At 39.5% G+C, this 541,476-nt stretch overlaps 6 protein-coding genes across 20 annotated transcripts; 3 read left to right on the top strand and 3 right to left on the bottom strand.

The window, feature by feature from the left end:
* Positions 1 to 22,362: 22,362 nt before the first annotated feature.
* Positions 22,363 to 42,284, top strand: kpna7 (karyopherin alpha 7 (importin alpha 8)). Of its 2 annotated transcripts, XM_012970176.3 has the most exons (11): positions 22,363 to 22,433; positions 23,363 to 23,469; positions 28,829 to 28,969; positions 30,987 to 31,072; positions 32,475 to 32,743; positions 33,308 to 33,390; positions 33,783 to 34,046; positions 35,568 to 35,801; positions 37,469 to 37,651; positions 40,931 to 41,080; positions 42,121 to 42,284. In XM_012970176.3, the coding sequence occupies exons 2-11, from the start codon at positions 23,404 to 23,406 to the stop codon at positions 42,214 to 42,216; spliced, it is 1,572 nt and encodes a 523-aa protein (XP_012825630.1). In that variant the 5' UTR covers positions 22,363 to 22,433; positions 23,363 to 23,403; the 3' UTR covers positions 42,217 to 42,284. The 2 variants fall into 2 exon arrangements, with proteins under 2 accessions (XP_012825630.1, NP_001135557.1); NM_001142085.1 differs by lacking the exon at positions 22,363 to 22,433 and having other exon boundaries at positions 23,393 to 23,469; positions 42,121 to 42,280.
* A 14,957-nt stretch (positions 42,285 to 57,241) lies between these two features.
* On the top strand, positions 57,242 to 102,531 carry smurf1 (SMAD specific E3 ubiquitin protein ligase 1). 3 transcript variants are annotated; one of them, XM_004917842.4, is made up of 18 exons: positions 57,242 to 57,445; positions 65,310 to 65,348; positions 69,261 to 69,369; positions 70,405 to 70,538; positions 75,118 to 75,183; positions 75,268 to 75,343; positions 80,342 to 80,580; positions 81,057 to 81,141; positions 87,941 to 88,087; positions 89,050 to 89,251; positions 89,919 to 90,022; positions 92,172 to 92,286; positions 93,155 to 93,333; positions 96,172 to 96,309; positions 96,629 to 96,749; positions 97,587 to 97,788; positions 98,425 to 98,500; positions 100,688 to 102,531. In XM_004917842.4, exons 1-18 carry the CDS (start codon positions 57,391 to 57,393, stop codon positions 100,785 to 100,787), a joined length of 2,187 nt encoding a protein of 728 aa, XP_004917899.1. In that variant the 5' UTR covers positions 57,242 to 57,390; the 3' UTR covers positions 100,788 to 102,531. The 3 variants fall into 3 exon arrangements, with proteins under 3 accessions (XP_004917899.1, XP_002931540.1, XP_031748818.1); XM_002931494.5 differs by having other exon boundaries at positions 57,243 to 57,445; positions 98,416 to 98,500; XM_031892958.1 differs by lacking the exon at positions 57,242 to 57,445 and adding an exon at positions 57,528 to 57,549 and having other exon boundaries at positions 98,416 to 98,500.
* A 19,856-nt stretch (positions 102,532 to 122,387) lies between these two features.
* Positions 122,388 to 250,820, top strand: rnf216 (ring finger protein 216). Of its 4 annotated transcripts, none has more exons than XM_018097114.2 (19): positions 122,388 to 122,543; positions 130,537 to 130,643; positions 145,554 to 145,696; positions 154,793 to 154,919; positions 155,262 to 155,482; positions 181,778 to 181,854; positions 184,147 to 184,249; positions 191,354 to 191,518; positions 194,298 to 194,412; positions 196,177 to 196,227; positions 196,969 to 197,108; positions 198,254 to 198,304; positions 219,337 to 219,474; positions 225,222 to 225,370; positions 229,305 to 229,383; positions 233,637 to 233,734; positions 243,229 to 243,451; positions 247,758 to 247,827; positions 250,300 to 250,820. In XM_018097114.2, the coding sequence occupies exons 2-19, from the start codon at positions 130,589 to 130,591 to the stop codon at positions 250,611 to 250,613; spliced, it is 2,319 nt and encodes a 772-aa protein (XP_017952603.1). In that variant the 5' UTR covers positions 122,388 to 122,543; positions 130,537 to 130,588; the 3' UTR covers positions 250,614 to 250,820.
* Positions 250,821 to 270,776: 19,956 nt separating this feature from the next.
* fscn1 (fascin actin-bundling protein 1) lies at positions 270,777 to 297,030 on the bottom strand. Its single transcript, NM_203797.1, is given in 5 exon segments — positions 270,777 to 272,030; positions 272,764 to 272,931; positions 273,848 to 273,969; positions 283,160 to 283,316; positions 296,185 to 297,030. Coding segments are annotated over 5 exon segments (1,455 nt in total). The 5' UTR covers positions 296,990 to 297,030; the 3' UTR covers positions 270,777 to 271,827.
* A 12,623-nt stretch (positions 297,031 to 309,653) lies between these two features.
* Positions 309,654 to 339,607, bottom strand: fbxl18 (F-box and leucine-rich repeat protein 18). Of its 3 annotated transcripts, XM_031893151.1 has the most exons (6): positions 339,497 to 339,607; positions 321,073 to 321,263; positions 319,230 to 320,770; positions 312,823 to 313,041; positions 312,052 to 312,113; positions 310,189 to 310,570 (listed from the first exon to the last, which is right to left on the bottom strand). In XM_031893151.1, exons 2-5 carry the CDS (start codon positions 321,232 to 321,234, stop codon positions 312,077 to 312,079), a joined length of 1,959 nt encoding a protein of 652 aa, XP_031749011.1. In that variant the 5' UTR covers positions 321,235 to 321,263; positions 339,497 to 339,607; the 3' UTR covers positions 310,189 to 310,570; positions 312,052 to 312,076. The 3 variants fall into 3 exon arrangements, with proteins under 3 accessions (XP_002931545.1, XP_004917896.1, XP_031749011.1); XM_002931499.5 differs by lacking the exon at positions 312,052 to 312,113 and having other exon boundaries at positions 309,654 to 310,570; positions 339,497 to 339,605; XM_004917839.4 differs by lacking the exon at positions 312,052 to 312,113 and having other exon boundaries at positions 309,654 to 310,570; positions 321,073 to 321,245; positions 339,497 to 339,603.
* Positions 339,608 to 360,307: 20,700 nt separating this feature from the next.
* Positions 360,308 to 534,980, bottom strand: tnrc18 (zinc finger protein 469). 7 transcript variants are annotated; one of them, XM_031892864.1, is made up of 31 exons: positions 534,591 to 534,921; positions 533,873 to 533,922; positions 532,707 to 532,935; positions 512,959 to 513,084; positions 506,773 to 508,398; positions 488,825 to 488,924; positions 487,989 to 488,194; positions 487,623 to 487,769; positions 485,488 to 485,801; positions 471,254 to 471,650; positions 468,444 to 469,310; positions 461,468 to 461,646; positions 460,238 to 460,371; positions 458,458 to 458,586; positions 450,223 to 450,391; positions 440,769 to 441,105; positions 439,838 to 440,107; positions 432,136 to 432,339; positions 420,802 to 421,214; positions 414,053 to 414,253; positions 406,293 to 406,442; positions 402,797 to 402,938; positions 399,018 to 399,135; positions 398,636 to 398,711; positions 393,156 to 393,264; positions 390,479 to 390,595; positions 387,491 to 387,655; positions 383,648 to 384,864; positions 374,742 to 374,978; positions 371,480 to 371,554; positions 360,308 to 364,968 (listed from the first exon to the last, which is right to left on the bottom strand). In XM_031892864.1, the coding sequence occupies exons 2-31, from the start codon at positions 533,879 to 533,881 to the stop codon at positions 364,762 to 364,764; spliced, it is 8,670 nt and encodes a 2,889-aa protein (XP_031748724.1). In that variant the 5' UTR covers positions 533,882 to 533,922; positions 534,591 to 534,921; the 3' UTR covers positions 360,308 to 364,761. The 7 variants fall into 7 exon arrangements, with proteins under 7 accessions (XP_031748724.1, XP_017952854.1, XP_031748725.1 ...); XM_018097365.2 differs by having other exon boundaries at positions 440,880 to 441,105; positions 534,591 to 534,920; XM_031892865.1 differs by lacking the exon at positions 534,591 to 534,921 and adding an exon at positions 534,281 to 534,447.
* Between the last annotated feature and the right edge of the window lie 6,496 nt (positions 534,981 to 541,476).

Below are 541,476 nucleotides of genomic sequence, written 5' to 3'. Positions count from 1 at the left end.
ACTCTATTTTGGACCTGGTAATATCTAATAATAATTAACTCATCTCTAACATTTGTGTGGGTGAGCATTTGGGGAACAGTGATCACAACATGGTCCTTTATAAGGGAGTAACTAAAACGCTCAATTTTAGACGTGCAGACTTTGCCAGTATAAGGGCATCTCTGCAAAGTGTCAACTGGGAAAGGCTTTTCATAGGGTTAGACACAGGAGGAAAATGGAACATCTTTAAAACATTGCTTTGCAAGTATACAGATCAGTATATTTCCCTTGTAAGCAAGGAGAGGCAGAGAAAAACAAAACTTTATGGCTGAATAAAAGTGTTAGTGTCGAAGTTGGTAATAAAAAACGTGCTTTTAAAGCATTTAAAGGAGAAGGAAAGGCTAGTAAAGAGTTAATCTCAAAATGCAGGCATAACTTCAGTTGTCTCAATAGTGCCCTTAAGTCTCCCCATATTTCTCCCAGATCTGAAGCCAAACAGGAAGAAAAAACGCTGAGCTGTGTAGAGAAGATTCCCATAATGCCTCACTTCTGCACAGACCATGCGACCAGGACTGTTGCTGGCAGCACATGCGCACCTCCCCTAGCATCCGGTTGCCATGGCGACCGCTGCCCTTATAAGTAGTGTATGCAGCGGCAGCTTGGCACAGAAGAAGAAGACACAGCCGGCAAACAGGTGCTGGTGGGGGGAGAGGCAAGGTGGGGAGAGGCAGGGGGGGAGAGGCAAGCAGGGAACATATCGGAGTGAGTGAGCGGGGGGGGCACTGACAAAAGGAAGCGAGCGGGTGGTGTGTGCCAAGAGGGGGGCGGTGGGGGTGGGTTGTGCAGACAAGAGGTGTATGTTATGGATACACATACGTGAAGAGACAGCCGGCAAGCAGGTGGCAAGGGAGAGGCAAGGGGGGAGCGGACCGGAGAGAGCGAGCGAGCGGAGGGGGGGGTGCTGACAAAAGGAAGCGAGCGGACCGGAGCAGGTGGTGTGTGACAAGAGGGGGGCGGCGGGGGTTTTTTCCAGACGAGGACGCGAGCGTGTATGTTATGGATACACATACCTGGATACACATAAGGACGCAGCTGCTAGGGGGGAGACACAGAAGGACACAGGGGGGGGCACAGGGAGGATGTTGGGGGCGCATGCAAAGTAGAGACAGTGAGGGAAAGGAAGTGGGCATGCCTTATTAAAGATGGCGGCGCCATTCACTGAGACAAGTATGTAGAATGTAGCAGGTGTATCTCTGTAAATCTTTTATTAGGCAAGCTAGAAATAGGGATATACTGCAGCTAGGAGTAAAAAGCATCCAAAATTATTTCATTAATTATGTGAATAGTAAAAAAATGAAGCAAGAAGGGGTGGGAACCTTATTATCACGGGGGGGTCAGTTGGTTGATGAGAACGGGGAAAAAGCAGAAATTTTGAACTCTTATTTTTCATCTGTCTATACATCTGAGGAGCCAGCTAATGAAGGCTTCCCTTTCAATATGCCCAGTTCTAGTAATTTAGCTACTGACGCATGGGTCACTCGGGAGGAAATTCAAAAGAGACTTAAACATGTAAAGGTAAACAAAGGTTCAGGACCGGATGGGATTCATCCCAGGGTATTAAATGAGCTTAGCTCTGTGATTGCCAAACCTCTTCACTTAATTTTCATTGAGGTCTGGCATGGTGCAGAGAGACTGGCGAATTGCTAATGTGGTGCCGTTATTTAAAAAGGGATCCCATTCTCAGCCTGAAAACTATAGCCCTGTTAGTCTGACATCAGTAGTAGGAAAGCTTTTGGAAGGGGTAATAAGGGATTGGGTACTTGAATACATTGTAGTTCAAAATACTTTAAGTTTGTGACAGCATGGTTTTATGCGTAACAGATCTTGCCAGACTAATTTAGTCACCTTTTATGAGGAGGTGAGCAGGAATCACACCAAAATGTTCACAGTTAGAGCAAATTGTAGTAGAAATCTTACCCTTAGTTCAGGTGGGTCTGGGTGCTCATGCCCCAGACCTTCAGCTTAGGGAGCCAGTGGGAAGTACACATTTAAGAAAAATGCTGCCAGGCACATCCGGACTATTCACAAAAATAGACAAAAATGAGCGTGGTTAAGATAAGAACATAGTGAGTTTATTTATCCATACATAAAGAGCCAAAAAACAGCCTTACACGTTTCGTACCTAGAGAGTACTTAATCAGAGGTTCATAGGTGAGCAGGAACCTTGATGCTGGAATGGCAGTAGATGTCATCTACTTGGACTTTGCTAAAGCGTTTGATACAGTACCGCACAGAAGGTTAATGATCACATTGAGGAATATTGGCCTAGAGCATAATATTTGTAATTGGATAGAGAACTGGCTGAAGGATAGATTACAAAGAGTGGTGGTAAATGGAACATTTTCTAATTGGACCAGTGTTGTTAGTGGAGTACCGCAGGGGTCAGTCCTTGGTCCTTTGCTTTTTAACTTGTTTATTAATGACCTGGAGGTGGGCATAGAGAGTACTGTTTCTATTTTTGCTGACGACACTAAATTGTGCAAAACTATAAGTTCCATGCAGGATGCTGCCGCTTTGCAGAGTGATTTGACAAAATTGGAAAACTGAGCAGCAAACTGGAAAATGAGGTTCAATGTGGACAAGTGCAAAGTTATGCACTTTGGTAGAAATAATATAAAAGCAAGCTATCTACTAAATTGTAGTTTGTTGGGGTATCCTTAATGGAAAGGGGTCTAGGGGTTTTTGTAGATAACAAGTTGTCTAATTCCTGGTAATGTCATTCTGTGGCTACTAAAGCAAATAAAGTGCTGTCTTGTATAAAAAGGGCATTGACTCATTTTGCCTCTTTATAGGTCTCTGGTAAGGCCTCACCTTGAGTATGGAGTGCAATTTTGGGCTCCAGTCCTTAAGAAGGATATTAATGAGCTGGAAAGAGTGCAGAGATGTGCAACTAAACTGGTAAAGTGGATGGAAGATTAAAGCTATAAGGTTAGACTGTTGAGGTTGGGGTTGTTTTCTCTGGAAAAGAGGCACTTGAGAGGGGACATGATTACTCTGTACAAGTACATTAGAGGGGATTATAGGCAGATGGGGGTGTTCTTTTTTCCCATAAAAACGATCAACGCACCAGAGGCGTTGGAACCAGAACAATCCTAAATGGAACCAGAACAATCATACAGATGTCTCTCCTTTATCATGCTAAAAAACTTTATCATAACTAAAAAAGACCATGATATTTTACCACGACACCAGTATTTTATTATACTGACAAAAGTTATAAGGGCTGTTCTTTTTTGTTAGTATACAGGTTGCTACGGCGGTCATCTACATAAAATAGCAAAAAGCCAAACTTCCTGTGTTAAAAAGGGAAGTTTAAATTGTGGGCAGCTATTTTCCTACCCCCAGTAAGATGCCAACTTAGGCAAGGATCTCACCCCCCCAATTGCCCCTGCTTGTGGTTTTTAAAGAAAACTCCTTTTTTAGAATGTGAATTTACAGAGATTAAATTACTTACAAAACATAAGGCCAGAACATTTGTGTGTGTTTCCATCAGTTTTTGACCAGATTAGTTCCATTCCTACTATACTTTACTTACTATTGGTGTGCTTACTCAGTCCATTGTTTTTCTTTTCACATTCTTGAAATCTTACATTAAGTGATTTTTGAATGTCTGGGTGATCCACAGCCTAGCCCAAGAACTGATTCTTCTCTGAATACCTTACTTGAAATGACAGTCAACTGAAATGTACACTCTGTTCCCTTATTCTGTCCAGTCTATTAACTCACTCATAAATAATTTGTAACCTCTTGTAGAGTCATTAAATTTTCAGCAAGTGACATTTCTAAATCTGTATATCCCAAATGGGATGTGATTCTATTAACGTCTTTAATTGCAGGATATGAAATGTATCCATAAAACGGAAACATGTATCCTCCAAGAAACAGCTGAAAATGATGGCATCTGTCATTCAAATTGTAATCTTGTGATCTCTAAAAAATATTTGGATATCCTGTTATTACATGATAGAGTTTCCACCTATTGCTCAGATGTGGGTTCACTTAGATATCCCAGGATATGTAGTGGGTAATGCAGTGCAACTACATTTTTCTACTGTAAAACCTAACTCTTTTACTAAGGCTGTAATAGGGGAATAAATTATATAAAGTTGACTACTTATCTAGTAACTCATAGCAACCAATCATAGTAACATAGTAACATAGTAACATAGTAAGTTGGGTTGAAAAAAGACATACGTCCATCAAGTTCAACCATAATGCCTATACCTAACCTGCCTAACTACAAGTTGATCCAGAGGAAGGCAAAAAACCCCATCTGAAGCCTCTCTAAATGGAATTTTATTGGTTAGGTGCTAGGGTTCCCACACTTTGCACAGTCAGTCACTGGGTGACTTCATACTCAAGGTTAGAAAAGTGGGTGGGGCCGCCAAAAGTCAATCACATATCTTTCATTGTTTTCAGTGGGGAAATTTTAACTGCTGCCATTCTCACATGTTTAATGTCAGGGTCCCCAAACTTTGCACATTTTGTAACTGGGTGAATATGTTCCAAGTTTAGAAAAGTGGGCGGGGACAGCAACAGCCAATCAGATTTCACCTATAGACTTCATATGTTTAAATTTAAACTGCTGCCATTCTTTAAATATTAATACTAAGGTCCCCAAACTTTGCAGAGCTAGTCGCCAGATAACTGTGGTTCAGAGTTGGAAAAAGTGGGTGGAGCCACCAGCAGCCAATTAGATTTTAACTGTTGGTTTTTCAATGGGGAAATTCAGCCTGCTGCCATTCTCACAGTATTAACACCAGGGTCACTAGGGGACTACATTTTTAGGTCTTAAAAAGTGGGTGGAGCCACCAACAGCCAATCAGACTTCACCTATTGAATTATTTCTTGTTTAAATTTAAAATGCTGCCTTTCTCACACTATTTATTTTAGGGTTCCCAAACTTTGCACAGTCAGTCACTGGCTGACTACATATTCAGGCCACGAACAGCCAATCCATATCCACCCATTAAATTTCATTGATTTATATTTAATTGATGCCATTATTTAAGTATTAACTCCAGAGTTGTTAAACTTTCCAGAGTTACTCACTGGGTATTTGCTGTTTAAAATTAGAAAAAAGTGGGCGGAGCCACCAACAGCCAATCACACCTATTTACTTTCAATGGTGAAGTGTAAAATGCTGTCAGTCTCACAATTTTTATGTCTAAGTCCCCAAACTTTGCACAGTTGCACAAAATAGAAAAAAAAGTGGGTTGGGCCACTAACAGCCAATCAGATTCCATCCATTGAATTTTATTGATTTGAATTTAAAATGCTGTCATTCTCACGCTATTTATGCCAGGGTGCCCACTTTTTGTCACTGGGTGACTTCAAGGTTAGAAAAAGTGGGCACACCCACCAACCACCAATCAAAATTTACCTATTTACTTTTATTGGTTTAAATTTAAAATGCTGCCGTTCAGTAACTATTAATCCTAGGGTCCCTAAACTTTGCAGAGTTAGTCACTGGGTAACTGCAGTTCCAGGTTAGAAAAAGTGGGCGGAGCAACCAACCGCCAATCAGATGTCACTCGTTGACTTTCAGTGGGGAAATTTAAATTGTTGTCATTCAGACACTATTAAAACCAGGGTTCCCAAACTTTGCACAGTGGTTTTTACTATATAACTGTGGTCCAAAGTTAGAAAAAGTGGGTGGAGCCAACAACAGATCAGATTTCATTCAGTGACTTCACGTTTTTCAACCCAACATGAAGTTTGTTCTCAAACTTCCCTTTCTAGTTGTAGAATTAGTATCACAATAGCATTGGATATTATGCTGTTAAAAACCTGTTTGGCTGGCTGGCTTGGCTACATCTGTAATCTAGTTAATAGGGGTCATTTATGACCACATGACATGGTAAATGCCATTTAATTATAAGAGGTTTTTTTGGATAATGATGTAAGAAAAAAAAAAATATATATATAGTACACAGGGAGGAGCACACCCTATACAAGTCCAAATGCCCTTGGTGCAGGTCAAAAACAAAAATATAGAAAGAGTGTCGCACACACAGGGACTTGATACAAAAGAAAAAGTGTTTTTATTGAAAAAATTCCAACGTTTCGAGCACAACCAGTGGTTTGTCCCTGAGGAAGAGCACTGGTTGTGCTCGAAACGTCCGTCTGTGTGCGTCACTCTTTCTATTATATATAAATATATACCTATAAACAGGACCAGCACACCATTTCACAGCAAATCTTCTATTTATTCATTCACCGTGAATGAATAAATAGAAGAATTGCTGTGAAATGGTATGTTGTATTCTGTTTATAGGTATTTACATATTTTGACTTCAGCACCCATCTGTTAAACTGGTTTAGAGTGCGAACACACAGCTTGACTATATATATATATATATATATACAGTCACATATAGGCGGTATTCACATTAAGGTCCATTTATCTGGGACACACATATATTTCAATTGTATACATTATTGACATTTTTTACCAGTGCATACCTTTTTCTAACCCAGAGCAGATTTAGCAAAATTTTAATTTGTGTAGTTTTTGTGGATTTTTCTACCACAAAAAAAAACTTAAACTGAAGAAGATCAAATGTTGACTTTTTTATTAAAAAAATCTGTATGCAGAAAGTATGAACAAAAACACAGATAAAAATGCAGAATGAATACGAATAAGAATATGAAAATCTCAAAATACTAATGCATGAAATACAAGGTCCCAGTCTCCATTTAGGTAGAAATCTAAAAACAAAAAAAGATTTTGAGTAAAAAAAAATTGAATTGGGCACTGGCATAAGCAGAGGAAACGCGTATTAAAATTTGGTCAGGCTTAAACACCCTACTCTCGAGGCTCCCCACCAGTTCGGAGGTTTTCCTTACTCTATTTTTACAACCCTGGAAATCAACCCAAGTGAATTCATCCTATAGCCTATTTAAACCTATATTGCAAAATATAAGGAAGGTTTAATGCTTGCTTAATGAAGCTAAAGCAACGAGTTCCAGATTTAAGTTAAAAATACAACACTCTCTATTCCAGATACCAGATAATAAATCATATATACCTAGGGAACATTTTCCATGTCTGCACACATCAGAAATAAAGACTTCCTATCCCCTGGCTCCCGTGTCCTTATTTAGAAAGTGTGGATTTATATTTTGTATGTTTAAATTCCAGATGAAATCAGATGATGCATTTTAGTTATATAGTCTACATAATGAAATTGCAGCACTTTTAATTAAAACACATTTAATTAAAAATGAATAACATAACATATAACATTAATGTTAATAAACACTATTAAATTACCCAATATTACATGTTTTTAGCCTTCCTCCTACCTATGAACTGACTGTAATACATTTGCTGAATAATATGCCACTATTTCTACTTGTGTAAAAAGATAAAAAAAATAGGTTAATCATTTTATGATGCCATCCCTCTTAATACATAATGAAGCCAGCAACTGCAAAAATATATTAGGGGACATTACAATTGCACTTGTGCAAATAATAAATAAAAAAATAAACTACATACTGTATATACCATAGGGTTAACAGCCCCTTTGGCTTTAATCCCTATACTTCCTGGTTCTTCCTGTTACCAGAAACATATTTTGCTATTTCACTATTAGCATATTTGTGTATTATTGACCCTAGGCTTTATGACCACTTTCTGCACACTGTACTATAGTGTTTAACAGGGGATGGATCATTTTATTGGCCTTCATCAGTTGCTCTGGGTCGATGTGTTCCAGGAAGCCTGGGATCAACAAGGAAGTGTTCAGACCTACAAGATGCCATAACCTCTAGTGAAGTCAGGCAGCAGGGACCCTGTGAACAGGGAGAGATCTAGGGGCACATTCATTAAAGTCCGAATGAGTACGAATGGAAAAAAAATCATATTTTTTTATTAGAACTGTGCGTATTTTGTGTGTTTATGTGATTTTTTTGTTAATTTCCAATTTGCAAAAATTTGTTCGACAAAATCGTATTTGTTGCAACGAGTACGAAAGTTTTGTTATTCAATCAAGCTTTGGTATCATGACTTTCCTTTGGCCAGGTTGGAGCTGCGGAGTGCCAGTGAGTCCTATGGGAGGCTTCCAAAAAACATGCATTGAAGGTTCAAGGTCAGAAAGTTTTTTGTGCCGTTTACAATCGCTCGGATAAGAAAATTTTGGAACTTTGGGATCATACCACAATATTTTCGTACGTCCATGATGCGAATTTCTGCGCAATTAACACACATCAGAAATTTTCGTATTTTTATACAAATTTTTGCCAATCGTAGTCGTACTATTAAAAGTCCGGAATACGGACTTTGATAAATCAGCCACCTACTGTACAGGAGAGATCTTTTGAAAGTATATTCTAGGAATCTGAGACAGTTTAGCATTAGCTAGTAAGAGCAGCTCTTGTGTTCCAACCAGAAGAGATAGCAGGGAGTAGTTCTCCTAAAAGACTCCCGAAAGCTTGTCTGAATCTGTTTCCCTGTGTTTATTTCCATTAAGCATATTGTAAGTATAGCTTCTCTGTGGACTTTTTGTCTTGGAAACATTAATCAGTTCTGTTTGAGTTGTTTGCAAAAGAACTCCTGGATTCCTAATTGTAACCTTAAATTGTAAGCTCCAATGGGGCAGGGATTAAAATTTATATAATCTCAGTAAAGTGCTGCAGAAAGGAAATAAATAAACCTGATTTTGCAGCGCATGAGCACAATTGCACTAATTTTAACACATTGGTCACATTTGTGTCAGCCACATCTCCCCCTGGTGACTGCAATAATGCTGGAATCATGGGGAAAATGTTGCATTGTGGGTAAAAAAAAACATGGCAATTGCACTTGAAATTGCACTTTGCCGTCATAAATATGTTGAGAAAAACAGCAGTTTTATACAGTGGGAAATTTTAGAAACTCCAAAGTAGCCAATAGAGTAAGTGTTTTTTAGGAAAGGGGCTTTGATAGTAACAGTTCCTAGTTTACAGCTTTGAAACATATACAGGTATTGGACCCCTTATCCAGAAACCCATTATCCAGAAAGTTCCGAATTACGGAAAGGCCATCTACCACAGACTCCATTTTAATCAAATAATTCACATTTTTAAAAATGATTTCCTTTTTCTCTGTAATAATAAAACTTTGTACTTGATCCCAGCTAAGATATAATTAATCCTTATTGGTAGTTAAACAATCCTATTGGGTTTATTTAATGTTTAAATTATTTTTTTAGTAGACTTAAGGCAGGAGATCCAAATTACGGAAAGATCCCTTATCCGGAAAACCCCAGGTCCCAAGCATTCTGGATAATGGGTCCCATACCTGTACTGCCAAGTGGCCTTTAGTTAGAACTTTTGGCTTTTGCATACAGCCATAGGTTTTTAGGGTGTTGTAGTTCAATAACTTGAGAGCTACAATAAGGATTATAAAAAATAAGAATTCAATAGAGTAATATACCCTGTATTTTTCACCACAGCTGTAAACTAAAACTGTTTCATACTTGATTGATAGACTAAATAAAAACACTATCATAAGATACTCTGTTTTTACTTTTCTGTGTATTCTTGGAGCGGTGGATCTGATTTTCCATTGTCCTAGATTTAGAGTTATATTCACTGTTAGTAATAAATCTCTGCCCTGATGCTTTTATTGGGCTATGAACAAGCAGCATGTTCTTGAACACACATTAGTTTTCCTGACCTTTTGATGTTGGCTTTTGATGTAACTGGTTCACATGGTTATCTAATAATCAGCTTCTAACTAATCCTTAGTTCCCTTTGCCAGATGGAAGTCTTTTTAATGCAGGATTCCTCTGGTTAAGCCATTACAAATAAAACAAAGAACAAAATTACATATTAAAATGTACTTTTAATTTTGAAAGTTGTACGTTGATGTAAAGTGACCTTCTCACAACACTTTAACAATATGTCAAACTATAGAACTGACGAGGAAATACAAGCAGACAAAGATTCTACTTTACTTAGGGAATTATTTTATGTTTTCAACAATGTAAACACATTTAGGAAGCTGGCAATTGATTTGAATTTCAAAGATGTATTAACAGAGGGGTTGATACATTCTGTTTTCTACCAAAGGGATGTTACCAAAATGGTGAAGTATAGAAAGGAAAAAATTCTCTCTTTTTTCTTCCCTGTAAATTCATGTTGTCTGTCAATTGACGCTTTTCAAGAATTGGTGGAGGTAGTTTACTAAGGTTAGCAAAGGAAACACAGTCCCAGATTTAAGGGGAAACAATTTGCTATCCTTTTTGACTCAAAGGTACTCTGTCTGTAAAATGTAAGTTTCATCTGAATGAAATGAAAAACTTTCTAAATATAATCAATTAAAAATGATGTAATGATATAATGAAGAAACTCTTCACTATCCCCCCCCCCCCCCACACTTGTTTCAGCATATGTTGCTATTTTTTCATTATTTATGCAAGTCAGATTCTGATTAACAGTTAGGTCTAATACATCTTTGGGGGTGGGGGGTTGCACCATTGCCTGGAAGTTGTGTTAGAGCTCACTCTTTCAAAATAACAGGCTTTGGCAGAAACCCAGTCTCTCTACATTTTCTCTGCAGCGGTCACAACATTATACAGGATTATCCTGTGACCTCAATTTTCCACCACCTGCTGAAGATCTATTATATCTCCTGAATGACACCCAATAGTGACCAGCACAGGGTCCCTCAATGAGAGTTTATCTGATTGGGTCAATGAGGGTTTACCTGACTGGGTCAGCTCCTGCTAGAAGCCCTTTAGTTATCCAATTAAGCTCATACATCAAGGACACAGTAGACAGTATAATGTCAGGTACATAGGGGTACATATGTGATGATGGATATCAAGTCCTTGTACTCTGCCACACAGTATAGGGGTATATTTATCATGCTGTATAAAAAGTGAAGTAAAACCAGTGATGTTGCTCATAGCAGCCAATCCGATGCTTTGGTTTTCTAACTGTTGAAATCTAATTGCTGATTGGTTGCCCTGGGCAACATCACCGGTAATGTTTCACTCCACTTTGTACACAGCATGATAGATATACCCTTAAATGTATTGGGGCAGTTATGGAATTTGTGACAGTTTTTTTTAAAAAAATTGTGTTTCTTTTATGATCTTAGCCTGGGAATATCTACTGAACCATAATTACTTTTATTTTTGGGAGGTTTTCCTCTTAAAACATGGACTGCCATTGAGACATGCTTTGCCCCCTGATACGCCAACTTCTACATGGATTGGTGGAACTGTCCTGTGTTTTTGGACATAATAACCCCTACCATAACCACATTATATGGTATGGGCATTACATTGCTGATTTTATGTATATTTGGAAAGGTTCAGTAGATATTCTACACAACTTTGTAGAAGTTTAGAATAATAATTACTTAAATCTGAAATTTACTATTATATATCACATCCAAACCTAGTGCAGGAAATGCAGGAGTTGTCATAAAAGACATGCTATTAATGACTTTCCCTTTAGACAACAACATGTATCATATAAGAAGAAATCTCCTCAAAATCACCAACTTTAGAAATGCTTTGTGGCTCGTTACTTTGGAGTAGAAAGACGCGGGTACCTATTTTAGATTCAGAGGAATGTGAACTTATTTTTTTGTGGATTTACACCCCCCCCCATAAAATGCAGTAAATGTGTTGATTTTGCAGTAACTCAAATGACAGAAATGATACACCATATGAGGGTTGTAAACTCCCCCCCTAAATACCGGGTTATTGACTATAACTTGTCAGGCTTTCCTTGACTCTGAACAACTATATATATATATATATAAAATACTGCAGAAGGAGCCAGCACTCACAGGACTTTAGATCAATCATAAGAAAATAAATAAAGCTTTCAAACCAAGTGATGAAGCATGGTTTTTTATTCGTCCGACGTTTCAGTTCCAAACTGGAACTTTCATCAGGGAGAACAGCACTGTGCATGTACAAACAGTTTTAAAGGTACAAGATGGCGCCAAAACTCCGTTGCTAGGCAACCACCGAGTTGTGTGGAATCTCCAAAAAACATAAAAAAACATAAACACACCACCAGGGAAGAAAAGAAAACAAGGGGGAGATGAGGTAAACACATAAGACAAAAGACAAATAGAGGGAAAGTATTGCACAGCTTCCTGGCTAGAGACTGCTACATGGCATAAACGTATCGAGTCCCTCCAGATACTGTTTAAATAATCCTCTGTGCCACAAGTGAACCCCGCACGCACGGAAATAGTAAGGTTTGCAGGCGCGCCGAGTCAGACGCGTTGCCTAGCAACCGAGGCAACGCGTCTGACTCGGCGCGCCTGCAAACCTTACTATTTCCGTGCGTGCGGGGTTCACTTGTGGCACAGAGGATTATTGGTGATGGGGGAACCGGGAGCTGTCCACCGTCTGCCTTTATCTCTCTTCCCCTGCTTATTCTGGTGGTAAGTTCAATTAAGTTAAACAGTATCTGGAGGGACTCGATACGTTTATGCCATGTAGCAGTCTCTAGCCAGGAAGCTGTGCAATACTTTCCCTCTATTTGTCTTTTGTCTTATGTGTTTACCTCATCTCCCCCTTGTTTTCTTTTCTTCCCTGGTGGTGTGTTTATGTTTTTTTATGTTTTTTGGAGATTCCACACAACTCGGTGGTTGCCTAGCAACGGAGTTTTGGCGCCATCTTGTACCTTTAAAACTGTTTGTACATGCACAGTGCTGTTCTCCCTGATGAAAGTTCCAGTTTGGAACTGAAACGTCGGACGAATAAAAAACCATGCTTCATCACTTGGTTTGAAAGCTTTATTTATTTTCTTATGATTGATCTAAAGTCCTGTGAGTGCTGGCTCCTTCTGCAGTATTTTGTATTCTTTTGTTTGCATTAGCACCCGGGCATTCGACTCGTTGTAAGTGGAGTGCTACCTTTTGTTGGATTATATATATATATATGTGTGTGTATATAAGCCTCCCTAAGTACTGTGTTAGCAACTTTAACGAGTCAGGCTTTGTTTAATAACACTTATATTCTATCAACCTGTGAGAACATATCAATGACTCTGATATCTTATGAACATAGAAGTTTAATGACTACAGTCAGTTAGTACAATCAAACAATATTATCACTGTTACTTTGAATCCTATAGTAAGATAAACATCCAGCATACAAGGCTTCTAATAAATATACTCTAACTATAATATCCTACTGTCTTTGCGTGCATGTATAAAGTGTGATGTCTGGGCAGCTATTCTTAAAGGTGTTTCTTTCAGACACATCACCTGTTCCTTGTTCCTTTCTTTCTTCTTCTGCTGCTACACCAATATTTATCATGCTGTGTAAAAAGTGGAATGAAGCATTACCGGTGATGTTGCCCAGGGCAACCAATCAGCAATTAGATTTCAACAGTTAGAAAACCAAAGCAAAGCATCGGATTGGCTGCTATGAGCAACATCACCGGTGATGTTTTACTTCACTTTTTACACAGCATGATAAATATACCCCCAAGTGACTCTCTTGGAAGGTGATTCTCTTCTTTGTTTAGTGACACCAACTGTCTTCCCAAACCTTTCTTTGTTTATTGTTTGTGACAGTTACAGTTGGAAGCTGATTTTCCAAAGATTGCTTGGATGAATACCCATTAATGTCTTTTTGACCAATACTATTCAATGAACATTGTCCAATATAACAGGGGTATTTTAATTTTGGGGGCCCTACATGCCCCATTCTTAGGAAAAACTATGCAAATTGGGTATCAAACTTTTTAGTGGACCACTGACATTAATATTTAGGGTGTTTTATGTTGTTACCTAATGATATGTGGGAGATATGAAGCTGTAGATTAGAAGCTTCGAAACGACTTTTCAAACATTTCACTAATTTTTATAAAAACTGGTACATTTAGGAAAGCATTGCAACTTGGTAATTTGGAGTAGAAAGGTAGTTGTGCCTATTCTGGATTCATCAGAATGTGTTCTTTCCAAAAATGAATAGTTTTCTAGGGTAAACCTACTCTAAGTGGAATCACAGTAAAAACCCAAATGGTTGGTGCTCACTGTAGGGATATCACCCTTCATTCACATGTGAAATTATTATATTATGTAATATTTAGAATTAAATCAATATGCATCCTCCTCCCCTATGGAGAGTACTGCAACCCCCAGCACACACCTTAGGGACCATAATGACTATTTCCAAATGCTAACAAACTTCCAGAATAAACCCCTGCCTGGTTCACCTCCCATAGGCAGTATAGGGCAGGCACACACAGGAAGCATACCAATGACAAAATGCTGGTACTGCTCCTACAGTCTGTCTGACTGTAGCTGAGGGGGGCACAGGCTGAGCCTGAGGTGTGAACAATGCACCTTGTGCCTACCAACATCATGCAGAAAACCCTGCCATGAGGATGGTGCAATATATCAGAAGAGATTAAGTCTGTTTTAACATTTCAACATCACCCCTTAGACCAGGGGTGGGCAAACTACGGCCCGCGGGCCACATCCGGCCCATCTGTCTCCGGCCCCCTTAAAAGAATGACGGGCCCTGATTGGTTGCGCCCCGTGCGTGCGCACAGCGTCAGCATGCACGGGGCGCAACCATATAAAAGAATGCACTTGGGAGCCGGGGAACAGAAGGACGGGACGGAGGAAGCAGCGGGTCGCTGGGGTGGAGCTGAGAGGCCCCATAATTTTTGATGGCAGCCCCGGGCGTAACGCTGTCCCGGCCCGGTCCGGCCCGTCTGTTAGTTAATGTGGCCCCTGAGCCAAAAAGTTTGCCCACCCCTGCCTTAGACAATAAACACAGAGTGCCTTCATAGGGCAGGAAACCTTCAAGTTGGGGGAGAATGGTCCGCTGGTGTGGTATTAGTACCCCCAGGTCAGGTCGGGACTATGGTCAACACTGCATTCCAATAGCATCTCCCTCTGAAGAGAATTATATAGATAGTAGACAATCTTTACTATATTATACACTATATATGGGACACTATTCTTTGTATACAGTATATAACTTTGAGAAAGGCTGGTGCTACAGCCGAAATGTCAGTTTCTTTGGTTCAATAAATTATTTCTATATGCTCATAAGTCCTGTGCGATCAGTTCATAGATAAAAGACTCTTGTCTGCAGAGATCATTTCAGACTCATTTCAGAGTCTATTGATAGTTACATAGTTACATAGCGTTGAAAAAAGACCAGAGTCCATCAAGTTCAACCCTTATAAGTAAACCCAGCACACACAACCTATACTTACCAATCTATACACTCACATACATAAACTATATATACAACCACTAATACTAACTGTAGATATTAGTATCACAATAGCCTTGGATACTATGCTTGTTCAAGAACTCATCCAGGCCCCCCTTAAAGGCATTAACAGAATCTGCCATTACCACATCACTAGAAAGGGCATTCCACAACCTTACTGCCCTCACCGTGAAAAACCACCTATGCTGCTTCAAATGGAAGCTCCGTTCCTCTAATCTAGAGGGGTGGCCTCTGGTGTGTTGATCGCTTTTATAGTAAAACACAACACCCCCTATCTGCCTATAATCCCCTCTAATGTACTTGTACAGAGTAATCATGTCCCCTCGCAAGCGCCTCTTTTCCAGAGAAAACAACCCCAACCTCGATAGTCTAACCTCATAGCTTAAATCTCTGCACTCTCTCCAGCTCAATAATATCCTTCATAGAGACTGGAGCCCAAATCTGCACCGCATAAGGTGAGGCCTTACCAGGGACATATAAAAAGGCAAAATTATGTTTTCATCCCTTGAGTCAATGCCCTTTTTTTACAAGTCAGCACTTTATTTGCTTTAATAGCCACAGAATGACACTGCCTGGAATTAGACAACTTGTTATCTACAAATACCCCTAGATCCTTCTCCATTAAGGATGCCCCCAACAAACTACCATTCAGTAGATAGTTCGCATTTATATTATTTCTACCAAAGTGCATAACTTTGCACTTGTCCACGTTGAACCTCATTTTCCAGTTTGCTGCCCAGTTTTCCAATTTTGTCAAATTGCTCTGCAAAGCGGCTGCATCCTGCATGGAACTTATAGTTTTGCACAATTTTGTGTCGTCAGCAAAATAGAAACAATACTCTCTATGCCCACCTCCAGGTCATTAATAAACAAGTTAAAAAGCAAAGAACCAAAGACTGACTCCTGCTGTACTCCACTAACAACACTGGTCCAATTAGAAAATGTTCCATTTGTTGTATTACCTTCCCTGCTAGTGGGGGCCTCAGACAGGGAAATATTCTGTTTCTTGTGTATTTGCAGCCCTTCAGCACCAATAATACAAGGACTGCATTAGCTGCACTTCCACAATTCCACCATAGAGGGGTCTCATGATCAAGTTTATTCCTGGGGTTTATATTATCTTCTGCATTTCTATATCTTGCTGTCTGCCTGCCCTACAGTGGCCATTTACCTGTTACCAGTTCTGCCCCCCCCAATATGCTTCTGCGCCAGCTTTCCTTCAGTTAACTCTTAGGGGTCTATTCATTAAAGTACGAGTTCGAATCCCAAAATGGGAAAAATTCGGATTAAATACAATAATTTCTGATGATCACAAATATCACGAAAATGCATACCAAAAAAAATCGTATCAGTCACGATAATGTCATATTGGCAATCCAAAAGTCACAAAATTTTTGTATACGAGAGATCGTAAACAGCGGGAAAACCTTTCTGACTTTGAACCTTCTGTGCATGATTTTGGAAGCCTCCCATAGGACTCAATGGCACTCTGCAGCTCCAACATGGCCCAAGGAAAGTCACGATACCGAAGCTTGAATGAATCCGAAACTTTCGTACTCAACGCAACAATACAATTTTGTCGCACAAATTTTGTCGCAAAGTACGAAAAAGTCACGCAACTATACTAAAATATTGCAGAAAATACGCACAGTACAGTATTTTTAGTATTTCGTACCTGTCGTACTTTAATAAATAGGCCCCTTAATGTGTTGACTTTTCTCCAGCTGCACCTTTTTGTCATAGCTTCCCTGCAGCTGCCTGTTGCTGGTTTTTCTTGCTACCTGTTGTGCCGGCCCTACAGCTCAAAGATATTGGTCTTAAAATGCGGAACAACATTAAAACTTTAAATGTAAAGGTCATTCATAGTTTCTGTGACCTGTGATCTATATTATTTACCTGATACACCAGCTATTCTGAAGAGATGTTACTAAATGTTTTATGCAGTTTCTAAACTGCAAACCAAATCTCATGACAGATTCCTGTTTTCAGTAAAGTCTGTTAACTGTGGCCCACTGAAACATCTGTCTGTGCCAGTCACAACAGGGATTTTTTCCATTTGGCTTCATTAACATTTGTAATTAATGAGAGCATAATAATGTGTGACACAAAATCTCTTGAGATGTAAACATCCTATTATGTGATTATTCTGGAAATATTTAAGCATAATATCTCACTGTATGATTTTTCTGCATAGTTGTAGAATAATTTATTTGTCCCTAGTGGAGAACAAAAGAAAAATATAAACACGTCTCCCCATCCACACCAAGAATGCACCCTGATCGCCTGTACATGCACTGACTATGCAGCAAGGCTGGTGACCCCAATATCTGGCACTTTATTTCCTGTGCTCTGCTCTATGATTGCATTTGCCAAACATGATTCTGCACACTTTAAGCAAGGCACAAAACTGACTTCAAGAGCACGTGCTTCTGGTTGACAATCTCTAACACTCTAAGGGCTTGTGCTGACGAGCATTGAGTGTGACGACATCAGCGATGCATGGCACTGATGTCATAATGCACGCCCCTTTGTCCGGATTTAAGACTCGGCAAAGGTGGCAACCGTAAGGGGCCACGGGTCTCAAACTTCCTAGACATATCCAGATGCCCATAACAGGTGCTACAGGCCTTAGGCCTGATAGTCACATGTCAGCGCACAGGGCAAGGGCACTCTACAATGACCCGCTAGTTATATCCAAATGCACATACAAGGGGCCACAGGGGTAACTTTTCTGGATTTATAGCTTTTCCCTAACTGGTGACATGAAGCTAAACTGGGCTTGTAACGCTCGAGACAAGTGTTGTAATATGTTTGTTTGCACCAGTTTTGTAATAACGGCACACAATACAAAATACAGAGAACACAACCTACAATCTATTTCCGGTAGTACACAATACTCAGTTTGTGAGTACAGACAGAAGTCAGCAAATTCAAAATTCATATGATGACCCACATCCAGTTGCCAAAGCTTACTAAAGAATGGTCTCTTTTATTAATTTAATTCATTTTATATTTCATTCATTTTAATGTACTTCTAGTAGAACTAGGTAGTTAGTTTTCTGCCAAGACTGCAAATGTAGTGAGAAAAGTGCAATTCTGTGTGCAATTTACTGTTTGTTTTGCAGAATTGCAGCATTGTTGGCGTCACCAGGGGAAATGCAGGAAATGCAATCACGGTTGATGAGTTAAAATAAGTGCAATTGCAGCAGCACTGCCATTTTCTTTATGTGCAACTGTGCTGCACGATTGATACAGGCCACTTTGTGAACCTTGAATCTCCCACTTGCTTTGAAAGTAGTGGTTGCTCTAGAGCAGTGCTGTCCAACTGGCGGCCCGCGGGCCACCTGTCTGGCTGCTTTGATGGCTTACTCTTGTGTAAGCTTTAAATGGTATCAGTACTGAGATTAACTGCCCCCCCCCCTGCATGGTTCTCACCTCAGATTCAGGCTGTAATCAGGCTGTATTGTTCAAATATGTAATCCTTTGTGTTGTTCACACTTTTTAATCTCTGCATTGTTCACCCCCTGCAGTGTTCACACCTCAGGCTCAGGCTGTAATCACCCCCATTGTTCCCCTGTTCACACCTCAGGAGCAGTAGAAACCCACAAATAATCCCTGCACACTACAAAAAGAACATATACTGAGGTGGTACTTCAATTAAAAAGTTTTTTAATATATAGTTTTTTAATATACAGTGCAGACTGTAGGAGCAGTGCCAGCATTGTGTCACTGTAGGCTGCCTGTGTGTGCCATACACACAGGCATCATAGGGCAAGCAGAGTATGGCACACACAGGCAGGGTAGGGAAGGCAGAGTATGGCACACACAGGCAGGGTAGGGCAGGCAGAGTATGGCACACACAGGCAGGGTAGGGCAGGCAGAGTATGTCACACACAGGCAGGGTAGGGAAGGCAGAGTATTGCACACACAGGTAGGGTAGGGAAGGCAGAGTATGGCAGGTTTTTGCTGTACTACAACCATTAATATGGCTATGGTCATGTGATAACATGGGTGTGGTTTCAAGTAGGTGCGGTTTCAAAAGGGGGAGTGGTCAAAACTGGCTTCCATTATCGGCCCTCCACCACGTAGGTCGGAAAAATTCCGGCCCTCGGTACAACAGAAGTTGGACAGCACTGCTCTAGAGTACCCCTGTGTCAGGAGGTGAAACTTTGCTTGATTTGGAACAAGAGGCAGAAAGGACTGTGCAGCTCTGAGCACAATTATTTGGAAAAGGCCACCTGCACGAACTACCTTTCCAATGTTAAAGCTCCCAAAAGGTTGCATGTTTATTGGCCAACTGGGAATGATGGAGCTACAAAATGTAACTGGCCACTGCTTCTTTGTAAACTATAGTAAAAAGGAGAATTGGTGCTCACGACTTTTAGTTGCAGTAAAACTTTGTTACTGTAAAAAAGTATAATGAAGTAGTAGAACTCCTAATGAATCAGAGGAAATTGAGTGTAGGACTGACCAGACTGGGGATGACTTTGACCACTGCATTAAACTTTAACTGCCGCAGTGCTGGTGGATTATGGCTGTGGCCTGTGACGTCACTGTGCATATGCGCAATGGGTGGTGATGTCACTGAAAGCTTACTGCACATGAGGGGGGTTGCAATGCATGGACAAGCAATCCCACTTTTGTTTAAAGGGGAGCTCATTTTTTTACTACTTTATGCATAAATATCTTGCTGTCCTTAATATATAGATAATGGGTGGGTACGAAGGATTTTTTTTGTCTATGTGTGATGTTGTAGTCATATTCTCATTGCATCCCCACCTAATGGTTTTAAATTGTGTGAGTGGCCAACTCTATGTTGTAACTCCTCTCATCCCCAGTCAAGTGATCCCAGTGATGGCCAATAAAAAGGGAAACCATTGGGGAGTTGGAAATCAAGTTTTAGGTAATTTAATTGTAGAATTCTTAATAAATCAGAAAAAAATGAGTGTAGGAATGGCCAGGGATGATGTTGACATACTGGGCCACCTTGAATGGGTTGCAATGGGGAAGGGCAATCTTGTAGTTCTATACACAAATGGAGAAATGTAATAAACGTTGTTAACAGAGAAAATTTTATACAATATGCAATTGTATGAATTTTAAAGGGGTTGTTCACCTTTGAGTTAACTTTTAGTATGATGTAGAGAGTGATATTCTAAGACAATTTGCAATTGGTCTTCAAACCCTGGAATTAATACTTAAATAATGGCATCAGTTTAAATATAAACCAATGAAATTTAATGGGTGGAAATGGATTGGCTGTTGGTGGCTTCTCCCACTTTTTCTAACCCCAAATATGTAGTCAGTGAGTGACTGACTGTGCAAAGTTTGGGAACCCTGACATAAATAGTGGGAGAAAGGCAGCATTTTAAATTTAAAACAAAAAAAAATTCAATAGGTGAAGTCTGATTGGCTGTTGGTGGCTCCACCCACTTTTCAAAACTAAAACTGCAGTCCCCTAGTGACCAACTGAGAAACGTTTGCAGGTTGAATTTTCGCCAAGTCAATAGGTAAAATCTGATTGGCTGTTCACAGCCAATGTTGCTGTTTCATTCAGGGTGACCCCATTGATTATGGTATTCAAGTTTGGGGGGTATAGCTTCAAAGCTGTAAGAGTGGCAGCAGTTCGAAAATCTTCCCTGTCAAAGTCAATGGGAAAATTGGGGTGCCCGGAGCGGCGCCACAAAAAGATAGGGGGCAGGATCACTTAGAAAAGCACAAGCAACCTGCTCCGATATAGGGGAAGAAGTGTGGGGAGTTTGGGTGTTGTACCCCTAAAACTGTAAGAGGGGTATTGTTTAGAAAATGGGGGGCACTAAGAATAAGAAGAAAAAGTCGAAGAACAGTATATTGGGTTTTTCAACCCAATATAATAAAACTGTAGCCTCACAGAGCAATAGTTTTTGGCTGCCGGGGTCAGTGACCCCAAATTAAAAACTGCAAAGCGTTGGAAAAGGCAAGTAATTCAAAACCTATAACAAATAAATAATGAAGACCAATTGAAAAGTTGCTTAGAATTGGCCATTCTATAACATACTAAAAGTTAACTTATAGGTGAACCGCCCCTTTAAAGGAGAAGGAAAGGCCAAAATGTTAAGCACCCTCAAGTGACTTAGATCGCTTACCTTGTACCCTGGGTTGTTGCCCCTGTTAGGAGAAAAAAGCACCAGCCCAGGGTACCTGTAGGAAGCGCTTCCTCTCTCTTCTCCCGGCGAAATCCGTCGGCCGGCGCATACGTAGTAGAGTAAAAAGACGACTTTGTTTTTTAAGTTCGGCTTTTCACTCTACTGCGCATGCGCGCGCGGCGCTACAGGAAGGAGGAAGCGCTCGCTGCTTGAGGTGAGGTAAGCGATCTAAGGGGGGTGCCTAACATTTTGGCACCCCCAAGTGACTTAGCCTTTCCTTCTCCTTTAAGGTCACATCCTCATTGCACACCTAATAGTTAAAGGGGCTGATTTACTAACCCACGAATCCGAACTGGAAAAATTCCGATTGGAAAACGAACATTTTGCGACTTTTTCGTATTTTTTGCGATTTTTTTCGTCGCCGTTACGACTTTTCGTAAATTGTCTCAATTTTTTCGTAACCATTACGACTTGCGCGAATTGTGGCGACTTTTTCGTAGCCATTACGATTTGCTCGTATCTTGTCGCGACTTTTTCGTATTGAGCGCTCGTAAACTGCGGGCAAAACTTTCAGACTTTGCATGATTTTGGAAGCCTCCCATAGGACTCAATGGCACTCTGCAGCTCCAACCTGGCCCAAGAAAAGTCACGATACTGAAGCTTGAATGAATCCGAAACTTTCGTACTCGGCGCAAAGGCTACGAAAAAGTCGCGACAATTCACGCAAGTCGTAGCGCTACGAAAAAGTCGCGACATTTTGCGAAATAGTCGTAATGGCTACGAAAAAGTCGCGTCAATTTACGAAAAAATCGCAAAATACCGATCATTACGAAAAAAACGCATTCGGACGCCTTCGGACCGTTCGTGGATTAGCAAATCAGCCCCAAAATGTTATTGTTCAGCACAACTTCCCCTTTTGCTAGTTTATACAGAAGCAGTGGCCAGCTCCGTGTTTTAGCTTATCATCCCCAACTACAGTCAGGTGATCCCTGTAGTAGCCAATAAAAAGGGTAGCCATTTGGTAGTTTTAACCTTGGAAAGCAAGTTGCAGGTAAAATTTAGTCCCTGTGAAAAGTGTATAATGAAGCATTAGAGTGCTTAATGGATCAGCTAACAGTTTATGTAGAACTGACCAGAGATGACTTTGACGTGGACAGCTTGTGTTGCTAAGTGTGGGCAAACAATCTTTATCTTGTTTAAAGGGGAGGGCTTTATGCACAAAATGGCTTTGTGTCCTTAATATGTTGATAATTGGTAGGTACAAAGGATCTGTCTGTTGCACCCCTGCCCAGTTTAAAATTGGTTAGTGGTGAGCACAACTCCCTTTTTGCTATAGTTTATACATGAGCTGTGACCAACTCCAGGTTGTAGCTTTCACCATTTGAGAGCTTAATCTTGGAAAGCAAGTTGCAGGTAAAATGTACTCTCTGTAAAAAAAGGTGTAATGATATAGAAGATTTCTTTAATAAATTAAATAAAGGTGAATTTTGGGAATGGCCAGACCAGATATTACTTTGACAGTCCTCCAGTGTAAATGTGCTGCAATGTATGGACAGACAATCCTGGTTTTGCATAAAGGGGAGGGCATTCTTTAGTAGTTTTATGCACAAAGTATCTTGTGGTCAATTTAACTGTAGTGCTTGTATTTCACCCCCACCTAATGGTTTAAAATTGTGTAGTGGTGCATACAACACTTGCTATAGTTTGCATTTTATAACACCTTAAGTAACCTGTGTTCTGTCAGCACATGTGGGGTGTATGGCTGCTACTGTTTGCATTGGGGTGTTGTAAATTGCTGGGCCTGCATGCTTCTCCGTTGTTTGCTTGATTTAGTGGTTTGTAAATACATAGCTGTTTAAATATTGGTTCTTTAATCCTTTCAATCTCACACTTGCTAAAAAAAAAAAGGCTACACTTGCCATTACTTCCCACTAAAAGAATTGGTAGGCTAAACGAACCCTCCTTTTGATTCCATTCAAGCAGTACGTCGCAAATCTGAATTTGTAATACTATCAATCAAAATGCCGACCACAAATGAAGCAGATGAGAGGATGAGAAAGTTTAAGAACAAAGGCAAAGACACAGCGGTAAGAATCCAATGTCCCTGCATACTATTACTTTTATAGTGTGTAAGTGTTTGAGTGACAGTTTGGTTCCATGGCAAACTTTTGTTCAGTCAAGGCTTGTAATGACTATCAAAGTATCTTTATCTTATCTTTATCTTGTGTTAATTACTTAATTCAATCAACTTTGGTTGATTCACTAAATTGAAATGCTCATGCACAGTACCACATGGGGTAAAACATAGTTCACTGATCCCTATGGCTATTTACACATGGGGAGAGAGGACAATGCTGAAAAAATTGGAATATCTCTAAAATATGCTGCTTTTTCTGTGTCCCCAATATATAGAAAATCTACTAACCTTAAAGATGTTATTCACCTTTGAGTTAACTTTTAGTATGATATGGGGGGGGGGGGCATGGGGTCTGCTTTCTCTAGTTGTAAAGTCTTCCTGCCCCACCAGCAAGCAGCAGAACGGATAGGGAGGGAATATGCAGGCAGAAGATGCCAGTGGGGGGTGGGGAACAGGTATCTCTGTGCAGCAGGCCCCTCTGTTTTTGTTTTTTTTTTGGGGGGGGTAGTGCACATTAGTTACGCCACTCTCTCCACCTGCTTACAATTGCAGGCAGAGAAAAGGTGGACCGTACGACTTGGGTGCCCCTGGTTCTTCCTGGAAGTTCCTGGCTCCTACACTACTCTATATAGGCCCCCTACCTAGGACTTCCCCAGTGTAGAATCTCCTTTAACCTAATTCCCTAAAAGCAAACATTACAGCACTCTGTATTCTATGTACATATGTACTATGTACTCGGTACATTTTCCAAATGTAACAGCTGGCCACTACATGGCCAATGTTCTCTTCCATTGGTTGGGTGAGAACAAGTGTTTGGTTGTACCCCTTTTCTAAAGTTGTGGAAGTGGAATTTGGAGTGAAACTGCTTGCGTGTGCCTGCACCTGGGCTGATGCAATGGCTCTGGGTGCAGGTACAACAATCGGCTTTTTGAAGTGGGGCAGATTCTTGGCCTATGTTTATCCACAAGCTGGAAATTGTCCTGTGTAGCAGATGCCTCAAGGTGACCATACACCTCTGCGATGTCGCCAAGCAAGCGGATCTTCTCCCGATATCCCCCACCTACGGGTGGGCCATATCGGGAGAATCCAGGCTAAAATTATAATGACTGACCTAGGCAAAGTCTGTCCGGGGACCGCATCAATGAGCCGATGCGCTCCCTGATCTGACTAGATTTTCTAACCTGCCTCATCGAGATCTGCTCGATTTCAGGCCAGATATCGGTCGGGCAGGCCTGTCGGTAATCCCCATACATGGGCCGATTAGCTGCCGAATCAGTCTAAGGGACAGATATCGGCAGCTAGAATCGGCCCGTGTATGGAGACCTTTACACTGAATTGTTTAAGCACCTTTTCTACAGTGTAAACAATCCCTGTTTGGTCAACCTTTCTACATATCTGCAATCTTTTATACCCTACGCTAGAAGCAATGTATATTATATTTTGGGCTCCTATACCACCAGCCCAAGGCAACCACAGCCCCTTAGCAGGGAAGCTCTATGCCCCCAGAGATGCCCCCAGTAGCTCCCCATCTGCTTTTCTGCTGATTGACAGCAGCACAGAGCATGTGAAGCGTTACCTGAGCTTAGATAGAATATTACTGTCACAATATAAGGCTGATTAGTAATAAAGATAATTACTACATGGCAGCTCTGAAACCAGTGCAGTTAGCATTAGGATGTAATGATCAGCATCACCCTATGACAGGACAATCTAATTTGCCACAACCCCTATGCTCAGCTTCTCAACAGCTGTCCTCCGCACACTGAGCATGCAGACACTTTTCAAGATGGTGACCCCCTGTGCCAAATTTGATGTCCTGTTATGCAAGGCTACTCTGAGACACCATGCTACCAATTATCTTGTACTCATTCCACTTGCATGTCTGAGCCACAGTGGGTATGCTGAGGTAGTTAATACAGGGCTGCATTAACTTGCATGAAAGATTTTTTTGTTTTTTTGCAGGAGAATGCAGAATCAAATTCTGGTGTGTAAGAGCACTAAAGGACTCTTGTAGTTAGCAAAATTCCAGCGACCTTGCATCCTTCAGTAAGGTGCATTCTGTGTCATGTTTTTACTTGCTGGTGTCCTGAAAAGCACTCAGGAAGATACTTAAAACAGTTTCCTGGTTTGTTTTGTGATTGTGGCATTCTAAGGCAGCCTAATTGCACAAAGTAAGCATGCATTTGCAACAAGAAATCCAAGCAAGGTTGAAAAACTACATGGTTATGTTGCTTTGTTGCCAGCATCAATAAAAAGTAGTAGAAAACTCTGCAGAAGGTGACTGCTACAGATGCAGAGAGGTTACCAGTTGAGCAGTAGCAAGAGGTGGTTGACACCATATTTGTTGTCAAGATCTTTGAAAAGATCTATAAGTTCAGTGTACAGGATGCCAAGGATATATTAAACGGAAAACAGATAGATGGGAGTTAATATGGCTGCAAGGGCACATCATGTGCATAAATGGTCTTTTCTACTGACCTACCCGAAGATAACAGATGTATGGTCTTAGTCATCTGGTACAGAATTTTGAGGAATCTATGCCTGCTCAAATCATGGAGCGCATTGGACAAAACACAAGCTCTTTCTGGAAAGACCCAGTGCGAATTAAAGAGACTCAAATGATGTAGAACAGTTGGTAAGCTTGGTTGTCGCTTAAGGTTTTTCATCGACCCTTTGCTTTAATGATTGTACTGACCTCTCAAAGGTCTCCTCTCTAGAGACAATACGCCTTTTTTTGAAAACATTGCCTTTAGTGTAGCTTTTAGAATCTTAGGGTGATGAAAACTGTTTGTTACAAACTTATATAGGAAACCTATGGATGGGAACAATCCTATAGCATACAGTTTTATTCTCTTCTATTCTCACATTCACATACAGAACCAGATTCTGAATATTGCATAGTAAACTTAACTGTGGGGTGTGTTAGCAGCCGTGCAAAAGTTCTTGGGGGCCTTGCTACAGTATGAATATATCATCCACAAATCTACAGTACACATTGAGAAAGGCTTGTATTACAAGAACCGTTTTTCTTAAACTTATGTATTCATATACTGATGATGGTGGAGTGACAGCTGCACTCATTGATATGCTCATTAAAATTTCTCCATAAACCAAAAGTAGTTCCTTCATAAGGGAAAAGTAGTGTTTTTTGCTAGACTGCCTTAAAGTATAAAAAGAACATCAACTGGGTAAATGAATGTCCAGTGATGCCTCTTTCATATATCTTGAATAGCCTCAAATTTATTTGTTTGGCTCAACAGTTACATAACAAGGCAGGTGCATTGTGATGGGAGACATACACATACTACTCCCCACACCACTCTACATACAGTAGAATAGATGTTACATTAGCAGACCCCCCAAACAACTGCAGTTTCAAGAGCTTCAAGGCATAGATATAGACATAACATGCAAGAAAAACAACCTATGCCCTTGGACATTAAATGATGCCTTATTAACACACGTATGAACCCAAACAAAGTTAAAATCTTATTGCAGGACTATTTTTGTAATAATTCAAATGTAAATTATGACCCCCAAACTGTCTGCTTAGCGCATAAACCTACAACGCACAGCCAGCTTATCTCACTAGTGATAGCCCTTCATAACAAAAAAACACTACAGAGATCTGCAGCAGAAAATAAAGGAAATGAAATTATCCTATTACAAATAACCCACTACCACATTATACAAAGATGTACAAAAGCACAAATTGATCTAAAACTCCTTACCAAAACTGACTACCATCTAAAAATACTACAGTAAGTAATTGTTGAGAGAGGAAAAACAAGCTCAAAGCAGAATACCATATCTGAAAAATCACAACGATAAAATCATGGACCCGCTACAAATTGCTAATCATTTTGCTAAGTACTACACCTCCCTTTACAACTTTGCTAACGAGCAACAAGAATCTTTAACCTAAACAAGAACAACATATCCAACAATACTTGACAAAAAATACCACCCCCACAACACACTTCCCCCAAACTGAACAGTTGAATGCCCCTATATCAGCAAAGGAAATCAAGCAAGCAAACTTTTAAAACCAGCTAAATCTCCCAGTCTCACTAACATGTACTACAAACTTTTTCAAGATACACTTATACCTTACCTTCTAAAACTATTTAAAAATATCATGGACACAGGCAATATCAACCTTGATTTTTTATTAACATCTATTTCCACAACTATATTCCAAAATTTTAGCCCTTAGAATAAACAAGGTCCTCCCCTTGCTTATACATTATAACCAAGTTGGATTGTGCCATGTATACAGGCCCCAGGTAATACCAGGAGATTCTATAGTCTGTTACATCATATAAAACTCAAACAAATTCAAGCTCTTCTCTCCTTAGATGTGAAGGTGTTTGACAGTATCCACTGGGGGCATATAGAGCAAACACTACACAAATACAGCTCAAGTGGTGGCCTTGGGGATCCTGTCTGACGCCTTTCAAATCACAAATGCCACTAGGCAAGGCTTCCCACCATCTCCTTATATTTGCATTAATGGTGGAACAACTGGCAGTGAGATTGAGGGGGGGGGGGGGAATGCAGATTTCTGACATTACAAACAAATCAGGCCAGCACACTATAGGACTGTTTGCAGACGATACAATATTGTCGTTAACTAACCCACATATTACCCTACCAAATGTAATGCAAGAACTTGACACCTTTTCCTGGTACAAATAAAACACAAGCTCTCCCTATTATCACAACCAGAAACAACACCTTAAAAGTAACTACACCTTTGAATGGAAAAATATCCTGATGTTCTCTAAAAGGACAACAATGCACCATTACAGAAAGCTTTACAAGCGAATTATTCTAGATGGAAATCACACTATATATCTTGGTAGGATGGTCTGTAACAGTGGCTTAGGCCAACCAAATCTTCTATATTACTATAAAGCCTTGCTATTAGATACCGCAATTAAAATAGTCTATACCACCTCAGACAATGGCTAGAGCTAGAGATTGGAGAATTACAATACTTTACTATATCACTGCTTTGAGATCTATAAGGATGAGTATGAAATTTTGACAGGAGAGGTTTTTTTTTTAGGGATTGCAATTTTAGCATTCCAATTAAAGAGGCTCTTAACAAATAGATCTTTTAGGTGTATTGTTTTGGTAGACTCTTGTTACCATTACATTGTGCATTTTGAGTGACCTTTAAACATCTACCTGCCCAGTTTCTAATGAAAGCAAGCTTACTGTATGGATTCCAGTGTGCATCCTCTATAATCATGTCCTCCATAACAACATATTAATTTAATTCAATAGAAAGTAATTTCTTACAGGAGCTGCGGCGCAGAAGAGTAGAAGTCAATGTGGAGCTAAGAAAGGCAAAGAAAGATGAACAGATATTGAAGAGGAGGAATGTGTGCTTCCCAGAAGAGCTAGTTCTCTCTCCAGAAAAGAATGTTATGCAGAGTATGCAGGTGAGTCCTATAATGAAGTTTAGTCTCAATGTGCAATTTGCTGTATAACAAATATAAATTAATATTTGACCTTCAAATGTAACTGATCACTGCTGATGCGGTGATCTCAATTAATACACAAAATCACAGGTTGTCTTGAGAATTTTATATATATATATATATATATATATATATATATATATATATATATATATATATATATATATATATATATATATATATATATATATATATATTTATAATAATTTGTGGTAATCCCCTTTAGCAGTAAACATTTGGGAAGTTTCCCTTGAGTCAGATCTTGTTTGAGTTAATGGGAAATGCAGTAGTCCCAACCTACTTTTGAGAATCATTAATATTTAAGGGCAAATTAGTATGGTAGCTGTTAACACCATTCTCTTGTGGCTCAATTTCATTGATGTGGTGGAAGGAGAGAAATATATGAATGGTGGGCAAGTGGAATGATCCTTGCCCCAAAGGCCAGTATGATGTGGGTGCTAAATCTTGGTTAATGATAAAAAATCCAGATGGGATTAAGAGTATTTGATAAATTTCCCACAAAATGGACAGTTGGTGATTGTATAAATTAAAACTGCTTGAAGTTTTATTGCAGAGGTTTTATTTAGACATATGGTTGAACACGATGGATGTTACTGTCTAATTGTTGTTTTTGTGAGCCTTGTGGATCTTTATAAATAGCACCAAAAAGAATAACAAAGGGTAGTGTTGCAGCACTACTAAAAAGCTTTGGCAAAATCAAAGTAGATTGCAACTTAAAATGTAAGTAATTTGACCTATCCATGCTGATTACTAATAAGCTTCTGTGCTTACTAGCATAGAATCTGGGTTAGTGCATTTGTTGGTAAAATAGATTGCCCAGGCTCTAATGTTAATGACTATAATTACTTTGCCTAACAAAATGCTGTTCCTAATTTAGCCTTTCCTTTGCTTTGGCTATGGTCACATGTAGCTGTTCTTTGGATTGCACATTGTTGATTCCAAGATGAAGTCAAATTTGCTAAATCAGAAGAACGCTTGTTGATTTGATGCATCGAGCACAGATTACATCCGCATTCTGTCTACTAGAACATTTGTCTTTCAAAACCCCTGAATGAAGTCTATAAAACACTGAATCAACATATTATCTTTTTTGATTCTGTGACATTGTATGCAATTTTTTTTGACTGGTCATTTTTTAGACAGCTGATCACTTGTTACCAAGTCAATACACCTTAGAACCCATTTGCTTTATAATTTTTTTCCTCGTATTTCCCTTTTTCCTACAGCTGTGTTCAATTAATATTTAATATGTCTTATACTTTAAAGGAGACCTATTGAATAAATGGAAAAACCCCAAATTTTGTAGGCAATTATGAATAATATATTGTGCCAGTTTTACTTTGGGCTAAACATTAATCCTACCTGTAAAAATAACTTCTTTATTGGATCTCCCTATAGATCTGCTGGTGTTGCAAATGACGGGTGGGCGAGTCCTAATGGTCCCTGCCCGAAACACAGTAGGAGAGGGATAGCCAATCAGACTTGCACTCACACAAGCAAAGATAGGGAACTGAAGCCTATCAGGTCAGCCTAGCTGCTGATTGGTTCCTATCCTACAGTGCAGTGTATTGAGTGCCGCCGGCTCCCCTGCACATCCAGAAAATTCAGCTAGCAGGAAGTGGAACAGATGGGGTTTTGGTGGAGTTTCTCAATAAATCAGTCTGAAACACAACTTTTTTAAGTACAATCCTGTGTTTAGAGGAGTTTAATTTACTGGTACATTCTTAATTTTTATGATGTCTCCTTTAAGGGGCCTATTTAAAATGGTGAATTTAACTGTTTTATTTTACACCAGCCAATAGCTACTTGAGAAAATAGCCTAAAAAATACAGAAATAAACTAGTCAATGGGGGAACATTTTATGACACCCTAAGCTTCTTGGTTTGAACATTCCAAAAGATACATCTGTGGCTTACATTTTAATGTTGGTACTTCACTGCATATTGAACCCCTACAGGTTCCTTCACTTTCTCTAGAAGAAATTGTGCAAGGAATGAATTCTGGCGATACCGAAAATGAACTCAGGAGTACACAAGCTGCAAGGTAATTGTTGTCAGAATGTTTAACTTTCTGTCACGTGACAGTGTGCAAGGTTCTACCACTTGACTTCTAACAAATGACCTTCTTCCAGTACTTCAATACAATGGTATTTTGCACTCCTAATTTAATGGAATATGACTAGTTTTTCTCACCACTGCAGACACACACATTAGGTGTTGCTTAAGGGGGATATGCATTCAGCTTAATCTCACTTGAGCTGTGCGACTTAACCCTTATGTGGCCTTGAACATCATAATCATTAAAGCCTTGATAGCCACTTGCCACTATCCCAACCACTTAGATAGGATGACCAGATTTGTCTAGTGTGGCATCTGTCTAAATATACCTTTAAAACTGCATTGCTCCACAGTACCTCTTTATTAGGCAGTAGTTAAACATTATAGTATCACTGCTGCTCCCATACAGTGCTTCACAGGGTGAAGCACTGTTAAAACACAAACACTTACTAAAATAACATTTTTAAGATTTTATGCACCGGCCTTGTGGGTTCACTAGAGGCTGTTGTGGATGGTCAGTCTTTGCAGCAGGCAGTGCATTGGCAGGAGCTGGGGGGGGCTGGAAAGAAGTTCTAACAGCTGATCATGTCTGCTGTTAGAAGTTGGGTCCTTGCGCCAACTTGGCAGTGCCCTTGGCGGGTTGCTGGGGACAAAAGCCACCAGTACAGTGAGCCTTTACTGCAAAGCACATGCTTGGCAGGTAAAGCCTTTTCCCACAAGAACATACACTGTAGTATCTATGTGCTTGGCATGTAAAGGATTAAAGGATTTGGCTGTCTGGCCCTGGAAACAATAGTATTCTGGAAGAAGCAGGCACGCCAAACAATCTATTCTATTAGTCACATACTGGAGCTCTACAGGACGGCTATCATGTGGAAAGCTATTAAGTTGTAGTGAGAAAGTTAAAAGGTCTCTCTGAGCAGGGCACAGCCAGGAAGGCTATCTGCCTGTGTAAGGAACTCCCAGAGGGGGTGGGGTGCTGCCTGCCACTGCAAGGAGCAGAGGGAGTCTTTAGTCAAGGGACTGACAGTCTGAGCAACTGAAAAAAGCCAGGTGAATACACTATCACCCCACCCCCCAAAAGGAGTATCATTTGAACAGAGGAAACCCCCCAAAATTTGTTTTACTGGTAATTCACAAGAGGCCTAGTTTAGTGAGGGACCCATGAAATATGCAAAGATAGCACCCAGTGGGCAAGTTATTGACTATTTCAGATTTTCATGCTAAAATGGTCATCCTGTGTTAAACTGCCTTAGTTTGAAGAAAGTGTCTGTAGATTCCATACAGTAAGTAAGAAAAACTAGAAATAGTCATAAAGAGAGCATTAGCCACTGACAATTTGAAACAACTGCTGGACAGCAATAACACTTACCTAATTTTCCCTGCAGAAAAATGCTATCCCGAGAGAGGAATCCTCCATTAAATGATATAATAGAGGCAGGATTGATTCCAAAGCTGGTAGATTTTCTGAGCCGTCATGACAACAGCACCCTGCAGTTTGAAGCTGCCTGGGCACTGACAAACATTGCTTCTGGGACCTCAGACCAAACAAAGTCTGTTGTGGATGGAGGCGCCATTCCTGCTTTTATATCGCTTATTTCTTCACCACACCTTCACATCAGTGAACAGGCAGTATGGGCACTGGGAAATATTGCTGGTAAGGTTTGAACTAATGGTAAATGCTAGCCTAAAACCATGTATAAAGCTGGTTAATACTACTGTCCAAATACAATCAAGGTACAGAGAAAATATGTTAAAGGGGAGCAATGAAAAACTGGATTATAAAGGATTGCTGATAGGTTTTTGGTGTGGTGGATTCGTTTCACTTTGAAAAATGCTAATTAGAGCTTGGCTCACTAATGTGTATGTGTATTTCTTTAGAGAGTATATCTATTTTGTCACTGTCTATTACGCTTTATAGCAGAAGACATTTTTGCAATCAGGTATGTCCCACCAAGCTTTCTTCACCTGCTATGTTTTGAGTAGTCTTTGGAATTTAGCCACAATTTATATCTGCTTTCCCAATGGCAAAGTGAATCGATGTGGGGAAAGAACATGTGGTACTTCATTTTCTGAAGTTGCTTTAAGTTTCTTGTGTGGCATTACCTTAACTGTGTTCCATAGATCATATTGAAATTTGAGTGCAGACTAGAATTTTTTGTTCTCCTTCCTGTATTGCCTGATTCTAGAATTCACACATTTTAAATGTTTTTTGCTGCAGGTGATGGTCCAATGTACAGAGACTCTCTAATCAACTGCAATGTGATCCCACCACTGCTGGCTCTGGTTAACCCTCAGACTCCGGTATTTAAATCTTTCCTTACAAAGCTCAATTCACACTTTTAGGACCCTTCCCTTCTCTAACACCAGTGAATTTTATAAAGTGTATGCTAAAATCTGCTGCTAATCTGGGGTTAATTGCCTAAATAAAAGCTAACCTGTACATTCCTATACCCATTAGAAGGTTCCATTTTTTTATATATTATACCTACTGGCCTAAGCCTTGTCACCTTGACTAAACAGGCCATAGAAATATAAGATGCCTGACCAGGCTATTTAAATATTGGTTAGAAGGTCGGCCCAGGTAGCAGGGATTAAAAGTAATAAGCTCTGTTTATGGTTTTATGCTTTTGGCATTGGCGTTTAACACCAATTTCACTTCCTAGCTAGACTAAACTAATATTTTCATTTTTAAGATTGGTTATTTGAGGAATATTACATGGACTCTATCAAACCTTTGTCGGAACAAGAATCCATACCCTCCCATGTCAGCTGTTCTCCAAATTTTACCAGTATTGACACAACTATTACATCATGAAGACAAGGACATTCTGTCTGATACTTGCTGGGCAATGTCTTATCTTACTGATGGCTCAAATGATAGGATTGATGTTGTGGTAAAAACTGGGATTGTGGAACGTCTAATACAGTTGATGTACAGCCCGGAACTAAGTATACTGGTGAGTACACTAAAATGATATCCCCCTTTAATTTTGTGATTACTACAGTAAAATTGTACTGTAAAGTAATGTGCATTATTTTTGGGGCATGGGTATGGATTTTAAATGCCACTCTGCCAGAATGCATGGCCTAACTGTTCTGCAGTCTAGCGAAAGCAATGAGGCTTTTGCACCTGGAGTACGAAACTAGTAGATTTACTAATTATAAATTTTTGGAGACCGATATAGTTTACCTCAGGATATACAAAAGCTCTCTAGTTTGGAATTTAAGCAGCTATCTGTTTTCCATTTACCTTGGCAACAAGGCAGTGTTTTCAATGGGTTGCCACCTTTCCCCCTGCCGAAATATGGGCAGGAGGGTGTGTGGTGATGTCATGGGGCAGAACAGTGAATTCTCAGGCGAGGGCCTGGCCTCCTTGACAGGAGAGGGCCCCTCTCCTTTGAAATTCTACATGAACTAACTTCACAGTATCTGATTCAATAAAACCGCATAGGCAGTTCTCTTTATGTTGAGTGACACCGGCTGCTGTCTGGAAAACCATATAACAAATCTGTCATAGCAATAAAAGAAGGAAAAGTACTTTCCCAATGTAGCATTACATTCAATAGTCAATAGTTTTGGCACTGGATTGGCGAATTCTTAATTAGTGCATTTTGAATGCTTTTTTAATTTCTTAACTTAATGACTTTAATGTCTGCTCTTCATCAGTGGTGTTGTAGTAAGATGAACTAAAAATCATATTTATAGTGCTTATACTGGCTGGGTAACTGTATTACACTTATAGTAATAAAGTGTAATTTGTACCTGCAACTGATTTAGAGCCAGGCTTAAGTACTTTGACTAGATTGTTACCCTAGGCAAATGTGCCAGTTTAACTGGACATGCGTGGTTTTCAAATGAAGGGGAATTCACTGGGAGCAGGTGCACCACAGATGCAAAATCCATTCATTCAGTTTTCCCACTTGCTGTTACCTAATGCATCTGCCTGTACCCAGTTTCCCAGATCTCTGCTTAAAACATTTTTGAGATGCTGCCAATACAAAAGCAACCACAGTAATAAATGGTTGTTACAATTGTTTAATGGCTAAATGTATTGATCAGGGTTAAGATCTCTGTCAAAGTGCCTGCCTCGTACATGCACCTAGTCAGCCTCTTGTTTGACCTGTCTCCATAGTGGGCCCTAAACACTAGGCTCGCTAAACAAAGTTGTCAGACTTGTGTGGAGAGCTTTCCACCATTTTTTTTTTTTTAAATTTGCGGTTACTCGGGTTTTGGGTATTTTTAGGAGAAATGGGTGTAAAATGTACTGAAAAGTTAGCATAACCCATGATACAATAAGATGAATTTATATAATGAAAATGTTACCAATATATAAAAAGGATTGGTTAGTATCAGCTTAATTTTGTGAATTTAGGTTTTAGGTGGTAATTCAGTTATTCAACAAGTGTGAGCGCTTTTCATCTTTGCATCATTTTGAATGCTTTACTTAACATGCCTTATTGTGTTTCTTTTTTTCTCAGACACCATCACTGCGTACTGTTGGAAATATTGTCACTGGTACAGACAAACAGACCCAGGCAGCCATAGATGTTGGTGTCCTCTCCATTCTGCCACAGCTTTTACGACACCAAAAGCCAAGTATTCAGAAGGAAGCAGCATGGGCTTTAAGTAACATTGCTGCAGGGCCAGCTCCCCAAATACAGCAAATGATCACTTGTGGATTGCTCTCTCCTTTAGTGGATCTTCTCAAAAAGGTAAACTGGTTTTAATTTCAGTCCACTTGAGATCCTACTTTAGGTCTTAGTTTTCTTAATTAACATGTTTCTTATAGACATAAACCTTTTTGCTGCAGCTGTGTAGCAGGGCATTGGGTAGCAAATAAACCCAGCAATGCACATAGCCAAATAAGCATTAAGGATGTACAGTAACTTGCACATGTGGAGACTTGGCTAGATAAACTTCAGTTGAATAGGTTTTAAAACTGATGAAGCAGTTTGGTTATTAAAGAAACTTTTTAACCCTTCCTCACTGCATTAGAACATTTATGTGAGGCAGGTGGTAAATTACTGTTCTGTCTAATGTGCAAAACACATTCAAAGGTCTTCCCAAATGATCAACACATGGCCTGTAGTTTGCATTTCATCCATTCCATGTGCATATATCACCTTTTAAAGGAGACGTATAGTGAGAGAACACCCCCAATCTTGTAGGCAGTAATGAAAGTGTCCGCTTTCCCTCTTGGCTAAAATGAGCATTAATGATGATGACATTTAAAAATGGTTCCTATTGGAGCTCTGGTCCCTGTCTGTTTCAAATGACTTGCATCACAGGAAATGGCATTGGGTAGGCCATAAATGGTAGGTATGTCACAAAGTAATGTGGTGAACCAAGGCACATGTTGTAGTCTTGCATGGCAAAACAATCGGTTAAACAAAATTAATGTACACCTTTCCAGATAATCCTCTCAATCCTCACACAGCATTCTCTATTCATAAGCCCCCAGCGCCCCTGTTATTTGGAAATGCACAAGAAGCGTGTTAACCATTAAATGCTCTCCTCTCCTAGTAAAACTATCCCCCTCTTCGGTTGTTGTCTTATGGCTGTCTCACTACAGCCTGTAGATTCCCCACTAACCTACTCCTAAACATTCCAATCCTTAACTGGTGCACATCACCCAGGGTCTACCCAAAATTAGTAAGGCTGCCCTTACTAACTAGCACAGTGTCTGCAATGTCTTGCCTTTTGAAGTTACCTAAGTTAAGTGGAAGTCTCTAACTCGTGCACTTCCTGAAGGGATCCCCTACAAGTCAACCTTGGTGCCTGGTACCTGCTGGCTGAACTGCATATTGCCTAGCTATTTACATATCAAATAAAATATATATTTTATCTTCTACAAGTGGTGGCTATGTTTTAACATTCCCTGCTTAGAAGCGGGATGGGCAATAGAAGCCCTGTAGTCACACAAGCAAAGAAAGGTTTCAGTTTCCTGTAAGGTCCATCTAGCTGCTGATTGGCTCCTATCCAACAGTGCACTGTGCCGAGTGCCACAGGCTCCCCTGCACAGCCTGGGAAAGGAGGCAAGAGTGGGTACAGCAATACACAAATGGGGGTAATATACACATGTCCCCTTTTACAGTGGTTTTATATTTAGTGGGGAATAAGGTTTTTTTTGTTTTCTGTGGATGGAGCTTTACTTTTATAGGTAATTTGCGGTTTTCATAGTTTCCCTATAGATTGGTTTAAATACTGCTTTTCCACAAGGGTATACCTCAAGATAGGTATACCTCAAGATAGGTATACCATTGATGTAGTGGGGAATCTCTCTTGCTCTATAAGGTATATGTGCATTTTAGCTTTTTATATTACTATTTGAGACCCAGCTTTATAAATGATATTCTGAATTAACACCTAAAATTCATAGGGAGACTTTAAGGCTCAGAAAGAAGCAGTTTGGGCTGTAACAAACTACACCAGTGGAGGAACTGTGGAGCAAGTGGTTCAGCTGGTACAGTGTGGAGTGTTGGAGCCCCTTTTAAATCTACTAACTATTAAAGACAGCAAAACTATTCTTGTAATTCTGGATGCCATCTCCAACATTTTTCTGGTGAGTATTTTCTGGGTTATTTTTACTGTAATGGTTATATGGTTAATACCTTGGAGTTGGAAATGCAGACTTGACGCTTGCTATTCCAGCTAATTTCAGCTTTTGTTTAAGACTTATTACTAAAACTGAGGTTGTAAACTGTAAATGTCCAGGCTGTAATTGTGGTATTTCTAATTTTGCTTATGTCCCTTATGGTTTTTGGGTGTGCATTGTGTAGGTCTGCAAAGTCACTCCCACCATGATGGAAATTTAAAATTGATATTTAATGGACAAAAGTGGCTAAAATATGGTATTTACATTCCCAAAAGCCTGCAGTTCATAAATCAAAACTTTATACAATGGTTATTTGGGTTGATGATTAAAGACTTTAAAGTCTTAAAAACAATATTGTTTGCATAGTTTCCACTGGCCACTTACACCAATGCCCTAGGTAATTAAACATTTGAAACGGTTTGTAAATATTGCAGCATAAAACTGCACACATTATGCCTAACATAATAATAATCTCTGCATGGATGTTCCAGTCTCCCCATAGTGGCCTACTTTATTTTTACCACCTTTTTTTCCAATCATTTTATGTGTCTTGTATGTGTCCCACTGGTATACAATGAGCTATTTAGTAAAAGTAAAGATTAAAGAGTGACTGAAGTTTATCAGAGCACAGGTCACATGGCTGAGGGCCCCTGGGAAACATGTCTAGCCTGATGTCAAATTTCAAAATCTAAAAAAAGTTTGCTCTTTTAAAAAATATATTCGTGCAGAGCTCTGCTGGAACTGATGCATTTAAAGAAAATGTTCCCACGTGATAGAATCCCGTTTAATTAAAAATATAAAAATATGGCGCTAGCAACTAGGTGGTACAAGGAATTCCCCCCCCTCACCCCCCCCCCCCCCCCCCCCCACCCCAGGGGGCAGGTTTTCACACATAGGTTTAACTTAATGGCTGTCTACTATATTACTATGATATCTGTTACTTTGATATAAAAGTCTATGTTGCTATATCCACTTTAATTCCATGTACTGATAGTAAAACATGACAACTTCCAAGGGGTGAATACTTTTACAGGCACAGTAATAGCTGAGATACAGAAGTTGCACCTCAGTTTCCTACTGGTGACTGACTACATGGCCAAGGAATTCAAGTCTAGAAACAACCCTTCAGATCATTCTGCTGCCAGATGGGCAGGATGAAGCCTGTTTTTGGTCTGTGAAACCATTAAGAAACTTAGGCCTATTTCTTCAGAAGTAAGTTTGGTATTTACTTTGAGATCGTTTAGTCTAATTTTGCAACTGAATGAATCCCAAGGAGATGTCACAAACAAACTGTTTGCTTTCGGAGTAATATTTAGTATGTGATTTTTATAGTGCTTTTATTTGCATCTCAATGTAAATGTAGAACTCACTAGGAGGTATAGGTGGCCCTGGTGCTTTGGCCCTGGCCCCTTAGCAAGGGGAGAAATTCAAGATCAAGTAGAAGTTTTACTGCAGAAAAAAGGAAATCATTTTAATCAAATAGACCTCAATTTTTAAAAAATTATAACTATGGGAGACCTTCCTGTAATTTGGAGCTTTCTGGATAACAGGCTTCCAGAAAAGGGATCTCAAACATGTAACTACTTGTAACATATCAAAATATAACTGCCATCAATGCAATATTATAAAAATTTTAAGTATGAACGAATAAACGCAAGGCTAATGCTGAATATGTTTAGTACAGTGTAATTTAGGGTTTAGACCTTCCTGTTGCATTTCAAAATTATTTCATTAGAGGTATAAAATGTCTATTTCTATTTGCAGAGTATATTTGGTTAGACCATCCTGTTTAGATACAGGAGAGGATTCATATCTATCTTTAGAGTCCTTATTAGGGTTTTCCTGTTTTTGTTTGGCAAATACATTACTTAACTCGGGGTCATGCCCTGATTACTTTGGTTTTGGCACCACCTTGTGGTCATATGGGATTGTGTGATATATGTGCTGAGAACCATTTGACCCATTTTCAGCAATTAACAGAAAATTCTAAATAGTGTATATGCTGTGCGCACTAGGCCTGCACTCTAGGCTGCTTCTAATTATGTAGGTAATTATGAATAATATATGGTGCTGGTTTCACTTTCTGCTAGAAATGTATCTATTCTGTAAAAATGGCCCCTTTTTATTGGAGCTCCCTATAGATCCTGTTCTCAGATCAGTTCTCTGTCTGTGTTTGAAATAAAGGGTGGGCATGTCATGCCCTGCACTCACAGGCAAAGACAGGCTTCAGTTCCCTATCGGGTCAGCCTAGCTGCTGATTGGTTCCTATCCTACAGTGCCTGTATGGAGAGCCACCAGCTCCCCTGCACATCAAGAGAATTCAACCAGCAAGAAGTGGTAGAGATGGGCGGGACCAGTGGGGTTATGGTGGAATTTTTCAATAAATCAGTCTGAAACGCAACATTTTTGAGCACAATCCTTCTATATCTAGAAGAGTATAATTCACTGGTACATTCATAATTTTTATAGGATATGTCTCTTTTAAAGTTTGAACACCTTTCTGGGGGTTTCGGGGTCTTGTTTTTATTACACATAAAAGCTGAAATTGCCCTTTAAGCTGCAAGTCTCCAGAACAATAGTGGAAATATGTCACAAACTGCTTCAGATGAGACACTCAAGTCTTTTATAGAGGATAATAAGGCATACCTTATTTAAAAAGTAAATGACCACTTTCTGTGTATTCTGTGGTTACAGCTGTGCAAGCAGCAAAGTGCATATGTGGGGGCTTAACTAGTCAGCAGGCAGTATCGTGTCAGGTCCTTGTGATTTTGTAGGATGGTATATTGAACTTAGTGTGTGTGTGTGTGTGTGTGTGTACATATATATCCTGAGTCCATCTGCCTTAGGTTGTCTTGATAGGAAACACTGGGGGATTTAATGATTTTAATGATAAATGTCCATTATACAGAACTACCCCTCATAAGGGAGTGTTATAAAGACATCTGAGTATGTGACCAAAATGTTGATTATGCACAAATAAACCGTGCAACACAAAAAATCTATCACACAGCACCCAGGCACAGGACTTTTACCGTGTGTGCCCTCACTCAACTATAGTGTGCAGCAGGACTGTCCAGACCTTTTGGAGCGGCAATCGGCAGGCATACCCCATAAAAGCACCCCACTTCCACATTTGCAGGCTTAGACGCAGTCCACCTCTGGTGTACAGTATATTAAAATGTGTGTAATATATAAATTTATATTAAAATATATATATTTATATTAAAATATATTTTTTTTTTTAAGGCTGCAGAGAAACTTGGTGAGCAGGAGAAACTTTGCTTACTTGTGGAAGAACTAGGAGGGCTAGAAAAAATTGAAGCTCTACAAACTCATGACAATCACATGGTTTATCATGCAGCTTTGGCTCTAATAGAAAAATACTTCTCAGGAGAGGTAAGATCTCAAGTAATCTTTCGGTTATGTGTAAAAGCATGGACCCAAAATTAAAATTAAAATATATTAATTGAAGCTTTGGAATAAAGAAATAAAAACAAATATATAATAAAAAAAAAGTGGCTGGCCACCCCACTATATACATTTTATATCCTTAACCACCTTGATTTATACTAAAAAGGTATATATAAAATCACAAGCAACAGTGCCAATATAATCTTTTGAAGCACCAACAATTTTCCTCAGGAAAATATAGAAAGTACAGGATATCGAGTCCCACTGAATAGGAGTCACTTTATACTTTAATGTATCAAAGGAAGAAATTTGCAGGGAGTTAAATCTTGTATGCTATAAAACACAATAGCCCTAGGGCTTAACAATATGTGTGAATGGGAGTGTGCACTGTCGGACTAGGATACCCTGGGCCCACCAGGTACTCGACTCAAGGGCCCACCACCCAGCCATTACATACATTTTTCTTAATATATATTATGACTGTCCATCCAAGTCCTATATTTTCTGGAGGATCCATTTTTGTTGGAGTTGCAAGCAATAAAATATATATTTATATTGGCACACATGATATATACTTTTCAAGGTGATGCTGGTCAGCAACTTTTAAGTTTATTAAATGTTTGTTATATTCCTGAAATCCAATCTTGTATTTTTTTTTTTTTTTGGGGGGGGTGGAATTTTTTTTTTTTTATATTTTTAAGTATTTCCAATCTTGTATTTTTATATTAAATATTTTGGTTCCAGACCTAGTCAATTCAATTATGTTTGTGGTATTCTAGTGATCTACAACATCTTGGTTGAATTGCAGTTTGATACCCTTACTGAAAATAGACCCTGTGAATTTCATACTGGGGTGATATGGTCTTGAAATACTTTTAGTAGTTATAATTGCCTTTAAAAAAAACTGCTTGGTTTTGATCGGCTTTGTATCCTAAAAATTAGCAAGCAGAGTTTGCAGTAATTATGGTTAGTGGATGTAACAAATTTGCACAAGTGTGAATGACACTTTTATTTTAATTCTTTAGGAGGCGGATGAAATGATTGCTCTAGAGCCAGAAGTGGGAAAGGACACCTACACCTTTCAGGTCCCAAATATGCAAAAAGAGTCTTTCAAATTCTGAATTTCTAAGCCCTACTCTCATATACAGTTGTTCAATTAAAAAATAAAGCAAGTACTTTTGGAAATTTGGATTCTGTTAATGCCTTTTTTTTTTTTTTTTGTAAAATTACAAAAGGAAAAGCAAATCTTAAATCAACCAAAGAACAGTCCAACATTTTCTGGGTCACAAAAGCAACTGTTACATTGTCGTATGTCCCTCATAGACAAACTGGGTGTGTACCCCCTTCTGCCCCAGGTAGGGGGATATACAATAGGTTATTTTTATTATGAAGATCAGTGATCTGTACTGGGATAGTGCAGATGTGTTAAGGAGATTACTCTGGTTAGTCAGACCCTCCAGATCACACCAGGCACCACAAACTTGTTGAATTAAGTTTTTTTTTTTTTTATTGTGGGAGGTGTTGTGGCCATCCAGGGCATCACTATAGTTTCATTAGCATAGAGTAGTAATATGAACCATAATATAGTGTTTTAAGGTCCTCAAACTCCCCCAGAAGGCATCTTGCTGGTACAATCACTTTGGGGGGTCTGTTTATTTGCCAGAAACTCTATTACTTACAGACAATATCTACAGAGACTGGGGACAATCATGTAAGTAAGCAGAGGCCATTCCACATCTAGGGCAGGAGTTGGTAGGTACTCGTGCCACCTGGTAAAGCTTCATCGGTGTAAAGTTTCATACAGGTGATGAGAAATGTTGGACAAGCCTGTCTCTTTGAAATAAGGATACTATAACCCCCCCCCCCCCGATCCTTCTCATTAAGGATACCCCCAACACACTACCATTTTTATTATTATTATTATTATTATTATTAAAATTGAACCTCATTTTCCATTTTGCAGCCCAGTTTTTTAATTTAATCAAATCGCTCTGCAAAGTTTTGCACAATTGCGTATCATCGGAAAAAATGAACAGTACTTTCTATGCCCACCTCCCAGGTCATTAATAAACAAGTTAAAAGTTAAAGGACCATGGACTGACCCCTGTGGTACTCCAATAACACTGGCCCAATTAGAAAATGTTCCATTCACCACCACTCTTTGTAATCTATCCTTCAGCCAGTTTTCTATCCAAGTACAAATATTATGTTCTAGGCCAACATGCCTCAATTTGATCATTAACTTTTCTGTGAGGTACTGTATCAAACGCTTTAGCAAGTCTAAGTAGATGACATACACTGCCATTCCAGCATCGAGCTTCCTGCTCACCTCCTCTTAACCTTTTTAGTGCCATAGGACGTAGATTCTACGTCCTAGGCACTAAAGGACCAAAGTGCCATAGAACGTAGAATCTACGTCCTATGGCACTTTCGGGTTTACAAGCGCTGCGCTCGCTTTTAAAGCAGCGCAGCGCTTGTAAAGCCTGCACAACCCCCTAGGCAACGAGCAAGTAAGGTCATACTCACCGATCCGGTCGCCCAGCCGCACCGATCCGGTCCCTTAGCCAATGACAGCAGTGGACACGCATTGATGACGTGTCCACTGCTGTCCCTTTAAATGTCGCCGCCCCCGCGTCGCCTCTTCACTCCTGCTGTGCACGTGTGACTGCTGGAGCCCCCCTGCTGCCTTCCTGCTGCCTTCCTGCTGGATTGGTCGCCCTGATTGCCTGCCTGCATTGTGTGAGCTGAACTACAACTCTCTAACCACTGTTTATTTTGCTTATTTTATCTCAACTGTCTAAAAATTTTTTTTTTTTTTTTTTTCCATTTCTTCTTCTATCTTTGTCATTATTACACTTTTACACACATACACACTTATTTACAACTTTCCAAAGCACACACAGACACTTACACACACACTTACACTTAGAAAAAAAAAAAAAAAAACTTTCTTTCTTTTCTTTTCTTTCTTTCTTTGCTTTCTTTGGCAGTCTTTTTTTTTACTAAAACTTTATTTCTGATCTTGCTCTATAATTATCTGATTTATTTGGTTGCATTTTAGTGTTTTTTTTGGCATTTTCATAATTGATTTCTGTTTTTATTGCACTGTAACTTTTGTATTGCTATTGGGTGCTGAATTTGCAGTGACGTTGGTGGATCCAGGGCTCTGGCCACCGATTTCATTGCAATTATTGTTCTTCTGTTGGTTTAGGTGGTTTTATTCGGTTTTACTGATTTTATGGTGTTTTATCCTTGCATTGTTCTTTATTGTGTGTTTAGTGCCCCAAAAAAGGTTGCTTTTGCAGTGACATTGGTGGATCCAGGGCTCTGACCACCGATTTCATTGCAATTATTGTTCTTCTGTTGGTTTAGGTGGTTTTATTCGGTTTTACTGATTTTATGGTGTTTTATCTTTGCATTGTTCTTTATTGTGTGTTTAGTGCCCCAAAAAAGGTTGCTTTTGCAGTGACATAGGTGGATCCAGGGCTCTGACCACCAATTTCATTGCAATTATTGTTCTTCTGTTGGTTTAGGTGGTTTTATTGGGTTTTACTGATTTTATGGTGTTTTATCTTTGCATTGTTCTTTATTGTGTGTTTAGTGCCCCAAAAAAGGTTGCTTTTGCAGTGACATTAGTGGATCCAGGGCTCTGACCACTGATTTCATTGCAATTATTGTTCTTTGATTGCTTTTAGTGGTTTTATTCCATTTGATTTCAGTTGTTCTAGAAAGGTCCAGAGGTGCTAAGTTCAGATTGTTCTGGTAGTTTCTATTGCCAAAGGTTAACTCCTGGTCATCTCTTGCTGGCTTGAGTTTATCAAAAGGTTACAGTGAGTTTTTTTTTTCTAGCTTCTCCTATTACAAGTGTTCTCCTATTACATTATTACATCATTACAAGTGTTGTCTTGCTTTTTTTTTTTTTTTTTTTTGCTTGCTTGTTTTGACTTTGCCTGCTGATTGCTAGATTTGTAGTTGTCTGTATATTTCTGGCACAATGGCCAAACGGTTTTACAGCACAGAGGAAGCTGCTAGGTATTGCATGGACTCCAGCTCAGAAGAATTTAGCGATTCTGGGTCTGAGTATGTTCCATCTGCCCACTCTACTGAGGAATCAGAGATAGAGGATAGTGACACGGTTAGCGCAGAGTTTAGTAGTGGTGGCACGCTTACTGCTGAAGAGGCAGAGGCTAGTGGTAGTGCCCAAGATGTACCCATGGATGTAGAAGAGGGTGAGGGTAGCACTGATGCAGCAGTTGGAGAGCCTGCGTGGGGGCCTCCCTGTAATTATGTCCCTGAAATTCCCCCTTTCACTGCAGTCCCTGGCCTCAGTGTGGACACCACTAATTTTGAAATTATAGATTTTTTTAATCTCTATATTACAGAGGCCATCCTACAGGACATGGTCCGTTACACAAATTTGTATGCTGAGCAGTATCTTGCCAGCAACCCTTTACCGGGTTTTTCAAGAGCCCAGGCATGGTATCCCACAAATATAAACGAAATAAAAAGATTCCTGGCTCTTACATTGGCAATGGGACTCGTAGAACGTAATTCTTTAGCTTCCTACTGGGATACCAATACAGTCCTTTCCATCCCTCTTTTTTCAGCCGTTATGGCAAGAAACCGTTATCAAATTTTATTGCGGTTTCTTCACTTTAACGACAACACAACGGCTGTTGCCCCTAATGAGCCCGGTTATGACAGGCTTTATAAATTGAGGCCCCTTAAAGATAGCCTGTCTCAGCGCTTCGCAGAGGTTTACACCCCCTCCCAAAATGTCTGTGTAGATGAGTCCCTTTTGCTCTTCAAAGGGCGCCTAAAATTTCGCCAATATATCCCTAGTAAGCGTTCTCGCTATGGGATTAAATTTTACAAACTCTGTGAAAGCAGCACGGGCTACACTAGTTATTTCATGCTGTATGAGGGAAAGGACACTAATTTGGACCCCCCCGGTTGTCCCACTGACTTGACTACCAGTGGTAAAATTGTTTGGGAGCTCATAACTCCACTGCTGGGCCGAGGTTACCACTTATACGTGGATAACTTTTACACAGGCATCCCTTTATTTAGAGCCCTAAATTCTTTGGACACCCCAGCCTGCGGCACAGTCCACCGTAACCGCAAAGGACTGCCCAGGGAATTGCTGGATAAGAAACTGAAGCGTGGAGAAGTACATGCTCTAAGAAGCAATGAGCTCTTGGCCATAAAATATTCAGACACCAAAGTTGTTCTTATGCTTACTACTATCCACGATGAGACCATGATTGTCCAACACAGAAGTGGCGGTAGGCCCTCAAAAACAAAGCCCCTGTGTAGTAAAGAATATAGTAAGCATATGGGTGGTGTTGATAAATCCGACCAAATACAACATTATTATAATGCCACCCGAAAAACCAGGGCCTGGTACAAAAAAGCAGCAATTTATATGATCCAAATGGCCCTTTATAATTCTTATGTCGTTTACAAGGCGGCAGTACCAGGCCCCAGATTGTCTTATTATAATTATTTGCTGCAGTTGCTCCCTGCCTTGTTGTTTGGTGATGTAGAGGAGGTTCCTGACATGCCAGGTAATGACAATGTTGCCCGAATGGTGGGTAAGCATTTTATAGCACAAATTCCACCAACACCTAATAAAAGATATGCCCAGAGAAAATGTAAGGTTTGCCGTTCCAAGGGTGTTAGGCGAGATGTCCGGTATTATTGTCCCAAGTGTCCTAGCAAGCCTGCTTTGTGTTTCCACCCATGTTTTGAAGTGTACCATACTGTGGTACACTATGAGAGGACTTGAATTTTGTGTTTTTATAGGTAGGTTATGGTTCTCTGGGTTTGTTGGTGGAATAAGGATTTAGCATATCAGAATAGTGGACTTGGCATGTTCTAGGTTTTTATGCACAAGGTTGCAGGCCTCCAAACTTAGCTGTGCTGGCAAAGTGACGCTGTTTTTTATTTATTGAGTTTATCTATTCTGGCAGGTCCGTACTTTACTTATAACTAGGTTATAGATATATGTGATGAAAAGTTTGGTAAGGTGTGTCATATTATTGGCAAAAGTTTTTTTTTTTTTAGTAAAGTAGGGTTTTATGGTATGTGATTTTGTTTTTTGCACAGGTTGTCAGAAAAACAGTGTGTGCTTGTAGCTTGTGGTTGTTTAGACTTGTTCTTGGGCATTCAGATTTTTGTGTTTGAGCTATGGTTATTCAGGCTAGTTGCAGTGTTTCTTTGGTTATGGGGTAGGACTTGTATTGTGCTGTTGGTATAGCGAACTGAGGTGCTGGGTGACTGACAGGGCGCATGATAAAACTTGTGGTGTGTGATGAATCAATGAGATGTTTTTATCTCTAAAGCTGATGCCACAAGTCCTTTTACTGGCACCTCAAAAGCATGCCTGTCAGCGCAGTTATCTGTGCATAGTTTTGTATTATATACTTTGTATTTCTGGGCAGCATTTAACTACTGTAAGTGTAGGCCTTAAGTTTTTTGCAAAGGTTCTTGAGCACAGGATGACAGATACATTACGGTTTTTTGTGCTTGTAGTACAAATTGAATATCTACTGTATGTTCTGGTTAGGTTACACAAGTTGCAGTGGCTCTCTAAATATAAAAACTTTGCGTAATACTGGTGTGCCACTGGTGACTGCTGCACGGCACGTAATGGTGCACATAATTTTATCTCTGATGCTAATGCCCCAAGCTTTATTGTTGGCACCTTTAGTGCAACTTCTAAGGACACTTGCATCATTTATGGGCCAAATTACTATGGATTTTTTTGGCAAATATCCTTCTAAATGTGGTGCAGATTTTGTCATTTCTAAAGTAGTGTAGGAAGAAGCAAAAAACTGGTATCATAACACCACAGGAAAGATGGAACTCAAATCAAAGATGCTCCGCTAAACTGAAATAGGTGAGTAAAGTACAATTTAGGGGTTTATTTGGGGGGGGGGGGGGGGTTAAAGTTAAAAAACTGCAAGGGGTGCATAGAGTGCAGCCCCAATATTATGCATTTTCAGGTTTGGCGGCCATGTACTTATGTGCAACCAGACATATGGGGTGTAATTTTATTCAGGGTAACTTGCTAATTGATACTGAGCAAGTTTTTTGATAGTTGCCATTGAGATTTTGGGGAGAAATCTAACTTTATATTTTTTTTCAGACTAAAGTCCAGCTTGTATAGGGAACTGCATCCACAATTTTGCCTGTAGAAAACCAAGAATGGTGTTTCTAAATAGCTGAAGTTGTCTATTTCAATGTATAGTTTATATGGGTTTTTTCACAGGTAAGGGGCAATTTTGTCTGAAAAACTTTGAGATGTGCACATAAATTGCAGCCCCATTATTATGCATTGCCCCTGTTTTGGGGCATTTGGTGGCTGCATCTTTATGTGCACCCATACATATGGCATATCGTTTTATTCAGGGGAACTTGCAGATTGATGTTTAGTAAGTTTTTGGTAGTTGCCATGGAGATTTTGGGGAGAAATCTAGGTTTGTATCTGGTTTTTCCTTGATTTCTGACCAAAGCGCTGACTTCTGCAAGGGACCACGGCCACAATTTTCCATGTAGAAAGAGGAGAGTGGTGTCTCTGAATAGCTGAAGTTGTCTATTTTTAATCAATGTATAGTTTATATGGGTTTTTTCACAGGTAAGGGGCAATTTTGTCTGAAAAACTTTGAGATGTGCACATAAATTGCAGCCCCATTGTAATGCATTGCCCCTGTTTTGGGGCATTTGGTGGCCACGTCTTTATGTGCACCCATACATATGGGGTATCGTTTTATTCAGGGGAACTTGCAGATTGATGTTTAGTAAGTTTTTGGTAGTTGCCATGGAGATTTTGGGGAGAAATCTAGGTTTGTATCTGTTTTTTTCTTGATTTCTGACCAAAGTGCTGACTTCTGCAAGGGACTGCGGCCACAATTTTCCATGTAGAAAGAGGAGAGTGGTGTCTCTGAATAGCTGAAGGTGTGCACTTTTCAGAAATATATAGTTTGTGGGGGTTATTTTACAGGTAGGGGGGGTTAACACTGAAAAACTGCAGGAAGTGCACATAGAGCGCAGCCCCCAAAATTTCAACTGAAATTGCCCTTATGCATTGCCCCTGTTTTGGGGCATTTGGTGGCCACGTCTTTATGTGCACCCATACATATGGGGTATCGTTTTATTCAGGGGAACTTGCAGATTGATGTTTAGTAAGTTTTTAGTAGTTGCCATGGAGATTTTGGGGAGAAATCTAGGTTTGTATCTGTTTTTTTCTTGATTTCTGACCAAAGCGCTGACTTCTGCAAGGGACTGCGGCCACAATTTTCCATGTAGAAAGAGGAGAGTGGCGTCTCTGAATAGCTGAAGGTGTGCACTTTTCAGACATATATAGTTTGTGGGGGTTATTTCACAAGTAGGGGGGGTTAACACTGAAAAACTGCAGGTAGTGCACATGGAGCACAGCACCCACATTTTTAGCTGTAATTGCCCTTGTGCATTGCCCCTGCTTTGGAGTGTTTGATGCCCATGTCTTTATGTGCACCCATACATATGGGGCATCATTTTATTCAGGAGAAGTTTGTCTTTCAAATTTGCCTTTGTTAGAAAATTTTTATGAGATTTTTTTTTGTCAAATCCACATTTGATCATGCGTCCAAGTTTACGTTTTAGAAAAAAAAAAAAAATGTCAAAAAAAGTTCCAAATTTCACAATGCACTGACAAAAGGTATTTGGCTTTTGAGTGAAAACTACATTGCACCTGGAAACCTGAAGGTCTGTAGTTTCTAAAGATACCAAACATGAGGGGATATTCTAGATTTACATATAAGTTATGCTGCATCAACTGTTACAAGCGCTTTTCCGCTTTGTTCTGGTGTGATATTGTACTAAGTATTGCTTTAGTTTGGGGGTTACTTCTGGACAGGAACTGTGGGGTACCACCACATATTTGGTATCGTTGGACTTGGGAGTATCAGGGCTTTTACAAACAACAAAAAAAAGTGTGTAAAATTAACTTTTCTATGGAAAAAAAACTCAAAATATACAGAAATTTTTCATAATTTTATTTTTTTTTTTACATATTTCACCCAAAATACACATCATATCTCCAGAAAAATTATAAAATTTGGTATGTATGTCGAAGCCCAATTAGTGACGAAAAAAACAATATATAATTTCCCTAGTTTCATGGAGGTTTTCCTACCAAAAAACATTTTTAAAGTGAATGAGTACAAAATGCTTAAAAAACGTCTGGCACTGGGGGGAACTGAAATGACGAATTCGGCTGGCACTTAAAGGGTTAAAAGGCAATTAATCTGGCAACTGCTATGCATAAAAACATGCTGGCACAAACTTATAGTATTGTGATTTGCAGTGTATTCAAGTACCCTATCCCTTATTACCCCTTCCAAAAGCTTTCCTACTACTGATGTCTGACTAACAGGCCTATAGTTTTCAGGCTGAGGATAACTGCACCACATTAGCAATTCACAAGTTTTTCAGCGCAATGCCAGACCTCAATGAATCCTGAAAAATTAAGTAGAGCAAATTTGGCAATCACAGAGCTAAGCTTGTTTAATACTCTGGAATGAATACCATCCAGTCCTGGACCTTTTTGTTTACCTTTACATGTTCAAGTCTCTCTTGAATTTCCTCCTGAGTGACCCATGCATCAGTAGTAATATTAACAGAACTGGGTCTATTAAAAGGGATGCCTTCATTAGCTGGCTCCTCTGTTGTATAGACAGATGAAAAATAAGAGTTTAAAATGTCTGCTTTTTCCCTGTTCTCATCAACCATCTGGCCCCTCCTTTAATAAAAAGGCCCCCACCCCTTCTTGCTTTATTTGTTTTACTGTTTATATATTTAAAAAATAATTTTGGATTTATTTTACTCCTTGCTGCAATACCCCTTTCCATCTCTATTTTAGCTTGCCTGATAGCTTTGCATGCTTTATTTGCTTCCTTGTACCTGATGACAATTTTTGATGTCCCAGCTAACTTAAATGCTTTAAAGCCCTTTTTCTTACGAACCTTGACATAAACGCTTTAATGCCCCGTGCAGTTGGGACCTCTCAGCTTAGAAGAGCTTTAGATTTAAGGGACAATCTATTGGCTGACTTGGGGGCCCTCTACTTGTAATGTCTACCAGGGCTGAATGCAGGGTAATGGGATTTATTTTGTGGATGGAAATGCCACCCACTCTATCTGAATTTGACTTCATTCTGGGAGTTGTAGCTTAGCAAAAGGTAGAGATATATAATATAATATATATATTTATAATTAGTGGAAGTAACACAGGAACAAAATGGAACTGCACTCACAAGTCTTGTCACTAAAGTGATATACAATACATGTAGAAATGATAAGACGACAGTGAACATAACAACTAAAGTAAAAAAGTACAGGTATTGGACCCCTTATCCAGAAACCCATTATCCAGAAAGCTCCAAATTACGGAAAGCCTGTCTCCCATAGACTCCATTTTAATCAAGTAATTCAGATTTTTAAAATTGATTTCCTTTTTCTCTGTAAAAATAGAACTGTACCTTGTATTTGATCCCAACTAAGATATAATCCTTATTGGATGCAAAACAATCCTATTGGATTTAATTAATGTTTTATTGGTTTTTCAGTAGACTTAAGGTATGAAGATCCAAATTACGGAAAGACCCCTTATCCGGAATACCCTTGGTATCAATTAAAATACTTAATTGAAAAGATAGCCAGACCCTGGCCAAGCTGGCCGGGCACCCTAGACAACCTGGCCAGAGTTTGCACAAATGCAAGAGAAGTAAGAGACAGGTGGCCGGCAGGGGACAAGGGCACAGACTAGGCGTAGGTGAAAGAGGTTTGTGCCTAGCACTCCCCCAACCATTGCGCCCTAGGTATGTGCCTTGGGGCCCTGGGGCCAAACGATCGGAATACACTTGCGGCCAAAGGGCAGTCGGTTCGGGGACCGCATCAACAAGCCGATGCGGTCCCCAATCGGACTGGATTTTCTAACATGGCAGATCGATATCTGGCCAATTTCAGGCCAGATATCGGTCGGCCAGGCCCCTCGTTTCTGCCCCTACACGGGCCGATAAGCTGCCGAGTTGGTCCAAGGGACCGATATCGCCAGCTTCTATCGGCCTGTGTATGGGGGCCTTTAGGGGACAAACCATCTTATACTGCAAACGTTACTCAAAGTCCTAGTCCTATTAACTTAAAGGAATGATTTATACATAGTTATCATGTCACCTCTTAAGCGCCTCTTCTCCAGTGTAAACAGACCCACCTTCACCAGTCTTTCTTCATACAATGCTGGATACTGGGATGGGTCAACTACGTGTTAGGCCTTTATGATATTTCTGGCTTACATAACAGGGGTTAGCAAGGTATATATAGACCAATAACAAAAAAGAAGAGGAAAGGATAGAGAAGAGGCTGGAGATATATACACAAAATCTTGGCAAAAACACTATAAAGTATTCTGTAATGTAGAACATCAATTATACATAAAAGTTCAATCAAGAATGATCACAAATGTCTCATGATTAGTAGAAAGGAGCATATTAAATAAGTTCATTAAATCCCAGACAGTGGATCCAATTAAGTTTGATTTGCAATAGAAGTTTCTCATGGTCTTCCCCTCCCCCAGGGTGGTATTGGGACAAAGTCAATAATAATACTTTTCAGACTAGCTAAAGAATGTTTCAATTCAAGGAAATGTTTAGCTACTGATATATCAGTCTAGATGGCCTAGCAGAGATTTGCATTCTGTCTCTAAAATTGGTAAGTGTTTTTCCCACATAAACCAGACCACAAGGGCACTTAATAATGTAAATAATGAATTTAGTGGTGCAGGTAACCCTGTTTTTAATAAAGATGGCTTTACCAGAATGTGGGTGGTTAAAGAAAGGGCCTGTAAGCATTTGTCTGCAAGTGGTGCAATTCACACAACAAAAGCAACCAAGCCTAGTACTTGGCAGCAAGATGGTAGAGATGTTGTTTTGGTTTAACAAGAACCAATGAGCATTTATTCAATATCTGACACTATTTTTGGCAAAAATCAATGTTGTTGCGCCCAGTAGTTGGTATGTTCCTTACCCTGAAGCCATGAGGAATATGCTGTCTCTTGTAGAAATCTAATAAGTAGATACCATGTAGTTTCAAATCTCTCCCATTTGCTTTAGGGCTCTGGCACACGGGGGAGATTAGTCGCCCGCGACAAAACTCCCTGTTCGCGGGCGACTAATCTCCCCGAGTTGCCATGACCCGCCATCCCACCGGCGAACATGTAAGTCGCCGGCGGGTTGGCACACGCGGTGGGGCGATTTGCGCGAAATCGCGCCGCCGCGTCTGCCATCCTGCCGGCGACTTACATGTTCGCCGGTGGGATGGCAGGGGTCATGGCAACTCGGGGAGATTAGTCGCCCGCGAACAGGGAGTTTTGTCGCGGGCGACTAATCTCCCCCGTGTGCCAGAGCCCTTAGTCTCAGCAGATTGTGGTACATGTAAATATTGGTAGATGAGAAATATTCTCTGCAGTTTCAGCGAATAGAATATTCGCTGCTTCAGCGTCTGAGAATTGTAAACCCGAGAAAGGAATATCAATAACTTCAGTCCCATCAAATACTTGAGTGCTAATGGAAGGACATCAATACAAAACAGGAGGGATTGTTGGTACTCACATTTAAGAATACATTTGTGCCTTGGTGCAGTATTGTGGAAGTAACACAGGAACAAAGTGAAACCGCACTCACAGGTCTTCTAAGAATAAAATGGTTCTGGTACTTTTTTCTTTAGTTCCTATGTGTTGTGATTATTATTTATGTAGGGACCCATAGGGTTAAGCTCCCTATGGCTTTATCCCCTACCTCTTCACACCTCTATTGTTATTGGGTAAGAGCCCCAGAGCTACTTGAGTTACAGTTCTAACACTATTCCTTATAGGTTTAGTCAGGTTGACCACTCCCCTTGCAGACTGATATAGTGTCTGGCAGGAGGGTGTGGCTTCCTCTTTTGGCTGCATGCTGTGTCCCAAGCAGAGCTCCATCTGAGCCTGGGAGCAGATTTGTAGGCCCCAGAAGCAATTGTGCCCTAGAGGACATTTTATCTCTAGTGAAAGTCGGGGACAGGGCCCCGTGAACGAGGATAAGTAAGCACAGCAGATTATTTAATAGCACACTCTAGGTGAAGTGAGCATAGTCAGCTTTAGCTAGAAAGGGCAGCCATTAGCCCCATCCAAGGAGTAATTAGATCCAGAAGTAGTCTCCTACCCGGCAATGTTGCCTCAGTGCAGGGCCACGGAGTAGAGATAGTGACAGGCAGAATAACCCCTGATCCTACTCACCCGGAGGACTCATCCACTAGAGGCTCTCAACCTGAAGAAGTCCCTACTACTTGGACTACCTCCCAAGGGGTATTGGTTGAAAGGTGTGTATCCCGGCCCAGACTCTACCAAGAGGTTGGATAAAAAGGTGCATACCCTCTCTTCTGCATCAGAGTATATTTCAATTGTACCATCTTACTGCATGTGAGTATATGATTTCCCTGATTCACCACTGCTTGTCTTGGACAATAAATCTGTATCATAGTTTCACCATAAGAACACCTCTGGCGTCCATTTATACCATCCGCACCACACAACCTCAGCAAGTTGCAGTTCAACTATATCCTCAGCTCCATAGTACTTCTCCCACTTAGCGGAGGCCCATGCCTAAGAATTAAGGGTCGCATGTAACACATGCTCTACAATACACTACTAGCCTGGGTTTGCCTAATCTAAGTCAAAATAGTGTTACATTTATATACTGTGTTGGGATGTGTCCCACTGTAGTGACATTTGTTGATGTCACTTACCTTACCTTCCTGCCACTTTGGTAATTGCTGTGTTAAGTGCAGGTCTGGTACTAGGGGAAGGCAGAAGAAGCACGTACCTAAGGAGCAACACCATCACGCTTCGCTACTCCTGCACTCCATCGGATGTCTATGCACTTCTTAGGAACCAAGCCCATGACCTGCGTGTCACTTCGCTCCGGGGGTTTGATTGGGGTCAGGGTGCGTGCCTTCGGTCCAGAATTTGGACAGCCCTGCTATAGAAGCATCACACTGCCCCCAGCTCTACATGATGGAAGGAAACAGCCCAACACAGATTTTTCAACTTTTTACCCTTGAGAAAGAGCAGTTATCACTATGCTGGGGGCGGCAGAATTATGGAAATGCCTCAGCTCTTTAGAAAATACCCACATTTTTTGTATGAGCTCAAGCAAAAAGCAAACTATCATGGTTTTGCTCTAAGAAACTATATATATGTCCGTGTAAGCGTGTGTGTGTCATACATGATACATAAGTATAACTTAATGTAATTGAAAAAATGGGTGCTATTTTTAATCTTCAACCCCATAAATCCATGTATTTTTATGTAAGTACCAGTTCTGCCAAATTTGTAATGTGTCTTTCAATTTAGCAGGTTTTATGAAATGTCTGAAAATCACCTCAGAGCTTGTACTTGACAGCACCTTTTTTTCCCACTGATCTTTGTGTTCTTATTTGTTTTTTTAGTAATATTACAGCATTCTGCTTTGCTGTTTGTTAGTTCAGGTATACTTGCTTGTGTCATATCTTTATTACATGTAATATTTGTATCATTATATAATTATAATGTACATGTATATGTAAAACTAGTTAGTGAGTAATGCAAATGCCAATCAGATAGCTGCTAAATCCCCTCCCCGTTAACAAAAGTTAGTTGTAAATGTTTACCTCTCATTAGCTTCCTTAAAGGAACAGTAATGCCAAAAAATAAAAGTGTATCAAAGTAATTATAATATAATGTACTGTTTTCCTGCACTGTTGCAACTGGTGTGTTTGCTTCAGAAAGACTACTATAGTTTATATAAACAAAGCTGCTATAGCCATGGGGGTAGCCATTCAAAGGAGAAAATGCACAGGTTACTTAGCAGATAATAGATAAAGCCCAATTATATTCTACAGAGCTTATCTGACTCTGCTATGTAACCTTGAATGGCTGCCCCCATGGCTACATAGCAGCTTATTTAAACAAACTATAGTAGTTTTTCAGTTGCGCACACACACACTAGTTGTACCAGTGCAGTGCATCATTACATTACATTTTAATTACTTTTATTTTTTGGTGTTACTGTTCCTTTAAGGTGGCCACACATAGGCCGAGTTGGCTGCGTATCTATTGCCCTCTGGCCAAAAATTGGCAAGATGTTGTTAGGGCTATGATTGCATTGGCTTGTTGACACAGTCCTTGACCATTTGGCATATTGAGGAAAGATCCACTTGTTACGATTCCTTCTAAAGATAAACTGAAAACAGTAATGATTGTTAATTTCCGTGAAGTACTGATCTAAAGGTGATAAAATTTTGCTTTCCTGAATTTTTGTTGACCCAGTGTGTTTCCTTTTTGCTACAAACATTAAAGAAGAAAGAAAGGTAAAAACTAAGTAAGCTTTACTCAGATGTTCATCTGGAATGCTTGGGATCTGGAGTTTTCCAGCTAAGGGATTCTAGAAATGTTGTAAAAAACCCAAACCTTTGCCATATGTTTGAGGTTTCGCAGTTTGGAGTAGAAAGACATATTCAGCCATTGAGAAATGGTCAGAAAGTGTACTTGTCAGCAAATATAAAGTCTTCTGGGCTCTATGTACTGTTAGGGGATATTACACATAACACACATACAGCGTAATGCAATAAAATTGTACCCGATCTATTAACCGTTATTAATGAATAAAATGTTCTGTTTTGCCCAGTAAGTACCATGTGTTCATTAGCAAGAGTTTCACTCCACCTGGTGAAAACTTAACAATTACTGTTTTATAACATTATTTCCTATACGTGTTTGACCTATGCAAGTTACTTTGTGCTGCCCGATCACGCTTGTTTAATGTATCCCTTCGGTAAGCGTGTAATAACACCGTAATAATGCTATGCAGTTAGACTTGAATCAGGACATAAATCAAAGGCAGGTACAATACCTGGAGACTAGACCCAACCAACGATTTAATACAGCATTTTAATTGAACCATATTCTAAAAAAAAAACCTTTAAAGACAGCCTACAAACTTCATAAAGGCTAGGAATGAAATACCATGAAACAACCAACGCATCCCCTCCATTAACCTGTAGCAAATTAGCTTTCCAGTCCTGTACTTCACTCAGTCGCTCTCTATGACGTCAATATAGTGCGCGGCATAGAAGCTCGCTCTCGCGGTGTTTATATATGGACACCCGGTAGGATACACCCGACGTAACGGGATTGGCTTTTTTCCCCAATAACTTGTATGCAGGCTCCCGGCGTTTGGCGGGATGTCGAACGCTGTGACTCGGAGAGGTGGATCGAGTATCAGAGTTCGTCTGACAGGTAAAGACGAGTCGTACTCAAGGGTAGTACGGAATTACTGTATTGAAGCTCTGGAACGGTAAAGGATACATAGTATACTTAAATACGGGAGCACATCATGACAGGTGTGTTCTAAGACGTATGCACTGTGAATACAGCACAGTAGTGTGCTTTACAAACTCTCCTTTGCATGTAGTATACAGACATGCATATATATTGTGAGTGTTCTCCATGTAAATACCAGCTCTATCAGGTGCCTAATACATTCATTTAATACTTTTGCAGTTGTAGTTACAAGTGGTAATTTTAAGTTATCCTGACCTACTCAACAAGTCCAGTGACTTAACACTACTAGATATTTATTTTATTTATCATGGCTTGAATGAAAATCTTCCTTAACATAATGAAGGGAAAGGAAAACCATACACAACACTCCCCACATTCTTGTAGGCTATATCTGGTTATTCAGTTATCTGCCATATGTACTTTTTTGGGAGATTTATGTCTTAAAAAACTGCTCGTAATAAGTGGTTAAAATATAAGTGTTTTCTTATGTCACTGTCTTAGGGTGACTGTAGCATGTGTAGTAGGCCCCAACTTTACAGTGTACGTTCTATGTTAGGGTTAGTTTGGATGATGTGCTTGTCAGAGAAGTTCAGTCAATGGTGGGCAACATGGTGACCTTGAAGACAAAATTATAGTGGTTCAAGGAATACTGTCATGATTTCTATTGTATACATTTTATTTCTAAATTACACTGTTTACATAGCAAATAATTCATTCTATCATTTAAATTCTTTCTCTTGAATCAACAAATGTGTTTTTTAGTTGCAATATTGGTGTGTAGGCAGTCATCTCAGTGCATTGTACCTGAGTCTGAGCTTTCAGAAGGAGCCAGTGCTACACATTAGAACTGCTTTCAGGTAACCCCTTGTTTCTTCTTCTCCCATGTAACTGGAGGAGTCCAAAGCCGGACTTGGTTTTTTTACTATTCTGATATCTACTGGGGGCTGCTACGTTCCCATTGTTCTGCTGATCGCCTGCTGGGAGGTGGGTTTATCAGAACATAGGTCACATGGCTGTGGTACCCTGGGAAATGAAGAATATGTGAAATTTCATAATTAAATATAAAAAAAATCTGTGTTTTTGAAAAAGGAATTTCAATGCAGGATTCTGCTGGAGAAGCTCTGTTAACAGGTGTGTTTTGATAAAAACATGTTTTCCCATGACAGTATTCTTTAAGGCAGTGATCCCCAACCAGTGGCTCAGGGGAAACATGTTGCTCACCAACCCTTTGGATGTTGCTCTCAGTGCCCCCAAACCAACAAGATTTACTACCAAATAAAGCCTCTTGTAAGGGTATAGTGTGCATAGAGGCTACCTAATAGCCAATCTTAGCCCTTATTTGGCACCTCCATGAACTTTTATGATGCTTGTGTTGCTCTCCAAGTCTTTTTACATTTGACTGTGACACTCAAGTAAGAAGGGTTAGGGATCCCTACCTTAAGGTATAATATAAAGTGTAAGCATGGGGCACTTGGGAATGTTTCCCCTTTCAATTACTGTATATACTCGAGTATAAGCCGAGTTTTTCAGCACCCAAAATGTGCTGAAAAATTAACCCTCGGCTTATACTCGAGTCCCTCCAACTAACACCCTCTGCTACCTGATTCCCTGTGTGCTCTTTTGTGCTCCGCTGCTTCCTGGTTCCTTGCCCCACCCCCAGGAGTGACATCACACGCTCCCTGCTCTCAGCTCGGTGTCTGAGGGGGAGGGAGAGCCTTTACAAGCAGGCAGGAATGGAACTGTTTGAAGCAGGCAGGCAACGGAACATCAAGCCTGCATACTATTGAGGTGAGGAGGGAGGGAGCTCCTTGAAGTGAACCTCAAGCTGAATCCTCTCAGTTTATGATGTGCTCCTTTTGACAGGTTGAGGAGCAAGGCATTAATGAGTTATTACTTCTCCAGGTGACCCTGCTAGAGGAGGCAGTAGGGGGGAGCCTGGCATCTAGCAAACTCATTCCCTGCACGTATTTGTTCAGTAATAATGATAAATCCTAATTTTATTGGAATTTATTTTGATTATTGAAACTTAGAAGCTGTTGCGTTTCCCATCCTAGGCTTATACTCTAGTCAATAGGTTTTTCCAGTTTTCTTAATTAGGTACCTCGGCTTATATTCGGATCCGCTTATACTCAAGTATATACAGTAATCCTGATGATACTGGTTTAAAGAGTTTCACTGAACCCACATTTACCTTCTGGATTTTGCCAAATCCCAGAACGTTTTTTTAAAATCCTCTTCTTTTTTTTTTTTTTTTTTTCTTTTATTATGAAAATTTGCCTCCTACTAGTACTGTTTGATGGCAAAGGAAGCTTATAGCTAGCTAGTCTGAGAAATATTGAAGATATGGAAAAGTGAGAAACACATAGACTTTCTCAGGTAGTAGTTTATACTGGCTGCATGTGTATACACCCCGTTTGATGCTCTCTGAAGAAAAATTTTACCCATCGGTGGAATGAAATATTAACTGGTTGGGAAATAATATTGTGCCTTATAGCGCTGCCCAAATCTCTCTCTGCTGTAATGGAACAGCAGAGGTGCACATTCCTACTATGTGGTAAGCTTGGGGCAGTATTTAGGCTGATGGGCCACAGAGCAAGTTAGTCGCCCTTATCAAATCTCAGCTTTCCAAAGACACACAAAGTTTTCTCCTGCAGGCAACTTCACGTGACTTCGGAAAGCAATATGTTGGCCTTTCCACCAGTGACTCCTATTGTTGCAGATGAAAAGACATTTTGGAGTGGTCAGTTGCCAGTAATAGCAGAGATCTAACTCGATTAAATTGCTCTGTGGGCCATCAGCCTTAAGGGTCGAGCAGAGCTAGGTGGCTTGCCAAAAAACACTGAGTAGAACACTACCTTTCAAGTAAGCGTTTAGTAGATGCCTGTGGCAGCAATTGCAGCCTTTACGCATCTGGATATGGAATTTTTTTCCCTTTCCTTTTTGCAAAACATCTCAAGTTTTCTCAGGTTTCATGGGGATCGGATGGGATCTGAGTTCTGACATTCCAGGATGTTACCTTTGTTGTTCTTAGGACATTCTTGTTTAGGTTTGGCTCAGGTTTTCCTTTAGGATTTCACTGTATTTTGCTAAATCCATTCTACCTTCACATGCCTTCCAGGGCCTGCTGCAGAAAAGCATTTATATCAGCATCATAATGCTGCCAACACATTGCTTTACAGTAGAAATAGTGTTTACAATGGTGTGCAGTGTTTGATTTATGCCAGATGTGGCATTTAGTTTCATGTCCAAAAACATGTCCAGTTTTGTGCTCATAAGACCATGAACATTGTTGCTCTTTTTGTGGCCTTACTTACTTCTCTCCTACTGGTATGGCCATTCAGCTGGATGATGTTGTTTGAAGTGTTCTTTTGACTTGATACTGACACAGCACGCCAAAGCTGGATCTTCCAAATACATGTGACTTTGGAAAAGAATTTACTGCACCAGAATAATTTTGGTCCAACACCCTTATGACTGTGCTTATGCAGTCAGTTATTTTGTGTTTTTTTCATTGTACTTTATTTACAAAATCTTAATCTGCGGAAAGCTGGGATTATCTTCTTTGCATTTTTCAAACTCATCTGACGTTTGTCTGGCAAGGAACTAATAATAGACTCAATAATTTGTCCGTTAAACCATAATAACAATTTTGATTATCCGTTACCTGTGTAATATCAGATGATAATTTCTGGACCTAGAATTATCCCATGATTGTGTGATGACCTCACTCTTACTTAATCCACTTAAGGTGTTTGTGTTGACAAGCAACAGGTAGGTCTAGCTATGACACTTTATTTTTCTGGCAAAGAAAGGCTCTGTGAATGCATTGCTTTCACTTACCTGAAGCCAACCATAACTAACGTTATTTATACTTTCATAAAAAGGAAAAAAAATATACCCAAAAGTTCAATGATGTAAATGTTGAATGTAACTGTAGTAAATACCACTTATAAAACCTAATGCAAAATCATAGTAACATGGGTTAATGAAAGCTAAACCTCAATGTCTAGCTGCTAGTTAATTCAGAGGAAGGTAAAAAAAACTAATTTGTAGCCTTTTTAATATGCCTGGGAGGGTGGTGTTATTCCTTCCTGACTCCAAAATGGTAATTGGAGGATGTCTACTGTATCTCCTACAACTGATAAAATTAAAAAATTCCACAACTTCACTGCTCTTACTACAAAAAAAAAACCCTTTACAAATATTAAGATAAAAACTTTTCTTTTCCTTTGTGTCAGTTGAAAGCACCCACTGCTAAATAAAGGACCTGGCATTGCTTTTGTAAATATTGTATTTATTTATGCATAGTACTCATGGCTCTCCTCCTCCCCCCCCCCCCGCAACATAAACAACCCCAACTTGGGTTTGTCATAACTGAGCCTTTCCAGACCCTTTACCAGCTAATTTGCCATTGGAATTCTCTTTAATTCAGTAATATCCCATTGAGCACAGGTGACCAAAACTGTACAGCATATTTGGGCCCTTACCAATGTTTTTAAAGGGTAACTACCCTTATCTACAAGGATTCGGAGGTCCTCTGTCTCCATTATGGAATTGCCTAACTTAGTCCTATTAAGGGTATGCTTGCATATTTTTACATTCCAGGTGCATAACTTTATATTTATTTCTGTTGATTCTCATCGTCCACTTAGATGCCCTGCTGTAAGGATGCCAAATCCTGAATGGAGTTTATTGGTCTGCATAGTTTGGTATGATCTGCAAATACTGATATATTGCTTAGAGTGCCCCTCCCTAAGTCATTTGTGAACAAGTTAAACAAAAGTGGACCTAATACAGATATTGTACATGTGGAATAGACCGTACCAGTGTGTTATCCTATTGGTAAAAACCCATTAAACTACTGTGTAATGAGAGTGCACATGTAGGGGCTGATTCATCAAAGTACGAGTTAGAATCCCAAAATGGGTAAAATTCGGATTAGATACGATAATTTCTGATGATCACAAATGTGACGAAAAAATTGTATTATTCATGATAATATCGTATTGGTTATCCGAAAGTCACGAAATTTTCATATCCGAATGATCGTAAACAGCAGGAAAACCTTTCTGACTTTGATTCTTCTGTGCATGTTTTTGGAAGCCTCCCATATAGGACTCAATGGCACTCTGCAGCTCCAACCTGGCCCAAGGAAAGTCACGATACCGAAGCTTGAATAAATCCAAAACTTTCGTACTCTGCGCGACAAATACGACTGTTTTTGTCGCGAAGTGCAAATTAGTGGAAAAAGTCGCAAAAAATACGCACAGTACGAAAACTTACGATATCTTTTGTATTCAGAAGCAATCGTACTTTCATAAATGAGCGCCTTAGCCTATGATTTTGTTAGTATAGCACGATACGTAAGGGTACTTATGTTTTTGTACTTTATTAAATTTCTACTTTTATATGTCTGCTTTGAGAAATATAGAGCCCTGCTGGACCCCACTAAGAACCTACTCCCAAGTAGAGAATGTACCACTGACAACAACCCTCTGTACCCTTGGCAGAAGTTTCTTCTCAAGGCGACTGCAGGACATCAGTGGGATGGCATTGTGGGGAGATTAGTTGCCTGCGACAACGAAGATTTGTCTCTGGCCGACTAATCTCCTCGTGTACCCCTGCCCTTAAAGAAAAGTGGGTTTTTTTTAGCTGCCAAATTCGTATTAAAAAATGCAAACACTTTTAAACAACATTGAACAGTTCAACAACATTTAACCGCTTTCAGCACCAATCTAATGGAAGAAAAACACAGTAGGTTTACAAACCATTTGTCTCTGTGTACAGCCCCAGACACTCCAGTGTGTTTAGTTCACACACTTTGATTTTGGTCTTTCTTAGTAAAACTGACCAGCTAGGGTTTTAAAACCGTGTCTTTAGCTTTTAATTCTGCTACATCCCCAAAATAGATTTTAAGATGGTGAACAATACAAATACAGAAACCATAAACAAATATTAAAGGAGAAGGAAAGGCTAAGTCACTTGGGGGTGCCAAAATGTTAGGCACCCCCAAGTGACTTAAATCGCTTACCTTGTACCCCGGGCTGGTGCCACTGTTAGGAGAAAACAGCACCAGCCCGGGGTACCTGTAGCGAGCGCTTCCTCTTTCTTCTGCCGGTGAAATCCCTGGGCCGGCACATGTGCAGTAGAGTGAAAAGCCGACTTTCTTGTTAAAGTTCAGCTTTTCGCTCTACTGCGCATGCGCAAGCGCAGGAAGGAGGGAGCACTCGCAGCTACCCTGGGCTGGTGCGGGTCTCTCCTAACAGGGGCACCAGCCCGGGGTAAAAGGTAAGCGATTTAAGTCACTTGGGGGTGCCTAGCATTTTGGCACCCCAAGTGACTTTTAGCGTTTCCTTCTCCTTTCAAGGACATGTCAACCCCAAAAATAATTTTTTGCTTAATAAAAGAAAACTTAAATCTAAGAAACTTTGCAATATACATTCATTACATATTTGTAATGGTTTTTGAATTATTTTTATATATAATTGCTATAATCTGTGTCTGCTTGTCTGTTCTATTCTCTGCCCTGGTGGGTTGAAACAATGTAACACAAGGCAGCAGATTTTACAGACCTGACTTGCTGGATGAGCCTGGCATTTGCAACATTGTTTAAAAAGTAACAACCAGCAAATAATGCTTTCTATGGCAATTACATTTACAAATAACTTTTAAAGCTCTAATAATTTTTTAATAAATTGATATTGGAAAGTTGCTTAGAATTATGTTTTCTTTTATTAGGCAAAACTTATTTCTGGGGGTTGACATTTCCTTTAAAATACGGAAGCTATTTGCCTAGCACTAAATCCTGCCTTCAGGTCCACTGCATCCCTAGGTACCAAACCTCTGATTGACCTCCTCTTCTTGCCAATCAATATCCTCTTAGCTCTGCCAAGGCTTTAGCCACAAGTGACAGTTGGCAGACAAGTTTACTATGATGGCTATGGCACACAGCTCAGATTTAAGAATGTTGCTTCCCATGTGATTTCCAGCATGGTGAGCTAATTTGCCTTGTGATAGACATTCATGATAATTGCTCTGACCTTGCCGGTACACATGTGAATCTAGAGATTACCACTAGAGAAACACTCACTGACAAATTTCTGATTAATAATCTCCTAACCCGTGGATGCATTGGTAGAGCCAGAGCAATTACAGGAACTTTTGTCATGCAACATAGTAAGTCGGGTCAGATAATGTTGGATTGTGTATTTTGTTCCTTTGTCTATCTGAAAGTTAATGTATTTCAGTGAGAAAATAATCTTTCAGACACCACCAGCACTTATCTTGCCGGGTGCAGACGCAGCATTTAACGTTCCTATCCAACAGATGTGTCTTGCCGGATGGTAGCACTTTCATATTTCCACCCCAGATTTTTCAGTCCCATTATTTTCTAACCCATGCAACTATATTTGACTTTTAGGATGTGTTCTGTTGATCCAACACCATCCTACAAAATATCTTGTGTTGTTTAGCTCTACCATTCTACCCTGTAAGTCTTAGACAAAGCAGATTCTAGCATTTTGCTGCCTGCAAAGGATGAAGTCGCTGGAGCAGTTAAATGCTCACATTCGCTGTGTTGTGCAATTGCTTTAAAGCCTTGTATCAAAGTATTACAGGGTATAAAGGAAATTATAAATAAAGAGATTCCTATATTTCTTGCTGTGTTGTTACACCATTAGCACTTATTCAGTTAAATGTATATTACACTTACATTTTGTATCTGAGAAAGAGAAATTACAACTTTTTTTTTACTTTCTCAGCATATTTTTGTATTAATCTTCTTTGTCCTAAACTTCCCATGTGTTCTCTTTTCTTGCAGTTTTATGTGCGAAGAACCTAGCAAAGAGGGATTTTTTCAGTAAGTATACAAACTGTTGCTGAATATTTTAGATTTTTGTTTAAATTCAGAGATGCATACTTTGGTTTTGTTTCAGAAGCATGTTGGTCTAAAAAGGACCAGTTACCCTGTATTGTGTCCTTACAAGAGCTCAAGACATTGGCCACTTGCATTTGCAGTATAGGCTGTAATGACCAGCTAATGAGCATATCTGGGCATTAAAGGAGAAGTAAAGGTTCAATCATTTGGGGCTGCCAAATGTTAGGCACCCCTCAGTGATTATTACTTACCTGATACCCCAGGCCTGTGCTCCTGATGTCCCGGGCCAGTGCTCACAAGTATCCCGGGCCAGAGGCTGGGAGTGATTGATCCTATTCTTCCCACAATTACTGGGGGGGATGCATAACATTTGGCATCTCCCAGTGATTGAACCTTTCCTTCTCCTTTGAAGCCTGTATTGGACATGACCGACGGTTTGGGGGTCTCTTATGCTTCTGAAAAACTAGTGACTAGGGTGAAGGGAGGGTGGTTTAACTGTAAAATTGTGTGTTTTTCAGGAGAAGGAAATGTGAAATCACTTGATAACCTGGGATGTGCTCCTTTTAGCAGAAAACTGCTCTGGCTCAGGGTATTTCTAAGCAAGCACCATATTACAATTTGTTTGTCTTCTTGGTGGGTGTGCATACACAAGCCAGCCTCTTCACTCTACTGCATAGGCGCTGGCCCTGGGCTATTGAAAAATAAAGAAACTGAAGATGACGGTTGCTCCATGGTGCTTACTCAGAAGTACCCCAGAACAGTGCCATTTTCACCTTTCCTTCTCCTTTAACTCTTTCACTGCCAGCCAAACTACCAAGTTGCAATGCTATTTTTAAGTTATTGGTTTTTATAAAAATTTGTGAAATCTCTGAAAAATTACTGCTTCTACTTTCCAGCACCTTATCTCCCACATACCATTAGGTACCAAGATCAAACATGCCAGGGATCCACAGTTTGATGCCCAATGTTCATAGGTTTACCTGTGTATGTGGCCCCAAGATAAATATACCCTCATGAGCTATCATTTCTGTAATTTCATCTTTAGTGTGCATAAAGACCACTTACCATGTTTGAAGGAGGAGGGAATATCTTGCAGCTGGAGGAGTCCTGGAGGCCCATTTCTGCAAAATGCTATGTAGCAGGAAGTGAGGGAGAAGAAGGCAGGGAAAGCAACAGACACACAATTTGATCATGTGTGCTGCTTGAAGGTTGGCCCTGCAACGATCATGTTGCAAGTCTGTCACGATAGCCCCTACCTCGTTGCTTAGGGAATTGTAATTGCTCCTGACTATCTGCAGAGGCAGCAGAAGCCACCAATTTACAGAGAAATCTGTTATCTTTGCACTAACTGAACACTTTCTAAATAGGAAAGTGTAATGTGAACTAGGGTCTTTCCTTAAGCCAATTGCAGTGCAGCTTAAGGTGGCCGTACTCTGAAGGATTTAAGATGCCGATTAAGGTAATTTAAACCAGTTTGGCAGCTTATCTGCCATAGTACGAAGACCCACTGATGAGCCTATCCAACCAATATTTGGCCTAAAATTGGTCAGATATTGATCAGGCTGGTTTGATTTTCCAGTCAGATTGGGGACCATATCTAATAATTGATGTGGTCCTTGCTCTGATAGGTCTGATTCCCATCATTTCAATTTGATTGTTTGGCCCGAGGGCCAGATTACTTTGGTATAGCCCACCTTAGGCGGGCATATCTGTGGAAAGATCTGCTCATTTGGTGACCTTGCCAAACTAGCAGGTCTTATGTTGCGGATTGAGCACCAGCTCCACAGGTGTAACACACCCCAGAAAAAAACTGCAGGGGACAATGCTACAGATTTTTTTTTTTTTTTTAAAGTGGTTCCTGTGCATTACTTAAAAACGTAAATATTTGCTCTCTTGTTTCCTATATGCAAAAAAGCGGAAGAATTAAATAATAGAGCCTGACTGAGGCAAGACAATCCAACCCACTGACATTTAAATATAGGTCTCTAGGTCTTTATGTAAAATCAGAACCTTTGTTGTAACATAAAGTGGCACAACACTATTTAAGCTTTTATAAAAAATAACATGGCATTATAAATATGTGATAATCCACATCTGTTTACAAGAAAACTATACCCCCCAAACAGTTTAGGTCTCTGTAAAAATATATTGCATAAAACCGCTCATATGTAAAACCCTGCTTTATATAATTAACCATTTTCAGAAAAACTTTTTTAGTAGTATGTGCTATTGGGTTGTAATAATTAGAAAATTGCCGTTTTAAGTACTAAGGACCGCCCCCTGCGATCATAAGATCAAGGTCGCACACACACATTAGGTCACATGAGCCAATTAATGAGCAAAGTTCTGTCTTTTACTGCCACACTGTTACAGTTAGAGCTGTATTATTTCTGTTCAGGTGATCTCTGAGGGAGCACACAGCCCATTACAATATGGTGACTCAAGGTAAAAGATGTAAAGGGGCAATATTTATTGAGATTCGCAAACAGATTTTTTTATATTTAATTTTGAAATTTCACTTGGGGCTAGCCATAGTCTTCATTTCCCAGGGTGCCACAGTCATGTGACTTGCGCTCTGGTAAACTTCAGTTATAGTTTACGGCTGAGCTGCAAGTTGGAGTGATTTCACCCCCCTCCCTTTCCCCCCCAGCAGCCAAACAGCAAAACAACGCGTAGGTAGCAAGATAGCAGCTCCCAGTAAATATCAGAATAACACTCAGTAATAAGAAAGCTAAGTCCGGCTTGGGACTTCTGTTAAATCAAAGTAGGAGAAACAATAGGTTCTTTGTAAGGGCTCTGGCACACGGGGAGATTAGTCGCCCGCGGCAAAACTCCCTGTTCGCAGGCGACTAATCTCCCCGAGTTGCCTTCCCCTGCCATCCCATCGGCGACAATGTAAGTCGCTGGTGGGATGGCAGACGCAGCGGGGCGATTTCGGGAAATCGCCGAAAAAGACTCACGAGTCTTTGTCACCGATTTGCGCGAAATCGCGCCGCCGCATCTGCCATCCCGCCGGCGACTTACATGTTCGCCGGTGGGATGGCAGGGGAAGGCAACTCGGGGAGATTAGTCGCCCGCGAACAGGGAGTTTTGCCGCGGGGCGACTAATCTCCCCGTGTGCCAGAGCCCTAAAAATTCTGACTCAGGCGCAATGCACTGGGATGATTGCCTACATACCAATATTACAACAAAAAAAAAAATACATTTGTTGGTTCAAGAATAAAATTTGAAATGGGAGAGTGAATTCTTTGCTATGTAAACAGTGTAATTTAAAAATAAAAAGTACACCATAAAAATCATGTCAGTATACCTTTTAAAGGAGAAGGAATGTCATTTTGGCATTTTAGTGCCTGTAGATTCGCCACATTAGTGCCACCTAGAACTTTTTATTAAGCAGGAAGCTTTACTATACCTAAGTAAAGAGCCCTAGAAGCTCCCTCTGATAACAGCTGCCATTTTAGCTTGGTCTTGGTAGCTTCCTGCTGCAGTTATAGCCGTTGGAAGCTCGGATCACACATTCCTAAGGGTGGGGGAAGTGAGTTCTTATGCATTCTTATGGGAGGGGGGAGCAGGAGAAGGGAGGAGCAGAGGGAGAGAGGAGAGAACTGAGCAGACTCAAGCCCCAAACCTGAAGTTGCCCTAAAAGAGAGGAAGTCTGATAACGAAGAACATGTTCCCAGAAAAGGAGACAAGAAATCCTGTGTGACTCAGTGCAGCGTTTCTGTGAGTGCTTAAGGCTGTATTTACATAGACCTTTCTGAGAAAGCTTGCTTAGTTTTTACCTTTCCTTCTCCTTTAAGTATTTATTCTTGGACTATAGTTTTACTTTAAGAATGTTATTGGTTTGTAGATTTGTCTGCATAGTCTGCTATTTACTTGTTACATGTTTTATAGGATTACCTGACCCATTTGCTAAAATAGTTGTGGATGGATCTGGTCAGTGCCACTCAACTGACACTGTAAAGAACACATTAGACCCAAAGTGGAATCAGCATTATGACCTGTAAGTAACACAGTAGTCAGTAGTCGAGAAGCCTTGGTTTTTGTTTTTATATTTTGTTCTCTATTGCTCCTGTAGAAGTATTTAAAAGTATGCATCACAATTCTTCTTTGATATACAGCATGCTTGGACCATTACAAAAAGCTAGATATAAAGGGGAAATATAACTGAAGGGTGTCATTGAATAGATATTTGTTTAAGAAAATGCCCTGTTTCAAAAAGGAGTGCAGACCTCTTTAAAAAAAAAAAAAAAAAAAAGTAAACTGTTAATTTTAAAATCCCTAAAAGGACTCTAATTAGCCCCCCAGATTACATACCTCTCCCCCATTGTACCTCATATCTTTTCTACCACGAAAGCTAAAACTGATCTGAGCTGCAGTTAACTTTCCTTATCTAGTGCGAAATTCTGTCCCCTTAAGTATAATGAGCTTTTCTTCTCAACTGAATAGAAAGCCAGTCAAAGAGCTGTTTACTGCACATGCCTGAGTGATTTACATTGGAGAAGCAGGCAGCAAACATTAGTGCATACATAATTGCACTGTTAGGATTAAAATACAAGTTGTAATATAAAATTTGTTGCCACATAGGACTGATTCTTGGCCTGCCTTTATCTGTATGGGCCAAGCATGAGCCCTTACACTTGCATCAGTCTTCTGTGTCTGACCTGGGTGCAGACACACGCTGCAAAAGCGCTGTGGCTCCGAGTGCATGCTTAGAAGAAGGCTTATGATGGTGTAGGGGCTGTTTCTCTGTCTTAGCATTTATCCGTAGGCCGATAATCAGCCCCATGTGGAAGTAGCCTGATGCCTATGTCCTATGTTACAAGTTGTTAGCAGCCACTTGGTCACACCTCCTGTGCCTAGGATTCAAATGATTACAAAAATTAGGTAATAGTGAAGTTTTGAGTAAGCTTTTCTTTTTTAATAATAATATGCATGCCAATTTTATGTATTGCTTTTTTTTCAAATTTTTGCAACAAAAAAAGATTTGGTATGTTTTTCAAAGTAACTTACTTTTCTCTTTTTCCCTAAAATGCAGATATGTTGGTAAAATGGATTCAATTACAATCAGTATCTGGAATCATAAGAAAATTCACAAGAAACAGGGAGCTGGCTTCCTGGGGTGTGTGAGATTATTATCCAATGCCATTAGCAGATTGAAAGACACAGGCTGTAAGTCAAGCATCCATTTGTCTTCACATTTACGCAATAAAATGTATGAGGCTTATGGTACACAGGTGTTTTGACCACTGTTATTTTTGGGGAGATCCATGCATTACTAGAACTAGGGGTAGGCAGAAGAAGAAGTTACCTAAGGTGCAATGGGAGGGTGGTGCTTGATATGTCCCTCCTCTGTCTGCCAACCCTTATGCTCTTCTGTAACTCCAAACAGAAAGGTGATTGACAGAAGGGTTCTGCCTTGGGCACCCTTGATGCTTTGTCTGTCCTTGCATCTGTGAATTTTGAAGTGTTAGCTGCTTCAGTGGGAACTTGTGATGTTAATAGAAGCTTGCCAATGCACACTTATCATTTTGGAATGTTGCATTCAGCATTCTTTGATATATCCACCAGCGGATGAATTTGGGAAGTGGTTGTCTGTAAGACTAGCATATTTATTGCCATAGTTCTCACTAAGATAGATTAACATGTGTAGCCTGAAGATGCCAACAAATATAGTAGTGTATAAGTATGTGGGTTTTATCCCTTCAATCCTGTATTTAACAATATAAGTTTTATTTCATTGCTATAAGATTTGTCCTTTATTGAGCATAACCTAATATATAAAAGAACCTCTGTACTATTAGAACATTTTTTGGGGGTGTTTAATTATTCATTCTTCTACCCAAGACTCCCCTAAAGCAGGCAGTACAAAAGAAGATTTGCTCAGTTGCCACTTATGTGTTGGGCCAAATGGACTGATCCAATCGTTTGTCTCCTGGCAACTGGTTGGATCATAACGGAGGCTAATCCTAGTCCAACAGGATTTTTTTTAAATTTTTTTTGTATCTTATGGTTTTTATTAGAATTTTGTCAAATTTATGTAATTTAAGAGTAGAGAAAAAAGGAAGGAGAACAGGAAAAAAGTAGTACAGATCACATTCACCGCAGCATTTTGATTTGATTAAAGGAACAGTAACACCAAAAAATGAAAGTGTATAAAAGTAACTAAAATATAATGTGCTGCTGCCCTGCACTGGTAAAAGTTGTGTGTTTACTTCAGAAAGTCTCCTATAATTTATATAAATAAGCTGCTATGTAGCCATGGAGGCAGCCATTCAAAGGAGAAAAGGCACAGGCACATAGCAGATAACAGATAAAACACTATTGTATTCTACAGAACTTATCTGTTATCTGCTATGTAACCTGTGCCTTTTCTCCTTTTTTCCAGCTTGAATGGCTGCCCCCGTGGCTACACAGCAGCTTATTATATAAATTATAGTAGTGTTACTGTAGCAAACACACCAGTTTTACCAGTACAGGGCAACAGTGCATTATATTTTTATTACTTGAAAGCTCTTTCATATATCTGCCACTCGGATCAAATCATAGCAAAAAAAAAAGCTGGAAGGGAATATGTTTGAATACCAGAGTGGCAACACCTGAGTGCTAACTGTAGGTAGCAATGACAACACCAGCCCACCCAAAGTTCTTTGAGAGCTAATATTTTACTGCCCACCAGGTGGGTTTCGTGGAATAGTGCTATGTCTGCTCCTTTCTGTTTTAAGTAATCAAATACCAGTCTATGATTAATGAGGTTATAATGGTCAACTTAATAGTTTAACCCTTTCACTGCCAACCAGTCAACGCAGAACTTGTATTGCCAGAACGTTTTGCACTGTTTCACTTTAAGAGCCTTTCTTTGGGGGGACTTTTAGTTTACCCAGGAAAACAATATATTGTTTTTTTCAGGACAACCTAAGCTTTCAAAATATGGTAGAATGTTGGTGTAATTCCAATTCTGTAACAAGATATAGGCTTCAAAATGTCTATAAATGGAAAAAAAAAAATTCCATAATATAAACACACATACTAGAAACAAAAATTATTTTTGCACGAATATACAACTGATTTGGAACGTGCCAATACCAAATATATATGGTTTTATGGAGATTTCTCACTTGTATAGGTCAAAAACTCCCAGCAGTACACTACTAAATTTCCAAAGCACTGCTTCAGAAAGCTGCATACTTTAGATTTCAAGGCCATTTCTGTTATTTCAGCTCCAGCAAAATCAACACATTTACATCATTATATGTAGGATAAAGCTAGTAAAAAGTATATTCACACCAAAAAGGCATATATTTTTGGAAAGTATACATTCCCCTGAATCTAAAATGGGTACCCATGTCTTTCTACTCCAAAGTACCAAGCCGCACAGCTTTTTTTAAATTTGGCAGTTTTAATGACATTTCCAAAAATCCCCTTAAAGCTTCCACTTTGTAGCATCTTATCTCTCTTATTTCTTTTTGCTCCAAAGTACCAAGCCATAAAGATTTCCTAAGTTTGCAGATTTGTATGACATTTCAGAAAATCGCATAAAAATGTTGCAATTTGCCGCATTTATCTCTCACAATTTCTTAATAAAGATCAGATAATGGCAAATCACCCCAAATAGGAACACCTATGGTCTACTGAACAGTTTGATGCCAAATATGCATAGATATACCAAAGTCTGTGTTATGTACTGACCCCAAAATGAAATAGCGCATATGGATTTCTCGCCTGCCAACTCAGCTTTTGCATACAGAGCACCCTGTCAGCGTATTATGTGCCGTAACACCCCCTAACTATACAGAGACCCCCAGAAAACCATATAGTTTTGGAAAGTACACATTCTGACATCCAACATGGGTAAAGAGTCCTTTCTACACCAAAGTAGCAAAGCAAAGTCTGCAAAGCCTTCCTAAAGTTATTGGTTTTTATGTTGCACTTTGCCGCATTTATCTTACACAATTTCTTGCATACAAAGGCACGTCACCCCTAATAGGAACACCTAAGGCAGGGGGCTCATACTCAATTTACCTGGGGGCCGCAGGAGGCAAAGTCAGGATGAGGCTGGGCCGCATAAGGGATTTCACAAAAAATTGGCTTTCAAGGGATAATGCAAGGCACGGCGGGCGGGAGCTGCTGATTGCGGAAATGACGTTATGCCATCATAACAGTTATTATGGGAAGACGTTCTGTGTGCACAATTAGCTCCTTAGCAGCTAATTGTGCACACAGAACGTCTTCCCATAATAACTGTTATGATGGCATAACGTCATTTCCGCAATCAGCAGCTCCCAGCAGCGTTGGTGCGGGCCACAAAATACTGTACCGAGGGCCGCAAATGGCCCGCGGGCCGCGAGTTTGAGACCCCTGACCTAAGGTCTACTTAACAGTTTGATGCCCAATATGCATAGATATACGAAAAACTGTGCGATTGCATCTGCTGCTTCTGGGATGGTCCTGCGACGATCGCGTCGCAGGGCCGACATGACCGCCCACCTGGCTCGTTGCCCAGGGGGCTGTCATCACTAGAAACTCTCTGCAGCCTTTATCTGCCAACGACGTATGAGACACGTCATTGGCAGTTAAAGCCTTTTTCTGCCACAACGTATCTCATACGTCGTTGGCAGAAAAAAGGTTAAGAGCCAGGGAGACATCTACACTCATAGTAGGCACACACAAGCATTCACATTCCCAGCAGTAATGTCAGTTGTCATATACCTAAGCAGAATATATAAAACATGTGAAACACTGAATAATGTAACCTTCCCCCTCCCTTTCCCTTCTACCTCAACTCCTCAGTTCTGTCTTTATTTGTTGTGTGTTATGAATGGCCCTCTCTGTCATCACCTCGCTGCACTCTCTGGTCTCCCAGATCTTCTGGTGAGGCGAAGAAGTGAGTAGTTCCATCCAATATCAAATAAACTTCTCAATCCATAAACGTGACAAAAATGTAGTACCTATTATGGCTATTATGTTAAACATCTACTTATTCCAGCCTTTACAGATTACATTTTTTGCCTAACTAACCATATTAGAAATATATACAGGTATGGGATCCCTTATCCGGAAACCCGTTACCCAGAAAGTTTTGAATTACGAAAAGGCCATCTCCCACACACTACATTATAGGCAAATAATTTTAATTTTATAAAATGATTTCCTTTCTCTGTAATAATAAAATAGAACCTTGTACTTAATCCTAACTAAGATATAATGAATCCTTATTGGAGCCAAAACAATCCAATTGGGCTTATTCTATATTTAAGTGATTTTTAGCAGACTTAAGTTATGGAGATTAAAATTACGGAAAGATCCCTTATCCGGAAAACCCCAAGTCCTGAGCATATGGTCCCATACCTGTATATATTTTTTTTGCGCAGTTTATCTATTTTACCCAGTTCCTACTTTTTTTTTTCTCAAAGGGTGAAGACACACTGGGCTACTAGTAGCAGCTACTTTTTCAGGCTACTAAGCTCCAGAAAACACCCTGCCATAGACAATATTGAGAATTGCCTCCGCTAAAACGCATGTAGAAACAATTATCAGTAAATGATCATCATTGTCTTTTTTTAGTAGCCACAACAAGTAGCTACTACTAGTAGCTCCATGTGGCTTCACCCTTTGAGAAAAAAAAGTAGGAACTGGGTATAGTATAGGATAGTAAAGATCAGCATTTGGGGACACTTCTCTGAAAAAATTAAATTGACATTGAGGACTACCTAAACCTACATTTAATTTACATTTTCACTCTTTCTTACAGACCAGCGCTTGGATCTATGCAAATTAAATCCCGCAGATAGTGATGCTGTACGGGGCCAAATTGTAGGTATGTCTTTTGGCTGTTCTATTAGGCCCCACCCCCCCATGGGATTTCTATATTTTTTACCTGTTTCTATTTTTTTTTTTTTAGTCAGTTTGCAGACACGAGACAGGATCGGTACAGTTGGCTCTGTTGTTGATTGCAGAGGACTGCTAGACAATGATGGGTAAGTAAAATTATTTGGAACCTACTATATATGCACCTATAAAAAAGGGTTTACACCTGTCCCCTTACATCACTCACAATTGACTATGCTTTTAATTCAGAAGTCCCCTGTATCTGAGAACATTTTTCTTGCTCATATATGATATGTGCTTTTGTGGGAACAGACCAAAGTGGCTATTTTTGCACTCTTTGTGAAAGTGTACCCTAGGTAGGGTTGGTATAACTAAAGAAATCACATAAATGTAAATAGTGTAGATATGACCAAAAGTAAACTCTCAAATTTAAAGGAACCGTAACACTGAGAAAATAGGAGTACCCCAAGCAATTAAAAATTTAATGTACTTTTGCCCTTGATTTAAAATGTTAAAAGATATAGATATTTGCTCCATATTTAGCTAATGTGAGGACCTTAAGGCATATGTGTCAAACTGGCGGCCCGCGGGCCACATCCGGCCCGGCATGTAATTATATCCGGCCCGCTGTGACACATGGGCAGTAGGGGTTGTCACACGCATTCAAACGGACAGAGAGAGCTGGCGGGAGAAACCGGCACGGCGCGGAGTTCTGGCGCTTGCTTGATTTTTTGGCTGACACAGGTACACTGGGCAATATGGCTGCTGGCACAGGTACACGGGGCAATATGGCTGCTGGCACAGGTACACGGGGCAATATGGCTGCTGGCACAGGTACACGGGGCAATATGGCTGCTGGCACAGGTACACGGGGCAATATGGCTGCTGGCACAGGTACACGGAGCAATATGGCTGCTGGCACAGGTACAAGGGGCAATAATATGGCTGCTGGCACAGGTACACGGGGCAATAATATGGCTGCTGGCAAAGGTACACGGGGCAATATTATGGCTGCTGGCACAGGTACACGGGGCAATATTATGGCTGCTGGCACAGGTACACGGGGCAATATTATGGCTGCTGGCACAGGTACACGGGGCAATATTATGGCTGCTGGCACAGGTACACGGGGCAATATTATGGCTGCTGGCACAGGTACACGGGGCAATATTATGGCTGCTGGCACAGGTACACGGGGCAATAATATGGCTGCTGGCACAGGTACATGGGGCAATAATATGGCTGCTGGCACAGGTACATGGGGCAATAATATAGCTGCTGGCACAGGTACATGGGCAATAATATGGCTGCTGGCAAAGGTACATGGGGCAATAATATAGCTGCTTGCACAGGTACATGTTCGGCCCGCGACCTAAAGTGTGTTTTGAATTTTGGCCCCCTGTGCAATTGAGTTTGACACCCCTGCCTTAAGGTTTTTGGTACTGGCCTGATGTTTTTGAGGGCCCCTGTTTGTAAGATGGGTTTATGGCTAAATAATAAACCCTGGAATATGTATGGGAGTCAGTTGTTATAAAATGTGCTAAATGTTATATGAGTATGTAAACAATGATGTGGGTAGAAAAAGAATGTGACCTAGTGTAGCGACACCTCTGTTGAAACGCCCAATGGCACGAAACGTGTCTGCAGGAAGTGGTTAGCATGAGGTTTGCTGACATGGGGATGACACTGCCTTGTGGTATGGTAAATCTTTTGATTCAGTTTGTTTTTATATGATTATAAACACTAATAAACCCTTTAAGTGAGCTACTTTGCCATTTATTTGATCAGTTGCTACTATATACTGTTGCCCTGCAAGGGAAATGACACATGCTTTTCGCCCATAATAAATCTTGGCTGCTAAGCTACTTTGCAATTTATTTGATATATTGCTATTTGCTGCAGCACTCAGTGTGGGTAACTCACTGGTAGACATATTTAACCCAAACAAAACTTTATATCAATAGCACATAATATTTTAAAGGAAAGCTATACCCCCAAACAATGTAGGTCTCTATAAAATATATTACATAAACAAGCTCATATGCAAAACCCTGCTTCATCTAAATAAACCATTTTTTAGTAGTATGTGCCATTAGGTACCCCAAAACAGAAAATTGCCATTTTAAGAATTAAAGTGATATTGATACTAAAGAAACAACTTCTCAAAATACGAATCTACATAAAAAAAATTACCTATAGGCCATGTTGATCATTTTTTTTTCTGTGTGACAAAAAACAACCACCATCTGTAATGTCCTATATTTTACTTGTAAAGAGTAGCAATGTCCTTCAGCTGATTTGTGTCCTTCTTAAAGGACACCTATTGAGGCCAAATTGTTTAATTTACCAGAGGCACAAGAACACATTCTGTTTGAGGGAAACCATACTTTTTTTTTTTTTTTAATGCTCCCCACTAGCAATGTTCTGCTTGCATTGGCGGGGAAGCTCCTGATGTGGGCGGCCATGTTTCCTCACGCACATACCATTAATGACAGACCCTGCAAACTGCCTGAAACTGCTTGCAAGTTACATATGTTTAAATTCAGTTCACACAGGTTCCTAACAGCATATACACAACACCTAAATTATAAATATATCTCTGCCCCCTAGGTGCTACCTGCGCACTTGCTGAGTTACCTCTATACAATGGGTCCTATGTGGATTAAAAGCAAAACAAGTCACCCCTGACTTACTCAGACTGACAGTTCTTCAGTGAATTGCTTAATATCCTGGTTTAATCACACTTTCCTTCACCATTAGCCACACTGGTTGTTTTTTCCACAAACAGGCAGCCTTCCTGCTCTTTGACTTGCTCATTACAATTAAATACCTTTTCAGAGGACAATCTTCTAATTATATGAGCTGGGTAGGTGGAATGGAGTGTGTTTTTGTTTTTACCATACCTTCCAAACACTTCAGCATCCAAAACCCAACAGCAAGATTCTCCAAACAAAGAAAATATATTTTCTTTTAAACAACAACTCTATACAGTATACAAAGCGTATATCTCCTTTTGGGGAGAAATTAAAGGCAAACCATGTCTTTTATCTTATTCCTGATAAGGAAAAAAGTTTTTACCTACTAAGATTTATCTATTTAAATTTTAAGAACCAGATGACCTTGTGAGGTTGTTTTTGACCTATAACAAGTTAGGGCTCTGGCACATGGGGTGATTAGTTTCCTCTCAAGGCAACTTCCGCAATTTCACTGAAATTGCGCTCCGTATGCCATCCCACCGGCGATTTACATTTTGCTGGTGGGATTTCGGGGAGATTAGTCGCCCACGAACAGGGAGATTTGTTGCGGGCAACTAATCTCCCTGTGTGCCAGAGCCCTTAAGAGGAAAGAGAAGACAACCCTTCCAAGGTCTATCCAATTTACTTTTCTTAAAGGAAAAAAGTACCTCTCCTGATCACTTAAGGTTACTTTTCCAAACAAAATGCTAGTGCTTTTTGTTATACTAATGCAATAGTATCCATTAATGCCGCCCCCCAATTTTATTAAAGTGACAAGTGCTGTAAATAAAGTTGTCTTTATATCAATAGTATAGAGGAAGAAAACTTAAATTATTCAGATTTCAGAATACCTAACAGGGATGCACTTGAACTACAACAAGAACAAACACCCTATAAAAGTCTATTCGACTATTAACTTCTCTAAATAAAATGTACGTGAGCAAATTTCACCAAATTCTACTAATTGCATGTTCCCAATATAATTAAAGTGACACGTGGTAAAGGTAGCTATAAAATCACTAGTGGTATTGTAACCAACTCAATTGACAACTAGGTCACTTGTGCTGAGATTAATCACACCCCCCCATTAAAAAAAAACCAAAAAAAAAAACCCCTTAAAATTCAATTAGAAAACTAATAAGCACTTGGAAAAGGTAATGAATGGAAGGGTGGAGATATCCCAGAGAAAACGCTCAATTTTTGCTAACTAATCCGTAGGGATACCACAAAGCTGGAGAAGTCAGGCACCCAGGGCTGTGGTCTCAAATGTACCTTTCCTATATCTCAATTGGAGAGGCTAAGTTAGGGCTCTGGTACACGGGGAGATTAGTCGCCCGCGGCAAAACTCCCTGCTTGCGGGTGACTAATCTCCCCGAGTTGCCTTCCCTCTGCCATCCCACCGGCGAACATGTAAGTCGCCGGCGGGATGGCAGACGCGGCGGCGCGATTTCGGGAAATCGCCGAAAAAGACTCGCGAGTCTTTTTCGGCGATTTGCGCGAAATCGCGCCGCCGCGTCTGCCATCCCGCCGGCGACTTACATGTTCGCCGGTGGGATGGCAGAGGGAAGGCAACTCGGGGAGATTAGTCGCCCGCGAGCAGGGAGTTTTGCCGTGGGCGACTAATCTCCCCGTGTACCAGAGCCCTTAACCTATAAAACACACAAACCCTGGGTACCTTAGAGATAAAGATTAGATAAGATTCTTGGAATGAAACAAAAAAAAAAAAGGCAAATTAGCCAGTTAAAAGGCCATAGCACACTCAGACTCCTACTGTTACCCTAAATTGCTACCTCAGCGTCTAGTTTAAGAGATTAAAAGGTTTTTGAAAAATGCCTGACGCATGTTTTGCCAGAGCTTTATCAAAGCAAATTTTTTTTGCCTTTGATAAAGTTCTGGTGAAACGTACATTAGGCATTTTTCTAAAACCTTTTAATGTTTTTTAATATTTGAGTTTTAACCAGATGTTGGTGTTAGCTAGCGATGAGGACATTTTTTGCACACGTCAAAAAAAATTGCTCACATAGTAGAATTCTTTGCTGTTTCACTAATTTTTCAGCAGCTTTGCAAACTTTTTGCAAACCAAACTGGACAGATTCACACATTACTAATGTTGGCATTTTAATATTTCTAATTTAGAGTCTGTCAGTAAAAAATATTAGAGATTAAAGCATAAAGCACTCAAGCAAATACAAAAAAGTAATAGAAAATAATGACTATTAAATGTGACAGATATAAACCATTATTTAAGATATGGTAATATTTCCATAGTTTGCCTTAAATGGATACTCCCCCTTCCCCCAGTTTCTGCTTTTGACTTGGAATGTTTTGACTGTGCCTCAGTCTAAACCATCCAATCTGCAGCATGTTTCCTTGCCTATATCCTGTAATGTATTGTATTTCATATATATTCAGAGCACTTTATGAAGATGCTGGGCCTGGCAGGCCCCTTAGTTGTTTCATGGATGAGCCAGCCCCTTATACTGATGGACCAGGTGCAGCTGGAGGAGGGCCCTGTAGGCTAGTAGAATCGCCAGGTCAAGAACAGAGACTCCAAGCACAGAGACTTCGTGGACCAGAAGTTAGAGAGCATGTCCAGACACCTTTAAATCGATCCCATGGGTACCAGTCACAGGACTTGCCTGAAGGTTATGGTAAGGAATTGTTTCCTTATTTAGTAAGGTAGATCTTTTCAGTATTTAAAAAGCACCTTATGTGCGTGGACATTTTCAAGATGGGGTTCCTTGTTTAGTTATACTGTGTTCAAAGCATCTTGTAAACTGACCATTAGCTACTCTCCAATATTGTGACTGCAGTCTACTTCTAAAACCACTTTTAAACCTAGAGGTAAATGTGTTTTTGGTCAGATGAAAACAGGTAACAATTTTTGCTGTATGGCAAGTATTTATAAAGGTATATAAAATATTTTACACCAAAAAGCAGTAGAAAATAGTTTCTAGTAAGATGCCCAAAAGTGAAGAGAGAACCTTCTGCTGTAACCAATACATGTGGTAAGGAACTATTTTAAATGTTTGACTCAATAATTTCATGTGTTCATTAAACATAAACACTTAACATAAAATTCTTAATATATTTAACAATATTTTGATGTATTTGCTTCTTTTTGTAGAACAAAGAACTACGGTTCAAGGGCAGGTGTATTTCTTGCACACACAAACTGGTGTCAGCACATGGCATGATCCCCGAATACCAAGGCAAGATACATTTATTTTTCTTCTTCTGCTGTTTATTATGGAATTGTAACTGTATTCTAGAAGACAATGGAAGAGTCAAGCTGATTCTGTGTGATATATTGAGAATAAACAGCTGTGATTAGGGAAATATTGTATTTATTGTTTTTGCATGAGCCAATGCAAACATTTGGATGGTTTTCAAGAATTTGCTAGTATTTGAAAGTATTTTCCAGGAACCCATTTCTGAAAAGAAGGCTAGATGGCCATCTAAAATACATCAAGGTCATGTAGAAGTCACTGGGAGCTTGATATTTTTTGGTTTGTTACCGCACAACAGTTCTTATGAATTCTTGTAAAAATGCAGAAAGAATCCAAATAAGAATATTTGAAATCCACCTCTTCATTTTTTTGTGCTTTTCATATTTGAGTCTTTTAATAAACAAGTCAACATTCATTCTTTTTTTTTTTTTTTTTTTTTTTTTTTAATTTGCAAGGTTTTTTTGTGGTAGAAAAAGCCAAGACATTTTACAAAAATGTCAATTTTGATAAATGGGCCTCTTAATGTTGTTCCTGCCAGCTTTGCTTACTTGCATGCAAATGTGTACTTTTTACAAGTGAATAACCTTATTCCCCTGTTTTTGTTTGTGTAGGTGCATTTAATTTTTATAGTTTTAAAGGTTTTTAAAACCACATATAAACGCATTCCAACAAAAACACGAATGTCTCGTAATTTATTAAAAGATCTGAATTGAAAAATGCGCAAAAGATGCAGAAAAAAGACTTTTTTGCAAATGTCAAACCCCTCCCTTAAACCTCAGGGGGGAAAAAAAAAACTGCCATTGACTTCTACATGATCTCAACAGCTTTTGGATGGTGTATATTTGCTTTGAATTTGTTGCAGTTTTGTCACATATTTGCAAGTATTACAAGTATTTTTTTTTTTTTTTTTTTTTTGCAACAAAATGCTATTTTGGTGAAATTATTGAACCTTAGTAAATGCATCCTTAGTGTTGCTGCTTCAACCCTTTTGCTGGCCCTTTACTTACTTCAGTCAAAGAGGCAAGCCAGTGGTTGACACATGATATGGTACATAAAGGTCAACTAATGTGAACTAGTTCATCGTGTATGGTACCTATGGATTGGAGTGATGCTGATGTAATTATAATGGTACATGGGTGAGGCATACTGAACCTAGTTTATTTCAATGACTATTATTAAAGTAGAAGAAAAGGTAAAAACTTAGCTTTATCGGAAAAGTCTATGCAAATACAGCCATAAGCAGCGCTTACAAAAGAAACACAGAATTTTTTTGTAAACATGATGTTCCAGTGTCTGACTTCCTCTCTCAGAAATATCCTAAATTTCTGTGGCTGTGGAGTCTGCGCAGGCCTCCCCTCTCTTGCTCCTACCAGAATGTTAAGAATTCCCTCCCCCCACCCCCTTTAGGAATGCAGGCAGGAAGCTACTTAAAATGGCAGCTGCTATATTAAGCAAAGGGAGAATGCTTCTAAAGCTGTTTACTCATGGTAATGGTTTCTGCAGAATAAATGTATTGTTCTAGGTTGCACTAATGTGGCAAATCTATAGGCAGTAAAATGCCAAAATGACTTTCCTTCTCCTTTAAAACAACACATTCCAACTTCAAATAAGAAAAGCTTCACTGACTTTAATAGCTCAGTTCCTGGTGAGAATGCTTGTTAAAGAATTCAACAACTTTCCAACCCAGATAATTTTTAAATAGTTAATATTAATTTTTTATTTCATTTTCCAGCACACCTCCAATAATTTCAGGTGGCTGCTCCTTTCAAATCCCAGAAACATGCAAAGAAGTTAACTATGCCCTTTCTGTAATGGCCCAGAGTTTCAAACTTTACCCTCCCCCTACAGGCAAATCCACTTGTTTAAACAACAATTTAAACTACAGCGTAACTTTGTATATATCGGACCCTGCCCTGGGCAACAGACCACAGGGTCTGCTGTACCATAGTCCCCCCATAGGGCTGGGAGGGGGCCAGAAAAAGAGGGACTGGTTGCGCTGGCCCCCCTCAAAGTTATGCTGCTGGCTTCTGACTGCAATTTGGGTGTTGTGGACTCCTTTATACCATATAGCCCCGCACCATAGACCTGTCAGTTCTGCATCCATTTGGATGCTTCTCTGTTTGTTTCCATGTGGTCATGCTCTCTGCCTAACAACAACTTTGTTTACATGCCGTGTGGTTCTCCACTGGCTGGAAATCTGGATGACTCCATTGCGGATAGATCTATGGTTATGCACCTTGGATGCAAAAATAAACAGTCCACTTATACCTTTTAATGGTCCTACGTTCTGCAAATCCATTATGTAGAAGACCCTTTTAAATAATAAACTTGACTGTAGGAGAGTTTCAGTTATGAAGAAAGACTGGCCAAGAGGGGGTTTACCCTGCAGATGAGGAGAGATATGATAACTATGTATAAATATATAAAGGAATCATATAAAGATCTCTCTAATGCTTTATTTACAGTAGGTCCTTCCAGTAGGCATAAGGGCATCCAATCCAGTTAGAAGAAAGCAGGTTCCATCTTAATATTTGAAAAGGGTTTTTTTATTATTCTCTCCCTAAATCAGTAGAAGAAGAGGAGATTGCATGGCCTTTTAGCATGTGAGAAAATGCAGAATAGCTCTTAGTACAAATTTGTTCCAGGGACTGGTCCAGTTGTCATCTTGAAACAAATTGGAGAGAATTGTTTTGCCTTCCTCTGGATAAACTAGTAGCTCTTAACAACTTTTCAGTTGGTCTTTGTGTTTTATTTTACAGTTTTTTTTTTTGAAGAATTTGCATGCACCCTCTGCCTATTTGTAGCATTCAATGGGGGATGGCCAAAAAACTATTTCTTAGTGAGGCTACAGTTTTTTTTCTTGTCATTTTTTTTTTTTATTGCTTATCTTTCTATTCAGGCACTTTTTTGTTTATATTCCAGTCTCTCAAAATGTTGATTCGGCCCCTACCACCCAATGTGCATTGACAGGTTGGATCAGCCTGTCAAGGCAGTGTTCAACCAGAAAACACTTAGGTGTCCATCGATGTGCTTTTTAACAGGTGGGTGTAATTCCTGTCCTGACACACAGTGGTACGGGGCTGAATTGGCATATTTTAATTAATCCTTTGTGGAGAAAACATCATGTGTTATATTAGCCTGATGTACAAATAGCAGCTGCTAAAATTCATGTACGCCATTAGTAGCCTAAAACGACCCATGGCTGGTGTTGATTGTAAGTATAGTTTTAGAGAGTTACGGTTTAGGTGGTACCTCCAGTATTTTCATTGTTATTTTGAATCCATTAAGTCTTGTACAAATTCATGTACTGTGTAGATGGAAGTCTGATTGCATGCAGGCATGGACACTGTAGCACATGGATTTTGCACTGCTTGAGTTGATGCTACACTTAAGGGGATTCGGTCGTGATTTTTATGGTACACTACTTACTTCCAAATTACACTATTTACATTGCAAATTCTCTATCATTTTAAAATTGTATTCTTAAACCAACAAATATATTTTTTAGCTGTAATTTTGGTGTGTAGGCAGCCACCTGAGTGCATTGTGCCTAATCTGAAGCTTTCGGAAAGAGCCAAGCCAACCTTTCCATTGTTCTGCTGGTGGGGTGATATCACTTCAACTGCACCGCAGCAGTAAAGAGCGACTGAAGTTTATCAGAGCACAGGTCACATGGCTGAGGTCCCCTCAGCCATGTGCCCCTGGGAAACTAAGATGCCTAGCCCTGATGATATTTCAGAATGCATTTTGGAAAAAAAAAGATATGTTGGTTCAGGTATCATCGGCATAAAAACCAAATATGTTGGTCTTGACAGACCCTTGAAAAACTCTAACAGAGAGAGGTATAAAGTGGGTGGTAGAGCTAGATAAAGCAACTTTTTGTTCTCAGCTGGCATTAATGACACAGATCTTTAATAGGTCAAATCTTATTTTTCTGATTGCTCCATTAGAGTACAAAATGTCTTTGAGGAATAAAGTTCTTTAGTTAATTATGGTGCTTTGGAGTCAATATAGAGCCTGAGGGAACCATTTATTATGCTGCGTTAAAGATAAAGAATAGCAACCAAAGAGCATCTGGTTATTAAGAATAGCTGTGTTTAAAAAAAAAAAAATGCTTAATTATAAAGTTGTGTATTCATTTTTGATGTAAAAGTTTTCTGTATAGAAACCAGAGGCTGCTTGAAAATGCTAAACATAAAAAGTGTGTGTGTGTTTTTTTTTTTATTCATTGCCACTTCTCTTCTACCTGTTTTTAAAACTTCTGCCAGAAATTGCTGCATAGACATTTTCCCATTAACTTAAGCCAGTTGTATAGGTTGTATCAAAGCTTTGCCCAAACAGTTAACTGTTGCAAAAATGCCAGTGGTATGCTGCAAGACATTACCAAGAATCGTGTGCTCTGATCATTCCTACTTTAGTTCAGAATTGCCCTGCCCTCTTGACGTGTTATTTGAGCTTGCATAGCACTCCACAACAAATTCTTACACGTGAGCCAATTAGAATGACTTTTCCACTTAGCAATAATATCCCAGACACATCAGAAATCACAGGGGGTAATTTCTCAACACTGGGCAATTTTGCCCATGGGCAGTAACCTATGGCAACCAATCAAATTGTTGAATTCATTGTTCTACCTGCAGCTGGCTCAAAAAAGCCAATCACTGATTGGTTGCTATGGGTTACTGACCATTGGCATATTTGCACATTGTTGATAAATGAGCCCTACTGTGTCATCACTGATAAAAGAAACATGCCTTGTTCTACATTTTGAATCATTAAGCATTGGTGGACACTGTTCAGGTGCCGGCTGTACACTGCCATCTTACATCAATTTCTAAATGTGCTTTAGATTTACTGTGCTGTACATTTACAGCTGACTCCTGTGTACTTCAGAGAGGTTATTTTGTAAAATGTACCATTATATAGCAAAGTATTCCTCTGTATTCTAAAGCGCTTTGAAATATAATATGAATGAACATAAAAGAACAGTAACTGAGTCATAGCGATCGTCTGTAGAGGGTTGTCTGTTCTAGAAGATTTCCATTTACTTAATCATCTGTGCTGCTATGCCAGGTCTGCCATTTTGGATTTGTGTACAGGGATTATATGAAACCAAGTAGCCCCTATTGTAAAATATAAAGGCTATTAGAAGTCACTGAAGAGTTTATAAAGCCACAAGGCTGAAGGCCTTTTTTCCCCAAAGTAGCTTGTGGTGGCTTTAGAGGTATGTTTAGGGTTGCTGTCCTTTTGTAAGAGCCATCCCTTTTTCGTCTTCAGTTTCTTGACTGTTTCACATTGGCTTCCATAATGTGCTTTTACAAGTACATTATTTCTTGTGCCGCTTGTTGCCACACAATCCCAGCGCATAATGGATCCACCTTCATGTTTAACAGTTGGCAACATACTTTTTTTTATCGAATTATTTTTTTTTCCTAAACAAACCTTTGTCGTGAAATTCTTACTTCATTAGTTCACAGCACTTGTTTCCAAAAGGCCTCTTGCTTGTCTAGACAATATTTTGCATAAATCAGACTTTGATGTTTATGACAAGGTTGCTGGTAAGGCTTACAGATGATTCTTCAATGCCGGTCATACTTGTGCAAGCAACAATGCTTCATGGAATGGTTCAACACCACTCTGTTTCAGCCAAACCTACTTAAAAACCTGTTATCCCAAAAGTTCAGAATTATAGAAAGGCCATAGTCTCCATTATAAGCAAATAATTTTTAAATCATGATTTGCCTTTTTCCTTTGTAATAATAAAGCAGAAGTTTGTACTTGATCCAAACTAAGATCTAATTATTATTTTTATTGGAGGCAACTACCACCACCCCCCCCCCCCCCCGTGCCAGACATTTTGTAAACATTCTGTGCTCTCTCATTTTGGGGGCATTTACTAGAGGGGGTTTAGTTTATGTAGGAAAATTATATATCGTTTTTTTCAGGAGAACCTGAGAAAAGAAAAAAAAGAAAATCGCCTTAAAGCTTCCACTTTCAAGAATCCTATCTCCCACATAACATTATGTATCAAGAAAAAACATCCTAAATATGAAAGCCAGGGGTCCACAGAACAGATTGGTGCCATTGTGCATAAGGTTACCAAACTATCTTGAATTTAGACCCCAAAAAGGAAGTTAGAACAAAGGAATTGCCCCAGAGATCTTTTTAGCTACTGAAAATTAAACACATTACAACTGATACAACTGATAAGTAACATCAATTAATTCACTAACTTGTGCAACTATATTGGCCACTAAAGACTGTGCAGCACGGATACTTATAAGAGACATTGGTCTATATATAAATCTTGCTTGAATATATAAAGGGAATTAACTCTGCAATTAAGAACTTTTTCCTCTCACCAACCCCCACCAGATTAATTGAAGTGGAACCTGCATAGAGAACACAATACATCTCTCTTTAAGAGGAATATTCAATTTTTTCTTGCTATTTAAGGTTTTTTGAAATAGGGGTTTTTTTTTGTGTTTTTAAACAATCTAATACAGTGCATTTATGATCTTAAATGGATGTAACTATATGTGGTTGTGAATAAGGTAGGCTGGCCAGCCAAGTTTTTAATTTGATTTTAATGTGATGATATATCAATACTAAATAAATTCTAAAATTTCCACACTGAGTGGAATCTTTAGCAAGAGGTACTCAAATGTTAGCATCCTACTGTATGTGTGTATTACTAGTTCTTTTAGCTGTACTATCTCTACAAACAGAATATTTGATATTCAGGTAGAACTTTAATTTGTTTTTACTTTACATGTTTTAGAGACCTTAACAGTGTGAATTGTGATGACCTTGGCCCTTTGCCCACTGGATGGGAAGTCAGAACCACTGTGTCTGGAAGAATATACTTTGTAGACCACAATAATCGAACAACGCAGTTCACAGACCCAAGACTACATCACATCATAAAGTAAGAATGAGATAAAGATTTGGGATAAAGCACTAATCTAAAAAAAAAAAATTAAAAAGAATTTAGTTATAAATGCTATTTTTATTACATTGTACCAGCCCAGCTGTTCAGCAATCCTGTATTAATAATCATGCATATGCAGTAGTGCCAGTTTTCTGATTCTGTTCTTGTTTTGAGTGCCAGCCTGCATTGGGCTTCTGTAAGGAGTTAGAGATACTGACACGTTCCACGTGTCAGTATTTGTTAGCACTGCACTGTTGATTTAGTAAAATAACGCTCCTAAGCTGCCCGCAGCCCATTTGCACTTACTTTTGTACTTCAGCCTGTAGAACAATAATGCCACGTACAGCCCAGCATGTCTGCAAGAAGCTCCTTTTTCGCCAAATGGCTGGTGCACTTCCACATGTACTAAATGCGGCTGGCCTAGGGGAAACCTAAGGTGCTGCATTAGGAGTAATAATGACATATTGTTTACTATTACAGGAATGTGTCAATATCTCTTCACTCAATGAAATCTTCAGCACATTAGCGGAAAGTATGACATTTGTCATAGAAGCTGTTGCTACAGGACTGATTAATTCTGCGGCAGTATTTACTAGCTTCTGTGCTGCCATGTAATAGTAGTAAATCTGAGTTTATTACTTTTCACCCTTGTGTGGTGACCTGCACAGTAGAGTTTAATAGGCTATATAAATAAAGACAACTTGTACCTGGGTGCAGTCTGATTGAAGTAGGTACACACATAATGAAAAACAATGGTACACACTCTCAGGGCTTACAGTGAAAATAAGATGATTCTTTGTTGCTCTTTGTTGCCAAGAGTTGAATTTTGTGTCCCTCCAATTGCCAGGGTATACTAGGAAGTAGTAAGCTGAATTTGAATAGCATTGTACTGTATTTTTCATTGCTTATAATGTAACTATTAAGATTTTATCATATTAAAACTTTTGTATCTCTTGCAGTCATCAGTCCCAGCTAAAAGAGCCAAATAATGCTATACCAGTGCAGAGTGATGGATCTTTAGAAGAGGGGGATGAATTTCCTACTCAAAGATATGAGAGAGACTTGGTACAGAAACTTAAAGTCCTGAGACATGAGTTATCATTGCTGCAGCCTCAGGCAGGGCACTGCCGTGTTGAAGTGTCAAGGGAAGAAATTTTTGAGGTAAGGTAGCCATGCAAAGCTAAAATAGAGAGGATTCAAAAGATATATATATCAGTTTGGTTACAGATTTGTAGCAGATTTTTAAAAGGGTAGCTCAAATTAAAATGTAATTTTAGAATGTATTATGTATTGTAAAACCGTTTATCATATCTTTATAAATGTTTCAGAACTCATCCCCCCAAAGAAAGCTTTCATCACAATAAAAAGTTGGGGGTTTTATAGTTATTTTGTTAAACTGGATAGAATTAAACAGCAATGTGGAAAGAGCCTTGACATGCTAGCAAGAAAAAAAAACAGATATTAACTTGCAGTAATGTAGCTGATTTTCTATGTTTTAAGCAATGAAATATTTTATCATAGAAAATGTAGTGACCTTATGATTAGAACATCAACGATTGATTTATTTTTTATTGAACGCCCCTAAAAACCTTCAAGGTTTGACAATTTTTTCAAGAACAAAATATTATTTCAACAAAATATTTTAACAGGTTATTTGTATTTATCTTTCTATTCCTTCTTACTTTTAGTTTAGATTTTTTTTACTTACTGGTGTTTAAAACTGGCATCATTTTTTTGTGACAGAGCCAAAATGTGTTATGAAACTTTTTGTCTGCATAGTTTCTATCAAGGCTGTAGTTTTATAATCCGATAATCTGCCCATATGCAGGAGTCCTATAGGCAGATAATGAAGATGAGACCGAAAGACCTTAAGAAAAGATTGATGGTGAAATTTCGTGGGGAAGAAGGACTTGACTATGGTGGAGTGGCCAGGTATTGTCCTACTTATCATGTACTGATGGTGGGCCTAAAATATTTACTGTGTATGACTTATACAGTGATGTTTATTATACACTATCCCAAATTATGGGCTGCATTTTTACTTTGTGCTATGTTAGACAAGAAATACCTCTTAATACCTTTTACCCTTTTGTAAATATCACAACCAAACATTCCCCCCCATCTGGACAGTTGTCTCATATTCTTAGTATTTTAATGCTGGTCTTTACATAGTAATATAGTAAGTTAGGTTGAAAAAAGACGTACGTCCATCACGTTCAACCATAATGCCTATATATAACCTGCCTAACTGCTAGTTGACCCAGAGGAAGGCAAAAAACCCCATCTGATGCCTCTCTAGCAACAAATATGTAACAATACAAATATAACAAAATATACAAATATATAATTTTTTTTTTTTTTTTTTAACGCATCAGTTAATAGAGCTTCTCCAGCTGAATCCTGCATTGAAATCCATTTTTCAAAAACGCAAACAGATTTTTTTTTTTTTGTATTTAATATTGTAACACTGGCTCCTTCTGAAAGTTCAGACTCAGGTACAATGCACTGAGATGGCGGCCTACACACCAGTTTTACAAATGTAAGAAATACTTTTAAATATATTTTTTAGATAACTCTTGTGGAAAAGTGCACTGGGTTCCACAGTCTTGGTTTCATCTGTACTTTTTAATTACTTGCCCCCATGTAATTAATAAAAGGCACACATTTGCCGAGTTGCAGTAAACCATAGAAACCAATAAAATATTTTAATTTAAACATGTACTCAGGAAATAGTACCTGTCCTTTGGTAGCTAAGGGCATTGGCACATGGGGAGATTTGCGGGCTAAGTTAAACCCCCCACATAAAGATGTAATCAGTGAACAGCCTCTTTGTAATTTTTAAATACCTACCACTCTGGTTGTTGAAAGCTTAATAGTAAGGCTGAAGCATCCACTTATATGTGCTCCTGTAATAGCATCAAACTTTAAAAAAACAAAAAGAAGGAAACCTGAAAGCAGAACTTGGCTGCAATTAAAGGAACAGTAACACATAAATATTTAAATACCGTATAAGTCACAAAACAGCTCTAATATTAGGTCTAGCCTTTCCCCCCTTGCCTTTTTTAAATGCTTCGTGTAGAATTTTAGTGACGAACTGCTCCATAGCAGCACGGCGAAAAGGCGACGGGTGCTTGAATTCCTGTGTACACTGACCCGAAAGTTGTCTTCGTGTCGGAGGACCTTCGGCACTTAAGCTCTTTATCAGCTTATGTATGATTGGATGATTTAGCAATATTGTTGTACATTAACAACTTAAAATGACTGCAAGAAAGATTGTTATACCACTTCACTAACTATGGAATTAAAGTCTAAATTGAATTGAATTCCTTTAGAAAATTTGTTGTTTTTTAGATTATTATAGCAGAAGTGGGGAACATAAAAGGCAAAAGCTGTGCAAGGTACTAGTGGCAAAGAGATCCCTTGTCTTTCACAGTTTAGGGTGAGATCTGTTTGAAAAGAGGACTTAATCCTAAATATATCCTCTCTACATTTTGAATGTTATATTTTTTTAAATACTAATCTTGTAGTATTTATTTACAGGCCATGATCCACCATAGGAAACTGTCCCTATTAATTTCTTGCCTGTATCTGTCATATTCAGTGATGTTTTGCTGACATTAAGGGTCAGCAGACAAGGAGATTAAAATGGTTATGATAAAATGCTGTTATGTGCAAGGGAGTATATTATATGCTCTTGCATAGCAGTTTAGAAGAGCCCTGTAATACTATATCCTTCACTTACCTTATTATATATCCATTAGTTATAAATAGAAAAAAAAATAGCTACTGGCTTCATATGTATCATGAAGTTAACATTCAGGACCAACCTTATTAGAATTAAGTCGATTATCATTATGTAAAGTTATGTTTTATAATTCACAAAACCAGTTAAAAAAAAATTTCAGAACATTTGGCTTTTTGGTGTTTGGCATTTGGTGTTTGTATGCTTTAGTAAAAAGTTTAAATTTCATAAAGTTCATAAAGTTTCATAAAAAAAAGAAAAAGCTATTGCTATGTATTTTGTGTTTTCAGAGAACAGCTCAGATTGTCTGTTCATTCTTGATGTGATTCTTTTAAACAGGGAGTGGCTGTATTTACTATGCCATGAAATGCTGAATCCATATTATGGACTTTTCCAATATTCTACAGACAATATTTATACTCTGCAAATTAATCCTGATTCATCTATTAATCCAGTAAGTGTTAAACCTGACATTGTGGTCAGCTGACAGGTAGTGGCAAATTGGGACACTTTGCTGCGGTGAGCTACAAACAAATTAACTTAGAAATTTACTTTTTTTTTGTGGGAAACTAGCCATAATTGACTTGTTTTTCAAAAACAACAAAATCTTTTATGCAGAAGATGCTGCTACTAATTATTAATGTATAGTATGATGCTCATTGGATCTTTTAGTGGCCACAGCAAAATGGCTGAAAAAAATTATAAGCAGTTTGACAGTAAAAATTTTAACATATTAATTCTATCTGGCGAGTACTAAAGCATTGATGCAATAAAGAAGCTGTGCAAACTACCATATTTTTTTAAGAATAGCTGCAGTTGAATATCTGGTTGAAAATTGGTCAGGTGTCAATTTGACAAGTTTGATTTTTTTTTTTTTTTTTTTTTTTAAATTGGATAAGGGACTGCATCGGCAACTAGGAAATTAGTACTTGCCATCCATAGGTTAACCTACACAATATTAAAATAACTGCAGATCATAATTTTGCAGAACAACATAAGTGTTCAGTTGAGCAGCTAACATCATGGGCCATTTGTATGGACACCTGACAATTGGAGGTGCTCGCTAAAATGTTACGCTTCAAATCTCCGAAGCTCACAAAATGCTTTAGTTGGCAAGCTTTGTTCTTTTGGACAGCAGGGCTCAAGGTAATGGACACAATGTGTGTTTAAGGTAGATTCTTCCCATTTTCTTACCTGCCTTTACCTAGTATTAATTGCCAGAGAGGACTGAGATACATCTAATAATTCTGCTGATTTAGTTTAATCTAAAATCAAAACTCAGATACAAAGTCAATTTACTCTGTTTCCACTCTGCTCTACAGGATCATTTATCTTATTTCCATTTTGTTGGTCGAATCATGGGATTGGCTGTGTTTCATGGACACTACATTAATGGGGGGTTTACAGTTCCTTTCTACAAACAACTTTTGGGAAAGCCCATTCAGCTGTCTGACTTGGAATCTGTGGATCCAGAGCTGCATAAAAGCTTGGTTTGGATTTTGTAAGTATTTTTGTTAAGATATTTTGGTCTCTAAGGATCTTATGTTCCCTTTAAGCCAGAGCTCCCCCAACCTATTTTAGTTGCATTGTAAGCCACATTCAAGTTTAAAAAGTGTTTGAGAGCTACTTAGTCATAAAAAAAATATTGTGCAGGCTGCAAAATAAAGACTGGGTTGGCTTTTTCATAGAACTATATAGACTACCTGCCTGTAGCAGCCCATGTTTACCAGAACATTTTTTTGGCTTCCAAGACTTGGCCAGCATTTGTTAAATGAGCACCTTTGAAGTTACTGCATGCAGCATTTAAAGGGGTGTCAAGAAATGTGGTTTACAGGCCAGTAGCTAGGTATCACTGCTCTAACCTGTGTGCTTATATACAAACACAACAAGTTATGATACTTGCACATACAGAGCTTAGTAGAGGAACAACAGACAACTCTATATGCAGTAATATTCTGGCAGATATCCTACGGCCAATAGTACATTACATGATTTTGGGAGTTTTATCCGGGTGCTCTTACAGTAGGTAAAGTTAGACCTTTTCTAAAGTTACACATTGGCAGTAAAATTGGTAAATTTAAATAACATTTTTTTTTTTTTATTATTTTGGCAGTGATTTTGCTGTTTAGGGTCAAAGGACATGTACGTGTTGTCACTTATGTGAAATTTCCTCTCCTGCTGGCCAACAAAAAATCCAAAATTTACCTTTTCATTCAGAGGTTTATTCCCCCCATGTAAAACACTTTACATGCAGTGATCCGGCCTTATTGTGGGAAAATCCATATTTTGACCTTTAACGTAGAACAGTTGCACTCGCTAAACAAGCATAATGATCTTCCCTACCCTGCTCTGTGTGTGAGATAGGTAAGTGAGGTGGGAGGAGGCAGCATCAGCCTTGGTAGCAGAACACTAGAAAGCACTATACTTTGTGCAAAATCCCACCAACACTGGTGTCTTTCCTGTATGTGTCCCAGTGTGACATTACTTAGCAATTTATTTAGTAGATCAGGGTTTTGTTTTTTTTTGCATAGTAGGGGCAACTGACTGGTTTGAAATTCTGCAGATGGATGCCAGGTTCTTACAGAGACTTCAGATTGCCTAAACACACTGCGTAAGCTTAAATGTGATTTGTGTAATTGGTCTGCATCTCAGTTGTTGTTGTTGTAAAATGTCAATATATACACGGTAACACCATAACTTTTTTTTGAATTTTATAGCTGTAGTGGAAGGTATGCTATGTGCGATGTAAATATAATCGTGCCCTGTGGTACCGAGGGCCAGAATTTCTCTGGCAAACATGGTGGAGGGCCAAAAACGGAAGTCAGTTTTAGCCACTGCCCTTTTTATACTACATCCATATTAACACAAACATTTTGAAGACAAATGGTTGGTGTTTACTGCAGGGATATCGCCTAACACTCATATGTGAAAAAAAGTTAATTAAGTCATATTAAGACATACCCTTAAATTCATATGCTGCCTCCTCCCCTGTGGACAGCACAGCAACCCCAGCACCTAATTAAACACCTTAGGGACCCCTAACCACTATTTCCAAAAGCTAATAAACTCCTTAAACAAACCCCTGCCAGGTTCACCTCCCACAGGTGGCATAGGGTAGGCGCAGTATGGCACACAGGCAGCATAGGGCAGGCAGAGTATGGCACACACAGGCAGCATAACTGTATATCTGAGGTGGGAACAATCAATGCCCCATTGATTGTTCCCACCTTAGATATACAGTTATGCTGCCTGTGTGTGCCATACTCTGCCTGCCCTATGCTGCCTGTGTGTGCCATACTCTGCCTGACCTATGCTGCCTTGTGGGGCTTGTGATTGTAAATAATGGATGAGGCTTACAGGTGTGGACAATGCAATGGCTTACAGGTGTGAACATTACAGGGGCTTACAGCCTGAATCTGAGGTGTGAACAATGTAGAGGGGGGGTAGATAATCTCAGTACTGATGCAATTTACAGTCACAGCTGCCAGACAAATGGGGGGGCCACAAAAAGGGGGTCCGCCAGTTTTACAGCATTTCTCTATAGTATAGAAATCCCCCCCTCCTCGGCCACTCTCCTGCCTGAGAGCAGGTGATGCGATTTACCTGCATTAAAGAATAAATAAACATTAAAAAAAAAAAAAAGAATCTCTAAAAATAACCCCCAGAATTTCATACCTTCCCTCTCTGTTTTGGACTTGAAGAATCCAGCACAAAAGCACAAATCTGCAGAAAGGATAATCTGCCTCCTATTTATAGTGATGAGCGAATCTGTCCCATTTTGCTTCCCCCAAAAATTTGCGAAATATTTGCAAAATGGCGCAAAATTTATGGAATGCAATAAATGATGCACACATCAAAAAATTATTGCAAATCTATGCCTGGCGAAAAATGTCACTCATCACTACCTATTTCAGCATGAAGCTTCAACCCCTATAGTCTACTTCGCTCTGCTTTTATTTCTGCCTGGTTTAATTGGTCAGGGATGTTTTTACATAAGCACAAATCTGCAGCAATAATAATCCACTTTCTGTTCAGCATGAAGCCCAGTGGCCCCATATCCATATTGATGTCCCCTTAGATAAGGGGATCTGAGAAGTATCATTGCATAGATTTACAATGTGTGTAAAGCACAAAGAATATCCAGTCAAACCAGGTGACATCTAAATTATTTTTAGCAATAGCACCATTAATCTTCTAAACCTTTGTTATACAACCTTGTTTTATCATTGTTACTGTTATGAAGAACACACATTTGGGGAAACAGCGTATGCCTTAATTAAGCTAAAAAAAATGTAATGTACAATTACTGTTTCGATTTCCTTCTATATTACTGCTTTAGAGAGAATGACATTACTTCAGTATTAGACCACACGTTCTGTGTTGAGCACAATGCATTTGGCCGACTCCTCCAGCATGAATTGAAACCAAATGGCAAGAACTTACAAGTAACAGAAGAAAATAAGAAAGAGTATGTGAGGTATGTTACTAACATTATAAAATATATCATATGTATGTTTTGTGCATATTTATTGTACCAATGTCGATTGGGTGGACAACATATCTGGCAAACCCAGGTATGGCCAACTAGCATTAGTTTATTGCCTAGGGTGTATACATGTACTTTATGTCTGTTGTGTTCGTCCACATCAGCAGGTTTTTTTAAAATCTTGCATCTATGAGTCATGTAGTGTAAGCTGCAGTCCTAAAAGCTCTATTAATTACTAAAAAGGGAAGAAAATCTTGAAAACAAGTCAAATTTATATGTATTTATTTGTGTTAATTTCATTTTCTTACAGGTTGTATGTTAATTGGAGGTTCATGAGAGGGATAGAGGCTCAGTTCTTGGCTCTGCAGAAAGGTTTTAATGAGCTAATACCACAACATTTGTTGAAGCCATTTGAGCAAAAAGAACTAGAGGTAATATAAAGTCTGCTTATTTATGGTCTTATTTATGGCGCTGCCTTTTGATTGAGTTTTTATTCCAATATTGTTGTGGTATGTACACAGTCCTACCTTCAGACATTTGTCACATTAGGTGCATTTTGGAGAATAAGTGCTGGAATTCACAATGGTTGAGGCATTGACACAATGATTGAGGCATTGACCCATAACTTCCATGACTGAATAAAAAACTGTGTTCCACAGCACAGGTGGTTGAATTTGAGTTTACTTTCAAAGAGGTTTTGAGTTTTTCATGGAAGTATTTGGAATTGGGATATGGAATTCTAGAAGTAATGAGCAGCAAGAGAGAGGTGCCTGTGAATGTGGGTGGTGTAAAAATAATGTAGCTTTGAGCGGGAAGAGAGAAGACCAGGAACATATGGAGAAATGCCGATTGGCAATTTGGTGTGGTTAAGTGCTTTGAAAGTTATAAAAGGGATCTCGCAAGTTATGCTTGCATTCTGACAGATCCATATTATAGATTTAAACAAAGGCAGAGAAGATTTTCTATCAGTGAAAGTTGGGAGGATTCAAACAATACAGTTTTAAGAATGGGAGTAGAGGTGGGGGTCTGGGAGGCCAGACAGTAGTAGGTGCAGTAGTGTATAATGGGGTATTGCCAGCATTAGGAAATATTTGGCAGTGGTGTTTATTACTTTACAGGAAGAAAGTGAAGAGTTGAAAGTTATACCCAGACATGATGAATTAACAGCGTTTATGAGCATGTCATCATTAGTAATCATAAACGTTAGTAGGTTCAGGTGTGGTAGTTATCTGCTGAAATAAGCTTGTCTAATGTATTTTTTTTCACAGCTTATTATTGGAGGCTTGGATAAAATTGACATCAGTGACTGGAAGGCAAACACTAGACTAAAACACTGCTTAGCTAATAGCAATATTGTTCAGTGGTTCTGGCAAGCAGTGGAGTCGTTTGATGAGGAAAGAAGGGCCAGACTTCTGCAGTTTGTCACGGGCTCTACGCGTGTTCCACTTCAGGGCTTTAAAGCTCTTCAAGGTGACTGATAACCATAGTTGAAATTATCCATTGCCATATTTTAGTTAAAAATTCTGTCCTTATATTAAAGCAGAAAATTAAAAATCTCAATTCAAATATGTAGTTCCTCAAATTTAAAGGTAAAGTTGAATTACATTATAGCTGTAACCTCCTGTAGATTTTAAAATGCATACTAAGTCCACTAATTACTTTACCGGAGTCATAGCTTCTTCTAATAATGTTGTATCTTTTGCATAAAGATCATAAATAGCATTAGAGATGTTGTGTACTGAATTCACTGTACCAGGCCAATGTTACAATAAGCCTTTGAAATAACCATCCACAGCATAAAACCCTAAAACACATTTGTTTGTCACCTTGATTAATCTTTCTATGAATGGAGGAAAGGCCTGCATCTTCTTAATATGCTAAAATATGCATATTTATATACTCCTGGCTATTCCTGTGTACTCCTGTGCTGGTAAACAATCTGTATAACCATGTTATGTACTGTACATGTTACTTACTGTTGATGTTTTACAAAAGCATTGTATTGCACATACAGCAAGTTGTTACTTTGAGCAAAGTCTGGTTAAGTTTGTGTGTATTTACAATTTTTTGTGCATTCACTATAACATTTTCTGTAAGGTTCTACAGGTGCTGCTGGACCCAGACTTTTTACTATTCATCTGATTGATGCCAACACAGATAACCTTCCAAAGGCTCACACGTGGTAAGGTTTTTGGGTTTTACTGTATACCACTACGTAGAGTTAAATCCTAGATAAAATTACTATTAAGCAGAATCTACAAATGCCTGCTTGGATAAAAGTAAGTTCCTTACTGAAATATTGGCCTAATTTAATTTTAATGCTCCGTTTACTTTTTTGAAGCCCTCTAAGGGTAAAGACACAGGGAGCTACTAGTAGCAGCTACTTGTTGCTTCATTTGCTGATAATTGTCTCTACATGTGTTTTAGCAGAAGAAATTCTCAGTATTGTCGGTATTTTATGGCATTTACCACAACAAGTAGCTGCTACTAAGTAGCTCTGTGTGTCTTCACCCTAAATGTGTGTATATATAATACACACATTACCTCATGTGCCCAGGGTTGCCTAGGAAATTTTGATGGCAGATTAACGTTAAAAACCCTTAGGAACATGTTTTGTCCTTTGCCACAATGCCATGCTGAGTAGTGATCACAAGTATGTGATTTGGATGTTATTGGTTCTAAATACAAAAGCCAAATGGAGAACACTTACTGGTTAGTTTAACCGCTAAGGGGGAGAACCAGTACTGACTACGTAATGCATAACTGTTTTATTAGATTTATTTTTAGGGCTTTTGCATATTAGCTGAACTCTGTTTGCAGAGTTGTAGTTTTCCTTTGCTGGCAACTCTTTGACAGCTGAGACTTGATAATTAACTGATTGAGTGCTTGTTTGCTTCTTTTCTGTCAAACGGCACTAATCAAGTTGGTTACCCAGCCAATGGTCAGTATACACCCCTATATGGAGTTGTTTTGAGAGCTTATTTACGTGTACCTGGGCTGTAACCCATGGTAACCAATTACAGTTTTGTTGTCATTATTTTTCCTGAAGCTGACTGAACAAAGCTAATTACAGATTAGTTGCTTTGGTTTACTGCCCAGGTGTAAATGTGCCCACTGTTTGTAAATAATCCCACTTTTACAAAAACTAATTCTGTTGCTTTATCTGTCTCTGCAAACTTTGTTACTGGCAACTTTTAAGTTGGCCATACATGTGCAGGTTAAGGGCTCTGGCACACGGGGGAGATTAGTCGCCCGCGACAAAACTCCCTGTTCGCGGGCGACTAATCTCCCCGAGTTGCCATGACCCGCCATCCCGCCGGCGACCAAAATGTTAGGCACCCCCAAGTGACTTTAATCGCTTACCTTCTACCCCGGGCTGGTGCCCCTGTACAGAGAGAACAGCACCAGCCCGAATAAGCAAACTTGCAGTGGAGGGGTTACGAACTTTTTTAGTTTCTTGGGTCACAGACTCTACAGTGCTCATTTAGAAAGGCCCCAGTGCCAGCTCTGTAAAATAAATTTGTGGTTGGCGTTTTGATTAAAACTCTTTTGATGTTTATGTGGAAATTCAGCATAGATCAGCTGTCAGTAGCAAGTACTTAAGCCTTTTCTTACATAATCTGACTTATATTAAACTGTCCAAAATGTGAGTTTAGAGCTTAATACATGAAAACTCATGTTAACTTTCACCCACTGATAAATACACTTCTAAAAATCCCATATGACCATGGGAATGAGTTTTCATGTATTAAGCTCTTAGGCTAATGCCACATGTAGTGTATGGCACATATTTCCGTCAAGCTGAAAAATGCTTGCTGAGAATACACTTAAAGATCCCCCTACCTGTGCATGCACCCGAATGAATTGAATGCACTTGAGTACAGGGACATGTAGCCGATATCTGCCTAAAAAAACGCAAGACTGCGTTTTCTCGCATTTTTGTGCGGATATCTGCTACATGTGCCTGGACCCAAGCGTATTCAATTCATTCAGGTGTAGGCACAGGTACGAGGATCTTTAAGTTTATGGAGTGTATTCTCAGCAAGCGTTTTTCGGCTTGCCAAAAATATGCGCCATACTCTACATGTGGCTTTAGCCTAAACTCATATTTTTATAAATCTGCCCTTAATTGTGTGGTCAATTAGTGTAATTTAGCACTTATACCTGCAAATGTGTGTCAAAGCTTGCAACACTTTTCTTACTTTTCCCGTGCCCTAATTTAAAGGGTAAAAAAAAGGGAAGTTAGCATGCACATGATTATATACTGTCATACATAAAGCAGGAAATGTTTATTCATTTAGTCTGGGCCTTAAAAGCACCAAAAGACAAAGCAAATTGTAAGCCTTATTCTTTTTTTTTTTTTTTTCAGCTTTAACCGAATTGACATTCCTCCTTATGAATCCTATGAAAAGCTCTATGAGAAATTATTAACAGCTGTAGAAGAGACTAGTGGTTTTGCTGTGGAATAAATTTTAAACCAAAGGCGACAACCAGCCCAAGAAATCAAACCCACAGACACAAGACTCCTAACCTCTTGTAGATGTCTTTCTGTTTTCTCCCACTTAGTCTGGGATGTCATTGTTTTTTCTATTTTTTTTTTTTTATCCCATTGTTTGTTTGGATCCTACAAGTTGGCTCCTTATATTTCACAAGAAGATCTCCTCATCGATGGCTTGTGGAAATGAGGGCTATTTGGTGACAGGCATGTGAAAACTGTATTGATCGATTCTCAAGATGTGTGCTTATGAAGGACATAAAAATGGAAGCAACACATTGTGGGAAATTATCTGCCATGGCTGAGTGATGAAGGGATATTAGAATGAAGCATAAAGAGGAACAGATTTCAGCTCAGTTTTGAAGTTAACTGAAGAAAATGTTGCACAGACACATTTCTAAGAAAAAACGAGTAAGAGTTTTGACCTAGGTACTATTTTTGAAAACCCCATTGTTAATTAGGACCCTAAACATTGGGCCCTAAGGGCCAGGGCACACATTGCGTATATTCACTATAAAGAAGCAGATATATGCACCGTGCGCCCTCACCCTAACAGTGCTCCTTGTTGGTGCTTTTCCAAGCTGTGGGCTTGTGAAGAAAATAAAAATGAAAGCCACATATTCTATATTGGAAATTTCAGCCTGGGCTGAGTGATGAAGAGAAACTGTGATGAGAAATACATATAGTAATTTGATTCTAAAAATGACTTGGCAAGCAGTTGCACAGACACATATTTCTAAGAAATACAGGGGCTTATATATCAACGCTGATCATATATGTGCTTGAGCAGTAACCTATGACAGCCAGTCCAAGTTTTACTGTTATTGTCTAGTTGGAGCTGGATGAAAAAGCTAATCACTGGTAGGTTATTGCCCATGTGCAAGTGGTATTGATAAATGAGCCCTACTGAGTGATGACATAGCAGATGTATAATATATATATTTTTTTTTAATTTAAGATGGGCTAGCAGGTACTAATGTTTAACTGTTAGCCTCCCTTCAGAAGGCCCCGCCCACCCCACAGTCGAAAAGTCACATGATTCCTTGCTGCCTAAATGCAGAGCAGCACAGCAGGGTTGGCACCATCAGTTTTAGAGTTTTTACAGTTTTAATCTGGGCTTTTGGAGGTAAAGAATCTTAACCACTGCTGTCTATATTTGTTGCAAGATAAATGTCACAAATGTTTTAAATTTCAAATTCCTTAAATCCATTTGTTTTCTCACTATAAAACTAAAAACATTTGTAATTTATCATGCAACAAATATAGACAGCAGTGGTTAAGTTAAGATTCCTTTAACTCCCAGAGCCCAAAGCCATGATTCTTGGACTTGGCTTTGTTGGAAGATCATGTTCCCCCTGCTCCACAACTATTAAAATCCTTTTTAACAAATAAGAGAGATGTATGACATCTGTTCTATTATATCTTTGCTCTAGCTAGGGATTTAAATCTGTTTTTTGCTCATTTTCAGGGGTGCTTCTGTCATGAGACTTTCCCAGGGGCATCAAAAAGGACATCATTCCTTTATTTGTTTATTTTTAATGTTGCTCTTTAACTGTAGTGTAAAATTTTCTCTGTACTAGCGATGCCAGCCCTTTTTGGCCTTCTCCAAGCACAGGAAAATAAGTCAGTAGTGGCAAAATGCTTTTTAACCACTGTCTAAGCATGGGTAGGGAAATTTGGTCCCAGTGCATTTAAATTAAAGGAGAATTAAAGCTTAACAAAGAAATAAGCTAGAAATGCTGCACATTATGTTTTGGGCTTTAGTATCATCCCTAGACAACCACAGGCCATTAGCAGTAAAGATCTGTGCCTCCAAGAGATGCCTTAAATCCTTATGTTCTCTTCTTCTGACTCTCAGCACATGCTCTATGTGACTACCAGTTGTCTGAGCTTAGAGACTGACTCACAATATACTGTTTATATAGAATATATCAGTCACAATAGAAGGCTAATTAGTAATTAATTCATATTCAAATTACAATTATGGGACCCATTATCCAAAATGCTTGGGACAAGGGGTTTTCCAGATAAGGGATCTTTCCATAATTTGGAACTCCATACCTTAAGTCTACTAATAGATTATTTTAACATTAAACAAACTCAGTAGGATTGTTTTGCTTCCAATAAGGATTAATTGTATATTTTACAACTGAGAAAAAGGAATCATATTTAAAAATTATAATTATTTCCTTATAATGGAGTCTTTTGGAGATGGCCTTCCCGTGATTCAGAACTTTCTGGATAATGGATCCTATACCTGTGTATGGCAGCTCAGAAACCAGTGTACTCTGCATCATAATTTAGGATATTCTGAAGCTGAAAAACGCATGCTGAGAATACGCTCCTACACTTGAAAATTCTCTTACCTAAAGGTATCAAATACACTTGGGTGCAGGCACATGTAGCCGATATCCGCCAAACAAACATAAGACTGCATTGTCGGCAGATATCGGCTACATGTACCTGCGCTCGAGTTATTTTAATGCTATATAGGGTGCAGGCACAGGTAGGACGGTTTTTAAGTGAACGTAAGAGGTTTTTGGCTTGCCGAGAATAGGCTACCTATGCTACATGTGGCATTAGTAATCAACCTTGACAGGTAACCCTCATTCTCTGCTTGATGATTTGCAACTACCCTTAAGTTCATCATTTTAACAAGCAGCCCTGAGCAGCTGTTGTGTCACTGGCACTCACAAAATGGCCTAACAAAATTCAAGATTGCAAGCTCCTGTGAACAACTTGCTTGATTATTGCTACAGTAAGTTCATTGTATAAAAACAGCATTTTTAGCCATTTTGTTTTTAGGTTTAATTTTCCTTTATGGGCTGTTTTCAAAACGTGGACCCCTAGCAGAATTTAATCTGTCATTGTTGCCCTTTAGTTTTTTTTTTTTTTTTTAATTTCCTCACCCAAAGCAATACTGTTCTAATAGCGATCGGAATAAATATATAGGTGCCTTGCTATAACAGCTGTAAAGATCTGGTTGCTATTTTGAAACAGGTATTCCATGTAAATCTGTCCCCCAAATAATTTGGTTGTTGCATGAGACTGAGACGTGTCTTCAAAATGAAAGGATTTGGTTAAGAAGAATTCGTCAGACTGGCGCTTTGACCACCACTGCCATTCAGGAGAGAATAGCAGCACATAAAATGCTATATCTAGCTATTTTACTACCATGTGTTAGGCAAACAGAATGGTGACAGTTAAACTTCTAGCAAACAATTATTGACCCAGCAGACTGCCTGTCAACCCTAGGCACTTCACATATGACGCTTCTCATTCAGCAGCTAATATATACAATAAATCATACACCTAATACCCTTTGCAGAAAATATGTGAGCACTGGTAGTCTGTAGTCTATTGAATATGCAGTGAAGAATCACATTTTGCCTTGTTTAATGGAAAACTAAGCTACTACTTGGTGCAATTTACTTGTTTTACAGTTCATTGAATGTAAAATTAACATGATGTTATTAGTCTGCCAATTGTTTATCAGCAATAATAGTCTATTGGGGATCTTAATATACACTGGGCAGATTTGCTCATGGGCAGTAACCCATGGCAACCAATCAGATTGTCACCTGCATTGTTCAACCTGCAGCTGGCTGAAAAAGGCAATCACTGATTTGTGAAAGGCAAATTCACCCCACTGTTTCTTAAATAGATAATCTGTAAGTCTTACCTCATAGTTATCAATCTCTAAACATAAGCTTATACGTAGGGGAATACTTATCAAAACGTGAGTTTATAGCTTAATACATAAAAACTATTCTATTCTATTAATTCCTGTGGGGTTTTTAGAAGAGTTTTTATCAAATGGTGAATTTGATTGCCATTGATAAATTTGCTTCTAAAAATCCCATAGGAATTAAAGGGCAAGGAAAGGCAAAATCACTTGGAGGTGCCAAAATGTTAGGCACCCCCAAGTGACTTTAATTGCTTACCTTGTACCCCGGGCTGGTTGCCCCTGTTAGGAGAAAACAGCACCAGCCGGGGTACCTGGAGCGCAGCACTTCCTGCTTCATTTTTGGAACGACTAAGGACAGGCAAATGCGTAGTAGAGTGAAAAGCCGACTTCTCTGTTAAAGTTTGGCCTCTCACTCTACTGCGCGCGCGAGCGAACCCGGAAGTAGGAAGCGCTGCAGCTACCCCGGGCTGGTGCTGTTCTCTCTGTACAGGGGCACCAGCCCAGGGTAAAAGGTAGGCGATTAAAGTCACTTGGGGGTGCCTAACATTTTGGCACTTGTGACTTTGCCTTTCCTTCTCCTTTAATAAAACGTGGGTGAGATTTTATGTATTAAGATTTTTATTTTTGCTAATTCTGCCCCTTATTATCATTTTAAATTGGAGCCGCTGAGCCTCACTGCCCAATCCCCCCCCCACCCGATGTCCTCCCCTGAACGCGTCAGGGGAGGGACAGACGATAAGGGGAGTGCCGGCAAGGGTCGGATCTTGGCCGCTAGGGCCCACCAGATTTTTTCCCGGTGTCCCAGCGACCCAGTCCAACCCTGGCTGTAGTACAATCCAAGTGGCTCGCTCAGTAATAATAGCAGAAATGCCTGGGTGCCCAAAAGAATGCAGATGAAATTTGACACAACACAGGACTTTTAGTTAGAATAAAGAAGTATTTGATAGACTTTTAATGCATTAACTACAACTATTAAACGTTTCAGCCCCGCACAGGACCCTTCATCAGGCTTTAACATTGGTTACATTTTTTAACTAATACATACTTTTTGTATTTATCCGAAAGTTATTTGGCAGCACCATGCATTTGCCTCTCACTTCTTTTCACCAGAAATGTCAACTTCATACACACAGTAAAGCTTGCAAGTACAAATGAAGATAGTTAACCAGTGTGGATTTTTTTCTACCAAACTCAACTTGTGTGGGTCTAAGTTTCCCACCACATGCGCTGTGCTGCCCATGCAACTCATATGTGACTTGTAACACTTGCTAAGCTTCAGATGCAGTAGGACGATATTTATGTTTCCCATGCAATAACTGCACTTCAAGTATGATTAGTCCTAAGTTCTACAAAGTTACCTATTCTTCTGATGCTATTAGCACCTCAACCTTTCCTTGTTTCCCAATCAATAAGTCTCACAACTTTTCCATGCCTCCCATACTTATCAAACCCAAACCAAATTTTCCAATGCAAACTTAAAGCTGGCCATTCATGGACTGATAAAACCTGCTGACTTGGTTTCTTTAGACTAAGTTGGCAGCTTATTGGCCCTTGTATGGGCCCCTTGATATGTCTGTCTGTTTTCTAGCTGAAAATCATCCATAAATCTACTGGATATGTTTTAAAATTACTTTAGGTGAAAAACAACAGTGATACAGTTCCCTCCCAATGGATCTGCATAAGCTCTCATTAGGACCTGATTAATGACTAACAGCTGTATCAGCCCCATTTGGACCTGCAAAAGGGGGTCATATCAAGATCCTTTTGTTTGGCGACCCTGCCAAATGAATGGATATATTTGTGTATGGCCATCTTTTCATGCTATCAAGCCCAAATCTTTTCTGTGCTTCCGGTGCTATCAGTTGTACAACCTTTTCAACATTCTCCATGTCATCAGTCCTGTTAAAGGGGAAAATGCCACCTTTTAATTATAAGATCTTTTATTTGGGCTTATGCAAAAAAAAAAAAAAAAACTACTTTCATAAACATTATCTGAAGTGCCAAAAATACATTTTATTACAGACATACATTTGATGAATACTGGGATTTGAAGTGCCTCTGCTTTCAATGGAAAGCAGTTCACAGATTCTTTGAAAGGTCCAACCTTTGATCAGGGCCTTAACTTATTCATTGATTACAGATAGAGGAAAATATTGGTATCAGTTATAGTTTCAATATCTAGGACAGCAAATACATATTCACACTAAATCTTCCCCTAACTGAGCTTTAAGCTAGGCTTTTAGTTGTATTGAATAAGCAATTCTCCTTCATTCTCACTCTAACTGGCCTTCAGGCCCCCCTGCCACTGCTCCAAACCCAGAGGGGCAATCCAACAGTTTGGAAACCACTGCTTTAAACCCTCCGTGTGTGGGGCAAGATTGCTAACGATATGCCTGGGATAATATAAAACTTTGATTTTGCAAGTATTAGCCAGTGTCTCCCAATGAAAGATGTATACTGAGCATGTCCATATGTGTAAAACCTAGGAGAAATATCTGACATTTTTGTGCCCTTAACCACTTCATAACCATTATTTATTTTTTGTACAGTCTATAAATATTGCTGCTATTTTTATTATGCCATCCCATTTATTTTTTATTACTAAAATGTGTATTAATGTGTGAATTATATACAATTATAGGTGTGTTTGTGTGTGTGTGTGTATGTATGTGTGTGTATATATATATATATATAATATGATATATTTCCAGCTACAGTCAGGTGATCCCAGCGGTGAGCAAAGTAAAAAGAGAAAGCAAGTTGTAAAATGTATAATGAAGCAGTAGAATTCTTGATGAATCAGATGAAAGTGAGTGCGGGACTGGCCAGACTGGGGATGATTCAAAGGAAAGGGCATTTCCTAGTAGCTTAATGCACAGAATATTATATATATATATATGTATATGTATATATATTATATATGTGTGTGTATATATATATGTATATGTATATATATTATATATGTGTGTGTATATATATATATATATATATATGTATATATATATATATATAATATATATATATATATATATATATATATAACACACACACACACACACACACACACACACACACACACACACACACACACAAAGGCATATATATAGAGAGAGAGAGAAGGGGGGAGTGTGTGAAAATTCCTTTTTTTATGTCCAAATCAAATTATTTAAGGAATGTGAATATTAAATATGCCCTTGGAACCAACTGAGGCAATGGTTTAAGAAGGTTGCAGTTTTTGTTGGCCATGTTGATTTTGTTATGTATGATATATATATATATATATATATATATATATATATATATATATATATATATATATATATATATATATATATATATATATATATATATATATATATATATGCAATAAACTCTAAACCCTTTAAATACCAAATTATCTTTTAAATGTGTTTTTTTATTTTGTTATTCGAAAGGAGGGATGGGTGGACAGGCTTTAGTTTTGCATTTTTTTTTCATTAAATATTTTGTGGTTTTGTATTACAGTGCCCCAAATTCTGATGATAGATTGGAGAATATTTAGCATTTGTTATTTTTCTGTGTGAAAATTATTTTCAACCACTTTTTATCTTGTGCACGCCATACTCTGTTTGTTTATTAGACCTGCAGAAAAATTGTTGCACCTTACTCCTACTAATATTTATATCTGTATATGCACTTAATGTTTTTAATGCTACTTTGTATCAAAGATGATATTTAGATCAAATATAGTATGACTTTGAACAAGCATACCTGTATATAGGAAATTCATTATTAAAAAAAATTGGAATTATTTGATTAAAATGGAGTCTATGGGAGATGGCCTGAATAACGGGTTTCTGGATAATGGATCCTACAGCTGTTTTTCTGAAGTTGACATCCAAGTGAATGCTTTGGTGTGTATACTGAGAGCATCTGGCTTTTGTTGTGCTGCCAATAAGGAAGCATGTAATGACGCCATCAGTATGGTGGACTCCGCTAAAATATTCTGTACATGATAGTTATGTTTGTGTGCCCCTCTAATCACAGTGGCCATTATACACATCAGTGGACATTGTACATGTTTACAGTTTTGTTTGAAACGAGAAAGATGCTTAAAACAGCTGCATTTTTTGGCTAGAGCAGATTTTGCATATAGCAGGACAAAACCAACTCTTTCTCTATTGTCCTGTAAAAAAAAAATGATTTGGGCATGATTCATAATTAGAACTGTAATATGTTAGTGTTTTTATCCTTAATTTCATCCATACAATACCAAGTACATCATTTTCTATTACTTCCAAGAAAATGATTTGTGAGATATTAGCACCCCAATATTATCACCTAAATCATAAATGTAAAGTAGAAATATAATGCAGATAATCACCATTATCAAATCTTTTCACTTTATACATATAATGCACCTCTTCTACTACAAAATGTATGAATACATTGTGTCAGTTAAAAAAATGACACGCGCGCCAAAACTATTTTTTTATGTGTGCGCCAAATTTTTGCATCTGTTTCTCAAAAAAATCCGTCAATGGCAAAACTCAGAATTTCGCCACGAATCCATGCCTGCCAAAAAATTTCACTCATTACTACAGGTATGGGATTCATTATCTGCAAGCCTGTTATCCAGAAAGCTGCAAATTACAGAAAGGCCTTTCATAGTCTGTTATTAGCAAATAATTCAAATTTTTAAAAATTATTTCCTTTTTCTTTGTAATAATAAAACTGTACCATGTACTTGATCCTAACGAAGATATAATTAATCCTTATTGGAGGCAAAACAACATTTAATTAATATTAGTAGACTTAGGGGCACATTTACTAACCCACGAACGGGCCGAATGCGTCCGATTGCGTTTTTTTCGTAATGATCGGTATTTTACCAATACGATTTGCGCGAAAAAACGCGAGTTTTTCGTAGCCATTTCGAAAGTTGGGCAAAATCTGGCGCCTTTTTCGTAGTGTTAAAACTTGCGCGAAAAGTCGCACCTTTTTTCGCGATTTTGCGCAACTTTCGAAATGGCTACGAAAAACTCGCGTTTTTTCGCGCAAATCGTATTGGTAACGAAAAAGTCGCGATAATTTCCGAAAAGTCGCCGAAAAAATCGCGAAAAAGCCGCAAAATGTTCGTTTTCCAATCGGAATTTTTCCAATTCCTATTCGAATTCGTGTCTTAGTAAATCAGCCCCTTAGGGTATGGTGACCCAATTACTGAAAAATCCCTTATCTGGAAAACCCCAGGTCCCAAACATTCTGAATAATAGATACCGTACCTGTATGTTAGTGTAAATAGTACATAAGCACTTAGTACATTAAGCACCACCCAAGGGATAACCAAATTCATTAATTAAGGTTGTACATAGAGAATCCATAGGTGTCAAAATGGGTGAACTACATATTCAACATAACTCAACTGAAAATTTTAACATGATTTGTGCAGTTAAGTGCTGGGTGTAGGGAGTGTGCTGGGGGTCATACCTTTATATTATATCTGATTATATAGGTAAGGTTTTTGGCACATTTAACACAAGAAGTACGCTACACAACTGTGCAAATAAGTTATGTCATTGTATGGTAAATAGCTTACAACTTACATTGCCAGGGGGTTGCAAGCTATTTGTTTATGTGGGTCTGTAAAACATCAAAGCCACTTTTTGTAGAGGTGTGATTTTCCCAGGAAAAAGGTGGATAAAACAGCCTAGATGTCTGGACTTAGCAGACAGTCAGGGTTGTTTATAAAGGTAATAAATGAGGTTTAAATGTATTATATATTTCCTGTTTTTAAAAGTATAAAGTATTTTTAAAAACAGGAAAATAAAGGTCACTGTATTATAAGCCAAGGGTCTTCTGACCATCACAAAAAGGTTTAAAGGAGAAGCAAAGCTACTTGAGGCAGTTTAATGCCAGTTGATAAGCAACAATAGTGCAAGCTAGAATATTAGATTTGTTCTGTAGAATGCTTTACCAAACCTGAGTACAGTCCTAGATGCTCTCTTTTTCTTTAGAATAGCAGCTTTTAGCTTGGTCTGATGTCACGTCCCTGCCTACATCTCTCCTACTGCCTGTATCTCTGCTGCTGAGGGGAAGGAGGAGAAAGCTGCACAGACTGAGGCCATGCCCTTAAAGGTTTAAGCTGAGAGTAGAAAATCCGATACCATAACCCATGTGTACAGAATAGCAGCAACAGTGTTTCTTTTCACTGAGGACAGTAGCAGTACTGTAAGTGTTTATGGATGTATTTACATATTGGCATACACCCTATGGTTTTAACCTTTCCTTCTCCTTTAACATTAAGATATAGAGTAAAGATGTTGTTCATGTCTACAGCACTGATTACGCACTTAAGTTTTGGAAGCATGTGATGTCACAATTTGTTTAAAGGAGAAGTAAAGGTTAAAACCATAGGGTGTGTGGCAATATGTTAGGCACCCCCAGTGAGACATATTGCTAACTGGGCTGGAGTGCAATCTTCCATAAAAGATACTGCCATATGTGCAGGTGTATGTGCAGTATAATGAACCTGCCAAAAGTCCTGTATAGCACATTTGTGCCTGCCTAGATGGGTGCAGTGAGATACTAAGGAATTGCGTCAAATGTAGTGTGGTGCTCTAAAAGAAAGTACTTGCAGCCAGTGAAATATTTATGGAACATGGGGCCCCAGCCCTGGTCATAAGGTTTACCTCGCATAGAGGTTCTTAACATATTGACATTTCCTAAAGGTGGCCATACACGTTCAGAACTTAGCCTTCTTCTGAGGAAAGTTGGAATATCGATTGCTCATTTAAAGCAATGATTTAAAACTAACATTCAGACTGAAATTGTAGGATTAAACTCTTAAAAATAAGAAATCTGAGGATGTTTTGACCATAATAATTTCCAAACAATAATTGTGCAAAAGTGATGTCCTTGAAATACACTTACGTGACCCAAGAATATTGTCAGAAACACAATATGTGCGCATATATTATCATTACCTGACCAAAATGTTTTAACCTGTCCAATCGATTAGACAAGGATCGCTATGGTACGAAAATTGTTCGGTAATTTGGAGCACACACACATTATAAAGAAAAAAAAAATTACATAGAAAAATTATATTGACGCGTGTATGGCCAGCTAAGATGAGGAATTGTAAACATATTCTATTATAACCCCCATATTCCCTGAATGCACCAATATCTAATATGTATAGTTTCAGTTGTGTTATAATAATAGCATAATTGAGTAATATTATTCTGCTTGATAATTTTTGACAACCCCTAAGCTTAGCCTTTCAACAGCTGCCCAGAGCACACTAAGATGTGCAGTGTCACCAACAGTTCCAAAGTGCTTACCTCTGTCATGGATGTGAGCGAATTGCCACTTTAGAGGTTCGTGTTAAAGCCCTAGAGGAACAAGTTGCAACACTGCACTCGATTAACAATTTTGAGAGGAGTCTAGTGGGGTCAGATAGGCGTGGGGAAAAGGAAAAGTGGGCTGCTCCGGGATTTGTGCATCCCAACAGATTTGCCAGATTGTGTGAAGATAGGAGCTAGAGTTTAATGGGAAAGCTAGTGTAGACAGGGCATTGGGATTAGCAAGGGGTCATGGGGGAGGAGTGAGGGTGGCATACAGTTCACCAGCTAAGGAGCTTCCACTGAAAAACAGCTTAATATTAACCTTCGATCTAACTCTCCATAACCTAAGGTAAATATCAGGGAGAAGCAGTAATCTCTGCTGCATGCTGGCTAATGCGCAAACCTTGTCAGGTAAATTAGGGGAGCTGAAGTCTATTGCATGCAGGAGGGACAGAGGGCTTAAAAACGGTGGAGGGGTTTGTCTTTATGTTAAGTCAGATTTAAAGCCATGTGGTAAAGAAATAACCAGGGACAGTGTGGAATCCCTTTGGGTAGAGATTTCAGTAGGGCTAAAAGTTACAAAGAAAATTATCATTTGTGTATGGTATAAACCACCCTGTATAAGTGAGGAGTATGAGCCCCAGCCACTATTGCAAATGGAAAAGGCTTCACAGCTAGGTCAAGTTGTTATTATGGGGGACTATATCTGGACATTGACTGAACTAATGGGGTGGCAGACAAAAGCTAGTAGGTTTGTAAATATGCTAAATTACTTTTTATTTAAGGCAGTGCAAGAGCCTACTAGAAATGATTCTGTTTTGGACCTGGTAATATCTAATAATACTGAACTCATCTCTAACAATTGTGTGTCATGAAAATGACCTAACAACCGTATGCTCAAACACTGAAGAGAAACCGTGTAGCATTCCAGCACTTTATTTTTGTAAAGTCCAATGACATCACACAGCGACAAATCGTAAAATAGCAAAGAGGCAGTTCCAAAGTCCCACAGAAGTATATCCACAGTCTGAAGAAAATAATGGCCGAAGAATCACTGAAGCGGTTGATCCGAAGTGCAGGAATCCTTCTCTGTGTCTCTCTCTTTGTGTCTCTGTCTCTCTGTGGGGAGACATATAGGTGCCAGGGTAACTGGATTATTTGCCTATTGTTTCCAATCAGGCTGGGGCAGACTTGTTGGAGCCTTTGGGCATCAGTCCCTAATCTCATCAGAGAGAAATTAAATCAATTCCGCCATTGTTTAAGATAAACCCGTCGCATGGCTCCCCCCCAGTGGATGTGCGTTGATGGGGCTTCCCTCAGTAGGGAGAGACCCAGATGCACTAGGAATCAAAGTCGCTTGGGAAGAATGTACAAATCTGCCGGGTTTCAGGTTGAATCCGTAGTTCTGTGATGCAGGGGCCAATTCATGCATATTTATATGTTTCCTGCGCCTCTGCCTAATGGAGAATTCAAATCTGATTTGCCTTCCACACAAAGTCTTTCCATTGAGCCCTTGGACTGCAGCAGCTGCATCATGGGGTTTCTCAAACTCTACAAATGCAAAGCCTGGGGGCTTTTGAGCGACCCAAACCCGACACAAAGGCCCATAAATACCAAATGCCTGCTCTAATACAGCTCTGTTGACATGCTGACCAAGATTTCCAAAAAAACATTGCAGTTCTGTAAATTTGACTCCCATGTTTGACTGCGATGAGGACGCTGTATTTGGTCAGCCGGTTGCACACCCTTGACAATATATTCCCCAATGGGTTCAGTAGGTAACACATCATTAGGGGTACAGACATGGCTGTGGTTTTGCAGAGTTTGTCTAGGCTGACTTGGTGCTTCCACAATTTCAGGATGAACAAATGCCACAGCCTGGGGTTGTTGTGATACTGGTACCCTAGGTGGTTGTGGGCATTTGGCCTGTAAATGAGAGCCAGAGCCACAACTGAAACACCTCTTAGCTCTGTCTTGCAGCTCTTGGGCTGGCATCCCTGTAGCTGATTGGATAATAAAGGCCATTTGTCTGTGACCAGTAGGTATCTTTGGTGTGTAGGCTGAGGTACAAGAGCCTGGCAAAACTGGTCGTCCTTGAAGTAACTGTATACGGCTTTCAAGAAACTTATCTGCCAGTCTAGCGGCTTCATCTAGGGTGAGTGGTGCTCGATCCCAAACCCACACTCGCACTTCAGGGGCACATTGTTCAAGAAACTGCTCCATTAAGCAAAGTTGGCGAAGTCCCTCAAGTGTTTTCACCCCAAAAGTTTCCAGGTAGGAATCAATGCCCTCCTGTCTGTCATCAAATGTGGGAAAGGTAGCATGTGTTACTCACTACCGGTTTGTAGAGCACAGACCTTTGGACAGATCCTGCAAAATCCAATGCAGGCGATTGGGAATTCTGCCTTGTACCCAGAATCTCCTGAGAAGCCAGGGGCCAGGCCCCAAAACTGTGATCCACCGATTATATTGATCCATCACAGGATCTGTAACCCTGACCCACTCATCCCCTGCTTGGGAAACAGAACCCAATGGAGAAGCTGCTGTTTCCCCACTCATTAGATACCAAGTGATCTTCCATAATAATAGGGCAGGTCCGTTGTAGTCCAACTCTCTGGGCATTACATGCAGCATTACCATCTTCATTCTGCCGCTCTGAATGTAACTCCTGGTAGTAGCATGATCTCTGCAGGGTAGGTAACTCCAGGTTATGTATCTGTTCCTCCATTTGTTGTCACAAAAAGTCCAAATTGCTCTGGGTCCTCTGGATGTATGTCCAGAACAATCCCACCGCTGCCACCAAATGTCATGAAAATGACCTAACAAGCATATGCTCAAACACTGGGGAGAAACCGTGTAGCATTGCCAGTATAAGGCCATCTCTGCAATGTATCAACTGGGAAAGGATTTCATTTTCACATGGTGAAATGGAATATCTTTGAAACATTGCTTGGCAAGTATACAGATCAGTATATTCCCCTTGTACAATTTTTCAATGGGTACGCACTCCAGACACGGGTGAAGGAGGTTAAGAAATAGCTTTATTCACAATAATCCTAAAAAGGAGAAATTGTGCTTGTGACTGCTGGGTCTCCCTTTGCTACGGGTCTGGGGTTCTGCATGCTGATCACCAGATCAGTGGGGTGAGTGGGGTAAGCCAATGCAAATTGAGACTGTTTCAAATTTTAAATTAGGCTTGATGTGCTGGGTGGTTTAGAGCAAGTTTTGGTATTATTATATTCCCCTTGTAAACAAGGAACGGCGTCCCAAAGCTAAACCTTTATGGCTGAGTGTTAGTGTTGAGGTTAGTAAGAAAAAAAAGTGCTTTTAAAGCATTCAAGTTAGCTGAAAAACTTTCATCAGGTACAAGGAAGCAAATAAAGCTGGCAAAAAAGTTACCAGGCAAGCTAAAATAGAGATGGAAATGGGTATTGCAGCTAGGAGTAAAAAGAATCCCAAATTATTTTTTAAATATGTAAACAGTACAAAAAATGAAGGAGTGGCACCCTTATAGTCACGGGGGGGGGGGGGGCTGTTGGAGCATTAGAACAGGGAGAAAGCAGAAATGTTGAACTCTTATCTTTCATCAGTCTATACAACTGAGGAGGCTTCCCTTTTAACAGAACTAATTCTAGTAATATAGCTACTGACGCATGGGTCACTCAGGAGGAAATTCAAAAGAGACTTGAACATGTAAAGGTAAACAAAGTCCAGGACCAGATGGGATTCATCCCAGGGTATTAAATGAGCTTAGCCAAACCTCTTCACCTGTCACCCTAAGAAATCATTTCAAATTGTTTTCTATTTGTGTTTTTTAAGCAAAATAAACTTCACCTACACTGTAGTAATTATTTTAATCCTATTTTCTTCAGCCTTGGAATTCACGCAGCAAGCAGGCAGGCAGGCACCGTTTTGTGGACACTGTTATTAAGGCAAGCTTTGAATCCTGACAAAAGCCATCTATATATATATATATATATATATATATATATATATATATATAATAAGCCATCTAGTAAGTTTGGAGTTGAAAGTGAAAGTAACTGTCTGCCCCACCTCTATGCATAAGGCATAGAGGTGAGGTAATCAACATATGATTGACAGCTGGGATTTTTAAATGCTTTTATAATGGGCATGGATGTTTTAATTAAAAAAAATGGCTTTTGGTTTAATATTTAATTTGAAAAGGGCTTTTATTATACAGCTTTTTATGTCTGGGTGACAGGTCCATTTTAATTTTTCAGGATTCATTGAGGTTTGACATGGTGCAGAGAGAATGGTATATTGCTAATGTGGTGCCGTTAAAAAAGGGGTCCCTTTTTAGCCTGAAAAGTATAGGCCTGTTAGTCTGACATCAGTAGTATAAAAGCTTTTGGAAGGGGTAATAAGGGATAGGATACTTGAATACATTGCAAATCACAATACTATATGTTTGTGCCAGCATGGTTTTATGCATAACAGATCTGTGTTGCCAGACTAATTTAGTCGCCTTTTATGAGGAGGTGAGCAGAAACCTCGTTGCTGGAATAGCAGTGGATGTCATCTACTTGATACAGAAGGTTAATGATAAAATTGAGGAGTATTAGCCTAGAACATAATATTTGTAATTGGATAGAGAACTGGCTGAAGAATAGATTACAAAGAGTGGTGGTAAATGGAACATTTTTTTTAATTGGGCCAGTGTGGTTAGTGGAGTACCGCAGGGGTCAGTCCTTGATCCTTTGCTTTTTAACTTGTTTATTAATGACCTGGAGGTGGGCATAGAGAGTACTGTTTCTATTTTTGCTGATGATGCTAAATTGTGCAAAACTATAACTTCATGCAGGATGCTGCCCAATTTGACAAAATTGGAAAACTGGGCAGCAAAATGGAAAATAAGGGTCAATGTTGACCAGTGCAAAGTTATGCACTTTGGTAGAAATAATAATGCATGTTATACACTAAATGGTAGTTTGTTGGGGGTATCCTCAATTGAGAAGGATCTGGGGACTTTTGTGGATAAGTTGTCTAATTCCAGGCAGTGTCATTTAGTGGCTACTAAAGCAAATAAAGTGCTGTCTTGTATAAAAAAGGGCATTGATTCAAGGGATGAAAACATTTTGCCTCTTTATAGGTCTCTGGTAAGGCCTCACCTTGAGTATGCAGTGTAAACACTCCATTTTGTTTAAAGGGAAGTGCGTTTCCTAGTAACTTAATGTCCTATATATATTGATAATGGGTAAGTGCAGAGGACCTATTATTCCTGTCTATATAAATTTTGTCACAGCCTCATTGCATCCTAGATCAAATTGGTGGACGCCCAATTTACATTGCACTAACTTTTCACCCATGCCCTCTTTTCTAAAATTTGCAGATGTACACACACAAACCTAATGATAAAAGAAAAAAAATATGAAAACCAAAAATATTCTAATCAATAATAAAACTTGAATATAGTGCCACAACATGCAAATACAAAGAAATGGAAACAAGTGCAGAAAGCAACCAAATGGTTGCTGTTAAAATTGGTGGTGGGTGGTGGCAATGTAGGTCTAGTTAGCTATAGCAAATAACACGCAGATAGCTTTTATACTTGTTCAGTGTTAGGGCACATGAAACTCAACATAAAAATCACATGGTTTTCAGACTTTTCAGCTCTAACATCAACTTCATGGCAACACATTCTGTCAAGGTTACCTTTTCAAAAAATAGATAGCACATAATGAAAACCTTGTTGCCGACTTAGGAGGTTGGGGGAGCTTGGTTGGATTGAGGGTTTAATTGGGTAGGCAAAGGCTGGAATAAGTGGGCAGATCAAGGATGTAAAGCAACAGAATTGTCAATTGCCTATAAATAGCTAGCAATCCCATTGTGCCAGAGGCAGATGCCTGTGTTGCCTAAACCTAGATCCAGGTCTGTGATGGCCTTCCTATAATTTGTTGCTTTCTTCTTATCAGGCTCCCGAGTTTTCTGGATGATGGGTTTTTTATACTGGTATAGCAACATTTACATCACTGCTCTAAGTCCAAGGTAGTAAAAATATCCGGTAAAACAGGTGGTGTCTTGACATGCATTTTAGCATGTGACATATTTTTAGATGTTCTTGAACACATTGTCACATAGGTGAAGGACAGTGAAAATGTCTGCCCCTCACATAAAAGCATGCTAACAAAACTGCTTACTATGCAGCAGTGGTGTTCTTTTTTTTCTCCTATATTTTAAAAACATACAGGATGGTTAATTGTGTGCATGAATTTGACAGGGATTATAAATTGTAAGCTTTAGTGTGGCAGGGAATGATGTGTATGCTCTGTACAACACTTCAGCATATGTTAGCAGTGGTCATAGTGGCAAAGTGCAGACAGTTTTCATTTGAGGTATATGACATATATATATAACAAAACTAACGAACTAAAACTACACACACATAAAAGTTTGAACTCAATGGACCATACGTTACTATGTTACACTTATTCCGAAACTGCACACCTGCTACAGCAACACAGGTCTAGTGTTCTTGAGGATTTGCAATATCCCCTTTAAAGGAACAGTAACACCAAAAAATGAAAGTGTATAAAAGTAATACCAATATAATGTACTGTTGCCATGCATTGCTACAACTGGTGTGTTTGCCTCAGAAAGACTACTATAGTTTATATAAGTAAGCTGCTGTGTAGCCATGGGGGCAGCCATTCAAAGGAGAAAAGGCACAGGTTACTTAGCAGATAACAGATAAACCCCCATTATATGGGGCTTATCTACTAGTTATCTGTTATGTAACCTGTGCCTTTTCTCCTTTTTTCCAGCTTGAATGGCTGCCCCCATGGCTACACAGCAGCTTATTTATATAGTAGCTTTTCTGTAGCAAAAACACCATTTTTTTGCAGAGCAACAGCACATTATATTTTAATTACTTTAAAAAACTTTAATTTTTTTATGTTACTGTTCCTTTAATGTTACATGATTTTTCATTTGTCCAAATGAGTTCCACACAGTTGCAGAATCAATACTATGGGTCTTTGGGTAACTTGTTATCCACTGTTTCATTTTAATGCCACCATGAAAAAAGAGCCTAAAAACTAGATTACTTTTGGTCAGTTTCATCCATTGTCTTCTCTTAAATTAGCCATTTTTGTCTGTAAATTGTGAAAAATCTTTTTTTCTTAAATTGGGAGATATGGCCGTAGTCTTAACATAAATCATTAAACGTAGTTACTTTGGGTAACCCTGGGTGGCAGCTGGTGTGGTCTAATCCCTCAGTCAAACAGGACCAGGATTTGTAAGCACCAATGGCCTTTTGCAGCCTTAACTTTCTGCTGCAGAACTAAAAGGAATCCTGCACACTTCATTGTTAGGCTAAGGGGCAGATTCATCAAAGTATGAGTTTGAATCCCGAAATGGGTAAAATTCGGATTAGATACGATAATTTCTGATTTTGGAAATGTCACGAAAATGCTTACAAAAAAATCGTAATAGTAATGATAATATCGTATTGGCAATTCAAAAGTCACTAAATTTTCGTATCCGAACGATCGTAAACGGCGGGAAAACCTTTCTGACTTTGATCCTTCTTGTTATTTGAAGCCTCCTATAGGAATCAATGGCACTCTGCAGCTCCATCCTGGCCAAAGGAAAGTCACGATAACAAAGCTTTAATGAATCCGAAACTTTCATACTCGTTGCAACAAAAACGATTTTGTTGCGTAAAATTTGTCACAAAGTGCAAAAAAGTCACGCAAATCAACGAAAAAAAAACACAGAAAATATGCATAGTACGAAAACTTCGAAAAAATGTATTCGGAAACAATCGTACTTTAATGAATGTGCCCCAGAGGGTAAGATTACTTTTGGTCAATTTTACCCACTCTTCTGAATTGGGAATTTTTCAGTCCATGAATTATGAAAAATGTAACCTGTTTGTATAAACAACACTGTCAACTGACCTTTGGTCAATATCAACCACTATCTGCTCTGAAATTAGATATTATTTTGTCACTAAATTGTGGAAAATCTGGCCCATGTTTGCACAAAATACTTTGGGACCCTTATAGTAAAAAAAAATAAAGATGTATGTATTATTATTATTAACATTTGTTTATAAAGCGCCAACATATTCCGCAGCGCTATAGAATAATTGTGTTTCATACTTTGGACATACAGAGTAACATATAAAGCAGTCAATAACCGATACAAGAGGTGAAGTGAGCCCTGCCCAAAAGAGCTTACACTCTACAAGGAGAAAGGGTTGAGACACAAGGTGTGGGAATGGGCAAGACCAGAGTTGTGAGAGGTGTGGCACAGAGTATTGCTAAACTAGATTAGGGTAAGCTTCTCTAAATAAATGTGTTTTTAGAGACCTCTTGAAGCAGAGAGATTGGGAGAAAGTCTGAGTTTGTGGGAGTGAATTCCAGAGAAGGGGGGCAGCCCTTGCAAAGTCTTGAATGCGAGCGTGTGAGGAAGGAATGAGAGAGGAGTTGAGGAGCAGGTCAGTAGAGGAGCGTAACAAGCGGGTTGCATGGTACCTAGAGATAAGTTCAGAGATGTAGAGTGGGGCAGAGTTATGAACTGCTTTGAATGTGAGAGTCATTAGTTAGAATTTTATCCTGGATGGTAGGGGAAGCCAGTGCAGGGATTGGCAGAGTGGGATGGCAGAGGAGGAGCGGTTGGAGAGGTGTATGAGCCTGGCAGCAGTATTCATTATGGACTGGAGAGGGGACAGTCTTTGGAGGGGAAGGCCAATTAATAGGGAGTTACAGTAGTCCTGGCGAGATATTATAAGAGAGTGAATAAGAATTTTGGCAGCATCTTGGGTAATAAGTGAAGGCACCGGACCTGGGAAGATGGGGTGATGGTAGAATTGTTAACCGTTATAGATACCTCGGGAACAATGTGGGCGTTGGATGGGGGAAAGAGAACCAATTCAGTCTTAGAGAGGTTTAATTTAAGGTAACGTTGGGACATCCAAGTGGAGATAGCGGACAGGCAGGAAGAGACACGAGTTAGAAGCTCTGGGTTGAGATCAGGAGAGGAAAGATAGATCTGAGTATCGCCAGCATAGAGGTGGTACTGAAAGCCGAAAGAATTGATTAATTTGCCAAGTGAGGAGGTATAGAGAGAAAATAGTAAGGGGCCCAGGACAGAGCCTTGAGGAATCCCAACAGAAAGAGACAAGGGAGAAGACGATGCTCCATTGTAAGAGACACTGAAGGATCGATCTGAGAGATAAGATGAAAACCAGGATAAGGCAGTGTCACGAAGGCCAAGAGAGCAGAGAGACTGTAGAAGAGGGTGATCCACGGTGTCAAAAGCAGCAGAGATATCAAGAATTATTAGTAGAGAGTAATGTTTTTTGGCTTTAGCCTATAGGAGGTCATTTGTTAGCCGGGTTAGAGCAGTTTCTGTGGAGTGTTGTTGTCTAAAATCAGATTGTAGGGGATCCAGGAGGTTATTGTCAGAGAGGAATAGCGTCAGTCAGTTGTAAACTAGGTGCTCAAATAGTTTGTATGTACAGTACATCTTTACTTATAAAGCGCTGCTTATGTACGCAGCATAAGCTCCCATAGAGCTTACAATCTATATGGGAGGGTAACTTACAGACACAAATAGGCAAATATAAGTGCTGTAGGTCACAGTGGGTGACCCTGCAATATAAGTGCTAGTTCCCAAATCAGGTGCTGTGCGAGTGCTCTAAAAGGTAGTCTTTAAGTTTAGTTCTAAAGGGACTGAGGGAGGATTCTTTCCAGAGGAAATCAGGGAGGGCATTCCAAATGTAAGGGGCAGCAAGGCAGAAAGGTGGGAAACAGCAGTAGTAGTGGGGGGCGCAATCAAGTGGTTGCTCTGTGAGGAATGAAGAGTCGGAGTCAGCCAGGAACGTACGGAGACACAAGGGAAGAGACGTAGTGAGGAACAGAGGAATGGAGGGCTTTGAAGCTTAAGAGAAGGAGTGTGTAAGATATTCTTTAATAGGAAGTCACGATAAGGACTTTAGCAGGGGAAGGGCCTGAACTCTCCTGGATGAGAGGAGGAGAATTCTGGCAGCAGTATTTAATATAGACTGTAGGGGGGAAAGATGGGAGTTAGGGAGGCCGGTTAGCAGCAGGTTACAGTAGTAAAGTCGGGATAGGATGAGAGCATGCATGAGCAGCCTAGCTGTTGCATTAGAAAGAAAGGGACGGATTTTGGCAATATTGCGTAAGAAAAAGTGACAGGTTTTGACAGTGGTGTCAAATATCACCCCTAAACAACATGATTTATCAAAAAACGCTCCTGCATTTGGTCAGATTGGGAAAAGAGACTGATAGCAGCACGTACTGTTGACAAAGAGAAAACAATTCAAGTGATTCACAAAAAGAAAGTTTTGCATTGATAAAACTGGGAAAAGAGAGTGACAGCAGCAAGCATTGTTGGCAACCCGAACACAAATTACTTTTTTTTTTTTTTTTTTTTTAAATGCATGAAAGTAGAAGCAAGAACCCGACGCCTTCCGTGCGACCAGCTGTTTATATGACACAGGCGCATCCCACGCTCCTCAGTGATTTGTCCGAAGGCGGCTACGTGCCGCGTCACTGCGCTTATAGGCGAATGGTAGTGACGTCACGGTCTCGCGAGATTAGACTTGTGACGTTCGGATGAGCAGGCCGGCAGGAGCCGAGGAGCTGGACATTTAAATGGCGTTGCGGGACATTTAAACCGCGATCTCGGACTGCGGGTTGTGTTAAGAACAGCGGGACTGTTCGGGGTATGTCTTAGATGTCTATGGCACACAGGACAATTTTTAGGCATTTTGCCAGCTGTGTTTGATTGCCACTTACAACTGCGATGGCAGATTCTTGAAATTGCCCTCTGCTGCCTCACTTTGATTTAAGGTGTTTAACGTGAAACACATGAAGGCACTCGCAAGTAAATATAACTTGCTGCCCACTCTCTTTCAAAGAAAATAATTCAAATATTCTTGAAAATCACCAGTCCTGTACTCACAGGTGCATTGTTGAGGGAGTTATTTTTTTTAAAAAAAAATTTGCATTAATCGTTAGAGAAAGAGTTACCAAAAAACTAAGACTAAGTAGGCTCTAAGTAGGCTAATCCATGCAGGGCGAAAGTTAGTTGGTATATATAAGATCACCTCAAGTCTTCAATTGAAGTGTTAGACTTATAATAAATATATTTTTGTCCCACTCAAGGCCTTTTCTTGTATTGGTTGTTGATTGCTGTTTGTATGTAATGTGTATGCTCAGTGCATACACCCATTTATTGTACAGTGCTGCAGAATATGTTGGCGTGCTAATTATAATACCTCACTGGGTAGTGAGGGGGGTTAGTTCCCTTTAAATTCATTCTTAGTATGGTGTGTTTGAGACAGTTTAATATTAGTATTATTGGTGTATCTTTGACAGGTTAAAATTGGTATAGGATCCGTTATCCAGAAAGCTTCAAATTACATGTCATCTCCCATACAGTCCATTTTAATCAATTCACATTTTTAAAAATGATTTTCATTTACTCTGTAATAAAATATTACAGTGTACTTTAATGGCAATTGCCAACGCTGCATTAATCCATAATCATCCTATTGGGTTTATTTCATTTTTAAATGATTTTTTATCATACATAAGGTATACTGGGACAAATTCCAGAAAGACCCTTTATCAGAAAACCCAGGTCCTGAGCATTCTGGACAACAGGTTCCATACCTGTTATCAGTTTCTGAAAGTTTGGGTTCCTTTCCTTAGCTTACGTTAAAGAATTGTAGTAGACTGTGGGTCCTAATGATGTCGTGCAGCACCTTGCAGCAGTCGTTTGTAAAGTATATTAAGGATCCACTCTGCACAATCAGCAGGGTTTTAACTGCAGTTAATTCAAGCAGTGGTGTAAACACTACTTGTTTCGAGCCTAACCCTGTATTCATTTTTTGTAACTATTTACCTCCTTTTTGTTCGATATGGGACTAGCCCACCAGGCTACCAAGAAAAAACCCAGTTGGACCCTGCCACATGTCCGCACCCTGCTCTGCTGCTTACTTGCTGTGGCAAAATAAAGCTGGCCATGAATTCCAAAATGGAACCATTTTTATTTTTTCACAGCAGGTAGCTAGCTCTGGAACGGCAGTGGCGCAGAGCGGGTAGCAGTCTGAATCTGGTTCAGTAACTCTCCAGTAGTTTGAATGATTGAGCTGGGGAGAGGCTCTGAATAGAAAAGTTAGTAATAAAGCGTAATGATAAAATAGTAGTCTCACAGAGAAACATTTGGCTGAGTGGCCCAATTTGAAAGCCAGAAAGAGGAAGAAAAGGAAATAATTCAAAATCTATTACAAATGGAGAATTATTTAAAATGTACTAAGAGTAGGACTTTACTGAAAGGTAAACTAACCCTTTCATACCAAAAATGTGCCCCTGAGCATCCTTCTATTGAGTATTGGTCAAAATATAACATATTTAGTTGATATCTGATGGCCTAAGTTTAGTTTGTTCACAATCCAAGTTAGAGGGGTTTATTAGGTGAATCATTAAGAAAGCCGCCATACAACATCTACATGACATTTGAAAAATAACACTCCAAGGCTAAGTAAAATGTAATACAACTGACCTGGCCATATTATCTTAAAATATACACAATAAAAACGACTTAATCAATGCACATTCCTTGGCCCTATGTTTTATTGGTAATTTATTCTGTGCAAATACATACATTTTACAAAACAGGTACTTGCAATTTATGGTCACCTCGCCATTCCAAATTAAAACCCATTTAGCGTTGTAACATGTAATATTTTTCTTAGGCTGACTTTGCTGGCATTTTTTTTTTCTAAAAACTTCTAAAATAAGGGTAATGTCCCATGGGGAGATTAGTCGCCCATAATAAATCTCTGCTACCGCGGACTGCTAATCTCCCTGAAAAGCCTTTCCACCGGCAATAAAGGGAATAGCTTTGGTTTTCTTCCTAGAGGCAACTTTTCGTGACTTTGGAACTCTAAAATGATGCATAGGCTTTTCCACCTTTATTGCCATTGGAAAGGCTTTTCTGGGATATTAGTCACAGTTTCTCCTTACCTTATACCATGTTTGCAGCTCAGACTGCTTAGAACAGTGCTGTCCAACTTCTGTGATACTGAGAGCCGGAATTTTTCTGGCCTACCTGGTAGAGAGCCAATAATGGAAGCCACTTCAAACCACACCTGTGTTATCACAAGAGCTTTTAAGACCATACCCACATTAATAGTGGTAGCGCAGTGTAGTGGTGCTCACTGTAGGGTTATCAACCTTCATTCATACAGCAACCCCCGCACATAATTAAACACCTTTTGGGACATATAATGGCTATCCAACTGCTAACAAACTCCCAGAACAAACCCGTGACAGGTTCACCTCCCACAGGTAGCATAGGGCAGGCAGACTATGGCACACCCAGGTAGCATAGGGCAGGCAGAGTATAGCACACACAGGCACAATAGGGCAGGCAGAGTATGGCACATACATACATACATACATACAGACAGACAGGGAAGGGCAGGCAGAGTATGGAACACACAGGCATAGGGCAGGCAGAACACTACCTATGTGTGTCATACTGTGGCTGCCCTATCTTGGCTGTTTGTGCCATACACACAGGCAGCATAGGGCAGGCAGTACACAATGTGGCACAATGTTGGCACTGCTCCTACAGTCTGAGATGTGAACAATGGAGGGTTTACAGTCTGAGCCTGGGGGGTGAACAATGCAGGGACTAAAAGGTGTGAACAGTACAGGGGATTACATGTAGAAACAACACAGCCTGAATCTGGGGAGTGAACAATGTAGGGGACCAGTTAATCTCAGGCCTGATTTACATCATACACAAAGGTAAGCAGCCACAGCAACAAGACAGGTGGGGAGCTACACAGAGGGGAACCACAAGACACCAATTGGTCAGCACTGGCTTAGAAAATTGAAAAGAAACTATACCCATAAAACAGCTGTCGCATGTAATTAAAACCTTTTTATGATACTTGTCTGATACTTTAGTATTTTTCTAATAGTATTTTCTGTATTGAATTTTTCTATATTCTCCTGATCCCCAGCAGCATTCTCACGATTTTTCTGAAGTCTTGCGGAGAATTTTGGCCACGGTGAATTTTTCATGGGATTATTTGATGCATTTCTGCATGCGTGGGGAGAATTTTTTGCCACTTTTGGGTATTTGGGAAAAAAGTTGCCAGGATGTGTGCCGCATCCCCCGAGTACGAGTGCTGTCAGGTTGACAGCTCGGTAATTGGCTTTATATTGTGACATTTATATTCAATGTATACTGTATATTTTGAGTCTGTCCCTAAGCTTAGGTTACAGACACGGGCACAAAACGTGTAGTGAATCAGCAGAAAAGAAAATGGGGAGCTACTGGGGGCATCTTTAGAGGCACAGATCTTTATTGTTAAAGGACTGTGGTTGCCTTGGGCTGGTACAGAAGCCGAAAACATATTGTAAAATTTCTAGCCTACTTGAAATGAATACTATCATGTGAAAAAAAAATCTTTTTTTTTTTTTAAAAACACATCAGTTAATAGAGCTTCTCTAGAAAATTCCTGCATTGCAATCTGTTTTACAAAAACAGATTTTTTTATATCTAATTTTGAAATTTCACATGGGGCTAGCCATATTCTTCATTTGCCCAGTGTGTTGTATTTATGCAGATTTTTGAGTTTTAAAAGTGCTTACCTCTGGTGGATGTAAGTGAAATGCTCAAGTTAGAGATCTAAAAGAGCAAGCACTGCTGAGGTCAAATGGCTAGGTCAGATATTATTGTGGGAGGAGAACATCAGTGGGATGGAAGGTAGGAGGGTTACAATAAGAAAACCTAGTGTGGGGAAAAGAAAAAGAAAGGTTAATCTGGGCTTTGTACCTCCCAACTGATAGAAGAGGGTGCTAGGGAAAGAATGGCTGGAGGAATTTTTAAACTAGGCAATGGGGGTTAAAGTATTATGAATAAGCTAGTGTAGATAGGGCTGGTGGATTAGAAGGGGTCATGGGGAGTGGTGTGGGGTGCTCATAGCTGATAATGGAGATCTCACAGTTACAAAGAGATCTTTCTGATGGTAACTATAGATTTAATTCTACAGTGAATACTGTAAATATCAAATCAAAATGTAACCTCTGTCTGCTTGCAAATGCATTTAACATGTCAGAGCTGGAGTTGATTGGAATTAAAGAAAGTTAGTAATACTAATTATATTATAAGACCTGGTGTAATGAAACATGATTAGGCTGTGAATTTGGATGGTTACACCATTTTTAAGCAGAGGGATTAAAAAGGTATGTCTGTCTGACTTTTTTTTTTTTTTTTTTATACAAAATACATCCGTTAAAAGCGCTACTCCACCAGAATCATGCATTGAAATCTGTTCTTAAAAGACCACCGTTTTTTTTTTTATATTTAATTTTGAAATTTGTTATGTTCTTAGTTTCCACTAAGGTGCCCACAGCCATGGGACTTGTGCTCTGATAAACTAAAGTCACTCATTGCTGCACTGCAAATTGGCATGATGTATCCTCCCTGCCTTTTCCCTCCCCATCAGCCAATCAGCATAAGAAGCATAAGTGGTAGTAATTAGACTAGCACTAAATAGTAAAAATCCAAAGTCTGCCCAGCCAAATCATGACTCCTCAAAGTACATTAAGTAGGAGAAACAATAGCTTATGTAAAAGCAATTCCATTGAATTGCTAGCTCCTTCTGAAAGCTCAGGATCAGGCACAATGACCTGAGATAGCTGCCTACACACCAATATAACAACTAAAAAAAAAATTGATTGGTTCAAGTATAACATTTTTAATGGTAGAAATAATTATTTGCAATTTACACAATGTAATTTAGTAACAGAAACGACACCATAAGGGCGACTTTATAAAAAGTCACAGCGACTAATCAGTGCAGCGAAAACCCACAAGTGATTAGTTGCACCAACTGACACAGTTCTCTATGGCGGGAAAGTCGCTGCGATTAGTCGCTGTGACCGACTTTATTAAAAGTCACAGTGACTAATCACCCCATGTACCCTAAAAATCATGACAGAATCCCTTTAAAGGACATGTAAAGCCTACATGTTGGGCATGTCACCCCCACCAAAATGGCATCATTTGTACTGCATATATACCCTCCGCTTGCCAGCACCATCACATTTTCCTAAAGCAAACAGCAGCTTTCACCCAGGGGTCATAATCAGATACATTTAAATCTGCAAACAGCATACACACACACACAGACCCTTATTCAGTATACATTTCATCAAGAATGCAGCCTGGCACGGGCAGAACTGTCTTTGATAAGTTCTGCTTTGTTTGAGCTGAGCTCAGGAGAGGAGGTTAGGAGAAATAAATTGAAGCAGACTCAGTATTCATACAGTATACACACACACAGACCTTTATTCAGCATACATTTCATCAAGAATACAGGCTCACACAGGCAGAACTGTCTTTGATAAAAGTTCTGCTTTGTTTGAGCACTGTAATGGTAAAGCTGAGCTCAGGAGAAAAAAATTGAAGCAGACAGAGCTGAGTTTCTATGGGAACCAGCAATGTCATCTCTTTACTGGCTGCTAGACTAGGGAGGCATGTTTAGTAATCTGAGCTTAGAACAACTGAACATGCCCACAAGCCAGAAATCAAAGCAAATTCCTGAGGGAGGGGGCCGAGTGGGTTACAGGAGGAGAAAGAAATCTAAGTGATTAAGGCATACATGTCAAACACAAGGCCCGCGGGCCAAATCCGGCCCGCCAGGCCTTGCAATGTGGCCCGCACCGCACTGTCATCACTGCACGCACTCTGCGCAAAAACATACCAACATACTTCGTCAGCGCCAGTGGCTCCTTCTCTCTTATGCCGCGGCAACAGGCCCTTTTATAAGGTTGCACCCGTGCGTATGACGTCACACGTCAGCGACGAGGTGCAACCTTATAGTAGTGCCTGTTGCCGCGGCATAAGAGAGAAGGAGCCACCGACATCACTGGTCTGTTGGGGGTACTTTCTGTGGGGGCTCTGTGTGTGCGGGCTGGCTACTGTCTATGGGGGGTACTGTGTATGATGAGGCAATTGGGGGTACTTATTTATGGGGGCACTGTGTGTGGGGGCTACTGTCTATGGTGGGTACTGTGTATGAGGCAATTGGGGGCGCTGTGTGTGGGGGCTACTGTCTATGGGGGGTACTGTGTATGAGGCAATTGGGGGCACTTTGTGTGGGGGCTACTGTCTATGGAGGGTACTGCTTATGGGGCCAATTGGGGGTACTTTCTATGGGGGCAATTGGGGGCACTGTGTGTGGGGGCTACTGTCTATGGAGGGGTACTGTGTATGAGGCAATTGGGGGCACTGTGTGTGGGGGCTACTGTCTATGGGGGGGTACTGTGTATGATGAGGCAATTGGGGGTACTTATTTTTGGGGGCAATTGGGGGTACTTTGTATGGGGGTTAAGTAAACCATTCAGCCCGCGATTTAGGCTGGATTTTAGCCCCTTCTCTGATTGAGTTCGACACCCCTGGATTAAGGGGATGCTGCAGCCTTACTATTAACCTCTGGACAACCAGTGTGGCAGGTATTGAAAGATTTCACAGAGGCTGGTCACTGATTAAATGGTTGTGTGTGGGGTTTACATGTCCTTTAAGTTGAGCCCATGGCCCACCCACTCAAGCCCCTGATCCACCCAATCCAGGGCCGCCCCCTCTGATGCGATATACCCCTTTTATATCACGCCCTGTTCCCTTTAATCTCTTTCCACCTCAGCTGGCCAGTTTGATGAACTGGTGAAAATTTAAAACGGACTAGAACAGGCCAAAGGTCCAGGACCAATTGGTATTCATCCCAGAGTGCTAAAAGTACTTAGCTCTGTGAATGCCAATTTTTTTTCTCAATTTACCAAGATTCTTTGTCTGGCATGGTGCTGAGTGATTGGCGAATTGCTAATGTGTTGCCATTATAAAAATAAAAAAAAGGGGGGGGACCCCATTCTAAAGGTGGCCATATAGTCAAAAATCCCCTTGTTTGGCGACCTTGCCTAACAAGCAGGTCTTTCCCCTATACACCCCAATATTGTGCTGTTGTGATCATTTGACCCAAGGGCCAAACCACAGGACTATAATTGTTGCTCTCCAGGCCATCAGATCAAGGACCATATCAACACACAGATCCAGACTTTGATCTGACAGGAAAATCAAACTCGCCCAATCGTCAGCCCCATACATGTGCCGATAAGCTGCCGAATTTGTCTGTCGGTAGCTATTATCTGCCTGTTGTATGGCATAAGCCTGAATGCAGGAACATGTAACAAGATTGAAAATTAGTTGTTATTGTTACTTTTTATTACATATCTTTCTATGAAGGCTCTCTCCTTTTTATATTTTCATCTCTCATTCTAACCACTGCCTGGTTCCTAGTAAATATGACCCCAGCAACCATATTGCTGCTGAAATGCCAGACTGGATAGCTGTTAAACAAAAAGCTAAATAACTGAAAAACAATACAACATAAGAAAAATTGAATATTGTTTTAGAATTGCAATGTCTACAACTCTACATCATACTAAAAGTTAATTTAAGGGTGAACTACCCATTTCATAGGGTTTACTCCTTGATTGCTACTGATTTTTAGATTATTTATTTGCAAACAATGTCCTATTAAACTAGAAAATATGACATCCCTACTTATAATCACAAAATATGGTTTATGATCTTGTTAAACACAGGCAATCTCTTTTTTTCTTGTCTTGTTTCAGGTCTCACTGACTGAAGCTGTCAGTTGTGCACTGATTGTGCCTTCATCAAAAGATGGAGTCACAGGATGAGATGGCTGGAATAAATCCTTTATGTCATAGAGGAAAAGGTATTTCATCTTCAGGTGGTATTGCAGAAAACTGTATGCTTTTATGTCTATAATTGGTCCCTCAGTAAGTAAACTTGGAAAACTTAGAGTATCAACTTGGAGTATAAACTTAGAGAGTATATACCAATATGCTTACAGTGGTCATACATTGGCTAAGCCTCCACAGTAATTTCCAATTGTTCTGTAGGCCGAATGCACGATCAAATAAATGGGTGACATGTGAATGGACACATTCTATAAATCAATTCCTTTTGTTCAAGCCAACAGTTAATGTAAAGACTAAATAATCACTGTATAATGATCTGCTCCTTATCTGAAAACCTTGTAGGCTATAGGGAAGAGAGGCAATTGTTTATACAGAGTTTCTCATCATATGGTGATTTGTTTTTTTCAAGCAGGAAATAGTGAATTTACTTTCAGTTTTAAAATGTTCTTTGTTTAGTGCTAGACAAGAAAAAAAACTAGAAAGGGAAGTTTGAAAACAAACTTCATGTTGGTTTGAAAAACGTGAAGTCACTGAATGAAATCTGATCTGTTGTTGGCTTTGCCTACTTTTTGTGAGGCGCTCTGCCGGACCGGCGCGTTCTCCTACCTTAGGTCGCGCCGGCCGGCAGACGCTCTCTAGTAGGGCCCCGCACTTCCGGGTTCGGCAGGGACGGCGCGGCGTTACTGCGCATGCGCGATGACGCGCGGACATGCGCAGTCGCGCGCCTTGAAGCATTAGGCGCCATCTTTGTGCAGGTTTTCCAGGTTTCCGGTTCCTTTGGTTTTGGCGCCAAATTCGGCTATTTAAACCCCTTCCTTCAGTGTTTTCATTGCCCAAGCTGGCTTCTGTTATCTTCAGTACCTGCTCTTGCATTTTGTTTGTTATTTCCGGATTTGACCTTTGCCTGCACCCTGACCACGATACTTGCTACCTGCCTCGACCTTTTGCCTGTACCCCGATTACGAATATTGCTGCCAGCCCCGACTTGTGCCTGTACCCCGACTACGTTCTGCCTTTGCCTTGCCTGTACCTCGTATCTCGTCTGAACTCCGAAAGTTTGCAGGACCCCAGCTTGGACCGCAGCAGAAAGTCCGGGGCCCCAAAAGGGCGTCGGTGAAGACCGGAAAGAGCTGGGAGTTCCTGTTATACTGTAGGAGTCAGATTTTGCATACAGCGGTCGCACACTGGTTCCCTTCTAACTTGAACGTTACAGTTAGCTTGGGCCAGACATGGAGCCATCTCAGGCCGCTGCGTCTGCTTCCTCTCTGGAATCCATTTTGGAGGCCTTTATGAAACGTCTGGAGCAGCAGGAGACTCAGCAGGTACACCTCGCACAGACTTTACAGCACATAACCACCCGCCTAGATGCATTACAGGTACCACAACAACTGCCTCAAGTGTTTCCTGATTTGCCGCCCTCTCCACCTCCGGCCCCTTCGTCATCTGTTCTTCTCTCCGAACCCAAGATTCCTTCTCCCTTGCGCTATGGAGGTGATCCTGAGACCTGTCGGGGATTTCTGAACCAATGTAAGATTCATTTTGAACTGTTTCCTCATCGTTACCCAAAAGAAAAATCCAAGGTTGCCTTTATTATTGCTCTACTTTTTGGTAAGGCCCTTGCTTGGGCTTCTCCTCTTTGGGAACGGGATGACCCTCTCGTCAACAATGCTGCTACTTTCCTTTCCACTTTTCAACAAATTTTTGATGCCCCTGGTCGAAAGGTAAATGCCTCAGCTCGCCTTATGAGAATCACCCAAGGTTCTCGTGCTGCCTCTGACTATGCCATAGACTTCCGTACGCTAGCCGCTGAAACTTCCTGGAATAATGAGGCTTTGATAGCAGCTTTTTGGCACGGTCTCAATGATTCTCTTAAAGACGAACTAGCTGCTCGTGACTTACCATCCCTCTTCGAAGACTTGGTGTCTCTCGTCATCAATATTGATACCCGCTTGAGGGAAAGACAGCTTCAAAGGAACCGCCCGCAGAGATTTACTCCAGAATTCTCCGCTTCAGCGCCCTCTACAGCCTCAGTACCAGCTTCTGTACCAGCCTCCGTGGACGAACCAATGCAACTTGGAGCTACCAGGCTTTCCGTTGAGGAACGTAGTCGTAGAAGGTCTGCTGGTCTTTGTATGTATTGTGGGAGCACCGGTCATTTTGTCAAGATGTGTCCCAACAAGCCTAAGCAACTTCCTCAACAGGAAAACTCCAGCGCCTAGGTCTGTTGGGGAAAACTTCCCTAGGCGAAGCTAATTTTTCCCCCCATGATTTTCGCACCCGAGTGTTGGTTCCTGTCTCTGTTTCATCCAATTCCAAGTATTTTTCCTGCCAGGCCTTCCTCGACTCAGGAGCTGCCGGAAACTTTATTGACCTGTCTTTTGTCAAGTCCTTTCGAATTCCTTTGATGCCTCTCAAGGTTCCGCTGTCTGCTCAGGCTGTCGATGGTAGACCTATAACTCCTGGCCTCGTGACCTGTTCCACTCCTCCTCTCCGCTTAAGAGTGGGATCACTACACTCTGAGGTAATCACCTTTTTGGCCATTCAGTGTCCCGCCACACCTATTATCCTAGGTCTCCCGTGGTTACAGAAACACAATCCCATCATTGACTGGTCTAGGGGAGATATCACGGTTTGGAGTTCATTTTGTCGTACAAATTGCCTCGATAACTTTGCTGTGTCCCTCTCTACTGTCTCTGTTTCTGTAAAACCTCTACCCTCATGTTATTCAGACTTTGCCGATGTTTTTGAGAAGAAAAATGCAGAGACCCTTCCCCCCCACCGTCCTTATGATTGCCCTGTGGACCTGATCCCTGGTTCTGTTCCCCCCAGAGGAAGGACCTACCCTCTCTCGATCCCTGAGACTCAAGCAATGAAAGACTATATTCAAGAGAATTTGTCTAAGGGGTTCATTAGAAAATCCAATTCACCCGCTGGGGCTGGATTTTTTTTTGTCCAGAAGAAGGATGGAGGGTTAAGACCATGCATTGATTACTGGGGTCTGAATAAGATTACCATTAAAAACCGATATCCCCTTCCTTTGATACCTGAGCTTTTTGATCGCCTCAACGGGGCTAAGATTTTCACTAAATTAGACCTGCGGGGGGCCTACAACCTTATCCGTATTCGTCACGGAGACGAGTGGAAGATGGCTTTCAACACTCGTGACGGTCATTATGAATATCTAGTTATGCCTTTTGGCTTATGCAATGCACCTGCTGTCTTTCAAGACTTTATTAATGACATTTTTCGAGATATTCTTTTTTCCTATGTGGTGGTATATCTAGACGACATACTGGTTTTTTCCTCATCTTTACCTGAACACATTGATCATGTCAAACAAGTACTGCATCGCTTGAGAGTAAACCACCTTTTTGCTAAGATTGAAAAATGTGACTTTCACAAGTCTGAAGTTTCCTTCCTTGGTTATGTCATTTCCTCCTCAGGCTTTAGGATGGATCCTGTCAAAGTTTCTGCTGTCCTTGAGTGGCCTCCTCCTGCTGGCTTAAAAGCCATCCAACGATTTTTTGGTTTTGCAAATTTTTATAGAAGATTCATCAAAGGTTTTTCTCAAATTGTCGCACCCATTACTGCTCTCACCAAAAAGGGGGTCAAAGATGTCTGGTCTTCTGAAGCCCAAGCTGCCTTTGAAAAACTTAAAGCCGCGTTTTGTTCTGCTCCAGTCCTCATTCACCCGGTTCCTACTCGTCCTTTCATTCTAGAAGTAGATGCTTCTGATGTCGGTGTTGGAGCAATTTTATCCCAGCGGCCTTCTTTCCAAGATTCCTTGCATCCCTGTGCCTATTTCTCCCGTAAGTTCTCCGCTGCTGAAAGAAATTATGATGTTGGCAACCGAGAATTATTGGCGATCAAACTCGCTCTTGAGGAATGGAGACATCTTCTGGAGGGATCTTCCGAGCCTGTTACAATTTTGACTGATCACAAGAATCTAGAGTACATTTCTGATGCAAAGAGACTCAATCCTCGTCAGGCACAATGGTCTCTTTTTTTTTTCAAGGTTTAATTTTTTAATTTCTTTTCGTCCAGGGTCTAAAAACATTAAGGCTGATGCATTGTCTCGGTCATTTCTAGTAACTGAAAGCCCTGATAATCCTCCTACCCCCATAATCGCTCCAGAACGTATTATTGCTCCTGTGATGCTTTCTGATGACTCTGCCTGCCCTTTGGATAAGAACTTTGTCTCTCTGTCCATGGTTCCCCAAGTACTGCAGTGGGCCCATTCTTCTTTGTTGGCTGGACACCCTGGTACTAAGAAGACTCTGGATCTTGTCCGCAGATATCTTTGGTGGCCTTCATTAGTGCATGATGTCTCGCAGTTTGTGTCTTCTTGTACAGTTTGCGCACAGCAGAAGACTCCTCGTTCATTACCTTGTGGCTTACTGACACCTTTACCTGTGCCTAATCAACCCTGGACTGATATTGCAATGGACTTTATTGTTGAGTTACCCAAGTCATCCGAAATGTCTACTATTCTGGTGGTGGTAGACCGTTTTTCTAAAATGGCTCATTTTATCCCTTTAAAGAAGTTGCCATCTGCCTCTGCTCTAGCCAAGATTTATGTCAAAGAAATTTTTTCGTCTCCATGGTTTTCCGTCCAGTATTGTCTCTGATCGTGGGGTACAATTTGTTTCCAGATTTTGGCGAGCCTTTTGTAAGTTGTTAAAGGTCAAATTAAATTTCTCCTCAGCTTACCATCTGCAAAGTAACGGACAGACTGAACGGACTAATCAATCCCTTGAACAATTTCTTCGTTGTTTTATTTCATCTAACCAGGATAATTGGTCTGAATTACTCCCATGGGCTGAATTTGCTCACAATAACCTCATGAGTTACATGAGTCCTTAGGATTCTCTCCTTTTTTCTGTGTTTATGGTTTCCAACCGAGGGCCCTTCCATCTGAGCTAATTAAATCCGATGTTCCTGCTGCGGAGGTAATGGTCCGGGACTTGAACAATGTATGGCTACTTGCCCATCAAGCGCTGCAAAAGTCTTCCTCCCTTCAGAAGACCGCTGCCGATAAGCGACGCCGTCCTGGTCCTTCCTTCCATGTTGGGGATTCCGTCTGGCTCTCTACAAGAAATATCAAACTGCATCAACCTTCTCACAAGTTGGGCCCACGTTTTATTGGCCCCTTCACTATCAAGGACATTATCAATCCAGTTTCTGTCAGATTAGATCTTCCCCCCAGTATGACTATTTCGGATTCTTTTCATGTCTCCCTACTCAAGCCTGTGGTTTACAATGAATTTTGTGCTGCTCATTCTCCTCCTGCACCAGTGCTTCTAGATGATCAACAGGAATTTGAGGTACAAGAGATTATTGATTCACGAAAATCTAGAGGTAAGGTTCAATATCTTTTACATTGGAAGGGTTTTGGTCCTGAAGAAAGGTCTTGGGTCAATGCTAAGGATGTTCATGCTCCCCGATTGATTACATCTTTTCATAGAAAATTTCCTGAGAAATCTTGGGAGCCCCCGGTGGGTGCTCCTGAAAGGGGGGGTACTGTGAGGCGCTCTGCCGGACCGGTGCGTTCTCCTACCTTAGGTTGCGCCGGCCGGCAGACGCGCTCTAGTAGGGCCCCGCACTTCCGGGTTCGGCAGGGACGGCGCGGCGTTACTGCGCATGTGCGATGACGCGCGGACATGCGCAGTCACGCGCCTTGAAGCATTAGGCGCCATCTTTGTGCAGGTTTTCCAGGTTTCCGGTTCCTTTGGTTTTGGCGCCAAATTCGGCTATTTAAACCCCTTCCTTCAGTGTTTTCATTGCCCAAGCTGGCTTCTGTTATCTTCAGTACCTGCTCTTGCATTTTGTTTGTTATTTCCGGATTTGACCTTTGCCTGCACCCTGACCACGATACTTGCTACCTGCCTCGACCATTTGCCTGTACCCCGATTACGAATATTGCTGCCAGCCCCGACTTGTGCCTGTACCCCGACTACGTTCTGCCTTTGCCTTGCCTGTACCTCGTATCTCGTCTGAACTCCGAAAGTTTGCAGGACCCTAGCTTGGACCGCAGCAGAAAGTCCGGGGCCCCAAAAGGGCGTCGGTGAAGACCGGAAAGAGCTGGGAGTTCCTGTTATACTGTAGGAGTCAGATTTTGCATACAGCGGTCGCACACTGGTTCCCTTCTAACTTGAACGTTACAGTTAGCTTGGGCCAGACATGGAGCCATCTCAGGCTGCTGCGTCTGCTTCCTCTCTGGAATCCATTTTGGAGGCCTTTATGAAACGTCTGGAGCAGCAGGAGACTCAGCAGGTACACCTCGCGCAGACTTTACAGCACATAACCACCCGCCTAGATGCATTACAGGTATCGCACACTGGTTCCCTTCTAACTTGAACGTTACACTTTTATTAACTTTGAGCCACAGTTATATAGTAAAAACCAATGTGCAAAGTTTCTGGACCCTGGTCTTACTAGTGTTTGAATGGCAGCAATTTAAATTTCCCCACTGAAAGTCAACAAGTTACATCTGATTGGCGGTTGGTGGCTCCGTCCACTTTTTCTAACCTGAAACTGCAGTTACCCAGTGACTAACTACAATGTTTGGGGACCCGGCATCAGTTTAAATTTAAACCAATAAAAGTCATCGGGTAAATAGTGGTTGGTGGGTGTTCCCACTTTTTCTAACCTTCACTCCAAGTCACCCAGTGACAAACATTGGGCACCCTGGCATAAATAGTGTGAGAATGACAGCATTTTAAATTTAGGCCTATTGAATTTAATGGATGAAATCTGATTGGCTGTTAGTGGCCCAACCCACTTATTCTATTTTTGAACTGCAGTGTCCAACTGCAAAAAATGTGGGACTAACAGCATTTTACATTTCACCATTGAAAGTCAATAGGTGAAATGTGATTGGCTGTTGGTGACTTCACCCACCTTTTTTAACTTTGAACCGCAAATACCCAGTGACTAACTTTGCAAAGTTTAACAACCCTGGAATTAATACTTAAATAATGGAATCAGTTTAAATATAAACCAATTAAATTTAAAGGGTGGAAATGGATTGGCTGTTTGTGGCTCCACCCCTTTTTTTTGTAACCAATATTTTATTGAGAGAAAACAGAATTTGGGGGTACAGAAAGGAAGAATGGAAAAGGGGGTTAACAATTTAGGCTACCCTCTAATGGAGTGCCCTTTGAAACATTGATATAGACATGGTAAACAGCAGGGCTGTGGAGTCGGTAGATAAATTCTCCGACTCCTCAGTTTCTGATACTTCCGACTCATACAGTCAATGAAAAGCATGCTTCATGGTCACTCAACGTGTTCGTTTATGCACTGCCTGCATTGGGCTTTATTCTTATAGCAGAGAAGTAATTAATTATAACTGTTTGTGAACTGGGACATTTAAACTTGCTTTATTTATTTATATTTATTCCCATTTAAATTTAGTTGGAGTCGGTTCATTTTTTGCCGACTCCGACTCCAGGTACCCAAAATTGCCTCCGACTCCTCGACTCCGACTCCACAGCCCTGGTAAACAGGGTATACATTCTATGATTGGGTACATTATACAAATTTTGAAGGAAAGTGTAGTTTCAGTAGGAGGGGTGTAAAGAAGGGAAAGGGGAGAGAAGGGAGGGAGGGGGTGGGGATTGGTTGAGAGAGGTATGGAAACCGAAGGGGCTTAGTAAGGGAAGAGGGGAGGAAGTGAAACAGTAACTGTCAGCCTTGATAATTGTTAAGGTATATGCTGATCGATAGAGCAGAGTTTATGGCTAGGACATATCGGCATCAGAGCGGTAATTCTACACGTTACTTAGCATCTAGTTGGCGAGGCCCCTGAACACCCAAATAGACCAGATCTTTTGGAAGTTAGCAGATTTGTTTTGTAGGAATGCTATTTTGTCCTCAAAACGTCTGTTGCTATTTAATCTGGCTATAACTTCGGATATAGTGGGAGGGTCTATAGATTTCCATTTGGCCGCTATAGCTATACGGGTGGCTGTTAGGATGTGATTAGCTAAGATCTGGGAATATTTAGAGAGCTCAGGAAAAGGCCTCCCCAACAGATAAGTGAGTGGGTCTTTCGGCAAGACCTGGGTGGTTAAGTTGGTTAGTGAGTCCGCTACATTGTCCCCGAGAGTCTGTATCTTGATGCAGGTCCAGAAAATGTGGTAAAGAGTACCCTCGTCTTCACAGAGTCTGTAGTTTCTGTTTCTGTAATTTCTGTAGTTGTGGTACTCCCAGACCTCCATATCTGGTGGAAGTTGTCAAAGTCATCTTGCTTACTCTGTGCCGTTTATTTCCCCATATAAACTTGTAAAACATGGTTTGCATCTCTTTGAGTGTTTTGGAGGAGATAGGAATGGGCAGTGTCACAAATAAATATAAAAAATTGTGGAGAAACTTCATTTTGAGTGCTGCTATCTTTCCAAACCACGAGAGCATGTTCTTCGACCAGCGTTGTAAGGCTGTTTTGGTCTGGTTAAGTAGTGGTATGAAGTTGTGGTCATATAACTTGTTATACTCTGAAGAGATTTTTGTTCCCAGGTAAGTGATGAAATTTGACTTCCGGTTGTATTTAAATTTAGCTTGTAGAGTGTCTAAGATGGTAGAAGGTAAATTGCCTGAGAGAGCCTCCGTTTTGTTGAGGTTGATCTTGTATCCCGAAAGGGTGCTATATTCATTTTTTATGTAAATTGGGTAAATATGTCAGCGGATTAGTTATTGTTAGTAACACATCAGCGAACAATGAGACCTTATACTGATTATCATAGACCTTGACCCCTGTAATGTCTTGATTGTTTCTAATTGCCGCTGTCAGCGGCTCAATACTAAATGCATACAGTAAGGGGGAGAGGGGGCACCCCTGCCTGGTATCATTTGAGATTGGAATGGGTTTGTGAGTTTGACCTGGAAGTTTTAGATATGTACTTGGGGTGCTATATAAGCTGTTCAATGCCTGCAAATAGGGACCAGATAGGTTCAGGTGTTGTAGTAGAGCAAACAATAAAGGCCAGCTTAATCGGTCAAACACTTTTTCAGCCTCTAGTCCTAGGAGGAGCATTGACAGTTTTGATTTTTTTAGCTATTTCTAGGAGGTTGATAACCCTCCTGGTATTATCTCCAGCTTGGCGGCCCAGGATAAAACCTACCTGGTCTCTATGGATCAGGTGGGGGAGAATAGGCGCTAAACGGTTTGCTAAGATTTTGGAAAAAAGTTTCACGTCAGTGTTTAATAAGGCTATTGGCCTGTAGTTTGTGCATAGTGTTGTGTCTTAACCCTCTTTATGGAGTAAGGACAAATAGGAGGTAAGGGTGGTGTCTGGGATGGGTGTCCCCTATAGGTAGCCATTGAATAGTTCCGTGAGGAATGGTGAAAGAATGGGCAGGTAGATCTTATAATATTTATATGGGAGTCCATCAGGGCCTGGGGTTTTGGCACTAGGCATTGATTTAAGTGTGGCTGCTATCTCTTTAGAGGTAATCGGGCTGTTGAGGGCCTGAAGATCTGAATCTGAAAGCTTGGGGAGGTTGGCTTCAATATGAAATTTAGTTAGTGGGTCCGACCCTGGGTCCTCATGTGATGGTAGGCTTAAGTTGAGATTGTAAAGTTTTTAGTAATAGTCATGAAATATTTGTCCGATTTGATTGGGGTTGTATATTGGTTGGCCTGTGGGGGATTGAATGGATGTTATTCTACTGGCTGCAGTCTGCTCCCTTAGTTTCCTTGCTAACAATGTATGTTGCTTATCTCCTTTTTCATAGTATAATTGTTTTGTCCAGATTATAGATTTTTCAGCTTCTTAGTGTTTTAGTGCTTTCAATTTCCGCCGTAGCTGTATGATTTTAAGTAACACTGATTCAGATTGGTTAGTGGTGTAGATTTGTTCTAGGGTCCGGAGCTGAGTGTATTTGTCTTTGTAGGATGCAAGATATTGGGTCTTATTATGAGTTGTTAATGCTATAAAGTGTCCTCTTATGGTAGCTTTGTGTGCTTCCCAAAGAGTAGGTAGGGCTTGTACAGAGCCTGCATTTAATTGGAAGTAGTCTTTCAAAGCCTGTTCTATTTGTTTAACTGAGTCTGGCTTGTGGAGAACCGTTTCATTAAGGCGCCAGTGTGGTTCTCTGAGAGGAGGCGTGGAAAGCTGTAGTTGTAAAGTTATGGGTGCGTGGTCTGACCATGTAATTGGATGAATATCAGTAGAGAAATCTAGGCTTAAGCATGGTTGTGAGATCAAAAAGTAGTCTATACGTGTGTGAAGTTTATGAGGATTGGAGTAGAACGTGTACTGTTTCTCACAGGGGTGGTTGATGCGCCATGAGTCAAATAATACATTTTGCCTCATGAGTTGTCTGAAACCTGTGGAGGTGGTATGTCAGGGGCGATCTGAGGTTTGATATCAGCGGTCCATTGTTTGTGAGTATACCATATTGAAGTCACCTCCCATAATCAAATAAGGGTGGAAATGGATTGATAGTTTATTCAAGATTTTATGTAGGAATGTGTTTTGGCGCTTATTAGGAGAGTAAACGTTAAGTAAACTTACTGGTGTCCCTAAAAAGGTTGCTGATAGTAATAAGTAGTGACCTTCTGGGTCTGAAATAACTTGAGTAACCATAAGGGGGCAGTCTTTATGGATTAGTATCGCAACCCCAGCCTTTTTGTGGGCATTGGATGCAAAGTAGCTTGTGGGGAAGTATCTGGAGCTTAATTTATGAGGTCTATGTACATCAAAGTGAGTTTGCTGGATAAAAGCAACATCTGCTTTCAGAGTTTTTAATTCTTTTAGAGTCAGGTACCTTTTGGTGATACTGTTTAGCCCCTTAACATTTAGTGATATTAACTTAATCATAATGTGGGCCAAAACATTTTAGAGCTAGTTTGAAAGAGGAGTATGAGTCCTCTAGCTGATTGGGGCTCTATAGCGTAGTTATGAAGCACACATGATTGTTTGGCGTATGGAATAGTTGTGGTGTCCGGGGTCTCCCAGGAACCATCATATGTGTAAAGCATATACAGTGAGCATATAAATAACATATATATCAAGGCTGAAATGGGGAAAACCAAAAACATACATAACTGGAAAAACATTCTAGTCAGATAAAGTGCAAAAGAATTACCCTTAAGGCAGTGCAACAGTCTGGAAAATTGTAACATCGGCTCAGATCAGCTAGTAATTTATGAGCCTGGAAGAGCCTTTAGCTCTATAAGTTGGTTGGTGAGGGACTGGTGGGGACATCACATACCGTTCGAAAGTCCTCTGGCAGGTTGCTCGAACAGCCAGCAAGTGAGAGATTAGTAATAGTGTTGGAGTAACACAAGTTATACAAATTGTAGGATCCATGTTAGCCTATTATGGGAGGAGAAGGGCTTAGTGCAAGTCGTGTTTCTCGTGGTGTGGTCGGGATTCTGGTCCATTGGGGGGCTGGGGCCGGTTTCGTGTTGGCGGTGACCGGCTTCCCAGTTGAAGACCAAGTGCTGTCAGTAGTTTGCCCCCTTCGGCTGGGTTGAGTAAAGTGTGAGTGGTGCCCCGGTAGTTAACAATTAGCTTGAAGGGGAACCCCCAGCAGTAAGGGATTTTGCATTCTCTCAGTTTTTCAGTTACTTGTTTGAGTTCCCTTTGTTTAGCTAAGGTGACAGGTGAAAGATCCGCAAATATTTGTATTTTATGGTTGTGAAAGTCTATGGCCGGTGAGGACCGTGTCACAGAAAGTAGCTTCTCTTTTCCTTCATAGTAGTGGAAGCGTACAATGATATCCCTTGGTGGTTTGTTGTCTGGAGGTTTTGATGCCAGGGATCTGTGTGCTCTGTCTAGGCGCCATAGTTCTTTGGGCGCATTTGGGCATATATGGGTGAATAGATCTAGGAGGTATTTTGGAATGTCCAAGTTCCCTATAGCTTCAGGTATACCTCTGAGTCTTAAATTTTGACGTCTAGACCTGTTTTCCAAGTCTTCGCATGTATCTCTAAGGTGCGCCATTTCTTCCCTTAGGGTATAATTTTCATCTTCTAGCAGTGGAAGTCTTTGGGCAATATCGTCAGTAAAAGTCTCAAGTATATCTGTGCGTTCCCCTAGGTCATTTATGTCTCTTTGTATGTCTTTGATGGCGGTTGTTACCGCTAGTGAGACTGTCTGCGTGATAGTGGCCTGTAATGAGTCTTGCAGTTGTGTAAGCTGCTGGGCCAAAATATGGGCCATGACTGGCTGTGCAAAGTCTGGATCAGTGTCCAGGGGTTCAGACTGACCTGTGCCGATGTGTGGTAGACTGTCCGGGTCCAGCGGCAGAGAGGATGGGGAGGCACTAGGCGATTCAGCCCTTTGGAGCGCTGCGTGTCTTATGGCGCCATCTTGGGATGCGGCCTGTTGTCCCTGCGTTTACGAGTGTTGCAGGTATGGAGACATCATAGGGATTTGTTCCCTGAGTTTTTTCTTGCCCATCGTTTGCAGCAGATTGGTCTCTCTGGTATATCAACCCGATCTAGTGAAAAAGAGAAGCTTTTAGCTTATGTTCGGGTGGGTTTAGTCCTCTATAGTGGGGAGCTCTTATTCAGTACCAGTGACTAACTTTGGGGACCCTGGCGTAAACAGTATGGCAGCATTTTAAATTTCAACCAAAAAAATGTAGTAGATGAAATCTGAATGGCTGTTGATAGCGCCACCAATTTTTCAAACCTGAAAAGCAGTCCCCTGTGAAGAGTTTGGGAACCCTGGTATTAATATTGTGAGAATGGCAGCAGGCTGGATTTCCCCACTGAGAGGCAACAGGTAAAATCCGATTGGCTGTTGGTGGTACCGCCCACTTTTTCTAACCTTGAACTGCAGTTACCTGGTGACTAACTCTGCAAAGTTTGGGAACCTTAGTATTAATATTTAAAGAATAGCAGCAATTTAAATTTAAACTAATGAAAGTTTATAGGGGAAATCTGACTGGCCGTTGGCTCAGGCCACTTTTCTAAATTTGGGACATAGTCACCCAGTGACAAACTGTGCAAAGTTTGGGGACCTTGGCTTTAAACCAGTAAAATTCAATAGGTGAAATCTGATTGGCTGTTAGTTGCTCTGCCCACTTTTTGAAACCTAAAACTGCAGCTCCCAGTGACCAACTGTGAAAAATTTGGAGATCCTGGTGTTAATACTGTGAGAATGGCAGCAGGTTGAATTTCCCCATTGAAAGTCAATAGGTAAAATCTGATGGGGAGTGTAGCCTCAAAGCTGTAAGTGTGGCAGCAGTTTAAATTTCCCCATTAAAGGAGAAAGAACGGTAAACACTAAGTAAGCTTTATCAAAAAGGTCTATGTAAATACAGCCTTAAGCACTCACAGAAATGCTGCACTGACTTCTCTGTCAAAAGATTAGTTGTCTGTTTTCCTCTGCCAGAGACATGCAGATCTCTCCTCTCTCCCCCCTCCCTCAAGAATGCTAAGACCTCACTCCCCCCCCTTGGGAATGTGAATCTGAGCCAATCAGCAGGAAGCTGACTCATAGTCTAACTAACTGAGCATGTACACCGGTCTTGCTTTTGGTGCCAAGTGAGGCATTATGGGAACTTTCTTTACACTGCTCAGCATTTTTTCTTCCTGTTTGGCTTCTGATCATCTGAACGGGAGAAATATGGGTGGAGGGTTTGGGTGTTGTTCCCTTAAAACTGTAGGAAAAAGTAGGGTTTACATGTCCTTTAAATACAGTAATCTATCAATGTAACCAAACACTTTTTTGCTTTGTTTAATAGAGATCTCCAGTGTCTTTAGGGTATCTGATATCTATATCGTAGATATATATATTATATTATAGTGTCACCCACTGTGACCTACAGCACTTATATTTGCCTATTTGTGTCTGTTAGTTACCCTCCCATATAGATTGTAAGCTCTACGGGGCAGGGACCTCCTTCCTCTTGTGTCCTCGACTCTTAACTTATTGCAGCTGTATTTATCTGTATTTATTGTTATACTTTGTATTTATCTATTATTATCTTAACACCCTGTTTGTATTAATGTACTCTACTGTACAGCACTGCGTACATAAGTAGCGCTTTATAAATAAAGATATACATACATATAGAAAGGATACAAACTGGACTAAGGTATGTGTTTTGCCTCCATTTGCAAAGATAAGCATATTGGATTTTTTTTATAGTTACAAACTAGAATTCCCCCCAGAATGTGTTTACATTTTAATGTAGCCTGTTTTTATTAATTTAACTGGTATTAACTTGTAGTTGTTGTTAAAGTTTTTTTTTTCTCCTTTTTCCTCATTGGTTAATGTGTTGTGCTTGTACCTTTCAAGTGGACCAGTCACCCATACATAAAAAGCTGTATAATAAAATCCCTTTTCATATTAAACATGAAACCCAAAATATGCCTTAGGCATAGAGGTGGGGCAGACAGTTGCTTTCACTTTCAATTCAGAACTTCTTAGATGTTGCTGCACTCTGCACATTCCCCCTCTCTCCTCACCATGTTATTCATTGCTGCGTTGGAATTATTTCTTAAGTTGACAGAATACATTAAATTATTTAAAGGGGACCTAAGTGCTAGGTGGGTATAAAACACAGAAGATTGTCTTTCGTACATGCTGTTTAAATAAAGACTTTTGTACTCTATATACTTTTGGCCTGTACGTTTTTACTGAACGGTTCTACACTGCTTGAAAACTTTCCTTCAATTTTCAACATATATAATCATATTAGGCTATGTGAAAAATCAAGGTATAGGCCCCCCTTAGTACTTTAATTTTCTTTATTAAGGGATTAAATTAAACACAGTAATGATTGACAAACAGTGACAGCTATTTCTGATTTTTTTTTTTTCATTTAAGCAAGCATAATCATTGAGGTGCCAACTTGTTAGACACCCCTCCAGTGATAATTAGGCTAAATATATAAGTAACCTACAAAGATTACCCATTTTTGTATCTTAGGGTGTCTGTTTATATTGTCTTTTATTCTTGCAGACTGGGACACACACAGGAATGATGCACCAGTCACTATATCTGATGACTCTGATGAAGATCTATCTTTTGTCCTTTGCAAGCCAGCACAGGACTATGAGGAAGATGAAGATGATGATGATGATGATGATGTTGTCATTTTAGAGGTAGGCATACAATGTAGGTATTTTTAATTAGCATTTTATATGATCAAATATAAAAGAACAGCTTCTTATAAGAGCATTCCTAATGTGTGGGTGCATATAAAGCTGTAGCTTTCAGACAGGGGGGCACTGCACAAGGGCAATTCAGTTAAAGATTTTGGAACTGCACCTTTACCTGAGCATCACAGCTTGCAGAATTGCCAAATGCCAGTCAAAAAAAATCATTGACGTAAAATATATAGTATAATAAACTAATCCTATAATAAAAATGTTGTGCCCCATGAACAAAACCTTTGAGTGGTCTAATTACAAACAATTACATTTTCTACACACAAAGCCTTTAATATGTGAAGCCACCAAAAAATCAAAATGCCTGCATTAACCATAAATCTAGACACTTACCATAGCATCAAAAATATAAACAAGAGTTGGCCAGAAATAAAGAACTGCACAAAAAGTTGAATGTTGAAGAGTTGTCTAAAAATCATAGCATAGCAAAATCATAGCATAATGTAGCACGCGTCATAGGTTTGATAACAGTGTGCCCCAAACTCGGCTGGAGTGAGGTGAGCCAGACTGCATCGTTATGCCAAAGGTTCAGTGGCCATTTTGCATTTCCCACAGAAGCTAAGTTATCAGTGAAGTGGTAGCCACCCTGGGACTCCCAGCCCCAACATCATTGCATGGATATCTGGTGCTTAAAAGACATGTAAAGCCTACATTTGCTTACAATATACATTAGTTGGGCACCTCTCCCCCACCCAAATGACATCATTTGTACAGCATATATACCAGCACCATCACATTTTCCTAAAGCAAATAGCAGCTTTCACCCGGTGGCCATTTTTCTTCTGATTCATAATCAGATACACTTAAATCTGCAAACAGCATACACACACAGACCCTTATTCAGCATACATTTCATCAAGAACACAGCCTGACACAGCCAGAACTGTCTTTGATAAGTTCTGCTTTGTTTGAGCTGAGCTCGGGAGAGGAGGTTAGGAGAAATAAATTGAAGCAGACGTTTGGAGCTGAGTTTCTATGGGAACAAGCAATGCCATCTCTTCACTGGCTGCTGGACTGGAGGGTATGTTTAGTAGCTTAGAGCAGCTGAGCATGCCCACAAGCCAGAAATCAAAGCAAATACCTGAGGGAGGGGGCTGAGTGGGTTTCAGGAGGAGAAGGAACTCTAAGTGATTAAGATGATGCTGCAGCCTTACCGTTAACCTCTGGAAACCAGTGTGGCAGGTATTGAAAGATTTCAAAGAGGCTGTTCACTGATTAAATTTTTGTGTGCAATATAGAGCGAACAGCTTGCCAAGTTTCCCAGGTGATCCTTTCCAGACAATTGGTACCTGAGAATTCTTACCTGTAATAAGCTCCCTGTATGCCATTAAGCGCTTATAAGACACATAGCAAATACAACATGTTTCTGCTTGTACAAAGCTAACAATGCCAGATTAATTAAAGAAAAGTAGCAAAACACAAAGCAATTGTATAGGAAAGGAAAGTGCTATTCTGTGGTTTGTGAGAATCTATGGGGTTTAAATGAAAAGTCCCATGTCTCCTGAACGTGCCAATACCAAATATATATAGTTTTATGAAGATTTCTCACTTGTATAGGTCAAAAACTCCCAGCAGTACACTACCAAATTTGCAAAGCATTGCTTCAGAAAGCTGCATACTTTAGATTTCAAGGCCAAAAATTCCACTAACAGAAGGTTTATCTCAGAAAATGACACATTTCTGGAAAGAACAGATTCTGGGGAATCCAGAATAGGCACAACTGTCTGTCTACTCCAAACTATGAAGTCTCAATGCTTTCCTAAAATTATTGGTTATCATCGAAATTTGTGAATTTTTTTAAAAAATCACTTCAAAGCTTCCAGTCTATAGTATCTGATCTCCTGTAGGTCATAAAGTAACCAGATAAAACACCCTAAATTTGAACACCAGGAGTCCAACAGTTTGATACCCAATATGTATAGGTTTACCCAAATATTTGGTATGTAGGGTCCCCAATGGGAACATACCCCCATATGATCTGTCATTTCAGCTCCTGCAAAATCAACACATTTACATCCTTTATGTGGGATAATGGTACAAAAAAAGTACACTCACCCCAGAAAGCCATATATTTTTGGAAAGTACACATTCCCCTGAATCTATAATGGGTACACATTTCTTTTTACTCCAAAGTACCTAGCCGTAAAGCTTTCCTGTTTGCCGAATTTTATGACATTTCAGAAAATCGCCTAAAAATTTGCCGCATTTATCTCACAGAATTTCTTGCATACAGAGGCAAAACACCTAAGGTCTACTGAACAGTTTGATGCCCAATATGCATAGATATACCAAAGTCTGTGGTATGTACTGACCCCCAAAATGATAATAGCGCATAAGGATTTCTTGCCTGCCAATGCAGCTTTTGCACACAGAGCCCCCTGACAGCGTATTAAAGGACAATGAAAGGTTAATATAAATTAAAAGTAAGTCTAAAGGCATTCTGTTTAAGTACTTATTGCATATCTAAATTCCCAGATCCCTGCTTGCTTCTCTGAGATATGGTGCTGGCAGCCTACAGCAGTGACATCACTGAAATCTCTCTGTCCTTCCTGTAGGCTGCCAGCGGCAGCCTTCCTATTCTCTGAGCATGTGTGTAACTTGATCCTGTCTCCTGTTCTGAGCTACACATGCCCACCAGCCAATCAGAAGCGGATCTGGCAGAGGGGAGGGGGGGGAGGGAATGAAACACATGTGCAGTATGAAGCAAGGAGGGAAAGAAAGGGAGAATACCTTTTTAGAGATGGCTGCCTGTTCTAGAAAATGTGAAGTAAGTGTGACTGAGTAAATATTTGATTAGGTGAGCCAAAAGTGTGGCGTTTTTACTAAACAATAGGAGGACTATTGGGCAGTATGCTTTTTAAATTTTGACTTGCATTCTCCTGTAAGTGCCGTAACACCCCCTAACTATACAGAAAAACCCAGAAAACCATATAGTTTTGAAAAGTACACATTCTGACAAATCCAGCATCGGTAAAGAATCCTTTCTACACCAAAGTACCAATCTGCAAAGCTTTCCTAAAGTTAGTGGTTTTTATGACATTTCAGAAAATCGCCTAAAAATTTCGCAATTTGCCGCATTTATCTCTCACGATTTCTTGCATACAAAGGCAAATCACCCCAAATAGGAACACCTAAGGTCTCCTGAACAGTTTGATGCCCAATATGCATAGATATACCAAAGTCTGCGGTAAGTTCTGAACCCAAAATGAAAATAGCGCATATGGATTTGTCTCCTGCCAACTCAGCTTTTGCACACAGAGCCCCCTGACAGCGTATTATGTGCCGTAATCCCCCCTAACTATACAGAGACCCAAAATAGGTAAAGTTATTTTTCTACAGCAAAGTTACACCTGGCAAAGCTATGCTAAAAACAGATCAGGAATACTAATACAGGGATAAAAATGCAATAAAACCACAAAAATTGTGCAAATTAGTGATACGACAAAATAAGTCACACGGCAGTGTAATTAGTGGTCAGAATATCTGATACAATAGTCACGCTGTCAAAATATACAGTTTTTAGGGAAAAGAAACTAAAAACAAAGTGGTTAAAAAATTTTTTTTTAAAAACAAGTGTGTATACATGTGTAAAAGTTGTGTGACAGTGTGTAAGTGTGTATATTAGTGTATGCTAAATTATGTGCTGTAAGTGTGTGTAAATGTATGTAAGTGTGTCTGAGAGAGTGTGTGTAAGTGCAAAAAGAACCCACCTTACCTGTCCTGAAGCAGGGATCGCAGTCCTGGTCCTCCTGCTGCAGTCCTCATCCATGGGCCTGCACTTAGGGGGCAAACAGGAAGGAGGAAGTGAAGATCAAGCAGCAGAAGCAATGCAATCGTCGGCCCTGCGATGATTGGGTTTTAGCGATGACAGCCCCCTGGGCAACGAGCCAGGGGGCTGTCATCGCTAAAGACTCGGCGCACGATGTTGGCAGATAAAGCCTTTTACTGCAACAACGTACGCCGTTGGCAGTAAAAGGGTTAAGAGGGGCTTGGATGAGTTCTTGAACAAGCATAGTATCCAAGGCTATTGTGATACTAAACTTTATCTAGTAGAATTAAGTCTAAAACAACTGGACTTTTCTGAGTTTTTCTTGAAAACGTTTCACCACTCATCCGAGTGGCTTCTTCAGTTCAAATGACTGGTAGGGAATTCCCCGGTATTTAAACTCTTGATGGTAGTAGAGTCACAATGGTTCCATTGAACTTGTTCAGTTAGGTGTTAGCTGAAACTGATAGGTGTAAGAAGGTATGATCCAATCACAATGGTACCAAGATTCTCATTGATGAAGGTGTTAATCCTTCAAAGTACATGACTGGAAGTGTGAACTGTTGTGAAACTGCCGGGGTAAGGATGTCAACGCGCCATTGTATGTTGGTGACAAGCGGTGTCTCAGGCCCCCTCCTCTGTTCAGGGATGGTTTTTCCAGGTTGGCATAAATGGCCTCTTTCACACCTCTTTCAAACCATCTGTCCTCTCGGTCCAAAATATGCACGTTACTGTCCTCAAAAGAGTGACCTTTTTCTTTGAGGTGTAGATAGACCGCTGAGTCTTGTCCTGAGGAGTTTGCCCGCCTATGTTGGGCCATTCTCTTACAGAGAGGTTGTTTTGTCTCCCCAATGTATAAGTCTGAGCACTCTTCACTACACTGGACAGCATAGACCACATTACTTTTCATGTGCTTGGGTGTTGGGTCTTTCGGGTGCACCAGCTTCTGTCTCAGGGTGTTGCTGGGTTTGAAAAACACAGGAATGCGATGTTTGTTGAAAATTCTCCTAAGTTTTTCTGATGTTCCAGCAACATATGGAATGACTATGTTGTTTCGCCTGCTGTGTTCCTCCCTTCTGTTTGTAGGTCTGGTCTTTCTGTTGGTCTTTGATTTGGTTTTGATGAAGGCCCAGTCTGGGTACCCACAAGTTTTCAGAGCTCCTTTTAGATGTTTATATTCTTTCTCCTTGGCCTCTGCATTGGATGCCACAGTTTCAGCCCGATGATGTAGAGTCCTAATTACACCCAGTTTATGTTCCAAAGGGTGGTGGGAATCAAACAGCAAGTACTGGTCTGTGTGGGTGGGTTTCCTGTATACTTCAATATCCAGGTCCCTCCCCTCTTTGATAACTATAGCACAGTCCAAAAAAGCCAGTTTGCTGTCTTTCACATCTTCCCTTGTGAACGTGATGTTTTTGTCCACCGAGTTTATGTGTTTGGTGAAGGCTGGAACCTCGCGTTCTTTAATTTTGACCCAGGTGTCATCCACATATCTGAACCAATGACTTGGTGTTGTTCCCTTGAAGGTGTCCAGGGCTTTCTTTTCCACTTCTTCCATGTAAAGGTTCGCTACAATTGGAGACACAGGCGAACCCATGGCACAGCCATGTTTTTGTCTATAGAAAACGTCCTTGTGCTTGAAGTAAGTGGTATTGAGACATAGGTCCAGTAAGGAACAAACTTGTTCTGGGGTCAGCTTTGTTCTGCTGCTGAGGGTGGTGTCTTGTTTCAGCCGTTTCCTCACTGTATCAATTGCCTCGGCAGTGGGTATGCATGTGAACAGAGATGTTACGTCATAGGACACCATTGTATCATCGATCTCCAGCTTTAACTCCTTCACTTTTTTGACAAAGTCCATGGAGTTCTGAATGTGGTGTACTGTGTTTCCAACTAAGGGGGCTAAGATGTTGGCCACGTATTTAGCAATGTTATAAGTCACACAGTTAATGCTGCTGACAATTGGCCTCAAAGGGGCTCCTTCTTTGTGTATTTTTGGGAGTCCATATAGGCATGGAGTGGCTTCGCCTGGGTAAAGGCGACGATACAAAGCTGGACTGATGACCTTTTCCTTCTCAAGGTGCTGCAAGCAGTCTATAACCTTCTTCTTGTAGTTGCTTGTTGGATCTCTCTTGAGTTGCTCATATGTGTCTGAATCGTTGAGCAGTGTGGACACTTTGGCATGGTAGTCTGATGTATTCAGTACCACTGTACACCTTCCTTTATCTGCTGGCAGGATGGTGACACTTGAGTCCTTGGCAAGTGATGTCAGAGCCCTCCTCTCTTGCAGACTTAGATTGGAAGGGGGAGCTTTAGCATTAGCTAGGGCTGCTGATACTTTTAACCGGATGTTTTCAGCCTCATCCACTGGTATCTTATTGTTGTGGATGGATGATTCTGTGGCTGTGATGAAGTCTACCACTGGTACATACCGTGGGGCCACTGCAAAGTTCAGTCCCTTGGCTAAGACATCCTTCTCTGGTTCTGTGAGTTCCCTGTCTGATAAATTCTTTACCCACAGATCCTTGATGTTCTGGCATGTCTTGTTTTCATCTTCCTTCCTCCCTGTTGATTTGTCTGTTCGCTGGGTGTTGTTGGTACGTGATAATAAACTGGTGAATTTGTTTATTTGCCTCTCCTTGCCCTTGGCATGTTGTGCAAGTTGCGCCCGCTCTGTGAATTCAACCACTCTTTGCAACGTCAGCACCGGTAGTTTTGCTGTCAGTCTCTGTTTTGCATTATCAAATTTATGAACCAGGACCTCAATTGAGAAGTTAGTCTGCCTCACCCGTTCATTTAACAGTTGTTTCTGGGCTTTCTGAAGGATCACCTTGGCCCTGTGACCTTTAACCGAAGAACCCAGACGTAGGCTGCATGGTGTGATTCCCTGATATCGGCATCGTAGGTTAAAACGAAGATGGTTTCTGTAATCCGCAAGTTTTCTGGCCGTCCTCTCATATTCCCGTACCAATTTTAGGGTATTCTCCCCAAATTGAGTAGCAATATGTCTATGAAGATTCTCATTCATCCAGGTCATGATATACAGTATCTAGTAGAATTAAGTCTAAAACAACTGGACTTTTCTGAGTTTTTCTTGAAAACGTTTCACCACTCATCCGAGTGGCTTCTTCAGTTCAAATGACTGGTAGGGAATTCCCCGGTATTTAAACTCTTGATGGTAGTAGAGTCACAGACATCCAATCACAATGGTTCCATTGAACTTGTTCAGTTAGGTGTTAGCTGAAACTGACAGGTGTAAGAAGGTATGATCCAATCACAATGGTACCAAGATTCTCATTGATGAAGGTGTTAATCCTTCAAAGTACATGACTGGAAGTGTGAACTGTTGTTCAACATAAGGAATGATTTCATACAGATTTATACACAGCAGATTTAAAGTGATACTGACATATTTCAGTATTCCATAGGTACATGTCAGTATTAGTTGTAATGAAGCACAGCCATCTTGCCTATTACAAATACAGCTTTTGCATGTTTGTCACACAAAATGTTTCTGATCATCAAACACATTTAACTATTAGTCAAAGATAACACAAGTAAACACAAAATGCAGCTTTTAAATGAGGGTTTTTATTATTTAGGGAGAAAAAAAATCCAAACCTACATGGCCCTGTGTGAAAAAGTAATTGCCCCCTGAACCTAATAACTGGTTGGGCCACCCTTAGCAGCAATAACTGCAATCAAGCGTTTGCGATAACTTGCAACGAGTCTTTTACAGCGCTCTGGAGGAATTTTGGCCCACTCATCTTTGCAGAATTGTTGTAATTCAGCTTTATTTGAGGGTTTTCTAGCATGAACCACCTTTTTAAGGTCATGCCACAACATCTCAATAGGATTCAGGTCAGGACTTTGACTAGGCCACTCCAAAGTCTTCATTTTGTTTTTCTTCAGCCATTAAGAGGTGGATTTGCTGGTGTGTTTTGGGTCATTGTCCTGCTGCAGCACCGCTTCAGCTTGAGTTGACGAACACATGGCTGGACATTCTCCTTCAGGATTTTTTGGTAGACAGTAGAATTCATGGTTACATCTATCACAGCAAGCCTTCCAGGTCCTGAAACAACCCCAGACCATCACACTACCACCACCACCATATTTTACTGTTGGTATGATGTTCTTTTTCTGAAATGCTGTGTTACTTTTACGCCAGATGTAACGGGACACGCACCTTCCAAAAAAGTTCAACTTTTGTCTCGTCGGTCCGCAAGGTATTTTCTCAAAAGTCTTGGCAATCATTGAGATGTTTTTTAGCAAAATTGAGACGAGCCATAATGTTCTTTTTGCTTAAAAGTGGTTTGCGCCTTGGAAATCTGCCATGCAGGCCGTTTTTGCCCAGTCTCTTTCTTATGGTGGAGTCGTGAACACTGACCTTAATTGAGGCAAGTGAGGCCTGCAGTTCTAGATGTTGTCCTGGGGTCTTTTGTGGCCTCTCGGATGAGTTGTCTCTGCGCTCTTGGGGTAATTTTGGTCGGCCGGCCACTCCTGGGAAGGTTCACCACTGTTCCATGTTTTTGCCATTTGTGGATAATGGCTCTCACTGTGGTTCGCTGGAGTCCCAAAGCTTTAGAAATTGCTTTATAACCTTTACCAGACTAATAGATCTCAATTACTTTTGTTCTCATTTGTTCCTGAATTTCTTTGGATCTTGGCATGATGTCTAGCTTTTGAGGTGCTTTTGGTCTACGTCTCTGTGTCAGGTAGCTCCTATTTAAGTGATTTCTTGATTGAAACAGGTGTGGCAGTAATCAGGCCTGGGGGTGACTACAGAAATTGAACTCAGGTGTGATGAACCACAGTTAAGTTATTTTTTTTAACAAGGGGGGGGCAATCACTTTTTCACACAGGGCCATGTAGATTTGGAGTTTTTTTTCTCCCTTAATAACGTAAACCTTAATTTAAAAACTGCATTTTGTGTTCAATTATGTTATCTTTGACTAATAGTTAACGGTTTTAGATGAGCAGAAACATTTAAGTGTGACAAACATGCAAAAGAATAAGAAATCAGGAAGCAAATAGTTTTTCACACCACTGTATATCCCTAAATTGTGCCTACCCTGCCAGTGTTTTCTTCTCAAGAGTCTGAAGAAGCAAAGTGTAGGAAGAGCACCTCTGGGCTATCCCACTGGACTGGGCCAGAGCAATCATTCCAAAAGCTGGAGAACAAATGTAAAGTCAGTTTCACTTAAATTTGCTGTAATGTAAAAATACACAAATAATGGATGCCTAATAAATAATATATTTTGCTTTAGGAAAGACAACTAAACCACCGTCCTGACCTCATTCGACCAGCGGCTGCGTGGCACAGTGGGAACCCATCAGTTAGTGGAAGTCGTCGGCCTTTGTGCAGGAAAAGTCTACATGAACAGCATTCTAGAAGTAATGGGAAGGCTGAATTTAAAGAAGAGATAGATAGAGATATTGTGGATGGAACCCTTTTGAGCAACAGAGTTCTAGACAGCGAAGAAGATCTCTATATAACTCCCACAAAATCTGTTTGCGATTCTTCGGGTCCTTCTATAAATAAAGAGACTATTTGTCACAAATCTGTTGGTAAACATGTTGAACCAGTACCAGGTATTGTGTTGCCATCTGTACTTAAGAACTCTCTTTCCGAACACCCATTTCATCAGTCTAGTCTCCAGAAAGGATTTACTATAAATTGCCATGCACCAGTGCAAAAATTAGTAATGAACAACGATGTTCAAGATGACTTCCTAGGACCAGCTTTTCCCAGGACCCATCTAGTGGAGGATGAAATTCCAGGACCCTTATCCCCTCCGATGGCCCATCCTTCAGATGCACCAGAAAAAGAAAATCATACAGCAAGTGACCTGCCAAAAAGAGCAACAGGACCAACTGAGTTAAACCCTGGTAATCTGCCTGATCAGGGAGCTGCAGGACTTGACTATGAGCTGATATCTGACCTCATTAAGGAAACTGTGAGTACTATTTGGAACTGATGTTTGAGTTGGAATATAGTGGGATATAGATGTCTTTTGTTATTAAAATGATAGAGATGCATATAAGATGTATGTATAGATTTGCCTGTCACACTCTGCAAAATTTCTCCAAGCTTTAAAGGACAAGGAAAGGTTAATATAAATTAAAAGTAAGTCTAAAGGCATTCTTTTTAAGTACTTACTGCATATTTTGATGAAATACCTGAAAATCTCATCAAACCTTCCAATTTCAAGCACCTTATCTCCCACATAACATTAGATACCAAGAAAAATCATCCTATATATGAAAACCAAGGGTCCACTGAACAGTTTGATGCTCATTGTGCATAGGATCACCAAATTATCTGACATTTAGAGACCCCAAAAGGAAGTTAGTGCATACATATTTCATGGCATAGTAGAAATATGTGGTGAAAGTGGGAAATAAGTAAGTTGACACCAGAAAACCAGAAAACAACAGCAAAACTAAGCTAAATGTAGCAATTTTTATGTAATTTCTAAAAATTTTCTCAAAGCTTTCATTTTACCCTATTTTATATCCTACATTTCGTAACATACCAACATAAAACATTCTAAATATGAACACCACAGGTCTACTGAACAGTTTGATGCCCAATATGCATAGATTTACCAAATTATATATAGAGGCCCCCAAATGGAAATAGTGCATATGAATTTTGAGATTTGACACTCTGGCCACTGCGGTATAAGCTCCTGGTGTGTATATTATGTGCCATAAGACTCCTAAAAGTACGGAAACACTAGAAAACTATATATTTTCCGAAAGCACACATTCTGACAAAAATTGGTAAATACATATTTCTACAGGTTAGACTTTCAAGGTTGTGGTTGTTTTCTCTTGAAAATCGAGCTTGCAGGGGACATGATTACTCTGTACAAGTAGTAGAGGGCATTATAGGCAGATTGGGGGTGTTCTTTTTTTTTTTTTTTCCCATAAAAAATGACCAGCGTTCCAGAGGGCCCCCCCTTTAGATTAGAGGAACGGAACTTTCATTTGAAGCAGCCTAGGAGTTTTTCACAGTGAGATTGTTGAATGCCCTTCCTAGTAGGGATGCACCGAACCCACTTTTTTTGGGTTCTGCCGAACCCACCCTGATGGATTCTGCCGAATCCTGAACCAAATCCGAATCCTAATTAGCATATGCTAATTAGGATCGTGAAGGGTTGAAAATCTACAGTTAGTATTGATGTTGGTATATATAGTTTATGTATGTAAGTGTATAAGATAGGTCAATATAGGTTTGTGTGTGCTGGGTTTACTTGGAAGGGTTGAACTTTGATGGACTTGATGGGCTTTTTTCAACCCTATGTAACTATGTACTGCAAACTACAAACCTATGCTTAATGGGCCGGTTTTTGTTAAATTTCTGAAAATCGTCACAAAGCTTGCATTTTACCCTATTATGTACCCTATATTTTGTACCGTATCAAAAAAAAAACCATTATAACTATGAACGATAGGGGTCTACTAAAAAGTTTGATGCCCAATATGCAAATTATGTGGTGTACAGGGGCACCGAAATCGTTAAAGCAGACAAAATTTCCATGGGCAAAGACCGGTAACACAGAACAAAGCGAAATGCAATAAAATCGTGGAATTAAAAAAAAAAAAAAACACTTGAATCAGTTTTTTTTCACCTAGTGAAATCTGCAGTCAAAATTACAGTTTGAGTATTTTGGCTTGGGCAAATTAGTTTTACGGACAAAATCAAGCGAATAACACCTATGCAAAACTGAAAATGCAATAAAATGGCTAAAAATGCACCAAATCTTAGAAAATGTAATAAAAGCACCAAAATAACATAGAAAAGATATTGCGCAGTGCGATTAGCGAATACACTATCTGCAATGACAATAAAACATTTTTTTGAGGCAAAAAAAAAATGCATGTAAAAAAAAAAAAATTCCACACAAGTTTGTGTATGTATAGCATGTTATTAATTTAATGTCTCCTTCAAATTTTTTTTTTTTATGTTCCACCAAGAAAAAAAATAAACGTTTTCAATTAATTGTGTTATAAATTCAAAAGTGCCGTAGTATTTCAGATTATGCATACATCCTTATATTGTTTGCAATGATGCGTGACATCCACATCTATTAAAGGGTGTGTTAATACAATAGATCAATATAAGAGAAAAAGAGAAGGAGAAGGTAAGAAGCTCCACACACAGATACCCAGAGCCCGGACCCGACTACAGACGGAAGGGGACAGCAGTGAGTGTGGAGACGGGGGTCTAGGGGGTGGTCGCATTGTGAATCTGGCCCTGTTAGGCAGAGAAGGAGGGAAGCAGGACTGGTATTCTTATGGCTCATCCACTGTAGGCTGTTCAGTTCTCCTAGGAGAGAGGCTTCCACCCACCATTTGGTATTTCTAAAAACGCATAGTAGTTTGCAATGTATCGAAGTACATGTTCAAAATGTTATAGAAGAGTGAGCCTCTAGACTTTTTATGTTGAAGTCCCAAGACCCATTAGAGTTGCATAGTTCCCGAGGTTCCCATGGCAACCCGCTCTGAGCATACTGAGAATGGGCTTGGTATGCTGAAGGTGGGTGTCAGCATCTCCTTGACAACCTGCTACATAATTTAACACGGATTCTGGGAGACAGCCGACATCACCGTTGCCCTGACAACCCGGAGTCTCACTGGTAGGGAGCAGAGTTGATACTGTACCTTACTCAGGTACACCATTGTTATATAATTACTATGGCGGCAGTTCCCTTAAAGGTGAAGACACACTGAGCTGTTAGTAGTAGCTACTTTTTCACAGCTACTAAACTCCAGAAAGAAACACTGAGAATTGCCTCTGCTAAAACACACATAAGAGACAATTATCAGTAAATGATCAGCATTGTCTATTTTAGTATCCACAACAAGTAGCTGCTACTAGAAGCTCTTTGTGTCTTTACCCTAAGGGCTCTGGCACACGGGGAGATTAGTCGCCCGCGACAAATCTCCTGTGTCTCGGGCGACTAATCTCCCCGAAATGCCATCCCACCGGCGATTTACATTTTCGCCGGTGGGATGGCAATCCGTGGAGATTAGTCACCCGCGAACAGGGAGTTTAGTCGCGGGCGACTAATCTCCCCGTGTGCCAGAGCCCTAAGGGATCACTGACAAAGCTTAAAGGATGATATTCCTGGTACATCTGCTGAGGCATCCCAGCAGAATCAGTTATCAGACCTTTTAAATTGGTTCAAAACAACTATACAGCAATCCTTAGTGCATCAAACTTAGGGTGACGACACACGGAGCTACTAGTAGCAGCTACTTTTTCACGGCTACTAAACTCCAGAAAATACCCTGCCATAGACAATACTGAAAATTGCCTCTCCTAAAACACACATAGAGACAATTATCAGTAAATGATCAGCATTGTCTATTTTAGTAGCAACAAGTACTACTAGTAGCTCAGTGTGTCTTCACCCTTAGTCAAGAAGGAGACAAAGTTCTCCCTCCTCTTCCTCTGATTAAAAATATTTTTCTGATGAGTTCTCAAAACGAACTCCAATTATTTCAGATACAGAATCAGACACATCCTTATCAGACAGTGACAACCCATCACTTGTCACATCTGAACAAGTGTGTAGGCTATTGCGTGATATTCTCCAAACGTTGGACATTAAAGACACTTCTACTCCAACTTCCAAAGCAGATAAGTTCCTTGGGTTACAAACCAAAAAAATTCATATGCTTCACTGTATTTAAATCTATTACTACAACCATTGACATGGATTGGTGTGCCTACAAAAGGTTCTGTAGTCTTAGAATGATCTTCAACTCAAAAGATCAGACAATTTCACTTCCAAAAGGTAAAGTGGTCAATCTCCTGATTTCCACTCAGAGATTTCTGGCTCAGTCAAGATCTACAGCAGCAGACTGCCTAATACTGTTGGGGCTTCACCTTGGGAGCTCAACTTGGTGCTTCAGACCCTAAAACGTGAACCTTTTGAACCAACGTATTTGTGTGATATAAGATACCTCATGTGGAAAGTGGCCTTCCTGTGTGCTGACTGTTCAGCACACAGAGTGTCAGATCTTCAGGCCTTGTCTGCCAAAGAACAGTGGCTGGTGTTGCATAAGTACAAAGTGGTTCTGAGAACTACTCTTAAAGGAGAAGGAAAGTCATTTTGCCATTTTACTGTCAATAGATTTGCCACATTAGTGCGACCTAGAACAACATATTTATTCTGCAGAAACCATTATCATACCGGAGTAAACAGCTTTAGAGGCTTTCTCCGTTTGCTGAAGATAGCAGCTGCCATTTTAAGTAGCTTCCTGCCAGCAGTCTCTAGCCGTTATAGCTCAGATCAAACTTTCCTAAGGGAGAGGGGAGGGAGTTCTTAGCATTCTTATTGGGGAGCAGGAGAGAGGAGATAACTGCGTAGACTCAAGAGGTCCTCCTTTCAGCGGACAGATTACCTACGGACCCTTTGAAATAATCTCATTTGCATGCAAGCAATAAAAATGTCCCCTTTACAGCTATGGGCCCACACGACTAGAGCGGTTAGCACTTTGTGGGCCCTCAGAAACATGGCTTCCCCAGAACAAATTTGCGAGGCGGCATTCTTTTGCCAAATTTTACCTTGGGAGGAAGGTGCTTCAAGCAGCGATTACAGCACAGCCTTAATTGCCCTCCCAGTTTTGGTACCTAACTGCTTTTGAATATCCCCAGACGTCAGCACTGACAAGGTGGGCCACCTCAGGAAATGAGGTTTCACCACTTGGTACGTGTTTGTTATATAGTTAAGACTATTCTACTATTGCATTGATTGTTTATGCTTCACTGTCACCCTAGTCCTATCTTTGTCACGAGAAGCTGCCGGTGGGAGGAGGAAACCCTGTGGATACTAGGAAGGTGGAGCTACAGTTAATTTCTATTGTCCTGCCTCCAGAGGTGACCAGGTTAAACCTGTGGCTTAGGATATATTTTGAGGTGAGGGACCTATATCTGTTCCAAGTGGTACATGGGGGGACTAGGATTTTAATCCTATCCAGGCATTTGTTACCAATGTTGTTGTTTGGGGGGTCTGCTAATATTAGGTCAGTTCTGGGGTACATGGGTAAATGAAAGGTGTAGTCTCTCTCTCTGGGGTGTTTGGCTCTCCAAACATCAATTAAAGCAAATTGGTGTAGGAGCTCCCTCAGTTTTTTGGCTTCTATTATTTGATGATGTTAGTAGGTATTATAATTAACCTTTGTATAAGTAGAATTAGATCCATTAGGCTTGTGTCACACTTGGAAGATTAGTCATGATTTTTAAAGAGGGTTTTTTTTTGTGAGTCATTTGTTTTGTCACTCCAGAGAGAACACTGTGAATTACAATCAGCTTCCCACAGGAAGGGAAGTCACTGCGATTGTCCTTGCCAATTTTTTATGTACATCTGTATGTCATTTCCAGGGAAGTCTTGTTAGTGCAACTCAGCTTGTAGTTATCATTCGCATCGCAAACACTCTATGAAAAGCACACCTGGGAAAACATCCTATGGAAACAACTAGAAGATGCAAATAATCAAGAATAATTTTGGTACTGAAAAGTTAATCAATCTTGTGGAGAAGTGCCCAGGACTGTATCTCATAGATTTGCCCTTATACCACAATAAGTATAACAGAAAACTTTTGTGGGATGAAGTGGCAGAAAACCTCATTAAAGGATGGGGAAATCTTTCAGAGGAGGAAAAGAATTGTAAAGGTAACGGCTTTCAAAAGCTATTTTTTTCTATTGATACTGTGTGGTAGATTGTCAAAATAGGCCCTGGCATTTCCATTTCACGGAGACCCAAATAGCACCCCCACCAGCCCAATAAATAGTGACTGTCTATGGCAGTGATCCCCAACCAGTGGCTCGGGGGCAACATGTTGCTCACCAACACCTTGGATGTTGCTCTCAGTGCCCCCGAACCAGGTAGTTTTTTTTGAATTCCTGACTTGGTGGCAAGTTTTTTTGAATTCCTGACTTTAGTTGAATAAAAACAAGATTTACTACCGAATAAAGACTCCTGTAAGCTGATAGTGTGCATAGAGGCTACCTAATATCCAATCTTAGCCCTTTTTTGGCACCTCCATGAACTTTTATGATGCTTGTGTTGCTCTCTTTTTTACATTTGACTGTAGCTCACGAGTAAGGAAGGTTGGGGACCCTTGGCCTATGACATCTTACAGCACCCCTCTGGCATTTGCCAGAATTCATAGATTGACAATCTGGGCCTGGTTACTATAATGCAAAATTATGTTGCCTTTGACCCTGGAATTTGCATTTCACGGAGGCCTAAATAGCACCCCCACCAGCCAAATAAATAGTGACTGTCTGTGGCATCTTACAACAGCATGAGGCGTTGTAAGAAAAGAAAAATACATCCACGCAGATAGGCTTGCTTTTCTTAGTCCAGCTTTATTAAACAGACCGTAAGTGTTAAACAAATTTTATATGCTAAATCTTGTTACAATATGCTATACTATTGTCTTCCAACGTAAAAAATTGCTATATCTCCATGCCATGACTGTAACTGTCAAAAAAAAAGCCTCCATTTCCACTTTTTGGTATGATTTTTGGATACAGGCTAACATACTGTAGATGTCTGTTGTTTATACAATGGGGGAATTGCGTGTTAATAATCCTTTTTGATTAAAAATCCATTGGGATGTGCTGAATCTTTTTACCTGCTGCAGAGACTGGCCCACACTGTTCACACTACTGGCGACGACTTGAGAGGGGGTATAAATATATAAACTTGTTTAACATATTTATAAAAATATATATCTTCACTTGTTAATAGTTACTTTATAAGAGTGCAATTATCCTTGTTTTAAACAATTACATTTGTTTTACTTTTAATAGGACATCAGCTGGAGGGGGGCTTGCAAGACTTAGCAGGAGACAACATGCTGGGTGAAACAACAGCAGGTGATAGTTCCCCATCATCTGCTGAAACTACCACTCCAATTCCCCCTAAAACTTCTCAGCTTGTTGGCACCCATGCTGAAAAAAAAAGAAAACATTCAGGCATTACATCATGTGATGTTCATGATGTATATATGTCTGGCATGGAGGTGCCGAAAAAGACTTAAGATTATGAAGACGCACCTGAATTCACTTTTATCACTGTCTTACTGCAGTCTATAATGATGGTGCCTCAGGCACAGAGACATGCACTTCAAGTTAAGGTTAGGAAACGTATTAACAGATATGTGTCATACTTTGGGTAAATCGCAAACACCACACAAACATGCCCACACCATCACAAAAATAGGAACATTCCCAAACCCTATCTTTTACAGATCTTACCATTTATTAATAGTTTGGATACCATGTTTTGGAATGTTTTTGCACATGTATCATAAATGTTCATGTATTTATTTCACTCATGTTTATGTTGCTTTTCCTATGTACCTTTCTTTCCAGGATCTTTTGATCTTGTAGTTCTCTGCACACAAACTGTTGTGCAACTTCCTAAGTAAAAATCTTTGGCTAATTTAGTAATACTGCCTATGTTCATTTGCTATATGGTATCAATATCTACTGTACCACTATGACAAGGATTATTTTTGCCAAAGATTTTATAATGTGTAGTAGATCAACTGTAAAACAGCAACAAAACTAAATTAACCTTTTTAGTGCCATAGGACGTAGATTCTACGTCCTAGGCACTAAAGGACCAAAGTGCCATAGAACGTAGAATCTACGTCCTATGGCACTTTCGGGTTTACAAGCGCTGCGCTCGCTTTTAAAGCAGCGCAGCGCTTGTAAAGCCTGCACAACCCCCTAGGCAACGAGCAAGTAAGGTCATACTCACGGATCCGGTCGCCCAGCCGCACCGATCCGGTCCCTTAGCCAATGACAGCAGTGGACACGCATTGATGACGTGTCCACTGCTGTCCCTTTAAATGTCGCCGCCCCCGCGTCGCCTCTTCACTCCTGCTGTGCACGTGTGACTGCTGGAGCCCCCCTGCTGCCTTCCTGCTGCCTTCCTGCTGGATTGGTCGCCCTGATTGCCTGCCTGCATTGTGTGAGCTGAACTACAACTCTCTAACCACTGTTTATTTTGCTTATTTTATCTCAACTGTCTAAAAATTTTTTTTTTTTTTTTTTTTCCATTTCTTCTTCTATCTTTGTCATTATTACACTTTTACACACATACACACTTATTTACAACTTTCCAAAGCACACACAGACACTTACACACACACTTACACTTAGAAAAAAAAAAAAAAAAAAAAAAAAAAAACTTTCTTTCTTTTCTTTTCTTTCTTTCTTTGCTTCCTTTGGCAGTCTTTTTTTTTACTAAAACTTTATTTCTGATCTTGCTCTATAATTATCTGATTTATTTGGTTGCATTTTAGTGTTTTTTTTGGCATTTTCATAATTGATTTCTGTTTTTATTGCACTGTAACTTTTGTATTGCTATTGGGTGCTGAATTTGCAGTGACGTTGGTGGATCCAGGGCTCTGGCCACCGATTTCATTGCAATTATTGTTCTTCTGTTGGTTTAGGTGGTTTTATTCGGTTTTACTGATTTTATGGTGTTTTATCCTTGCATTGTTCTTTATTGTGTGTTTAGTGCCCCAAAAAAGGTTGCTTTTGCAGTGACATTGGTGGATCCAGGGCTCTGACCACCGATTTCATTGCAATTATTGTTCTTCTGTTGGTTTAGGTGGTTTTATTCGGTTTTACTGATTTTATGGTGTTTTATCTTTGCATTGTTCTTTATTGTGTGTTTAGTGCCCCAAAAAAGGTTGCTTTTGCAGTGACATTGGTGGATCCAGGGCTCTGACCACCGATTTCATTGCAATTATTGTTCTTCTGTTGGTTTAGGTGGTTTTATTCGGTTTTACTGATTTTATGGTGTTTTATCTTTGCATTGTTCTTTATTGTGTGTTTAGTGCCCCAAAAAAGGTTGCTTTTGCAGTGACATTGGTGGATCCAGGGCTCTGACCACCGATTTCATTGCAATTATTGTTCTTCTGTTGGTTTAGGTGGTTTTATTCGGTTTTACTGATTTTATGGTGTTTTATCTTTGCATTGTTCTTTATTGTGTGTTTAGTGCCCCAAAAAAGGTTGCTTTTGCAGTGACATAGGTGGATCCAGGGCTCTGACCACCAATTTCATTGCAATTATTGTTCTTCTGTTGGTTTAGGTGGTTTTATTGGGTTTTACTGATTTTATGGTGTTTTATCTTTGCATTGTTCTTTATTGTGTGTTTAGTGCCCCAAAAAAGGTTGCTTTTGCAGTGACATTAGTGGATCCAGGGCTCTGACCACTGATTTCATTGCAATTATTGTTCTTTGATTGCTTTTAGTGGTTTTATTCCATTTGATTTCAGTTGTTCTAGAAAGGTCCAGAGGTGCTAAGTTCAGATTGTTCTGGTAGTTTCTATTGCCAAAGGTTAACTCCTGGTCATCTCTTGCTGGCTTGAGTTTATCAAAAGGTTACAGTGAGTTTTTTTTTTCTAGCTTCTCCTATTACAAGTGTTCTCCTATTACATTATTACATCATTACAAGTGTTGTCTTGCTTTTTTTTTTTTTTTTTTTTGCTTGCTTGTTTTGACTTTGCCTGCTGATTGCTAGATTTGTAGTTGTCTGTATATTTCTGGCACAATGGCCAAACGGTTTTACAGCACAGAGGAAGCTGCTAGGTATTGCATGGACTCCAGCTCAGAAGAATTTAGCGATTCTGGGTCTGAGTATGTTCCATCTGACCACTCTACTGAGGAATCAGAGATAGACGATAGTGACACGGTTAGCGCAGAGTTTAGTAGTGGTGGCACGCTTACTGCTGAAGAGGCAGAGGCTAGTGGTAGTGCCCAAGATGTACCCATGGATGTAGAAGAGGGTGAGGGTAGCACTGATGCAGCAGTTGGAGAGCCTGCGTGGGGGCCTCCCTGTAATTATGTCCCTGAAATTCCCCCTTTCACTGCAGTCCCTGGCCTCAGTGTGGACACCACTAATTTTGAAATTATAGATTTTTTTAATCTCTATATTACAGAGGCCATCCTACAGGACATGGTCCGTTACACAAATTTGTATGCTGAGCAGTATCTTGCCAGCAACCCTTTACCGGGTTTTTCAAGAGCCCAGGCATGGTATCCCACAAATATAAACGAAATAAAAAGATTCCTGGCTCTTACATTGGCAATGGGACTCGTAGAACGTAATTCTTTAGCTTCCTACTGGGATACCAATACAGTCCTTTCCATCCCTCTTTTTTCAGCCGTTATGGCAAGAAACCGTTATCAAATTTTATTGCGGTTTCTTCACTTTAACGACAACACAACGGCTGTTGCCCCTAATGAGCCCGGTTATGACAGGCTTTATAAATTGAGGCCCCTTATAGATAGCCTGTCTCAGCGCTTCGCAGAGGTTTACACCCCCTCCCAAAATGTCTGTGTAGATGAGTCCCTTTTGCTCTTCAAAGGGCGCCTAAAATTTCGCCAATATATCCCTAGTAAGCGTTCTCGCTATGGGATTAAATTTTACAAACTCTGTGAAAGCAGCACGGGCTACACTAGTTATTTCATGCTGTATGAGGGAAAGGACACTAATTTGGACCCCCCCGGTTGTCCCACTGACTTGACTACCAGTGGTAAAATTGTTTGGGAGCTCATAACTCCACTGCTGGGCCGAGGTTACCACTTATACGTGGATAACTTTTACACAGGCATCCCTTTATTTAGAGCCCTAAATTCTTTGGACACCCCAGCCTGCGGCACAGTCCACCGTAACCGCAAAGGACTGCCCAGGGAATTGCTGGATAAGAAACTGAAGCGTGGAGAAGTACATGCTCTAAGAAGCAATGAGCTCTTGGCCATAAAATATTCAGACACCAAAGTTGTTCTTATGCTTACTACTATCCACGATGAGACCATGATTGTCCAACACAGAAGTGGCGGTAGGCCCTCAAAAACAAAGCCCCTGTGTAGTAAAGAATATAGTAAGCATATGGGTGGTGTTGATAAATCCGACCAAATACAACATTATTATAATGCCACCCGAAAAACCAGGGCCTGGTACAAAAAAGCAGCAATTTATATGATCCAAATGGCCCTTTATAATTCTTATGTCGTTTACAAGGCGGCAGTACCAGGCCCCAGATTGTCTTATTATAATTATTTGCTGCAGTTGCTCCCTGCCTTGTTGTTTGGTGATGTAGAGGAGGTTCCTGACATGCCAGGTAATGACAATGTTGCCCGAATGGTGGGTAAGCATTTTATAGCACAAATTCCACCAACACCTAATAAAAGATATGCCCAGAGAAAATGTAAGGTTTGCCGTTCCAAGGGTGTTAGGCGAGATGTCCGGTATTATTGTCCCAAGTGTCCTAGCAAGCCTGCTTTGTGTTTCCACCCATGTTTTGAAGTGTACCATACTGTGGTACACTATGAGAGGACTTGAATTTTGTGTTTTTATAGGTAGGTTATGGTTCTCTGGGTTTGTTGGTGGAATAAGGATTTAGCATATCAGAATAGTGGACTTGGCATGTTCTAGGTTTTTATGCACAAGGTTGCAGGCCTCCAAACTTAGCTGTGCTGGCAAAGTGACGCTGTTTTTTATTTATTGAGTTTATCTATTCTGGCAGGTCCGTACTTTACTTATAACTAGGTTATAGATATATGTGATGAAAAGTTTGGTAAGGTGTGTCATATTATTGGCAAAAGTTTTTTTTTTTTTAGTAAAGTAGGGTTTTATGGTATGTGATTTTGTTTTTTGCACAGGTTGTCAGAAAAACAGTGTGTGCTTGTAGCTTGTGGTTGTTTAGACTTGTTCTTGGGCATTCAGATTTTTGTGTTTGAGCTATGGTTATTCAGGCTAGTTGCAGTGTTTCTTTGGTTATGGGGTAGGACTTGTATTGTGCTGTTGGTATAGCGAACTGAGGTGCTGGGTGACTGACAGGGCGCATGATAAAACTTGTGGTGTGTGATGAATCAATGAGATGTTTTTATCTCTAAAGCTGATGCCACAAGTCCTTTTACTGGCACCTCAAAAGCATGCCTGTCAGCGCAGTTATCTGTGCATAGTTTTGTATTATATACTTTGTATTTCTGGGCAGCATTTAACTACTGTAAGTGTAGGCCTTAAGTTTTTGCAAAGGTTCTTGAGCACAGGATGACAGATACATTACGGTTTTTTGTGCTTGTAGTACAAATTGAATATCTACTGTATGTTCTGGTTAGGTTACACAAGTTGCAGTGGCTCTCTAAATATAAAAACTTTGCGTAATACTGGTGTGCCACTGGTGACTGCTGCACGGCACGTAATGGTGCACATAATTTTATCTCTGATGCTAATGCCCCAAGCTTTATTGTTGGCACCTTTAGTGCAACTTCTAAGGACACTTGCATCATTTATGGGCCAAATTACTATTGATTTTTTTGGCAAATATCCTTCTAAATGTGGTGCAGATTTTGTCATTTCTAAAGTAGTGTAGGAAGAAGCAAAAAACTGGTATCATAACACCACAGGAAAGATGGAACTCAAATCAAAGATGCTCCGCTAAACTGAAATAGGTGAGTAAAGTACAATTTAGGGGTTTATTTGGGGGGGGGGGTTAAAGTTAAAAAACTGCAAGGGGTGCATAGAGTGCAGCCCCAATATTATGCATTTTCAGGTTTGGCGGCCATGTACTTATGTGCAACCAGACATATGGGGTGTAATTTTATTCAGGGTAACTTGCTAATTGATACTGAGCAAGTTTTTTGATAGTTGCCATTGAGATTTTGGGGAGAAATCTAACTTTATATTTTTTTTCAGACTAAAGTCCAGCTTGTATAGGGAACTGCATCCACAATTTTGCCTGTAGAAAACCAAGAATGGTGTTTCTAAATAGCTGAAGTTGTCTATTTCAATGTATAGTTTATATGGGTTTTTTCACAGGTAAGGGGCAATTTTGTCTGAAAAACTTTGAGATGTGCACATAAATTGCAGCCCCATTATTATGCATTGCCCCTGTTTTGGGGCATTTGGTGGCTGCATCTTTATGTGCACCCATACATATGGCATATCGTTTTATTCAGGGGAACTTGCAGATTGATGTTTAGTAAGTTTTTGGTAGTTGCCATGGAGATTTTGGGGAGAAATCTAGGTTTGTATCTGGTTTTTCCTTGATTTCTGACCAAAGCGCTGACTTCTGCAAGGGACCACGGCCACAATTTTCCATGTAGAAAGAGGAGAGTGGTGTCTCTGAATAGCTGAAGTTGTCTATTTTTAATCAATGTATAGTTTATATGGGTTTTTTCACAGGTAAGGGGCAATTTTGTCTGAAAAACTTTGAGATGTGCACATAAATTGCAGCCCCATTGTAATGCATTGCCCCTGTTTTGGGGCATTTGGTGGCCACGTCTTTATGTGCACCCATACATATGGGGTATCGTTTTATTCAGGGGAACTTGCAGATTGATGTTTAGTAAGTTTTTGGTAGTTGCCATGGAGATTTTGGGGAGAAATCTAGGTTTGTATCTGTTTTTTTCTTGATTTCTGACCAAAGCGCTGACTTCTGCAAGGGACTGCGGCCACAATTTTCCATGTAGAAAGAGGAGAGTGGTGTTTCTGAATAGCTGAAGGTGTGCACTTTTCAGAAATATATAGTTTGTGGGGGTTATTTTACAGGTAGGGGGGGTTAACACTGAAAAACTGCAGGAAGTGCACATAGAGTGCAGCCCCCAAAATTTCAACTGAAATTGCCCTTATGCATTGCCCCTGTTTTGGGGCATTTGGTGGCCACGTCTTTATGTGCACCCATACATATGGGGTATCGTTTTATTCAGGGGAACTTGCAGATTGATGTTTAGTAAGTTTTTGGTAGTTGCCATGGAGATTTTGGGGAGAAATCTAGGTTTGTATCTGTTTTTTTCTTGATTTCTGACCAAAGCGCTGACTTCTGCAAGGGACTGTGGCCACAATTTTCCATGTAGAAAGAGGAGAGTGGTGTTTCTGAATAGCTGAAGGTGTGCACTTTTCAGAAATATATAGTTTGTGGGGGTTATTTTACAGGTAGGGGGGGTTAACACTGAAAAACTGCAGGAAGTGCACATAGAGCGCAGCCCCCAAAATTTCAACTGAAATTGCCCTTATGCATTGCCCCTGTTTTGGGGCATTTGGTGGCCACGTCTTTATGTGCACCCATACATATGGGGTATCGTTTTATTCAGGGGAACTTGCAGATTGATGTTTAGTAAGTTTTTAGTAGTTGCCATGGAGATTTTGGGGAGAAATCTAGGTTTGTATCTGTTTTTTTCTTGATTTCTGACCAAAGTGCTGACTTCTGCAAGGGACTGCGGCCACAATTTTCCATGTAGAAAGAGGAGAGTGGCGTCTCTGAATAGCTGAAGGTGTGCACTTTTCAGAAATATATAGTTTGTGGGGGTTATTTTACAGGTAGGGGGGGTTAACACTGAAAAACTGCAGGAAGTGCACATAGAGCGCAGCCCCCAAAATTTCAACTGAAATTGCCCTTATGCATTGCCCCTGTTTTGGGGCATTTGGTGGCCACGTCTTTATGTGCACCCATACATATGGGGTATCGTTTTATTCAGGGGAACTTGCAGATTGATGTTTAGTAAGTTTTTAGTAGTTGCCATGGAGATTTTGGGGAGAAATCTAGGTTTGTATCTGTTTTTTTCTTGATTTCTGACCAAAGTGCTGACTTCTGCAAGGGACTGCGGCCACAATTTTCCATGTAGAAAGAGGAGAGTGGTGTCTCTGAATAGCTGAAGGTGTGCACTTTTCAGAAATATATAGTTTGTGGGGGTTATTTTACAGGTAGGGGGGTTAACACTGAAAAACTGCAGGAAGTGCACATAGAGCGCAGCCCCCAAAATTTCAACTGAAATTGCCCTTATGCATTGCCCCTGTTTTGGGGCATTTGGTGGCCACGTCTTTATGTGCACCCATACATATGGGGTATCGTTTTATTCAGGGGAACTTGCAGATTGATGTTTAGTAAGTTTTTAGTAGTTGCCATGGAGATTTTGGGGAGAAATCTAGGTTTGTATCTGTTTTTTTCTTGATTTCTGACCAAAGCGCTGACTTCTGCAAGGGACTGCGGCCACAATTTTCCATGTAGAAAGAGGAGAGTGGTGTTTCTGAATAGCTGAAGGTGTGCACTTTTCAGAAATATATAGTTTGTGGGGGTTATTTTACAGGTAGGGGGGGTTAACACTGAAAAACTGCAGGAAGTGCACATAGAGTGCAGCCCCCAAAATTTCAACTGAAATTGCCCTTATGCATTGCCCCTGTTTTGGGGCATTTGGTGGCCACGTCTTTATGTGCACCCATACATATGGGGTATCGTTTTATTCAGGGGAACTTGCAGATTGATGTTTAGTAAGTTTTTAGTAGTTGCCATGGAGATTTTGGGGAGAAATCTAGGTTTGTATCTGTTTTTTTCTTGATTTCTGACCAAAGCGCTGACTTCTGCAAGGGACTGCGGCCACAATTTTCCATGTAGAAAGAGGAGAGTGGTGTTTCTGAATAGCTGAAGGTGTGCACTTTTCAGAAATATATAGTTTGTGGGGGTTATTTTACAGGTAGGGGGGGTTAACACTGAAAAACTGCAGGAAGTGCACATAGAGTGCAGCCCCCAAAATTTCAACTGAAATTGCCCTTATGCATTGCCCCTGTTTTGGGGCATTTGGTGGCCACGTCTTTATGTGCTCCCATACATATGGGGTATCGTTTTATTCAGGGGAACTTGCAGATTGATGTTTAGTAAGTTTTTAGTAGTTGCCATGGAGATTTTGGGGAGAAATCTAGGTTTGTATCTGTTTTTTTCTTGATTTCTGACCAAAGCGCTGACTTCTGCAAGGGACTGCGGCCACAATTTTCCATGTAGAAAGAGGAGAGTGGCGTCTGTGAATAGCTGAAGGTGTGCACTTTTCAGACATATATAGTTTGTGGGGGTTATTTCACAAGTAGGGGGGGTTAACACTGAAAAACTGCAGGTAGTGCACATGGAGCACAGCACCCACATTTTTAGCTGTAATTGCCCTTGTGCATTGCCCCTGCTTTGGAGTGTTTGATGCCCATGTCTTTATGTGCACCCATACATATGGGGCATCATTTTATTCAGGAGAAGTTTGTCTTTCAAATTTGCCTTTGTTAGAAAATTTTTATGACATTTTTTTTGTCAAATCCACATTTGATCATGCGTCCAAGTTTACGTTTTAGAAAAAAAAAAAAAATGTCAAAAAAAGTTCCAAATTTCACAATGCACTGACAAAAGGTATTTGGCTTTTGAGTGAAAACTACATTGCACCTGGAAACCTGAAGGTCTGTAGTTTCTAAAGATACCAAACATGAGGGGATATTCTAGATTTACATATAAGTTATGCTGCATCAACTGTTACAAGCGCTTTTCCGCTTTGTTCTGGTGTGATATTGTACTAAGTATTGCTTTAGTTTGGGGGTTACTTCTGGACAGGAACTGTGGGGTACCACCACATATTTGGTATCGTTGGACTTGGGAGTATCAGGGCTTTTACAAACAACAAAAAAAAGTGTGTAAAATTAACTTTTCTATGGAAAAAAAACTCAAAATATACAGAAATTTTTCATAATTTTATTTTTTTTTTACATATTTCACCCAAAATACACATCATATCTCCAGAAAAATTATAAAATTTGGTATGTATGTCGAAGCCCAATTAGTGACGAAAAAAACAATATATAATTTCCCTAGTTTCATGGAGGTTTTCCTACCAAAAAACATTTTTAAAGTGAATGAGTACAAAATGCTTAAAAAACGTCTGGCACTGGGGGGAACTGAAATGACGAATTCGGCTGGCACTTAAAGGGTTAAACCACACTGTGGCTTTCCAGGGCTCTTCAGCCTCTTCTTCCTCATCCTCCTGAGGCTTTGTGGGCACTTCTGCCTCTTCAAGGTAGTCTTGCTGCATAATTGATATCATTTGAGCCCTTTGTGCTGTCACTTTTAATCCTCATAGCTATGAAGGGATCCACACTCACAGGATTTATGAAGAATACACGGTGTTAATTACAAGACGACTAATGTTTCAGCTATCACATTAGCCTTTTTCAAAGTGATTAACATATATGTTTCAATATGACAACATACTTTGTTTCAATATGAATACCTAATCTGTACACAGATTCTTTTTATTGAATTGCTAGAATTACTATGTCTTTGTATGTGGTTTTACTTTTTTGTGTATATTTGTTTTTTTATCTGTTCACTATTGTTTTGTGTGATTGTCATTGATTTATGTCCCTATCTGGTGATGCATTATACTAATCCTCCTAGATCTATCGGCTGCGTTTGATACGGTTGACCACTCCCTCCTAATGCAAATTCTGCATTCGATTGGTCTCCGTAGTCAGGCTGCATCCTGGATCTCTTCCTACCTCTCTAACCGGTCATTCACTGTCTCCTACGCTAACAAAATCTCATCTCCAGTTCCTCTTAATGTGGGGGTACCCCAAGGCTCTGTACTTGGGCCGTTGTTGTTCTCCCTTTACACGCTGTCTTTGGGAGATCTTATCCGTTCATTTGGCTTCAAATACCATCTATATGCTGATGATACCCAAATTTACTTTTCGACCCCTTCATTAACAGTTGAAACTGAGACTCAAATCTCTAACTGCCTCCTGGCTATCTCCAATTGGATGAACCAACGCCACCTCAAACTCAACCTAACAAAAACTGAACTAATGATCTTTCCGCCTAAACCTGGTCCTACTCCCCCCTTTCTATCTCTATTGAAGGCACCCTCATCAACCCTGTCAATTCCATGCGTTGTTTGGGGGTGATCTTTGACTCCAGTCTCTCCTTCTCTGACCATACTAACACCACTGTCAAAACCTGCCACTTTTTCTTACGCAATATTGCCAAAATCCGGCCCTTTCTTTCTACTGTACCTCATCCTATCCCAACTTGACTACTGTAACCTGCTGCTAACCGGCCTCCCTAAGTCCCATCTTTCCCCCCTACAGTCTATATTAAACACCGCTGCCAGAATTCTCCTCCTCTCATCCAGGAGAGTTCAGGCCCTTCCCCTGCTAAAGGCCTTATCATGGCTTCCTGTTAAACAAAGAATAGTTTACAAACTCCTTCTCTTAACCTTCAAAGCCCTCCATTCCTCTGCTCCTCACTACATCTCTTCCCTGGTGTCTCCGTACGTTCCTGGCCGACTCCTTCGTTCCTCGCAGAGCAACCGTTTGGTTGCGCCCCCCACTACTACTGCTGCTTCCCGCCTTAAATCCTTCTGCCTGGCTGCCCCTTACATTTGGAATTCCCTCCCTGATGTCCTCCGGAGAGAATCCTCCCTCAGTCTTTTTAAAACTAAACTTAAAGACTACCTTATGGAGCACTCGCCCAGCACCTGATCTGGAAACTGGCACTTATACTGTAATGTCACCCACTGTGACCTATAGCACTTATATTTGCCTATTTGTGTCTGTTACCCCTCCCATATAGATTGTTAGCTCTACGGGGCAGGGACCTCCTTCATCTTGTGTTTCTGACTCTTATTGCAACTGTACCTTGTATTTATTTGTATTTATTGTTGTACTTTGTATTTATCCATTATCTTTAACCCCCGTCTGTATTAATGAATTCTACTGTACAGCGCTGCGTACATAAGTAGCGCTTTATAAATAAAGATATACATACATACATACATACATTATGATGTCATCTTCACTCCTTTCCTGCCATAGAATGCTTTTTAGACACTGTTGTTGCTATAGAGAAAAATGTTGAATTATAATCTGCAGACATTGCATCTAGGGTGGCTCAATAAAGGATATGATTTGTATGCCTTTATTTAGTTTTCTGTCTTTTAAAAGGGGTGGTTCTGGTGACAGATTATATATATATATATATATGAGCAGTGGCCAGCTCCATGTTGTAGCTCCCACCCTTCCCAGCTGCAGTCAGGTGATCCCAGTGGAGCCAATAAAAGGGCAACCATATGGGGGTTTTAACCTTGAAAGCAAGAAAGTTGCAGGTAAAACTTAGTCCCTTGGCTAAATGTATATTGAAGCAGTAGAATTCTTAATGAATCGCATAAGTCAGTGTAGGAACTGGTCAGAAGGGATGACTTTGACGCAGTTGGCCAGCTTGAAGTATATTGCAATATATGGACAAACAATCCCTGTTTTGCTTAAAGGGAAGGGCATTTCTTAGTAGCTTAATGCACCGAATGTCTTAATGTCCTATATATATTGATAATGGGTGAGTGCAGAGGATCTCTTGTTGTTGTTTCTATATATATATATATATATATATATATATATATATAATTATAAAAATTTGGGGGTGTAGTTAACAAGTTTACCCCTATTTATACTTTGTGTGTTTTATGCTCATTGTCTTGTTACTTGATATAGAGCCTCAAAACATTGTAACTAGCCTGCAGGGTGAAGTAATAAAAATTGTGTTTTATTTTCGTTTTTTCTATATGTCCGTGATTTTCAGACTAGTCCACTAGTGCCCCACTTCAGATTGTACAGTTATAAACATACACACACGACGGCTCTAGCTTGTAGTCGAAACTTGAAATAAACACCACTTATTTCATACAAGTCCTGAGAGTGTTTTTTTGTTTGTTTTTTTTTGTGCCTCATTATGTTGTGATAATAATCCTGCACCCAGGCAACTTTTTTTGTTTCTCTGTGTGCACTATACTTGGACATATATATATATATATATATATATATGTCCAATATTGTGAAGAATGCAAGGATGACACAGTGGTTTCTTTCCTTGCAGAACTTCAACTGAACACTGAGCAGGCCGGCTGCAAGGTAATGCAGATGCATTATCAAGGTCCTACTGTATGGTGGTAATCAATGTCCGAACCCACGGGCTCGAACAGAGGGGGGGAGGTATGTGACAAAAAGGCTTGTCTCGGTGAGACTTGGCTGTTGGATGGCAGATATATAACACCCAGGCTGAGGTACTGGCTCCTGTAAATCTCCAGGGCAGCAGAGGCTACGACCCTGAAGTATGGCTAGAGAATGCTGGAGCCAATTAGGGAATGCTGGAGCCAGTTAGGGAATGCTGGAGCCAATTAGGCAACACCTGAATCATTTAAGGTGAGCCTGGGTGTGCAGCAAGGAGTTTAGTTTCTGAGAGAGACTGAGAGGGGCAGGCTGGACTGATGACAAGCTCCCCTGATTCTGGGACTCCAGAAAAGGACTGCCGGGCGTTGGCAGTGTGTTACTCCATTTGTAGAAACTACAGTCTGGTGAGGCTTTGTTTTCTTGAACTGTTTACTTGCAAACACCAAGTTGTGATATATACTGTTTTGCTGTGGAAAATAAAGCACAGGCAGGAGCCTGATCATTTTGGTTGCAAACCAGAGTTGCCTGTCTCATCTGTGAAGCCCAGATTTCCATCCGCTACCGGCTGCTACCAGCTAAACCCCCACAATAAATATATATATACATACATACATACATACATACATACATACATACATACATACAGTGGTGTGAAAAACTATTTGCCCCCTTCCTGATTTCTTATTCTTTTGCATGTTTGTCACACTTAAATGTTTCTGCTCATCAAAAACCGTTAACTATTAGTCAAAGATAACATAATTGAACACAAAATGCAGTTTTTAAATTAAGGTTTACGTTATTAAGGGAGAAAAAAAACTCCAAATCTACATGGCCCTGTGTGAAAAAGTGATTGCCCCCCTTGTTAAAAAATAACTTAACTGTGGTTTATCAATTTCAATTTTCAATTTCAATATCAATTTCTGTAGTCACCCCCAGGCCTGATTACTGCCACACCTGTTTCAATCAAGAAATCACTTAAATAGGAGCTACCTGACACAGAGAAGTAGACCAAAAGCACCTCAAAAGCTAGACATCATGCCAAGATCCAAAGAAATTCAGGAACAAATGAGATCAAAAGTAATTGAGATCTATCAGTCTGGTAAAGGTTATAAAGCCATTTCTAAAGCTTTGGGACTCCAGCGAACCACAGTGAGAGCCATTATCCACAAATGGCAAAAACATGGAACAGTGGTGAACCTTCCCAGGAGTGGCCGGCCGACCAAAATTACCCCAAGAGCGCAGAGACAACTCATCCGAGAGGCCACAAAAGACCCCAGGACAACATCTAAAGAACTGCAGGCCTCACTTGACTCAATTAAGGTCAGTGTTCACGACTCCACCATAAGAAAGAGACTGGGCAAAAACGGCCTGCATGGCAGATTTCCAAGGCGCAAACCACTTTTAAGCAAAAAGAACATTATGGCTCGTCTCAATTTTTCTAAAAAACATCTCAATGATTGCCAAGACTTTTGAGAAAATACCTTGTGGACCGACGAGACAAAAGTTGAACTTTTTTGGAAGGTGCGTGTCCCGTTACATCTGGCGTAAAAGTAACACAGCATTTCAGAAAAAGAACATCATATCAACAGTAAAATATGGTGGCGGTAGTGTGATGGTCTGGGGTTGTTTTGCTGCTTCAGGACCTGGAAGGCTTGCTGTGATAGATGGAACCATGAATTCTACTGTCTACCAAAAAATCCTGAAGGAGAATGTCCGGCCATCTGTTTGTCAACTCAAGCTGAAGCGATCTTGGGTGCTGCAGCAGGACAATGACCCAAAACACACCAGCAAATCCACCTCTGAATGGCTGAAGAAAAACAAAATGAAGACTTTGGAGTGGCCTAGTCAAAGTCCTGACCTGAATCCTATTGAGATGTTGTGGCATGACCTTAAAAAGGCGGTTCATGCTAGAAAACCCTCAAATAAAGCTGAATTACAACAATTCTGCAAAGATGAGTGGGCCAAAATTCCTCCAGAGCGCTGTAAAAGACTCGTTGCAAGTTATCGCAAACGCTTGATTGCAGTTATTGCTGCTAAGGGTGGCCCAACCAGTTATTAGGTTCAGGGGGCAATCACTTTTTCACACAGGGCCATGTAGGTTTGGATTTTTTTTCTCCCTAAATAATAAAAACCCTCATTTAAAAACTGCATTTTGTGTTTACTTGTGTTATCTTTGACTAATAGTTAAATGTGTTTGATGATCAGAAACATTTTGTGAGACAAACATGCAAAAGAATAAGAAATCAGGAAGGGGGCAAATAGTTTTTCACACCACTGTGTATATATATACATATATACATATATACATACACACACATACATACATACATACACGTTTGTGTTTACACTTAAAAAACTTCCTACTGCCTGGGTGCCGGGTGAAAGAAAGGGTAAAGTAAAAGTAGGTATACTCAGGCCTTTCTCAAGATGCCTCCTACTGAACAAAACCCCCCTTAAATAATACCAAACCAAGTCTGGAGCCAAAAGGCAGAAATATGACATCATAACCCTGAGCAGAAATAGCCGAGGAGTTCCCATAAAGAAAAAAAAACAAAATAAATTGAATCAAAACCAAAAGAAAGCAGTCAAATAATGTAGAAGCTAAAATAATGCAGAAACAATCTAGAAACCACCTATTAAAGGAGAAAAAGTCATTTTGGCATTTTACTGCCAATAGATTTGCCACATTAGTGCCACCTAGAACAATATATTTATTCTGCATAAACCATTACCATACCTGAGTAAACAGCTTTAGAAGCTTTCGCCGTTTGCTTAAGATAGCAGCTGCCATTTTAGGTAGCTTCCTTCCTGCACTCTCCTGCGCAGACTCTGGCCCTGGCAATTAAGGCCGTTTCTGAGAGAGAAAGTCGGACACTGGAACATCATGTGTACAAAAAGAGACAAGAAATCCTGTGTTTTTTGATAGAGGACTCTGTGCAGCATTGCTGTAAGTGCTTATGGCTGTATTTACATAGACCATTCTGATAAAGCTTACTTAGTTTTTACCTTTCCTTCTCCTTTGAGTAACACTTTTGTATCAACCGTTGGTGATATAGTGTATAGTGCCAAGTAATCAAAGCTGTTAAAACAATGTCTGTAGCAAAGGCACACAGTTGAGCAGGACTAAAATAACCGATTACTAACCAGGATCCCGTAAGAGGGTGCACAGCAAGAGATTCCCGGGACTGTTCAGACCCCAGACCGAGACCAAATAGCAGCCGAGAACATCTGTCCCTGCATAGTAACAGCTTTGGTATGGCAACACATCAAAAAACGATTTTACAAACCTGCCGGCTCTCACAGTATTGTGGTCAAGAAACTGGCTACTCCGGGACCTTCATTTGAAACCAAAGGAAGGGACGCTTATGACCATAAGTGGGGCAATCGGGGTCGATGTTAGGCAGCTAAGGAGCTTTTTAAAGGCAACTCAAGCCCTGAATAGAGCCATAAAATGACTGCATTTGGGGCTTATCACACCTTAATCAATTGCCATGAAGAGAAGGTAAAGGATGAGCCATTGTTACCAAGTGCCTAGCCACCGGTTGCTCTGGAGCTTGTCTGTTCATCAACTTTTTAGAAAGAGACTTTTTTTTTAAGTTTTAAAATTAAAAAGGAAAGGGAAGAGGAGAAGAAAAGGAGATAGATTGCCAGTGGAACCTGTTAGCTATAACAGTGTCCTTTTACATGTCAGAATCAGCGGGGATATCTGGCAATGCAAGCCATGAGCTCCAGACCATCTCAAATTTTGTTGGGTAGCCTTGGGCCAAATATGCCAACTTTTGTCTTGGAAGGGTGCAATTCACTAGTGATCAGCTGAAGGCAATGGTTAGGGATGTGGTGGCTTTCCATTGAAGTAAAATAGCTTTTTTTTTTTAGCGTAATACAATAATTGGAGGTAACAGAGCTTAGTAAAGCTCCCAGATCCTCTACTGCACCCAAAAGGAATACAATTGGGGATTTGATACATGAAATATTTAAAGCATTTGAGGCATGTGTGAGGCAGTATTTCTCCCCAAAACCGTTGAATAAATGCATACATGAATACATGCATGTAACAACCTACCTCCTGTTGACATTTTATACACTGATTAGAAGTAGAAGGGTACAATTTTGACAGTCTGTAATGGGTTAAAGTATATCCTGTTGAGAAACTTTGTTTGGCTGTACCTATCTCGCATTGACATTGAAATGGTAGGGACCTGCTTTTACACATCATCCCAAATTCATTTGTCATCAAGACTTGGTATATCCCTAATCCATTTGTCTCGTACTTTAGTTAAGGTTAGTTAGTTTAGTTAAGGTTTGAGTAGACTTGCCATGAGATCGTATAGAGCCAGGTTACTGATTTACTGAGGTCCCTTCTTCTGAGATATACCTCTAGGGGGAAATCTGCCATTTCCAGTGGCCTTTTGGGAAATTGAGATCTGAAAGCATGCATGAGCTGCAAATACCTATAGAACATAGTCTGTGGAAGATGGTGACTAGCTCTTTGGGGTTGGAACTGTTTTATTTCTCCATTTTCCACTATGTCTTGAAGGGTTTTTATTCCGTTGGTAGCCCAACAGTTAACATTAGGTAATCCTTTAAAATGAGGACGTTACTCATTTCCCCAGATTGGCGTCCAAGGGGACCATACTGGTCGTGCCCGGTGGACGTGTTTAAGGGCTTTTTGGAAGATTTGCACTACTGTTATCATTGGAGTTGTGGCCATATAAAAAGGAGAAGAACCCCTGTAAAGTAATTTAGCTAGGGCTTCCAAGGATCCAAATGCTGTTGCTTGTAGGATTGTATAGGGATTATCTGATTTTGGGAAAAAACACCTATGTGCATAGGTTAGTTGACTGGCCCAAAATTAAACCTTAAGGTTGAGAAGTGCGAAAGCCCAGCCTGTGTTTGGAGCCTGTCGGGTTTTGAATCCAATGCATGGGTGGTCTCCAGCCCAAATAAATATCCGGATTATGGAATCTACATGGGTAAACCACTGGATTTGGGGTGCTAGGGTTGAGTTATGAAAGATGTACAAAAGCATGGGGAGGAACACCATTTTAAATAAATTGATTTGGCCCGGTAAGGAAAGTGGTAAATGTTGCCAAATTTCAGTTTTAAAAGTGAGGGTATGGACTATGGGGTTTAGGTTGTTTTCTTCAAACTTTTTACAGTCAGATTGAATAGTAATTCCCAATAATTTAAAGTTCTGTACTACCTTTAGTTGACCAATCAAGGGGGGTGTTCCTAGGGGCAGGGGTTCCAGGGGGTAGATTATTGATTTTGATTGGTTAATTCGTAGTCCTGAGAAATTACCAGATTCCTGAATCAAATCTAAAGCTGCACTAAGGGCAGTATTGGGGTCAGCTAGATACCGAAGCATGTCATCTGTGTACAGAGACAGCTTCTCGACTATTCTACATATCGTCAATCCCTCTACTTCCCTGGAGTCTCTGATTCATATGGCCAAGGGTTCAATTGACAGGGTAAAGTAATGGAGACAGAGGGCACCCCTGTCTTATTCCTCATCCAAGCTGTATAGCATCAGAGAGTAGGTCATTAACTAGTACCTAAGCCTTAAGGTCTTTGTATAACGATTGTGTCCAGCCCAAAAAGCAAGACTCAAAACCAAAGTGTTTCAGTACCTCCCATAAGTAATCCCAGGACACTGTATCAAAAGCAGGAAAACTGCTTAAAGGTAGGATTTTCCCACCTCCAAACATCAGTGAGGTTGGGGGCATCTAGCCAGTGAGCAAACTCTAAATTATCCCTCATTATAGGGCAGAACCTGTCCATTTCAGGGTGGGACACCATATTGAAGGCACCTGCCAAAATTGTGGGGAAGTTGCCCAATGTGGCAACCTTTTGTAGAATTTTGTCGAGGACTTGTTGGGTCTGCAGGGGGAAGAAAGTAGACATTAACAAATATACAGTCATGTGAAGAAATTAGGACACCCCATTAAATATTCAGTTCTTCATTAAGAAATGTTCACATCGATGTCTAATCTTGTTTTTATTCGTGTCTGGATTTAATTGCAGGTCCGCAACAAACATTAACCATGATTTACTCAAAAGATCTTTTGATTAAACAAAAGATATTAACAAAAATGTGTATTCTGAGGGAAAAGTTATGACACCCTACCCCCTAATAGCTTTCTTTGGCTGAAATATCTGCATTGAGACACTTCTTGTAGCCATCTACCAGTCTCTGACATCGGTCTGAGAAAAGTTTGTCCCACTCCTCAATGCAGAAATCTTTCAACTGTGAGATAACTGTTTTGTTTATATGAAGTATAGTAATGTTTCTGAAGCACAGACACAATTTTTACCAGTACATTTAACATTTTTTTTTTTTGCCATTACTATTCCTTTAAGGGCTCACTTGGTATTATTGTGTGGGATTTAAAGAACAAAAATAAAACATTTAAATGATTGCAAATACAGTATTTTAATGCTAAGTCTGTCTTCTATACAGGAAGCAAGATTTCCAGATGTTAAACAAGAGTATGTGAAAGAACTGATTCTCTCCAAACAATGCTACGATTTAAATGTGTAAGTAGGGGGCACAGTTCTTATATTTACACTATGTTCATGTGTATATGAAAAATTAGAATGTAGGCTTGTCTACTGGTACAGTTATAATAATGTACTGTTATGTATATACGAACATATACTGTTCTGTCCTCACTACGTTTTGGAATACTATAGCTGTTAACAGCATAAAAATGGCAGGCTATACTGGTCATTTCCTTGGTTAAACATGGTCACATGGTAAGCAAAAACAAATTCTCAAAACAAGCACAATATATTATTAATTAAACCAGAAGGAGGTGCAACAAAACAATAAGACAGTGAAGATGAAGTATCAAAGCTGTTCTCCTCCTCCCCAGCCTCTGGCCTTCGCCTGCTCTTTTGATCCCATTAGATAACACATCCTAAAAGATCTGTCCTCTACTGTTTTTCCTGCACTAACACACAGCTCCTCCCTTTGCTGCTTTATCATGCTTGGCAACCTATCTCTCCAAGCGCACCTTCAGTGTAACAGTTTGTGACAATACTTCTCCACCTGATCTTTCTGTTGCTGTGCCCAAAGCGTCTTAGGGCCTCTTTTCTCTTTACATCACATCTTGCATCACATGATCTCCTATCTCCTTTATACAAATGACACAGGTTTGCCTCTGCTGCCCTGAGCTCAACACTGCTATTGAGGCAAAACAATCACACAATGAGCTTAATGTGTCCAAGGCTGAGCTGCTTATATTCCCACCAAAACCTGCCCCCTCCACGTGTTTAACATTACAGTTGAAAATGTCACCACGCATCAAAGGGCTAGAGAACAGTACTTGACAATCAAACAAACACAGTGGAAGTTCCCTATAGAACATGTGATGTTTCTTTGTCAAATGAAAATAATAATTTGGTCAAAATTGACTCCTTTTGCAGGCTTCTTAGTGTTGACCATTCTTGTTTACTGAGATTGATTAACCAGTTTCAGTCTTGCTTGCATCATGGGTAATTAATTGGGTGAAGGAAGAGTATCAGTATGTTTAAAAGTACATTTTGGTTTAAAAAAACAGGGTCAGATTTTTGATTCTTTCATTTTAAATTCAGTACAAATCTGTGAAATATTTTGAAATGTTGAAAACCTTATTGACTAGGGGCATATTGCCATGGGTTAGTGTATATTTAGATAATGTAACCATTATATTTTCCTTTTCCGCCAATCATAGTGGTTCCTCTGGATCCTTCTGTGCAATGGTCGAATTGCCTAAAAGCTTGTTAGTTTGGTTTTTTTGCTAAAGCTTTATGTGAATCAGAAGATGCGCCTGAACTGTTATATCTCTATCATTACTGTTTTTTGTTATGCTCAATAACAAGCTAAAAGCACATTTATTCTTAGTCAGTGGTTACAACTGATTTTTTAATTCTTCTTTGTATTTATTAATACTGTCCTCCTAGTTTTGTAATCCACTCAATAGATGCTTATTATAATCTTTTTTTTGAGGTGATGTAAAACAGCTTGGAATGTTTTACCAAAACATTGGCTTCTGCGCCATGGTGGGACAGACTTGTAGGGCAATACAAGTACATTTAAATAAACTTAAAAGTAACATAGAAAATTATGTACCTAGAATGGAAGAAAAAATTATTTGCAGTGAGCATGCCCAGTAGGTATCTCTTTGAGGTCTTCATAAGTCAGAGAGAGAAAGGAAAAAGGGGCAGAGCTTCATACTAGAAAAGAAAGTAAAAGAACTGCTGTTCAATGGATTTTAATAGAGAAACAACATAAATCTGCATGCAGGGAAGACGGCATGTTATTCTGGGGGCTGTACAGAGTTAAAACCCAACATAATGTTTTTCGACGTCCGCTTATTCTTCTGCTTTTTCTTATTATTATTCTTAGCGCCCCCCATTTTCTAAACGCTACTCCTCTTATAGTTTTAGGGGTACAACACCCAAACTCCCCACACTTCTTCTCCCTATAACGGAGCAGGTTGCTTGTGCTTTTCTAAGCCATTGCGCCCCCCCTTGTTTTGTGGCGCCGCTTCGAACACCCCAATTTTCCCTTAGACTTTGACAGGGAAGATTTTCTGTCAAACTGCTGCCAATCATGGGGTCACCCTGAATGAAACAGCGACATTTGTTGGATGACCCAAAGTGGGAGGGGCCAACAACAGTCAATCATATATCACCCATTGACTTTAAAGTGCTTAACACATATATATATATATATATATATATATATATATATATAGCAGCCAGTGGTAAAATAAAGATTTCCTAAAGTATACATTACATATACAATTTAATAATTTAATATACATTGTTACGTATTTTTTCCAGCATATGTAACACCCTTCTGGAAGATCCTGACTACCCAAAGAGAGATGGTTTGGCTGTTCTAAATAAGAGTAGCCGTTTACTTACCAGTCATGCGGATCCCAAGGTACTTACATTTATTTCAAGTTTTTAAGGGTTGACACTTATACCTGCTTATACCTCCGAATTTTGTTGTATGTCGTACTAAAAATGGTGAAAGTTACACCTTGATCATAAAAATCATCATCTTTTTACATTTTATTCTTGGAAGTTTTAGAGAACTAAATCGTGACAAAATGCTAAATTAAAGGAGACATATCCTATAAAAATTATGAATGTACCAGTGAATTATACTCCTCTAGATATAGAAGGATTGTGCTTAAAAATGTTGTATTTCAGACTGATTTATTGAGAAATTCCACAAAAACCCCACTAGTCCCGCCCATCTGTTCCACTTCCTGCTGGCTGAATTCTCTGGATGTGCAGGGGAGCCGGCGGCCCTCCGTACACTGCACTGTAGGATAGGAACCAATCAGCAGCTAGGCTGACCTTATAGGGAACTGAAGCCTGTCTTTGCTTGTGTGAGTGCAGGGCTGTGATTGGCTCTCCCACTCCTACTGTGCTTCTGGCAGGGACCGTTAGGACACGCCCACTCTTCATTTCAAACTCGGACAGAGAAGTGATACGATCTATAGGGAGCTCCAATAAAGGGGCCATTGTTACAGAGAGGATTAATTTTTAGCCCAAAGGGAAACCATCACCGGATATTATTCATAATTGTCTACAAAATTAGGGTTTTCCCATTTATCCTATATGTCTCCTTTAATAAAGCTAAATAAATTTAGCTTACATAAATAGTCTCGATGTACAGCAGCTCTAAGTCTGATGAACGGGACAACCCCTAAAACATCTTTTCTGCAATAAACATGCAAGGGTGGAAGCCCTACTTAAAATGGCCACATTGTACTGGTATTTTCTTCTTTTTGCTCATAGTGTTGGTGAGGGTGCCATCGCTGCAAATACTGAGCAAAAGTGCAATTAAGAATTGAGGTCTGGGTTGCACGGAAGAAACTTTCCATGGCAGCCCTAAGGTCAGCAATAAACCATGTCTCCAGAATTTGCCCTGGAGTTCCTTGTATCTCCTTTCTAGGTCAGCTGACTTCTTGGGGACTTAAAGGGGTGTCATAATCAGTTTCATTAGGGGTGTCATAATCCGTATCACAAAGTGAGGTATCATCTGTCAAAAACATACAAGACATTAAGAATGGATGATTAGGGTATGGATAAGCAAATCAACATTGAACCATGTCTGAGTGTGCTTGCTTTACAGTTGCGGTCCAAAATTCTACCTCAACCAAGGACTATATTTTTCATCAGCCTAATAGTTTTTGATATTAAAAAGAATTGGACAAAACCGTAGCACTTATAATAAGTATTAAGAAGCTGCAATTTGGTTTTTGCACATTTCGGCAAAGACGTCAGATTGTAAAGTGAGCGCTTGTCGAACAATGTGAATGGCCTTTTAACAAAAGTTAGTGAAAATATCCTAAATAAATAAGGTCTTCTAAGCTTTATTATTGCTACTGGTATAAAAACATTAAACATAATAAAACACATTAAGTAATTTGAGGCACTAATGCTAAAAGTTTATCCTATTGCCAAACTGAATTTTAACTGTACATGTTTAAAGAATAAATTAACTTTTTTTAAAAAAAAAAAAATCCAAAAGTACTCTGTACAGCCTACAGAATAACATACGTTTCTCTCTGCATTCAGATTTATTTTGTTTTGGTTAGTTCAACTACAGCTTTTACTGATTTTCTTGTCCAGTGTTAAGCTCTTTCCCTTTTGCTTTCTGAGCACTCCTTCTCTCTCTCCTAAGATGACCTGAAAGAGGTGCCTATTGCGTACCATAATGCTCGCCCTCTACAGTCATCTGAAGTGTGATGCAAGCAGACCAGTGGCGTTAGGCAGCTAATGCCATTCTGAAGCGGCCTATGGGATGCACCTTTAGTGCGGAGATCCCAATATTGCACTCTGCACTAGATGAGGTGATATTTCGATTTAGAAATTGAAAAGGAACGGCTTTTTGCCGCCCCTGGTAACTTCAGGGCACTTCTGCCTGAGGCAAGTTTCTCAGCTCGCCTTATTGCACAGCCCCCCTGAGACAGACTACATTCATTATTTGCACAGCCTTTGTGTTCTGTTGAGACGGTTTTTGAGACTGAAATACTCTGTATGAAATAAAAATATTCAGTATTCATTAAATCGCTGCATAAGCTTAAATGTGTATACATGGGAAATATTGCACTGCTTATGGTTACAACTGAAACCCCCTGTGGTACTGATATGTGAGTTAAATATCTGTGATTTATAAATGCAGACTGCCAGTTGACTAGTCTGTTCTGGTTTCAGAGAAATGAACTTTGGATTGTTTGTTGCAGGTTTTGTGAAGTTGGCACTTGTTTTATGAAACATGCTTTGACTAAAAGACCCTCTGTGTTGCTGTCTTTTACTTTACATAGTGTTTAGTAGGGATGCACCAAACCCACTTTTTTGGTTCGGCCAAACCCACCCTGATGGATTCTGCCGAATCCCGAACCGAATCCGAATCCTTATTAACATATCCTAATTAACATATGCTAATTAAGATTGGAAGGGGTTTTTTTTTTTAACCCTTTCTGAATGCTAATTAGTACATGCTAATTTATGCTAATTACGATTCCGTTTGGCCGAAACAGAATCCTTCAAAAAAAAAAAAAAAAAAAAAGCCTGAATCCCGAACCAAATCCAGGATTGGGTGCATCCTTAGTATTTAGGCTGAAAAATGACACCTCTATAGAGTTCAACCTTTTACTCTAGACAGGGGCGCTGCTACCAGGCGCAAGCACCCCCAAGGTTACGAGATGCGGCAAAAAGCCGCTCCTGGTAACTTCAGCTCTCTACAATAGCCATGTGGGGGGCATAAGAGGAGCCTGTCCCTCATTGCCTCTGCACTAAATAGCCTGCTGGTTTTATCTGACCGGGCATTTGGTGACTGCACATCTTCCCCTGGAATCTGCACCACCACTGCCCCACATCCCCCCTCTATTCCTCCGCTATATGTATCTCCCCAGTACTTGCACAAGCCTGTCCATCACAGCAAAGGGAAGAAAACAGCATCTACCAGGAAGTGCACACCCAGTAGACCCACCCCCAGCAACTTGTCTGTGCTGAAAAGTAAAGGCTATGTGGGAGGCAGCCTGCAAAGAAAAAAAGATAAGGGAGAAAGTAGAAGTGAAACCTGGAGATGGGTTTGGCAGGCAAGGGAAACTGCAAATTGGGGGAAGTAGTGCAAAGGGGAATGTTTGAGAGCTGGCAGAGGGTCACGGGCTGGATTAAAGGAGCATAGCTGTAACAAACAAGCACAAAGAAAACAGAGGGGTAAGGCAGTCACATACCTCCCTACTGTCCCAATTTTCACAGGACAGTCCCGATTTTGACAGCTCAGCCTGCAGCTGAGCCCCTCATTTCCCTTTCATTTCCTGAACTGAAAAGATACAATGTTTCTCAATCTTAATTTAATAAGTAGCTTTTGGCAGAGAGCCCAGAAAAGTTAACAAGCTACACCTGCACTTAGATACAGTTGTAACTATTACGTTAACAGTTCTCTTGGGGTAACTGAAACTTGCAGCCTAAAGAATAAGTAAACCTGTTTTTTTTTTTTATCAGTAAAATTACTCTAAACAGCCTCCAGAATTACCTACCTTTGTCCCAGGATTCTCTCTGACCTGGTTCCTCAGTTAGAAGGTAATTGTTTTTCTTTACTTCCTTGTGCAGAGTGAAGCCCCACCCCCACTTCCTGTTCAGGCCTCTCCTCAAAAAAAACCCTGCTAATGCACAGGTTGGCTCCTGCTTCCTCCAGGCATGCCCAGAAGGCTCTCCAGGTCGACTACAGGTAGTCGAGTTGAAGAGAGAACTGAACAAGAAGTGGGGGCGGGGCTTCACTCTGCACCAGGAAGCTAAGAAGAACGATCACCTTCTGACTGAGGAACCAGGTCCGAGAGAATGCTGGGACAAAGGTAGATAATTCTGGAGTGAGAAAAAAACAGGGTTTTTGAAGTAGCTCTTAGTATGAGTTGATCCAGGGACTGCTCTGACTGCCATTGCAGAGTCAGGAAGGACATTTTTTCCCCTTTGAGGTACGTTAGAAAGGCTTCAGAAGGGTTTTTTTTTTTCACCTTTCTCTGATGAATGGATGTTTCTTTTCAACCTAACGTACTATGTCACTATGTATGTATGATTGCATTGACCACTGTTCTGTTGGTTTGCAAAAAAACAAATACTGTTCTTCGATTTCAGCTTATTCTTCCGCTTGTTTTTCTTATTCTTGGTGCTCCTCATTTCTAAAGGCTACTCCTCCTACAGTTTTATGGGTACAACACCCAGACTCTCCACATTTCTTCATCCTATAGTGGAGCAGGTTGCTTGTTGCCCCCATCTTTTTTTGGCACGCTCCGAACACGCCAATTTTTCTATTGACTTTGACAGGAAAGATTTTTAAACTGCCACAATTACAGCTTTGAGGCTACACTCCCCAACCTTGAATAACATAATCATGGAGCCACCCTGAATGAAACAGCCAACAACAGCCAATCAAATTTCACCCATTGACTTTAATGGGTTAATTGAAATTGTTGCCACTCATACAGCTTTGAGGCTACACTCACCAAACTTGAATCGCATAGTCATGGGGTCAACCAGAATGAATATATGATATTGGTTTAGTGGGCAGGGCTATGAACAGCCAACCAGATTTTACCTTTTGACTTTCAGTGGAGGATATTGAACCTGCTGCCATTCTCAAAGTAATAACTCCAAGGTCCTCAAACTTTGCAGAGTTAGGCACCAGGTAACTGCAGTTCAAGGTTAGAAAAAGTTGGCGGAGCCACCAACAGGCAATCAGATTTTACCTATTGACTTTTACTGGGGAAATTCAGCCTGCTGCCATTCTCACAGTATTAACATCAGTATCCCCAAACTCTTCACAGTTAGTCACTAGAGGACTGCATTTTTAGGTTAGAAAAAGTGGGTGGAGCCACCAACAGCCAATCAGATTTCAACTAATTTTTTTGGTTTAAATTTAAAATACTACCATTCATATACTATTTATGCCAGGGCCCCAAACATTTCAGAGTTGGTCACTAAGTGACAATAATTCAAGGTTTGAAAAAAGTGGGTGGAGCCACAGACAGCCACTCAGATTAAACACCAGTGTCCCCAAACGTTTCATAGCGGGCCACTTGGGGACTAAGGTTAAAGTTTAGGAAAAGTGGGTGGAGCCACCAACAGCCAACAGATTTCACCAATTGAATTTCATTAGTTTATATTTAAACTGCTGCCTTTTTCATGCTATTTATGTCAGGGTGCCCAAATTTTGCAGTCAGTCACTGGGTTACAACGTATTCAAGGTTAAAAGAAGTGGGAAGAGCCACCAACAGCCAATCACATTTTTTAAATTGATTTCAGTAGGGAATTTTAGCTGCTGCCATTCTCACATGTTTAACACCAGTGTCCACAAACTTTTCACAGTTGGTCACAGTGGGACTAAGGTTAAAAAAGTGGGTGGAGCCACCAACAGCCAACATGTTTCTACCCATTAAATTTAATTGGTTTATATTTAAACTGATGCCATTATTTAAGTATTAATTCCAGGGTTGTTAAACTTTGCAGAGTTAGTCACTGGGTACTTGCTGTTCAAAGTTAGAAACGGCCAATCACATTTCACCTATTGACTTGGTGAAATGTAAAATGCTGTTAGTTCCACAATTTTTATGCCGTAGTCACTGGGGGACCACAGTTCAAAAATAGGAAAAGTGTGTTGGGCCACTAACAGCCAATCAGATTTCATCCATTGAATTTCATTGGTTTAAATTTAAAATGCTGTCATTCTCACATTATTTTTGCCAGGGTGCCCAAACTTTGCACAGTTTGTTACTGGGTGACTTTGACTCAAGGTGAGAAAAAGTGGGCACACCAACCACCAATCACAATTCACCTATTGACTTTAATTGGTTTAAATGTAAACTGCTGCCGTTCTTTAACTATTAATCGTAGGGCCCCTAAACTTTGCAGTTAGTCACTGGGTCACCAACCGCCAATCAGATGTCACTTTGACTTTCAGCTGGAAAATTTAAATTGCTGCCATTCAGACACTATTAAAACCAGGGTCCCCAAACTTTGCACAATGGATTTTACTTTATAACTGTGGTTCAAAGTTAGAAAAACTGTGTGGAGCCAACAACAGCCAATCAGATTTCATTCAGTGACTTTAAGCTTTTCAAACCAACATGTTTGTTCTCACACTTCCCTTTCTAGTTCTGTTCTGCTGTACGTTGCTGTTTACAACAGCATATAAATACATTTATTAATAGAAGTATACACACACATGTATAAAAATATATATCTGTAGGTTTATTGGTTGGATATTTTACTGTTCAGAAGGTGGATGTCCACATTTAGGGTAATTGCACATGATTGGGTAATGTTAATCGACGAGGTCCTATTATTCTAAATTGGAAAATCTGGACTTTTCAGGCTATATCATGATCATTACCAAATGTATATATTTATTTTGGTCCAAACCTATTTCTTGTAAGGAAGCATGCATATGTGGCCTGTGAGTAGAGAATAGGAGGTGTGAAAGATCTATAATTCTCCCTTGCTTGGGCTAAACTAACTTGCAATTTATTGTTCTTACCTGAATACTTAACCAACAAATAATTTATATAATAAGTTACCTATTAAGAAGAATCTTACCATATTGGAATATATATATATATATATATATATATATATATATATATATTTGTAAATATTGGTATTTTGCCTATTATATCTTTTACCTTAAACTACCACAGTATGTCATTTACTGATCACCTGACTGGTTCATGTAAGTTTGCATGGAGTGTGAGCACAGTGAATCATACAAGTCAGGGGTTGGCCATTAGTACTTTAGAAGTAGAAAAGTATATTTTTTATTTAGATGAAGCAAGGTTTTACATATGGGCTGTTCATTATTATATATTTTTATAGAGACCTACAACATACATAGGTGAAATTTCCCTTTGATATTTGACATAACATCAAGTTTCAACATCTCATTAGTACATTATGTGCTAAAGATTATTACAGTTCTTTTTCACAAGGAAATGTGTATCCTATTATATTTTCTTTGTTTTTTGTCTTTTAGGTGACCATGGTGGACTATTTTAATTTTTCACAACTCGCTCCCCTAGATCAACGGTGCCTAATTCAAGCATCAGACCTCCTAATGGCTGATTTTAAAATGCTCAGCAGTCAAGATATTAAGTGGGCTTTGCATGAACTTAAAGGACACTATGCCATAACCAGAAAGGTATATCACTTGTTTATTGACTCATAGCAAAACATGTCAGGCTTAATGGACATGTTAAATCTATTTCACTGGGAGATGCCAAAAGTTTTTTTTACTCAGGTCGGTGCTACTGTATCAGTGCTGCGCTGGCATTTTGCTTACCTTTCAACCAGCGTCCCTTGCAACGGTCCCTGTTCAGGCACGCACAGTAAACCCATCTGATCTACTCTACTGCACATGCGAATAACGCCAAGCACCAAAGGAATCTAATCTAACATCTAAGGGAAGGAGATGCCAGTGCAGCACTTTGGTATGATCTTAACCTGGCAAATACAGACCTGTGAGACTGACCTGTGAGACTGACCTGTAAGACTAACCTGATCTGTTGTGGGCAAGCTATTTGAAGGGTTATTAAGGGATCATATTCAAAATTATGTACTGGAGAAAAATATAAGTGGCAATCAGCATACCTTTATAAAGGATAGATCATGTCAAATTTAATAGAATCATGAGATAATTAGGAACTTTGTTATAGTGGGGTTGAAGTAGATATGGTCTACTTCGATTTTGCGAAAGTTTTTAATACAGTGCCACATGGACATTTGCTATTTAAACTAAAGACTGTTGGTATTAGCAATGCTGTTTGCACATAGATAGATAACTGGCTTAAGGATTGTGTACAGAGAGTGGCTGTGAATAAAGCATTCTCTACCTGAAAAAGGGTTCTTAGTAGGGTGCCCCAGGGATACATATTGGATGCCATTTTTATTTAATTTGTTTTTTTTCAATGACTTGATGAAGGGAAGTAATGTAACAAGCGAGACAAAACTATGAGGCCCAATTAATTCCGTCTCGGATGATGCATCCCAGCAAGGAGAGATCTGGGTAGTCTGGATGGCTAGGTAGCAGATGAGATTCATTATTTATAAATGTAAGGTTATGCATTTTGGATGTAAAGATATGCAAGCCATTTATACTCTAAATAGGATAAAGTTAGACACATAGGACCTGGGGTATATATAGATTGTATGCATTGCTGTAGCAAGCAATTCCAATCAGCAGCAGAAAGGGCAATCAATGTTTTGTCCTGTATTACAAAGGGGTATAGAATCACGGGAAGAGGGGGTTATAATCTCTCTTTACAAAGCACTGGTAAGGCCCTTAAAGCAGGTGCTTATTTTTGAATTTCTGTTAAGGTGGCAAGTTTTAGTTGCATAAAGCCCAGTGTAATTGCCAAGCAGAGCTTTCTGTAGGCTTCCAGTCAACATAGGGGCTATGAAATAGCCAATTATAGCTCTCATCGGCACCTCCAGGAACTTTTTTCATGCTTGTGTTGCTCCTCAACACTTTTTCTATTTGAATGTGGCTCATGGGTATAAAAGGTTGGGGATCCCTAGGCTAAGTTGAGGTTGTTTATCCTGGAAAAGAGGTGCTTGGGGGTGGGGGTGATATCATTACCATATAGCAAACAAGGGGCCATTCATTCAGATTAGAAGAAAGAAGGTTCCATCTGTTGTGTTGGCACTAGATTGTTTCAAGTAAATCCAATCAAATACATCGTATACCCTGTGACTTTTTTAACCTTATTAGGGATCCAGTCTTAACCAGCAATAATATCACAAATGGGAGTAATAAGTTGCGTTTTAAACTACACATCGCAGTGTTGTGCTTTCACCATATATTGGATAGGAGGACAAATATTTCGATCACTTTTTAAAGTGGGCTTGTCACCCAGACATTATTCAAATTAAACATTAAACCCAAATTCCTTTTTTTATTTTTACATCCCTACCCATTATAAAGCCATTTAAAAATCCCAGCTGTCAATCATCTATTGCCTTAGGCATAGAGGCAATTACTTTCACTTTCCCCCCTCCCTCCTCACCATCTAATTGTGTAGCCAATGCCTACGCATGTACCTTTAAGTCCCCCATTCTGGCACATAAACAAGATTTTGGGGTGAGACAAAGCTTGCTTTGCCCACAAAATGGCCCCTGCCTGCTTTTGCTGGGATTTGTGTAATTCTAAGACTGAAGGAAACAAGATTTATATTGTTTATATAGTGTAAACACAATAGAAAAGAATTTGGAATTATTTTTTTAATTTTTTTTTTATATGTTATATATTGATGGTGTATATGTGTAATGTATTGAGGACACATCTGAAAACTTAAGCCAGTGTGCTTCACAGCTGGAGAACAAGATGAGGGAGGCTGTAAAAACATAAACACAAGACTGAAAGCCTCTGCAAAAAACTGTTCTTATTTGGAGAATGTTTGGATAAAAAATTTGCAGTTGAAGGGATTTAAAAAACATAAATATTGTGGTAAAACACTACCAAGTGAAAAATATTGCTCATCCCTAAATGTGTGATGCCATACTTCTTCCTTTGTGCAAATGTTCCCTTTTTGCTTAATTTTAAACACAAATGTTCCCATTTATCTACAAACATTTCTGCTCACAGCTTAGATGTATTTTCTCCTTACCTTTCCTAGTGAAAATCGGTCTGTGACTGTTCAGCTAAAACTATAGCCAGCAGCCTGTCATTATGGTTTATGCTTGTGAATAAATTCTATTCTGTTGTGAAATCGTAAGGTAAAATCAGTACTCTGATAAGTGAAAAATAACTGCAAGAAGAAAATTTTGCTGAATAAAGATAATAATTTGCTTAAAATGCAATAGAAAATGGTATCTTACTAACACCATAAGCTATTAGTTAGTTATTTTATTATTGTTAGTTATTATTGTTTTTTTGTGATTGTATACGAATTATATAACTAAGTAGATTTATTTGGTATTAGGCTTTTTCTGATGCTATCAAACAGTGGCGGGAGTTGTCTCCAGACCCAGGTGGGAAGCGCAAAAAAAGAAAAGAGATGAACCAGTTTTCCTATATTGATTTCATATTTGAGCAAGGTATGAGAAATCGTATAAAGCAAGAAGTCACAAATTAAAAGTTTTCTTGTATGGATATTTAATGTATTATTTACTTGAAGGCTTTTTACTCATGTCTGTTTGTTGGAACACTGCTTTATAGGCATGATTACTGTAGTAATATATATATCCCAGCACTGTATATATTGTAAATTTTCAGACTTTACGATGCTGGCAATATTTCACATTATTTAGAATGATTATGAAGACCCAACCTAGACAGGATAGGTGCTGATTTTTGTGTCATGACTCGTGTAATTAATAATCCCCATCTTATATGTTCTGTTGCCTGCTTCCATTACTACTCTCAACACCAGATATCAATGTTGCATACTCTACTTTATGTAGCTTTGCTAAATCCTGAACCAAATCCTTGATTCAGTGCATTTCTTTATATATAGTACCTGTATGAGAGGTATATGCCGAGTCCTACAGTTTTGGATTCGAATGCTGAATACAGTGGAATAGGCAGATTTTCAGTAAGGCTTGGGGAGGCTAAGCTGTGTGCCTGGGATGTCAGTACCTACTGCCTTTCTTGCTATAAAACTAAAAACATTCTATAAACTTTTATAAGGAGCCAATTAAGCCACCTGTATGTTTTTTTAACTGTAGGAGAAAACCAGGGTTGACACCTTCAGAGTGTAGAAAACCTGGACTGGAGGTGGGGCAGTGACATCATTGGGGGGGGGTAGGGAGCGTGGTTGATTACTCCAGGGGCGGGGTTATTTAAGAGTCCTGCTTGGTTTCCCTAATTACAAAAATTGGGCAGCCCTCCCCAAAACCAGGCTGTCCGGGTCAGGCAGGTGGCAACCACAGAGTTACATTTCTGTTGAAAGTTTGGGGACACTTTTAGAAAATGCAACTAAATGGACTGAACTGATTGCAATTAAATGTAACTGCAATCATTGTAGCCCTGCAACATGCATTTGTTAGATGTGTGCATGTTAATTTTCAGTGATCTGGTAACCTTAGATGTGAACCCCGGCATTTAAATTTGCTTTATTACACAGTGTGTAGACTTGAGAAAGGGCTGGTGCCTGAAACATTGCCTGGTTTGTTGGCACAATAAACTCTTTTTACACAGAAAAAAAGTGCAGTGTGTTCATCAGTGCATTCTAAGGACACTAAGTACCTTTCTATAAAAAAAATTTACTTTTAAAGGCATAATGATCTAATCAGAGCTCTTCAACTTTGTATGGTTGACTGATTTCCACTAATATGCCTGCTTTTATTTTTTTACAACAGTACTGTATAAAATGTACTGTACTCCAGCTGCAAATAATAATGTGTAACTGCAGTTTTATGTGGATTAGCATAGAAATGGGAGGGAGGCCTACTCAGACCAGGAAACATCAGTATTATCCCCAGTATAAGGTCAGTCTAGTGCTCCAGGTAAGTACTATGTTTTCAAGTTCTTTCTGGAAGAAGGAACTCAAATCAGAAAACTTTTAGGTAATGGGGAAAAAAGGGACCAGAAGTTGGGTGGCTAGACAAAGATTATTATAAAACAGGGTAAGGCACTTCATTACTGATGCTGATGTGGCTGATAGAAGGCTCTGACTGACTGGCCACCTAGAATCTAGGGCCCACTCTTGCATCCTCCCTCTGCCGCTCACCGTTGCATCCTCTCTCGTCCAGCTCCCTCTGCTCCGTCCGTCCTCCCTCTCCCCCCTCCCGCTCCCTCATGAGTCCTCTCTCTTCCAGCTCTCCCCTCCCGCTCCCTGCTGAGTCCTCTCTCTCTTCCAGCTCCACCGCTCCGTCCGTCGTCCCTCTCCCGCTCCCTGCATCGGGGGCCAGGTAAATTACCCCGGGGGCCCGCAGACCGTAGTTTGAGGATCCCTGGCCTAGTGTTAACAGTGGTCCCACATCACAATATATTCGACAAAGGTTGTTGTTTTAATTTTTTCTGCGTGGTTGTGTTTGGGCATTAGTGACGGACGTTATAATTGCCCTAAAGAAGAAACCACATTCCTAGACCCACAACTGTGTTACAATGTTTAAATTAACAATTGCATGGAATTTGTTCCAATCTAATTTACTGGCAATGTTAGTGTATTAAGTACAGTGAGAAGAGGCACACCTTGCCAATTTTCCTTTACAGGTATGGGGCCTGTTATCTGGAAACTCATTATCTAGAAAGTTCTGAATTATGGGAAGGCCATCTCCCATAGACTTCATGATAAGAAAATAATTCAAATTTTTTTAAAATTGATTTCCTTTTTCTCTGTAATAAAATAGTACTTTGTACTTGATCCCAACTAAGATATACAAAACAATCCTATTTGGTTTAATTAATGTTTAAATGATTTTTCAGTAGTTAAGGTATGGAGATACAAATTACGAAAGACTCCTTATCCAGAAAACCCCATATCCCAAGCATTCTGGATAACCGGTCACAAATACAAAGTAGTAGTTGGCTGCAATTCCTTAGCTTTTTTCTCTTCTATTTTGCCACAATTAACTTGAGGCTGGATATTGCTCTGCAGTTATCTGGTATGTCATTGCACTAACAGTAGTTTGTCTTTCTGCACTATGCAGGAAATGTAACTATTGAGAAGCGAATGTACTTTTTGGAAAACAAGAGACGGCATTACAAAACATATGACAAAAATTCACTACTCCCTGCTGTGCGAGAGGAACTAGAATTCTTTGAACGAAAGATGAAGGAGATGGCAGAGGTCAGCTGATTTAAACTGGCTTGGTTACATTAATCTCATAAATCAGTATTGCTTTATAAAATTGTTTTAATGCCTGTTTCAAATTTTGGAGCACATTTATCAAAGCGTGAAATCAAAGTTTACCACATTTCTCCAGAGGCCATTTTGACTACTCTCTGTGCGCTTGTAGAGGATTTTTAGCAACATACTAATCTGATGTGAAAACAGAGCAAGCTCCTTCATAAAGCCACTCAGCATCATTAAATGCCTCTACTCCTTTGGAAGCATCATTAAATGCCTCTACTTATTTGAAAGCATCATGTAATTCACATCACAAGTCATCCCTTGTGACACAGAATGAATGCTGAATGCATTGGAGGTTGTCTTTTTTTTTTTTAATTTGAAAATGTATTGATTTTCTTAAACAACATAGAAAAAAGAGTAGTCAATAGAAAGTACATTGGAGTAATAACAGCTTTGGCAAATGGTTGTCTGAGTTATGCTCAGTTATGCTCATAGTAAACCTAGGTACCATTTGGCTTTTCGTATAGCTGCTTTATGGTTTTGCGTCAATAACAAATGTTAAGTTAAAAAGTAGTAAGGAATGGGGGGAGGTTCTTTTTAAAAGAAAACTTACACCCCCAAACAATGTAGGTCTCTATAAAAATATATTGCATAAACAAGCTCATATGTAAAACCCTGCTTCATCTAAATAAACAATTTTACTAAAAATATACTTTTTAAGTAGTATGTGCTATTGGGGAATCCTAAATAGAAAATTGCCATTTTAAGAATTAAGGGCCGTCTCCTGACATCATAGGATTCATGGTGCACACAAACAAGCCAAGGCACACATACATGCTAGGTCACATCAGCCAATTACTGTGTTCTGCTTTTTGTTTCCACACCCTTCTGTTTGAGCCAGAATGGCCCACTGGGATACCTAGAAAGTGCACTTACGTGTTTGGTGGAATTCTTTAGTAGGCCCAAGGTACCCCACTCTGGCACTGTTTGACAAAAGGCTGCTGTCTTCTCCATATACTGAGGCCATAATTAGTCTGCTTTTATTTTAAATCTACTTTAGGAACAATTTACATTATGTATTGCATAATTTATTTATTTATAATGCAAATTTATGAGTGCAATGCACATTTTTCTTTTGGCAGCATGAAGATTTCCTTCTTGCTTTACAAGTGAATGAGGAACAATATGAGCAGGTGAGAAATTACTAATTTCTAAGTATTGTAGCTTTTTGTACTTATGGGAAAACCTACTGACGGCTTTATAAATCAAATACAGAGACAGTTGCACACAAATAACTAACTAAATATACACTGACTTTAATTATTTAAATATTTTATTGCTGAGTTTTACACTTAATTTGCATTTAGTGTCCCTAAAGTGCTCTTTCATTTTAGGGGCATTTCTTAGGGGGAACATTTAGTTTACCTAGGAAAACTCAGTATGTTTTCATTACAACGTAAGCTTTCTAAATCTGCCTTCATTTTTGTGAAAATTGCACTTCTGTAGCTAATGGCTTTTCTGATAATCAACTTAAAAACTGTATTGCACAGCATCTTATGCCCCATGTGTCCTAAAAGGGTAGTTTACCAATTTGATCAACATTTGTTCAATAGGGCTTCCTAACACTTCTCACACTTTTTGCCTATTGTTTTAATTACTAAATATATTTTTTTAGTTTCTTATATCAGGCTTAAACTGAGCAAACAGAGAAACTAAAATTACTCCATGTTTGGTTCTTGCAAGATAGATAATTCAATTACATGTGCACAGATAATACTCCTTCTTAGCTAAAAAGCCAAAACATGCATGATAAAGGCTTGGATAGAGGAAAAAGTATGAGAGCAAAATAATGTTATGTTACTGCTGTCAGATCTGGCAACAGGTAAGTAACTGGCAGGTAGGAAGTGCTGTATAACCCAATAACTGCATAATTGGCTTGATGAAAAACCGAAGTCATGCTATTACGAAGAAGGAAGATTGTGTGCAAGTCCATTAAATAGGCCAGGCAGAAGTGTTTGATAGGCAGGCCAAGGTCAGGGCACACTGAATACAGAGGAAAAGACCAGTCAACATAAGGTTACCAGATCACTTGAAAATTCAGGGAAAATAAGGCTCATGCCACACATAGCGTATGACATAATTTTCAGCAAGCGGAGAAACGCTTTCCAAAAATATCGCCATATGCTCCTACCTGTTCCTGCACCTGAATGAATGAAATACGCTTGGGTGCAGCCACATGTAGGCAATATTCACCGAAGATACGAAGTCTCGTGTTTTTTGGCGGATATCGGTTACATGTGCCTGTACCCGAGTGTAATTCATTTGGGTGCAGGCACAAGGTAGGGGAAGTGAACAGTAGCGGAGCGTATTCTCGGCAAGCTTGCCGAGAATACGCTCGCGTGGCATGCGCCTAATATAGGCATGTTGCAGGCAGTCACTGATTGCATTTAAATCCTATTGCAATCATTTAAGCCCCCCAGCTGCATATGCTAGACATGGCTCTGAATATTGAACCAATCTGGTAACATTAGATACCAGAAGATTATACAAGAATCGGTCAAGGAACAGGGATGAGGGCACAGGAACAAGAAATAGACACAGGAGCTCAGGAACAAGGCAGGAAGAAAACAAGGAACCAGGCAGGGATTACGCAGGAGTTTAAAGGAATAGCAGGCTGGATCAGGCTACAGAGCTTCAATGATCAAGCAACAGCATTTGCATGAAGCAGGTTTATAAAGCCTGTAAATTGTAGACTGCTTACACATGGTTAATGCACAAGGGAAAATATTTAAAACACATCTCTGAATATCCTTAGGAAAATATTTTTGATAATCCTACTTAATGTGAGATAAGAAAAGGTTACATATTAGACTTTCAAACATTGACATATATAATTTAATATTCAGTATTGTACATGTGACACAGTCAAAGCTCTCTTGAATACTTGTACTAAAACAGGCCTTTTATAACCCCTTACAATTATTTACCTGTTCCTCAATTTACAAAACTCTAAAACAAAACGATTTATATTGTAACAAATGTGTCTCAAGAGTAAAAATGGACCTTATTGTGATATTGTTTTCCAGATGTTTAGGGTGAGAGGAGGATGTGATCTATAAAATAGTGTTAGCAGCATAATATTTTCTCAATAACATAGTAGTCACATTATCACCCTTAACAGTCATATTCAAAAAAAACTCATCTGTATGCTATTAAACTCATTGAAATAGGTGAACTGTAGATCCAAATATTTTACAATGTCATCAAAAGATTTCAAATCAACATTAAGTTTTCTGTATATCATCCAGAATAGTGTATGAAATATTTAAATGGATTATCACCATTATAATAAATGTACATATGTTCCTACCACCTCATATAGAAAATTGCATATAAAGGGGCCTTAACTGTTCCTCTTTTGAAAAGATTTTCCTTGAATGGGACAAAAAATATGTCTGAGTGAAAACTTGCATGGCTTGCATTATGAAATCTTTCAAGGATTGATCATAGGTACTGTATTGTTTTTAATGAAAAGCAACCACCTCTTCCAAGGTAATGCAGTATACAAGAATAAAGGGCTTCCAAATCAACTGTGAATTACATAGAATGCATAAGGTTCACTAACAGGCTGGTGACTGGGTAAAGCAACTTTATTAAATCAACAAAAAAGGATAAGTATCTTTTATTAACTGTTATTTTTAGCAAGAGATGTTTATTTAACTGGTGTGGTTAATGTTTTCAAGTTTTTTGCTGTCTTACGTGCTAAAGATTAGTGGACTACAGCAAGTTTGCTAGCATTACTGCATTATTTTGCAGTTAGATTTCCTTCAGTTTGAGGTGGATGGGGTTTGATTAGTTACCTACTTGGTTAAGTAGGTAAGTAGAGTTAAAAACACAGCAGTTAGTGGGGTCTCTGTAAGTGGAGCTGAAAACACAGGAGTTAGTGGGGTCACTGTAAGTTGGGTATTAAGTGGAGGATATTAAACAAGGTAAAACATTTGTTATAACTTATTCTAATTGTTTTTTGCCCCTGTTTACTTATAACTGGTTTCTGTAACTGGGTGAATGAGAGGCAGCAAGATTAAAGGTCTGACTCCGTGCACAGTCTGCCATATGTATGCAAGGAACAAGAGTTCCAAAGTGCTGACAAGAATCAATAAAGGAGATATTTATGTGTGAGTTCCCCTTAACATAAGAAGTCAGAATAAATAAGAATAAAGTTAAAAACTCATTTATTAGGACAAGGCTTAAAGTAACACTAAATTTTTTGAAGTAAAAAAAAAAAAAGCTCCAATAATTGCTCTATCCTGCACACAGTTTATTATTTTCAGTGCTTTAATAAAAAATACCTAGCAATATGGAGATATTCCCTCTGCACAATCCACCATGCGACGCTCCACATCTCCTCCTAGCCTGACTCCAAATCTGGAAGTCAATTGTTCCCCTGTACAGAAGATTTGTTAGCCTGCCTTTTAAAGAAGAAGGAAAGGCTAATAAAGAGTTAATCTCAAGCTACAGGCATACCTTCAGTTGTCTCAATAGTGCCCTTTAGTCTCCCCATATTTCTCCCGTTCAGATGTTCAGAAGCCTCATAGGAAAAAAAAACGCTGAGCTGTGTAAAGAAAGTTCCCATAATGCCACGCTCCTGCACCAAGACCCCTGTGAGTGCTTATGGCTGTATTTACATAGACCTTTCTGATAAAGCTTACTTAGTTTTTAACTTTCCTTTTCCTTTAACAGTTCTCAGTCTTTGCCTAAATTCCTAAGCTTAGGTTGCAAGAGAGGGGTGTGTGGGGCAGTGTTAGTTCTTCTGTGTGATTTATAATATGATTTATAATAACTTCACTGCTTGCAGCTATTAGCGAAATTAATAACACTGAAGAACTAGCACTAAAGTAACGCTGTCCACACGGCCCCATCTCTAAAGAATTTAGACAAAGATGGAGAACATTAAAAGGCAGGCTAAAACATCTTCATATAGCAGCAACAATTGACTTCCAGTTTTTGGCAGTAAGCAGAAGGCCAGGAGGAGATGTGGAGCGTTTGTATGGTGGATTGTGCAAAGGGAATATCCCGTATTTGAAAAGACCAGAAGCACAGTTTTAGAAGGTATTTTTTAATAAAGCATTGAAAATAATAAACTGTGTGCAGGATAGGGGAATTATTGGAGCAGGGTAGAAAAGACTTTTTACTTAAAAAAAAATTAGTGTTACTTTTCCTTTAAGCCTAACACATTTGTGCCTGTTGGGGCACTTATTCCTAGCCTTTGTCTTCCTGGTGCCAGGGTTTGGGATGTGGTTGATTGGGTAGACAAATTATTGGGTGGGGCTGGACATGACCCAGCTGTCTTAGTACATATTGGTACTAATGCCAGAATTAATTGTAGATGGAGGACGTTAAAGAGTGACTTAAAGGAGAAGGAAAGGCAGAGTCACTTGGGGGTGCCAAAATGTGCCCCTGCTTGGAGAGAACAGCACCAGCCCGGGGTACCTGTAGCACTTCCTGCTTCCGTGCATGCGCAGTAGAGTGAAAAGCTGAACTTTAACAGAGAAGTCGGCTTTTCACTCTACTGCGCATGCGCCTGTCGTTTAGTCGTTGTAAAACGAAGGCGGAAGGAGGAAGCACTCGCTACAGGTACCCCGGGCTGGTGCTGTTCCCTCCTAACAGGGGCACCAGCCCAGGGTAAAAGGTAAGCAATTAAAGTCACTTGGGGGGGCCTAACATTTTGGCACCCCCAAGTGACTTTGCTTTTCCTTGTCCTTTAAAGGGAAACAAAAGGCAAAATCACTTGGGGGTGCCAAAAAGTTAGGCACCCCCAAGTGACTTTAATTGCTTACCTCGTACCCTGGGCTGGTGCCCCTGTTAGGAGAAAACAGCACCAGCCCGGGGCACCTGGAGCGGATGGCTTCCGGCTTCCGTTGCTGGAATGCCAGCGGTGGGCGCATGCGCAGTAGAGTGAAAAGCCGACTTTAATGTTTAAGTTCGGCTTTTCTCTCTACTGCGCATGCGCGCGCAGCGAATCAGGAAGAAGCAATCGCCGGCAGCTACCCCGGGCTGGTGCTGTTCCCTCCTCACAGGGGCACCAGCCCGGGGTAAAAGGTAGGTGGTCAAAGTCACTTGGGGGTGCCTAACATTTTGGCACCCCCAAGTGACTTTGACTTTCTTTTTCCTTTAAGGGAACTAGGCTCTAAGAATAAGGAAGGGTCTTTCTGTCATGGTTTTTACAGGTTTTGCCCATGCCACATGCAAGTTTAGGAAGACAGCGGTTGCTTAAAGGAGAAGGAAAGGCAAAATCACTTGGGGTGCCAAAATGTTGACTTGAATCGCATACCTTGCTTTGCGAGCACATACGCAGTAGAGTGAATAGTGGCACTTTAACAGAGAAGTCGGCTTTTCACTCTACTGCGCATGCACCTATTGTGTTAGTCTTAGCGAAACAAAGGCGGAAGAAGGAAGCGCTCGCTCCAGGTACCCCGGGCTGGTGCTGTTTTCTCCTAACAGGGGCACCAGCCCGGGGCATGAGGTAAGCGATTAAAGTCACTTTGGGGGTGCTTAACATTTTAGCACCCCCAAGTGACTTAGCCTTTCCTTCTCTTTTAAGGGAGCTAAATGTATAGCTAAAGTCTTTGGCACAGTCTATATAGCTGTGATGTGTACCTCAATGGAAGGTGGCCTGCTGTGCTAGTGAAAAGAATGGCTGAGGCTGTGGGGAGTGTTTAAACTAGGCAAGAGAGGGGATGAGAGAGAAATATGGGGAAGCTAGTGTAGCCGGGCATTGGGATTAGTAAGGGGTCATGGAGGCGGATTTTGCACTAACTCTTCATTAGGTAATATAAATGTCATAGGGAAAGCTAGTAGCCTCTGCTTTATGCTGGCAAATGCACGGAGCTTGCCAGCGAAATTAGGAGAGCTGGAGTTTATTGCATGTGCTGAAAATTGTGATATAATTGGTATCACTGAGACCTTGGGGGATGAAATGTGACTGGGCTGTGAATTTAAATTTACACCCTTTTTAGAAGGGACAGAGGATTTAAAGGGTGGAGGAGTTTGTCTTTATGTAAAGCCAGAATTAACCATGCACTAAAGAAATTACCAGGGGTAGCACTGGGGAGGTTGTATAATCCCTTTGTGTAGTAAAACCTTTATGGTTTGATAAGTGTTTGGTCCATGTTACTAAGAAAAAATATGCTTTTGAGGCATTCACGTTAGCTGGGACAGCTTAAGCTGTTATCAGGTACAAACAAAAATAAAGATGCAGAAGGATATTGCAGATAATATTAAAATAAATCCAATGTTATTTTTTAAATATGTAAATAGTAAAAAATGATGATATAAATTATACAAAACTATTAAGTTCCATGCGGAATGTATTTTGACTAAACTGGAAATCTTGGCACCAAAGTGGAAAATGAGGTTCAATAAAGATAACTGCAAAGTTATACACTAAATGGTAGTAGTTTGGGGTTATCCTTAATAAAGAAGGATCTGGGGATTTATGTAAATAACAAGTTGTTTTATTCTGGATTGTCATTCGGTGGCTAATTAAGCAAATAAAGTACTATCTTGCATAAAACAAGGGCATTAGCTCAAGGGATGAACATATAATTTTGCCTCTGTAAAGGTCTCTAGTAAGGTCTTGCTGTGAGTTTGCAGTGCAGTTTGGGGCTCCAGTCCTTAAGAAGGATATTAATGAGCCAGAGTGCAGAGACGTGCAACTAAACTGGTAAAAGGGATGGAGGATTTAAACTATGAGTTTAGACTGTCACCGTTGGTTGTTGTTTTCTCTAGAGAAAAGACATTTGCGAGGCAACATGATTACCCTTTACAAATGCATTAGAGGGCATAGACCGGTAGTGGGGGATCTTTTTCCCCATAAAAACAATCAATGCACAATAGAGCCATCCCTTTCGTTTAGAGGAACACAACTTTCATTTGACGCAGTTTAGGTGGTTCTGCACAGTGAGGGGCAGTGAGGTTGGGGAATCCGGGGTGATGGCAGATTCTATTAATGCCTTTAAGAGTGGCTTGGATGATTTTTTAAACAAGTATAATATCAAAGGTTATTATGATGCTATAATCTACACCTAGGGGCCCATTTATAAATGTACGATTGGTTATGAATAGAAAAAAAATCATATTTTTTCTAACTTTTAGAACTGTGCATATTTGCTGCGACTTTTGTTACTTTCCGCGACTTTTTTAGTACTAGAAAAGTTTCGAAATTCATTCAAGCTTCGGTATCATGACTTTCCTTGGGCCAGGTTGGAGCTGCAGAGTGCCATTGAGCCCTATGGGAGACTTTCCTTGGGCCAGGTTGGAGCTGCAGAGTGCCATTGAGTCCTATGGGAGGCTTCCAAAATCATGCACTTAAGGTTCAAAGTCAGAAAGGTTTTCGCGCCGTTAGCAATCATTTGGATACAAAAATTTAATAACTTTTGCATCGTACCACAATATTTTCGTACAAGCACAACGCGACTTTTCGGAAAATTAACGCACATCAGAAATTTCTAATTTAATGCAAATTTTTGCAAATTGTACTCGTAATTCAGACTTTAATGAATCGGCCCCCTAGTGTAGATATTGGTATCTATAGATATATAAGTATATATTGTTGTGTGTATAATGGGGTTTGTTTGGAGGGGTTAAACTTGATGGACTTTTTTCATCCCAACTTAACTATGTAATTAACTACTTGGCCATTATCCCTAATAAAGCTTGTAACATCAACATCAAATGTTGAAGATAATAGTCAATCAGTTTTGAAAAAGTTTCATCCAAGGCAAGGTTTCCCAACCTTTTCTACCCTTGGGCCACATTTAAATGTAAAAAAGCTGGAGCACAAAAAAAGCATTCAAAAAGAACCTAGTGTGCCAAATATGGGCTGTGATTGGTTATCCATAGCTCCTATGTGGACTGGTAGCCTACAGGAGGCTCTGTTTGGCAGTACTCTTGGTTTTTCTGCAACTAAAGCTTGCCTACAAATGAGGAATTTTAAAATAAGCACCTGCTTTGAGGCCATCCAAGCAACATCCAACAGGTTGGTGAGCAATATGTTGGGGATCACTGGTATAAGGGATGCCTGCAATTTGTGACTATGCAGAGTTCTAGGTGATAGACAGTAGCTTCTGAGAGGTTTGCTACCTTCAGGAATTCACCCACTTTGCTAGAAAATGACACTCAAATTGATGCTTTCAAATTCAAAAGGTTATTTCTAAAAAGTTTTTACTGGTTTATTGGTAGGGTTTTTGTCAACATCTATTAGCTGTCATTCTGATTTATTCAACACTTTAGTAGTCTACCCTTATCTCATCCGATGACAATAGTCATCAGACTTAAAGGAACAGTAATACCACAAAAGGTGTTAAAAATGTCTTCTGTACACTTTTAATAAACAGTCCATCCTGCATCAACATGATTTGCAATATTTTATTAGTATTTACCATGATAGTGCTATTTTCTGCCTTTATACTGCATGCTAAAATAGAACTTTTTGGCACCTTTCCGTTTCTTCTACTAAGTCTACTTCTGTTCAGCCCTAGTCTGAAATGCTGCCAGCCAGGAAAGTTTCCAGTGTCTGCAGTGTAGGTTATTATAGACAATTGATAAGTGACATTGTCTCTGCTCCTGTGTTGTTTGACAGGAAGTGTAGTCATTTAAATATGGTGGAGATACCATATTAAAAACAAAGTAGCGATAGACTCACCCACCCTCCTATTAATGATATACATCATCCAGCACCTTATATTGAATGTTGTGGGGTTCATTAACCAGGGGCATATTTATATATAGGCACCGGAGGGCCTGTGCCTAGGGTGGCAGCTTTATTTAAAATACATAAATAAAAAGACACCTCCTGAGCTGTCTCCAGATCAAACCTATTGAAATCCAGCAACTGAGCTAGGATGGTGAGGGTATCCTTGGCGAGCATCAACAGGAAGTGGTCACTTCCGCAGTGGGGAGAGGGGTTATAAAAGGTTTTTCTGAGCCTTTAAGCTTATTCAAAGCTTACACTTCAAGTGGAAAAAAGAGGTTTTATGATAAAAAAAAAAAAAAGGCTAAAAAGAGAAGATATTAGGTTCGACATGCTTTTTATGTAAACTGATGATAGAATACCAGACATCTGTCAGATAAAAAATTTGATTTAGCACAAAACCTTCTAACCTTCTCTATTTTTGTAGAGTTTTGAGAAGTACCGTATATACTCGAGTATAAGCCAATCCGAATATAAGCCGAGGTACCTAATTTTACCTAAGAAAACTTGAAAAACTTATTGACTCGAGTATAAGCCTAGGGTGGGAAATGCAGCAGCTACTGCTAAGTTTCAATAGTCAAAATAAATACCAATAAAATTACATTAAATGAGGCATCAGTGGGGTATATGTTTTTAAATATTTAAAAGAAATACAGTAAACTAGCTCAATCAGCAACCAAGCTAAAACACAAAGATTTAAAATCCTTCAAAACTATGTATAGTTTATATAGAATATAAAGTACAATGTCTAGTGTAGAATGGGACAGGTGAGGATGGTAGATGAAGATGAATTTGGGAGCAGGCCAGGGTACTGCAGGGTCTGGTTGTGGGTGGCCTAATTTGCACACAAAGGACAGAGGGTGCTAGTCTGGAGGGGAACCATGACACCCGACTCGAGTATAAGCCGAGGGTGACTTTTTCAGCACATATTGGGTGCTGAAAAACTAGGCTTATACTCGAGTATATACAGTAGCTTAAAAATGAAGCTTACAAATATCAGGTGACTATATCAGACGTTACACATTTCTTTGTCTAATCCTAGAGTTGGCATCACAAAGAAAAGGTTTTTAATTAAGACGTTCCTGAAATTGTTTCAAACAAATTACATTTCTTAGATGAGCAGAAAGATAAACTCTATCCTAAAATTCTCAGTTTCACATCCATCAAAGTCTTCTCATGCCCCTTCACCCTAATTTTTTGTATAAAGTCCAATGCTTTTTTTAATTGGATTCTTGACTTTATTTTGTTGTGAGATGTAAAGTATTCTGAATTTTCACACATAATTCTAGACTACACATTGATGATGTACCATACTACAGTTCTCTTTTTTTCCAAAACTTCTTGTTTACTGTAAGGATTCTGCTTTTCCTATCTAAGGATCTGGGGCCTGCGCACCTTGTCCATATTTTTCCATTCTTAATCATTAATTTAACTGCACTTCAAGGGAAATTCAGAATTTTGGAATATTCTTGTATCCATCCCCTCAATCAGTATTCACTAACTTCATATTCAGTGACTTGCTTGGAGTTTTCTTTTGTCTCATCAGGAGTTGGACTTTACAGATACACATGCATTTATGCTGCAATCACATAAAACTCCTTGACCATACATGGGCGATCTCGATTTAACGAATTATCAATCTCAGCAAAACAACCCCATTTCCAAAAAAAAGAATGGGACACTGTAAATAAAAAGAAAATGAAATGATTTGCAAATCATTTAAACCACATATTCAATTGTAAATAGTTCCTAGACAATTTATCACAGATTAAAACTAAGAAATATTATTGTTTTCTGAAATATATATATATACTTGTTTTGCATTTGATGCTAGCAACACATTTCAAAAAGGTTTGGAAAGAGGCAAAAATACTGGAAAAGTTGTGCTGAGAAAAGCATCCCAAAAAGGTGTGGTCTTGTGGGGGTCTTTAGGGGTTTTGTCATCTACACTGCATAATATTATTAAAAAGAACCTCTGAACGCAAAGGACAAAGCCAAAAGTCAATACTGGATGGATGTGAACGTTAGGCCTTCAAACTGTACTGCATTAAAAATAGACACAATACTGTAGTGGAAATCACTGTATGGGTTCAATAATGCTTCTGAAAACCATTATCTGTGGTAGCACAGTTTGTTGCTGCATCCACAAATGCAAGTTATAACTCTACCTTGTAAAGAAAAAAACATATATAAACATGATCCAGAAATACAGTTCCCTTCTCTGGGCCCATTCAAGATTAACTGAGGCGAGTGGATTATTGTCCTGTGGTTTGACGGGTCAAAATTTGAATTTCTTTTTTGGAATAATTGATGCTGCATCCTCTGGGCTAAAAAGGAGAACCACAATTCAGGTTGTGGATTTTGAAACATGTTGCTGGCATCAAATTTATAATATGCATATATTTTCTAGAAAACCGTAACATTCCTTAGTTTCAACACTATGTACATTCTACTATTTTCAGTTATAGGGGACTTGTCACCCTAAGAAATAATTCCAAATTCATTTTAATTGAGAAAAATAAACTTTACTTACACTATATAAATTATTTAATTTTTTTCCCTTCAGTCTTGGAATTTACAGTCACAGCAAGCAGGCACCATTTTGTCAACACTGTTATTAATGCAAGCTTTGCATCACCGCAAAATTTTATGCATCTGCCATTTGCGTGATGTCTAGGAAGTGCTGAATGGAAAGTTAAAGTAATTGTACTTAAAAATCTGAGCTGTCGATCATATGCTGCCTGCCCCACCTCTATGCCTTTGGGTTTTATGCTTATTTTTATGTCTTTGACATAAGACAGAAGGCCTTTCAAAAAGGGACATAACATTTTGTACACATATTGGCTTATGCTCTCAATCTGACCATTTATTCCTGATACAATGAGACGCCTTTGGAACAGAGAACAAGCTCTTTTGGACCTTTATCATTTCAAAAGAAAATAAAATCTAGTTCCAATATTACAATAAGCCTCTCTTAATTGGCTTGTATTCAAGGGCTTGCTGTTATTTCTTTGTAGAATTCCCTGTTTGAAATAATTGATTTCTATCACATTGAAATCTTAATAACCTACTTTCCCTTAAAGGACTATATTCCCACCCTTGTCAGTAAATTTCAGTACCACCTTTGGGCTATTTTCAAATCGCATAATGCCTGCCTGTCTGTCCTCTTTCATCATATTAGAGGACACCACCTTATTCAATTTAATTTTGCATAAATCTTTCTCCACCAAACTGACAAAAGTAGGTGGGACTGAGGTTGTGGAGGAAATCCACCCTTATTTCTTAACCCTGATGTACCTACCCAAAAAGGCGCACAAGGCCTTGCTTTCCTCTTGTTCCAATCCCAAAGGGCTGTTTAGTGCTGCATCAGACATGACATATCGCACATCGCTTACTGAATTAAATTGAATTGAAGATCTCAAGTTGAATTTTTTTGAATTTCCTAGCAAATAAATACAAAAACATTATATATATATATATATATATATATATATATATATATATATATATATATATATATATATATATTGCAAAAATAACCCTTTAACATAAAACATGTAACCTCCAGTGAAAAATCGTTGAATAAATCCCAATTTAGTGACATTCATCGCTTACAGTAGATCAACTCTTTTCGGTCCATTATTTTTTTCTCTTCCATTTCTTTTGTAAATTGTCTTTTACATTTCCTAGTAAAATTTGTAGTTGTCCTCATCTTCCTCTTGAATCTTGTGTCTCTGTGTTATTTTCCTTCTTGTTCAGAATCCTTCCTGATTTGAAGCTCATGGAGTCCAGAGGACAACAAAGCTCTACCAAGCAACCTTTACAATATCAGTAGCCCTCAGCATGGTGAGCTAAACAGCAATATTATTTTTGATCAAAATATGTTTTGTGACTGCTGTGCCTCTGCGTTGAAGTTTGGAGATTTTGAAACTCAAGGATGCAATTTTGGGTTATGTTCCTCAGTACTTCCTAATCCCCACTGAAGCTACAAGTGGGGAGGGGGTTACAAACTATTGCAAATGCTCCTCACCCAGGGCTGGTAGGAGGGCGGAATCGGTGGAAGTTTGCTTGTGGCAAGCTTATGCGGGTGCAGTAAGTGGAAAGAGAGTTTATGCAGGTGCAGTAAGTTGAGCGTTTTTAACCTGACTGGTTGTTGTATTTGAACTTTTTTTGTCCTTTAAACGGTTTTGTGTTCATGTCTGCTTTTTGAATATGTTCTTTTTTTTATGTGGTTGTTAAATCTATAAAACCTCACCTATTAAATATCAGTTTACATTTTTTAGCAATCAAATCAAGGACTTGAAAGCTTTGCTTAAAGGAGGAGGAAAAGCTAAGTCACTTGGGGGTGCCAAAATGTTAGGCACCCCCAAGTGACTTGAATCGCTTACCTTCTACCCCGGGCTGGTGCCCCTGTATGGAGAGAACAGCACCAGCCCAGGGTAGCAGCGATCGCTTCCTCCTTCGCTGCGTGAGCATGCGCAGTAGAGTGAAAAGCTGAACTTTAACAGAGAAGTCGGCTTTTTCATTCTACTGCACATCTGCCGGACTCGGAGTCGCAGCGAGACGAAGGCGGAAGGAGGAAGCGCATCGCCCCAGGTGCCCCAGGCTGGTGCGGTTTTCTCTTAACAGGGGCACCAGCCCGGGGTGCGAGGTAAGCGATTCAAGTCACTTGGGAATGCTTAACATTTTAGCACCCCCAAGTGACTTAGCCTTTCCTTCCCCTTTAAATTGCCCTCCTGTTCCTGTATAAAAGTATCTACACATTTATCATTTAAATTGAGGCCTGTGGGCATTTGTTTTTTCTTATTAGCCTTTGAGTCATGGTAGCTTTTGGATGGTTTTCCAAACTCTATATATCCCATTTATTTTCGTTTATATAGTATTTGAATATATTCCATAAATGACTTCCATGTGTCTCTTTCACTGAAGAGAGGATTTAGAGATGACATCTAAAACACTGGATTCCAAATCTGAGTTTTTAACTTTACCAGTGGCATAATGTACCTTTTCGGGGCTCCACTGTAAAAATATTTTTTTGTCATTCCACTGCTGAAATGCTCTCCTACACCATCCTCACACATCCTTCTGTTGTGCAGCCATACACTGATGGAGATTTCGAATGCGGCAGGTAGGATGATGGTTGCATGTACATACAGGAGTGGGGGACAGATGACAGGTCTTCATAGGGCCCCTCTCTCCTTCATGCTTCCCCCCAAATTTTGGGGTCATCTATGATTCTTCTTTCTGCAGCCTTGGATTGGATTTTAAAACTGCTTCTTTCTTTCCTGCCCCTAAGCAATGTGCATTGGTGGGGACAGGTTACCTCAGGGGTTGTACAATTAAAGCTCACAACAAATTGATCAAATGCATACTACTCAATTTTTTTACTAGGTTTTTGGTGAATTTTTTGCCTAAAATATGTTCTGTTGCCTTTGTAACTATTGTGAAAACTAAAATTGTTGCATATAATTTTTAAAAAATGTACTTCTGTGAAATTTATGCATTTTAAGTGATCTTATTGCATTTCCAGCCACTTTGTTTCAGGTTTATATTGTTGTTTGTTTCTTATTTGTGCCTTTGATTTTTTGATTTGCACATTGAGATTATGCAAAGTTTGGTTTTGACCACCAATATCGCTATGCAAAAATATTTGTTGCTTTTATTGTATTCAAGGGATCACTTTTGCATTCTGCATTGTTTTTGATGTGCAATATTTGTATTTTGGGGTATGTGCATGCCAAAACGTTGTATAAGGTTATGTATACTGGACTTCAAAATGTTCAAAAGACATTTGGCATTTATATTTTGGGGTGATTATTTTTTTGTCATGTAAATTGCAAGTTTTAGGGTAGTTTTTAAGAAATGTCATCAAAAAAAGCTAAATTTGGGGTGTTGTCAGATGTCAGGTGTGGACTTCCTGCTGAGCTCCTGCTCCAGAGTACGATATTAGCCCTCCCACAGAGTGCGGATATGGCTAAACTGCTGGCAGACATTGAGTCATCGACAACAGGAGACTCGGGGACTCAAATGTTACTTCATAACTTAGCAGAGCAGCAGTTTGATGTCACTAAGGCTGTAGCAGCTAACTCTCTACCACAGCATATCTTTAATTTATGCTGCTTACTTGAAGATGTGGACAGCAGTAATCGCTGCTGTAATCCCCACATCCACATGGTGCCTGGAGATGTAGCTAACATTGAGCTGAGACTATTCCTGACTGATTTATTTAACCAACTTTTGGATCAAGATAAAGTCACTGTCATCCAGATAGATAGACATTTGTTTGTGTATTTCATAACTTTGCCACAAAAGAAAAGGTACTTGGCAAAGGCAGATATAACAAAGCAGTTCAACTAGAATGGGATATAATTGAAATATATCAAACTTGGCCCACTCAACAGTACTACAGCACTGCCTTCTACGCAATGTTGTGTTGCTTCTTTAAGTAACATATTTCCCCTACAAATGGGTTTTTCAGTTTGCACTGCTATTTTACAATGAAAAAGCCCTCTCTAAGTACAAAGACTGAGCTCTCTCCAGTCACGCTTAACTAAGACAAACAGTGATTAGCTGCCTTGCATATGGTGGTTATCTCACAGGTATACCCCCTCTAGGTAAATACCCTTGGCCATCCATATTACACTATAACAGTGCTGTCTAACTGGCGGCCCGCGGGCCGCATCCCCCTCTGTGTGGCCCCCCACCTGTCTGGCTGCTTTGATAGTTTACTCTTGTGTAAGCTTTAAATGGTATCAGTACTGTGATTAACTGGCCCCCCTGCATGGTTCTCACCTCAGATTCAGGCTGTAATCAGGCTGTATTGTTTAAACATGTAATCCCCTGTGTTGTTCACACCTTTTAATCTCTGCATTGTTCACCCCCTGCAGTGTTCACACCTCAGGCTCAGGCTGTAATCACCCATATTGTTCCCCTGTTCACACCTCAGGAGCAGTAGAAACCCACAGATAATCCCTGCACACTACAAAAAGAACATATACTGACATAGACATACTGAGGTGGTACTTCAATTAAAATTTTTTTTAATATATAGTTATTGTGCAGACTGTAGGAGCCGTGCCAGCATTGTGTCACTGTAGGCTGCCTGTGTGCTATACACACAGGCATCATAGGGCAAGCAGAGTATGGCACACACAGGCAGGGTAGGGAAGGCAGAGTATGGTACACACAGGCAGAGTATGGTACACACAGGCAGAGTATGGCACACACAGGCAGAGTATGGCACACACAGGCCAAGTATGGCACAAACCAGCCAAGAATGGCAAACACAGTGAAAGTATGGCACACGCAGGCAGGGTAGGGAAGGCAGAGTATGGCACACACAGGCCAAGTATGGCACAAACCAGCCAAGAATGGCAAACATAGGGAAAGTATGGCACACAGGCAGGGTAGGGAAGGCAGAGTATGGCACACACAGGCAGGGCAGGGAAGGCAGAGTATGGCACACACAGGCAGTGTAGGGAAGGCAGAGTATGGCACACAGGCAGGGTAGGGCAGGCAGAGTATGGCAGGTTTTTGCTGTACTACAACCATTAATATGGGTATGGTCATGTGATAACATGGGTGTGGTTTCGAGTGGGTGTGGTTTCAAAAATGGGAGTGGTCAAAACTGGCTTCCATTATCGGCCCTCCACCACGTTGGTCGGAAAAATTGCGGCCCTCGGTACAACAGAAGTTGGACAGCACTGCACTATAACATTGGCTCAGGTAGACATTTAAGTTACTGTTCTATTTTATATGCTATTGAGGGGGGCTGGATGTATTGCTACCATCATGATCGGTATTGATATAAATCTACATGGCATGGTTAATCCAACCCTTACTACCAATTTTATACAAAGAATGATCCCTAATCAGTTACCTTACGCGTTATACTGATTACTTGTTACTTTATTCCTACCAGTACTCTACAGTTATGTCAGAGCTTTAGCCCTGGTGTATAGGCTTATTAACACTGTCCAGGACCTGCAGGAGCTTTTTCTTCATGTCTACATGAATTTCACCTCCTAGATTTTTTTGATGTTTTTTTTATGTACTATACTATATGCTTCTGTTGGACTATAATATAGTCCTCCCCCCCCCCTCTCTTTTCATGATGCTAAAGCAGGGATCCTCAAACTACGGCCCGCATGCAGGATTCGCCCCCCCAGGGTAATTTACCCGGCCCCCACTGAGTCCTCACCCCTGGCAGCGTTGAGCTTGGAGAGGGAGTACGGATGGAGCGGAGGGAGCTGCAAGAGAGAGGACTCAGTGGTGAATGGGAGGGGGAGCTGAGAGGGGGAGGATGGACAGAGCAGTTGATGCTGGAGGGGGTAGCCTGGAGAGGGAGGATGGACGATGTGGGGGGAGCTGGAAGAGGAAGGACTCAGGCTGTTATTCGGTCCCTTGGGCTCAGGACCGAGAGCCTCTCCTTCAGTTATGTTGGGAACCCTCAACTAGTCCCCCCTTACTTCCTACGCCACATTAGTATCTACGGGTGCAGTAGTGGTGTTTTCTTTTTCTTCCCTCATGTTAAACACACACTAATTTTTTTCCTGCTACCCTTTCCCCCCTTTTTTCTGTTTTTTATTTATTAATTGATGTTTTTGTTTCTGAAACGTTCCCTCTTGGGAAGTACTTACACCTTTGCCAGTCTGTATCTTCCCAACACTAAACAATCTCGGGAGCTCTTGTAGACTCATTGCGCTTGTTTAGAAATTGCACTTTAGTTGTAGGAGATTTTCAAATGCTATTTGATCCATGCTTGGACTGCTCTGCTGGGAAGCTGCTGATATCTGCCGATCGGGCCAGTTAAAAGATTTTGATCGGGCGCCTGACCAAAATCTGCCTTCAGTGCTGAATCGGCAGAAGGAGGTAGAAATGCTATTGTTTCTACCTCCTTATCTGCCTGTTTCAGCCCTGAAGGTTAGTGGTGGACCTGACGATCTTTCTTGCGACCGATGGTCGCACAAAAGATCGCAGATCGCCACGTGTGTGGCCACCTTAAGTCTTCCCATATTTCACCTGTTCAGAAGATCAGAAGCCAAACAGGAAAAAAAAACGCTGAGCTGTGTAGAGAAGATTCCCATAATGCAACGCTCCTGAACTGACAATTTGAACAGATCCATAGCGTGCACATGCGCACACAGCAGGAGCGTCTGGTTGCCTTGGCGACCCAGAAGACACAGCCGGCAGGAGGAGAAGCAAGGCGGCAGGTTCGGGGAGCGTTGAGGGCGGATGGTTGTGGCAGGAGAGGGAGGCACAGGCAGGCAAAAATATGAAGGCAGATAAGGGTGCAATGCAAAAGTCCATTTGTGAGCTGGCAGGCAGGTGCGATTGGAGCGGGGGGGGGTTGTGGCATTTGTGGTTGTGAGCTGGGGCAGGTGCGATCGGAGGGGTCCATGGCGACGCAGAAGACACAGCCGGCAGGAGGAGAAGCGAGGCGGCAGGTGCGATCGGGGGGCGGTGGTGTTGATTGTGAGCCGGGGCAGGTGAGATCGTAGGGGGGGGGGGTTGTGGCATTTGTGGTTGTGAGCCGGGGCAGGTGCGATCGGAGGGGTGGTTTCCATGGAACGCATGTGCGATCGGAGGGGGGGTGGTGTTTATGGTGAGCCAGGGCAGGTGCGATCGGAGGGGGGGGTTGTGGCATTTGTGGTTGTGAGCCGGGGCAGGTGCGATCGGAGGGAGACTGTATATCCCATAGAGACATGCTGGACAAGATGGTGGCGCCGTTCACTGAAACAAGTATGTAGTTTCTAGTATGTGTATCTCTGTAAATCTTTCATTAGGCAAGCCAGAAATATAGCGTTTTTACACAGCAATAGTAGTACTATTTAATAGTGTGCTTAATAGATTTTGACTTTCCTTGTCCTTTCAATCAGATAGCCATAATTTCTATTACAGGATAGATTCTCTTTATTTCCCACAACTCCTTACAAAAAGTCTTAAACAGTCAAATTGCCACCAAAACATGGTTGGACCTGTTCAGTGGTGCCTCATTGAAGCTCCTCTTAAGTAGAACCGTAAAAGACTGGACTAGATCCACACAGATAACTAATAATTTTTCAGAAAATGCCACGCCTGGCATCTCTCCACAAATGCATTCTCAGAGGTCACTTCATTCAACATGGAGCTAAATGCAAAAAGGATTAGGAAAATAACAGATTAGAACTAATTGCAAGTGTTAGAAGACATCCACAAGACCACCCATTTTAATACAAAACTCTCAGAAGCACAGAAAGCAGTATCCACTCGCATCAATTTTTTACAGGGGTCTTGGTCTTAGTGCAGGAGCGTGGCATTATGGGAATTTTGTTTACAGAGCTCAGCGGTAGCTTGAGATTAACACTTTATTAGCCTTTGCTTCTTCTTTAAGATAATAGTCCTGGATCAGGTCAGCTTTATCCCAGAGAGAGAAGGGTGGGACAAAACCAAAAAACTGGCAAATATATTACATTGTGGAAACACATTTCAAAACTCATTATCCACTTTTATTGTAATTATCCACTGATGCAGAGAAGGCCTTTGACCGAGTGAACTTGTGTTATATGTTTGAGTGCTTAAAATATGTTAGCCTTGGTCCGAAGGTGTTACTGTAGATACAGGCCATATACAGCAGTCCCTACTCATGTTTGTGCTAATTATTTGCTCTCCAACTGCATACCTATCCAAAATGGCACACATCAAGTCTGTCCTCTGTCCCCATACTTTGTAATAGCCCTGGAACTACTTCTCTAGCACGTTAGAATGGATCCTGGTATCCAAGGTACAACTGTAGCTGGCCACCATAATAAAATTTTGACCTATGCAGAGGATCTGCTCTTTATATCACTCGCCCTATTATATCCATTCCATTACTTAATCCAACATTGCATCAAATTGTGTAATTTGAGTAATTTTAAAATCAAATGTTCCAAGTTGACAGGCCTTAACGTCTTGTTGTCCCCCCCGAAACAATCCAAGTTTTGTCCCAAAATGTTCTTTATAAATGATCCCCATAAGATAACATAGTTCAAAGTAAAGATGTCAAAAGATTATAAAACTATAAACTGTAAATGGAGACCTTATCACTTTAATAACTGGTTAAACATATGTCATTGGCTATTATATATATTTTTTTTACAGACCTGTTATTTGCATTGTAACCTTGTAAACCCAATAAAACCTTTATTACAAAAAAACTTAATTTGAAAATGTTAAAATGTATGTTTAATTACAAAAAAATGCAGTAAGTGAGTTGATTTTGTAGTTGTCGAAATTACAATGACTGTTTGCTCTATTTTGTGTATATGACGTAGGATGTGATGCACACCAATATTTGTTGGTTTTGGCTTTGCTCACAATATATTTTGAAGCTCATCCCTTCTCCCTTTTTTTCCTGGAGCAATTAAATCCCGCACCATCCTTTTTGGCTGTGTATGGCCCTTGAAACTTAGAAATAATTGCCTCTAATAAACCACAATCACTCAAAATGAACAAAATTCATCAGATAATTTATTTAGGGAGGCCCATTGGCATTATATGTAAACCCTAATGGTGTTTATGTGGGGAAGATGGGCTTGCCTAAATATGAAACCTGTTATCTAGAATGCTTGGGACCAGGGTTTTTCCGAATTAGGGGCCTCTCGATAATTTGAATCAGTGTAGGCTCTGTGCAGGAAACATGTGTGTGGGCTCTGTGCAGGAAAAAGGAGTGCCACATATGCCTTTCCACAGGTGATTTACTTTATTGATGATGGGAAGGCATTTTGGGGACATTAGTTGCCCGCGGTAGCCAAGATTTAACGGCTGGTGTCTAATCTCCCGTGTGCCATTGCCCTACTAAAACAAATTACACCCATTACATTAAATAAACCCAGTAGTAGTTTTGCCTTCTATATGGATTAATTATATCTTTGTTGGTATCAAGTACTATGTACTGTTTTATTTTTACAGAGAAAAAAAATCATATTTAAAAATCTTTATTATATGCTGAAAATGTTCTCTATGGGATATGGCTTTCACATAATTTGGAGTTTTTAGGATAACAGGTTTCTGTATAATGTATCCCATATCTGTATATCAGTATTTTGTTCTGTATGTGATCAATTATATGATTAATTTTATCGTTTGACATTAGCCTTTCTTTTGTACCTAATGTGAACTAAGATTGAGTTAAACCTGTATTATCTTTTTACCTATACACATATAAGAATTTAATTCAATTAAATGTTTTTCAAATGCCTGATAGCACCATGTTGATGATTATTAACAGGCAAAGCCACAAATTGAAAATCGTTGGCGTAGACAAGTTATGGAGGGAGAGAATTAGGCTAGCCATATAGAAGTCATTTTTGATGATACCTCTCAGTTAAGCAGGCAGATTTAAACTCTTTGTCTGATGCCAGCAAGTATCAAATGTCAGTTGTCTTCATATATTCTGTATTTCATAATAATAATTATAATTTAAACACATTAAGTGTTAATTGGTCCCCACAGGATGGCCAGATGATCGAGTGTCGCTGTTGCTACGGTTCATTTGCCTTTGAAGAGTTGACTCAATGTGCAGATGGGCATTTGTTCTGCAAGGAGTGCCTCATAAAATATGCACAGGAGGCTGCCTTTGGCTCTGGGCAGGTGAGAAACTTATCAATAATAATTCAGTTTAGATTATTTAACTGATCCTTTAAAGCAAAACTTTGTAGTTTTCAGCATCAAGACATATTTACCCATTCTGAGTTTTAAAGATTTAGATGAAGTAGTTTGCGCTGTGAAGAGGCACCCAGTGAGTTTTCTAGATACTGTAAAACAGAAAATCAGTGCGTAGGGTGCATTTTATCAATTCTAGTATGTAATTGAACATTTAAAATGAAGGGAAAGATGACAAAAAAAATCCACCTCATATTTGTTCATATCCTTTTTAAAAACTAGATCTGCCATTAACAGGAAGAAATAGGGTGAAGGGATTTAAAGAATAAAACAAAAGAGGCGCGTTAGGGCAAGTTAAGTATCACATAAATGTATTAAGTAATAAAATGCACAGGGCAGCCATGAGTATTTCTGCAGTCACCTGGTTTGTCACTATAATCTTTTAAAGGAGAAGGAAAGGCTAATAAAGAGTAAATCTCAAGCTGCAGGCATACTTTCAGTTGTCTCAATAGTGCCCTTAAGTCTCCCCATATTTCTCCTGTTCAGAAGATCAGAAGCCAAACTGGAAGAAAAAACGCTGAGTTCTGTAAAGAAAGTTCCCATAATGCCTCACTCCTGCGCAGGCACCAGGACCAAGTGAGCATGCTCAGTTAGTTAGACTATGAGTCAGCTTCCTGCTGATTGGCTCAGATCCACATTCCTAAGGGGGGGTGAGCTCTTAGCATTCTTGAGGGAGGGGGGAGCAGGAGAGAGCAGGAAGCTGAAAGCTGCGTGTCTCTAGCAGAGGAAAACAGACAACTAATCTTTTCACAGAGAAGTCAGTGCAGCGTTTCTGTGAGTGCTTAAGGCTGTATTTACATAGACCATTCTGATAAAGCTTACTTAGTGTTTACCTTTCCTTCTCCTTTAAGTGTATTTTGTTAAGTTTATGTGAATGCACTATACCAGGGAGCACACCCTTCTTTTCATTTAACTTCAAGTAATTTAAAGGCACCATCTGAAACTTGAATCTATTGAAACTATAATACATTTCTTTGTTTTATTTACCATAGGTCCTTACAGTAAATATGAGTGCACCCAATGAGATTAGAGGAGGCTCTGTTTAAACAGGTTTTTTTCAATATTAAGAACAGTGAATTTGTGGAATTCTTTCCCTTAGGCTAATGTCAGACGAGGCGTTTTTACGCTGCGTATTTTCTAATTCTCTCAGCGGCTGAATAATGCACGATATCATCTTCCATAGAAATAACTTGAAAGTCTAGATGGATGACACACCATGCTAAAAAAACGTTAGAAAACACGTAACTCTGGACTTTTCCTGTGTTTGCAGAAATACGCTGTCATTTCCAAAGTGTCCTATCCCTATGTATACGCAAAGGCACCTGCCAGACCTTGCCGAAATAAGCGTTGTTTTTACTATTTTGTGACTAAGTCTTGCGAGTCTCACATGAGTCACCACTTCAAGAGTAGCTAAACCGCCTGGCCGAAAAACTCCATAGTCAGGGGCCATGTGGGTTATGCAGCATTCATAGGCAGAGAAAATATACAACGTAAAAACGCCACTTCTGGCATTAGCCTAAAGTGGTTCTAGCAGATACATTAGATCAGTGCTGTCCAACTGGCGGCCCACGGGCCGTGACCCCCCTCTGTGTGGCCCCCCACCTGTCTGGCTGCTTTGATGGCTTTCTCTTGTGTAAGCTTTAAATGGTATCAGTACTGTGATTAACTGCCCCCCTGCAATGTTCTCACCTCAGATTACATTTAAAAATGTAATCCCCTGTGTTGTTCACACCTTTTAACCTCTGCATTGTTCACCCCCTGCAGTGTTCACACCTCAGGCTCTAATCACCCGCATTGCTCCCCTGTTCACACCTCAGACAGACTGTAGGAGCACTAGAAACCCACAAATAATCACTGCACACTACAAAAAGAACATATACTGAGGTGGTACTGCAATTAAAACGTTTTTAATATATAGTTATTGTGCAGACTGTAGGAGCAGTGCCAGCATTGTGTCACTGTATGCTGCCTGTGTGTGCCATACACACAGGCAGCATAGGGCAAGCAGAGTATGGCACATACAGGCAGGGTAGGGCAGGCAGAGTATGGCACCCACAGGCCAAGTATGGCACAAACCAGCCAAGAATGGCACACACAGTCAAAGTATGGCACACACAGGCATGGTAGGGAAGGCAGAGTATGGCACACACAGGCAGGGTAGGGAAGGCAGAGTATGGCACACACAGGCAGGGTAGGGAAGGCAGAGTGTGGCACACACAGGTAGGGTAGGAAAGGCAGAGCAGGGCCGGAACTAGGGGTAGGCAGAAGAGGCAGCTGCCTAGGGCACAACGAATGGGGGGCGCCAGGCAGGAGCACCGCCCCCCCTGCACCTCCTCCTGTGCTTTGGCGCGCATGCGCCGTTTGCGGGGTGGGGAGGTAGGCGGAGTTGGCCGACCGGGTTGCCTAGGGCGCCCGGTCGGCTTGGCCCGCCCCTGAGGCAGAGTATGGCGCACACAGGGTAGGGAAGGCAGAGTATGGCAGGTTTTTGCTGTACTACAACCATTAATATGGGTACACACAGGCAGAGTAGGGCAGGCAGAGTATGGCACACACAGGCAGGGTAGGGCAGGCAGAGTATGGCGCACACAGGCAGCATAGAGCAGGCAGAGTATGGCACACTCAGGCAGTATTCTACCTGACCTACCCTGCATGTGTGTGCCATACTCTGCCCGCCATATGCTGCCTATGTGTGCCATGCTCTGTCCGCCTTACCTTGCCTCTGTGTGTTTTACTCTGCCTGACCTATGTTGCCTGTGTGTGCCAAGCTCTGCCTGCCCTATGCTGTTTGTGTGTTCCATGCTCTGCCTGTACACATTACTAGCAGCCCCATTGGGCAAACGTGTGCACACAGGCATTTGTTTATATATATAATTAAAACAAGCAAAATCCATGATTGCCTATATTATATATATATATATATATATATATATATATATCGGTGAAGAAGAGGCCGCTCTCACAGGAGTTATGAATAGCAAAAAAGTATTTAGCATGTGTAGTACCCGAAATTTGGGGCGAATTGACCGCTTTCTGGTGAAATAAGAGAGGCTACCTGGCTAATAACTGGCTGGTATATACTGAAAAGAGAGTAGGTTACTTACTCTGTCGCTATGTCTTCATAGGCAACTGATCACGGCAGGACTGTTTGTGACAGCTGTCATAAAAACTTGCAACAAAAGTATCAAAGGCTATCCTAATGAAATGGGTGAGAGGCTCCATATACAGCACGCTTCCTTTTATTGATTTACTCTACTCACAAATATTTCTTCCTCTTCATATATTACTGGGCATATGGGAGAGATGTAATAGGGATGCCCTGTTGGTATATGTCCTCCTCTAGGGGGTACGAACACCACGTGGGCTGACCAGTCTCTACCCTTCACCACTTAACTACAACGTTCCCTGCGAGAGGGATATACCGAGTGGTGTAAGACCCTGTATTTTCTAGCGGATCAAATAACAAACTCTGTGCATGGGTACTGGTCTAATGGATCTTTCGGCGCCAGGCATATATTGTCTGACAACGTAGATCCTCCAGGCCAGTACGGGCAGAACTACAACTCCCGTGAGTACATCTTCATGTGAGATGATAGACACTACACATAGGGGGTGCTCCCCCATGCTGACCGCTAGACTGCGTGCCCTCACAACCCGCTGGACTGAGCTTTGGATTGGTCGCTACTGCTATCCTTATCTAGACTAACAGTGCCTACCCGTCCGAGTTTTTATGACAGCTGTCACAAACAGTCCTGCCGTGATCAGTTGCCTATGAAGACATAGCGACAGAGTAAGTAACCTACTCTCTTTTCAGTATATACCAGCCAGTTATTAGCCGGGTAGCCTCTCTTATTTCACCAGAAAGCGGTCAATTCGCCCCAAATTTCGGGTACTACACATGGCTTCCTCGGAGCAGCCGAAACTGCTTGTGATCGCGTTACTGTAACTATGTTACCCTTCCTAATACACTTCCTTATAGTGTGGGCTCTACTTATACATATAGTCTATATATTGTAACCAACAGACTGTATTTTCAGTAACTCCCGGTGTCTGCTTTTACCGGTGTACTCTTTTCTTCCGTTTCTTTTCTCTCTTTGCTTTCTATTGTTTTACTTCTACTACATTCCCTAGTATTAGTTCTTTATTAATTGTGGTGCTTTTTATCTATTTATTTTTGCTATTCATTGTATTAGATTGCCTTTTAGTTTGATATACGGGTTCGTGTGACGTCACTCTTACATGTTTTGTTCGTGTATTTTCCCACCACTGGGGGTATTTATGGTTTGTAATCACTTTGTTTGGCAACTTTGAGAAAGGCTGAGGTTCAGCCGAAACGTCAGTTCACCAGTTGAAAAAATAAAATACTTTTTTGCTATTTATAAGTCCTGTGAGAGCGGCCTCTTCTTCACCGATGTCTGTTCCCGCTTTCAAGGCTGCACCCAGGCAATCTATATACTGTATACGTGAGTGCCAGTGAACTTGCATTTCGTTATATATATATATATATATAATATATATATAATTTCTGATGTGCACCCAGCTTCTGCGTATGGTGAGTGCCGATAAACCGGACTATAAACTGGATATATATATAAAATGGTCTTCTAGAAGCTGCCACTCACGTTTAAAAAGTCACTGTACGCCCGGGTGCAGTATTGAGATTTCAGGAAACATGTCACGAGAAGGATACCGCACTCACAGGACTTAATATAAAGAAAAGATGATTTATTGTTCACAGCATAAAACTGACGTTTCGGCTGTCACCACAGCCTTTTTCAAATTGAGCAAACAGTACAAACCACCCTACATTTAAACCCACTCTGGCGCCAAACTCAGCTGATGACGTCATACATTCCATGATTGATACTTTTCTTTATATTAAGTCCTGTGAGTACGGTATCCTTCTCGTGACATATATATATTCATATATATTTACGTAAGGCATATCGTTTGCACATCCTTCCTGTCATTTCGTGTTTAACACAGCTTTTATGTCTCTCTTTTTTACATGTGGTTTTCTGGATGCTATATGTTTTATGTTCCAGGTTGGACATCTCTGGTCCCTGTTACTATGGAAATAACTACCTAGCAACACCGATATGATCGGTTACATCATACGGTGCTAAGATCTTCCTATAGTAGTTTTCACATTAGTTTTCACACCTGATATCTGGATATAGATACCTCATCAAAGGATACCTTGATATATGTCCGATATGAGACTCAAGATTGTCCTTAAGTTGATTAGCCTTACGATATTTGTGAAGTTTTATAGATACACTGAACAATGAATTTCGCTAAATAACCTACGGGCTTCGTGTGATATGCGCTAGTCTATACATACCAATATTCATTTTGTGTATTAGTTTGGGTTCTAATGTTTTTTACACTTTTGTCCGTCTGATTACACGTCACTATCACGTCACTGCCTTGTTTCCCGCCACTGACTGTATTTAGGTGTGCTGTATACACTTATTGTCACTTTGAGAAAGGCTGGAAAGTCCGGCCGAAACGTCAGTCTCCGTTTTGATTCGTGAATAAACGACTTTTCTTCATAAGTCCTGTGTGAAGCGGTTCCTTTGATCAAATATATATATATATATATATATATATATATATATATATATATATTTATTTAACCTGTTGCTAAAGTAATTTATATTCCCCTTTTTCCAAAGCCCAAACTGATCTGCATGGAAGGCACTTGCCCCTGTGAGTTTCCAACAAGTGAAGTAGAAAAAGTTCTTCCAGAGAATATTCTTCAAAAATATTATGAAAGGAAAGCTGAAGAAGACATCTCTGCAGCATGTGCAGATCAGCTGGTTCGGTAAGAATTTCACCTCTGCAGTCCCCGATTTGTTTTTTTTGCTGTTTGTAATTTATCAATTAATTACAGAGAAATTATGGTCAAAGTATGTGTGATCATCATGGGACACATGACCTTTGTCAAGGAGATGGATCATAACCCTTTGGGTGGTTGATCATTCTATAAATGTATATTTTTTCTAAACTAGTTTTTTGGTATGAGTCCTAAACAGCAACATTCACGCCAAGATGTGCAAATTTGTGTGTTTTTACTATAACTGTAGATTTACATATATGTGCATACTTTACTTTAGGGATACAGGGCTGCCGTCAGAAACTTTGGGGCCCCACATTGTTATTGATACAGGGCCCCCATGAGCACAAATGCGCAGTACCACAATGTTGGCCTCATCCCTTGTGTGTGTGCAATATGAACGGCTAATGATATAATAAGCAGTTCTGTTGTTTAATGTGCTACTAAGTCATTCAGTTTATAGGGGGTCAGTGGAGTTTGCCTTAAGTTTAACCCCCTACCTACCTACCTGCCACATCTTTGCGCTGTCATTTCTTTATAAGAAAGTTACATAAGTTTTCGAATAGGTTACATAAACTGCATAGGTTTAGGGGCTCCTTAATATTGCTGTGGGGCCCAGTGTTACAAAGTTCACGTAGAAAAGTAAATAGATCCCAGATCCAGCTAATGTTACTCTATAGTAAGCAGTAAATAATTAATGTGCTAATATATCAGTTATTTGGGGGCGGCGTCATTTACCTTCTGTTTTTTTAATTAATTCATTGGGGGTCAGTGGAGTTTGTCCCTGCAAAGCTTCTCTGCATTGTCTTTTGCTTTATACGGAAGTTACGTAGTTTCTAGGCAAGTTTTCCAAGTAGTTTTTGTGGAAGTTATGTAAATGGCTTAACTTTATTGGTAACTTACATAGTTTGCGTAACTTTTCCAACGCGAAAGAAGATTTGTATTGTGTATTAAAAGGCATTAAGTTTGCACAGGATCTGTAACCCACAGAACCCTTCAGCATGTATATTTATTGGTCACCTGTTTGAAAGGAAACCGTTTATTGGTTGCTATGGGTTACAGCTCCTGTGAAAACTTAGAGCTTTTTATTACATATGGGGGGGAAGTCACTAGCAGGTATATTTATCATGCTGTGTAAAAAGTGAAGTAAAACATTACTGCTGATGTTGCTCATAGCAGCCAATCAGATGCTTTGCTTTAGTTTTCTAACTGTTGAGATCTAATTGCTGATTGGTTGCCCTGGGCAACACCACCGGTAATGCTTCACTCCACTTTTCACACAGCATGATAAATATACCCCTAAATGTGGGGGGAATTTGGGCCACCATCACTATCCTGCCTGCTGATAAAGCACAGTTGTACTTAATACATCAGACTACCGTGCAAAGGTGACCGCATTTCTAATTGACAACAATACGTATGAAGTGATCCAAACAACAGTAACAAGCAAAAGGTCATATACCTCTTAGAATAGCTGCAGGATCATAAAGTTGGATGGTGAAACCCCTCCTTTTATATATGGACATCCTAAGATACACAAGGAAGGGGCCCTTCTCAGACCAATTGTCATCAGCATTAACTCTGTAACCTACAACGTGGCAAAATACAGCCAATCAGATTTCACCTATAGACTTAATACATTTAAATTTAAACTGCTGTCATTCTTTAAATATTAATACTAAGGTCCCCAAACTTTGCAGAGCTTGTCACCAGGTAAGTGCGGTTCAGGGTTAGAAAAAGTAGGTGGAGCCTCCAACAGCCAATCAGATTTTAACTATTAATTTTCAGTGGGGAAATTCAACCTGCTGCCATTCTCACAGTATTAACACCAGGGTCAATAGGGGACTGCATTTTTAGTTTTTAAAAAAAAAGTGGGTGGGGCCACCAACTGCCAATCAGACTTCACCTATTGAATTTTTTTGGTTTAAATGTAAAATGCTGCCTTTGTCACACTGTTTATGTCAGGGTTCCCAAACTTTGCACAGTCAGTCACTGGCTGGCTACATATTCAGAGTTAGAACAAGTGGGCAGAGCCACCAACAGCCAATCCATTTCCACCCATTAAATTTCATTGGTTTATATTTAAACTAATGCCATTATTTAAAGGAGAAAGAAAGGTAAAAACTAAGTAAGCTTTATCAGAAAGGTCTATGTAAATACAGCCATAAGCACTCACAGAAACGCTGCACTGACTTCTCTGTGAAAAGATTTCTTGTGTCTGTAATTCAGGTGCCAGAGACACACAGCTCTCTGCTGTCTCCTCTCTCCTGCTCCCCCCTCCCTCAAGAATGCTAAGAACTCACTCTCCCCCCCTTAGGAATGTGGATCTGAGCCAATCAGCAGGAAGCTGACTCATAGTCTAACTAACTGAGCATGTTCACTTGGTCTGGGTGTCTGTGCAGGAGTGAGGCATTATGGGAACTTTCTTTACATGGCTCAGCATTATTTCTTCCTGTTTGGTTTCTGATCATCTGAACGGGAGAAATATTGGGAGACTTAATTTAAGGGCACTATTGAGACAACTGAAGGTATGCCTGCAGCTTGAGATTAACTCTTTATAAGCCTTTCCTTCTCCTTTAAGTAATAATTCCAGGGTTGTTAAACTTTCCAAAGTTAATCACTGGGTATTTGCCGTTCAAAGTTAGAAAAAAGTGGGCAGAGCCACCAACAGCCAATCACATTTACTCAAGTGTAAAATGCTGTCAGTCCCAGAATTTTTACGCCTGAGGCCCCAAACTTAGCAAAGTTGGTCACTGGGGGACTGCAGTTCAAAAATGGGAAAAGTGGGTTGAGCCACTAACAGCCAATCAGATTTCATCCATTGAATTTTATTGGTTTAAGTTTAAATTGTTGTCATTCTCACCCTATTTATGCCAGGGTGCCCACTGTTTGTCACTGGGTGACTTCGACTTCGACAATTTATCTATTTACTTTTACTGGTTAAAATTTAAACTGCTGCTGTTCTTTAACTATTAATCCTAGGGTCCCTAAACTTTGCAGAGTTAGTCACTGGGTAACTGCAGTTACAGGTTAAAAAAGTGGGCAGAGCCACCAACTGCCAGAAGTCACTTGTTGACTTTCAGTGGGGAAATTTAAATTGCTGCCATTCAGACACTATTAAAACCAGGGTCCCCAATATTTGCAAAGTGGTTTTTACTATATAACTGTGGTCCAAGGTTATAAAAAGTGGGCAGAGCCAACAACAGATCATTTAATGACTTCACGTTTTTCAACCCAACATGAAGTTTGTTCTCAAACTTCCCTTTCTAGTTTTATGTTATTACAGTTTTGCTAAAAAGGTGAAATTGCCATTTAAGCTGCAAGTCTCAGTTCCCCAAGAGACCTGTTTAGCTTATTAGTTACAGTTGTAACTAATTGTAAAGGTGTAGCTTGTTAAGATTTCTGGGCTCTGTGCCAAAAGCTACTTTTAAATTAAGTTGGAGAAACATTGCGTCTTTTTTAGCGTTCAGTGTGGGAGATCAAAGAGAATTTAGGGACTTTTCAGTAAGAATCCAGGACTGCGGGCTGAGCTGTTAAGAGGGACTGTCCCGCGAAAATCAGGACAGTTGGGAGGTTTGCTCTAATAGAGACAAAAACACACACAAAACACTGCTTAGTGGGTACCAGACTGAAGGCTGCTTATGGTGTGATTTTGGATGGAAAATGCTTCTTCTTGCCCTGTATGATCCTATAGAAGCATACCTGCCATTTCACATTCCTGACTGAAAAACAGGGCAGTTTAAACCTAGCCCCTAATTAGAGATACATTTGAGGCATAATGCATTGTGCCTTTGTTACAGGACCCTCCTAATGCCTTGGGTATTGCAGCATATTGACCCTTTTTGTATCATTTTCTTTGTGATGTAATAGCCAAGCAGCAATGGTGGATATAAATTTCAAATGAATGTATTTTGTCTTGTAGGTGTCCATCTTGCAGTTTCCCTGCACTTCTTGATAAAGATGTGGATAGATTTAGCTGCCCAAACCCTCATTGTCGAAAAGTAAGTACTTAATTAATACTATACTTTAATACTTAAAGTATTAAATATACTTTACCCAATTCAAAGCTTTCTACTTTTTTGTGTAATGTGGTTAAGAGGTATAATGTTCTCAGTAAGAAAGATGTTGCAAAATTTGGAAAATGTTTCTATTGCAAACAAAGTCTAATGGAGATCATTTTCAGCTTACTGTTAAAGTACCGATAGAATACAACCTGGATAATCTCATGCCTGCATTAGTAAATGTTATTCTATTAATATGTAAACCAAGCTACAGTACTCTTTGCCTGCATTGTTAGCTTTCTTCATTTGAACCTTGGTTGTAATACTTTTTTTTACTTGGTAAATGGTATGGACCCTAAATAGATCATACAAAAAGTAAAATAACACCTATGTCACTTTAAATGTTAAAACGTTTTTTTTTCAACATGATTTAACTGCCAAACCTTAATCAATATTAAAGGAGACATTTTATATAAAATTAATATTTGGTTATAATTTTCATCCTCCCGCAAAATTATGTGTAAGTTATGATATTGTACAGTTTTAGATTCCATAATAGAAAGATTTATTTGCTGATGCTGTTCAACAGGTTTTGAATCTCATGCAATGAGATTTGTAGATTTTGTTTTATTTTTCTAGCTCCTTGATCTAGTGACCATGAAATCATCCCTATGTTAAATTTTTCTACTTTAGCAATAGCTGTTTATATACTAAAAAGTTATGGGAAAAAGGTCTAGCTATGTTCCCCATATGTTGCTCTTCTAGACATCATAGATCTGTCTGTCACAGCACCATAGCAAATTATTTAGGGCTGATTTATAACTATATATTTATAAGTAACATAGTAATTTAGGTTGAAAAAAGACACATTTATCAAGTTCAACTTTTTTTGACTAAATGATTACCGCTTAACTGCTTTCTGACTCAAAGATGGAAGTCAGACCAGTCCCTGGTTCATCTTTGTGCTAGAAGCAAATTTTAGTAACTCTGTATTTTCTCACTTGCTAAAACCCATCCAACATCATATCGAAGCTATCTAATGTATCTGCCAGTGCAAACATTTCAGAGAGAGAATGCTAAAATGTCACAGCTCTCACTTTATAAAACCTTTTTTGAATATTATGATGGAGCTTCCTTTCTTCGAATCTAAGTGAATGCTAAGACCTACTCTGTGGTGTAATTACAACACAGCAGACCCTGTGGCCATGGGGAGGGGGGGGGGGCTGATGAATAAGGAACCTCGCCTGTGAGGTCTGCTGTTGTTTTCCTTACCAGAACAGTGCACTAAAGTTTTCCACCAACCACAAGTATCAAACTGGGGCAGACAACCATAGCTGGGGGGAAAGGAATCCTGATTTTTTTTTTTCTAGAGAGTTTAATATATGATTCTCTTATCCTCTCCTTTTCAACTCCAGTGTAAATATTGCCATTGTGGTATGTCTTTCTTCACAACTGAGGCATTCAATATCCTTATGGCCATCTCACCAGGCCTTTTCTTCACCAGGGCAGATATCATTCTACACTGACAGACATGACATTTTAGTTTCAGCACAGAACTGAGAAAGTATGCATTTTTATGCTGAAATCTGTCTTGTGAACTAACATGCCATGCCTTTCGGTGCACTCTGATGTTGGGACAGAAAGAAGCAGATCATATGTTTACCATCATCATACCTCCCAACTGTCCCGATTTTCGCAGGACAAGTCCCTCTTTTGACAGCTCAACGCAGTCCTGGATTCATACTGAAAAGTCCCTCATTTCCCTTTGATCTCCTGCACAGAAGCTAAAAAACATACAAATTTAATTAAACGTAGCTTTTGGCTGAAAGCCCAGAAATCTTAACGAGTGTCACCTGCACTTAGAACTTCCTGCACTTTCTTGCTTTTAATTAAATAAGTGGGCTTTTGGCAGAGAGCCCAGAATGGTAAAAAGCCCCCTCTACACTGACATACAATTGTAACTAATAAGCTAAACCGGTCTCTTGTAGAGCTGGGCGGTATGACCAAAAATTTATATCACGGTATTTTCAAAATTATATCGGTATCACGGTATTTGACGGTATATAAATAAAAAAATAAATAATAAATATTGGTGGCCCCCCCCCAACACCAACCCCAACCCCAGCCCCCCCCAACCCCAACCCCCCCCAACCCCAGCCCCCCCCAACCACAACCCCCCCCGCCCCCCCAACCACAACCCCCCCCGCCCCCCCAACCACAACCCCCCCCGCCCCCCCAACCGCAACCCCCCCCAACCGCAGCCACAACCCCCCCAACCACAACCCCCCCAGCCCCCCCCAACCACAACCCCCCCAGCCCCCCCCAACCACAACCCCCCCAGCCCCCCCAACCACAACCCCCCCAGCCCCCCCCAACCACAACCCCCCCAGCCCCCCCAACCACAACCCCCCCAGCCGCCACAACCCCCCAGCAGAACTTACCCAACTTGTAGTTCCTCCAGCTCCAGCGATGCGTCCTAGCGTGCGCGCTGACGTCACATGCGCGCCGACGTCACGTACGCACGGGCGCAACCCGGAAGTAACAGGAGAAAAAAAGCAGGAGGCGCGCATACCGGTATAGCGGTATGTTTAAAACTTATACCGTTTTTTTTTTTAAAACCGGTATACCGGTTAAACCGGTATACCGCCCAGCACTAGTCTCTTGGGGAAAATGAGACTCCCAGCCTAAAGGGCAATGCCACCTTTTTCAGCAAAACTGTAATAATACATAAAACAGGACCCCAAATCCCCAGAAATGTGTTCAAACTTTAAATAACCTGCAACGCGCAGCATCTGCTTTTGTCCCTGTTTCCGTTTTCAAAATGTTGGGAGGTATGCATTAGAAATACACCGACAGAGAAAAGGCCAGATGGGACATAGCTTAACCAGCTTATTTGTGTCCCTTCATTGGACTCTGATTCAGTAATATCCAGTTAAAGTACTGGGAATCAAAACTGCACTGCATATTCTAGATATGGGGCCTTGCCAGTGCTTTGTAAAGAAAAAAAACTACACTCTCCTCCAGCAAAACTCAAAACCTTGTTTGCCCTTGCAGTTGGTGACTGGCATTGCCACAGCCAAGTTTATTACCAAGTACATAAAAAATGCTTCATTTAGCAAAACTTAGCAGTTTGGAGTAGAAAGGGTAGAATGTGTATGCTTTAAAAAGTATGATTTCTCTAGTTTGCTTACTCTTTTGCCACACATAAAAAAATACCAAACAGGGAATAACCCCCCTCTGCACTGTATCAGGCCAGCAGAGCCCTCTGCAGATTACAGTGCCAGAGGCATTCTATTAAGGTCTCTGGACCTTTTCTATTTTAGTTCATCGGGCAGTTTTCTGCTCTTCTTTGTTTTCTTTATGTTCAATATGGACAGCACAGGGGTAGGATTAATACTACCCCTGTGCTGTCTGTGTCATCCATGACTGGATCATTCATGACATCATTAGTGAGGACCTCCCAGAGTAGTGTAGTATAATAAAAAACATGATCTATAAGCCTTCTATGCACTGCACAAAGTAGACGGTAGTGTTCCACACTCCGGTGTGTGAACAGAAAACATCCTGGAGTACAAGGCAGAATGCTGAAGTATTAATATAGTGTAGACATGCATAGTGTACCGTTGTCTCAAATCAAGTGTATCCAAAATATTGCAACTAACAAGTTAATGGGAAAGCAAGAAAAGGGAACATGGTTGTCAAATAGGCACCCACCTTTCACTGCAGCCTATAGTAAGAAAAGTGTACCCAGGTGTATATATTCACACAACGCATCCTCAGCTTTGGTTTAGATAGTTTCACAAACCCCCACAGTTTATTGGACAGCCTTCTTACAACATAGTCAAGTGCTCTTAAGCTGGCCATACAAGGTTCAGAGTAATGGTCCACCATTAATGGCTATATATTTATGTCTCGTATTTATGGAATACTAAACATTTTTAAGATCTTTCTGTTTCTCAGATATTTTTTTAGCTATTTAATAGCGGTTTGGATAATAATATAATGTTAAGTGTTAAAGTTCTGTTACTGTACATACATTTAAAATTAGGGGTCATACACTTCTCACAAGGGTATGACCTATTGATTTTTAGTAAAATAAAATCTATACTTTTGGTAGTCCCTTCTGAGATTTGTTTACCTCCTTGACAAATACAACTTTAATATTAGATTAGATTACTAGATTAGAAAAACACAAGCATATTGCACATCAAAGGAAAGCTAAATCTATAATGTCTGACTGTTCTGCCCCCTAGGAAACATGTAAGAAATGTCAGAAGTTGTGGAAGGAACATGTAAACCTGACCTGTGAAGAACTGGCAGAAAGTGATGATGTTAACTACAGAACCTTCATGTGAGTGATCTTGTAACCCAATTCAGTTCCTGGCATAAAGGAGGCCATACATAGCATTATAAAAGCTGCTGACACGGCCCAGACAAAGTTGGCAGCTTATTGGCTCATGAATGGGCAAATTCCATCTGGAGTGGACCACATTGGCACGGGCACGCTGATGCAGTCCTCGTCCAAAAGGCCTCCATAGGTCTGTGTTTGATTTGATGGTTGGCCCCTGTGTGAAGGTGGCGAAAGGTTAACTGCAGTGTAAAGGAATACTGTCATTGCCTGTTTTTGTTCAAAATGCATCAGTTAATAGAGCTTCTCCAGCGAAACTACACATTGAAATCCATTTTTTTTATATTTTCACGTGGGGGTAGCCATATTCTTAATTTCCCAGGGTGCTACAGCCATGTGATTTGTACTTTGATAATCTTTAGTTACACTTTACTGCTTAGATTCAGGCACAATGCACTAAGATGGCTGCCTACACACCAATATTACAGCTAAAAAAAGAATACATTTGTTGGTTCAAGAATAAAATTTTAAATGGTAGAGTGAATTATTTGCTATGTAAACAGTGTAATTTAAAAATAAAAAGTGCACCATAAAAATAATGATATAATCCCTTTAACTTGTAGGTATACACATCCTTACATATATATTCATTAATATTGAGCACAAGAGCCTTAGGAAGTTATGCCTTCCTAAAAATAAAGTTAGGATGATAGCACACAAAGATTTGTCAGACATAGTTAAATGAGAAGGAAAGCTACTGACACTGTTTACTCCCAATAGATTAGCTATAACACAGTGCAAGCTAGAATGCTATATTTATGCTGTAGAAAGCTTCACCATACCTGAGTGAACAGCCCTAGAAGCTCTCTGTTAGATATCAACCACTTCCCTGCCTGCATCTCTCCTGTTACCTTGTCTTTCACTGCTCACTCAAAACCCCTTGCTCAGATTATACCAGGGAGAAGGGAGAATGGAGGGGGGAGAGAGGCTGGAATTTTAGCCGAGAGAGGAAATATATGTGAACAACATAAATTGTGTGATCAACAGAAGCAAAGGAATGCTGTGTTTCTTTTCACAGAGGACTCAGAGCCGCATTACTATAAGTGTTACTGGGGTTGTTTACATAGACCTTTTTGATAAAGCTGACTGTTTTTCTACAATATAGCTGGATCACCGCGAGTGCTAAGTTACATAGGTTTGAAAAAAGACCATAGTCCATCAAGTTCAACCCTTCCAAGTAAACCCAGCACACACAACCTATACTTACGAATCTATACACTCACATACATAAACTATATATACAACCACTAATACTAACTAGATATTAGTATCACAATAGCCTTGGATATTCTGCTTGTTCAGAAACTCATCCAGGCCCCTCTTAAAGGCATTAACAGAATCTGCCATTACCACATCTCTAGGAAGGGCATTCCCCAGCATTCTACGTGTGCATTCCACAGCATTCTACTTGTGGCATTTTCAGAAGATTTGTTGGCCGTGGTTAGCTCCTATTTTGCCCTGTGCAATGAAGCATCAAGCTTTCCCCTAGTGACTACCTTATTTCCAGAGCAGCACAGTGAGTTTGGTGGCACTGTGTTTGTCTACATCACATTTGATGTTCGGGCTTCCCAATGTTGATATGCAATGAAAATAATTTGCACTGTAAGCCAAGCTCTTTGGTATTCAAAACCTCTTTTTGAAATACAGTGGTGGTGGGGGGGTTCTTTTCCTTTAGTAGTTAATTTTAAAAACTAAGCAATTTTGTAATATGTGTTTGTTAGCTTTTAAGAAATATTTAACTCAAAACCAGTCCTGATTTTGAATACAAACATATATATATATATATATATATATATATATATATATATATATATATATATATATATATATATATATATATATATATATATATACAGCGCCGGATTTCTAAATGACGCGCCCCGAGGCCGCCCCCATTCGGCGCCCCCTACCGCCCCCACCCGCAGTACGAGCGCGCATGCGCAAACCACCTCCTCCTCCCCTGCCGCCGCGCTGACGCGCATGCGCATGCGCCAAAGTTAAAACTCCCATACGGAGCAGTGGGGAGAGGTCCCCATTGCTCCGTATGGGAGCAAAATTTTAAAAATTTGCGTGCGGCGGGGCGGCATGCCGCCCCTATGTTTATGCCGCCCTAGGCCCGGGCCTTTGTGGCCTCGCCACAAATCCGGGCCTGTATATATATGCCTGTGGATGATGCCAGGGTGGGGCACTGCTACTTCTGGTCATGGGAACATGGGGTGCAGATGTGATGGTTTACAGCTGGGCAGTCTCTGTGATCTTCCTTGTGTAAAAAAGACGAACCAATTGGAATTCTTGGCAGCCACCTCTGTAAGACTGGAAGAAAGAACCCCTCTCGTAAATACAGAACGTGGTTTGATTCTTTCTGCCAACCGCAAAGGCAGCTTCCAGATGGGGCCAACCCCATTAAATTCTGGGTGGCATTATAGGGACCAATCCCTGTAATTGCTTTATAGTCTCCCTACATAATTTTTCTGCAGCTTTCACACAGTCCAGAAAAAGGGTAACTCACTCGGAGTATTCCAGCTACACTTTTGTGCATATAATATGGGTTATAGCTCAGGAACATAACAACACTGCAGCTTTTCCCACTCTGTTGTGAGTCACCCAGTGCCTTCACTGCAGCAAGTCATTTCATTAGCATATTCCCCAGCAGTCCTCCTTCCTTCTCACTTTTCTAAATAAACTGCTTCCTGGCACTATAATATATTCAATTAATATATTAAAGTGAAGGTTCTTTATATATTTATTTTTAGGTTATGGATGCATATATATGGATGCAGCAGTAAGGAGGTCTGGCTGCAGATAAGTGGACTTTTATCTTACAAGTTAGTTGTAATTATAATTGTACAAGTTAGTTGTAATTATAATTGTAACTTAAAAAATGACCACAAGGTGGTGGCATGTAACAGACTATAGTAAGAAGGGAAGCACATGAGGTTAGCCTGAGAAAGGGTCAAGGTAAATCTGAAAAGTTGCGGTCTTGGTCTGTGCCAATAATTACAAATAAAGGCATTTTAATTATACAAAGAAATTGCTTTGGAGAGCTGTCTGCATTCTTGATATTAAAGATTTCAAGATTTTTATGTTGTATTTTTTATTTTTAAATTACATTGTTTACATAACAAATAATTCACTCTACCATTTAAAATATTATTCTTGAACCAACAAATGTATTTTTTTTAATTTTTTAATATTGGTGTGTAGGCAGCCATCTCAGTGCATTTGTGCCTGTTTCTGAGTTTTCAGAAGGAGCCAGTGCTACACAGCTACATTAGGTAGCTGCTATCTTGTTATCTTCCCATCATTCTGTTGATTGGCTGCTGGGGTGGAAGGGGGATGATATCACTCTATCTTTCAGTGCGGCAGTAAAATGTGACTAAATCAGATCACAAATCACATGGCACCCTGGGCAATTAAGAATATGGCTAACCTTTAAAGAGGCAGCTAGATAAAATTGATTTACAAATGGTTAGAATGCTAAGACACTTATTACATGCCCAGGTAATTCTAATTTTAATTTTTAATTACCGTATACACTTGTGTATAAGCCGATCCGAATATAAGCCAAGGTACCTAATTTTACCTAAGAAAACTGGAAAAACCTATTGACTCGAGTATAAGCCTAGTGTGGGAAATGCAGCAGCTACTGCTAAGTTTCAATAATCAAAATAAATACCAATAAAATTACATTAAATGAGGCATCAGTGGGGTATATGTTTTTAAGAAAAACGGTAAACTAGCTCTGTGAGTGGAGAAGAGGGTCAACAAGAACAATATGATTACTACCCCATACTCATTGCGCATTAGCAAACAGGCAGCAGACCCGGTCCCGGAGGACACGTAAGGGGAAATAAGTATTGCTAGTTGGAGTGGGCCAGGGCACTTGAGGGTCTGGTTGCGGGTGGCCTAATTTGCACACAAAGGACAGAAGGTGCTAGTCTGGAGGGACCCATGGCACCCGATTCGAGTATAAGCCGAGGGTGACTTTTTCAGCACATTTTGGGTGCTGAAAAACTAGGCTTCTACTCGAGTATATACAGTATGTTTCAGCCAGTGGTTCCCTGCCAATCTGCTACCCAGTTCTTCAGTTTACTCAGATCTCTCTGCAAAATGTATTTACAAAGCCCACCTCAGGGTCATTAACAAATTAAAAAGCAGAGGATCCAAGACAGACCCCTGCAGTACTTCACTAACAACACTGGTCCAATTAGAAAATGTTCCATTTACCACCATTTTTTGTAATCAATCATTCAGCCAGTTCTCTATCAAAGTACAAATATTATATTCCAAGCCAATTTTCCTAACCTTAGTAGATCACTTCCACTGCTACCCCCAAATCCAGGTTTCTTTTTATCTCCTTATAGAAAACAATTTGATTATTATGGTAGGATCTGTTACACATCAAACCATTCTGGTACAAACTGATAGTAGTTGTCATTATGTAAATTTGAAAAACCCAACATACTTTTCAGCTTATTCTTCCACTTTTTAATCCTCTTCTTCTACTTTTTCCTATTCTTAGTGCCATCATTTTTTAAATGCTTCTCCTCCTACAGTTTTAGGGGTACAACACCCAAACTCCCCACACTTCTTCACCCTATAGCGGAGCAGGTTGCTTGTGTTTTTCTTAGTGATCTCACCCTCCATCTTTTTCTGGCGCAGCCCTGAACACCCCAATTTTTCCATTGATAGGGAAGATTTTTAAACTGCTACCACTCTTACAGCTTTGAAGGTACACTCCCCAAACTTGAAAAATAGAATCATGGGGTCACCACATACGTATTCAACGTTAGAAAAAGTAGGTGGAGCCACCAACAGCTAATCACATTTCTTTCATTGATTTCAGTGGGGAAATTTTTACTGCTGCCATTCTCACATGTTTAACGCCAGGGTCCAAAAAGTTTGCGCAGTTTGTCACTGGGTGACTGTTTCAAGTTTAGAAAAGTGGGTGGGGCCAACAACAGGCAATCAGATTTAACCTATAGACTTTCATTGGTTTATATTTAAACTGCTGCCATTCTTTAAATATTAATAAATTTGTTTCCCAAACTTTGCACAATTAATCAGCGGGTAACTGCAGTTCAAGGTTTATGCCAGGGACCCTAAACTCTGCAGAAATAGCCACTGGGTGTAATTGGAGAAAAGGTTAGAAAATGAAAATTAGGAGCAACCAACCGCAAATCAGATGTCACTCATTGACTTTTGGTCCAAGGTTAGAAAAACTGGGTGGAGTCAACAACAGTCAATCAGATTTCATTCAGTGACTTCACATGTTTTTCAAACCAACATGAAGTTTGTTCTCAAATTTCCCCTTTTTTTGTGATATATTCAACTATCTTATGCCTTATGACTAGGAATGCACTGAATCCACTTTTTTGGATTTGGCAGAACCCTTTGTAAAGGATTAGGCTGAATTCCTGAACCGAATCCTAATTAGCATATGCTAGTTAGGTTTTGGAAGGGTTAAATCTGGGGAAAATGGGAAAAAAATTCAACTTCCGTGTTTACGTGACTTGTTTACGTGCCAAAAAGTCACGCCGTTTTTAGGATTTGGATTCTGTTCAACCAAACGCATGGATTCGTCCAAATCCGAATCCAGCCAAAAAAGACCGAATCCTGGATTTGGTGCATCCCTACTTATGACCCCTTTTTGAAACACAAACAAGTAAAATGCATTGATACAGCTTTCAAGTAAGTAACACATACAGGAAAATAACAGCAATACATGTAAGTCGCTGCTTACAAAGAAGCATGAAGAAATGAAAAAAACATATACAATAACAACCTCCACTGGGTTAACAAACCAATGAGAGAAATGGAAAACAAAGTTGAAAAATAGAATTGAGATTGCTTCCTGGACTTACCAAAAATTTGAATTCAAAGATGTTTAAAATGTAATCCTAATTTAACACATAGCTTCTTCTTTGAGGGATCAAAAACATTATAAAATTTGGCCCATGAGGAATATAAATCAACAGCAGATTTCTTATTATTAAAATCACGACAAAGGGCTTCTTGTAGAATCATTTGACTAAAAGAAGATAAAATTGCTTTATTAGAGGGAAACTTACTTTCAGTCCAATTAAGGGAAATGAGTTTTCTCATTGAGCTCAGAAACAGATGTAATAAATGTAGCATTTCTTTATTAAGGTTCAGAATAATTTAATATATTTTGTACAATACAGCAAAAATAGGATTGATCTTAATTCTTGTTTGTAGCTTATGAGAAAATCTAGTATACTCCATTGTTGTGAGATAATTGTCTTAACTCAGAGACCAGTCACATGTTTTTCCCCACCACATCTCAGTATTACCCATTATACCTGACAAGCAGAGAACTGAGTTTATTCTTACAGTCTGATATTCATTGTTTAGTGGAAAGTTTGTGCTATAGTTACTGTTAAACACATTTATGTATGTGTTAGTAATAGATTGGTAAGTATAGGTTGTGGGTGCTGGGTTTACTTGGAAGGGTTGAACTTGATGGACTCTGGTCTTTTTTCAACCCTATGTAACTAACTACTATGTAACATTTATTTTTAATAGTGGCATCTCCTTAAATGGTATTACAGATATGGGACCCTTTATCCTGAATGCTCGGGACCTGGGGTTTTCCGGATAAGGGGTCTTTCCGTAATTTGGATCTCCTACCTTAAGTCTACTAAAAAAAATATTTAAACAGTATTTACACCTAATAGGATTGTTCTGCCCCCAATAAGGATTAATTATATCTTAGTTGGGATCAATGTAGCAAAAGACCAAATACTTTGGCAAATTTCTCTTCCTAGCAGCAATGATTGTTTTTTGGTCCTGAACAGTATGACATGGTTTTTGTCTAGTTTTCTTTTAAAGTGATACTGATGCCTGAAATAAAACTTTCTTTTAAATATATCATAACATTATCTTTGAATGATCTTTATAATTTTTATAGTTTTGCCATTAAACTACTTCCTGGTGCTTTTATATTATCTATCTGATCCCCATACTCCTCTGTGAGGGGGCTGCCATATTTGTGCAGCAATAATCCATTCGCATTAGAAGCTGTAAATGGCAGACTGAAAAAGGACAGTCAGGTTGGCAAAACAGTCAGGTTTGGGAACTTCAAGCAACAATTACCTACAAAAACCGACCTATCAGCGAAAATGACCAACTTGACCTATAGGTAAATGTTTATGAACATTAATATTTTAAATAGTTCAGTTTAAGTCAATAATTCATCACATTATTGTCTTGTTTCAAGGCAAGGCATAGTAAAAGAGCATAGCTCCCAACTGTTCCGAGTTTCGCGGGACAGTCCTTCTTTTGACAGCTCAACCCGCAGTCCCGGATTCTTATTGAAAAGTCCATCATTTCCCTTTGTTCTCCTGCACTGAATGCTAAAAAAAGATAAAAATTTAATCAAAAAGTAGCTTTTGTCAGAGAGTCTGGAAACAAGCTTCACCTGCACTTAGAAACATTGGGGTTGATTCACTAAAGGGCATTTATTGCATGCATTAAAAATTTTATTGCTTATTTTTTGCGACTTAACGCACGATTCACTAAAAGGACAGGCGTCATAATTAAGACGCAATGTTCTTTGCGTTATTTAACTCGCGATGAGCATTTTTCTTGTGTTATATAATTTGCCACTTGCTATATTAGTGCACGATTTTACGCACGTAACCATTACTTTCGGAAAACTACTTTTCTGAAAATGACCATTTCCCTGAAGACTGGAGGATACATCACTCTAGGGCCAACACATACTTGAAAAAATCCCACTGCAAAGTCCATGTTGTGTTGCCAAAAGCTCATGAATCAGAATTCTCTTTAAGTACCGCCTGCCCCAAGTAAGTTTTAATATTCCCACAGACTAATGCGTTTAACGCCTCATATGTGTTTGTGAATCATGCATTAGTATTATTTCTATGCGAGAATTAATGCAATGGGAGGTAAATAACGCATTGCGCATGTGATATGCGTCTTAACGCATGCAAAATGACTTTGATGAATCGGGAATTAATTATCGCATGCTTTTTAACGCAAAAAAGCATGCGATAAGCATTATCGCACTTTAATGAATCAGACCCATTTTTTCCTTCATTTAATTAAATAAGTGGCCGTGAAGCCCTTGGTGTAGGCAGTATGTGTGGGGTGATTTAACCAGCCAGTGTGTCCCTGCTCTGCTGCAATATTACTCTTGTATCTTGTGATTGTCTATTATGACTTACTGATATTTGTTTTTATGCTTTGGACTGATCTATTTCTAAAGGGGACTGTGCCTGTGCTTTATTTAGTACCAAACAAAGATTGTTATAGTAGAGTTCCCTGACAAAAAATCCTATTTAGGTGTTATACATCTCCTGCAGTCTTTAAATATTGGACTGGCTCAGAGCAGGGATGGTTGGGGGCACATTTAAGATCTAACTGTAGGTTTTTTACTCTTTATATATGGTTGCATTTGTGCATTTTGGCAGTTATATTTAATTTAAAAAAATCTAGGGACCTATTTATTATGCTGTGTAAAATGAAATTTGCCAGAAAGAGGTGTAAAATCAATGGAGAAGTTCACCGTCTGAACTCCAGAATTTAAGCTGTTATTTTAGTTCTGGCGGAAGAGAAAACGCAAAGCCTTCAATGTGTGGTGAATTTTGTCACTGTTTTTTACACAGCTTAATAAATCTGGCCCATACAGAATTTTTTTAAAACAGTATTGTTATTACCTGAATTAAGACTTTTTTATGCTTATCGCCATTAGTAAATAAGACACATTATTATTTGCAGTAACATGTTATGTATTTGAACTGTGCATGTTACCAGGATATTTACAAAGTGCATAGTAAGTTTAAAACTCCAACACTGAAAGACACTTCATTGTTAACATAGAGCAGTGGGAATGATAGAAGAAAGAAGATAGAAGTAAGCACAAAGGCGCAGCTTGAAAAAGATGCTCGAGGAAGTAATAGTAGAACTTAGGTATTATATGGGTATTTTGGATATAGGGAAAGCAAAACACCCTGAGATACATAAAGAGGAGATGGTACAGAATACTTGAAAGAAACTGTTTTGCCATCCCCTGTCCCACCTGGAAGCAGGGAATACATTCTTGACACAACTTAGGGAAGGAAAATGCTAGTTTCCTGCTTGGGACAGAGAATTGCTATAAATTCACAAGCCCATCCTTCATTAAAATATAAATAATGCTGCACAGCTGAAATCTGTGGTGATTCTCCTAGTAGTTCCCCATCTTGTTTTCTGATGATTCACAACAGATAGTCTAGCTTGCTGTTATTTATCATTGAACTTAGGGACCAAACAAACAGAATTCACTTTACAAGACTGAATATTTATGATTCCCATGGCATCATGGTGGGGGGCATGGGTCCCATCTATAGATCCCTGGTAATAATGCCGACGCTCATGGGCCTATAGATATAAATTAATTTTTTATCTTGTAGTGAAGAAAAAATGACTGCAGCCTGTGTTCGGAAATGCCATATATGTGCTACAGAACTCATCAAAGCAGAAGGGTGCAACAGATTATCATGCCGCTGTGGGGCACAAATATGCTACTTGTGTCGAGCTCCTATCAATGGCTATGACCACTTCTGTCAGCATCCACATTCTCCTGGTGCACCATGCCGGGAGTGTACCCGTTGCTCTTTGTGGACTGATCCATCGGTAAGTTTTTTTTATATCTAGTTTGTAACAAATTTAGTTAATGTCCATGTTACCTGTGTGCCTTATGAGTTAAACTTTTCACAGATTGTAAGATGCCAGGCAAATTAATTGTAGGTGTAAGATTCAGACCCCCTCATGTAAGTGAAGGGGAGGAGACTGTGAGAATTGTGCCAATGAATTCTACTCATCTAAATATAGAAGGAATGTGCATAAAAGTAATATTTCTGGCTGATTTATTGAAAAAATTTCCAAAAACCGCACTAGTCCCACTCATCTGTGCCATTTCCTGCTGTCTCCTCTCTCAGGCTGTGCAGGTGGGCTGGCGGCACTCAGCACTGTAGGATAGGAACCAATCAGCAGCTAGACTGACCTGATAGGAAACTGAAGCCTTTATTTGCTTGTGTGATTGCAGGGCTGTGATTGGCTATCCCCCTCCTACTGTGCCTCTGGCAGGGACTGTTAGGACACATCCACTTCTTTAAAACACGGACCGGGACCTGAGAGAATCTATAGGGAGCTCTAATAAAGGGGCCATTTTTACAGATAGTATTAATTTTTAGCCCAAAGTGAAACCAGTAGGGTTGCACCGAATCCACTTTTTTGGATTCGGCTGAACCCCCGAAACCTTCGTAAAGGATTTGACCGAATGCAGAATCCGAATTAGCATATGCTAATTAAGTTTTGGAAGGGTTAAATGTCAAAAAAATTTAAAAATGTTCAACCTCCGTGTTTACATGACAAAAAGTCACATGATTTTTAGGATTTGTTTCGGCAAGGAGCATGGATTCGGCTAAATCCAAATTGTGCCGAAAAAGGCCGAATCTTGCCGAACCCCAAACCAAATCCTGGATTCGGTGCATCCCTAGAAACCAGCACCATACAGTATATTATTCATAATTGCCTTTAAGATAAGAGTTTTTTTTATTTATACTGTTGCTGATGCTGTTATTAATGGGACATTTTAATTACCCAGACAGTAACTGGAGAAATACTACTACCAGGACAGTTAATGGAAACAAGTTTGTAAATTGTTTAAAGATTGTTGAGGATCAAACCAGAAGGGGAGCTATATTGGATCTGGTTATCCAACCCAGAATGTATTGAAAATTTACAAATACTAGAGCATCTGGGTAATAGTGACTATATTATTATTTAATTTAATGTTTGATGCAAAAAGCAAATATACATTGGGTCAACAAAAACTCTAATAATTTCAGGAAAGCAGATTTTGGCACCCTAAAAGCATAACTTTATTGGGTGCACTGGGACAGGAGAGTTTTCACTAAAAAACCACAAAACAGAAATGGTTGTCATTTAAAACTATATTAAATAATTGCTGTTGTCAATGCATTCCCTTAAAGGGTTAATGTTTAGTATGTTATAGAATGGCCAGTTATTAGCACATTTTCAATAGGTCTTCATTTTTTAATCATTTACTCTTCTCTTACAACACTTTCCATCTTTCAAAAGAGGGTCACTGACCCCAGCAGCCAATGAACTATTGCTCTTTGAGGCTACAATATAATTGTTATTGTTACTTTTTATTATTTATCTTTCTATTGAAACCCACTCATATTCATATTCCAATTTCTCATTGTAGCCAAAGCCTGGTATTAGGGTAATTTGGACACTAGCTACCATATTACTGCTTGACTTCCAAACTGGAGAGTTGCTGAATATAAAGCAAAATAATTTAGAACCCACAAATAATAATAAAAAAAAAAGGACCAATTACAGATTGTTGCAGAATAGCACTCTTTACAACACACCACAAGTTAATTTAAAGATGTACAACCCCTTTAAGAAAGAAATGTCAATTTCAGATGTAAAGCAGTTATTAGGAAGGAAGATGAAACTAATCAGAAATACAAGGGGGGTCAGATACTCCTTTTAGAAAACTACAACAAGTGACGTAAAGCCACGATCAGAAAGGCAAAATTAGAAAATAAGGAATTTATTGCAGCCCAAGCAAAGACTAATCCCAAAACATGTTTTAAGTATATCAGTGCTTAAAAGATAAGGGTTTATAGAGTTTAGAAGTTTAAAATGAAGATATTTTGGTTACAAGGGACTGTAAAAAATTTGCAAATGATGTTTGCAAAATAACTACATGGCAGCTCAGAAACCAGTGCAATTAGCATCAGCTTATATGGCAGACAAACCTCATTTTCTGCTTCTTAATTTGCCATGACCACTAAGCTCAGGTTCTCAACAGCTGCTCAACACACTGAGCATGTGAATGTTGCAGACACTTTCCAAGATGGGAAGCTCCTGTGACAAGTTTAAAGTCCTGGATCATTGCTGCTATTGAGATGTTGAAACGTTAGACTGGTGCAGTAAGTACAGTATACAAAATGTGACATTTTTATCCATATTAATTTTTAGGGTTTGGTTTTCCTTTAAATTCGTTATAAAGTGCAAGTGTTAAAATGATTAGGTCAGATACTAAAAATTATTGGGCTTCTAAATTCATAATGTGAAAGAAAGTGCTAACTTCATTTAGTGCGTGCACTTGCATAACTAATTGCATAAATTAGATTGGTGAATAGAAAAATGGATAAATTAGTGGAGATATCCCCAAAAAGTATTGCAATCTCAAACCCTGTGGATAGCGCTTGGAGAAGCAGTAAACCTACAGCAGTAGTCTCGATTCTTACCTTTGCTATCAATCAGGAGGAGAACTGACTAGCTTTAGAAATCTAGAAAGCTTAGGTACTGTGGAAATGTAGAAGAGAAGTAGTGACAAACAGTAGTTTCAGAAGCAATTAAAATAAAGAGCGGGTGCTTACAATACATCATAAGAATATTTTCCCTTGTCCCAATATTGTCTTAAGAAAGGAGAAGCACGTTTGTTAAAAAGCTTTTATCAATATGCAATTAATTAGTTTAGTGAAGCAATCAATTCCCAGGCCTCCCCTTGAGTGCTGAAACATAATTCCAGTCAAACTGCCTCTAGACTGAAAGGATACACTGATTATTATGAACCAAGACTTTTTCAGTGAAATAAAAGCCAAACATAACAGCACCTGAACACCTCTTTATCAAACTTTATAAAAGGACAGAACTTTATAACAGGAAAGAAACTGGATCACTAAAATGATCCAGTTTTAATTACCCAAGCAATACTACCATAATACTAAGTTGTTTGTATAGTATCATTTACAAAGTATTTAAGCTCAGACCAATTTACTGAACTCATGTTGAACTAGGGACTCAAAAAACCATATACCATTGTAACATAGTAAAGTAGGTTTAAAAAAGACACATCAAGTTCAACCTTTTAGGTATATACAAAACTGCTAGCTGATCTAGAGAAAGGCAAAAAAAAATCCTCTTCTGAATCCTCTTGCCCCAGAGGGGGAAAGAATCCTTCCTAACTCAAAGAAAGTAATCAGACCTGTCCCTAGATCACTTTGTACTAAAATGTATATTTGAAAATGCTGTATTTCCTCACTTGCTTTTAAATCTATGTGACTCTTTTTAACTATAATTATATTAAAGAGATACTGGCACCAGAAATTAAACCTTTTTTTATATGTATCATAACTTTTTTTTTGCATGATATATATATTTTTGCCATAAAAGTATTTGCCTAATGCGTTTACATTACCTATCTGATTCTCCATGTTCCTCTACAAGGGGGCTGCCATATTTGTAGAGCAGGAGTCTGTTAGCATTAGAAGCTGTAACTGTCAGGTTGAAAAGGGACAGTTTTACCAAAACAGTCAGTTTTAGGAACTTCAAGTGACAATTACTTTCAAAAGCAGATGTTATCAGCGAAAAAATGATCAGCATGACCTATAGGTAACTATTTATGTACATTAATATTTTAAAGGGCAGTTTTTAGTGCCAGTATCACTTTAACATAAGTTACAATTTTTATTTGCCCTAAGCTATTCTTGAATAGTTGGGATGGTGCAGTTTGCTTTTTGCACACTTTCAATTGATTTAATGCACAGTGCCTTAGCTGGCATCTAGTTAGTTGTGTGGGTGGATGTTGCTGAATTCTTGTTAATTTATTTAAGGCTGAAACCATACTTTTTAAAACACTATACTTCAAGAGCAATACAAGCAGACCTGACAAAATTTCTTCTTAACCAAAATTGTATATTGTTTAATCAATAAGTACCGATTATTCAACAAATATACCTATGCTTTTTAGTTAGAAAGAATAGTCAGTGGGGAAAACTCTTGTCCAGCATGGCCTGTGCAATATACATGTATCTTATCTGTTATGCTTGTTTCAAATTTTATTGCACAGTAACCATACTGAAATATTTCATATTAATTCTCCTCCTGCCATCAGCAAGATGATGAGAGATTAATCCTGGAGATCCAAAGAGATGCAGAGAATGAACAAAGGAGCCGAAAAGGCGGTAAGTGGCTCCATCCTCAGTACTTGGTATCTATAACTTCAAATAAATAAAGACACTAACAAGTATTTCAGTTAAATATTTTCCATCAAGGAAAGTAACATTGCCATTTTGTAGCGTCTGTGAGCTGTAGATTGTGAACTGTGTCATCCACCTATTGTTATTCTGTAACCCTTCTACAACCCTTATTAAAATTATTGTAAAACCCAGGTGTATTATAGACAAATAAGGAATCACACAGTCCAGTTAGGCAGACAAAAATTTGGCAAGCTGTGTGCACTGGCTGAACAGGCAAAATGGTTTATTAGAAATCAGCTTAATTGGTAAGGTCATGTACCAAATCAATTTGAAACTAAGGCACATTCATGAAAACGCGAGTTTGAATCCCGAATGGAACAAATTTGGATTGGATACGAAAATTTCTGAAGATGGCAAATATCACGAAAATGCTTATGAGAACATCGTATTAGTCACGATAATATCGTGTCGGCGATCCGAAAGTCACAAAATTTTTGTACCGAACGTTTGTAAACAGCGGGAAAACCTTTCCGATTTTTTCGCGCAAGCATACGAAAAAGTCGCACAAGACACGTAAAATTCGGCAAAAATACACTCAGAGAGTTCGAATCTTAATAAATCTGCCCCTAAATGTGCTTACAGCACAGCCCCTGGAGTCTTCACTGCATAAATGTATATGCATTTTCAACACCACTTAATCCACTACAATCGGAAGAGTCAAATATGCATCCCAAATGCAGTTATAGTCTTATTCACTATACATAACAAAGCTTTTGGTCTGTCAAATAGCACTTTCACTTTTTCTATCTACATATCTGTTTATTAACCCTTTTGGTGCCAACAGAATTTTGGATTTCATTTGCAGTCAGTCCCAAAAAAATCTTAAAAATCAACTCAAAACTTTCACTTTTCATCCCATTTCATCCCACATATCATTAGGTACCAAAAAAAAACCCAGCCTAAATATGAATGCCAGGGGTCTACCAAACAGGTTGATGCCCATTGTGCATAGGATCATCAAAGTATCTGGCACATAGAGATCCCAAAATGTATGTTGTGCATACATATTTCATGGCATATAATTTAAAAAAAAATACTGCCTGATATATGAGTGGTAAAAGTGGCAAATAAGTAAGTTGACTTTTTGGAAAGTACACATTCTGTTGAATCCAAAATGGGCAACTTTGTTTTTCTACTGCAAACTGCAAAGCTATGCTAAACATAAGTTTTTATAAGATCTCTGAAAATCTTTTCAAAGCTTACATATTACCCTTATTATATGCCCCACGTTTCATAATGTACCAGCATAAATCATCCTAAATATGAATCTGAGGGGACTACTGAACAGTTTGCCCAATATGTATAGATTTACCAAAGCATGTAATGTACAAAGACCCCAAATGAAAATATAGCACATAAAATTTTTATGGGGCGAAAACAGGTAAATAAGTGTAAGTGTGCTTATGTGGTTGTATGTATTTGTATATATATGTATGTAAGTGTAATAGTGTAATGTGATATGCAAACACCCTTCCTGGGATGCAGGAACCAGGGGCAGCCCTGAATTTGTACACTCCAGTTAGAGAGTTGATGCTAGGGAGCAGGAAATGCAGGCAGCAGCAGACATGTAGTTTCCATGTGTCTGTTGTTGCCTTGGGGCCCCTGGGTGACTGTGCCCGCTCTGCTCATTGCCTAGGGGCTGGGGAATCGACCAGTGGCTTTAAAAGTGGAGCACTGGTCCCTGTCCAGAAGTGCTTCAGAACATATAATTTATGATGTGCGGTCCTTTTATCCACAGAACATAGATATTATGTTCCATGACACTTAAAGGGTTTAAGCTAATGCAAGATAATTAATTTTCCTATTTATTTATGATTTATTATTGACATGTGATTTGAGTTTTTGTGTTACTAGCAATGCCATTTCCTTTGATATTAGCCCAAAAGGTGGCCATACATGCACCGATATTATTGTACAAAAAGAAGTCGGTGTGTGTATGGTGGGTGACAAGGCAACCAATATCTGTAAAAGCCTTGGATATCTGCCATCTCGTCGAATGGGCAGGATTGAAAATTTTGATCGGGCACCTTTGAAGGTGCCAGGACATTGTAATTGTTAATGCTGAATCGTTACCTGCATATCTGACAATTCCCCTGACGATTAGTCCACTTTAACAATGTTGGTATCCTTCGTCCACTTTACCAACCAATGGCCACATTAAGGTTATGTGTTTTAGACATTAATTTTTCCCTTCAATGCGAAATTATAATTTTGAGCAACAAAAAATTAAAACTAAATGTTTACAGTAATAGGCAGGAGGTTTATTTATTATTACTGATGTGTATTAGTTAACAACCACATTTATGAAGAATTTTAAGAAGACTTAATTAACTGTGCATGAAGATTTTTGCCTTTTAACATCTTCAAGTAACATGTCCCTTCTTTATTCCTCAATAGAGAAAGCTGTCAAAAGAATAGGACCTCCTATTCAGAAGAACCCTTCCAAGTCTTCAAGGATAGAGACAGTGCCAAGAGAACGACCCTTAAATCAGCCGCTGATACCTCAGTTTCCCTTAATGCACCCAGCTTTTCCTCTTCCCCCTGTCCAGCCAATGTATAATAACTTCCAATTGAATTTAGGAGCCCAACATGCCCCATATGTGCCTCCACTAGCCAACATTCGGTTGAACTATAATGTTCACCCAATTGACATGGATTTAGAGCCGCACTTGCCTATGCATTTTGGACCACAGCCTCGGCGTGAGTTGTGACAAAGCAAAGGAGCAAATTCATAAGAAGAATGTCTTCCTAATAGGATCTTAATATAGCACTTGGTACTCAAAGTCTTGAAACAGTTGAAGTATTGGATGATGTATTGGTTCTACTTGTGATGGTCTGTCAGAGCCTGATAGGAATGTAAACAGGATTTCAAAATCAAAGTTCTTAATAAAACACCCAAAGTCTTGAGTTTTTATTATTGATTTTCGCCAAAGATGTCTTCTGGTACTGTGGCCAAATTAAGCTTTGACTAGTCTGTCCATAGCGCATTGATCCAGAACTTTGCCTAGGTGTACATGGACAAACTTTAGTTTTGCCCTGATGTTTTTTCTGTGCAGGAAAGGTTTCCTCCTGGCACACCTCCCATGTAGGCCTTGATTTGTGCAGTCTCTTTCTAATGGTAGACTCATTCACTTCTTTGGGTTGGACTGGTCTTGGCAGGTTGGCAGTTATATACAATCTTCTTGACTCGTAGATGAATTTCTGGACAGTGGAATGATTGATGTCCAGTTTTTAAATCCCAAACAAGACTCGTAAGCATGTATAACCTTCTTTTCACAGGTCTCTTTCAATCTAGGCATGATGATATCACACTTCATCAACAAAGAGCTAATCTAAATATCTGAGCTTTCTAACAATGTTCTAATCCTGATTCCAAGTTTAGAGTAGTGATAAATATAGGGGTGTGCTTTTTTCATTATTAAAATTTGCTTTTATGGTTAATTTAAATTACACAATGGACAACAAAATTTAAATGTTGCATGATTTTTGTAATTTAATGAAGATCAAATTGACGTGGTATGTACTTGTTTTTTTTTACATATTTTAGAACAGGGGGTACATTATTTGTTATAATACACAAGTTTCAGTAAATCATGTGGCACAGATGATATCACTAAGCACCATTTATAACAGGTGATATTGCAAAGCACCATTTGATCAGTTGATAACGTACCCCCTATTGTAAAATATAAGAATATATCAAGATTCAGTTTCATGATCATATGTAGAACAAAGTCAGAGTGCTTTTATACAGGTCACGGAACTATGAGGTAACTTCTAATATGCATATATTTTAAATTTATTATAATGTGCAAGTTCAGTGTGTTATGTAGTAGTACATCCCTAAGCACTGGGACTTTTTAAAGGGAACAAAAATATTTATTTGCCAGTCAATGTTTCGGTTTTGCCAAGAGAACCTTTCTCAAGTATGTTCATGCTCTCAAAGCAACAAAAGGAAGACCAACCAACTTCATATTAATACCTTAGGTTTTGAATTGAGATATTGGGAAGGCAGGTGTCTGGATAATTTTGGCCATAAATTGTATATTGGTCTATTGATTCCATTACTTGTTTCTTACACTGGCATGTTTAGCCGGCAACATAATATGAAATAGCACAGTGATATGTGCAATAATGCTCAAGGTGCCTTAAAATATGTACTGGGGATATATTCTGTAAAGCTTGGGATCTGGGTTTTTCCATAGTTTGTACTACAACAGCTTAAGTAAAATAGTCATTTAGATTTAAAAAGAAGTGTCCACAACCATATCACAGAGTTTATTGTATGGCCCCTAATAAATGCATGCGTATTTATCATATCTCTCCCTAAGATCCTCTTCTCCAGTGTAAACCTTACCAATTTGTCCGGCCTTTTTTCATAACTGAGAATTTTCATTCTTCTTACCAGCTTAGTTACTTTTATTGGATTTTCTGTGTTTCAATATTATGTCGATGTTATGATCAAAACTAGAGATCAAAATGGCACTTCATATTCAATATTCATATCCTCTCCTTTCTGGAATCTATACACATATTAATACAGCTTAAAATCTTGCAGGCCCTTGTTGATTGGCATTGGTTGCAAAATCTATGTTTATTACCCACAAGTACCCTTAAGGTCCTTCCCCATTAAGGATTTGCTTTAGTCCCTTTAAAAATATAACTGGTTCGCCCATTTAGTAAACCTTTTTTGAATACTGGGATCAGCTTTCCAATCCATTTGTTACTATACCAGATAAAAGAGAGTCTGAAAAAAATAAAACGTGAAACCTGGCTAAAACTGAACTAAGCTTCCAGCCACTTATTCACCCAGATTGCCAGTTTTCAAGACCTTTCTGCAAGTGTACCACATGGTCTTTATAGTTATCTGTCATTAGCAAACATAGATATATTGCTTACAGTGCCCACTCCAATTCCAACAGTACCAATACTGTTTCCACTATTTGAAAGTAGTTGTTATTGCCAAAATTTTGATAAAGTGCAGCATTATCAAAGTATATTGCATCTTCTGCAGTCCCACTGTAAGTGTTTCTAATTGCTATATCATAAAAAGTTATTAAATTTGTCACCCCCTGTCCTTTGTAAAGCAATGTAGATTGCCTATAATGCCAGTCTTTAGAAATGTGTGTGTGTGCCTATAATTGCCAGACTGAGATCATGATCTCTTTTAAAATATCAGCTTTTCTTCAATCCATAGCAGAGTTGGACTGGCCCAACAGGATACCAAGGAAACTCCCGGTGGAGCCAGGTGTCAGTGGGCCCTGCTGCTCCTGATAATTTGGCCTGCTTCATGATCATTTCCTATTTTTGAATGGGAACAAAGAGGAGAAATAGATGGAAGAATAGATGCTGGCATGTAAATAAGAGAGACTAGGAAAATAAAGAGGTTGGGTAAGAAAAGGAGGAAAAATAGTTTAGAGAGTGGTCCTATGGTCCAAGGTTTTCTGGTGGGTCCCAGATGAACGCTGATCCATGAGGTACTATACCAGATGCAAGCAAGTCTGACAATATCAGAAAAAGCCTAACTAAAGTTGTTCTAAGCTTTCTAAGTACTCACTGGTGTATTTTGTCAGGCCTCAGGGCCTTGTTTACATTAATTTTGTCTAAACATTTAAGTACCATATCCTGTGTCAACTACTGTGTTGATTTAGCCGAGTAATTTGCTCCATCAATAAATAGGTCCAGCATCTCTGACTCATGTAATGTATACATTGGAGAAAAAACTGACTAAGCCAATTTGCTTTTTCAGAGTGCCTTATAAGATTTTTTTATGTAGCCACACTGTCAACTTGTATTTTTTATTTATTGATAAACATTTTTGTGAAGCAATCAGATTCCTTGTTTTCTATTTTTTGTCTTCAGTATGGCTGCTTTACAATACTTCATTTGTATTTTGTAGAAGTTTCCATGTAGCCAGTTTATAAAGTTATCATTGACCCATCAGTACGGTTGCTCCAGAAAGTATTTGGGTATTTAAGGGCTGTGAAAGCCTGGAAGATTAGTCCGCCGTGCAACAAATCTCCCTTGTCACGGGCAACTAATCTCCCCAAAATGCCATCCCACCAGCTAGAATGTATATCGCCGGTGGGATGGCATACGCGGTGCGCTGCTTTGCCGAAGTTGCATTGAGAGGAAATTTCGACGCCGCACATGCCATCCCACTGGTGATTTACATTCTAGCCGGTGGGATGGCATTTCGGGGAGATAAGTCACCGCTTGTCAGAGCCCTAAAATTCCCATTATTAAGACTTGCACCACACTAGCAAACTTTTCTGTTTACAACTGGAACCTAGCCTGTTCCTTTTTGCTAACATGAGGGCACTGACTCCAGAACTGTCAAATAAGGAGTCACTGTACCTACCATCCCCCTGCGAGTGCTTGAACTCGCACATGAGTATAGCTTGCAGACATCGTGCAGAGGGGGCAATGCAAGAAATCAGTGGTGGGGGTAAGAGACTAGGGGTTGGCAACAGAGGTACCTGCCTAGCTCCCCTTCACTGTTGTGCCCTAGGCAGGTGCCTCTTTTGTCTACCCATAGTTCCGGCCCTGCTGTAGGCAGTACATATGGCACATTTGAGCACCAAATATAAGCTTGATACTACCAAGATATGTATGTATGTATGTATGTACGTACGTATGTATGTATGTATATCTTTATAAAACGCCACAACGGTAGGCAGCACTGTACAATCTTACAGAATTACACACAGGGAGGAATAGTGTTAGAATAAATAAATATATATAAATGCACAGGGAATAAGTGCCATGTCGTATGAGACACAGTAGGAAGGAGGTGCCTGCTCCGCAGAGCTTACAATCGAAGTACTAATACTATTTTTACAAACTACTGTATGCTTCATGAGCTCTATGCTTAAAGGACAAGGAAAGGCTGTTTTTACAAAGTTGTTTATTTAATTTGTCTCATTCCCCTCTCCTAGATCACTAACTTTTTTTTTTATCAAAAATCTACCCTAAAGAGAATAATCAATCGTTTAATGTAATAGTTGCTTTAGGAGATTGTATCCGCCATTTTGTTTGTAATCACGTTGCCCTGCGCGTCCTTGTCATTCTTTTACGGATGTGCAAATTTTCAGTTGTGTGGGGATGGGAGCGCGCTCACAAGGAGGACAGTATGCACATGCACCTTATCAAAAAACTATCCATTGCGCATGTCTCTCAGTGTTGGTCTTGAGAGCCGCACAATGGATTATGGGTAGCGCTATTCCCCTTCTTGTAGTGTTTGGCAAATCAACAGAGCAGAATCTTTTAAACTGGGGCACTGGCAGGCTGCAATGAAGTAAGGCTTTCCCTGGACTTGCTATCTTATTTACACTTTCCTTGTCCTTTAATGAATGCTTTCGCTACCGCACTGCACTAGGTAAGGACACTGCCAGGTTCAGCTGTTCCACTGACAGGGAACAAACCTTCATTGCTTCAATGATGTGACCAAGACACTTCTGAGCTACCACCTCCTCATAAAAGTTGTGTAGTTTAATCTGTTTTGGGCACAGGTACACCCAAGTTTCCCGCTTACCCATACAGTTAGAGAGAGGGTAGGGAAAGCCCAAGGCTGCTGGCATCTCATCCCTTTGGCTGTCTAACATGCCAGCACTAGAACATAGTCAAACAGAGTATAAAAACTATTAGGAGACCTAACTGGGATCAGGGATATTTCAGCACTTCCAAGGAAGGACCAAATCGCTAGTGCAGAGAGTGCAAGCTGATAAGGTAGGCTAACTGTTGGCATATTTAATCCATATGCAATCACAATAATTCTTCACGCACTTGGAAGAAAGTTACTAACCTGGAATATGTTGCCATTATGGCTAGTTTCTATCATGACTTTTTGTGTCACCTCCTCCACCACACAAATGGAACAGTTCCTTAAACATGCATTTTCCTAAGCCAACACAAAAGGAAGCTACCTTCCTTGATAAAGCAGTAACACAACGAGTAATAAGAAGCCATAGCTGTGTTAACCACTGGAAACGCAGTCTGGAACTGAGGTTTTTTGGCCTTCAGATCTTTTCATCTAATAGGTACTGTGATGAAATGGCATCTTGGCTTCTCCTCTGTCCTCCCATCTCTGGAGAGTTGGTCGCAGTTTGCAAATTATAGAGTATCCATAGTGGGTTCTTGTCCTGGAGATGTGTTATGATCAGTAAACCATGTGCCCCTGTTTTGCAGCTGAAATGGTATGCAGAAATACTATTGGTTGCATTTTGTACAGAGGTTGCTATCTCCAGTGTACAACAGTACTGGAGCAAAAAAGCTTATTTTTTTCTGGACAAGGAGGGTGCTGGAAGTGTAAAACCTTTCATTAGCAGGTGTGGCTTAGACATTTTAATTTAGGAAGCATGAATTGCTTGTGTGCTGTATTGACTTGGCGTCTCCTGCTCTCTTTGATATGCTGCCTTCTGTGTAAGTTACCATTGCCTGGGATGGTGCTGTTTTAGCTGGGGCTTTCCTTTGCTTCCTTAATTGATCTCATTAAAGGATATGTAAACCCTACATTTTACTGCCATGCATATAAGTTGGGCACATCTCCCTCACCCAAACCACATAATTTATACTGCATATATGCCCTCCATTTGGCAGCGCCATCACATTTTCCTAAAACAAATAGTTTTCACACACCAGCAATTTTCCTTTGCATCAACACATCAACAGTGACAAATCAGCAAACTGGATATGTGCACAAAGACCCTTATTTAGTTTAAATTTCATAAAGAATTTAGGTTTACACAGGCAAGTCCTGCTTGGATTCAGCACTTTAATGGTTTAGCTGAACTCAGGAGAGGAGGTTAGGTGAAAAAATGGGAGCAGACAGCTAGAGCATAATTTCTATGGAAACCAGCAGTGCCATCCCTTCATCGGCTGTAGGGCATGTTTGGTAATCTGTGTTGAGAAGAGGTATTCTCTGAGTTGGCTCCTCAGAATAAGCACAGCAAGCTTTATCCCCTAAAGCTAGAAGACTTTAAAGATATCTATACTGTTCCATCTGTTGAATCTCCATTTATTTATTAAGTTAAAAATACCTTGCTTCCCACTGAGGATTTAGCCACTGTAACGGGAAACCATGGACAGAGAAATTGATTCAAATTTGAAAAGAGTCTTCGTCTTTGCAGGGGGGCAGTTAAAGGGGCTATAGCTGGTATTTTTGTCACTAAAACCAAAGAGATTGGACTTGAAAATTTCAAGATGGTCAGGATAAAGCTTACATCCTGTAGGAATTCATCGAAGTCAAGATTGGAACTTCCTTTCCCTCAATGCCTCTACTGATACCACCCTCCTAAACGGGCTTTGTGGCAGAGATCCTGGGAAGAGGATGCTACCTCAACTTAGCTTTAAACTCCTTGTCTTTTCAAGATCAAGTGCTGGAAATTACTTGAAGTACTGATTTCTAAGGCCTATGGGGAAAAGAGTCAATTCTTGCTGCAAAGAAAGTGTAAGCAGGCAAAGAGAGTTTTATGTAACAAGCTTTCTTCTAAATCCAGGACAAGCTCCAGTTCAGAACCTAGAGCTTTTACAAATAGGAAGGAGCCTGTCAGATCAGACACCTGGTCTAGAGGTCAGCCTAGTTCCTTTTGTCAGTTCAGTACAAAGTCCTCAACTTCCTTTCTTCCTGCAAATCCTGAGGCGTCCCCAGGGTCCAGAAGTAGAAGAGAGAATACATAATTTTCTGGTTATCTAAGAAGAATGCACAGAGGATCAGTGGGTTCTGGATATAATAAGAAAAGGATACAGGTTGAAGTTTTGCCTCACTCTAGATTTCTCATATCTAGAGCAGGCCCCTACAAGGAACAGATAGTGTCCCTAAAGGTTGTTATTACAGTTCCTGTTCAGGAATACAGAAGGGGCGTGTATTACCATGTTTTTCTGGTTTGCAAGCCATCAGGAGCATGGCAGCTAATTCTAAATCTAAGACAAGTGATCAGTTTCTGTGTGCCAGAATGGAATCCTTGGATTCAGTAAGAGCAGAAATCTGTCTGAGGGACTGGATGTGTGCCTTAGACATTCAGGACCAACACTTCCAGTTGGCCTGTCTTCCCTTTGCGCTGTCTATGGATTCGAGGGTCTTTTCCAAGGTCCAAGTGACCATAGATACTTCTCTGAGGTGGCAAGGCATAAGATTGTCTCACTACCTTTATCTTATTTTTCTGCCATTATCAGGAAGCTTTCCTATCATTCACAGAAATAAGGTGGCGGAGGTGCTGCCAAATCGTGACTGGTATCTGAATTTAAAAAAAAAAAAAAAAGCCAGGTGGATCACAGGTGGATCAAGCTCAGGAGACAGCAGAATTTTCTTAAATTAATGTGTCTGATTTGTTTGTCTCCAGCTGTTCCAGCAAATATATTGACTGGCCTCATCTATTCGCCTAGTGACTTGAGCACGCTGACATGTGGATTCTTTAGCTTCTTATTCAGACAGAAGGAATTGTCAGTCCTTCCATGCAAGTTCAGGTCAGTCAAACTCTCAAAGAGGCCTTACTATGGCGGCTCCAGCTGAATCAATTATCTGTAGGGGTTCCTCTTTTTCCAGAAGAATGTAACCCTGACAACCAATGTCGCCAGTTTTAAAGGGTAGAGTATCCTGGAAACAGACTTTTTTGTATGACACCAATGTTATATTGGTCACCAAACAAGCAGATCTCTTTTCCGATATGCTTACCTAAGGTGGGCAATATCGGGCTAATCGAACTGTTTGACCCTAGAGACAAACGATTGGATTACAACTACAGTTATGCAAGCTGTCGGTGTAAGGACTGTGTGAACGAGCCAATGCAATCCTCAATCCAATGGCAAAATCAAACCTGCCTGATTGGCAACTGGCAGAATTTCATCCAGATATCCAGATATAGAGTGTGCCCATCAGAGGTCCCCATACAGATAAGCTGTTGAATTGGTCTAAAGGGCCAGTTAAAATCTGCCTGTTTATGATCACCTTAAAACAGAAATTAGTTATTAGAGCTTCTTCAGCAGAATTATGCACAACACCAGATTTCTAATCATGGTGCAAAGGATCTTGTGCATGCGCATCCATTTATCGCACATATGGAGCACTGGGGACAGAACATGCTGAATTTTTCTGCACATCCTATCCCAGTGCTCTGTATGTGAGCAAATTTCAGGTGCGGCTGGATGGCATGCTACCCCTAAATTTTGCCGTCCTAGGCCCTGACCTTTGTTTTTTTAACTTTTATATTTCACATGGGGATAGCCATGTTCTTTTCCCAGGGTGCCACAGCCATGTGACTTGTGCTCTGTTAAATTTCAGTCACTGCTGAGCTGCAAGTTGGAGTGATACCACTTCCATCCCTTTCTCCCCAGCAGCCGACCAGCAGAACAATGGGAAGATAACAAGAAAGCAGCCACCTGACACCTCTATTGCTAAAAGTGGTTGATACCAGAATAGCACTGAATAGCAAGAAATCCAAGTCTGGCTCATGACTCCTCCAGTTACATGGGAGTAGGAGAAACAATAACTTATCTGAAACAAGCTCTAGTGTAACATAGTAACATAGTAAGTTGGGTTGAAAAAAGACATACGTCCATCAAGTTCAACCATAATGCCTATATATAACCTGCCTAACTTCTAATTGATCCAGAGGAAGGCAAAAACCCCATCTGAAGCCTCTCTAATTTGCCGCAGAGGGGAAAAAAATTCCTTCCTGACTCCAAGATGGCAATTGGACCAGTCCCTGGATCAACTTGTACTATGAGCTATCTCCCATAACCCTGTATTCCCTCACTTGCTAAGAATCCATCCAGCCCCTTCTTAAAGTTATATAATGTATCAGCCAGCACGACTGATTCGGGGAGGGAATTCCACAACTTCACAGCTCTCACAGTAAAAAAATCCTTTCCGAATATTTAAATGGAACCTCCCTTCTTCTAAACGGAGTGGGTGCCCTCATGTCCGTTGGAAGGACCTACTGGTAAATAAAGCATTAGAGAGGTTATTATATGATCCCCTTATATATTTATACATAGTTATCATGTCACCTCTTAAGCACCTCTTCTCCAGTGTAAACAGACCCAACTTGGCCAGTCTTTCTTTATAACTGAGACTTTCCATACCCTTTACCAACTTAGTTGCCCTTCTCTAGACCCTCTCTAACTCAATAATGTCCTGTTTGAGCACTGGAGACCAGAACTGAACAGCATATTCTAGATGGGGCCTTACCAGCGCTCTGTAAAGGGGAAGAATAACCCCCTCCTCCCGTGAATCTATACCCCTTTTAATACAGCTCAAACCTTGTTTGCCCTTGCAGCTGCTGCCTGGCATTGCTTGCTACAGCCAAGTTTATTTATCTACAAGGACTCCAAGGTCCTTCTCCATTATGGATTTGCCTAGTGCAGTCCCATTAAGGGTATAAGTGGCTTGCATATTTTTACATCCCAGGTGCATGACCTTACATTTATCCACATTAAATCTCATCTGCCACTTAGCCGCCCAGATTGCCAGTTGGTCAAGATCCTGCTGCAAGGATGCCACATCCTGGATAGAATTGACTGGTCTGCAGAGTTTTGTGTCATCTGCAAACACTGATACATTACTCATAATACCCTCCCCTAAGTCATTTATGAACAAGTTAAACAAAAGTGGACCCAGTACAGAACCCTGAGGGACCCCACTGAGAACCTTATTCCAAGTAGAGAATGTACCATTAACAACCACCCAATAGACCTTAGACCTTTAGAAAGCAGTCGTTTGTGGGGAACAGTATCAAATGCTTTGGCATTTAGTGTAGTACTAACTCCTTCTGAAAGCTCAGAATCAGGCACAATCCAACAAGATGGCTGCCTACACACCAATATTACAACTAAAATTGTATTCTTGTACCAACAAATGTATTTTTTTTAATTAGTAAAGTTTTCTGCTAAGTAAACAGTGTCAATTAGAAATAAAAGGTACACCATAAAAATCATGACAGAATCCTTTTAAAATATACACATAACCCTCTTTTTACTTGGCCCTCTGAAACAAGCATATTTACTGTAATTACTGATACTAATTGGTGACTTTCTAAAGTATAATTTTGTGCATTAAGGCTCCGTAATTCCCTAATTAATGTTTAAGCAAATGTAGGCAGTGATGTTCTCAATGTAAAAATGTTTTATTTCTAGAAATAAAATTGGCAAAGCAAAAGAAAACAAACCAAAAATGGAGGATATAAAAGATAGAGTCTAGTTTTGGTTCATATATGTATCAGGAAAATACAACCTATTATTCTACAGACACAGTACAATGCAGGCGAAGTGCAGACTTACTTTACCGCTTTAAAGGAGAAGGAAAGGTAAAAACCTAATCAGAAAGGTCTATGTAAATACAGCCATAAGCGCTAACAGAAAAACTGCACTGAGTTTTCTATCAAAAGAAACACAGGATTTCATGTCTCCTTTTTTGTAAACATGTTTTCCAGTATCTGACTTCTTCTCTCAGAAAAAGCTTTCATTCCTGGGGCCTGAGTCTGTGCAGCTCTGCAGCAGGAAGCTACAGAGACCAAGCTAAAATGGCAGCTGCTATCTTAAACAAAGAGAGGGAGCTTCTAGGGCTCTTTACTCAGGTATGGTAAAGATTTCTGCAGAATAAATATAGTGTTCTAGGTGGCACTAATGTGGCTAATCTATTGGCAGTAAAATGCTAAAATGACTTCTCCTTTAATGGACCATGACTCAAGCACCAAAACTATCCTGGTTCCTTTTTGCTGCCCAATAGCTTGCCTTCCCCAAGCCCCCTAAATTAATGCCCAGTTTTTTTTGTCCAGAATGCTCAAGTTCTTCTTTGGATACAAAACCCTTTTAACTGTTCAGGGTGTTTTACTACATACATTATTTTTCCCGACATTTCCCAATTGGTATATATATATAATGGTAAATCTGTTACGGATTATCGCTGGACCAGCCACCCTGTCCTTCCCTCACCCTTTAACTGTGGCAACTGAGTAGCTTATCCTCCCTCAAGTATGCAGTCTCTCACAATGATGCCAGTCAATACTGCCACCTTAGATTTTGCAATGTAAAAAAACATTTCACCACTCATCTGAGCAGCTTTTAGTTTAACTGAGCGGTAGTTAAAACCCTTATACCTTTAAGTGCTATGACACATGGAGATCCTTGTATTGGCTACAAAACACCAGAAAATACCCTGCCATAGATAATACTGAGAATCGTCTTTACTGAAACACACGTAGAGACAATTATCAGTATTGTCTATTTTGTAGCCACGACAAATAGCTCTGGGTGTCAATGCCTTAAATGCACATTGCTTTGGTTTTCCGAAGTCGCGCAAAGTTGCCTGCAGAAGGAAATTTCATGAAACTTCGGAAAATACTACCTGCGGATTGGTTGCTATGGGTTACTGCTCCTGGGCAAACTTATTGCCTTTTATTACATAACCACCATAATGTCTTATTTCTTTTAAATGCTGGTCAATTTTGTAGTATCCATCCCTGCCTTAATCATACTTTTATGTTTCAAAAAACAATCTTTTACCTTCTGTATACTTTTTCCAATGTAATATAGGCCACAGGGGCCTAGTAATATAACTACTGATGCATGGGTCACTCAGGAGGAAATTTAAAAGACACTTGAGGTAAACAAAGTTCCAGGACCGGATGGGATTCATCCCAGGGTATTAAAGGAGAATGCAAGTCAAAATTTAAAAAGCATACAGCCCAATAGTCCTCCTATTGTTTAGTAAAAAACGCCACACTTTTGGCTCACCTAATCAAATATTTACTCAGTCACACTTACTTCACATTTTCTAGAACAGGCAGCCATCTCTAAAAAGGTATTCTCCCTTCCTTTCCCTCCTTGCTTCATACTGCACAGCCTATAGGAAGGGGAGAGAGATTTCAGTGATGTCACTGTAGTCTTCACACTGCTGTAGGCTGCCAGCACCATATCTCAGAGAAGCAAGCAGGGATCTGGGAATTTAGATATGCAGTAAGTACTTAAAGAATGCCTTTAGAGTTGTTTTTAATTTATATTAACCTTTCCTTGTCCTTTAAACGAGCTTAGCACTGTGATTGCCAAACTTCTTCACTTAATTTGTCAGGATTTATTGAGGTCTGGCATGGTGCCGAAGGACTGGCGAATTGCTAATGTGGTTCTGTTATCCAAAAAGGGATCCTGTTCTCAGCTTGATAACTATAGATTTGTTAGTCTGACATCGGTGATTACTGTCAAGGTTTGGGTTGTTTTCTCTGGAAAAGAGGCGCTTGCGAGGGAACATGATTACTCTGATTATAGGCAGTTGGGGGATGTTCTTTTTTTCCATAAAAACAATAAACGCACCAGAGGTCACCCCTTTAGATTAGCAAAACGGAGCTTCCATTTGAAGCAGCGTAGGTGGTTTTTCACGGTGAGGGCAGTGAGGTTGGGGAATGCCCTTTCTAGTGATGTTGTAATGGCAGATTCTGTTAATGCCTTTAAAGGAACAGTAACACCAAAAAATGAAAGTGTTTTAAAGTAATTAAAATATAATGTACAGTTGCCCTGCGCTGGTAAAACTGGTAAGTTTGCAACAGAAACGCTACTATAGTTTATATAAATGAGCTGCTATGTCAACACGGGGGCAGCCATTGAAGCTGGAAAAAAGGAGAAAAGGCACAGGCACATAGCAGATAACAGATAAGCTTTGTAGAATATAATGGGGTTTTATCTGTTATCTGCTAAGTGCCTGTGCCTTTTCTCCTGTAAATGGCTGCCCCCGTGGCTACACAGCAGCTTTATTATATAAACTATAGTAGTCTTTCTAAGGAAAACACACCAGTTGTACCAGTACAGGGCAGCATTACATTATATAGTAATTACTTTTATACACTTTCATTTTTTGGTGTTACTGTCCCTTTAAGAGGGGCCTGGGTGCGTTCTTGAACAATCAGAATATCCAAGGCTATTGGGATACTAAAATCTACTATTAGTATTGATATTGGTATATATAGTTTATGTATGTGAGTGTATAGATAAGTCAGTATAGGTTTGTGTGTGTGCTGGGTTCACTTGGAAGGGATGAACTTGATTTCAACCCAACTTAACTATGCAACTATGAAAATATTCTCAAAGAAGATGGGTGTAGAAAGGAACTCCCTTCCTGTATACTGTTGCACACACTGCAATTAAAGCAGCCTGGTTTAGGTTTACTTAAAAAAGTATTCCCTTTATAATGTCCGCTGTACCAGACAATTCCTGAGGTAAATACCACTTTTATAAGCAAACTTAGGGGCTACCCTACAGTAAGCACCCAGAATGGTATCATCCTGTAGGAAGTGCCAATGTTTCTGAATGGCATGCTTAATGCACCTACTAGCTATGGTAAATTTAGTTACAAAGACAGCCCTTGTACCCATATCTAATTTTGGATTAGTATCAGTACATGCTCTCACCTTTTGCTTAGCTTCCTCAACCAGCATTTTATCATAGTCTCAACCCATAAATCAGTGACCCATCTCTTGCAATGCTTTTTCAAGATCCTCTTTTAGAGCTAATCCTCTGTACCCTAAGTAATTAAGACAGGTAGAGTAACGTATTGCAATCCCTATGCAAAATTGCAAATCTTAAATATCATGGTCATCAGTTTACCATTGCTGTTCTGTACTAGTACATCCAAGAATAATATCTTTGTGGTGCTTCAGTGTAGGATACAACAGATGGTGCTGTTCCTTCTACCTAAATAATCAACAAGTTTGCAAAGAGCTTCCTTGTCTTGTCCAGATAAGAAACAGGCGTGACAGTTAGGGGCACATTTACTAATCCACGAACGCTCCGAAGGCGTCCAAATGCGTTTTTTTCGAAATGATCGGTAATTTTGCGACTTTTTCGTATTTTCCCCAACTTTTCGTCACCTTACCGAAATTTTCGGATTGAACGAAAGAATGTTCGTTGCACAACGAACGTTCTTTCGTGCGCAAGTGCACTGATCGAGCCCATGCAGACAAGCACTGAAGGATCAAAGTCAGAAAGGTTTTCCCGGCGTTTGCAATCGTTCAATATGAAAAATTTGCGACAAAAAGTCGTGACAGCTACGGAAAAGTTCAGAAGTTCAGAAAAGACAGAAATTTTCATTTTCAATACGAATTTTTGACGTTCGGGATTCGGATTCGTGGATTAGTAAATGTGCCTCTTAGTGTATAGTAAAAGATTATTTGACACGCAGGTTGCTATGACAACAGAACATGCCTCTGCCTGCACTAAATGGCACATGTGATAGCATCAGGAAGAATGCACTGAGACTAAATGGGGGGTAGACATTGTTCAGATTTGGCACACTGGGAAAGAACAAAGAAGAGTGTATCAAAATTTGTTACTATATGTGTTTAGATTGCTTGCAACTTTTTCCACGTCCCCGATGAAGACCCTGCTTATGGGGTCAAACTGCATTGGGTATATTTTTTGTGTGGCAATAATAAATCTTGAATTATTTTTCATGGTGTGCCCTGTATTTTGACATTTTGCATTACTTTGGAGGCCTCCAGGTAGTTCCCTACATTGAGCACCCGCCATCATTTTATCTAATATTAGTGTGCCATCCTAATACCCATGCTACTTGAACTTGGCACCACTGTTCTGCTGGTTTGGAAGACTCTTGAAGTTAATAGTTTACGTGTGGTAGTAAGCTGGGTTCCAGCTTTGCAAGTGCTGTAGTTGGCTTTAGTTGCACCACGACAAATCTTAGTTGCCGACAGTGACTAATCTCCCCGCAATGCTATCACAACAGCAAGACTGTAAATCGCCAGTGGGATGGCGTACGCGTTGCTACGATTTCCTGAAGAAACTTTTGGCGACTTCAGGAAATCGTGTATGCCATCCCACCAGCAATTTACATTCTTGCTAGTGGGATGGCACTGCAGGGAGATTAGTCACCCAGAGCAACAAAGATTTGTTGCGGGGCAATCTTCCTGTCTGTCACTGCTCTTAAGAAAGAAATAGAATATAGTATCACAGAGCAAAAACATTCTAATGATATGCCATATCTGGTAGATTGAATTTATGGTCAGTTGCTTACCATGCTCTGGGGCATTCTTGTGCCTATGCCTTATAAAGCATTTTGTGTCTCTCATTTTCAGGAGTTACAGTGGTGTGAAAAACTATTTGCCCCCTTCCTGATTTCTTATTCTTTTGCATGTTTGTCACACTTAAATGTTTCTGCTCATCAAAAACCGTTAACTATTAGTCAAAGATAACATAATTGAACACAAAATGCAGTTTTTAAATGAAGGTTTACGTTATTAAGGGAGAAAAAAAACTCCAAATCTACATGGCCCTGTGTGAAAAAGTGATTGCCCCCCTTGTTAAAAAATAACTTAACTGTGGTTTATCACACCTGAGTTCAATTTCTGTAGTCACCCCCAGGCCACCTCAAAAGCTAGACATCATGCCAAGATCCAAAGAAATTCAGGAACAAATGAGAACAAAAGTAATTGAGATCTATCAGTCTGGTAAAGGTTATAAAGCCATTTCTAAAGCTTTGGGACTCCAGCGAACCACAGTGAGAGCCATTATCCACAAATGGCAAAAACATGGAACAGTGGTGAACCTTCCCAGGAGTGGCCGGCCGACCAAAATTACCCCAAGAGGGCAGAGACAACTCATCCGAGAGGCCACAAAAGACCCCAGGACAACATCTAAAGAACTGCAGGCCTCACTTGCCTCAATTAAGGTCAGTGTTCACGACTCCACCATAAGAAAGAGACTGGGCAAAAATGGCCTGCATGGCAGATTTCCAAGGCGCAAACCACTTTTAAGCAAAAAGAACATTATGGCTCGTCTCAATTTTGCTAAAAAACATCAATGATTGGCAAGACTTTTGGGAAAATACCTTGTGGACCGACGAGACAAAAGTTGAACTTTTTGGAAGGTGCGTGTCCCGTTACATCTGGCGTAAAAGTAACACAGCATTTCAGAAAAAGAACATCATACCAACAGTAAAATATGGTGGTGGTAGTGTGATGGTCTGGGGTTGTTTTGCTGCTTCAGGACCTGGAAGGCTTGCTGTGATAGATGGAACCATGAATTCTACTGTCTACCAAAAAATCCTGAAGGAGAATGTCCGGCCATCTGTTTGTCAACTCAAGCTGAAGCGATCTTGGGTGCTGCAGCAGGACAATGACCCAAAACACACCAGCAAATCCACCTCTGAATGGCTGAAGAAAAACAAAATGAAGACTTTGGAGTGGCCTAGTCAAAGTCCTGACCTGAATCCTATTGAGATGTTGTGGCATGACCTTAAAAAGGCGGTTCATGCTAGAAAACCCTCAAATAAAGCTGAATTACAACAATTCTGCAAAGATGAGTGGGCCAAAATTCCTCCAGAGCGCTGTAAAAGACTCGTTGCAAGTTATCGCAAACGCTTGATTGCAGTTATTGCTGCTAAGGGTGGCCCAACCAGTTATTAGGTTCAGGGGGCAATTACTTTTTCACACAGGGCCATGTAGGTTTGGATTTTTTTTCTCCCTAAATAATAAAAACCCTCATTTAAAAACTGCATTTTGTGTTTACTTGTGTTATCTTTGACTAATAGTTAAATGTGTTTGATGATCAGAAACATTTTGTGCATTTTGTGAAACATGCAAAAGAATAAGAAATCAGGAAGGGGGCAAATAGTTTTTCACACCACTGTATATGTTATATCAGCTTTCCTGTTTCACTGTTATGTTGGCCTGGTTGTTTGGCCTTTTAGCATCTGTTGGTTTTATTTCTTTACTACCCGTTATTGCTTTGGAGCATGGCTCGGTAGATCCTATCTATACGGACATGGAAGGGATGCATAAGAAAATGAGAATTTCACTTATATTCTTCTATCTGTGAATTTAATTTCTTTTTTAGTCCCAACATGTCAGTAGAGGGTTACGCATCCCAATTTTTTGGTTCCTGTTCTACTTCCTTGTCTGGGAGATGCAATACTGCCCATCTGCACGTACATGTCCGGACTAGAAGAAATAGAATTTACGATAAGGCGGCAAGTGAAATTCTTATTTATTTATTTAGATTGTGTTGCCATAGTACACTACCATTCACGGTCTTTTAAAATGAGAGTGCATTTCTGGTGTCAAATGTGACATCTAACATGGTTACATAAATCTGGATGTAGGAAGCATTGTTGGAGATGATGTGCATCAAAGTGCAGAGGATGCTAAACAGCATTAAGCATTAGAATCTTTGGCATAAGCATTTTCTTTAAAGAGGAAAACCTTATTCAACAGGATAATTCTGAGAACTCAATATTTTTTTCCAGGTTTTAAAACCAGCCAGGTTAAAGCAATACTATCATGGGAAAACATGTTTTTTTTCCCCTCAAAGTGCATCAGTTAATAGAGCTTCCCCAGCAGAATCCTACATTGAAATCAGTTTTCCAAAAACACACTTTTTTTTAATATTTAATTTTGAAATTTCTCATGGGGCCATATTCTTCATTTCCCAGGGTGCCACAGCCATGTGCTCAGATAAACTTTAACTTGCAGCTCAGCAGTAAAGCATGACTGGAGTGATATAACCATCCTCCCGAGCAGCAGAACAATGGGAAGTCAGTAAGATAGAAGCTCCCAGTAGATACCAGAATAGCACTCAATAGTGAGAATCCCAAGTTCCAAGCCAGACTTGAATTTAACTCATGTTACATGGGAGTAGGGAAACAATAGGTTACCTGAAAGCAGTTCCTGAAAGCTTAGACTCAGGTACAATGCACAGAGATGGCTGCCTACACACCAATATTACAACTAAATAGAATACATTTGTTGGTTCAAGAATACAATTTTAAATGGTAGAGTGAATTATTTACTATGTAAACCGTGTAATTTAGAAATAAAAGGTACACCATAAAAATCATGACAATCCTAAAATTGCTCAGTTACTTTATAGCATTACACTGTTCAACTTGGTTACTCTACTGCACTGCAATGTTATTTTGTAAAGTTTAGTTACTAGTAAGTAAAGTACAGAGTAAGAGTTTAACATTACAGTGATAAAGTTACTGTGTATTGTTAATTTGTAACTTTGCACAGTAATCTAGTAACTTTACAGACTAATGTTACTCTGGTGTTATTCTGTTATGGCTATTACTCTGCAGCTTTACTGCACTATTGCAGAGTTACTCTGGAATGTTGCTAGGTTATTCTGTGATGTCACTCAGTTACTATATGAAGTTACTCTGCAGCGTTACTCTCTCTGCGCCGTTGCATGGCTACTTTGTAACACTGCTCATTTCCTCAGCAATGTTACTCTGTTCCTCTGTAAAGCGGTTTGGTTATGGTTACTCTGCAATGTAATTTGGTTACTCAAGTTATTCAGTTGCTCCATCACTTTGTAGTGTTACTATCAGGGTTGGCTGCAGCAGTGATAAGAGTTACCTGAAAAACTTACCTGAAAGCCTCTTTATAGACCTTGGCCCTCTGTACTTATTGCATGGGCAAACAGGTTTTGTCGTGTAGGATGTGGGTGTTGCAGAGAACAAGGTTAAGGTTGTTCCTGAAATCCAATTAATGTTGTTGAAAATTGGCCTGTCTGAATGAGTGACTTAAATCTTTCGGTAGGTGCTGCCTTTGTTTTGAATCTTATAGCTGAAGACAGCAGCTGGATACAGAGCTCGGTCAAAAACTAACCCCTGGTGCTTTGAAACTCTAATTTACGAGTATGACCTGACTAGCCTTTCTGACTCTGCTTCTGTCTAACCCTCCTGTGCTGTGCTTCCCTTCTAGTGTATGATCTGTCCTGCACAACTATGCTCCTGCTGTTATCTCCAGCGGTTGTCATCATGCTGCCTTCTCCCAGCACCTGGAGTATGGCAAGTAGCTCCTGCCCAATATGTAGCAACCCCTCCTCTGCCCCTGCCTTTCCTGCCTTGCATGAAACTACTGATCCTCCTCTTTTCCTGTCCCTAAAGTCTGTAAATGGCCATCTCCCTGGGAATAAGTGAGGCTTAACTAAGTACTATTTGAGAACTCCAGGACAAGTGAGGGGGGGGGGTCTCTCTATTAACCACTTTGTTATATACATACTCTACCTCAGGGGTCCTATAATCACAGGGGTACATCACCCCAACAGTTTACACTGTAATGCTATTGTACTGTAATGTTGCAAACTGCGATGTTGCAACGTTATGCTGGTTAACTGCAGAGTAACTTATGTTACTCTGTTAGACTAATGTAACAAAGTAATATTACAGAGTAACTCTGTAATGCTACACTGTTTCTCAGTTACTCAGTACTCTTACCATATAATGATACTGTTACGCTAATGTTACGCAACAGTATTCCAGAGTAACATAATACCATTACTGAGTAATTAAGCACCATTACAAATAATCAAGTAACATTAAAGAGTGAGTAACAGTGCAAAGTAACATTACACGCTAATGTTACTGGTACTGTTAGTGTCACTAAAAGTTCCACCTCAAGTAACATTTACAAATTTAATTATAGATCAAGACAAAGAAATGTGCAGGGGGTTTGGAAAATTGAGGTCCAGGCATTGACAGCTGTAGCTAAAGGACCTGCTGCATGACAAGGTGTTATAAACCTTTAAGGCGCAGTTACGTGAAGCAAAAAAAAACAGAATTGTCAGCAGCATAACCCTTATTCAGTGGAACGTCAGGTGCTAAAACCACATCAGAATATTTTGTCCACATTGATACATCCATAAATGTTACAATTTTTGCCACTAGCCAATTTTCTACACCTTTTCATTCATCTCAAGCACAAAGGGCATTTGTTTGTTTCTTTAACATACATTGTGTTCATCCTTATTTATTCAGAAATGAGTAGTACACAAGAAATATAATTAAGCTCAGAGCCCTGTCAATAAGTAAACAAATGATAATTGCACCTTGAGGTTTTGAACTTGAGGGAAAATGCACACACCAGTACAGTACATTTACTGGGACAAAATGTATTTATTTCTCTACACTGCGATGTTCTGAAAATGGCACTTAAGACATTATAATCAGCATGTGGCAGCTTTACAGATCAATTCACAGGAGTGCGAAACCACCGAGCCTTTAGTCACATCTGCTCACTGAACTGGTGTTCAGATCAGTGGTACAGCAGACAGATTAAATAGCCCAGATTAATATACAAACAATACCACGTATTCAATCTTTGATATCAACTGTTGGTGATACATTTTATGACATTTGAGTTATTTTAAAATTTAGAGCATTGTCATTTAGCACCACAAAGTATATTAAATTCACTGCCGAAATAATATGTCAAACATTGAGATGAGGCTTATCAGTAAACATAAAAGTAAATAAAAGATATTTAATACTGTTTATTACTATTAATATTCTACCTTTCCAATTACATAAACCTTTCTACAGGGAGGAATATGGCCCTATGAAATACTAGGCATAAATTGTTAAATGTGCAAGTTTCGCATTATTTTAAAAAAGCAAACATTTTTTCAAAATAGCTAGCACTTGGCAAATTATGACCACTGCCACTTAAAGGGCCTCCTAAGACATGACATTTTCTTTTCTCCTCATCAAGACTGTTAAAGACTAATATAGTTCTTAAAGCTAGCAAGGGGGTCAATCCCAGGAATCCTACCAGAGTTAAAAATACCTTGTTAAGAAGCAGTTCTGTTAATGGATGTAAACAAATATTAAAATATGACATGGGTCAAATTATCCACATCTGCATTTCTTTAAGGATCCATTTTAAAAACTTACTATAGAACAGTAGAGGGTACTAAGATTGTGGCAATAAACAACGCCCTGCACCAAAGAAGTGCTATAGGTGTATATTATAGGCACCTATAGAAGGCTATAGGTGTATATTTGGTCAAAAACTGCAGATACTGACTAAAATAAAGAAAGAACTGTTACTCCAAGCAAGACAAGATTTGTATTATATTGCCCTGTTAAGAGCAAACAGGCACAAGGGACACATTTGACACGGCTAATGATTTAGCCCCAGATTATGCTTAGTATTCCCAGAGTGTGGAAGAGTCGATGGTCTCCGCATTTGCTTTCAGAACACCAGCATGGTCACCTTTGAGATAAAGGCCATTGACTTTGATTGCCACTTTGTTGTAGTCACAGAATTCGAAGTAGAAATCCACCCGAGTGGGACTACTGCTGGTAACAGACATATCACTTCCCACAGTCCAGTATTTCCCAGTGGAATCTATAAAAAAAAAAAAAAAAGTGATGCAATATTTGATGTTTCCATTTTGTAAGTTGACTGATTTGCAGTTTGGTTGCCTTTTGCCCAGTTTGAGAAAATACTTTATACATTACATTGCATTACGTAAAAGGTATTCCCCTACTGTCTAATATATCTGCCTGTACTATTGCTTTAGGAAAAGAACCTTTTCCACAGTTCTCTGCTCAATTTATACATGGTACATCTCCCATTAAGCACCTCTGCTCCAATGTAATCAATCCCAACTTGGCTAGGCTTTCCTCAAAGCCTTCTATACCCTTTATTTGATTAGTTGCTCTTCTGACTTTCTTTTTCATCAGTGAATATTCTAGATGTTGTAGAAGTTAAGGAACTAACCTCTCTTCCCATAAATCAAACATCTTTTACAATACCTTGCATTTGGCTGTAAGAGGGAATACCAGTCAGCAATGTTATTACCCAACAGGTTCACAATAAGAATCTACCTTATTTCCATAAAGGGTATAGAACAGACTTGTTTATTTGTACATCCCAAATACATAACCATACATTTAACTTTGAAACCTATCTGCTACTTAGACACTGTACTTAGGTCCTTAGTTACTGCAGTGTCTATTTTACAAGTGTGCGAGATTTTATGTTGCAGAAATCAGCAAAGACATTCTCTGCTGCACACGTGTTTACCCATGTTGACTATAATTTTAGTCTTGTTGCAACCAGCACTGCCGGTTCTTACCTTTGAGGCTGTAAGCACCATCATTGAATTCCAGTTCAAATACATCATAAATGGAGCGATTGGAATCAAGGGTTCCAGTCATTTTACGGCAGCCAATGAAACCATGCTCACCCCTCAGAACGATCAGTGGACGGTTAATAAGCTTCATTAAAAACAGCTCCGTCTCTGCTGTAAAGAAAATAAGGATTTTCAAAACAATTTTTTTTCCCCCCAAAATGCATCCGAAAAGCAAGCATGAATCAGAACACCGCCACTAAATATACATTTAAGAATGTGACTGGACAATTTTACCTTTGTTGCCTGACCATGTATGCATACCCACTGCTCTGCAATGAAGTCTATTCACATAGAAGATGATCTGGTTTGTATATGCATGCACCAATGGGAAGTATCAGTGGACAAGGGACGTGAAAAAACAGCACAGATTTTCTCAGTTAGCCATTAAACACCCCCCCCCCCATACTATAATATATAGCCCACTGTTTAAGAACCTTGACCGCTGGCCTCATGCATGGCACCCCTTCAGTTTCTTTTTCATCAACGGATTTCCTTCTATTTTTGTGCAGTAATTTAGAAATCAATGGTCGTATATACACACATTGAACGAACTAGCATAAAGCAGCATATAATGCATGTTTTAATAGTGACACCTCATCACCCCTCTACACGTTTGTCTTAAAAGGGCAAATATTAGTTCAACAGGTCTTGTGAAAAACATTCTGTGTATGTCTATTCAGAAATACTTTTGCTATTTCTTGCACTAAAAAGCCCTCTGTACAAACAAATCCCTTCCAGGAGATGCTCATTATACAGAGGGCATCTAAGTGGACTGGCTTTTTATTCTATGCAGCTCATACAAACCAGAAAGTTCAGGGTTTGTTTGTTTTTTAAGAAGGAATAGGAAAAAAGAGAAAGGAAGAAAGACAGCAAAAAAGCAAAAGCAAGAAACTCAAAAATTAGTTAAAAAAGTACTGTACATAATTTTTGCTTAATATTGAAGAGGTGGTGAAGAATCCACCCTCTTTTTAGTAGCCTTTGAATAATTTTTCTAATTATAACATTGCCCAAATGTAATCTGTCCTACCTGGTGTATCTATAGAAGCTGACAGTTGGCCATTCTTCTTTGCTGTGACAAATTTTCCATTGACTCCCTTAAGGGTGATTCTACGGTCGCACCAGTCAATATCAAAATAACAGCTGTTATTCCTGCAAGAAAATAAAAAGAAAAATGGGACTGTGGAAGATAATTTAAAGTGGGTGGAGGAAAAAGCAAACATTAGATAAAGGCAGCCCAAGGCCATTTTCATTATTTTTGGTGTACTATTTAAAGACAATAAGGTTTGTGAAGGTTAATAAAATAAATGCAACCTTTCTTGCTTCTTGCATCATTCCACAGCCTGATGAATCTAAATTAGCAAAGCAGTAAAAATTACTGTAGTTTAGTGCTGCAAATGTAAAACCTAGAGACAAGTACAAAAAGAAACGTGCAATCAATTCCAATGCAACTGTGGGGGACAAAAACACTAAAACCAGCAAATATTCCAAGAATAACCATTACAGGGTCACTGATCTCTGTATCATTCCTGATCATGCAATGTACCTGGGTACACATATTGGTACTATATGCAGTATATCAGAGCTTAGATGCCTTCCAAATATTGGAGTAGTTAGTGTATAGATATTCTATATTACACCACATATCTGCTCAAACTTACCCCAATCAAACCACAGTAACTTCATAATGCAGATTAAAACATTCAAAACTCCATTATACCCCCACTTTGCAAAGGGGAGAGTGCACATGTAGATTCAATATGTATTTATAGGCCTGAATGGAAACCTAAATATGTCAGCAAATCATCACCAGTCCAGTAGCAGGCACTACCTAGAAGCGGCAAAATAGAGAAATGTATTCTTACCGTAATTTCTATTTCCAAGTCACTCTTCATGGCAGCATTCACCAACATTGGGTAATCCCCGCCCTCTTGAGGTCACTGGACAGGAAAGAGTTAATCACAGTATAAAGCATCCCCCCTCCCATAGCCACTCGTCTTAGTAACCAAGCAACTGAAGGGAGGGAAGTTGGTGAATGCTGCCATGAAGAGTGACTTGGAAATAGAAATTACGGTAAGAATAAATTTCTCTATTTCCCAAGCCATGGCAGCACTTCACCAACATTGGGAATTCCCCAAGCTAAGAAAGAAGGGAGGGACAATCAGAGGCTGCTTAATAATTTTATTCCAGGACATTAATGAATGACTGCCTGGAGAATTTTTCTCCCAAATCTCGCCTCTTGGGACTGCAACACATCCAGCTTGTAGTGCCGGACAAAAGTAGTCGCAGAAGACCATCTTGCTGCTTTGCAGATTGCCTCTGGCGAAGCCTTGGCTGCTGCCGCCCAGGATGTAGCCATTGCTCTGGTAGAATGTGCCTTAAGATCCTTTGGGACCTCTCTGCCAGCCAACTGATATGCCAACACGATACAGGATACAATCCACCGGCTGACCGTTACCTTGGATGGGGCCAAACCTTTTCTTGGACCCCTTGGAATCACAAACAACTTGCTTGTTTTCCGCCACGAACTTGTCCGTTCTAAGTAAGACAATATTGCCCGAACTAAGTCTAAAGTATGCCAAAGTCTCTCTTGTTCGGACTTGGGATTTGAACAAAATGAAGGGAGCACCACTTCCAGCTCAGCATGAAACTGGGACACCACCTTTGGCAGAAATCCGAAAACTGGTCTCATGACCACTTTGTCTTCAAATATCACAGTATGGGGTTCTTCAGCTGAAAGAGAGCATAACTCCCCAACAGACGTTATGGCAACCAATAACAACACTTTCAAGGTTGCATTCCAATCTGAGACCTTTTCCAATGGTTCAAATGGAGTCGACATTAAAGTCTTTAGGACTAATGGCAAATCCCAGGGAGGAACTCTGGGTTTAAAATATGGACAGATTCTTTTTAAGGCATTGAAAAATCTCTTAACTTGAGGGTCTTCCGACCAGGCCTTCTCTGTCAATGCTGACAAGGCTGACACCTGTGCTATTGCTGAAGCCTTTCTTGTATCCAGAGAATAAGAACTTCACCACCAAGCCCAACTTTTCTCCAAATAACATCTCACCTTCGAAAGCTAATTGGCAAAGATTAGATTTGGAGGATGAGTCGGCCATCCAGGGCTTCAACCACAACGCTCGCCTTGAGGCTACTGAAAGGGCCATGGATCTTGCCGACAGCTAGACTAAATCCAATGAGGCATCAGCAATAAACTCCGTTGCCAATTTCATCTCAGTGAGCATCTCTTTCAAATTAGATCTCTTTACATTAGAGGTAATTGCGGTTTCCAGATTATCCAGCCAGACATTCATGGACCTGGAAGTTGAAGTTAAGGCCACTGCCGGTCTGCAGGCTGCCCCTGCCGCCCCAAATGATTTTTTAAGATTAAACTCCAAACGTTTCTCCATCGGATCTTTAAATGCAGCCGCATCATCCACAGGAAGGGTAGTATTTTTTGCAAGACGAACCACCGCAGCATCCACTTTAGGAGGGCTATCCCACACTTTGGAGAATGCCTCCTCTACTGGATATCTTTTTTGCAAATTTTCCTTAAACTCCTAACAAACGGCTCCTTCACTTCTCCCGGCGCGTTCCAAGGGTGCGGACCACACAGGCGCACCCGACCCACACTGCAGAACTACGCAGAACAACATGCTGTTGCTACGTCTGCTGCACCTTCAGGGACAAAAACTCCCCTACTAAGTTTCAAACGCCGCTCCCTACAATAGGTAAGCAGCGTGTACCAGTGACCTGGACAGGAAAAAAAGACGAGTGGCTATGGGAGGGGGGATGCTTTATACTGTGATTAACTCTTTCCTGTCCAGTCACCTCAAGAGGGCGGGGATTACCCAATGTTGGTGAAGTGCTGCCATGGTGGCTTGGGAAAATGAAGACTATGATACCCCAAAAATGGTCATGCCAGTCATGAACTACAGACACACACACACACTACAGTACAAGCTTAAAGGGATAGTAGACACCCTTGTTCAAAATGAGTTCAATGAGTAGGACTTGCTGAACAAAGATTTGTGATTTAATCATAACTTTTTTATTCCTTGAGCTAAAATGAAACTAAAGCTCCTTCATGTTTGGTCTTCTGTTGTAGTGCACTCCTCATTTTAGACCTTTGTTTTAGTGTTTATATTCATTAAATGCAGCTTCTGTTCCCTCTGACTACATAGGGTGGTTCTTAAAGAACTATTAAATGACATTTTACTAGTTACTCTCCAATTTTACTAGTTAAAACCTTGCATTTGTGAACACACATTTAATACTGGTACCAGCATGAGAATTTTGCATATCCAACTTGTGCTTCCTTTCTATTACTATCAGTTCCTTCAGCCAAGCCTCCTCCCCCATTTTCCCTAACTATGGCCACTACCTCATCGGAAGGTGGCCATACACGTTAAGATCCGCTCACTTGGCGAGGTCGCCAAGCGAGCGGATCTTCTCCCAATATCCCCACCTACGGGTGGACGATATTGGGCAAATGTAGGCTAATGCGATCGTTTGGCCCTGTGGCCAAACAATTGAATTATAATGATGGCAATGGGGCAGTCGGTTCGGGGACTGCATCAACGAGCTGATGCGGTCCCTGATCAGACTAAATCTTTTAACCTGCCCAATCGATATATGCCCAATTTCAGGGCAGATATTGGTCGGGCATGACCCTCGTTGCTGCGCCTACACAGGCTGATAAGCTGCCAAATCGGGACCAATATCGGCAGCTACAATCGGCCCGTGTATGGCCACCTTAACCTATCTTCCACAGAATTACTTGCTGCACCCTCCCATGTCTAGTTGCATATTTCCCATCAATATAAAATGAGATCCATTATCAGCTTTATTGAATGGTAAATATGCTGGCTTTATGAAACTTTAACACTTAGTGATTTTCCTGGCAGCAAAACAAATGATCACTAAGGCATGAAAATCAAAATCAATTACCTTTACAGCTTTTAGGCAATAGACTGACAAATCTGGCAGCCATGGCTTCTCTTCTCCCCATAGAACTTTCCACTCAAAAGTATGCTTGAGCAGAGTACACTAAAATACCCTCAATATTTAAAAGGATTGTTGCAGTCATTAAAAGTTTCTTTTTTCAAATGTAAGTTGATTGTTATAATGATGTGTTGTTTGTCATAACCATGGATTAATCTCATTGTAAATTATGTTTGGGCTACTATTGCTGCTATCCTGAAGTAGCCATCTTCTACATAGTAACATAGTAAGTTGGGTTGAAAAAAAGACGGACATCCATCACGTTCAACCATAATGCCTATATATAACCTGCCTAACTTCTAGTTGATCCAGAGGAAGGCAAAAAACCCCATCTGAAGCCTCTGTAATTTGCCACAGAGGGGAAAAAAATTCCTTCCCGACTCCTTGATGGCTATCGGACCAGCCCCTGGATCAACGTGTATTAAAGCGGACCTGTCACCCTAAGAAATAAGTCCAAATTATTTTCTATATTGTTAGTTGAGCAAAATAAACTTTACTTACGCTATATAAATAATATAAATCTTGTTTCCTTTCGTCTTGGAATTACTCAATCAAAGCAAGCAGGCAGGCACCATTTTGTGGACACTGTTATTAAGGCAAGCTTTGTATCATGCCAAAATCTTGTTTATGTGCCAGAATAGGGGACCAGATGCCCATGCCCATGCACTGGCTACACAGTTAGATAAGGAGGAGGGAGGGGAGAAGTGAGATGTGCAGTGACATCTAGGAAGTGCTGAATGGAAAGCTAAAGTTATTGTCTGCCCCGCCTCTATGCCTAAGGCATAGAGGCGTGGCAAGCAATATATGATTGACAGCTGGGATTTTTAAATGCCTTTATAATGGGTTTGGATGTGTTAATATAAAAATGAATTTGGGTTTCATGTTTAATTTGAACAGGACTTTTATTATACAGATTTTCATGTCTGGGTGACAGGTCCACTTTAAGAGCTATCTCCCATAACTCTGTATTCCCTCACTTGCTAAGAATCCAGCCAACCAATGGATGCATAGCCATATCTGGGTTGTACCAAATAACTGCAGAATATACAGAGCGACTGTTCTTTTTTGTATCGACTTCCTTGGGTGGCTGATCAAAATGTCTATCAGTTACCCCTATCAGTGCAGTGGATCGTACATGTACTTGCGTCAATTTAACAGTATATGGCTGGGACAGTAATTTTACAGACACTATTAATCATGATTCTAACCTGAGCAGCTCTCAGCTAGCTCTCTGTGCAGAGATGCCATGGAGCAATAAAAAAAAAAAAACATCTTAAGCTGTCTCTTATTACCATATTATAGGGACAGGTTATCTGCCACAGCATTTGATGTGTTACACTGCCTGCCTTCTATACAGTGCCTGATAACACTCCCTCTAATTGCTTAACAGCTCCAAGTTCATGGATGAGCTCTGCACTACCACTTAATATATATATTAGCTGTGTGATAGCTTCTAGCTCATCACTTACACAGGGCTCTTCATTCAGAGCAAAACAGCTCTTCTGAGGACACATCCTGTGAGTATTGCTGTTAGGGTGCCCTTCGGCAAGCAAAGCTCTGGATCCATGGCAGACCTGCTAGGAGGACCTCCAATCTTGTTCCCCCAATATGGTGCAGTCAAGTTTTATTTGGGCTTTCTGCAAATAACCGTTAATCAACACTGATAACATGGTGCATAAAACTCAAGTTGTAGTATGTTGACCGTCACCTTCCTAATATTGTTACAATGAAGATACTTATGTACCTTTATAGATCACTTTGATCTAAGTTGTACTCCTTCACAAAGTTACTGTGTGTGCGCATAATAAATTATGCAATAAAATATATATATATATATATATATATATTTTTTTTTTTTTTTTTTTTTTTTTTTTTACACAATGGCTTTTTGGCACCATTTCACAGAGTTTTGGTATTTAAGTGTTACAGCTCTCTATTACTTCCATATCTTAACACTGGAATCGATTCTATCACTGCATATCGCAACTGAGAGACATTATGTCCTGCCTGCTTATAGTGATGTGCAAAAGGCGATATCAATACTTTCTGAATACATTACTGACTGTAAAACAATGCTGGGAGATCCCCAATAGGCTATATTGTGTTTCCAACATATTTTAATCCACAATGACAAATGTAGTAGACTGCATAATTAGTAAAATGAGTGACAATTATTTGATATATTTTGCCCAACTGTGGATGGCTAAATGCAGAGCCTTTTAGAATGATACCACATTGCGCACATCCTAGGCATGGATAAATTTCCTTCTTTACGGGTGCCAGCAGGGTCCGTGTTTCCCTATGGGCTGCATAATTGTGTCTCATCTGCAAACACTAAAACATTACTTACTCCCAAAATCATTAACAAGTTCGATAAAAGTGGACCCGATACAGAACCCCACTAAGAACTACAGAACTACCCTACTCAGAGAACAGAATGAATTCCTATTGACAACCACCCACTCTAAACAACCTTGTAGCCAGTTTATATCCATGTACAAACATTACAAACAGACCTTAGTTTAGAAAGCAGTCATTTGTGGGGCAGTGTATCAAATGCTTTGGAAATTTCCCAACACAGTAGAACCCATGATTTTACGTTTTTCCAGAATTAATGCCTTTTTCCGTGATCCCATATAGGCAAGCTGCTTTTTTCATTCCTGTATTTTCAATTATCCCAGAATATGCCATTATGACTGACATGACCTATCCTACATAAAGCCATGTTGATAACCGTTCATGCCATTCTCTATAAAAATTGTGAATGTGAAACCTGCCAACCACAGAATAAACTGACATAATTGCTAGGCTCAGATCGTAATTTTAAGTAGTGGAATTATACCAGCTGTCCTCCAATCTATTACCTATTACCTAATGGACTGGAAGAAAGCTGGTATAATTCCAATACCAGATAAAAACAAGTCTGAGAAAATTTGAAACAGAGGCCTGTCTTAAATCAAACTAAGCGCTCTCATTACCCAAGATTGCATCTGCCCCCGTTGCCTTGTTCACATTCATTTTGATTTCAAAGTAAAACCTTATGTACCAAGCATTCCCCTCAGGCAAAACACCCGGCCCAGACGGGATACCCGTATAATGGTATAAGTAGTATGTCGACTTCCTATCCCCTAAACTGGTAGAGTTATTTAATGGTAATAAACAACCTAATATTTTGCCGGACTCCTGCTACGATGCCTATGTCACCCACATCTTAAACCGGATAAGCCGCCTGATCGATGAGTCATACCGACCTATATCCCTATTAAACTCTGATATCAAGATATTTGCCAAAATATTAGCTAATAGACTTAAACTAGTTATAACAGAGCTGATCCACCCAAATCAGACAGGCTTTATGCCCTCCAAAGCCACAGATATTAATATAAAGCGCTTATTCACTAATATAATTTCGCATGAGAACCCTGGGAATAGAATTGTGGTGGCATTGGACACAGCCAAAGCCTTTGACACTGCCCAGTGGCATTACCTTTGGGAAGTACTGACCTGATATCACTTTGGTCCTAGATACAGAAACTGGGTTCAGTTGCTGTATGCCCGCCCACGAGCCAAGATTCTAGTCAACGGCAGGCTCACAGAGGCCATATCTCTGGAGAGAGGCACTCGCCAGGGGTGTCCTCTCTCCCCAATGTTGTTCGCCCTGGCCATTGAACCTCTGGTGGTACGTATAAGGACACATGAGGCAATTGAGGGTTTACGCATAGGAAACAAAAAAATATCACTATGCAGATGACATGTTGTTATATTTGGGAAACTCACATCAAGCTCTGATGAACCTCCTGGCAGTGGTTTCTGAATTTGGTTGGTATTCTGGGCTTAGAATCAACCACTCTAAGTCGATTATATTTCCTATAGACCCCCTACCCCCAGGTACCCCGGACCACATATCACAACTTCAAGTTGTGTCCTCATTCAAATACCTTGGTATTACTGTACATAAGGACCTAAATAAGTATGAACAGTGTGATATCCCCGCACTTGACGACGAGATGTGGTCGGATGCCCTTAAACAAGTGACGGAAACATCAATCTGTGTGAGGGACAGGTATATTCAGATAAAAAATTTTAAATAGAGCATACCTAACCCCCCACCGTCTGGCCAAAATCTTTGAAAATGTGTCCGACCAATGTCCCAAATGCAGAAGCGATGTAGGTACTCTGTTTCATGTTTTCTGGTCCTACCCAGTGATACAGAGATTCTAGGGTGAAATTCTGCAGTTCCTCAATGAGAAGCTTGCCTTCCAAACATACGCTATCCGGAAATTTGTCTCCTGGGTCTAACCGGTGACCTGCAACTCTGCTCCTACTCTAGACTGTGCTATCTGCAGCTGCTTTACTATGCTAAAAAAATCCTTCCTAATGCATTGGAAGTCCTTAGATCCTCCGCCTTTTCAATTTTGGCGAAAATTGGTTGATGATTCCCTTCCCAGCCAGAAACTGACTTATCTAGCAAGGGGATGCCCGGATAAATTTAACGCCATATGGGGCACGTGGCTAAACCTATAAAGTTAGTGATTATGGACAAATTTTAATTCTGTATAACCAGAACTGCTACCTTAGCCTCCCCCCCCTTCCTTTCTTTCTTTCTCCTCTCTTTTCCTCTTTAGTATGTTTTCTATTGTTTAACTGTTTGTAATATAAAACATGCAAAATAAAATCTTTTAAAAAAAACAAAAAAAAAAAAAAAAAAACACCTTATGTACCATATCCTGTATATAATCACTGACCAGATTAAGCTGAGCCACCTGCGCCCCTTATCAGGTGGAAACTGACCCCTCAACTGTATACAGAAAAGAATGGATCAAATTTTTGTGATCAATAAATCGTTTGTATGCGACACCACTAATCTGTCTGATCCAGTCCCATATGCTGGCTTATTCATGGAAAAAAGCAAATCAGTAAAAAATGAAGAATTGTTTGTTAAGAATAACACTGTGGAAAACTCAACAGCATTTCAGAGCTTTCTGAACAATGGGTCTTTAGATAATGGATCTACTACATGTATTGAAAAGGGATTCAAATCAATACAATAAAATGCAAAAAGCCTACCAGCAAAGTGGTTAGCATGCATTAAGTGGCTGAATCTGAAGCAGTAATACAGGCACTGAAACCTCAGGAAGTGCAGTGTCAGTGATAACCACACATTTGTAACTTACTGGTGACTTGTTCTTGTGCTTGCCTGGGCAGCCGGAATTGAGCCCCATATGCAGCTATATATGAGCCCCATATGCAGCTTCTAAGATGTAGTTAAAAAAAAAAAATGAAAAGTCACATTTCATAAAAGGTCCATAGCGGATCTAAATTGTTTTAAAATACTCACAGTGTAGAAGCAGATGCCTGAATCCCTCCATTGTTGGAAAGGGTCCAGTACTTTCCAGTGTGAGTCCGGAAAGCACACATCTTTGTCTCTTTGTTGATTTCCAGTTGAAATGTTTCCTGGTCACTCTCCTCATCCTGATTTGCTGAAAGATCAATACCTAAAATTAAGCAGACAATGGTCATTAAATAAAGAAGATAATAAAACATTTCCTATCTGCCATATTTCTGCATTCTGATAGTAGATACTCAAGGCTAAGTAAAACATTATGCAAGTCCCTAAATATAAGCTAAACTCATATTTTAACTATGGATAGTATTATACTAAACTTTTCTGTAAAACTGGAAGTTTGATATACAGCAGTACAGTTGAGAAAGCATATGGCTGTTGTATCCAACCCTAATAAACAAACTCTGCAGTTTCTTTCATAAAATATGAAAGAATGTTCTTCCTTGCCTAACTCCATTACAACATATCCTTTAGTAATTAAGGCAGCAACACAGATTTGGTTTGTGACATACTGTATCAGTTAGGTGACAGATGGGGTGGTGGGTCCTTCAGGCTAGGATCAGTATCCAACTGGAGTCAAATAGAGGACCTAAGTGATGTGCCTGATGTTTCCCTGTTAATTACAGCACTCCCAGGTCTCCACTCACTGCTGAGCATCTGGGAGCTTCCTGCTGACTCCAAGCAGCTTTCTTGAAATCTCATCTGAGACCTGGTAGTGTTTTTTTAAATGTACACACTTTATTTATATATATACTTGATTTGACATTTTATTCAACTTTTAGGCTACGAACAGTGCAAGTATTTTTTATTTCAACTAGAAATCCAAATCACAAGAAAAACCACTGCTAATTGCTCAGTGTTGCAATCTGTTTTTGCCTTTAAATCTTTTAAACTGAGTTAGTGCAAAATGTTAGAAATTCATCTGGCAGTAAACTGGTTAATTACTGTTTCATAAAAAATAGTAGAATTGCTTTTTTGTTGTTGCTAATTGCTTGTGTCTTATGCTCCCAAGGCCTTTGCTTTTTATTGCTTGCATCTTGTGCACCTGAGGTCCCTGTAGTGCAGCTTGCATGTTGCGTGCCTAAGGCCCCTGCAGTATTTTAAAGTGAAAGTATTAGTTTGTATGCTTACTGTTCAGATATTTTACTTTTACAGTAAGAGTCAGCCTTACAATATAAGGCTAATGGCACATGGGAGAATCCCCAGCCTTAATACAGGGAAAAACCATTCAAATTTTTTTATCATCCTTTGTTCTGTTTATTGAAATACATGCACACAGGACACATACATATTAACAGACATTTCACTTTGAAAACATAATGGCTGAAATACAATAATTACAATTGGTTAAATATGTCATTAAAATACAGATAGCTCAAAACAATGATCACTACTGGGAATCATTTTACATCATTATCCCCTCTGAGGACAGATCGGAATATACTACTGTTAAACAGCTGCGCTTCAACAAAACAGTCAGCAAAGTTCCACACTGCAAATATGAATTGTAAGACCTATGGTAGATTTATTTTCGCATGCCACTGTAGTGGTGAAAATGTCAAGGTGAACAAAGCACTTAATGTCATACATATCTGGAAATGTGCAAGTCCCACTGCATTATTTTTCCTATATGTATTTGCTAAAGTGGACCTGTCACCCAGACATAAAAAGCTGTATAATAAAAAAGTCATTTTCAAATGAAACAAACCAAAATTCATTTTTATATTAACACATCCAAACCCATTATAAAGGCATTTAAAAATCCCAGCTGTCAATCATATATTGCCTGCCCCGCCTCTATGCCTTAGGCATAGAGGTGGGGCAGACAAGTACTTTAACTTTCAATGCAGCTCTCACTTTCCCCCTCCCTCCTAACCATCTAATTGTGTAACCAGTGCATGGGCCAGGACATCTGGTCCCCCATTCTGGCACATACACAAGATTTTGGGGTGATACAAAGCATGCCTTAATAACAGTGCCCACAAAATGGCACCTGCCTATTTGATGTGGTTGTGTAATTCCAGGACTGAAGGAAACAAGATTTAGATTACTTAAGTGAAGTTTATTTTGCTTAAACACAATAGAAAATAATTTTGAATTATTTCTTAGGGTGACAGGTCCCCTTTAAGCATATCCCAGGGGGAAATTCTACACAGCTCTGTTCTTTGCATAAAGGACAACCACAAACCCAACTAAGAATGCTCCCACACAACAAGCAAACCCCTCTACTCTCTAGCTGCAGGCACTGTAAATGGCACACTACTTAAATATGCACTAGTTATTTATTGCCTAGCAATGGCACATGTTCTCTTTCATAAACATTGGTAAGGCCCTAATATGCCATGCACTTTTGGTTTTCAATGCTCAAATAGGAAATTATTAAATTAGAAAGAGTCCCAAGAAGGGAAACTATGAAAGCTGAAGTCTATTGCATACATTGATCCCTGTGGGATGAAACATGCAACTGGGCTGTGAATTTAAATGTTTACACTCTTTTTAGGAGGGACAGAGGAATTAAAAATTGTGGAGGGGTTTTTGTCTTTATGTGAAGCTAGATTTACGCCATGTGCTAAAGAAATGACTGGGGACAGTGTGGAATCCCTTTGGGTAGAGACTTCAGCAGGGCTAAAGGCTACACAGAAAATTATCATTGGTGTATGCTATAAACCACCCTGTATAAGTGGAGGAGGATGAGGCCCAGCTACTATTGCAAATTGAGGAGTCTTCACAACTAGGTTATTAGTTATTATGGGGGACTAATTATCCAGACATTGACTGGAGTAATGGGGCGGCTAAGCCAGAGAAAGCTAGCAGATATATGCTAAATGACAACTTTTTAAAAAGTGTTAATGTCAAGGGGAGAAAGAAAAAAAATGTTCAAATTAGCTGGGACAGCAGAAACTTCCATCAGGTACAAGGAAGCAAATAAAGCAGGCAAAAAAATCAGGCAAGCTAAAATAGAGATGGCAAGGGGTACTGCAGCAAGCAGTATGTAAAGAGTAAAAAAAAAATGGGTGGGACCCTTATGATCACAGGGGGGTCAGTTGGTTGAACAGGGAAAAAGCAGAAATTTTGAACTCTTATTTTTTATCAGTCTATACATCTGAGGAGCCAGCTAATGAAGGCTTCCCTTTTAATATGCCCAGTTCTAGTAATTTAGCTACTGACACATGGGTCACTCAGGAGGAAATTCAAAAGAGACTTGAGCATGTAAAAGTAAACAACTATTTAAAAAAAAAATTAAAAAAAAAGATTTTTTTCTCTACAACAAAACAGTACCTTGTACTTCATCCTACCTAAAGATATAATTAATCCGTATTGGAGGCAAAACAATCGTATTGAGTCTATTTAAATTTTAAATGTTTTTTTAAGTTGACAAAGTATGGAGAGCCGAATTAAAGAAAGATCCCTAATGTGGAAAACCCCAGGTCTAGAGCATTCTGTACTGGCAGATAGATAGCATTAAGAACAGAACTTGATGGCTTTTTAAGCAGGTGAGAAAATACCTTTTTAAAAATAGTTCTTAGCATAAAGTTTATCCAGGCCAATTGGAGAGACTTCAGGTGGCTTAACATAGATTAACTAGGAGTTAGGTAGGTTTTATTTAGAGATGGACGTGTATTTCTTCAAACTATATAAAGTTTGTATTGGGGTGTTTCGTGTTTGCCCATTGCCCACACCCACTACTAACATGGAAATACAATTAGCTTGTATCGTTGTTACACATTATAAAACTTTTCACAGGTCTGGTGAGAGCCAAAATTGGGCCTTTGTATACTTAAAATGGTAGAGCCTAACATCAACCCTTCCTCCCACCCCACCAGTCCACTAAAAAGTGACTCTCTGGCATTTTACAGCAGCTCCCTGGGGCATTTGCCAGGACCCACGGATTGCAAGTCTGGGCCCGGCTGGCAAGTGATACAGCAAGAGCCCTGTATTACCTGTACATACGTCTCTTCCTCCCCCACCTAGATCACTTTTTGATTAAAACATTTGCCTTATCTGTGGACTTTTCTTTTCCAAAGTTTTTTTTTTTTTTTGGCTATGAAAGGTCAAAAGAAAAAAAAATTTGGTAAAATCTTTGTGCTGTGCTAGGAATTGTATAACATTAATACCATTGCATCAGGACATATAAAAATAAATACAGGTATGGGGCTTATTAAATACAGTAAAGTAAATACAGGTATATGGCTTATTATCCAGAACGCTCAGGATCTGGGGTTTCTGTAACTGGGATCACCACTGTCTACTTTACAAGTAGTTGAACATTAACCCTTTATCCACAGAACATATGTTCTACAATCTGTGGCACTTAATGTTGCACAGAATGTAGATTCTACGATCTGCAGAACTCAGCTGAGGAGCAGTTTTTTTTAAAGCCACTCCTTTGCTCCAGTGTCATTCCCCAGCCAACGAGCAGAGGTGCAGATTGAGTGGCCCCATTTGGGGGCCCTCTGCACGTCACATGGTTTGGTAAACCTATGAATATTGAGCAACAAATTTTTCAGTGGACATTGGCATTCATATTTAGCATGCTTTATGCTAGTATGTTATGAAATGTGGGCATACAATGGGGTAATGAGGCAATTTTCATAAATTTTTATAAAACTGCTACATTTAGCATAGCTTTGCAGTTCAGCAGTTTGCAGTAGAAAGACGTATATACCTGTTTTAGAATTTGTCTGAATGTGCACTTTCTGAAAATGTATGGTTTTCTAGGGTCTTCATATGGTTAGGTGGTCTTAAGGCACATAATATACTGGAGCAGCCAGAGTCAGTTGTAAACGTTCATATGTATATTTTCATTTGGCTCCCTCTGTGCACCAAATACTAAAAAAATTTGTAAATCTATGCATATTGGGCTGTTCAAGCTGTTTATATGCCCTGCAATGCAGGACATATAATAGTGCAATATGCAAACAATTTTCAGAAAATTTCATAAAAACCATTGTTTGCAGTTTGGTAGTTTGCAGTGAAAATAAATACTCTCATTTTGGATTCAGCAGAATATGTTCTTTCTGAAAATCTGAGGTTTTCTTGGGACATCTTACCAATTTGCAGGGTCACACTGCAATAAACCCGGTGGGCCCCTGCGGACCAAATGCGATGCCTGTTGCTGATCCCCCAGTCGCAAGTGTCCTCCCCGGATGCGTTTCACTTATGTGCACTCAGGGGATGATGTCGGGAGGGGGCCTCTGTGGGGGGGTTAGGGGGGCACGTCAGGGAACGGAGCGTGGCGGGGCACCTTGGGGGGGGGGGGGGGGGGGGGGGGGGGGGAAGAGAGGCCCCTGGGGTGGTAGCCCCGGTGGGCCCTGCACCTGCCAGTTTGACCCTGCCTATTTGGGTACTTACCAAACCTCAATCAGACTTTTTTTTAGGCAGTAGAAATATCTCATAAAATGTGTGCACCAAGTAAATTTTGTGGTTTCTATGTGCCAGAACCTTGGTAATCCTATGCAGAAAGCACATCAAATGGTTTGGTGGACCCCTGGCATTTATATTTATGGTGTTTTTTTCTAGGTAGTTAATGATATGTGGGAGATAAGATGTTGAAAATAGCCTTTAAGCTTTCACTTTGCAAGTATTTTATCAAAGGAATAACTTCAGGAAAGCTTTGCAACTCAGTAGAGAGTCACTGTTACCCATTTTGAATTCACCCTAGAGTGTATAAATGTATGGTTTGTGGCTTTACCCCACATAAAATGCAAGACATTTGTTGACCCCCCTGGCATTAATATTTAGGGTTTATTTTCTTGGTACCACATTATATGTGGGAGATATAATGATGGGAAATGAAAGCTTTCAGGACATTTTTCAGAATTTTCCTCATTGTTATAGAAAGTTTACAGAAGTTTAGAAAAGCTTTGATGTTAATTAGGAGTAGAGAGAGTTTCACCATCTGGGGCAGAATGTGTACTTTTCAGATATATGCAGTTTCCTGGGGTAAACCGAATGTTCCAGGATTTTTTGCCTTTGGAATCTTAAACTATGCCATTTTCTACTTTAGTGCTTTGAAAATTTGGTATAGAGGTCATAAATCACTGGTTTACAAATGTTCCAGAGACATGACGCATTTTGGAGCATAGAATAAAATATTTTACTAGTATAAATCCTTATCATTAAAAATAGCTTTTTTTTTGCACAAATTAAAACCAGGCAGTGATTTAACCGACAGCCTGGAATATGAAACTGCAAAGGAATAGAAAGATACTAGTTTTTTTGTCTGTCTGGGTCATTGACTCCTATCTGAAAGGTAGATGAAAAGGCAAGTAATGAAACTATGAAAAATAAAGATCAATTGCAAAGTTGCTATAAATAGGATGTTCTTTAAGATACCAAATTTAAAGGGTGAACCCCCCTTTAAAGAAAAGGTGTTGACCAACTTTTGCAAATTCTCACCAGATTGGTGAAAAAAAAAAAGAAGCACTTTTATCAATACAGTAATCACTTGAAGAGGGGTTCAGCAACCCGCTCCACCTCCTTAAACATGCAGAGATCAGCAGCGCATTCATAGACTGGTGTAGTCAGCTTGAAGTTAAGCTCAGTCTCAGTTTAGCGCTGAGATACATAGAACTCAGACAGGGATAAGCAAACACAAAAACTTTAAAGAAAAAAAAAAAACCACCTTAATACCGACAGACGTAAATTGTTAAACATTTCCTTTGCCTTGCATGAAGGTCAGTAGGAAATAGTAACTCAAAATAAAATCCTGTCTAACATCAAACAGGACACAGAGTCTCTCATATATTAAAGAATTCTTCCGTTGCTAAGCAGGATGTGGACAGCTGCACAAACTTTATGATGCAAAGTAGCAAGATCACTATTCAATGATTAAGCAAATAGTTTTCCACTACAGCTACTCCGGCATTCTCAGGCATATAATTAAAAATATAAGAAAACTAGTTGGGTAGTACAGGCATAGGACCGGTTATACAGAATACTCAGGACCGAGTTTTCCGGATAAGGGGTCATTCCGTAACTTGGATATCCATACCTTAAATCTATTAAAAAAAATTAATCCTATTGGATTTAATCATATATTAGTTAGAATCACCTACAAGGTCATGTTAACTATTACAGCTAAAGACTTAAGAATTATTTAATTAAAGTGGAGTCTATAAGAGATGGCCTTCTGCAATTCAGACATTCTGGATAAGAGGGTTTCAGATAACAAATCCCATATCTGTAATATTATACTTTAGTGCAGATGTTTTAAATGGCTCTTTAACAACCTTGTTTATCTTTAAGATCAGTAATGTCCCTGTGGACAACCTAACATCCAGAATGCCTGTGACCTGGGGTTTTGCAGATTAAGGAATATTTGCATCACCGTACCTTATGTCTGCTAAAAAAAATCATTTAACATTAAATAAACCCAATAGGATTGTTTTGCCATTTGTGCAGCTTTGTTCTTATCAAGTGCAAGGTATGGTTTTATTATTAAACAATATAAAGTATATACACTAGCCTGTCTCAGCTCACCGCACAGTATCTTGTTGGAGAGAGCCTGCACGTTCCACGATGTTCCTTATAACCAGAAATTAACCCTTTTTGTAAAAAAAAAAAAAAAGTAATTTGCCCAATGTTTGTACATTACCTATCTGACCACCCAGGTTTCTGTTTGAGGGGACTGCCATATTTGTGCAGCAATAGTCCATTCACATTAGACGCTATACCTGACAGACTGAGAAGGGACAGTCAGGTTGGCAAAGCAGTCAGGTTTAGGAACTTCAAACAACAGTTAAGGTTCCCATACACGGGCCAATTCTAGCTGCAGATATTGGTTCCTTAGATTGATTCGACAGCTAATCGGCCTGTGTATGGGCACTACCGACGGACCTGCCCGACTGATATCTGGCCTGGAATTGGCCAGATCTCGTTCGGGAAGGTTAAAAAAAATCTAGTCGGATCGGGGACCGCATCGGCTCGTTGATGCGGTACCCAGACAGACTTAGCCTATACCTGTTGTTATAATTCGATCATTTGGCCCCAGGGCCAAACAATGTAATTAGCCTGGATTCTCCCGATATCGCCCACCCGTAGGTGGGGGATATCGGGAGAAGATCCGCTCACTTGGCAACATCACCAAGCAAGCGGATCTGAAGGTGTATGGGCACATTTACTTACAAAAGCAGCCCTATCAGCAAAAACCATCAGTGTGAGCTATAGGTAACTTTTAATGTATATTCATATTTTGAAGAATAGTTTTTTGGCATCAGTATAACTTTAAGCTTTGATACTGCACTATGAAAAGTAACAACAAACAGTTAGTAAACCGCAAAATAGTTCAATAAAAATCTGATCTTTATAAGCTGCACATAGATATAAAGTTCAGCTACCTTTTTTTATATTTTGAGAAACCCAACTTGTTTACAGAGGGAAAGAAAGGAAACTAGGTCAGGGAAAAAAAATCTTTTAATTTGGATTCATAAATGCAAGAAAATTTGAAAAATATGTTTCAGTGAAAAAAAAAATAGGCAGAACACATCTTCAACAAATTAGTGTCACAGGACCTGACTTCTAACAGCAGACACGATCACACATGCACCTCAAGTGTACACACTGCATACACAAACACACATACACTTGTTGTGGCAGGTGAGAAAATTCATATACGTTATTTCATTTGTGGCCCATACATATCATACTTTGGTATATCTATGCATATTGTTCAGCAGACAATATAGGGTGATTTGCCTTTGTATGTAAAAAATTGTGCAAAATACATGTGGCATATTGCAACATTTTTAGGTGGTTTTCAGAAACCGCTAAGGAAAGCTTTGCTATTTGGCAGTTGTGTAAAAAAAAAAAAAAGTCTACCTATTTTGAATTCATCAGAATGTGTATGTTCTAAAAATATATGGCTTTCTGGGGGTCTCGGTACAGTCAGGGTGTCTTGAGACAATATGCGGTCATGGGGCTCTGTTTGCAAATGCCTAGTTGGCAGGCGAAAAAATTTAGATGCGTCGTTTCATTTGGGGTCCATAAATACCACAGACTTTGTTATATCTATCCATGTTGGGCATCAAACTATTCATTAGGCCTCTGGCATTCATATTTCGGGTGACATGCCTTTGTATGTAAGAAATTATACAAGATAAATTGAGGCAAATTCCAATACATATCTAAAACACATGGGCCAACAACACGGGCGACAACTTAATTCACTGAGAAGAAAACGCCACATACATGACCCTTTAGAAAGAATTATCACAGGCCTACACAATACTAAATACACAACATGAAAGAATCCTTAGAGAGATACAGGGAAATAAAAAACCTTACAGTCTTTAGTTTAGAAAGGAGTAAAGCAGCACTGTATCAAACACTCTGGCAATATAAAAAAACATCACATCCACTGCAACCCCAATGTCCAACATCATATTCATTTTAATATAAAAGCAACTGAATGTGTATGACACTACATGTCCTTCATAAACCATGCTGATTATTACTCGTCATTATGAAGAGCATACTCTTGAATGTAATTCTTTCAACTGTCAAATAACTTGCTCATCACAGATGTCAAATTTATTGGAGTATAACGGTCAGGCTAAAATAGTAATCCCTTAAAGGAGACATATCCTATAAAAATTAAGAATGTACCAGTGAATTATACTCCTCTAGATATAGAAGGATTGTGCTTAAAAAAGTTGTGTTTCAGACTGATTTATTGAGAAATTCCCCCAAAACCCCACTAGTCCCGCCCATCTGTTCCACTTCCTGCTGGCTGAATTCTCTGGATGAGCTGGGGAGCCGGCGGCCCTCAGTATAGTGCACTGTAGGAGAGGAACCAATCAGCAGCTAGGCTGACCCGATAGGGAACTGATGCCTGTTTGTGCTTCTGTGATTGCAGGGCTGTGATTGGCTCTCCCCCTCCTACTGTGCTTCTGGCAGGGACCGTTAGGACACGCCTACTCTTCATTTCAAACATGGTCAGAGAAGAGGGGATCTATAGGGAACTCCAACAAAAGGGGCCATTTTTACAGATAGGATTAATGTTTAGCCCAAAGGGAAACCAGCACCGTATATTATTCATAATTGCCTAAAATATTAGGGTTTTTCCCATTTATCCAATATGTCTCCTTTAAATTTGGGGCTAACATCAGATTTTCTCCAGTCCGTAGGTACCACACCAGATGCAAGTTTAAAAATCAGAAAAAGAAGCTTGGCTAAAACTGAGCTAAGCTTTCTAAGAGCTTGATGGTAAATTTCCTCAGGCTGTGGTGGCTTCTTTACATTAAAGACATTTAAATACCATATCCTGTGTCAGCAACTACTTGATTGAGCGGAGCCATCTGTGCCCCAACATAGTGGGTCTTCAAACTCTGACCTCTCTATTGTCCATACTGAAAAGAATACCACTTTTAGATTTCCTTCTTGGATAATAAAATGAGAACAGCAATGAATTAAAACATTCCATCTATACAATGAATTACTGATCTTACGAACAGCTGAACCATCATGACTGAGGTAAAGCCCACCACTGCCAGAGTCTGTAGCTGATGAAAAATTTAGCACAGTTCCCAAATACCACACCAATCCCTCGGTCATGCATTAATCTGTCCTGAAATTGCCATATATGCCATATTGCCATATCTTCCAAAAATTTTCACTTGAAATGGTAAGACTTTAGCAGTGAACTAGGCGTGGACCACCAACTCAGCCCTTCCATGCCCTTTAATCTGTAACAAACCTGTCCCCCTCATTTACCTCAATTGCCATGTCCTCACCCACCACTTTACTAGCCCCTGTAAGTGGTCACCTATTCTTCCCCCAGTTTGCAGTCCTCTCAATATTGCAAGCTGTCCTCTTAGATTCTACAAGGCAGATACTGTTAAGAAAACCCACACTCTCTCAAAACTCTCACAAGTGAATTCTCCATGGAACCGCTGCTCCAAGATTGCATACATACAGCAAGATTGAAACAGTTACATGCAACAACAAACTCAATTAAACTCAGTGGCACACACAGGCAGCATAGGGCAGGCAGAGTATGGTACACACAGGCAGCATAGGGCAGACAGTGCATGGCACATAAGCAGCATAGGGCAGACAGTGCATGGCACACAGGCAACACAGGGCAGACAGAGCATTGCACACACAGGCAGATAATGGCACACACACAGGCAAAGTAGGGCAGGCAGAGTATGGCACATACACAGGCAGCATAATGCTGTATGTGCCATACTCTACCTGCCCTATGCGGCCTGTGGGAGGTAAACCTGACAGCAGTTTGTTCTGGGAGTTTGTTAGCATTTGGAAATAATGATTATATGGTCCCTAAGGTGTGTAATTATATTCTGGGGATTGCTGTGCTATTCACAGTGGAGGCATATGGATTTAAGGGTGTGTCTTAATATTAGAGATGCACCACTAATCCACTTTCGGATTGGGCCAAGCCCCCGAATCCTTTGTAAAGGATTTGGCAGAATACGGAATCAGGTTTCTAATTAGCATGTGCCAATTAGGTTTTGGATGGGTTAAATGTCGCCGCATATGCAGTGCACGCCAAAAAAATTTCAACTTCCATGTTTAAGTGACAAAAAGTCACATGATTTTTAGGATTCGGATTCAGCCAGGAGCGTGGATTTGGCTGAATCTGAATCCTGCCAAAAAAAGGCCAAATCCCGAACCAAAAAACTCTGTGTATCCCTTACTTAATATGACATAATATAATTCTTTCACATATGAATAAAGAATGATATCCCTACAGCGAGCCCCAACCATTTAGGTTTTTACTGCGCTACCACATTAGTGTGGGCATGGTCTTAAAAGCTCTTGTGTTGGCGTCTGCATTTGTATAGAAATAAATTGGTAAAAAGTTAAAACTGTGAAACTATTGCATTTATATAAACGAACACAGCTGGATTGTATTGTCAGTTTATTAATTCTTAAAGCTGCCAGTATAATGCAAAAACATTACTATAAACAAGCACATTGGTAAATGCTCTAGGCTTAGGCCTACACCGAACAAATGTTAAGATTTCAAATGTTTGTCCAAACGTTCTGAAAACTAGTCCCACCTACTAACATATTTGAATGCGCCTTCTGATGGCAACAGCACTGCATCAGAGTTGTTTAGGGGGGCCCTTCACCCAAAATATTTATTCTTGCTAAAGAAAACGTAACCACAAATATTTATTTAAGTTATTTGTAAGTGTAGTTGCTATTGACAGCAGAATCAGATTGTTTCCATTTTCTACAGCCCCGGCTTTTGAATCCTGAAACAATGTTGCAAGCCTGCTAATAAAAGCAGACAATACCTAAAAGAAACACGACTGTTAAAAGTCAGCTCTAGAGTAAAGAAGCCATGAATACTGCTTTCAACTGAAATTACATTTTGTAAATATTACTATAAGTATTAAGAAAATCTGTAAAGTTGCTTCGAATTAGGTTTGGTAGAGGAACCATTTAAACGAGTAAACAGTTTTGGGTTACTACTACTCCCCTGGTACACCCAAGCTTAAAGAACACCAATAAGCCAGTAAAGCAATATAAAAAATGTATATTATATCGTTCAGGACAACAGTCTGAAGGCGATCAGTTTCTGTTCCTAGGCAGAATGAATAGCGGTTTACCGCAAAATTCAAGGGATTGAGAGGAGGAGGCGAAAAGAAAGAAGGGGTGGGTGGGGAGGTCTGCAGAAGATTGGGGGAGAGGAATCTGCAGTCGCACTATTGTGCCTGCATGCTTTGTCTAGACCTTCCCAATCCTAGGACATGCGTTTCCGTTATAAGACATTCTTTCCTTACGTTTTTATTTGCAATGTGGCCTACAGCATACACTTACATACAGCATAAAATAGAGAAGCAATGATTGGAAGAACACAAATGTACAATCTCGGGGGCATCACATGCATACTGCTAATGGGGAACAATGCGCAGGCCGAGCTTAAAGGTTCTAGCTTTAGATTTGGGAACAGAAATCTTTGTGCCAATACGAGTGTTGGGGTGAAGCTTGGGCACTACAATTGCCTTATGTACAGTTACATACATACATTGGCGCAATGGGCTTACCCTGCCTTGTAGACACGTTCCTCCCGTTCCCCGCAGTAAGAACCACTTGCGGGCAGCTTCTTTCCAGGACAAACAGCTCGTCTCTCCCGGCCTTGCTGTTCTTGCCTGCCTTCATGGTTCCACTTGGGCCGGAAGAGGTCAAGTAACGACCATCATTGGCTCTAAATGCCACTTTCCCAGATGAAATGTCCAGCGTATAACCGGTGTCCGGACCGGGCCCGTCTCTAAGGCTGCCATCGGAGGCCAACAGGCGATGATCAGGGGTTTGTATGCTATAGCGATTGTCCTGGAAAATGAGAGTAATGAGCGAGTCTACACCCCAAGGCACGTCCCGTTCCACGGATAACTCGTCGCCATTGGCACTCAGGCGGGCATATCGTTTGCGGGTCACGCTATATAGTGTGAACTGTGGGTGCATGGCCAAGTGAACTCCCCACTTCTCGGCAGGGGAAACCGAAGGAGAGAAACAACTAATTCGATCCTCTGAACCTCCGAAGTACCGGCCGTACGCCTCGGACTGCAGCGCCCAACGCCCGTCCCCCTGCGCACTGACCAGGAACCGGCACTCGGGTCCAGCAGTCTCACTCTCCCCCGACACTTTGCCATCTTTGTCTGCAGAAAGGAACCGGCCTAGGTGGCTCCGAAGTAAAACGGCACTAGTATCTTCACCCGCTGGCTCCAGGCTCCACACTTGCTTTTTCTTTAAACTGCTTGCCGAAGCATTGATCTTGAATCCAAAAGCCTCGGCAGTGAGGTATTTGTTGTTGCAGTTAACGAGCCCGAGTTGAAGGGGTCCAGAAGTCATGTTGCCAGTAAGATGCTCAAGCCCGTTCCGCTAGCCCAAAGTCTCTCTTCAGCAGCTTCGCAGCTGCTCGCTTGTATATTTAAAGGTTCGGTGACGTCACCGGGAGGGGAGTTAACCATTGGTTGGGTGGTCAGTAAATGGGTAAAGGACCACGAAGGAAATGAGGCGATAGGGAGGGGAGATGAGCAGAGGCAAATCCGGCCTCTGTTTGAGAAATCTCCAAATTAGTGAAATGGATCTAAAGCAGCAATCACTGCTACATGTATATTTCATTAATATTGCATAGCACTCGTTCGTTGGGTGTGGCGTGTGCAGGATGCAATACTGAGGTCAATTGCAATTGTTACATATGAAAAACATAATGGTTAATTACAAGCGACATTGCTAATATTGTGTAAGTTGTTTGTTTCCAAACCACTATTCTGCTCTAGTAGACCGATTAAATGAATAGAGCTTGTGAAGAACATGCTTATTGCTAGGGATGCACCCAGTACAGGGTTCGGTTAGGGATTCTGGCAAGATTCTGCCTTTTTTTGGCAGGATTTCAGATTAGGCTAAATTCTAAAACCTCATGACTTTTTGTCATAAACATGGAAGTTGAAACATTTAACCCTTCCGTAACCTAATTAGCATGTTCTAATTACGATTCAGTTCAGTATTCGGGCAAATCTTTAAAGGAGAAGGAAAAGCTAAGTCACTTGGGGGTGCCAAAATGTTAGGCACCCCCAAGTGACTTGAATCGCCTACCTTTTACCCAGGGCTGGTGCCCCTGTATGGAGAGAACAGCACCAGCCCAGGGTAGCTGCCAGCGCTTCCTCCGCCGCACGCGCATGCGCAGTAGAATGAAAAGCCGAACTTTAACAGAGAAGTCAGCTTTTTCACTCTACTGCGCATGCCCCGGACTCGGAGTCGCAGTGAAACGAAGGCAGAAGCGCATCGATGTTTTCTCCTAACAGGGGCACCAGCCCAGGGTACGAGGTAAGCGATTCAAGTCACTTGGGGGTGCCTAACATTTTAGCACCCCCAAGTGACTTAGCCTTTCCTTCCCCTTTAAGGAAGGATTCAGGGATCAGCCAAATCCGAAAAAAGTTGATTCAGTGCATCCCTACTTGATGCTTATTGTTTTATTTACAAATATGCTACTTGTTTTCTTCCTTTTTATGGGTAGACCGTGAATCTGACACTACTTCATGTTTCATTATTTTAGGGCAGTGGCACACAGGGAGAAAGCTGCCCGCAGTTAAATCTCATTTACTTTAGGTGACTTCACAAAACGAAGCAATGCATATGCCATCCCACTGTTAATTCACCTTTTTGCTGGTGGGAAGGTATTTCAGGGAGCCGAGATGTAACTGCAAGCAACTAATCTCCCTGTGTACCACTGCCTTTAGGCGATAATCACCGATGCACAGAAAACCAGTCTGTGCTCTGGTAATTATATTATCTACTTCACAAGGACCAAACGTGGAGAAACTTAGAATTCCATGTTTACCTGAAAAGATAAAATTATTTTTTGCATAATGAATAAAAATGTATTTCTAAGTAAACTTACCAGTATAAGTATTATTTGTTAATCCCTTTCTCTTCTCTGGGTCTTAAGGTGGCCATAAATGGGCAGATTTGAGCTGCAGATTTGGGTCCTTTAGAACGACCTGACAGCTTTTCTGCCCGTGTATGGGCACTCTGATGAGCCTACCTGATATCTGGCCTAAAATTTGCCATATTTTGATTGGGCCAGTTTGATTGTCCCATTGGATGGGGGACCAAATTGGATCATTGATGCAGTCCTTCATCCAATGGTGCCTATGAGCCAAATTATTGAATTAGCCCGATATCTCCCACCAATATTTCCTTATGTATGATAATATCGGTGCATGTATGGCCGGCTTCAATCAATGTAACAGAAGTCAGGCATCTTCAATATTTTGAAATCATTTTTTATCAGCTATCGTGCAGTATTATTACAGGAATCAGGAGGCCAGGAGTGCAGATTATGTAAACTGCCAGACAAATACTACTTTCAGTAACAATTACATTTACAAATAGCTTCAAAAGCATAGAATAGAAAAAAAAATAATATTCTGCAATGAATGCAGAATAATGATAATTAATGCCTCTGATACAGATAAGTGCAGCCCTATTAGTTATACAGTGATTTAGGTTTATTGTTTATCCTGGGGATAGACACATATTTGCAGTCACCCAAAAACAAGTCAAAGTTCACTCACTTGGCAAAAGCTGGCCCATATCCAGTTTTAAGTTTTATTAACAACCAGCCATATTTTTATATATACAATTGTGTTTTTTTTTATCTTAATATTATAAAACTTTTCAAATTTTTACCTATATTTGGAGTTTTTTTTTCATTTAAGCACTCAGATGGTACTTTAAATTGTTTGGATTATTAACACGCCGATGACTATTCTCAATCTTATTCATGTAACATTGGATTACGTAGTATTATATGGTTCATTAAAGTGGGATACAAAGCACCCAGATAGTATTTGGTTGGCTTTATTTTTAGTTGTGCCTGTGTTTGTAAACTAGTATTAAATATGTAAACTATAGATGTTACTTTTGGTTACACAGAAACATAGTTACATAGTTTATTAGGCAATTCCATTTCAAGTCCACCAGAAATAATGTCGAAAATCACAGACGTGTTTTTAAGAAATTGGCAACATGGGAGCATTTTTTTTTTACAATTGAAAAAGCAGTTATAGCATAGTGGATAGGAGGTCCTCTAACAGTGTAGGGCATGTGTGTAGTATAATAAGAGCAAAAAAATATATGTATTTTCCCTTTCCCATTAACTCCAATGCAATATGGTGAATTTTGACCCTGGTTTGTTAATTTTCACACAAGGTGAAAGGCAGCAGATTGGTTCTGTTGCACATTACAGTCGACAAGAGTTAAAAATAAGAGAAAATAATTTATTGGTAGCCCTAAAGCAGAAAAATGGCTCTGCAAAAAACCCCATAGACTATATTGTAGTTTGCAACAAAAACAGTGGGCGCATAAAAAAAATAGTGCAACAAAAAAATCTGCGCAAGAAAAAAAATGTGAGAAAAAAGTCACGAAAAAATGCCCATCACCTTCTGATAGGCATGTATATTGTGGTTTAAGTGTGGTTAGGCTATTATGTATTTTCCAGACATCACAAAGGAGAAATGGACATATTCCTCTGGACTTGGATTAAGTTTTGACATTTAATTTGGACATTGGTGAATGCATATGTGTTATCTGATAGTGTTTGAAATTCTAGTACTAAAAGGAGGAGGCTTAGGGGTATTTAAGCTTAAAGGAGAAGGAAAGGCAAGTAAAGAGTTAATCTCAAGCTGCAGGCATAGCTTAATTTGTCTCAATAGTGCCCTTAAGTCTCCCCATATTTCACCTGTTCAGATGATCAGAAGCCAAACAGGAAGAAAAAACGCTGAGCTGTGTAAAGAAAGTTCCCATAATGCCTCACTCTTGGACAAAACCCAGACCAAGTGAACATGCTCAGTTTGTAAGACTATGGGGCTGATTTACTAATCCACAAATCCGAATCCCGAATGAGAAAAAATCGGATTGGAAACGAACATTTTGTGGCTTTTTTTGTATTTTTTGTAATTTTTTCGTCGCCGTCACGACTTGCTCGTAAATTGTTGCGACTTTTTCGTAGCCATTACGACTTGCTCGTAAATTGTCGCGACTTTTTCGTAGCCATTACGACTTGCTCGTAAATTTGCTTGACTTTTTCGTATTGAGCACTCGTAAACAGCGGGCAAACCTTTGCGACTTTGCATGATTTTGGAAGCCTCCCATAGGACTCAATGGCACTCTGCAGCTCCAACCTGGCCCAAGGAAAGTCACGATACTGAAGCTTGAATGAATCCGAAACTTTCATACTCGGCGCGACGGCTACGAAAAAGTCGCAACAATTTACGAGCAAGACGTAATGGCTACGAAAAAATCGCGACAATTTACAAGCAAGTCATAATGGCTACGAAAAAGTCGCGACAATTTACGAGTAAGTCGTAATGGCTATGAAAAAGTTTCGACAATTTACGAAAAAATCGCAAAATACCGATCATTATGAAAAAAACGCATTCGGATGCTTTTCGGACGTTCGTGTATTAGTGAATGTGCCCCTATGAGTCAGCTTCCTGCTCATTGGCTCAGATCCACATTCCTAAGGGGGGGGGGGGGGTGAGTTCTTAGCATTGAGGGAGGTGGGAGCAGGAGAGAGCAGAAAGTTGCGTGTCTGTGGTACAGGAATTACAGACACAAGAAATCTTTTTTCAGAGAAGTCAGTGCAGCGTTTCTGTAAGTGCTTATGGCTGTATTTACATAGACCTTTCTGATAAAGCTTACTTAGTTTTTACCTTTCTTTCTCCTTTAAAGGAAACATTTATATAAATTTCATATTCATCCTCCCTCAAAATGTGAAATGATGAAGATGTGTCTGCAGGTTTTGTCAGCAGTATTTCATCTTTTTTGGATTGATAGGGAGTGCAAGATAAACTGTAACTAATGGTCAGGTTAAAGGACATGTAAACCCCACACACAAAAATGTAATCAGTGAACAGCCTCTTTGAAATCTTTCAATACCTGCCACACTGGTTGTCCAGAGGTTTAGGGCTCTGGCATACGGGGAGATTAGTCGCCCGCGACAAATCTCCCTGTTCGCGGGCAACTAATCTCCCCGAGTTGCCATCAGTTGCCATCCAATGTAAGTCGGCGGTGGGATGGCACACACAGCGGCACAATTTTGGCAAATCGCCAAAAATGCCTCACAAGGCAACTTCGGCGATTTGCCGAAATCGCCTGCGTAGCGTGTGCCATCCCACTGGCGACTTACATTGTTGCCGGTGGGATGGCAATTTGGGGAGATTAGTCGCCTGCGAACAGGGAGATTTGTCGCGGGCGACTAATCTCCCCGTGTGCCAGAGCCCTTATAGTAAGGCTGCAGCATCTCCTTAATTTCTTAGATTTGTTTCTGCTCCTGTAACCCACTCGGCCCCCTCCCTCAGGAATTTGCTTTGGCTATTGGCTTATGGGCATGCTCAGTTGTTCTAAGCTCAGATTACTTAACACGCCCCCAGTCTAGCAGCCAGTGAAGAGATGGCACTGCTGGTTCCCATAGAAACTCAGCTCTAGCTGTCTGCTTCAATTGAAGCATTGAACCCTGGCCTATTTATTTTAAATTTTTGTGCCAGGTGTGATGTCACGCAGAAGCATGTGTGATGTTGCGGCCATGGAAGCCACCATCTTGGACCCAAAGCAAAGCATTCCTAACAAGAGCATTTGTGGCAGTCCTGTAGTCTCTCTTAGTATTCAAACATAATATAGGGGTACTTTATGAGCAAACGCATACATGCAAGTGCTCCAATATGGACGCAACAGAGAACAATGTTAAAGCAATTTATTAGTGTCCAAATAGGTCCAAAGTGCATTTATCCAGAGTTATGAGCAAGTGCACCTACTGATGCTGGGAAACCCTGGACTGCTGCCAATTTTGCCCTGGCAGTAGCTCCAATGTTGTGCCAAGAGGCAAATCAGTGATTTGGATGCAAATGCCATTTCAAATTCATACTTCGGAACTGACATTTACTGAGAATGCTATATTCAACTTGAACCTGGTTTGTGTGCGCTTGGTCACAGTGATAATGGAACTGCAGAACAAAAACACTGCATTATTGTTAAAAAAAACATGGCAAACTTGCACTTGTAAATTACAATTTATGTTGCGTTTTCGACTACTTATAATAAAGCCTAATACAGTTTATGCCACTGCACAAAATGTTTGCATTCATGGTATTTACTTAAAAAAATAATAGGAAAGTTTATTTACAAAATGTTTTGGTATCCTACAGAGACCATGTAAGTAACAAGTACAACCAGATCCAGTTCAGTATCCCTCTAAAAAAAGTTTTATTGGTTGCCTAGTAACATACCAACAGAAGAGTACAATTAAATAGTTAACATCTTGTAAGCAAAAAGAGTGAAATGAAAACATATAACTGATGTCATATGTTAGAATCAAGCTCTTGGTATATGTATCGCTAATAGGGTCTACCATATATCAACTTATGTTAGTGGCCGCTGTACATAAATGTAGGCATTAACCTATTTTCTAGGCTGCTATCTACACAAAATGATGGACCGGTATTTAAGCTACCCATCATCTCAGGACTTTCCAATTAGGCAAACTCCCTGGGATTCCTTCTCTTCCTCTAGTCCACTCAACCCCTCCCTTAGGAATAGACTGACTCTTGGCTTTGAGCATGCTCAGTTCTTCTCGACTCAGGTTGTCAACACACCCTCCAGTCCAGCAGCCAATGAAGTGATTACACTGCTGGTTCCCATAGAAACTCTGCTCTAGCTGTGCACTCTGCTGGAGAAAAATATTTTTTTTCTAAAATTCTCTCCTTACCTCAGCTTAACCATAACAGTGCTCAATCCAAGCAGGACTTGTTATCAAAGTTCTGCCATTTTAAGCCTGCATCCTTGATTACATTAACTTTACAGCACACGTGCTGTTTGCAGATATAAATGTCACTGAAGGTGTGCAAGAAGGGAAAATGGCTGCCTGATAAAAGCTGCTATTACCCTTATACCCTTAGCTGGTTCCCATATCATCTTATATCAATGGCACGAAGATTACCTTTTGCTATGAAGGCAATAGTGACTTGGACTTTCTTTTCTTCCATGAGACACATAAGCTTGAGACACCTGTGAAACTGATTTTTGACACTACTATTGGCTTTCCTGACCTACAGATTTTCAAGGTACATAAACCTACTGATCTGAAAAAAAATGTTCATGTACCATCCCAGCTCAACTCATCAACAGTTATTTAGTTATCACACAGCATAAATGAGATGCGGCCTTTGAAATATTTTTGCAGATGTGGGATAAAACTAGAACCTACACCTTGAAATGAGAATGCTTGCTAGGGCCTAAAACTAAATGGGACTTGTAGCAATTCTGTACACTTTTTACAAATTCCTATAGAGCAGCATATATATATATAAAAAGTGGCCAGTTGTAAACATTAATGAGTCACTGTCTCTTTATCAGGCCCATGACTTATGTTTGGTTATAGGCAAAATAAGAACCTTAAAAATCTGTTGGTAAAGACTGAATTTTCAGACAAAATTGAGAAATGTGGTTTTATCACAACTGATGTTGGGTTGCTACATATGTTTAGACTACTTTTCACATCCCCTCAAAGGATTTTACACATACTATTATGAACTTTTTTATTTGTAATTTATATTTTATCATACCCATGAGGACATTATTATGTGGGAACTATACTATGTACTATAATGTTCAAAGTTCATTAATAGAGATGGAAACAATAAGGAGTGATGGTAATGTAAGAACATGATATTATTTGGTATAAAAATATATTAGGAGACTGTGGTCATGTGAAATGGTTGGGTGATGTATATGTTTATATTAGTAATGTTATCACCTGTAAATAACTGAACACAGTCAAGCTAGCAAGGGGTGTCCACTTTTGTCACAATACAGCCTAATATCCCCAACCTTTAGTAGTCACTACAACTGCTTATAGGGATAAAACATATTTATTGGTTGTAATGGCTTACTTTACCTGGGCAAGCATTGTGCCTTTTATATTATTAAGGGACACAATGGTATAAGAAAATGAATTATATTTTTAAAAACAATGTACCAGTATGAATACATGTTGAATAAAAATATAAAAAATGAACAGGATATCTGGATTGTGGACATGTAGGTGATACAGGAAGCAGCATTTTGTGAAAACAGGATACACACTATGAGCTTCTCCTGAAAATACAATTAGTCTTCCTAAATAGATCTCATTGTTGGAACTGATGTAAGACTTTTCAAGCAAGACACATGTTTACCAAATAAGGCCATAATTGTATTGGATTGTTTTTAACAATTTACAGTGGAGTTTTACACCATATTATCCTCTTGCTCCCATGTAATTATTGCTTCAGACTCAAAAAGAAAAGAAAAATATTTTTTAAATTATTAAACGGTGCCCCCACAATCAGAACAACATATATTGTGACATAAACTGGGACAAGTCTGACCAGGCTGTAGTTTCCACTCTTGTTAACATGAGTGTTAATTTAATTGAATGCAATCTAGCAGGGAGTGCAGCTTAAAAAAAGATCACAGCCTTGTAATAGCAACTTTATATATACACAAACTACTACACCATAGCTATACTATACCATCTCGGCACTCGCAGCACTTTAAAAAAAAAAAAAAAAAAACTGAAGGGGAAGCTTATTTTGACAGTACCTCACAGGGTTCAGTTTCTAGAAAAGTGCAATTAGACCAAGTGCAGCAAACCATAAATGTATGTGTATATGCTATATACCCCCTGTGAACTCCTCTTCAGTTTCATTTCAAAAACAAAATTGAAATGAAAACAAGGTGAAACATTGTATAAAGATAAAAGGTTGCACTGACAAATCATTGGTATAGATGCACCCTATCGCACTGCTATCCACAGCAACATCATCCAGAAATGGCCTGCCACCAGACACTAGGGGACTAAAATTTGTTTTTTTCTGGCCTTGAAAGTCATATACACTCGACATGGTATCAATTTGAATTAATTAAACCCAATCATTGTTGTATGTATAAAATGTCACAATAATGCTTGAATCGTTGTATGAAAAGTTTGAGTTTACTTTAGAAAATCCCAAGTTTTTTGAGCTGAAAGCATTAAAACTCAAAATTTTGTCACATAGATGCAGAGAGTTCACAGGTACCATCTTCTGCCTGTGTGTGTTTACTTTATTCATTCCAGTTACATGTAGCCTGCAGGAGCATGCACAGTTCAGGCTGCTCCTAGACCTAGCTTCAACTGCGCATGCTACAAGCAGGCTTTATGTCAGCTAACCCCAAGAAGATGATCCGACCTTGTAGAAGACAGCACCTGTAAACTATCTACGTGACAGATTTACAACCAGGAACATGTTTCAAAGGAATAAACGTGTGGAGAGGTAGCAGGGGGGCTTTAGACAGGGGTTTAGTTTTCCTTGAAGGACCACCCTTAGGTTAGGTTAAAAGTAGGGAAACTAATAAGAAGCAATCAGCATTGCTTTATGAAGAACATTGCTTTATGTCAAACAGATTTAATTGTTTTTTATCATGAAGTAAGTAGGAACTTGGATGGTGATCCCCACCATCCAAGTTCCTATTTACTTCATAATAAGTAGATGTGATCTTTTTTAATTTTTTAAAAGCTTTTGAGACAATACCGCATAAACAACTGCTTTCTGAAATGGGGGTCTGTTGTACATTGTTTGTACACAGATAGGAAACAAGCAAATCATGTAAAGTAGTGGTACTTTCTTTTTTTGAGTAGGGTTTGTAGTGCAGTACTGCTGGGTTTTGTATTATGTTAAATTTTTTAATTTGTTTATTAAGGACTTGGAGGTAGGCATAGTAAGTAATGTACTGGTGTTTGCAAATGACACAAAACTATGCAGGCATATTAATTCTATCAATGATGTGGCAGTCTTGCAACAGGATCTGGACAAAGTGGCACTCTGAGTGGCAGATTAGATTCAAAGTTAATAAATATAAGGTTATACTCCTGGCATTTAAAAATAAGCAAGTCACTTGTGCTCTTATTGGAAATACATTATGTAATTTCTCGATGTGGTAGGACCTAGAGGTACTTGTAGATAATAAATGTGGCTGTAGCAGTCAATGCAAGTCCACTGATGTTCAGGCACATTGTGTCCATGCTTCCTTACATAGTTTGCTGTATATTAATCTACTGTAAATCAACTATCATTATATTGGTATGGAATAATAGTGTTCTTTAACACTTGCTGCACTGCATGTACCACATAAAGCACCTTGGGGAACAGAACAATACTACCTCTTTATCTAATGGTATAAATTCTATATCATCCCAGCCCTCAGCTCCTAGATGGGTAGCCATATTTACAGCTGAAGCGGTAAAAAATTTTAGCGATTATAGGCAGTTTTATACTGCTAGGCAGGCTTCAGCTCAATAGCTTTCTTTGAAGGCCAAAAGTGTAATTTGCTCTAACTGTTTATGCATTTTCTATGCACTTTCTGGATTCCATGAACCCTAAACATGACTATTTTTGTTTAGCCAGTAGCTTGGCATTAGCCATCTAACCTGCAAATATCTCAAAAACCATTAAATTACATGTAACATAATAATCAGCATTAGAGATGTTTCTACCAAATATATTTTGATAACGGACAAGATTATGCATATATTTTTGCTTTTTTTTCAGTAATTTTCCTTTTTGCTCTATTTCCATCTCCATTCACTGATTTAAGGTTTTACAAGAGTCATAACCACAAAGGTTGCGCAGGTTTGATTCTCCTGTCGGATCGGAGACTGCATCGGCTCATTGATGTGTCCCATGCTCCGATGGCTTCCTATACCCATTATTGTAATTTGATCATTTGGCCCTAGGATCAAATAATTGAATTAGCCTGATATTGCTCACCTTGGGTGGGCGCAGTGGAACAAAGATCCACTAAAGTGACAACCTTGCCAATTAAGTGGAGCTAAAAATGTATGGCCACCTTTAGTGTGAAATCAAATTATATAATCCAAAGGGATAAAAAGAAAGACACAACAAAATTGCACCTACCCATCCAGTTATACATGTGCAACAAACTATATAAAATTAGATCACGTTAGTTGAAACTTAACTCTGGGGCATATACTGAATACAAAAGTCTACACACCCCCTGCAAAATGTTAGGTTTTTGTTTAATAAAAAAAAGAAACTGAATAAAAATCCTGCCAGAACTTACTCTACGTTTACTGCAAAATTGCCATCTATACAAATAAGTTTAAAACAAATCAGAACCATTTTAGTGAAAGAAAAAAAAGCAAAAATCATACAAAAACCTGGTTGCATTACTGTGCACACCCTTTAATAATCAAGGATGTGGCTTCATTCAGAGTCAACCAATCACATTCAGTCTCATCTCAAATAGTAGTTAATATATACCTGACATCAGGTGCTCTGATTGAGCTCAGATAAAGTTTGGCTGTTCCTGTAGGATGATTCCTTTTGGACTCATACTCCAAAAGCCATGGTCCACAAAGAACTTGAAACATGAAAACATGAAAGAGATCTCATTATTGAAAGGTATCAGTCAGGACAGTCAGGCCTAGACTGCAATCTGTGGAGTCTGGCAAATGCCAGAGGGGCTGCTGTAAGATGCCATAGACCATCATTGTTAAGTGGGCCGGTGGGTGGCTGTTTGGTCCTCTGCAGGGCCACCATGAGGGGGAGAAGGGGTAAAATTGTGTCGGGCCCTGTGAAATCTTCTTCCATAAGGGGGCCCAGTTGCGTTGCAAAAGTTACACAAAATTTCATATGTATGCCAAAAATGCAATATACATAACTTCTGCAAAAACTGCTTAGAAACGACAACTTGCCTAAGTAGCTTGTGTATCAAGCAAAAGACAATGCAGAGAAGCTTTGCAGGGACAAACTCCACTGACCACCAATGAATTAAAAACTTAAGATAAATTCCATTGTCCCAATGAACTGACTAACTTATTAGCACATTCATTATTCATCTTAACTATTTATATTAACGGCTTATTATAGATTAACATCAGCTGCTTATATTGGGATCTGTTTACTGAATTATATCATTGTCATCTACATGAATTTTGCAGCAGGCAAAAAAAAAAAGGTTATTGGGCCCCTACACTTACGCAATTTATGTAACTTATGAAAAACCTTATGCTACTTTCAAAGAAACTTGTATGTATGAACTCCACTGACCCCCCAATTCTGACTTATTAGCACATTATTATTTTTACTATTTTTATGAACTACTACAGACTAGTTACTGGGCCACACAGTCCAAATGAAAATAATGAAAAGGCATCAGCTAAAAAAATGTAACTTTGTAGATAAGAATTCTGACAGTATGCACAGAATATATTGGAAGGTGCAAGTATGCAAAACTCTGACAAATATTATGTTACAGTTAATGAAGATGAAGTTTATGTATGACTAAAATTGTGCTGATGCATTTCTTTCATCTATAGGATGCTTTATTAGCCATGATGTGGGGCATGCCCATTTCCATTGAATGCGCAGAAACCAGTTCTAATGCACAAAATCTGTAGCTAATTGGCAGGCAGGGTATACACAACCCCTTTAACAAGTTATATTTACCTCAGGCAGCTCAGTTCCTTACTGGTGGGAGGTTTATTTTTTCACTGTTAGTGATCTTTTTTTATAAGATGCAATGTCAGTTACATGTATTATGTAGTTACAGTAATATTCTGTTCACCATGTTACACATAAGTTCTGCATTTTCCACACACTCACTGGATGTACAATGCATCTTAGCATAGAATGCACCTTAAACAGAAGCTCAAATGCCTATGGGGAGATAGAAGTTGTCTTCATTTCAGAAAGGTTTTGTTACCCCTAATCTATTACTAGCAAGTAGTATTCCATGCCTAAATTTACTGCTAAAAATGTTTAAGGCTTGGTTAATTTAACAAAATAACCATGTTATTGTTTCAGGTTTTTTGTAGGCTGTTAAAAGGTGCATTTCGTACCAAAAAAGATGAAAAACCTGTTCATATTTTAATATTTCCCAATATTAATATTTCATAATATAAGAGAGGCTAATATTCTAAATGGTCCATAGTTTATTTGTATAATTGTCTCACAGTAAGGATAGAATAGTACTAGCGTGTTTGCCTATTATGCTTATTGCCTCACAAAACTGAAAAGTGTTTAGAGATGCTCCAAATCCATAATTTTTGGTGTGGAGCAAAATACCAAAGCAAAACAAAATTCAAATATCATGCCCTAAATGTCCAGAGTTCTGCTAGGACACTCCTGAAAAGCAGAACTGAAATGAGTAGGACTTCTCAATAGTAGAGCTGAGGCCTGGGTTAAATGATGGCGGCTTGTACGGGGGAGTATATATATATATATATATAAAAGCTGTGTATACCTTTATTAGCAAACTGAAATATATACAATATAGGAAATGTTGCTTTTAAATATTTCTGAAAACTTGCTGTATATGGATGTGGGCAGGATAAAATAAAGTCTTAGCCTAAATGTCTAGATTTCAAATTGGAACATATATAATCTAAATCTGAGTATAGTTTTCAAAATGGCATATCTGTGAGAAAATATAAGACCATAAATTATAAGTGCCATGACAATACATTTAAATTTGATTTGACCATATTGGAATTAAAAAGAAAAAAAAATACTGCACAGAGCAGTAATAAATATTCAATTCTGTCTTAAATACAACATAATTATGGATCAGTCAGGAATACTTATGTAGAAAAATGTATAAATATCTTTTCTTGCTGTGTAGCTTTTTGTGCAGCAGGATCATTCAATTCTGATCCAAAATGTCAGACACCATAGTCAGCACCACAATCGTGAAGGTTCCTCTGCAACTCTGCTTTTGAATAGGGTGATTTCATCCAAATGCATCAAGGGTACATCTCTAATCACATCTGCTAAGCTTTCATGTAACAGGGGAAATATTAGAGCATTCAGTGCTGGTCGCTCAGGTTGGAAACTAGGGGAGAACAAAAAGAAAAAAAAGTGAGTAATGCAAAGCATATTAAAACTATAGGAAACATTTTTTTTTTTTAAATGTATTTTTGATTTACAAAATAAAGGAATAGGTTCTATTATCTAGAACAGTGCTGTCCAACTTCTACAGTGCCGAGGGCCGGAATTTCTCTAGCATACATGGTGGAGGGCCGCTAATGGAAGCCAGTTTTGACCACTCCCCTTTTTGAAACCACACCCACTTCAAACCACACCTATTTTATCACAATGGTGGTAGCACAGCAAAATCCCAAATGCTTGGTCCTTACTGTGGGGATATCAACCTTCATTCATATGTGAAAGAATTATGTCATATTAAGATATACCCTTAAAATCCATATGCCTCCTCCTTCCCTGTGGATAGCAGAGCAACCCCCAGTACATAATTACACACCTTAGGGACCATTTAATGGCTATTTCCAACTGCTAACAAACTCCCACAACAAACCCCTGCCAGGTTCACCTCCCACAAGCAGCATAGGGCAAGCAGAGTATGGCACACACAGGCAGCACTCTGCCTGTCCTATGCTGTCTGTGTGTGCCATACTCTGCCTGTCCTACCCTGCCTGTGTGTGCCATACTCTGCCTTCCCTATGCTGCATCTGTGTGCCATACTCTGCCTGCCCTACCCTGCCTGTGTGTGCCATACTCTGCCTGCCCTACCCTTCCTGTGTGTGCCATACCCTCCCTGACCTATGCTACCTGTGTGTGCCATACTCTACCTGCCCTATGCTGGCTGTATGTGCCATACTCTGCCTACAGTACCTATGTCTGAGGTGTGAAGAAGTGAACAATGGGAGTGATTACAGTCTGAGCCTGAGGTGTGAACACTGCAGGGGTTGAACAATGCAGGTATTAAAAGGTGTGAAAAACACAGGGGATTACATTTTTAAACAGAGGGTTTACTGCCTGAATCTGAGGTGAGAACCATGCAAGGGGCCAGTTAATCTCAGTACTGATACCATTTAATGCTTACTCAAAGGTAAGCCATCAAAGCAGCCAGACAGGTGGGGGGCCACACAGAGGGGGGTCGCGGGCCGCCAATTGGACAGCACTGATCTAGAATACTCAGGACTTGGGGATTTCAAATAAGAGATCTTTCTGTAACACCATACTTTTAAGTGTACTAAAAAAATTATTTAAACATTAAATAAACCCAATAGTGTTAATTATATTTTAGTTGGGATCAACCCTTTGGTGGCTTATTTGCATATGCAAATAAGGATTTGGTTCGGTATTCGGACAAATCTTTCATGAAGGATTCGGGGTTCAGCTGAATCCCAAAAAACTGGATTCGGTGCATCCCTAATTACAAGGTCCTTTTTTATTATGACAAATAAGTAGGAAATCATTTTTAAAAACTTTGATTATTTTCTTAAAATGGACTCTAAGGGAAATAATTCTGAGCTTTCTGGATTATGCGTTTCCATATAGGGGATTCCATACCTGTACATTGTTTCACACATTGTTCTCAAGAAGGTTTTCTTAGATTTCCTTTATAGCAAAGGCTACAGTTAGATAATATTGTGAGTTAGAAAAGTATGCAAAGAAAACATATTAATCCAAATGTCCAAAAAGGGATTTCAAACCCTTTCTTAAATACTGTTGTCTTGTAAATGTCATTCCACATTACGTTGCTTCCAACTAGATCCTTTAAAGGATAAGTAAGTTTGAAATCCCATAAAATTAATCTTAACAGCTCCCAGAATGCCATACCTTTCTCCCTGCATGCAGATTTATTTTGTTTTGCTATAACAATCAGCTGAACTGTATCTCTTTTACTGACTTCCTTGCCTAGTATAAAGTTCCGTCCTTCCTGAGCCCTCCTTCCCTCTCCAGCTATGAAGAGTGAGTGGGCATGCTCACTGCCTCCGCTCCAATTAATATCAATCAAGCATGTGCTGTAGGCACCTCTTTACGGTCATCACAGTTAGAATGGGAACTTTGCACTTTTCAACATTGAACCTCATTTTCCTGCTCAGTTTTTCAATTTTGTCAAATTACTCTGCAAAGTGGCAGCATCCTGCGTCAATCTTATAGTTTGCATTATTTAGTACTAGGCAAAAGTTATTAAAAAAAGTTAGGCTTTTTGCTGCTCCTGGTAACTTGCAGGGCACTGCCGCCTGAGGCGAGTATCTCAAATTGCCTCATGGAAGCAGCGCCCTTGACTGCAGGTAAAAAGTTTACAATTAACTCTACAAAAGATAGCATGCTTACCTTTGTTTAATGCACTGCTGAAGATTCCTGCATGATTTCAGAGTTTCTCCTGTAAACATGTGGCATACAACAAGACTAGGACAAGAACTGATAAAGGAGATCACTGCATCAGGCTGGAACTTTCCATTGTGAGATACAATGCACAAGCGCTGTAGAGATGAACAGTGACTAAGGGCCTGAAAGAATTGACCGTTTGCAGAAAAATATGGTTGCTCCAATCTAACACAGAAATAAAAAACAAAAATTACAGACTCAGACTTTCAGACTCAAATACATGCATCAAATATTTAAGCATTCTACTAAAGGGGTAAAACATTCATAAAAATGTTTTTTTTCTAACTATTTTGTTTGCCCTAAATAGTGAGAAGCCTATCCTTCCCTAAGTCCCTAAAACTTATACTGAACCAGTTTAGTAAAAACTAAACACACATTTGCACGCAATGTTTAGATCACAAGCAATACTCAATTTACAGCTATCACACAACTAACAGAAAACAAAAAAGGAGTTTACAAACTCACAAACATGTATTATGTTATTGAATGGCCAATTCTAAAAAAAAAAACTTTTCAGTTGGTCTTCATTTTTTATAATTTCTGAATTATTTGCCCTCTTTATCTTAGTCTTTCCAACTTTCAAATGGGGTCACTGACCCCATCAACAGAAAAATATTGCTCTGTGAGGTTACAATTTTATTGTTATTGTAATCTGGATCAACTAGAAGTTAGGCAGGTTATATATAGGCATTATGGTTGAATGTGATGGATGGATGGATGTCTTTTTTCAACCTAACTTACTATGTTACTATGTATTGTTACTTTTTATTACTTATGTTTCTATTTAGATCCTCTTCTATTCACCACTCCCTGGTTGCTAAAGTAATTTGAACCCTAGCAACCAGATAAGTGAATTAATTGAAAAAACACAAATAAAGAATGAAGAGTAACTGGAAATTGTATTAGAATACTACTCTCTACATCAGTAATCCCCAAACAGTGGCTCGCAAGCAACATATTGCTCACCAACCCCTTCATGTTGCTCCCATGGCCTCAAAGCAGGTGCTATTTTTCAATTCCTGGCTTAAAGGCATGTTTTGGTTGCATTAAATCCAGAAGTACTGCCAAACATGTAGGCTGCCAGTCCAGATAGGGGCTACCAAAAAGCCAATAATAGCCCTTATTTGGGAACGCCAGGATTGTGGCTCACAAGTAAAAAAAAAAAGGTTGGGGACCTTTGCTCTACATTATACCAAAAGTTAACTCAATGGGTAAACAACCCATTTAAAGTGCAGCTTATCCAAAGTCTGAGTATCCCGCCCAATAAGTTAATGTGGATAGCGATTTAATTATTACAGTACAGTAAAGACCGATAAGAAGATGAAAAGATCTGAAAAACCACAGGCATATTTTAAGGAAGATGCCTGAAGTGAAGGTATTGGTAATATCCAGAAATACCCAGTAAGTTATCTACACAATTTGCAGGAAAAGCTAGCTGTCAGTTCTTTAAAGATACTAAAGCATTACTTGGTTTGGAGAGGCAAAGGACATTTTTTGATGATGAAATTACATAGCTTGTAGGGAAACAGGAGATAAACAGAATAAGCTGGTTTAAGCACCCACAACCAAGTCACAAGTCAACAATGATCTAGTGGTTCTAAATGGGTTGTATACAAATAAATTAACTTACAAAAGGTGTCTTTTTATTATTTTAACTTTTAAACATAACATACAAAAGTGTGGCAGACCAATTTGTACATTATTATTGTAAGGCAGGGGCAACATTTTAACTATAACATAGACAATGATATTCTGAGACAACATGCAATTAGTTTTTTTTACACACATTTAGCTATATACTGTATATATATACTTTAGTTAAACGTTACAGTGATAATGGTCCTCCTATTAGCACGTTTAGTAAAGTTCATTTTATCCTGCATGCTTTTAGTTGACGGACCATTTGTCATCTCTGCACTTCTCTGGTCTAATCATATATGGTCCTTTACTATCCTTATTGGCACATTTAGTCAGAGGCACTGATATTTCTATTGCCTGCTAAAAACTTACTGCTGAAAAAAGATTTTAGCAATTATTATTTCATAGAGAAATACATTTTTGTGGTATTCATGCGAATATCCACTGTATTCTTTTCTGTCAAACAAAAGCAGCTTTGTATTGCTTTATGGAAGCGATTCTAAATATACACTACACACACTGGCTCAAAAGACAAAGGATCAATAACCCTTTCTCTGAATAACACATTACTCATTACTATACTGTTCCTTGTAATGCATGTGGAATCAGCAGATAAAGTAAGTGTGACATGAGCTTTAAAACGAGAAGACTTTCACTCAGCTGAAATGCACTCAAAAACAAAGCAAGTAAAAAAAAAAACTTCTGAAAACCATGTGTGAAAATTAGATGGCTTTTTCCCACACAATTTTTATATTTTCAGTTGAAATTAGCTACGTGGAATAATTCAAATTTGTCACCAACTCACAGCATGATTGTGTAGTCAGAAAAAAATTGGGTTAATAATTGTTAAATATATAAAATAAAAAAAATATGAACTTGTTTGTGAAACACTTAAAACATTTATTAATGGATTAGTTAGTGGATTTCTAGAAAAGCAGAAATTCCCCTTTATTTTATATACTTTTGCCCAATTATAGTAACATAGGTTGGAAAAATGCAATTTTCATTTCAATCATGTGTCAGTGTGGAGTTTGGTGAACGCTGCACCTGAGACCAGAACAAGAGTGAGGAGTCTGCAATTAGTGGGCGAGCAAACTGTTCTCTTCCTTTTCTCAAACATGTGCTTTGTAAGCATAGAGTGAATTCATTGAACATTTCTGGTGAGTGGTGTAAGAGCTGTGGGATTTTTTTGAATGCGGTGCAGTTACAATATATGCTACACAGGCAGCATAGGGCAGGCAGAGTTTGGCACACACAGGCAGCATAGGGCAGGCAGAGTATGGCACGCACAGGCAGCATAGGGCAGGTAGAGTATGGCACGCACAGGCAGCATAGGGCAGGCAGATTATGGCACACACAGGCAGCATAGGGCAGGCAGAGTATGGCACACACAGGCAGCATAGGGCAGGCAGAGTATGGCACACACAGGCAGCATAGAGCAGGCAGAGTATGGCACAAACAGGCAGCATAGAACTCTAAGCTTTTGCCTATAAAAAACTGTCCACCTTCAAAGCTCAAGTATAATAAAAATTAGAAAAAAAAAATGAAGCAAGAAGGGGTAGGATGCTTATTGTCATGGGGGGGGGGGGGTCACTGTTGATAAGAACAGGAAAAAGCAGAAATTCTTAATTCTTATTGGTCAATGGTCTACACAACTAAGGAGCCAGATAAAGCTTCCCTTTTAAAAGACCCAATTTTATAACTACTGATGCACGGGTCACTCAGGAGGAAATTCAAGAGATTAGAACATGTAAAAGTAAACAAAGGTCCAGGATCGGATGGTATTCATCCCAGGGTATTAATGAAGCTTATCTCTGTGACTTTCAAACCTCTTCACTTTTTTTCAGGATTCGTTGAGGTCTGGCATGGTGCCAAGATACTGGCGAATTGGAATTGTGGTTCAAAAAGGGAACCAGTTCTCAGCCTGAAATCTATAGGCCTGTTAGTCTGACATCAGTAATAGGAACACTTTTGAAAGGGGTAACAAAGGATAGGATACTTGAATCTAGCCAGACTAATTTAATTGCCTTTTATGAAGAGGTATCCAAGCATTCAACCTTGATGCTGGAATGGCAGTGGATGTCATTTACTTGGACTTTGCTAAAGCATTTCATACAGTACTGCACAAAAGGTTAATGACAACATTGAGGAATATTGGCCTGAAACAAAATATTTGTACTTAGAGAACTGGTGGAAGGATAGCTAAAGAGTGGTGGTAAATGTAATATTTTCTAATTGGACCAGTGTTGTTAGTGGAGTACCACAGGGGTCTGTCCTTGGCCCCTTTGCTTTTTAACTTGTTTATTAATGAAAAAATGCAAAGTATTTTTGTAGAAAAAGTTGTCTAATCCCAGGCAGTGTCATTCGGTGGCTACTAAAGCAAATAAAGTTCTGTCTAGCATAAAAAAGGGCATTGACTCAAGGGATGAAAACATAATTCTGCCCCTTTATAGGTCCCTGGTAAGGCCTCACCTTGAGTATGCAGTGCAGTTTTGGGCTCCGGTCCTTAAGAAGGATATTAATGAGCTGCAGAGACATGCAACTATGGAAATTTTAAAATATGAGGTTAGACTGTCAAGGTCGGGGTTGTTTTCTCTGGAAAAAAGGTGCTTGCGAGGGAACATGATTACTCTGTACAAATACATTAGAGGGCATTAAAGACAGATAGGGGATGTTCTTTTTTTCCATAAAAACAATCAGCACACCAGAGGTCACCCCTTTATATTAGAGGAACAGGACTTTCATTTAAGGCAGCGTAGGTGTTTTTGAAAAACATGTTGTGATGGCAGATTCTGTTAATGCCTTTAAAAGGGGCTGGGATGGTTTCTTGAACATGCATAATACCCAAGGCGATTTTGATACTAAAATCTACAGTTAGTATTGAAGTTGGTATAATTGGTATTAGGTATGTGAGTGTATAAATAGGTCAGTATAGGTAAACTATGTAAGTAATAAAGCCTTTTTATATAATATATATATATATATATATATATATATATATATATATATGTTATAAATACTGAATAAAATTTAAGAAACCTTAAAAGTGAAATATCTAGTATAAATAAATCTAAAGCAACTGGACTTGTTTGGTAATCATTGAAGACGTTTCACTACTCATCCGAGCAGCTTCTTTAGTTCAACTACTTCCAGTTGAACTGAAGAAGCTGCTCGGATGAGTAGTGAAACGTCTTCAATGATTACCAAACAAGTCCAGTTGCTTTAGATTTATTTATACTAGATATACCATGACCTGGATGAATGAAAATCTTCATAGACTTAAAAGTGAAAATATTTCTTTAAAAGGGGACCTGTAGCCCAAGTATAAAAAGCTGTGGTAAAAAAAAAGCTATTTCCAAATTTTTTAAATCATCCATACCTGTTATAAACTTATTTATAAATTTGAGCTGTTAATCTATTGCCTGCCCTAGATGTTACTGCAATCCTCACATTCCCTCTTCCCTCCTCATAGTATATAATTGTGCATGGGCATAATGTTCTATAGTATATGCAAGATTTTGAGGCGAGACAAAACTTGCCTTAGTAACAGTGTCCAAAATGATGCCTGTCTGCTTGCTCTAATGCACTCCAAAACTAAGAAAACAACATTTAAATAACATATACTATATACCGTATATACTCGAGTATAAGCCGAGTTTTCCAGCACTCAAAATGTGATCCGTGTGACGTGCAGCGGTGCGGGTGGGACTGATGGGACCGATTGCATAGGTGGAGATTTCAATGCTGCTTGCTTCCTTTGCGTTTTTTGCCATGCCTACACTCCTGTCTGTATGTAAAAGATTAAATGCACTGTGTATCTGATCACCAGTATTGTAGTAGTCTCCTAAAATCCTTCTAATGTCTTTTTAGATGCTCTTAGGTTTTTCCGCAGCCTTTTTAAAGCACATTTTAGCATTTTTTTTCTTAATGGGTGCTTGAAGCTTGCTGGATAATGTGTTTCTGCATAAGGAATTCCATACCTATACTAGAGTCCTGGCGGCGATACATGTGACGTGCGGTGGTGCGGGGTGGGGGGGAGTGCGACATGCACGTGTACCTGCCTGGTACATGGTATGATCATTTTTATTTAACAAAATTAAAAACTAGGATTGTTATACTGTGGGCTATACTGTGGGCTATACTGTGGGCTATAGCGGGTGCCTGTGCCTGTGTGCAGTTGTGTGTGTGTGGTGCTGGGTGCCTGTGTGTAGTTGTGCGTGTGTGTGTGTGCAAAAATGTAGCAATTAAATTGAGATATTAACCTGTACAACCTTGCATGTGGTTATCTTATGTTGGATGTGCCTCATTTTCCAGCCCATACCTTGTGTTTATTAATATGGTAGTCATGAAAGCACTTGTGAGTGAGTGTCCTTTTATTCAATAATTTGATTATTGAAACTTAGCAGTAGCGCCTGCATTTCCCACCCTAGGCTTATACTCGAGTCAATAAGTTTTTCCAGTTTTCTTAGGTAAAATTAGGTACCTCGGCTTATATTCGGATCGGCTTATACTCGAGTATATATAGTAGTATAAGTTTATTTTGGATAAAATATGATTGGAAATTATTTCTTAGGGAGACAGGTCCCCTTTTAAAAACACAAACCAGGAGTTGTCAAAGTATTATTTTACCAGACAGGACAAATTAAATGATACAGGATATCAAGAGGGTTAGAGATAATACTACCTTTATACTGAGCTGAATCTTTGACTCTCACCTCAGGTCTTTCAGATGTCTGCAGTGGTTTAGCATTTCACACAGTGATGCAATATATAAAACCATGCCTTTCTTTCCGAGATTTGCCAGTGTAAGGCTACGAAGCTGTTGACACTTCATACCAATGCTGACTAGAGCTGAACCTGTGTGTATTCCAGGCAACTGTGCTAATGTAAGATTTTGAAGAAACTCGAGTTGACTTATATTGGCAATCTGTGCATCACCAACACTATGCGAGAGTGCACATGGAGGGTATGCATTGCGTATTGCCGGGTCATTCCTTGGCATTGCAGAGTAGAAATTAGAACCAATTAACTCCAAATTTACAATAAAAGGGTTTTCCTTTAGAAGTTTCCAAAATGAGCTGTTTTGGTCAGGCAGGGTCATGGAATTAGTCTGCACACCAATACGGACTTTTTTACCAAAACCAAGGGTTGCAGTTCTGGGAGTTGATTGTCCTGGGCATTGTATGAGTGACTTGTCGGTGGTATTTGAGGTATTCACTATGGCACACACTGGGAGAGATAAAGACCGCAAGTGTTTCAGCTGAGCAAGAATGTCACAAAGATGTCTAGTAGCACTCTCTGAGCTGTGATGGTGAGCATAGGACAAGTTTAAGTGTGCAAGATTGGGGCAGGCAGTGACAAGGGTTTCCAGAATGTTGCAATCTATATCTTCCACTGTTTTCCTAAAAGGCAAATCGGAGTTCAAACTGAAGGGACAACCTCTTAAATTTAGACTAACTAGACTTCTACAGTCCATGTGTCCATTTATAACCCACTGGGTGAGCTGTCCTCCGGAAATCATACTGCGACTAAAGCTGAGGTAAAATGGGGAACTAAACTTCAAGTTCTGAAGCAAAGATGATCCACTTAGCCAAGATTTGGGCAGCTGGAAGGCCTCCAACGATACATTTTTTGCCATAGAGTCCAGAAGGTTTTTGCTGGCACTGCTTTCAGCTAGGCTACCTGGAACGGAGATGAGAAAGGCCCTGAGGTTCTCTGGAGTTCGATCTGTAAGAACAGTAAGGTACAGTCTTACCACCTCTTCGTTGATATAGCCAGGAGCCAGGCGGGCATAAAAGAGTCGCAGATTTTGATAGTGAGGGATTTTGCTTTCTCCTACCATTAACTGCCCAGACATTACAGTCCCCTCACGTGTTCTATCTAACACTTCAAAGTAGAGCAACAGTTTTTCAAGATTAATGCAGCATGGAACTACTCCATAAGATGGAGCAAACAGTGTTTGTTTTAACTCCCGTACATGCCTTAGGGTGGCTTTGCACTCTGTAGTCAGCTGACCAGAGTCAAAGCCTGCACCAATATCAATAGAAAGAGAACACAGTTGGTGAAGGTCTGTCAGCAGCTTGGAAAGACGCAAGGAAGTTAAAGGGCAGCCAGAGAGGTCTAAGCGCACCAATCTTTTGCACTGTGCTATCAGGTCCACAGTGGAAGAGGACAGCCAGTAGCATCCACTCATATCCAGCTCACGAATCTCCTTCCCAGCTTCTCGGAGCAACTGCTTTACTTGATTGTCACTGGCCTGCAAATAGAACTATGGTCCTTAGTTTACACATGTCAACACACTAACTGCCCACCAAGCCCCACGAGAATGAAAAAGAGAATTAGACTCTCTAGGTCATGTAAACCCAAATAAATAAACAAAAGTATAACAGAAAACACTGATACAAACAAAACAGCTAATCCAAACTATAAAAAAAATTATATAGTTTTGACTATATAAAAACAGTGGATACTAGACATATTATTAGACAGGAGAGTAAAGTTCTGAGGCCTCAGTTAGTATTGTTATTTCAGATACAGTCACAGTTTGCATGTACACACCTGGTATTCTTTGTGCAAGATAACCTTTTGGATGAGGCTCTTGTCAAGGCACAGGCCTGCCAATTTATGGCAAGTTCTTTTAACATTAAGGATAAGGTCTGTGCTTGGGACATAGCTTAATATATGCAGCAAGATTTCATCAGATAACTCAATGGGGTTCATATTGTAGAGACCTGGAGTGTCATTCCAAACTGAAAAAAAAAAAAAGAAAAATGTCATTCTCAGCCCTGCTCAAACATTAACAACACAGAAAATATTAAAAATGATATCAAGCTTCCAAAAATCTTTAGAATACAGATGTTTACAAGTTAATTATAAGCTACACATTAGGGCTCATGTACGTCTGCATGGGCAGGGAACAACCTTCTCTCTTCCCCATAGTTAAATGCACGCAAAACCACTTTCATTTAAAGGAGAAGAAAACGTTAAAACTAAGTAAGCTTGCTCCTTTTTCCGTCACCCCTTCTCCAAACTCCCCCTCCCCTCCCCGCTGTAATCTGAACCCAGAGCTACCAGCAGGAAAAGGAAGTTACCTCACACCAAGCTAATATGGCAGCTACTACCTTAAACAGAGAGCTTCTGGGGCTTTTTACTCAGGTACAGTAAAGCATTTTACAGAGTAAATAGCTATTGCTCTTTGCACTTCCATATGGTCCCTGGAGTTACCAACACTTCCTGACCAGGTGGTAGCAATAAGACTTAGTGCCCTGCTTCAATAAGCGCAGGACACTTGTGCCAAAAGAAAAGGGTACAAATGTCACTTGCACGCTGACACTAGGCAGACTTAGAAGTTAGCAGGGCCCTACCCCTCGGAGTGGTCGCAATGATTAACCCATCAATTACTTGGGACCCTGTATGAAGGGCCCTCCCAACAAGACAGAAGCGCAGTTGAGTGGACCACAACTGCAACCTTGTACCCAGTGGACCGACGCCAGAACAACACAGCCACTGGTGGATCTAGTGGCAAAGAGACACAGACAATGACTGTGGAACAACTGGAAGAAACCCAGGTAAGCAGCATACCAACCTGCTTCACTGCAGCAGAGACAAGTGGGATCATCACCCTTCTAAGACAGGTTCTGCTGTGGACCTCATGGTCCTGTCAAACATGCCCTTAGCAATTACAATACAAGGAAACTTCTTTGGGCACCAACGGTTATTGCATAGTTGAGACAAACAAACAATTTGGCACTACAACACATGCACCCTTCTAACTACCCACTTGCATTGCTACTGCCCCATACTATACCCTCAACACCACTCCATTCTAATACTAAAGTAGGCTATACTATTGATAACTATGTGCCAACTAATCCTGCAATAGAAACTCACACTCTAAACTACTCAGACTACCTGCTGAAGGACAACCACTTGTGGTAGGCATTTTAGTCTAGAATGTACTAGACTACTTGGCACAGAAGTGTAGTTAAATCTTAGGGTAGAATTGACTGATTTGTTGTAGCTACACTACATTGAAAGATTTATCTCAAACTATGGGGAAGGCATGCAAACAAACAGCCCGGGTTGACCTGATTATTTGCACATGTTGCACCAAAGGTATCCTGATCAAATTGGTAGAGACTTGAGTTCCACCAGGCTGCACTGTTAACACCATTGTAGCCCTCGCCATATATTGGGTACTTTGCCCTAGGACACAGGGCCAAGGTAACATTAATTATAACTGTTAACCCTGGTAATTCTTACACATGTACGTGCCTCTGCTAGGAGCCCACTATTTGGCAGATCAGAGTGACTGACCACCAAAACAAGCTACAATGCCTAGCTTCTAAGTGAACTAGCAGACATCTATAAAAAAAAAAAAAGATCCTAGACCCACCCCTCCTATCACAACAGACCATGCTTAACACCCTACAACTATCAAAAATTTGATAGTCTTCATCAAATCAAGTACAATGCAGGCAAACAGCCATTGCTGTGGTGAACAGAGAATTAGAAAAAATGAAGATCAAGTTATCCATGTACAAAACCAGGTTAGTGTACAAACACAACTCACACATGAGCTGCAGGCACAGGTAGATGATCTGGAAAATAGAAGTAGGAGGAACAACCTTCAATTCATAGGTATCCCTGAAATAATTAAAGGGGTGGTTCACTTTTAAGTTAACTTTTAACATGTTATAGAATGTCCTATTCCTAGCAATGTTGCAATTGGTCTTCATTATTTTTTACGGGTTTCAAAAGGGGGGTCGCGGCCTCCGGTAGCTAAAAAACGATTGCTTTGTGAGCTTACAAAAGTTAAAGGTGCCTGGATCTATCAATGCATATGGGCAGACTACACAAAAGCAAAGAGGAGTAGCTATTATTTTTAATGAATAAGTACATTTTTTTTTTAAATCTCTCTGTACAGCCACCAGAATATCATGCCTTTCCCCCTGCATACAGATTTATTTTGTTTCTCTATTACAGCTCAGGTAAAGCTCTTCTACTGACTTGTCTAGTGTGAATCCCTCCCTTTTGCTTTCTGAGCTCTCCCTCTCTCTGTCATGATGACCTGAATCAGGGGCCTACTGTGCATGCCTAATTGATTTTGATTAGAGCAGAGGCAGAGAACATGCCAGTAAGCACCCCTTTAGGGTCTTCATAGTGCAATTTTAGAGGATTTTAAAATAAAAGGCCTACTTATCCTTTAGCAAATTATTATCATACTAGATCTTCTATATACAGAAAGATCCTGAAGGCAGATATTTAGGGGCAGATTTACAAAAGTGTAAGATCAGAGCTCAATGGAGAAAAACTTGCCCACTTTCTATTCATTCCTATAGGATTTTTAGAAGTGTATTCATCAATGGATGAAAGTTGCAACTCTAGGATTTTTATAAGCGTTTTTATCAAACAGTGATCTGTAACTTTCACTATTATTAACTACATACATTGAATTTTTACATCCAACAACCAAATCAGAAACCAAATACAAAGAAACACAAGAAGATTTTAAAATTTTAAACACTATGTAGCCCGAAATAGATTGTGAGAGAAATACATTTTTTCAATGGGCCAACAAGTAGGTAGATTCTTCTAGCTAAACCAAGAGGATTGTAAAACATATTTATGCAGATACCAGCCCAAACACCCATCTGAGAACCACAGAGCTTTCATAAACTAATATACTAAGACCCCCACCATTTCCACAGGTGCCACCACTATTTTTAACAATGCTAGACTCCCAAAACGGACTATAGATCACATAGATGTTAAATGCGAGCTCATCTCCACAGGAGGTAGGCGATGTAATTAAAAACCTTACCCAGGGCCTGATGGGTTCAGAAAATAGTATTTCAAAATCCTAAATCTCCAAAACTAAGAAATTCCCCCTCACCTCAAATGACACATTCACTATTTTCCACCAAAAACCAATTAAAAACCCCAAATACTTTACCTCTTACCATGATCTCCCTTCTGAACTGAGACTTTAAAATACTTGCTAAGATTATGTATGGCTAATTGCCTAAAAAAAGTATTCTACCAGACTTACTCACTGAACATCAACTAGGGTTTGTACACTGAATACACTATAGTTACATAGGGTTGAAAAAAGACCAGAGTCCATCAAGTTCAACCCTTTCAAGTAAACCCAGCACACACAACCTATACTTACCAATCTATACACTTAAACACATAAACTATATATACAACCACTAATACTAACTGTAGATATTAGTATCACAATAGCCTTGGATATTCTGCTTGTTCAAGAACTCATCCAGGCCCCTCTTAAAGGCATTAACAGAATCTGCCATTACTACATCACTAGAAAGGGCATTCTGCAACCTCACTGCTCCGTTCCTCTAATCTAAAGGGGTGGCCTCTGGTGCGTTGATCATTTTTTGGGAAAAAAAGAACACCCCCTATATGTCTATAATCCCCTCTAATGTAATTGCACAGAGTAATCATGTCCCCTCTTAGCGCCTCTTTTCCAGAGAAAACAACCCCCACCTCGACAGTCTAACCTCATAGTTTAAACCTTCCATCCCTATTACCAGTTTAGTTGCATGTCTCTGCACTCTCTCCAGCTCATTAATATCCTTCTTAAGGACTGGAGCCCAAAACTGCACTGCAAACTCAAGGTAAGGCCTTACCAGGGACCTATAAAGAGGCAAAATTATGTTCTCTTACATCCCCTGCGGCAGCAACAATGAGATATTTTGATCCCGACATGGATCATTCATGGACATTCATGTACATGGATCAAAGACTTTATTAAATCCACTATGCAAGAGATGTTGTCTCTATCACAGAACAGCTTGGTTAGTGCAGCGGATGCATCTAGAACGCCTACTGAAACAGTTTCAGTTTCACCGGTGCTGTCAGAGGACAGTTCATTTTCTGAGGAGGAAGAAACTTTAGCCTTATTTTCACCTGATAACACTGCTAAGCTTGAAAGGCAGTTTACATGTACTATGGATGCTTTAGAAGGTGCTGATCCTCAAACATCTGCTCAATCCGCTAAAAGATCTAAGGCTTTTCCCATTCACCCTATCATGGAAGACCTCATGGAGAAGGAGTGGAAGGATCCTGAGAAGGCTCCTACGATAACAAAAAGGCACAAGTTGTGGTTTCCAGTTAAAGAAGATAACTCTCTAACATGGGAGTCACCACCTAAGGTTGATATAGCCATTTCTAGGCTCTCTAAAAAGACACTAATTCCTGTGGAAGATGGTTCTAGCTTGAAGGATCCTATGGTCCGCAAAGTGGAATGCATCCTTAGACGATCTTATGCTACGGCGGTGGCATCATGTAAGTCAGTTCTTGCAGCCTCTGGGGTTGCTCGCTCTGCTAGATTCTGGCTTAAGCAATTGGGGGAAGATATAATCAACAGAGTTTCCAGAGAGGATTTGTCCGATTAGCTAGGTAAAATCAATATGGCGCAAGACTGATGCTTCTCTTGAGGGAATCAAGCTTTCGGCTAAGGCTATGGCTTTATCCATGGCTGCTAGAAGAGCTGTATGGTTGAGAACCTGGTCAGCTGATGTGGCTTCACAAAATAGTCTTTGTACTATGGCGTTTGAACCTGGTCATTTATTCGGCTCAGAACTGAATAAACTACTTGAATCTCTGTCAGGCGCCAAGAACAAACGTTTGCCTCAAGACAATGTAAAGAAAAGTAGGAATTCTTTCTTTAGAGCCAGAAGATCTCCTAGATGGGAGTCACCTTCAAGAAGGGAAAAAAGAAAGTTAGATAAGGACTCCTTTCGCCCCTTTAAAAGAGGCTTTACCTTCAACAAGGGAGGTGATAAATCCTCCTCCCAGAAAAAGAAGTCGCCCTTCTGACGCCAGAAGTTATCTTCCTGTGGGAGGAAGACTTCATTTTTTTCTGCCAGAGTGGGAAGCAGCCATAGTTACATAGGGTTGAAAAAAGACCAGTGTCCATCAAGTTCAACCCATCCAAGTAAACCCAGCACCCACAACCCACACACTCGCATACATAAACTATAAATACAACCACTAGTACTAACTGTAGATATTAGTATCACAATAGCCTTGGATATTCTGATTGATCAAGAACTCATCCAGGCCCCTCTTAAAGGCATTAACAGAATCTGCCATTACCACATCACTAGGAAGGGCATTCCACAACCTCACTGCCCTCACCGTGAAAAACCACCTACGCTGCTTCAAATGGAAGTTCCGTTCCTCTAATCTAAAGGGGTGACCTCTGGTGCGTTGATTGTTTTTATGGGAAAAAAGTACATCCCCCAACTGCCTATAATCCCCTTGAGTCAATGCCCTTTTTTATACAAGACAGCACTTTATTTGCTTTAGTAGCCACAGAATGACACTGCCTGGAATTAGACAACTTGTTATCAACAAAAACCCCTAGATCCTTCTCCATTAAGGATACCCCCAACACACTACCATTCAGTAGATAGTTAGCGTTTATATTATTTCTACCAAAGTGCATAACTTTGCACTTATCAACATTGAACCTCATTTTCCAGTTTGCTGCCCAGTTATCTAATTTTGTCAAATCGCTCTGCAAAGCGGCAGCATCCTGCATGGAACTTATAGTTTTGCACAATTTTGTGTCATCAGCAAAAATAGAAACAGTACTGTCTATGCCCACCTCCAGGTCATTAATAAACAAGTTAAAAAGCAAAGGACTAAGGACTGACCCCTGCGGTACTCCACTAACCACACTGGCCCAATTAGAAAATGTTCCATTTACCACCACTCTTTGTACTCTATAATTCAGCCAGTTCTCTATCCAATTACAAATATTATGTTCTAGGCCAATATTCCTCAATTTGATCATTAACCTTCTGTGAGGTACTGTATCAAACGCTTTAGCTTTAGTAGATGACATCTACTGCCATTCCAGCATCAAGGTTCCTGCTCACCTCCTCATAAAAGGCGACTAAATTAGTCTGGCAAGATCTGTTACGCATAAAACCATGCTGGCACAATCTAATAGTATTGTGAACTGCAATGTATTCAAGTACCCTTATTACCCCTTCCAAAAGTTTTCCTACTACTGATGTCAGACTAACAGGCCTATAGTTTTCAGGCTGAGAACGGGATCCCTTTTTAAATAACGGCACCACATTAGCAATCCGCCAGTCTCTCGGCACCATGCCAGACCTCAACGAATCCTGAAGAATTAAGTGAAGAGGTTTGGCAATCACAGCGCTCAGCTCATTTAATACCCTGGGATGAATCCCATCCGGCCCTGGACCTAACAGACAGCTGGGTGCTCCAGCTTATAAGAGATGGATATTGAATAGAGTTTCATCGGATTCCACCTCAAAAGTTTGTACTCACCCCTGTGGCTCAGTCCACAAAACAAATGGCTCTAGAAGAGGCTATCGAGGGATTAATTTGTTCCAGAGTTCTCGAACCAGTTCCTCCTTCAGAGGTTTATCAAGGCACTTATTCAAAGGTTTTTTTAGTACCCAAACCAAACGGTTCCTTCAGGACCATAACAGACTTGCGGTTTGTCAACCAGTTTATTCGGAAAAAGACCTTTCGTATGGAGACCATCAGATCGGTCATGAACTTAGTAGATCGGGGAGACTAAATGGTTTCTTTGGATCTCAGAGATGCCTACTTGTATGTGCCCATATTTCAGCCCCACAGGAAATCTCTGCGAATAGCTGTGGTAATCAGAAGCTGTCTTCTCCACTTACAGTTCAGAGTCCTACCCTTTGGGATAACGACAGTTGCACAAGTCTTTACCAAGCTAGTAGCCTCTATAGTAGCGATCTTGAGGAGAGAGGGGATAACTGTAGTCCCTTACCTCAATGATTGGTTAATTTCAGCAGTGTCATCCACACTTCTAAAGAAACATTTAACTTAGACTTACTCCAGCATCTAGGATGGATTATAAACTGGGAGAAGTCGACCCTGGTTCCATCAAGAACTATCCAGTTTCTACGGTTTGTCATCAACTCTGCAGAGATGAAGGTCTACATACCGGACGTCAGATTGACCAGGTTGATAAATTTGGTTCGGGATATGATAGAACATCCACTATCATCTCTACGAGAAGCGATGAGGGTCTTGGGTCTGATGACTTCAGCCATAGATGCTGTGCCTTGGGCGAAGTTTCACATGCGACCCTTGCAGACAGAAGTCTTGATGAGATGGGATCAGCGACTTTCCTCTCTAGAGAACAAGATTTTTCTCAGCAGGGAGACAAGAATCCATCTAGATTGGTGACTTCAGAGGAACAATGTTGCAAGAGGTTCAACGTTTCAACAAACACAATGGACTGTTCTTACCACGGATGCCTCTCAGACAGGTTGGGGGGTGCATTTGAACAAGATGACAGCCCAGGGGCTTTGGAATCCCATGGAGAGCTCGATGTCTTCGAACTTCAGGGAGCTGAGAGCAGTTTTCATGGCTATTCAAGCCTTTCAATACCACCTAAAGGGTACTCATCTAAAGGTTGTCCGACAACTCCACAACTGTGGCATACATAAACAGGGAGGTACCAGAGCACCCATCCTGAGTCAAGAGGTCTCCAGGATTCTATCATGGGCCGAAAACAATGTGATTAAGTTGAGGGCAGTGCATATAAGAGGAGAAGACAATAGGCTGGCAGATTGTCTGTGCAGAAGACTGATGGTTCCAGGGGAATGGTCTCTGGGCCCCAGGATATTCCAGAAGCTCACAGATCTGTGGGGGACTCCGGTAATAGATCTCATGGCAACCAGGGAGAATCGCAAAGAACAGGTATTTTGCTCCCTCAACAGGTGGGATCGTCCAGATTATTTGGATGCCATGTCCTTCAGGTGGAAGTTTCCCCTGGTATACATATTTCTACCAATACTGATGATTCCCGAAGTAATCCAGAAGATTAGAATGGAACAGGTACATGCCATTCTAATAGCTCCCTTCTGGCCCAAAAGACGTTGGTTTGCACTTCTGATGAGGATGTCCAGGAGGAGGTTCTGGATCCTTCCTCAATTTCCTGCATTGTTGACTCAGGGACATCTGTGTTGCCAGAATCTAGCAAGACTTCAGCTGACAGCTTGGAGACTGATAGGTCCATTTTAACAGATCAAGGTTTGTCTCCTGAAGTTGTTGAGATCCTCATTCACTCCAGAAAGCAGTCCACCAATAGAGCCTACGCTAGAGTTTGGAAGGTTTTCAGGAACTGGTGTTACAGTCGTCAAATTGTCCATAGACAACCACCTATTAAGTCGATACTGAAATTCATACAGGAAGGCTTCTCTAAAGGGCTGGCTGTTAACACCATCAAAGTCCAGATTTCTGCAATCTCTGCCTTTTTGGATAAACCCTTATCTTCGTTACCTCTAGTCAAAAGGTTTTTGAAGGCCATATCCAAGCTCCGTCCAAAAGTTCTATGCCCTTGTCCTATGTGGGATCTTCCATTAGTCTTAAATAAGCTATGTGAATCTCCTTTTGAACCTCTCCAGGATTGTTCCTTGAAATATCTTTCCTTTAAGGCTCTGTTCTTAGTAGCTATTACATCGGCCAAACGTATTGGAGAACTCCAAGCCTTGTCATCCAGGGAACCATATATTTCCTTTCTACCTGATCGAGTAGTATTGAAAACTCTTCCCAGTTTCAGACCGAAGGTTGCAACGTCTGCTAACATTAATCAAGAGATTGTGCTTCCTTATGTCAATCAGGAGTCTCAAGCTCAAGATAATCAACTCCTTTTGCTGGATGTTGGTAGCATTCTAAAGTTTTACCTTGAACAGCATTTAGAAAAGATAAGAATTTGTTCAGACCTTCTATTGCTAAGTGGATAAAGGAAACTATACAGATGGCTTATATCAAGGATAATCTTGTACCACCATTTAAGATAAGAGTTCACTCTACAAGAAGAATTTCAACCTCCTGGGCAGAGAAGGCAGGAGTTTCTATAGATAGTATTTGCCGTGCAGCCACCTGAAGTAGTCCAAACACCTTTGTGCAGCACTACAGAGTGGACATCCTAGCCTCCCAGGAAGCTTCCTATGGCAGTAGCATAATCCAGAGGGCGGTGTAACCTTAGACCCACCCTAATTACTCGCTATCACTCATGGTTGCTGCCGCAGGGGACGTAAGGGAATGAGTAAATTTGTACTCACCGTAATTTACATTTCCCTTAGTCCCCTCAGCAGCAAGAATTAGACCCTCCCATTAAAAATGTTTTGAAGCATGATATTGTGTTACTTGTTATTACACTAAATGGGGCTTAAATGTAACTCCTACTTATAGGTGCGGTTTTTGCTGTATTTTTTTAACTCTTTATTCTCTTGTCCTACCTGTCAGTTTGCTGCCCAGTTTTCCAATTTTGTCAAATCGCTTTGCAAATTGGCAGCATCCTGCATGGAACTTATAGTTTTGCACAATTTAGTGTCGTCAGCAATAAAATAAAAACAGCACTCTCTATGCCCACCTCCAGGTCATTAATAAACAAGTTAAAAAGCAAAGGACCAAGGACTGACCCCTGCGGTACTCCACTAACAACACTGGTCCAATTAGAAAATGTTCAATTTACCACCACTCTATCCTTCAGCCAGTTCTCTATCCAATTACAAATATTATGTTCTAGGCCAATATTCCTCAATTTGATCATTAACCTTCTGTGAGGTACTGTATCAAACTCCTTAGCAAAGTCCAAGTAGATGACATCAACTGCCATTCCAGCATCGAGGTTCCTGCTCACCTCCTCATAAAAGTGTGGCAAGATCCGTTACGCATAAAACCATGCTGGCACAAACTTATAGTATTGTGAACTGCAATGTATTCAAGTACCCTATCCCTTATTAACCCTTCCAAAAGCTTTCCTATTACTGATGTCAGACTAACAGGCCTAGTGTTTTCAGGCTGAGAATGGGATCCCTTTTTAAATAACGGCACCACATTAGCAATTCGCCAGTCTCTTGGCACCACGCCAGACCTCAACGAATCCTGAAAAATTAAGTGAAGAGATTTGGCAATCACAGCGCTCAGCTCATTTAATACCCTGGGATGAATCCCATCCGGTCCTGGACCTTTGTTTACCTTTACATGTTCAAGTCTCTTTTGAATTGCCTCCCGAGTGACCCATGCGTCAGCAGCTAAATTACTAGAACTGGGCATATTAAAAGGGAAGCCTTCATTAGCTGGCTCCTCAGATGTATAGACAGATGAAAAATAAAGAGTTAAAAATTTCTGCTTTTTCACTGTTCTCATCAACCAACTGACCCCTCTGTGATAATAAGGTTCCCATCCCTTCTTGCTTCAGTTTTTTAATATTCACATAATTAAAAAATAATTTTGGATTCTTTTTACTCCTAGCTGCAATATCCCTTTCCATCTCTATTCTAGCTTGCCTGATAGTATTTTTGCATGCTTTATTTGCTTCCTCGTACCTGATGAAAGTTTCCACTGTCCCGGCTAACTTGAATGCTTTAAAAGCATGTTTTTTCTTATCAAACTCGACACTAACACTTTTATTCAGCCATAAAGGTTTTGCTTTGCGATGCTTCTCCTTGCTTACAAGGGGAATATACTGTTGTGTATACCCGAAAAGCAATGTTTTAAAGATGTTCCATTTTCCTTCTGTGTCAAACCCTGTGAAAAGCCTTTCCCAGTTGACACATTGCAGAGATGCCCTTATACTGGCAAAGTCTGCACGTCTAAAATTGAGCATTTTAGTTACTCCCTTATAGAGCTGTCTCTGCAGCATTATCTTAAAGGAGACCATGTTGTGATCACTGTTCCCCCAAATGCTCACCCACACAAATGTTAGAGATGAGTTCAGTATTATTAGATATTACCAGATCCAAAATAGAATCATTCCTAGTAGGTTCTTGAACCGCCTGAAATAAAAAGTTGTCATTTAGCATATTTACAAACCTACTAGCTTTTTCTGACTTAGCCACCCCATTACTCCAGTCAATGTCTGGATAATTTAAGTTCCCCATAATAACAGTTGTGAAGCCTCCTCCATTTGCAACAGTAGCTGGGTCTCATCCCCCTCATCTCTACAGGGTGGTTTATAGCATACACCATTGATCATTTTCTTTGTAACCTTCAGCCCTACTGAATTTTCCACCCTTATCTGATAAACTATATGCCCCCCTCACTCCTCCCCCACAACCCTTTGCTAATCCCACTGCCCCATCTACACTAGCTTTCCCATAAAATGCTAGCTCACCCACCCCCTGCCCTTGTCTAGTTTAAACACTCCTCCAGCCTCTTAACCATTCTCTCCTCTAGCACAGTGGACCCCCTTCCACTGAGGTGCAATCCGTCATGGCTGTATAGATTGTACCCTAAAGAAAAGTCAGCCCAATGCTCTAGGAACCCAAACCCTACACCAAGACTTTAGCCATGCATTTATCTCCCTAAGCTCCCGCTGTCTCTCTAAACTTGCACGTGGCACCGGCAAAATTTCCGAAAAAATTACATTGAAGGACCTTTCCTTAATCTTAGAGCCTAGATCCCTGAACTCACTCTTTAAGGTCCTCCACCTACTGTTCATTTTGTCAACCCAATCAACCACATGTCAAACCCTGGCACCAGGAAAACAGCAAACTGTTCGGATGAAGCGGTCCGCTCGATAGATTACCCTGTCCACTTTCCTAATGATCAAATCCCCTATAACCACCATCTGTTTAGGCCTAGTTCTGCTCTCCTCCCCACCACTACTAGAGAAACTGGCCTCCCGGCTGTTAGAGAGATCAGCCTCGTCTAGAACCACCAGTCCAGAGTTCACACTCCCATCTTCTTCACACCATCTGGCAAATCTGTTGTACACTATATTATAGGCATCTGGGCTGCTATAACACATTTTTGAGTTTGGATGCCAAGAAAGCATTTGACAAGGGCCTCTGGTCACACCTAACCAACATATTGGAGTATAAGGAGTCAAATCACATATTTTCAAACTACATCGAGGCAATTTACTAGGGATGCACGAAACCCACTTTTTTTTAGGGTTCAGCTGAACCCCCCCGACAGATTCTGATGAATCCTGAACCGAATCCCAATTAGAATATGCTTACTGGCATATGCTAATTAGGACAGAGAAGGGTTAAAAAATACATGTGCCGAAAAATTTCCCCCCCCCTACCATTTAACCCTTTCCGAGTGCTAATTAGCATATGCTAATTAGGATTTGGTTCGGGCAAATCCATCAAAAAAAGGATGGATTCGACCCAAATCCCGAATTCGGTGCATCCCTACAATTTACACCAATCCTCAAACCATTTTAATTGTTAACAATAATAGCCTTGCCAAGCCTCTTACCTTTTTGGGAGATGGAAAGTGGGAGGTCTCTCAGCTATTAAATACACGGTGAATAAACATTCAAATAGACCTTTGACCTTCCAACCGCAACCTTTGACCTTCCAAACCAAACCAAATTTCTGTTTGCCGGAGATGCCATGGCATCTATTTTGGTCTTTACAATTTCTCAGAAAATGCAAGCTCCATTCCCTTGGATCGATGACTCCCTGGAAGGTGGACTGCTGCTAGACCTTCCAACCACTTTTCTGTCCACTGAGTGGCCTGCTGTATTATTTTCATTAAAAAAAAAAAAAGATTTTCCAATTGGATCCCCCAAACTAGGGATGCACCAAATCCAGGATTTGGTTAGGGTTTCAGCCTTTTTCAGCAGGATTTGGACTTGGACAAATTCATGTGCCTAGCTGAATTCAAAATCCTTAAAATCATGCAACTTTTTGTCACATAAACAGAAGCTGAAGTTGTGTGGTTCTCTTTAACCCTTCCATGGACTTTTTTGCATATGCAAATTAGTATTCGGGTTCAGTACTGTATTTGGCCGAATCTTTCACAAAGGATTCGGGGTCCATCTAAAAGCCAAAATAATAGATTTGGTGCATCCCTACTCCACACCCACACTTGACGCGTCGATTGTTCTCTACTCTAGGTCTTCTAAAGGCCATTCCTTGTGAGGGATCCCAAGTGAGGTTGCCTCAAGCTTTTAAGGAGGTAAAACTGCAAATGCCATCTTGCCCATTGATTGGGTCATTCAAGCAGCTTTATTTCCTTTCTCAGAAACCAAATGAGAGTTTCCTGTGTGTTTGGGATTGTCTTGCCGAAATGCCCACCGTTTAAATGAACGTCAACATGTTTTTTCATCAGCAGTGGAGTCTTGCTCAGTGAGCGTGCACAGAGGCCATGTTGGTTGAGTGCATTACCTATTGTTTTCTTTGAAACAACTGTATCTGCTAATTCAATTGAAGCTCTCTGCAAGTGATCTTTGGCTCTTGGACAACTCTTCTGATTATTTTTTTGACTTTTCTGTCAGAAATCTTGCAAGGAGCACCTGGTCGTGGCCTGTTTAGGGTAAAATGATGTTCTTTCCACTTTTGGATTATGGCCCCAACGGTGCTCACTGGAACATGCAGAAGCATAGAAATACACCTGTAACCAATGCTATCAGTATGTTTTGCAACAATAAGGCTGCAAATGTCTTGAGAGAGTTCTCTGCTTTTACCCATCATGAGATGCTTCTTGTGTGGTAATGAGAAACCTTTTTATAGGCCATCAATTAGGACTGAACCAGTTTATATTAATTTGCACTGATAAGGGGCCGGATTGCTTTCTAAATACCTGTACCGACAGATTTCAGCAGATTTCTTGGCTTTCCATGCCTTTTTTGCACGTCCTTTTCTTTATGTGTTCAATACTTACGCCCTGTGCCATTCCACTTACACATATCTAAATTTGAAGACTTAGGATTTGTTTTGATTTCTTTGTATGTGTGGATTACATCTGGTGTAAGTTTCATGTCAATAGCATCATAAGAAATATATTTAGTGAGAAAAATGTTAATGTGTTCAATACTTATTTTCCATGTTGTCTATGGGAGACAGGCTTTCCGTAATTCGGAGCTTTCTGGATAACGGGTTTCCGGATAAGGGATCCCATACCTGTACTATCACTTCAGGTTGAGTTCCACAACATCACAATTCTCACTCTAAAAAACCCTTTCTGAATTTTAATTTGGAACCTCCAACCATATAATCGGAATGGATACCCTCCTACTAGTAAACAAAGCGTTAGAGATATTATTATATGTCCCCTTAAGTGCCTCTTCTCCAGCGTAAACAACCCCAACTTGACCAGTCTTTCTTTATAATTGATTCCATACCCTTTACCAACTTAGCTGCCGTTTTTTGGACCCTCTCAAATTCAATAACATTTTGTTGCACTGAAGACCAAAATTGTGCTGCTTATTCTTGATGGGGCCTAACCAGTACTTTGTAAAGGGCAAGAATGACCATTTATTTTCGCAAATCTAGGTTAATTTTAATATAGACCAAAACCTTGTTTGCCCTTGCAGCTGCTGCCTGGCATTGCTTATATTGCAGGGACTCCAAGGACCTTCTCTGTAATGAATTTACTTAACAAAATCCTATTAGGGGAATAAGTGGCTTTATATTACTTAAAATACCCTCCCCTAAATTATTAATGAACAAATTAAATAAAAATGGACTCAATAAAGAACCCTACCCCAAGCACAGAATGAACCACTGAAAAGGACTTTCTGTATATGATCCAGTTTCCAGACCAACAGACCTTAGTTTAGAAACAAGTGATTAATGCATACTATATCAAATGCTTTGGCAAAAATCTAAATAGATTACATCTACTTTAAACGCACTGTCCATATAAGAATAGGAATGTGTTACCAAAAAACCTGACTTCTGGAATGACTTGGGTAGGGTGTACAATGCATGCAACAGAAAATTTGTATAGGCAATGACTACATCTAGAGCTGGGCGGTATGACCAAAAATTTATATCACAGTATTTTTCAAAATTATATTGGTGTCACAGTATTTGACGGTATTTTTTTTTTCCATGCATGATTAGGTGTTAACCCCATTTCCTAATAAATTAGAGAATTACTGCAGTATTGAAAATCAGAGTCAGGCAAGCGAAGGATCAGCAACAGAAAGTCGTAAGGTAAATCAGGCAGGCTTAGTTTCCCAGGCAAGGCCGCAGACAACGGTATGTCGCCCAGCCCTAACTACATCAGTAGTACTACACAACTTACTAGATAATTTGTACATGCACCGTTATACTTTAGTACAATAATGTTAATTCCTTATCCTTAAATGGACAATTTGCTATGCAGGGGGTGGCTAAAAATCACTGTAGGGCATGCACACTGGGTGTACTCATACAATGTTCCACTTTCTTAAAAAAAATACTGTTATCATTAGGTTTGTTCAATAAAAATTGAATTATACTCTTAATAGTTGATAACATGAGCATTATGCTGACTGTTATTTACATCAATTATTTTGATAAATGAGATAAATATAATTTGCATAATAATTTGGAACAGGGTGTATGTATTCAACAGTGTCAACTACAATAAAATTGTAAACAAAAAAGAAAAAAACAAACGTTTTTTCAAAGTTACTCAGTGCTTCCTGGTGGTTGAATGTGCAAGAGTCATCTTCACAGGGCTGTGGAGTCGGTAGATAAATTCTCCGACTCCGACTCCTCAGTTTCTGATACTTCCGACTCCGACTCCACGACTCCGACTCCTCTGTTTTTAATATGCTAATGTATTTTATACATTCATACAGTCAATGAAAAGCATGCTTCATGGTCACTCAACGTGTTCGTTTATGCACTGCGTGCATTGGGCTTTATTCTTATAGCAGAGAAGTAATTAATTATGATTGTTTGTGAATTGGGACATTTAAACTTGCTTTATTTTTTTTTTATTCCCATTTAAATTTAGTAGGAGTCGGAGTCGGTTCATTTTTTGCCGACTCCAGGTACCCAAAATTGCCTCCGACTCCGACTCCTCGACTCCACAGCCCTGCATCTTCAATGCTGTGTAGATAAACAGTGATCTGCTGCTCCCTCTTAGAACAAGCCCCCCTTAGGATGGGCCTCAAAAACGTGCACAATGGTAATCGTGGAAACGCATGTAAAATAATATAAAACGCAATCTAGTGAAATACGTTAAGATACCAACAGCACCAAAAGTGAAAAGTGACAAAATGTTTTGTCGTATATCAGTGCACACACAATCTGTCAATTAAAATGCTCACCAGATGCATGTAGGATAAAGCCCATAGAAACCCAGATCAAATATTGATTGCAGTCATTGGCCGATTTTCAATGGGTTAAATAGAAGAGAAGAGAACATAGATAGTGTAATTCAGTTTATTAAGACAAAAACCCTGCACAGTGCAGGCTACTCACACTGTTCAGGAGTAATGGAGGCAGTAACAAAAGCTCAACGCCTTTTGCGTGCTACATGGCACGCCTCCTCAGGAGCAAGTAACACAATGCAGGACCCACAGGCTATATATAGGCACCTAAATCAAAATTATAATCACCAACCCGGAAGTAATTGGAGAAACACAGTGCATGTGAACGAATAGGTGTAACAACATCCTCCCTCATCAGAGCGAATCAGGGAGTGACATGTGCAAGGATGTGTCATCATAAGGCGTGCCAATAGAGACACAGGATGGGGCGTGACAAATGTGCACTGTGGATGTGTCATCAAGGGGCTCGCCCAAAGAGAGGCGGGATGGAAACCTAGTGGGTGGGAAGTGTAAAGTGGGAGTGCACACCTGATGGAAAAGAACAGAGATTATGGCATCGAAAATGGGTGTGCCTGCATGTGGGTAGGAGGACAGATAACGTTACGGCAGGGGGTCACCTGGTAGCAAGCTCTAGAAATGCGCATCAATGCTTCTGACAATAAATCACAGGTATTCTTCACATGTTTGCTTCCATAAATGAGCCAATTTTAACTCTAATAACAAAGCACGCTCTACTGTCCACTTGATATAAAATATTGTAGGGACCCATAGGGTTAATATGCCCCTATGGCTTTAAACCCTAGAACTTCCTTAGTTTATGCTGTTACTGGGCAAAGACCCATGTATCAGTTTATCCTTTGCCTTATTGGTTATTTGGGACCACATCTCTTGCACGCTCATATAGTGTTTAGCTGGAGGGTGTGTCTTCCTCTTTGGCTGCCTCTGCGTCTCATCTGAAGGTCCACTGAGCCTGGGATCAACAGCCCCAGTAAAGCCATACTTTACTCTAGAGTCAATACCTACTCTAGTGTCTTAGTTACTCTTGTTGAGCACTTTCTAGGAAAGTGAGATAGAAAGGGAAGGAAGCAAGAGCAGTTTCGGCTCCAACAAGAAAAGTGGCTGGAAGTACCCTTCCATACAGGCACTGTTGCCTCAGCATAGGGCTGCAGTTAAGACATAGCAGACAGGCAGTACCTAAACCTTGATCCACAGTTGACTGCAGGACTCTTAAAGCTAGAGGTATTCAACCTGAGGACTGAGGTATCTATCCTGACTGCTTCCAAAGGGGTGCCAATCTGACCAGGGGGCATTTACCATGCCCAGCGATAAACCAGTGTGCATCCTCTCTTTGCTGTCCTCAAAGTACTACTATCTTATAACATCTGTATGTGAGTATATTGCAATAACCCTGCACATTGATTGTCAGAACAATACACAAGTTCTATTGTTTAACTGCAAGAACTTTTCTGGTGTCCATCTTTGCTAACCTGCACTGCACACAGTTACAGTGAGTTGTAGTTGCACTAAACCCTAACACCACTGGTCACTTCCATTAAGCGAAGGCCCATCCTGAAGGACAGAGTCACATGTACCCCATGCTCTAAACCTATACTAGCTATGGTTTGGCATATTAATATCATAGCAAAAAGCAGTTAGCAACTTATATCAAGGCCAGAGTGCTGCTCTGCCATGTCTTTGTGGCTAGAGAACAGGATAGTAATACTACGCTCTACTGTCTGTTCAAGCAACAAGACAATCAATCAAGGCAAGACCGACAACGCCGTGAAGTGAACCGGCATACACAAGTCAAATACACAGAATTTTGTGGCCCGATATCAGTACAAAAAAAGCCAAATAAAATGACACTTTAGAACCAAGTGGCCCATCTGCAGCTTAGCGCCCCCAAATGACTTTACATACCCTACACTGTCCCGCTGTCCAGGATAGCTGTTTAAATGCCAAGCTCCTCGGCACCTTCCGGGCTCATCCAGCAAATCTCCTCTCGCGATACTGTGACGTGACACTACATGTATATAAGCGCAGCGACGCGGCGCACAGCTGCCAGTGTGGGGAGAGCTGCCGCTGTGCTCTGTCTACTTTAGCGCAAAAAAAGAGATTCACTCCATTTAATGAACCGAAAGGTCCCCTAGTTAGTTTTGTCTCTGTTGGGGGACGAAACAGACAAAAGTGGTGGTTGCCTGCCGGATCCACTCCCAATATTTGACTGTATTATTAACTGTATTATCATTCTCCTCTGAAGAATACAATGACCTCCGCTGATTTCTATGCGCCCAACATTTTATTGTATAAGTGTTTTTTGAAGTCATAGCTACTGGTTGTCTGCAAAATCACTTTATTACTGTGTTTTGTTGATGGTTCCCAGCCAGGAATAGCCGCTCTGGACGATTTTCTCCTAATATTGCATAAGAAGTAGAATTCATTGTTTGAATGACAATTAAAAACAATTTCCTTGTTGCCAGTGGTTCCTATTGCTGTAAGAGTCTCTTTTCCCATATCACCCCAAAAAGGAAAGTGTTTGTAGAAACTAGGGCCAGGTAAAATATAGAAGACATAGGATAAAGGAAAAAAACTCAAAATTGTAGGCAATTATATATGGTGCTGGGTTTCACTGTGGTCTAAAAATTAATACAGTCTGTAAAAATGGCCCATTTATTGGAACTTCCTATAGATCCCTTCAGGTCCCTGTCTGTGTTTCAAATGAGGGTTTTGTCAATGGTCCCTGCCAGAAGCACAGTGGAAGTGAGATAGCCAATCACAGCCCTGCAGTCACACAAGTAAAACAGATTTTGGTTCCCTATCAGGTCAGTCTAGCTGCTGGGCAAGTAGTCAGCGGGAAGTGGAACAGACAGGTGGGTGGAGTATTATTAAATGAATCAGCCCATAACACTGCTTTTTAAAGCACATTCCTTCTATTTTTAGATGAGTACAATTCATTGGCACAATGTTGTTTTTCACACAATATGTCCCCTTTAAGTTAACTTTATGTCTGTACTTTGAGTCTCACAGTGTTTTTGTGCAAACAAGGTCCAGCTTTTTTGTGATTTAGGGTAAAATTGACCAAAAGTTATAGTTTACTCTTATTTAAGATGGCCATATAAGGGCAGATTTAAACTGCCGATTTGAGTTTTTAAAGGAGAAGGAAAGGCTAATAAAGAGTTAATCTCAAGTTGCAGGCATACCTTCAGTTGTCTCAATAGTGCCCTTAAGTCTCCCCATATTTCTCCCGTTCAGATGATCAGAAGTCAAACAGGAAGAAAAAACGCTGAGCTGTGTAAAGAAAGTTCCCATAATGCCTCGCTCCTGCACAGACACCGGGACCAAGTGAACATGCTCAGTTAGTAAGACTATGAGTCAGCTTCCTGCTGATTGGCTCAGATCCACATTCCTAAGGGGGGGGAGTGAGTTCTTAGCATTCTTGAGGGAGGGGGGAGCAGGAGAGGAGAAAACTGAAAGCTGAGTGTCTCTGGCACATGAATTACAGAGAACTCAGTGCAGCGTTTCTGTGAGTGCTTATGGTTGTATTTACATAGACCTTTCTGATAAAGCTTTCTTAGTTTTTACCTTTCCTTCTCCTTTAAAGGAGAAGGAAAGGATAAGTCACTGGGGTGGGGGTGCCAAAATGTTAGGCACCCCCAAGTGACTTTAATCGCTTACCTTTTACCCCGGGCTGGTGCCCCTGTTAGGAGAGAACAGCACTAGCCCGGGGTACCTGTAGCGAGTGCTTCCTCCTTCCTGTTTCGCTTACGCGCGCATGCGCAGTAGAGTGAAAAGCCGAACGCTCGAGCATTTGTGCCTTTGTATATGTGCCCCTAAATGTGTGTTGTGCGGATCCTTAATTGAAAAGGATCTGGGGGTTTTTGTTGATAACAAATTGTCTAATTCCAGGCAATGTCAATTAAGGCTACTAAAGCAAATAAAGTGCTGTCTTGTCTAAAAAAGGGGCATTGACTCAAGGGATGAGAACACCATTTGGTAAAGGGGATGGAAGATTTAAACTATGAGGTTAGACTGTCGAGGTTGGGGTTGTTTTCTCTGGAAAAGAGGCGCTTGCGAGGGGACATGATTACTCTGTACAAGTACATTAGAGGGGATTATAGGCAGATAGGGGATGTTCTTTTTTCCCATATATATGAACAGCGCACCAGAGGCCACCCCTTAAGATTACATCCCAGTCTTGCACCTGGGATGTAAAAATATGCCAACAGTTTTAACCCTGAATGGTATTGCATTAGGCAAATCCATAATAAAGAAGGACCTTGGAGACCATGTAGACAATAAACTTGGCTGTAGCAAGCAATGCCAGGCAGCAGCTGCAAGAGCAAACAAGGTTTTGAGCTGTATTAAAAGGGGCGTGGATTTGGGGGAGATGAGGGTCATTCTGCCACTTTACAGAATGCTGTATCTACAATACACCATGCAGTTTTGGTTTGTGGTACTCAAACAAGATATAACACTAACGAGTATCCAAAGAAGGGCAACTAAGCTAGTAAAGGGAATGGAAAGTCTTAGTTATAAGAGAAAGACTGGGAAGGGGGTTGTTACCCTGTAGAAGAGGTACTTAAAATAACTATGTATAAATATATTAGCAGATCACATAATAAACTCTGGTTTATGGTTTAATTTCCAGTAGGTCCTTCCGGCAGACACAAGGGCACCCACTATGATTAGTAGAAAGGAAAATCCATTGTAATATTTGGAAAGGGTTTATTTACAGCGAGAGCTGTGAAGTTGTGGAATTCTTTACCTGAACTAGTCATACTGGCAGATATATTAGATTGCTCCAAGAAAGGGTTGGATGGCTTTTTAGCAAGTAAGAAAATCTAGAATTATTGAAAATAGCTTGTAGTACAAGTTTATCTGGTGCAATTGCCATCTTGATGTCAGGAAGGAATTATTTATCCCTCTCAGGTGAATTCTTGAGCCTTCAGGTTTCCTTTGCCTTCCTCTGGATCAACTAGCTGTTAACAAGATTTTGTAGACATCAAAGTTTGAACTTAGTGAACGTGTTATGTTTTTTTTTCAACTTAATGATCTGAGCTGGACACAGATGACAGTTCTTTCAGTAACAACATCAGCAAGATCTGCACACACAATTTAGGAAAACCCCAGTTCTGGTACCGAATGATCTGAGCTGAACACAGATGACAGTTCTTTTCATTTTCCCACTATGTGTGCAGAGTACTAAAGGGACCAAAAATTAGATTATAGCTTTAGCTTTATTGGTGAACACATGGTTACAGCAACAGCAGAGCTCTCGACTGCAGGGAATGTCAGGTGACTGGGTATGAGAAGGCTTGAAGGGTGCCACACCACACACACAGGTAGCAATGTGAAGCAACATTCAAAGAAACTTTACTTAGCCTGGAGTGTTATACCCTCAGATGGGAGGGGGGATTATGTTCCCAGAGCTCTAACCATCTGCACATTCCTGGCCTGGAAAGCAAGGATGAGCTATCCTCCTACTATTCTTAACCTTGAGATAACTGTGGAATACATAATATTGAAGTTATGTTCATAAAGAACAAGCTACAGTCTGTTAAGAGTTCATATAGCCTGATTTGCATTGGTAGGTTAACCCCTTCATGGGTTAAAACTGGTGTTATATAACTACACATCTATTCTAGAATTCTCACAAGTCTAATTTACATTTAACATTTTGTTCGGTTCACTGCATTCCAACCTTTTGTAAATCAAGCTTATGGCTAATGTAAAAGTTAATCAACTGTATGATAAAGCAAACATCATACATTATGACACTGGGAGATGCTTGTACACAGCAAAAATGTATAATATCATGTTAAGCACCACTAAACCCACTGTTGAAGGAAAACTGGACCTCCAAAATGAATACTTAACCAACAAATAGTTTATATTATGTTAAGAATCTTTAAAAATTGAAATCTAAGTAAATATTGCCCTTTTGCATCCTTTCTCTTGAGTCACCATTTTGTAATGGTCTGTGTGCTCCCCCAGAAATCATGTGACCAGAAAGAATGCAGCTCTAACTGTAACAGGAAGAAGTGTGGAAGCAAAAGACAGTGTCCAAGTTCTGTCTATTAACTCTTTTACGGCCAACGACGTATGGCATACGTTGTGGCAGTAAAAGGGCTTAAATGCCAACGACGTGTCCCATACGTCGTTGGCATTTAAGCGCTGCTCTCTGCAGCTGCGGCATGTGCCGCTGCTGCAGAGAACTTCTAACAATGACAGCCCCCCTGGGCAATGTGCCAGGGGGGCTGTCATGAGGGTCCTGCGATCGATCGGGTCGCAGGACCCTCCAGGAAGCAGCAGTTGCGATCACATCGCATCTGCTGCTTCCTACTTCCTACTTCCCCCCCAGCGCCGGCCCACTGAAGAGGAGGCGATCGGGTCTTCAGGACAGGTAAGGACTTAATTTTTTTTTTTGCATTTACACACTTACACACACACTTAAATACATTTATACACACTTACATACATTTACACACACTTACAGCACACATTTTAGCTTTTTTTTTTTTCATTTTTCACACTTTTATACACTTATTTACACTTACACACTATAACACAACTTTTACACATGTACACACATGTATACACAAACACTTTGGTTTTTTTTGTTTTTGGTTTTTTTTCATTTTACCACTTTGTTTTTAGTTTCTTTTACCTAAAAACTGTTTATTTTGACAGCGTGACTATTGGATCAGATATTCTGACCACTAATTACACTGTCATGTGACTTATTTTGTTGTTTCACTGATTTGCACAATTTTTGTGGTTTTATCGCATTTTATCCCTGTATAAGTGTTCCTAATCTGTTTTTAGCGTAGCTTTGCCAGGTGTAACTTTGGTGTACAAAAATAACTTTGCCTATTTTGAATTCATCAGAATGTGTACTTTCCAAAAATATATGGTTTTGTGGGGGTCTCTGTATAGTTAGGGGGGGGGTTTACTGCACATAATACACTGACAGGGGTCTCTGTGTGCAGGCGAGAAATCCTTATGCACTATTTTCATTTTGGGTTCAGTACATACCGCAGACTTTGGTATATCTATGCATATTGGGCATCAAACTGTTCAGTAGGCCTCTGGTGTTCCTATTTGGGGTGACTTGCCTTTGTACGCAAGAAATTGTGTGAGATAAATGCGGCAAATTGCAACATTTTTAGGCGATTTTCTGAAATGTCATAAAAACCAATAACTTTAGGAAAGCTTTGCAGATTGGTACTTTGGTGTAGAAAGGACTCTTTACCCTTGTTGGATTTGTCAGAATGTGTACTTTCCAAAAATATATGGTTTTGTGGGGGCTCTGTGTGCAGACGGGGCTCTGTGTGCAAAAGCTGAGCTGGCAGGCGAGAAATCCATATGCGCTATTTTCATTTTGGGTTCAGTACATACCGCAGACTTTGGTATATCTATGCATATTGGGCATCAAACTGTTCAGTAGACCATAGGTGTTCCTATTTGGGGTGATTTGTCTTTATCTGATCTTTATCAAGAAATTGTGAGAGATAAATGTGGCAAATTGCAACATTTTTATGCGATTTTCGAAATGTCATATAAATCTGCAAACTTAGGAAAGCTTTACAGCTTGGTACTTTGAAGCAAGAAGAAATGTTTACCCATTATAGATTCGGGGGGATGTGTACTTTGCAAAAATATATGGCTTTCTGGGGTGAGCGTACTTTTTTTGTAGAATTATCCCACATAAAGGATGTAAATGTGTTGATTTTGCAGGAGCTGAAATGATAGATCATATGGGGGTATGTTCCCATTGGGGCCCCTACATGCCACATACTTAGGTAAACCTATACATATTGGGCATCAAACTGTTCAGTGGACCCCTGGCGTTCATATTTAGGGTGTTTTATCTTGGTACCTAATGCTCTGTGGGACATAAGATGCTGCAAAGTGGAAGCTTTGAGGGGATTTTTGGAAATGTCATCAAAATTGCTAACTTTAGAAAAGCTGTGCCGCTTGGTACTTTGGAGTAGAAAGACATGGGTACCCATTTTAGATTCGGGGGAATGTGTACTTTCCAAAAATATATGACTTTCTGGGGTGAGCATACTTTTTACTAGCTTTATCCCACATATAATGATGTAAATGTGTTGATTTTGCAGGAGCTGAAATGACAGAAATGACAGTACATATGGGGTATGTTCACATTGGGGCCCCTACATGCCACATACTTAGGTAAACCTATACATATTGGGCATCAAACTGTTCAGTGGACCCCTGGCATTCATATTTAGGGTGTTTTATTTGGTTACTTTATGACCTGTAGGAGGTAAGATACTATAGACTGGAAGCTTTGAAGCGATTTTTTTAAAAAATCAAAAATTTTGATAAAAACCAATAACTTTAGGAAAGCATTGCGACTTGATAGTTTGGAGTAGGCAGTGAGTTGTGTATTCCCCAGAATCTGTTCTTTCCAAAAATGTACAATTTTCTGGGATAAACCTTCTGTTAGTGGAATTTTTGGCCTTGAAATCTAAAGTATGCAGCTTTCTGGAGCAGTGCTTTGGAAATTTGGTAGTGTACTGCTGGGAGTTTTTGGCCTATACAAGTGACAAATCTCCATAAAACTATATATATTTGGTATTGGTGCGTTCACCAATAGGATAGTATAGGATTAACTTCCACTTGAAAATGTGTGAAATAAAAAACAATAGACTGTCAGTCTAAAACAATTAAGGATTTTCTGAGAGAGGAAGTCAGACACCCAAACAACATGTTTACAATAAAAGAGACAAGAAATCCTGTGTTTCTTTTGATAGAGAACTCAGTGCAGCATTTCTGTGAGTCTTATGGCTGTATTGTCATAGAACTTTCTGATAAAGCTTACCTTTCCTTCTCCTTTTCACATGTTGGTTCCCCTCAGTGCCAGACATTTTGTAAACATTTTGTGCTCTCTCATTTTAGGGGCATTTACTGGGGGCGGGGGGTTAGTTTAGGCAGAAAAACAATATATTGTTTTTTTTAGGAGAACCTAAGCTTTTTTTTTTTTTAAGAGTTTTGTGTATTTCCACTTCTGGAACATGATTTAGAGCTCTAAATACAAAAAAAAGAAATATTTATATTTTTCATGATACAGGGATTTATACCATAAACATAATTTATTTTATGGACACAAATTCAACTGATTCAATAAGCCTCATGGCTCCCAAATGTGCCAATACCTGATATATATAGTTTTATGGAGATCTTCAAAGCATTACAGTAGAATATGGCATACTTTAAATTCCAAAGCCAAAAATCCTGAATCATATTTTTGTAAAGTACACATTGTGCTGAATATGAAATGGGCAACCATGTCTGTCAACTCCTAAGTACTAAACAGCGAGCATCATATTTCCCACAAAACATAAGCCAAGGGTCCACTGAACAGTTTGATGCCAATTGTGCATAGGATCACCGAAGTATCTGGCATTTAGAGATCCCAAAAGGAAGTTAGTGCATAGAAATTGCCCTGAAGATCTCTTTAGCTACTGAAAATTCAACACATTTACTGCATTTTTTGTGGGGTAAAAACACAAAAAAACACTAATATAAACATATATATCTAACAGTATATTGTATATGTTGTGCCATTCCAGTCTCCATTTGTATTTTGCCTGACAAAAGAGCCTTCGAGCTCCGAAAGCTTGCAGTGGATTTTTATTGTTAGCCAATATAGGTATCATTTCTGCAATACTCTTGTATTTGTGTGTTTTTTTTATTACATATATTTTTGGAAAGTACACATTAGGGCGAATCAAAAATGGGCACCCGTGTCTTTCTACTCCAAACTACAGAGTTGCAATGCTTTCCCAAAATGATTGATGAAATACCTAAAAATTGCACCAAACCAACTTTCAAGCACCTTATCTCCCACATAACATTAGGTACCAAGAAAACACACCCTAAATATGAAAGCCAAGGGTCCACTGAACAGTTTGATGCCCATTGTGCATAGGATCACCAAAGTATCTGACATTTAGAGACCCCAAAAGGAAGTTAGTGCATACATATTTCATGGCATATAAATCAGGTGTTGTATTTTTAGGTAGTAGAAATATATGTGGTAAAAGTGGGATATAAGTAAGCTGACCCCAGAAAATCTCATATTTTCAGAAAATACATATTTTTCTGAATGTAAAATGGGTAAATATGTCTTTTTATGGCAAAGCACCAAATAGCAAAGCTAAGCTAAATGTAATAATTTTTATGTAATTTCTGAAAATGGTCTCAAAGCTTGCATTTTACCCTATTCTATATCCTACATTTTGAAACGTACCAGCATAAAACATTCTAAATATGACTGCCAGGAGCCTACTTAACAGTTTGATGTGGTGTATATAGGCACCCAAATGAAAATAGTGCATATGAATTTTCAGGTCTGACACTCTGGACACTACAATATAAGCTCCCAGTGTGTGTATTATGTGCCATAAGACCCCCTAACAGTACAGACCCTAGAAAACCATATATTTTCCAAAAGTTCACAATCTGACAAAACAAAAATGGGTAAATACATCTTTCTACTGCAAACTACCAAACTACAAAGTTATGCTAAACATAACTGTTTTTATGAAATTTCTGAAAATCTAGCTTGCATTTTATGCCATTATGTACCCCCACAATTTGAAACAAATCATCATAACATTCTAAATATGAACATCAGGGGTTTACTGAACAATTTGATGCCCAAATACATTACGATTTACCAAACTATGTGGTGTACAGAGGCACCCAAATCGACATATAGCAAAACAAATGAGACAAAATTCCCATGGGCAAAGACAAGTAACAAAGAACCATGTGAAATGCAATACAATCGCTAAAATCCCCTAAAAACACTAAGATCAATGTTTTTTTTTTCACCTAGTGTAATCTGCAGTCACAATCAAAGTTTAAGTATTTTGGCTCGGACAAAATCAAGCAAACAACGCCTATGCAGAACTGAATATGAATAATGAAATGGCTAAAAATGCAATAAAATGACTAAAAATGCACCACAATCACAGAAAATGTAATAAAAGCACCAAAATAACATACAAAAGGTACTGCACAGTGCAGTTAGTGAATACACTATCCACAATAGCAATAAAATATATTTTTCAGGCAAAAAAAACCCAAAAAGGATGCAATAAAAATAGTGTGTGTGCACTTGGCAAAATGCATGTTGTATGCGTGCTGTGAATGTGAGAGTGCTGTGAATGTGTGAAACCCCCCTAAACCCCGCAAAATATATGTGTGTGTGTAAGTATAAGTGTGTATTAGTGTAATAAGTGTGTGTTTGTGTGAGTATGTGACACTAACCTAGGGTCAAGCAGGCTGGAAATCCAGAGGAGGAGGCAGGAGGGCAGCAGGAACCGGAGGAGCCATCTTCTGTCTTGATCCGGTGAGTGGGCTGCGCTGAGGGGGGGGGGGAGGAAAGAAACTAGGAAACGACAGGCACGTAGTAACCACCTGCCTATCGGTTCCCACCTCTGCTCGTTGCCAAGGGGCTGGGGAACAAGCGGGGAATGAAGGAGCAGCTTTAAAAGCCGATCCTCCACTCCCAAACCCCAAAGTGCAGTACAACGTAGAATCTACATTCTGTGGCACATTCTTTTATCCACAGAATGTAGATTCTATGTGGGGTGGCACTTTGGGGTTAAAGAACTAGGCCAGCAAAAACAATTGTATTCTATTAAATTCCCCAATAAAAATGGACATGCCTTTAGACCTGCAAACAGAACAAATTGTTAGACCCGCAAAACAAACGGGTTGCTCCACCTTTAAAGAAACATGAATGAAATAAGATAACTAGATTCCTCATCTGATGAAAGAAAAAAACATGATAAATCATTATACATATCAAACACTTGTTTTATGCACTTAAACTTGTGTCAACACTGATTGTTATACCTTCATTAGTTCTGTGTAAAAAGAAAAAAAAACATGAACTAATTAAATATGACAAGCAGTGCCTGCAAATTCTCCGAAGTCTTCTGAAAAAACAGAATCTGCTTACTATTTTTATGAACACACTTGGGTCCATTCCATCCACTATATTTTTCTTTCCCCCCTATAAGTAAAGTTACTTTTCCCTCATCCTTTTTAAGGCTTCTCACTTACGCCTTTAATTTATGTCATGTAAACTCTGTAAAATCCACAGTGCTTTAAAATGTGTAAAGGTCTGAAGCACGGGTTTTATTATTACTTTTGAATATTTTTTCATATATTTTTAATATATTAAAGAAAATGGTATAGCCTTTAGGGGAAAAAAATGGGTGAAAAACAATTAATTAAAGGAGAAGGAAAGCATTTTGGCATTTTATTGCTAACAGATAAGTCACAATAGAGCAAACGAGAGAGAGAGGATGTCCGACACAGAAGAACATATTCACACAAAAGAAGAAAATAAATCCTGTGTTTCTTTTGATGGACTCACATAGACCTTTCTGATAAAACTTACTTCAAAGTACCAAACCGCAAAATCTTCACTCCCACATACCATTAGATACCAAGATAAAACGATAAAACATTCTAAATATGAATCTTGTGGGTCTACTGAATAGTTTGACACCCAATGTATATATTTTTATCTATCTGTGCCATTTAGGGGCCCCAAGGTGAAGATACCCCATATGATCTATCATTTCTGTCATTTTAGCTACTGCAAAAGCAACAGATTTTATAGTATTTTATGAAACCTCAGAAAACTCTGTAATAACACAAAGAGTGGCTCATTGCTCCCACCTCTCATTTGCCACAGTAACTATCACTGTAGCAGTAGCACTGTTTGCCAAACTCCATACCCTTTTGGGTTGGTCCCCTTTGAAACCACACTACACTTTTCCCTTAAGAACCCCTTTTTTCTTAAGCCACAAAGCTCTTTTCCTCAAGAATAACAACACCAGCCACTACCCACTGCAAACACCCACCGCGCACTATCCTGGATTAACTAAACCTGGCATTCCCAGACCTCCTTACTAAAATAAGAAAGATCAAGTTTCTGCCTCATGTTATATCAGATCACACACCTGTATACCTTTGATTACAAATGATACCATCACCTCAAAGCAAGCAATGGAGACTATCCCCTGTCTGGCTCAAAAACCACACCATAGCAGAGGACTCCACTATCGCACTGCAGAGTTACTGGTCAGAAAGTATACTCTCTGCAGATCCAAATACTGTCTGGGAGACTGCAAAGTGATACTCAAAGGGGTTTTAATTGCCTCTATAACCAAAGTAAGAAATACCACTAAGGAACATATAGCAACATATAGCTGAGCAGGAATTTATGGACAACCCTAACACGCAAAACCACTCCAACTTTGCATAGGCTAGACCTCACCTTTATAGTCAGCTTGCAAATCATTTGCCAAAACGGCAAACTTCTAGTTTTTTTTTTGCTAAAACAATAGACCATACTACTGCTGTTCCTAAATTGATCACCCTACAGAGCTTAGTTAGCCTTCCCCCCTGACATTGCAACAGAATTTGGGGCATACTACGCAGACCTATACATTTCCGAAGCCCACTACACAAATGGGGAGCCACACTTATACCTAAATAAGATTACTTTTCGTACGTTTGACTCATCATCAAGTCAAGTATCTAGACAACCAGATCACAGAATTAGAAGTTGCAGAAGCTATCCTGTCCATGTCAGCGGGAAAATCCGCAGGGCCACATGGATCTGGAATTGAGTGGTACAGGCTTCATATACACCAACTAGTCCCTAAACTCCTAGACACGTTTATGTATGCATATGAATATTTATCACTTCGCCCTCACTTTTCTAAAGCAACCAATATAGTATTACCCAAACCAGAATGACCACACCCTCATATAGGCCAATATCTTCAGTATCTTAAATACTGAAATCAAAATTCTGGATAAATTCCTGGCAAGGAGGTTAAAGGAGATGTCAACCCTAATTTTAATTTCACTTCTAATGGATAGGGCACCTTACCCCCACTTAAACCGCATAAGTGCCGCTCCCTCAATCTCCTTCTACAGCCTGCACCACCGCATTCTTTTCTGCTCCGTTTTGCGTGTCTCCCGGTGGCCATTTTGCCAGGTGACGTCATTGAGAGCACGCGCCTGACCTCTTCAAGGATTTTTTTTTTCAAGCTTCTGCTTTTTTAAACAAAGCTGTACAGACAGCTTTTTCCTTAAAATGAAACTGTTAGGGCATTAAACAACAATAAAATAGGAATGAAGTGTACATTGCTTAAAGGAACAGTAACACCAAAAAATTAAAGTGTATGAAAGAAATTCCAATATAATATACTGCTGCCCTGCACTGGTAAAACTGGCGTTTTGCCTCAGAAACACTACTATGGTTTATATAAAGAATGCAGCTATGTAGCCATGGGGGCAGCCATTCAAAGGAGAAAAGGCACAGGCACTTAGCAGATAACAGATAAAACACTATTGTATTCTACAGAACTTATCTGTTATCTGCTATGTAACCTGTGCCTTTTCTCCTTTTTTCCAGCTTGAATGGCTGCCCCCGGGGCTACACAGCAGCTTATTATATATAAACTATAGTAGTGTTACTGTAGCAAAACGCTTTAATTTTTTGGTGTTACTGTTCCTTTAAGTATTTCAGCAAACACTGTTTAAGCTTGCAAGACTCACTTATAAAATGCCTGCAGATCAGATTCAGCGGTGAAAAGGTTAAACTTTCCTGCCTGCAGTCAGAAGAACCTGTTCCAAGAGAGGGAGCAGAGAGCTCTTGTTTAGAAAGGCAGAGTTAGTATAGCAACTGCCTATGCGATCGGCTCATTGGAGGATTGATTGTGGGCGTGGTTAAAGAGTTCAATCGCCTGCTGTGTAGAGAAGAGATTCATCTCAAGTGAGCATGCTCATAAAAACGGCTTGGAACTGGGCATGTGCACCACGCCAGGCAGACAAGGAGATTCTGAAGGGAGGGGGTGAGGGAGTTATCCAGCTCTGCAGTGAGAGAAACTCCAAGGGACCGCTGCAGCTTCAGTGTTTGCTTCTGAGGGCCAGGAGTGGCAGGTATTTAAAACAGTACTGTGAGGCTTTTCTCTGCTGGTTGGGGGGTTGACATGTCCTTTAATTAAAGTCATCACTAGGCTAGTTCATGCAGATCAATCCCTCCAAATCTACAGCCATCAACATAAGATGTCTTTAATGTTTAGGTAGCACATGAAAACAGGGAATCGGGAGTAGTGGTGTCTCTCAATACTGCTAAAGCATTCAGCCCAGGCTTTGTCAAGTGAGTTCACTTGATGTACAGCAGACCCACTGTGAGAATCAAAGAAACTGATATCCTATCCTCCCTCTTTCAGCCTTTCCAGAGGGACCAGGCAAGGCTATTCCCCTATCCCCTCTGTTGTTCGCACTAGCAATAGAACCCATGGATCTTTTGATTAGACAACCCCCCATATCCAGGGGCTGCTTTACAAAGGAATAGAGAAAAAGATCTCCTTATAAGCCAACGATACCCTTTTAAGAACAAAAGGTTCTTTATCAACAACTTTAAATATCATCTCTTTATTTGGTATGTTTTCTGGCCTGCAAATTAATTGGGATAAGTCCTAATTCTTCCCTCTTACCACTCAAGCACAGCAAATAATAAGCTCTACAATTAACCTTAAAACTGTAGGTACCTAGGGATCCTTATACATAAAGATACTATTAAATTTATATTACTAAATCTGCAACCTCTTATACAACACATGAAGAATACATTGACACGATGGACTACTTTACCCTAACCCAAACTGACAAAATCAACATATGTAAGATGTTATTCCTTCCTAAATTCTTACTAATTCACCATGCTACATCCCAAAATCTACCTTACAAATGATAGATCACATACAAGTAGACTTTGTGCGGGCCCAAAAAACTCCCAATGGTAACCAGAACCACACTACATGACCCTGTAACACAGCTAGGGCTAGTAATGCCTAACTTCGAACTCTACTATATTGCAACCCAGGCAGTTCATGCCAGCTGGAAAATGTTTGATACTGAAAACCCAGCCTCTCTGCATGCACTTCTGTTCTACGCCAAAAAAATTTGGGCCAGCACTGGATGGGACCCTTTTCTCTTTCACTCGTCAAATTGATAAAACTAATTGGCTGGAACTTGTAAATGTTGCTTTGTGCACTCTATAACTCCCGCTGCTATTCTTTCCCCCTTTTTTCCCTCCTTCAAATTCCTTTTTTTGTGTTATAAATAAAAAAGGTACTATTAAAAAAATAATAAATAATAATAAAAACACTAAAAGTCAACTCCCCCTCCCAGAAAGGCCCCTAAAGTAAAATAATTCAAAAACTGTCTGGCAGTTTTTGTACACATCTGATCAACTGACAGTGAAAGGTTTAAAGTGACACTGTTATACACTTTTTTATGTCCTTATATTGGCTCTTTAGCAATCTGAAATTTCTATCCCAGCTCACAAAAGTGTGTTTCGAAACCTGTCTTCTAGTGAGTGGTGGCTTAAAGCTCAGGCTTTTGTAGCAGCAAAAACAAGCAGGAGTTTTTTTTGGGTGGGGGGTCTCTTGACCAGCATATTGAGTCCTACAGCTGTTATACAATGCTTTAAAATGTGTTAAGCTGTGTCAGGATGTCTTTAAGGTAGTAACAGATATAAAAAAAAAAAAGAAAAAAAAAAAAAAAACCAATACATAAATTTCATTCATCATCAACATTCATGAAAGTTACTTTTTGGTGAGCTTACTTTTAAAAGAAAAGGTTACCTTGTATACTATCATATATTCCAGCCACCATGTAAATGACACTTAACTTGTCGACACTTCAGTTTGTTCCCTTCATCTGATTTTTTTTTCTTTACTTTTAGTGTGCTTTTCGTTTTTTTCTGTTTTTCTCTGTTACCAGTTTTTTCCCATTCTCTTCCTCTCCCCTGCTTTTTCTCACTTTATTCTTTCCCACTTATATACCTTTCCTAACATTTTTTCTACTTTTTACATCTCCATCTTTCAACCATCTACATTTATGAAGAAAAGTATTTTACCAGCCTATTTGAGTCCCATGCTACTTACATGTTTGTGTAAATATCACACTGATGCAGAAGCAGTACTAAAACATATTTTATATATATAAGTCCACATCCTGTATGGAAGTTGAACTGCTGTATATTATATGCTATACTCAGGAGCAACCAAATCCGCTCAATTACACTTAAAGAAGCAGCAGGATTCAGGAAACACGTCTCTGAGGAAGATTACAAGCGAAGCGCATCAAGAGTAAAGCCATCAGGAGGAGCCAAATTGGGAAGAACGTGGTAGAGCAAGACACTGGCTGTACATCCATCTCTGCACAAAAAGAGAAGTAATACACAGGAGCACTTACCGCTCAACCCAAGTGTGCTACACGCGGACCCACTCCCAGATAGGTCCCAGAAATAGAATATAAAGGAAAAATATAGCAGAGCACCAGGAGAAAAAAAAATAAAAATCAGTCTTTATTCCATCAACAATAAAAGGCACATGCACATCCTGGTGGAACTACACTTTGTGCGATTCGTGGCATCCCGCCACTTTGGATGCTTCTGAGGAAGTGGTGGGATGCTATGAAACTCGTAAAGCGTAGGTTCACCACGCTTGTGCCTTTTATTGTTGATGGAATAAAGACTGATTGATTTTTATTTTTTATCCTCGTGGTAACATAGTAACATAGTAAGTTGGGTTGAAAAAAGACATACGTCCATCACGTTCAACCATAATGCCTATATATAACCAGCCTAACTACTAGTTGATCCAGAGGAAGGCAAAAAACCCCATCTGAAACCTCTCTAATTTGCCGCAGAGGGGAAAAAATTCCTTCCTGACTCCAAGATGGCAATCGGACCAGTCCCTGGATCAACTTGTACTAAGAGCTATCCCCCATAACCCTGTATTCCCTCACTTGTACTAAGAGCTATCTCCCATAACCCTGTATTCCCTCACTTGCTAAGAATCCATCCAGCCCCTTCTTAAAGTTATATAATGTATCAGCCAGCACGACTGATTCGGGAAGGGAATTCCACAACTTCACAGCTCTCACTGTAAAAAATCCTTTCCGAATATTTAAACGGAACCTCCCTTCTTCTAAACGAAGTGGGTGCCCTCGTGTCCGTTGGAAGGACCTACTGGTAAATAAAACATTAGAAAGGTTATTATATGATCCCCTTATATATTTGTACATAGTTATCATGTCACCTCTTAAGCGCCTCTTCTCCAGTGTAAACAGACACAACTTGGCCAGTCTTTCTTCATAACTGAGACTTTCCATACCCTTTACCAGCTTAGTTGCCCTTCTCTGGACCCTCTCTAACTCAATAATGTCCTGTTTGAGCACTGGAGACCAAAACTGAACAGCATATTCTAGATGGGGCCTTACCAGCACTCTGTAAAGGGGAAGAAAAACCCCCTCCTCCCGTGAATCTATACCCCTTTTAATACAGCTCAAAACCTTGTTTGCCCTCGCAGCTGCTCCCTGGCTACAGCCAAGTTTATTATCTACAAGGACTCCAAGGTCCTTCTCCATTATGGATTTGCCTAGTGCAGTCCCATTAAGGGTATAAGTGGCTTGCATATTTTTACATCCCAGGTGCATGACCTTACATTTATCCACATTAAATCTCATCTGCCACTTAGCTGCCCAGATTGCCAGTTGGTCAAGATCCTGCTGCAGGGATGCCACATCCTGTATAGAATTGACTGGTCTGCAGAGTTTTGTGTCATCTGCAAACACTGATACATTACTCATAATACCCTCCCCCAAGTCATTTATGAACAAGTTAAACAAAATTGGACCCAGTACAGAACCCTGAGGGACCCCACTGAGAACCTTACTCCAAGTAGAGAATGTACCATTAACAACCACCCTCTGTACCCGATCCTGTAGCCAGTTTTCTATCCATGTGCAAACGACTTCACTAAGACCAATAGACCTTAGTTTAGAAAGCAGTCGTTTGTGGGGAACGGTATCAAATGCTTTGGCAAAATCCAAATAGATTATATCTACTGCATCCCCACTGTCCAGCTTCTTACTTACCTCATCGTAAAAAGCAATTAAATTGGTCTGACATGACCTGTCCTTCATAAAGCCATGCTGATTACTGCTCATAATGCCATTCTCCACTACATAATTTTGTACGTGAACAAGCTTTCAAATAACTTGCCCACCACGGATGTCAAACTTACAGGTGTATAATTGCCAGGCTGAGATCTTACTCCCTTTTTAAATATAGGAATGACATTCGCCTTCTTCCAATCCCTAGGTACCAAACCTGATGAAAGAGAGTCTGAGAATATCAGAAACAAGGGCCACTGTAATTCTTCCCCTAGCTCTCTCAGTACCCGAGGGTGTATTCCATCTGGCCGAGGTGCCTTGTTTACATTTATCATGTGTAACCCTTTAAGCACCATATCCTGTGTCAACCACTGTGTAGTTGGAGCTGAGGCAACAGTGCAGCTCCTCTACTGTATACACAGAAGAAAAGAACTGGTTAAGCACATCTGCCTTTTCTGTATCCGCTGTAACCATATTGTTATTATAACTCATTGGGGCCACACCCTCAATCTGCGTCTTTTTACTATTAATATACTTAAAAAACTTTTTGGGGTTAGTCTTGGCCTCGGCCGCGATGCACTCCTTATTTTCTATCTTTGCCTTCCGGATTGCTGTTTTACAACACTTGTTACAGTGTTTATATTCATTAAACGCATCTACTGTCCCCTCTGACTTATATTTCTTAAAAGCTTTCCTTTTTCTCCCTATTAACTTCTTTACCTCAGCGTTAAGCCACATAGGGTGATTCTTAACACTTTTGCTTTTTCTTATTAATGGAATAAATTGAGAACAGTAATGATTTAATATCATTTTAAATGACAACCATTTCTGCTCTGTGTTTTTATCAGAAAACCTAATGCCCCAATCTATGCCCTGAAGCGCTGCCCTTAAGGAGCTAAAATTTGCCTTCCTAAAATTCATTGTCTTTGTTGCCCCCGGTAAATTTGTTTCCTGCACCAAACATCAAATGAAATAACATTATGGTCACTATTACCCAGGGGTTCAACCACTTGCACATTTGCTATATGTTCTGGGTCATTAGAGATCACTAGATCCAATATAGCATGGTTCCTGGTTGGCTCCTCAACAACCTGTGACATAAAGTTGTCATGCAGCAAGTTTATAAACTTGTTCCCGTTTACTGTCCTGGCAGTACTATGGCTCCAGTCAATATCAGGATAATTAAAATCCCCCATTATTATCACTTGCCCCAAACTAGCAGCCTTTTCTATTTGCAACAGGAGCTGGGCCTCATCCTCCTCACCTTACATTAGGGGGTCTATAGCATACCCCTACAATAAGTTTGGTAGATTCTTTACTATCTGTGAGAAGCTCAACCCATAAGGATTCAGCTCCCTCTGTTACCCACATCACTTCCTCCTTAATATTTGCTTTTAGTTCCTGCTTAAAGAACAGACACACTCCTCCTCCTTTTCTATTGCCCCTGTCCCTCCGAAACAATGTATACCACCCAATATTAACAGCCCAGTCATGAGACTCATTCAACCAAGTTTCAGCAACACCAATCACATCATATTTCCGCTCCAATGCCAGTACCTCCAGCTCTCCCATTTTACCAGTCAGACTCCTTGCATTAGTAAACATACATTTAATACTGGTACCAGCGTGAGAATGACGTGTAAACAACTTACGGGCCTCCCTGCCATTATCAGTATCCCGAAGCAAGTCTCCTCCCCCATTTTCCCTTACTATGCCCAGTGGTGCTCTGCTATATTTTTCCTTTATGTACATTCATCTCTTACTGCATATGGACTGACTCACTTGTGATGGAAAACCTTTTGTAAGTGCAAAACTTTTAAAATATAATTTATTAAGTTAGTTTAATTATTTTACACTACCTTCCTGCTCCTATGTTATAGATCAACACATATGAAGCTGGAACCATGGATTGAGGTCTATATTTGAATGATATGTTACATACTCAAATGTTTGTGAGTACCCATCTACACTTTAATTATCTATGGGTCTCTGCACGGAGGGAACATTGTGGATTGAATTATATACTTTTCTTGATGCACAATATAACCACATTGGTCTGAGTACCCATTAGTACTTATGGGAGTTTCTGTATGGCTGTTAGCTGTTGAATGTATATTTCTCTGTTCCATGTAAGTAGTCTATGTTGGACTGGTGATGAATACATAAATACTACACTATATATTTTTTTGTTTGATTATTCTCCCCCATAACTACAGCTCTGGAGAGAAAACATATACACACAAGGTTATTATAGCTATTGGTGTGTGTTCTTTACTATCTAACTAAACATTGCTAGACATTAATAAAATAAGTCTTTTGTTTTGTTGTGTTGTGTTGTGTTGGAAATTAGTTTGGTCGTGGTTTTAAAAATTACATACAACCAGGAAAATCTGAATGTGAACAAATCCCCCCCCCTCAATATCCATATATTTTTGGATTAATGAACATTAAAGGAGACATATTGGATAAATGGGAAAAAACCCTAATTTTGTATGCAATTATGAATAATATATGGTGCTAGTTTCACTTTGTGTAAAAATGGTCCCTTTATTGGAGCTCCCTATAGATCCTATCAGTTCTCAGTCTGAAACACAACTTGTTTTTTTTAAGCACAATCCTTCTATAGCTAAAGGAATATAATTCACTGGTACATTCATAATTTTTATAGGACATGTCTCCTTTAAAGAGAAAATCATCCAAACGGTAGCAACTGTGATCCTTCTTGTAAACCTGCCCTGTGTGATCTTGAAAATATGTTATGGACATATTCTAGACTGTATAGTCTAAACATGCAAATGCTCTATATATGGAAATAGTTATCAATTTACACCCAAGGTCTCCTTTAATGTTCATTAATCCAAAAATATATGGATATTGAGGGGGGGATTTGTACTGCTGTACTGCAGGATTCCCGTTAACCTCACAAAAAGGGTTAGATAATTTGAATGCAAGAAAATGTTGTGTGTGTATGTCTATTATTATGACTAGTATGTCTATGATTAGACTACATTTTTAGTAATCATCATTAGTAATTAGTGAAGAATTCCAGGTAATACCAAAGGTTTCACATATGCAGGGATATATTGTCACTTGAAGACACTTGATGCTCTATGTTCTAAATAGCACAGCAATAAATTTAGTAAAAGAATATGAATATCAGGTTGGTAGATGTGCAAAGACAGTCTGTCTGTATGCAAATAAAATATATTACACAGAAAGCCCTGAATTGTGTTTCCCATAGTGGCCTAATTAAATATGAAGAAAATATGACATTATTGTTGTCAGATAAGCTAGTAAAATTAATGTGGATGGCAAAATCTTTCCTTCTCTTTCTTTCTTCTCTTTTCCTTTCTCTCTTACTTTTTTTCTTTTTCTCTCTTTCACATATGCAGGGATATATTGTCAGAAAACACTTGATCCTAGATGTTCAAAATAGCGCAACAATAAATTTAGTAAAAATTGCTTTGCCTAATGGACTCTTGGGAGTAAGGGTGGAATGTAGTACATCAATATAGTAGAAATTTTAGTTGCTGAACTAACTGTGGTAGCTAAATAAAACCTAGGCCATAAAGCATTACAGAGAATTAATTAGGAAGGAGACTGAACCATTTGATTATACTTCCCAAAGCCAGTGACTGTAAACTAACACTAATCTAGTTTATTACACAACTAATTTAGCTTATTACACATTACACATTATTTTCAGACACAAATACAAACTTTATTTTTGATGATAGTGTATTTTTAAACTATAAAGATGTAGTATATATTGCTGCAGTTTTATTATAGATCTGCCTTTTTTGTTGGGCCTCTTTATCAACATTAGCAGGAGCTATAAAGCAAGTACACTGTAAATTGCACATCAGTGAAATCCAGCTATATTTTAAGTACTTGGTAAACAAATCACACAACTATAATTTCTATGTTATTTTTTTATGAAAATGAAATGCACCAAACTGCCCAACAAAACAAACAGTTTAAAAAAATAGAACATTAATTTACAGGAAGGTCAAATTATCTGCACCATGGGAATATCTGGAAAAACACGGTGCTCAAAAAAGGCAGTTAAGTGCTTTCTGTTGTCAGTACTAAATGGAAACGAAAGATTAACTACAGTGAAGCTCTTTGAACCAGGGTTTTGTGTAAATTCCTTGCATCCCTTACAACAGATACATTAATAAGAGACAATGTAAGTGTGCACATTATGCCAGAAAATTACAATTACTGTCAGAGAAAATAAAGCAAAATTTAGTTGGCAGGCTGCATGGGATTTTGTTAGTACTGTATAAAATTCACAGTTTAGAAGGTTTTATATAGTAATTGTGTGTAATATACACACACAAGTTACTCACATTCCTAAAAAAGCATCCCTGTCCCAATGCTGCAGTGGTGACCCAATATGCAGACAACTAAAAGTGCTGCACACCCAAGGTCTTGTTTAAAATAATTTTATTTTATTAAAAAAAACTGTTATTTAGGTCTGGGTCTAGGACTGCCTTGTGAACAACACATCTTTGAGCAAATAAAAGATTTAGATTTTAAAGTGTGCCATATATATGTTTATATATAATATATTGTTCAGTAATTTATTATCCAGAAAGATTTAAAGTGCAGGTATGCCATGTTTAAACATTAATTAAACCCAATAGGATTGTATTGCCTCTAAAAAGGTTTCATTATATCTTAGTTGGGATCAAGTACAAGGTGCTGTTTTATTATTACAAAGAAAAGGAAATCATTTTTAAAAATTAGAATTACTTGCTTATAATGGAATCTATGGGAGATGGCCTTCCCGTAATTCAGAACTTTCTGGATAATGGATCCCATACTTATGTATGTGTGTGCGCCTGTGCTGGTGGAGGCATCCCATGAGTACATAATGATATCATCACCCAGTGACAGGCTAAAACCATAACTGTGGTATCCTTTAGGTAAAGATTAAAAATGATCAAACTGTAAATAAATCAGTGTGTACAGTCTTACAATCACCATGTGGTAACAAAACAGACAGAATAAACTTGTGGGGACAAAAGGTAAAGAGAAAAATAATAAGGATTTTTACACCTTTTTTCAGTGAGGCATAAAACGTAGTAGAAAGAACACAATGAATAAAACTGGTCTCTACATTTTTGGCTTGTAGTGTGAATCTGTACCCTAAAGACACTGATTGCAGAATGATGGGCATCAGTTTATAGTTAAAAATTGAATCAGTCTTGTACACATAGAACAGACTAAATGGGCAGGTAATTAAATGTTTTATGTGGATTATGAGTTATAAGTTATAGTCCTCCTTCCATTTATTAACTTATTACATAGGTTCAGCAACCAACTAATATTTTTCGTTGAAGAGTGTGCTACATGATAGAAAATGAAACTAAAGGTCTGATTGGTTGCTATGGTTAACGGCACTGGTGCAATTAAGCATGTTAGCAATATCCAATCCTTGCACTCTCTGATGACAGAGGTCGAGGCTCTAGACGAAAGCAGTCTCCATAACAAGGTACAGACTAGTGTAGTTTTATTGTTGCTGGAGTTTAATTAAATTAATTTATTTTAATTAATTTTTGTTTGGAAAATAGTTGCTTCCATAAGATTCTGTTATGGTTATAGTTTTCATAATTTACATGAGATTTTAGTTAAGACTGACCTTGTTACATGTTATAGACAGGGCTGCAATTCTTGTACTTGCAGAAATTTCTATATCCTCAAACAGAACAATTAAAGGGATGGGTCACCTTCAGCTTAACTTTTAGTATGTTATAGAATTGCCTATTCTTAGCAACTTTTTATTTGTTCTTCATTATTTATTTTTTTATTTGTTTTTTTTAATTATTTGCCTTCCCCTTTTGACTCCTACCAGCTTGCAAATGGGGGTCACTGACTCCCGGCTGCCAAAAACTATTCCTCTGTGAGGCTGCAATTTTATTGTTACTTTTTTATTACTTATCTTTCTATTTAGGCTCTTCTATTCAAATTGCAGTCTTTCAAACCACTGCCTGGTTGCTACCATATAGGCACTGAAAATCCAACCCAGATGGTTGCTGGACAAAAAGCTAAATAATTCAAAAACCACAAATATTAAAAAATGAAGACCTATTGCAAATTGTCTCAGAATAGCACTCTCTACATAATACAAAAAAAAGTTAATTCAAAGGTGAACAACCCCTTTAAAGATAAGGTAAGGGGGACTATAACTTGTGCCACAGCCCATGTAATATAACTTAATTAACTGCCCATAAGGTTGCTTCTGTGTACAGGTAAGACTGTTTTAACAGAAAATTGATGGCCTTTAATGCAATCAGGACATTTAGGCATAATAAATCTGAGAGGTCAGTGGTTAATACTTATTATGGTAAAGACATTACTCCCTTTGTTTAAATATTTTGTTATAGACTGTGTTATAAGTAAAAAAAATGCTGATTGGATACATTTATTGGGGCTGAAAGCACCAGGTGGTTTGAACAAGTAGTTATCGTTCCCCTGCCTTTAAGGCTCAGATAAGCTATTTGTTATTATCCTCTTGGCTTTTTCAGTTTTGTTGTTTTCTTTAAGACTTCTTTCTTTTTATTACTAACTTGGTTGTTATTTGACTTATATGGTGCAGGCCTCGTTTTGAACATTTAGCCAGGGTTCCCCTTAGACTCATTAAATGGTTACTTAAACATATTAAGACATTAAAGGAGCAAGAAATGTACAAATAAAGTTCAGCACCCCTGGATTGCCCATCTTTGTGTCTCCCAAACCACCATAAAGATTTTTTAAAATTCAGTATTGTACCCAAATGCCAGTAGGTAGAAGATATCACAATGGTATCACTAATACCTTCCACAGACAGAACTTCCCTGATCTTTATTTGTGTCTGCTCATGTGCCATTTTTCTGCTCCTTCTCAACCCGCTGTCACCAGAGCAAGCACAGAGAAAAAAGACCATAAGTTTGGTGACCTAAACCAGCACTTGTCACTAGGGGGAAGAAATATCAGAGGATCTAAAGAGAGAATGAACACAGCAGTAGCGAAGTACGTTACGCAAGGTGATTTTTAGTGAGACCTTGCAATGCAGCTCACTTTTTTTCCCCACCTTTCCTTCTATTTTAAATCAGTCATTCAGACATAGTTCCAGAAATATCTAGGTTAGGACATCAAAGAAGTCTTTACCCCAAATCTTGCTTTTAACTGAACTGAGGGCATGTCAGTGTGGTAAGAACCAGCCAATGAATGACTGATGGTGACTATATATATAATTGTTCAATCCCTGTGAGTGCAGTACTTTGTATAGTATATATAGATATACTGTGCTACAGTTTCTACAGTTTAACCAACTACAGCACTGGGTCAAGTAATACTGGGCCAAGAGTGTAGGGACTTCACGGTAATAAGAAGTCCCTGAGTGTGACATTATACTATATTGATGCTATTTCCTACCTGACAGCACCTGGGCAGTTACTTGAACTTTGCTTTGGACTGTGTACTTTATATAAATGGGCTAAAAGTTTTGCCCTAAAATATCAGCTGAATTAGGACCAATAATGCATACATGGTATGTGATGCCTTGTGAAACAGTAACAGTCTGCTTACAAAAATTAAATTAAAAAAAGCCTCCATAGTCATTATGGTAGAAGCCATATTTTTTTTTAAGTGCTTTTGTTTTTCAAATTGTCTTCAACGTTAAAAGATATGGTCTTATTTACCTCATGTGCCAAATGTTTCTTCTATTAGGTATACGCCCACTAGATGATACTCTATAAAAAATCTTGTAATATAAGTGAGCTTTAGATGCCGATCCATTCATAGAATGAATTCTGAAAAAGTAATTTATGTTTACATATTTCACTTGCTAAAACTGGATTGTTTTATGTAACATTTTCATATAACAATTTTTACCATCTTACATTTAATTTGATTCCTGTATGTAGTTTCTCAGCCAACATGTAATATATGCTCAATATGTTCAGTATTTTGCTTTATCAGACCCTTAAGAGCTTTTCCACAAACTAACACGAACTGAAAAAGTATTCTTTTATCCAGCGATACTGGCCTCTGGGACCGGATTGCAAGGGTAAAACCATATATTTCTCACCCATGTTCACCTTTAGTCTAATAATTATAAGGTATATATCACATATTGGATAACACACATTAGTCATTGGTAATCAGCAGATAACAGGAACTCCATCTGTGTTAAAGATCATTCCAGTGGTGGGCTCATATGTCCCAGCAAGGTAATAAAGGTCTTCGCTGTCTTGGTACTTCTTTGTCTTTAGCATTTGCTCATATTGTTCAAGGGCAACAACCAGGCATTTGTGGGAGACAGTCTGAACATCATTCTCATCTACATGGGAGGACTGATACAAGGCACGCTAGAGCAGATAAGAGAGAAACAAAAAGACAAAATCAGAGTCACAACATAAATGGGTATATAATAAATATTACATTATGATTTATTTATTTATTTTTAACAGACCTGCCTTGAAGGAGAAGCTAAGTTACAATCACTGGGGGTACCAAAAATTGTAGGCACCCCCTGGCGATTGTAATCGCTTACCTGAAACCCCCAGCTGGTGCTCCTGTTAGGAGAAAACTGCACCAGCCAGGGTGTACGTGAGCGTTCCTCTTCCTCCTTTGGTCTTTACACATGCACAGTAGAGTGAAAAGCCAAACTAACAAAAAAAAAGTTTCATTTTTGCTGACATATCAGCTAGGCTTAAGGTAAGGAGTATAGGGAGCCTGTTCTGCCACTTATACGAGGCAGGTGGCATTGTTGTGATCATTAAGATTTCAGATTTTTACTTCAGCCCACAGTGATAAAGGAAACTGTCTCTTTTTCCATTAAGTAGCTAATGGGCAGAACTGACTTTCAGCACTTTCAATTATAAATACTCAGTACTGAAAGTAGTGCTTTATCCATTTTAATATTTATTCCGTAGGTCATTATGTAAACTGCTACTCCTGTATCAGTAGCATACAGAGCTATAGAGAGAACTCAGACCCCACTCCCCACAAAAAAGCATAAACATATGAGGAAGTTCAAATAAGACTAAAACTCATGGAAGTAAACCAATGTTCAATAACTGATGTTATTTATTTCATGGTGCTAAAAGAGCAGAGCTTTGCAATTGTCTATTTCATGCCTGCCATGGTGTTGAAAAAAGCTGTTCAAAAAGGAACCCCCACTCTCAACCAGAAAACTAAAATATATTTCAAATCACAATACCATATGTTTGTGCCAGCATGGTTTTATGTGCAATAGATCTTACCAGACCAATTTAAATTGACTTCTGTGAGGAGGTGAGCAGAAGCCAAGACTTTGGGGTGACAGTGGATGTGATCTACTTATGTTTACTGAAGCATTTAAAGTAAGTGGCTAATTCATTTAGGGAGCAGTGCCCTGGATTATATTATTTGTTCTTCGATAGAAATCTGGCTGATGGATAGATTACAAAGAATAGTGGTACATTAAACATTTTTTAATTAGACTAGTGTGAATTACTTCATGGGTCTGTCCTTGCTTTTTTTTATTTTTATTTGTTTATTAATGACTATGAGGTTGATATGGTAAGCACGGCCTCTATTTCTTGCCAACACTACTCTTTGTGGGTGCATTAGAGGACATTATAGACTATAGGCTGTGGAATACCCCGGTGATGTTGTCATGGCAGATGCATTTTAGAGTGGCTTGGATGATTTCTAGGAATGATTCTAAGATTTCTAGGATGATTATTCTAAGAATAATATTTAAGGCTACCATGATTTATTAACAAAAATTCCAACGTCTTCCTCAGGGAAGAACCAGCTGGTGCTTGAAACCTGAGTGGCTCCTGTAAATGCTATAATAGCAAGAAAGGGAAAGTTGTGCTCACCACTACATTTTAAACCATGAGGTGGGGGGTGCAGTAAAGCTATGACCACAAAATTCATATAGACAGCAACAAAAAAAAATATTTTTCAAATTCTGATGAATCTAACAAGGGTAAAGATGTCTTTCTACACCAAACTGCAAAGCTATGCTAAAAACTGTAATGAACAATAATGGTCAAACTGTCCAATGAACAATTTTTAAGCGAAAAACAAAAAGGGTAAGAAAATGTTTGTGTATGCATGTGTGTACACTTTTAAAAGTTGTATGGCAGTGTGTATGAGTGCATGTAAGTGTGTGAAAGCGTACAAAAAAAGCGCCCTCATACAGTGGCTTGCAAAAGTATTCGGCCCCCTTGAACTTCCACATTTTGTCACATTACAGCCACAAACATGAATTAATTTTATTGGAATTCCACGTGAAGGACCAATACAAAGTGGTGTACACGTGAGAAGTGGAACGAAAATCATACATGATTCCAAACATTTTTTACAAATAAATAACTGCAAAGTGGGGTGTGCGTAATTATTCAGCCCCCTGAGTCAATACTTTGTAGAACCACCTTTTGCTGCAATTACAGCTGCCAGTCTTTTAGGGTATGTCTCTACCAGCTTTGCACATCTACAGACTGAAATCCTTGCCCATTCTTCTTTGCAAAACAGCTCCAGCTCAGTCAGATTAGATGGACAGCGTTTGTGAACAGCAGTTTTCAGATCTTGCCACAGATTCTCGATTGGATTTAGATCTGGACTTTGACTGGGCCATTCTAACACATGGATATGTTTTGTTTTAAACCATTCCATTGTTGCCCTGGCTTTATGTTTAGGGCCGTTGTCCTGCTGGAAGGTGAACCTCCGCCCCAGTCTCAAGTCTTTTGCAGACTCCAAGAGGTTTTCTTCCAAGATTGCCCTGTATTTGGCTCCATCCATCTTCCCATCAACTCTGACCAGCTTCCCTGTCCCTGCTGAAGAGAAGCACCCCCAGAGCATGATGCTGCCACCACCATATTTGACAGTGGGGATGGTGCGTTCAGAGTGATGTGCAGTGTTAGTTTTCCGCCACACATAGCGTTTTGCATTTTGGCCAAAAAGTTCCATTTTGGTCTCATCTGACCAGAGCACCTTCTTCCACATGTTTGCTGTGTCCCCCACATGGCTTGTGGCAAACTGCAAACGGGACTTCTTATGGTTTTCTGTTAACAATGGCTTTCTTCTTGCCACTCTTCCATAAAGGCCAACTTTGTGCAGTGCACGACTAATAGTTGTCCTATGGACAGATTCCCCCACCTGAGCTGTAGATCTCTGCAGCTCGTCCAGAGTCACCATGGGCCTCTTGGCTGCATTTCTGATCAGCGCTCTCCTTGTTCGGCCTGTGAGTTTAGGTGGACGGCCTTGTCTTGGTAGGTTTACAGTTGTGCCATACTCCTTCCATTTCTGAATGATCGCTTGAACAGTGCTCCGTGGGATGTTCAAGGCTTTGGAAATCTTTCTCAATAACTGTATCCCTGACCTGTCTGGTGTGTTCTTTGGACTTCATGGTGTTGTTGCTCCCAATATTCTCTTAGACAACCTCTGAGGCCGTCACAGAGCAGCTGTATTTGTACTGACATTAGATTACACACAGGTGCACTCTATTTAGTCATTAGCACTCATCAGGCAATGTCTATGGGCAACTGACTGCACTCAGACCAAAGGGGGCTGAATAATTATGCACACACCACTTTGCAGTTATTTATTTGTAAAAAATGTTTGGAATCATGTACGATTTTCGTTCCACTTCTCATGTGTACACCACTTTTTATTGGTCTTTCACGTGGAATTCCAATAAAATTGATTCATGTTTGTGGCTGTAATGTGACAAAATGTGGAAAAGTTCAAAGGGGGCCGAATACTTTTGCAAGCCACTGTAAATAGGTGTGTAATAAAGGGACACATTTACTAAAATTTGTTTTTTTTCTGGCCTTGAAAGTCGTATAAACTCGATCATTGCTGTATTTATAAAATGTCACGATAATGCTTGAATCATTCAAACGAAAATTTCGAGTTTACATTAGAAAATCCTGAATTTTTCGAGTTGAATTTAAACAGATATTTGTTTCCATGAATCCTCTTTATTTTTCCCAAACAGGAATTGTGTGTGTAGTTTGTGTTGTTAAATTTCACTTTAAACTGGGTGAAAATGAAAACAGTGGTGGGATTAACTTTCTCTTGAAAAATGTTAAATAGAAAACAATGGGGGGTTTAAATTACCCTTAAAGTGTGAAACTGAAGACAATGAGAGGATTAATTTACTCTTGAAAATCGTGAAATAAAAAACAATGAAGGGATTAAATTTCTCTTGAAAAGTGTGAAACTGAAAACAATGAGGGGATTAATTTGTCCTTGAGGGACAGCCTGTCACTGACTATTCTATTCCTCTACTATTCTAAGCCCCCTTAGGACTCAATTTTATTTGACAGATCAAACCTGTAGAATTTTCATTTTCCAAAAATGAGTTAACATTAATAAATCACGAATTATGGAAGTTATTTCCGAAAAACTTGAATTTATCTGGGGATAACAACAAAAACATTGAGTTCTGGTGAAAACCCACTTGTAAATCTCAAGATCTAGAAGTAAGAAAAAATCCGACTTTATCTCATAATTGCTTAGTAAATGTGCTCCTTACTGTTTTCGTAGAAGGAGGTTTTATGGCAGGCCCCTGAAAGCATGGAGTGTCCTGATGTGGCAGAAGAACAGATCCAGAAAGTTTGTGGGTTGAGTTACAGGGAGGAAGGAACAGGACAAGCAGCAGACACAGATCTGATCATGTCTGCTGCTTAAAGGTCAGTCCTGTGACAATGCCATTGCAGGACCGACATGACTGCCCCCCGGCTCATTGCTCCTTACCCTCTAACTGCTCTAATCACAAAGCACATATTAGATACATGTTTGGCAGTTAGAGCATTTTTCTGCTAGCATGCATACGTGCTTGGCAGTTAAACCGTTAATTGACTGGTTATCATCCTATATGATTGTCTTTTTCCAGACTGGCAACGAACCTGGCCCTCAAGATAGCACTCTACTACAATGAATGACATGTAGCTTGTCCCCTATTCCCCTCCTTCTGGGCTGTCTTTTGGCTCTTGCTTTTTCTTTATTACTGCCATCTTCCTTCTCCCTCTACCCTGGGCTACCTTCTGTAGCCCAGAGTAGAGGAGGAAGGAAGATGGCGGTAATAACAACCAATGCGCTTATTTGTACTTATCACCTACTGGTCAACAGGAATACTTTAACAAGATTTTCTGTTAATAAACAATGCACCTACCTAACACTGGTTCTTACTAATGACACCTGCTTGATATGTGGACATATGCAGTAAGTTGATATCCAACAACATAGTAATAGTAAACATAGTAAAAACAAGTAATTATTCATCCTCTGGGGGATCACTCTTTTTCCTAATTTTGTATGTATGATTAATTGTATGTTTGCTGAAGGAATTACTTTTTAAGCTAGTTTCATACAACTGTCCTGTGTAAAAACGAAGTGTACCTTAAGTTACATATTTTGTGTTATTTTAACGATGTACACCAACATCACTCACAGCACCTTTCCTGCCAAGATGTAGCTGTTGTGTGTAGCCAAAACATAAGCAGTCATTAAAGAACCTTGTGAGTGCTATAAGACCTGTGAGTACAGACCTTTTATCTTATTTAATACTACTTTCAGCAACTTCACACACACACACATGTATGTACAAGTCAAAATAGGCAGGCACTCCGGGATTTCAGTGGAAAAAATGGCAGAAGTTCATGAAAAAGTGAAGTAAAATCACAGTATATTTATTAAACTAACACATGATACAGCAAGCCTTACGCATTTCGTACCTTGCGGTACTTAATCATAGGCTAAATGAGAGGTTACATACAGAGGGTATTTAAAGCATGAGGAGCCAATAGTTTTGTTGGTGTAATTAACCAATCACAGAACTGAGTTAATTAGGTAAAAACAAACATAATGTCAAAGGACAAAAAATAAGAAAAGCACATGTGTTAGAAGCAGTGTACAGTATATCGTAAATAAATATAATCAGGAAAGTATTCTCAAAAATGGATGTATTATCCGTACATTGATATAGATAGTTTTAATCACACCAGTATTTAATTATTCATGTATAATACTCAGATAGAAGAGATATCCCTAAATGAGCTTGTTCAGATTTTGTTCAGGTTATGCTCAGGGATTCCCAAATCGTTTAGAATTTATCTGAATTCTCAATCAGCCTATGATTAAGTACCGCAAGGTACGGAACGCATAAGGCTTACTGTATCATGTGTTAGTTTAATAAATATACTGTGATTTTACTTCACTTTTTCGTTAACTTCTGCCATTTTTTCCACTGAAATCCCGGCGTGCCTGCCTATTTTGATGTTTGTGATGTATCCATCATGATGGCTCCCTCAAGCTGAAGGTCTGGGGCATGAGCACCTGGGCCCAACTATACTACGGGTGAGATCTGATGAATTTTTCCTATGAGCATATGTACCCCTTTGTTTGTGTCATATGTACAAGTCAAACTGTGTGTTCACACTCTAAACCAGTTTAACAGATGGGTGCTGAAGTCAAAATATGTAAATACCTATAAACAGGACCAACACACCATTTCACAGCAATTCTTCAATTTACTCATTCACATGTGTGTGTGTATGTATATATATATATATATACACACACACACACACCACACACATACATACATATACATAATGTGCAGTACTTTTTGTTACTACATTTTACCTTGCACCCAGGCATGCTGTATTTTTGCTTGGCGAGTGCTCCTTCATGCAGTAGATAGATAGGTAGGTTCTTTTAGGTTTCATCAATCATGTCTTTTTTATCCCATTTATTTATTAAAGAGAGTTTTCTATATAAAATATATGTAGCCCCAGCGTGATATATTCTATATTTTTTTATTTAGGGTAGTTTAAGATTGTGTTAGGTTTACCAGGTCTGTTGTGGGTCAGTGTCACTCACCTCCATAAAATCCTTTCTTAGACTGGACATCTGCAGACCTGACAGACTACTTTTACCAGATTTCTGATCCCAGCTCTGTTTAAAAAAAAAATTGAAAAAATATCTAATGAAGAAACAAAGAATTCTATACATTTTATTTATAAACAATTTTATTCCTACAATGTCGACAATGGATGATTGTTTAAAAACTTTAGATATAGAGCCTTGCCTCATCTATTAATACTGAATTTAATTTTAAATATTCTATAAAACTTGATAATAGGTGACGAGGATAAAGATGACATTGTAGCTAAGGCTGTTAAATTATATTAGGCCATTAAAGGGAAGCTTCACATTTTAACTGCATTTATACAGAAATTTCAGAGAACTCAAGTTTCTTTTGCATAAAATTCAGGCTTTCATAAATTCTAGACCTCTAGAATGTTTTGAGGAAGATTATGATTAAAATACTACTGTCTTTTAAGCAGAAGATATAATAAAAGCCTTACTTGTATACAGGTATTAGAAGAAAGAAAAATATTACCTTTAACATATCTATGCCCAAGTGATTCAGACTCTTTCCTGAATTAACTCAAATCCACACAACTTAAAATAATTATGGACTCCCTTCTTACTGCTTTTAAGAAACTTTGTGCACAATCAGCCCCCATAAGACATACAGTATGATTTCTATGTTACACAAATGTCCAGGCCCCACAGATTTGTTGCAGCGACTAATCTCCCCGTGTGCCAGAGCCCTAACACTGCTAATACAGGTGGTTATTAAAATGCATAATTGTGAGAACTGATTGTATTTAGCTTATCAAGCAGCTTAAACTTACAATAGGAAGTGGTATGATTGATTTCAGGTGTTTCTCTGCCATCTAGACTATTGAAAAGCTGCCCTATAAGCCATTAGTCTGAATTAGCTTGTAAAGGATATTTAAATAGATCCTTGATAAAGGTCCCAATGTGGACCAAAACACCACAATAGGTATGTGAAATACATGTTTTATTTTTTAAATTAAATAAAGGAATTAAAGGAATAGTGTGTCCTTAAGAATAAGAATGTCCTTAAGAATGGCCAATACAGAAACTGTATTGGTGGAGACCAATATCTTGGCTAGAAATCTAGCATTTGTCAAAGTTAGTGATGAGGGAATCTGTCCCATTTCGATTCGCCAGAAAATACGCGAAACGGCGAGAAATTCGTAAAACACATTTGTTGCGTGATCTTATTTGTCGCCCGCGTCTAATTTTTTTTGTCGCTGCAGCTATTTTTTTGTCGCCCGTGCTTTTTTTTGACACGACCGCACCAATTTGACGCAACCGTACCCTAGTTGATGCAACAAAGTTTTCCGCGCCAATGGCAAAATGCAGGAATTTGCTGTGAATCCATGCCTGGGAAAAAAAATTCGCTCATCACTAGTCAAAGTGAAGAAAATGCTTCAAATTAAATTATAATCACAAATTAAACTTTACATGTCATACCAAACGAGCTCTGTTCATTAGTTTCATGTCAGTGCATAATAATTACATACACAATATACACATTATGCAGTCCTTTTCAATGCATAATGTACTTGGGGTTCAGACTGCTTATCACTATTTAATGTGGTTGAGATGTCAGTACTGACTACTTCTCACTATGTAATACACCTAGGTTGCCAAAACTTGACAAAGATTGGCTATATGCAACGCCGGATTTCAAATCCGGGCGCCCCTAGGCCGCCCCCCATTCACGCCCCACCCCACATTGCTCCGTATGGGAGCAAAATGTCAACATTTTGTTGCGCCTAGGCCCGGGCCTTTGTGGCCTCACCACAAATCCGGGCCTGGCTATATGTATTATGGCAAATGCTAAACTGCCATAAAGCTGTGCTTTATTTTTGGACCTGTGGTGGGCTTTCTGGGCCTCAGTGTATCTGAAATACAAAGACCTTTTTAAATTTTAGTTCACATAAGGCCAGTGCCCACTGCTTTTCATTATCTAATATGCTGCTCTTTTCAAAGCTCTCTGCTTCTTCCTGAATTAGGGCTTGGGGTGCAAGACCTAATACACTCATTGTATAATGTGATGGTGATTTCATTATTTTTTTCCTCTCATGGTATGAAGTGCTGGAGACATGCCAGCTGTCAGTGAGTGGTACCAGAACATACTACATGTCAGCAATGAGTCCAAATACTCATTGGCATATTATGGCCTTTGCAGCACCTCTTGCATGCTTTCTACCATACACCACTAAAAATAAGCTAATGTCATAAAACTGAAATACTGACAATCTATAGTAACTAAAATTAATTTGGGCTAATTACTTAGAACTCCATATTCTATCAGGTTTATTCCTTTAGCCCTCATGGGTTGGAAATATAGTAGCTGGTACAGTGTCTGTGCCAGGTCTAAGAACTCATATAAAGCAACCAACCAGCTTTCTTTCTTCTCAAGCTTAATATCAGTTTGTTGTGGGTTATTAGACTTGAAGTAATGTTTTAAATATTACAGACCTTGCAATAACACTTTTTCTGTAGCAAAGACTAAAAAGTGGATGTGATACTGGGAAAGTGGGCATGGCTTAATTTTCCATGCACACAATGCAAAACTCCTTTACTTCGCTCCCGCAAACCAAAAGGTTCTACTGCCTATATGAATAAAATACCTATGATCTGATGCAAAACCAACAGCTGCCATGACATATCCTGCTGGTTTCAAGCAGAAAAGTACAAGAAATGCATTCTCAAACTAAACATGCCTTTTTAACTTAAAACAATTCCGCATTGTGGCCTTTTGAGCTGGCCATACATGCACCGATGATATCATACAAAACCTTGTTTTGTTTCATACGTTATTTCATGCGTGTATGGTGGCTCGACAAGGCGACCGATATCGCAAAAGGCTGCGGATCGGTCTACTTGTCGATAGGCCAGGTTAAAAGATTTTGATCGGGCGCCATTGAAGGCGCCTGAGCAAAATCTACGTTCAGGCTGAATCAGCAGAAGGAGGTTGAATTTCTATTGTTTCTACCTCCATATCCGACGATTCAGCCCTGAACGTCATTGGAGGTTGGGAACAAATTGCTACGTGTATGGCCACCATAAGTCTGGCTTTCTTAGACAATAAGAACTGTTCTTATGGTGGATAACATCTGCAATAGCGACATTAAAATTAAGTTCATGATTGGTAATGATTTTTATTATCTATTAAAAAAGCCATTGACATTTATCTTCCATGTTAAAATTATTTACTTTTAAACAAAAGAGTTTGTTCATCCTTTTCATTTCTTACCTTTGTATCATTTAGCTTTTTGCCTGGATTGGTCTCTTCTGGGTGATAAAACCATTTTACTCTTACAACCATGTTATTTCCCCAGGATTCCCACATGCTTTGTATTCGCCCAATGTACGGCAGATTTGGGCGTCCAGCTGATAAGAACACTGCACAGTCTCCAATTCGGATTATTTCCTTGCCACGAACAATAGCCTTGTAGAATAACTTCCTTGCTTTACCCTTCATTCCTCTTCTCTATACAGTAACAAAAAATAATGCCATAAAGAGTCAATGCATTTAAAGGTATTCATCCCATGCAGACTAACCTACTTGTTTTCAGTTATATGTATTTAGCTGGAAACTAGAGAACAAACAACAATTTGGTTAAGAATTGTGCTCCGCATTATATATAATATTGTCCATTTCCAGATTTTCTACTAGTAAAGTAGATCATAGACCTTAACCCATACTCAGAGTCACAACTCAAAGTATAGGAAACACTGCACTTCATAAACCAGGGATTTTAGGATTCAAATACCTAAGTCTACAAATAACAAATGTTGTCAATATACCGAATATTACCACCGTTCTCATTAGTATATTCAAATCTGAGAATAGTTATTCTACATAATGATAATACAAGTTTCTATAAATTTCCAATTTCTGTATATTAAATATTTACACAACATTTGCTTTCTGTTATTTAGCACATTACATGCAAAAACATTACAAAGGTTGATGGAATCCTAAGAACTTGGTGAAATTTGAGAAGTGTAAAAGAAAAAAAAAATACCAACAACTGAACCCACTGCATACTCCCCTTAAATGTCACAGATTTATAAGTGTCACATATATTTGTCGCAGAAATGACTGCAGATGAAAAGCAGCTGACCACACATTTTAAATATGATCTAGAGCAGAATTAGTTTGGGGAGAGCAGCACTGACTTTTAAAGTCAAATTAGTTCTTCTGCTTGTTTCATGCCCTTAGGAAACAAGCTGGGCCCTGAGAAATAGCAAACACATGGACACCATATGGCTATTGCTCCCAGGCAAGACCCCCTGCTATCATGGGCCTCATGGCAGCCCTCTCTTAACCCTTTCATTGCCATCTGATTTGGTCACTTGCAGTAATTTACTGCCAGACAGCTTTTTAACATTTTGCACTCTTTCACTTTAGGGGCTTTTAGTTTACCCAGGAAAAAAATATATCATTTTTTTTTCAGGACAACCTAAGATAGAAGTTTTGTGTAATTCCACTTCTGTAACAAGATACAAACTTCTAAATGTCTAAAAAATAGAAAAGCTGCATACTTTAGATTTCAAGGACTTCCAAAAACTCCACTCAGTCAGTTTACCCTATAAAACTATACATTTTTTAAAATAACAGATTACGGTGAATCCAGAACAGGTTAAACTGTCTGTCTCTCCTAAATACCAAGTTGCAATGCTTTCCTAAACATATCTTTTTTTTTTTTTTTAATAAAAATTAATTACATTTTTTAAAAATCGCCTCAAAGCTTTCAGTCCATGGCACTGATGCCCAATGTACATAGGTTTACCTAAGTATGTGGAATATGGGGGTCCAAAATGAAAATACCCCATATGATCTATCATTTCAGCTCCTGCAAAATCAAGACATGTACACTATTTTATGAGGGGTAAAGCTAAAAAAAAGTATGTTCACCCAAGAAGACCATATATTTTTGGAAAGTACATATTCCCCTGAATCCAGAATGGATACACATGTTTTTTCTTCTGCAAAGTACCAAGCTGCAAAGCTTTTCTAACTTTGGTGATTTTGATGACATTGCCAAAAATCCCCTCAAAGCTTCCACTTTGCAGCATCTTATCTCCCACATAGCATTAGGTACCAAGATAAAACATCCTAAATATGTACCGTAGGGGTCCAAGTTGAACAGTTTTATACCCAATATGTATAGTATAAGTATGTGGCATTTTGGGGGGGCATGGCCTGATGTGCTACTGAGCAGACGTGTGGAGCGGCTTTCCATGGGGGAAAATATATTCTGACGGGCAAAAAACCAAGCCAGAGGCATTTACGAAGCTAGACCCACTTCGTTAAGAAAACTATACAGAATGGCATCGATCCCCAACCCGTTACTCAGGTCTCTGTGCCAAGCTCACCACAGCTTTCTGAAAGAACCATCAATGATGTGCTAAACAAGTGCTGTCAGCCATCACAACATGCCAAAGCTCTGATGTCAGGGATAGACAAGGTTAAAATAGACCTCTCGCTAATTAAGATGGACATACAGGCTGTGCAGGAGAGTCAAAACTATACTGGGAGTGCTGGAGGACGCATGCCAGTCCATACCAGGACAAATTCAATCCCTCCAACAGCACATTCAAAAACAGGAGGAGATGATAGACGACTTTGAAAACAGGCAGAGGTGCAATAACATCCACGTGGTTCGCCTTTCTAAAGGTGCGAAGGGCCCCCACCCTACAGAATTTGTAGAATGATGGTTAAAGGCCTTGCTTCTGAACACCTCCTTTCTCTCCTTACTATGTTATAGAGACAGCTGATAGTGTGCCTGGATGCTCAAGACCAGCGGGATCCCCCCAAAGCCCTTCTTTATAAAATTTCATCATTTTGGAGATGTGGCCCTAGCAGCAGCCCAGACAGCACAACAAATGCAGCACGAAGAGGCTTCGGTATCCTTATACTCAGACTATTCTGTCCAGGTCCAGTCATCTCCATTGCGGGAGTTAAGAAAAGACTTGAAAGACCTAAATATGAGCTACTCAATGCTGTACCCAGGCAAAAGAAGGAAAAAGGGAATAAATCACAGATATTCCCAATACCATGGGAGGCCTCAAAATGGCTGGAGGCCAGGCCAAGAAATTCCCCAAAACATTGATGGTCCAGACTGCAGGATGGCCTGCAAGCAGCACTAGTATCACCATCTTAATGACGGTCTATCAGACATGGACTGACTCATATTTAAATGGCATTTACAGTGAATAACTCAAAATGAACTTGACACACTCCACTCAGTAATGCCCACCAAGTTGGGTGGTTGGGCAGGTTTAAGGGAGTTTCAAAAGGTTGTCTTTCCTTACTGTTCTTAATTTTTCAACATTTACATTTGTCTCTTAGGTTAACATTGAGTTTGTTAATAAGCTTGTTTGGGGGTTCTCAAAGTATTATTTTTAAAGCATGGGCACCCAGAGTCAGTAGTAGTGTTGGTGAATTAAACAATAAAAGCATATCCATAGTGCTATGCTGTTCCCTGGGATCACCAGTAGCAATTGGTCCCTAGCCCTGATTTGTACACCATCATGTTCTTATGCCAATGGCAGATCATCTCATATATTACTAATTATGTAAGGTCAGTGTGATGTGAGTTACCCCTAAGGGGCAGTCATTAGATGACAGAGAAGCAGCATCTCTTTCTAGGAATTGCAAGGTTTAATGATCACTATATGTACTACTGGGTATAAATTTTAGCACTTCAGCTCATGTGTCAACAAATATTGCTTCAGCTGGTGCTGAACCCACATTTTGGTTCAGGTCACCAGTGACCTACATATAAACCTAGACTACCAATAAATCTTATGAACAGATTGCATCTGATGTTGTATGCAAACATGCAAAAACCAAGCCCACATTAGGGCCAGCTAACAGAATTAAACCCCAATTTAGGGCCAGCTAACTGATTTGTGCTTTACCCAGTAAGCATATTAAGATCCAGTTATCTGAATACAGCTGAATACATGTTGTCACTGGTGAAATCATGGAGGGTGTAAAAATAATTAGAGTCATCTGAGTGCAGCAGATCGTGCAACAAATATACCAATTTGTTAGCTAACCCTAGTAAAAAATTACATTTTGCATGGTCCATTATTTGGGTTGTGTTATGAGACAGTATTGTGTGATATTCCTGGTAATTGTGACTACTACATATTTGAAGAATTCAATGCAAATAAATGGTGTTTTGGGAAAGGTGTAAAGCTACGGACTATGGGAAAATTACTAGACATTCCAGGTGTTGGTGCGTTCTGAGTATTTAACAGCATTTCACATAAGAAAAAAACTGAGCTAAGCAAAGCTTTGGAATTATTCAGATAAAGCAGGATTTCATCTTTGTATAAGGATATACATTCTTCAAGAGGTCGCAACTTGAGCCTTACTACCTGTGGAAGTACCTATTGTCTTTGCTAGCAGTTATATAGCTAAACCAAGCAGGAGGAGAGAAAGGGGGCAGTCTTGTCTGGTTCCCCTGATTAGAGAGAATTTACTGGAAAGAGTCTCATTTATCCATAATTGTGCTACAGGGGACTAGGTAATGATTTGGAACAGCTGATAAAATTTTCTACCAACTCAAAACCTGTGCAGATTCTCCCACAGGTTAAGAAACTAGGCAGATTAGAACATTTCAGTTCTGCTTAGTGCCAGAACATTTAGTGCTTTCTCATTTTAGGGGCATTTACTGGGGGGGGGGGGGGGGTTAGTTTAGTTAGGAAACATATATATAGTTTTTTAATCTGGAACAAGATTTAGAGCCCTGAATATAAAAAAAATGCTATTTTTCATAACATAAGTATTACTACCAGAAAAATATTTTATTTTATGGACAAAATTCTGATTCGGAAAGCCTCTTGAACATGCCAATACCAGATATATATAGTTTTCTTAAGATTTCTGAACTCTATAGATCAAAAACTCCCAGCAGTAAATTACCAATTTTCAAAGCATTACAGCAGGATACTGCATACTTTAGATACCAAAGCCAAATATCCTGTAACATTAGGTTTACCCCAGGAAACCATATATTGAAAACTACACATTCTACCAAATCCAAAATGGGTAACGTTGTCTTTCAACTCTTAAGTACCAGATTTATGAAAATTCGAAAAATTGCCTCAAAGCTTCTATTTTCAAGCATCTCCCATATAGCATTAGGTACCAAGAAAAAATATCGTAAATATTTAAAGCCATGGGTCCACTGAACAGTTTGATACATAGGATTGTATCTGCCATTTAGAGATTTCAAAAGGAAGTTATTGCATACATATTTCATGGCATATAAAATCAGGCGGTATCTTTTTTGGTAATATATGTGGTAAAAGTGGGAAACAAGTACCGTATATACTCGAGTATAAGTCGAGTTTTTCAGCACCAAAAATGTGCTGAAAAAGTCACCCTCGGCTTATACTCGAGTGTGACCCCCTGCCAGCGGTTCCTGCTCCAGCCCACCCCGCCAACCCCACAGACTGCTTGTTTGCGCTGTTCTGCGCGCTGCAGTAGTTCCTGTCTACATAGAAGTCGAGGCCAGGATTTCTGCAGGGGAGTGTGACGTCACTTCCGCCCCAGAAACTACTGCGGCGCGCAGAAAAGCGCAAACAGGCAGTCAGTGGGGTTGGCGGGGCGGGCAGGAGTAGGAACCGCTGGAAGGGGAGCGGCGCGCAGAAGAGTGCAAACAGGCAGTTTGTGGGGTTGGCGGGGCAGGCTGGAGCAGGAACCGCTGGCAGGGGAGCGGCGCGCAGGCAGTCTGTGGGGTTGGCGGGGCGGGTTGGAGCAGGAACCGCTGGCAGGGGATCACACTCGAGGTAGCTATTTTTTCTACTTGGCCTCTTGGGATTCAAAATACCTGTGTCCCCGCAGTTCCAGTAACCTCAGCTACATCGGTAAGCATACATTCTGCGTTTCAGTGAATACTAATATATAAGTGACACGATCGTCATTTGTTCTCCTTCCTGCCTAAATAAAAACCTGCGCACCCAATACCTTGTAACACTCGGCATTACAGGAGGGTTGCAGTTAAGCAAAACAGGTTGTCTTCCTGAAACACTTCTTTTTCTTTCTTGTGAATGTCCTATTATGTCTTAACCTGTCCCATAATTATATATATATATATTTTTTTTGTGTTATTATTTTCTGTGATATAACATTACTGTTTTACTGTTTGTTTTTATTTGTATTTAAGTTTATTATGCACACGCTTGGAGGTGTCAGTGGGTCTTTGTGTGCTGTTTATTCACTTTGAAAAAGGCTATAAATTAGTACCGTAATTTAAAGCTACACACATATGTCTTTTTTCAACCCAACTTACTATGTTACTATGTTACTATGTTACAGTACAGTATAGAACAAAAAAAAAGAAATTTACTACCACCCTAGGCTTATACTCGAGTCAATAAGTTTTTCCAGTTTTCTTAGATAAAATTAGGTACCTCGGGTTGACCTCAGAAAACCTCATATTTGCAGAAAATACACATTCTGCCAAATGTAAAATCGGTAAATATGTCTTTGTATGGCAAAGCACCAAACAGCAAAGCTAAGCTAAATGTAGCAATTTTTGAAAAATCATCGCAAAGCTTGCATTTTACTGCATTATTTACCCCACATTTCCTAATGTATCAATATAAAACATTCTAAATATGAATGCCAGGGGTCTACCAAACAGTTTGATGCCAAATATGCACAGATTTACCAAACCATGTGGTGTACAGAGGCACCCAAATAGTGCATATGAATTTTCACGTCTGATACTCTGGTCTGACGCGGTATGGGTCATGCACCTGGGATGTAAAAATATGCAAGCCACTTATACCCTTAATGGGACTGCACTAGGCAAATCCATAATGGAGAGTTCTTGTAGATAATAAACTTGGTTTTAGCAAACAATGCCAGGCAGCAGCTGCAAGGGCAAACAAGGTTTTGAGCTGTATTAAAAGGGGCATAGATTCACGGGAGGAGGGTGTTATTCTTCCCCTTTACAGAGCGCTGGTAAGGCCCCATCTAGAATATGCTGTTCAGTTTTGGTCTCCAGTGCTCAAACAGGACTTTATTGAATTAGAAAGGGTCCAGAGAAGGGCAACTAAGCTGGTAAAGGGTATGGAAAGTCTCAGTTATGAAGAAAGTTGGGTCTGTTTACCTTGGAGAAGAGGCGCTTAAGAGGTGACATTAACTATGTATAAATATACAAGGGGATCATATAATAAACTTTCTAATGCTTTATTTACCTGTAGGTCCTACGTACGGACACAGGGGCACCCACTCTGTTTAGAAAAAGAGAGGTTCTGTTTAAGTATTCGGAAAGGATTTTGGGTGGCTTTTTAGCAAGTAAGGGAATACAGGGTTATGGGAGATAGCTCTTAGTACAAGTTGATCCAGGGACTGGTCTGACTACCATCTTGGAGACAGGAAGGAATATTTTCCCCTCTGAGGCAAATTAGAGAGACTTCAGATGGGGGTTTTTTTTGCCTTCCTCTGGATCAACTAGAAGTTAGGCAGGTTATATATAGGCATTATGGTTGAACTTGATGGACGCACGTCTTTTTTTCAACCTAATTTACTATATTACTATGTATGAAATTTCAAAAAATCGTGCCCTATGTGCATAGGTTTACCAAACTATGTGACATGAGACACTCAAATTGATATATGTAACAAAAATAGACAAAATTTCCATGTGCAAAATGAAAGTAACAAAGAACAATGCAGAATGCAATAAAATTGCTAAAATCCAACAAAACCACTAAAATCAAGGGGCTTTTTTGCCCATTGAAATCTGCAGTCAAAATCAGTTTTAATATTTTAGCTTGGCCAAATTATGCACCTATGCAGAACTGAAAATGCAATACAATGGCTAAAAATGCAATTAAATTACTAAAAATGCACCAAAATCACCATATAAGCACCAAAATAACATACAAAAGGTATTGCACAGTGCAGTCAGCCAACACGCTAATCACAATGGCAATAACACTTTTTTTAGACAAAAAAAATCCACAAAACTGTGTAAGTGTGTGTACACAAGATCACTGCACAGTCCCTGGCTCTAAGTTTTCTAAGTATTAGGTAAGGCATTAATTAAATGTTTTGTTGTAGACTTAGTAATGGTGATCCAAACTATGGAAAAAAAAACCTTATACATTTATAAGATTTATACAGAAATCCCATGTGCCAAACATTCTGAATATTAGGTCCCATGCCATTAACATGTGCCCACCACTCATTTGTAAGACATTGGAGCAGAGAGAATCTATTGTGCCGTGGTTTTATAACTAACTTTTTGGTCAGATTCAAATCAGGTACCACATGTTATTCATAATGGTCTACATGAGAAGGGTGATTTAACTAAACAAAACAAAAAAACAACTATATTTGGTCATATACCTACTGCAAATGAAGTATGCAATTTCAGACACAATCACTGTGTTTTATACCCACAAGCACATTTATTTAAGCTGCACACCTGTAAATTTCACATCCACTGCACTAGTAGTGCAAGCAATCCGTAGGACTGGCAGGTCCTAATCCTCAGCGAAACTGTTTTTGTAATTGAGCCGCACACACAGGGAGCTTATCCCATTTATTGTGACCACCTTGATCAACGTTTTGGGGGGATACACCCTCCCTTCGTCAGGATCCCACAAGCAGCATTTTTACCCCATTTTACCAGCGTCATTTCTACATCGAGGGAGTTGTGTCAGACAATTGTGGCCAACTGCACTGAAAATTTGCCAGTTTTAATACATAAAGGTAGGTATGTAACATAAGGTGCAAAGTTTGCTTTTTCATCTAGGTAAATTTTGAGCCTTTTATTACATATGGGCTTAATACTTTTAGTAATTTACGGTTTCAAAAAGTGTTGCCAGCTTACTATAATATAAAAATTAAATGAAAAATGTAAGGGAAGGAGGAGGACAATGCCCTTCCAATGTCCTCTCCTGCACCCATGTGAGCTTTGCTTTGCACCTTTTGGTAAATTCTGAATTTGCTATTATGCTGCAGAGTGCAGCTTGTGCCTTTCATTATTACAGGTGCAAGTGCTCTTTTATCGATTTGCTTTCAAATTCAACAAAGGTTGTTGTAGGGTTGTAGTACCTGTACTGATTATACATTAATGTCATACAATCTGTATGAGAAATAGAAGGCTATAATTAAATTACCTGAGTAGGTTTCCCAAACCATTTCCAGAGTTGCCTAGCAGGCAGGAATGCAGCTATTTTAGGTCTGTTCTCTACAGATGGTAACCTTTGCCTTTTGGCAAGCTCCTTGGTTGTAGGCAAATGAATTCCTTCCCTTTTCTTAGGTGTGTTTTTGCTGCCCTTTTTCTGTTCTTGTTTTTTTTGCCTTTGATTTTGAATTTGGGGAGTTCCAGGTTTAATGGCAGGTTTTATACTCCCCTTTTGAAGAGATATTTGAAGATTTGTGGGATTTGAAGTCAATTCTTGGGTTTCATCCTCTGAAGTACTAGAAGAATCTTCATCTGTTGTTGAAGAGGACGATGAACTGGAGCTTGAGGAAGCTGAAGATGATGAACATGAGGATGAAGAAGAGGAGGAAGATGATGAGCTGGTGCCAGATGAAGACTTAGACAAGCATACAGATGTTGAAGATTGTGAACTGCTAGAGCTTTCATCTCCCTGTGCTTGCTTTTGTTTGTTTTCTTTGTCCTCTTCGCCCTCAGACTCTGAGTTGCTGCTACTGCCATCTGATTCTTCCCTTGGGTCTAGGAGTCCCTGTTTTTGATCAGATTTTTTTTTATATTTGTCTAATGAACTACTTAGGGCTTCAGAATCACAAGCTGTAGTGTGTTTGGCTAAATGAGGTTTAGATCTAGACAGCTTTTGTTTGGATTCATGCTTTACAGGAGCATAACTCACACCCATAATGCATTTTCTGGTTTTTTTCATTGTTACACTGGCATCTTCAAGCCACATCATAGCCTCCTTAGCTTTTTTAGTTTTTGGGGACATTACTCCTTCATGATCCAACTTCACAAAAAAATCATTTTCTGCTTTGCCTTGTTTTGTGGAAAGTGATACAAAGTCTCTCTGCTCTTCTAGTTTTCTAATCTTTTTTGTATCCTCTAATTGGTCAAACAAGTTTACTGTTAAATCACATGGTGGATTTCCATTTTCAACTTTCCCCAAAGTACGCCCTGTATAAATTGTTTGCTTTGCATTGCAGAGTTTAGCAGTCTTCATCTGTTCAGGCTTCCTGATTTTTGGTGTTCCGTGTGTAGGTGAATTCTCTTCTGGTATTTGAAGAATTTTTGTACCCAACTTTATGCTTGTCTGTGAACTTTCATGTTTTTCTAAACATATTTTAGTACTCAAAAGTGATTCTTTGTCAACTGTGTCTTCATTAATTATCGTTTCTCCTGTGACAAAAAAAGGCCAAAAATCCATTCAGAAGTTTTTCTCTAATCTGAAGAAGTTATAAAATCAGAAAATACGGATATACAAGAAACAAAGATAAAGATTGGGACCATTATCTAGCAAGTTAAAAAGAATCACTTGAACTTATCCAAAGGTTAAATGTATAATTAAGAATAATGTTACTAAGCAGATTTGATTAGTTGGATTAGGAATGGATAGGAATACAACATTTGTATCACTAAATATCAAAACATATAATGGCATATAAACAGCATAATGACTACCCAAACGTGTGCAGCTTTCTTCTATACCTATGTTGAAAATTATATCCCTCTTTTTTTTTTTCTGGAGAAAGGGCACTTGTGAGAGGACATCATGGCTTATTAGACTCTTACACCTGCAAACATTTGATATCACATAGCTATTTATAAGTTGCCTTTATATGGTGTGCTTACATTTACTATGATGTTCTTCTGGCTTCTTTAAAGTACATTTGGCAACTGCTGTTTACAGATTTCCTGACTTTTACATGGTTCTCCCCTCTTAAAACTAAATACAATAAATCCCCATCATACATGGATATTTAGCAATTAATTTAGATAAATGCACAGACTGCACTTGTTACTGGTCATCCATGCAACATTAATGCAGCTCAGTGCTGTAACTTTCAATACAAAATGGGTTATTCATCATTCTATGTGTTTGAGGGCTGAATTATATTAAAATTATGGAGAAGTATATGAAAGTATGAGAAGTATAAGTAGCCCTTATGCAGACTGGAAGCCTTAAAAATCCATTGGAGCACAACATCTAAGTCTGACGCTGATCTCCCTGGACATGAGATGAAAAAAAACAAAACAAAAAAGAAACTGCGAGAACTTTGAGTCAGAGGAATTTTCTCCATAAAGTGGTTGTACAAGAGGCATATAAGAGCAAATACTTCAATGAATCATTGACTCTCACATGTGATTTGCCATAGGGCTGTGTAAAGACCATCGTCCAACTTTGATAAATGCGTCAATATGATCATTTTAAATTATAAAACAGATCTGCTGAGAAACATTCTGGATTCTCCTGTTTTATAAATCTGATAAATCAGCCCCATGAAGTTTCATGAACACATCTGAATACAGAGTTACTAGATTTAGCACTCAATACAATGCTAATCATTTTATCCCTCTGTTTCAAAAGAAGATTGCTTTGAATGAGTTTAGTCTTTCTCTGGAGTGACTAGAAGTGAAGCATCTTCATCCTCACCTGAGGGTGAAGGTGACAGACACGTTTATGACCGCTAAGTTATTTATGAGTGAATTAAACTTTAACAGTTTAAGGGCAGACTTATAATGTTATTTGCTAACAACACTAGTCCTCTTATCACTAGTTTTTGTCATGTATCTTTCTGTCAGTTCTCTACTCCATTACAAATAGTATGCATGAACATGTAATAAGTAACCTGTGCAGCAATGAACTGGCGAAGCAAAACCTAATTACATAACATCCACTGCAATCTCACTGTGTCATGCTGGTGTAAAATTAGTTTATGACTCAAATGTGTTAAACCACAACGTACTGCTGCTTTGCTATAATAAGTGGTAAATGTCTACGATATTAACTAACTAATATTGTAACTAATATTGTAATACTGTTACTAAAGCATTGTATATATTGATACTGTGAACTTAAAATTCAATAAATGCCTGAAGTTAAAAAAATATCATCCACTGCAGACCAAAGGCTTTATGTTTTTATTAATTTCTCAGAAATGAATTTGTCTGGCAACATCTATTACAGATAAAACTATGCTGGCGTATGCTAATAGTTCTCCCTTAAAATCACCTCCAAAAGCATTTTTGACAGATGCCCAGCTAAGAGGCCTATATTTCCCTGGTCGAGATTTAGTTTCCACTTTTTTTTTTAATAATTGCACTACATTTAAAAATTGTCAATTCAAATCTCACACAGTAACAGGTTTCAAAACAGTGGATTGTTAAAAACAGTGCTATGCTTGATTAACCTATGGCAAATTACATATGGCACTGGACATTTTTAGTGCTTAATGTTTAAACCCACTCCAATCAGCAAAAAAATGTAGCATAGTATATCACAACATACAAATGCACACGATACCTATCCACAGTGAAACCTATATCTAGCTGTAACAATCCTTAAAAGTGCTATGAGCAAAAGAGCAAGTCAAAACTGATCCCTGTTCATCTATTGCCTCATCTATTATCATAGTACAAAGGAGAAAAGTATATAGAAATTGAAAAGCAATTAGCACACTATCATGATAGCCTTTTTTTTTTTTTTATACTAGGAACGTGTATAGTGAACAGTTTTGTACTCTACATTGGATCCCCTTAACTCCATTCTGACAATGTGATATCTAATTATATTCATCATGTCTATTTAAATAATGGGGCTCTTTTCTCATGAAGGTCTGTACAATCACATAGTTTGACCAACCAAAAGGCCAGCCCTGTACAAAAGATTTTTTATAATTGATTAAGAATGCCATTAATTTCACAACTGTTAAAGCTTTATCATATAGCATTGCCCCGTAATGCAAAAGCCTTACATTAGCCCCCTCCTAATGTTCTTTGCATTATGTAAAAGGAAGACACATACCAGTGATCTGCTTAAGATTTTGCTTTCGGCCCCGAGACTTGCTTTTTACTGACACTTCTTCACAACCTGTAGAACCTGCTTCCTTTGCTTCTACTTGTTCCTTGCTGGATTTACGACTCCGGGGCTTTGCACTGGGCACCAAGAGAGCAGGAGAAGGTTCTGCACCTGAGAATGTACCAAATTTCCAGGTAATAGTAAGGACAGATATAGAGATTTATCCCAAAGTTATTTTGTTGGAATCCCTTGCATATTGACCATATATTTAAACCCAGCTCCTGTTGCAAATAGAAAAGGCTGCTAGTTTGGGGCAAGTGATAATAATGGGGGATTTTAATTACCCTGATATTGACTGGGGCAATAGTACTGCCAGGACAGTAAATGGGAACAAGTTTATAAACTTGCTGCATGACAACTTTATGTCACAGGTTGTTGAGGAGCCAACCAGGAACCATGCTATACTAGATCTAGTGATCTCTAATGACCCAGAACGTATAGCAAATGTGCAAGTGGTTGAACCCCTGGGTAATAGTGACCATAATGTTATTTCATTTGATGTTTGGTGCAGGAAACAAATTTACACGAGGGCAACAAAGACACTGAATTTTAGGAAGGCAAATTTTAGCTCCTTAAGGGCAGCGCTTCAGGGCATAGATTGGGGCATTATGTTTTCTGATAAAAACACAGAGCAGAAATGGTTGTCATTTAAAATGATATTAAATCATTACTGTTCTCAATTCATTCCATTAATAAGAAAAAGTAGAAGTGTTAAGAATCACCCTATGTGGCTTAACTCTGAGGTAAAGAAGTTAATAGGGAAAAAAAGGAAAACTTTTAAGAAATATAAGTCAGAGGGGACAGTAGATGCGTTTAATGATTATAAACACTATAACAAGTGTTGTAAAACAGCAATCCGGAACGCAAAGATAGAAAATGAGGAGCGCATCGCGGCCGAGGCCAAGACTAACGCCAAAAAGTTTTTTTTTTAAGTATATTAATAGTAAAAAGATGCAGGTTGAGGGTGTGGCCCCATTGAGTTACAGTAACAATATGGTTACAGCGGATACAGAAAAGGCAGATGAGCTTAACCAGTTCTTTTCTTCTGTGTATACAGTAGAGGAGCCAGAGGGCCAAGTCCCACCCAATAGCTTCACTGTTGCCTCAGCTCCAACTACACAGTGGTTGGCACAGGATATGGTGCTTAAAGGGTTACACACAATAAATGTAAACAAGGCACCTGGGCCAGATGGAATACACCCTCGGGTACTGAGAGAGCTAGGGGCAGAATTGCAGTGGCCCTTGTTTCTGATATTCTCAGACTCGCTTTCATCAGGTATGGTACCTAGGCATTGGAAGAAGGCGAATGTCATTCCCATATTTAAAAAGGGAGTAAGATCTCAGCCTGGCAATTATAGGCCTGTAAGTTTGACATCCGTGGTGGGCAAGTTATTTGAAGGCTTGTTAAGGGATCACATACAAAATTATGTGGTGGAGAATGCCATTATGAGCAGTAATCAGCATGGCTTTATGAAGGACAGGTCATGTCAGACCAATTTAATTGCTTTTTATGATGAGGTAAGTAAGAAGCTGGACAGTGGGGATGCAGTAGATATAATCTATTTGGATTTTGCCAAAGCATTTGATACCGTTCCCCACAAACGACTGCTTTCTAAACTAAGGTCTATTGGTCTTAGTGAAGTCATTTGCACATGGATAGAAAACTGGCTACAGGATCGGGTACAGAGGGTGGTTGTTAATGGCACATTCTCTACTTGGAATAAGGTTCTCAGTGGGGTCCCTCAGGGTTCTGTACTGGGTCCACTTTTGTTTAATTTGTTCATAAATGACTTAGGGGAGGGTATTATGAGTAATGTAAGTGTTTGCAGATGACACAAAACTCTGCAGACCAGTCAATTCTATCCAGGATGTGACATCCCTGCAGCAGGATCTTGACCAACTGGCAATCTGGGCAGCTAAGTGGCAGATGAGATTTAATGTGGATAAATGTAAGGTCATGCACCTGGGATGTAAAAATATGCAAGCCCCGTATACCATTAATGGGACTGCACTAGGCAAATCCATAATGGAGAAGGACCTTGGAGTCCTTGTAGATAATAAACTTGGCTGTAGCCAAGCAATGCCAGGCAGCAGCTGCAAGGGCAAACAAGGTTTTGAGCTGTATTAAAAGGGGTATAGATTCACGGGAGGAGGGGGTTATTCTTCCCCTTTACAGAGCGCTGGTAAGGCCCCACCTAGAATATGCTGTTCAGTTTTGGTCTCCAGTGCTCAAACGGGACATTATTGAGTTAGAGAGGGTCCAGAGAAGGGCAACTAAGCTGGTAAAGGGTATGGAAAGTCTCAGTTATGAAGAAAGCCTGGCCAAGTTGGGTCTGTTTACACTGGAGAAGAGGCGCTTAAGAGGTGACATGATAACTATGTATAAATATATAAGGGGATCATATAATAACCTTTCTAATGTTTTATTTACCAGTAGGTCCTTCCAACGAACACGAGGGCACCCACTCCGTTTAGAAGAAGAGAGGTTCCATTTAAATATTCGGAAAGGATTTTTTACAGTGAGAGCTGTGAAGTTGTGGAATTCCCTCCCCGAATCAGTTGTGCTGGCTGATACATTATATAGCTTTAAGAAGGGGCTGGATGGATTCTTAGCAAGTGAGGGAATACAGGGTTATGGGAGATAGCTCTTAGTACTAGTTGATCCAGGGACTGGACCGATTGCCATCTTGGAGTCAGGAAGGAATTTTTTCCCCTCTGCGGCAAATTAGAGAGGTTTCAGATGGGGTTTTTTGCCTTCCTCTGGATCAACTAGTAGTTAGGCAGGTTATATATAGGCATTATGGTTGAACTTGATGGACGTATGTCTTTTTTCAACCCAACTTACTATGTTACTATGTTACTATAAGACAGTTTAAATATATTGCCTCAAGAGACTGTTCATTTGCAAAGTTTAAATACTTTTTAAATACCTACACTGTATCTTGTAATCTGGTGGTAACAGGCGAATGTGAGAGAGTGGTATTCGTCCTGTGTCTCCATCATCAAACTCCACTGTAATGAGGTCTGAGTCTTCTTTTTGGTCCAGGCTCCCTAAAGACAAGAGTTGGAAATAAAATAAAACCACAAAGCTTTTTCTTAAAACAAATGCTTACAGACATTTGTGATAATTGCAAGGCAATGCCTTAACCTCTTCATGTTTAAAAATTAAATAAAGATTGTATTATTTTGTTAAAACCCAAGAAGTTGTATAAACTCAGCTGATGGAGACCTCTGGCTCCAGCATTCTAAACATGTTGATGTCTTGTCCTGTAATACAACATTTAATATAACGCACTCAAAGACATTACAGCTAGAATAATAAACATCTGTGATGATTACTCAATGTTTATTAAAATAATTATTACTGCAACTACAATATACAATATTATCCCTTTATTTAAAATAGTCGGAACTCCGTATCCCTCTAGTAATTTACCCAAAGAAACTTGTGGGCATTTATGGATTATGTAGTATAGTATCTTTTAAATATTCAATATGTCAGCATTCTACACTTATCTCATTTAAAAATCCCTCATTAGATATCACATTTTAAAAACAGTTTAATATAAGGAATATTTACGCACAGTGAAGTGCACATGAGCAGATTTTGGGGCTGTCAGATAAGATTGCAGCACTACTAAGTGAGTGGGGTTTTTTTCCAGGAGAGCCAGCTAAGAAAAAAATAATAATCATTTAATTCACTAAGGGCACCACCCAGTTATTTTAAGAAACACTGTAGTAGTTGCAATGGCCTGAATATACCTCTGGACATAAATTAACTACACTGCTCAAAAAAATAAAGGGAACACTTAGGGCTCTGGCACAGGGAGAGATTAGTCGCCCTGCGACAAAGCGACTAATCTCCCCGAAATGCCAACCCACCGGCAAAAATGTAAACCGCCGGTGGGATGGCATACGCGGTGTCGCGATTTCCCCAAAATCTCGGAAGTTTCCTCTCAAGGCAATTTGAGGGAAATCGCGGCGCCGTGTATGCTATCCCTCTGGCGATTTACATTTTTGCCGGTGGGATGGCATTTTGGGGAGATTAGTCGCCCTCAACAACGGAGATTTGTCGCGGACGACTAATCTCCCCGTGTGCCAGAGCCCTTAAACAACACAATGTAACTCCAAGTCAATCACACTTCTGTGAAATCAAACTGTCAACTTAGGTAGCAACACCGACTGACAATCAATTTCACATGCTGTTGTGCAAATGGAATAGACAACAGGTGGAAATTATAGGAAATTAGCAAGACATCCCCAATAAAGGAGTGTTCCTGCAGGTGGTGACCACAGACCACTTCTCAGTTCCTATGCTTTCTGGCTGATATTTTGGCCACTTTAGAATGCTGGTGGTGCTTTCACTCTAGTGGTAGCATGAGACGGAGTCTACAACCCACACAAATGGCTCAGGTAATGCAGCTCATTCAGGATGGCACATCAATGCGAGCTGTGGCAAGAAGGTTTGCTGTGTCTGTCAGCGTAGTGTCCAGAGCATGGAGGTGCTAACAGGAGACAGTCCAGTACATCAGGAGACGTGGAGGAGATGGGGGGCCGCACAGCCCTCCATGTGCTCACCAGAGGTAGCCTGACTGCCATTAGGTACCGAGATGAGATCCTCAGACCCCTTGTGAGACCATATGCTAGTGCGGTTGGCCCTGGGTTCCTCCTAATGCAAGACAATGCTAGACCTCATGTGGCTGAAGTGTGTCATCAGTTCCTGCAAGACGAAGGCATTGATGCTAGTGACTGGCCCGCCCATTCCCCAGACCTGAATCCAATTGAGCACATCTGGGACATCATGTCTCACTCCATCAGCCAACACCACGTTGCACCACAGACTGTCCAGAAGTTGGTGGATGCTTTAGTCCAGGTCTGGGAGGAGATCCCTCAGGACACCATCCGCCAACTCATCAGGAGCATGCCCAGGCGTTGTAGGGAGGTCATACAGGCACGTGGAGGCCACACACACTACTGAGCCTCATTCTGACTTGTTTTAAGGACATTACATAAAAGTTGGATCAGCCTGTAGTGTTTTTTTCCACTTTAATTTTGAGTGTGACTCCAAATTCAGACCTCCATGGATTGATAAATTTGATTTCCATTAATAATTTTAGTGTGAAGAACAAAGTATTTAATAAGAATATTTCATTCATTCATTCAGATCTAGGATGTCTTATTTTTGTGTTCCATTTATTTTTTGAGCAGTGTATTGTGTTTACAACACACCAATGCAATTGTATGTTTCTATTGTAATTATTTATTCCCATTTCCTGTGTATTTATTAAACCTAATTAAAAATGCAGAGCTGTCAACTCCCCTATCTCTTCAGCATTCTCCCGATATTTAAGCATTTTCACAATTTTTTTTTTTAGAAAGGGTCCCCTTTAAATCTTGGTGTGCATGTGCATAAGAGATCCAGTAATGTCATACCAAGCAAATGTACATGCGCAAGTAGAAATCAGGAGCAGCAAGGCTTTGGTGGTGCACAGCTGTGCATTACGTCAATTTCAGTCACAGGCGCACAGCTTAGGGTCCACCGCCCACTATTTTAGAAGGTTAATAGCTCTGAAGATGTAAATTACAATTTTTTAAAAAAATGCTCCCTTACCTTGCACAACGGTACCTGGATACAAACAACGATATTGTTGGCTCCAATAGGCTGCAATTCTAGTGCCTTCCGGTAGGAAGCGGATAGAGGGAGGTTTTACATCTATGATCTGCACATGAAATAAAAAGCAGTCTTACCCTGATGTGTAATAAAAGGCACACAGTTTACCCAGGATCAGTAACCCACAGCAAGCATCAGATATTTCCTTTTAAACAGGTAACTAGTATATGGTAACTGCAGATTGGTAGCTATAGGTGATTAGACCTGTAGCAAAGTTTGCACCTGTTTTTACATAATCGCACAAGAGTTATTCATGCTGTGAGAATCAGCACACAATAACTTAACATAAGTGAAAATATTTCATTTGGAAGGGTATATATTAATGTTACAGTATTAATACATTACTAAGCATACAATGTACTTTTAATTACTTGTGTTGTTTAATTTTTGCTTCTGTATTGGTTTAATTATTTACGTACTATAGCAAGAAATGCATAGAGCTGTTTTCTTCTGTGCGTTACATATTTCTGTAATATAGTAATATAATTTGGAAAAAAAAAAGCTAGTCGATCTAGTTTGTCCTTTACTAAATGTAATAGATGACATTTTTCTGTTATTCATGCCAGTTAATGTGATCTTGCGAAATTGGTGCTGTCTATTATCTGGGGTTCAGTATCACTTAATAGCATGGGAGATCAGGGTTTTTTTTTTTCTCTTCTCAGTAATGCTCTCCCCATTTTCTGTTTTTGCATACCTTATTGCTCTTTTACATGTTTCACATGTTCTTTTGGAACATAATCACAAAAGAGACTATGTTATAATTCCTGTACATGTTTAACAAAGTGGCTTGAATGCATTAATAGAGCAATTACTTGCCCTTTAATATGTTAGAATAACTATTCCCTCAATGTTCAACCACATGTTATGTAGATAAACTAGTGAACAGTTATTATGAGATCCAAACGAGTATCTCCCTGAACTGGATTTTGAGCTAGATGAAACAAAACATATTTGGAGACCTGTGTGCTATTTCAGACTTGGTTACTTCACTCTGTGTTTGGATAAACTAAGCCTGTTTTTAGAAAGCTATTTTCATTTCTAATAAATGTATGTTATCTATTATCTGGAAACCATTTTTCCAGAAAGCCTCAAAATATGCCAGTGCAATGTCCTTCAGTGATCTGTTAAAGAGAGAATTCCTCATTTTTGAGCATTTGCTCTGCTTAAAAATATTACAGCAGGTTACAACTTATGTTTGCTTCCCCAGAGACAGGAGAGGTTTTTGGATATAATGATCTCCAAGAAATGGTTCTGGGACTGATATATCAGATCACTGCAGATTTGGGAAGCCTGGCCAGAGGTATATGGTGATATAATGTATATAATGTGTTTGGGCTGTAACTATCAACTTCCTTTCACTGTTTAATGTGCATGTGGTGCTAGTATCTACTGTCTCTACATGTATAATGTGTTTGTTGGTAGAATATCTGCCGCTCTCATTCTAAACTCGCCTGTACCGAAATTTGACCCCTGGCCTCTTTTTAGCACAATGATGCTCCAACAGCCCCCCACAGCCCAAATTAAAAGCGACTGTCTATGGTATCTTCCAGCAGCCCTTCTGGTAGTTACCTGCACATGCAGATTGCCATTCTTTGACTGATTATAAAGGTAGTAATAAACATTTAGCTGTTAGTTGTCTTTTTTTTTTTTTTTTTAACAAAAAACACAGTTTGCAGTATATTGTTTCCATTGTCATTTGCTTATTGTACAGAAAGTAAATAAAAAATTAACAACATATCATTAATAACATTGCAGTGTTTTCTTAATGCATATACTGTTCATCGTTTAATCTTTACTTCGCGGCTATTTGCATACCATCCAAGGCCTGATTGAGATATTTGTGTTACACTTTTGCCTTATACCTGGGTGTGGAGGCTATTCAGGGGGGGTCTGGGAATGGGGCCTTCCCCGACCTGCAAGTCTTAGGAGGGTTCTGCATCTATCCATGATGACCATATTTTATCAAATTTTTGAGGGCACTCCCTCCTTATATATGTTAGCTTGTATAGGGGTATAGCTTTGTTAATCATAGATTCCCATGCTGCAATTCTGGGGCCCTCAGGTGATTTCCAGTATAGAGCAATAGTTTTTTTGTACATGCATAGTATAAGGAGTAGTGTTCTTCCAGGCCTTTTGGGTGATAGATCCTCTACCTGATTTAACAGTACTACTATTGGGTCTAGCTCGAGTGTTAGGTTTGTTCTGTCCCTTATGGTGTTCGCTACTTTCCCCCAGAAGCGTTGTGTCCGTGGGCAACTCCACACCATATGCAGGAAATCAGCCGGGGAGCGGTAGCATCTGGGACATTCTTGTCCTATGTCTGGATGCATTTTGTGCAGTCTTTGGGGTGTAAGGTAAGTGCGGTGGAGGTATTTCAGTTGTGTTAACCTGTCTCTGCTACTGATAATCCCTTCAAATGTTGACTCTAAAATGTCTTCCCATTGATCAGTGCTGTCCAACTTCTACGGTGCCGAGGGCCGGAATTTCTCTAGCATACATGGTGGAGGGCCGCTAATGGAAGCCAGTTTTGACCACTCCCCTTTTTGAACCACACCCACTTCAAACCACACCTATTTTATCACAATGGTGGTAGCACAGCAAAATCCCAAATGCTTGGTCCTTACTGTGGGGATATCAAACATCATTCATATGTGAAAGAATTATGTCATATTAAGATATACCCTTAAATTCCATATGCCTCCTCCTCCCCTGTGGATAGCACAGCAACCCCCAGCATATAATTACACACCTTTGGGACCATTTAATGGCTATTTCCAACTGCTAACAAACTCCCACAACAAACCCCTGCCAGGTTCACCTCCAACAAGCAGCACAGGGCAAGCAGAGTATGTCACACACAGCCAGCACTCTGCCTGTCCTATGCTGTCTGTGTGTGCCATACTCTGCCTGTCCTACCCTGCCTGTGTGTGCCATACTCTGCCTTCCCTATGCTGCCTCTGTGTGCCATACTCTGCCTGCCCTACCCTGACTGTGTGTGCCATACTCTGCCTGACCTACCCTTCCTGTGTGTGCCATACCCTCCCTGACCTATGCTGCCTGTGTGTGCCATACTCCACCTGCCCTATGCTGGCTGTATGTGCCATACTCTGCCTACAGTACCTATGTCTGAGGTGTGAAGAAGTGAACAATGGGAGTGATTACAGTCTGAGCCTGAGGTGTGAACACTGCAGGGGGTGAACAATGCAGGTATTAAAAGGTGTGAAAAACACAGGGGATTACATTTTTAAACAATACAGAGGGATTACAGCCTGAATCTGAGGTGAGAACCATGCAGGGGGCCAGTTAATCTCAGTACTGATACCATTTAATGCTTACTCAAAGGTAAGCCATCAAAGCAGCCAGACAGGTGGGGGGCCACACAGAGGGGGGTCGCGGGCCGCCAGTTGGACAGCACTGCTCTATATGGGTTAGGGTCTCAATGTTTCTTGGGGTTGTATCTACTGCTTGGCCTCCAAATTGGGAACCTATAGCGTGGCGCAACTGCAGTTATCGGAAAAACATTGTATTAGGGAGAGAAAAGGTTTGTTTCAGTTCTTGGAAGGCTAGCTGTACACCTTGTAGCATTATATATGATAGGTATTTGATATTATGGTGTGTCCATATTCTGGGATCAGGTATTGTTTAAAGTTGTTTAGGATTATCCCATAGGGGGGTATACTGCGAGCAATGCGGTTGTACCTTTGGGAAAATTTTAAGTGCTTTCTTCCACGCGCTAACTGTGGCTCTCATTGGTTGGGTAGCTTGTTTGGTGTGGTTTGTACCCCTGTATAACAGGTTTCTGAGTTCCTCTTGAGACCCTATGATTTGCATTTCCAACAGGGTGGCTGCGTTGGTCAAGGATGGTGAGGTCCATCTCCATGCTGCAACTAGCTGCAAGGCTAGATAATACATGTATGGATTTGGAGCTGCTAGTCCTCCACTATTGGTTGGGAGTTGTAGTGTCTTGTCTTTGGGGTTGTTCCCCGTTTCAGAAGAGAGATACCATTAGGCTTTTTAGTTTAAGAAAGGTTGATTGGGGGATTGTTATGGGGGACTGCCTGTAGATATATGTTAGCTTGGGGATTACTATCATTTTAAATAGGTTTATTCTTCCAGTTAGTGTGAGGGGTAGGCGCTTCCATATTTCTAATTTGTTCTCTAGGTATCTCATAATCGGGTTGATATTTAGTTCTGTGTATTTCGTTAGGTCCCCATGAATCCATACCCCTAAGTATTTAAACGAGTTTACCCAGTTTAGCTGATTTGTTTGATTGGGTGGGTTGGGGGCAGTGTCTATTGGGAGGATGACTGATTTGGTCCAATTTATTTTAAGGCCAGAGAAGGCAGTGTGGTTATTTATGATATCTAGGCTGAGGATAGGGCTTGGCGTGGGTTAGCCAAGTACAGGAGGGTATCATATGCATACATGGACACTAGTTCTGTTGTAGCTGTTAGTTGTCTTACAAAGAATGTTCGAATGTTGATTATACATTTTAATGCAACAATCTAAAACTAACATTCAGATTGAAACTGTAGGATTAAAGTCCTAAAAATAACACATTTGACAATGTTTTGGTTGTTTTTTCTTCTGGTCCTCTTCTAATATCATAACCACCAAATTGAAATTTGCTTCTCTTACTTTAACAAGGCTCACTACTTATTAGTATGCACAAAGAAAGCTATATAAAAATTGTTGGCTGCATTTAGACTGCAAGAGCAGGATAATTTTTCATAAACTAGACGCTTGTCCTTGTCAAAGAACTGTACAATCAGTGCTGCCCAACTTCTGTGGTACCAAGAAGAGTATGGCACACAGGCAGCATAGGGAAGGCAGTACATACAGTGACCTGGCACTGCCCCTACAATCTTGTCTGAGGTGTGAACAGGCAATCAATGTGAGCGCTTACAGTATCATCCTGAGTTGAATAATACCGGGACTAGAAGGTGTGAACAATACAGGGGATTACAACCAGGATCTAAGATGTGAACAATGCAAGGGCCAGTTAATTTCAGTACTGATACCATTTAAAGCTTACACAAAGGTGAAGACTAGTATAATGTTAATAAAATTGTAATAATAAAATTAGATTGTGTATTTTTTGCGGCTCTTGTTGTTTGTATGGGGAAGGTCTTCAAAAGGCCAACAAGATGACAACCACTTGGGTCTTTAGATACAATCCTGTGTCAGACTGGTTTGGACCAGGCGCGCTGCAGCCATGAGGCAAGTTCAGAAAAAAAAAGCAGCAAAAAGCAGCTCCTGGTAACTTTAAGTGGTGAATTTCCGTTTTTTAAATTCAACTCTGCTAGTGTAGAGAGCCCAACTGTGCTCTCTGCATTAGCGATGCAGCCCCCCTTGACCACCTCTGGAACAGGCCCGCAATATGCTCAGAACTACTCATAAGCAGTATTCAGTGACTTACTGCTTCCTGTAGGAGCTGCTCCTGGCAATAAATATGCGGACGGTTTCCTCTCTCACCCTCTATTATCACACGATATCTGGAAGGGACGAGAAAATAAAGATACAGGTACTGTAAGGGTGAAGGCACATGGAGCTACTAGTAGCAGCTACTTGTCACGGCTACTAAAACAGACAATGCTGATCACTTACTGATTGTTTCTTAAGTAGAGGCAATTCTCAGTATTGTCTATGACAGGGTAGTTTCTGGCATTTAGTAGCCGTGACAAGTAGCTGCTACTAGGTAGCTCAGTGTGTCTTAACCCTAACACATAGCCCCTACAACAACTGCACATCAGAAGTTTTTAAAGGCCCCTTTAATAATGCTTTTGTGCTTCTTTACTTACATGTCTGGTGAATGGACAGTCTGTACATGACCAGCATAAAGCAGTTTATCATCCATGGGAATAAGAACCCGTAACCCATCCTTCAGCTCCTCTTTGTCAATAATACAGGAACGTGGAGCTTGAATGACAAAACAAAAAAATTGTAACATAACAATAGTAGAGTTCAGGCCACAACTAACATAAAAGGGTTAAAAGGCAATTATCAACAAAGGTCCTCTATATTCACATATTATCAATATATATAGGGCATTAAAACATTCTGTGCATTAAGCTACTAAGAAATGCCCTTTCCTTTTAAACAACACAAGGAGTGTTTGTTCCTATATTACAATATATTCATGCTGGTCAACTACTTAAACGTCATCACTGGTCTGACAAGTACTACACTCACTTTCATCTGATTTATCAAGAACTGTACTGCTTCATTAGACATTTTACAAAGGGACCGAGCTTCACCTTAGTTACTTTCAAAGTTAAAACTCCCCCAGTACTGCCCCTTCATTGGCCAAAATTGGAATTTCTTCTCTAAGTTACCAGAAGAAGCTTTTTGCCACCCCTGATAACTTGCTGGCCGCTGCTTGCTTGAGATTCTCAACTCATCTCATGGTAGCAGCTCCCCTGACCACTGGGATCACCGGACTGTTGTTGGGAAGGGTGGGGAGCCAAAACAAGGAGCGGGCCACTGGTCTGTATAAACTACAAAAAAAAGGGGAACTGTTGTGCTCGCCACTAAATTTTAAACCATTAGGTGGGGGTGCAATGAGTTTGTGAACAGAGACAAGAGGTCTTCTGCACTAACCCATGCAGGGGTGTTGCAGCACACACCAGGGGTGGCAAAAAACTGCTGCAGATGAAATCAGATGAAAGCTCTATACACTAGCGATGCGACCTCCAACCTCTGTGATGCTGAGAAAGAGAAGCGTGCAAGGGGGCATCATAGACCCTGGCAACACCCCTGCACCTATCATCTACAGTGGCTTGCAAAAGTATTCGGCCCCCTTGAACTTTTGTCAACTTCAGCCACAAACATGAATCAATTTTATTGGAATTCCACCTGAAAGACCAATACAAAGTGGTGTACACGTGAGAAGTGGAACGAAAATCATACATGATTCCAAACATTTTTTACAAATAAATAACTGCAAAGTGGGGTGTGCGTAATTATTCAGCCCCCTTTGGTCTGAGTGCAGTTAGTTGCCCATAGACATTGCCTGATGAGTGCTAATGACTAAATAGAGCGCACCTGTGTGTAATCTAATGTCAGTACAAATACAGCTGCTCTGTGACAGCCTTAGAGGTTGTCTAAGAGAATATTGGGAGCAACAACACCATGAAGTCCAAAGAACACACCAGACAGGTCAGGGATAAAGTTAATGAGAAATTTAAAGCAGGCTTAGGCTACAAAAAGATTTCCAAAGCCTTGAACATCCCACAAAGCACTGTTCAAGCGATCATTCAGAAATGGAAGGAGTATGGCACAACTGTAAACCTACCAAGACAAGGCCGTCCACCTACACTCACTGGCCGAACAAGGAGAGCGCTGATCAGAAATGCAGCCAAGAGGCCCATGGTGACTCTGGACAAGCTGCAGAGATCTACAGCTCAGGTGGGGGAATCTGTCCATAGGACAACTATTAGTCGTGCACTGCACAAAGTTGGCCTTTACGGAAGAGTGGCAAGAAGAAAGCCATTGTTAACAGAAAACCATAAGAAGTCCCGTTTGCAGTTTGCCACAAGCCATGTGGGGGACACAGCAAACATGTGGAAGAAGGTGCTCTGGTCAGATGAGACCAAAATGGAACTTTTTGGCCAAAATGCAAAACACTATGTGTGGCGGAAAACTAACACTGCACATCACTCTGAACACACCATCCCCACTGTCAAACATGGTGGTGGCAGCATCATGCTCTGGGGGTGCTTATCTTCAGCAGGGACAGGGAAGCTGGTCAGAGTTGATGGGAAGATGGATGGAGCCAAATACAGGGCAATCTTGGAAGAAAACCTCTTGGAGTCTGCAAAAGACTTGAGACTGGGGCGGAGGTTCACCTTCCAGCAGGACAATGACCCTAAACATAAAGCCAGGGCAACAACGGAATGGTTTAAAACAAAACATATCCATGTGTTAGAATGGCCCAGTCAGAGTCCAGATCTAAATCCAATCGAGAATCTGTGGCAAGATCTGAAAACTGCTGTTCACAAACGCTGTCCATCTAATCTGACTGAGCTGGAGCTGTTTTGCAAAGAAGAATGGGCAAGGATTTCAGTCTCTAGATGTGCAAAGCTGGTAGAGACATACCCTAAAAGACTGGCAGCTGTAATTGCAGCAAAAGTATTGACTCAGGGGGCTGAATAATTACACACACCCCACTTTGCAGTTATTTATTTGTAAAAATTGTTTGGAATCATGTATGATTTTCGTTCCACTTCTCACGTGTACACCACTTTGTATTGGTCTTTCACGTGGAATTCCAATAAAATTGATTCATGTTTGTGGCTGTAATGTGACAAAATGTTCAAGGGGGCCGAATACTTTTGCAAGCCACTGTATATAGGCCATTATAAATAGTGATTCTCGCAAGCTGAATTAAAGTTCCACCCAAAGCTCCTAAAGACAACTACTACCCTGTTTCCCCAAAAATAGGACATCCTCCGAAAGTAAGGCACCCCCCTGATTTTTCACCCCCCTCGGAAAATAAGGCCCCCCTCCGAAAATAAGACACCCACCTAGGGCTGGGTAATAAATCTCCCCCAAACAATGGAATAAATGTGTACTGTATTCTTCTTTATGGAAAATTAAGACATCCCCTGAAAATAAGACCTAGTGCATATTTTGGAGCTTAAAAAAATATAAGACAGTGTCTTATTTTCGGGGAAACACGGTACATTACTTGGAGCAAAATATGTCCCTGGGGTCCACTTGCTAGAAGGATAAACTTTACAGAATTTTAGATTTGTGTGTATCATCAATTATATATCTGGCATCCTTAGTATAGATGCAGTTAGGTATATTAACATCTCTGTTCTCACACAATTCTATATTCTGCAATATTCCCAACAAGCTTGACAACAATACTTTAATAACAGACATGCCCAGGGGCCTTCAGGAGAGTGGGCCCCAACATCAACCTTTTTATTTGTAATATATTTGGAATGAAGATTTTTAATATTGTCAAGTTATACATTTTATTTCATACAGACTTAATACAAACAAATGTGTGTATTAAATTGGGCAGGAGCTGTACTTCCACAAAATTGTTGTAGTGGATCTGCTTTTAAGGCCTAGCTAATAGAATCATTTTCCTGGTCCATCAGTGCTTTAGGGCAGCCCTGCTGCTAAAAGTTGATGAATGCCATTCTCAATTTCATGCCAGGTCCTAGAAGGCAGTGGCATGAAAGTAGACCAAAGGAATGTAATCGTTGCAAATATAGGAAATAGGAAAAGGTCTGTTATTAAGTGCATAAAATACATTTTATGGCCCTGGCAAGATTACCCCAGCAGTAGATATAGTGCCTCAGACAACACTATAGTATTACAGAATACAGAAGAACATTTTAACACTGTTGCCCAGTTACCTGCAATCTTACTCTTTGAAAAATCCATTTATATTTGGTTCTATATTTAGCTCTACCTATATTTATTAAATGAAAGACTATGTTGTCAAATGACAACAAAGTACACTACATGAGGTTCTTAACGGTTTATCCAAAAGCTGCAAAATAATATTATCTCCCACAACTACATCATTACCACTTGTATTTACGGTACTGATTCTACTTACCAGGAGTGTTTGGCCTCTCAGGATGTAAACACAGAGGAACATTTTCATCTTCTGAGAAGCTACTGTCCTGATTTGGCTCAAAGTCTTCTTCAGCAGCCATACTCTCCATAAGTTTGCTCACTGCTCCACCCTTGCCACGATTCTTTAAAAAACAAACAAAAAAAAATAATTAACAGCTTAAACAAGAGAATTTCTTTGGTCTCAGCTGATTGTGTTTTAACCAAGATTTTGTTATCTCATTATACATCTTTTACAGCTGTTTAGTTGCAGAAAAACTATGGAAACAGGAAGTGACAGCAAGAATTAAAGTGTATCTACACCCTCGGGTACTGAGAGAGCTAGGGTCAGATTAACAGTGGCCTTTGTTTCTGATATTCTCAGACTCGCTTTCATCAGGTATGGTACCTAGGGATTGGAAGAAGGCAAATGTCATCCCTATATTTAAAAAGGGAGTAAGATCTCAGCCTGGCAATTATAGGCCTGTAAGTTTGACATCTGTGGTGGGCAAGTTATTTGAAGGCCAGTTAAGGGATCACATACAAAATTATGTACTGGAGAATGGCATTATGAGTAGTAATCAGCATGGCTTTATGAAGGACAGGTCTTGTCAGACCAATTTAATTGCTTTTTATGATGAGGTAAGTAAGAAGCTGGACAGTGGGGATGCAGTAGATATAATCTATTTGGATTTTGCCAAAGCATTTGATACTGTTCCCCACAAACGACTGCTTTCTAAACTAAGGTCTACTGGTCTTAGTGAAGTCGTTTGCACATGGATAGAAAACTGGTTACAGGATCGGGTACAGAGGGTGGTTGTTAATGGTACATTCTCTACTTGGAGTAAGGTTCTTAGTGGGGTCCCTCTGAGTTCTGTATTGGGTCCACTTTTGTTTAACTTGTTCATCCATGACTTAGGGGAGGGTATTATAAGCAATGTATCAGTGTTTGCCAGTTCTATCCAGGATGTGTTATCCTTGCAGCAGGATCTTGACCAACTGGCAATCTGGGCGGCTAAGTGGCAGATGAGATTTAATGTGGATAAATGTAAGGTCATGCACCTGGGATGTAAAAATATGCAAGTCACTTATACCCTTAATGGGACTGCACTAGGCAAATCCATAATGGAGAAGGACCTTGGATCCCTGTAAATAATAAACTTGGCTGTAGCAAGCAATGCCGGGCAGCACCTGCAAGGGCAAACAAGGTTTTGAGCTGTATTAAAAGGGGTATAGATTCACAGGAGGAGGCGGTTATTCTTCCCCTTTAAAGAGCGCTGGTAAGGACCCATCTAGAATATGCTGTTCAGTTTTGGTCTCCAGTGCTCAAACGGGACATTATTGAGTTAGAGAGGGTCCAGAGAAGGGCAACTAAGCTGGTAAAGGGTATGGAAAGTCTCAGTTCTGGCGAAAGCCTGGCCAAGTTGGGTCTGTTTACACTGGAGAAGAGGCGCTTAAGAGGTGACATGATAACTATGTATAAATATATAAGGGGATCATATAATAACCTTTCTAATGTTTTATTTACCAGTAGGTCCTTCCAAAAGACACGAGGGCACCCACTCCGTTTAGAAGAAGGGAGGTTCCATTTAAATATTCGGAAAGGTTTTTTTTAATGTGAGAGCTGTGAAGTTGTGGAGTTCCCTCCCCGAATCAGTCGTGCTGGCTGATACATTATACAGCTTTAAGAAGGGGCTGGATGGATTCTTAGCAAGTGAGGGAATACAGGGTTATGGGAGATAGCTCTCCAGGGACTGGTCCAATTGCCATCCTGGAGTCAGGAAGGAATTTTTTCCCTTCTGACGCAAATTAGAGAGGCTTCAGATGGGGTTTTTTTGCCTTCCTCTGGATCAACTAGAAGTTAGGCAGGTTATTTAGTCATTATGGTTGAACGTGATGGACGTATGTCTTTTTTCAACCCAACTTACTATGTTACTATGTATCAGAAATAATGGAAACCTTAGATATTTGTCAATTAAAAAGAATGTTCTCCTTCAGACAATAGTCCAAATATGAACAGACCCTGTGTAGTTTTGAAGCTACAAACTATATAAGCTGTGGATCAGCCCTGCTAAAACTCTCTTTGCTCTCTTTGAAGGGGATTGCTGACACCAGCTTGCAGTTAGCTGAATAAAAAAAGTTCACGCTTCCTGGTACTGCCAGTATCTTCCCTTTCCTGCTTTGTTTTTCATTTTATTGATCCAATTGGATTAATCTTGACAGCCAATAATATTAAATAGAAATTTAGACTATTGTCTGAAGGTGAACATTCCCTTTAAAACAATAGGCAAAAAGTATGTTCAACACAAGTTCTATTCATTGAGCTAGAAAGGCGTTATACTGTCCCTTTAAGAGCTTAGTAATTAGAACAATTGCTTAGCAATAAGATGCCTCAACTGGAGAGAAATGGCTTAAGAAAAGTGTCAGATGCCTAAACTGGGGGTACTTTTTGAAACAGGTTTAGTGGGGTAATGGCTGAAACCACTAAATTAGGGAAAATATAAGGCAAAAATTGCTATACCCCATTATATGGCTTATTAACACCTTCATCAATGAGAATCTTGGTACCATTGTGATTGGATCATACCTTCTTACACCTGTCAGTTTCAGCTAACACCTAACTGAACAAGTTCAATGGAACCATTGTGATTGGATGTCTGTGACTCTACTACCATCAAGAGTTTAAATACCGGGGAATTCCCTACCAGTCATTTGAACTGAAGAAGCCACTCGGATGAGTGGTGAAACGTTTTCAAGAAAAACTCAGAAAAGTCCAGTTGTTTTAGACTTAATTCTACTAGATACTGTATATCATGACCTGGATGAATGAGAATCTTCATAGACATAAATAAATAAGCTGCTGTGTAGCCATGGGGGCAGCCATTCAAGCTGGAAATAAGGAGAAAAGGCACAGGTTACATAGCAGATAACTAGTAGATAAGCCCCATATAATGGGGGTTTATCTGTTATCTGCTAAGTAACCTGTGCCTTTTCTCCTTTGAATGGCTGCCCCCATGGCTACATAGCAGCTTACTTACATAAACTATAGTATGCTTTCTGAGGCCAACACACTAGTTGTAGCAATGCAGGGCAACAGTACATTATATTGTTATTACTTTTATACACTTTCATTTTTTGGTGTTACTGTTCCTTTAAGACCACAAAGCATATAACATCCCAAGTCAACATTAACATAATATGCATGCCAGAGAAAGACAATATAAGCAAATTTCCACCCAATATGTACAGCCCACAGTACATCAATTAACTGCCCTGATACGTATCATACAGCACACAATGTGCAGAAATTGAGCAGCAATTTCACAGACTACAAAATTCTGTATTGAGGATGTCCTCAGGAATCAAGACTTAGCTTGGAGGCAGCTGTAGGGTCTGTGCTTATATATAAGAAAATAAATTGCAGTCACAGGTCTTAAAAATTTATTGTTTTGGTCACATAATTGTTACACTTCACATTCCCTTTTCCTTAAAATGCTCACCTCTTTTTTCATGTCCTTAGTTTTTGATTTTAATTTGGTCTTTCTGCTGCAGGTTACTGAACTGGTCATATTAAGTCGGCTCACAGACACAGAAGCCAAGGTACCATTAGGAGATAGGCAAGAAGGCATGAGTTCTTTCCCCTTCTTCTTCTAAGATAACATTTTAACAACATTTTCGTTAAGTAAAGTAAAGCAAAGTAAAAACAATGGTTAAAAAAGGAGAACTTAAAACCGTTATTTACACTGCAGTAAATGTGTAACAGGTGTACTACTTGTCATATTTTAACCTTTATACAACCTTATTCATTTTATATAAGAATGTACAGAGAATTTGTGACACAATTAGTTCACAGTACTGGGCCAAGATTCTGAAGAATAAGTGACTTGCCCAAGCCTTTAAACAATTTATATAAGATATGTACCCACAAACTAAAATATACTTTAGGTGTTAAGAGTCATGAAATAAACCAAACCCTCATATATCATCTATTATATCGCTTGCATAAATGTTAAGTCTCATATCTTTAAACACCAACTGTATGATACTGTACATATAGTATAGTAAAGCTACAACCGAAACTGGTGACAATAACTGCTTAACATGGCTCAAAGCGGTTTCTTGCAGAATATACATAATTAAACAATGGTATAACCCCACGTATTTAACAGGCATAATAACACAAATATCTAACACAATCCAGGATACAATATTTGGCTTGTGTAGTACAATTGTGCTCTCTGCAGTAGAGGGGAGTGGGGAAGGGGTGTAGAAGCAGCCCCATAAATGCCCATGTATCCATGTGCCTACGATGAAGACAGAACATCTGCTGTTTGCATGTAAGGAAAATAGTCACATGAATAGGAAATAGAAGTGCACTTTATACTCTGCCAAAAGTATTGTAAAGGAATAGTAACAAATAGTTTAAGTTAAAATAACACTTTCATTGGCATATATAGCATACAACATTTTTTAGATTTTTTTTAGATTTTTCCATTTTTTTTTTTAATACAACTTAACACTGAGAAAGAGAAAAACAATGCACAATATTACATAAAACATGTTGTAGCAGGTCCTCTGATTTATAATATGGGAGACATTATTTGCAGTCTACTGCTCAGCATGTATTGACTGTTGCAATAAATTAGAAGAATGGAGATCGGAAGACAGGCAATTCACATGGTATTTATATCAAGAAAACCATCCAGGTGGGAGGATGAAGTAGAAAGTATGAGGTAGGGAGGGGGAAAAGAAAAGGAATAGTTAGTTCAAGCTTTTTCTGTGTTGGTCTATACAGTTGGTTATCCATTTATATAAAATGGATGATTCCATGTTTTTGTTCTGGTCTTAGGACAGATGATGGTGTCAGTGGTGTGGGGGTGAACATTTGGTCGACGGAGGTCTTGTGCCATTCCTATTATTTAAACTGGAGCCCGGTCGAGTTGATTTATCTCAATTTAGATTTACTAAATTAAAGTTGTGTTGAAGCTATCTAAGAATTTTCTCACAAATCTAGGTCTCCTTTAACACATATATGTAATTATCTGTTTCTTTGATGCATGTCCAATAAAACCATTTCTTAATGTATTTGTGTGTGTCTTGGAATTATTAGCATTTCAAACGTATTGATTTAATCAATTTCAACATCTAGCCCCTAAGCTGAGGAATCGTTAATGTTCTCCAGTATTGTGGGATAAGTGTTTTGGCAATGTCTAATAAAATGGAGATGAGCGATTTCTTGTGAGTTTTTTGAGTGGGAGTTTTGTGTTGTGCAGCAGTAGTAGGGTTAATGGTTCCTTAGGAATGTCTAAATAAGAACCACTCAAGCACACAGGAAAACTGCAAAAGGGGATAACCCATGTTTAATCGTGCCCAGTCAAACACTATACTGTTTTGGGGGGTCAGGTGATCATTACAAAACTACAAACCACCTTTAAAGTGCTAAACTGGTAACTCCACCTTACATTAGTGTATTTGATTATCCAATAAGGTTACCCAAATACACAATAAAAAAAATAGAAGAGCAAATTTGAAGTCCAGGTCCAGTATTGATCAGTATACCATTGCTGGAGTTTACTACCAGGTGACAATATATTTTCTAAATAGGTTTGTAGTTAGACAAGATAAAATAAATAAATAAACCATGCAAAATCACAATTATATAACATAAGGGAGTTATAGCTGCACAACAATGATGTTAATTAAGGAAGTAATAGCTGCTAATGTTAATCCCTTACCTAAATATAGAAAACTGTAAGTTACCTTTGCCTGAAGCAGTCAATTTTATGGTAAATCTGAAAAAAAGGATAAACAGAGATTAACAGAGCACATAATACATATGTAATCATAGGAAAACAGGTAAGGCTAAATTCTTAATTTAACCCTCAAGGTGTTTGTGTCTGCAGGAGCCAGATTCCGGTTCTTTCCTATTGTGATAATCTCAATTTGAGATCCTGGCCTACTCCCCCTTGTACCTTCTTCAGCACCTGCCATCTCAATTAGGACACTCTATGCCCTTCATCATAGAAATGTTTATATTAAACTGTTTCTTATTTTTATTTTTTTTTATCTTTTTAGTCACCGCTTTTTGCTGTTCTTTGGAAGGGGGTTTGTAATTTCTGATCGCAGACTTATGCACATTGAGACATACCTTCACTGGCTGGCTCGTTTTCTCAACATATGTCAATCCTCAAGGGCATTTAAGAAAATCTATTATCCCACACAAATTACATGTATAAATGATTTCAAGTGATGTTTTGTGCCTTCCTAGGGGTTTATCAGATTTTCACCTTTTATAATAAAGCTGGTACAGTGTCCACAATTGTGCTTACTGCTACTTGTTTCAAGCATATTCAAACCCCTTTTTGTTTTAATAACATCTCTTACATTCCTTCCCCTTTTATACAAAAAGTTTGGGGGCAAAGTAAACCGTTTCCCAAACATCTTTTTTCAAAATTTCCTAATATTTAAGTATTTTTTTCCTTATGGATATTGCATAGGTATCATAAGTGGAAATAAAGGGAATACATTGTTTGCTACACTGACTTTTTTTTCTCAATAATTCAGCCCATAGCAGCCTACCAACCTCCTGCCATAGTTTAGACAATGAACTCTTATAATAACCCTTTGTGATAAACTTGTTAACCATTTTTTCTGATTCACACTTATACAATTCCTCATTAGAGATGATTCTCCTAACGTGTATTAGCTGACTTCTCAGTAAGCCCTTAAATAAACCTGGAGCGTGGAAGCTATTAGAACACAACAGGTTATTGCGGTCTGTGGGCTTAGTGTAGATCATAGTTAAAACCTTCTAAGAAAAGTATACATCCACATCCAAAATATAGATGTTTGTGGTGTGAAACTCATGAATTTTATAATGCTGTGTACACTGTTGAGATAGTTAAGAAATTCCATTAATTAATCTGTGCCACACTTCCATAAAAAGACTGTATCGTCAACATAATGCATATATTAGCATACACAGGAGACATATTTGCCTCCATCAAGCTGCCCAGTGACTGTAAAAAGTAACTTTATTAAAAGAAAAAACAATCTTAGTAAGAACAATCTCTTAACAATGTGCAGAAAAAAATTGAAGCGTGTGTAGATATTTTTGTATTACCAAGATATGAATGTACACACTCTATACCCTCACCATGAGGGATAGAGATAAAAAGGGTCACAGACATCCAGTGGACACAAAAGAAAAACATCATTAGGTACTGACACCTCATCAAGCCGTTAATAGATAATGAGAGACAGTGGTATCTCTCACGCAGAACTGTAAGATACATAATATTTCATGCAATGATTTTCTATTGTGTCCACTGTATGCCTGTGACCTTTTTACCTCTATCTTTCACAGTGAGGGTATAGACTGTGTGCATTCATATCTTGGTTATACTAAAATACCTACACACCCTTCAATTTTTTGTGCACATTCTTACAGATTGTTCTTACTAAAAAAAATGTTTCTTTTAATAATGGTTATTCTTTACATTTTTTAGAACACCTTTGTTTTTTCAATAATACTGAATATTCTACACACATTGTGACTACTATGCGTTATGTTGATGATACATTCTTTTTATGAAAAGGTGGCACAGATAAATTAATGGCATTTCTCAAAGGAAAAAGTTACACATGCAAATGATAAGCCAAGCTGTTCACTTAACTGTGTATGCACAGGCCCCAAGATTTTGTCAAAAAAAGAAGGATAGAAGAGGAACGCTCACCTGCATTAACCCCTGGCCAGTGCAGTTTTCTCCTAACAGGAGCACTGGCCAGGGGTTTCAAGTAAGCAATTTCTAGGGGGGTGCATAACATTTGGCACCCTTCCAGTGATTTAGCGTTTCCTTCTCCTTTAACTATCGCAATAGTAACTATTTAACTATGTAAGTGTACAAAGCACTATAAAATTCACATTGAAGTCTCACCCAACAAACATCCATTTTTTGGATGTGAGTGTATACCTTTCCAAGAAGGGTTTTACTACTACAGTCTATACAAAGCCCACAGGCTGCAATAACCTGTTGTGTCATAATAGCTTCCATGCTCTAGGTTTATTTATTTTTTAATAAAACAAAAATGGTCAACAAGGTTGTCAGCTGCCAGAGGCTGACTTGAGGGAATTGAGGGAAAAAAAGTCAACAATGCAAACAACAATGTATTCCCTTTATTTCCACTTATGACACCAATGCAAAAAAATATTTAAATATTGGGATATTTTGAAAAATTAGGTTGAGTTTGGGAAACTGTTTACTTTGCCCCCAGTCTTTTCATGTATAAAGGAATGTAGGAGATATTAAAACAAAAAGAGATTTAAATTTGCCTGGAACAAATAGTGGTAAGGTGGGTACTTTCCCTTGCCACGATTGTGGACGCTGTACAGGCATTATAAGAGGTGATAATGTGATACACCCCCAGAAAGGCACAAAACATCCATTGAAAGGATTTTATACCTGCAATTCATGTGGGTTAATATAATTTCTTAAATGCCCTTGTGGCTTGCCATATGTTGGGAAAACAAGTCGGTCAGAGAAGATTTGTCTCAGTAAACACAAATCTGCCATGAGAAACCCCCTTCCAAGAAAAAGCAAAAAAGAGGTGACTAAACAGATAAATAAAACACTTTTTATATAGACATTTCTATAATGGGCATAGAGTGCCCCAACTGAGATGGCAGGTGCTGGAGAAGGTACAAGGGAAAGTAGGCCAAAATCTCAAATTGAGATTATCACAACGCAAAAGTTACTGAATTTGCCTCCTGCAGACACGCATCGAGGGTTAAATTAAAAATTAGGCCGTACCTGTTTTCCTATGATTACATATGTATTATGTGGTCTAATAATCTCTCTTTATTCTTTTTTTCAGATTTACCCAAAAATTGACTTCAGGGAAAGGTAAATTAATTTTTTTTTGTTTGAGTGTTTTTGAGCAACTATTGCTTCCTTATTAAATATCATGATTGTGCACTATAAGTCTCTTATGTTACATCATTGTGATTTTTGCATGGTTTATTTTTTTGAATCTCGTTAAACTACAAACCTCTTTAGGATATTAAGTTACCTGGTCTTTGTTCAACTGTAAACCCCAGCAATGGATATATTAATGGTATTGTCTTAAAGAGATATAGGAGAGTTTGGGGAGGATGTATGTATGTATAACTTTATTTATAAAGCGCCACAAGGGTACGCAGCGCTGTACAGTCTTAATGTTCATCTTTTACCAAGCTTTTCTAGCCAAGAGAAAGATTGTCCAGTCCAGCTTTTAAGTCTTGTTGGATCTGTTTTAGTGTTCTCCTGTAATTTAGTTTTGAGGGTTTTAGCAATATCTGGTGTATTACAAAGTGTGTAATATGTGAAATTTCAGTTTATCCTACTGAATGTCTTCTCAGCATCTTTTAAGAGGAGCACAGTATTATCATGTGCTTTATGGTGTGGAACGAAGCCGTCATGTTCCGGGTTGATTATATAAGGGAGGATGTTTTGCAGTCTCTGGGTTAGGAATTTAGCGTATAGCTTGATATTGATGTTTAAAAGGGAGATAAGTCTGTATGCTCCTGGGTCTAGGGGGTCTATTCCCTTTTTATTTCAACTGTAATGTGTACCTCTAGTGCCTTGGGGAGTTTACCTCCTTTAGGGACTCCGTTTGCTACTGTTGTTAAATGTGGAACCAATATATCACTAAATTCCTTGTAATATGAGACTGTTAAGGTACCTTTTCCTTTAACTGCCAGGAGTGTCTGAGGGAGGTCTGGGGGAGTGTCTGAGAGAGTTGACAGAGCTCTGCATAGCAGGTTTAAAATATTTCAGCTATGTCTTGGGGTTTTTATTGATTTGATATGGTTACGGGTTTGCTGAAGCTAACATTCTACTACATTTATTTTTTTCCTATATCTATTGCCCTCTCCATACATAAGATGTCTTGTAGCTCTTTTCTTGCTTAAGTAAAGCTGCTTTAAGTAAAGGCTGCTCTGGTAGTTTACCTTTGTGTAATCTTTAAATGGTATCAGTATTGAGATTAACTGGCCCCCTGCATGGTTCACACCTCAGAGTCAGGCTGTAATCCCTTTGTATTGTTTAAACATGTAATCCCCTGTATCAGGCTCAGTCTGTAAGCATCCACATTGTTCACACCAGCATTATGTCCCTGTATGTACTGTGTATGGCACACACAGGCAGCATAGGGTAGGCAGAGTATGGCATACACAAGTGGGGTAGGACAGGCAGAGTATGGCACACAGGTGGGGTAGGACAGGCAGAGTATGGCACACACAGGTGGGGTAGGACAGGCAGAGTATGGCACACACAGGTGGGGTAGGACAGGCAGAGTATGGCACACACAGGCGGGGTAAGACAGGCAGAGTATGGCACACACAGGCAGCGTAGGGCAGGCAGTGTATGGCACACACAGGCAGCGTAGGGCAGGCAGAGTATGGCGCACACAGGCAGCATAGGGAAGGCAGAGTATGGCGCACACAGGCAGCGTAGGGAAGGCAGAGTATGCCACACAGGCAACATAGTGCAGGCAGAGTATTGCACACAGGCAACATAGTGCAGGCAGAGTATGACGCAGAGTATGACGTACAGAGCAAGGTAGGGCAGGTAGATTATGGCACACAGGGGCAGCATAAGTCAGGCAGAGTACTGCTTGTGTGTGCCATACTCTGCCTGCCCTATGCTGCCTGTGGGAGGTGAACCTGGCAGGGGTTTGTTTGCAGTTGGAAATAAGCATTAAATCATCCCTAATGTGTGTAATTATGTGCTGGGGGTTGCTGTGCTATCCACATGGGAGGAGGAGGCATATGGATTTGAGGGTGTCTCTTAATATGACATAATATAATTCTTTCACATATGAATGATGGCTGATATCCCCGCAGTGAGCACCAAGCATTTGGGGTTTTGCTGCGCTACCACCATTAATGTAGGCATGGTCTTGTGATAACATGGGTGTGGTTTAAAAAATAAGAGTGATCAAAACTGGCTTCCATTAGCGGCCCTCCACTATGTATGCTAGAGAAATTCCATCCCTGGACAGCACTGCTCTAGTGTATTTTGAGCCATTAATTTCTCCTTTAACCATTATAAATCTCCCAGCAGGGTCAGGGTGGAAGGCCCAGTTTGTTGGCTATAAATATTGTGGTCTAGATTTAATTACAAATGGTGTGCTGATGTAGCAATTAGAAGAACCCTTAAATTTATAGCTTAGGTTTTTGGTGTTTCTTAAAATGGGTATCTTGGACAAGCATTATATGTACCTTGTGGCGTTTCATCTCTCGACACAGCTTGTAACGTTTAGAGGGTGTGTTCAGACCTTTTACATTAAGGGAACAGATGTTTATTTCTGTCATCTTTGTTTGTCTAGTTGGAGTCTGCCATCTCCCTCGGCGTCCGGGTTCGCCCTTTTCACCGTGACGCGTGTCACCTGTAGGTTGTAGTGGCCAGGCCTGGGTTGAGAACTAAGACAAAAAAGGAACACTGTCAACAACAAGCCAAACCGGTAGTGATCTTTCATAATACTAAACTTGTCTGGGGAAGGTGCCCACTTAGCAACTTGAGGTGTGAAGTGGGGGGGGGGGGGGGTTGGAGTGAGTTGGCTCGCCCAAATATCCACAGGGAAAATGAGCAGAAAGATAAACTTAGGTGGGGGGGCTTGGGTGCAAAAGTGAGGATAGAAAAGTTTGTTTCCAGTCCTGTGCAATGTTAGAGAAGCTTTTTAGGGTCTACAATAGACTAGTGCTATGAGAATTGAGCAGAATGCCTACTGGCTATTTAATCTCCTGAGATGACTTAGTGAATGTTTTCTTGGTTGGTCCAGAATCAGTCTTTGTGGTTGAAGAGTATAGTTTAGAGGTTTTATTGCCTTGTAAATGTAGGGATGTAGGGGTCACAATTGGAACCCTGAAATTGTTGAATACGAGTATGAATCTCAGATTGTGAGCTTACCATCAGGTGAAGCTCATGTTGCTGCCTCAGGGTTGTTCTATGAATTCCTTTTCTGCTGCAGTTCTTGTGGAGAAAAGTCTGAGTCTATATGGTTTCCAAACTGTATGAGGTCGCTTTTAACCCTCTGGTTAAAGAGGAAGGAGGACCCCTCCACCTTATGTAAGACTTAGGGGCAGATTTATGAGCTCACCACAGAAAAATTCGCCCACTTACTATTCCTTTCAGAGGGATTTTTACAAGTGCATTGATAAATGGGTTAAAGTTTACCATTTGATAAATACACTTCTAAAAATCACATAGGAACAGAAAGTTGAGTTTTTTCCACGGTGAGCTCAAATCTCACATTTTGATAAATCTGCCCCTTAGTATAACTAGTGGAAGTTACAGGCATTGCGCTCGGGTTTGTCTGATACTGGTCTTATAGAGTAGACTGTTACAAGAATGTGGTCTTGGGTGATCAATACAGCACTGGAGCCTGATGTTAATAGTAGGAGTTCTTGGGCTATTTGATGTATGTGTGGGCCTCAAAGCAGGTGGTCAGTCAGCTATGGGAGTCCCGGTGATTTTATATGGAGTATCCATCTCCTTATGCTTTCTGTGTGGGGATGTTCTGCCAGTGGTCGGTGGGTAGAGGGTCCTGTAGGCCTCCGTTGTAGGAAGTCCAGTCCAGTCAGTGTCAGACTGTGATGGCAGGGGCCCACCAGAAACCCTGAACCATGGGGTCACTCTCAAAACTTTAATTCCTCCTCTCCTCACTTAAACTCTTTATTATCCTAGCCACTTTTCTCTACATACTATACTCTATTCTTCCATCTATCAAGCTCTGTTCAAGCAAAGTTCTGATATTTGTAAGAACTTTGGTTCCAAATTTTACATAGGATATCCTCCTTTAGATTAAATTTGTAGACACAAACATACAACATCCATGTGTTTCCCAGATGTTTCTCTGCAAGACTAGGGTTCTGTGTCCTGTCAAGTTCTAGGGCAGGGTCTTAGCCTAGTATGGAGTTAAAGATGGTGCATACCATTTGGCGGAGTTCCTCCAGTCCCTATTATTGACACCTTTCAAATGTTTATGCAACAGCTAAATATATCTATGTTGGTCATTAACAGATTCATCAGCTTATTGCTTGCGGATTCTACTGCCTCAAATCTCATGTCAAGTTTGGTCTAGGCCTCGCCAATCACTTGCAGATTTGCTTTTAATTCGGCTAGGTCCACTTTGTGTGCCCCTTGAATGGTCCTGGCAAAGGCATTCCAATCATCTTTGGTTGGCAGATTGGCTAATATGCAGTATATAGTGGTGCTTAAAAGTTTGTGAACTCTATAATTTTCTATATTTTTATATGAATGTGACCTAAAACATCATCTGATTTTTAAAGTCTTAAAAGAGAAGGAAAGGTAAAAAAGTGAGCTTTATCAGAAAGGTCTATGCAAATACAGACATAAGTACTCACAGAAATGCTGCACTAAGTTTAGAACGGGAGAAATATGGGGAGACTTAAGGGCACTATTGAGAGAACTGAAGGTATGCCTGCAGCTTGAGATTAACTCTTTATTAGCCTTTCCTTCTCCTTTAAAAGTAGATGAAGAAAATCTAGTGAAATAAATGAAACAAAAATTATTATATTTGGTCATGTATTTATTGACAAAAAAATTATCCAATAACATATCTCCGTGTGGCAAAAGTAAGCGAATTGTGCTCTCAGTATTTGGTATGACCCCCTTGTGCAACATAACTGGAACTAAACGTTTGCTGTAACTGTTGATCTGTCCTGTACATCGACTCGGAGGATTTTTAGCCTATTCCTCCATACAGAACAGCTTCCACTCTTGGATGTTGGTGGGTTTTCTCACATGAACCACTTGCTTTAGGTCTTTCCACAACATTTCAAATGATGAATTAAGGCCAGGATTACTCCCCATCTCACTGAGGAGACACCCACTAATAGGGGCCTCTTACCAAGTCTGGCAGAAGTACAGGCATCAATACGCACTATCCCCTACCCCCCATATTCTCCAGTCACTAGAACAAAACCCCAAACTACCACCTAGCTTGGAGGGTGTTTATAATAGGTGGCAAAGTTACAAAGACAATCCCACTAAAATAAAAGACTTCATTAGCGATAACAAGGTAATTCCTTTAGCAGAAATACAAAGACGGTGGGGAACCCATCCTAGAGATACCTGGAACTATTAACAACGGCTGAGTTCTGATGCATGCTGGCTGCTGGCACAGGAAGGAACAGATAGGGGCAATTTTTGGCTGCTGATGGCACAGGTACATATGGTTTGGGGGCAGAATATGATATTTTTATGTGCAGGTTGGGGACATATTGGGCAATATAAGGGACTGGCTGCTGCAGGTACAGTACAGATGGGGGGGGCAATATAAGGGACTGGCTGCTGCTGGCACAGATCAGAGGAGGCAATATGAGGAATTGGCTGCTGCTGGCACAGTTCAGAGGGGGCAATATGAGGAATTGGCTGCTGCTGGCACAGTACAGATGGGGGGGGCAATATAAGGGACTGGCTGCTGAAGGTACAGTACAGATGGGGGGGCAATATAAGGGACTGGCTGCTGCAGGTAAAATACAGAGGGGGCAATATGAGGGACTGGCTGCTGCAGGTACAGTACAGATGGGGGGGCACTATAAGGGACTGGCTGATGCTGGCACAGTACAGATTGGGGGGCAATATAAGGGATAGGCTCCTGCTGGCACAGTACAGAGGGGGCAATATGAGGGATTGCCTGCTGCTGGCACAGGCACAGAGGGGGCAATATGAGGGATTGGCTGCTGCTGGCACAGTAATGAGGGAGCAATATGAGGGACTGGCTGCTGCAGGTACAGTACAGATGGGGGGCACTATAAGGGACTGGCTGCTGCTGGCACAGTACAGAGGGTGCAATATAAGGGATTGGCTGCTGCTGGCACAGTACAGATGGGGGGCAATATGAGGGGTTGGCTGCTGCTGGCACAGATCAGAGGAGGCAATATGAGGAATTGGCTGCTGCTGGCACAGTTCAGAGGGGGCAATATGAGGAATTGGCTGCTGCTGGCACAGTACAGATGGGGGGCAATATGAGGGACTGGCTGCTGCTGGCACAGTACAGATGGGGGGCAATAGGATGCCATTGGTTCAGCTAAGAGGTTTACTGTGTCTCATACCACATGGCACTTTATATATATATATATATATATATATATATATAGAAGTAAATAATGTCGGCACTCACAGGATTTCCACAATAATACTCACAGGCAATAAATCATGTTTGAAGATGCAATCAGGTGTGGTTTTATTAGTCCAACGTTTCAGTTCCCTTACTGGAACTTTCGTCAGGGAAATTTCCCTGACGAAACGTTGGACTAATAAAACCACACCTGATTGCATCTTCAAACATGATTTATTGCCTGTGAGTATTATTGTGGAAATCCTGTGAGTGCCGACATTATTTACTTCTATTTTATGCTTGCTGCTCTGGCACCCAGGTATCGCATTCTAAGTTTGGTGTGCTCTTCATCCTGCATTTTTTTTTTATATATATATATATATATATTTATTGTATTTATTTATTATATTACTTGTCCTCCCTGTGTGTAATTTTGTATTCTGTAAGATTGTACAGTGCTGCGTACCCTTGTGGCGCATTATAACTAAGTTATACATACATACATTTGTACATGGGGGCAATCGGGGAGATAATTTTATGTGGCTGGATGATAGCAGCATTTATTAGTTCTGACTGACTGTCTGGGCTGTGACTGGGCATCGGGTGGGGCAATACATGTGGCTATGCTCTGGCTGGGGGGGGGGGGGCGCTGATTGAAGCCCTTGCCTAGGGTGCCAAAATACCTTGGCCAGGCCCTGTTTAGAATTCTCTGGTATAGTTAAGAATTTATTGTTTCATCAATGATGGCAAGCCATTCAGGCCCAGATGCACCAAAAAACCCCAAACCAGAACACTCCCACCACCATGTTTCACAGATAGTATAAGGTTCCTATCCTGGAATGCAGTGTTTTTCTTTCTTCATGTGTAACACTCCTCATTTAAGCCACAAAGTTCTATTTTGGCTTCATCTGTCCACAAAACATTCTTCCAGTATCCTCCTTGTTTGTCCACATGACCTTTAACAAACTGTAGACAGTCAGCAATAATTGTGGGAGAGAGCAGTGGCTTTTTCCTTGCTACCCTGCCATACACACCATTGCTGTTCAGTGTTATCCTGATGGTAGACTCATTTGCCAATTTGAGACAGGCCTTCAGTTGCTTAGAAGTTACCCTATGTTCCTTTGTAACCTCTCGCACTATTAGACACCTTACAGTTGGAGTTATCCAACAGTAAGGTTGGAGTGATCGACTACTTCTGGGTAGGGAAACAACAAACAAACATTTGTACACAATCTCAAAACCTTAAGAGGCAGTCTTGCAAACGTTTCCAGTTTTATGGGCATCAACAATTTTTCTGAGCTCCTCAAATACCTCCTTTGTTCAAGCCATGATACACATCCATATACGTGTTGTATGTGTGATTAGGCTTTGCTGGATCCCTGTTGTTTAAATAAAACACCTTATTGCCATCCCAATATGAAATGAATAAATACACAACTCTGATTTCACCTTCAAACTATATAATACTACTAAGGATTTGCTTACTTTTGCCACGTATATGTTATTGAATGTTTTTTTTTTTTTCAATAAATACATGACAGAATATAATTTTTGTTTTATTTGTTTAACTAGATTTTCATCATCTACTTTCAGGACTTTAAAGGGTTCACAAGCTTTCAAGAACCACTGTATACCTGGCAAGGTGGATCTGGAACTGTGGCCTGATTTTACCTTTACCACCCTGGAGTTTTGTTGTTCCTCAGGCTGTCAGTTTCTTAGTGAGTGGGTTTGGTTTCCTTGAGATGGAGTCATTCGGTTGTGGTCCTGCTTTTTAGTTTTTTACTCATGTTAGGCTTGTAATGATGAGATTTGCAGGTTAAAATAGAGTGCACAGGTCCGGAGCTCTAGCTTGTTTCATGTTCTCAGTGCACTATGCACCCCCCAAAATTGTAATAATTTAAGGATTTTGGATAAATATCCATACCATAGATGAATAGGGCTCAGGCTGCAGTTCTCTTCCAACCCTCATGACATCCTTCCAGGCAGCTTCCCCACCCTTGTCTTTACTCTCCCATTGCAAGCTCAGCCAGCATGCTCGATCACATGCTCCAGGCAGCCCCCCCACCAATTAAATAACTCACAAGCCAATTCTGAATGTGCTAAGGAACGCAGGAAACTAGCTTCTGGTCTGAACTGAACTGAAAGTCGAACAATTGCCACATCACCTTTGCCATATACATGGATGGTAATATTGTTACATTCATAACCACATAATATTGCAATTTCTGTATGATACATGTTAATAAAAGTGTTTAGAAGGAATATTTGTAATGTTAAATATTTGGTGTTACTGTTCCTTTACATATTTAGCCAACAGAATCAAACTGATATTGTGAATATTAAAATATTTAAATCATAAGCAGTTACATTGGGATGTACTGTATGTATAAGCCACCAACTATTTGTATTATTTAACAGCTATTGCAGCTTTTGTGGTACTAAAACTAGTTGTGCAAGAGTTTAAGAACAAGTCACACGAAGAGAGGAAAAAGAGTGGGCCACCTGGGGAATTAAAGTGAAACACATAACAGCAACATAATTTAAAATTTAAACTTTAAATTACACAAGCATTTGAGTTAAGTCTAGCCACAAGACAGAGAAAGAGGGGAATAAAAGAGAAATAGCTATTAATAGACATAGAAGTAGATCCAAGGATTACCAGGAAGAAACAGCCATTTTTTACAATCATACATAAGTTGCGGGCAATTCCCTGTTGCTGCTCACTTAAGGGAGGAAATGCAACACATTTTTAGAAAACCAAAGGCTAAGAGAAAATGAAAGTCATTATTTGTTCATTTATTTCACATAAATATCTGAAGCTTGAACAGATTTAATAAAAGTATTGTTATTTCACGTAAAACTTTATACATGCAGATGTAGTCTAACCTTGCAGTGGTCTTTACGCTGGTTGCCTTTTTTAGGGCTAACTGTAGCCATTTTGGTGTAGCGATTGGATTTAGACATTGAGTTTACATCATTTGTAGGAACTGGCAATAAAGATGAAGGATTAACTGCATCATTCAGGAATATGCGCTCACTCCTGCGCCTACCCCACTGGTCATCATCACTAACTTCTTGCCCAAATTCCTCACTTAAATTTCTTGGGGATTTGAACTTCTTTATTTTCCTTGGCCTGTCCATGATACTCCCTTTTTTTAAACTTTTCACACATGTCTCTTCTTCAGTTAAAACTGGCAAAGCACTCTCTACTTCCAAAGAACTTGTAAGGACTGTGCTTGGTGAGGGATTTCTCACAACCTTCAATTCCCTTTCTGAATCAGAATACTGGAATTCTGAGCCTGCAAAGAAAAACAAATTATGAACACACATATGGTTTTGACTTGAATAATGTTCACTGAAAACCTACTAAAGAGACAAACAATATCTAAAATTTATAAATGTAACTAAAAATGGCAGGTTCTATACAAAGTAAATTGGATAAAGTACTACTATTCATAAGGTCACCGTTCAGCCCTAGCCTGAGCAAGTCCCTTCTAAGGGCTTATACTGACAAGCGTTTCTTCTTGCACTCCCCTGCAGCAGTGTTTTCCAGCATTCCACTGTAGAGGGTGCATAAAGAAACACACTCCATTCTACCTTATGGTACTGTACTAACACAAGTGCATGTACACGCCGAACAGAGGTGGAATGCATGTAGTGCTATACTGACAGGGAGTATCCGTTAATAATTTTAGTAGTTAATCTATCAAAATCACATTTACTGATAACATGTACTTATCTTTTGGTTTTACCAACCAATTACTTTCATCATGGACAAAGATATGATCCCTGTGGTATACTTGCATGTGGCAACATTTTTAACTCTCAGTGGCCACACACGAGGTCACCAAGGGAGCAGATCACCTCCCGATATCCCCATCTACCGGTGGGCGATATCGGGCTGAACTGGTTGTTTGGCCCTGGGGCCAAAAGATTGAATTGGAACGGGGAGTTTTGGCGCCATCGATTCAGGGGGGCGCATCGGCTCATTGATGCAGTCCCCGACCTGATTTCAGGCCAGATGTTGGTCTGGCAGGCCCATCATTTGTGCCCATACAGGGGAGATAAGCTGCCGAATCAGTCTAAAGAACCGATATCGGCAGCTAGAATTGGCCCTTGTATGGCGACTTTTTTATAGGCTACCATTTTGAAGGATGAGATGCAGTATCCCACCCATATAATACCTGAGAACTTATGCTAAACCAGTTCTTTTCTTCTGTGTATACAGTAGAGGAGCCAACCCGATAGCTGCACTGTTGTCTCAGCTCCAACTAGTCAGTGGTTGACACAGGATAGTGTTAGCGATATATATATATATAAATATAATATCGCTAACACTATCAATATCGCTAACACTAACAATATCGCCGTAGCAACAAGAAGTCAGAAGGCAAACATAACAAGGACAAAAGCTAAAAACTTCTTGTTGCTACGGCACAGGTAGCTTCAATGTTTGGGAGATTTATTTGATTTTTATTTTGACACAAGCGCTTAACAAGGGACCATGACCCAGATATGATCAGTGCTATAAAACTACCTATCCTAATTCTATCACGCAGGCACACTGGGTTTACTTTGTACCCTATATTACCAATATTTTCACCTGCAATGTGTCATTTTGTATTCCCTCATTTTGGTAATATATATCCGTATTTTTTGTTTTTCTTTCTCTCTTTATTATTTATATATGTTTTATTTTGGGATTTGGATTGGATTGTTTACAAGTATTGTTTGATGTCATCACGTTTGAATTTTTGGAGGGGTGTCCCACATGTTCACGTTATTGTCCGTTGGTGTTCCCGCCAAACACTGTATATAAGGTTTCTGCTCACTTGTATTTGTAACTTTGACAAAGGCTGGTGTTGCAGCCGAAACGTCAGTTCTCTTGCCTCTACAATAAAACTTCAAAACTGAACCTAAGACCTGTGTGAGCGGTACCTTTCTCCAAGCACCCGTAAACATTTCGTTGGGACTGCACCCAGGCACATTTACCAGCTTTACACGTGAGTGCCGGCTTCTGCTGTATATTATATATATATATAGATATAGGTATATAGATATAAAACAGCCAATGAGATGCTTTGCTTTGGTTTTCTAATTGTTGAAATCTAATTGCAATTGCTGATTGGTTGCCGTGGGCAACATCACCAGTAATGCTTCGCTCAACTTTTTACACAGCATGATAAATATACCCCTCAGTGTAGGGGACCAGATAACTCTTTCCCCTGTTTTTCTGTCTGTGACATCACCCAGCTTGGTTACAGACTGGAGAGAAATCCAATTGCTTGGCTGGGAGCCCCAGTGCAAGACAACTGATGATATCACCAAGCACCATTTATAAGGATATAATTTATAAATAAATATATGTGAACCCCAGAATTTCATCTAGGAACACACAGGTAGCTTTCACAATTACTGAAGTCAAAGTAAGTCTTGACCTAATGTAGACCTAATGGTCTACATGGGAGCTGTGCCAGGATGAAACCTTTGCTGTCAGAAAAGAACATCAAGGCAATACTAAAGTTTGTGAGCACCTAAGCAACTGAAAATGGACTTTGCAACTAAACAATGGCCCTAAACATTCCAGTAAATCCACCGAATAATGAGAGGAAAAATAGAGGGCTCTGGAATTGTCACTGTTTTTTAAAAGTCTCCTTAAAAAAATTGAACCAGGCCCTTACCCTCACCAGGAAAGACCATAATGAAAATAGTGCATACAGCTTGTCACTGCTGTGACAAAAGCTGCAAAAGTAAGTTGGCCTCCAGAAACCCATATAACGTGTACACATTCTAATGATTACAAAATCGTAGACATCTGTTAGCTGTGACAGACCTTGTTGCCTATGTCACAAAGTTATTAACAGTAGTAATTAAGCTGTTAAAACAATTCTTACACATAACAATTAAATTTTTTTAAAAGAAACCATTTCCTTTTTGTTAAAAACTTTACTTCTAGAAAATGACCTAAATTGTAATATATATTTAATTACCTTGGCTGTTCCCTAACAGTGCGTATTTCCTGTTTATATTTTTGAAACATACATACCTTACAAGTAGTACATGGAAAAATAACCTTTAATATAGCTTTTTGATATTAAGTTTGCCAATTTTTATATTTTATTTAGATTAAATTAAATCCAAAATTAAAAATAAATGTACAAATACTATCCAATCCTCTTTGTTATTTCTGTAATCAAATCTCTCACTCCTGTTTTTCAGTCTGACAGCTTAGTAATCAAGGCGCAGACTTTGAAGTGTTACAGTTGGATACATTAGTTAATACATTTCTAAGAAGCATCTGTGCAATGTTAGTAACTATTGTATCAATTTTACCAACTGCCTTTAATGAAACTCAGACATCATACTAAGCAGGATCAGAGAAAAGAAATGTATCAACTAATGTATCAACTTTCAGAAACAAAAATGGAAAGCAAATTTTAAGTCACTATTTCTGGTGAACTATCTGGAAATAACTGAACTGAAAACACTGAACAGATAGATACTTCTGTCAATAGTATTTACATTTATAAAAACTTTAACCTTTTTCACTAATTTGTGTTTACGGCCAAACATTTAGGGGCATTTTTGGGGGGGGGGGGGAGGGCATATGGTTTAGCTAGGAAAACTTAAAGTTTCATAATCTGCTGGAACCTTTGTGTAATTCCACTTTTGTAATCAGATATAAGATTATTTATGTATAAGTGATGAAAACATTTTATAATATAGACATACATCAGAAACTTTTTACTTGCAAAAATACATTTGGAAAATATAAATTACAATTGAACATGTTAGTGTCAAAAATATATAGTTTTATACAGATCTCTGATTTGTATAGGTATAGAAGGATTGCAGAAGCTAAGCTTCCCCAAACCAATACCAATTAGATTTCAAGGCCAACAGTTCTACTACCAGTAGATTTACACTTTTGTGCATATTGTTGGGAGGGGCTGGGGATGATACACATAGGTACACATAGGTACCAATGACAAAGTTAGAGGGGGGGGGGGGGGAAGTCCTCAAGAACGATTTTAAAAAGCTAGACGAGAAGTTGAGGGCGAGGACTTCCAAGGTAATTTTCTCAGAGATATTACCTGTGCCACGAGCAACGTTAAGAAGGCAGCGGGAGCTTAGGGAGATTAATGCGTGGATGAGAGATTGGTGCAGAGAGGAGGGCTTTGGGTTTCTCGAGAACTGGGCTGATTTCTCAATCGGCTACAGGCTCTTTGCCAGGGATGGGCTGCACCTCAATTATGATGGGGCAGCTGCTTTGGGGGAAAAGATGGCTAGAGGGTTGGAGGAGATTTTAAACTAGGAGTGGGGGGGGAGGGTGCAGCGGGAAATTCTGTCGTAGACAGGATAGATGAGGTAGTGGGTATAGTAAGGGAAAATGGGGGAGGAGACTTGCTTCGGGATACTGATAATGGCAGGGAGGCCCATAAGTTGTTTACACGTCATTCTCACGCCGGAACCAGTATTAAATGTATGTTTACCAATGCAAGGAGTCTGACTGGTAAAATGGGAAAGCTGGAGGTACTGGCATTGGAGCAGAAATATGATGTGATTGGTGTTGCTGAAACTTGAGTCTCATGACTGGGTAGTTAATATTGGGAGTTATACATTGTTTCGGAGGGACAGGGGCAATAGAAAAGAGGAGGAGTGTGTCTGTTCGTTAAGCAGGAATTAAAAGCAAATACTGAAGAGGAAGTGATGGGGGTAACAGAGGGAGCTGAATCCTTATGGGTTGAGCTTCTCACAGATATTAAAGAATCTACCAAACTTATTGTAAGGATATGCTATAGACCCCCTAATGTAAACGAGGAGGAGGAGGCTCAGCTCCTGTTGCAAATAGAAAAGGCTGCTAGTTTGGGGCAAGTGATAATAATGGGGGATTTTAATTATCCTGATATTGACTGGAGCCATAGTACAGTAAATGTTTATAAATTTGCTGCATGACAACTTTATGTCACAGGTTGTTGAGGAGCCAACCAGGAACCATGCTATATTGGATCTAGTGTTCTCTAATGACCCAGAACGTATAGCAAATGTGCAAGTGGTTGAACTCCTGGGTAATAATGATCATAATGTTATTTCATTTGCTGTTTGGTGCAGGAAACAAATTTACACTGGGGCAACAAAGACAATGAATTTTAGGAAGGCAAATTTTAGCTCCTTAAGGGCAGCGCTTCAGGGCATAGATTGGGGCATTATGTTTTCTGATAAAAACACAGAGCAGAAATGGTTGTCATTTAAAATGATATTAAATAATTACTGTTCTCAATTTATTCCATTAATAAGAAAAAATAGAAGTGTTAAGAATCACCCTATGTGGCTTAACACTGAGGTAAAGAAGTTAATAGGGAAAAAAAGGAAAGCTTTTAAGAAAAATAAGTCAGAGGGGACAGTAGCTGCGTTTAATGAATATAAACACTAGTAAAACAGCAATCCGGAAGGCAAAGATAGAAAATGAGGAGCGCAACGTGGCAGAGGCCAAGACTAACCCCAAAAAGTTTTTTAGGTATATTAATAGTAAAAAGATGCAGGTTGAGGGTGTGGCCCCATTGAGTTATAGTAAATATATGGTTACAGCGGATACAGAAAAGGCAGATGTGCTAAACCAGTTCTATTCTTCTGTGTATACAGTAGAAGAGCCAGAGTGCCAAGTCCCACCCAATAGCTGCACTGTTGCCTCACCTCCAACTACACAGTGGTTGACACAGGATATGGTGCTTAAAGGGTTACACAAGAAAAATGTAAACAAGGCACCTGGGCCAGATGGAATACACCCTCGGGTACTGAGAGAGCTAGGGGCAGAATAACAGTGGCCCTTGTTTCTGATATTCTCAGATTTGCTTTCATCAGGTATGGTACCTAGGTATTGGAAGAAGGCGAATGTCATTCCTATATTTAAAAAGGGAGTAAGATCTCAGCTTGGCAATTATAGTCCTGTAAGTTTGACATCCGTGGTGGGCAAGTTATTTGAAAGCTTGTTAAGGAATCACATACAAAATTGAGAATTACATTATTAACAGTAATCAGCATGGCTTTATGAAGGACAGGTCATGTCAGACCAATTTATTGCTTTTTATGATGAGGTAAGTAAGAAGCTGAACAGTGGCGATGCAGTAAATATAATCTATTTGGATTTTGCCAAAGCATTTGATACCGTTCCCCATAAACAACTGCTTTCTAAACTAAGGTCTATTGGTCTTAGTGAAGTCATTTGCACATGAATAGAAAACTGGCTACAGGATTGGGAACAGAGGGTGGTTGTTAATGGCACATTCTCTACTAGAAATAAGGTTCTCAGTGGGGTCCCTCAGGGTTCTGTACTGGGTCCACTTTTGTTTAATTTGTTCATAAATGACTTAGGGGAGGGTATTATGAGTAATGTCAGTGTTTGCAGATGACACAAAACTCTGCAGACCAGTCAATTCTATCCAGGATGTGGCATCCTTGCAGCAGGATCTTGACCAACTGGCAATCTGGGCGGCTAAGTGGCAGATGAGATTTAATGTGGATAAATGTAAGGTCATGCACCTGGGATGTAAAAATATGCAAGCCACTTATACCCTTAATGGGACTGCACTAGGCAAATCCATAATGGAGAAGGACCTTGGAGTCCTTGTAGATAAATAAACTTGGCTGTAGCAAGCAATGCCAGGCAGCAGCTGCAAGGGCAAACAAGGTTTGAGCTGTATTAAAAGGGGTATAGATTTACGGGAGGAGGGGGTTATTCTTCCCCTTTACAGAGCACTGGTAAGGCCCCATCTAGAATATGCTGTTCAGTTCTGGTCTCCAGTGCTTAAACAGGACATGATTCAGTTAGAGAGGGTCCAGAGAAGGGCAACTAAGCTGGTAAAGGGTATGGAAAGTCTCAGTTATGAAGAAAGACTGGCCAAGTTGGGTCTGTTTACACTGGAGAAGAGGTGCTTAAGAGGTGACATGATAACTATGTATAAATATATAAGGGGATCATATAATAACATTTCTAATGTTTTATTTACCAGTAGGTCCTTCCAACAGACACGAGGGCACCCACTCCGTTTAGAAGAAGGGAGGTTCCATTTAAATATTCGGAAAGGATTTTTTGCTGTGAGAGCTGTGAAGTTGTGGAATTCCCTCCCCGAATCAGTTGTGCTGGCTGATACATTATATAGCTTTAAGAAGGGGCTGGATGGATTCTTAGCAAGTGAGGGAATACAGGGTTACGGGAGATAGCTCTTAGTACAAGTTGATCCAGGGACTGGTCCGATTGCCATCTTGGAGTCAGGAAGGAATTTTTTCCCCTCTGCGGCAAATTAGAGAGGCTTCAGATGGGGGTTTTTGCCTTCCTCTGGATCAACTAGAAGTTAGGCAGGTTATATATAGGCATTATGGTTGAACGTGATGGACGTATGTCTTTTTTCAACCCAACTTACTATGTTACTATGTATGTCTTAATCATGATGGTCCAAGAACTGGTCTGACTGACATCTTGAAGTCAGGAAGGATTATTTCCCCTATCTGAGATAAATTAGAGAGGCTTCAGAAGGGTTTTATGCATTCCTCTAGATCAGTGCTGTCCAACTTCTGTGGTACCGAGGGCCGGAATTTTTCCGACCTACGTGGTGGAGGGCCGATAATAGAAGCCAGTTTTGACTACTCCCCTTTTTGAAACCGCACCCACTTGAAACCACACCCATGTTATTACATGACCATACCCATATTAATGGTTGTAGTACAGCAAAAACCTGCCATACTCTGCCTGCCCTACCCTGCCTGTGTGTGCCATACTCTGCCTTCCCTACCCTGCCTGTGTGTGCCATACTCTGCCTTCCCTACCCTGCCTGTGTGCCATACTTGGCTGGTTTGTGCCATACTTGCCCTGTGTGTGCCATACTCTGCCTGCCCTACCCTGCCTGTGTGTGCCATACTCTGCCTTCCCTACCCTGCCTGCATGTGCCATACATTCACTGTGTTTGCCATTCTTGGCTGGTTTGTGCCATACTTGGCCTGTGTGTGCCATACTCTGCCTTCCCTACCCTGCCTGTGTGCCATACTCTGCTTGCCCTATGATGCCTGTGTGTATGGCACACACAGGCAGCCTACAGTGACACAATGTTGGCACTGCTCCTACAGTCTGCACAATAACTATATATTAAAAAACTTTTTAATTGCAGTACCACCTCAGTATATGTTCTTTTTGTAGTGTGCAGGGATTATTTGTGGGTTTCTACTGCTCCTGAGGTGTGAACAGGGGAACAAGGTGGGTGATTACAGCCTGAGCCTGAGGTGTGAACAATGCAGAGATTAAAAAGTGTGAACAACACAGGGTATTACATATTTAAACAATACAGCCTGATTACAGCCTGAATCTGAGGTGAGAACCATGCAGGGGGCCAGTTAATCACAGTACTGATAGCATTTAAAGCTTACACAAAAGTAAGCCATCAAAGCAGCCAGACAGGTGGGGGGCCACACAGAGGGGGGTCGCGGGCCGCCAGTTGGACAGCACTGCTCTAGATCAACTAGCAGTTAGGCAAGATTTTTTTATATAGTAACATAGTAAGTTGGGTTGAAAAAAGACATACGTCCATCACGTTCAACCATAATGCCTATATATAACCTGCCTAACTGCTAGTTGATCCAGAGGAAATCAAAAAAACCCCATCTGAAGCCCCTCTAATTTGCCACAGAGGGGAAAAAATTCCTTCCTGACTCCAAGATGGCAATCGGACCAGTCCCTGGATCAACTTGTACTAAGAGCTATCTCCCATAACCCTGTATTCCCTCACTTGCTAAGAATCCATCCAGCCCCTTCTTAAAGCTATATAATGTATCAGCCAGTACGACTGATTCGGGGAGGGAATTCCACAACTTCACAGCTCTCACAGTAAAAAATCCTTTCCGAATGTTTAAATGGAACCTCCCTTCTTCTAAACGGAGTGGGTGCCCTCGTGTCTGTTGGAAGGACCTACTGGTAAATAAAACATTAGAAATGTTATTATATGATCCCTTTATATATTTATACATAGTTATCATGTCACCTCTTAAGCGCCTCTTCTCCAGTGTAAACAGACCCAACTTGGCCAGTCTTTCTTCATAACTGAGACTTTCCATACCCTTTACCAGCTTAGTTGCCCTTCTCTGGACCCTCTCTAACTCAATAATGTCCCGTTTGAGCACTGGAGACCAAAACTGAACAGCATATTCTAGATGGGGCCTTACCAGCGCTCTGTAAAGGGGAAGAATAACCCCCTCCTCCCGTGAATCTATACCCCTTTTAATACAGCTCAAAACCTTGCTTGCCCTTGCAGCTGCTGCCTGGCATTGCTTGCTACAGCCAAGTTTATTATCTACAAGGACTCCAAGGTCCTTCTCCATTATGGATTTGCCTAGTGCAGTCCCATTAAGGGTATACAGGGCTTGCATAATTTTACATCCCAGGTGCATGACCTTACATTTATCCACATTTAATCTCATCTGCCACTTAGCCGCCCAGATTGCCAGATGGTCAAGATCCTGCTGCAGGGATGTCACATCCTGGATAGAATTGACTGGTCTGCAGAGTTTTGTGTCATCTGCAAACACTGATACATTACTCATAATACCCTCCCCCAAGTCATTTATGAACAAGTTAAACAGAAGTGGACCCAGTACAGAACCCTGAGGGACCCCACTGAGAACCTTACTTCAAGTAGAGAATGTGCCATTAACAACCACCCTCTGTACCCGATCCTGTAGCCAGTTTTCTATCCATGTGCAAACGACTTCACTAAGACCAACATACCTTAGCTTAGAAAGCAGTCGTTTGTGGGGAACGGTATCAAATGCTTTGGCAAAATCCAAATAGATTATATCTACTGCATCCCCACTGTCCAGCTTCTTACTTACCTCATCATAAAAAGCAATTAAATTGGTCTGACATGACCTGTCCGTCATAAAGCCATGCTGATTACTGCTCATAATGGCATTCTCCACTACATAATTTTGTATGTGATCCCTTAACAAGCTTCCAAATAACTTGCCCACCACAGATGTCAAACTTACAGGCCTATAATTGCCAGGCTGAGATCTTACTCCCTTTTTAAATCTAGGAATGACATTCGCCTTCTTGCAATCCGTAGGTACCATACCTGATGAAAGAGAGTCTGAGAATATCAGAAACAAGGGCCACTGTAATTCTGCCCCTAGCTCTCTCAGTACCCGAGGGTGTATTCCATCTGGCCCAGGTGCCTTGTTTAAATTTATCGTGTGTAACCCTTTAAGCACCATATCCTGTGCCAACCACTGTGTAGTTGGAGCTGAGGCAACAGTGCAGCTATTGGGTGGGACTTGGCCCACTGGCTCCTCTACTGTATACACAGAAGAAAAGAACTGGTTAAGCACATCTGCCTTTTCTGTATCCGCTGTAACCATATTTTACTATAACTCAATGGGGCCACACCCTCAACCTGCATCTTTTTACTATTAATATACTTAAATTTTTTGGGGTTAGTCTTTGCCTCGGCCACGATGCGCTCCTCATTTTCTATCTTAGCCTTCCGGATTGCTGTTTTACAACACTTGTTATAGTGTTTATATTCATTAAACGCAGCTACTGTCCCCTCTGACTTATATTTCTTAAAAGTTTTCCTTTTTTTTCCTATTAACTTCTTTACCTCAGAGTTAAGCCACATAGGGTGATTCTTAACACTTCTACTTTTTCTTATTAATGGAATAAATTGAGAACAGTAATGATTTAATCATTTTAAATGATATAGACACTAAAGGTTGAACTTGTTGGATGGGTGTTACATATTTACATTAATATAACCCTTGCTGACACACAATCTAATGGAAGGTTACAATGTTGCTGGGAAATGGGAAACTTACCAAAAAATAGGGAGGCAGTGAAAGAGAAAGTGGAAAGATGAAATAGCTAAAAAAAAAAAAAAAAAAAAAAAGGGGAATAAAGGAGAAAGATAAAAAAGTGCCAAAAATGATGAAGTAAAAGGATGTCGAAAAGGATAGTAGAATATATGAATGGGTAAGCAGAGGAAAAAGTAGAAAGTGAAAAAACAGAAGAAGGAAGTGTGAATAAGGCAATCAGAATAGGAACACTGAGATTAAGGATAATTTTATAGGAGACTGAAACAGCAGAAAAAAAATGTCCCATTGTTATTATTTTAAATTAAGCATATTTTTAATCTAATGACATCCACTGGGTAGGATCTGAATTAATTTGTTCCAACATACCTATTAGACACTGTCTTTCCTCTTTCTTCTTAGCTTTTTGTTTAGCTTCCAGTTGGATAATGGATATAGGAGAGGAGGTGACGGGATTGGGAAGCACACTGGCTGCAAACCGTGCAAGAAGACCTAAGCCACTTTCATCCATGTTTGGGGAAGGCAAGTGATCTGTGCCATAATTAACACAGTCTTCCTCCTCTGAGGTAAAGTCTAACAAATGAACAGAAAGCTTCAGTTACACATACAGGGATACAATTGACCAAATATTAAATAAACAAACCACAGAAAACTACACACACATTTTGGACTCTTTGTATAGCATGAAAAAAGGGGGGAGTGAAAATCTGAACAGCTAAATTAGTATTAATATTTATATTATAATAATATGTGTGCATTAGCACTATTATAAGGTAGTGTTTTTATATTAAGGACTGGATTCCGTTCAATGAAAAAAAAAATGTCTCAAATTTATCCCATAGAAAAGCCATGTATTTTCCCAGCCATGTATTGTGAAACTGCAAATAAACATATTTTTGATGGAATATTTCCTTCATTCTATTTATTTGCATTATATATTTATTAGCATGAACTCAAAAAGCTTATTGGGAGAAAAGGAATGGGGACTTTTGAAGAGATATTGGTCACACACTCTCAAATTACTAAGCAGAAAATGTTAGGTAAGCAGTGAAAAATGTTACAGGTTAAACAATGAAATATTTCAAATAAGGTTATTTAATTTCTAAAGGCTGATGTGCAACGGAACAGAATGGATTTTGAAGCAATCTAGGAAAAGTACAGAACACAGACAGACAATGAACACAATACAGCCTAGTGTAGACTGTAAAACATGTTCTGTCACAATGCCAGGCAGGCTTAGAGCATAGCAGGCTAGTTGAAGGCAGACCATAGACAGCTAATGGGTCTTCTCTTGTTTTCCTCTCCTCCTGAAGACAAATATTAAAAATTAGGTCTTGATCTCAGGTGTGTGTGTTCTGCATACCAGAATAAATTATACAAACATTGCCCCCAAAAATCCTTATATAAAGGCAACCTAACACACAAGAGATTTTGCTGGCAAGACCTGCCTCCTTCTAACTCACAATAATTAAATGTTCTTGTCATATTCACACAGCTGAAGGAAGAAGATTTAATACATAAATAGTTAAATGCTCACAGAGGAACATTTTTTTCTTAAAATATGAAAATAAAGGATTACAGCTAGGGCTCAAGCAGGTTATTTTAATCTGATTGTTGAGTGATTTTAGAAAAGAGATATCTGTCCTTCTCAGCTGTGTCTGCCACCATAGCACTGCTCAAATTCATTACTTGAAGCACTAATGTAAAAACAGCATTCTAGATTCAATAATGCAATCAGCTAATGAATAGTGGATCAAAAAAGCAAAAGATGGTATATTTTTATGGTCAAAACAGCCTAAGGTAGGACAGACTTCTTAATCTAAGAATGCAAGAGCAATTTCACCCAACTGCAAGAACATAAGCATTAGTAGTTTAATCAATAAAAAGGAAGTAGAAAAAAATTTCAAAATGAAAATTATTTTTCCTACCTACATTAAAGAGTTCATGGTTCTGTTGACTTGGAACCTGACCCCACGCTGTGCGGTGTCTGCCCTACTCCAGCCAATCACTTTGCTTCTTTAGTGCAGGGTGAGAGCAAATGCAAGAAACCGATACAGACATTCAAAGCATCATGGGTAAGGGTCAGGGGTGAAGGGATGCTCAAGCAGCTGAAAGGAGAAAGCAAGCATTCTAGAAAAGTTTTGTTAATAAGTGCATTTGGTATTTTGGCCTGGCTTTTAGTATCAGAGTAAGTCTTTACAATCCCTATTACTCAAATATCCCTTGAATATTTCAAAATCAAAAAATGCAAAGTTTCAAGTGTTTTGCAGATTGCCATGACCCACTCAAAATTAAATCATAAGCCTAAAAGTCAAGTGTATACTTCTTAATCAAAAGAAACACAAACTTTACACCTTACAACAAAAAACTAGCAGCTCCGAGCATCCATTGGTACAAATATCATAACAAGCATTGCTATCCTTGTTCAAAACAGGAATTCCCACTTCATGCTGAACACATGACAAAAAAACAAAGAGCTACTGCTTATTCCAATGTTCTTTTTCTATAATTCTGTACAATTATTCCTATAATAGATGCAGAGACATTTTAATTATCTAACTAATCTCAATAAACCCCCCCCCAAAAAAATAAAAGCAATGTGGAAAGTCCATAGAGACAGTGATATGTACTTATGTAGCTAAACATACTGGTATTCAAATATTCCAGTACATTTCTTGATCAGCGACTACTAGACAACAGTATATATATTTATTAACTGATTTTAATAAACAAATAAATGAATAAACAAAAACACATTTTAAAAAAATGTTGTTTATTAAAATCAGTTACTCCAACTGAGCTGTTGAATATATTATATATATATATATATATATATATATATATATATATATATATATATATATATATATATATACACACACACACACACACACACACACACATATCCAAAGGATTTCAGCACTCCCACAGCTAATAAAACAATCAGGTGCTACCCACTAGGCACAATCATGTAGAGTCCAAGGTAGACAGGTAGACAATACCTTTGTTGTTTCATAAAAATTAGGTCCTATACACACACACAGATACATACTTATTTATACATACACAACACTATAAATAAGGTACTTAACCCTAGGACATAAATCTATTTTATATAAATGATCAACTGATTATCAGTATGCCCAAAGAGAATCTGCACAATTCTGAGCAGATTACAACACATGCCTTCTAGTTCTGTAAAAAAAATTTCTAACAAAAAATGTATATAAAATATCTAACTTAGAACCAAAAACTAATGAATGATGGTAGATCATCTCTCTTAGATGCTTAAATTGTGGACCTTAATGGGCAAATGTAATTAAATTCACCCTGACTATGCAGTGCAGTTTTGTGTTCCAGTCTCTAAAGGAGAAGGAAAGGTAAAAACTAAGAAAGCTTTATCAGAAAATTCTATGTAAATACAGCCATAAGCACTCACAGAAAAGCTGCACTGAGTCATCTATCAAAAGAAACACAGGATATCTTGCCTCCTTTTTTTGTAGACATGTTCTTTGGGTATCTGACTTCCTCAGAAAATTCCTTCGCTCCAGGGGCCAGAGACAGCACAGTTATCTCCCCTCTCACGTTCCCCCCTCCCTTAATAATTCATAAAACTCACTCCCCCACCATTAGGAATGTGTAACTTGAGCTATAACAGTTAAACCTGCAGCAGGAAGCTATGAAGACCAAGCTAAAATGGCAGCTGCAATCTTGAACAAACAGAGAAAGCTTCTAAGGCTCTTTACTAAGGTATGGTAATGCTTTCTGCAGAATAAATGTAGTGTTCTCGGTGGCACTAATGTGGCAATGTTACATTTATACATATTTATATTTGTTTTTCTACACTTTGCAAGTATAGAATGTTATTGACAAATAGGGGGGCCCTTTTTCCAGAAAAGATCAGTGTACCAAAGGCTATCCCTTTAGATTTGAGGGAGTGAAGTTGTGGAATGCACTGGTGGGTGATGGCAGCTACTGTTATTGCATTTACCAATGGTTTGGCTGATTTCTTGAACAAGCATCCAAGGCTATTTTGATCTTAAGGTCCACAGTTAGTTTTGTATAGGTATTGGTATATATAGTTTATATATGTGAGAATATAGTTTTAATACAAACTACACACTAAAGCAAACTATAAAACTTAAAATCATTCTTCCACTGGTGATGGGCTCACAACAGCTGATACCTCCCTGCATGGTGCATTTAATAGAAGCCAAAGTAATGGTACTTTTGCACTCTCATATCACATACAAATTTAACTACAACAAAATAAGTAGGTTTCCACAATATGTTTTCTATATCATTTTTTACACCACTTTTCCTAAGAAAACTACTCCAGTTCTCCCATACTTGAAGGATGCCTTCTCCCAATTGCAGTTTTCAATTGTCTTCACTCTCTTCTCATGATTAATAAAATTTAGATCTGGCACCTTTAGTCTAGTCCAGTGTTTTTTTCTTTAACCATTCCTGGTGCTTTTTAAGGTAGTTATTGTACTGCTGAAAGACCCATGATAAGTAATAGAGTTTCAGATTTGCAACACTGGGTTTTATATTGCACTTAAAAATATGTTTGTAATCCCTTAATTTCATGTTAACATGCATAGGCTCAAGGCACTCAAGTTTTGCTGTAGAGATTGTGTTCTTTTCATTTCATTTTTTTCATATCTTTTGTGTGTAAACAGAGAAATGTTTACCAAAATTATCTTGTGTGCCTAACGGACATTTTCCCAGAAGGGTTTTAACTGGTTTTTGGCTTTCTTATTTAACTCTTTTCTTAGTGGGGTCTTCCTGTGTCTTATACCATATTTACTGTGGTATACACAGACAAAGACACAGGTTGCAGGCACCTGCAACTCATCACATATTAATTTACTTATAAATAAAATAATTACCTGCTTGTAATCCAAACTTCTAAAAAGTGCTACTAATTGCATCCAGTCCATACTAGGATTTCTTTGTGAAATAAGTTAAAGGGGTGGTTTCCCTTTACATTAACTTTTAGTATCATACAGACATTGATATTCTGAGAATTTGAAATTGGTCCTTGTTTTTATTTGTTTTGGTCTTTTAGTTATTTAGCTGGTGTCCAATATTTATGCAGCTATCCGATTGCTAGGATCTTATTTACCCTAGAAATCAGGCAGCAGAAATCAGAGACAGGAAATACATTTTAAATACCATAACAATTCTTTGGCAGAACAATGCACTATATGAAAAAGTGCAAATGTGCCAATAACTCTAATACATCATACATCCTGAATAGTCCTTAACATTCATGCCAATTTGGTGCACAGTTATGATGTCACTGAACTGATACACTAGGGATTTCCAAAGGAATCCCAGATTTTACATCAGTGTGCTTGCTTGGCTCAAAATTGTGAACATAAAACTAGATGTCAGTTCATTAGGTCATCCTGCTGCTAGTCACTTTGCCTATTGTGGGTGCTCCGGACCCTGTCTGTACATTGCCTGGGCATTGGACTTTTCCCTGCCTTGCCAGTAAGCATGCTTACCTGTCTGTTAACCCTGCTTGTATCAGTACTCTTTCTTAGCCTTGCTTTGTTATCTACCTGTGCTTTTATACCTTCAGTACCAGTGTTGCTTTAAAAAAAAAAAAAAAGCTACTTTCGTTTGCCTAACACCTGTTTTTATGTTTCCAAGGTTATCCATTTCTTAGGTCTCCTAAGAAGACCTACTCAAAATACCACAAGTGGCCTAAAACCCAGTCTTGTGACAGAGCAGGAATATCGCAATGTATATTTTAGTGGAAAGGCCAGGTAACAAATAGTTCCACAGAAATTACTTTTTAGAAGCACTTACCTGTGGTGCCTGAACCCTAACGGGGGAATGTAATAAAAGTCAAATTTTAACTGCACACTTTTAACAATTTAACATAACTTTTTCAGTAATAAGTTTTATGAAAACTATAGAATTTGCAATCTTTCTTCCACTGTCTGAAGTGGTCACTAGTGTTTTCGGGTTTGCTAAAGCTACATTAAATATTTACAAAGGAAAATTTGTTCCACAGAGGCATACATTTTAACATTGTGAATATATGTCAATTACCGACTTTCATTACATTCCCCTATAAGTTGTTCTCTTTCCACACACACTGTGTCTGGTCCTGTCCACATCCCTTTTGGGGACATGTAATAAAAGACACTAAGTTTACCCAGGAGCAGTAACTCATAGGAACCAATCTGCAGGTAGCATATCACGATCACCTCTTTAAAAGCAAACCGGTCTAATCTGTTGCTGTGGGTTACTACTGGGCACACTTTTTTGTTTAACTTCTTTTCACACTCAGACTGCTTGCCAGTGAAAGAATACTGGATGCAACTCACAGAACACAGAAGCTATAAAAGCTTGAGGAGCCTGAAGAAAATACAAATGCTTGCAAAAGCAAGTTCAGATGACAAAAATGAGGGGTCTGCCGTTTGCCTTTCGAAGGTTTTTGAAACAGTTACTAAAAATAAGTTTATATATTATTAGTGATATAGTTTCTCACAAAGTTTGGTATTCAACTAAATACATTTTGAACAAAAGTGCAGACTACTCTGTTTAACAGATAGAAAAGCTCTAAAAACATACATATAGAGGCATGTCCTAACTGTGTGATAATAATTGTAGAAAGGCTTTGCTTTTGTTTTGTTTTGTTTTGCTGCTCCCTGTTTTTTTTTGTACTGGAACTGATAAGATAACCCGTAAAAAATTGCGTTTTTCCTCAGGGTTTTGCATTGATTTCCTTAAATAGTGGCAAAAAGTAATATCAAATCTTTTACATTTGGCTTGGTTAGTGTAAAGAAAATTGTCTGTTTCTTTGTAACTTTTGTAAGTCAGCATGCACCACAGCTTGCTTACAGCTTACCACTGTGGACGCAACAAAGCATACACACAAGCGGCTTTGACTTCTGTTCTTGCATGCCTGTGTGTGCCTTCAGAAAAGGCATTAGCATGTGATTTATAAAATTATATATAGTAGCCCTTGAAATAACACTCATAATTTACTCATAATCTTACTGTGTATAGATGCAAGTAACTTGCATTTGTCCTTACATTCATACATTAGCTTATTCACATTTTTTCCTATAACTCCTCCCCAGAAACAAGAAAGTTAAAACAAGAAAAAGAAAGCCAATTTGACAGATCCAATAAAACAATATTCTTGCAATGCAACTGTAATGTTCACTAAAATGGTGGCAGGATTTACAGGATACTGACAAATAAACCTAAAACCTAATGTTTAACGTGTAAACTGTGTTAAAAAAAAAAAAAAAAAAATAGACACTAAACTGCAATCCTTTGTCTATCAAAGCAAAATAACCATCTTCTGACAGTGCGTACTTGGCTTTAAAAACCAATAATCGCTGAATTATGACAGGTACAGAAGTACATATATTAATTAAAAAAATGTATTTATAAAATACCTAACACAAAAACAATGAACTTTTAACATCTGCTAATGGCGAAACACACAGAACATTATTGTCTTTATATAAAGTAAGCTTTTTGTTGTCATCTAGCCAATAAAAAAAGTAGTAAGTAACCATGGGAGTTGAAACGACTTAGGGATATTTGAATAATAAAGACTGTAAGACTCCACCTGCTTCATGGAAATCCTTGGAGTGATGTGGAGGGTAGAGCGTACACAGGAAAAGCAGAATGGAGAGAAGCCAAATCTAGTTCAGCTACTTAGGGTGCATTGCAAGAGACACAAAGTAGACTAGTTTTGTTAAAAATGATTTTTATATGTTTAATAAAGCTGGGTAATACAAACATGGCACGCATCCACTCAACATTCCCGTTAACAAAATTTTCACATGAAACCTTCATACCATAAAAAAAAAAAAGACATACTGGGAAAAAAAGAGAAAAAAAAAAAAGAATGGGGAGATTGGTAGCTCTCAAAGAGCTGATAATGGAACAATTTTACAAAAACAGGATCAATTTATAAAGCAGACTATGCTGTAAAACGCAGATAGCCAGCTAAAGAGAATCTGTAATATTTACGCTCACCCACATTGACTCTCTCCCTCTTTAAAATGTTACTTTTGCATGTAAAATTAGTAACCTTGGTCAATCGAGTCCTCCGTTGAATCACTGAAGCTTGATCTAACTTCAGCATCCTGTAGTAAACTCAACTGCTTGTTCTTGCTGCAATTCTGCTTAGTTTTGACAGTACTGCAGCTGGAGATGGCCCTTTCAGTGGATTGTAAGCACCCACGAGTCATCTTGATCCTCCTAGGCAACATACTGTACATACTAGACTGCACTAATCGAGAATTAGATGGTGAAACCAACTCATTTCGCAGATAATCCTCCTCTTCTTCTGTGTCCGTATCTGCAGTCAAAAGATTTTTTTAAACCTGTAGGTGAACCCCAATATAGCACATTCCAAGCTTTATTAGTTAGCAAGCATTTAAGAACAAAATAGTTAAGGTTCAGGTAGTTACTTTATAGACATAATGCACGTAAATTAATACATCTTAGTTAAATATCTTAGTTACATATACTGTTCTCTAAAAGAGCCAAATCTCTAAAAGCAGATTTAGTTTGATTGAACTCAATCCACATCCCCCAAACCAGTTATTTTTAATAGGGTTATAGGGGGTAGTTTCCTAAATATTTCCTAGATATTTTGTATTGTGTTGATTTTTTTATTTTTGGGATTTTTTTGTTCTTCAACTCTTAGTTTTGGAATTTCAATTACCAACTGGCTGCTGAAATGTATGAAATATACAGATTCAATCAACTAAAGAATCATACAAAAAAAGTCAATTTTGAAAAGTTAATTTAAAGGTAAACTTCCCCTTTTATGGCAATTCCTGCATTACAATCAACCTTACCAGGTACATTTCAACATATTACCAAATTTAATTATAATCAAAACCTCTTACTTTACAAAATAAGTGAAGACTGATCAAAAAATGTTCTGAAAATTATATGACCCAAAATCATTATTTAAACAAACAGTAAGATGGCTCAAGTTTGATATTACTTACAGTAGGAGTAGTTGCTAATTTCTGAAAAAGCTGGTGAGTGACTTGTGTTTATCTGTCCTTTGACCTTTAGTATCACATGCATATTCACTTTGGAAACCATTTTGTTTTTACCTTCATTTGATATTAACATTGGGAAACGCAGAGTTTTGTTTTCTTTAAATTCTGTAGTTGTCAGATGCTTGCTGTTTCCTTCATATTTCTGACTCCCCCCACTGCTGAATGCAAACTTAAATTTTGACTTTACATTTTCTTGCTTAGTAAAGGACAGTGATTTGTCCAGTTTGTTTGCCAGCTCCTGGTTACTAGATTTCTGTTTCTTTCTGCTTTGGGTCAGCACCTGAAACAAATAAAAAAAAAATTAGAACCAACATTTCTGAAGCATTTTCTTTAGAAAATTCTTCTTACTTAAAGAGATGGTTCACCTTTAAGTTAATTTTTAATATGTTAAAGAATGGGATATTCTTAGCAACTTTTCAATTAGTCTTCATTTTTTATTTTGTATTTTGTATTTTTTTTTTACTTATTTACCTTTCTCTTTCTAACATTTCCATATTTCAAACGGGGGTCACTGACCCTAGTAGCCAATAACTATTGTTCAAGGAGACTACAATGTTATTGGCACTTTCTATTTTAGCCCTCTCCTATTGATATTTCAGTCTCTCATTTAACCCACTGCCTGGTTGCTAAGGCAAACAAGGCCCTAGAACCAAACAAACAAATAATTTAGAATTCACAAATATCTTAGAGGAATATGAAGCCCACACTAAGAAGGATGATGCAAGTCGAAGTAGGGGGGATTCAGGCAAAGTAAAAGATGCAAGGGAAGGGGAAGCTTAGAGGAACATTGGTTGGTGGACAAGCTAAACAAAACTTGGGCTATGGCAACTAATTCACACAAACAAGCAAGGAGGGATATGTGGAATTTTTCCATAGACTAAAAACAGCATTTGTAGAAGCTGGTTATTTAAAAACTAATGAAAGAGATAAAGTCCAACTAAGAAAAACTTTCCTAGAAAAGCTAAGGAAGAAGTATAAGGATACCTTGATAACGTCTAGACCTGAAGCTAGAACTATAAAAGAAGATGAACTTATAATTGTGACACTGTGACAGAAAATACAAAATACGGGGATACTAGGAAAAACAGAACCAATACGTTCAAGTAAAAATCTGCTTTTTGATCTGTCACAAGTAGAGTGTTTCAATTGTCACAAAAAAGGACATGTTGAGAGAGTGCCCAAAGCCAAAGTTTGAGCAGTCTTTAACCCTTTTCCTGCCAGCCGTTTTGGTCAAAGCGGAACTTGTATTGCCAGACAGTTTTTGAACATTTTGCACTGTTTCACTTTAGGGGCTTTTCCTCGGGGGGACTTTTAGTTTACCCAGGAAAACAATATATAGTTTTTTTCAGAACAACCTAAGCTTTCAAAATATGGTAGAATTTCTGTGTAATTCCAATTCTGTAACAAGATATAGGCTTCTAAATGTCTGAAAATGCAAAAAAAAATCAAATTTTCCATAATATAAACACACATACTAGAAACAAAAATTACTTTATGCACGAATATACAATTGATTTGGAAAGTCCCATGTCTCCTGAACGTGCCAATACCAAATATATATAGTTTTATGGAGATTTCTCACTTGTATAGGTCAAAAACTCCCAGCAGTACACTACCAAATTTCCAAAGCACTGCTCCAGAAAGCTGCATACTTTAGATTTCAAGGCCAAAAATTCCACTAACAGAAGGTTTATCCCAGAAAATTGTACATTTTTGGAAAGAACAGATTCTGGGGAATACAGAATAGGCACAACTGTCTGTCTACTCCAAACTATCAAGTCGCAATGCTTTCCTAAAGTTATTGGTTTTTATCAAAATTTGTGATTTTCTTTAAAATTCGCTTCAAAGCTTCCAGTCTATAGTATCTTATCTCCTACAGGTCATAAAGTAACCAAATAAAACACCCTAAATATGAACGCCAGGGATCCACTGAACAGTTTGATGCCCAATATGTATAGGTTTACTTAAGTATGTGGCATGTAGGGGCCCCAATGTGAACATACCCCCATATGATCTATCATTTCTGTCATTTCAGCTCCTGCAAAATCAACACATTCACATTATTATATGTGGGATAAAGCTAGTAAAAAGTACGCTCACCCGAGAAAGCCATATATTTTTGGAAAGTACACATTCCCCCGAATCTAAAATGGGTACCCGTGTGTTTCTACTCCAAAGTACCAAGCCACACAGCTTTTATAAAATTAGCAATTTTGATGACATTTCCAAAAATCCCCTCAAAGCTTCCACTTTGCAGCATCTTATCTCCCACACAGTGTTAGGTACCAAGATAAAACAACCCTAAATTTGAATGCCAGGGGTCCACTGAACAGTTTGATGCCCAATATGTTTAGGTTTACCTAAGTATGTGGCATGTAGGGGCCCCAATGGGAACATACCCCCATATGATCTATCATTTCAGCTCCTGCAAAATCAACACATTTACATCCTTTATGTGGGATAATGCTACAAAAAAAGTACACTCACCCCAGAAAGCCATATATTTTTGGAAAGTACACATCCCCCCGAATCTATAATGGGTAAACATTTCTTTTTGTTTCAAAGTACCAAGCTGTAAAGCTTTCCTAAGTTTGCAGATTTATATGACATTTAGAAAATCGCATAAAAATGTTGCAATTTGCCGCATTTATCTCTCACAATTTCTTGATAAAGATCAGATAAAGGCAAATCACCCCAAATAGGAACACCCAAAGTCTACTGAACAGTTTGATGCCCAATATGCATAGATATACCAAAGTCTGCGGTGTGTACTGAACCCAAAATGAAAATAGCGCATGAGGATTTCTCGCCTGCTAGCTCAGCTTTTGCACACAGAGCCCCGTCAGTGTATTATGTGCCGAAACTTCCCCTAACTATACAGAGACCCCCACAAAACCATATATTTTTGGACAGTACACATTCTGACAAATCCAACAAGGGTAAAGAGTCCTTTCTACACCAAAGTACCAATCTGCAGAGCTTTCCTAAAGTTAGTGGTTTTTATGAGATTTCAGAAAATCGCCTAAAAATGTTGCAATTTGCCGCATTTATCTCACACAATTTCTTGCGTACAAAGGCAAGTCACCCTAAATAGGAACATCTAAGGTCTACTGAACAGTTTGATGCCCAATATGCATAGATATACCAAAGTCTGTGGTAAGTACTGACCCCAAAATGAAAATAGCGCATATGGATTTCTCGCCTGCCAACCCCCAGAAAACCATATATTTTTGGAAAGTACACATTCTGATGAATTCAAAATAGGTAAAGTTATGTTTGTACACCAAAGTTACACCTGGCAAAGCTACGCTAAAAACAGATTAGGAACACTTATACAGGGATAAAATGCAATAAAACCACAAAAATTGTGCAAATCAGTGAAACAACAAAATAAGTCACATGACAGTGTAATTAGTGGTCAGAATATCTGATCCAATAGTCACGCTGTCAAAATAAACAGTTTTTAGGTAAAAGAAACTAAAAACAAAGTGGTAAAATGTCTTGTAGACGTGATGCGATCGCGTCTGCTGCTTCCTGGAGGGTCCTGCGACGATCGCTTCACAGGACCCTCATGACAGCCCCCCTGGCTCGTTGCCCAGGGGGGCTGTCATCTTTAGAAACTCTCTGCACAAATGGGAGATCCCTTAGGGCTCTGGCACACGGGGAGATTAGTCAGCCGCGACAAATCTCCCCTGTCACGGGCGACTAATCTCCCCAAACTACCATCCCACCGGCGAAAACTGTGCAGCGTGTGCCATCCCACTGGCGACTCACATTTTCGCCGGTGGGATGGCAATCCGGGGAGATTAGTCGCCTGCGAACAGGGAGATTTGTCGGTGGCGACTAATCTCCCCATGTGCCAGAGCCCTAAGGGATCTCCCAGTTGTGTCAGAGCTGTAGTAGCCTGTCACCTCTGCTGGACAAGGTAGCAGACCTGGTACTGGACCATAAGTTAGAACTATTAGTCCCCCATTGTGTAACTAAAATTCTACATCTAGTTCAAACAAAACTCTCAGCAGCTAGATTAACAAAATACGTAGTGGCTTTGACCGTGCCAACTCATCTTACAATTAAAAGATATAATGTTCTAAATCCAGCCAAATTAATACCCCATAAAGAGGGGCCTGTCGATATTGAAGCCCATAACTGCTATGAATGAATACAAAGTGAAATGCAAAGATTTGAAAATGTAAAGGATGGAGCACTACCAAATCCTGATTTAAAACGGTTTGTAGATGGATCACATTATTGTACAGATAGTGGGAAATAACATACTGGATATGCATTAATTACATTACATGATGTCTACCTCCTCACATATCAGCTTAAGAAGCTGAGTTACAAGCTCTCATTTCAGCATGTACCCTGGAATTTGGACAGATTCCAGGTATTGATAGAACTGAACAAGGTCTCTGGCGAAAATGGCCTCATATACGGTCTACCCAAGGCACTATAGTCTATGATGGCGCACCTAACTCATGTAATTGCACACTCAAATAAGAATGCAATGGCTGCCATGGTTCAAAGAAGCACCAGGGTTTCCAGCATTTGTTGAACATGTCCCTTTTTGTATTACCTGTTTATATAATAATCCTGACCAGGTGAGACACTACCCATTTCAAAAACTGCAAATAGACTACATTCAGCTGCCTAAATAGCTACTAATAAATATGTTTTGGTGTGTATTTATACGTTTTCAAGTTGGCCTGAAGCCTCACCAGTTGATAAAGCTACACAAAAGCAACTGCAAAGAAACCGTTTACTGAAGTCATATGCAGGTACTCCCTACTTACCTATCTACCTATCTTGAAAGTGACTGAAGTACACACTTTACAGGGCAAATCATGTCTGAAATAATGTCAGCCCTAAATATTATGCAATCATTCCATACTCCACATCATCCTCAAAGCAGTTCCTTAACAGGTATAAGCTCTACACAGATATGACTGATTATTTAGCTGCTGTGGAAACACAACTGAATAAAATACACAAATATGTTTTTGATTCTATTCTAGATCCAAATGACATTACTGGATCTTGTGGTCTTAAACCAGGTGACTGGGTAGTGAGAAAAAGACACGTCAGGAAAAGCTTGGACCACAGATTTGAAGGTCCACTACAAGTGCAATTGGTAACACCTACTTCAATAAAACTGGACGCCAAATACACTTGGATACATGTTTTACTTTTTAAAAAGGCAAACATACCTGGTAATCAAGGTTAACCTTCTACTGGTACTAAACCTGGGTTTGGTAGATCTCACAATGAGTATAAGACACTTTTATGATAAATCAAACCTTTATATGAAATTACAAAAGAGAATAGACGAAGAAGCAAATCAAACAAAACTTTGTTTGTGGATTCAGACCAACAGACTCTAAAGGACTACCAATGATAGCTTTTGCTATTTCAGTCCACTAACTGAATATAACATGTTACAATGTAACTGTAGGAAAAGAGAAAGCTTGGAGACTTCCAGTAGCAAATATAATTGCAAACAAAACTTTACTAGTTCTAATTACTATTCACTGAATCACTCGTTGGGATCAATTTAGGAAGACCTCAAAAAGTATTTGATAATGGTAGTTCTTTCAATATAGACTTGAAAAATAGTACTAATGAAACCTTAGAAAGTATAGGTGATACATGGAAAATAATGACTGGCCTTTTCTAATTTGGCCAGTGTTGTTTGTGGAATACCGCAGGGGTCTGTCCCTGGTCCTTCGCTTTTTAACTTGTTTATAAAATGACCTAGAAGTGGGCATACAAAGTGCTGTTTCTATTTTTTCTAAGCTATTAAATTGTGCAAAACAAAGTTCTATACAGGATGCTGCCACTTTGCAGAGCGATTTGACAAAATTGGAAAACTGGGCAGCAACATTTAAAATGAGGTTCAATGTCACAAATTGTAAATTATGCACTTTGATAGAAATAACAGAAATGCAAATTATACACTAAATTGTAGTGTTGTGGGGGTATCCTTAATTGAAAAGGATCTGGGGATTTTTGAAGATAACAAGTTGTCTAATTCCAGGCAGTCATTCAGCAAATAAAGTGCTGTCTTGCATAAAATAGGTATTAACTCAAGGAATGAAAACATAATTTTGCCCCTTTATAGGTCTCTGGTAAGGCCTCATCTTGCGTATGCAGTGCAGTTTTGGGCTCCAGTCTTTAGAAAGGATATTAATGAGCTGGAGAGAGTGCAGAGATGTGCAACTAAACTGGTAAAGGGGATGGAAGATTTAAACTATGAGGTTAGAATATAAAGTTTGGGGTTTTCTTCTCTGGAAATCAGGCATTTGTGAGGGGACATAATTACTTTGTACAAGTACATTAGAGTGGGTTATAGACAGATTTTTATAGAAAATTAGAAAACCCCCTATCTGCAGACCAGAGGCCACCCCATTTATATTACAGGAACGGAACTTTCATTTGAAGCAGTGTAGGTGTTTTTTTCGAGGTGAGGGCAGTGAGGGCGTGGAATGCCCTTCTGAGTGATGTTGTGATGGCAGATTCTGTTAATGCCTTTAAGAGGGGCTTGGATGAGTTCTTGAACAACCATAACATCCAAGGCTATTGCGATACTAAAATCTACAGTTAGTATTGATGTTGGTATATATGGTTTTATGTATGTGAGTGTATAGATAGGTCAGTATAGGTTTGTGTGGGCTGGGTTCACTTGGAAGGATTGAATTTGGACTCATGGTCTTTTTTCAACCCTATGGGCACATTTACTAATACAAGAATGCTCCGAGAGTTCGTTCGATCGGTCCAATCATATGTTCCACAACTTTTTCATACTTTTAGCACAAAAAAATCGGATCGGTTTTGCCACTGTTTACAATCGTTCCGTACAAAAATTTAGCGACTTTCGGATCGCCAATATAATATTATCGTGACTTATACGATTTTTTTGTAAGCATTTTTGTGATATTTGTGATCTTCAGAAATTTTCGTTTCCGATCCGAATTTTTCCCATTCGGGATTCAAACTCGTGTTTTGATAAATCTGCCCCTATGTAACTATGTACTGCACCATAGTATCAATTTTGCCCTTACCTACAGAGATTTATTTTGTAAAGGAGAGTGAAGGGCAGCTGCAATAAAAAATACCTAAGATCAACTGAAAACACCACGGTATTTGTGCTGAATAAACTTTTTTTTTTTTTTTATGCTGAATTATAGTTTTTCTCACAACCAAAGCTTTACAAAATATACAATGTTTTCTAGATTTATAGTAATAATGTATAATTATTTTTCCACCACTTATGTACCTTAATGTCCCCATACACTGGCAGATCCGCTCGCTTGGCGATGATCTGGCTAATTAGATCGTTTGCCCCTGGGGCCAAACGATCGAATTATAGCGATGGGTATAGTCTAAGTCGGTCCGGGTGCTGCATCAACGAGCCAATGCGGTCCCCGATCTGACTAGATTTTCTAACCTGCCCGATCGAGATCTGGCCGATTTCCGGCCAGATATTGGTCAAGCAGGCCCTTCAGAAGTGCCCATACACGGGCCGATTAGCTGCCGAATTGGTCGAAGGGACCGATATCGGCAGCTACTATTGGCCCATGTATAGGGACCTTTCATCTGCAATTAAATAGCTAGTAGTGATAAAAATGTTATAAAATATTTTATTTCTATAAAAATAACTATAGCGTTACTTAAGTCATAATAGAAAGAATACCTGAAAAGTACCTGAAGAGTTTTGCAGTTAGGAAAAAAAATTCCAACCATGTAGCCCATATCCCACATACTCCTGCTTTATAAAATATACAGTGGTGTGAAAAACTATTTGCCCCCTTCCTGATTTCTCATTCTTTTGCATGTTTGTCACACAAAATGTTTCTGATCATCAAACACATTTAACTATTAGTCAAAGATAACACAAGTAAACACAAAATGCAGTTTTTAAATGAGGGTTTTTATTATTTAGGGAGAAAAAAAATCCAAACCTACATGGCCCTGTGTGAAAAAGTAATTGCCCCCTGAACCTAATAACTGGTTGGGCCACCCTTAGCAGCAATAACTGCAATCAAGCGTTTGCGATAACTTGCAACGAGTCTTTTACAGCGCTCTGGAGGAATTTTGGCCCACTCATCTTTGCAGAATTGTTGTAATTCAGCTTTATTTGAGGGTTTTCTAGCATGAACCGCCTTTTTAAGGTCATGCCACAACATCTCAATAGGATTTAGGTCAGGACTTTGACTAGGCAACTCCAAAGTCTTCATTTTGTTTTTCTTCAGCCATTCAGAGGTGGATTTGCTCGTGTGTTTTGGGTCATTGTCCTGCTGCAGCACCCAAGATCGCTTCAGCTTGAGTTGACGAACAGATGGCCGGACATTCTCCTTCAGGATTTTTTGGTAGACAGTAGAATTCATGGTTCCATCTATCACAGCAATCCTTCCAGGTCCTGAAGCAGCAAAACAACCCCAGACCATCACACTACCACCACCATATTTTACTGTTGGTATGATGTTCTTTTTCTGAAATGCTGTGTTACTTTTACGCCAGATGTAACGGGACACGCACCTTCCAAAAAGTTCAACTTTTGTCTCGTCGGTCCACAAGGTATTTTCCCAAAAGTCTTGGCAATCATTGAGATGTTTTTTTAGCAAAATTGAGATGAGCCTTAATGTTCTTTTTGCTTAAAAGTGGTTTGCCATGCAGGCCGTTTTTGCCCAGTCTCTTTCTTATGGTGGAGTCGTGAACACTGACCTTAATTGAGGCAAGTGAGGCCTGCAGTTCTTTAGATGTTGTCCTGGGGTCTTTTGTGGCCTCTCGGATGAGTTGTCTCTGCGCTCTTGGGGTAATTTTGGTCGGCCGGCCACTCCTGGGAAGGTTTACCACTGTTCCATGTTTTTGCCATTTGTGGATAATGGCTCTCACTGTGGTTCGCTGGAGTCCCAAAGCTTTAGAAATGGCTTTATAACCTTTACCAGACTGATAGATCTCAATTACTTTTGTTCTCATTTGTTCCTCAATTTCTTTGGATCTTGGCATGATGTCTAGCTTTTGAGGTGCTTTTGGTCTACTTCTCTGTGTCAGGTAGCTCCTATTTAAGTGATTTCTTGATTGAAACAGGTGTGGCAGTAATCAGGCCTGGGGGTGACTACAGAAATTGAACTCAGGTGTGATAAACCACAGTTAAGTTATTTTTTAACAAGGGGGGCAATCACTTTTTCACACAGGGCAAGGAGATTTTGAGTTTTTTTTTCTCCCTTAATAACGTAAACCTTCATTTAAAAACTGCATTTTGTGTTCAATTATGTTATCTTTGACTAATAGTTAACGGTTTTTGATGAGCAGAAACATTTTGTGTGAAATCAGGAAGGGGCAAATAGTTTTTCACACCACTGTAGCTAACAAGGGTCAGACTTTAAAATCCACTGACCTCACAGGTATAACTTGAAGCTCTAGCATCATCTTCCCAGCTTCGGATTCTGTTTTTAATTTTTCCACCTACATTTTCTATCATGGCATCTTCTATAACATTCATTTGTCTTCTCAGCACATCCTCCCCCACCTCAGAATCTTCAGAGAACAGTAGGCACTTTTTCAGCCTGTAAATAAATACAGTAATTAGAAGAAGGCACACAATAACCACAACTGTACACATCTGAATATTAACATTGATGGAGCTCTGTTGTCACTTAATATCAGAGTTTTTCTCACAATAGGAAAATTCCTTAACTATGGTAAACCTTGTTTTCTGTTTACTGGGAGTGTGTACTGTACATTATCAGTGAGACGGATCTGCATGGTCATTTTGCCAGATTAAAGAGGAGAAGCAAAGCAGCCAAAAACAAAAAGCAAATAGAAATGCTCACCTATGAACATTTCAACCAGGCGATAAAAAATGTTACTTCTCCTCCCTTTTATAAAAGCAAGCTCTTGCATGTAAGTGTCCTTTTGAGGTGGTGCACAAGTCAGCAGAAGTAGGTTAAGTGCATAATGGAATTTCTGAAGCGGTAAATATATCTATTATGTTAACACCTTAGTTATTTGAGACAACACATCTAAGACCATATATAGACCACCATATAGGAACTGGAAACAGGGTCCTTTCAAGAAAATATGGGCCCTCAAAAAAGTGTAGCATGTTACTGTTGCACTGTAAAAATGAGACAGACATGCCGATAAGATCACTGTAGAAAGTTAATGAGCATTGCATTAACCAAAGACATGCCAGAAAATGGATAATGAGAACTGCATTAACTCCAGGCATGCTGGTACAATCATTGCAGAAAATGGATAATAAAAACTGCATTAAAACCAGTCATTTCAGTAAGATATAGCATTAGCATTCATGATCACGGCCGGATTTCTCTTCTGGGCGCCCCGAGGCCGCCCCTGTTGGTGTCCCCCCCCGTGAGCATGCGCAAACGCGCGACAACCACAAACCTCTCCCCGCCCCTAAACTTCTGCCGCCCTAGGCCCGGGCCTTTGTGGCCTCTCCACAAATCCGGGCCTGTTCATGATTCCCAAAGGATTGGACGGGAGTGGGATTATAGGGATGAAAGATGATTGTGAAGTACTTAGAAAGGCGGTTATAAACTAAGACAGGCAGATGAGGCACCTGAACATTGGGCAGGGTCAGACTGGGCCAGTGGGACACCGGAAAAAGACCTGATGGGCCCTGCCGACCCAGGCCTGCTTCAAAGCAATGACCTAGTTACAGGATTTTTATAGGATACATAACATTAGTCTGCTAATCTCAATGTCAACTGTTTTTCTGCTTCCAGAAAATCCTTCCTTCCTGAATGCTAGTATTTCCCTTTATACACTTGAATACTTTTAGAATTTCACTTCTACACATTGTCTTTTCAAAGGTGTATTTCCTAGACAGCCAAGATTCCTCATAGCTTTACCACATTGCTTGTGTAATTCTATGAGCAGAATAGGCAAATTCTTAGATCTTTTTCTATTGTTTTTGATACATTACCAATACAGGAGAACTAAAACCTAACTTAAGTAGGGCAGAAATGTTGTCTTTAGCAATGAAGATCTGTAAATCTAAATATTCTGCCAGCAGATCCCCATCTTTTAAACTGATTCACTGCACATGTTCTGTGCTGCTTTACTAAGCTTAGGGACAGATGCACAATATAATATATATTTAGAATATAAACATCAAAATATAAGGCTGATAAGTAAATACAGACTATTGCTACATGGCAGCTCTAAAACCAGTAAAATCAGCAACAGAATTTAATACATCAGCCCTGTAGCAAACCTCATTTCCTGCTTGGACTGACTGATCTCTCAATTCTGTTCTAATATTAAATAGACAGACTCTGGAATTCTGGAAACAATTGCTCATTTTTTCAATCACTTGGTGCAGTAATTATGTTATTCAGTTCATTTATTCATTTGTTTTGTTTATTTAATTTACTTTTTAAATTTTTCTCATGTGCTTATGGGGCAAAAACAGAGCTGAGACTTTTGACTTGTTTACTTGATTCTGGGGAGCTTTGAAGGCCTGGATCACTGCTACTATCGAGATGCTTAACCTTTAGGTTGATTCAGTATAAAGAATATGGCATTTACAGCCATATTTATTTTTAGGGTTTGGTTCTCTTTTAAGTCAGTATTTGCTTATGAATTCTGCAGATAACATAGTTAATTGTGGGTTAAAAAAGTGAACTATACATCGAGATTAACCCACCAGTGCATTTGCCAGCATTTGTGAGAAAAACACAAACAGTCTTTTTGCCTCTTTTGCGGTCAGTAAATATATGTTTATAGTATACAACAGGGATACATTATTGCTTAATAAACAGAAAGCCATGAATAACCTGTAAAATATTTTGTGAAAAAAATCAGGACAACTTGAGTGTTATAAAAAAATATTGTGCCCCTACTTTAAAATAAAGGGTACTCAGAAGTGATATCTGAGTTCAATAAACCGCAAAAGACATTCAATATGTATTTTTATTATGTGGCCGAATGTTTGTGGACACATGCCTATCCAACATCTCCTTACAAAAACAAGGGTATAAATATGAAGTTGGTCCTCTCTTTGCTGTTTAAACTTTAGCCTCTACTCTTCTAGGAAGCCTTGATGCTAGATCTTGAAACACCGTTTGTGAGATTAGGTTACATTCATAAGAAAGACACTGGATGCTTATACTGAGTGACCAGGCCTGTCTTCTAATTCATCCCACAGGTGGCCAGTTGGGTTGAGGTCAGGGCTCTGTGTAGGCCAGTCAACAGTTGTATGATCGAATTTTGTGCACATAGCTATTCCTTTTGAAACAGTAAATTATCCACTGTTGCACATAGGATTTTAAAAAATGTATGTAGTGGCACCTGTATCACCAATAATATGTTTGGCTATTTAAGGGACAAGGAAACCTTGATTCACTGTGGTGCCAATATATTAAGGATCTCCCAGTGAATACAGGTTTTCTTAACTGAAAGGGATATCTATATACCCTTTTAACAAACAATTTCATTGAAAACAAATCCCTATTATGTCTAAAATTAACAAAGGAAATAACACCAACTTTTAACTTTGTATACATTTTTAAATGATGATGTCTTTAATCCACAATAACCTCCAAATTAATTTAAATTATGAATGCACCCAACATAATTCCATTTATTGTATACACAATACAGATGCTATTTTTGGGTTATACATAACTTAAACACAAACTAATTTGGCACTTTGCTTTCCAGTCCTACATACTAAAATTACTCTGCATAGTAAAAAAAAACACAAGGATACAATATAAATCATCCAGAAAGATCTTTGGTTTTCATGATACTTTGGGTCACAATAACTTAATACTACTGCTGCTTTTTAATTAGCCATGCTACTGGATTTTAGTGTGTATGGCGAGGTCACCAAATTAATGGAACATTGCCCTTTTTGCCCTATCACATCAGAGTCCAGTGCATCAGAAAGAACTACATTTACAGCCACTTGTGGTCCTCACCCAACAGGCTTTTTTAGCCAATTGACATCTGACCGAGCTTAGGCCAGATAAAAGGCTATATATCAATGAGTTAGTAAGTTACTAACACAGTCAGAACTGCCAAGCAATACTGGAACATTTACAAGCAGCTTTATTTACAGCCCAGTTTCTTTGACCCTAGCTTGACAGGATTTTTAAATGTTGCAATCTAATTGAGAATCTGAGCCTCCTTTTGGTATGAAAAACCACAGATTTTTGCCATCTGTTTTAACCATGAAAAGGGCAAACAGAGAAATTAAGATTCAAAGTGCACAGATAAATACCCTGTATAATAGACTCCGTTTATCTGAATTAAAAGGAAAAGGAATGGATATTTAAGCATTATCAGAAAGGTCTATTTAAATACACCCAGTTGCACTCAAAGTAATGCTACTCTGAGTTCTCTGTGAAAAGAAACATGGCCTTCCTTTGCTTCTGTTGTTCTTCACACATGGGCTTCTGTCTCAGCTCAAACTTCCCGGCCCCAGGCAAACCACTGCAGCTTGCACCTCTCCCCCTTCCTTCTCCTTCCTCCCCTTCCTGCTGTAATTTGAGCTCAGAGCTACAAGTGAGCAGGGAGAGACAAGGCAACAGGAGAGATGCAGGCAGGAAAGTGATATCACACCAAGCTAATATGCCAGTTGATAGCTTAAACAAGCAGAGAGAGCTTCAAGGGCTTTTATTCTGGTATGGTAAAGCATTTTACAGAATAAATATAGCATTCTAGTTTGCACTCTTGTGGATAGACTATTAGGAGTAAATTGTGTCAGTAGCTTTCCTTCTCCTTTAGGGCGAAGATACACGGGGGCGGTTAGTTGCTGCTACTTTTACAAATTCAGGTGCAGCGACTAATTGCGGCAATTTTGCAGCCATAGGTTAATATATGCATTGTCACGACCAGTCATGCCATTTGCATGTCCCAATTAGTTGTAACTTTTTAAAAAAAAGTTGCAGTGACTAACCACCCCATGTGTCTTCGCCCTTAGGCTAATGTTATTTAGTTGCTTGCAGTAGATCTCTGCTACCTGCAAGAGGAAACTTCGCTGGCTTCAGAAAACCAAAGCAATGTGTAGGCCTTTCCTCCGGCATTTCAGAGATCTATTGCAGGTAATTTGGGACATTAGCCTTAAAGAGACACACAACAAAGGGGGGAAGGGATTTGGTAATTTATACATAGCTAATTTTCTCTAACTTAGTTGATTACAGGGGGTTAATAAGGTTAAAATCAAACAAAGTTGCCTCAGGCTAGTGTTTCTCATGTCCCTTTTTTAGTATGTACATATGCAAAGGACAGTGCAACACTAGGTGGACTTTGCGACAAAAAACTGGAAATTACAGAAGATGCTGTGTCTGTCAGCGAATACTAAAGGAGACAGCAGATCTTTGTTTTCTCTGTTGGTGTTTGCTGTGCATGCTGGAAGTGCTGGGTGAAAGGAGGGAGTAAGTGGGAATAACTGTTTTCCTTGCTGACTTTGGTAAAAGGCTTTTCTTCTTTGTGCGAGGGGTAAGCAGGGTTAAAAAAGCACATTTTTCCTGCCCGTTTTTTCTCGGCCTAAAAACGCCGCACAAGCCACACAGCCCCTGACAATGGAGTTTTTCAGCCTAGTACTGGTGACATAAGCAAATCCTGTTTCCATGGTGCTAATAGTGCGAAATAGCAAAAAACGCCACGTATTTCCGCTAGGTCTGGCAGCTGCCTTTGCGTATACATAGGAATAGCTTGCTTTGCAAATACTGGCGTATTTCGGCCTACGCTTGAAAAATCCGTGCTAAGGCGTTTTCTAGTGTATTTCCGCATTGTGTGATTTGCTTCGCGTCTTTTCAAGTTATTTCTATGGATGATGATATCAGGTGTTTTTCAGCCGCCGAGAGAATTAGAAAATATGCAGCGGAAAAACGCCACGTGTGGCATCAGCCTCAGATAGTATTTCTCTCTTCCCTCTGCCTACTAATTCAGGTGGAGGAGATAATCAGGAAAATTCCTAGCAGGCTTTGGGTTCTCTGGTTTGTAACTCAATAAGTTGCTGACTGCACAGCGAGTGTGAGAGCTGATAAGTGAATGTTGCATGTGAATTAAGTGTTTGCCAAGTGTTAAAATCCAAAAGGAAAGGGGATCATACAAGGAATTGAACTCAGGAGACTGCAAGTACCAAGTGACAATATGAGTTCTATTGGGATTGCCTGTATCACTCAGTGTGTATCTTGTTGCATGTATGTGATCCTAGAGCAGCAGTTCCATGCAGCATTTACTTGCAAGAGATGCAGGTGGGTTTTCCTCTTGGAATCTGAATTGCACACACTAAGGGGGGAACTGGCAGCACTGAGGGCAGCTGTAAATGTGGGGGAGGACAAGAGGCTGATGGAGCAACCACTGGTAGGGGCCAGAGTTGTGGGGGGTAGACAAGGGACAGTGAGGGTTAATGAGGAAGACAAGGTTGTAACAGTCAAGAGGGGGGACAGAAGGGTAGAGGGGGCTGGTCCACAGCTTGTTCAAACTAACAGATTTGCCATTTTGTGTGAATATGCTGGGGAGGACAGCTCTGAACTGGCATGTATGGAGCAAGCTGACTCTCCCCCGGTGGGAGCACCTCTAACACAGGTGGAGGGAGTGGGGCTAGGAAAGATAGGCTGTAGTTATAGGGAATTCAACTATTAGAAAGGTGTATAGGGTCATTTGTCAAAAGGACCCTACATACTGAACTGTATGTTGCTTGCCTGGTGCTAGAGTTCGGCATGTGATGGAACAAGTAAACATTATTGGGAGGGGCTGGGGAAGACACATCGTTTTGATACACATAGATACCAATAACAACATTAGAGGGGGGGGGAGCTCCTCAAGAACAATTTTTAAAAACTAGGCAAAAACTTCCAAGGTAATTTTCTCAGAGATATTACCTGTACCATAAGCAATGTTAAGAAGGCAGCGGGAGCTCAGAGAGATGAATGCGTGGCTGAGAGACTAGTGTAGGGAGGAGGGCTTTGGGTTTCTGGAGAACTGGGCTGATTTTTCATTCGGCTAAAGGCTCTTTGCCAGGGATAGGCTGCACTGCAATGATGATGGTGCAGCTGCTTTAGGGGAGAAGATGGCTAGAGGTTTGGAGGAGATTTTAAACTAGAAGTGGGGGGGAAGATTGCAATGAGTGATTCTGTGGTAGACAGATTAGATGAGGTAGTGGGCGTAGTAAGGAAAATGGGGAGAAGACTTGCTTGAAGGTACTGAAAATGGCAGGAAGGGCCATAAGCTGTATATGCAAAATCCTCATGCTGGTTTGAGTATTAAATCTATGTTTACAATTGCAAGGAGTCGGACTGGTAAAATGGGAGAACTGGAGGTGCTGGCACTGGAGAGGAAATATGTGATTGGGGTTGGTGAAATGTGGTTAAATGAGTCACATGACTGGGCATTTATTTATATTGGCGTTTATATTGGAGGCTATACTATGTTTCGGAGGCACAGAGGCAATAAAAATGGAGGAGAGGTGTCTTGTTTATTAAGCAGGAATTAAAAGCAAATATAAACAAGGAAGTGATGCTAGTAAATGAGGGTCGCTAAAGCCTTATGGGTTGAGCTCACAAACACTAAAGAGTCCACAAAATTAATGGTAAGGGTTTGCTATAGACCCTAACGTAAGTGAAGAGGAAGAGGCTCAGCTGCTGTTGCAAATAGAAAAGGCTGCTAGTTTGGGGCAAGTGATAATAATGGGGGATTTTACCCTGATATAGACTGGATCCGTAGTACTGCCAGGACAGTTAATGGGAACAAGTTTATAAACTTGTTGCATGACAACTTTATGTCACAGGTTGTTAAGAAACCATAATGGACCTTGGAATTCTTGTAAATAATATACTCGGCTGTAGCAAGCAATGTCAGGCAGCTGCTGCAAGGGCAAAGTTTTGAGCTGTATTAAAAGGGGCATAGATTTGCAGGAGGAGGGCATTATTCTTCCTGTGCTGCCCCAGCAGTTAATTGTTATGTATTATGATTCAAAATAATGGTTTATATACATATTCATTGTTACACTGTCACCTAGAGACCAAATTCATATTGCAAGGTGTTTATTTTTTAGTTTGTAAACCCTCCCATTTCCCTTCCTTATATTTGAGGTCAGGTCCTCCCATCATCCCTTTCCTGTTTCTACTTTCCACATATGCTACTGCAGGGGTTAGGGGTTTTGATCCCCAGTGCTCAAACAGGATATTATTGAGTTAGAGAGGGTACAAAGAAGGGCAACTAAGCTGGGTATGGAAAGTCTCAGTTATGAAAAAAAAACTGGCCAAGTTAGGGTTGTTTACACTGAAGATAGACAGTTCGTCTTGGTCTATAAAGAAAAAATTACATTTAATTATCAATAGTTTATATTTGAATTTTTTTAAGCTTGTCAGACATCCTTTTCTAAAATGACAAAGGAACAAAATCCAAAATGTGCATACAATATATACATCTGTATTCTGCCCTCTTCTCCTAACCTAAATTTCTTATTTTTCAAATGCTCTGTTGTTCTAGCTAGAAAATACAGTCTAAAAATACACTGAAAATATATTCAAGGCTCCATTAAAAGTGAACATACCACTACCCTGTTCAAGGCACCTTTTAAAATGATTTTGTAAAATGAAGCTATAAGTCCAATTCTATAATATTTATTATCATTTTACCATTATATGCTTACTTTATGTTTTTGGTTTCACTCCTTTCTCTTTCCAGGTGGGAACACATACTACTTGTTTCGTGTTTTCTCTTCCGTGGCCTGCCAGGACCTCTTCTTGCCAAATTTATATTCTTCTCATCTTGCTTTTCCCTAAAAATATCTGAATGTTACTAATTAAAGGTAAATAAACTTTTAGTTAACAGTTTAACTTTAAAGAGACACTACCACCACTTTTCTTTCTTTATTTTTTCCTATGAAAGTGCTACAAACCTTTTGGCATAGTAGAAAAATGTCATCCAGCTAGTATTACAAATTGAAACAAATCAACAAAATTAAGCCAGGTTGTAATCTATTGGTAATTGTCCAGATATTGACTGGAGTAACAGGGAGAACCAAATCATAAGAAGTATGCAAACAAAACCTTCTTCTCTTCTTTTAACAATTTATATAAATAAACTTTGTAAATACTACCTATACCCCTGTAATGTGGATTATTAATATCATTGATCCTCAATCCTTCACTAAACTTTAGCCTCACTAAATGCTGTTAATTGTGTAGGCCTGGAGAGCTTGTGATTAGTGATGAGCGAATCTGTTCCGTTTCGCCAATAAATTTGCGAATCTTTCAAAAGATTTTCGAAACGGCGAAATTGTTGCACGGGAAAAAAATATCGCCAGCGACTATTCTTTTGACGCCTGCAACTATTCTTGCGACAATTTTGGACGTGCGACTATTCTTTTGACGCCCGAGACTATTCTTGCGACAATTTTAGCTGTGCGACTATCCTTTTGCCGCTTGCAACTATTCTTGGGACAATTTTTGGACACGCGACTATTCTTGCAACAATTTTGGACACGCGACTATGCTTTTGACGCCTGCGACTATTCTTGCACACGACTTTTCTTTTGACGTCCGCGACTATTCTTGATGTAATGGATGATGTATTTTATATTGATTGGTTTTAAGTAATTGAGGGTATGGCTTGTGATCTATTTATACGTGAATATGAATCTTTTCTTTTTAGAGCCTATGGTTTTGTGCTGGGTATGCATGAAACGCGTTAGGGTTTGTATATGGGGGTTTAAGTATTTTTTAATGGATTGAAATAAATTGCAAAAATGTTAACACTACTATTTATGCAAGAATATATATTTAATGGTGAACTTTATTTAACCAGTTTATTAAAACATTTGAGTCGCTCATCCTCACTGAAAAATGAAGGGAACAATGTGATTCTGGCTTGCAAGTTTTTTCTGCGAAATATACAGTAGATATTTGAAATATTCCTGACTGAGGGAAAAAAAAGTAGTGCGTGTTTTGTTTTATTTTGTATATTCAACTGTATATTTTGTATATTCAACATATGACAAATCCAGCAATTGTGCTAATAACTTTTTTGTACAGTATATTCAGATCTCTACATTCAACGTTTCAGGGGATGAGAGCACCTGAGGAAGGGGGTAAGAGCACCTGAGGGAGAGGGAGCATCCCCCTAAACATTCTGATCTCGATAAACAAAAAAGTTATTAGCACAATTGCTAGATTTAAGTGCCATCTGTAACAGTTGGATATAAAGTATTAAGAGCATGTTATTGTCATCTTTTTTTATGCTTTTTTTTCTCTCTACCTCAAAAATTTGTAAATAGGCATTTAAGTTTCAAGAAACATTGACAAGTTCTGCAGTTTTCTCCTCTGTAAAAATGTGCTCTAAAAACATCACTTTCCTTTATTTTGGCAATTAAATGTGTATAAGAATACTTTCCTTGGAGTCCCAATACAAACAATATATTTATGGCTTACTCTGAATCCCTTCTTCTTTGTAACTTAGTCAGCTCCCTCTGCTTCTGTTTATACATCCTCTGAAGCTCTGCCAGTCTCAGCCTATAGTCAAGTTCCACAGAGTCCATATTCTCAATGGAAGATCTAATGGAAAACTGCATAAAGGAAAACATAGTTGTTTTACAGTTAACAGCACAGTATCAATACATTTGAAATCAAATGTAAATTGCTGGAAAGAATAACACAAATCCCAAATTTAATTATATATACAAGTAAATAAAGCAGGAAGGTGTGAAATCCTCTATATAATTCTCTGGTAAACTGGTTTACAAAAAACAGTATGTATGAGTAGCATATAAATGTTTCCCTTTTCATAGGCCTAGTATAGGCGATGCTGGAGAATCTTCAAAATAGATGAAATTATTTAATGAATAACAAAAGACATAATCTGACAAAAATAAATCCAAAAGCTGATGATTTTCTTCAGAGGACTCCAGGAGTCTGCCATTTTGGATATCCCATTGGAATGGGCCAGCTAACTAAATGTAGTTATGCCAGTGTCCTGATTTCATTAGTCTCACAAGCATAGCACAGGTCTTTTTTGTGTTGGTCCCCACCCACTGTAAATTTAAGAAATTACTTTTCCCATTCCTAATACACAAATTCTAGATAGGTATATATATTAATATTGCCATCACAAAATTGGATGTAACAGGGAAACAGGAACTTTAATATGAGCAGACAGATTTTTGAGAAGAATTAAATTTGTCTCGACCAAAAAAATCCTACATCCTGTAATGTATTTCTTTTAAAGCTTCAGTGTATGGATATTGGTGTCCCCTCATAGATACAAATTATATATATGTTTGACACAAAATAACTATAAATAAACCTGCTAGTCACACAAATTAGGCAAAACACCTAGTTATAAAATATATAGCCTTTAGTACATACCAGATAAACTAGCAAAGGGTTGTTCTGAGCCTAATCACTTGCTATTTTAAATTATTATACAATTAATTAGTACCATTGAGGAAACATGTATCATCTGTGCTCAGATCTCAAGTGTTTCGGCCTACTGTCCTTTGCAGATAATTATACATCTTTTATAACTATGCAATTTGCATATACCATACAGTTTATCACAAAGTATATTTTTGTGTGAAATTAATATGATTTTTAGGCATTCCTGTTTTGTATTTATATTTTATCAAGAATAGATTTTTTGTGCCTATAAGTATCACAACTCACCGTTTCATCTCTTTTTTGCATCCAGCTGTACTTTTTGTCAGGATTCAGCTCTCGAGGCAACTGAATAGATTCAGCTTTCAAAGAGTCTAATACTGGGCATGACAGAACCTCCATCAACATTTGTGAGCTGGCAGCCAACAGGCTTTCTAATGACGTTTGCGAATGACAGTTTTGCTGGTCTATGATACGATAAAAATATATATATATATATATTTATTTAAAAAAAAAAAAAAGTAATAACTAATAATTCAAACTGTATACATTTGATTTTTTTTAGCATTTTCTTGGATCTTTCAAGGATAACCACATAGATAAGGAGTTTTAAAATAGGTTAAGGGCTACAATACCACCTTTCAAAACAGGTACTTCCAATTCTACCATAAAAAAAAACCCTGTTGGGCAACTAACACTCTATTACATCTTAAGCAGTTACAAAATGTTATTATCTGGTCAACACAGAGTATAGAATACCTCACTAATGTTTTATATTGAATTCAACTTTTCCTTTGTAGTATGCTAAAATTGTGGGGGTGAATGATAATACAAATAATAAGCTAGGAGGTAGTTTTACCAAGAGGACCAAACTTTGTATCATATCAATTCAGATATTAGAGGATATTAGCCTAGCCACCCTACCAACCAATATTAATGTGGCGCCTTAACCAAATAAGGAGGTTGGAAAGCTGGGAGTGCAGAGTCAAAAGCAGCTTTACCAGCCTCAGAACATTACAGACCAAAATTGAAAGTTGAACCTTTAAACTAGCATACTAAATGTTCAGTGGAATAAATGTAGACGTTGTGACTGTTTTGGGGCCCAGTAACTTAAATTACACCACTATAAATGATAAGGACAATTTAATCAGTTTACTACGCTGTCATATAAACACCCAAAAAAAGAGAAACAAAGTTACAATCAGAGATTCTTCCTAAAGAGCTGCAGTGCAGATGTACGTTTGGAGCTGTGTGTGTGTGTAGCTTCCTCAACTCAAGGCCATTTGTTCTCTGTGGCCCTTGACAATAGGCATTTTATTCCCTTATTGGAATAGCAATTACAGGCGGGTGACAAAATGCCCTGAAATAGTTTTTCTTTCAATACCATTGAAATATCTGTTTTCCTGCCAGTGCAATCTTCTTGTTGTTTACTGGTTAATTTTTAAGTGACAACCCGACTGCACCGGCAGGGTCAACAAGTTGGCAGATTTATGACTAATCTTAAATTTTAAATGTACTTACACTTTAACACATAAGGTGCAGGGTAAAAATATACGGCTAGCCATATCCCCTAGTCATCTCTAATTTGTAAAAGGTATCGCATGAAGGGAAGACCCTGCCTAACTGCAGTGAATATTATACAATAATAAGGGTCAAATACACTAATGTAAGAAAACAAAAATATTTGCCCCTTTCTGGTTTTCACTCTCTTTCACTCTAGAGGTAGGCTGAAGATACACGTGCCTAGGGCACAATAGTGTATGTGGGGGGGGGGGGGGGGCACAAGACAAGTACCCCCTTCTCCTTGCCTACCCTGTGTTCTGGCCCTTTGGTAGCCATCCCAGGACTTTACAACTTGGTTCCACTTCTTCCCTGACCCACTCATCTCTACACCCATACGCTCCACCCCCGATCCGCCCACGCTACTCATTGTGCAGAGCTGTTAGCAGGGCAGCAGAGAAACAAAGTGGGAGGGACAGACGATGAGCAGCTTGGGCACAGTTAGCATTTGGCCCAGCACCGTTCACTCTGATTGCATGTTTGACACACTGTATGGTTTCTTTCCCATCTTTAAACAAAATATTATCATTAGACAAAAGGAACGTTTTTTTAAATATTAGTGTGCCTACTGAAAGAACAAAGCTATCTACCATGATGTTTGAAAGTCTGACCAGGATGGAGTCTGTACCTGAAGTCTGCAAATGAGGCGCTTTCATTGGTGTGTGACAAATATGGGTGGATCTGTGGACAGTGTGGCAGACACACAAACATGCAATAAGGTGAACTAATAAATGTAGTTCTCTAAATAAAATAGAGGAATTAATGATCACATTTTTACATGGAAAAAATATGAAAGCTACAAAGTCAACACAATCAAAAAATATAATCGGTTTATGAAGAATTAACACAAACCAATATTGAGCTATGTAATACATACAGTATAGGCACTTTTCAGAAAGGATAAATGCGATACCAAAGAAATTGTTCTTTAATATAAAAATAAAAGCAGCCACCAGCTAGCTGCAGAATTTAAAGAAATCACACCGCATTAATCAACATTGATGCTGTCCAACTGGCGGCACAGATACAGACAGCAGTGTAGTAGAGCATAATCCTACAAAAGGAGTCAAGTGAAAAACCTTACTGCAAACAGAGGCTAAATGTATTACTAACCATGACAGCATGTAACCAAAATAAATGAATGATAGTTTAGTTTACAATAATCTGTATTTTTATTTTACAGGTATTAGCATTTTTAGAATATTGATCTCTTGCCACCAAATAAAAAGTTACTGCAAAGTAAGACCAGAATACACCAAGCAAACTCAAGGAAATACAAAGCTTCCTAGTATTCTATCTATTCTGTGCTATCTATTATGGGCACTTAATTTATTTTTTCTCAAATTGTAGCTCCCATTACATCTAAAGACCCTGAAGCATCAGATAAACATTAAGTTCAGTCCTTGTGCATACGCGGACAACTTTCATTCAGATGGAATTTTCTGATTTATCGCTAGGTGCCTAGTTTGCCAAAGAGTAGTAGATTCCCTACAGGTGCCACCATAGAAAAGCGCAGGGTCCCTAAAGGGTGTCAGTGAACATTAGCGCCTGTAGAGTCACCTGCTCCCCTGATGGGCCTATCTTGGAGAACAGTATCACTATAAGGTGGTAGCTAGTCCATAAGTTAGCTGTTTTATTTGCTTTTTTTTTGTGTTGTTAGAGGGGTATTTTTTTTTAATTTTTTTTTTTTTTGAGTTTTCCACACCACAGTCAAAAATGGATAAATTAGATGCAATGCAAGTCTTTTCAGTATGGACGCAATCAATATGATAGTATGTCTGGGGGGATTCTAGTATGCACAGGCCTCTGTGTTGGAATCAAGCCCAGATACTTGTTAAAATGAAGCTTTGGATACAATTATGTTCCCAGAAACTTATGTACTCCCAAGTCCATGTATGACGACAGTAACAGAGTGATGGTTGTTACTAAGCCAGGTTGCTGCCAAATACATGGCATGGTTTTTAAGGTATGGCTCATTGCTTTAGCAAGAACAGGATGAGTCTTTGCAGAACAAATATGGTTTTCTTGGTCTAGCTAGGGCACGGGTCGGCAACCCGCGGCTCCTTTTGGCCTTAGGTGCGGCTCTGGTGCAGCGAGCAGCGCCTGAAAAGCCACTGAAAGACTAGTGACTAGTCTTTCAGTGGCTTTTCAGGCGCTGCTCGCCGCGGAGGATGATGTGTGTGCTGCCGCTTGCCGGCAGCCTATCAGAGAGGCCGCTGGACCGCGATGACGTCATCGCGCCGCCAGACGCGGTTTTGCGGCTCCAAGTTTTTTTTTCTTTTGGAAAACGGGTCCAAGTGGCTCTTTATGTATTAAAGGTTGCAGACCCCTGAGCTAGGGGATGGATGTTGGTGGTCAGGGAAGGCTTTGTTCTATTATTAACATTTATTTATAAAGCACCAACATATTCTGCAGTGCCGTACAATAAGTGGGTTTCATACATTGGACATACAGAGTAATATATAAAGCAGTCAATAACCGATACAAGAGGTGAAGAGAGCCCTGCCCAAAAGAGCTTACAATCTACAAGGAGAAAGGGTTGAGAACCAAGGTGTGGCAGTGGGCAAGACCAGAGTTGTGGCACAGGTTATTGCTTTTGGCAGCACACTGAGGTCATGTTAAACTAAATTAGGGTAAGCTTCTCTAAATAAAAGTGTTTTTAGAGATCTTTTCAAGGCAGAGAGATTGGGAGAAAGTCTGACAGATTTTGGGAGTGAATTCCAAAGAAGGGGGGCAGCCCTTGCAAAGTCTTGAATGTGAGTGTGTGAGAAGGGAATGAGAGAGGAGTTGAGGAGCAGGTCAGTAGAGGAGCGTAACAAGCGGGTTGGATGGTATCTAGTTCAGAGTTCAGAGAGTTCTATCCACTACGTGTGCTACTTATTGGACACTAGTACAAGATTTGAGTTGAAGCTTGGTACCAGGAGGAGCAATGGAAACAGCGTAGAATCAGTGATAAGTTGTCTCTATTGTCCAAGAGAAAATACAGTGGAATGTGGTAATCAGAAATAATTGCTGAGAGTGAAGAGACAGCACCATTGACTGCACTTGGACCAATAAATCCGTCTCTGATCAATTGGATTACAAATAAAAAAACATTTTCATACTGTTCGCTGAAGCAGATATCAATATGGCAAATCCACCATAATTTGGAATGGAATGGCCCGCTTATCATTACAGTTCAGCGAGAAATATCTTCATTGTTTCATACAAGTTAAGTAGACCCATGCTGAGGGCCCAAATCTGCTGCAGTAATTGGCTATATACAGTGAGGAACATAAGCATTTGAACACCCTGCGATTTTGCAAGTTCTCCCACTTAGAAATCATGGAGGGGTCTGAAATTCACATTGTAGGTGCATTTCCACTGTGAGAGACAGCATTTAAAAAAAATTCAGGAAATCACATTGTATGATTTTTAAAGAATTTATTTGTATTGCACTGCTGCACATAAGTATTTGAACACCTGGCAATCAGGAAGAATTCTGGCTATCAAAGACCTGTTACTCTGCCACCTCTACTCCACCCATTAATCTAAATTAGTAGCACCTGTCTGAGCTCTTTAAAGACAACTGTCCACCCCACAGTCAGACTCCAACTACTACCATTAGCAAGACCAAAGAGCTGTCAAAAGACACCAGAGACAAAATTGTGGCCCTCCACAAGGCTGGAAAGGGTACGGGGCAATTTCCAAGCAGCTTGGTGAAAAAAGATCAACTGTTGGAGCAATTGTTAGAAAATGGAAGAGCCTAGACAGTTGTCTTTCTCCCTAGGACTGGGGCTCCATGCAAGATCTCACCTCGTGAGGTATCACTGATGATAAGAAAGGTGAAGAATCAGCCCAGAACTACAAGGGAGGAGCTGCTGGTCAATGACATGAAGAGAGCTGGGACCACAGTTTCAAAGGTCACTTTCGGTAGAACACTACGCCGTCAAGGTTTTAAATCATGCATTGCACGGAAGGTTCCCCTGCTCAAGTCATCACATGTCCAGGCCCGTCTGAAGTTTGCCAATGACCATCTGGATGATCCAGAGGAGGCATGGGAGAAAGTCATGTGGTCAGATGAGAACAAAGTAGAACTTTTTGGTCTAAACTTCACTCGCCGTGTTTGGAGGAAAAATAAGGAAGAGTTGCATCCCAAGAACACCATCCCTACTGTGAAGTATGGGGGTGGTAACATTATGCTTTGGGGGTGCTTTTCTGTGAAGGGGACAGGACGACTGCACTGTATTAAGGAGAGGATGAATGTGGCCATGTATTGTGAGATTTTGAGAAACAACCTCCTTCCCTCAGTCAGAGCATTGAAGATGGGTCGTGGCTGGCTCTTCCAACATGACAATGACACGAAGCACACAGCCAGGATAACCAAGGAGTGGCTCCATAAGAGGCATATCAAGGTTCTGGAGTGGCCTAGCCAGTCTCCAGACCTAAATCCAATAGAAAATCTTTGGAGGGAGCTGAAACTCTGTGTTGCTCAGCGACAGCCCTGAAACCTGACAGATCTAGAGGAGATCTGTGTGGAGAAGTGAGCCAAAATCCTTGTTGCAGCGTGTGCAAACCTGGTCAAGAACTACAGGAAACATTTGACCTCTGTAACTGTACCAAATATTTCTCAGGTGTTCAAATACTTATGTGCAGCAGTGCAATACAAATACATTCTTTAAAAATCATACAATGTGATTTCCTGAATTTATTTTTAAATGCTGTCTCTCACAGTGGGAATGCACCTACAATGTGAATTTCAGACCCATCCATGATTGGAAGTGGAAGAAATCGTAATTGAATGTAATTAGCAATAACAATGGAAGGTGGATACCTTAGCCCAAAAGCAAAACCAATTAAAAGGAACTATATAGCTTTTCATAGCATTGATATAGTTGGACTACAACTTCCAGCATACTCTCAAAGGCTAAATCATGGTGGGGGGCTGTAATTAAACAATCATATAAATGAATTCTTCAAGCAATATTGCTCAATAAAACATTTTTTTTTCCAACTGTTGCATGAGAATTCTCCAATGAGAATCCTACCTGTTTCTGGTTTCAGACAATTGCTTAATCAAATACATTCGTTCTAACAACTTACTAGCACTAAACGTGCGGTTTTAAAGTTTGTATAAACTGTAATATTAGCAAAAATTTGCCATTAAGCCTGACTGCCATTGGAGAAAATGCTTACATCTGTAATTAAAGGAGAACTAAATTTCCAAAAGGACAAAAGCATCCCGCAGGCCCTGAGATAACCTGAGATAAAAAATGTAGAGAATCACAGCAGAGCTGCACCACCTTTTGTCTCTTCGTCAACACAAAGCCTGCAGAAGCATGCACATTTGAAACGGATTCTGGACTAGCCCCCAAATGTGCATGCACATCTGTTTTGGCAAAGAGACATGAATAGTATCAGAAAGGAGAGAAGATGATGCCTCTGTAATAGACTGTGTGGTAAAGTAAAGGTATGGGGGGCCAATGGGGAGCAGTTGAGTACTTTAGTAGCTAGGGGGGTTTAGTTCTCCTTAAGAACAAGTTTTCAGGAATACATATGACCCCTTTAAATATATTTTGCATCTTTATATGTATTTTAAAAAATGTCACAAGACCTAATGTTCAGGTGGTCTAGTTTTCTGGCTGCATATTGCATTTATAATGTATGATGTAATGTGATAAAATAAAGTATGCACACATTTCAACAAACAGCTTACAAAACTTACTCTCAAGTTCTTTTTTCCTTTTTTCCAGTTCAATTTCTGCCATTTCACTAAGGAGGGCAATGCCTTGGAGAACAGGATTCGTATTTATATCAGGCAGAAACAGTTTGTCTTTTGAAACCTGAGGACTGGCTTCAGGCATCTCTGTTGCAGCAACTAAGGCATTCATACCAGCCAAGGGATCCTCAGCTATTATATCCATAGGTATTGTTCTTGGGAGTTCATATGTAACCTTGTCCATTTCACTAAACTTAGTATCAGAAATAGGCCTCATGACAACGGGTATACTATGTGCACTTTCTTCATTTCTGAGTGTATTCAAAATTTTCCTATCATTTGTTGATGGAAAAATTTCAGAGCTTTGAGAATGAATGACCAGATTTACTTGGCACTTGTCACTTGTAATGAAGGAACTGCTGAAATCTGTCTGAGTTGAACAAGTTTCTTTTCCAGGCTTAAGGCTCCTTACAGAGAAGCAATCTGTTTCACACACTGGTTGCTCTTGATACTTTTTGTCGTTAAAGTTTGAAGTTTCATTCTTTAGTTGCAGATCATGCTCGTATTCGGCATCTTCTGCAGAAATTTCATCTGCACTAGAAATACAAAGAGTTTGGTGATTTAAGGTCTCTGAGTTTAACAAGGTCTCTGAAGGTTTTTTTTCTGCAGAAGCAGGTACTTCTGGTTCTAAAAGCTTAGAAATAACAAGCTGGTTTGTGTTCGCCTCTGAAGTGTTTTCCATTTTTTTAACAGCTGGGAGAGGAAGATCTAGATTAGAACAGGCTACATTAGGTCCAGAAGTTGGTTGCACTGGGTAAGCATGGTTTTCAAATGATGGGGAAATAGGTGAGAACTGGAATCCCGAGGAAAGATCTGTAAATAAAAAGTGCAGAAATTTCTATGTGATCAAGAAATTGTATAATTGGGCATCTGGTTTAAAGAACTTCAACTTAAGGGGTGCATTTCAAAACTGAATATAAATAAAAGCATTAAAATGAGAACTAAAGCCTAACTAAATAAGAAGGCTAGAAATATTATACATTACATTTTGAGCTTTCTGTACCATAGCCCTTTAGCAGGGAAGATCTGTGCCCCTGAAGATTCCCCCAGTAGCCCCCCATCTTCTTTTCTGCAGATTCAATTCTGTACTCCTTTCAGTTAATGAGCTTAGGGAATGACTCACAATATACTGTAGAACCCCCATTTTAGGTTTTTCAGGGGACCAGAAAAAAAAATGGTGCTAAATCCGCGAAAATGTAAAATCAGGAAAGTTTATTATGTATTATATATTAGTGGGACCACAAAACAATGGTGTAAAATGCAGGAAATCTTAAAATCAGGGGATATAAAATTGAGGTTTCACTGTACTGTGCATATACAGAATATAAATGACACAATATAAGGCTGATTTAGTAATAAATACAGATAATTACTACATGGCAGCTCAGGAACCAGTGCAATTAGCCTTGTAGCATCAGCTTACATTATAGGCAAACCACATTTGAGTGTCACAGACGCTTTCCAAGATAGGGAGCTCCTGGGACAAGTTTGAAATTCTGGATCATTACTGCTATCGAGATGCTAAAACTTCAGGCTGGTGCAATAAGTTGAGTATATAAAATATGGCAATTTTAGCCATGTTAATTTTTAGGGTTTAGTTCTCCTTTAAAGGAGAAGGAAAGGTATAAATCACCCCTCAGTGATTATAACCACTTACCTGAGACTGCTGGATAGTGCTCCTGTTTGCTGAAAACTGCACTGGCACAGTGTAATTCTGAAGGTGTACCATGCCGCAATCATCATCTGCTTCTTTGTTCTGCTCTGTGGCCCCATGTTGGGTTCAAATGCACAGTAGAGTGGAAAGCTGTTTTTTTGGCTTTTAAGTTTGGCTTTTCACTCTACTGCACATGCACATCTGTTCAGAACTTAGAGAAGATCCTTAAATAAGAAGATGGTGACTTGGCACTCCTAGCCTTGTACCCCAGGGCCAGTGCTAAGTGATTATACATTTCCTTGTTCTTTAAGGCTTACCAAACTGTGCAAGACACAATTACAAATTAAGTTGGAATGGCAGATTATTTCTCTACAAGGAGAAATACTTTGTTCAATAATATATTTATCATGATTTGCGAGTCTTTGTTTTTAATTTTGTGGAATGTAGCCTTATAGAATATGCAAACAAAATATCTGAACCCTAGAAGTACAGTTATGACTGACGATGTAAAATAGAATGTACAAGTATAGGCTAGTTGATACACACACTTAAGGCATTAACTGCAAGGTGCAGATTCAAAGGGGATAAACTCATTACAGCAAAGCCAAGTCTTGGATCAAAAACTTGAAGAAGAGGACTGAGCCCCAGTCTGTGTGTCTATATTTTAATAATTCTTCATAATGAATTGTAAAAAGCTGATCATCTCTAAAATATTAATTTTCCTTGATTCTGATAATAAAAAGTGAGTAAGTAATGGATTGAAATGATAATATTTAAATGAGAAGTCAGTATGTTATCAGGTCTGGGGAGGCTGTTTCAGGGCATCAGAAAAAACAACCAAATGAGTTATTAAGGCTGCTGCCAAACAGGAATGAATCAGACCCTGATCATCAGCCTCCAACCATGCCAGCGCCTGGAACCACGATGGAACCAGGTATACACAATGGATATTGGCAAAGAAATGTAAGAGTTCACATATCAGAGCCGACATCCGCAACGTGTGCCTGTACTGGGGCAGACACAATGGTTCCGGGTGCAGGCACAGAAGAAAGTTGTCAACATAATAGGATGGATGCAACTTCTGTAGATGCCATTTATTTACCTGTAAGCAAACCTGTAAATGAGGAAGTGCTTCCTTTCTCCATATCTGTACTGTTCTTTTCTGCTTCCTCATCGCATATGTCCTCTCTTGTAGCTATAAGTGCAGTGGGTGGTAGCGAAGACTCAGGGGGAGTGGTAGATGGGTGAGAATTTGAAAGATATTCATAATGTTCTTCTTGGGTTGGACCTTCTTGTGTATGCTCAGATTTTGGAATTGCTTTTGGGGACAGAGGGGGAGAGCTGAGTGATTTACTGTAAGAAGATGGGGCAGATGGTAAAAGGACAGTTTGTTTTAACAGATTTGGATGTGACTCCAACCTCTGCTTACAGGTTCCTGTATTCTGCTTTGCAATCTTATTCTCCACTTCTGTCTGTTGTTCATAAACTTTAAAGCTTTCCTGTAATAAAGAAGTTAGGGAGATAAGCAATGTTACATTTTAACTATTTTAGTTAAGTCAGTCAAGCCACCCCAAATAAGTCAAAGACACTTTACTAATTGGTTCTCAAAAGTCTGAACAAACAGTAGAACGACAACTCAGGGATTTTACCCTCTCACTTAAAGGTAATCTGTCATGGGAAACCATCAGTTAATAGCATTCAATACAGAGTCAGACTGGGTTACCAGGACCCCAAAGAGTACCCATAACCACTCCCTGCTCAACCCCCAGCTATTTCCTTACTGTGAAAAAACAAAGATGGCAGCAGACCAGGAGCAACTGAGGGCGGAGCAGGATGTGGGCAGGTGAAAGGATTCAACAGGGCTGGGGCCCACTGTGTTTTTTTTCCCCAGCAGCCAGATGGGTCAGTCCGGCCCCGATTCAATAACACTTTTCTTGCTGGGCACGGTGCTCATTAGTCAGTCTTTGCATAAACAACTCTTAATACTTTGACTTGTCCTGACTTTTGACTGGTTTGGTTTAACAGCACCGACAGGTGGGCGTACCATATCAAGTCAAGGATACCATTCCATACCAAGTCGAAGATACTTTTCTTTTAATTGGGTCTACATCCAATTTCACCTAAAGGGATTGGGTCTGCATCCATCTCACTTAAACAGATTCTGTCACAGAAAAACAAGTTTTTTTTTTTTTTTACAAAACGCATTAGTTAACAGTGTTCCCCAGCAGGTTTTGGAAAAACAAAACAACATGTTTCATAATTACATAGTTAAGTTGAATAAAGACCAAAGTCCATCAAGTCTTTACACTCACATACATAAACTATATATACCGACATCAATACTAATTGTAGATTTTAGTATTACAACAGCTTTGGATATTATGCTTGTGCAAGAAATCATCCAAGCCACTCTTAAAGGCATTAACAGAATCTGCCATCACAACATCACTTGGAAGAGTATTCCCGAACCACCCAGAAAGTTATGTTTCTCTAATCTAAAAGGGGTGGCCTCTGGTGCACTGATCATTTTTATGGGGAAAAAAACACCCCCTATCTGCCTATAATCCCCTCTAATGTACTTGTACAGAGTAATCATGTCTCCTCGCAAGTGCCTTTTTTCCAGAGAAAACAACCACAACCTCTCCTAGTTTAAATCTCCATTCCCTTTACCAGTTTAGTTGCATGTCTTTGTTCTCCCTCCAGTTCATAAATGTATTCCTTCTCAAAGACTGGAGCCAAACCTGCACTGTATACTCAAGGTCAGGCAAGTACTTAAAGAGGCAAAATTATGTTTTTATCCCTTGTTAATGCTCTTCTTTATTCAAGACAGGCCTTTATTTGCTTTACTAGCCAGTGAATGACACTGCCTGGAATTAGACAACATCTACAATAATCCCCAGATAATTCTCAATTAAGGATATCACCAACACACTACCATTATTTCTACCAAAGTGCATCAATTTGCACTTTTCAACACTGAACCTCATTTTCCTGCCCAGTTTTAATTTGGTTAAATTGCTCTGCAAAGTAGCAACATCCTGCAAGGAACTATAGTTTTGCACAATTTCGTATAATCAGCAAAAATAGAAACAGTACTTTAAATGCCCAACTTTCAGGTCATAAATAAACAAGTTAAAATGCAAAGGACCAAGGACAGACTCCTGTGGTACTCCCTAGCAACACTAGTCCAATTGGAAAAAGTTCCATTTACCACCACTCTTTGTAATCTATCTTTTCAGCCAGTTCTCTATCCAAGTAGAAATATGTTCCAGGCCAATATTCCTCAATTTCATCATTTACTTTCTGTACGGTACTGTATCAAATGCTTCAACAAAGTAGATGACATCCACTGCCATCCCAGAGTCAAGGTTCCTGCTCACCTCCTCATGAAAGGCAATTAAAATAGTCTGGCAAGATCGGTTACGCATAAAACCATGCTGGCAAAAACTCACGGTATTGTGATTTGCAACCTAATCAAGTGATCCTTTTTGAATAGTGGCACCATGTCAGACCTCAACGAATCCTGAAAAATTAAGTGAAGATGTTTGCCAATCACAGAGCTAAGCCTGTATAGTACACTGGGATAAATATTTTCCTTTCCTGGAGCTCCTGAGTGACCCATTCATTATTAGTTATATTACTAGAATTGGGTCTATTAAAAAAATAAGTCTTCATTAGCTGGTTCCTCAGTTGTAGAAATCCAAAAAATAGAAAAAAAGCTTCAGCAGGTTTTCTGCAAAACATTTATTATGGGTAGTGGTAACACAACATGTTTTGGGTCAATACCCTTTATCAAGTGGTTCCTAGTTCCTCAGTTGTGTAGACAGATGAAAAATAAGTTCAAAATTTCTGCTTTTTCCCTGTTCTTATCAACCAACTGACCCCCTGTGATAATAAGGGTTTCACTCCTTGTTGCTTCATTTTTTTACTATTTAAATATTGAGAAATAATTTTGTAATCATTTTACAGCTTGTTGAAGTTGCCTTTATGATCTCTATTTTAGCTTGGCTAATAGCTGTTGTGTATGCTATATTGGCTTTCTTGTACGTGGTTAAAGTTTCAGGTGTCCCAGCCAACAAAGGCTTTAAAAGCATGTTTTTTTCTTACCAACCTCAACACCAATGCTTTTATCAAACCATAAATGTTTTGCTTTGCAATGTCTTTCCTTGCTTTCAAGGGGAATATATTGACATGTATACCTGTTAAGCAACATTTTAAAGATATTCCCCTCTGTGTTTAACCCTGTGAAAAGCATTTCCAGTTCATATACTGTAGATGCCCTTATACTGCCAAAGTTTGCAGGTCTAAAATTTAGTGTTTTAGTTACTTCCTTATAGAGTTACCTTTGCAGTGTAAAAATGAGACCATATTATCATCATCTCCCTAAATCAGTGATCCCCAACCAGCGGCTCGTGAGCAACATGTTGCTCTCCAACCTCTTGGATGTTGCTCCCAGTGGCCTTAAAGCAGGTGCTTATTTTTGAATTCTTGGCTTGAAGGCATAAAAACCAGATGTACTGCCAAACAGAGGCCGGCAGTCCATAGAGGGGCTACCAAACAGCCAATAACAGCCCTTATTTGGTACCCCCAAGAACACGTTTTATGCTTGCGTTGCTCCCCATGTCTTTTTACATTTGAATGTGGCTCACCAGTAAAAAAGGCTGGGGATCCCTGCCCTAAATGGTCACCCATGCAAATGCTAAAGAAGAGTTTAGACTTAATTATTACCAGGCCAAAAAAAGAATCATTCCTTGTAGGTTCTTGAACTACCTGAAATAAAACGTTGTAATTTCAGCATATTTACAAACCTGCTAGCTTCTTCTGACCTAGTCATCCCATTACTTCAGTCAATGTCTGGATAATTAAAGTCCCCCATAAAAACAATTTGCTGGGCTTCATTCTCCATACTTATTCGGGATGGTTTGTACCATACAACAATAATCATTAATGGAGAGATAGATTTAATGCTACTTACTATTTTTTTTACCTGTTTTCTTTGTAATAGGATGCCCTTAACTGGTAAAACTGTACGCCCCTTCACTTCTCCCTCAAAATAATCCCACAGCCTGGTCTAAACCCCCCTTGCCTAGTTTAAATACTTCTCCAGTCTCTTACTCCCTTCCATTGAGTTATAATCCATCACGGCTATATAGATTATACCCCAAGTAAAAGTCAGTACAGTGCTCTAGGAACTTGAATCCTTCTTTCTTACACAAAGACTTTAGCCACAAGGAGTTTAGTCATCCATAGTAGCAAAGATTTATTGAGGGCGACAAATCTCCCTGTGGGACATTAGCCTAAACTGACAGTACCTCAGACACAGATTGGCATTTGCCAGAATCTACAGGTTGCCAGAGAGCCTCCAGTAAGATGCCATAAGCAGTCACTATTTATTGGGTTGGTGGGAGGCTATATGGCCCTTTTTGTACTATAACTGCCAGGGCCTATTTTGTATCCCAGTCCAAGCCTGCACTACCCTCTATGTTTCTATGCTGTTGCCACCGCTCTGATTTGGGGGAAATGTGGGAAATGGTAAAAACTGCCAATACTGCCTCCCAATCACTTTAAAGGAGAAGGAAAGTTAAACTCTCAACCCCATAAATCAAAAGTCCTGAAGTCCCTTTAGCTGATCGCTATTTGCAGCAGTGCACATTTTGACTTCTTAATATACATAGTTCATTGTGGCCTCCATGTTGGATATTTAAATTAGTCCAACATGGCGCCGATTAACCTAATGTGCCTGCTTGAATCCCCCCCCCATACGCGAGTGCGACGTGCAATACTGTGCAGAAGGACCGTGGGAAGGGGCGCACTCCTGCTTGTGCGCGCTCAAAGAAGATGCAGATGTGCATGCGCCACCTAAACAAGCCAGTCATAGTGTCTGTGCAGGAGCGATGCATTATGGGAATCCTCTTTACCCAGCTTAGCGTTTTTTCTTCCTGTTTGCCTTCTGATCTTCTGAATGATTGAAATATGGGGAGACTTAAGGGCACCATTGAGACAACTGAAGGTATGCCTGCAGCTTGAGATTAACTCTTTACTAGCCTTTCCTTCTCCTTTAAGATGATGGCACACAAAGATTTGTTGTCCACAGGAAAAATCCTTAATCGTTAAAAAATTTCTTTTGTATAAGTGTCAGTGTGAATTTATTTACAATAGGAAACAGCATAGGAGGCTTCAAACATTTCTGTGGCAGCTAAAAAAAAACCACTGTGGTAAACATGCCCCATGAACCATCAGCCTGAATTAGGTTGTACAGTAAAGAATATATATACATAGAAATAATCTAGTTTGAGCATTTCCCTATGGGCCAAACTGTAAATTACATACTTATAAATTATGCATTCTGACGTAGAAGTTTATAACTTAAAGGAACCAGCGCCGTTACCCCCACATCTCTGCCACTACAGCACTTATTTATATGACAACTTGGTTCCATCACATGCAATAAAAATACACTGGAACATAGCCTGTAAAGAGGAACGGTCAAGGAACAGAGGACAGGAGGGAGCAAGCTGCAAGACAAGGGAATGGGCTGAAATCAACAGGTCGGAGCAAAAGGGGGAACTTAAAATCAGTAAGCACAAGCTAAACACCCAAGCAAAAGGAAGTGGTGGTGGGATAGAAAGCTGAAAACTAGCACAGAGAACAGATGGAAGGGAAAGAAGGAATAGATGTAAATTGAGGGGCTGGACGAAGCAGAGATCAAGGGATGCACAGACGCTAGCAGAGGAGGAATGGACAAGAGACAATAAAGAGGATTGAAACAGATGGGCTGGAGGGGGCAAAGACGAAAGGGACAAGCAAAAGCCATCAGAGGGGAAACAGAGAAGAAGCAGTGATTAGATGGGAAATAGATGGGCTGGAGATAGCTGAGGTGAAAGGGCAGAAGACAGCCAAGGGGGAGAAGATGAAACGCCATAAACAGAAGAGAAGCAGAGGGGCTGAAGGGCATGAAGGTAAAAGGTTAGGAATAGACATGAAACAGAAGGACAGGAGGGAATGAAGGTGAAAAGGACCCATAGAAGGCAGCTGAGGGTAATGGATCATTGGAATGGAAAAGATGTGCAATGAAAAAGTTGAAGGAAGCAGAGGAAGTAAGATTTTACTTTAAAGAGGGATGGAACAGAAGGGAGAGAATAATGTACCCCCTACAATAAAGACAGAGTGTGGTGGCACCACAAATACATTGAAGGGATACTGTCATGATTTTTATGGTGTACTTTTTATTTCTAAATTCCACTGTTTACATAGCAAATAATTCACTCTACCATTTAAAATGTAATTCTTGAACCAACAAATGCATTTTTTTTTAGTTGTAATAATGGTGTGTAGGCAGCCATCTCAGTGCATTGTGCCGAAGTCTGAGGTTTCAGAAGAAGCCAGTGCTACACATTAGAACTGCTTTCATGTAACCTATTGTTTCTCCTACTCCCACAGAACTGGGATTTCTAAAGGTGGCCATACACGCACCGATATTATCGTACGAAACCTCGTTTCGTACGATAATCGGTGCGTGTATGGTATGTCAGCGAGCCGACCGATGTCGCAGGAAGCTGCTGAAATCGGTCGGCTCGTCGATCGGCCAGGTTAGAAAATTTTGATCGGGCGCCATAGAAGGCGCCTGACCAAAATTCTCCCTTCAGAGCTGAATCGGCAGAAGGAGGTAGAAATCCTATTGTTTCTACCTCCTTACCTGCCGATTCAGCCCTGAATGGTGTGTGGCGGATCTGACGATGTTTCGTGCGACCGATGGTCGTACGAAACATCGTCAGATCGCCACGTGTATGGCCTGCTTTACTATTGAGTGCTGTTCTGATATCTACTGGGAGCTGCTATCTTGCTACCTTCCCATTGTTCTGCTGATCAGCTGCTGGGAGGGGGGTGATATCACGCTAAAGGTGGCCATACACGCATCAATAATATCGTACGAATGCCAAACTATTTAGGTGTACCAAATGCACACGATCAGATACCAATGCACACAATCACCCAACTAGATAGTAACCTTTAAATATGAAGTGATATTTTAATGCTTGCTATTTGCAATCAAAATAAATATACAGTGTCATATTTAACCCTTTCACTGCCAGCCGTTTTGAACAAAGTGGAACTTCTACTGCCAGACAGTTTTTAAACATTTTGCACTGTTTCACTTTAGGGGTTTCTCCTAGGGGGGACTTTTAGTTTACACAGGAAAACTATATATCGTTTTTTTCAGGACAACCTAAGCTTTCAAAATATGGTGAAATTTTTTGTGTAATTCCAATTCTGTAACAAGATATAGGCTTCTAAATGTATAAAAAAAATGAAAAAAAAATAATATATTTTCCATAATATAAACACATACACCAAAAACAAAAATTATTTTATGCACAAAAATACAACTGATTTGGAAAGTTCCATGTCTCCTGAACACGCCAATACCAAATATAAATAGTTTTATGCAGATTTCTCACTGACATAGGTCAAAAACTCCCAGCAGTACACTACCAAATTTCCAAAGCATTGCTCCAGAAAGCTGCAACATAAGGTTTATGCCAGAAAAGTATAGGTTTACCTAAGTATGTGGCATGTAGGAGCCCCAATGTGAACATACCCCCATATGATCTATCATTTCTGTCATTATAGCTTCTGCAAAATCAACACATTTACATACTTTTGTGTGGGATAACGCTACAAAAAAAGTACGCTCACCCCAGAAAGCCATATAATTTTTGGAAAGTACACATTCCTCCGAATCTAAAATGGGTACCCATGTCTTTCTACGCCAAAGTACAAAGTCGCAAAGCTTTCCTAAAGTTGGCAATTTTGATAATATTTCCAAAAAATCCTCTCAAAGCTTCCAGTTTACAGCATCTTATCTCCCATGTATCATTAGGTACCAAGATAAAACACCCTGAATTTGAACACCAGGGGTCCACTGAACAGTTTGATGCCAAATATGTTTAGGTTTACCTAAGTATGTGGCATGTAGGGGCCCTAATGTGAACATACCCCATATGATCCGTCATTTCTGTCATTTCAGCTTCTGCAAAATCAACACATTTACATAATTTTGTGTGGGATAACCCTACAAAAAAGTACGCTCACCCCAGAAAGCCATATATTTTTGGAAAGTACACATTCCCCCAAATCTTTCTGTCTTTCTACTCCAAAGTACCAAGCCGCAAAGCATTTCTAAAGTTAGCAATTTTGACGACAATTCCAAAAATCCCCTCAAAGCTTCCAGTTTGCAGCATCGTATCTCCCATGTATCATTAGGTACCAAGGTAAAACACCCTAAATTTGAACGCCAGGGCTCCACTGAACAGTTTGATGCCCAATATGTATAGGTTTACCTAAGTATGTAGCATGTAGGGGCCCCAGTGAGAACATACCCCATATGATCTGCCATTTCTGTCATTTCAGCTTCTGCAAAATTAACACATTTACATAATTTTATGTGGGATAAAGTTAGTAAAAAGTACGCTCACCCCAGAAAGTCATATATTTTTGGAAAGTACACATTCCCTGAAATCTAAAATGGGTACCCATGTCTTTCTACTCCAAAGTATCAAGCCGCAAAGCTGTCCTAAGTTTGCCGATTTTATTACATTTCCAAAAATCACCTCAAAAACTTCCAATATGCAGCTTATTTTCTATAGGTGATTAGGTACCAAGATAAAACACCCTAAATATGAACCCCAGAGGTCTACTGAACAGTTTGATGCCCACTGTACATAGGTTTATCAAAGCACATGGCACTTAGAGACACCAAAATATACCTTGTGCACTCTAATTTCATGGCTTACCTTTACCTGATTCATAAACACATAGCAGTTTCATGTGGGATAGAAATTGCAAAAATATAGGGTTACCCCTGAAAACCATATATCTTTGGAAAGTACATGTTCTGACAAATCCAACATGGGTAAAGAGTCCTTTCTACACCAAAGTACCAATCTGCAAAGCTTTCCTAAAGCTAGTGGTTTCTATGACATTTCAGAAAATCTACTAAAAATGTTGCAATTTGCCGCATTTATCATACACAATTTCTTGTGTACAAAGGAAAATCACCCCAAATAGGAACGCCAGAGGTCTACTGAACAGTTTGATGCCCTATATGCATAGATTTACCAAACTATGCAAAGTACAGGGGCACCCAAAATGAAAATAATGCATATGAATTTTCATGAATGATGCTCTGGCTCGTGCAGTTTTTGCACCCGGTATGTGTATTATGTGCCATAAGACCCCCTAACAGTATATAGAGCCTAAAAAACCATAAATTTTCCAAAAGTACACATTCCGACAAAACAAAAATGGGTAAATACATCTTTCTACTGCAAACTACCAAACTACAAAGCTATGCTAAACAGCCAGGGGTCTACTGAACAGTTTGCCCAATATGCATAGATTTACCAAACTAAGTGGGTTACAGAGGAAGCCAAATTGAAATACAGCAGACAAAATGTCCATGTGCAAAACAAGTAAAGAACAATATGAAATGCAATAAAAAAATCGCTAAAATCACCAAAAAAAAACCTAAAATCAATTTTTTTTTTCCTAGTGATATCTGCAGTCAGAATCACAGTTTGAGTATTCTGGCTTGGGCAAATTAGTTTTACAGACAAAGTCAAGTGAACAACAACTATGCATAACTGAAAATGCAATAAAATGGCTAAAAATGCAATAAAATGACTAAAAATGTACCAAAATCACAGAAAATGTTATAAAAACACCAAAATAATACACAAAAGGTATTGCGCAGTGCGGTTAGTGAATACGCTATCCGCAATGGCAATAAAACTATTTTTTCAGGCTAGAATAAAAACGATGCGATAAAAAAAAAAAATTACAAAATTACATAAGTGTGTGAGTGTGTACACATGGCAAAATGTGTTTTGAGTGCATGTGTGTGTGTGTGCAAGTAAGTGTGAGTGCTGTAAGTGCTGTGAATGTGTGAAGCCCCCCAACCCCCCCCACCCCAAAATGTATGCATGTGTGTGTAAAGCTGGCCATACACACACCGATAATATCGTACGAAACCTCGTTTCGTACGATATTCAGTGCGTGTATGGCAAGTCGGTGAGTCGACCAGTATCGGAGGAGGCTGCGGATATCGGTCGACTCGCCGATCGGTCAGGTCAAAGGATTTTGATCGGGCACCATAGAAGGCGCATGAGCAAAATCTGCCATCAGGACTGAATCGGCAAAAGGAGGTAGAAATCCTATTGTTTCTACCACCTTATCTGCCGTTTCAGCGCTGAAGGTTAGTGGCGGGTCTGACGATCATTCGTGCGACCATCAAAGATCACAGATCGCCACGTGTGTGGCCACCTTAAGTGTGAGTATAAGTGTGTATTAGTGTATTATGTGTGATTGTGTATGTATGTAGCACTAACCTGGGGTCAGAGGAGCTGAAGATCGCAGGAGAAGACAGGAGATGCTGGGACAGCAGCTGCAGATGGCGAGTAGCGTTACAGGAAGCGGGGGGGGGGCGGAGGGGGGAGCGCAGGAAGTGAGGGAGGGAGCAGAAAATGTCGGGCACGTAGAATCTACATTAGAGGGGATTATAGGCAGATGGGGGATTTTCTTTTTTCCCATAAAAACAATCAATGCACCAGAGGTCACCCCTTTAGATTAGAGGAACGGAGCTTCCATTTGAAGCAGCGTAGGTGGTTTTTCACGGTGAGGGCAGTGAGGTTGTGGAATGCCCTTCCTAGAGATGTGGTAATGGCAGATTCTGTTAATGGCAGATTCTGTTAATGCCTTTAAGAGGGGCCTGGATGAGTTCTTGAACAATCAGAATATCCAAGGCTATTGTGATACTAATATCTACAGTTAGTATTAGTGGTTGTATTTATAGTTTATGTATGTGAGTGTATAGATTGGTAGGTGTGGGTTGTGTGTGCTGGGTTTACTTGGATGGGTTGAACTTGATGGACTCTGGTCTTTTTTCAACCCTATGTAACTATGTACAATGGGTAAATATTCAATTGTACCCAAGATTGGCAAACAGAATTTAAAAGAATAGACTCAAAGGTTGATTGGTTTGCAAAATGCCACTATGAGTAAGGCAACCACACTTAGCTGTTATTCCTGAACAAACTAGACCTTCCACTGAGTCTACACTGGATTCCTTGGGTGATACACCTCCACCTCCCTTCTACATGTGCCCCTGAACCAGCATTAGGGGAAATTGTGAAAACAAGCACGAGACAGAGAGGCACATAGTGCAACATAGAGAACAGTACACAGCCCTGCCCTAGCAAATTGGAGGCCCATGCTGGCAAAATAGCAGAACTACAAGTCAAGTAGCAGTTTGACAGATTATATACAGTTTTCAGAATAACAGCAGTCCAACATCACTAACCTGATCTACTTGACAAATAATTTACTAGTAAGTGTAGTAGAGTAATAGAAGACCAACAGACCCAACAGTCATGACATTTATGCTGCTGATTCTGTGTAATTGAATAATTAATTGATTTAATTACAGATTTTTGTTCATAATAATAGATTATTGTTCAAAATAATAGCAGTGTGGAGTTCAATTAGTGAGGTCATTCATTCTGTGAAAAAAGGTGTCAATTACGGCCCTAATTTAAGGAATGAAGGCAGCAAATGTTGTGCATGCTAGTAATAGTGCATTTCTCTCTGTAAATCTAAAGAAAATGTGTTGTTTCAGACACTGTTCCAAACAACAGCGTAGTCCAAGTTGATTGGAGAGGGAGAACATACAAAGAAGTGTAGAAAATGATAGGCTGCTCCACTAAAATGATTGCCAAAATGGCATAGACTCAATGGCCAATGATCAGCTACAGGAAGATCAAAGAAGGTCTGAAGTTAGCTGTGAGTACTGTTACAATTAGAAGACTCCTATGTAAAGCCGAGCTATCGCCAAGAAGCCCCTGCGAAATCCCATTTTTGAAAAAAAAGAAGTGCTGAAGAGGTTACAATTTGGCCTAAAGACAAATGGAGCAACATTTTGTGGACTGATAAAACACTGGATTCAGTAAAGCATGGTGGTACAAGCATCATGATATGGGAATGTTTCGCATACGACGCATCACACCACCCACCAACATCGTTTAGGACCACCACGCACCCTTTACCAAACCATACCCTCTTCCCCTCTCCCACACCATCAACACCCACGGCGCTTCTACACCTGCCTACCCAGCTAAGTTAAAATAGAGGCACTTATTTTAACTTAAGCTGGGTAGGCAGGTGCAAAAGCGCCATGGGTGTTGATGGTGTGGTGTGGGAGAGGGTATGGTTTGGTAAAGGGTGGGTGGTGGTCCTAAATGATGTTGGTGGGTGGTGCGGTGTGTCACTCAAACCAGCACAGGTATAGTTAATCCCAAATTTACTCTTCTCCCCCACTGCTCTCCCTAAACCAGCCACAGAGTGCTAGTGTGGACACCTCAGTGTGTCACTGAGCCGTACCCCTTACTTTTAAATATTTGACATTTCAATGGTTAATTAAAGGTTAAGTTTTAACTTGGTCTAATACAGCTGTGGGTGGTGCAGTGTTTTGATCTTCTTTCTTCCTTAATTGCATTTGTTTTTGATCATGCACTACCGCATGCACTCATTTTTTGTTTAAGTGTTGGTGCCCCATTTATATCTTCAATTTGGCCCAATATTTTTACTACCCTGGATTACATAACTAACAAAAGCATTCAAACCATGGAACTGAACTGAAGCCCTTTGATTCCCCCCTCTTTCAAAAATGATTAATGGTTTTTAATAGCATCTCTCCATTGTTAACTCCATTATTTATAACCCACTTGAAATTAAGAAGTCAGTATGCTTACATTTTATGGGAAAAAGTTACAAGAAACAAAGTCACTGGGAGATCTTTGTGTGGAAATGTTGTTGGGATTAGTGCATATACACCTGTTACATAATATACAAATATGTGTAAAGCTGGCATTGTATTTGAATAAAGTGTTTTAAGCATGTCCCCTATATTTTGTGTAAATGACGGGAGTTCCAGGTAAAGTGGAAGTGCTGAGATGCTTAACAAAAATTATTGTAGGGAAAAAAACTTGCTATAATGCATTATCCAGTGGGATTACAATTTCAGTTGTCACGCCATGGTCAGGAGTAGTTGCACAGCCTAGCCAATTTAGCAGGGGCCCCTGCAGTTAGTTATAATGTTTTATTACAGTTACAAACATACTTTTATCATGCTTAAATTGTTTGTTTAATCCTCTACTGGTAAAGATTGAAATTCTGGTCCTGGTTATCAAATGCTGCAAAGCAGCAAAGGCCGCAAACGCCCCTGCATCTGTCACACTGATGGTTTAAGGCTTACCTGAAACTTGCAGTCCTTTCTACTACGAAAGGAACTGAGCCTCTTCGTGCATTGCTCTTTAACTTATGTCTACAATTATCTTGCCTTTAGTCTTACATTCTGGGATTTATAGCAAAGTCCTGATAGCTCTTCCCTTATAGGGAGTACATACATCCTCCTTTTCTAGTACAGATATGGGATACGTTATCCGGAAACTTGATATCCAGAATCACAGAAAGCCTGTCTCCCATAGACTACATTTTAATCAAATAATTTAGATTTTTAAAATTGATTTTCTTTTTCTCTATTTCATCCCAACTAAGATATAATTAATCCGTACTGGATGCAAAATAATCCTACTGGGTTCAATTAATGTTTTATTGATTTTTTAGTAGACTTAAGGTATGAAGATCCAAATTATGGAAAGACCCCTTATCCGGAACAACCTTGGTCCCAAGCATTCTGGATAACGGGTCCTATACCTGTAATCCTATCATTAAGACTATCAGCATGTAGCATTTACTGGTCACCTGTAAACAAACATCTTATTGGATGCTATGTGTTGCTGCACCTCAGCAAATTTAGAACCTTTTATTACATATGGGGGCTAATATTTACAGCCTAGTCCCTTTACTCACTTCATTGCCAAGTGATTCCAATTAAAATATTTTCTTCCCTATTTTACCAGTCAAGCTTATTGCATAACAGAATATATATTTAGATACATAGTGTTACCACATTTTTAAGTGTTCAGCATTAAAAATCCAACAGCCTCATGCTCTAGATAAACCATGAGCTCTATATACACCTGCACTAGTAATAACTGAGTTCTATTGTTTGAAACATATATGTAATGAATACACATAAATGAAATGTGGGATTAGTATGAATAAGGAAAGGCATTACTTGAACTATTATTGTAATACAGATACTACATTCAGTTTATATTCTGTCTCCAGTTTAAGCGTGTTGAAAGATGTTCAAAAATTCATTTGTAGAGAAGTTTTCCTTATTGATATAATGGGAGCAGATTATTTCTGCATACATACCACAAGGGGCGAAGTTCTTTGTAGATCTAGAGCATCAAGATTTACAGTTCTTTGCAACTCTAATGCATCCAACTGAGCACTTCTCTGGAGTTCCAAAGCATCCAGTTGAGCACTTCTCTGAAGTTCCAAAGCATCTAACTGAGCACTCCTCTGCAGCTCCAGTGCATGTGCTGCCTGCTGCTGCAGCATATACAGTTCATGCTGTCGTAAAAGTTGTTGCTGAGATAAGAGCTGAAGCTGATGTGCATGCTGAAGAGAGCTGCGAGTTGGTGAATACATTGCTTGCCAGAGAGCTGAAGACCTATCCAGAATTTCTGCAGCAAGAAACAGTTACAGAATACTACTATTTAATATATATTATATATATTATGTTATAAGGTAACATTTTGCCTAATGAATAAAAATGTAATTCTAAGCACCTTTCAGGGTACGATCAATTACAAATTTTCAATCTTGATTTTGTTTGTAAATGTAATTGCTATTGAAATCAGCATCTGTTTGCTATTCACACTGCTGAATTGGATAACATGTACGATTGAAAATGTAGACACAATCAGCTCTCCTTCAGCCAAGACTTCAATTCCCATAATGATACCTCAATTGTACCTGTGGTTAGGATGAGCAGAGCAGAGAACAAAAAGGAAAAATAGATAGTGCTTTCAATAATGAAAATTTGTAATTAATGTGCACTGGACAGTGTCTTAGAATTGCATTTGCTTTTATTAAAAACATTTTTAACATATATATAAAAAAACTGATTTACCAATTATTTATTAAATAATTATAAAATGTTTTTTGTGGTAGTTACAGTTTTTTATTACTTTTATCCTAGTGCATTTATTATATGCCAATTGAAGACATATTTATACCCCACCCATTAAATCGATGAGCCAATGCTTTCGTTTAAGCTGTAAATAATACTCGTGACATGGACTTAAAAGCTCTACAAAAAAAAAAAGTTATTCTAACAATGCAATATAAGATATCAGTATTTTCAGACGTGTAAATGAATTGCCAGAAGTCTAACAGTGGTAGGAGGGTACACCAAATATTACTATTAGCAATACTACTGACATGCCCTATTATGCACTTAAATGTATGTTACTGATTAGAATCATTATCCGACGCACAAGGTTCTATAGCAACCAATAGTACCTTAGTAATGGAGTAATTCAGTGATCCCCAACAAGTGGCTTGTGAGCAACATGTTGCTCACCAACCCCTTGGATGTTGCTCTCAGGTAGTTATTTTTGAATTCCTGACTTGGTGGCAAGCTTTAGTTGACTAAAAACAAGCTGATAGTGTGCATAGAGGCTACCTAATAGCCAATCTTAGCCCTTATTTGGCACCTCCTCCTTTTATGTTTGTGTTGCTCTCCAAGTCTTTTTACATTTGACTGTGACTCACTATTAAGAAAGGTTGGGAACCCCTAGGCTATTCTGACATGACGATCGCTGCTAGGCGCTGGAACTGGGGGAAGAAGACTGAAAACACTGGATTTGGCTCGTTTGTTACACTACTACTAGAGGGTATTTAAACTTTGGAATGGCTGCCTATTATTAGTCTGCACTTTTTTCTTTGCATGTGCCCCAAAGAAGACCTCACTGTTGGGGTCGAAACATTGGGATTTTTGGAATAATTATTTGTTAAATAAACTTTGACTTTTTCTATATATTGGTGTGCCCTGGATTTCGCTGTTTTTGTGTAAATTAATTGGCCTCTTAAGTAACTAAGTATTGGTTTTTGTGAGGTTAAGTAAAAGTGCCATTTTTCCAAAATTTTCTCCCATTTTATTTTTCTCTGTTGTCAGGTGCTGTTTTTGTATATCTAAAAAAAACGCAAAGATAAAAATAAATATTTAAAGATTTAGCCTACTCTTAGATGGTGCAGGGCATAACCACCTATGGCAAGATTGTACACTAGAGTGTCAGCATTCCACTGCATTGCGCCAGGAAAAAAAGTTGACTAGATCAAAACCATCATAAAAGAACTACTTATTTATCATAGGAACTACTTAATTTGAAAAATTATTCTTCTAAATAATAGTAAATAAGCCCCTAAGTGCAATGCATGTATAAATAATTCTGCATTATTTTAGTAACGATGATGGCATTTTACATTTTTATCGAACATACCAAAATGTGATAGCTGCTCAGAAGGAACAACCACAATCTGACCAGTCTGGGGATCTCTTACAAACTGATATGCAGAAGGGAGAGAGGAAGTCATTCCAGGAGTGAATGTACCACTTAATCCCTGATGAAGTGTCTGATGGGAAAAACCTGAAAGAAAATCAAGAAAGTATTTACTGTTGTAAAGACAACCTTTTATATAAGAAGACAATTCATTGGAGTTCTTATGCCCACTGACAGACTTGTTAAAGTCTGTGTTTATTTTGACAAGTAAGGAAATATACGAAGACTAAGTTTGATGCACATGTTTTTTTCCAATATTCATACTACACAAATCATACATAAATTATTAACCAAATTACAGCTTACCATAAGGGTGACCTGTAAACCACATTGGAGGGGTAGTTCCTCTATGAAACCAAGTCTGAGCTGCTAACTGTGAAGTGGAATCAGCTGGCCAGTGCCCAGTTGTGTTCAAAGTTGGACCTCCAGTTACCATTAAGTTAGAATTTAATCCATTTGCACCACTCCCAGTTGGATGAATCCGTGAAAAATCTGCAAAGTCCTTCCTTTCCCTGTTCAGAAATTAAACCAAAAAATGTATTAGAATCTTTTCTTTTAAGACTAACCCCCATATATAATAAAAGTCTGCAATAACTCATAGCAACCAATAAGATATTTGCTTTTAAACAGGTGACCAGTAATTGCCACCTTGGTTGATATGGGTTACTGCTCCTGGGCAAACTTAATGTCTATTTTTAAATAACAGCATTTACATTAACATCAAAAAGTACATAAGTCTTTCATGTACCCAGTATTTAATTATTTAATTCTAAGACCCTTATTAACCATAAAAGAGTACCGATGAGTCCACGCTACCAACTACCAAGACCTTCAGGCCCAGGATTTGTGGAGAGGCGCGAGCTGAGTTTTTGCTTTTTTTTTTTTTTTTGGAGAGCATACATGGGAATCTGGGCAATAAAGCAATACTTGTATATCACACAGGGCATTCTGTCTTTGCTACTTTTCTTTGGAAAAAAAAAATTAATCAACTACAATAGCAGATGATTGCTGACAGTGTTACACATGTCACACTTCAGACACAAAATTCTACATATTTTGCTGCCACATGAAACAAATGCTGCTACAGATTGCCACACTACATCTCATCCCAATAACTGAAGTAACTTTACTTCTTTACTTACCGAAGCAGCTTTTCCTGCTCACATTCCAACCTGCCCATCAACAGGCGATCCTCCCTGTGTCGAATTTGTTCATGACCATTCTCCTCTGACTGTTCTGGGCCTTTAAACAGAAAGATATGTTAGTATGAATGTTAGATCACATTAAGTTATGTACATCTGTTTTTGAGGCAATATTAACTTTAAGCCATGCACTCCACACTAATTTTGAGGCCAGAAGAATTATGTGAAAACTCCCCCGGACCACGGGGTCTGCTGTATTTATTCCCTGGTACAGTGCAAGTGGGCCAGGGAGAGGGACTGTTCATGCTGGGCCCCCTTAGGCCGCTGAATAAGATATATTAGGTTAGTTTGCAAATTTTAAGTAGAATCAGTAGAAAACCAACCATAAATATAACCAGATGGTTATAATTTTTGAAAGGCTTCTTAAATAGCTAAAATATGATATAGGTATAGGTTTCTAATTACATTTTATATAAGTGTCAAAAACATAGGTATAAATACTCATTGGGGCATTCCAAGAAGTAAATAAAACATTCCATTCCCTGTAACAGCTATATACCCAGGATAAACATGTACACAGTAAGGCAGTATGGATGTCAAAGTCAAAATAGCAGTAAGCCATGTCGTATAGACAGTAGATACAAAAAGTTGAATGTTTTTTTTTTTCAAAGTTACTGTTACTTGTGTAACATTTAATGATAGGCCACTTTTACATGCATTTGACAATGTAATTACTTGGAACACGTCAAATGCATGTAAAAGTGGCCTATCATTAAATGTTAATCAAGAAAAATAAACTTCACTGAACCCACCATCACAGCAAGCAGACAGGAGAAATTTCATGAGCTTCATAGTTTTACAATTTTTACTAGTGATGAGCAAATCTGTAATTTTTCACTTAGCCGAAAAAATAGCGAAACCTTGCAAAAATGTGTAAAACAGGACATTTTTTGATGCGTGTCATTATTTCGCTGTTTCGCAAAACAATCCGCCAATGGCAAAACTCGGAAAATTGCTGCAAATCCATGCCTGGCAAAAAATTTTGCTCATCACTAATTTTTACCCTAATATTGTGCCAACATGTTCCATGTATCATGTTTTTTAAAAATAAATTACACATCATTCACATCAACCCTTGCCAGTGAAGCGTACAGTTTAAGCCCGATTACAGTCCCTATGTCCCTATTACAGTTACAAGAACTAATTAAGACAATATCAGGAACCAATTATCCTGCCTGTACATTATGTTTTTGACATGTGGGAGGAAACTGGGCTACCTAGAGAAAACCCACAGAGACAGAGACGAAAATATCATCTCCTTGCAGATAGAGCCCTGGCTGGAAATAAACCTAAGCAACAGTGCTTAGAGTTAAACCATTGAGCTGCCCAAATCTCTAGTATACACCAAAATGAGGACTTGTGCACATAACAAAGCAAAGGCTATTCAAGATTTTAAATTTAAGAGCGGTTATTAGTACACATTTTTTAAAATTGTGGATGACTGGTACATCTGAACTATGCCCTCACATCTTTGTTTCTGTTACATAACTTACAATGTATACTCCTGATATTCCAAGAAATATCATTAAAGTATGCTCAATACAAGTTCTCAACTTGTAGCAGAATTGACACAGATTTTGCATGCTGCATGGCAAATTAGCATTTAGATTATATGCATGCTTCAAGGCAAAACATAAACTAGGAAGCCTGTATCATACATCTAAATTAACTGCTAATTATCTGTGAAGCATGATAATTATGTGTGTCTAGTTTTAGGTGTAAACTAAACTGATTGGCTGTACAAAATTTCAATTCTGAAAATAAATATTATATTCAGAATATATGTGAAAATATGTTCCTTTATTTTACAATGCCAAATGGTGTTCTTTTGAGTAATGGAAAGGACCATCAAAAAGCACCTAGGTAAATTTTCTTACAATATGTCCTATGCTATCAGGGCCCCTTCTCAAATAAAGGTGGGGGTGGAGTGCCAGAAAAGAAAGGCAGGTCCTAGTCATAGGAGATTCACTTATTAGGAAGGTGGATAGGGTAATCAGTCACACGACACCTTCATGCTGAACTGTCTGTTGAATAGGCATTGTAACCAGGGGGGCAATAAAGTGATTATGACGTGTGGATTCACAGAGAGATTATTGGGAAGTGCTGGGGAAGACTTGACAGTCTTTATACATATTAATACTAATGTGTAAAGATACATATGGTGGTCTAGTGGGGCAGAGAGATTTGATCTATGCCACAAGCAAAGTTGAAAAGGTAGTGGGGATCTTAGAGAGCTTGATACATGGGTGAAAGATTGGTGTAGATTTGGACTTTTTTAAACTGGCTATAAGCTCTTGGCAGGAATGGGCTGTACCACAATGATGATGGTGCAGATGCTTTGAAGGGGGAGGATGGTTATACAGGACATGTAAAGCCAACATTTTTCTACAATGTATATCAGTTGTCACCCCACTCAAATGGCATCATTTGTACTGCATATTATCAGTTACATTTAAATCTGCAAACAGCATACACGCAAAAAGACCCTTATCCAGCATAGATTTCATCAAGAATGCAGGCTCACACAGGCAGAACTGTCTTTGATAAAAATAAAAAAAAAAAGTCCTGCTTTGTTTGAGCACTGTAATGGTTAAGATAAGCTTAACAGGAGTAGGCAGCTAGAGCAGAGTTTCTATGGGAACCAGCAATGCCATATCTTCAATGGCTGCTAGAATGGAGGGTATGTTTAGTAATCGGGCTGAGGAAAACTGAGCATGCCCAGGAGCCAACAATGAAAGCAAATTCCTGAGGGAAGGGGCTAAATGGGTTACAGTTGATGAAGGAAATCTAAGTGATTAAGGGGAAGCTGCAGCCTTACTATTAACCTCTGGACAACCAGAGTGCCGGGTACTGAAAGATTTCAAAGAGGCTGTGCACCGATTAAATTTTTGTGCGTGGGGTTTACATGCCCTTTAAATGAGATTTTAAACTTTGCATGGGAGGGCAAGGAACAGAGAGTAGTTCTGCGAAAGGTAGTTCAGAGAAGGCATAGTAAGGGAAAATGGGGGTAAAGATTTGGATGGGAATATTGGTAAAGGATAAAGGACCAAAAAATTAAAAGGTGCCATCAAATCTATGTTTACGAATGCAAGAAGCTTGGCTGTTAAAAAGGTAGAGCTGAAGGTGTTGGCACTGGAGGAAAAATATGATATAATTGGCTTTGCTGAAACATGGTTGAGTCACACGACTTGGCAGTAAATACAGTAGACTATATTTTGTTTCAGAGGGACAGGGAAAATAGAAAAAGGAGTATGTCTGCCTGTTTAAGCAGAATTTAAAATGCACTATAAAGGGAGAAGTGTTTGATGAAAATGAAGAGGCTGAAGCCTTATGTGTTGAACTCACATACTGTAAAGTGTCAGGGTGTGCAGGGGTATGCTATAGAAGCCCTTTAACCCTTTAAGTGCCAAGGGACGTAGATTCTACGTCCCAGGTACCAAGGGACCAAAGTGCCATGGGACGTAGAATCTACGTCCAATGGCACTGTCGGGTTTACAAGCGCTGCGCTCGCTTTTAAAGCAGCGCAGCGCTTGTAAAGCCTTCACAACCCCCTAGGCAACGAGCGAATAAGGACATACTCACCGATCCGGTCGCCCAGCCGCACCGATCGTCGCTCCAGCCAATGACAGCAGTGGACACGCATTGATGACGTGTCCACTGCTGTCCCTTTAAATAGCGCCGCCTACTGTCGGCTCCCTCACTCCTGCTGCGCACGTTGGACCGGATGGAGCTCCCCTGCTGCCTGCCTGCTGGATTTATCGACCCTGATCGCCTCTGATCGCCTGCCTGCCTTGGGTAAGCTGAACTACAACTCTCTACCACTGTTTATTTTGCTTATTTCTATCTCAACTGTCTAAAAATTTTTTTTTTTTTTTTTTCAATTTTTTCTTCTATCTTTGTCATTATTACACTTTTGTACACATACACACTTATTTACAACTTTCCCAAGCACACACAGACACTTACACACACACTTACACTTTTTTTTTTTTTTTTTTCTTTCTTTCTTTTCTTTTCTTTCTTTCTTTGCTTTCTTTGGCAGTCTTTTTTTTTTACTAAAACTTTATTTCTGATCTTGCTCTATAATTATCTGATTTATTTGGTTGCATTTTAGTGTTTTTTTGGCATTTTCATAATTGATTTCTGTTTTTGAATTATTCTATTGCACTGTAACTTTTTTATTGCTATTGGGTGCTGAATTTGCAGTGACGTTGGTGGATCCAGGGCTCTGACCACCGATTTCATTGCAATTATTGTTCTTCTGTTGGTTTAGGTGGTTTTATTGGATTTTACTGATTTTATGGTGTTTTATCTTTGCATTGTTCTTTGTGTGTTTAGTGCCCCTAAAAGGTTGCTTTTGCAGTGACATTGGTGGATCCAGGGCTCTGACCACCGATTTCATTGCAACTATTGTTCTTTGATTGCTTTTAGTGGTTTTATTCCATTTTAACTTCATTTGATTTCAGTTGTTCTAGAAAGGTCCAGAGGTGCTAAGATTGTTCTGGTAGTTTCTATTGCCAAGGGTTAGGCTGATGCCACACATGGCGTAGGGCTGATTTTTTCAGCAAGTGGAAAAACGATTGCCGAAAATTCAGCCCTACGCTTGCTACTTGTGCCTGCACCCGAATGAATGGGATACGCTCGGGTGCAGGCACATGTAGCCGATATACGCATGAAAACGCGAGACTTTGCATTCTCACGCGTTTTCATGCGTATATCGGCTACATGTGCCTGCACCCGAGCGTATTCCATTCATTCGGGTGCAGGCAAAAAAAAAGGGGTGCATAGAGTGCAGCCCCAATATTATGCATTTTCAGGTTTGGTGGCCATGTACTTATGCGCAACCAGACATAGGTATCGTTTTATTCAGGGGAACTTGCAGATTGATGGTTAGTAAGTTTTTGGTAGTTGCCATGGAGATTTTGGGGAGAAATCTAGGTTTTTTATCTGGTTTTTCCTTGATTTCTGACCAAAGCGCTGACTTCTGCAAGGGACTGCGGCCACAATTTTCCATGTAGAAAGAGAAGAATGGTGTCTCTGAATAGCTGAAGGTGTGCACTTTTCGTAAATATATAGATTGTGGGGGTTATCTCACAGGTAGGGGGGGTTAACACTGAAAAACTGCAGGTAGTGCACATAGAGCGCAGCCCCCAAAATTTCAACTGAAATTGCCCTTATGCATTGCCCCTGTTTTGGGGCATTTGGTGGCCACGTCTTTATGTGCACCCATACATATGGGGTATCGTTTTATTCAGGGGAACTTGCAAATTGAGGTTTAGTAAGTTTTTGGTAGTTGCCATGGAGATTTTGGGGAGAAATCTAGGTTTTTTATCTGGTTTTTCCTTGATTTCTGACCAAAGCGCTGACTTCTGCAAGGGACTGCGGCCACAATTTTTCATGTAGAAAGAGGAGAGTGGCGTCTCTGAATAGCTGAAGGTGTGCACTTTTCAGAAATATATAGTTTGCGGGGGTTATTTCACAGGTATGGGGGTGTTTAGACTAAATAACTGCAGATAGAGCACAGCCCCCCCTTATGCATTGCCCCGGTTTGGGGGCATTTGGTGGCCACGTCTTTGTGTGTACCCATACATATGGGGTATCGTTTTATTCAGGGGAACTTGCAGATTGAGGTTTAGTAAGTTTTTGGTAGTTGCCATGGAGATTTTGGGGAGAAATCTAGGTTTGTATCTGGTTTTTCCTTGATTTCTGACCAAAATCTAGGGTTGTATCTGGTTTTTCCTTGATTTCTGACCAAAGCGCTGACTTCTGCAAGGGACTGCGGCCACAATTTTCCATGTAGAAAGAGGAGAGTGGCGTCTCTGAATAGCTGAAGGTGTGCACTTTTCAGAAATATATAGTTTGCGGGGGTTATTTCACAGGTATGGGGGTGTTTAGACTAAATAACTGCAGGTAGAGCACATAGAGCACAGCCCCCCCTTATGCATTGCCCCTGTTTGGGGGCATTTGGTGGCCACGTCTTTATGTGTACCCATACATATGGGGTATCGTTTTATTCAGGGGAACTTGCAGATTGAGGTTTAGTAAGTTTTTGGTAGTTGCCATGGAGATTTTGGGGAGAAATCTAGGTTTTATCTGGTTTTTCCTTGATTTCTGACCAAAATCTAGGGTTGTATCTGGTTTTTCCTTGATTTCTGACCAAAGCGCTGACTTCTGCAAGGGACTGCGGCCACAATTTTCCATGTAGAAAGAGAAGAGTGGTGTCTCTGAATAGCTGAAGGTGTGCACTTTTCGTAAATATATAGATTGTGGGGGTTATCTCACAGGTAGGGGTGGTTAACACTGAAAAACTGCAGGTAGTGCACATAGAGCGCAGCCCCCAAAATTTCAACTGAAATTGCCCTTATGCATTGCCCCTGTTTTGGGGCATTTGGTGGCCACGTCTTTACGTGCACCCATACATATGGGGTATCGTTTTATTCAGGGGAACTTGCAGATTGATGTTTAGTAAGTTTTTGGTAGTTGCCATGGAGATTTTGGGGAGAAATCTAGGTTTTTTTATCTGGTTTTTCCTTGATTTCTGACCAAAGCGCTGACTTCTGCAAGGGACTGCGGCCACAATTTTTCATGTAGAAAGAGGAGAGTGGCGTCTCTGAATAGCTGAAGGTGTGCACTTTTCAGAAATATATAGTTTGCGGGGGTTATTTCACAGGTATGGGGGTGTTTAGACTAAATAACTGCAGGTAGAGCACATAGAGCACAGCCCCCCCTTATGCATTGCCCCGGTTTGGGGGCATTTGGTGGCCACGTCTTTATGTGTACCCATGCATATGGGGTATCGTTTTATTCAGGGGAACTTGCAGATTGAGGTTTAGTAAGTTTTTGGTAGTTGCCATGGAGATTTTGGGGAGAAATCTAGGTTTGTATCTGGTTTTTCCTTGATTTCTGACTAAAGCGCTGACTTCTGCAAGGCACTGCGGCCACAATTTTCCATGTAGAAAGAGGAGAGTGGCGTCTCTGAATAGCTGAAGGTGTGCACTTTTCAGAAATATATAGTTTGCGGGGGTTATTTCACAGGTATGGGGGTGTTTAGACTAAATAACTGCAGGTAGAGCACATAGAGCACAGCCCCCCCTTATGCATTGCCCCTGTTTGGGGGCATTTGGTGGCCACGTCTTTATGTGTACCCATACATATGGGGTATCGTTTTATTCAGGGGAACTTGCAGATTGAGGTTTAGTAAGTTTTTGGTAGTTGCCATGGAGATTTTGGGGAGAAATCTAGGTTTTTATCTGGTTTTTCCTTGATTTCTGACCAAAATCTAGGGTTGTATCTGGTTTTTCCTTGATTTCTGACCAAAGCGCTGCCTTCTGCAAGGCACTGCGGCCACAATTTTCCATGTAGAAAGAGAAGAGTGGTGTCTCTGAATAGCTGAAGGTGTGCACTTTTCGTAAATATATAGATTGTGGGGGTTATCTCACAGGTAGGGGGGGTTAACACTGAAAAACTGCAGGTAGTGCACATAGAGCGCAGCCCCCAAAATTTCAACTGAAATTGCCCTTATGCATTGCCCCTGTTTTGGGGCATTTGGTGGCCACGTCTTTATGTGCACCCATACATATGGGGTATCGTTTTATTCAGGGGAACTTGCAGATTGATGTTTAGTAAGTTTTTGGTAGTTGCCATGGAGATTTTGGGGAGAAATCTAGGTTTTTATCTGGTTTTTCCTTGATTTCTGACCAAAGCGCTAACTTCTGCAAGGGACTGCGGCCACAATTGTCCATGTAGAAAGAGAAGAGTGGTGTCTCTGAATAGCTGAAGGTGTGCACTTTTCGGAAATATATAGATTGTGGGGGTTATCTCACAGGTAGGGGGGGTTAACACTGAAAAACTGCAGGTAGTGCACATAGAGCGCAGCCCCCAAAATTTCAACTGAAATTGCCCTTATGCATTGCCCCTGTTTTGGGGCATTTGGTGGCCACGTCTTTATGTGCACCCATACATATGGGGTATCGTTTTATTCAGGGGAACTTGCAGATTGAGGTTTAGTAAGTTTTTGGTAGTTGCCATGGAGATTTTGGGGAGAAATCCTAGGTTTTTATCTGGTTTTTCCTTGATTTCTGACCAAAATCTAGGGTTGTATCTGGTTTTTCCTTGATTTCTGACCAAAGCGCTGACTTCTGCAAGGGACTGCGGCCACAATTTTCCATGTAGAAAGAGAAGAGTGGTGTCTCTGAATAGCTGAAGGTGTGCACTTTTCGTAAATATATAGATTGTGGGGGTTATCTCACAGGTAGGGGGGGTTATCACTGAAAAACTGCAGGTAGTGCACATAGAGCGCAGCCTCCAAAATTTCAACTGAAATTGCCCTTATGCATTGCCCCTGTTTTGGGGCATTTGGTGGCCACGTCTTTATGTGCACCCATACATATGGGGTATCGTTTTATTCAGGGGAACTTGCAGATTGATGGTTAGTAAGTTTTTGGTAGTTGCCATGGAGATTTTGGGGAGAAATCTAGGTTTGTATCTAGTTTTTCCTTGATTTCTGACCAAAGCGCTAACTTCTGCAAGGGACTGCGGCCACAATTTTCCATGTAGAAAGAGAAGAGTGGTGTCTCTGAATAGCTGAAGGTGTGCACTTTTCGGAAATATATAGATTGTGGGGGTTATCTCACAGGTAGGGGGGGTTAACACTGAAAAACTGCAGGTAGTGCACATAGAGCGCAGCCCCCAAAATTTCAACAGAAATTGCCCTTATGCATTGCCCCTGTTTTGGGGCATTTGGTGGCCACGTCTTTATGTGCACCCATACATATGGGGTATCGTTTTATTCAGGGGAACTTGCAGATCGATGTTTAGTAAGTTTTTGGTAGTTGCCATGGAGATTTTGGGGAGAAATCTAGGTTTTTTATCTGGTTTTTCTTTGATTTCTGACCAAAGCGCTTACTTCTGCAAGGGACTGCGGCCACAATTTTCCATGTAGAAAGAGAAGAGTGGTGTCTCTGAATAGCTGAAGGTGTGCACTTTTCAGAAATATATAGTTTGTGGGGGTTATTTCACAGGTAGGGGGGGTTAACACTGAAAAACTGCAGGAAGTGCACATAGAGCGCAGCCCCCACATTTTTAGCTGTAATTGCCCTTGTGCATTGCCCCTGCTTTGGAGTGTTTGGTGCCCATGTCTTTATGTGCACCCATACATATGGGGCATCATTTTATTCAGGAGAAGTTTGTCTTTCAAATATGCCTTTGTTAGAAAATTTTTATGAGATTTTTTTTTGTCAAATCCACATTTGATCATGCGTCCAAGTTTACGTTTTAGAAAAAAAAAAAAATGTCATAAAAAGTTCCAAATTTCACAATGCACTGACAAAAGGTATTTGGCTTTTGAGTGAAAACTACATTGCACCTAGAAACCTGAAGGTCTGTAGTTTCTAAAGATACCAAACATGAGGGGATATTTTAGATTTACATATAAGTTATGCTGCATTAACTGTTACAAGCGCTTTTCTGCTTTGTTCTGGTGTGATATTGTACTAAGTATTGCTTTAGTTTGGGGGTTACTTCTGGACAGGAACTGTGGGGTACCACCACATATTTGGTATCGTTGGAATTGGGAGTATCAGGGCTTTTACAAACAATAAAAAAAAGTGAGTAAAATTAACTTTTCTATGGAAAAAAACCTCAAAATATACAGAAATTTTTCATAATTTTATTTTTTTTTTACATATTTCACCCAAAATACACATCATATCTCCAGAAAAGTTATAAAATTTGGTATGTATGTCGAAGCCCAATTAGTGACGAAAAAAACGATATATAATTTCCCTAGTTTCGTGGAGGTTTTCCTACCAAAAAACATTGTTAAAGTGAATGAGTACAAAATGCTTAAAAAACGTCTGGCACTGGGGGGAACCGAAATGACGAATTCGGCTGGCACTTAAAGGGTTAAGTTAGTGAAGAGGCTCCTGTTTACAAATAAAAAAGGATGCTAGTTTTGGATCAAGTTTTTAAAATTGGGGGATTTTAATTACCCGGATATTGACTGGTGCAACAGTACTGAAAGAACAATTAGTGGGAATAAGTTTATAAACTTTACATAACCAGAAATCATGCTAAACTGGAACTAGTGATGAACAACCCAAAATGTATAGCAAGCATGTAAGTACTATAAACCTTGGGCAATACAGACCACAATGTTATCTCATGGAGGCTAATTTCAGACAGGGCTGATTATGGGCCTGAAGATAAACACATGCAGAGAATCAGCCTTTCCCTGTGCCTGAACTCAAGAGTCATTGCATTGGGCCAAAACCTCCTCTGATGAAGCGCCACATGGTGCGAAACGCGTTAGGAGATTAGGATGCACCTGGTCATTGTTTGGTATAGTATGCTTTTCATATAATTTATGTTGTTGTTAATTTGAGCCAATAAATGTTGTTGTTTTTATTCCACTGAAAATCTTTGCTATTTATTCTCATTGGGCCAAAACACATACTTTGGTTTGGTTGTAATATCCACTCCGTGTGACTGCACACAGGCCAATACAATAGCTCTGGGTGCAGGAAGAATGAAAGGATGATGTCAGCATATACCTGGCATTAGCCTTAATGTTTGTTGCAATAAGCAAATATACATTGGGGCGTCAAAAACTCAGGAAAGCAAATTTAAGTTGCTTTTGTGTGGGACTTCAGTGCACACACTGGGTAGACTCGTTTAAATTTACACTAAATCATTTTTGTTCCTAAATTATTTCCTTGAGGAGGAAATGTAAGAGCTTCAAGGGCCACCCTATTTGGCTCAAATCATTAGTTAATAAGAATGATGATGAACGTGTTTAAAAAGCACAAGTCAGAGGTGACAGAAGATGTGTTTAAAGAATAAAAATATAATGTGTTGTAAAACCAGAAAGTCAAAGATTGAACATGAGGAATGAATTGCAGCAAGTTATTGACAATTTTTAGTTAGAAAAAGATGCAAATCCCGCTGTTCCGTAATGTAAGCGAAGAGGAGGAGGCTCAACTCCTGTTGCAAATAGAAAATGCTGCTAGTTTGGGGCAAGTGATGATAATGGGGAATTTTAATTATCCTGATATTGACTGGAGCTATAGTAAATGCCAGGACAGTAAATGGGAACAAGCTTATAAACTTCTTGCATGACAACTTTATGTCACAAGTTGTTGAGGAGCCAACCAGGAACCATGCTATATTGGATCTAGTGATCTCTAATGACCCAGAACGTATGACAAATGTGCAAGTGGTTGAACCCCTGGGTAAAGGTGGCCATACACGCACCGATATTATCGTACGAAACCTCGTTTCGTACGATAATCGGTGCGTGTATGGCATGTCGGCGAGTCGACCGATATCGCAGGAAGCTGCCGATATCGGACGACTCGCCGATCGGACAAGTTTGAAAATTTTGATCGGGCGCCATAGAAGGCGCCTGACCAAAATTCTCCCTTCAGAGCTGAATCGGCAGAAGGAGGTAGAAATCCTATTGTTTCTACCTCCTTACCTGCCGATTCAGCCCTGAATGGTGTGTGGCGGATCTTACGATGTTTCGTGCGACCGATGGTCGTACGAAACATCGTCAGATCGCCACGTGTATGGCCACCTTAATAGTGATCATAATGTTATTTAATTTGATGTTTGGTGCAGGAAACAAATTTACACTGGGACAACAAAGACAGTGAATTTTAAAAACGCAAATTTTAGATCCTTAAGGGCAGCGTTTCAGGGCATAGATTGGAGCATTATGTTTCCTGATAAAAACACAGAGCAGAAATCGTTGTCATTTAAAATTATATTAAATCATTACTGTCCTCAATTTATTCCATTAATAAGAAAAAGTAGAAGTGTTAAGAATCACCCTACGTGGCTTAACTCTGAGGTAAAGAAGTTAATAGGGGGAAAAAAGGAAAGCTTTTAAGAAATATAAGTCAGCGGGGACAGTAGCTGCGTTTAATTGATATAAACACTATAACAAGTGTTGTAAAACAGCAATCCGGAAGGCTAAGATATAAAATGAGGAACGCATTACGGCAGAGGCCAAAACTAACCCCAAAAAGTTTTTTAAGTATATTAATAGTAAAAAGATACAGGTTGAGGGTGTGGCCCTATTGAGTTATAGTAACAATATGGTTACAACGGATACAGAAAAGGCAGATGTGCTTAACCAGTTCTTTTCTTCTGTGTATACAGTAGAGGAGCCAGAGTGCCAAGTCCCACCCAATAGCTCCAACTACGCAGTGCTTGACACAGGATATGGTGCTTAAAGGGTTACACAAGATAAATGTAAACAAGGCATCTTGGCCAGATGGAATACACCCTCGGGTACAGAGAGAGCTAGGGTCAGATTTACAGTGGCCTTTGTTTCTGATATTCCCAGACTCTCTTTCATCAGGTATGGTACCTAGGGATTGGAAGAAGGCTAATGTCATTTCTATATTTAAAAAAGGGAGTAAGATCTCAGCCTGGCAATTATAGGGCTGTAAGTTTTACATACGCGGTGGGCAAGTTATTTGAAGGCTTGTTAACGGATCACATACAAAATTATGTACTGGAAAATGGCATTATGAGCAGTAATCAGCATGGCTTTATGAAGGACAGGTCATGTCAGACCAATTTAATTGCTTTTTATGATGAGGTAAGTAAGAAGCTGGACAGTGGGGATGCAGTAGATGTAATCTATTTGGATTTTGCCAAAGCATTTGATACCGTTCCCCACAAATGACTGCTTTCTAAACTAAGGTCTATTGGTCTTGGTGAAGTCATTTGCACATGGATAGAAAACTGGCTACAGGATCGGGTAGAGAGGGTGGTTTGTTTGTTTTTAAACTTTGTTTTTATTTTCATGTCATCAAACAATGTGTTGTCGTTACATGCATGTCTTGTAAGTAATAGTTTGACAGAAAGAAAGATGTAACATTTAAGTTCAACATATTTTAGCAAACTTTTGAACTTTTAGCTCATACTTTTTTTATCCTGGACTCTGTGGGTTTAATTCTTACTGTAGATACGTTGCCAACATTCTGTTTATTTGTTGGCTCCTGGGGGGTTCGTTGTTTTGTTGCTTAGTTTCTTGGGTTTGTAGGTTTTGCAGGTACTTTGATGCTTCGGTCAAAAGTGGGTTTTCTTTGAGTGTTTCTATGTCATGCCATGTGGTTTGTCTAAATGTGTAAACCATGAGGTTTCTAATTGTCTGAGGTAGGGAAGATATGTATATAAGCCATGTGTTGAAAAATTTTCTGTGATTTGTTCTTTCCTTGTTGTTGCCTCTAGACAGTCCATGTAAAAAATATGGTGCAATTTTTGTTTTGCTAGTGTTATTGATGGGATGTCTGGTGTTAGCCATTGATGTAGTATTGTTTTCCGGGCCGCCGACGACAGTCTCCCTGCCAGTAGTTTTTCAGGTTTAGCTAAGAGTGTATACGATTTAGTTGTGCTGAACAGTGCCCATTCTTGTTTTATTTGGAGGGGTTTTCCCGTCATCTGTGTCCAGTACGAGGCTATTTCATGCCAAAAGTCTTGTATTTTGGGACATGACCATAGGTTGTGTATTAAGTTGGCTTTTGGGAGGTGACATTTGAGGCATTTATCTGATTGAAGGTTGCCCATTTTATATCTCCTTTCTGGGGTTAAGTAGGAATTATGTAGAATTTGTATTGTCATATCTTGATATTTGCTGACTGGAATTAGTTTCATCATTTTTATGTGTTGCTTTAGGATTTCTGATGTGTTTGCATTTGGGATGTCTGTAGTCCATTTAAAGGCATGTTGTTTTTCTTTGTCTATGTTGGTTAGGGTTCTAATGGTTTGATATATATTCGCTGTGTTTTGCTTTTTGTTTTTATCTTTCCAGATTTGGTTTATTGGGCTGTTTTTGTCCTTTTCCGTTAATTGTTTTACAATCTGGGTTGTATACTGGATTATTTGCATTCGCAGATATATGTGTGGTGTTGTGAAGGGGTATTTTTTGATCATGTCTGCTTGAGATATTATGGTGAAGTTTTCCCCCAATAAATTGTAGATATTGTGGAGTCCTTCTTGACTCCATTGGTATAAAGTACGGTTATAGAGGCCTGTTGGGAAGTTTTTATTTCTTATCCATCCAAGCAGTGGCTTCCTCTGTGGTATCCTCCCATGAAATCCATTCTTGTTTAGTGTTTTACATATTGTAGATTCGCTAACAAGGATGTTAGCAGATGCCAGACACTTTTGTAAATCTTTAGCTGACACTCTAGGATTCTTCTTCACCTCATTGAGCATTCTGCTCTGTGCTCTTGCAGTCATCTTTACAGGACGGCCACTCCTTGGGAGAGTAGCAGCAGTGCTGAACTTTCTCCATTTATAGACAATTTGTCTTACCGTGGACTGATGAACAGCAAGGCTTTTGGAGATACTTTTATAAACATTCCCAGCTTTATCAAAGTCAACAATTCTTAATCATAGGTCTTCTGAGAGCTCTTTTGTGCGAGGCATCATTCACATCAGGCAACGCTTCTTGGGAAAAGCAAACCCAAAACAGGTGTTTTTTTTTTTTATAGGGCAGGGCAGCTGTAACCAACACCTCCAATCTCATCTCATTGATTGGACTCCAGTTGGCTGACACCTCACTCCAATTAGCTCTTGGAGATGTCATTAGTCTAGGGGTTCACATACTTTTTCCACCTGCACTGTGAATGTTTACATGGTGTGTTCAATAAAAACATGGAAACATTTAATTATTTGTGTGGTATTAGTTTAAGCAGACTGTGATTGTCTATTGTTTTATGATCAATTTGTGCAGAAATACATGTAATTCTAAAGGGTTCACATACTTTTTCTTGCAACTGTATTAGGAAACCTACTGTTTCACTTGTGTGTATCAATTTTGTTTAGCTTAGCATCTGGAAATAGTCAGTATATGGTGCCTAAGGTGTGTAAGCGTTTAAACACACCACAGTGTATGTGTATATTCACACACAAACACCATGTATTCTGAACAAGCAATACTGTATACAAGCTAATTCAGAAATTTAGATAGTGTGAAGCTAATGGCACAAGGAGCAGTTTTCCCACATTGAGCAGAAACAACCAAAGCAACCCATGTTGATTCCAACTGATTTTAACTGAAACTATCTGACATAGCAAGTACATGCGGGTTTTGTCCCCAAAAACACATAATGCAGCATTTTTAGTAACCACCTGTACTAGTAGTGTTGTGGCACACAGGGTATTTTAGCTGCCCCAACAGCTACTGGCCCCAAATTCTTGACCACGCCCACTTTATGACCACACCCCAAAATGCCACACCCATTTTACAATTTCATAAATTTTGAACACATTTCTCGGGGTTTTGTGGTCTTCTTTTATACGTTATTGCACTTTTGCTAATAAAGGTGAAATCGCCCTTTAAACTGCAAGCTTAAACTTCCCCAAGAGACCTGTTTAGCTTATTAGTTACAGTTGTATCTAAGTGCAGGTGTTGAGCATTCTGGCCTCTCTGGCAAAAACCTACTTATCAAATTAAGTTTTAGAAACTTTATATCTTTTTTGGCATTCAGTGCAGGCAAATCAAAGGGAAATGTGGGACTTTTCAATAAGAATCTGGGACTGCAGGCTGAGCTGTTAAAAATCGGAACAGTCCCATGAAAATCTGGCAGTTTTTCCAGCGGTTCACATAGGTGCAATTTGCAGCACAGCAGTACAGAAAGACTAAAGTTAAAAACTTAATTTTCAAAATGAAATCTAAAATCTGTTTGCTCTTTTTAAAAAACGGATTTCAGTACATGATTCTGCTTAAACAGCTCTTCTATCTGATGTGTGAAAGTTTTGGACAATGAATGGGGCCTTTTTTTGGTTGAAATCTTATTGTGATCCATGTGCTTTTATATTTCAAAGTATTGGTTATGTGTGGAAATGAGAGAATAAGATGGGGATATGAGAGCGTAATCCTGATAATATTTCAGTTGGTCCTGGTCAACATTTCACATTTCCTTTGCAACTCCACCCATGGGAAAACTCTATCTACTTTCAGATCCTCAATTTGGTACTTTCAAAAAAAAAAAAAAAAAAAAATTACAGGCACTGATATGGGCCCCATGGAGAAACTGAAGGATTATTAATAAGTATCATAAGTATCAAAAGATAAATTGAGGAGAATGGCACCATTCATGGAGCTAAGATGAAACACCATGATTTGTCAGGGCTTCACAGACACAAAACCTACCCACTCTCCACAATAGCAAGTACTGAAAACAAAGTGCTTTGTTGTGGGTGTATTGGTGGGGTGCTCCATGGCATATTGCCCACTGGATTCACAAACATGTACAGTAGGCGGTGAGCAATACTGCCACATAACACACACTGTTCTGATAATGGGATGTGTGCTACTCTTGTTTAAAGGTTGACACCTCTCTTACATTCACACTCACATTACTGGAACAGATATTGATATATTCTCTTCTTAATTACAGGTTTAATTAAATTGATCTGCTGAACTGGCTCATGCATGCACAGCATGCCATGTACGAGTGCAGATAGCTTACAGAATCTTAAAATAAAACATAAATAACTTATTAATATGAATTGTTGGTTTCCTCTATGGCACACTAGGCACAAGATTAAACAAACCATCATATAAGCACAATGAAGCACCAACACTGATGAAAGCTGCATGCATTTTGCGTAGTGGGTATGGAATCAACATGTGTGCCATCAATTACATATGTACAAACATCCAATTGGCTGGGCACTTATCAGCTTCTGAGTGAAGTTTCGAATTATACATTTATTAATCCAGGGTTCCAAGGCACATCATTTAGCAACAAAATCAAGACAAATCCAAAAGCAAAAATACACTATCCTAAATCTGTTGAGATCATGTAGAAGGCAAAGGCAGATATCCATTTTACAACTGATCAAAAGATCTTTCTTTGCGTTATGGTTTTAGGGGTTATTTATTGGGGTAGGGTTTGACTCGGTCATTTGTGCAACAAAACCAAAAAGTGGTTTTGTGTTTTTTTCTACATTTTTCTTCCTTTGTGCTTTTTCAATTTGGATCTTTTGATAAATGACTGATAAATGAATGATTTCTGGAAATTAGTTTAGTTGTGATTTCAAAAAAACTCAAACCACCAAACCAGAATATTTATAAATGCCCCCCTAAAAGTTACCTATAGGTCATGTTGATCATTTCCCACTGTGATAGGGCTGCTTTTGTAAGTGATTGTTAATCTGTCAGAGTCTCTAATGCTAATGAATTACTGCTGCACAAATATGGCAGCCCCCTCACAGATAAACATGGGGAATGTGATAGGTAATGTAAAAGCATTGGGCAAATACTTTTATGGCAAAATAAAAACAGCATGTAAAGACAATTTTATTACAGATGTAATAAGTTAAATTTCTGGTACAGGTATGGGATCCCTTATCCAGAAACCAGTTATCCAGAAAGCTCCAAATTATGGAAAGCCTGCCCCCATAGCCTCTATTTTAATGAAATAATTCAGAATTTTAAAACGGATTTTCTTTTTCTCTGTAATAATAAACACAGTACCTTGTAACTGATCCCAAGATATAAAAAAAACCCTTACTGGATGCAAAAAAATCCTATTGGGTTTAATGTTTTATTGATTTTTTAGTAGACTTAAGGTATGACGATCCAAATTACGGAAAGACCCCTTATCCGGAATAGCCTAGGTCCCCAGCATTCTGGATAAAAGGTCCTATACCTGTATCAGTATCTCTTTAATGCGTGCCACAATTTGTAAGGAACGCATACAGTTGCAAGCACCTGTGTATCAGTAATGTATCCACAATTTTCTGTCATTTTATGTAGTTTGCAAATAGAGGTTCCAAGAGTTAACAGAATCACCACTATGATCTTTATATGCAGGCACTATTGACTATGTTCTCTGGTGCTAAAAGTGTTAATAAGAAAGTCCTACCTTTAGAACTGCCAGTCTTACTTCCGGAATTATCCTTCTGCCGAGCAACAGCCACAGCAATCCCTACAGGTGGGTGCCGAACTTCTACCTCTCCCTGGGCACCTATGACTTCCCGTCCAAAGGATTTGGCACTTTCTGACCTTTCAGGATCCCGTTTCCCTCCTGAATGTGACAGGCACTGTTGATTCTTGACATTATTAAAATCTACGGTATCTGACTTCATGGTCCCAAGACCACCAAATGCATTTTTCTTGCCACCGCCCTGCCATGCAGCTGTCTCTTTGGCAAAGCTTCCACTATATTTAATGAGGTTTTGCATGGCAGATGTTTCACCAAGAGTAGAGGGATTCAAAGATTCTGTACCGTTTCGACTACTAACTGAAGACCTAGGTAGGCTTGGAGAGTCCAAATAAACCTTTTTTGTTTCCCCTTCTGCATGGCTTGACAGGGAATGTTGTGCTGCTAGAACAGTCATTTGTGTGGCTGCAAAGTTGCCCATTTCAAAAGGTTTCCATTTTTGCTCCTGCAGTCTCAAATGGGAATGTTCTTTACGTTTTTGCTGGAGCTCTGCCAATTCATACACCTTGCTTGATTCCTTAGATTCTTTACAGTTGATAAGGTCCTTGTTCTCTTGGGATACATGCCCAAGGTGGTTTAAGAAAAAGTCAGATGTGGCTGCCCGTTTAAAAGAGGAGTTAGACCGAATTAAAGAGCCTTTTTCCTTCAGAGCGTCTACCCTTTTGAGTTCACTATTGGACGAGTACTCTGGAGATAAAATATGATGGGAAACGTCAGGTCTTTCTCCTGCTTTATTTACTTCTTTTCCTTTTACATCTCGGGCCTGTGAAGCAATTTGTACAGGCCCATTCCTTTCATCACGTGTGTCAACTGAAGGCACAAAAGTGGGTGCAGTGACCTTGTGATCCCTTGCGGACTCCTTGACTAAAGGAAAGGCTGCACATGCAGCAGAACGGGTGGGATGTCCAGCAAATGTGGAGGGTGTCTGAGAGGGCTGTATAGAAGGACAGCTACACAATATAGGGATATTTCTATCCGAGGTCCCTAAACTGTGACAAGTCTTAGCTTGATCTTTATATGTGTGTCCTGAAGGCCTCATATTTTCATCATGTCTGCTGGTGTCTTTGGCACACTTATCCTGCTCATAGCCTGCCACCTTAGTCTGTGGCTCGCCCCCTGTGTTACAGATATTTGACAAAGATGTTTGAGGTGGATTTTTAGCCTTTGTTTCAACATTACTTGATTCATGATTTAGCACAAGCTCGGTCATATATGGAGACACATATTCCCCTGTCTTAGATATCCTTTGTTGCCCACCTTTTTTCCTTTCACTTTCAAGTCTACCTTCCAAAGCATAGTCAAGTACACTCCGAGCCTGTGGATCCTCTGTTAATCTTCCTTCTTTCCTTGATGAGGTCACCATAAGCTCATTTCTGCAAACTCGCTCTTTGGTTTCCTTCACCGATTCTTTAGAGCATTTATGCGAGTGACCAGTTGTGTCCTTTTCATTATGGTGAGAGTTCTGTGCCTGATTTGCTAAAGTCCTTGATATGGATGTTTGAGAGTGTAGTGATGGCTGGTTAACATGGCTAGATAAGTAAAAGCCATCTAGAGTAAAAAAAAAAGGAAACAAAAGGGTTATTAAATAAAACTTAAAAAGCATAAAATCACTAGTATAACCAAAGTATGTCAAATTCAATATCATATAGGTATTATTGTATAATTATGCAAACAATACAAGTCAGCAAAAGATTTTATGTACAGTTCACCACATAAGAATCAGTCAGATTCATAAGCTGATCATGTAATTAAAATCCATCAATCAAGATTATTAGCTGTAAATGTACCTTTGTCAAAGGACAGCTTTAATAGCCCAAATGACCAGCAGCCATGTGGCTGTAAATGAATGGTCTATTTACATCTATTTTCAATATTATAAAGCATATAATGTGCAAGCAAAATTAGGAGAAGGGAAGCTACTAGGGGTAACAGCAGATGATGGATATAGAGGAAAATATGGGCAGCATGTTTAAGGGGTGAAATCATTGATGGTCATTTTGAGGTTGTATACTTGTAACATCACATTTAGGGGCGTATTTATTATCACTGGAGACAAAAATCTCAATTGAAGTTGCCCATAGAAACCAATCAGCAATGAGAATTGAATGGTCACCTATAAGTTTGTAAACAATAGCAAAGCTCTGTTTGTTTGCTATGGGCAATATCACTGGCGATGTTAGTCTGCAATGTTAATAAATACACCCCTTAGTACAGTAAATGTTTAATAAGGACTTTAGTTTCCTTAATTAAGTTGCTAAAAAGCGTAAAGCCTTTAATCCTTTTTGACCGTGTTGTCTTATGATAAATTTAAAGATAACACCACACAGGTTAATTTTAGGTGATCTGCAAATCTTGTGACATAACATCACAAACATACAATAGAAGGGTTGGCACATCAAGCACCTGGTTTTAATACTCGTTTAAAAGGTCTTCTCTGTAGATGCAGAGAAGCAGTACTCTTTCCAAAGCTACACTAAACAAAGGATGAACCGAATCCACTATTTTAGAATTCGGCCAAACTCTTTAGAGAAAGATTTGACCAAATACCAAACTGAATCCAAATCAAAATTTGCATATGCAAATTATGTTAAGGAAGGGCTGAAGAGCCCTGTGAAAAATTTTCTGATTCTGTGTTTGTGAGACAAAAAGTTACATGATTTTAAGGATTCGGATTTGATTAGGCCAGAGGCATGGATTCAGCCAAATCTGAATCCTGCTGAAAAAGGCCAAATCCTGAACGAAGTCCTGGATTCGGTGCATACCGTATATACTCAAGTATAAGCCGATCTGAATATAAGCCGAGGTACCTAATTTTACCTAAGAAAACTGCATAAACTTATTGACTCGAGTATAAGCCTAGGGTGGGAAATGCAGCAGCTACCGCTAAGTTTTAATAATCAAAATACCAATAAAATTACATTAATTGAGGCATCAGTGGGGTATGTGTTTTTGCAATATTTATTTCAAAGAAAAACAGTAAACTAGCTCTATAACCAGAGAAGAGAGTCAACAAAAACAATATGAGTACTACCCCACGCTCATTGCACATTGGCAAACTGGCAGCAGACCCGGTCCCGGAGGAGATGTAAGAGGAAATAAGTATTGCTAGTGGGAGCCTAGGCCTAGGGCACTGGAGGGTCTGGTTGCGGTTGGCCTAATTTGCACACAAAGGAGAGAGGGTGCTAGTCTGGAGGGACCCAAGGCACCCGACTCGAGTATAAGCCGAGGGTGACTTTTTCAGCACATTTTGGGTGCTGAAAAACTAGACTTATACTCGAGTATATACTGTACCTACATTACACATTTGTACTGTAGAAAAATGATGTAGCACTTTAGCAGTAAAGCTTTACTAGAGATGCAAAAAACAAAGCAGAGTTTATGTACTTAAGTCCATTCTTAAGCCTAAAGAGATTATCTTAAAAGGAGAAGTAAAAGGTAAAAACTTATTAAGCTCTATTAGTGAAAAAATACATGGAGCTACTAGTAGCAGCTACTTGTCATGGCTACAAAAATAGACAATGCTGATCATTTAGGGCCGTGACACACAGGAAGATTAGTCCTACCGGTGATTTACATTCTAGCCGGTGGGATGGCATTGTGGGGAGATAAGTCACCCGCGACAACGGAGATTTGTTGCAGCGCAACTAATCTCCCAGTGTGTCACGGCCCTTACTGATAACTGACTCTACATGTGTTTTAGCAGAGGCATTTCCTACTATTGTCTATGGCAGGGTATTTTCTGGCATTTTGTTGCCGTGACAAGTAGCTGCTACTAAGTAGCTCCATGTGTCTTCACCCTCAGAAAGGCTATGTAAATACAGCCATAAATTCTCACAGAAGAGCTGCCGAGTCCTCTATCAAAAGAAACACAGGATTTATTTTCTTCTTTTGTGTAGACTCAGGGGCGCTCCAGTTACCAAAAAGCCGCTCCTGGTAACTTTAAGAGCCGAATTTCCGGTTTTTAAACCGGAAATTCGGCTCTTCTAGTGCAGAGCGCGCAATTGCGCTCTCTGCACTAGCGATCTCACCGCCCCCGGACCCGCTCCTGCGCTCAGAAGGTAAGCGCTGGGGAGAAGGGGGGGGGGGGGCGGCATCCAGGAGCCGCCTCAGGCGGCGATTTGTCTAGAATCGCCCCTGTGTAGACTTCCTTCTCTCTGGGAAATCCTTCAGGGCACGGCATGAGTCTGCACAGCTCGCTCCTCTTTCCCCCTCCCATCTCTCTTCCCCTCCCCTCTTTGCTGTAATCTGTGCTACCAGCAGCATAGAAGTTACTGAGACCAAGCTTAAATGGCTACTGCTATCTTAAAAAAACACAGGGAGCTTCTAGGGCTGTTAATTCAGGTATGGTTAAGCTTTCTACAGAATAAATATAGCATTCTAGCTTGAACTGTTGTGGCTAATCTCAATGTCAATGTTATTTCCCAAGTCATGTCACCTATTGCTTCTGTGTTAGAGCTATTAGGTGGGGAATGGAAGTATTTTGAGCAATTCAAACAATCTTTGACTTCATTTTAATCTATTCAAAACTGAAAGCTTCTCCAGGCTTTAGGTAACCTGCTTTTTGGAAGGAAAAGGGGGATTTAGGGTGGCAAGACCCATTGTCTCTCACTGTATATAATGTATTCTGGACTTAAATTCCCATAGGCTCTCACTGCATCTAATGTATTTAGGGCTAAAGTTCCCACTGTAATTTAAATGACCATTCTCTTGATTGAATTATTAACTGTATCACTTGTGGTATCCAAACTGTATCTATTATATGTCTTTCCTTAAGTATTTATAGGTATAATCATAGAAAATGTCCAGTTGTTCAATAAATTGTCTGTTTTACTGCTTCCTATAACATATTATTCAGAGGGTTTTCTCTGTTATCCAATATAAGGTTTTTATCTTCTTTGGGGTCAATTTTATGCTGAGATTAAGCTTGATGGCAGAGTTTTTTTTTTTAGAAGCTGTATAAATAAATGTCAAAAAAGGAGCTTTTAAGTTTATCAGATTTAAGTTACCAGGCCTCCTGCTTTAAATTTTTTCATATTACTAATAGTTTTTACAACTTCTGAAATAGTAATCGGGGAATGTGATTTTCTTAACAAACAAACAAAAAAAAAACTTCTCTTCCCTTTGTATCCGAGTTAGATTTGAAATAAAGCTTTTAGTAGTAATCTCTAAAAATATTTACTATTTCTTTTGAAGAATTTGTCAAGTTATTGCTACAATTTCTTTATTTAATAATTTTAAAGAATTTGGCTACAATTATTGCAGTTTTTGGATAAATTATCAAGAAATCTATTAGACTTACTAAATTATGAAATTTAGCTCCATTCTTTCAAAAAAAAGTTTAGGTAAGTTTATATTTCTTACTATATTGTTTAGTTAGAAAGTTAATACAATTAATACAGGTTGTCTCTTGGTAATTGCTGAAAGAAATAAATGCTTTGTTAATTTTCTTTGAAAGCTTTACTTTAAAATAAGTAATTTTTCCCCTAATCACTGCTCTCCATGTATCCAACAGCAAAAGATAAATCTAAATAGCCAAGGTATTAGAACTTGGAAAGAAGCTTAATTTTACCACTGTGGACAGTGGAACGTGATCAGAGAGGTATTTTACCAATACATAAACAGATAATCACTTAAGTGTAATAGCATTTTGGCCTTTTTCTTTTATCTCTTAAAGTTCCAAGCACTAAGGGGCAGATTTTTGATCACAGCAGAAACCTTGCATGAGTTCCAGGAACTCATGTGGGGTTTTGTGGAAAAAACCTCATTTGCGGAGGTATTTTTTTCTTGAGCAGGATTTCTTAAAAAAGAAAAAATTTGGCAGCTTTTGGGCACTTAAGTTTTATTCAAAAAGCCCTCTCAGGGAAAAATACCTTAACTAACGATGTTTTTTTACCAAAACCCTGCATGAGTGTGTTTAACTAATGCAGAGTTTCCTTTATGAACCTAAATCTGCCTCATTAATTAATGTGAGAGCACAGATATGCGACATGAATGGGAAAAATATCTAATTGTGCACAACACAATCTTTCCTAGAATTATTTTTTTTTTTTTTTTTTAATTTTTTAAACTAATTCCATAAAGCTTAATCATTTGTCTAAATGCACTTACCTTTTTGCGACTCAAAAATACTGGGGTTTCCAATCTGAGACAGTAGAGGGCTTCGAATGCCAGCAGGATCAAGTTGATTTATGGGAATGTATGAAGGATAAAAATTGTTGGCTAAGTGTGGAAAACCTAAAAGAGATCGAAACAGTTGGGAATTTAATATCCACAGAGAGAAAGCATGTAATACATACAGTATATAACAATTTATTTTGTGTCTTTACAATAAATCATCTTTGGTTTTATATCATATTGGTCCAGTAGTAACAGTAGAAACATTGCTTGCTTTCAGTGCTGGTGTCTTGGGCTCAGCCTATATATTGACTAAATTTATAGTTTAAAAACTATTTGTATAATACCGGAAAAAAAACAATGATAGAATACCTTGTGCCCTACATCTGCATCAATTACTATTTTATGTCTGATGTATACCACCTATAATAAAGAGCTTTGTAATATGCACTTTATTGTGGTTATATAATAAAAGGCTCTATGTTAAGTGTGGTAACCCATAGCAACCAATCAGCGGGTAGCATTTAAGGGTCACCTGTTTAAAATCAAACCTCTATTTGGTTGCTATGGGTTTTTGCAGCTGGGCAAATAACATGCCCTTATCACATTAGGGGGTATATGTGTTAATAAAAATAATATTGTCTTGTATAAAAAAGGGCATTGACTCAAGGGATGAAAACATAATGTTGCCACTTTATAGGTCCCTTGGTAAGGCCTCACCTTGAGTACGCAGTGCAGTTTTGGGCTCCAGTCCCTAAGAAGGATATTAATGAGCTGGAGAGAGTACAGAGACATGCAACTAAACTGGTAAGGGCTCTGGCACACGGGGAGATTAGTCGCCCGCGACAAAACTCCCTGTTCGTGGGCGACTAATCTCCCCGAGTTGCCTGCGAGGCTTTTTCGGCGATTTCCCGAAATCGCGCCGCCGTGTGTGCCATCCCACCGGTAAGTCGCCGGTGGGATGGCAACTGGCGCCAACTCTGGGAGATTAGTCGCCCGCGAACAGGGAGTTTTGTCGCGGGCAACTAATCTACCCGTGTGCCAGAGCCCTAAAGGGGATGGAAGATTTAAACTATGAGATTAGACTGTCAAGGTTGGGGTTGTTTTCTCTGGAAAAAAGGCACTTGCAAGGGGAAATGATTACTCTGTACAAATACATTAGAGGGGATAATAGGCAGATAGGGGATGTTCTTTTTTCCCCATAAAAACGATCAGCGCACCGAGGGCCCCCCTTTAGATTAAAGGAACGGAGCTTCCATTTGAAGCAGTGCAGGTGGTTTTTCACAGTAAGGGCAGTGAGGTTGTGGAATGCCCTTCCTAGTGATGTTGAAATGGCAGATCCTGTTAATGCCTTTAAAAGGGGGCCTGAATGAGTTCTTGAACAAGTATGGTATCCAAGGCTATTGTGATATTAAAATCTACAGTTAGTATTGATGTTGTTAAATATAGTTTGTGTATGCGAGTGTATAGATAGGTTAGTGTGTGCTGGGTTTATTGGGAAGGGTTGAACTCTGCTCTTTTTTCAACTCTTTGTAACTATGTATGTAACTATACAATAAGAAGGGGGAACACAGTGTGTAAAACTAAATGAGGGTCGCAGGCACAACTAAGAAGAAAATAAAGAAAAAAAGTTGCAGGTGCACCTAATAAATTTATTTGGTGAAAAGGCTCAGATGTTCAAGTAAAGCAGTCAACTAACCATACTTAATAGAATTAGCACTCAGGACAAATGCTATATTGTACAGTTAACAACAAAGACCCGAAGCAAAGACATTGAAAAATAAAACATTTGCGTATATACAGGGCATGCTTGATCTAAAACATAGGACTGTGTTATTTCAGGGAGACTTGCTTGTATCATATATTTATTCTATACAATATTTACACATAAGATAGCATCAGTATATAACAAATTAAAGTCTCAAATATATTCTATTTACACACCTCCCAACATTTAAAAAATTGAAAAAGCGACAAAAAGAAATGGCATGTGCAGCAAAACTTTTTTGACAATGCCCATTTTTTACCACACCCCCTAAATACCACTCCCATTTTAGTAAATCGGGCAGATTATTTAAAGCTTGAACACATTTCTGGGGGTTTTGGGGTCTTTATAAGTGTTATTATAGTTTTCTAATGCAGGTGAAATTTCCCTTTAAGCTGCAAGTCTCTGCCCCCCCAAGAGAACTGTTTAGCTTATTAGTTACAATTGTATCGAAGTGAAGGTGTGGCTTGTTAACTTTCTGGGCTCTCTGCCAAAAGCCCACTTAGTTAATTAAGTCTGAGAAACAATGTATCTAAGTTCAGGTATAGGTCATTAAGATTTCTGGGTTCTCTGCTAGAAGCTACTTTTTAATTAAGCTTGTATCTTTTTTAGGGTTCAGTGCTGGAGATCAAAAGGAAAATAAGGGACTTTTCAGTAAGAATCCGGGACTGCGGGCTGAGCTGTTAAATGAGGGACTGTCCCGCGAAAATAGGGACAGTATTTAATTTAGCAAACAGCTGCAAAATCCTCTCCCCTTTGAATTACCCTTGGTCAATCAATTCTGTCTCCAAATTGCATTTCACACCTTACATTTTCCCTCAAATTAATCTAATGATTACTGACCAATCAGAATTTCTCACATAATCCTAACCTCTAGGTGTCCAACTAAAGGCCCGTGGGTTGGGATATGGCCCACCAAAAGATTTTCATTGCCTCCAGTTGAACAGCACTGGCATAGGTTAATAGAAATGGTTAAGTTTTAGTTAGGGAGTTCCTGAAGGAAGAAAACAGATGACAGACCCATTGAAAGTATGAGAATAAGAGAGGTAGATATAAAGTATCCACAGTGTTATTATATTTGCAAATATCTGTAATATATGCTCTGTAGAGAAAATAATGTCATGTATTATTTTCTACTGTAGATGAATGGTTATGAATCCTCATAACCAGGAATACTTATGTACATATATACATTAGAATAAAAATATGTACACAATTATAACCCTGGGCAAAAGATGTCAACCACGATAAAGAAATAAAAGAGTAACAAACTGCCTGCAATTGAAGTCAAAGAAGTGAAATATTGTCAACTCAATTAACTAGGCTATTTGTATTTCTTCGGAAAAAGGGTCTCCTGGCCAAAACAGCTTCACAACTGATCCTCTACCATTGTAGTTTTAAAGGACAAGGAAAGATTAATATAAATTAAAAGCAAGTCTAAAGGCATTCTTTTTAAGTACTTACTGCATATCTAAATTCCCAGATCCCTGCTTGCTTCTCTGAGATATGGTGCTGGCAGCCTAGAGCAGTGTGAAGACTACAGTGACATCACTAAAATCTCTCTCCCCTTCCTGTAGGCTGCCAGCGGCCTTCAGTAGCAATGCACATGTCTGTAACTTGATCCTGTCTCCTGTTCTGAGCTACACATGCCCACCAGCCAATCAGAAGCGGATCTGCCATAGAGGGAGGGAATGAAACACATGTGCAGTATGAAGCAAGGAGGGAAAGGAAAGGAGAATACCTTTTTAAAGATGGCTGCCTGTTCAAGAAAACAGATAGAAAATGTGAAGTGTGAGTAAATATTTGATAAGGTGAGCCAAAAGTGTGGTGTTTTTACTAAACAATAGGAGGACTATTGGGCAGTATGTTTTTTTTTAAATTTTGACTTGCATTCTCCTTTAAGGGCAGTTGCATACAAAGCGGTTCATCTGATTTACTGCAATTTTAACCCAGGCGAAGAGAAGCGGATCCCCTGTTGTGCGCTCTTTCCACAGCTCCATTCACAGGCATGACGTTGGCCTGTGAGGAACTACACAAAACAGATATCGGAGCAGTGCAAGTATCCTGGAGAAGGAGACACAGTTTCACTACAGACTCTGGGATTATGCACAGAGACAGAAGCAAGTAAGACAACCAGAGTGGCTTGATTATATGATCAGGGATCTGTGGGGGCAATAGCACTGGTTGCATGATTCCTGGTTTTATTTTGCCAGTCTTAAGATGCAGAATAAATTTAGCACTGATTAGACCATATGCCAAACATTTAAAATTCCAAAAGCGGGGCAAATAGATTTGATCAAAATGTTTCATGCCCCCAAAACTATGCCCATTTTACAAAACACCAATTTTCCCTGGATAGCAGCATCAGATGCACAAAGTGCACTAGCGTTTTAAGACCGTAACAGTGGCCTGTAGTATTTCATGACATTGTGGCCCCGAACATTCCATGACTATTTAAGTCAAGCTGTGTGTAATTCTTCCCTACTAACAGCAATACTGACCAAGAGCTAAGGTTGCACAATCCCTTATCATTTCATTACATATAATACAGTGTACATTTTTTGGAGAAAAGACACCTAAACAAATGACAGAATGGATGGCAGGGGGTAGTAAATGTATTAATACTAATACAAGGCCAAAGCTCAGAGCAAAATAATGTACGATAACTAATCAGTAAGAAGCAGTCACCCAAATAACACAAGCAAGTCAAAGTTCAACTTTTTATGCCTAGGAAAGATACAATCACTGAGGGGTGCTAAATGTTAGGCACCAACCAGTGGTTGTGATCACTTACCAGATACCCCGGGCCAGTGCCCCTGTTAGTAGAAAACGGACCCAGCCTGGGGTACCTGTGAGCAAGCAATCTTCTTTCTTACGTCTTCTTTCTCCACAATCCTGGGGCCAACACATGCACAGTATGACTGTTTAAATGATTGGTTGAGAAGGGTCAGATAGTTTGGCAAAACAGTCAGGTTTAGGAACTTCAAGCAACAATTACCGTACTTACATAAACAGCCCAATCAGTGAAACAATCAATGTGACCTATAGATAAATATTATTGTACATTATTTTGAAAATTGTTTTTTTGGTTTTCTATAGCCCTTTAATGAACAAGTTAAATAAAAGTGAATCTAATGCAGAACTCTGTAGAACCTCACAAAGAACCTTACTCCAAGTAGAGAATGAACCTTTAACAACAACCTCTGCTGCCAATTATCTATCCATATACAAACATACAACATATTTATTAATACCTTATCTTAGGGGCACTGTATCAAACACTTTGGCAAAATCCAAATACATTACATCTACTGCAGCCGCCCTCTCTAACTTCAGCGTAAAAAAAGCAATCAAATTTGTCTCACATGACCTATTCTTCATAAAGCCATGCTGATTACTGCTCATAATGCCGTTCTCCAGAATATGATTTTAAATGTGATCCCTTAACAAGCCTTCAAATAACTTGCCCACCGCAGATGTCAAACTTACTGACCTATAATTGCCAGGCAGAGATTGTAATCCCTTTTAAATATAGGAATTACATCAGCTTTCCTCCAATCCATAGGTACCATACCATATGAAAGTGAGTCTGAGAAAATAAGAAAGAGTGGCCTGGCTAAAACTGAACTAAGCTCTCTTAATACCCAAGGGCGTATTCCATCTGGCGCCAGTGCCTTGTTCACATTCATTTTGAGTAAACCTATATGTACAATATACTGTGTCAAGTAGATTAAGCTGAGCCATCAGTGTCCCTATCAGGTGCGTCTGAAAACTCTGACTTCTCTTTTGTCGACCCACACATCGACCCACTACCTTATCTAACCTATCTTACACAGAATTACCCACTACACCCCACTCCATGCCTCCAAGCTCAGCTCATACCCCATGCCTTGCATACATGCAATTAAGCCAAAATTAAACTATGAATTGTATAGATTTTAATTTTATCAAATGTTGTTGCAATGTGTCTGATGGCAGGGAGCATCAATATAGCTTCCTCAGTTGGCACAGACCCTCAAGACACCTCTGCCAACAGGGTCAGCCTTCCTTCCTAACAGAGACCTTCCATACCATTTGTTACTATTCTTTGGACATTATCTATTTCAATAATGACCCTTTTGTGCACTTAAAACAATAACTACACAGTATATTCTATTTAAAGTCTATTACTTAGTAAATGGGAAAAACATGACTCTCCTCCTAAAAATCTATATCCCTTTAAATAGTGCCAGTGCTTCCTCCTTTTAACTTTGTACTACTTGCTAATCCACAAGTGACCCAAAGTTTAAAAATGTAGCTTGAATAAAAATATTGACAATGCTTCCTTTTTACCTTTATTATATTCATGTTTTTATATAAAGTAATGGACATATATAAATTGTCATAGAAACTGTTTTTTTATAATATCATTTACCAACATTTTTATTGTTAAATTCTACACACATTACTTTACATATGTGCTAAGTTATAAAAATGCCAGCAGCAGTTTGATTGTATTCTGTCCAAATTAAATATTTATACATATTCAGAGTTATTTGGATTTACCTTAGAATGAGAAAGGCCTTCCCTCAGTTAAATAGCATACACATGAGTATCCACACTGATGAGCTACTTTGAGTCTTCTTAACTCAATCATAGAGATCCAGATAAAGATGAAGAGAAAGTTAGCTAGATTTCTGTGCAGATCCTTAAAGATCACCTTAAACTGACTTTCGTGCGAGTTTCACTTGTGCGATGAATAGCTACTCAACATTCCCGAAGAGAAAAAAAGCTTAGGGGAGAGTATCTCCTCTGTATTGACCATTTGATAAATTTTAACATTTCTCGGGGATAACTGATCAAGTCTCACTCCCCCTCCCACCTACTTTCTATGGTCTCGGTCTCCCTTGCTTTCCCCCCTCCCTATTCTCTTTAACCTGCAACTGATAATGTCACCCATAGCAGGCTAGAAGGCAAGGAGCAGAACAAAAACTGCTAGAATTCAAATACAGGTATTTAGCCCCAAAGAAGGGAATACAGGGAAACAAAAGGAGAAAACCGAAATCAGCAAAGAGGACAAAAGCATACCATTTTGTGGTATCTAAAGCAAAGCCAGAGATATTTAGAAAGTAAGACACCGCATGGAAACTGTAGCTCAGAATGCATAATGTACCCCCTACTAAATTTATAAAGATATTTAGCCGTGACCTGTATAAAAGTACTCGGCCTCGTGCATTTATAGTAACATAGTTGAACCCTTCCAAGTGAACCCCAGCACACACACAAACCTATCCTGATCTATCTATATACTCACATACTGTGCATAAACTATATACACCAACATCAGTACTAATTGTAGATTTAAGTATCCCAATAGCCTTGAATATTATGCTTGCTTAAGAAATCATCCAAATCACTCTTGAAGGCATTAACAGAATCTGCCATCACAACATCACTAGGAAGGGCATTCCACAACCTCACTGCCCTCACTGTGAAAAATCACTTAAACTGCTTCAAATGGAAGCTCCGTTCCTCTAATCTAAAGAGTGGCCTCTGGTGCTCTGATCACAACAAACTTATAGTATTGTAACAACAAACTTACAATATTGGGATTTTCAGTGTATTCAAGTATCCTGTCCCTTATTACCCCTTCCAACAGTTTTTTCTACCACTGATGTCAGACTAACAGGCCTATAGTTTTCAGGCTGGGATACCTTTTTGAGTAACTGAACAACATAAGCAATCTGCCAGTCCTCAATGAATCCTGAAAAATCAAGTGAAGAGGTTTGGCGATCACAAAGCTAAGCTTGTTTAATACCCTGGGATGAATTCTTTCTGGTCCTGGATATTTGTTTACCATAACATGTTAAGTTTCTTTTGAACTTCCTCCTGGGTGACCCACGCATCAGTAGTTATATTACTAGACTTCATTAGCTTCCTTTTATATAGCCATATAATTCATCAGTGGCTTATAAATTTCAGTAGGGGGTACATTAGCCACTATATAGTTTACAGGATATTTATGGCTCTTGTGTACTATAACTGTATAATTATATATGTGGACCATATAATAAACCCCCTAATGCTTTATGTATCGGCAGGTCCTTCCAGAAGTCACGAGGGACCTCTGATCCTATTTTATTAACCCTTGTTTATTTAAATTATTGTTGTACCCTGTTTTATTTTTTATACAAATGTTTTTTTGCATTCGAATACAAAGTAGTAACCCATGGCGACCAATCAGGGATTTGCTTTATTTTAGGTTGCAGTTGGCAGGACACAGCTAAAGTATTATAGGTGTCTTTGGGTTAGTCTTAGTAAATAATTATATTTAGTAGAAATTTTTTTTCATTATTTTAAGACTTTGCTAAAAACTTGGAAAGACTAAGACAGGGCATGCTGCTTTTAGGTTTGATGTTCTCAACATAAGTGTAAAGTAGCAGTCCTAAAAGTGACATGGTATATGTGTGCGCTTTAACCTACAGTGTACATACAGTGTGAATGAAATGCCTAAAAAAAAAAAAAAAAAAAAAGTTGCGTGTTAGGACCATTGTTTTGGGGGAGGGGTAAACAGAATTAATTACTATGAAGTGGTTTCAGAAAAAAAGATGTGTAGTTCAAATAATAAGTTATATGGGCCATAGCAAGTAAGTCTAACCTGTAGTAGATAGATACATACTTCTGCAGTTTTATACAGATAATAGAAAAGTAGTAATCGCTACAGAGCTGAATGGATTATTGCAGATTTTTCAGAAGCTGCAATACTTTGTACTTAAGTTATTTTACATTGATGCCGATGGGAAGAGAACATCGTTATGTTGCCTGCGCTGGAGAAAATTAAGCATGGTTGACAAAACATCCTGTTTGCCATACCCCTAGATAGAACCACTGGGTTGCATTTGGAACTGGCTTATGTGGAGGGTTGCTCTCATAATACATTCATTTTAAAAGGGGCTTGGTAAGTGGAGTAGAAGACAATTAGATTTTTAAATAGGAGTACTAAACAAGAAGTACATTTTGTACAGGAAAGGCTTATTCTTTTAGGGGTGCCAATATAGTTATTATATTATATATTATAATACTAAACATAGAAATAAAAATTAATTTGTCCTAATATATTTTGGAAATCGCCAGCACATCCACAAAACTATTTGCTTGTTGCCCAGTATAGAGGCTCTGCACCCTACCACACGTCCAATATAGAAAAATTACTGGCACAGCAGAGCTTTTACAAGCGGGGAAACCTCTGCAAGTTTATTATTTAAACTGCAACTTTTTGGGGGCCCACCCCTTAGTCAGGCAAGCTTTTGTGTAATTACGTTGGAGGTGCATATAATGATGCTTGGGCAGGTATTGTAATGCCATGGTGCTATTGCTTGTGCTTGTTTTATCATCATTATCATTTTAAAATTTCCTTTTTCCTTGATGCTAAGTCCCCTTTACATTCCATTTCCTGTCTTATAATTGCCCAAGCTGGCTTCTGTTTTGTCAGATCCCATTTAAGCCTAGTAGTAGTATTATTTCTGCTTGGCCCTGTTTATTGACCCTTGACTATGGTTCTTGCTGCCTGCCCTAAACTTTGGCTTGACTGATTCTGCCTCATTCCTGCCTGTACCTCTCTGTTACACTATGGGGCCTGTTTATTATGCTGTGTAAAATGAAGTTCGCCAAAAAAGTGGTATAAAAATCTGTGTAAAATAAATGGAGAAGGTTGCCATCAGAACACCAGATTTTATGTTCCAGGGAAAAAAAAACTCATAAAACAATTATGCAGATTTTACACTGCGAAGCCTGGCAATGTGTGGCAAATTGCAGCTTTCTTGTTTAACAAAGCACAATAAATCTGCCCCCAAGTCTGATATCTGAAATGGAGTGGGTTCTCTGATAATGCCTCTGATAATGAAAGTTCTGGGGCCATTGTTTGCATAGGTCTTTTAGTTCACAAAAGGGTAAGACTTCATCTAGTTGCCTGCTATCGTTTTTCTACTAACTGAAATGTTACATAGACACATAGGGACATAATTATTATAGTGGGTAAGCCAACATCACCAGTGATGTTGCTCATAACCAATCAGCAGTAAGATTTGAATAGTTGTCTACACGTTAGAAAACAAAAGCAAAGATCTGATTGCTCGCTACTTTCAACATCACCAGTGATAATGTCTTACACACCATAATAAATATGCCCTTACACACTATAATAAATATGATAAACTTACTTAAAATACAGTTTAGGGTGTTATTTATTCTGTCCTTTATTCTAGCATAGTAATCAGTGTCTGTATGTTTTTGAACTGAAATATGAAGCCAGAGTACCCAAAAGAAACTCAAACTCAGGGAAAACATAAAAACCCTGCAGCTTAGTGCCCTGGTAAAAAAAATCTAATTCTAATTTTTGTCAGGGCTGGATTTATTTTTAGGGATCCCAGAGGCCATCAACCTCTACCACCCCTAGGGTTGTCACCGGTCTGGTTTTGACCCGGGCAGCCCAGTTTTTGGAAGGGCTGTCCGGGTAAAAACTGGCTTTTTTTTTTTTTTTAAATTTGGAAAGCTGGGCAGGACTCTCTAAAATTGATGAGGCAATTGGCTGATTGGCGCATAGTAGCTCTGCCCTGTGACAGCATGTCACCGCACTGTTATGTCATGTCCCGGCCACTAATGTCACATCCCCACCTGAATCAACAACCTCGGAAAGGTGGCAACCCTGACTGCCCCCCCAGGATCGTGTGCAAGCGCATCCTTTGATCCTACACCCAGAGCGAGGATGGGCGTGTCAACCCCAGTGCTCCGAATGTGACAAAACTTCAGGTGTGGCTGGGCGGCATGCTACCCCGTAAAATCTTTGTGGGGCCTTGCCAGAAATCCAGGCCTGATTTTTGGTTTGCAAAATAATTAATAAGGCTTAGGCTGTAGGTACATTAAAAGTGACACAGGGTTATATAGTAAGTTAAAAAAGACACATGCCCAGTGATTTGGCCATATGCTGCTCTCTCTTTGACGGGAAATTCTTAAAAGGATATTTCCACCTCTCAAGATGCAGCTCTTCTCTCCCTTGCATGATCCCTCTCCGGTAAAGCTCCCCCCTCCCTTCAAGCTACTGTCAAGTTTTATTCAAATATCCTGCATGAAGAAACTGTAGGTCATAATGCATAATGAACGGAAGATGGTGCCCAGGTACACTGCTGCGCTGCTCTGCTCTTTTAGGTTGGGTCTTTCTATAGCGCCAGTTTTTAAAGTTATAGACTATGCAAGAAGGGAGGGGGGGTGGTCGATGCAGGCCAGTTAAGGGGGCTTTAATACCTGGGGGGTGTATACTCCTTTAATTAACATTAATAACAAATATTAATACATATGCAGGGTCAAAGATAAAACCTTAATTAAAAAAAAAAAATATATATAGGAGAGGGGAGGGGGAGGAAGGACTGTAATACAGCAGACTCCCGCGGTCCAGAGGTGCGCCCCACAACCGCGGGGTCTGCTGTATAGCCAGTTGTGCCACATATTTTTCCTATTAATGTACTTAAACATTTTTGGGTTATTCTTAGCCTCTTGCCTTCCTGATTGCTGTTTTACAACATATGTTACGGTGTTATTAATTAAATGCAGCTTCTGTCCACCATCGTGAAGATTTTAAATGCCTTCCTTTTTTCCCTATTAACTTCTTTACTTCTGAATTAAACCATACATATTTAGTTTTTAAGGGAATAAATTGGGAACAGTAATGATTTAATATTTCAAATGGAAACCATGTTATTTTTTTATTTTTTAGCAGAAAACAAATCTTTGCTCTGACGCATTGCCCTTAAACTACAATTTGCTTTTTTGTTTTTAATTCAGGCTTTTTGTTGCCACAGTGTGTATTTGTTTTTTAAAATAAACATTAAATGAGATAACATTATGGTAAATATTATCAAGGGGTTCAACACCTTGAACAATGGCTACACGTTCTGGGTCATTGGGGCTCACTAGATCCATTGTAGCATGATTTTTGGATAGCTGCTCAACAACCTGTGACAAAAACATTAACGGGAATAAGTTTATAAAACGGGTTACTATTGCTCCAGTAAATATATCAGTGTAATTAAAACCCCTCTTTTCTCAATACTTGCCCCAAACTAGCGGGCTTTTCTATTTGCAACAGTGGCTGAGCCTCTTCTCTAACTTGAGAGACCCTATATGTTGTGTTAAAAACCAAAGCACCGGGGGGGCGTGGCCTGACCACCGATGTGAGCGCACGTACCTGGTAGAGCTCCGCAACTGATCCTGCAATTATCCTGAATAACCCGCTATAAACCCTCCGCAACGGAGCCAGAATCTCCCACGAGGCTGCCGCTACCCCAGAGAGAGCAGATGGGGCAACACAAGGCACATAAGCGAGCTTCGGAGGCAGCCGCCCAGCTTGAAAAATGTGCCCGGGAAACAAACCAAAATGGCGCCGACTCAGAACAAGCCGCAAGCAGCCCCGACCAAACAGTGAGTACCGCTGATAGCGCTGCACAGGCACACTCAAGTACCGCGCCGGGGGCAACCCCACGCAGTATAGAACCAACTCTGCATGATGTTATGGCAGAAATTAGAGCAACCAATAGCTCCTGCACATCACTTATAAATACCAAAACTGAGGAGATCAAGATCGACCTCTCCATTATAAAGGCAGACCTGCAAAAGCTGCATGACCGCACTACAGCAGTCGAATCCAGAGTCAGCAATTTGGAAGACTCATGCAGGGATCTGCCTAATCAGTACCGTAATCTACAAAAGCAACTTGTAGACTGTCTGAGCAAAAATGATTATCTAGAGAACCGATTGCGGCGCAGCAACCTGCGATTTATAGGATTCCCTGAGCGGGCAGAAGGCAATACCCCAGAATCATTTCTAGAATCCTGGCTCAAAGAAATTTTTGGAGCCGCACAGCTCTCTACCATGTTCGCAATTGAACGGGCACACAGAGTCCCAGCTAGACAATCGCCCCCAGGGGCACCTCCTAGACCTCTAATCGCCAAACTACTAAATGCCCGGGACCGGGACAAGATACTTACACTGGCCAGAACACAAGGTCCTCTGCGCTTCCAAGCATCTGCCATATCCATCTTTGCCGACTACTCCATGGAGGTACAGAGACAGCGCGCTGGCTTCCAAAGCTGTAAGGTCAGACTGCGAGAGGCTGGTCTTCCCTATGCTATGCTCTACCCAGCGAGGCTCCGGGTGCAAGCGGATGGCCGTTTTATTTTCTTCACAGCACCACAGGAGCTTAATATGTGGTTGGATACCAGAGGAATTCGCCCCTAAAGGCTCCAGATCGGCCTGCTCTGGGTAATTAATACCCGCCACAGATCACCACTTACCCCCTGGCCAGACCAGGCCTCTACGAGGTGCGGGTTATCTACCCTGCTATAGTAAGGATCATTGCGGGCTCAACGCAATGTTGATTATATTTACTCGAGTTACAGTTTTGTACTTTAACGCTAGTATTCTACAGCTGAAGCTTAACGGAGTGGTGTGACCCACCCCAGCACTGATCAGAGTTATGGTTTATGTTATGGGACAAGTTCTACCCAAAGTTGGGAATCGGGTGGAAGGGGAGGGGGGGGGATGTTCGGGGAAACCCTTTTCATGTGCTTCTCCTCAGCACAAACGTTGGTATAATCTCTATGTACAACAAAATGTATGGTATTATGTATGTTTGCACTGGGAGGGAGTCTTGAACAGGTATACCCTTAAATACTCACCCAACCCCAAATCATGGCGATTAAGTTAACAAGTTGGAATGTGAGGGGCCTTAACTGCCCAATTAAGCGCAGACAAGTTTTAGATTTCCTTAAAAGACACTCTACCTCCATTGCCTTTCTCCAAGAAACACACCTGACAGGCTCTAAAATCCTAGCGCTTAAACGCCCGTGGATAGGGTGGGCGTATCATGCCACCTATTCCTTGCACTCCTCAGGGGTATTGATCCTCATAGGAAAATCTGTTCTTTAGGTTTAACAACCTGAAGACCGATCCAAAGGGCAGATTTATTTTCCTCCACTGCTATTTTTATTCATGTGAAATGCTTTTAGTCAATATTTACATCCCCCCTCCATTTGAGGGAGAGGTTTTGCACACTCTAGCCCAGGGGTCTGCAACCTTTAATACATAAAGAGCCACTTGGACCCGTTTTCCAAAAGAAAAAAAAACTTGGAGCCGCAAAACCGCGTCTGGCGGCGCGATGACGTCATCGCGGTCCGGCGGCCTCTCTGATAGGCTGCCGGCCAGCGGCAGCACACACATCATTAAGAGCCCACGCCCCTCCATAATCCAGTATGGTTACACAGCCTGGACAACTCCAAAGCGATAGATGATACTATAAACGACTTTATAGCTTTAAACCAATCAGTTGACTTCATACTTCCCTTTTGGGACTCTCTGAAAATATATATAAGAAATTCAATATCTGCTGAAATAACGGCATACAAGAAACAGGCTCAAAAAGCGATACAGGCACTTGAGTCACAAGTTTCTCACTTAGATGCGGCTGCAGCTGCCTCCCCCTCTCCAGATAACTTAAAACTACTTAATGAAGCACAAAATAACTACGCCCAAGCCACTAAAATTAAAAGCACTAAATAAGCTTTATTTTACCAAAACAAATATATATGAGCAGGGTGAGAGGGCGGGCAGAATGTTAGCACACCTGGCCAAAGCCCATACTACCCCCCCTCCAGTCGCTGCACTGAGAGACTCCCTAGGTAGACTACATACCGATCCCCAAGCGGTCCAAGAAATATTGGTCACATTCTATACGGACCTGTACAAGAAAAAACTTACAGCCACAGAACCAGAAATTAATTCCTTTCTTGCTTCACTAGCTCTCCCGACGCTGCCCCGTGAATATAGTAATCATTTAGACTCTGAGCTCACTGAAATGGAGATACAAGAAGCGGTAAATGCCTTCCCCTTAGGCAAGGCTGCAGGGGCCGATGGTCTCCCTATAGAAATATATAAGAGGCACTCTAAACTACTAACTCCACTACTGCTCAGGCTCTTTAAAGAAGCTGTACAACTTGGCCAATTCCCCGAATCCCTCTATGAAGCAGCAATTGTTCTCCTCCCTAAACAGGGCAAAGACTCACAACTGTGTGAATCGTTTAGGCCAATTTCCCTCCTCACAGCATATGTGAAAATTTTTGCCAAAGTACTGGCCCGCAGACTGAGCAGGGTAATTACTAAAATAATTCACCCCGATCAGATAGGATTCATCCCCGCAAAAACTGCGGCCCTAAATACTAGACGGCTGTATCTAAATCTAGCACATGCCTCTGCTGGCCTGGGGGCTAGAGCCATAGCAGCCCTTGACATTACAAAGGCATTCGATACAGTAGAGTGGCCTTATCTCTGGCAAGTACTTACCCACTTTGGATTTGGTAAAAAATATATACAAATGGTACAGCTCCTCTATAAATACCCCATGGCCAGTATCCGCATCAACTCCCTTACCACCCCAGCTTTTGCACTATCCAGGGGCACAAGACAGGGGTGTCCGCTATCTCCCCTGCTTTTTGCCATAGCCATAGAACCCTTCGCCCAGGCAGTGCGGGCACACCCCCAGATCACAAGATTTGAATACCCCGGCTTTAATGAAAAAGTGCAGCTCTACACGGACAACACTTTAGTTTATCTCGGAGATAGAGGCCCTTCCCTGACTGCACTGATTGACCTCACACAGAGGTTTGGTAGGATCTCAGAGCTACAAACCAATATGGCCAAATCAGTACTTTTTCTGGTGGATAAGCAACAACCTAATGAACCCCTCGATACATGCCCACTGCAGGTCTCTAACAAATTCACCTACCTGGGTATACAGATTGCGCTACCAATATCACAATACCATAGCCTCAACATAGAGAGTCTCTTTCAGTGGGCACAATATAAATTTGAAAGCCTGGGAAACCTTGCCAGTGGGACCAGCCGGGAGAATCCAACTGATCAAAATGTTTCTGCTACCAAAAGTCCTGTATGCGCTATGGCACTCCCCAATTTACATCCCTAAAAAGGTATTTGCCCAACTGAACTCATTGCTCAGCAAATTCATCTGGGGCACCTCTAGACCCCGGCTACGCTTAACTACTCTTATGAGGCCCAGAGACGGGGGGGACTGGCACTTCCAGATGTTTATATCTACTATGTGGCGGCCCAATTAACACATTTCCCCAATGGTCCACTCGGACATATCCCCCCCACTATATCAGCTGTGGGCTCAGGTTACTGGTGCCCAGGGACCCCCCTGGCCCTCTTTACTGTCCAAAAAACTACCAAGACACGCCTCATCTATACTGGTACTCCAGAATAAAATTCTCCAGGCTGGGCATAAGTTAATTAAACTAAATCAATATCCACCCCAGACTCCCCTCTGGCACAACCCTGACTTCCCACAACTGGTACCGCATAATCCTCCTAAAGTCTGGTACACCCTTAGTCTCACCACAATTGGGGATGTCTGGGTTGACAACCAAGTCATACCCCTGCAACAGCTATGCGATACCAGGCATCTCCCCTCCACGCAATGGCTAACATACCACAAACTGGCAAGGGCCCTTACCTCTCAATCTGCCCGCTCCAACATTTCGGTAGCCAAGTCTTCAATAATAGACACTTTATTATTACTAGCTCACAAGGGCAAAATCTCGAGCTTGTATAAACAACTGTATAAACCACAGCATGTAGACCCTGAAGTGCGAGCACGTGATGCCTGGAAGGGCGAGTTGGGGGCCCTCTTTGATGTTCAGTGGGAATGGATACTCTCCACCCCAAAACTGGTCTCATTCTCTAATAGACACAGCCTGCTACAATTGTATCTTATCCATAGAGCCTACTATACAGTACAAAGATTGTATGCTATGAAAGTACTGGCCTCACCTCTGTGCCCAAGATGTGGCTCTGAGACCGCTACACTAGTATATACCCTATGGAGTTGCCCAAGTCTAAAAAAAATACTGGGGTGAAATAACAGGGTGGCTTACCGCTGCAATCCCGGGCTGGGCAGCGGGTACTGCTAGAAACTGCTTATTAACAGTGGACCTAAATGACACTCTGGACAATCATACAAAATTGTTTATCTTGAAAGCCATGTTCCATGCCAGGAGAATACTCACCTTGCACTGGAAGGACCAGACACCCCCTAAATCACAAGAGTGGAAAAAATCCATGGATGACACTGCTGCTTTAGAGCGGACTATACTGGACAAAAGAGGGAAACTGCTCACCTAGATGCAAATTTGGCGTCACTGGACAGACTGCCTCGGTACCCCAGTCCCCTTCCCCCTACGGGAGCCTCCATAGAAAATAATCCTCCCCCCTAAACCCTTCACAGCTCATATTTTCTGTAGGACTCCTAGGTCTTGGATTCCTTTTGGATTTTTTTTACTAATACCAATGCACAACTTATGCCAATGTTGTACTTGATTATCTTGCTGTTCAATAAAGATATTGGTTTTTAAAAAAAAAAAAAAAAGCCAAAAGCACCATCAACCCTATTAAGCAAAGGAAAAAAAAAACTATGGCTTTTAGTCAGAATAGTTCTTTTGAGCACATATAATGTTTAGGGCTAACAAAAGAAAAAAATAAAGTCAGCATTACTAGGGAGTAAGGCCTATGCTGGGGGTTTTTGACTGTTGCAGCGCTCTTGGGTAGTCAAAACATACCTAAAGGGGAGACTTTCCTTTTGATAAGTCTTTACCACAGATCTCTACTGACTAAAAAAAAAAAATGTACATTTTCATATACAATATTCATTTACCTTGCGCTATCCCAATAAAGGGAATGGGCACCAAAAGCCTCGCCTCTACTGCATTGGGTTGGGATTAGGGAAGGTTTTCTAGGAAGAATTAGGGCAGCGTACTGCTCACATCCCTTTCCTCAATCATTTACATAGCACAAAATGAATGTATTGTCAGCCAATACAAATACTGAGAAACGGTAATAGCTGAGAAAGGGACTTGCGTCGCCCTAACTTTCCTTGACTACATTATAAGCAACCACCAAGTCAGGACAGACAATCTGTAGATTTTGCTAAATGTCAGAGGGCTGCTTCTAGATGTCATATACAATAAAAATTTGTCCTGTCAGTGTTACAGTAACCTACTGAGAAACACTGCATATGCACAGTTGATCACTGTTTGCCATAAGTAAAAATAAACTATATAAACAGGAGGCCATATTAAAAAATTGCATTTACTTGTATGCTTTTCTGACCCAGAATGGATATAAATGCAAAGAATATTTAACAGCCAGCCAAGTAAAATGGGTTGTCGCCGACAATTTTTTCCAAATATAAAACAGCCAGATAAAACCCTGATTTAAATAAAAATTTATTGAAATAAAAAAAAAAAAAAAAAAAGCCAGATAAATACTGCTTCTAATAGTAACTACATTTACAAATAAAGATTTTCAGGGATGTTAATGCATATTGTAAAATTGATAAACTATAGCAGAGTTCCCCTTTGAATTCTAAAAAGTATTCCACATAAAACAGTTTTTAAAATAATTTAGTATTTAGCCACTCACAGCCACAACTAGCATTTTACATATTATATGTAAAAGTATCTAATCCTATTTTTGTGTAAAAACCTACTAAAAGCACGCACACACAAATCAAACTAAAGAAAAACTAAAAGAAGTTTACATAAATAGTTAAAAAGCCTATAATTAACAGATATAAATACAATAATATAATTATAATACATTTTCACTTTTTATGAAAAATGTGGGACAGAACAGAACTGTTTTACGGTGAAAGTAAATTACTACAACTATAACACTATAGCAAGTAACCCAATATTTACCACAGTCACATGAGATATGGTATATACTTTCATGTAAATAATTGTGTAAGTTCATAAACATTGTAGAAGATTTTTCTGGGGCAACATCATTGGAAACACAAGATGCTAAATTTTTCTAAATGTTAATAAATTGGTCTCTACAATTACAATGCCAGCACAGGGACGGTTTTGTTTCAGATTTGTTCCCCTTTAGGACAAACTAAAGACAGTTCCCGATGTAATATTTTTTGCCTTTCTCTGGATGAACTAAAAATTGTTGTATTTGAAAACTTACTTGACCGTCATGGTTTTTAATATTGAAAACTATATAGCAAAAGATCCAGCAATATCCTGTAAATCATATCCTTATAAACAGTGTAAGTTATGCAACTGGTTATAATCTATGTTTAGTGATGTAATTTGTGTCACATGACTAAAACTTGTGTACTATATTAAAGGTATGCTGGCATGATTCTATGGTATAGTTTTTATTTCTAAATTACAATGTGAAATTTCTATATTAAATATAAAAATGATATTTATGCTTTAAAAAAATGTATTTGAATCCAGGATTCTGCTGGAGAAACTATTAACAGATGTGTTTTAACATATTAGGATATTAGAAGTCACCTTGGTGTTCCATGACCTGTATAAAAGCACTTGACCTTTGACCTTGCGCCTGTATAGGGGTTATGGAGCGTCTTATTGACTTATAATATGGTTATATTTTCCAGTAGGGTATACATTATTCACTCTACAATGTTGCTTACTGATGCAAGAGTTATAATCATTGCTTATTGATTTAATTTGTGCCCCATGACTCACTGAAACTTGTTCATTATAAAAATAAAATCTTTGTTTGTAAAATATAAGGATATTAGAAGTCACCTCAGAGTTCTACTACCTGTATAAAAAGACTCAGCCCTCACCCTTGCACATTTATAGTTATGGAATTCTTTTGTGATTTCAAATATTTATATATTTGACAAAAGGGATTACATTAACATACATATCAGCCACAGCCCTAGGCATGGCCCTCCATCTGCCCCCTCCCCAACTGGCAGAGGGCAGTCAATGTGCATGCACCAATTGTGTAAAAATACCCTCCACCGTCATTGAATTTGACAGCATTACAGAAACCAAGAGCACAGTACCAGGAGCATACTGGGATACAGATATTTACAAATTTAACACCTTACCTGGGTGGGAGTGTAAAGTGAGAGCTGTTGGTAGGTACTTTGTTGTTGGCAGTGGAGAAAGATGTCCAGTAGATGATACAAGACGCCCAGTAGCACCAACAACTCCACCTCGGACTCCCTCCAAAGGAAGCCCAGGTAGAAGTGGTGGAGGTATGTGTACAAACTCTCGGCCATCCATTCTCACGCCACTCTCTTTATCCATGCCATGGTTCAAAGGATATGCATAACCCTAGAGAAAAATGCAGAAGATTTTTACATGAAATCATACAGCTACAAATCCTAAAATTACCAAAAATATTGTATTTATAGAAAGATGAAAAAAAAACGCTACAGTTTGCATAATCCGTAGCAATTTACTAGTTACCTTAGTGTTAATTCTGGGCAGATATATACATTTAATAAAATAAGACCTGTGGCAATTTATTTGCCTGTTCTTTTTCCAGACATGCCACTAAGTCAAATAACTGTTGCAGATCTGTTCCAATTAAATTGAAAAAAAACTGTGGTGTTATACATGAGCACAATTATTAATAAAAACAAAACTCTTGTACAATATTAACAACAATTTAAATTTATTTGGAAGGGACTCGTAAAAAATTTTTTTAACAGAGACTTTTCTTTAAAATTACACAAATGTTTGTGTGTAACATTACCTTTGCATGGCCATAAAATTCTTGAACTACTCACAAATTATGCTTAACTAATTACAAATATGAATCACCGGCAGCAAATTAAAAAAATAACTTATATAAACATCTGACATGGTAGGGTAACACAGTGGTTAAAATTGCAACATTGGATAGCGGTGGTCTTGGGTTTGATACCAGCCAGAAAATATTTGAACTTTAACCTTCTACCTACCAACCTCCACCCCCAATTATTGGTTAATTGGCTTCACATGAAACTAAGGTTAACATGCAAGTATGTGTTGTCTGACACACACAGCTTAAGAATCCTTACAGACTGTACTAATATATAAAATATCTTTACATCTTTTACAGTTTAAAATCTACATTTTTATGAAAATTTACATAAAATAATCATCACAAAAATGCAAAATGTAATTATATTTTCTTAATACAAAATACATCAGGAGGAGGTTTTATACAGGAATATAGGCAGACAATATTCACTTATATAAATACGAGAGGGTCACACCCCCTTACCCTGTTCATATTTGGAAGGGATCTATTTTCATCCAAGATTTCTTAGTTATCTATGAAAAGAAAATAAACTGAAAGTGGACATACCAGTGTCCCTTAAATTCTGAAGGAGACAAAAATTCTATGTATTAATCAATGAAACGTGTCTGTCCATATAAACAATGTATTAATGTTGTTCAGCTGAACATAAGCAATTACCTCAGCTGCCTATATCATATATCCAACAACAAATGAAACGCATAGACCAAAACTTTTGAATTCGCCCTAAATTCAATTTGATAAAAATAAGAAACGGTATAAACAACAAAATTTAAACTCAAAAACATCAAAAAGAATATGTATGCGTGACAACATAATCACTGACACACACAACACATGTTTACATGCGCGTATGCATCACATATTTCTCACCATAGTCCCAACTCGTTGAATAACATGATCGCTATTGCGAAAGCTAAGGCTACAGTGATATGGAAGCTAACATAGAAACAGGCAACTGGCACTGAGTTAAAATGGCTGAATCCCTGTTTTTAATTAAACCACTAGAACAGGTCTCCAGTCCCTACTAAAACTCTCCTCTCTGCAGTTCTATGAAGACCTCTTTAACAACACATGAGCATTACACATAAATATGGAAAACGCAGTTCTGGATTTTGGAGGGCGATTACACTGTCGCAAAACGGCTTGCATACTGAATTATGCAGTTATGCAGCATCTTTACCTTTCGGCTGGCTAAGTTGCTCTGCAACTCATTCTAGTGTCATTTCTTTGTGATTCGGGAAGTGTAATATCCAGAGTCCGTGGTTTATTAAACTGAAACATCCAGGAAGGCTTGCCTTTAAACAAGGTATAAATTGTAGATCGTTCCTTTAACATCCAGGTCCCATTGCCATATTCCAATTCCGATGCCGTCTAAACAAAATTCGAAGAAAATACATTTTATACCAACAATGTCCCCCAACAACGCGCTCAGATTTAGTAATGAAACAAGCATTGTGTCCCTAGATACGCCCCCTCTGGGGCTGTCCAACCAGTGAGCACATAGTAAACATAGGATTGGACTATGTCCATGTCAATCAAATGCATGTAAACACTTTGGCCCACAGCCATTCCTATAAACCCAGTTACGGACCATGGGCTGCAAAGGTTTCAAGGCTCCCCTAGGAAGGCTGAATGATCTAAACGAGTAATGAGAATATTTTGAGTTGGTTTCAAGGCTACCCTCGGCCTGACATCCAGGAGAAGTGATTTTTTTTCTCTTCAGAAGATGTCAGATCCTAAATATGTAAACGTTGCAGACGCTACACCTGATTGGGCAGAAGAGCTTCCACCCTTAACAGAGTGTGGTGTTAATTTACTTTTTTTCCAGGTTTTGGGCTCCTTGCATTATGAATAGCCAAGTTAAGGACTTACTCTTGGACTCTGTAAGGGCGATTAAGAGTCTGTTGAGAAAGACTCGGTGTTTAGATGGTGAAAAATAATTTCTGTCATCGTTTCGAACGTTTCCGTAGAGGGCAAGCTAAAACGTATACTGAGCCTATTTGTGAAGGTACTTAGATAAATGGTCATTTCAATCGTGGCCATGTAAAAATCTAAATTGAGGATCGTGGTTCGCTTGAAAGTATCCAATTTTATGAGACGCCCGAAGACTGAGGGGGATAGAGCTTGTGTAGTATGACAGAATTAATTATGTACCTTCAGAAAAAGTTTAAAGTAATTTATCCTTTCCAGTGTGTCTTAGAAATAATGCAGTTCTAGTCATCTGTTTTTGTGTTAAAAATCGTGTCTTTATGAAAAAATATATATAATATATTTTAGAGAGCGCTTGAACTCAAGACAGTTTCAAGTCGCCCTCGACCAAACCCATAACAGTCGGTTTTAAGGCCCCCATCGATAGAGAAGAGAGATCAGGAGGATGGAAACCAAGAAAGTAACAGACAGGGAGAGGAGGAGTGCAGCGGGGCGGGGGGAAACGAAGGTTGTGAGTTGAAGTCGATTGACTTATCGGCTTGTTAGGCATGTCCTGAACAGCAGGCTAGGCAAGCTTATTCTTGAAGAAGTCAGTGTTTCATCATTTTTATGTTTGCTCCTGTATGTAGATGCGGCGTAAAGCGTTTAGGCTCCACGGTTGTACTGCACTATTATAGTTTCTTTTACAATAAGAACTACGTATTACAGAAGACCTACAGCACTTAAGGAGAGTATTCTATAAAGCAAGCGAGTACGTGCGTAAGAAGTTGTTTTTCTGAGCAAGCGCGTACATGTATATCTGTAATGCAGTGTATAGTTTCACCCATGCCTTGTAACTCTGCTATTTGTTCGCCTCTTGAATCTTGTCAGGTCTAGAGCGAGTAAATGAACACAGTGTCAGCTACAAGATATACCTTTGATTTCGCTACAATATGGTTTTGCAGTAAAGTTTAAACCTTATGTTCTTTTTTTTATTGTGAATATCTTTTTAAGGAAAAAATATTTCTTTGTGCAAATGAAAAAAGGGTTTGCCACCCAAGAATGATTTCTGAATAATGAAAGTAAATGTATTTCTAAGTGGTTGTAAAGTTGTTTGATTGTGGAAAGCTATATCTGACTGGTTACATTCACTGCAGGTCCTGACTCTGACTCCTGAAACAATGTTGCAAGTCACCTGCACAAGGAAAAAAAAAAGCGGAGAAGACCAGACTCGTGATACATCGCCGTTTTTTTTTCACGCTTGCGCAACTCTTTCATATGCTTGAGCGACTTTTTTGTGCGCTTGCGCGAAAAATTCGGAAAGGTTCTGCCGCTGTTTACAATAATTCGGTATGAACATTTCGTGACTTTCGGATCGCCAATACGATATTATCGTGACTAATACAATTTTTTCGTAAGCATTTTCGTCATGATATTTGCGATCTTGAGAAATTATCGTATCCAATCCGAATTTTTCCCATTTAAACTTCCTATAACTTTACATACACTTGCGAATACCTATTAAAACCATTGGACTAAAACTAAAATAATATGGTTGCATAAGTGTGCACACCCTTAAACTAATACTTTGTTGAAGCACCTTTTGATTTTATTACAGCACTCAGTCTTTTTGGGTATGAGTCTATCAGCATGGCACATTTTGACTTTGCAAGATTTGCCCACTCTTCTTTGCAGAAACACTCGAAATCTTTCAGATTGCGAGGGCATCTCCTGTGTACAGCCCTCTTCAGACCACCCCACAGATTTTCAATCGGATTCAGGTCTAGGCTCTGGCTGGGCCATTCCAAAACTTTAATCTTCTTCCGGTGAAGCCATTCCTTTGTTGATTTGGACGTATGCTTTGGATCAATGTCATGCTGAAAGATGAAGTTCCTCCTCATGTTCAGCTTTCTAGCAGAAGCCTGAAGGTTTTGTGCCAATATTGACTAGTATTTGGAACTGTTCAAAATTCCCTCTACCTTAACTAAGACTGTCACCACCATGCTTCATTGTGGGTATGGTGTTCTTTTGGTGATGTGCAGTATTGTTTTTGCACCAAACATACTTGATGATGACTGTCTGCACTGTGTTCCATGGTATATCTAATGCCTTGGAAATTCTTTTGTACCCTTCTCCTGACTGATATCTTTTAACAATGAGATCCCTCTGATGCTTTGGAAGCTCTCTGTGGACCATGGCTTTTGCTTTGGGATGTGACTAATAAAATGTCAAGAAAGACCAACTAGAGCAGCTGAACTTTATTTGGGGTTAATCAGAGGCACTTTAAATGATGGCAGGTGTATGCTGACTCCTATTTAACATGGTTTTGAATGTGATTGCTTAATTCTGAACACAGCTATATCCCCAGTTAGAAGACAGTGTGCACACTTATGCATCCACATTATTTTAGTTTTCTTGGTTTTCTTCCCTCCACCTAAAAGATTTCAGTTTGTTTTTCAATTGAGTGGTACAGTTTATGGGTCACATTAAAGGTGGAAAAAGTTCTGAAATGATTTATCTTTGTCTCATTTTTGTACAGCACAGGAACCTGACATTTTACCAGGGGTGTATAGACTTTTTATATCCACTGTATGTAAGTACAAATGTGGTTTTAACACTATACACCGGTGATCCCCAACCAGTGGGTGAGCAAGATGTTGCTCACCAGCCCCTTGGATGTTGCTCTCAGTGCCCCCAAACCAGGTAGTAATGTCGGAATTCCTGACTTGCTGGCAAGTTTTGGTTGACTAAAAACAAGATTTACTACCAAATAAAGCCTCCTGTAAGCTGATAGTGTGCATTGAGGCTACCTAATAGCCAATCTTAGCCCTTATTTGGCACCTTCATGAACTTTTATGATACTTTTTACATTTGACTGTGGCTCACAAGAAAGATTGGGGACCCCTGCCATACAGCATTTTTTAACATGAGTTCAATAATTAGGACTTATGCTCAACATAAATATGGAATTCTGCATTTTTTGTTAATACTTGAGCTAGATACTTAAATTACCAGTATTACCCTGCTTCATTTGCTGTAATCAGGCTTTATCATGGGAAAATGCCTTCACAATTTCCATGATTAAGCTGGATCACCAAATGTAAAGTGTTTTACATTCTGTGACCCCATTCTTGTGCATTACAAGGTATTTTTGGATAATATGATTGCCTCTCCTACAAGCAACAAACTGCTACTTCTGTCATTGCCCTTGGCCAGAGACATCTCTGACACAATTTGAGCCATCCAGCTGGAATGCAGATAGGCTGGCACACATTAGGTTATAAAAAGATGACGGTAGGCTACATGAAGGTGGGGATCATGCATGACCTTACATTTATCCACATTAAATCTCATCTGCCCACTTAGCTGCCCAGATTGCCAGTTGGTCAAGATCCTGCTGCAAGGATGCCACATCCTGGATAGAATTGACTGGTCTGCAGAGTTTTGTGTCATCTGCAAACACTGATACATTGCTTATAATACCCTCCCCTAAGTCATTTATGAGCAAGTTAAACAAAGTGGACCCAGTACAGAACCCTGAGGGACCCCACTGAGAAATTTACTCCATGTAGAGAATGTACCATTAACAACAACCCTCTGTACCCGATCCTGTAGGCAGTTTTCTATCCATGTGCAAACGACTTCACTAAGACCAATAGACCTTAGTTTAGAGAGCAGTCGTTTGTGGGAACGGTATCAAATGCTTTGGCAAAATCCAAATAGATTATATCTACTGCATCCCCACTGTCCAGCTTCTTACTTACCTCATCATAAAAAGCAATTAAATTGGTCTGACATGACCTGTCCTTCATAAAGCCATGCTGATTACTGCTCATAATGCCATTCTCCACTACATAATTTTGTATTAGATCCCTTAACAAGCCTTCAAATAACTTGCCTACCACGGATGTCTGTGCAACATAAGTGAGAACAGTTGTCACCTGAACTTTGCAAAAAATTGCAAGGTCAAGAAACATAAAATACAAAAACAAATATGTTGCAAACAAAGATAAGGTTTTAAGGTGCTCATAAAAATATCGGCAAGCAGCAGACAAAAGGCATTAGCAGGAGATATGAAAACCAAAATTTAGATCATACTGAAGTCAGGTATGGCCTCAGAACAAGACTAAAGGACTGCAGAGTTTATTGGCCCCTATATGAGTAAAAGTTGATAATCACACAGGTTTGAATTCCTGTCTGACAAGGACCACATTGGCACTAATTTAGAGAGCCCTAATCTACAAGTACACTAAATCATTTATTTCCTGCTATAGTTTATCCTTTTATGGTACAGTTTAAAATGAGACTAGAAACCTAAAGCTAACTTGTTGGGGCACTTGGGGCTGTAATACAGCACTTCTTGCCTAATACTCTTTTTACAGTACACCTTGCAGTTTCTTGGGTATACTGTTAATTAAGTGTGCATGAAATCAATGTTATGTTTTTCAATAAATCAGCAACATAATCACCACCACCATCTCAACATCCTAAACTAAAAGGCAGGTTGCAGCTGAAGCTGGTAACTAAATATGACAATTTGAAGCCTGGTACTGCTGCCTTGTTAAGGACACCACCCATATGCTTACTACATTTTTTTGCTACGCAGTTATTTTGATTTAGAGGTCTAACACCCCTTTTGCATATTGATCCTCTTGCAGTGAACGGTAAAAAGCATAAATACATTTTTCATGTTAAAATATTGTATCCCATTTTGGCTAAAAAGAGAGGGATGCTAGTGTCCCAATAGTCTTTTAAAGGACAAGTAAAGCCTACATTTGCCTACAATGTCTATCAGTTGGGCACATCTCCCCCATCCAAATGGCATCATTTGTACTGCATATATCCCCTCTACTTGCCAGCACCATCACATTTTCCTAAAGCAAATAGCAGCTTTCACCCGGTGGCTATATTTCCTCTGATACATAATCAGATACATTTAAATCTGCAAACAGCATACACACACACACAGACCCTTATTCAGCATACATTTCATCAAGAATACAGGCTCACACAGGCTTTGATAAAAGTTCTGCTTTGTTTGAGCACTGTAATGGTAAAGCTGAGCTCAGGAGAAAAAAAATAAAGCAGACAACTAGAGCTGAGTTTCTATGGGAACCAGCAATGCCATCTCTTTACTGGCTGCTAGACTGGAGGGCGTGTTTAGTAATCTGATCTTAGAACAACTGAGCATGCCCACAAGCCAGAAGTCAAAGCAAATTCCTGAGGGAGGGGGGCCGAGTGGGTTTCAGGAGGAGAAGGAAATCTTAAGTGATTAAGGAGATGCTGCAGCCTTACTATTAACCTCTGGACAACCAGTGTGGCAGTTATTGAAAGATTTCAAAGAGGCTGTTCACTGATTAAAGTGGATCTGTCACCCAGGCATAAAAAGCTGTAAAATAAAAGTCCTTTTCAAATTAAACATGAAACCCAAACTCATTTTTTATTAACAAATCCATACCCATTATAAAAGCATTTAAAAATCCCAACTGTAAATCATATATTGCCTGCCCCACCTCTATGCCTTAGGCAAAGAGGTGGGGCTGGCAGTTACTTTCACTTTCAATTCAGAACTTCTTAGATGTTGCTTCACTCCTCTCATTCAATCTCGCTCCCCACCTTCTAATTTTGTAACCAGAGCATAGGCATGAGCATCAGGCCCCCCCATTCTGGCACAGAAAAAAGATTTTGGAAAGATACAAAGCTTGCCTTAATAACAGTGTCCACAAAATGGCGACTGTCTTCAATGGCTGCAATTGTGAATTTCAAGGCTAAAGAAAATAAGATTAAAACCATTTTTATAGTGTAAGTGAAGTTTATTTTACATGACAAACACCATAGAAAACCATTTGGAATTATTTCTTAGGGTAACGGGTCCCCTTTAAATTTTTGTGTGTGGGGTTAACATGTCCTTTAAGGTATCAGTTCCATTGTAATGTGACTTTCAAGAATCTTTTCATGACCATTGATGAGCTTTCCAATATTCAGAAAATATGTTTGGGCCTGTTTGAGGCAATAGTTTTTTTTCACAAATTGTAAATGTTACAATCTACATAGAGTAAGCACTTTGACCATTCATGTTTTCAGGTCAAAACAATCTACTTTTTATGGTAGTTACTTTTAGTATATCACATAAATACCTCTCCTCTCCCACTAGTGTG

This window comes from Xenopus tropicalis, chromosome 9 (genome assembly GCF_000004195.4).
Source record: "Xenopus tropicalis strain Nigerian chromosome 9, UCB_Xtro_10.0, whole genome shotgun sequence".
NCBI classification, from domain to species: Eukaryota; Metazoa; Chordata; class Amphibia; order Anura; family Pipidae; genus Xenopus; species Xenopus tropicalis.
The sequence above is the reverse complement of the archived record's forward strand: the minus strand, read 5'-3'. Positions and strand labels throughout refer to the sequence as shown.

Bases quoted from the DNA above. Each gene is read 5' to 3' on its own strand.
- kpna7 (XM_012970176.3), top strand. From the start codon at position 23,404: ATGCCGACCACAAATGAAGCAGATGAGAGGATGAGAAAGTTTAAGAAC. The intron at 23,470-28,828 runs GTAAGAATCCAA...AATTTCTTACAG, and splicing joins ACAAAGGCAAAGACACAGCG to GAGCTGCGGCGCAGAAGAGT. The intron at 37,652-40,930 runs GTGAGTATTTTC...TTTTTTTTTAAG, and splicing joins CCATCTCCAACATTTTTCTG to GCTGCAGAGAAACTTGGTGA.
- smurf1 (XM_002931494.5), top strand. From the start codon at position 57,391: ATGTCGAACGCTGTGACTCGGAGAGGTGGATCGAGTATCAGAGTTCGT. The intron at 65,349-69,260 runs GTAAGTATACAA...CATGTTTTATAG, and splicing joins AGCAAAGAGGGATTTTTTCA to GATTACCTGACCCATTTGCT. The intron at 96,750-97,586 runs GTAATATAAAGT...TTTTTTTCACAG, and splicing joins TTGAGCAAAAAGAACTAGAG to CTTATTATTGGAGGCTTGGA.
- rnf216 (XM_012970438.3), top strand. From the start codon at position 130,589: ATGGAGTCACAGGATGAGATGGCTGGAATAAATCCTTTATGTCATAGA. The intron at 155,483-181,777 runs GTGAGTACTATT...TCTTCTATACAG, and splicing joins CTGACCTCATTAAGGAAACT to GAAGCAAGATTTCCAGATGT. The intron at 243,452-247,757 runs GTAAGTTTTTTT...TCCTGCCATCAG, and splicing joins CTTTGTGGACTGATCCATCG to CAAGATGATGAGAGATTAAT.
- fbxl18 (XM_002931499.5), bottom strand. From the start codon at position 321,234: ATGAACCCCATTGAGTTATCTGATGAAATCTTGCTGCATATATTAAGC. The intron at 320,771-321,072 runs GTGTGTACATGC...TTCTATTTGCAG, and splicing joins TCTTGCACAAAGAATACCAG to GCCAGTGACAATCAAGTAAA. The intron at 310,571-312,822 runs GTAAGCATGCTA...GTTCTCCCCTAG, and splicing joins CAGCAGTGCATTAAACAAAG to TTTCCAACCTGAGCGACCAG.
- tnrc18 (XM_031892864.1), bottom strand. The intron at 398,712-399,017 runs GTAAGTAAAGAA...CGTCCCTTCCAG, and splicing joins ACTGTCCATTCACCAGACAT to ATATCGTGTGATAATAGAGG. The intron at 384,865-387,490 runs GTATGTGTCTTC...TTTTTGTCACAG, and splicing joins AAATCTTAAGCAGATCACTG to GAGAAACGATAATTAATGAA.